Genomic DNA, 576,716 nt, shown 5'->3' with positions numbered 1-576,716 from the left:
TTGTACATAGAGGTCTCATTCCCTTGGCTTCTTACAGCAGGGCTAGGGATGCAGCCCTTGGTATTGGCATAGTTGTTCCCATCCCACAGAGTACTGAAGGTGCTTCCCAGAGGTTTGGTAGGCACTGCTATGTGCAAATGTGACAGAAAATGTAGCCCCACAATGCTATGGGAGAATGAGTCCTGCATTCTCATGAAAATTGTTGCAGGAGAGACTGCACTCCTCTCTGCAAAGAAGGATTGGGGTTGTGTGCATTATTGCATTCTGTTGGCCCCAGAAGAATAAAGATGCAGCTGATGTCCTGTCTCACACTCTCCTGTCAGGTTGGTAACTGTCTTCATCTCTATCTTAGAAGGGGAAATGGAGGTAAGGGGAGCAGCGCTAGATCACACAGCAGTTCTTTTGCACAACTGTGAATGTAACTCTGATCCATCCTTTCTCATAGGCACTGATACTCAGATTGGTCCAGCCCCTAGTGAAAGCTGAGGCCACTAGAGGCCCCCTTCCCTTTCTTCTCGTAAGATCTATGCACAGACCGCGGATGATCACACTGGAGGGGCGGGCATTTGATCCTGGGCTAGAAATAAGTAGGGGCCATAAGGCACGTGTGGGTGCATGTGGACTACCCCTTTAGATCTACCAACGTGAGGGGTGCTATGTGGCCTCAAGCTTTTTCAATAAGGGTTATGGTGGAAGGGAGACTTGAGGGAATGAAGGGGAGGGATCGTTTACTTTCATGGAAAATGCTCTTTGTCAAAACCACTGTTGAAAATTTGATGAAACTTTGCCAAGAAAGGCTTCTCAGATCCCACAGGGAAATTCTGGTGTAGAGAAGGCAAGGAAATAGCAAAGGCTGAGCAGTGCCCTGAAAACAAAATCCACACTGGTGTCTCTGCTGGTCATCTCTTGTTTTTGCACTATCTGTTTCTCACAGGTGTTTTCTGAAGATCTTCGTTTCATTTCACAACAGCCTCAAAACCCATGTCAATAACTCTACCTTTCCCTGACACAGGATTCTTGTTTTCTGACTATTCCTGTCCAGCCAGAACTATAGCTAACCACCACAAACTAGTTCCAGATGTGTTTCCTCCCCTGAAAGTCATCCATGCCTTCACAAGCCAGTGGGCAGACAGCAACGCAACTGTTACAGCATGCTACAGCCCTCCCAGCTATAGAGCAGACTGGGCCAAAAAGATGTAGGTGAGCAGGAGCTTGGGAGGGGAAGGCAGGGAGAAGGAGCCAGAAGCATCAGGGAACATCAGTAGTCAGGTGAGCAGAGCAGGGCACCATGTGTGCGGGATGTCCTCTGGAGCTGCAAAGTTGCAGTTGCAAGTGTGCAAGCTGTATTGGTAAGAGTTTTCTGGTGGAGACTGTGGCTCCTTTGTGAGAGACTAGCTCCCATGTCAGCAGTGAAATACTGAGCCTCCATTTCTAATAGCAGCTCAGTGCTCCTGGCCCTGAGGGACGTTCTGAGCCCAGCACTTTGCATCATCCTCCATTTTTGTTTCTGGCCTGGGCTCTGCCCATCCCAAGAGCTCTGGTTCCCAGTTCCTAGGCGAAATGCACCACTCCCCCAGTCAGCTCCCCATCCCCTGCGTAACTCACAGGCTGCAGGCAGAGCACTGCCAAGCAGAAGCGCTGTGTGGCAGGCACCAGCAATGAGAACTGGAGAGCAAGGGTGTGGGAGTTGGTAGGGGAAAGTAGAAAAGGGAAAAGACAAAAGTGATAGGGTGGAACAGTTGGGCAGGATTGGGGAATGGGAAGCCATATGGTCCAGATTTCTTTTTTCTGTTTTGAGTCTGATGGTGCATGCAGTGGTTTCATAGTCACCAATAACTGAATTTTCTTTGCCCAGCACTGAGGCACTTTCTAAGGCACTTACAGTCTTGACAACCCTGCTTTGCAGTGTAGGAAGTTGCAAAACACTTCCCAAATATCCATTTCTTGTGTAAAGCCAGCTAAAGGATCCACTTTGATACCAGTAGCAGCATTTATATTCTTATCTGTTTCCTGCGCTGCAGCCAACAGAGAGCAGCACAGTTACACGCATGTGTGCACTGTCCACAGTGCAGTCTGGCGCATAGCGCTTCCCTGTGGCTGCTTATCCACCTGGTACTGGCTTGCCCTGCCATACTCATGCCCCCAGGTGCTGCACCCACCAGGTGCTGGAGTGACATGGTGCCCCCAGGTATGGGCACCTCCAGTGGAAGGAGTCCTGCACGGTTAGTCAGCCACCTCTTTGCTGTGGAAAGCTCTGCTGCAAACAGGGGATTTGAGTGCTTCAAGATCAGTGAATTAAGAAGCTGGGGGGAGAAGCTTTCTATTCCTGGTGCACAGTACATTGCTCATTTGGCAAGGTAATCTCACTAGTGACTCAGCGAGTAGGTACGGGGGATACTGCTGTCTGTGTTCCCTCAGTAGACCTCTGTGATCACCCCAGGGGACTCCTGTTGGCGCTAAGCTGTCCAAGCAACACAGGGACAGATGAGATAAGCCTGAGCTTGCCTGTAATGGGAAGCAGGATTCCTGAGGCCCATAGCACCTGAACATAAGCACAGCAGCAGGATCAGTCTCACAAGATGTGCAGATGGGCTTGAAACGTAGACCCTGCACTGGGGCAGCACCTGCATGTTTCCTCATGGGGTGGCCAGGTGACATGGTCATGATGGGGAAGTGTCATGCTCTTGCCAGTGCTTGATGGGGAATATATCCTGAGCCTGGTCACACTGAAAGGAAAGTTTGAGAAGCTTGATATCAGCCACTGCAGTATCCCGCCTCAAGTGGGAAGGGAGCTCAGGAGCTTTGCTGTAATAGTGGTGACATTGGTCCAGTGGGTGTAGCAGCATTGGCAGACCATTGTCACTAATACCAAGTCTGGCTCTGACAGAGACTTGGACTAGAAACAATTATAATAATCTATAAAGCTTGTTCATTGGTTTGTTTTAAACAAACTTGACAGCAGACTCTCAAAATGTTTACTGGTATCTTTTGCGTTAGGGAGCTAAGCTAGGTAGCACGAGGCTTGAGTTAATTTGCTGTGCTTTGTCACATATCTTCTGTCTGATACAGGCAAGTTGGCCTGGGCTTCTAGCCCATTTGTAAAATGGGGTTTGCAGCACTGCCCTAGCTCTCAAGTGTTGTGTGGATGAAGATGTGGGAGCATGGGTGCTCACAGATGTGGGTGACTGGCAGGTGGGGAAGCAGGAAATAACAGCCTAAGGACAGAGGGAACAAGTGCTGAGCAGAGGGGCAATGCACTTTTTCTCAGCCTTGGTGGTAAACTGAGTCAGGTCTCCTGGCTTGTGACCTGCCGGGAAGTCCTGTAGCATGTTTTGTTTCCTAGATCAAACAAGGACAGGCACCATCTATCTAACTGGGGTCCATGACTTTGCTGGTGTATGTCTGTGCTGCATTTCATCTACTGCTATTAGTGCCTAAAGCCATGCTGGTGCCCCTTCCTTAAGTGTATCCACAACTGAAGACGTTGGGGTAGGCAGGGCCTACTTCGGAAATTGCAAATTCTTCCCTTGTGACTGCAAGCAGAGTCTCACCAAGAAAAGCGGACTGAGTCTCTCTCTGCTAACACACACACATGCACACGCACACCCATGCATGCACAAGCCACAGGGAATTAGCCAGATGGTTTCACTTGGAAAAATCAAAAGCACAAAGCCATGTGCTCCCCTGTTTTGGGGATCATGAGCTTGACCTCTTGTGTACCAGTGTAAACTGAATTTCAGAGTGCAGGCAATGCATGTATGCACCCTGTTTAAACATTACTGGGCCTGATAGGGGCAAGAGGATGGGAAACAGCTCTATTACTTGAGTTTGCTGTGGCCAGACCTTCTGAGCGTGTGTTGTGGTAACCCTTCCACTGTGAGACAAATGCTAGCAAAAAGATGTTAGTTGTGGGAAGACATCGGCTGCAAGAGCTGCAGGGTGCTGCCTGGCCCTGCCTGCCTGAAGCCCTTGCAACGGCAGAGGGAGCGCTCACATCGCACTTAGAGAGGAAAATGCCTGCTCCTCTTTCTGAAGAGGTACAAGGGAGGGAGAGCAGCTTAGGGGGTGAGTTAGACACTCCTGGATGAAGTGGCCCAGTCCTGGATCAGCTCTCGAGATGCTCATATGTTAGACTGAGCTGACAGAGGAACCACACTGCCAGGGCAAGGGAAGGGCCTAGCCCCCAAGGAAAGGTAGGAGCCATGTCTGCTCAGTTGGACTGATGAAGCAGGGAGGAGGACAGGCACTACTAGTTTTATACCAGAAAGGTACCCAGGACAAAAAGTCATAGGTTAAGGCTACCCCATAGGCAGCAAGGAGAGCTTAGGAGTCCAAATCCTTCCTTCAGCACTGGCTTGAGCGTTCAGGCAGTTTGACTCTGATTCTGTTCTCTCTACTTTTGAGTTTGATATGTGGGGTTATCTAGGGCAAGAAGGCCCCTGGCTGGAACTGTTGTAGAAACTGTGGCAGTTAATTCAGCATAGCAAACTAGTATTTAGTTTGTGTTATTAGGGCATAATTGTTTAGTTAGGTGTTGCCAGCCCTCATGTTTTGTTGTGAAGCTTGTATTTGCTGTTTTTCTGAAAGCCTTGCTGTTGAAATCAAAAACATTTTTACTTTCATGAAAGCAGCTTGTTTCTAGCCCTTGTGCTTTTGACAAAGAGAATAGACCTGAAAGGTTAAAAAGCAAGGGGACTGATGAAAAGAACCCAACATTTATTACTCAGAGAAAAAAAAAAACAAAGCCTTGTGATTTTTAGCTTTGAGGGCCTGTCTCCTGATATTTTTGTACTACTGTATTGGCAATATTGCACACAGAAAACGTTGTGAATTGTGATGCTTTCATGGGAAATTAATTTCTCTAGGAGTTACTTTCATCCATTCAAGAATACACAAACCTATTGCCCTTGTATTCACTCAAGACGGATAGCTGCAAAATTCCAACTCACTGCTAACAAGTTGAAAACAAGATAGTTGCGGGGCAGAAGAAAAGATTCATCAGGGCAAGCTCTGTTCAGCAAAAGCTTTAAAAAAGCACAAGCTTACTTTTATGCAAATAAATTGTCCCGATGACTTCAGTGGATTCATACCCAAATGATTTTGAGGAGAAAATAGGCTGGAAGAAACTGGGAAGCACTAGTGGACAGTTCATGAATTGGAAGAGGTAGAATTAAGCTAATAAATTATTCATTCAGAATTGTTTACCCAGCTTTAGCTAGCATCAGGAGGGAAAGAATGCAAATGGGGCTGATTATCCAGATTCACTTTGTGTCAGTGAGTTGTTCTTGGCTCAGGAACTCTTCCTACAAATGCAAGGGTTGAATGCTCCATCATTTGAGAACATTTATCACAGAATTGGACAAAAGTGTGGAGAATGAGCTACAGGAAATCCTCACAGTGGAGCGGAGAGCTGGAGTCCCCAGGTGCTCTCTCCTTATCTGCTATGATGCTTTAGCTTTGGTAACCATGCAGATTACTAACAGAATTGCCTGAATGAAATTGTACTGAGGAAACTCTCCCGTAGGAGTTGAACACAATAAGTGTTGCTAATAGAAGTGCAGTAAAATCCTTGTCAAGTAGCTAACTCTCTCTTGCAGAAAAAATAGCTAAGCTAAACTATCTGGCTGATTCCCTGAAAAAAAATATACCCAACTCTTTGCCTCAAATGAGGATTTTGGAGCTGGATCCGCCCACCTATTCTAGTGACAGGAAACAGAAAGCCTAAGGCAAAGCTCACCCTGGCAGTGCCACTGGAGACAGCTGAATTTGCTGTTCCTCAGTGCCCCTTAACAAGCAACCCACAACAAGCTGTACTGAGACACTGAAGAGCAGTAGACAGTCCTGGCTGTTTTGAAAGGTATAGCAAACAAGGACTGCTAGCCAAAAGCATTGAGAAAGGCAGAATAATCTGTTTGTGGATGAGATACCTTTAATTAGGTAGCCTCCCTTGAGAACTGATTCATCTGACAGTGACATAGGACATAGTCTAACGTGAGTCAAAATTATGACTTAAGAGCATACAGCAACACGTACGACAGTTTCTCGGGGATGCATAGGGGGAGAGAAGGAAAATTACCACTTCTATTTGAAATGATAATGATATTATTTACCAAAGCTATAATGACATATGGAAGAGGCTGCCTGGGGAGGCATGGACTCTCCACCACAGGGAGTTTTAAAGAGCAGGTTGGACAGACATCTGTCAGGAATGATTTTAATATAGTTGTGTAAGAAGCTGATGCTTTCCTGAGGAAGAGGATGGCTAGGCAATTTGTCAGGCATCTTCCAGATTTACTCATATGATTCTGTTAGCACTATTTGTGGGGCAGGGCTATGTAATACCCAAGGTGCTGTTGACTCTTTTGTGATTGCAGATGGTCAAGAACTCTGCTTTACAGGTGGCCCTTCTCAGCGTCACTTTGGGACCTGAGGCCTAATGATGCTGTAGAAGGAAGGACAGCCACTCACTCATGAACCCTGCTTCCCTCAGCACCTGAAGTTGTCTTTGGAGGTGTCCCATCCGAGAATCTGAATTAATGCTCCCCTGGAACAGGGAGAGAGAGAGATTTATGATGGTGTGCAAGCCCGAGAGAAACACCATGACTAACAAGCTAATTAGCCCCTCAAAAACTGGTAGACAAATGGAGAGGAAAAGCGTCTCTGTCTAAAATATGTAATAAAATCTTGCAGGCACCTGCAGCCTTACATTTGACACATTGTGAAAGCAGTTTGCCTGCAGGGGCCAGCAGAGTTTGATGGGAAAGCGGCTTTCTGTGCATCTGCTTCCCTCTGCCACACGGCAGTCTCCTGTGGGTGTACAGAGTTCTCATCCCCTCCACCTCGCAGAGACCATTGCAGCAGAGGCAATAATTTATGGGGTTGCTTTTTAAACAAGATATCTGATGTGTAGAGGAGTCTTTGGTGCTGGAGCCAGGGTGAAAAAGGGAGTGAATGGAGTGGAAAAGGGATAGCCAGAGAGCACTTTGTGCCCTGCATTCCTCAAGACTCCCGCAGGGTAGGTCAGGAGAAATAGAGGGAGCAGCATACCCCACCTCCACCTATGTGAAGTAGATGAAACATAAGAAATGTTTTAAATAATTGAATAATGAAATGAATATATTAATGCTCAGAGAGTGGGAGAGAGCTCCTGGGCTGGACTTATTCAGCCAAACAGCCCCTGACAAGCCAGGAAAGAGGTGGGGTCAGCATTTATTCCTCTGGAGGGGACTGAAGGCAGGGTATTGTGTTCAGTGACTCTCCATAGAGCTCTCCTTTCTTTCTTCCATTTCTTTGTTCAGTGACTCCAGCTGCTTTTCTTTCTTCAGGTTGTCTCCTCTGCCTCACACTCATACTTTGCTGTCTCTAGATCTTCTTTCTCCTCTATTTTTTTCTTTCTCATCCCCATTCCCTTTTGCATCTTTATCTTGCCCTGTTTTATGCTGTTTAATCCTCTCAAACACAGGGAGCCTTCTCAGAGACCATATATCGATCTCCAAGATGTATGCCCACCCTAACTCTGTAGCAGCTTTACTTCTTCAGAAGCATTTAATTACAGGTGAGATTCATCTACTCTCCTGATACCCCACCTCTCATTCAGGAGACAAATAAGTGTCTAACACTGAATAGAGTGTGTTTCTAGAAACACTAGGATGACTGATAGTTGAAGTTGGCAGTCTGAACCATCACTTTGCCTGCGTAGGAACAGAAGTGCAGAAGTAGGATGGGTTTGGTAAGTCAGGCAGTAAATGACACAGGAGGTGGTATTAAGAATGGTTGACTTGTAATTCTGGTGAAAAATATGGAATGATGGAGTTGACTGCAAACATCTGAGCTTCATTGGTTACACCCAGCTCTGCCCCTTCTGCCCCACAGTTCCCCTGGTTTTCCCAGCTCCTGGCTTCCCACACCAGCTCTGCCAGTGACCCCTGGCTGCCCTGCAGCCCCCTGCCCTCTCCCTGCTATTTTAGGTCTTAATTCCTCCTAGCGGAGGCTGCCAGTGTTGCTGATGCATGCAGTGGTTTGTCAAAATGATCATTCACTTCCAGAACATCACAGCAAAACCTGCTGATTACCATCAGGTGTAACCTGAGTCATATTTCAGATCCCAAATCCAGAGTACTTAAGGAATCACACAGTCATTTTTTGTTTGTAAATGCAAATGGAAATCATTCAGTTACGTGCCTTGCCCTGCTTGAACATTTTTTTGCTTCTTCTTGGGTCTTCCTGTTTGAATTCTTTGGGGAGCAGAACCTACAAAGATCTTGAAGCCCCGACTTTTGAAATCAGAGAAGTCCTGTCACCTCAGCTGAACAGGGGAGTTGTGCTGTTGCTGTGTCTCACTGAATGTACACATCAGGGAGCTTTCTGTTGAAAGAGATGTTAAAACGTACAGAGTGTAAACTAGAGGAGGAGTGGGTTCAGAAGCATGCGAGGAGAGAGTGGTCTGTTGGGAGGAGCTAAAAGGTAGGGATATGGAGGGGCTGGTGTATATGTTAAAAGATTTCAATTTCCTCCTAAGACGAATAGAAGACCCCATAGGGTCTACATAACTGGGGTAGCCTATATAAAAAATTCATATGGAAGAGGAGCCTGTGGTATGGGACATAGCAGCAGCTGGTGAGGAGAAAAGATGCTGGTGGAGAGAGACAGATGATTCCTGGGTGCAGCATGCAGGGAAGGGTGGGGAGGAGGACAGCACAGGGAGTTTAAAAGTGGCAGCTCTCTCCTTCATCTGGGAAGTTATTTCTCATGCAGAGTGAGTGTAACCCTCCAATGCGTCTTCTAGTTAGTGACACCCAGGAAATGTTTTATGGATGAGGTTCCATCACCTGTTGGCATGAGGAGGAGAAGGCAGAGCCACCGGTGATGGATGATCCCTTGGAATCTTCACCGTGTCCTCTGCACCCTCCACCTCCCTTTCTGTGCCTCTTTATCATGCATCATTGCATTAGCATCCACCTGCAGCTGCCAGGAAACTCCCAGTTCCCGGTTTCTCTTCCTCTTAACTTCCCAGATTGTCTGACATACTTTCCCTTTTCTGAAACTGCCTTTTTAAGTCGAAGATTTCAGCATCTAGTGGATAAACTGTGTGTATTTCTGTATTTCTGGCAGCAAGAGAGAAAACATATCTGGATGCATTCTGTAGAATATCTTACATGTTAACCCTTGTTTGCTCAGTGGGCATCTAAGTATAAATCAGACAATGGCATGGGGAAGAGGGAGCAGTGGTTGCATCTTGGGTTATAGAGGTTACAGGCTGCCAATTTGAAACCTTTATGTGTGGTATTTTTTGTTACAGTTTTTTACAAATACCCTCTTTATCTTCATCTCTCTTCTCACTATACACATCAGTTGATAATGATATGAGAAGTGGCAGCAAATAACCACAATGAGCACTGGAAACCCTTGGCCCCCCAAACCAGACAAAAGTAAGGAGAGGTAAAGAGTTTCACAGAGGTGACTGGCCAGGCCCCTGACACTACTTGCTTGCTGAGCAGCCCCTGTATTCAAATACTTGTCAGAACCCCATTTAATAAGAGTCATCCTCCATTTACATTTGGGAAACATCGATAAAGCCTAGGTACTGACCACTGTTTTAGGATGTCTCTTTGCAGATGGTGCAGTCCCAGCTAAACCTTCTTCGATCCTCAGGCACCAGGCACTCCCTCTGTGACTGCTGAGCCCCGTTTGCAGTAGCAGGTCTCTGACTGTGAGGCTGTGTTATTGCCATGCCAACCTGGTCTTTCTTTCTGAATCCCTGAGTCCCATCTTTGTTTTTGCTTCCTGCAGGAGGTCTCATGTTAGTTTCATATTAATCCATAGGCAGTTAACTTCAGTGCATCGCTTAGTCTAATCTGGGTGGTACCTAAGCTTCCCGATCTTTTCTAATTCTCTGTAAACCAGGGTTTGTTTCCATATACATGAGGCCTGGAAAAGTGTGGTAGACAGCAAAATCTCAGGGTTATTTCAAGCATACAGCTGTGAGGTGAGTGCCCTGTGTGACCTGCTCAGGATGTCTTCCTTCTCTGAATACCCTTCTCTGGCATGTAGCAGGAGTGTAGGTTTAAGCCTTCGACATGCAGGCCTGACAGGCCTTGGGGCACTTTCGCATCAGGGCTTTTCCTGGGCATGACTCTCAGTTGCACACTGGCAGCATAAAGTGGCCTGCCAGGCACTAGAAAAATCCCTACCCCAAAAAGGTAATAATACATTTCAGGAGTTGCTGGTAGGGGGGTTCTACATTGGCTTTTCTTCTGGTTTCTGGCATAGTGGGAGAATGGTGGCATAGCTGGGTGGCTCCAAACTGTGTCTGTTTTCTGCTTCCCAAGGACTCCCCAAAGTGTAAATCAGAGTAGTCCAGATGATGCTGAGGGATGCAGGACTGAGCTGTGCATGCATTGGTGCTAAAGGTAGGAAGCTTAATAACAGTAGGTTGCAACTGTCCTAAATTCCTGACCCAACTCCTACCCTTCACACAAACACATGTGCCTCTGCTTTCCAGTGCACATAAAACAGGCCCAATAACTGCGCAAGATAAATGCCAAGGAGTGTTACTGCAACACTCCCCCACCCCAAACACTGGCATTTGTCCCAATTGCCAGTGAGCTGGGGATACAGACTAATAGCAGGTCCTCAGGAGCGACTTTTCTCCCCTGTGTGTTTTTTTCCTCCTCCCTTCCCTCCCCCTTCCTTTGCCTGACTGTTTAGCTCTGAAAAGAATAATTTATCAAATCATTTTTATTCAACTTCGGAGGAGGAAGAAAAAGGATGGTAGGGAAAAAAGGGCCCTTTTCTGTTTTAATTGCTTTGGGGTGTACTTGTGAGAGTGGAGCTGGGCTTATCAAAGTCAGCACAGCTGAGTCCCTGCCACTTGCTAATGAGAGCTGCCACGTGACCAGCCACGCTCCTCCGATGGACCAGATAGTGCCTCAAACCAGGTAGGGGACTCAAACACTTAGCCAGTTAGTTTAAATAAGGAGCTATAACATTTAAATAGGAGGCTGGGGGAGCTTGTTTTACAAGGACTTTGGAATCAAATTAAGGAGTTTGTTTATCTAAAAAAAAAAAAAAGAGAGAAAATTAGGTATACAGTCTAGGATGGTGGTTGGCCTGTTTTTCTGTGATGATTCATTTGAGAGTTAGGTGTCAGGATCTAGGAAGAGGAAGGGTTTTGTTTTCCTTGACTGAATGAAACTCAAGGAACCAGCTGAATTGCTGGAGCTCAGTCGTTTCTCTTTATGCCTGAGGGTGTCTTTTAAGAGCTTGATGCTACCGTGACTCCACAGAGCTGCCATGGATCATGGCAAGATCTGGTCGCAGGGCTGTGAGCAATGTGGCTCTCAGCCAAAGAGCTGATGAAATTGGTGATCATCTCAGGTGCCAGATAAGTGAACTCGCATTTTCATTCGCATTTTTGGGACTTCCAAGGTACTGTGCAAGTTGCCTGTTTTTACATCCACTCTGCCAAAGCCCCCCACCTGCCCTGCAGCTGTCCATAGCTCTCCCATCCTGGGCTGCCTGTAGCAGCTCTGCAGTGCCCCACGAACAATCCTGACCCAGTTGACCATGCCTGCTAAGTTGTAATCTCTTGGTACAATTTTCTCTACTTCTACTCAGTTTAGACCCATTGTAGAACAAGTACTGAAAGGTGATGGTTTATGCCAGCTGCCAGTATTTTCAAGTTACATCAAGACTAGCATCCTGTCCTCCAACATCTCTAGTTATTTAGGGTCAGGATCCCCACACAGCCTTGCTATTGCATTTCAGCCCTATCTTGCAAGACTCCTTGCAGCTGATCCTCATGTCACTGTACCAAAAGCCCACATGCCACACATATACTGCATCTTGAGTAACCTGAACTAACATGTTAGCCCTGCTTCAAGTGGGATGTTGGATCAGGTGACTTCCTGAGGTCCTTTTTGTCTTTATTTTTTTCATGATTCTATGGTTTTCTGATCCTGTTATTCTGGGAATGAGTCTAGGGTAGCACTGAATGAACTGTGTCCTAGGCTGGTACGAGTCAGTGAAGATGAGCTACCCCCAGCATAGGGTTCAGCTTAGTGATAGAAATTAGGGGAAAAGAGAGTGTGAAGGAGGAGACTAATATCTCATATTATTCTTTCTCTGTAAGATTGTACATGTCCCTTCTGGCTGTCACCACACTTAGATTTCACATTTTTAATTACAAACTCCACGGCTGAAATTTGTGTAAAATTGTAAACTCAGGGACTGAATTCTGCCTGACTGCTTGTCAGTTTCTCCCAATAAAGAAACAATGTCTGTTCTCTAAAATATCAAACGTGAATAAAATATGTTCTTTTTTTTTTTAATCTTAACTTAAAAAAAATAGTTTCATAAAAAAGCTCTCTTGAAGGCAATGATGGGACAATCTATTATTAAATGAAACAAATCAATATTAATGCAATCTGATGGCTGAGATTTGCTTGAGTAGTATTTTATATTCATGTGTATGCTGTTAACTCTGCCTTATTAGATATGTGCAACATGGGTGAGTTAAGGTTGCTGTGGGAACCATCATTTTTTAAATTTCCTGACTTTTACTCAGGTAAAGTCAACCCCAAGCTAGCTTGCATTAATATCATGTAATTTCCTTGATTGAAGAAAGAGTGTTGGAATATTTTATTGTCTGTGTTCCTGCATTCGATTGCACATTCAACCAAAAGCAGTTTGATTCGTATCCCCACACGAAAAAATTATAGCAGCTGAGCTGGAGCTTGCTTTTGCAACAGCTCTGATTGCCACCACAACCTACAGACTTGAGGGCTTTGTGCATTTTGTGCTGCTATCCATGTTTTTGTGTGTGCCCTATGACAGGTGACATACACACATGCATCTGTTGTGTAGCAGGGGGTCAAGCAGGAGAAATAGATCTTCTGGGATTTAGTTCCTTAGACACACTGTTTTCCCTAGTGTGTATGACCCTTCCAGGTTTATAGGGTTGCATGAGGAAAGGGTGAAATGACAAAGCAGGATGTAGGGCAATACCACAAAGTCTCCTGGTCCCTCCCTCCCTAGCCCTTCTCCTGCCTCCTTGACTTGCAATGGCAAAGCATTTGCTTTATGTAACTGGTATGCTGCATCATAGCAGAAAGAAATGGAAATACTGGGCTCTGCTTTCTCTCACAACTGATGCATATCCATGAATGTTAAAGAAAGTATCCTGATTCAGACAGATCTGAGAGCAAGAGAAGAATTAGGCTCTCTCTTTGAAGGTCTAGAGGAGGACAGAGAGATTATTTCTGGAAAGCACTAGAAGAAAGCAGAAACCTGCATCCTATCAACATCCAAAATGGTGAAAAATGACAGCAAGTGTGGGCTCATACCCTGTGCATGTTATCAAGTGAATGGGATGCTGCTATGAAATTTCAGCATGCTCTTTGCAGTTCAGATATGTCTTCCTTCTAGTGTGCTTTCTCCTGAGTATCAGGTAGCTATATAATTTCCACCGCTTAATCAGGATGAGGGAATTTGCCTACTACTAATTATCTACTACTAACAATACTGATGTCTATAGCCATGTTGGCTGGACTCTTTTAATAGTCAGTGGAGAAAATTAGCCACAGTTAGGAAGCAGTTTGTCTGATGTGTTCAGATGTCCACAAGGAGGAGGTGACTCAGGCTTTGGGAGCCCGTATTGACCCCTAGCACTGCGGTCTAATTCAAGAGTAGCCTTCTGTATTATACAGTACCAGATTTAGCCCTGGTACATCCACAGGTAGATAATGATTATATGTCGAGACACCAGGCTGAGACATTAACTGTCTAACTACATGTATGTTAGCATAGTGTGCTGCCTGGCTACTTAACCCTGCAGAGAGAAAAGTATCCATGAGCCTGGATGGAGCAATGTATTTCAATGAAGATGTTGTTTCTGGTATCAAAACTGGCTTATGAATCTCTGCAAAGCACTGCTTTTGCTATAGAGACATAGCCTCAGAAGCATCTCTTGTACTTGATGTGGTTTGCACTGTTTGGCACATTTTCAACAACTTTTAATTCAGCATGTGGAATTTCAGCGTGGAGGTGAGTTTAACTAAAGCTGGACTTGGCTGCTGGAGTGAGTAGGGAAAATAGCAGTTCATCTGTTGGAATTGTGAGTGCTGTTGGAAAAGGGAATGTAAATTTGGGAACAGACATGGGAAAGAAGAACCTGGAGCCGGTACCCTATGTTGAGCTGCTTAAATGTGGGAAATAGCAAACCAAGCCTTTCTGTGTGAGAAGCAATCAATCTTTAAGATTTGCCTGGCCTCACTTGGCTAATAATGCTAATAAAATCAAGTAGTATTAACTGTAGTGGTCATTTTTGTGCAGGAAATGAGAAAACAGCATGGATCCCAATGTAAGGTTGTATGTTGCATAGCAATATCCCTGCTTGTGCAAGGGACCACTATTGCAATGGGTGAATGATTTCCTTCAGTGAATTGTTAGCTGTTTAGCAGAGATGGGAACATGCACTTAGCTTGCGTTATGGTGTGTTCTGAAACTAATTTATTGTCTCATGCCTTTGGTGGATGGTGCTGCCTTTTGCAACAAATTGTGTTTCAGAAACACAACTTCGGGCCAGTCACTCTGATCCTTTTAATCTGGAGAGTAAATTTGCTTGGGGCAGAAGTAGTTAATAAAAGTTAAGCCATCCAGTAAGGGGACAGAAAAAATACCATGTGACTGAGATGGCCAATTAGACATCATAAATATTCGGAATTCTCTAATCGAATGAAAGTTCATTACAAACACCGAGGCTGAAATTTGCTCATGTAAAATATTCATTGAACAATTTTGCATAAATAAATAATAAACAATAATAAATGCATAAAAAATTCTTCATAGACCATCTATCAGCAGGGGAAAGAAATGCACAGAATCTGCTAAATAAACTGTGTGTAATGAATAATCTGTCCACTGCTAGTTTTGGGCTCTCCCATGGTAGGCCTGCTGTGGAGATCCAACATGAGCATCTCTCTTCTGGAAGTGACATGAAATAGGGCTGTTTGGAGTAGATAAGGACATTAAGCCACCCCAACCTTAAGGGAGCAAGGTGTCTAAGATTTGGACTTAGCTTATGATAGATGTAACACAGTCTGAAAGCTGTCTGAACATGTGAGACGGAGGAAACTTCCTGGATTTGAAGAAGATTCAAACCCATTTCCATCTAAAAGCAAGAGGAGCTGTCTAGCTGTCTAACCAACCAGGATTTACAAAACTCCTCCAAATCTGAAGGCTGTGCTCATTTTCACTTGTCGTGGAAGGGGGATGCACCAGGAGGACAAAATTTAGACCATAGTGTGTGTGAGATGCAAGGGAATGCATATTGCTGGACACATGCAAACAGACTTCAAATAAGCAGAATAAGGTCAGAACTGTCCCAGAGCTTCATATGAAATAACTGCAAATGACTGTGTACTCTCTGCTTACCTGTTTAGTTGGTTAGCAGGGCAGGTGGAAGAGGGGAGGAAAATCAAAATGCTGTTTCAATAACATGTGAAAACTAAAATCAACAGTGGTTAGGAGAGAAATGTCAGGCAAAGGGCACTAAGTTGTGACTGGTTGGAGATGGTTATGAGTGAAAAAATCTCATGCCCAGTCCAGTCTCAAAACATACTGTGCTGGGGCCCATTTATGGAGCATCTGGCTCTTAGGAAGTCTATGAGACAGCCTGAACTATTAAGCATGAGCTAGATGAGAGCTGTATACCTTGGGGTAGGAACCATCATTTTTTTTTGTTTTTTTGCACAGACTGTAGAACAAAAACATCTCATTCTCCAGCTATGCCCTGCTATAGTAGTAATAACTGCCCAGTCTGAACCCAGACCTCTGTGCAACCTAAGCAGGTGCTGGGGAGCATGGCAGGGATGCGTGCATCAGCTGGGAATGCAGTCTCCAGGTAGGTTCACTGAGTCTTATGCAGCTGGTCTTCAGTGTTTGTTATTTGGGGCTGCATAAGCACTTGCAGGTTACAAGCTGTAAAGAGACATGCACGATTTGGTATAGCAGGAGACGAATGTGACAGTTATGGGGACATTGTGTGTGCTTTGTGATGCCACAAGGTAGTGTGTGTGGGTCTAGAAGGGATGTGAAAAGTTCTCAGGTTGTCCTCTTCTCCCAGTCTGTAAAAATCATCACTCACCTATGTTAAACCTTTGCACGCCCCCCTTCAGCCACATAGTAATTACCTGGCAAGTATCCCTTTCACTTCAGCACGCAGCAAATTACATGGTAAATTTCCTGTAGCTATGTGGTGATTACCTGGTCCTCCATGCTGCCAGGTAGTTAGAGTCTGGAAGTGTTTCGTAAAGGTTGATTTATGTGGGACTGATCACACCCTCTCTTTTTACCCTGAGCCTGGGTCTCCCTCTTTCACATCTGGGACTCGGTCTCTTCTGTGGCACTGCCTGTTTGCCTTTGCCTTTGAGAGGCCTTCGACATCTCTGGGCATCAGGGAGGGAAGGCAGCCAGGGCTGGATCTGCTTTATTCCTTTTTATCTGTTGTCACCTCACATGTGGGGACCCCAGTCCCCAGCAGTTAAATAGATGATGCCACCACAGCCACGGGAGTCTGATGAGAGGCTCACTAAGGGCTGTGGTTCCCAGGAGTTTGGCTCAGGCCTCTCTTGTTCTCCCTAGCAGTATGACATCCTGGAGGACCCATCATGTTAAGCTTCCCCCCCACTCTGCCCAGCAGAGGAAACCACTGCTCTCCTACTGACCAGCCAGTAGGGGAGAATTATGGGGGGGGGGGGGGGGGAATCCTTATCCAACTCTCCCCACACACCAGTGAAGTCCCATGTGGGGTCTTCTACCAAAGTGATGATGAGATTTCTTTTAGCCTGGAGTTTTGAGCTTTAATGGTTAGATTTTGCTCTGGCAGAGAGAATCCCTCCTTGTTTAACTGGTTGCAAATCCCTATCGTGTTATCACAAGATGGTTACTATCTAATCACAAGGTTTTATTGCATGCTTAGCCATGAAACATCCCATACTGCCAGATGCTATAACAGACTGTATTAGGGAAATAATAACAAGGCAATTCAGAAGGCTCCTCTCATAGCTGCTGGGTAATTTAGTGGCCAGCCTGTTCTGTAATTTTGTTGTCACTCTGGCTCTGTGGTTTTGGCTGGGAAGAACTGCGTCAACACATGTGCCATTTGCTGTGACGGACTGTGCGTTGAACAGCAGCATTGTATGGAAGGAGTTGGTACATGTGACAGTTAGTGGAGTCTGCTCATTTCTGTTTATTATTGGTCGGGGTGGACTTACATGGGGAGCTGATCACTGGTTTCCTTTCTGACTGGCTCATCAGAAAGACCAAACACCAAAATGGGAGCAGAGGCAGATTTTTCTCCTTGCCCCCTAGGAATGATTTCTCCAGGGGAGGGTTGATGGAGATGAACAGTGTGAGGAGAGCAGAAAATACAGGATGAGAAGTCTACCTGAGCGGGGCAAGAAGTTACCCCCAGGGCTCTGGAGGATTAACACTTTGCAAGCACCAGGATTTATTGGAAAAAGGAAGATAGAGAATAGAATAGACCATCGGTTTCCCTCTTGTGATGCACTGGAGGTTTGGAACAGAGATGAGTGTGTCTCCTTGTTCATCACTCCTACCTAACTGTGAGAGATGGGAAATTGAGTACTGGCAAGAGACATTCTAAAGACGAGTCACATTCAGTAGGCACCTCAGTAAATTCATATTTACTAGCAAAGAAGGAATAGCAGTGTCTGAGAGATGTGCAAGTGAGAAATTTTTGATCCATCAGTCCTTGTCTTTGCACTCTGTGCCTCAGCATGAGCTCAGACATGGTGATCACCCTTCTCCAGCCTGTGACTGTCTGGGCAGGGGTTGGGTTTGAACTATCTTCCCTCTCCTCCCAACCCTGATTGTTTCCCACTCAGTAACAGCATAGCTCAGTCCAGATTTGAGCAATAATGTAAGACACTAGAAGGTGATGAGCGTAAATGGAGCATTTAGGTTCAAGGGTGAGCTTGAGTCTTCAGCTAATATAATGGTACTAGTGTACCTTCTGGGAATCCATGCAGTTGTGTGTGGGGAAGAGAGCCATACACGTAGGGAGAACAGGAAAGTGAAGTATGTATATGACAATATGACAGCATGTGTGAGCTTGTGAGAGAGTGAGCGCACATGTGCATGTGATACATGAGTGTGTGACTGTGCAAGTGTGTGGAACTAGGTATAAGTAATTCAGGCAATGAAAGGGTGTGTAAAACTGAGACTATGGGAGAGAGAGGTTGCATAAGTTGTGTTTTTCTGGGGTGGTTGTGGGAGTTTATCCAAAAATGCCTGTATTTATGAGAGTTGGGGTGCATGTGTATGTAGCAGGCATCAATCCCGTGCAGTGTGGTCCTGCATGAGATGAAGATACGTTGAGAAAAGATGTTGCCTATGCTAAAGACTGATCATTCCTTGTGACTTTGATTTTCCATCTCTGACTTTTAGTGGCAGGGAAGGAGAGAGGGAAGCATCTTTCCGAAGAGTGGTGTGTGTCAGCCTCAATAAACATTACATTACACAGTGCAGGGGAACACAAAACAGCCTAATTGAGAGGTGCATGCTGAAAATAAAGCCAATAGCATCAGCTGAGACCTTTGACCAAAGGGCCTATTAAGAAGAATTTTTTTTTAGGCAGATAGATGGGAATGGCTTCATTAAAGATGTGAAGAGATGCCTCGGACTGCCTGGGTAAATCCACTTCACTGGTAATTCAGGTTGATGGCATAACTCCCCCCCAACTCCCCCATCATACATGAGGTAAAGCTGAGCTCTAGTGCTTTTTATGAAAGACGCTGGTGACTGCTTGCTAGAAGAGAGTTGGCCAGGCCTGTTCTGGCCTTTCTGCTGTCCCCTTGCTTGTAGGATGTGTCCTAGACAGTTTCATACAGCAATCCAAGCCCTTTTTTCTCTCATGTGAGCTCGGTGGGCCCAGCTTAGGAGCAGAAGATGCCAGCCCCTCTTGTAATACCTTTCTCCAGAGTGCTTAGGGCAGCAGGAAAGCAAAGAGTGATCAGAAACCTGCCTCAGGCCATGCCTTGCATGCATAATCCCAAGCCTCAAATGGGGCCAGAGCAATTGGCCTTCTGAAAGGATGGGAATGTAAATGCTTCCCTCTCCACTGTGCCATGACAGATAGCTGAACAGGGCTTACTGGTGAGCCCTCCAAGCACACTGGGGCATGCAGGCCCTCAGAAACTTGCACTTTTGCAATCACACGTATGTAGGTTGGCACCTATTTAGGCATACTAAGACGTGGCACTTTTGCATACTGAAGACTGCCTATCCTTTGTGAGGGGCTATGACTGCCCTCTGGGTGCCGGTGGCCTCTCTGACTCACAGCAGCATGTGCTCATGCACAACGGCTCAGGCAGCAGCACACGTCAGTGCTCAGCAGTGTGCGGAGACTCGCCACCACTGCTGGGCAGAAGGCAGAAAAAAAGAAGGGGGTGAGTATGGGGGCAAAACGAAAACTGGCATAGGGACCAGTTCCCTCAGCTTTATGAAGGTGCACTGGAAGAAGCATGTGTTTTGCAGGGCTTAGTCTTCTCCAAAATGACTATAAAGGTTATTGCTAAGTAGCATTTTTATCTCTCTGTTCTCACACTTCCTTGATCTGGACAGTAAGAGAAAGGAAAAGCATCAGAGCAGGCTTCCAATGCTGTCCAGATATCAGGTGAGGAGTATGCGTGTTCAAGAGGTCTTGGATCCTTAAGATAAATATTGCACTGGGAAGAATGGCAATTTCAGAGGGAAACCTGCCATATTTTACAAAGGAAATGAACTGCCTAGTCATTCCATATAAACTGGATTGGAGGTGACAAAATGATGAGGTGGTGATTAGGAGGCTTGTTTGGCATTTGAGAAATGAGAGTTTGATTCTCTGCTGTGTCACGCACAACTTGTGTGACCTCAGACAAGTCATTTAATTTCCTACTGCCTGACTTCACCATTGCAATATGACAATGGCATCTGCCTTATGGGAGCATTATGAATGCAAATACACTACCATGAGGCCCTGAGATACCACAGAAAGAAAGAGAGATGTATACAGATACCTAAGGTGGAATATGTCCATGTAGTGTAGAAGCCGTTCCGTGCTCAGCATTCAGCTGATGGCCTAGCTACTAGACTGCAGGCAATTAAACAGGAGCTGCCTCCTACTCCGTACTTTGACAATGCCTAGCGTATGACTGTTCTTGGTTGGTTCCTAGACATCACGTGTTATTAAATAATCATCTCCTGAAATTCCTCTAATGAAAGTGAAAGAGCCTGGATTTCTCTACTTCCACATCTGCTGCCAGGAAACAGTTCAGCATACATTAAGAAATGCCATGGAGTGTAAATTCTGTGCACACATGCACAGGGTTAGGAAATTCACACTTGTTTATTGGTGAAGCTGCTGCTTGAAGCTGGAATGAGATGGTATGTCATAGTGCCACTTTTTGTATTGTGAAGATAACCATGTCATCACTTTTTGGAGAAAACAGTTCTATTCATAGAGGTCTTGGGAACTAAGCAATGCTGCCACTACTGCTGAGTGTCTGCTAGCTTGTGCTGATTCAGGAGGTGCCTCTCCAGAAAGCAAGATGCCACCAATGAGCTGTTCAGCCCAGTCTTGCTTCTGTGACTGGCCTTTGGCATTATGACTCCCACTGAGCTCAGCAGGAGCTGGGGTGCCTGATGGGCAGGTCAGTAGAAAATTGTCTCTTGGCCAGCAACAGCTGCAGCCCATGAAGTGCACAGCTTTGGCTGTGCTGCGGCTCCCTGCATGTTTTGATATGGCTCAGCACTCCCTTGTGCTTTACTAACCTGAAGCAGTCATGGAGAGGTGAGGAATGCGTAGTGCTCTCTCAGGCGGTATCATATGAACGTGAACCTGATATGATGTGATGCCGAGATCTGTCTTCAAACTGTAATGGGGATATGCACTCTACCAAAAACACTGTACCTTCATCATTTCTGTCTTTGCTTTGAGTTCTGGACAAACAAGCCAAGAATGTGCTGCAAGTTAGCAGCTGGTGATGCTGCTAGATGATCAGGGTAGAGAGTTTTAAATCCCTGTTTGCACGCAGAGATCTGATAGGAAATCCTTTGGAGAGGAAAAGAAGATGGAAGTCCATGGGAAGCTTCTGTCCCAGCACAGATCTGTAGTCCTTCTGGTGAATTGTCCCATCTTCAGAGTGACCGGTGATAGATCAGAGACAGGTGTCAGTTACTTATATTGCATAAAATTATGGTATACAGTAATATAGAAAGCTTTTCAACTTGTACCATGCACTTATTAGTGCATGCACTAATTAGCTTTATTTAACTTCCATCTCCCCAAAAGTCGCTTGTAGAAGTTGTGCTTTTTCATATCTTGCAAGTCTTTCATATGCTAGTATAAAAAAAAAAAGGTATTATGGTATTTTCTCTTCCGCTGCCATGCATCAGTGAGTTCCACAGGTTATTAAGTAGACATGGTGCATCATAAAAGTGCAATTAATGCTGTTACATTGAATGTTTTCTTATTCCTCTATTTTTGGGTCATTGAAGTCACCCCAAGTGACTTATACTTGAGGTGCTAGAGGCAGAACTGTTTTCAAAGTGGCTAAGAGCAGACAGCATGTCCCCAGTGGGTTAGCAAAAGAGGGGGGCAGCATCCCAGCCTCAGACTTCAGGGTATTTAGAGCTGCTTCCCTGTTATGCTCCTACAGTCAGAAATGGACTTCCATGTCTTCCCTCTTCTCCCTGGCTCTCCCCCCTTCCCTTTTTATAGTTATAATAGCTTCAATGGGGTTTGAATGCAAGCTTTCAATATCCCATGACCAAACCTCTGCAGATAGCATGGAGAATTGGTTTCCATGCTTGAGATGCCAGGTTTTGGAGAGCATGCTGATGCATCGTGCTGAGGGAGGAAATGGAGCAGACTAAAACTAACCTGGGAATATCAGATGACTGTGATATTTTTGTGGAGAAAGCGAGGTCTGGTGGTAGACCTGATTAGTTTCCCTGCTGGTTTTTCAGCTGGGTTATGGATTAAGAATTTACTGGGAACTCTATGTCCTAGGCTTTGTGCAAATCAAACTACAAGCTAGGCCAGCTTCATGGTTATCGGTGTGCAGTATAAAAATGTATTTCTGTGGCTGTGAGTGGGCACATAATTCTAAATATTTGGCTCCCAATCATTACGAGCCACAACAACAAAACACGGCAGCAAGAGGAGGAAAGAGAAAGAGTTTGAAGTGGGATTGAATGACACCTGCCCTGTGAACTCTGGCTGCTGCATGCAGCCATGTTCACGTACACATTGCATGTGGCTCACACCTCATAAACATGCAACCATGCCTGACAAGCAGTGCAGCATGCATGTGCTCCGCATGTCTCTGCCACACTCCAGGTAGCTTTCCCAACATGATTGCTCCTGCAGGCCAAGGCTCTGCTGTGACCCAGCGGGATCCTCACTGACTCCTTCACCATGGTGGGTTGGCCCTGGGAGAACATCCTGGAGATCATGCAGGGGACCACCTGGAAGGATTAGCAAAGCTTTTTCTCACGGATTGCCTTGCTACAGAGCCAGTCTGTATCCGTGACAGGTTTACTCTGCTATCAAACCCACAAGACACTTGCGTGACCACTTAGACTAGAAATCTGTTCCTTTAATACATTTAGTCTGCGGCTAGCCATTTCTCTCCTGCAATGTTTCTCATCTCTTTTCTTCACTTCTCTGCTTCAAAGTTGCCATTACTCCTGCCTCTTTTTTTTTTTTTCCTCTCATTTCTTTCCTTCTCCCTTTCTGTCTCCTTTGCTGACAGAGCCCCCTGAGCAGTTTTACCAGGGGAGTCTGGTCCTGCCATAGGGTGGACATGTCACCTTGCCTTTTCTCCTCATCTCTCTCTTCATTTTAAGATGCTTGTATGGGCTCAGAAGGGAACACCAGGACTTGGCAGCAACATTTTAAACCTATTTATTATCTAGCTTTGCTACAGTCCTCTTCTCATTTCCCTTTCAGGAAGGAAATGTGGGTCTGTTTTCCTTTTCTGCAAGTTTGTCATATTTTGCTTCTTTCTGAGCTCCTACAAGGGAGGTGAAATGCCTTCATGCTGGCCTGCAGGGAGCAAGGAAAGGAAGGCCAAATTAATGGCTGGGGACCTGGAAGATGTTATGGAGAATCTTTCACAGTTCAAGCAGAGGAGATACTGGCACCTTTATATTGCAAACAATTTGTAGTGGTCTAGTATCTGAAAAGTTGACAGTAGTGATGGGTTTGGCATTGTGGAGAAAACATTTCAGCCTTACATCCTATTAACTCTTCTGCCTCTTCAAAAGACTCTGGGGATCTGATCTCACATCCCACCTACCCTCTTGCTGTCTGTGAGTCCACCTGGCAAGAGGCCAAGAATGCCTCCCTTTCCACATTTAGTCCCACTGAATAAGAATGTTATATTGCTGTGTGTATATATATATATATATATACACACACATATATAATGCGTGTATGTGTGTACATGCCCAGCAATGTGTTTATACAAAGGTACACACACTGATCATGGACACAGAAAAAATTAACTCTATACCAACAGGCAAATTGGGGAGAAATGGTGAAAGGAGGCTTACCTGGTCCTCCTGGGGGACATAGAGATAAACTGAAGGCAAAAGCATGTCTTCTGTGTCCGCCAGTGGAGCTGATGTGGTTGGGGGACTGAGGGGACCCCACGTGGCTGCTGATGGTGGAGCAGCTTTTGTTGAAGCCTGAGCCCACCTAAGAATCCCTGCCGCAGCTTGAACCTCTCTCCTCAATGTACAGTGTTGCATAAAGCCACCATCTGTCCTAAAGTGAAGTGTGCTTTTAACAGCATCAGCATCCACAGTGAATGCGTAGTGCTTTTTCATTTGATCCCCTTGGCATGGCTTGCTAGTTGTTGTTTTGCTTTCAGATAACATAGCAAAGGGAAAATTCCTCCATGATCTTTGTGCTGGCCCAGATTTGGATCTGACAGTCACACTATTTGGAAAGAAATGAGGGAAGGAGTCATTTTCTGGTTTCACTGCTGCTCGTTGTAAGAGACAGGAGCTGAAAGACTGCCATACCTGGATTGCTGTGTTCAGTAGTGAGTTAGTGGTCTAATAATGCAATCTTCGGCATTGGCCAGAGTAAGCTTTTTCAGTAAAGCAGAGAATGGAAGTCTCTGTATGCAGGGAAAGTGGTAAATTGCAGCATTGCCTGCAGAAATAGCAGTGAGACCTCCAGGCTGAACTGGCAGAGTAGTGTTTTGCAGGAGCTGCTGTTTTTTAGCAGCAAGTTTCAGCTTTTGACTTAATGGGCCACTGGGCAGATTGTACACAGAAGAAATTGAATCTGGGATCATGGAGTCTGACTTTGTGAGCATGTCCTTTCTGGCATCCAAAGACTTGCTCTGCCAGTGCGTTCATTTCTCGCTCATGGAATATCCTTAATCTCTTTTCCTGTAACCCTTCAGAAACAAAAATAAATATTGTATCTGTTGTACAGAGAAGTAAAGCAATTAAATCTTCTTTATTTGATCTGAACATCTTCTCTCACTTCACAAATATCATAGCTGCAAAGTCTAATGTGTTTTGTCATTCAAGCTAGTCAAAACTGGGCTTTTGTCTTTCAAAATGAGACAAAGCTGTCATGTCTAGCCAGCTTGGCTAGATGCATTGAGCAGATTCAGATGGCTTAAATTCTGCCTAAATGCTTGTGTTTCTTCACAGCTGGCTCCAGGGTTTCAAAAGTTCATATCCAGCAGTGATTGAGAAAGGTCTTAGGTAAAATTGATACCATTCAAATTTGGGCCCTAGTCACTGAATTTTGGACCTCAAGCAGGTACAATGCTAAATCTTGCCTATCCTGTGTACCTGGCCACAGTAACTGGGGAAGGTGAGCAAGAGAAAGAAGCTATTTCTGCTCTTGCATTCTTCAGAAAGTTTGCAGAATACACCAAAAACGATGAGATACTAAAACAGCCCTGAAATATCTAAGACGTTGTTAAAAGGGACAGCTCCTTTCTGAATCTCTAAAAAACATGTAGTGCCTGGTGAGCACTATTATAAATTACATTATATTCTACTTCTCAGATAGTCTTTTTCATTAGCAGATCCCAGGGTGCAGCTACAAATGTAATGCCCATATCTGCAAAAAACTAAGCAGCCCATCTGTATGTGCAAGCTGGTATTTGTTGTTGCGTCTGTTACACAGCCTTGATGTGTAGTTTCCATAGGTGGTTCTGTGCCAGACCGCCGCAGTTGTGTCCAGACATCCTGGGTTCAAGTATTCACAAGTGTCTCTTGGCCTGCACAGTCTGTTTGCCTTGTTTTGTTTTTTTCTCCCCTTGCCCTTTTTGGTGTACTTGTTGCTCTTTCCACAGTAGTGGGACCTTATGCTCTGGTTGCTGTGAGCTCTGGAAGCGCTACTCGCTGCTCCATAGCTGAAGCACACCTTTTGCCACAGCACTGGCTTTGCAGGCAGTGTGAGTTTACAGTTTCCTTCCTCAGGGACCCATGACACTTAGAGCAAAATTATACACTGAGATATTGTAAAGATTCAGAAATCCCAGGCACTTTTCCCTTCTACTAGCACAGATATGTGCAGGTCCTGGCAAAATACCTGCTCAGATACCTTTCCCTGCTGCTGTTTCCTCCTCATTCCTGGGCATTTTGGCGGTTTTAATCAGAGCCCTTGAAGGACACCATGGTCCTGTGCCCACCGCAGAACTTTTGTAGCTGTTCTGTTTTCTCCTCCCTCACCACGGTTTCCTCTCCTAATGACTGAGGAAATGCTCTTGCTTTTATGGTAACTGGTTACCTCTGTAGTCTGTCCTCACAGCTGCCTCACCAGTCAGTTCCTCTGTATCTTTCTTGCTTCCCGCTTCCAGCCTTAGTTTCAGCTTGGAAAACTGGCTTGCCCTAGGCAGCAGCAAGGTGGTTTTCTGTTGTTCCCCATTTGAGTGGGCAACCATCAAAGTTTAATGGGCCTCCTTTGTTATCATTTTCACCTCCTTTGGATTTTAGTTCAACTTACAGGCAAAAAAACCAACAACAACAAAAAAAAACAGAACAAAACAGAAAAAAAAAAAAACAACAACAGAGAAGGTACCAGAGCTTCTCATTAAAATGAAGCTTGGAGCCTGCCACTAACACTCAAGCCCCCAGTATCAAACAGAATTCATAAGCTTTGCACAGACAAATTACCCAAATGGTCACAGCAACTGGTATGTGTGCACCTCACCGTCCTGCATTGCTTGATCTGGAATGCAAATATTGGTTGGCGTTCCCAGAGATGGGAGAGTGTGTGCACAGTGGGTGCAAATGCAAATAGCATCCCTTGGAGAAATGACCGTGAAGCTGCCGGTGGTCATGGAAACCGCTTCTGTCTTCCCTCCCCTTCCAGCACAGGTAGATTGGAACAGTTTGTTCTCGCAGTAGCTGTCTCATGCACAATCTGAGCGCTCCTGTGAAGTCGAATGTGGTGAGCCTTTGTGCTTCACTGTGCTTTCAGTGGCAGGCAACATACAGTTAACAGTCTTCCCCACACCCCACCAACACCCCTTCAAAGAGAAAATTAGATCAAAGTTTTATCAGTTCCCTGTGTTTGAGAGTAACACATGCCAGCATTAATAGTTCTCAATTTTTCAGAAATATTAAAATTTGCTCGCTATTGTCAGGACAATAAATCTTTTACCCTGCAAGTTCATCTTGCTCTGAGAACGACCAAGCGATTACTGACCCCAATTACACAATTAAATCTTTGAAATAATACTGTTTGATATTAAACAATTACATTTCTCATACGAAAATATTGCCATTCTCTTGCCAGCTCAGAGGGTATTAATAATGCATCTACACAGATTCTATTGTGCGTTAATAATGAATGTCTACAAAACCTTATAGGATGTTAATACTGCATGTACCCACAAAGCTCTATAGGATGCTAATGTACATCCACAAGTCCCTGGGAAATGCAAATAGTAAATCTAGAGCAAGAAAATGGTATTCCCTGTCCATTCTGTTCTGTATTACTGCATTCTGCTCTGGGCAGCAGCATGTCACAGAAAGGCTTGAAGAAAGTTCAGGTTTGAGCAGCATGAGTGGTCACATGCTCCTGAGATTGATTTGAGGGACAAGCTGAAGAGCTGTGTTTGGCTTGCTGGGGTCTAACGCATGTGGGTAAACAGTGGAAGTAAGGTATGAGACCACCGAGAACTGAAGGTCCTTGCACTTGCCTCAGTCGGATGTGTATTAGACAGTGTGAGGATTTATGCAGGGTACACGTGGGGCTAATCAGAGGTCAAAATGGAAATGTGGAGGGCATTGGTGTGCAGAGTTAGAAATTCTAGTATGAAACTCCTGATGTGTCTGCAAAGCAGGTGTACAGCAGGTGATTTCAACCCCTGGATAAATTATCTAAGAACACCAAAATTGCACTGAGCAAAACGAAAATGGGAGCTGCCTGGGAGAACTTACAGATACTGGGATCTGAAATATGTGACATAAGTTCTGAAAAGATGAAGTAGGAGTCTCATCTCTCGTAGTTAAAACCAGTATGGAAAAAGCTGTAGGAAATGCACTGAAGGGAATGATATGGGCCTGGCTCCACTGATGCTGGACTAGATAACATAAATGGTTACTTCTGTCTGTGCTGTGATTTTGTCATGACTGTATATGCTTACAAATCATATTAAGAGTGAATGCTCATTAACAAGCATGCACAGAATTTCCATAGCAATTTTTGTCTCCCAGTTGCTCTTGGATATTGAATTGTGTAAGCCTTCATCTCTCAACTTGGTGCAAAAATAAGCGACCTTGCTAGATGACACTAATGGGTGTCTACACTTCCCTGCCAGAGGTTACTAATTCAAACCTACAAAATGGAGGTCACTTGGTGGCTGTGAAAAGGTGTTCCTTCCTCTTCATGTTGGTTCCTGAGCACTGCAAGCAGAGAAACTTCTCTCCTTACTGCCAAACTGTATTTTAAGTTGCACTGAAGGAAAGATCCCCTACAAATTCAGTGCTGCTGCCAGGGTAGGTTTCATTGCAGTGGGCCTGGCTGTGTTGCACTTCTTCTCCCTCAAGTGTTTCATGGCAGCACATGAAAGGGAGCAAGCAGTGACCTCCTTGGCAGGACGTTTGGTGGTGTCACTTGGCAAGCTCAGCAGTGATGGTAGCGCTTTATGTTGGATGGTGGTGAGCTCCGTGCCCTGGGCTCGGTGGAGACTTCTCCTGAGATGGTTTGACAAGGAGGGCACATGAAGACAATGTGTTCAGCGTGCAGTGCTGTTTGTATGAGTGAATGACTTGGAGATAACATAACCCCTGACCAGTGGAGTTGGAAAAACAAAATAAAGCGGAAAAAAACCCTAAACAAACCTCCAGACAGGTCCCTTAGGAATAGACTGAGGCATTGTATAACAAAAGAACTACTTGTTTCAACTCTAAAACACTCCTTCTGTGTTCTCTCTCTGTGTGTATTGCAGTACATATATTGACTGGCAGGAATGTTCATGGGAACAGTGAATTTTATGTAAATATTAGAGACTATTTGCAGGAAGCAAAATTTGAACTCATAAAACTAGTATTCTCTGTGGAGGCTTGATCCTAAAGGTTACTCAGAAAACAGAAACATACAGTGGGATTTACTGCATATGTTTAACAAAAGTATATCTAACAGCTCTGATTTTGAATATCGACTATCTGGGAACAGTCTGCAGACAAACAATATACTGAGAATTATTTACTGAGACAAGTCAGTAAATAATAGTAAATGACAAATAAATTTGAGAAAATTACGAACTGCTTGTGGACGATTCATGAACAGAAGTGAGGCAAAATTAATCAGATAAATTATTCACAATGAATGAATCTCTCAGCTCTAATTAAAACACTGTAGGGCATTAATAAAACATGCCCACAGAACCACAAACAGGATCTTGTAACCAAAAGGATCTGTCTGTGTCTGCATGACAGACTTTCCCATCCTATAAGAGGTGTTGATGGTATCAACGTTTCTCAGTAACTTGTTGTGTTCGAATGTTGATGCTGATAAAAATCCTTCTTGTGCACTGTGGTTAGTGTGGTACATGGTTTGTGGCGCACGGGATCATTCCTTCAGCTGTTTTTTTGCTGCCCCTTTCCCAGCCCTAGGGGAATTCCTGGGGAATACATATAGTGTGACAGCCTTGCCTTATCTGAAGCTGCTTAGGCTTTTCTTTCGTGAGTGTCACAAATGATTCTTTTCCAAGATACGGATACAAGCAAAGGACTAAGGGCTTAATCCTGAAACTGCTTGCGATCCTATGGGGCACCACTGTGGTGCTCCCAGCTCTGGGGCTCCCCTCACCAGCTCTGCCCTTGCCCCCAGCTGCCCCACAGCCCCTTGCACTGCGGTCTGCCCTCCCCAGCACATAGGTCTGCCGTGACCTGCTGCATGCTGCTGCCTAGAGGAAGCCTTATTCTAAGTGGGGGTATTTGGAGGGGTCTTGTCACTGTGTGGGGCAGGTCTCCCTGCTGTGGGCAGCAAGCAGAAGCCCACCGCATTAGGCTGCACTGTGAACACCAGACACACGCTGCGTGTTTAAAAATACCAGCACGAGAAAGAGAAACTGGCTTTTCCTCCCCCTGCTCCATCTATATAATTTAGCTCTCGTTTTGATATAACTGTGTCTTTGTACTCTCAGGAACTCCCCAAAGCCATTCCCCCTTACCCCAATTCCGTGCCTGACACACAAGACCTAGTCAATCAGAAAATTGTTTAATACTTTTCCTTTTATTCCCAAGAGATCTCCTGGCCTTCTGTGTTCCCATTCATCAGTCCCCTTTCTACCAGCTACCCTCACAACCCAAGTGTCTTTTATCTGCCTAAAACCAATCGCTCTTCCCCTCTTCTTTTTTTCACTTGACAAAATGAATCAGAATTTAGTAAGAGCAAGCTGCAAAATATCAGCATTAATCCCCTTGCCCTCTTGGGGCTGGTGCTATGAGTGCCTGGGTGCCCTTATCGGCACCAAACTGTATTTCACCAGCTAGAACCCTTCTGATAGCATAAATACCTGCCATGCAGGTGTCTCCAGCTGACAAGATAACTTGTTATCAATCATACATCCCCAATTTATGCAAAAAGCCCATCTTCTGTTTGTTTCATCTTGTGGCAGATGGAGCACTGGGGAAGGGAGGGGCTGAAAAATTGAATCTCTCCTGTTCCCATACACTTGAACAGCCAAATGACACATCTCTTGCCTGTACTAAGCAATGCATTTCTCTCCTGTAATTCACTTATTAGCAGTTATGCAGTGATGTTGTTGCAGAAAAATGGGTAGGGAGTAATTGACTGTGGAATCACATTAAGCTTTGTCATAATGCATAGTCCCAGAGTGGGCACTGCAGAAACACCTCCATCAGAATTACCTGCTGGAGGGAATGGTGGAGGGAAGCTTACGGCACTGTGCAAGACAAAGATGTTCAGAGCACGTCCTTCTCTTCATTGCCCACCGAGGTGCCTGGTTCTCTTGTACAAGAGGGCATGGACATGGCCCTGTCTCTGGGAACCCCAGGGCTGCCTCAGCCCTAATTCCTCTTTTGCAAGTAATTGGAAGACTCTTTCCAAAAGAAGTTACATGGTGAAGTGGGGGAAGACAGTTGCCTTTGGTAGTGGCAAGGTCTCTTCTCTGGGTCACGGGAGTGGGCTGAGCCAGCCACAGCCTGGGGCTGGTACCCTTTGAGGGGGCAGTTTGTGCAAGCCCTCTCTGCTAGCACTTTGGATAAGAATTCCCTGGCTCAAATAGTCAGACCCACACAAAATATTGAGTAGAGCAGCCTGACCTGCTCGCTGCAGTCCGATCTCAATGGTAGCCATCGCATACAGAGGACCAGTTTAAAAGCCCAGCTAAAGAAAAAAGAAAGAGTGGTACTTCCAAAGCAAAGGAATGGTGATGCAGTGCCATTTCCATTCCTGGGAGGTGGCATTTTCTCTGCTCCGCAGCACCTTTGGTTCACAGAGAGGTTGATGATGTGTAGGGAGGGAAATAAGCAGCAAGAGCAAATGACTTCAGAGGCAGCAAAGAGCCTGGTTTCCACTGCAAATGCCCTTATTAGGATGGAAAAAGGTAGGAATGAGAAAAAAAAAAGCTGCAAGTATAAGGCAGAACAATGCCTAGAAAAGATGTCTTTTCAGCTGTTTCCACACTAGCTGCTCTAAAAGGGGTCATTGTTCCTTAAAATATATATTTAACCCTATCTTCACAAGTGCTTTCTATTCAATAAAGGAAAGTTTTAAAAACAACAGTGAATCCAGGTGGCTCACAGTGCAGTATTTATCTTGGTCCCTAATCTGTACTTGAACTGTAATGTGTTTGGAGCAGGGACTGTATCTTTGGTCTTTTTGCAATACTTAGCACAGCGGATTTCTGTTCCTCAAATGCAGCTCCCATGTGCTGCCTCAATACACAAAATTAGTGATGATAATAACTCACAGCCAGGTCTGATTCTGGGAAGACCAGTTGTATGGGAGAGGAATGGAATAGTGTTTGGTTAAAACCAAATCGTGTATGTTCCTGTACACTCTTGAAGTTGTTGTCTCCTGTCAGTGACTGCCCTTGCTACTTTTTAATAATTTAATAAATTATTTAATCATTTAATAAAATGATTCCTTAAGGTGAAAGCTTGATCTGCTGGTGCTGAAGATCCCAGCTTCAAGCTCTGGGGCAGGTGTGGTGTCTGCCATCATTCACAGTACTCAGAAATCAAGATGCTTGTGCTGGTTACGTCAGTGAGAGAGTCTGCCTCATCCTGACTTCACTTGGTGGTCTAACTGTAAAGAAGGAAGTAGCGGAGCCGATGTCCCTTTTCTCAGTCATCAGGGTAATTAGTGTTCTTTGTCACCCCAGTCCCTCAAGTTGCAAGAGTCACCACTGAGGAGCCACGACCCACTGAGGTGCTATAGGAAGATCAGCTCTATGCCCAGGCCCTCCAATTTTCCATGTCACAACTGGCATTACCTGCCAGACCTCTACCTCCTTTTTGCCCTTGGGACCTCTCTGTGGAGACACCTGTCTTATTAGATTAGGACAGTTCTCTGTGGGGACATGGAGATGTATGGATCGTGTCTCCTGCAGTTTTCATCTCCAAACTATGACATGTCATCAATCAGCAACTTCCTGCTCTTGTGTCTCCTCTCTCAGTCATCAACAACCTTGATGGACACCTTACGCTGTAAAAGTGTATTGTACTGCCATGTTTTTACAGCACTGAAAAGCATGCCTGTGATGCCTTTGGAAGTCTCCTGTTTCTTCTCCAACACTGAGATTTTTGTTATATCCACAGTGAGAGAGAACATTAGCTTGAATGAACATGATGGAGGGCTATAAAGCTTTTATTATTGCAATTTTTGGCCGTTCATCTTTTGAGTGGCAAACTAACTCCTTGGGAGGGAAGTGCTTTGGGAAGCACTCTCTGAGCTGTTTGGGGAGGAATCCCAGTGGGAGCAGAGGAGATGAAGGACAAGAAAATTTGTGTTGTTCATAAAAGCAGATAAAGGTGGTTTGCCATAATCTACCCTTGGCTACACTCAGGTGGTGTGAAGTTGTGTCGAAGTGGCCTGCCCTGATATAATGGAGAATACTACTTAGCCTCTTATATGTGCTAATTTGGAGCTGGGTACTAAGATTAATAAAAATTTGCTTGCACAATGCCTAACACAGCTGTAATGACATGTACATGCTTTGGACATGTGGTTGAATAGACTCTGCATGTGTAAGCACTTTTCTCATATTAACTCCCCTTGCCCCTCCTTCCCCTTAAAGAAAGGCAATTTCTGTGCATCTTTCCCTGGTATCTGGATTGTGACTCTCAGATTTGGGCAAGTCTGTGTGGGTGTGAGTTGTTTTGTCACTTATTACCAGGTCACTGTAGAGCTCTCTGAGTTTAAATTTATGTGTTCCAGCTTTTATTGCTGTGCCACTTGGCTCCTTTGAATTATCTCAGTCACCAAATGTATTTTATAGTCCATTGGGGGCTGTCCATGCTTGTTAAGGTGATATTTCCATCTCCAGTGTGCCGTGGAATCTCATCCGCCACACAGTGATCGCTTTTACCCGCCAGCTGCCTATCGCCTCTTCAAGAAACGCCCCTGCTCCTTGGAGACTCACGCAGTGACTGGAAGATGAGTTGTGTGGGGGGCTTCTGAAAAAGTGTGCAACTGACAGTTGCACAACAGGACACGACTATTGCTCAGTAAAGAAGTGAAATCCGTGTTGGTGGATGCTGGGTCTTGCCTGATGTGAAGCTGGTTCTGTTTGGTGCAGGGAATGGCCAGAAGCTCAGCAAGGTGTGGACAGCTTCCAGGGACTGTGCACCCTTGGGCCCCACTTCAGGGGTTTCAGGTGCATCCACCAGCAAGGAGGGCCTATCAAGCAGAGGGGGTGGCCCTGTGATAGGCGATTACAGAAATGGTAGGGACCTTGGCACGCACTGTAAAGGGTTTCTCGCAGCACAGGTCCCAGGGACATGGTTCTAGTGAAGGCTCTATATTTGCGCAAAGCTGCTACCTCGGCTGTTGCGACAAAGACAAGGTGCTCTGTCATGGTGCAGACGGACATTTGGATCAGATCTGGCATCTTCTTGCTTTGTTGTTTTTCCTCCTGCTTCCACCCTCTCACTCTGTCTTAAACTGTTCCCTCCCCCTCTTCTGGAAGGGGTTCTCATTTCCTTATCGGCTCCCCGATGTCGCTTTAGTGACCTGCGGAAAATTGTCAGAGTCGTAGGGACATTTTTGAGAGACTTCCCCAAGCTCTGACTCAGGATTCAGTCTGCAGCAGATCTGCGTGGTGGCAAAGGTAGGAGAGGGAGTGAGAAGTTTATCACTCTGCAGTGATAAATACTCTGGACTTTATATGGTGTTGCGCTTGGAGGAGCAGCCCAAGGGCAGACCTAATAGCTTGGACTCCTGCAGGGATCACAAAACCTCCGCAGCCATCTCTGCTTCTGAAAGGCCATTGTCATCTTTCCCTTTCCCAGGAGACTTCACCTCCTCCCAGTGTTCCTTCCAGGAGCGCTGCAATGACCTTTGGCTTTGCTGTTTAGACATCTCAAAAAGACTGTCTCCAACTTCAAACCTCTTACCTGTTTTGCTGGAGATTGCCACCAAAAACCAATTCGTCGGCCCTTTGTGCACCTTAGTGGCATGGCTGGTCAGCAGCCCCGGCATTCCTGCAGTCCCTTGCCAGGAGCTTGCAGCTAGAGAGATCAGCTATGTTTTTCAGCTACAGTGTGTTGTCCATCATTCAGGCAAGGCACTGTTTGTTCTTCAGGTGGTCTGAGGTTCTTATATTTTTACCTGATCCCCTTAACAGAGCTCCCATAGGGATCAACCACCAGAAGATGACTTTCTGGTTTCTTTTCTCAGCGCAAAGGGCTCCTGGTGGTGTTTTTCAGTGAGTCTGTGCTGGACTTAATGTGATGTTGTTTCATTTCTCTGCTCCTGCTTTGTAAACTGCTAATCAATGATACATTGCAGCTGTTTCTATGAATCATTTTCTTAAGCCTGTCGTAAGGCTAATTGGTTTTCAGTTTAAGTCCTGGATCTTGCAAATGACTGTGTGCGAGCATTTTGCAGGATCTGGGCCCCAAATTTTCATTCTCCACTGTCATTAGCTGTGTTAGAGTCTGTGTTAATCCCTCTCCAGCTAACTGCCATCATACAGTAATTTAACTGCTTCATATTAACCTGGTCTACTTCTTCCTGCTAGGCTGTGCTGCATTCTTGTATCACACTTGCAGCAGCCATTGTATATCTCCCACTGAGTGCAAATAAAAGCAAATTATAAACAAAATACAGCTCAGAATTACACGTTTCCTTCTTTTCCCCTGTTCTCTCCCTCCAAAGGGAGAGATTCCTGTAAGGAGTTATCGTGTCCATCATTTAACTAAACTGTACGTATCTAGTGTTTTTAATCTCCCCTCATAAATCAGTCCCTCCAGGCCCTTATCTAGTGCAGCCGTCTGAAAATTAAAAAATAAAATAGAGCTCACGATAGGAAGAAGTCTGAAATGTCTTTGGAGGGAGAGGAGCAGTGAAGGATTGAGTGGTAGCAAGTAATACTTGGTATTTTATAAGCCCTTCCACCTAAGGATCTCAATGTACTTTGCAAACAGGAGTGAGTTAAGGGTCACTGTGTCCCCCGTGAGGCTGGGAAGCCCTGTCACAAATCTGCATCAGCTAGCACTTGTCTTTATGAAGCACGTGCAGCTCTTGGAATTGCTCAGCCACTGCAAGGATTGAACTCATTTTTTCTTGCCACAGAAAATGAACCTCCACCTGTTTTGGCTGGAGCTGGTAAGGAGAGTTCCCATTAGGAGTAGAAGACCTCTGAGAGAGATGAAAAATTCGTACCTCTTTTAATAAAGGGCATTGGATTAAATGCATCTGCAACAATGCATTATATACACTCTGTATTTTAGAGGCAGGAAAATTCAGGCACAGAAAGACTAAGTGATATGTCCAGCATCACACAGCAAACCAAAGACAGAAACTGGGATTCATCATCAGTTGCTTTAGCTGCAGAACAATCCTTTCTGCAAGTAGCAGCAAGTTTTGACTGCTTGTGTCCAGCAGCATGAAATTTGGGCTCTACAGCTGGGGATTCAATTGAATGGCTTTATCAGAAACTACAGATTTGCTTACAGGCACCATGGGAACAGTCTTTCTCAGGAGATTGATGCTGCTTCCTGCTTCAAGGAAGACTGTTTTAAAGGAAGACAAGAGCAGCTGTCTTTCTAATGGTATCTTGGCATCCCACACCAGGTCTCCACAGCTCCGGGAAGGGACATTGGCCTGCCCCGTGATGAGATAGGAGAAGTTACCAGGTTCTTTTCAGGTCTGGCTGAATTTCTGAATGTAGTCTTGCACTTGTTCTTCTCTTACCCTTACTGCTCCAACCCATCCCCAATAATTATGTCTCAGATTCATCCTTTACCTCCATCCTGATTCTCCTTAACTGCTCATTGAGATTACGAAACATCCTTTCAGTCTCTCTCTCTCTCATCCTCATTAAATCTCCTTTTTATTTTTTTTCTTTATCTTCATCTCCTCCTTCCTAGTCTGTCACTAAATTAAAAAAGAAAAAAAAGTAAAGAAAAGCTCTTTAATGTGTTAAAAAAAAATCTCTTTGAAAATGATACCGTCTGTGTCGCTTCTCTCTCTCTGTCTCTCTTGCTTTATTTATTTATTTATGTCTACAGACTAAACTAAAAATTGGTGTATTGATAAAAGTCACAGTGGCTGCTGCTTGCTGATGATTAGGTGCAAAGAAGAGACCTTTCCCTGTTCAGATAGGTAAATATGCAAAAGATGTTATTTAAATTGAAAAGACAAGCTAGGCATGTATATTCTTCCTCTCTCCACCAACGCATGTCACAGCACAGATGTCCAGGAAAGAGTCTGGACTAGAATCCAAAGATAAAAGCAGAGTTTGCCCACAAATGTGCACTTAACCCCAGACACTGATTCCAGAAACTGCTGATGTCTGCAGGCCTTTGAGAGATGTTCTGGTTGCTAGCAGACTGCAAATTGCAGCATCTCAACCCTCATGGCTTCCATTAGTTAGCCCTAGAAAGGAAATGGTACAGAAGAGCAGCTTCTTACCCAATGGGAGCAGGAATGGGATGTTCTTTTTTGAAAGGAGAAAGAAAAAGTAGTACTTCCCTGGTTTGAAATACAAGAGGACCCAGATCAAAACATCTCCTCAGAATGCCATCAAGTTTGGGGAGATTTATAATCTAGAATCACGTGCTCATAGATTTCAAGGTCAGAAAAGACCATTAACTCATCTTGGCTCTGATCTGGAAGTGTTACAACATGATGAGTACATATGTCCATACTATCATTGATCTAGCTAGCTCAAGTACTAAGAGCCATGCATTCGTAGCAGCCTAGGCTTCTGTGCTTGTGACATGCATCTATGCAGAGCTGTATGCCTTCAGCAAGTAAAACTTACAGCCTTGCAGCCTTAGAGCTTTTGGCAAATGAGACAACGAGGTTGAAGGTTGCTTGCTGCAATCACACTTACGGGTTGGCAATGGGGTTGGTAGCTTCTGGTAATGAAGATCCAGACCATCTGTGTAATCCAGTTCAGCCATCTGCCAGTGCACTAACATGAAAGAGCTGGCTTTGACTGTGGCATGTAGAATCACAGAAATGGCGGTTGGAGGCGACCCACTGGTTGGGCCTCTAGTCTCCAGTCCAACCTCCTGCTTGAAGCCAGACATCTACCAGAATCCAGTGTGTCAGGATCAAAAGGGCTACAACCCCATGGGTTCATTTCCTCCTCTCCCTACTTTCCCTGCCTAGTGGCTGGCTGCTTCTACCTCCTCGCCACTCTGCCAACACCAGGGCAGCCTTGGCTGCCTACCCAAATCTCAGTTCCAGAGGCACACGAGGTGGCCTGTTGCAAAGCCAGTGTAGATCCAGCTGAATTTATTCACTGGGGCCCTTCACCTATAACATGCTCATGGCTAATAAATGAAGCCTGCTTCATTCTTTGGGGATCACTGCTGTAGAAGAAGAGAAATGGGTCCAGTGCATACATAGCAGGAGTTTCTGTATCTTTGGGTAAAGGCCCTACTGTGGAAGGTGAGCAGGCCACTGGGGAGAAAGAGGACAGTCTTTGGGTAGCTGGGAAGCATGACAACCTCCTATTCTTCAGTCAGTCCCTCATCCCCCCAACCTTTGGCTGGTGAGTCCATGTCGCAAGTAAAAGGGTATATCCCCAAATGAGGGTTCACATCTTCTCTGTTGAGGTACTTGGCACAGGCCCAGGAGAACATTCCAGCCCAGGGGAGACAGTGGTGAATGTCTCTTCTTCAGCATGTGCTTGAATGGGGAAAAAAGGTCTGAATTAGGGAAAGAGAAAGAAAAACTACAAATTGATAAAATGAAGAAATCAAAAGGTGAAGTAGGACAAAGATGGAGGTGAGAAGCCAGAAAGAGCAAATTGCATCATGGGGAAAGCTCAGTATGAATTCTCCTCAAGATGTGGATCCAATCATGGAATGGTGGTTAGCATTTTTCCCCCCAACCAGTAACCTGTAAAGAGGCAGCTTTACAGGTTGCTGGTGGGACTGGATGGATCTATAATACTGGGAACAAAGTTCCACTGTGATTAATCACTGATCTGTATGGTTTATATTGGAAGTCACCACGTAATAACACAAACTCCCATTGCTGCACTCTTCTAAGGAGTTCTGTGATTCTTTTTAGTTTGTCCCTCATAGGAACTACGGCTGGATCCTCAAACAAACAAACAGAAAAGTGTTGCTGAGAACCCAGTGAAAGTGTAAATGGAACTGAGGAGGAAATATTTCTGCCAGGCCTTTGCATCAGACACCTGTGACCTGATCTGTTCCGGTAGTATTTGCCTCAGGACAGAGGTGACATCAGTTTTTAGCTCAGGGATAGAAACTGGCCTTACCTCTAAAGTGGTGCCAAACAAAATCTAGAGCATAGCTATCCGGAGTTTACGCTATGGCACTATGAAGTTGCCTTTGGTTTTCCACTTTCTCTGTGATTCTGACTTTAGCTGCCCCTTGCTAGAAAATACCAGTGTACGTACGCAATGGTGGTATGCTGCACCTGACTGACAGCCAGGATGTTGTGTAACTATACTGGAAGAACATATTCTACAAGTCTTGGTTTTGCTAGAGGGACACTACCTCTTCTGTGGCAGGGGTGGCTCCCTATCACATTCTTGGTGTCTGGAGTTACTACTCCTCAAATAATCTGTGAGGCTTAGCGGTAACAGGCATCCTAACTAGAGGGGTAGGGACCCCTTTAACGTCTTAAGTCTCAGAGACAATCCAAGCATTTGCCAGGCTATTCTCTGTTGTCTTATTCACTGCTTCTTCACTAATTGTTATTCACTGCTCCCTATGGAGTATTTTGTTTTTGATGGCTCGTGTAAACGGCACATTTATTACTCTACAAGGTTTGAAAGTTAGAACAAATCTAGCTTATTCTAATAAAGTGAAAATTAAAACAGTGGGCTACAGTTCTGGAAACAGAGTTATGCAAAATGAGACAGTAAAATGCAGTCAGTTATCTCTGTGATACTTTCACTCCCTTCCCAGCTCTTCATCCAGGAGTCTCTCCCAGGCTGTGGTTCATGCAGGTCTGTGAAATGAGAGTGAATGCCAGGAATTATTTTTCCTGAATGAACACTATACATGGCATATGGCCTTCCAGTATGTACCCTTTCTTTGTTTAGGAACTACAGAGTGAAAGGGCACTTTCAAAGTTACTCCTGAACCCACTATTCTGTCTTATTATTTTTCTTTACTTAGAAGAGAAGGATATACACTAACATATTTCTCTCCCTTCCTGATACTCAGTAAAAAAGGGAAATGAATCCTTCTCAGGTTTGCACCTCCTGTGCAAACATCAGGGCCTTCATTTTCTTTGGGGCAGACAGTTGGGAAGGGAGATCCTCTAGGCCTCACATAGCTCCTGGTCTCTAAGCAGAGCTGGCAAACAGCAAGATGCTGGGATAACCACTGATGGGCTGGAAGGCAGTCCTCGCAGGCCTCACAGTGGGGGACATGAGTCCTCTGTTCCGTAACCCAGTAGTGAGAGACACAGGCAAGGATCCTTGTTGGTTTGCTCACAGAGTTATTTGATAGCTGAAGAAAAAAAAAAAAAGGTTTTAAGAAGTCACAGCCTCCTTTAAGGGGCACTATGTTTTTCTAGATGGCCAGAGGCTGCTTCTGCTCCTGACTCCCCTCTGGGGCTTTTGGGCAAGTTATCCCTCTCTCTACCCTTTGGCTGTCTTGCCTGTTCAGATGGATGTCTCTGAGGGACTTTGGGAAGTCTCTTCCCCTGTGCGTTTGTACAGCACCCAGCACTCTGGGGCTTTGCCATTAGTGGGGCCTGCAGGCCTAAAAATAATAAAGTGTGGTGTCAAGGATTTTGCTGGGGAGGAGTGCAGATTACATAGTCATGAGCAAGGAAGGTTTCTGAGCTTCTTCAGACCTGGAATATGATCAATTAAACATGAAAAAATGTTTAATTAAACTAACATGAAAAAGCCTGAAAGGGTCACAAAAACTGAAGGAGACGGTGCCAGTTCCCCACGGCATATGGCAGAGCAGCCGCTCTCCCCTTGCTACAAACGCAGGCCTGTCACTTCAGAGGGACGCGCAACAACCCTTTCACTTCTTTGGCTGTCACCATGACAGCAGAGGGCCCATCCTGGGAGCCACTATCACCACCACCACCATCCTCCGCTTCCAAACAGGAGAAGGGGCAACCTACCGCAGGGGATCATATTTCACCTTGGAAAGGCAAATAAAAGCTACCTATTTTTCCACCATTGGAGCCTGGCATCTTTGCAGGGGAGGGCACCATGCAGGGCCAGCCGTGGGAGGAGAGGTGCACAATGCCACCTGCTGTGAAGGCCTTAGGGGCCCCCTCTACTATGTGCCATTGGGATTGAAGCACTTTATACTTTTATCGAAGAGAATTTATATTGGGCATCTAAACCCCTTTAAAAATAGAGAAGGCTTGATGCTCTCTGTGTTTGTGGCTGTTCGATGTGGGATCCTTTCAAGGGGCAAGTAGTGCTGGAGCTGGTTTGCCAGACCCATTTTGTGTTGTACTCAGGCAAGGCAGGACAGGGGAACCCGAGGCTTGTCGTGGGGAGCCAGGCTGTATTGCAACTGTCCAGTGGAGGGGTGGGGAGCATTTTCGATTATCAGAAGGAAGGATGAGTGACTGAACAAAAGTGTCTTTAGATCTCTTAAAGCACTGTTATGAGCCCTTTGCCACAGAAAGACGTTACGAAAGCTAGCTTGAGCGTTGAGTTAGGGAGTTTGGCTTTTATGCTTCTGGTGACTGTGATGACTCATATCCTTGGCTTAGAAAGCCTTGCTGTCCATTTGCCTCCATGGCTTCCCTCAGTTCAAGCAGCAGTGCATCATTTGATATTCCTTTTTATGTACAGATAATGTGCTCAGCTGTGTGCAAACATGGAAGGCACAATCACAAACTTAAAAGGCCTTTAGGGTACCGTGGGAGGACTAGGAGGGTGATCAAGTGTTGGCAGCTCTACTTCTGTAGTGCAGAGGGGAGATTTTTAAAGGGTTGGAGTGTGTCACTAGGAATTTGGTGTTCAAGTATCGTAATGTTTCTGTATTTTTAACCTGCTGGTCTCTCAGTAGATTAAGAGGTACAAAAAGAAGGGAGCGACTCTGTCAGATCAGACTTGTGATATGATCCCACACACTGGAGCAGGCATGGAAAGAGGCTGCAGGAGATGACTGAATGGGAAGTGAAGGGAAAGCTTGAGTGTGGTATCACTGGTTGAGAGGAATGGAGGAGGCTGAGCTCATAGGAGGTGAGGTCAAGCAGGTGAGAAGGATGAAGAGGCTGAAATTGCTATAGGTTTTTGCAAGTGAGAAGAAGAAGAAGAAGAAATTGAAATTCAATCCAGTGAACACCTGAGAACCAAAGGAGGGATAAAGCTGGATAGATGTGCTATGATGGGATTTCAGGATGAGGAAAACAAATGCTAATGGCCATACTCTGTATGTGCTGCATTTCGGAGGAGCTGGAAAAGAGTTGCACTTTATGGAAAGTGAGCAATAATGAGTGGCCAAGCATGTCTCCCAGCTGTCAGGACAAAAAAGAAGGGCTTGGGTGTTGACTCCGTTGGAGAATTGTGTTTATCCCAAGGGACTTCAACCTGTAAGTCTTTTCTTGGAAGGTTCATTATTTCCCCTGTCTTCCTGCTGTCTCTTGTACTCTGTGTGGGCAGAAGTGGCCCCCAGGACTCAGGAGACCAAGCTGCCCTGCAGTGGCTGCCTTCTTCCTTGCAGACCTACCAGCTCCCTAGAGGCTTCTGTGTTTCTGCGGTGGGTGTGGAAATCAGTTAGCCCAAGAGAAGGGGCACAATCACTATAAAAACTATTCCAGTGAAAACGTTTAATTTCAAAATAGAAGAAACCATCTGTGAATTAAATGAATCACCCTGTTTACAGTGCAGAAGAGTAAGGAATGATCTGACAGAAAACCAACATTTTAGCAGTCCAATGGCAGAGTCTGAGACGCACGAAACACAGCTGAGCGTAGCAGAGGAAGTAGTGTCTTTTAGAGCAATTGGAAGGTAATTAGGCTTGCTTTCCTTACACCTCCTTAGATGCCCACTTGCTTTTAAACACCAAATTGTGTCCTTTTTTCTGACTGCCTCTTCAGCCTGCACTCTCCATGGGAAAGCAGGAGGGCTGTGGGGTTGTGCCAGGCTGGGGGATGGCAGGGAGGGCAAGATCGCTATAGCTGCAGGAGTTACCACCTGTCCGGGCTGTTACTCTGTGAGGAACAAGAGTGGTGAGGGACTTCCAACATGTCATCAGGAGGAGGCAGTCTCCATGAAGCAGTCACACTTGGTAGGATATTGGCAGCAGTAGTTGCTAATTGGTTGCTTAACTATTAAATAACATGTCTGTGCTCTCACAGGACATTCTGCAGTAATAATTAATAGTGATTACATAATGATAATACAGTGGTTATGCTAATAGTGCTATCAGCCTGTGTGTAAAGAGAGAAAGAGCTAATACTCTAAAAATATAGTAGTGTCTATGTGGATAGTGGTCTTAATGAGAAGAGTATTGCATATAGTAAATATGTTGATTTATAATAAACAGTATAGTTCCTTACCTACTATAATCAGTCTTTGCAGTTTTCCTGTAATTAATTTGCATCATTTCAGTCTTGCTTTTCTGTTTCCCCTTCCCCCCTGCTGCATGGAGATGCTTCAAGATTCATTGCTTCCCAGTCAAGTGAGAAACTGTGCTGCTCTGAGTAGATGCTCATTAGCATTCGTGCTAAACCTTACAGCAAAGACCTAGGCAGCTATGACAGACAGGTGCTCAGGACAGCTACAGACTCAGGACTTGGAGGACTTTGCCTGGATCCCCACTTTCATTTGTATTTCATGTCCTTGCACTGTGTGTAAGTAATAAGGGGGGTGGTGAAAGGGATGAAAGCTCTTCAGCAGGCTCAGTTAGGTTACAGTGTCCGTTTTGTCAAGGAACACTGTTACTCAGTTCACACTTGCTTACAGATTCATGCCAGCTGTCCTAGAAAACCCAGCCTCCTCTGAGCAACTGAAGTGAGCGCAGAGATATAGCGGCTAACCCTGGTGCATGCCACACACTCATGTCTCCTGCCAGTGGCTTCAGGGAGCAACTTAGAGCTGCTCTACGTTTCTTGGGACTTAGCCCTCAGCTTCTGATGCTTTGGGTGCCAGTGACCAAAGATGAAAGCAGGAAACGCTGAGGTTAGTGGCATCATAAATGCTAAAAAAGGGGTTAATGGAAAGAAAATCTTCACTAGCTGCACTAAGCAAGTGGCTAGCTACAGCTGGGATAAAAGGCTGTCGCTAGGGAAGGTAAGGCAGTTGTTGGAGAGGCTAGTTACTCTTTCAGGACTCCTCCTCCTCAGCAGTAACCTAGGAAGGAGACAATTAGATTAAGAAATCCTATGAGGAATGATCCATGCTGACTGGGGAACAGCTTGTTACCCGTAGATTGCAATGTATAAAGGAAATTAAGCTTTTCTTAGACCTAGGCAGTTATACTCTGCAGAAGATGACACACTATGTGGTAAGGTAACTGATAGGCCTGGTGTACTGGAATGATGAAAAAGGCAAGGTATCCTCAATGAGAGGGAAGAAGCCTTCTTGGGGTGAAACCAGAAGCAAGGGATTGAGTAGCCTGGACCTTGCTGAAGGTGCTCTAAGCACAGAGGCAGTTCTGCCAGAAACCTAGCCTTTGTTCCTGGCTTAACAACAAGCTATACCTGTTGGGTAGCTGCAACTTCAGGCACAAACTGTGACTCTGAAACTTCTCCAGGTTTATTAATGCAGTGGCATGAGGCATGGCCACAGTGCTTCTCAGAGATCCAAGGAGCATCTCGACAGCACTGACAGCTGCTTTGCCTAATTGCAGCACAGTAGTCAGAGATCAGTACCTTGGGTGAGATAAGGGCAATGGGTCCCAAAGCTCTGATGTTTGCTCCTGAGACTATGACGTGAGGGGATGATGAGCAAAAAATAGGCCCCAAAGATGCTCCAAGAGCTTTTTAGCAATATTGAAGTGTTACTTTCAAGTGTGGTTGTAGTGCTGGTCATTGGTTTGATGACAGAGCAGACAACCTTTGCGATCTTAAAGTGTCCTTAGCTATCAGATGGTGAAAGCTACCATATTGGGCTATTTCAAGGATGTGAGATGTATTGTCTCTTAAGCTGATGCTTCCGTGAGTGCTTCTAAGACCATGTGCATCTAACATTACTGAATTATCTGGAAAGCATTAGTAGTGGTACGTTAGATCAGACTTCTCAGAAGAACAATGGGTTGGTGGCATTACAGAAATACAGTCTTTTTTCCTGGTGCTGGAAAGGATGAAGGGGGCATTGCTTTTGGAAGAAATGTCTTATTCCTTTGGAGGCTGGAGAGCTTTGGTCAAGTATATAAACCCCATGCTGAAGCAAATCAGCTTGCCCTCCTACAAAATTCTTCTGTGCATTTCAGCCTTGACCCCTTTGCAAATTACTTCCTGTGTTCAGTTATCTCTTGCAATCCCATTATTATTACCCTAAAAATTGTGCATCCATTATTCCAACAGGTTTTAGTTATCTAAACTAAGCTAAAGGCTCCAGTCTGCTTGGATCAGTGAGATTTTTTGAGACATGATATGCTTCCTACCACTCTGCTGGCCTGCTTGATAGAGTCTTTAGAAATGTTAAAGTCACTGTTGGAGGCAGAAGTGACCTCTGCTTTTGCTGGAAGGCATGAGTATGACATAATTTGATCCATTCATTGGGTCTTGGCTGTGGGAAAGACCAAATCCTCTTTTGCTCATGCATAACACCGGATGTGTGGACTCTTCCCTGCCTGCTCCAGCTTTGGAGCAACACAAAAGCACCCTCAGACAGTATCCTCAAAAGCAGTCTTTATTCTTTGAAGATCAGCATGAGGTACAGAGGGTCCAAAATGCTGGAAATACGGTGTGCAGTGGTACCCTCTAAACTGAATCTAACCCTTTCCTTAGGAGGTGAAATATCTCACTTTCTGGCTGCATTTTAAAGATTCTGGCCCAGCACCCATGTCCACCTCAGAGAAGATACCTCCATTCTCTGGAAAGTTTCTCAATTCAGTTATTTCTTGCCTTCAAACATTTCTGATGAACATTGCCTGGTACTCTCTGCTGGTACAGCACTTGGCATGGTGGAGGCAGCCTGGTGGATATAGGTGCCTGTGAGTCTCCCCCTAGCACTGGTGACTAATCGTGTTCACCTTGACAGCCAAAGCAGAAAGGACCAAGATTGACAGCACTGTGTAAGCAAAACAGCTAGGGATAAACTTGATGCATGTTTGTAGGCCAGGGGGGCTGTCCACACTTCCAGTGTTGTGTGTGAGCAAAAGAGGGTTTGATCTTTGCCACAGCCAAGCCCCAAAGAATAGACCAAACCATGTCATAAAATGATAGCCTAGGTGAGCATAGGACAAACCTCTCCATGTCTGGCTTGTTCCCATTAGGAAACCAAAGAGAAGTAAGAGAGCAAGCCAGGAGAAAAACGACAGCTTTCATCCTACAGAATAAAACTGGGGGAGGTGAGAGAAAGAGGATCAGGAGGGAGGGATAAGAGAGGAGAAATTGCTCTCTCTCATTTTTTACTCTCCCTCTTTTCCATTTCCCACTTTTCCCTGTTTGAGACTTTGTGTCAAATACCTTTGTGCCCCTTCTCCTCCCCTCTCCTAAATCTCATCTCTCTTCAGAGCTTTGGTTTTAAATACGCACACACATATATGCAATTAAATGCAGGCTTTGACTTTTCGCCTGGGAAACTGGAGGGATAAGGTGAGCTAAGCTTTTAATTACGAGTACCCATTCTGGGAGGCAGGGAATTCAAGCCAACAGTAGATGTTGCAGCACCACTTAATCCCATCTTACAGGGAAGGGAGGAAAAAAACCCACATATCTCCTGGAGAAAAGATTTCCAGAATATATAAAAAATAAATATATATATATTTTTTCCTCTTTTGCTTTTCCTTTTTCACCTTCCCCCTTTGTTTCCTTTTTTTTTTTCTTCCCTTCCACACCAAGTGGAAACTAGGCATTAAGTACTGAGGATTTGATTATGCCTCTTATTAAGGTGGAAATCTTAATGTGCAGTTCTGACTCCTAGAATCAAACTGTTTGTGCTAGTTTTTGTTGTTTTTCTTTCCCCCACTTGCCCTTTGGAGCAGACATAATGGGTCAGGTTTATTTGGGCTGTTCCATCCATCAATACAGTTGGAGTTGCATCATGGACACCTTTGGCTCTACGTGATTTTCATGCTTGCAGGGGAGGTGAACAGCGTAGGAGTACAGTGGCACTACTTCCCCCCCCAAAAAAACAGTTGGGTTTGTGTGAAGAAAACTGTCTGTTCATTTATATCCTACACATAAACTGTGAACATGTTTTCCAGTGTTAGAGGAAATAAAGGTTGTTCCCTCTTGCTCTCCACAAGCCAATATGTGAGCTGTAGTCCTGTTTGATTTACACCAGTCATCTTTTCTGTCTCTTCCATGATTTATCCCTGTGCTTTAGGACTAGTTAATTGTCACCTTGCTAAGCAAATGAAAAGACACTACAAAGGGAAGTAGGATAAGACCAGAAAACTCTGTGAGGATAGTGGGTGGGAGTCCCAAGCAAAGACCTGCCTGAGGAAGAAAAGCAGAGTAGAAGGTGAAGAGTGCTCGCTTCTTAGAAATGTAGCATCTCTGCAAAGTCACTGGAAGGGCAGCACATGTCTCTTTGCCTTTCTGTCCTTCTTACATCTGCTTGTGCTAGGGCCACATCTGTCAAAACCTGCTCCCTCTCGCAGCTGTTCGTATGCCGTTTTCTGTAGTGTGGCTTCCTGTGACTTGTGCTGGAGCCTCAGACTTGCCAGCCTTGGTTCAGGCCTGGCTGCAGAGCTGTACTAGTCCCTGCCACCAGCTGTGGGAATTCCTTTCAGCTTGTCCCTCTCCCTTCTTTTTCTCTACATTAAATAGCTATACGTCAGTGTGAAATGACTGCATCTGGAGTATGTTGGTAAAAAAAGCAAGAGAGAGGTCTTGCCTTCTGTAAATGAGTGCAAAGTGTTCCTATAAGGATGCTTTCAGCAGCAAGGCTTGTAGTGCCATGCTCAGCGGCATAACTTTCTTAGGAGGGTGCCTTAAAGAGGACTTAGTCAGGGCCAAATTTAGGAGTCTAACCGAGAACAGGGTAGAAATGACAGCTGGTTCTTAAAAGGTCAAGTTAGTAAATAATATTGTGGATTTTTTGCTTGCTTGTTTGTTTTCATGCTTCAAGGGGAGCTGGACTAATATCAGAATTTTGAATGGGATTCTTCTTTGATTTGAATGTCTGGATCTGAATTTGCTCTGTTGTTCTTGTTCTGGAAGAGTTTCTCCTTAGAATCTCCTGGCAGCTTTCTGTTATGGACTGTGACCCTCTGTGCTGGGCCTTTGCATAGCCTACTGTTAACTAGGAGACTGAATGCCTTACTGATGTGAAAAAAACATAAATTTTGCTACTGCCTCTGAATATCCACTGTAATACCATCATGACTCTTCTGAGTAATTTCCATAATGCAGTTTTGCCAGACAGACCTAAGTAACCTTCTAGCTGACCTCCCTAACCTGCTGTTCCTCACAGGGCTCACTCTATTAACAGCTGAATAATCCAACCAAACCTACCACCTTTAAACAGATTTATGGAGCAGTGTGGCCTTGATATACAAGACAAATTCCCTGCTCCAAAGATATCACCTGCACAGAAGCTTAATTTCTTGGTCTCAGATCTTTTTGGATGCCCATCTTCCTGCCATTGTTTGGATTCTTCACCTTAGGAAACTAATATCATTTCTGTCTGGCTGCAGTGCAACTCACTTGTGACAAAGAAAGAGTGCCCAAATCTATCTGTTGTTCTGCTGCTCAGTTTAGGTTTAAAAGTCTGTATTGGGTTCTCTGGTCTAGGTAGATTTCCCATGTGACTTTAGTCAACTGGGAGGTTGTGACAAGGAATTTGATGGTTGCTTAATGATGTAAGATTCACAACTTGTGCGTATGCAGAGAAGACATTTTAAAAATTAAGAAGTCCTTTAGGTTAAAAAAAATATATTTTTATATATTTTACATATATATTCTCAAGAACATTCAGAACCCCAAAGGGGAAAACTGAACTCTTTGTAAGTCTTTCACTGGCACTTAGTTGCCAGAAAAATGCTAAGTCCCTTGCTGAATTTTCCTCATGGTTTTCATCATTACCTTATTTCCCTTGGTCTCAGCAGTGAAGTTAACAGCAGTGCCCTGCTCCATTGAGATGCAGGAAAGGTAAATGCATAAAGTTTCTGCAATGTTTGACTTCTGTGATGATTAGGAAGGGGGAACAAGGCATTCCACAGGTGAACCTTACTGAGGAATACCTGCACAGGTACTTTTTAGGGTTGTCCTTATTTTGTTGTAGTTGTGGGGACGGTCTTTTTGTTGTTTCTGGTTTTGTCTGGAGACTCCTTTCATATCACCGCCTTGATCTGCACTTTAGCAGATGGAAGGAATCTCAGCCCAGGGCAAAGGCATTTATTTTCTTTTCTCAGTTGGCTCTTCTGGTTCTGAAGGAAGGGCTTTGTGACCAAACAGCAGGAATAAATACAGTTTGTGTTGGTGCCCCATTTTGTCATTTAAATGTACTCTGTGAGCCATCACTGTGCAGAGCTGAGGTACTGAAGGGCTGTAAAGGTCTGAGGCAAGGACCTCAGTCTGTTGGTTTGCCTCTTCCCTCCTTCTGTATGTCCAACCATGGCATCTTCTTCTGAGAGACTCCTGTGAATAAGTGCAGTGTAGGCATGCCAGATTGAGCTTTCTGGCCACTACCAGAACCTGCTTTTCAAAACACCTTTATTGCAGGCAGTAGCTTTGCAGAAGGGGATCTAGCTCATGCCTCAAGGCCCTTCTGGGGAGGGAGGGATGGAAAGAGGGAAAACAAAGGAAAGGCACTTAAAAAAACCACTGGGGAAGGATGAAGCAAAAGGAAAGGGAGCACTCAGTTTGATGTGTTGTCACCAACTCAGCATACCTTGGCTGTAGGCTTGCCGCTAAGGTGGTGTGAAAGAGGTGAGGTTAACTGTGCAACTGGTTGCATCAAGAGGATATGTCTTGGAGAAGCATTTATTTAAGACAATTGTGATCAAATATTCATCAACTCTCACTCCCTCCATCTCACTACAGCTTCTTTCTTGCTTCTCTCAGCTGGAAAAGCCTTCAGAGTAAGAGAGGGAACAGCACTTAAATGCTTATTTATGTTGTCAGTTCTAGGCATTTTATCAGGTCTCTAACGAAATAGATTTTCTCTCAAGAGGTGCATATTTTCTGAGTCAGAGGGGGAGAGCACCACGAATTGCTGAAAAATCTACCCACATTCAATATATTTGTTGCATTATTAATGATGATAAAAGCAAAAGGTTATAAACATTTTCTTTTCTAAATACTAATTGCAGATGACCTTAGCTGAAAAAAGAAAAAGGGGGAAAAAAAAAGACAAACCAACCCAGCAAGCCCAAAATGTAACTGTCAGGGAAAACTCCTTTCTTGACAATCCCCAATGCTTTCACATATATCATTTCTAAAAGCACTGCCAGAGCCAAACCATTTGGGACTAGAATTATAGCAGAGATTAGCAGGATTCTGTTCCAAGAATATCTTTACGGTGATCACTTGTCACTTGTCATTACAAATAAATTCTATTGGTCTTCTTTCCTCAATCTTATCCTTGGTTTACTTACACTTAAGAAATCATTCTTCTCCTCCCCTCTTTTCTAGCAAGTGAAATTCAGGTTACTTCTTTGAATGGCTGCTGTTTTATCCTGACTCAACACAACCCACAGTTCTGATAGAGGGGGAAGTACAGATACTGTACTGTTTTATGAATTCCAGTTACTTATCGATATGAACCTTTGGAAGGATGCAGCGTTGAATAGGATTGCCCACAGACTTCTGTTACTTTCTTTGGAGCTTTAGGAGAGACACTATGTGTTAACATTGGAGCTTAGGCTGATATTTGAATATGCTTTAAAAAACAAACACGTTCCCTAATATGTTGGCTTTGTCTGCAACAGAATGCCTTATTTCTATTTATTATTTCACTCATTTATTATTTATGTTACAGTAACAGCTAGAGGCCTCCTTCTGCAAGGTGTCATACAGATTCTTTGTAAGAGCAAAGTTTGTCTCCTGTAGCAAATCAGTTGCAGAACTTGGAAAAGGACCTAGCTCTCTTGAGTCCTGGCATCTTGTCTTAAACAGTTCTCCTCACAAGGAGCAATATGAAACAAAGCTATTGCTCTTGCTTTGTATGGAGACTTTAATTTAAACTGACGCTGAATGGGAGCCTTTAAATATATCATACAACTAGCTCTGTTTGGATGGAAGGTCTTCCTGTAATATACCCACACTGAAGGGGACTGCACTTCCTGAAGCCTGTGGCCTCTAAATTTTCTAGAGCCTGAGCTGGTTTCTCATGTGCTTTTCACATGGCAGAAAATTAGAGTTCTTGCTTAGCTTTTCTTCTTGCTGGAACATATTGTCCACGTTGCACAAGCTACCAGGGGAATCTTCCCCAGATGTGCAAGTTAAAAACTAAGGGTTTTGATGGCCTCTCATCTCCCTTATTTCTGAGTTAAAAGCAGTCAGTCAGAAAGGGACCAAACCCTTGGGGATTCACATTTGCTTTCATTAGGATAATTACAGAACAGAATAACCAGAACAGACAGACCTCCCCCTTTTAAGATGCAAATGAGGGATTCTGTGAATGGTGTTTTGGAGTCAGTTTCCCTTCATGCTTATGCAAAAATATATATGTATATATCAACTGGAAAAATAATGGGATGGTCTGAACATCTTGATTTAATGAGTTTTCCACCAGTGCTGAGATGTAGGACATAAGTGACTCCCTCAGTCTTGTGAACTTTTTCCACATGGCACATAGTCATTTTTGTGGATTATGACCTTTTGGACAGGAGATTTTACTTTCAGTGTAGGCTTCTGCTATGGGCTGTGAGGAAAGGATATTCCTTGGAGTCTTGTGGGCTCTTCTCTAGAGACCAACAGTGATCCAGGCAGCCCCTTTGGGTCCTGGGTTCCCGCTGGTCTAAACTAGTAACTGCAGCCCAGTTGCAACATGACTTGGTGTTTTCTCATACAGCCGCTGTCACTTTTGGTAAGAGTGCACAGCAGTTGCTCTGGCTGGATGTGGCTTTCCTGCAGGCAGTGCATTGGCATGCAGCAACTCCAGGCTTACAGTGAATATGTCACAGCATAGATTTTGTGGAGGAAGCAAACTGCCTCCCTGATTCTACTATTCCATTGAAGTTCGTAGCACTATATCAACCCTGACCTGCAGAAAAGTTACCTATTTCTGCCCCCACACCCCAAAAAACATTGGAAAAGATAGATAGCTGGAATTTTACCTGCAGGCAGCACTCAGCTGCCAGGCTGCCAGCACACCCAGACAGGGCCCTGCAGGGAAAAGTGCAGAAGAAGTGGCTACAACGGATCATAAAAAGTGTCAGGCCTCAGCACTGTACATGTTGTGCAGGATCTCTCTGGCTCTTTCAGCAAATGAGTGCAAAAACTCCTCTTGCCCCACCTGTACTTCTGTTTGAACATGTGCCTTCCTAAAACCTTTGAAAAGGTGGTGCTTTCTCTGGAAGTATATATCATAATGGAGAGAGTAGTGGTTGTGTTCTTTGAATGTTGAATGTTCTTGACGTCATCTCCTTTCCTAATCTAGATAATATTCTTCGCCAGACAAAACAGCATTGTATCTGTCCTAATGTTCCAGCCCGTTTGCACACTTATTTGTGTCGTTATTTCTGACATCAGCCCTACTTCTTCCCCTCATGATACAGTTAGGGTAAATAATCATCAAACAGATGCTTTTTCCTCAGGGATGTCACTGAACTCATTTCTGACAGACAGGGCTATTTTCTTATTATTTATGTATTCATTTTCTCTGAGGAGATCTAGGCCCCTCAAAAACAGTCTGGTTTCTTCCAGTGCATCGAAGCTGTGTGCACGTGTCAGAGCTGTTCTGCACACGCGTGCAGTATCTTCAGAGCTGAAACAGTCGGGTTTTGTTCAGGCAGTAGATTTACTCAACTTGTTATGGTGTCATTATGTTTGCTTTTGCCATGAGACAGGTATGTGTGGGGAGTCTGTGATTCCATGAAGATGACATAGAGTATAAAGCTAAGCAAATAACAAAGTCACTGCAGGATCCTGGCCTTCACCTTTATTTTTATAAACACTCAAGTATTAGATATAAATGAATTTTTCAAGTATGTGTGTTTTCTTCAGGGATGCCTGTTTACTTCATCAGTGTTATAGGAAAGCTTGTCCCCTCAGGGTCTAGAAAGCAAGAAAGATAATATCATTTTTCCTCTCCTCTCCCCCTGATTCTCCCCCCCACCCCCCAATTCCACATTTACTACTTCCTTTTTTATTTTTTCCTTTCTTGGATAGTAACAGTGCAATGACCCTTCCTAAGTGAGAGTGCTCTTGCATACACAACACAAAATCTCAAGTGCGTTATAAACTTCAACAACTACCCTTTTTATATAGGAGCTTTGCCTGCCCTGAACCATGTTTCTTTAGGCTGAGCCACTCACCTGGGTAGCTACCCTCCTCCTAGTGGTTGGTGACAACTTATTTCACAGAGGGCAAAGGCTGAGGTCAGGACTTAGGGGTCATTGTCCATCTTCTGTCACATTTCTGCCAGCCTGGGTGTGTTTTCTTCACTAGCCTCATTTAGTCACTTCAGATTAAAATACTTTTATTTCTTACCAGTGGTGCAAATTAAACCATGTAGCTGGAGATCATCACCATCTTGTTGGCTGCTTTATTTTTATGAAGTTGCCTTGCAGTAGAAGCAAGCCGCCATTGACTGAGGTGCAAGTGCAAGATCATTACTGAATATATTATCTTAATTATATCACATGGGTGTCATGTCCACTGCAAAGTACCAGTGAGATAATCCTAAACCACACCAGCTTTCAGCAAGAGAAAAAGAGGTAGGTTAGGGATACATTTAATTTTTGTACACTTGGTTATTTTGCATAAAGAAGCCATTGCATCAGTATTAGTTTGCAAAACATGCAGATTAATTATTGCACACTTACTAGCAAAACTACTTTGAAAAAAAAAAAGTCTCTTATGGCATCCAGTATGTAACATGGCACTCATGCTTTCTGCAGTGAGGAGCTTGCAGCTACTCCATGCATAGCCTCTTCTTGCAGCAGGGAGCAGGCAAAAACAGCAGCTGTAGGATGCTCCGGTCCCTGATGGATGAAGCACATATGCCACAGTGTGAAAGCTGTGTCGCTAGGGAAGTGATCAGAGCTCCACTATATATAACTTGCATTCATAGTCTGCTTCTGCCTTAGATCCAGCAGCACAGCTCTTCTCCATCCCAGCTGTTTTGAGGAAAAGGTGCTATCAGGAACTGTAGAAAATCACTAGCAACCACAGCCAGTTCTTCCAGTCCCCTTCCAGTGTCTTCCAGTTTTCAGCACCTAGAGTGTGCAGTGTCAGCAAATGCACAGCAGTTCTGCTTGCAAATAGGAGTGGGTGAAATAAATGAGCTGCAAGTCTGCAAGGGGATTATTCATCATAGCAGAAGCTCGAGCTGCCGCAGTGTTTGTCGTCTGCAGTGCCTTTGTTATCAATTCCATCACCAAAGCCAGCACACCTTGTCATGTGGTGAAAGTCAAACCACGAGCCAGGGGCCTTTCCCTCCTGCTTTTGCAACTAAGGTGGCAGAAGCAAGGGAAAAGGGCTCACACTTGCCCATCACATTTGGGACTGAGACTCTGCAGCTTATGAGTAGGGTCACTTGTTTCTTTAGGGACTCTCTTATTTTAGGTCTGGGTGGTGGACTTTCTTCCTCATTTCCCTTCTTTGTTCCTGTGAGCAGACTAGAGATGGGGATTTTTTTTTTCATCTTCTCTTTACCTGCCCCCCCACCCCCCTACAAAGAGAGAATTGTTGCCTCAGTGTTGCTGGGAAGGGGAGAAAGAGAAGAGTTTAGAGAGATGGCAAAGAGAAAGATGAGAGAGCTAGAAATTAATGGAGGACAGGCTGAATGACTGATAACCTGTCTGCCTTCCTCACATATTTCCCCTGCACCTCTTCACAGTCATGCTGATGCTCTTTCTCACTCATTCACACAAAAACACATACAAACTGTCATCTAAACTCTCTTTGATTTCCCCCCTGCCCTTTTCTCCTTTCTTCTTCTCTTTCCCCATACTCATTAATTCTCTCTGTCACATGTATTCAAGGGGAGATACAAAAATGCTTGAGATTAAACATGGCAGGGAAAGGCAGGAGCCAGCAGTAATACAAGAAAGTCAGTGTGGAGGAGGAGAGGAAATTCAGACAGACATGCTGAACCATGTAAGCTCGATCGTTTCTGGGCCCTGCAAGGATTGGTGCACCTCTTCATGGGAGATGGAGCAGTCCTATGGCTGCTCTTCCTCATAGCCACTTTCCCGGCGTTGCCGATGTGCACCTCTGGGTAACTTCCCTGGGATGGCTATCCCAGACCCTGTCTTGCCCCATGGAAAGCCCAGTGGGGCATTACCTTTGCACTCAGAGGTCCCTTTGGCCATAGGGGAGAGAAGCTGACAGCTTTACAGTAGTGGGAGTAGTCGAAGTGCAATTTTGGATGCTTTGTTCTCTGATTATAATTTGATCCTGGCAGGACTCAGATTGTCAGAATTAAGGACACTTCAGGTTGTCCTGATGGACATCATCAGGCTAATGACCTCCTCTTTCCACCCACCACCAACACACACAAAAAGACTTGTTTGGAGACTAGGGTCTGTAGGGATGGAAGTGGCTTGTTCATGACATCTGTAACCCCGTCCTGCCTGTCTCTGGCTCCCTTCTCCTTTCAAGTTGCTGTTTTGAAGACTCAAGAAAAGCAAAGCCCAAAAAAGCGTAAAAGGAATGTGCGAGCAGACTGGCTACTGTAAGTCTGTTTCCATTAGAGCAGTTCTCTCTGTTTCCCATCTTTAAAAAGACATTTTATCTTCACTTCCAAGGGAAACCTGTCCTTTGTCCCCTTCTCCCAACTAACCAAAATTCATCAGATAACCTCTTTAGACCAAGCCTAAGGCAAAATCAATCTCCAAAGGAAGCAGCAATTGCTGTTGCTCAGACAGCAAGCAGAATGTGAAATCTGTATTGGCTTAGTAAAAGTACAGGCTTTGCTTTGCTCATCTCTAATGATGACAAGTAGTAATTAATGTTATTACATGCACATATGCACACATGTGTGTAAAATATACACTGGTTGAAAAGCAGAGGATTCCTGGCAGGCCTTGTAGTGATTCTCATAATTTCTGTTACTGTGGGCAGGTGAATCCTCTTCCCTGAGCAATGTCCTTTCTTGGTGTTTGAAGAAAGTGTTATGATTTATCTGTTTCCCTCTAGATTTTATGTATTCTGTTTTATTGCAAGGGCTGAATCTGGAGGGCAGATGTGTGAAGGTAACACTAGCAAGCACTGCGGGCCCACCAGCTGGGACTCTGATGGAAGCACCCACAGGTTTTTAAATGTTAATGAGATAATGACATCCAGTTGGTCCCTAAGAAGGAGGATGCTGCAAGCACAGGTTTTTTTGGGGGTGGGCTGGAAGACTCCTAATTATTATAAATTATGAGAAGAGTCAGTCACTCATGAGATAGAAGCCTTGCAGTGGGGAAACAGTCCAGTGGGAAATGCCTGGGGAGTGGGCAAAGTTTCTCAGCTCTTTGTAAATGTAGAAAATGATCATTGTCAAACTTGTTCTTTATTCTCACCCTCCTGCTTCCCTGTGAAAACAAGTTCTGTCTTTTCCCTTCAGTCATTCTGTGGTCCCTGCAGTCATGCCAGGGTCCTTCCTCTGTTGCTTTTGGAGCGCTTCATTCTGGCACCAGCAGGTCCTCCTGTAGTCAGGGATAGGGTTAATGAGTTGGCAGGGTCTGCTCAGTGCTTTTTTTTCATTCCTTACATTACGCTTCTCACTTCAAGCTCATCCTTCTCTTCCCCCTGCCCTGTGCATATCCACAATCAACCCAGCTGCATGAGTCATTTATACAGCGAGCCGTATTGGACTGTTGCATAACCTGGCGAGCTTTGGTTAACCAGGAGAGTCTGGTGTCAGGACATAGGAGAGGACTCCTTTGTACTAGCTTTCTAATAGCTGGTGCCACATGAAAAGAAATTGAAGGTGAGGTCAAAGGGAATTACCCCTGTGATAGGATTGGGGAGGACCAGTCAGCAACTGCCTTGACAAATCTGCTTTGTCTTTGGGCTTTGTGTTTTTCTGTCCCCATTTGTCACTGGGAAGATTACTTCCACTTCAAAAATTCACCCCAGTTAAAGCAGAGGCTTGGGAACCAGGAACTCTCCATTTTTCCTAGTTACCTCAGGATTTCATATAGTTGCTGGTTTACTAAGGCCAAAACAGACTATTGTGATCATCTTGTGTCATTTACATGGGAATTGTTTTGCCTGTTTCTTGTGCCTGGCTTTGAGGGCTGTCTATCTGCCTATCACTCAAACATAATGCTGGGATGTTGCTTCCTTTCATTAGTCTGTAGCATCAGTTGCCTAGTAAGACTTGCATCTCTTGGAAATGGGGAGGATCAGATAAGGAATGCAGGAAGGCAGATGTATTGTGTTTCTAGGAAGCTTGATAGGAGTTTTTCAAGACTTCAGTGTCACTTCAGACCTTCTTCTCTCTCCTCTCCTCCTGGCAGTGGTATGTGCTGCTGCTGATCTCGTCACCTGTTGACAGAAGCAGCAATTGCAGTTTCCTAGGAGAACATGTTGCTCTGTCTTTTTGTTGGGCAAGCAACACCTTGCAATTGTGGCTACAACTACTGCTGTTGTACTGAACTCTCTGTGCTGTTGGGTCTGTAGATCTGTGGAGCAGGGGTAGACCTGGTACAGTAGCAATAGAGTTGAGGTCAGCTGTCTTGCCAAGTTCCTTGGAAATTTGACTTTTAGGCTGGACCCTCCCAATTTTATGCCCTGCCATGTGCAGGAGTCCACTTCATGGGAAGGAATAGCCAATTTGGGCTACTGGAGGAAGAAAGCAAAATATTTCCCTTGCTTCCTCAGAAATAGAGGAAGGCTTGGAGAAGGAGGGAAACAAGTGTAACAAACCTAGCAAGTCCTCGCTCACTCTTCCCATGAACAGTGACTCAGCATGAACTCGCCCTGCAAACTCTGATCACATGCCCAGAACATGCATGGAAAGCAATGGTGAGGCAGGAAAGCATAGGTCTGGGGTCATAGATTTAACAAATGGATGTTTTAGCTACAAGTGCTATAAGATGCAGTGAAAGTATCTGTGGCAGGAGCTCAAACCACTTTGGATCTGTACAGTGTGGACAGCTTGATCACAAACAGTTAGCTTGTGGGCTGTGTACTTTTAACTCCTCAGTTTCAGAAGAATGGAATTCTCTTAATCCCTATTTTATGGATGACACATGGACAGGTAAAACAAAGTCAGCAATTTAGCCAGAAACACAACATTCTCCCAAGGATCTGCAATTCTTTCATACAGTGCCTGGACATTTAATCTCCAGTATTTTGGATGTTAAAACCAATGTTGTCCCTCACTGGTAAGGGAAAAAGCTGTGGGGTCTGGGCTGGCACTCTTCCTGTGGAAGCGTATGTGCCTGATGCTATTTCAGCAATCCTTGCTGTACACTCTTGCTGTGATGACTCACCATCCATTGAGTTGTATCCTGTCATTTTATACAGCTTGTCTGAGATTCTTATGCCCTTTGGGGTTACTTGTAAGAAGATATCCTAATAATAGTCTCTTTGTCTTTTTTTAGATATCATAACTATGAGGGACAGGTATGCTAATGTAGAATAAACTAGTTCTCTACTGGACACAGCCTGCATTGCCCCAGGAGGTCATCAAGTCAATTACTGTAAAAGGATTTCAAAAAAGGACCAGATAATTTTATGACCATTTGTAATTATGTGTTAAGATGGGGTAATCAAATCTTATGCTTTATGGCAGATGATTACCACAGAGATCATGAAGTGTCTTATTTTCTCTCCCATGTTCCAGTTGACCGTTAGGGTGGAGTTTTCACCTTCCTCTGGATCACTTGACATCCACAGCTGCTGAGCCCAGGAGACTGAATGGCCTGAACCTTCTAATCTCATCTGGCATGTTGAAAGCTGCTAGATTTTGGGCTTGGGAGGAACATCTTGCTTCTGCCTTGTTTCTGGGGAAAGGCCAGGGAAGGTGGGTCCAGCAGAAACTGTGAGCTGGCTTAGGGTGGCTGGAGCAGTACTGCCTGCACTATGCTTTCTGTGACAGATAAAGCTCACAGGCTAATTTGTGGTAGCAGGAGCAGCAGGCAGTGGAATAGCATCATGGTCATGTGGCATGTGTTTTCTGGCCACAACAGCACAACCAGAGCTGTTGCCACTTTGCCCTGCCTCTAGGCAACATCTGTGTAAGCAGCGTCTCTTGGCGAATGGATGCACTGGATTTCAAATGAGAAAGTCTACTCTTTCATTCCATGCTTCAGCTTTAGTGCTCATGTGGGCTCATCTTTAAGATTTGCATTGGACAGGGGAAGCCAGGCCAAGGGGGATTCAGAAGGGGAGGTAATATAAAGAGCTGCTTCATTCTGCAGCTCTGCTGGAGGGGCTCCATTATGATCCATGTCTGTCTGCTCCATTCATTTCCTAGTGCGATGCAAAATGGATGAAACATTTTGCTAAATAATGAATTGTGGCCTTTGGGGCAGCAGTTCACTTAGGTCCCTCAAACCATTTGTGACTGTGAAGAAGGTGATGTTCTTGCCAGCAACCACCTCAGCTTGCACAGTTTCTCATGCAGTTTCCTCATTGGCTCTCTGCATAAAACTGTAATTTCAGCTGTGTCGAGTTTCAGTCAATATTAGACAAACTACTTCCCTTACCTGCTCATTTTAACCTCTTTGCTTGCAGGCAGACATAGGCTAAAATGCAAGGTGTCTTAGATACGCCATGGGTGAATAAAAGAAAACCAATCATCATAAAACCAAAACCACTCTATTTTTAGTTGTCTGCATCTGAAGGATACTATGTGTATGTAACTGCTTTGGGGAATCTGCCACCTCTGGGGCTGGATGCAGTGGTGACTGATAAACAGCAACACTAACCAGCAGTCTATGACAAAAAAATAAAGCAAAAGAAACTCTGTCAAATAAAGGAAGATGGAAATGGTATCACTACATCTTATCCCAGCCAGAAAACTGCAATGTTCTGTGCAAGATTATCCGAGAGTCTCTTCACTGCCTCTTACTTTAGTCAGTAGAGCTATAAACTGGCAAATCCAATGCCCTGACATGTCGTTTTGTACTGTTATACTGCCCATCTCTTATCAATGGGAATCCTAAATACTTGACAGAGAGAAATGAGATCAAAAGGAGAAAAACTGCAGGATGGTTGGTAAAGGAGAATAAGAGATGCTGTCAGGAGAGGAACTAAACTAAGAAGGGGAGTAAATGAGGCAGAGAGATGGCAAGAAAGCTGTTCGAAAGGCAGGGCACATAGAGGAGAGGCTTTCAGAGCCCCAGCAATGAAAGGGCTTCCACACAAGGCAGTGCACAGTGAGGAGAGCAGTGGTTAAATAATGTGAGAGCTCTGTCTATTTGGGCTTATGTCTTGACATCCATCAAATCTCCCCTTTCACAATTGGTATTCCTGGTCCCCCTTGCCCCTACCTTCCTCTGTATCATGCTGCTTCATTCCAACTCCTCAGACTTCAGGACCTGGAAGAGAAACTATTGATGGTTCTCCCTCTCTGCCATAAACTAGTCCAAATGAGGATTAGATGGTCCCATGACACTTCAAGGGGGGGGGTTGTGCACCTATAGTAAGAAGCACTTCACTTTTCCAAAGGAACACTGCATCCTTCCCTCATCTCAGTGCAGCTAGCTTGGTGGCTCTGTACCACTTCAATCAATATGTGTATCCTGATGTTCAATTTCTCCCACGAATTGGGCATAGCAGTCCTCGGGTCACAGGGTTATATGTTTTAGTGAGCTTGGTTTTCTCCTTATCTGCTCTAATTGGGGAAAACTTTAACTTCATGGGGCAGAAACTGTCAAAACCATTTCTCTAATGTGCCTATAACTGCAGGAATTTGTAAATGGAGAGAGACAGAGCAGCAAAGCACTGATTGGAGCTCACAGCAGAGTTTACCAACAAGCACTAATTGCCAGACCTGTTTGGATGAAATGCAAATTAGGAAGACACTCTCTTGGCAGAATTTTAGGAGCTTCTGGGAGCAGGGGAAGTGATGCAGCTCCCTTGGTTATTGGGAGCAGAGTCCAATTTGTTGCGACTTCTGCAAGACCCTAGCCTGGGACTGAGTTAGTGGAGCCAACTGGATCACAGGCTGCACTCCAGGGATTTGTTGATAGTTAATGCCATGCAGCATTGGGGCTTTTATTTATCTATTTCTCTCTAATCTTCCCACTTGTTGTTGTGCAGTTAAAGAAAATTGTGATAAGTGTCAGTTCTGACAGTGTTAACATTTGAAAGTACTTTGTTAAAAGCCAGATTTTTACTTTTATGCGCTCTATCTTTCTTGCACTTCGGTTGCCTGGGGGAATACTGGTAGGGGACTCAGCCAAACATGGGATCACTTGAGGAAGAGGTTGCCAAGATACCCTTGTCCTCTTCCTCTGCTCATTCTGCAAATTTCTGGATAAATCTGTGATTGCAAGTGGAGTGAGGTTTGCCCCTTGGGGAAGGGAGGAGGAGAAATCTGTGTCCCTCTGACCCCTTACATATTTCTTAAGTATGTTCGTGGAGAGAGCCCCAGCCTGCTCTGCATCAGCGCTGGGCTCTGCAGGTTTGTGAGTTCCGGGTGCACAAGGCTTCCCTTGCCTTGAGGGTTGTCAGTGGTGAGCGGGATGGGATGCTGAGGCGAGCCATTAAGTAAATAGGGTAGTATGTATATGTATCTTGTGTCTAAGGGCCAAGGGCTTGTGAAAGGCAGTGGGGGAACTATAGATTAAGAGATGTGGTCATGGCAGTCTGTTTTGGTAGACTGTGTTTGGTGGTAGGGCAGATCCAGATCCTATACCTACAGCTCTTGTAAATGTGGTTCTTCTACCTTCTCTTAGCTATATCTTACAGCTACATACTTCTTTGGGTGAAGTGATCTGCACTGGAAGGGGAATAAAAGCCCAGGAACAAACTTCCAGAGCACCTACCTGTGGGCTCTGGAGTTTTCTTTCTGTTGCATGTCCTCTGATATTTGATGTTTCCAGGAATGAGATTTTTAAGAGTTTGCTCACCAGAATATTCATGGAAAGCAGACGTGTCATGGGCATGAACACAGCCAAAGCCAAGCTGGTTTTAAAAATTCAAAAGCTTAGTTACGGAAAGTGTTTTTTACTATCCACTCAGCTTTCTGAAAATAAGACTGGATGAAAGTGTGTGTGTGTGCATAGGATTACAGTGTTTATAGAGGCTAATGGGAGCACATTTATAAGACATATAGAGAGCGAGGGTCCTGGAGTGTTGGTGTAATTCTTTTGAATTAAGCTTGTTCAGAGTTAAGGCTGGAAGGAAGACAGGGAAAGCCTCAAGCCATGGTGGTACAGGAGGTGTGAAGGAAGGGCTTTGGCATTAGCAGCAGAGGAGGGTGAAAGTAGTGAAAGCATCCCAAGGCTCAAACCCTCTGTGTCCTCTGCTTCCCCTTATTCTCTAAGTGCTGCACTTATGTTAAGCAATCCCCATTCACAATGAAAGGGAGTGTACTTTATTTAATAACTGTGTCGCGGGGCTCCTCTGGGAGCCAGAGTGCCAGAATTGGTTGGCTTTTTAATGGGGCCTGTCAGGGGAATTGGCTACAGATGGGGAAATGAGACATGTTCACCCATCTCTGGTTTTAACCTCCCAACACAGGAGTAGAGGGTGGGTATTGTTAAGTGCACTTTGTGGCTCTTCTTCCTCCATAACAGCCATCTACTTAATGCAAAATGCTGCTTCTCAGCTTTGCCTCAGCAAGGCAAAGTGCTGTGTTACAAAAGCCCTGTGGGAGGGGAAAGAGGGGAGAGGAAAGCACACGTTTATTTGCTCCCATTATGACACTGCTGCTGTGAACACAGATCGAAGCTTTCCTTCCAAAAGGCCCCTTGGCACATGTTATTTGCACATAAATGGCCACAGGTGACTTATTTATTTGGAACAGCTGGGTTCTGCAAAAGAAACTGTGGGCTATACCTGCCAGTATGTTACCACTCCTTGCAGTGCTTGGGTGGTATGTGGAGTTCACTCGCCTGCAGGAGGCTGGAGACTTAAAGGCTGTGGCTGAAATCTTTGAGGTGCCTGGATAATTTTATAGCTGTCCTGTCCTCTTTGCTCTGTTGCTTGTTTTGTTCTACGACTGTGCTGCAAACCAGCAGACAGGCACTTGGTGCCCTGTTGCAAGGAAAAGGGTCGGGCAGGGAAGGCTTGCATTGTGTAACCAGGCTAGCATGTTGTGCTGTTGTGGGGAAAGGAGAGCTTGCATTTGGGGGAGCATCACGCAGGGACTGACGTGGGATTGCCCATTAGATGGTCAATTTTATGCCTCATTGTGATGAATGCCATGTGGCTATAAAAGAGTGATTCTTGAATCTGAGGTGTGTTTTTTGTGGTGGTGGTTTTTAATCTATATTAAGATCTAGACTTGGCTGTGTGTTTAGATAATTCTGATAGCTGAGGGTTGTTCCTTGAATGTCACTAATGTGAGTTTTATGTCCATCTAGGCTGTTAGTGTCTGCCATTCTGTAGTCGGACATGATGGCCCATGTGTTTTCACAACTCACTAGAGAGAGAAAAGAGCTAGTCACTAAGATCTAATTCAAAACTTTCTTAAACTTCTTTCAAAATGCAGGGCAATGTGTGTTTACCCCTGCTGAATTTTAGGGTGATAAGGACTTCCAGATAGAGTGCCTTGATCCTGTAAGTTGGATACCCAGGAATATGTGGCTGCACTACTGGGGGAGGCATTGTGGGGCTCGGGTGATCACACACTTCTGTGGGGTGAACAGAGGATGCTGTGGAGAGGAATTTGTTTTAGAAACCACCTTTGAAAAACTGGGTCCTCAGAGCCACCCGTAGAGAAAGCAGTCTGAAAATCTCTCATATCTCACTTCAAAGGTGCCTGAAGACTTTCAAGTGCAAATATTTAGAAGCTTGAACATCAGCTGAGAGCAGAGAGCTTGCTTTCTTTTTTTACTTTTTTTTTTCTTCTTTCTCCAAAGGGGAATTAGCCACTCTGATTTTTCCGTAAAGGTATTTAGCAAGGGAAATGTGTCTCTTTTAGACAGCATATTTGCACAAAGGCCCCAAACCCTACAGCACTGGAACCCCAATGCACTTCTGTATCTAGACATCTCTCTTCAATTAAAACCTTATTTGCACCTCCCTAACCTGATCCATTGGCTCTGAGCTGAGACTCTTGTCATAGAAAATTTCGACACAGGGAGGCTCTCCCTTTCTCCGCCTCCTCTACCTCATATTTGAACTGGATTAAAATTTGACCTTCTCTAATAAACAAGAAATGGATTGAAGAGAAGACAAGCTAAATGTTTAGATGCCTGCTAACACTAACCCTCTAGGTGTAAGTGCGTGTTTATAGAAGATTCTGCATGGTGAGATGGGAGAGTATGATGGTTGATTAAATTAAGGCATGGAAGGCTTGAGTTCATACACTCTGATAGTTCTTGGACAAGTCCTTTAGCCTTTTGGTGTGTTAGCTTGCTGTCAGCAAGCTGGGGATTATAGCATTCTCCTCAATCAGAAAGGGTGTTACAAGCATGTACCTGTAACTGATTTTATGGTTGTGGGAGCTGTATAAATGGGTAAGAGGTCAACAGTTGAAATAAGCTACTGAGGCTCTGGTTGAACGATATGGAAGGTAACTAGGGATTAAGTACTCTTTTGGATTCATGCTCCTCCAACCCTTGTGCATAGAAAGTTGAAGCGAGTCTGCTGGAACCTGACATCTGATTCCTTCCTGTCGCTAGAGAAGAAGAAAGTATTACTTAGCATGTATACTTAGGAAGTCAGCATGTGTTGATTTTAACAGGTCTGAAGCTATTTAAACTTTATCTGCTACTTTCATAGGAATCAAGATTTCTTTCAGTGCTACTAGAGGAAATAGTCGTCTTTTTTCTTTTATGACAAAAATCCCGTCTACTTAGGGTTAGCTCTATTATTGGATTTTTTTAAAAGGAGAATCTTATAGTACAGAAATGTTATGTAAAATCCTTCTGTCCCATTATTGAACTAAAAATCTAAATGTATAAACTGGAGTTTTCAATGGAAAAGGTCTCTCTTTTTTTTCTTTTTTTTTCACCTTTGCCTTTTGTTTTCCTCCCTTTTTCTACCCTTGGAAATAGATTTGTCCTCATCTAAAGTAAATCAGCTTCAACTTTCTTGAGATGATGGAGTAACTTGTTTTTATACCAGCTGAGAGTCTTGGATGCAGGACCAAGATGTGAATGCATGTAATGTGCAGCTATTTCTTAAGTGACCATAGTTGTGACCTCTTTCATCCTTTGACAGTTTGTTTGAGGAGAGAGGGTAGGAGTGATGGTCCCACATTTTAAAGAAAGGAGAAAAAATAAATTATTAGAGCTCTGAGACATTACAGAACAGAGAAGGAATTGAGATCCCACTGGACTAGATGACTCGCAGAAGTAGGATAACATACGTTATTCTAGAAAAACAGAATGAAACCTGTTATGGAGGGTTGAGAAAGACCCAAATATATTCAATTTTTGTTCATGTCATGGCATGAACAAAATGTTCTTTTAATTAATTTTCTTAACTAAATATCCATCAGATATTCTCTTAGGCTGTTGTCTTACCCTCATATTGGAAATACAACCCTTGGGTTAGTTTGCTAGGCTAGTCTAGTGCTCAAAGGTAGTGTTGGCTCCATACTTTCTCAGAGGCTTCCTGGGTGATGTTAGGCAAGCCACTAAGGGGGACATGAACATTACAAAATCCCTTTAAAGGTTGCATGTTGTCCCTCACAGTTTCTACCTGTCTCCTGGATGGCCAAGCCATCTAGGTGCTTAAGCCAGATCTGTTTTTTTTTTTTTCCCTTAAAAAAAAAAAATTGTGCTGGGGGGTTGGGGTGGAGAATGGCACAAGTTCTCCCTTCTGCTTGCCTTTTACTCCTTCCACTTGCTGAATAGCTAGCAGACTATTGTTCTATTGTTCTGAAGGTGAGTTTGGTTTAAATCCTTACTGCTAGTTGAGCAAAAGAAGGATGTGAAACTGGGTCTGCTGTATCCCAGGTTATAGCTTTAACTGCTGCTGTGTTGAAGACGGGTGTTCTCCTTACCTCTCTTCTTGAAGAAGAGGCAAGCAGGGAGAAAGAAGGGATGTGTCAGGACACTCAGGACATGCTTCCTGTATAAGACCCAGAAGATGAGGTGGAGACAGAATGCCTAGCATTCAAATTCAGCCAGGGCATGGCTCTGAAGTAAGTTCTGAAGAGCTGCCAGTTTTAAATGGTTATACACATGCTTAATTGCAAAAATATAGGTGCCTCAGGAACACACGAGCATAAAGATTACCAATAGAATTACCTTAAGTACTCACTGGGTCAAGCAGAAACTAGGTGGAGGTTTTATGAGTGCTGGTAGTGCCTACGTGTTCAAAGATCTAGTAGTAGGCTCCTCAGGCATGACAGCTTAGCTCTGCCCTGCCTCCCAGAGATGTCATGGGGATCAGGACACAAAAAGCAACACACCAGTGCTGGGACGCAGGAGAGAGAAGGTACTTATGAGTACGTACAAAAGCAAGACTGGGATGGCTCCTCAGAGGTGTCTACAAAGGTGAGGTTGGAAATGCATTTGCTCTGAAGGAGACCAGAGCAGAAACCTTATTAGTTCTTTGCAGTAGGATGTGGTAGACCAAAATAGTTCATATGAACTATGTGACGAAGAAGGGGATGTTGTTCCCAGTTTGGCTAGAGGTAAAGAGGCAGGATTTTGGCCCAGAAGTATGTTATGCAGTCCTAGTTGAAGAAACATGGGTGCTTCTGCTAGGACACAGGTGAGGGAGCTTGGGACTAGAAATGCCCCTGTGCAAAGTGCAACAGGGGAAGCTGTAATCTGGCAGGAGTGCTGCTTTTCAGGATTCTCTTAGCCCTTGTTTTTTCACTCAAGCCTGAAAACCTGTAAAGGTCAAGGCAAATTCTGTGTTTTCCTAGAAGCCGTGTTCCTTGTGTCTTGGGGTTTTTGCACTTTTTTTGTTTTCTCTTCCTCTCTTTATTTGTGCACATGTTTTTTTGCAGGTTACTGGGAGTCAGGGCGGGGGGGGGGGGGGAGTTTTAATGTTAGAAAAGATAGCCTGTGGCCCTCACATGTATCCTGCTCACATGTACTCCCTGCATTTGACAGCAAAATCAATTAATCATTAGGAATCTCCTCCTGGTATCAGTACAGAAACACTTCCACTCTGCAGAAGACAAAAAGAATACAGAAAAAGGTGGAAAGTCAAAACACTTTCCCTCTTTGTTTTCTCTCTCCTGTTTCTCTTTCCTTTCACATAGCCACACGCTCACGCCTGCAGATGTTGACACAGTAGTTGGACTAGCCAGAGCTGCCAGGCAGTGCAAACATTGTGGGAAGGCAGTAAATATCACTCTCAGGAATAAATACCCCCACCAGTTCTACTTGGGAGGAATGTGTTTTATAGGTCTCCTCCATCCACCTCTCGCCCTCTGATCTGTACGGAGAGGGATTGTGTCCTTGGAGCTCCCTGCAGTTTTCCCAAGAGACACAAGTGCCCCTTCCTGCCCTCCACTTCCTGCAGGGAAGGGGAGCCTTCAGTGAGCCATCTCTGAAAGTCTGATGGATGGAGAATGTTAGTCCCAACTTTATCTTCTAGGACCTTTGTCCCCTGTGCCAGTGTTTGCTTCCTAGTGAATGCAGTGCTCAGAAGGAGCTTTTATTCCCAGGCTGTTGTATGGAGAAAAGGGCAAGTATGTCATCCGGGCTAGCTGAAATCTTCAAGGTGAGAGCAGGGATCAAGCATATAGCAGGAGAAAACTGCACATGAAGGTGACCTGCTGGTCATGGTGTTTTCATTTGCTTACAGAGAAACTGTGTGGATGTATGTGTATGCTGCTACCCAGAAAACAATGCCACTGCAGAACAAAAAATAACACGGGTGCTTTGACACTGCGTTACTGCTACAGTTCCAGCATGAGTTAATCAAAGTCAACCATGACCACCGTTAGCTGTCCACCCAGCATTTTCTGTTTGCAATGTGCCTGGCCTAGCACTTGTACCTGCTGTAGCCAGGGTCCATTGCGTGCAACCTCTGCTCTTACAATGAGCACTGGCAATTGGCTTTCTCCCTGGCATCTTCAGCAGAGACTACACAAATGTTGGATCCCATGTTCCTTCCTGCTCTTAGAAGAATGCAAAATCACATGGAGGTCTGTTGCTAAGATTAAATGAGGAAAGTTTAGGTTGTTCAAGTGGCTTGAGACTTCTCTTTGCTCTGCAGGCAAAATGGAATTTTGCTGCCCTCCAAACTATTTTGTCTTTCAGGCAGCAAAATGCACATTCACAGCAGTTCCACAGCGGTTCTTCCCCCCTTGCCCAACATTGCCTTCTCCAATTCCTCAACTCAAATAAGGGGGGCCAGGACCCCCTTCCGATTTGGTCAGCCACGGGTGGGCATGGATTTCTGCCCTCCCTGAGACAACATTGTCCCTCAGGATAAAATGTAAAAGCGAGCATAGCTAGTCTCCTTTTTTTTCTCCTCCACTCAACTCCCCCTCCATGTCCCTGGTACTATAGCAGTTGTTAATTCACCAAAATGCTTAAATAAAATCCAGATAGCCTGGAAGACTATTTAAGATCAAGACCCCAGGTTCTTTTAAAAAAAAACAAAAAAAACCCACTTTTTCAGGAGACATGTGCTGATATGAGCATTAAAATTCTGTGGCAATATCTGCTGCATGTTTGAATTGGAAATTATTTGCTTTCTCTAATCCTCAAAATAAGCCAAATAAACCCAAACTGCCTCACTGCAAAGGTGACTCTCACTTTTTTCTCTGTTTGGAGTTGGCTGCAATGATCCTGAATAATTTTCCATGACTGAAGGGAAATAAAATCCAGCCTTCTGTGACTGCAGCTCTGAAAGGGTTTGGTTTGTTCCAGCAGGTGCAATATCTTTAGTAGCTGTGTAAGGAAAAGACTCTGTGGCTGAAAATACAACAGGGAATTAAGAGAGATGAGGCACAATTCTGCTTCTGACTTTCTGAGGGATATTGGTCAAGTTACGAAAACTTGGATTTTTTTTTCCCCCCTCTGTTCAAGCCTGACTCACAGGCATACTGCACAAATAAGCTCATTGGTACAGATTTTCCACTCTGGTCAAAGTCTGCAGCTGGGTATGGTGTTAGCAAAGGAGCAAGTGGTTGGCTCCTTGGCTTAAGAGTCAGTTCTGCACCAATCTCCACATATAATTTAAGAGCAGCCTGAGGGAATACTAGCCTGCAAGTTCCTTTAAATTCTGCCGCATGTGGCTAGGTAGGACGTCAGGGCCCCTTGTGACAAATGAGCTGAGCCAAAGGGCAATAACATGCACCCTTTCTCACCTCTGATATTCCCCTTACCCTGTAGACTGCAGTAGGAATCCAGCGACATAGGATTTAGCTGAACACTAGCTGGAAACATCCCTACAGCAAGGGTCTCCTCCATCGGAGGATACTTGGCAACTCATTGCCCTGCCAGCATGGCCTAATTCTTCTTGAATAGAAGATTTCTTTCTTGAAAATCTGAAGATCTTTTGGAGAGAGAAAAGAGATATCATAGATTATTTGAAAAATTTTTTTTTAGGTCAGTTTCAGTTCTGCCATGAAATTATTAATTTTTTTGTTCTTAAGCTATTTTTTTTTCCTCCTGCAAAATTACTATTTGAATTTCAGGAAAGGTTTGGTTTTTTCTTTTTTGTTTTTTTTTTTCCTGCAAGACCAAAATATACATTTTTCGTAAAACTAGTAAAGAAAGTGCTACATCTCTGTTTCACTTGGTCCCCGTAAAACTGTGCTCTGATTTAATACAAGAATTGTCTGTCACTGACAATGGATGAGCCTACCTAATAGGACTGTTGACGCATAAAAGTTATTTCCATCACATCTACAAGTTTCAAGAATGTGTTTTGCTGATGCAATTAATTTTAAACAAAACCTGTGTATCCTGTAAGGGGGGGGGGAGGAGGATTGGGACACAGCAAATCCAGGTGAAAAAGAATGGCAGCTAAGACTCTTCCCCTGTCAGAACAGCACGCAGAAGAACAGAGTAGTTCAGAAGCAGACACAGAATGCTCCACCGGCAGAATTACAGAGCATGTTACAAAATGCAGGGGCGCAGCTCTTGTTGGATCAAATCACATCAGTTTGGAGGGGCCATTGCACCTCAAATCCCCAATCTAATCAACAGCTGCTATGAAGGACATTACTGGGGCCTTTGGTTATAATGTCCTCTTAGAAGTCCACACACTATGGAGCGTGTGAAGTTGGAGGCAGATATTCTAGTGCCAGCCATCCTTTAAATCTCCTGGATTTGGGGGCAAGGGGAGGAAGAATGGAGGAGAGCCTTCCTGCTGCATCAGGATTGAGGTAGGCACCATTCCCTCCCCAGTAATTTTGGTTTCTCTCTAGTGAACACCATTTGAAGCCTAAACCTTGATACAGAACTGAAAGAATGTCTAATGTGCTTTCTGCAGCCTGCTTCTTGTAAAGGGAGAGCAAACGTGATGTAATTGCCTGGCATTTATTGTCATAATGTATTTATGTTTGTATTACCACTGCAGGAAGGAGGCCAGGCAGGTCCTAGGACCACATTATGTTAGGCAGTGTGCAGACAGTGCAGGAGGGTGGCCTGATGCCCTGTAGAGCTTCAGAGGTGTCCTCTAGTTGAAGCTGGTTGCACTGATTTCCCCCCCACACCCCTTCTGGGAAGGAACAAAGGCCCCATCTGATCAGTGCCTTGATCTTCATAAAAGCTAATGAGTGTTTAGGCCTGGCTAGTTTGAATGTTAGAAGTGGAGCCTGACTGTTTTTGTTACTTGTGTCTCAAATTACGTGGAGACTGGATGTAGGAGAGGGAGCTGAGCATGTGAGCCATTTTAGGATACTGAGCAGCGAGTTGAGGCAGTGGAATGGTGGTCAGCAAGGCATCTTGATGTCTAATCAACAGACTTGCCAGCCAATATATAATGTCCAAATAGACGAGGCTGATCTCTACCACGTGGAAAAACAGGAAATCCTTGTTAGATGTTAGTAAAAACTGGCACCATATTCTCCCTTGAGACCCTCAGCCATCAGTGTGCAGCACATGCACGATGGCAGAATAATCCCACAATGTCTGTAATGCTTTGTGACAACTGAATATCAAAGGTTTCCATACCAATACGTTTACTATTAGGTTTCCTTATTCATGCTCCCACCTATCTTGGCTTCTCCCCAGAGCTGGAGGGGGAGGGCACTGTCAATTATCCTATTTGTGCTCTGTCCACAATCTGAAACTCTGCCTATTATTCTAGGGAAGACAGCTGTTTTTGTTGAAGTGAATGCCTGAAAACAAGTTAACAATGCCGACACTTAAATTGACATAATTAGGTTTCAGAGTCAATACCCACTGAGACCTGTGAGAGGAGCTGGTATTTATCGTAGCTGTTGTTTTAGTTTTCTGCAAAAGGAATAGGGAAGAACCGCACTGGGGTATAATAAAAAAAAAAAATTAATTAAATTTTAAAAAATGGGGTGTGGGAGGGAAATTGATCTATAACCATAAGGATTATCCATTTGGTAAATGGAGAGCTGAAGAGTCCTGTAAGAAGAGTCTCTGTTGAGTGCCACTAGAAGATGTGCTCCAGTGCATTCTTAGATGTTCATAAAGTCTGAACCTTACTTCTCCAACTTCCTGAAATATTTTCAGCATAATCTCATGGTTTAATTGTTACATGTTTTTGATATATAGCCCACCTGGCTTTGCATTTTTTTCCCCTTTTGTTCTCTTTTTCAAATCCTGCTGTGAATTTTTCCCTTTGTTACACATCCTAGCTTCTCACTATGCAAAATTTTAGGTGCAGGCATGCAGCTCTGTACCTCCTTGCGAGAAATGTACAACTGTGCCCATTTGTGCCTGTCTGTGTTCTTGTCTCTCCCTGCACACCCAGCACGTTATTGAGTGGTAACTTTGCTTAGAATGCACAAAATAATAGAAAAGTAAAATGAGCTGTCACAAAGGAAGGGGAAAAAATCTGTTTAATAAACTCTGCTGCTCCTTTACTGGCTTACCTGGAAATAGCTCTGAACAGTCTCATACTAAAGGAGGTGTTTAAAGTTTTTTGTTCCTGTGCAGCAATTGGAGTGGTGCAGAAGGCCAAGCTCTCTCCTCCATTTTTGTAATGAGACCACTGGAGATAAAGTTGAGAGCCAGGCTGATACAGAAGATGCTGAAAAGCTCTTAAAACAGCCCTACGTAATTAAAGCACTCCACGTTTTCCTGGAACACTGGGTTTGTGTTCGTAGTTTCTTGAAGAAAGTTTGTTCAATGTAGTGGGGTTTTTTGTCTGGCCCCCCCATGCTTTTTTTTAGCACTGCTGGAGCTAGGGTGTAGTATATCCAGAAGCAGTAGAGCTTTTACAGGAGTCTCTCTTTCAAGCTGGCATTTGCCCTTTTGCAGGCAAAAAAGAAATGCTGAAGCCTTTACAATGACTAGTCAGTCCCTCAAGTCAGCCACGAAAGTCTGAAGAGCTGTAGTGTGAGGCACTCTGTAGATTCAGGATCTTCTGCAGAACCATTGTTTGAGGTCTCAGTACTGGAAGACAGCTTGAGTTGCAGAAGTTGGGGGGAAAAACTCCAGTTTTCTCCAAAGATGAAGCATACACTACTACTTAGGTTGAGAGCTGCCCTGAAGTGAAGATCAGGGGGTAAAGTTTGGCTTTGCCTCTCCCTACAGTTCCAGGTTGCTTGGATCTCAGCCCGTGTGGTTGCCTTAGGTTCTTCCAAGCAACTATAAAATTCCTTTTCTCCCTTTTCCTTACAAAAGAAGCAGCTAGAATAAAAGGTTAGTGACTGGGGAGGCAAAAAGCAAGATGAGAATGATAAAAATGCCGCATTCAGCTTCCCCAAGGCCACTCTGGGCTATAGTGGTCCCAGTTGCTTTAGGCAGTCTGCCCAGAACTGAGGGAAGCTTGAAACTTCCTTCCCCTTCACAGAGAAGCACTTTCCCAGTGTTCCTTCTCTGAGCCTTAATACCTAATTGCTGTGTGTTGACTTCCACTTCAAGGCTATTTGCCATGTGTCTGACTAACCAGCAGTTGTGGACTATGTGAGTCAGCTCCTCCACGCTGACCTCTAATGTCTCTGTGTACAAAACAAGGACTTTCAATCCAAAATGGCATTTATTGTAGATTAAAGAAATCAACAAGAAAGGGAAAAAGGGAAGGTCTTCATGAGAAAGCACAGCATGTTTATCTTTAGTTTTTTTAACATGAGAAATGATTCCAGCCTCTTGCAAATTAACAAACCCAATTCATAGACTAAAGAGGTTGGCTAGCTTTCAAAGAAAATAGAGGAGAAAGTCTGGCAAAGAGAAACCATTCATTACTGTATTTTTGTGAAGATAAAGAATATTTTAAGCCTCTGTCCTGCAAGTTGTTCTATATGAGTAGATCTGCTTTGCTAGTCTCAAACAAACAAAATAAGGGAGTGTGGGGGTGGAAAAGAAAGAACCATGGTGCCTAGGCTGTGAGGAGCTGGCCAGACTTGATACAGACCAAGTAGTGAGTGAAGCCTTGGCCTATAAGATAAAACATAGCTTTTTCCCTACCATACTCCATATCTGAGCTTCAGAGACTTCCCTGCTCTCAAACTTCAGGCCTCAAGTTTGAGAGCCCAAGTTAGGAGGCTGTTCTCTCAAAGTATCTTTGACAGTAACAGTGAGAGAGTCATCCCACATTCTCCCTCTTGCCTCTCAGGTGAGGTGAGCCTGGGTGTGAATAACAGACATCCCCTGTGCTGTTGTTTTGTAGCAGTATGGGATGAGCATGCAATAGATGCATCTAGAGCTCTGGTTTACTAGTGGTTATTTGAATATCATGGATGATTGAAGTAGACCTTTTAGGGATGTATAGTCCATAGTAGTAATGGCTACTCAGAGACACTACTGGAGGACATACCAAGATACTTGAATGGGAAAATGCACACCTGCTAAATGTCTCTGTTCAACATCTATGTGCAATCATTAAGTGAACTTGCAGGACAAGGCCTCCCATTCCATTTTCCTGAATTGTGACGCAAATTTTTAGTTCTTCAATGAGATGACAACACAGAGGAAAAAGAGTTGGCTGGGAGCTGAACATGAGCAAGGGGGCAGACAAAAATATTTTGAAAGTCACAGCTACATCTACTCACCTTGAACTGAAAACACTTCATCATCATTAGCCCCCTTAGCATGTAGTTTTTCAGTTCCTCCATAGGGCTAAGACTTTGTTTAGCATCTAGGAAGAAAGTTTTATGCAGTGGTTGGGAGATTTGTAAGGATCTATCTCATGCTGTGACCTGATCACCATCCTGTGAACTTTCTTCTTGCCTGTATTGTGCCACTGCTCTGTAACAGCATATTAAATGACACTCCCCCATACACATCCCAAAAGCTTGTGTCTAGTAAAAAATATGTTTTCTCAGGCACAGGAACAACCAAATCAGTTTTGCCTTTCCTGTAGAATATCAAAGTTTTTTATTGGTCCTCAAAGCTGACCCATAATGACTAGATGACTACCAGAATTCCCAGGCGTGCACCAGGTTTGACCTCTCTGGTTCTCAGGCACAGCAGAGCTTTCTCTTCCATGGTTAGAGTTAGTTGAGGTACGAGATACTTTGTTTCTGTGGGTTAGTCAACATCCATGCAATGAATGGCCAGCACAAATCTTGCAAGTGTAAAATACGCTTCCTCAGCCTCACCTTCTCTAATATAAGTGTTACTTGCATGTATATAATCAGTGAAGTGCATGAAAATGCTACTAAATAAACCAAGCAACCCTCCTCCTCCCCCAGATGTACCACTGTTGATCTAGAGGAATGATTGAGGAAAAGATAAAAATGATCCATGACAGATGTTAGTCGCATCATTACCTCACTACTGGAAGTTGCTTTGATTTCCTAGTGATGAGGTAGAGAAGAGCCAGCACAGAACACTTTTCAGCTAAAGTACATTTACATTTTAGATATTGAATGTCTGTGAACCACAGTCTGTATGCCACAGACCTAGAGGGTAAGCAGTTTCTTGATGCAGAAGTCAAAATAGCAGCTCCAAAAAAAAAAAAAAAAAAAAAGTATATAAAACTATTTTAATCAGGGTTGCTTTGAAGTTCATGCCATGTTTAAGAATGTAGAGTGCATTTCATCTTCAAACTTCTTCACATGCATCTTCAAATTAATCTTTAATGGCTGTGAAAGACAAGTGAATGAGCATTATCCTCATTTTGTATTTGAGGAAGACTAGGACTGGCATGACTTGCTGAAAGTGATGGGAAAATTTGGTATGCATTCTCTTTGGACTATTTGGACAAGCCTGTTTCTAAATCTTAGATAGACCACAGGTGAATTGGATGTAAGGGCTATCGTTTATTGATTGCCAAGATCACAATATTGTTAGGGTCTAACTGACAGCATATAACCTGTCATAGATGCTGCACAAATAGGATCTATGTAAGAGAGACTCCTAAACGAGGGCCTGGGAAGACTAAGCCTGCCAAAAGGTACTGGTGCTGGCGTTCTGCTCAGTATTATCCTTGGCTTCTTTCCACCATTTATGAGTGAAAAAAGAGTGTTGTCTGTCATCTCAAAAACAAAACCAAATTAAGCATTGTTAACGGTTAGTGCTCAAGCAGACAGCAGAGGAGACCTCTAAATGCCAAATAAACCTGCGGTGGGACAGTGCCCTAGGTTTGGAAGATGTGGGCTGATGAGATAAAGCGCTTCTGGAGGGAGGACACTAGCAGGCATTGCACCCCGCATAGCAGCATTAGAAACCAGCTGTAAAACGCCCCTGTTGGGAGTGGGACAGTCCTACCTGCTCCACAGACATGTTAATGAGGCAAGTGAAGAGCTAACAGCCTAATGATTAGCACATTTTAGGCATTCACTTAACTAAAGGAAATATTATTGTGCTGCAGTTACCCAGGAGGTCAGAGATTTCACAATTTAAAGCCATAAGAAGCATCCCTGAGGGTTATTAAGCTGCAACCTTTCAAATCTCCCAGGAATGAAGATTCAGCTATGTTACCATTAGACTGTCTAATCACATGATCTTGTTACCCTCTCTTCCTCCGATTTTTGTTACGTTCACCTGCTGGGTCTTGTCTTAAATTAGACTGCGAGCTCTTCCTGGTTTTCTTTGTATTTGCATAGAGACTAGCACAATGGGCCCCTGATACAGAATGAGGCTTTAGATCCTACTATAATACCAATATACAAGTAATGAATAGCTAATAATAATAATAATGGTGTCTGCTTTGTGTATGAGCTTCCTTTTTTCTGCTTTTATTCATGTGACTTACCTCACCCTCAGTGCCTGGAGTCCACAGTTTCTTTTCTTATTTTGCTCTTGTAAATTGGAGTGTCTCCAGCCTAGCAGGTAGGCTTAGGCTGATGTACGGGAGAGGTGCACAGGGCTCTTACAGGATGAAGAGGGCATATACCTTCAGACAACTGACAGGTAGCATAGATGTCTAGTCAAGTCAAATAATAGTGTTATACCTTGGGACTTAGGCTCCATCCCAGCTGCCTTTACAGATGTTTCAGTTCTCTCTCTCCGGTGGTTTATTCTGATTCTTGTGACCTTTCTAGTTCTGTTTTTTTGCTTCACTGTTACAAAAGGAGGATGCCAAGGGCAGTTTCATACAGAGGCCCATTTTATGAACAGGAGCAATGTCTCCAAGGGGAAATTCCCTCTTCTTGGAAGAGGTTTCTCTAGAGGCAGCTCACCTTTCCCTCAGAGAGAAAAGATTGGTAAAGAACAGAAAGCAGCCTATGTAAAAGGCCAAAAAAAAAAAAGAAGGGGGGGGTGCAAAACAAAAAACCACCAAAACTGTGTATGTCAGAATTAAAATGTTAAGAGAAAGAATAGGGTACAATTACCTGTGAGCTGCCATGGTCTAGCACTGACTACATCTCTGTTGAAGTGCTCAGTCATTTCTAATGACTACCTATTCCAGCACTGTCTCTATTACCTAACCCTTTAAATTTGAGGGAGACAGATTTCTTTAGTGTTTGTGTTAGGGTGGGCATTTAGCCTGTGCAATTGCACGCACCTTCCCTCTGAGTTACCAATTACCTTTTGATTTTTTTTTTATTGCCTATTGAGTTTTCTTTCTTCTTCTTGTCTCTGAGAAGGTGACCTGTTCTTGCTGAGCAGATATAGGTAGTGAAGAATAATTCTTTGCTTGAGTTTGTAATCCCCAGGCCAGGGGAAAGCGAGGGTTTAGTGGAGTCCTTATAGGGAAGTCTTCTGCTGGAAAGGCCATTCTACATTAGACTCTCCATAGTTCATTTTGCTCCTCACACCCTATCCTTTTGTATCATTTTCAGGTAACTTCCCACACTGCTGCTCAGGGGCCAAAGACTGCCCTAGCATTCCTTTAATGAACTGTTTGAAGTTGAGAGGGAGGAAATGCTGCTGAAAGAAAACTCTCTCTCCCCCCATACATACACATGAGCTGTAGAGCTGGGTGTGACCTCAGGGAAGCAGCGTGGACCTTGCTTTTGGAGAGGTGCATCCACGAGTGTGTGCCCTGTTTTAATGGGGAGTTGATGCTCTGGTGCCCTCAAAAGCACCAAAAGCTATGCAGTGCATTGCTGTTCCCCATTTTCAGAGGCAGGTACACTACACTAACTGGCTTGGAGTTTATTCTGAAGAAAACCGTGAGTCTGTCTGTCTTTCTGAAGAGGATATAGTGTAAGGATGGGTCTTTCCCAGTTTAGTGTTTGGTTGGGAGGAGACTCTGAAAGGGGTGTAGAGAAGGAAAGAGATAACCCCCAGGAAAGTCAAACTATCTATTTATTTAGTTATGTGTTTTGGGTTGCGTTTTGCATTAATCGCTGCCACACGCAGGAGCCCTGTAATTTATTATTGGTGATAAGTGTGGACAGTAGCTATTATTTTTGCTCCCTGTTCTAAAATGTGGCAAGCAGGGACACTTAGATTTATGGAACATGCATTATTCAAATCTCAGGGCCCGATGGCTCAGCATGAACAATCCCAGCTATTTTCAGAACCTTTCATTCCTTCCTCCTTTATTCCTCCTTGTTTCTCCCTTCTTTTACTTTTTCTTTCCTTGGTGTTTTTTTAGGCTGGATTAGGATGAGTGGAACTTATTTAGGCCAGAGTAACTCCAGTAAAGCTAGTGATTCCATGTCAGGAAGAAAACAGGTCTAATAGGTACTTCACAGTCTAATGCAGAGGGACCTGATTAATGCCTGTTACGCTGAGGCAGAGGAAAAGGCAGTTTGTGTTTGGACAGATATCTAACTGTTGGAAAATGCTGATGTGGTCAAGTGTAAAAGTTGGGCAAATAGTTTCCTGGATCAAAGAGTCTGCTTTATTTAGCTTTTAATGGCTAGCTTTCTCTGCAACTGTTGTCAGTCTGGAGCACAGGTTATATGCCTGCCTAGTGATAGCACTCAAGATGCTTAAGCTACTTCGCGTCTCATCTTCAGATGTGAACTCCTAGCTCTAGATATGCCTCTCCTAACTCTCACATCTGCATTCATCATGTTAACACCTACATTTCATTCAAAGACAGGCTCTAGGTACCTCCCTTCTCTTTTCTGGCTATAAGCTGCAGGGTATATATTGTGTCTTCTGAGTGGACTCCCTGGGTAAATGTTTCATCCAGCCTGCACATGGATTTTGCCTAGTGCCTCCTAGCTGTTTGCAGCTGCTTCTTAATGAATAGCAAAGAATTTCTGGAGGAAGGAAGGAAGGAAGGAAGGAAAATTGGTTTCTAGCATAACTCCTACTTACTTGTGGTTGGAAGCAGAAAACAGAAAAAAATCTGTTGTGGAGCCATGGGAAAGCTAGTAAATTCTGAGGAGCTTTCAGACCATGTGATAAAATCAGATGGTGGCAGCAAAACTGAAAACCAAATCTTTATCACAGAAGAATAAGGTATGGGGGAGGGCTAAGCAGGATGATGTCTGAGAAAGGCAAGAATAGTCAAGGAATAATGCCCAAAGCATGAGCAAAATTTCAGTAAAATGAAACGATGAATGACTCTATCGAGTCAATTGACTCAATACTACCTGGTCAAGTCCAAATAACCCCTGGTCTACACACAGCCTGCTGATATTTTACAAGGCATCTACTGTGAGCACTTCTGTGACATCAGGAATGTGCTTGTATTGCATTGCTTTCCTTCTGTGCAGGAACAGAAATGATCTATACTTGTATAACCTTATTTTATATCAATATATGTACATCCCCACTGGGCTTGTAGGGTAAAACTACTATATTTTCTAACACATAACCCTTGTCTTTGATAATATAGTGCCTTTTAAAAGTACTGTTGGAAATAAGTTATCAGAAATGTGCAAAATGTAGGAGACGGTGGAGGACTGAGGGAGAGGGCCAAGCTATGGGGGTTCAGGAAACTGGAGTATGAGGACTTTTTTTACTCACACATTAGTTCACATAGGTTTTATCTGTAGATAAAATTGTAGAGAGGGGAACTAAGGGGACCTAGTCACACTCATGAAAATATAATATATGGATAAAAATGTGCTTCCTTACCCAACATGATTGTTTGTGTACCTGCCCATGAGCACTTATGTTCTTGTTTTTTCGATATTAACTCACAGCAAAAGAAAATCTATTTTTCTGCCCTCTATTGAAATCGCTAGGACTGAGTCCCAGGACCAAGTATATCTTAAATAAGTGAGGCAGAATTGGGGAAAAAAGCAACAAAGTAAATGGCAGTTCCCCCCCAAAAAAAACCCCCATTTGTATTAAAAAAGAATATTAAAATAAAAAGGAGTAATAAATAAAACAAATACAAACAGGAAACTAATTTCTAGGAAAAATTCTCAGGAAACTGATACAGTACAAGGCTTTGATGAGATTGACACATACTTAGGAACACTTTGATTTCCACAAACTGGCATTTTTCCAAGAGAAAGGGTTTTCCAACAAGTATTGCTTATTGTGATTCAATCATTGTGAATGACTTGAATAGACAAAGTCTGTTGTCCTCCGAGTGAATCGTATGAGAGTGACATGACACAAAACTTCAAGTAGATTATTTAAAAACTCAGATGTTAGTTTAAGAATCTAAAGGAAAACTAAGGATATTGAAATCCAAATGCTTTGTATATTATTTATGGTGTTAGGGTTGTGCCTAGAGGTGAAATACAGTTCCTGTCCCAAATTCTGCATGTTCTAAATAGAGAAGGCTTGAAAGACTGTTATTAGGCTGTTATCACGTATCTTGGTAGACCTCTGCAAAGTATTTTGTCTGTCTCTGAATAAAGGTGAGAAAATGAAACTGTGTGCATATAAAAGAAGTGACAAGGAGTAGTCTCTAAGAACAGACTAACCAGAACACTTACAAATTTTAAACGGACTCAGAATCTGGGACCAAATCTTGCAGGTCGTGCTCTTAAAAAAGAAGGGAGAAAAGCAAGACAGTCAAGGGCAATCATACACTAAGCGTATCAGCAATGCCAATAGCATATGCCAGAGGTTTTTGGCGATATGTATAAAGGAGAGATTAATGGAACTATCAAGAAATGAGAATAATAATTAGTGAAGTGTATAAAGACAGTTAATGTATTATTTATAATGTAGTTCTTCTCTGAAAACTCTCTGAAAAATGTGTGTTTATTGGTAGGTCACAGCAGGTGTCAACAAGGATTGAATTTGATCTTTTCTGATTCAAGCAGTGAGATGTGGGGAAAGATAGACTATTTCCAGCTATAGCCAGGAGACCTGTGACTGCCCCGGTACTATGTGGTGAGAGGCATCCTCCTTGCACAGCCCACATTTTTTAGGAATGTATTAGTTAAATCCATCGTCTCAATCTTTCCTCACAGATCTACCTGCTCTACTCTGAAGATCTGTTCCTCCCCACACCCCAATTAAAACTTGACTTTTCTTTGTCAGATCTTTTTTTTTTCTTCTTCCCTTTCTTTGTCAGATTCTGATCTCTAGATGCTATAGCTGCTCTGTGCTTTCCCAGATATAAGTGTTGTTACTAGGGTATGGTTTCTCTTATTTCTTCCCTACGCCTCTTTGTCTCACCTTAACTCTCAAGACATTGCTACCTTAATTCTGATCTAATCCAAGAGTCCTCGTTTTTGACCGGGTCCTTCAGCAGACTCTTCCAAGGGAGACATTTGTACCCAGCAAGTCGTGGCAGAGCCAGGGAGCCTAGCAGGCATCAAGCAAAGGATTTGGGTCCCTCTTCTGGCTTCTCCCTCTCTGTTAATATTTATACGTTGTTTCATGTATTTCTGCCTTAGTTTATCCACTTGTAAAATGAGTATAATAATAAATTTTAAGCTTACCTAGAGCAGGAGTTGGCTGCAGTGAGAGTCTGGCAGATGTAGAGGTAACTTATTGGGAACTGAAGTGAGGACTGGTTATTATGTCAAATTTTTCTCAGTACCCCTGTCTGGTTCCTCTAGAGATTTTTTTGTTTTCATCTTAAGCTGTGGTTGATAGTGAAGAGTTCCTGCATAGAACACTTTCCATTTTGCAAGAATTGCTGCCAAATATTCACTTACTATTCCAGACAAACATTACACCCCTTCCCATGTTTAGTCAGAACTTTCTCAAAGTTGTCATGTAGAAAGGGGGGGGGGGGGGGAACAGCCTTATTTATTAATCTGCCAATTCTCTGTTTCATTTAGGGTGCTTGCTCTTACCCAGAATATAATTTTAGAGAGTTTGTAATAGGGTTGAGTAATGTCAATAGGCTTTTCTAGAATGAGGAGTAGGTGATCAGCTGCCTCTGTAACCTGCATGACTTGTAGGTGAATAACTCCAGCAAATGTAATAGCAACGTCTTAACCTGCAGAGGCATGATTTCTGTATACAACTTCACTTGCTGCCTCATTGACTGGGTGTTGCTGGCCACACATCTATTCCAAGCAAAAGATCTCCAGAAGCAGGCTACTCATCATTTCATATTTCAGCTGTATTAGTTACCCTCTAGGGATTTTGCTATTAAAAGGTATGACATTGGCATGTATTTTTTCTTCTACTAGGAGCTGGGTTTGTCCCATAATTTGATCTTGAAAGTCATTGAATGGCTATCTTGAGGCATGTCACCTTAAGGAACAGAACAATACTTAGCGGAAACACACATAGATGGCTTTACCATACCCTCTTGGATCAAAATGGGAAAACGGCAGATATTGCTCTATAATTCTTACCTACAGAGTTTCATGGTGTGTACCTTGTTCTTCTAACCTATTCAAATTCTATAAGCTCTCTTGAGAGAAATTGTGGGACAGAAGAGATTCAAGAACCTACATAAAATGGATGCCAACCAACTACAGTTTATCTTTCTGTTTACTGAAAGCAACAGCATAACTGTTCTTGAAATCTTTGAGAGCAATCAGCATTTGGAATAAAGCCACTGGCTAGAGCTAAACATCATCGAAAAGGCAACTGCATTCTTGGAGAATGTGCTCCCATAATATTGCTATGCTTGATCACTGGCAACTGCCTTGATGTTCACTTGGGATCTTTTGCTATACCTGAGGAAAATACTTTCTCTTAACCTCCATGTGGAGGGAGGATGACACATGCTTACAAGAAGGAAAGAGAGCTAGCATATATTAAATCAGATATGGTTGCTAGTCATCACACATTAGTTGTGCTGAGGTGCCAAGATTTTCAACCATGTTGAATATCATGGAGAAAACAAACACAGCTACTGTACTGTTCTGAATTAATGTGAATGTGGTGAGTGAGTAAAAGTGTGAGTCCGGGCACCTCTCCTTGAGCCATTTTGCTTTGCAATTTTGTTCGGTCTCCTTAACTTTTGAAAAATCTCCTTCTTCTATGACATTATCAGGACCAGTATCAAAAGCTCTGTAGCTTGTCTTTGCTCTGTAAAATCTGTATTGAACACAGGGGACAGCCCCTGTGGGAACCTGGCACTCCAGGGTTAGAGACGTGGAGTGAAATTCAGTAGCCTCAGTTCTTCTCTTGAGAGTCTTCGGCCAGAAAGGGGGATTGTACTCTGTTGTTTTCCAAACCTCTTCAAGAGGAGCTGAAGGAACAAGGAGAATCAGAAAAGTCAAGAAAGTTGGCCTATTTGGCCTTGGATGAGATCATCTCCCCTTGAAGGTGTCCCAAGACCTGCCTGAGTAACGAGGCCTGTCACTGGTAGGCAGATAAAGACCAAGTGCCTGATACTGACAGCAATAACATTTTGTCACTGGCAGAAATATTCTGTGAGAGGCCTGATAACATAGCCAGGGATCATGTATGACTTAGTTCACCTAATGCCAGTGTCTCCTGTTCAGAAGAGTTTCTGTGGACAGTGGAATACAGACCAGCAAAGTGTTTTGGCTTTGTCAGCAGAGCACAACCCGGGTCTATCTTCCCCTTACTGACAGGAGAAGGAACAACTAGGATCTGGTGGAGAAAGGTACAGAGGCAGGGAGTCTGCAAGGCACCAGCTGGGAACTGGAAGATTCCTTTCTACTGTCAATTGGATTTTAAAGTAAGGTGGGAAAAGAAGAGGTCTCAGCGTTATGTAGCTGAGAGCTCACTTCAGATGTAGTGCTGGAATGAGGGATTACTTTATTTGTTTTGTCAGTGTTTGAAATAGAGGAACCTTGCTTGATATTCTGCCCTTTTCAGAGTTCATATTTGTTTGACAGTCTTATTTGGGCTTTTAAAGAAGAATTGTGCACCAGCATGAGTAGCACAGCAGGAACTGCTGGAAGTTGGAAGTGTCTGAGTATCTGCCTGGTAATGGTTGTTTGCTCTCATCACCAAACAGAGCATGCAGTTTGGGATAGTTGGGTATCTTTTCTTTCTTTGGCAAAGCATAGGACTGAGGAAGGAAAAACAGAGGGAGTGGCCTGTCAGCTCTGAGATTCATCAGTGCAGCTCTTGGGGCCTTTTGACTAGAAGGGCAGGTGGTAGTGAAGGTAAAGATGAAAATGCACCAGCAGGGCTGTTATTCAGAAAGGAATTACAGGCAACACAAAAGTGCTGTTGCTGAGAGCTGGAGCAGCTCTCTGAAATTGTAGAGGGCAGCAGCCATCCAAAATCTAAATATTCTCTCTCATCTTGCTCATGTTATACATGTGACCAACATACATCTAAGATTCCCTGGTGCTTTTCTTCCAACCAAATTCTCCCTGTTCTGTGTAGTGTACTGATTTTAGGGACCTCTCTTCTGTAATTTAAGCCTGTTTACCCCTTAGAAATGTCTGAATTACGGATGCTGCTTTTCCTGGAATGCACTAGCATGCAGGCACTCTCGTGTGGCACAGCTGACAGATCCGAAGACACCTTTGAGCTAATTGTGCCTGGAGTTTAAAAGTTTCTTCTCCTTTACCATTGCCTCCTCTAATATCACTGTGAAAGATTCTTCACTGGTGACTACTCTTCACTGCTCTGGATGACTATTTCACCTGATCCCATACCATCAAAAGCAACTGGAGTTGGTGCTGCTATATTTTTGACATAGAACACAAATTATCATTTCTTTTCCATCCAAGCCCTCTTTTTGTCAGTTGAGCTTTACGAGTATTGGAATCTAGCTATATTGTCATCCAAGATCAGCCCTTTTGGTAGGTATATGAAAGGCAAGGATTTTACTCTCTCTGTAACTTCCAGCCGGTCATTACTGATATTGAAATAACATATATTTTGATCACTGGAATGTTTGTTTTTCTAACCACTCAGTCAGGGCTGAAAGGTGACAGAAAAAGGAGATTGTCCGTAGCTTAATAGGTTGCCCTGCTGTTTTCTGATGCAGAGATCCTTGGCTTAATTTATTGCTGGAATGGATTGCTTCCAAATAAGGATAATCCTCCTCTTGCTGTTTCTTCACTTGGTTACCTCCCTGTTCTTTTCACTGGGAACATCAGCCTTTGCAGTTCTGGTTTATTCTTGCCAGGAAACTCTTATTCATTTGCTGTGTTTACTGTGGTTATGGTCCTAAACCTGCTATCTTCAGTAGCTTAAAACTTTCCAAGACAGTTGCTTCTGGGTTTTGAACTTTTGCTCATGTTTTCAACCCAAAATGAGTTCCAGAAGAAGAATCTACTTTGCTGTGTTGGTGATCAGGGTTTTAAAGTCCTGCCTTTTTTTTTTCTTTTCTGTTTTTCTGGCCAAAACACATTAAAATTAGTGACTTTATGCTAGATCAACTTGAGCTTGCACATGGGAGAGGAAGTGCCAGGAGTCTGTGATCATGCATCAAATTCCTGCTGCACTGTTTCTCCAAGAGCATGGGTCCCGCCTGCTACAAACTGGGAAACTGCAATCAGTGCTGCAGGAATGCAAAGGTATCTCTCACAGCAGCTCTTTAATTGAACGAGATGTCAAATTTGGTTTAATGAATCTCCTTGGCACCTGAGGCTGGACCCTGGCTTTCAGCAGGGTGCCTATATCAGTAAAAAATAAATATTCTCCAAAAAGAAATTAAATTACTGGGTTTTGCCTTCAAAACATCATATTCTCCCAGATCTGAAGTGACTTTGGCACTCTACTCCCTTCTGTCTCCCTGCTGCACTTCTCTGCACTCAGAGGACTACAGAAAAGAAGATATTAGAGATGAGAGAAATGGTACTCTAATTTCAATACAATTGATCACACAGTCCAGCTCGATCTGATTTTTGTTCCTCATTTCCTGCAAAGACAAAAGGAATAGCAAATGATTGTCTCTTCCCCTCTCCAATTTTTGGAGACTTAACATCCTCTCTTTCTCTCTTTTCTTTTTGTTGTTGTTGGGTTTTCTGGGTTTGAGGGGGGGAGGGGCAGAGGGACAGGACTGGAGGGGAATTAGTGTCCTTGCAACTTTTGAGTTTAGACAAACTTGCAAAAGTCAAATAGTACTTCTCTTAGCAGCTAACGTGATGATGATGTTGTGCAACATTTTTTCAGGTTCATGATGTAATAGGCAATGATTCTCACTAGCCAGTCTATAATGCAGTCTGATAGCACTGGGAAAGAGCTCTTGTAACATAATTTTAACTCTGTACAAATTTAATTATCAGCAGAAATTCATTTACGCTGGTAATTTTCAACAAAAAGCTCCTCTTCCAAATAGAGGCTGACAAGAGAGCCTGACAAGAGAATTCCTTTAGGACTGAGAGACAACTTGCTGTCTAGCCTCGAGAAATGTTCACATTCAAACACCTTGGACACCCACAACGTCATGCTCTAAAAGACCCTCACCCCTCTCTGTAAGGGGCCTGAGATAAGGTTGCTCTGTGAACCTTGGCAAAATGAATTTCTCCACTCCTGTGTGATTATCATCTCAGCCTGAATGTTGCATCAACAGAGCTATTTGGTGCTAGACTAATTACTGGATATCAACAAGGGGGTAGATGTTTTTGCTTACTTGACCTCGGCTAATGTTCTGGTGGGCAGCGGCTGCATTAGCGTGACAGTCTGCTTTCCTGCTTTAAAGCCAGCGAGGGGTATTCTGCCTCAGACCTGTGCCTGGTTTTCAGCATACTGCAGGGGAAAGTTGAGGACTGATTGAAACTAGAAGTTGTGCTCTCCCTGTCTGATCTTTTGACAGAATGGTTTGAAAATTTGAACACTGCCCTGTCACCAAGGGACAGTGCAAGGTTACAACAGGTCCTGGATAAGAAAACATCGAGGAATGGGGAGTTGCCTACTCACCTGTAGTACAAAACAACCTCATTGATACGCAGGAGACTTCAGTCTCTGTGACTTTCAGTGTCTTCCACAGCATCAAACTGATATTTCAAAGAGATTAAGAACTGAAGGGAACATATGATATCCATTTAAAGCCAAGACTTCAGATTTAATGAAGGCTGTATCAGAATGAGATATGATTCAGATATCAAATTACATTTGTTTAGCCCAACACAGCTTAATAAATCACAGCAACATTTAATAAATATTTATCTTCTTTTAATCACCAGTTAGTGCTTTTTCTGATCTCCCCACTCCCTTAATGGCTGACTGCTGTATTTATTAAATGTGATTTCCATTTCTCAAATAATCAATATATCTTTTTATTTTTTTTATAATTTGGGCAGCTTTACTGAACTTTTGTGAGATTTAATTAAGATTAAGTTTTAATCTTTAATTTCAATATATAAATTACTCCACATTCTCTATTAAGCCATTATTTGGTAACTTCATTTGGTATGAAATCTTGACTGGAAATGTGGCAAGCTCAACAGTAGTTACAGTACAAATGTTAATGAACTTCAGGGGAATCTTTGGATCAGAGGAAGAGCTTGGTTGCAGTTACATCTTGCTAGCTGATGCAGGTATGTGATTGATAATGTAAACGGGGCGTTACCGAGGGTAGGGTCTGAGCATCTGAGAAGGCTTGTGTTTGCATGGGTATCCGGTGCAGCAGTAGAAGTCAGGGTGAGGTCAGTTGGAAAGCAGCAGCCTGTGGAAATGATAACAGTTGTAAATGATGACTCAGCTGCCAGCAAATTATGCGGCACATGGGGAGGCTGTGAGTGGATTTGAGTCTCGCAGAGTATTTCCTAGGCCACGAGTCCATCTCTGCTAAAGCCACCTCAGACCCACAAATTCAGCCATGGTGAGTAAGCAGAAGGCAGACCCCATGGCCAGCCCAGGTGCTGCTGGTGGGGGTGACTCTCTTCACTCTCAGCAAGACCTTGATTGTCCCCTCAGTCTACTCTAAGGTGATGCTGTGCAGCTGTTCTATACCATCTTCTCTGCCATTGCTGGCTCCCTAACTTAAAATAATGATCTGTAAAGTTCAGCAGGTGGTCATCAAAGTTGATGTCTAAAGTTCAGGGCACATGCATTTGGTGGCACAAGCGAGGGTCCCAGTCCCTGCTTCTCCCAAGCACACCATAGCTCTCATCTGCCTGCTTGCCTAGCTGTCCTTCCCATGGGAAAACAAACAAACGAACAAAAACAAGGAAAACAAAATGGTCTGTATGCATGTTGTTGCAATCTCGTCATGCACCTGGATTGGGGAATACTCCCAGGCTCCTCAGTGCAGGTAAAGCCTATGTCCCCCAAGAGACTGTAGCAGGTAGTTCGAGTTAGACTCATGTATAAGTGAGGTCATGAACTCACACTGTTTCATGTCTTTAGCCTTCTTGGTTCTCTTCATATGGGTCAAAAGTTAAATGATTTTTTTACTTGTGTTTTTTCTTCATTGGAGGGCTTGTGTTAACTCCTCACTACCTCTGGGATCTTTTACGATGTGCAGATGATGTTCCTTAGTTTACTTGTACAGCCAAGAATGTAATCACTAAAAAATCCATAAGGATGCATGTAATATTTATAAAGTTAATGCACTGATCTTTGAATATTCCATGCTTCCATAACATCTGTCACATCTCAATATATCGGTCTCTGAATTTTGTATGACTCCAGAATATCACATTTGCCATGGCCCTGTGTAGCAATCTGCTGCCTAGAAAGGTCAAATTGCCCCTTTTCCCTCTCCCATAACTAATATCTCCCACCTGTGGGTGGGATAAGGATCTTCCTGACTCCCATGAGAGCATCACTTTTGCCCAAAACACTGTACACTGATTCAGTATTTTCACTTGACTGCTGGGCAAACCTTTAATCCTTGTGAAATTACCTAGTCCTTCAATGCTGGGCTCTTACTACTTAACCGCTTTTAACCAGGCTTTAACTCCTTCAGCCCTTGCTTGACATTTCTTATCCCTTCTCTAGCCATATGAATGTTGTAAGGTAAAATACCTGCTCTGGCACTTCATACTTTTTGTTACAGACTCCAGCAGTACAGCCATTTTACATCTCATCTGGGAAACAGCCACTTAAGCCTACTTTGATCTTTACTCCCCTTTTTGGTCCGTTTTCCATCTGCCAAGGTCTAGGCACAAACATCACTGGAAGTGGAGGAGATTGTCTGAGGATTGTCTCTCTCTCTCTGTTATATGGCCACAGCCATGTGCCCTTAGTGATGACTGTACAGAGCCATCGTTCAGGCTGGAAACACAGGTTGAGAAGAGCAGACCAGGATCACTGTTATTTGCTGTACAAGGCACTTCCAGTGAATAACATCCCATGCTGCCTATTCTGTTGTCTGTTCCACCAGAAGACATTAGTGCACCTACTGACCTGAAAAAGGAGCAGGATTTGTTTCCTTTAGCTCCTATTAGTCTTGTGGTTTGCCATCCATCACAGGTTTTCAGAGTATCTGTGATGAAATTGATAGAAAGTGCTTGAAGAAATATCTATGAGGAAATTGCAGGGGGCTGGACTTGATCAGGAGGTCCTTTATACACCCAAACTGGTTTAGACTAAATAAGACATTGCTTTCTCGTGTAGCCAGCAGCACTGCAATCAGTAGAAAAAAATTGTATAGTAGTATCAGATTCAATGAATTGGGTGTGTTAGTCTAAGACTGAGGTAATGCCCAAGTCGAATATCCTTGCTAAGAGTTCTTGTTAGGCTGCTTCCTACTGCGTCCTGCCTTCCATCTGCCTTGAGACGCCAAGGTGGTATGCTGCAGAGAGTAGGGAGTTTGAAAGGCCAGTGACTTGTCCTGCAAATGGCAGATTTTAGTCCTGGTGTGTTGTGTGACAGTGTCTGGACACAGTCAGCATGTGAAAACATTCCAGGTTGTTGCATTGTGCAGCGCTCTAACTGGAAGAATGCTGCGTTGCGGCATGTTTGCTGGGTAGCAGGCTGAACATTTGGAAGTATCAAACCTATGATACCCACATCAAAGTCCTTTATTAATGCCACCTGCGTTCTTTGTTTGAAAGAGACTCTCTGGCCAGCTTAGAGGCTTGAAGTACAGGACGTGAGCAAGGAATACCATAACTCATCTCAGGGTCAATGCCAAGATGTCATTTGGCTTTGGGCAAGTCTGTTGTAACCTAGTAGCAAGAGCTCTTACTTAAGTGTCTGTTTCTTCTTGCCTCTGCACCATACAAATTGTGAGACCTACTGAAGTCTCCGCGATGCTGTAAGAGCAGAAATTAAAGCAAGGATGAATGTTACTTTCCCTAATATCCCTCCAGATTATTAGTACTCATTACTTTGAAAATAGGTGGGGAGGGGGGTGAACGCGGGAGGCTGTCATCTGTCTTCTGTCATCGGTGTGCAGTTGGTCTCAAGGAGTCTTGGTGTAGATTCTGTAGACCAAAGAGCGCAGAGAAAATCCAAAAGGTTAAAGGGTAGGAGGTGGCTGCCTAAAAGGAGGAAAACATTAAGAACAATTAATGTACAGAAAGAGTAGTTCATCAACAGCAAAGCAGGTGAAGTCCCAGCTGGCCAGCCAGCTCTCTTCATCTATTGGTGCTGAGCACCTATAGACAGATATTTTGTCATGCATATCCTACAGCTACCCGCCACTGAGAGGAGCATGCTTTGGGAGAGGAGGAGAGGCAGAGAACAACAGACACTCGAAAGGAATTTTGCATAGGGAGAGGAAAAGATCACACATTCTTGAAAAGCTGAAAAATGAGGTAGGAACAGCAGTGGGAAGAGACTTCCACCCCAGTAGGTCACTAGGAGAGGAAAGGAGGCAAACAAGTGTACTGCTGGAGCATTGTCCTTCCCATCCCCACCCCTGTGTCTGATTGAGGATGAATAGCCTTGCCTTCCACATCTTGTGAGGATGATTGCTGCTATGCCAATTGCATGGTTGGCATCCTCTTCTAATTTGTGTGTAATGTATGGCAAAGCCATAATGTCTTTTCATTGCATACATCTTGCCAGAGACCACTTTCAAAAGCCTGCAATGTAGTTTCTGACTCTGGCTCCACAGCACTACTTGCTCTATTGGTCACTTTGGCATTGGGTTTCCAAAATCAAGTCCAGGTGCCAATTTCTTTAATGAAGCTGCAGATACTAGAAAAGACTCCCCCATCCTGCCCCTGGCTACTGTTTTTTCTGGGAGGAGGCATGGACAGTTCTGACAGATGTTTCTTTCTTGCACTGGAGCATGCAAGAACATTTGGGGAAAGGGAGGGATTTTATGATTGCCTGTAGCTGAGAAGAAAATGGCACCTTGGCACAGCTGTCCTTGGATGCCTTTGCCTGACAGATATCATGTGAGTTGTGCCTTGTGGAGGCAGAAGAGCTTGGTACCTTTGAAGCATACCAGATCCAGAGGTATTACTTTCCTGGATGCATTGTCATAGTTCTGCATCTTTCTTGTTATTAATATTACAGCCTCAGCAGGAAAGCTGGATGTGAGCAAGGGCCACAGTTAGGAAAGGTTTGGTTTGGGCATGACAGTTGCATAAGGGAAGGATTCGCAGCCAAGCCTGTGGCTGCCTGGAAGGAACTCCTGTGGACTAGCTAGGATTTCAGGAAATGTACAGTGTGTTCAGGCTCTACAGGAGATAAATTCTCCCATATACATGCGCACAAGGATTTGTAAATAAGCTTTTGCTATATTTCATACCTTCCTCTGCTCCCACAGGGCCTCTCCTGCTTAAGCTGAAGGGGAAATTGCTCAGCTTAGTAGCGGAAGCTCAGCCTCTGTGCTCATGCTTAGGCTGAGTCACCAGAATGAAATACATACCCTTAAAATTAGAGAAAACTCACCCCAGCCATCGAGGTCCTCAGACCCATGGATCTTGTGCCAGGAGGTAAACATCAGTGCTCTCCAGGCACAATTATCATGTCAAATACAAAGGGATGCAGTCTCAACTCTGGGACAGGGAAATCCTTTTTTGTTTGATGTTTTGTCTGGCACCGGTCACAAGAGGGCCCAGGTCACTAGCTGCAGAGCCTGAGTGCTGTGGCAGTCCATCTGGTGAGGTGATGACAAGGTTGTGTAAAACAGAACAACCCTGCTGAAGGCAGTGGAGTTGTTTCCACTCTGATGAGATGTGGGCCAAGGTGAGGACAGGGATCAAAGTTACGCTGTGACTCTGGACCAGTTCACTCCCTCTGCTTGAGCCTCAGTTTCTCCATCTATGAACCTGTTGATTACATACTATCATTACTTTACATGGTGTATGTGAGGTTTCTGTATTGTCTGCAAAGGTTTTTGTAATCCCCAGATGTTGTAGGAGTGGAAAGGATTATCATCATTATTTCTGACAGGCAGCTATAATTCATCTTTGCTTACCAGACCCCATGGTAGTTTTATTGTGAAATGAGTAAAGGTTATTTCAGTGTGGGACTCATGTGAGCTTATTTGTTGTTGAGTCTGGTAATAAATCGGCTCCAGACAGCGTTGTCTGAGCTGTGCGAGCAGAGAAAATTTTATGATTCTTAATTTAATTTGTGTTTCCTATTTCTCACTATTTGTATTCTCTGCAAAGTCTGAAAAGACTTCTTCACTGTTTGATCTGGACTTTTCCCATTTGATGAATGCTGATTATTTCCTTTTCTCCTCCTTCTGAGTTTTTTTTTATATATATAAAGTACAAAACAATGACTTAATTAAGTCAGCTTGTCTCTTGAAAGTAAAGGTTTTGTTAGTTATTTTAAGCTCCCTCCGCTGGAGGCTTCTGCAACAGCATTGGAGGATGAAGCAACCTGGGATAAATACAATTTGACTTAATTTTATACTGTGCATTCCTATAAGAAGTATGTCTAAGTGAAACAGTGTTTCTCCTTTATCTACATCTAGCATTTTCTGTCAGGGGATCTCAAACCATTTTACACACACTAATGACCTAACCCCTGTGACAGACCTTTGGGAAACTAATGGAGTGGTTTGCAAAGCAAAATATATGGATCTAGATAAAAAGTGACAATAATGCATGTAATGAGAGATGGAATGAGAGGAGAAGGAGGGATGCTGGATCATGGTGAGAACTGCAGAGAAGGTTTCTGCACCATTCTGAATGGGCTTTTGATGTAGTAGCAGAAAGGGAGATGAGACTGTCCAAACAGGAAAAAGCCAGGAAAGGAATTGAATAAAAGACTCGCAAGATTGAATGAAACAAATTTATAGTGTGAAAACTCACAATATCCTTCCCACTACCTTTCCTCATAAGTGTCAGCACACTTCTTCCATCTCACGCCTTCTGCTCGGAATGACTTTTCCAAATCCAGTTGCATGCTCACCATCATCAAATCGCTCTCAGAAACATCTTGTTTGGAGCATTGCCCCCAGGAAATCCACGTTACCCTGGCCCTCGCCACCTGCGCAGAATCGCTGAGGGTCTCTCCCTTATCAGGAGGCCCCATGCACACACATGTGCATTGCAGAGGTGCAGGTGACAGTGCAGAAGGAAAGCTGTTTGGGTTGGTGGTTTTTTTTTTATTTTTGCATACAGCTCTTTAATAGCTGCGTAATAAAACAGTATTGATGAAAGGGGTCATTTAACATCAACTTATTTGTTTTTCTGCAATGAGCTAATGTTTAATTAATATGCAATAACTTTTGCAACGAAATGTATCCCTTTAGATTTACTACAGGGGACAGTTTGAACATCAACTTAAGCGGCCAATGACTGCAAATGTATTTATTAAGGTTTAAACATGTGTAAATGAGTTTGTGTCTATTTGCAGAGCTGTTAAACTACAGTAAATATGTTCTTTGTCAATTGGTGGTTAATTAACATCCATTAGTTCTCCATTAAGAGCACAGTTTGGTGTCTGAATTTCCTTGCTTAGTACTAACTTTGAATTAAGGCTCTTTTTTTTCCTCTTTCTACACACTAGAGTTTTCAAAATCCACTTTCTCTGTAGGATTGGAGTGCTAGGAGCAAGAAGATGTTCCAGTTTCTGGAATTCACCTTGCCAGGTGGGAGATTCACTAAGGGACAAGTGGAATTTTATGGCTCAACCTTGCAGCTCCTTTTTATTAACTTACAGGTTCCTTCCTTGCACGTCTCTCCCTCTCAGATTTCTGTAGTCAGTGGAAGCTGTGGAGTTGGCTCAGGTGTTTAATGCTTTCGTATCTCTATGAGAATTTCAGGCTGTATTAGTGCAAAGGCTGCTAACACCTGCATGGAGGTTGCATATGGGGCGGATCATAGAGGCTCTGTTTTACCCCAAAGGAAGGTTTTAAGGTTGCACATTTCTGAGTGAGCATATTTGGGGCAGGGGCAGGGAGGGTTAGATACAAAGAGAACCCCCCCCCCCGGCCGCTATATCTGTAAACAACCACAAGGTGACACTGTCCCAGTACATTATTTATGTTTTGACAGAGGGATGTAGATTAATCCATTTAGCATACAACATTGTTCCATGTATCTGGATTTGTTCCCTGTTTATTAATTGAGAAATAAAGGTCTGACCCTGGCATCATGCACTTGTTAAATCTAGAAATTTAAGAGATTTTCAGATCATCTCCTTTCTTGCCACATGTGCAAACACAGCCTTTATACAAGGTGTGTAGCCTTAAAAAAAAATCCCTTAAATAGATAAGGAGTAAGTAATAACCTTCTCCTGAAACTGAAAAATGTCTGACCTGTCTCCATTACTATCCCAAGTCATAGGAGAATTATCGTCTTTTTCCTCCATTCCTTAGCAGCTATCAAAATTTGAATGACAGAGCATGTTGCTTACAGGTAAGGATGGGGAGAGTCCTGTTCCCTTCTTCAGTTGTGCAAAAATAGAAGTAGGGAAATATAAGTTTGAGAGGCCTATTAGGAGTTAAGCTGTTACCCAGAAAATTCCAGAGTATTGTAGGTGGTGGAAATAAAAAGAAGAAGAAAAAAACCCCTCTCTTTTACACAAGAACACTTGAGTTGTTTGCAGGAATTGTTTTTGAATAGTAACACTGGGTGAGTTTAAGCTGTGCTGCAAGTGTAACTTAGGTATTGAAGTAATAAGTACTGGTAACATATACTTAAATGGATAATGTATCTAGCCTCCAAAAATGAGGTACCTTAACCTATGTCAGCTTTTACAGTCAAACATGGTATCAGAAGTGTCTGGGGAAAAACAAATCTGTACAGTACCTTAAAATACACGTAAATGGCAAGTTTGTAAGGGTGGACTTTGGAGCTGCTTTGGATGCCAGATGTACATTTGTTTACATCAGGCCATCTTGTTTCACCAGGCCAGGTGTAAAGAGTTAGCCAGGTTGTAGGTGTGACCATGGACAACAAACTGAGCCTGATACCGCTGGGTTGTCTTGTGTTCTCTGCCTATGCAAACATCTACTTCAGTTTTAGTAACATTAGCTAAATTAGTAGGAATGTTAGCTGGCGCCTCTTGGTTTCTCCCTCATGAACCTGCAGCTTGTTACTCTGAAATTATTAAAGGGGCAAGTTTGAGAACGCAACAAAAGTTTAGTCAGCTCTGTCTTGTGTGACTAGTCAGCAAAGCCACCCTCACTATCCTCGTAGTTGGGATCATCATGAGAAACTGCCCCCTGTGTTTGTGGGGGGGCGGCAAGGGAAGTGTTGAAATATTCAGGCCCATTCTGGCAAGGCGGTAAATGGGCTTCCCTGGATGAGCACCAGCATCTCAGGGCTCCCGCTGGTTGCTGGCGTGTTTCCCACCTTCCTGGAGAGGAAGCTCTCTGTGGTGCATGGCATGGTAGCGGAGAGGAGTCCCGTGCCCTCACAAGTGGTGACGAGTTACCTGTGTCGTTGCAAAACTGTGCAACTTGCCTGGAGGAGGGTGCCTGTTGCTGAACACCTGTGTGTGTCCCCTCACAAATATCCATCTGTCAAGATGGATACTAAAGGCTACGGTAGCGCCTTTAGTCTAAGGCATGATGTCTGTGAACAACCATCATTTCAGCTTTCCTCAGGGCTCCAGCAGTGGTGTCTTCTGCTGACTATGACCTGTTCTCCTTTTCCTTACCAGTTGGAGAGACAGGTCCTTGAAAGAGCAAAGCTGTGAGCTGCAAACAAATGGACAGGATGGCCATATTAGTTGCAGGCACAAACCCAGGGAGCCAGCAGCAGAAACTTGCTCCTTCAGCTCCCCAGACACAGGCTTGACTGGAAAGAATTCACGCTGAAACAGCGGTATTCCAAAAAATCAGATCTACTGCACAACTGCTTTACTGACTCATAGGAGGCGAGCTGAGCTGGCTTCTAAAGCATGAAATTGCCCCTTGGGGCTGTTGGGTTTTATCTTTACTTCCCTGCTAAATTGTCCAGTCCTCCTTGCTGTTGTCAGTGCTTCCCATTCAGAAGAAAATTTGGTAGAGGTAGGAGGGAATAGTCTGACGACATTTTTCTGCAGGACAGTAGGACAGGCAGTCCCAGCCTTAGGGGGAAGGTGGGGACAGGCAGTGCCTAACTAATAGAGTTATCAAGTTCAGTGGGGAGACCTGAACTACAGCTCCCCTGAGGCATTCCCTTCCCAGAAGCAGATGTCATGTGTTGCAGAATACATTCCAAACAAAATGCACTAAATGGGAATGGTAAAATGTTTTGGTTCAGTTGAAAATGCTGAAATTTTCTAATCGACCTTGACTGTTTTTAGGCACTCTTCATTTTGGAAAATTTTTAAAATATTTCAGCTCTTGATTCTAATTTAGGATGAAAACCCTGTGATGAAGTTGTTGGAATTTTCCACAAGAAATGAGCTCAGCTTTAAAAATGGAGGTAGATGCATTTGTTTCTATGAAGTACTTTGATATCCATGGATGAAAAGAACTACAGAAGTGCTAATTATGGTCATACTGGTTTTAATTATTCTGTCATACCAACAGAGTGACTGCCAGTTTTCAACCAGCAGGTTTTTTTATATGATGTCCAGTCCACAGCTTTCATAGATACAATCAGATAGGCTTTTAATTGTTAAAAAAAAAAAATCTTCTCCATGCTGAGCAGATGCTACAAGTCTCTGATGGAAGTTCAAACCTGCCTGTATTTGTATAGGACATTAGTATCAGGGAAGTAATGAAGAGAGGAGATGGAAAGCTCCAGTTGCTGTATGATGGGGAGAAAGCAGTGGGATTTGATAGCAAGGGTAAGATGCTCTGAAATTTGCTGTGTACTGTATTTTTAAATGGAAAATGCAGTTTCCATAAATTTGGGAGAGGTGTGATTTTTACCTTTTTATTATTGCTGGTTTTGTTATTTATTAGCATTACATTTTTATTCTCTCACTGGGAAGATCTAAATGAAGTACTATATTTCCCATCAGTTCAAAGCAACTCAGCTAAACTGTTTCATTCTCAACTAGTTTGTAGGTGAACTTTGTTTACCTGACAGTACCACCGTCTCCCATGGGAGTTGTAGTTTAAAGGTGTCAGCTCTCTTCTCTCTTCTCAGCCCTTCTGCCTGGCTGAGAACAACCCTGGTAGTGCATCACTGCCTCATTCAGGGCCAGTGATATGTCACTGGAGTCCCATGGCTATACTAGCTGTATGTGTCTATTCCTGCAAAACTACCCAGCAAAAAACTGGGTAGCTAACTTGTGGCGGTGCCCGGGCACCGAAAGATACCTGGAGAGGGACAGTCAGAGCAGCTTAAGTACTGGTTAGAGCTTAATGCATATTCTATGGGAGGAATCAGGACCAGACAAACAAAATGCACCACCTACCACCTATCTGGAGTATTCTGTTCCCTGGCAGAAATAAGTGCTTTGACTTCATTGAAGCAAAAGAACGGTATGTGACCAAAACTGATCGACTGTTAGTGACCTGAGCTCCTAACCAAGTGTGGCCAGGACATCCATGGGAATGGGCTAATAGTATTCATATTACTAGGCCATCCCAAACAGGACTGCAAGTTGCCACATAGGAAGCACCTTAGCGTGACAAGAGAGCAGTGGACAGTAAGTGAGTAAGTCAGCTAAGGAGGTGCTGCATTCTGGGGCAAGTTTTTTCTGCCTGTGAGATTTCTATGAGGTGAAGACACGTAGAATACTTCGTAATTGCATTATGCCTTTTGAAGAAAAATCACTTGCAGAAGACATAAAAACATAGCTGGCACTGGAAAGTCACTCCCTCACTGTCACAGCTTTGTTTCATCCATATGTCAACAAACTGAGGGCAAGCAGTGACTCTTCAAGACTGTCACTGGGCAATTTGTCTCCTTAAACGGAAAATATCAGGTTAACAGTGATATTTCTTTGGAGGAGAGATCCTTCCCTCGTGGCCTGGCAAATGATATGTCAGACTTTTAAAACACAGAGGTGTTTAAAATCCTAACTTGCTTTTCCCCATTTACACTCTTTGCTTGCTCTGTGTTTTTTTTCTTCCAATAAAGACGTTTAGTTCCTCAGTGCAGCATCATGTGGCAAAGTGTATGGTGTAAAGAATAAAACATCCAGGTCCTTCCTCACATGTATTGCTCTTTCATTTTAGAAAAAACAACAACAAAGTTTGGTACCTAAAAGCACTTAATGCAGCAAGCAGTAATATTATGTTGAGTTTTATTAATATGAAGCAGAAAGATTGGTCCTATCACTGCAGTTACTTCTCAGTTGTTGCCTAAGGATGAAGAGACTTTTAAAAAGATAACTTACAGTTATTCTTCCTTTCCTGGAGAGAGCCTGGTGGTTCTTTGTGCAAGCCAGTTGTAAAGCAGGGCAAACACATACGGTGAAAGGGCAGAAGGAAGGATGCCATTTCCTCTTCAGTGAGTTGCTCAGAGGGAAACAGCACAAGGGAAGTGCAGAATGTATATGGACCAAGTCCATACTCTGAAGGGACAGCAGGTATCTTTAAGTGTTTTTGTTCAGGAGTTGGGGAGAGGATTTTCTTTTAGAATTAACGCTGAAAACCTTATTTGGGGTCATCTAAAAGCAGCTTGCAGCTTTGGAGTAATCTTGACAAATGTTTTGATTTAGAAAAGAGAAATCAGTCTGGACTCACCAAAGTCCTGGGACAGGTAGTGTTTTCTTTCCTACCCAATGGTCAGAAGTCATGAACCAAAGCAAGGCAATTTCAGGGTAAGCCTCAGTTTTTCTGCTTGAATTGCCATGCAGCAGCTCTGTTTCTGCCAGCCTACAGGTAGGCCTCTGCTTTCCTGTGTCGAGGCTCTCTCAGGTCCACACTATAAACTTTTGCTACTGTAATCGTAGTCATGAGGCAATGTGGTGCTGAATGTGTCACTATGAGAGCCAAAGGGCAGATACAGTACTCTGGCCTTGTAATCTTTTTGCTAAGAGTGTTTGTTTGGGGAATTAAAAGATATGAAGTAGGTTACAGCAGTTGCAGCATTATGTCAACTTTTGATGGGTTTGCCAACATAGCTAAACCGTTATAGCTTTCTTGCAGGAGCTTTAAGGTGAAGCAGCCTTTGAGGGCATGTATTAAGAGCCTAATGAAAACAAGGCAGTATGACTTTAACATATGTTTAGCATAATGGAGGAAAGTAGCCTAAGGTTTAACTGTTTTTTAATACACCTTGAAAACATGCTGCCTTCTTTGGGCTAAGCTGTTAATACACATTACCTAGTTAATACATGTTCTTTGTACTTCCTAAATCCCACTATGGACAGGGCAAGTAAGAATAAATCTCTCAAAAGAAATTCTCTATCAAGCTAAAATCCTAAATGTATCCCTGGCTGGAATTTTCCTTTCTTTTGAAGAATACAAGGCTTATTGTGTGCTTCCTCTATTCCCTTCTGAGAAGGTCTGATGAGGGAACAAGAAGTAATATTTTTCTTAATTGTTTTCCTTTTTTAATTTCACATTGGTTATATGATCAGAAAGCATTAATCATTTCTCTGTTGGGTCTAACACAACAGGAGTTTACAAACAGTACTGAATGTTTTGCTTTTCTTTCTGAAACCCTTCCCAGTCTTCAACTTTATTTCCTTTTACCTTAAATTTCCAGCGTTTACTATTCTAACTTGTTATTAATGTGACTAACTTGCTGTGGTTGCCAGATGAGTCATCAAAACAGCTTTGCACCTTTCTGTGGGTTGCTAGAATATGGCATTCTCTTCCCTGCTGGCAAAGTAGTCAGGGGAGATGAGAACCATAACCTGCTGGGGAAGGTTGTCTGATTCCCTTAATCCAGCAGTCAAGGACAAAGTTGAGCATCTTGCACATCCTTTCTGGGTTTGCCATTACAGCTTCATTAGCTCCATAATCGTATTTCAACCACAAAATATGTCTCTGTATATATACTCAAACCCATCCATCTCCCATAGCACTATTTAAACACATAGCAGCTTTATGGAAAGATATTACAGAAACAAGGGACCCCAGCTTCACCTCATAAAAGCTCTTGGGTGTGGAACTAAGGATCATCTGTCCAGTACTGGTGACATATTGAATCTTTCTGTTGGGAGTTGAATATATCTATGACAAAGTAAACTGCACGTTCCTCAGACATTGAGATGTTGACTCCAATTCTGTTTCCACTCTATCCTGACCAAGATGCTCAGAGAATGTGTTTTCATATTGGCTCTTGGGGGTGAGGAGATCTCTGGAAAGCTTGGAAATCATGCTGAAAGTTGTAAGAAAGACTTGACCTCCAGATGAGACAGGTTTTTGCTGTCCTTTCTGTCTGTACTGATTTATTTTGCTTCCTTGTAAGCGTTATTCCCTGGCAAAAGGATAATGGAACTTAAAACTATCTTTTTACTATTGAGTCATCCCAGTAGGTTGGACTATCATATATGCCAGCCTCATTTCACACACGCACATGCATGCACATACACATGTATCACGATGGTGTCATATGCCCCTTTTCACAACGAACTGTAACCTGTCTCTCCCTCCCTGGAGTTCCTTTCCTTATGGACTTGTAGCTCCTGGTACCTCACCCACAGCTCTGTTGTGCTGTGTAAGTGGAATAGGAAAGAGTTTACCTTGGGTGAAACCTAAATCCTGTGTGCAGTTTACTGTGATAGCAAGAGCAAGACACCTCTTCAGTTCAAAGAAGTCCCACTTTCCTACGTATACAGCAGAACTCCTGCTGTGTGGAACACTTACTGTAAAGCTTTGAGGGACTGTTACCAAATTATCTATTAAGTGTTGATTTTTTCCAGTTTCCTTTGGATGTTTTTCAGTGTGTGTGGTCTGTCTTTGCTTCAATCAGCTGTTCTGCATTTGCACAATGGCCTAGAAAGAGCTGTCCAGTAAGGAGCCCTTATCATTGTCTGGCTTGAAATGACAGAAACGCAACAGGGGCCATTCAGAGCCTTTCCATTACCTCTGTAAACATCTGCATGACTGCTGTCAGCATTCATTTACAAAATTATGTTTACCAAAATGCTGAAATTTCACTTCAATTCCAATTGCAGTTCCCTTGACTTTGCATTTTGTCATATTAGCGCAAAGATGTTTGCATGATGGTTTACACTGAGGAATCATTGAGTCCCGTAGTATCAGCAATTGTGACTCAGGGGGCAAATATTTTTGCACAGGTATCCCTGGCATTTGTTGAACCTCAAGCCTTGCTTACGTATATCTCAGTCTTTCAGCCATGCAACAGAGGCTGAACAATTTCAGCTGGTATGAGCAATGCGTCCTCAACACCATCATAGTTATCATGTGAACAAGCCATCAGCTTTTTGTGAAGCACTCATCAAACAGTTACCAACAATGGACAGAATTGTTTCAGAAGCTCCCGAGCAACAGTAGGGGGGATCTGCATGAGATACATTGCTTGTGGCTGGATGTTTGATCAGTTTGGCCTCTTGGTGTCTGAGTTTTCTTGTTGATTGAATAATGGCAGGAAGATGGGGCAATCTGTAATTACAGCCTATTCAGGTAGTGAATATTCTTCCTAGTGGAATATTTTTTGTGTGCATGTTTGTCAGGGATATGCAGAGAGTTTGTTTGAAGTCAAAGTGAGAAGCTTTTCATGGAATTTATATTGGTGCATATAGTCTGTAGTGTACATCAGGTTAGAGGGGAGGAATGAAAAAGACCTGGAATTTATCCAACACTTCCAGAGGGCCCAATCTGTTTCAGCCCCCATATCTGCTTTCCTGCTAGCTAAAAATTCCCTTTCTCCTCACTTGATGCTTAACAGACCCTCTTGTAAGGTGTTCTTCTGCCTCTCGGTACTGGAGGATTGCCCCACCTAGTGACAGGACAGAGACAGAGCATGTACGCACTGTTTTTGGCATTACATTCTCTTAGGTGCTTGCTTAGTGTGTCCCAAACACACATTACATATTAAAATAATCTCTGGGGCTGGGAGTATGAGGGAACCTTCACCCTAGTCCTACTAGCAGGTGACTTCTGCCTTTCCCTCTGGCACAGAATATAGTCTTTTTCCTTTCATCACTTGGGAGTTTTATTTAAAAAATACTGTTGACAGCAGAGACCTAAAATATATCATATTCTGTGCCACAGAATATATTTAGGTTTGGGCCTCTTACTGCTGGCTGTACACTCACTTTTGGGTGTTGGGAAGTGTTCTGTGGAGAGTGGAGATGTCCTGTAGAACATCTAGTGTTTGTGATGTGAGGGGACTGGATTTAAGGACCCCGCTAGGCTCTTTCTGTCATGTAAGTCACTGTAGATAGATGTGGACAGGAGATGCTATAAGAATATGGGCTTCCTGCGGCATTGGTTCTTGCATTCGACTCTGCAGAAAGTGGAGGTTTTTTGAATAGGGACCTCAGTCTGAGCACTGCTTTCACTTTGTATTGTGTTCCTAATAATATCACACAGGAGACATGAAATGGCTTTGATCACAGGGAGTAAACGCCACCAAATATTCTTCTTCCTGCAGTCTTTTCCTTGCTACATTAAAAATTCATAGGCAATAGCAACTTCTTCTCTTCAGGACTTAGCTACATCAGCAGATGGGGAGAGTGGGCAGGAATACCAGCGAATGTTGATGGACAGAAGAGGGATGTCTCGAAAGAGCTGGAAGCGGTAGGAATTTGCACTTCATTTACTTACGCTAGGTCTGTCTGAGGCCAGTCAGACTCACTGTTCCTCACTTTGATGAGAAATGAACTTATAGGAAAATTGTTGTAATTCAGTTAAATGGATGTGAATTTGAAGGTATGCCTTAATTTCCATATTTGCTTTGTCCTCTCTTTATTGTGCTCATTCTCCAGCCAAAAAGAATTTACTGACAATTAAGGTGCGAGGCAGACTCAGGAGGTGACATCACAGCCCCACTGAAATCAGTGGCAAAGCTCCACTTGATTATACCAGGGCCTCTGCCCGTCAACGTTTCTGACATCTCAGATGCATTTAAAGCCTTGAATGGGGAAATGCTTTGAACTTTAGGCTCCTTCTCCCTCAGGTCTTTGTCAGATTGGTAGGTTGCAAGGACTTGCGCAAGTAACTCTCTGCTTTTGGCAGCAGTGTTTTTACCATGCCAAGTCTATGGAAGGCTTTCCTGCCAGCTCCTTCAAACCATGCACTAACCACCTGTGACTGTAGGTGAAAGTGGTTGTCCTACTAGGAGCTCAGAGGTAAGTGCTGGAGTGACTCAAGCCCTCCCTGGATTCTCACTTCAGTCTGGCAAGTACAGGGGACTTCCTTGCTAGGCCTTGCAGACAGAAGAGGGTGAAAAAACGTTATGGACAATGACTTTGACTTAAAACTAATCAGATACATATCCCCTGGGGACTCCTGAAGTAGCCGCACCCACAAATACTATTTGAACCGGACGTCTTGGGGTTTGCTTACCAGTCTATTCCTATTATTATTCCTATAATTAGTGAAGTGAGGAAACACTCTACTCAGGGTTCCATCTCATCATTAGAAGTTTTCTTTGGGCTTTTTTTCATTACCCTGCTTCAGTCTGATCCAACTGTAGCAATTTTTTCACATCACCTGCCTTTGTTCAGCTAGCTGCCAGGGTGCTCTGTCCAGCCTGCTCTTTGTCCTTCACTCATCTCTGCCTGCAGCAATAAGCTAGCAGGCCCTTTATATAATTCAAAAAACACTGGTATGTTATATAAATTAGGAAGCTAATGAAGTGTCACGGAAGACCAGAACGATCCACAAATCCCTTGGGGTTTCACAGGAAGCAATACTGCAGTTCCTGTTTGGGTTACTGGCTCTTTGTTTCATAAACCCCAGCAAGCTGCTGGAACTAAAAAGTTTCCTGAGCTGAGCAAATTGTCATCAGAGGGTGTGAGCTCCTGGTGTTTCAAGGCCTGGGCCTGGGTCTGACAGGTCAAGTTCCCACAGCTACTTATGAGCCTGCACCCACCCCACCCCCACCCCAGAGAAGACATGCCTACTCTCACTCTTGCCTGGAAGCTTACATAAATGCCCTCCAAGCCTCTGCTTCAGGTAGCTCTTTCAGGACATGTGGGTCACTCATCCAGCCCATCTTTAGCAGCATTGTAAGCTAGGATTCAGAGAAGAATTTCTATTCTCTTGACAGATATTGCTTTGTCTCAGCTGATTTCAGGTATGTCCACACCTGGATTTGTTTTTTTCTAACCCAGTTGATTGAAATAGGAGTTTGGATTATATTAAATCAGGATGATTCTGAGTCCAGGTTCTCCTGCTGCTGCAAGTAAAAAGCCCACAGGCTGTACAGCTGCAGTGCTGCTACATCTGAGCACAGAACTGTGCTGGAGGCACTTAAGTCCTCTGCAACAGAACCAGCTGCTGGAATCACCACCAGCAAAATCCTCGCTCATCTTGAGGAGCCACCCTGTGCATGCACATCTTGGTGGGAAGGTCCTCTATCCTTTCCTCCCATCATTCCTGCCCCCAACCCTTCCCCATGCTTAGACTTAGACCCAGAAGTTCCCATTCCTGGCCCTGCCTTGTGCTAACTGGCCACATCCCTAGGAGACAGTGCTACTAATCTGCCAGATCTTGTTAGAGGCTGTTGAAAACACCCTGCTCCCCTCCCTGACACCAGGTGTTGGGAGTTCGTGGCAAAGTATTGGGCTAGAAATGAAAGTGGTACAAAGTGAGACTCAGACAGGTACAAAATTATATTTCAGGAGGAGGGTTTCTATCAGCAGAAGACCCTTTAAGCAGACAAAAGCATGATTAGATTCAGTGGCTGGATGTTAAAAGAATTAAAAGTTTGTGCTCAAATAAGGTGAAAAATTCTTAACCTGTGCGGTAATTAACCATTGAAACCACTGACGTAGCATAGATCTCTGCAATTGGGGAGTGCTTAAACCGAAGCTGACAGCCTTTCTTTGAAAAGGTGCTCTGGCTCAGGCACTGGTGGTGGCTTCTTGCCAGAATCAATGGGTGAGTTTCTGTGGATTGGGGTTTTCAGGCAACTGGAAAGGATGATCAGAGAAGTCCCTTCTGGCTTTAAAGCATACGAATAAGACTGTGCATGACAAACAGGACATGGGTGCAACCTGAAAAAGGGAGAGGAACTTGAAAACATCAGGATAAGGAGATAGGAGAAAGGAGCAGAAAAGAAGTGTGGGAAAGGGGAAAAATGCAAAAGCAATAGAACATATATGTCAAATGAATAAGCAGGCACTAACCCTAAACTTGGTGATGCAGAGATGTCCGTGACCTGCAGCCTGTTAGAATGGTACCTTTTGAGTCTGTGTCCTGGCTTGTCATCTTGAAAATCTGGACATTTTAAGAATGTTTTCCTTGTTTTCAGACCTGAATACGGTGAAATGATTGGAAGTGTTTTTTCAGGAGCTTGAATTCAGACAGGTCATGGTTTCAGAGGGACCCTTCTCCAAATTTCTGCATACAAATTCATCTCTGAGCCCATTGTGTCTTAGGCTTTCTGACGGTGCCTGCTCTCCTGATAGCATCACAAATCTTGAGAATCTTTCTTGTCTCACTGAAGGCCTCAGTTTAAGTTTCATAAAAGCTGTTTGGGAGCTTCTGTAATGGACAAGAAAACGCGCAGCACAACAGCCTGCTGCACTCTATTCTTCACAATAAAATTAATTCTCTAGTGATGATGAATGTGTAGCATGTATCATTTCAGCAAGACTTCGGAGCTCTGTTCTGAATCATCACTGTCAGAATGATTATTCCCATCCATTAGTATTGTGTTGAGAACTCCACACCAGAGCAGGTCATCGAATATACAGCAAGGCTCAGCAAAACAGATTTTACCACCTCTTAGTTGTATAGGATTCCTGTCTCCTGTGATCACAACACCCTTTGCAACTGCCAGACAGTCATTTTGGGGCCTGTTAATGAGTGTGTTAGAAATATATCACAAACTTGCCTGGCATGTTCTGTACATTGTGTCTTGTAGGGAGTTTTATTATTGTAGTGTCAGATCACCTTGCAGTCTTCCATGTATTATCCTGTGAACACTGTTGGAAGTTAGGGGCATGTTAGGATCTCTGCTATGAAGCTGGAAACTCTGACACACCCAGAGACACTGAGGACAATTTTAAACAGTTAAACTAGGCATCTGCTCTGAAGTGCCCTCAAGAGGAGATTATCTCTCTGATGACAGAGGGAGCCTATGGAGATTAGCTTTCTATGCCTTTGTGAATGCATCATTAAATGATTTACCCAAAGTAACTGAGGAAACTGGGGCTGGAGGTTTCCCAAGCCCTCCTAGAACATTCCAATCACAGCGTCATCTTTCTGTTTGTATGTTGGGAGGGACTTTTAAATACTCTAGCCTCCTCCTGCATAGTTCATCCTAGTTACTTATGCTGAGGGCTGTAAATATTCACCAACATTGGGAAAAGCATTTTTGGAGAACAACAGTCCTAAGCATACAGAGGTGCTGCCTTTCCAGACGTTCTTATGGAAGGATCTTATGGAAGCTTTTAAAGATCTTTAGGGCTGAACCCTTGCTCTACTTGTCTCATCAAGTGTGTTACTTAACCTCGGTGGAGCAATGATTTCACTGCTAAATATATAAAAGAAAAGAGATCTTAAAGCTGTTCATAGGGGGAAATGCAGACTGCTTGTCCAGATTTGCATGTCTGGCTCCCATAGCCACATTTGAAAATATGGGTCCACATACCTTCTCCCCATAAGAAATGCCAGAAAACTGGAATCAATTCTTTCCTTGTTTCTTATGCTGTGAGCTGGCCCTTCCTGGGGGAACAGGTCATGGAGCTTCCCACTGGGGCTACTGCCTCATCCCGCGGTAGCAGGGAGCTTGGCTCACAGCCATTCAGCAGCAGTGGCTGAGCAGCATGGCCTGCCGTTGTTTGGAAGTGATTTGACACCCTCTGACAAACAGCAGCTGTGAAGCCCAGTTCTGAGGTGTCCATAAGAAAGTTGCTAATGACGTGATTTTTCAGGGAAAAGGCACTGCCACACTCTCAATACTAGTGATTGCTTTCACGCTTGTTGCATTTGTAAGGCTGGAAAGGCAACTTTTGTTATAACTAAACTCTGTTTCTCATTCCTCTGAAGTAGAAAAGACCTGTTGCACAGAAGCAGGTGAACTTTGAGACTCAGGCCCTCGTGTTTAGCTGGTGGAAATCGGCATAGCTCTTTTGACTATGGTGGTGATATGTCAACTTACGGCAATTGCAAACCTGGCCTTTGGCTTCTAAATTGTCCTCACTGAGGAGTATGGAGGTGATCAATTGTGAAGCCAGTCAATTGCATAGTAACAAGGTTAGAAATTGTTGAAAACCAGCTATTGTTCTTCTACAGTAGAAAGTTCTGTTACAGCTCAGTGGCCACACTTAGAAAGAGGTATTGCACATGCATGTTATCATCCACAGTTATGACCTGTCTGTGAATGCTCTCGATGCACTGAAATCTTCTATCTAATTGAAGGTCTTTATTTCAGAGTAAGCTACATTTTGCTGCAGTGCGTGTCCTGATGTGTGTCTCAGGCCTAAGCTGGCTCTGATTTTAAGAATCAAAAACCAGGCTAAATATAGAGTTGCAAGATAATCATAAAAAGGTGTTTTGTTTTTTTTTTAATAATATCACATGCTGGCATTGTTACTTCTTGCATTACCACTATCATACACATATATTTTCTTGGACTGCAGAATGTTTTTCTGTAACCTGTCTTCCATAAGTACCTTGGGGGTCTGAATAAGTGGCATGGATGTTCCAGTCAGCACAGGATCAAGTTTGGTAGACATCCTGCCCTCGGCTGACTTGTTCTTCTTTTCGGTTGTCACAGGGAAATGTTCACTCTTTCCAGCAAACTGTTGGGCCTGCTAAAGATGGAGGCCACTTTACTAGGCAGGCCTAGCTAAAGGAATAGATATGGTATAGGGGAACTCTCTATGTCTGAGAAGACAGAGATTTACCATTCAAACCTCATCTCCTCCTTGATTTGCCTGCAGAGGCCTTTGCTGCATTCAACAGAGAGCTTGCGTTATATCTGGAGGTGGCCCCTCATGGCAGCAGCTGCCTCAGCCTCAAAAGAAGCTGAGAGCTTTTTTTCACCTCTCTTCTAGCCCCTGCTCCTTTTCTTCTACTCCTATGGCTCCCTGCATCCCAGGAAGCAAAGCAGAGTGAAAAGTGTCTGCTTAATAAAAAAGAATGGGATAGTGCTCTTTCACAGCAGGGTAGCAATCAGTGGCTGCATGTGTTTAGTTGGGATCTGCAGGTACTGGAAAGAAGAGAGAAGAGAGGTCACCATTCCCCTGCCACAGTCCCTTAATCTTCCTCCCAATATAGGGAAAGCCCTTGGACTCTTTCCTGTTCCTCTCCATAGCTCCTCTGCCAATGCAACAAAATTGCACTTTGTCTGCATGGCTGAGATGCTTTGGGCAGATTCCATTGCTTGAGTGCAGCAGTGTATCTTGGCTAAACATGTTATATAGCTCACAAAACATCATATGTTTTCAGTCATCACTGCAGTACCCTTAATAATGTCCCTTGATGCTTGGACTCTCCTGGTAGAGCAGTCATACCGTCACCTTACTTAAAACAATCACTTGGGCCATGAAAGGGTCTGGAGATTTGCGTGAGCTCTTCTCTTTCATATTTATCAGACATATCTTTTCCCTGATTCCAGTGAGATGTGGGAACAGGTCACCAGTTTTGGTGGGACCATGTTGGTAGTGATTGAAAGTCAAGTGACACAGGTTGCCATTCTGTGGCTGATGGTGAAGTGAGCAGTGAGCCACATTTCAGCTCCTAGAGGGCAACCATCCAAATTATACCATTTACTGTTGCATCTGACATAGCTTTTCTTTTTCGTGGTTTGCACCTTGCCTGTAGACATCTCAAATGCAAAAAAGCCTATGCCTATTTGTGGCCAGAGCCTGTACTTTTAGTTCCTGTTGACTCTTCATCAGAAGCAGATTGCACTTCAGGCTTCCATGATGTCAGTCCCAAAGTAGCTCAAGAACTGAGCTGCTGCACAGGTAGTCCTGGCTCAGGTAACAGTCTGACCATTACCCTGACTTAGGTAACAGTCCCACTGCATCACAGCACTGCACACTTCAGTGAAGGCTACGTACCTGGGACCAGCATCGAGGGTGTCTGCTTTGGCCAGCTCAGACACCTGCGATGGTGTCTGAGGCTGCGATGCCTTTGACACATTTCCTTCAAAGCCGGGGAGAGCAAGGCTGGCTAAGATGTGTCTGCATGTGCTGCTATTTTCCTTCCAGCTTGCACACAGAGCCATCCCACATCTGCAGCAGGGAAGCACAGATATCTTCCAAAATGGGTCATCCAAGTGTTTTTGTAATGTCTTGGGTGATGCTGTACAGCCTGCCCTCATCAAAGAGTGTTGCTCTATGCTCTGTTCCCTTTGGGCAAGATGTGTTTTAGCATTGGGGGGTGGAGAGGGAGTAACGTGGTACCTGAGGAACTGGACTTGTACTACTCCATGCATTCCTGTACTGCATATTGACAAAATTTGGTCAGTCAGGCTGGCCCTGCCAGTCCTGCACGTACCAGGAGTATTGGTAAATTGCATTAGAAGATGTCATTATGGGTATGCAGTGCCCTTGTTCTGCTTGTTTACCTGAATTTTCCCTCAAGATTTTGGAATGTAAAAAAGTTAAAATGCAAACCTGCTGTTTCTTTATCTGCTTCCAGCAGGGGGAGATGGGTCTAGAGAGTTATTTCTTCTGGGAACACAAAAAAATATATTTATTTTACTGATGAGGCTCTCTCCTGATGAGTAGGATTTGTGTGATTCCTGCTTGTTTGTCCATTTCCACCCAGATAACTGCTTCTTTTTATTTCCATATGCTTCTAAAAACAAATAAGATCTATCAATTTTAGGGGCTTTTTTTTTTCCCTCAAGGACCATGAGACCCTCAAGGGAATTTCTTCCTCATCTCTGTTTGTTATAATTATTATTATTATTAAATAGTTATGCTACAGTAGTTCTAATGAGGACTGTATAAATGTCTAAGATGATGAGGACTGCCCTCATACTTCCATCTCGGTAGAGAGTGGCCTCAGAGTTTTCTGCGAAGACCCCCACTTTGCTGGGAGGCACGCCAAGTGCGGTCCCACCTCGGCTCAGGATGTTAGCAGAGTCCGGGGGAAGGTTTCTTCTCTCTCCCTGAAATCCCCCCTGTCATTCTCCATATAAAACATATTGGTGCCACTTTCCATGAACTATATTTAACTAAGCATTAAATTTAGATTTAACTGGATAGTTATTGCCTCCTAAGTAAATACTTTGAGATAAGGAAATATTTAGTGAGCTCTAGCAGTTGGGTGGCAGATGCTTCTCGCATTACATAATAGTTAATCTTCGACAAATATGTTTTCCTTACTCCACTGGCATTTAATTAACATAGAATAGCTCTTATTAAATGTAGATGAAACATATGTGAGAGACCCTTGTAAAAGGGATCCATGCAGCGCTCTGACTTGCGAGAAGGTCCGTTTCTATCATTGGTAATTTCACATGTACCAGGTCTTGTAGCAGTACTCGTACTGTGGCACAAGAGCCTGAACTCGAGCATGAGTGTTGTCTTGGCAGTGCCCATCGCGCTGCCACCTGGGATGCCAGGAGTGTGATCAGAGACATTCTGAGGATGGCTCTCTCTGTGCCTTGTACTGTCCATCTCTTTCAGTCAGTAGCCCAACTCACTGTCTGCTAGGCTATCAGCAGCACAGGCTTCTTCAAAGCAATACCCATGTTGGGCCAAATCTCTCTTTGCAGTAGCATGGGTGCATCCAGCATATGGATTAACCCCCAGCTCCTTCTTGTTACTGCCCCCTCACTGGTCCCATCCACTTCAAGTATCCTATAGGGGAAATATCTGAATCTCCTTGTCCCCTTGGCTTGAGTACAAAGCAGTCATCTCATTTTGCTACTGCTGCGTATGACACGGGAGTAGTGGTGTCATGACCTTAGCCCTTAACTCAAAGCCCTTTAACACACGCAGGGATTGTTTAAGTGCTCCTAGACAGCGCTGCCTTTGCATCCCAAGGCTGTGGGGGCTCATTTCTGGGGGTTCAGAAAGCAACTGGATGCATTCCTGGAAGAAGAAAATCAATCGAGGGCCATTAACTACAGAGACACTGCCACAGGCTTGGGACATGCCGTAGCCACAAATCACTGGAAATTAGAGAAGTGCTGTGGGGCAGTATCACTGCATGCTTGCCTGGTGCTTACACTCGTCCCTCGGCATCATCCTTAGACTGCGCTCAGAGACAGGACACGGGGTTAGACGGACCTTTGGTCTTATCCAGTGTGGCCATTTGCGTATAAAACCTGGTTAGTCCCTTCCTGCACGTGCATGCAGTGGTGCTGTGACTGCGCAGGGCAGCAAGAGTTGCCCTCAGCTTTTCTTATACCCGCTGCTCTGGAGCCCCTTCAAACCACATCCTCCCTCCTCACTGCCCCCTCCGCCCTCGTCCCCTCTCCCGGCCCCGTCGTGCTGTGGCCACAGAAGGGTTACGGCGGCGAAACGTCCCTGCGAGCCGCTCTCTTCATCCCCCTGCGGGCAGGGGAGAGCGGGGAGGGGGGAACGGCAGGCAGGCATCGGCAGCCAAACATACGGCTTATTCCCCTCCATTAATTTAATCTCCCTCCGCCGGTGCCGGCGGTGGCAGTGGCAGTGGCGGTGGCGGGCGAGCTGCGGGAGCGGTGCCGGGTGGGCAGCGCTGCGGCGGGGCGCGGGGCTCAGCTGCGGGCGCTGGCAGCCGGGGAGCACAGGCTGAGTATTCACACTGCGGGAAGCTCAATACCAGCTTTGTCTCCCCTCCGTCCCTCCGAGGCTGGGAAAGGAGCGGGGGGCAGGGAGGGACCGGGCGGAGAGGGGTGGGAGGGAGGAGCAGCGCGGGGGGAGGGGGGGCGTACAACTGTTTATCTGCGGAGAGAAAGTCCGAGAGGGGTAAAAAAGCAAGGTTTGAGGCTGCAAAGGCCGTTCGTTGCCAAGAATGTTCCTCTTTAAATCCACCGGCTTGTGGTTTCGGGCCGCGCAGCCAAGTTGTTTGCACTTCTGGCCGCAGCTTCGCGGCCCCTCTTTTCTCAGTGCGTCTCCCCCCGTCCTCCCTACCCAGCTCCCCGAGCCTCCCTCTCTTTCTGCCTTCTGCTCTCTGCTTCGCCGTCCGCTTCTTCCAGCTCCCTGGTCTCACTCCCTCTCTTTCTTTATTTCCCCCCATCCTGCTTTTCCAGCCTCCCCTCCTCTCCCATCCCCTGCCCTCCCTGCCTTTCTACCCCCCCTTTCCCCAGCCCTCACCGTCCCTTCTCCCCGCCGCGGTGCCTCGCTCCCCTGCCCGCGGCCCTCCCTGCCTTTTCCCTCCCCAGCGCCCTCCGCCCGCCCCCGCGGGGTCCCCCCAGCCCCCCCAGGCCCGGCCAGGCCGCGGATGAAGCCGTTGTCGTGACAACCCGGGCAGCAGCGGCTGCGATGGGGCCGGCCGCTGCCCGTGGGGACATGCGGGGCCGCGGAGCCGCGGGGTGGGCTGCGCGGAGGGGGGCGCCGCGGCCGCGGCCTCCCCCCGGCTCCCGCCGTAGCGCTGAGCCGCCGCTTCGCGAGTGAGGATCCCTCCCTCCCTCCCTTCCTCCCTCCCTCCCTCCCTCCCTCGCTCCGCCTGGGAAAGTGGGTTAGGAAGGGAGCGCGGTGCTCAGAGACTGCACAGCCACGCACTGGAGCAGGACCGCCCGCACGCGCGGCGCAGGAACACAGGACTCTTGTTTTTCCTCTTCCTTTTTTTCACCTCTCTCCACCACTCCGAACGGATTGATTTAAAAGAAAAAAAAAATATTATTATTTTGCTACCTGACTTTTTCTTCTTGCTTCATTTTGATCTACCTTTCATACACACACACGTTTCTCTCTGTTTTTTTTTTCTTTCTTTCTTTTTTGACTGAAGGTTGCGCTAAGACTTTTTGGAAAGCCTTAAAAAAAAGGAAAGAGGTTGGGGGGAAAGAAGACAACAAGAGGCTGAAAAGAGCAAGAGAAAGTGGCAGTTAAGAAGGACTGTGAAATCGCCTCCCCTATCTGGGGCTGTCGATCAGAGACAGAGTTTTACATTATTATTATTGTTTTTCTTTCTATATCTATCCATCTGTATATACGCTTCCAGAGAGAGACAAATACTGACAGAGAAACTCAACGAGACCAGCCATGGTAGCAAGGGCTCAGCCTGATCGGAAGCAATTACCACTGGTCCTACTGAGATTGCTTTGCCTTCTCCCTACAGGGCTGCCAGTCCGCAGCGTGGATTTTACTCGAGGCACCGATAACATCACCGTGAGGCAGGGGGATACAGCCATCCTCAGGTAGGGCATTTTGCCAACTTTTCCTTGTCTATATCTCTATATCTGTACACATATACATGTGATATTATATATATGTGCGTGTGTATATGTTTATGTGAGAGTGTGTGGGGGGGGTTAATCTCTTGAACTGCAGTAGCAGCGGCTGCTACAACACAGCTCTGCACGCGTGTTTGTGCTTGAATATCAAAAATTGCAAAGCTTTTGAAAGCCTTTTGCTACCACTTCTCTGTGTAGTGCTCTGGATCAAAAGAATTTCAGTGGGGAAAGAAGAGCTGTTCACGTTAGCCAGCACTTGTGAATGTACGTTTTCCACCAGTTCTGCAGTATCAATAGAGAAATGGAAAAGGGATCCAGCTGTGCTTGCCAGATGTTCCATTGATCTTTCCCTACTTCTTTTCATACCTATGCAAAAACTTTATCCCTGGTGCTGCCAGAACTCTTGGGCAAGTTCTTTGGGGAAACTCTGGCTTTTAATTTTATTTATTTATTTTTGTGCTCGGAGGGGAGGGGAAATGGATACAGTAGTTGAAAGGCTGGTGAAAAAATGGGCTAAGAGCTCCAATGTCCATGAAGCTTATACATCATTCACAGTATTGGTTTCTTTGCGGGGCCAAGTAAATGGGTGTATGCAGTGCCTGCATATCTGAACGTTTGTGCTGAGGGTGGCTTTGCACACGAAGCCTCACTCGCTAGTAATGTTGAGTGTTACTTTTCTGTATTCGCTGTGCACGTTTTGAAAAGGTGGTCCCTAGACTACTTGGGCTTTCAGCTAGGAGTGTCCCAAATAACTGTAATCCAGTCACCTTTTTACTGTGGGCTTCTTTCTTGAATTTTGCCTTGCTCAACTTACCTTCAGTAACTTTCCTACTGAAGGAAAATTCTGTGTGTGTGCACACAGTATATTATGGCCATAAAACTACTGGACATAATTTAAAATAAGTCTGTAATCTGTATGAGGAGCTGATAGTGCACAAACCCTGAAGCATCAAGGGAGCAATTCCCTAGCAAAGCTAACGGCAGTGGCAAAGTTTTCTTTCTCTTCCTCTGAAATAAATCCTGCTAGATGTCACCAAATGGCCTGCTACATGATCCCCTGTGTCCTGCATCCCTCCCATTTAATGACAGAGGGGTATGTGAGCTAGCAAGATGGGATCAGGGAAGAAGGATGCTAGAAGAGGGGGGTGTGTGTGTGTGTGTGTGTGTGCTGTGTTGTTTTGATCCTGGAATATCCATTCAGCAGCTTCCATTCCCCAGCTCTCCAGACTTGTTAACTTGCATGTAAGATTTATCCACTTGGAGTAATAGGATTTACAGAGTAATTCATCTGCCTTGCATATGCTATAAAAGGGTTTTAGATGCAACACGGAAAACACCTAACAACGGGTGTTGCCTCTGACTCCAGGCTCCTCTCCCCTCCCTTTCACTCAGTAGCAATTCGTATATCCCATTAACCCTTTTTTAGCAGGATTCCCAGCTGACTTTATCCCTGTCTTTAAAGGCAGATCCCTTCTATCAGCCCTTTACTTTGGAGAGGCAGCTCAGGCAGATGTTTGTCGGCATGTTTGTTACATACGGCAGTAGACAAGTCATTAAACTCGCTTGCCCAGCCAGGGGTCACTGGATTTCTATTTCCCACTTAACCTTGGATCCTTTGAGTTTATCTAGACACTGTGTGCTAAAGCTGTATTTGCAGCAGAGAGGGCCGAGTGGATGGTGGAGATGGTGTCTGCATGTGCGGCGTGTAAAGCATTTGGAAGCAAGCTGAATGGGGCTACATGTGGGAGTGTTTTTGGTGTCTGCATGTGTGTGTGGAGAGAGTGCAGCTTGCCAGTGTTATGTCAGGCCCTGTAATAAAACATCTTAATGAGGTGATCCAGCTGTGTCAGCCAGATGTGTGCCAAGTGACACAGTTCGCAGGAGCAACACACCTCCCCCTCCTGTTAGTGCTTGCCCCAAGCAATACAGGCTTCCTGGCAGGGCACATTTCTGTCAGAAGTGACTGTGGACAGAGCACAGGCTCTTCATCCTGCAGCCTGCCTTTCTGAGCTCTTGAAGTAGATCCAACAGGTTATATGCTTTTTCTGCCTCCTCAGAAGGGCAGTTGTCTCCCCTCCCTCTGCCTGGGACCAGTCCCAGGTTGCCTGGGACATTTCCCTACCTCCTTTGGATCCTCAGATCCCTGTGTCCAGCCCACTTTAGGTCCTGCAGGATGACATTTCATTCCCGCAGGTTCAAAGCAAAGGGGTGTTTGCTAGTTCCCCCTGCCTCTTTCTCCCCCACCCCTCCAAGACATAACTCACTTTAAGACAGCCTTGTGTTTAAAAATCTCCCAGCATCTCTTTCTCTCTCTGCTACAGATCCACTAGTGACAGCACAAGTGGAAGAGCTAGATGGGGAAAAGCTATTAGATGATCTGTACTAACCCTGCTCAGAGCAGATCTCTGCCTCCGTAGAGAGATAGGTAAGAGATTTCTTTACAGAGATCATATCACCTATCTTTGCTATGCATCCACTTCAGAGAGGGCAGGGAGAGCACACAGCAGCAGTTTACCAGCACACAGTAGCTCCATCCAGTAGCTTGAAAGGAAGTGAAAATGTAGGAGGGAGAAGGAAGGGTGTGCATTTGCAGAGAATTAAAGGCAGCACACATAGTGATAATAGAACTTCCGACACTTTGTTAATGTAAATTGTGGTGCAAATCATTCAGCAAAGCACAGAAGACAGGATATTCTAACTGATTCTTCTCCTTTGGGCCTTTATACATTTGTATGTAGTGTTACACTTGTAGGTAGAAAATGGGTGGATGGATTGATCTATGAAGTGGAGGAAAATAGTTTCCCATCATAAGCCCTATTGTCTCTAAAGGAAGCCACTCCTCTGGAGTTTCATCTGCTCTTTGGTACCTCAGAATAGAATTATACTGGGAAGTTTGGATATGACTTTTTAAAGCCATGGCATTTAAAATATCCCCCTGCTATGGACTTTTAAAAAATGTTCCTAACACTATATTGGCTCATCTCCTAAATGTCCTGGCAGCAGATTTGATTCATTTGTTGGCCTTGCTGAAGGTTGGTGACTTTTAGTGAGTACTTGGCATGAGGAGGTTAGTCAGAGAATTGCAGAGATTGAGAATAAAAATAGCTTGTGATAGACTATCCCCAGGGAAAAGGTTAATGGTCAGCTCCTCAGAGTAAGGCTGAAAGGGAGGAGGGGTCTGAAAGCCATAGCAGGTGAGAAGGTCTGAGCATAGATACTAGTGTTTTGTCCAGCTACAACCAAGAAAATAGAGCAGCATGTTTTAAAGATGACATTGTGCACCAGACACTCTGTCAGGGTTGTAAGGGTGTGACTTACTTAGGTTCCTTTTTTTTTTTTTTTTAACCCTGATTTCAGCAAGTGAAGAAGGACAGTGTGTCTTATTTTGATGATTGAGAGGGAGCTGTGCGCTAGAATTTCTGGAGAGCGTTTTGCTTACAAGATCACAGTCATGGGGTTGTCAGGTTTTGTATAGAATTTCCCTGCTTGACATAAAAAAAAAAAAACTCCAATCAACCAAAATGCAAACTCCAAACTAACCATAACAGGAAGAAAAAAAAAAACCCAAGTCCCAACCCCAAATCTTTCGTCTGTGTATCTAAATATACAATCTCACTGTGTCAACATTTTCCCTGAATGTAGAAGTGCTCGCTGAAGCGCTGAATCCCAGATCCGCTCCTGTCTTTCTCCATAGCATGGGACCATGCCACAGCCTTTTCCCAAATGGAGATAGTTGCTGCTGAGCTCTTCCACAAGGGGCCTTTGAGGATTTATTAGCTGTTTTGGTGGTGTTTCTTAAACTTTTGTTCCTTGCCTAGCACAGTAGGAAAAAGCGCTGGGCTCTGTAGGTGCTCCCCCAGTAGAAATTGGTGAAAGGATTTCCCAGACCTCCAGAATTTGGCTCTTTTCTCCAAAGTCATGGGCATCTTCTGCACAGCTCAGTGAAATTTGTCATTGCCTTTTGCACCTCTTGGAGCTCATCCAATCATGCATCAAGAGTGGCTTCATCGCACGAGATGCTGAGCCATCCAGTGCCACTGAAGTGTAGGGGAAAGTAAGCTGTACCCCCCTACCACTCCCTTTCCACATCATTTTCTCTGCAAGTATTGACTGAAGAAAGGCAGGGACCCTGTGCTTTGTTCCTAACCTTTCAGCCTGCATGGGTGGGAGGGAAGGGATACAAAACAGAAGTATGTTGGCTAAGCAGGGACGCATGCAATAATGGAGGGCAGCTCCCACAAACCAGGGAGGGAGGGAAGTGTGCCTCACTGTCGCATTTGACGCTTGCACTAGGTTGGAGGCAAAATGGCGATGCAGCCCATGCGGTGGGAGAAGATACCTGCACTGTGTGGGAGATGAAATGGCCACCTCTGCCAGGGACCATCATGGTGGGCCCACTCCTGCAAAGTGCCTTTAAAGCACTATTTCAAGGGCTTCAGTGGGACTTGCAGGTTGCCCAGGGCTTTGAGTGGTTCCAGCACAAGGACAAGTTTGGCCTTTAATCAGTTCTGAAATGGAGCTCATCATTAGCTGGAAACAAAATGGGTCACATTCCAGTCCCAGTCTGCTCAGTTATACCAGTACAAATCCACAAAAACCCAAAGGCACTGCCAGAAAAGCCGCATTTGTCTTTGGGGCAGATTGCTGGGGACTGCTAAAGAGGTACAAGTGACTCATGCAGGGCTTAAGCTGCTGAGTGCTTCTCAGAGGATGCTCAGCCCCCTGGAGAACTGGGATCAAGCCAAGTTCAGAATCTGGCTCATTGTTCTCGAGTTTTTTCCAAGCATCAACTTTTCATCAAAGATTAAATCAATCTGATTCTGATGCACTGAGGAAAACCAGCATTTAACTGAGTGTGCAATTTCCATTTTTACCAGGTCTTTTTAAATAAAATGAAGTTTTGGCTTGATAGCATGTATAGGAACTTTCATCCTAATGGGCAATTAGTTTCTTAAAGTTACATGTATCAAAGGATAGGCTAGGATCAAATTTCCAGCAGTAACGACAGCACTGTTGGTGTAATCCTGTAATATAAGCAATTCATGCAAACTCTTTTCTTGGCCTCCTAGTATTTTACTGATATCGTACATGTGGAGCTGTGTTTGAGGACAAAGGCACCTCAGGCAAAATAGCAACACAGCATCACAACAAAGTTTATGCCCTATGCAGTCAGCTTAAAAGAAAAGTAAAAGCAGTTCAGATTACACTTATAATTAGCATTTGATTTATAACAGGAAGCACTGAGCTGAGCCCTTTGCTAGAAATGAGAATAGGCATGTTCAAAGGTATAATGCTACATAATAATACGGTCCTGGCAGTAAAATTGTAACCTTGATTATTAGTAGTATTGTTGTGGCACTTAAAGGCCACCACTAAGATGAGGCACCCTTTGTATTAAGTGCTATATGAGCACAGCGTAAGAAAGATGCCCTGTTCCACACAGCCTGCAGGCTATTAGTCGGGACGGGCAGAGGCTGGGGGTGAGAAAGAGGTGCTCAGAGGTGAAGCGACTTGCCCAAGGTTGCACAGCAGGGCTTAGACGCACCCAGCCTGCTGACCCATCTGTTAGCTTGGGGTTGCCTCTTGGCTCAGTGATGCAGCAACCCAACGAATGTGACAAACAAGGTTTCCTTCGTATGTCCTGGTCTGCATTGGTATTGACTACAAGACCCAGAGAGGCTTCTTTGTTTTCTGGTATATACAGAGCATTCATTATCATGTATAGGTTACATATGTAGAGAAGGGATGTCAGGATCTGTGCAAAAGGGTCTGTGCTCTGCTGGTATTTTCCTTTTTTTTTTTTTAAAAAAAAAAAAACTAAAATATGAAAAGAAATGTATAAATGCAGTAACAGATGATGTTGCAAAAATTCCAGGTCTGGCAGCAGATGGTGCCATTATATGAAGGCATACATGCATACATAGATATGTGAGTGTGTGTGCATACATATGATAAAAGACATTGCAATATGTACATGGTCAGAGGCTGGAGATTAGCATCTCTCCTTCTCACATACACACAATATTTTTATATAGCATGCCCAGTGGTGAGAGGGGCCTTTGCAATACTGTTTTTCCTGAGAGGTGGGACTAATACATCACAAGCAAAGGCTGAATGGATATTAAAAAAGGAAAGATTCTTTTTTACGGTGATACTATGTTTAACAACACTGTATGTATAGCTTGCATTCAAAAAGGTGGAGGAGGAGAGACAGCATCAGACTCTATAGCTTTAACCTCCTCCCCTGAGTCTGCACATACATTTCAGTTTGCAGCTAAGTACTATATGTTTTCCTACTTAGTTGGCATTAAAATTTATATAGTGGTACGTGTTACCTGGAGTGTCTCTGAGTCTGTACCCCTCTTCTACTCTGCTCCCCTCCCCAGCAGGTCATGAGGAAAGACCTAGTCTTAAAATAGCTTGCAGTTCCTGGAATTCGCAGTCTCTTAACTATAAGTTTTCAAAATATATATTGCACATACCTGTCCTTTATATCCAGATACATAGGCGTCTGATTCTGATGGAACTGCAGGGCCAACTCAGTGCTGATGCAGCTGCCTGTCTTCAGCAGGCTTACCGCAAGAGTGAATTTAGCTGTTTTCATTGAAGGTGCCTAGTTTTGTTGTCCATCAAAATTCATTTTGGCTTGCATGAACTCATGCTCTTCTGGAGTAAGTGCAATAGAGGCCACAAAGGTGAAGTCAGAAATTTGCTGAGTTTTCTTTTACTCCTCTCTCTCTGAAGAAGAAACGAATGTGATTTTCAGCTGAATCTGACACCAAAGCATCTGCTTCAGGCTTCAGGCACATCTAACATGTCTGGTTTTATGGTAAGTAATGGGAACTAATAACGATGAGTTTCACCGCTGCCTAGAAAACAGCTATTTCAAAATAATCTGGACAGCCAATATCTTCTGCCCATGTGTATTTCTGTAGATATTGTCAGGAGCAACTCAGTCGGGTGGAAGAGGCCCAGTGTGACCCCCAAAGTGCCCCTATTGTGCTAGGCCCTGTGCAAAGAGCAGAGAAGTAGCCCTGCTGCAACTCTATTGATTTTGCTGAAGTTGGGCTTTTTTAGCCAGAGCTAACCTAATGGAATTGAGCCCACTCAGACTGGGCTGGAGTTCAACATATACTTCGCAGTAACACACGGAGGTCTGTGCTTGCGTGTGCCTGTGCACAAATGTGTATTTCTCTACATTTGCTCCTATTTAAAAACAAAAAATGTTTTCATGTGCTTGTACAATTATTCATATACACTTTATAAAGTTGCCAGTGTTGTGTACCTGAGAGGCAGTGCTGCCTGACAGATAGGATAACAGGCTGTTCGCTTGGAGATCTACACTGCTTTCTGACTTTCATGCTTGGACTTCTGTAACCATCTCTAATGCTCAGAGTGCCCTTTCTCTTCACTGTGCCTAAAAAAGCAACTAGCAAAGAGAATTTTGGCATCTTCCTCTGCTGCTACTTGGTGGTTAACACCATGGTAGATCTGGCTAATACTGTGCCTTTCAAGTAGCACCCTGCACCACTTTCACCACTGAAATTTGCATTTCTGTGGCAGAGGGAGGTAGCAAAAACTTGAGAGGAGCAGGGAGGCTCCTCGTCAACACACACCCTTCACCCTCCCACCTCATATGAGAGACAAGATGTGAACAAGTGGTTTCTTTTCACAGACATGCTCCTTAGATGTGTTCCTAGAGGAGCAGCAGATTTGCAAGGGGGAAGAAAGGCTAAGAGGGCTCAGGCTGCCAAAGCAGTCCCATGCTGTGCAGTGGTGTGAAACGACTGTGGTCACACTGCTGTTCCCCTGCCATTCACGGTGCCACTGCATCCACCCCACTCTGGAGTCCCCCAGCACCGGGGTGACTGCATTGGAGACCCACTGCTGTCCGTGCCCCAACAAGGTTTGGCGGCTCTCAGTGCATCAGTGATGGTAGTGTCTCAGCAGTGGTTACACTGGTGCTTTCTGGTTTGGGAATCCAGCAATGCTGTAACCAGGAATGACCCTGGAGCTGCACAGCAGCTGCCTTTGGCTCTCTGCTTTCCCAATCCCTCTGTCCCAGACCGGGCGTCCATCCTTGCGCGAGGGAGACTGTGACTCTGAGCTCTGCATCCGTTCACTTTTCTTGCCTCGCAGTGCAAACAAAACCCATATTGAAATCCACTGGTAGGCAGCATCCACGACTTTGAATAGTAAATATAAATCTCTCCCTCTGTCTGTCTATCTGTCTGTCTGTCTGTCTCTCTCTCTGTTATTAAGCTGACAGGCACTTAGCCAATTATCCAGTTGCAGTCTAAGCTGTATTTATGGTGGAGGAAGAGACAACTCATACAGCTCTTGTCTTCAGGGCTTCAGCTGAGTCTCCCTTGTGTGCTGTAGCATTTTCCCCTGTGTGAGCTGCTTAGGATGCTCAGGGAAAGAAACCAATGAAGGGGATGAGTAAAGGAAAGGGAGGGGGAAGCGGAGGAGAGGAAAGAGGTCTCCCCCCGCCCCAAACCAGATGTGTGCCAGAACTCTCATTGTTTGCAGTTGTTTTTGTGTTCGAATTTGGCAGAACGCGAGCGCCTTTGTTGTGTAAGATTGTGATGTATGTGGAATGCGATGGCTGTGGGCTCTCACAGTCTTTTTGGCTGTGACAGGGCTAAGAGTCAGAAACTATGCGGTGACAGACTGAATCTGTGCCTTGAAATAAGGGGGCCATACGTACTCAGGAACACAGTGTGAATCTGTAACTTGGGGCCAAGAGCCACAGCTAATCCCCAATGCATTGCACCTCAAACATACTGCCTGTGCCAGTTCAAGTGTTTACTCCAAACAGCAAGATTTAGGCAAATAGCACTGAAGTGTTCTGTGAATATTTTCATGAATGTTAAAAATGAATTCAGTTGGGCTGCAGCTGTGTTTCCTTTGTGTGCATGTGCATCTTTTTTTTTTCTCTGTTCCCCCTTGTGAATAATCTGAGTGGCTGAGCTTTGCTTGCCCTGGCGCTCATCGAGAGAACATTTCAAACGGGTTCATGGACGAGCAAACAAGGCTTTCGCTGCACCTTCTGCAGCTGGGACTCTGTGGCTGCACAGATCTGCGGGCATGTGCACCCCCATACACGTGGTTACTTTGTGTCTATTCCTGTGTTGCTCTTGATATATATATTTATACACACACACACACATTTATATATATAGTTTATCCTATATAATTCATAGGATGTTGCTTGGGGAGCAGTGAACATGGTTCTCACAACCCCTTGTCAGAGCCCTGGCATAAAAGCAGTCGAACAAGTGCAATGTGGAGCTGATCTCAGCTTGAGCCACAATAATTTATGTGCATGTGACAAGAGAAAATTACCTTTAAACTCTGCACCCCACCAATCAATCTTACAGCAGCCTGTTTTTTCTAGGAAAGGTGCTTCAGGCCAGGTCTATCAAGCTCAGAAAAAGAAAGGTTAAAATGGTCTAACATCATTATCTCTTTCTTTGCCTTTTCCGGAGAGGAGCCAAAGTGACAAAGCCTGGCTGACTCCTCACCAGCTCCTTAATAAAGCACCCAATTCCTAACCTCCAGCCCAGATTCCCAAGGAGTTGGCAGGACTTTGTCCATGGTCAGGCCATGTATTCAGGGAAGTGGAAAGGAGAGCACATGACAGAGGGGACCAAATACAAGTAAGCACACTGGAATTTAAAAGTGTTCAAGAGGGGGGAAAAAAATAATGCGACTACACAGTAGAAACCCTGCTGAGTGACTGCAGGTAGCTCAGGGACTTTACAAAACCCCCATCCTCTAAACCTGGTGAAAAGCTGGATTCGGGGAGTGATTACTCCCTGGAAATTATTGGCTCCTATCTGCAAACTATAATGTAATATAATATAATAGCTATACGCGAACTATAATATAATATGATATAATCCATCATCTCCCTCCCCGCAGCTACTGAGCAGGGAGCTAATGCCAGCTGAGGCAGTCATTTATGGGGGCCCAGTGCTGGGGGTGGGGGGATTTGAGCCACCCTCCGTGTATGAGCAGAGGGCACATATGAGACACGGTTTGGTGGTGTCTGCTCCTCCTGTTGGAGCAGATGGGTTTATTAACAGCTTTCTCAGGTCAAAGGACAGGGGAGGTGTGAAGTTCCCGGGGTCAGGGCTGTGGTGGGAGATGGGGAGGGATGGCTGCAGCCCCCTTCCCCTTTTCCCATCTGCCACCCCGTTGCCTTCTGCATGCTACTTCTGCGTGCTGATTAAGTGGAGGTGGTCTTTCTGCAGCCGCCTGCCATTTCTTGGACAGCCTCTGTCCCTGCGGCCCCAGCTCCTGGCCGGCCCCGCAGATTCATCCTGGCTGCCCTGCAGCTGTGTTGAGGATCCACAGTCCCACCATCTACCCATCTGTCTTTTTAAATAACCCATTTTGGGTGCACTGGTTGCCTTCCCCAAGTTGGCCCTTTCTTTCCCCATCCAGTTGCCCCGTGCTGCTGACCTCTGGGCTGGCCAGCAACACGACAGGAGGGCCACCTGGATGAGCGTACGCATGAGGCAGCGAGCCACTTTCCAGATCCCTTTGACATGCCATGGAAAAGTGACGCACACATCAGCACAGTTGCTGGCACATACCTGCTGTACGGATGCACAGACGTGTTTGTCTGCTTCGTGGATTATGCTGCTATTTAATTGAAATCACTCCTGGGTGTGACTGGATTGAGAAGGGAGTGCTGGCTGTGTTTTAAGACAAGCCTTACACTTGCAAGCAAGTACAGTGTGAATACCTGGCTTTAGATCATGCGGACTAAGGACTTTGTGATAAGAAGTTACAGAAGGGCAGCCCCCCTATAATGACTTCCCCCTTTAACTTTCCCAGTAATGGCTGTTTTCTGAAATGGGCTCCTGGTAGTACTGGCCTTGTGTTTATCAAAAAACAAGGCAGCAAGCATAAAGAAGTATACATAGTTTGTCGTTCTCACCTGTGTGCTACACAAAGCAGCCACTGTTCTGGACGGTAAACTGTTGAGGGCAGCATGTGTTTGGGCAGTACCCCTTATGGTGCATGTGGGTATCAGTATATGCGTATACGGTAAATATGGGCATCAGTAATGAGAAATCACACCCTGATGAGGGACACAAAAGAAGTTACCTCTTTCACTGACTAGACCCACAGGACCTGTTGTTAGAGGAGAGTCCAGGGGCTTGTTTATACCTGGCGCTTGCTGTCTCTCAAAGTGTGCACAGAGCCTTCGAGTTGTGCATGTGCTGCACCTCATTCGCCTTCCCTCCACTGCCAACCTTGACTGCCCCTTGCTGCTAGGGCAAGAGAAAGGGCAGAGTGTGTATGCCGAAGTTTGTCCACTGAGGAAGGATGGATAAGTTCATCAGAAGGAGAGAGGTGGAACATCTCTCTTGCAGCTGTCTCCCCTCTTGCAACTCACCCCCAGCTCCCTCTGCTTGGCAAGTTCCCTGATCCAGCCTGCCACTTTGCTTAATGAAGCTGTCAGTCACATCTCTTTTGCCTGCTCCATCTTCTCTCTCTCTCTCTCTTTCTCTTCCCCCCCACCTTTGCTTTCTCTGTGTCAGTCCATCTCCTTCTTGCCCCTCCCCAACACGCACACTTATTCCTGACTCCAGCTCCCTCCCCATTCTCCTTTTCTTTCTCCCTCTTTGCTCAGCTCTGATTTCCTTTAAACTTCCCTCCTTCCTGGACCTGCAGAATAAGGATGGAGACTGGGGAAAAAAGAAAAGAAAAAACAGAAAAAGATGCAGGAGCATTTTAGAGGCTGCAGTGCCCTGTGTCCTTCTGCTGTAGATCATAGTGCAGGCTCTGAGCTCCCTCGCTGGGCATGGCCACTCAATCAGCGCATTGTATTCAGGCTGGGCCTGCTGAGTATTTCCAGTGTATTTATTTTCTGTTCCTATACTGAATGCCTGGTGCCTATTTGTCCTGAGAGCTCATAGGAAGGGAGGGACAGGGGGGCTAGTAAGAAGTGGGGGCTGTCTCACCAATAAAGCTCTTTCTCTTCCCAGCAGGAATGCAGTTGGATGCCTGTTGCATCCCAGTGCTCTGCTTCTGCTTTTAATTGCAGCCCAAGCTGGAAATGGAGTGGAAGGAAAGCCCGTTCACTGGTGGGGTGGTTGCAGGCAAGAGCTGAGGCTGCAGGCTCATGAGCAAAAGCTGCCTTGCTTCTGTCAGCAGAGGGGAAATGCTGGAGTGCTTCCTTAGCATGCTTTGGTGCTGCTGTTGGAAGGAGGCAGCTGGGGGCTTTTCTGTCCTTTGTCATGTCTCCTTCTTGGGTGGGTGGTCTGATGCTCCTGCAAGATGCTGACCTGCCTGACTCAAGTTAGTGCTGGGCTGCAGGCCTGAGCTTAGCTTGTGCAAGTGGCAAAGACAAACGCATATAAAAGACAGTGTTGTTTCAGTCTTGTGGAAAGTCCTCAGTGTTCACAGTGCCTCTTTGAGCTTTAAGAGAAGCAGCAGGTCTACAGCTGGTGAGTTCTGATCACCTCATCCAGATTTGTCCGTTTGAGGAGAGGCTTGCAGGAGGGCCTTTCCAGGAACTCTGGAGACAGCCCCACGTATTAGGCATGTGACCACAAGGATGTGGGGTTTTTAGAGATAAACTACAGCCAGCTGCTGGGGTAGGGGGTTTCCTCAGTGCTAGTCACCCTTTATTATCCTCCTTGTGGTAACTTCTTTTTGTGAAACTGGGACTCTGAAGTCTTTGTGGCAATGCACGCATCCTGACTACTTTTACACCTCAGGGAAACCTGAGTTTGGCATCCGTAATCAGGAGCAGAAGGTGCTGCAGGCAATCTGTCTTCCTAACACTGCATTAAACCCATTTTAGTTCTTCTGGCTAAATACCAAATTATCTGTCCACCCACTCAGCCTCCCCACTGCATCAACTGTGCTTAGTGATGGGCCATCTGTAGGACTTTCACCTGGACAAGGGGGCCCCACAGGGGTTCTTGCATAACATGCTGCGTGCGTATTCATTGGCCTTTAGAGCGGCATTTCTTTCCTTCCTCTTCTCCCGGCTGTTCTCCAGTACTGGCAATGAGTCAGAGGCATGCAGGTCTATCCATTTGAAAAGTATGCCCAAGGTGGAGTAACATGTGCAGCTTCCTTTTTACCTATGTTGGGAAGTGGTGCTTAAATGCAGGCCAGGTGGGTCAAGGACCTTGGGTATGATCAGAGCAGTTAGCCTTTTAAGTAGCATTTTTTTTCTGTGTTGATCTCAAAGTGGGAGCAACATACAGCTCCCAGGGGAGAGAGAGGGAAGGACATGCAGCAGGTTTCACAGCATCATTCAGAGTCTCATTGGATGTCATGTTGAGTCCTTCTCTAGCGTGTCTCCCCCTCCACCGGCATTGCGTCCCTGCTCCAGGCATAGTGCTGGCTGCTTGCTGATCTGTGTACGTTATGAAGTAGAGCCCTGGGTCTATTTGGGGGGCTTTATGTTTCTAGAGAGATAAGGACCAGTTGGATGCAGTCCAGAAGAGAGCAATGGGAATGATCAGAAGTCTAGACAGTGTAGTCTGTGAAGGGAGATGGGTGGAAATGGGATTGCTAGGCCTAAAGAAGAGAGGACTAAGAGTGAGATATGCTAACAGCCTGTAGGTACATAAAAGGCAAAGGAAAAGAGTAATATCTTCTGCATGCCCGTAGTGGAGAAGACAAGGAGGAATAGTTTAGACTGCAGCAAGAGAGACTCGGGTTAAATGTTAGTAAGAACCCTGAAACAGTAAAGATAGTAAAATTTTGAATTAGATTGCCTCAGGAGACTGTGGACCTCCGTCACTGGAGAGCTCTAAGACAGCCTAGACTCATATGAGGAGAGACAGATGCCACAAATGATGAAGTGGAGCTGATCCATCCTTCACACAGAGGAACAGACTAGATGGTTCCTTTTGTTCTCTTCCATCTCTGCTCCTCTGTGATTCTGTGTGGCTTTTGGGCTCAGAGAACTGCAGGAGCCTGGACAGAAACACAGCTGAAAGGTTCAGAGAAATGCCTCAGCAAGGAGCCAAGTGAGCCTGGCCAGTAGGTCCTCACCCATTTCTTTTGCCATGGTTGCCCTTTCCACTTCCATCCCAGGAGCATGATGCGCTCCAGGGCACCTGCAATCAGTGCCACTCTACTCGAAGCATGTGACTCTTAACCTGTCTGGAAAACTGGGCTAGGAATCAGTGTTGAGACTATCCTTAAAACTAAGTTTCTCTCAAACTGACAAAGATCTTTCTCTCCTCTGCTGGCCTTGGAGGCCTGCAGGACATAGAGGGTGTTTTACCATAAGTGTGATAGGAAAGATGAGTTGAAGGTTCAGTGCTTTCTCCTGGAAACGTTTGATGATGTTGCTGAATGTTTACCTCATGAGGCTTTGTCAGCATGTTCTGCTAATGAAATGACACATCTCCCTGATGCGACATCCCCTTTTGCAGTGGGATAAGAGCTCATGAGACTCGGGGACTGTCCAAGGGGTGGGTTATGGTGTATGAATGCCATTCGGTTCTTTCACCACTGGGGAGTTGGTATGTGACATAGGCCACAAATAGGAGCAGACAGGGAGCCTTGCAACCACTGAGGGTCATTCATCAAGCAGTGAATTGGGCAACTTCCAGGGACATATGGAGTAGCCAGAAAACTCCATTGCAGCTGGGATGCAAGGCAGGGAGGTAGAGAAAGAATTTTCTGGGAGGGGGAGGAGCAGGATAAGAGAGGAAAGACTGTTCTGGAAGAGAAGTATGCAAGCAAAATCTTTGGGTCCTACTGTAAAGTTTGGATGAATGTGTTCAGCCTTAATCTTTCTCAGGCTTTAGTGACCTAGGTTTTGCTAACCTGGCTGGCAAGCTGCCAGAGGCCGTCTCCGTTGCTCACTCATTGTCCACTCTCGTTCTGTCTCCGACTCATGTTTTCTTGTCAGCATTTCTCTCCTGCAGATCGATTCCTCCTTGGCTCAACCCAGTGATTTTTAAGCGTAGAGAGAAACTTCGTCTTGGCGGGTGAGAGATAATCAAGCTGAATATTACCCATCTCTGAAGTGCAGGCAGTCCATGAGCAGAGCCAAAGTCAATATCTTGGCAGATGTTGCCTTGCATTGATTTATCTTCTCTCTCCTGGAGCAGTTGTTGGCCTCGGAGAAGGCAGCCTGGTCACCTGGCCAAGCCCCAAAACATTTGCAGGCTGCAATAGCTTGCTTGATTTGGTCTCGGGAAGCTGCTTTCCTCAGTGTCTAGGACTGGAGGAGTGTGGTTCCAGGCTCACAAATCCCTCCTTCCCTCCTATGTTCACACTGGTGTTACCTCATGTGCCAAGACGGATCCTGGGCTCAGAGCGCCAGCTCACAGAATCAGGCTAAGCCAGCCTCATTTACTGGCTTCATGGAGCAAGAAAACAATTGTCTGTGTTGCTGCTGGGAAGGGGAGAGGAGCAGGAGACTTATGTCACAGAGGCAGCCTGGAGCACAGGGGCTTCCTCTTGCAGGGAACCTGGATGTGTCTGGGGGGAAACAGGGGAGAGGAAACTTCTGTCTGAGCAGGGAGGGAGCATCTCTGAAGCAGGAGCTGGAGGAGAAGGGAAGGGTCCCCTCTTCAAGTCAGAGGAATTAAAGCCATGGGGTAGGGCAGTAGGAAGGGGAGTGTCTCTGGAGAGCAGGGTGGAGGTGGAGGGAGGCAGTCAGGGGACCAGTTGCCAGGCAGGAGGTACAGGTCAAAGGAGCGCTGCTCCTGGGCTTTGCCTGTCTGGACGAGCAGATGAATGTGTGTGACACTACCTGCACAGAGTCCCAGTTCCCAGCTCCCCAGGATAATGTGCTCTCTGTTTTCAAAGACCTTTGAGCTCTCCTCCTGCATCTGGGAGCCCCGGGTTTGGGTCTGGCAGGAAAGGGCCTCCAACAGAGTAGGCAGGGGGCTTTTTCAAAACCACTTCTAAGGAGAAACCATCTGTATGATCTCAAGTAACAAACATTCACATACAAACCCCATCCCCTTCAGTACCATTGCCTCTCCTTCAGCCCCCCCTTCCTTGGCCGCTCATCTCCCCAACACTGGCTGAGCCCTTCACAGCTTCTCTCTTGCTATGGCTCTGCCACTTTGATTCTGTAGCGGCAAGCGCTGCGCAGATATATACCTAACATCTCTGGTTCTGCAGTCTCCCCGATGGCATGGACAGATGCTGATTGTCTTCATGCCCAGTTGGGGACAGCAGGGATCATTATAAATAGCATCAATTCCTTGCGTAGCAAAGAAAAAAGCTTTCCCCTAAAAGTCCATCCCTCTGCTCCCAGGACTTGCCAGGAGGTCTCTTAAATGTCACAGTAGGTTTGCAGCAGACAGTACCTCTGGAGGCTTCCTGTGGGTTCAGGTCTTGATCCAGGCAGCAAATGGAACAAGTTTGTTGAATCTTTCCTCTCAACCTAATTTTTTTCTGCCTATCATCATTTTTATGTGAATGGCACTTGCTGTTCAGAAGAGGCTTGGGCCTGAAATAGATGTGAGCGTGTAAAATGCATGAGCCTGATGCTCTGGGAAAAGAAAAAGTCTAGAATAGCCAGAGGAGGCTGGGGGGGGGGGGCTGCAGGGCAGGAAAGGGGCACTGGCAGAACTGGTTGGGGGGGCCTCAGGCTGGGAGAACTGGGGACTGCAAGGCTGTCGTACTGCAACACAACACAGACGGGTTAAGACTGATCAAACATTCCTACAAGAAATACTAGTAATATGCTTTTCCAGAATTAAAGGCTCCTTTCCCTGCTCCCCACTGGGGTTTATTTGCTGCTGCAGAAATGCATACTACCTGGAGGAGCCAAAAGCACCTGTTTAGGAGCATAGTTGTTCGGCCCCCTTTCCCCTGCTCCCTGTCCACAGGCAGAGATCAGCATGTAACGCCTTGTGGTAGATGAAGCCCTTTCCACTTCCCTAGCTGATGCCAGGCTCTGTCTTGCTGACAGCAGCCGGACGCCCCGCAGCTTGGGCACCATTTCAGCCTCGGGCAGTGCTTGCTGCTGCTGGGGCTCTTGTTTGCATCAGCAAATGCTCCTTCACTGGGGGTCTGTGGCTACAGGGGCTGCGCTGCACTTGCCAGCTGAAGAGCTCCCTGCAGGCATTGCAGGGGGAGGCCATGGTAGCATCTGCACAGTGATATTTAAATGAGAATTGCTCATATGTGATACAAGGAGTAACAGGGAGCTCTACCAACACTTGGATATCCTTCACCTCGTGCATCCCTCCCAGCTGCTCTGAAGTGCCTCATTGAGGCCCTGTTCGGGCGGTCGTTGTGCTGTATATTATGCCATCCACCTGTGTTTGTGATTTCTGCCCTGTCCTTGCTTGTTCTCTGGTTTCATTTGCATTTTTTGTTCTCATATTGAGTTACCTGGAGTGCTTTTGGAGGCACCAAGGCTGCTTTGCAGAAGTTAATGATTGTGCATTCTGCTTGGTGGTGCCTCATGTAGACTTTGCTTTTATGTGATGGAGCTTAAAATATGCTCAGAGCAAATGAAAGTGTTAACCTCTATTATAAGTATATATAGATAAGTTGTTGTCAGATCTATGCCAGAGCACATGGAATTACTCTGAGAATATTTGGCTCTGTAGTCCCTAACATTTCTGACTTTCAAAGTATTTTAATTAATTTGCCCTTTGAGACAAGTCACTATTCGTCTTGCCTTTTTGCAGTGGGAGAAACTGAGGCTCAAAGAGGAGATTTGTCTCAGCAAATTAGTGGCTGAATACAGGTGATGAAAACTTTTGCAAGTTGGAGCCCCAGTTTGTAATTCCTATTCAGAGCTGTGTACTGACTGACTGCTAGATCAGGATATTGCACGAACATCTCCCAACATGATACAAAAGCAGTATATCATCTCTTTTTAGTTGTGGTCGGAAAGGCCAGAGCTGGCAGTTCCAATTCAGTGGAAATGAAGCTATGTGCTGGAAACACTCGCTTTCTTTCATATTCTTGAGCAAATTTCGGAATGTTGCTCGTACCTCGGTTTCCCTCTCTGTAAAATGGAGATTCTGATCCAGAGAATGAGTATACTGGTAAAGAAGGAACCTGTATTCATGCATGTCTGTAAAGGAGGCAGGAAAGTTGAGAAGAGAAACCTATGGATAGCAGTGCTAAGTGTTGTTGGTTTTAGTTGTATTTATTTGCTTTTCTGCAAAAAAAATTTTATTTAAAATTTTATTATTGGGAAGGAATAAAGCAGGGTATCCAAAAAGAAAGAAAGAAAGAAAAGAAATGGCTACAAAATATATACTGGCTCACTGGGCTCTGTTGAGAAGATCTAGATGGAGTCACAGGAAATGACGGACCTGAAAATCTTGGAGGTGTGTCTGTGGCAGGTCCCTTCAGGGACTGAAATTATAATGTATTGAAGCAAGCTGTCTGTTCCCTAAAAGTTTGCTAAGAACAAATGCATTCCCTCATGGGTCAATGCCAGATCCAGCATTTCTTGGAGATCGCTCAAAGTCAGCATGGGTGATAAATGATAGAGGACGGAATTTTTTGCTGCTGGGACACAAGCCATCTGAAAGGGAAATTTCTTTTCAGGTCCTCCATGAGCTCATTAAGACGGACAGGATAGTCACTCTTCTCTCTTACCTGAACCCTTAAAAACCTCTTAAGAGAGAGTACTTTTCAAACAGACTCTTATGTAGCATACATGAATTTCCCCGCAAATAGAAGAATTAAAGCAATAGCAGATGATAGCAGAAGCCTTTTAGTCCAGTATCTTGTATTTGTTAATGGGTTTTATAGAAGAAAACATACAGCCCTCCTAAGTGGGCAAATAGGCGAAACTTGCTGTTAGAGGAAATTTCTTCTGTGTCCCAGACAGCTCATTTCCTGCTTGTGATCTGAAACAAGAGGATTTATATCAGTAATGTTGGGGGAGGGGGAGAGTTTTCCCATTCTGTATTAAGTGACCATCAAAATCTTTGCTATTCACATAACTGCTTTGCATTCCCTTTATGAAAAGCCTTTAAGTACCTGGTCTTGTAGCAGTGAGTTCCACAAATAACTTGCACATTGTAGGAAAGCTGCAAATCCTATCCAGCCTCGAATAGGTAGTCTTTCAGTTTTATGGGATGTTTCCTAGGTTTATCAAGGTATTTGCCTTCCCTGTAATGTTCATTATTATATATCCCTATAGTATCCAGACTGATTTGTTTCCTCTTTAAGGCAAAAAGCTCCAGTCTTTTCAACCTCCCATGTTGCAGAAGTTTTGCCATGCCTCTAATTCCATGTTTTCACCTGTTCCTGAACCACTTTTATTTCTATCATATCTTTTGCAGATAGGGTGACCTGAACCTGAATATTGTATTGCAATGCAGTACCACTCCTGGCCTTGTTTTCTCTCCTAGTCTCAGTGCTTCCTATTATTATGTTTTGTTTTTTGCCTGTATGGAACAGAGGATTTTCATGAGATTGCCATAAACAAATCTTTTTTTCTGAATAATTACAGTTAATTTGGAAGCCAACAAGATAACTCAGATTATTTCTTCTGGAATATGCATCACCTGGCATCATATACCTGGTCAGAAATTTTGCTTAATACAGCATATAGCCAAGCAGAATAGCTTCATCTGTCATTTGTAAACTGAGTCGATTCACTGCTTGCTGTTATTCTTGTCTTATGGAGTCATAGTCTACCTTTTGCTTAAAATTCATTATGTTTTTTAAAGCGATCTTCTAGCCTTCCCTGGAATCTTTGAGATAACACATTGCATTTAATAATGATTTAACGGCATACCCATAGAAGGGTCACTGTGCTTTTAAACATCACTGAAGCACAGTCACCTCTGAGGCGGAACCTTGCAATTATTAAATGGCAAACGGCAGCAGGTTTAAGACAAGAAGAGAAGAAGAAGAATGTATCCAATTGAATCTGCAAGGGGAATTTAGGAAAGCAGATTGTAATTAAAGTAATCGAAATTCAGACAGGACTACAGTCTCTCCACCCTACACTCTTGAAAAGTGTCAAGGGCTCTTTGATTATAAGCAGTCTTTTCCTTTATACTCTTCTCATTCGAAAGACGTTGCCCAAGCAACTTATCATCTCCCCTCGTAAGTCTCATGAAAAGACAAGATACTAAATAGCCAAAGGAAAACCAAAGCTACCTGCATGAAAACTTTATGAAACCCAAATTCCTGGTTAGTCAAAGAAATGTAATACCCCAGAACTCCAACATTCTGCACACTGCTCATCTGAAACATTTTGCAGTATCTTTCAGAAGGCATTAGATCGAGGATGTTTTTCACAGGTGAGGAGTAGGAGAAGTAGTAGTCAGATGGCAAGAAAGGTATTTGGAGACTGATGAATGAGACACAGCCACAGAAATCGGAGATGGAGAAGGAGGCATATTAATGTGCACTCCCATAGAGCAAACTCTTTTGGGCTTGCCTGTTACTTGGTTACTTACTAGATCATTGTAATTATTTTGGTTGGAATTTATTTGAGCTACTTTATTTCATATGGAACAAGAAATCCTTTTGCCTTGTAACAAACTTCTTAATGTGTCTGACCTCAATTCCTGGAAGAGTCCACTGGAGAGCACAGTACACAAAAACATTTGCACAAAATATAGGAAAACTGCTTGGTGTGGTTTTGACCTGAAATACACCCTAATAAGATACTGGTAGCAGAGACTGAGATCATGTGATGCTCAACAGGAATCCAGGAGTTGATTTACTATTATTTTTCCTTTTTTAAATTAGAAGAAAAACAGTTGACATTTTAAGCCTGTGTTTCTGAAGAACAATAAATTCAGATATGTCTCTGTAGTAAGAGCCCCTGGTGTTGTTGAGTTCCATCTATCAATAATTCCAACCTAGTGTGTTTTAGTACAGGATATGCCTGTTGGTGTAGACTTACCCAAACTCTTTAGAGTGGATCAAGATATGCTTGTGATTAGGATATGAAAAACAAAATCTGATGGATTGATGATAGCAGCAGACCTCAAGGTCTCTCTTTGACCTTCTAGGAAGAAATCAATCCCATATATATCCAGTATACTACCTTCTTCATCTCTTCTGGGAGTATGCAGCTGTGGAGTCGGGGAGAGCCGGAAGTCCTTTCAGATCACCAGGACTCTGGTACATTACAAAATAAAACAGTCTTTCATAGTAACAACATCTCCTTCCCACATCTCCTCTCCTCCCAGAGAGCGGTTTGCCTCCCACTTCATCTCTGTAAGTTCAGTCTCTCTCTGCTCATTCCTCCAAAACATTTTACAACACTTTAATTAGACACGTATCTCCAATTTACTACTATTTAAAGGGGTAAGCAGTTAATGTTGTAAGACTGAGAAAGCCTGGTAATTAATTATTAACTCCAAGGACCTGGCTATCTCACTAACCAGCCTTGTCTCAAATAGCATCTCTCTCTTAAAACCTTTGTTCACAGTAATTAAATAGTAAGGAGGAGGAGCACCTTGGAGCTAGTCCAACCAAGTCTGTCTGATACGAAGTGCAGCTCTGCCAGGCTGCCCTTTTTCATCCAACCTTCCAACATGGGCATCGTGAGAAAACAAATTTTCACGACCATGGGTGCACTCCAACTTTGTCCAGCAGATACTTCTGCAAATAATGTAGTGGGATGCCCTCTGCACCACGACTCTCAAAACACAAAAACAGTTGGGATCATCCCCATCTCTAGAAAAGCAGCATGTCCTGGGAGGGGTACAGGTCTCAGGCTGCAATGCTCCCACCTTCCTCCCCGAAACTGAAGCATTATAAGCTGAGGAAGTCAGATGCAGCCCCTGACTACCTCTACAGCTTGCCTCAGAGCATACTTCGGAGTAGAGCCTAAGCTACTTTTGGCTCAGGTTCTGCATTTCAGGACATCCATCAGCCCATAGCTTTGCAAGCTGAAATGCTAGTATGTTTGTAACAGATGTTTGTTAAGCATATACTGTGCTTGTGCAGAGATACAGAGAGGAAGAAGATGATTGGTGGGGGAATCTGTGGTTTGCAGTGAGAAGGTGCTGAAGTTTATCAGTGGGTTTACTGCCGAGGATGGATATTGGCCAGCTGGATGCGTCAGACCTTCCTCCTCAGTGAAAAGTTTTAAATACAGATGCATCCAGATGCAGTGAACACAGAGATAATGTGGGGATTAGCATGCTGTGTGGGAGAGCATGACTGGGAAACCTGGGGTTTGTTCTCTGCTCTGCTCTGCTGCTGACTCATTGTGCGTGTTTTGGGGCACACCGTTTCCCCTTCCCAGATTTCTCTTTCCTTATCTATTATATGACAGGGATAAAGATACTTAATACCTTCAGAAAGTGCTTTGAGCTCTGTGAATGAAAGCTGCTAAACAGTGGTGAGGAAAAATCAGGGTTGTTTTATTGTCTCCTGGCCAAATTTCACTTTGGCTAGCTACTTAATTGCCTCTGTACTTTCAACTGGAAGAAGTATTCTTCAGAGCTTCCTTAACCTGTCTTGTGGTGCGTCTGTGCACTGCTAACAAGCTACACTTTTCAAGTCTAAAGGGAGATGCCCTTCTGTGATGACTGAAGTGATCTTTCATTGTTCCTTCACTATCTCCCAAAGGTGCTGCCAGGCTTTAATGAACTATTCATCAAGTGCTTTGAGATCTTTTGATGGGAGCAGTCCAGGTAAGTGCATGATTCTCACTGCACAGTGAGAAGGTGACGTCCACCCATTTACTGATCAGCTTTATCTGCAAAAAGTAGCCCCTTTCTTTGGATGGGGGAATGCAGCAGCAAAAACACCTGTTACAAACATCAGCTGTGAAGAAATAGGAAGTTGCAATGGTGTCAAGCTCTAATTTTTTTAAGTGTTTAAATTGGCAAGATTTCTGGAAAGGACAGGCTGGTTGGGTTTGAGTTTTTGTTTTGGTGGGATTTTTGAGGTGGGAGTTGCTTTTTGTTCTTGTCAATCTGATGGACAGAAAGCATTGGTTTTCCAAGCTGGCTGGAATCCAGCGCTCTCAGCTGATCAGAGCTGAGCTTTTGTGTGCACAGGTGTCTTCTGTGCAGCCCTTGTCATTTTACCTCTGTAATAACGCACTGTGCAAAGTGGGTCTTGAGTACATCTGCTCTGCAAATAAATCTTGTGGCCTCAGCATGTTATCCCATGTTCTCTACATGTGTGGATGGACAATGGAGAACAAATGAATGAAAACCAAGTGTGATAAAAGGATACCAAAGGAACAGGTGAACATATCAGACTGGAAAGAAGTCTCAACTCCATGCATATGTTTCCCCTGTTTGGACACGTAGTTACCTATTTTCTAGTGCCACATTATTTCAGTGTCGTAATTTGAAAAGGTTGACCCTCAGAGAAGAAAATTAATTTCTTTCCAGCTGTCACAAAGATCCTTCCCTCCTCTTGCTCCAGGCAGTCTCTTTCTGCATGCTAGAGCAGAAGCCCTTCCTTTCCCTGACTTCACATCTCTCAACTCTTTCTTTTCTGGGCTGGACTTTAGTTTCCCTTCTGACAGACTGGAGTTGATACCTGTCTGCTTGATAAAGCGCTTTGAGATGCCTCCAGCAGGTGAATGCAGCCAGGGAAGTGTGCATGGGATGTGGCTATGGAGGATCCTCTTTTTACCCCTTCTGGGAAACCTGCATGCTCGATCACCTCTCTGAAATGCCTGTACACCAATGCACACAGCATGGGGAACAAACAGGAAGAACTAGAGATCTGTGTGCGGTCACAGGGCCATGATCTCATTGCCATTACAGAGACATGGTGGGATAGCTCGCATGACTGGAGTGCTGTCATGGATGGCTACATGCTTTTTAGGAAAGACAGGCCAGGAAAGCGAGGTGGTGGAGTTGCTCTTTATGTGAGAGAGCAACTGGAATGTATTGAGCTGTGCCTAGGGGTGGCTGAAGAGCGAGTCGAGAGCTTATGGGTAAGGATCAAAGGGCAGGCTAGCATGGGTGACGCTGTTGTGGGTGTTTACTACAGGCCACCTGATCAGGAAGAGGAAGTCGATGAGGCCTTCTACAGACAGCTGGAAGTAGCCTCACGATCCCAGGCCCTGGTTCTCATGGGGGACTTCAACCACCCCGATATCTGCTGGAAAGACAACACAGCTAGGCACAAAAAGTCCTGGAGGTTCCTGCAGAGCATTGATGACAACTTTTTGACACAGGTGGTGGAGGAGCGAACGAGGAGAGGTGTGCTGCTGGACCTCGTACTAGCAAACAAAGAAGGACTGGTTGAAGATGTGAAGGTCAGGGGCAGCCTTGGCTGCAGTGACCATGAGATGGTGGAGTTCAGGATCATGCGAGGAGGAAGCAGGGCACTAAGTAGGATCGCAACCCTGGACTTCAGGAGAGCAAACTTTGGCCTCTTCAGGGACCTACTTGGAGGAATCCCATGGGTTAGGGCCCTAGAAGGAAGGGGCGTTCAAGAGAGCCGGTTAATATTCAAACATCACTTCCTCCAGGCTCAAGAGCGGTGCATCCCTATGAGTAGGAAGTCAAGCAAAGGAGGTAGGAGAGCTGCATGGATGAGCAAGGAGCTCCTGGCAAAACTCAAGCAGAAGAAGGAAGTATACAGAAAGTGGAAAGGGGGACAGGCCACTTGGGAGGAATATAGGAACGTTGTCAGAGTATGCAGGGATGCGACGAGGAAGGCTAAGGCCCGTTTGGAATTAAATCTGGCAAGAGATGTCAAGGACAACAAGAAGGGCTTCTTCAAATACATCAGTAGTAAGAGGAAGACTAGGGAAAATGTGGGCCCCCTGCTGAACGGGGTGGGTGCCCTGGTGACGAAGGATGCAGAGAAGGCAGAGTTACTGAATGCCTTCTTTGCTTCAGTCTTTACTGCTCAGGCCAGCCCTCAGGAACCCCAGATCCTGGAGGCAAGAGAGAAAGTCTGGAGAGAGGAAGACTTTCCCTTGGTGGAGGAGGAGTGGGTTAGAGATCATTTAAGCAAACTTGACACCCACAAATCCATGGGCCCTGATGGGATGCACCCACAAGTGCTGAGGGAGCTGGCGGATGTCATTACTAAGCCACTCTCCATCACCTTTGAAAGGTCATGGAGAACAGGAGAGGTGCCTGAGGACTGGAAGAAAGCCAGTGTCACCCCAGTCTTCAAAAAGGGCAAGAAGGAGGACCCAGGGAACTACAGGCCAGTCAGCCTCACCTGCATCCCTGGAAAGGTGATGGAGCAGCTCATGCTGGAGGCCATTTCCAAGCATGTGGAGGAAAAGAAGGTGATCAGGAGTAGTCAGCGTGGCTTCCCCAAGGGGAGATCATGCTTAACCAATCTGATGATAGCCTTCTATGATGGAATGACTGGCTGGGTAGATGAGGGGAGAGCAGTGGATGTTGTCTCCCTAGACTTCAGCAAGGCTTTTGACACTGTCTGCCATAACATCCTCATAGACAAGCTCAGGAAGTGTGGGCTAGATGAGTGGACAGTGAGGTGGATTGAGAACTGGCTGAATGGCAGAGCTCAGAGGGTTGTGATCAGCAGCGCAGAGTCTAGTTGGAGGCCTCTAGCTAGCGGTGTCCCCCAGGGGTCAGTCCTGGGTCCAGTCTTGTTCAACTTCTTCATCAATGACCTGGATGAAGGCACAGAGTGCACCCTCAGCAAGTTTGCTGACGATACAAAACTGGGAGGAGTGGCCGATACAGCAGAGGGCTGTGCTGCCATTCAGAGAGACCTGGACAGGCTGGAGAGGTGGGCGGAGAGGAACCTCCTGAAGTTCAACAAAGGGAAGTGCAGGGTCCTGCACCTGGGGAGGAATAACCCCAGGCACCAGTACAGGTTGGGGGTTGACCTGCTGGAAAGCAGCTCTGCGGAGAAGGACCTGTGAGGGCTGGTGGACACCAAGTTAAGCATGAGGCAGCAATGTGCCCTTGTGGCCAAGAAGGCCAATGGTATCCTGGGGTGCATCAGGAAGAGAGTTGCCAGCAGGTCGAGGGAGGGGATCCTCCCCCTCTACTCAGCCCTGGTGAGGCCACATCTAGAGTACTGTGTCCAGTTCTGGGCTCCCCAGTACAAGAGGGATGTGGCACTACTGGAGCAAGTCCAGCGAAGGGCTACAAAGATGATTAGGGGACTGGAGCATCTCTCTTATGAGGAAAGGCTGAGAGAGCTGGGCCTGTTTAGCCTGGAGAAGAGAAGGCTGAGAGGAGATCTTATCAATGTGTACAAGTATCTGAAGGGAGGGTGTCGAGAGGATGGGACCAGACTCTTTTCAGTGGTGCCGAGCGACAGGACGCGAGGCAACAGGCACAAACAGAAACACAGACGCTTCCATCTGAACATGAGGAAAAACTTTTTCACTGTGAGGGTGACAGAGCACTGGAACAGGTTGCCCAGAGAGGTTGTGGAGTCTCCTTCTCTGGAGATATTCAAAACGCGCCTGGATGCAATCCTGTGCAACGTGCTCTAGGTAACCCTGCTTGAGCAGGGGGTTTTTACTAGATGATCTCCAGAGGTCCCTTCCAACCTCAACCATTCTGTGTGTGATCTGTGTGTGAGATCTGTTTTTTCCTGCCATGGCAAAGCCTGCGAGTCCGAGCTGCGAGTCCTTATCCCTGTGGGCTGGGCCCTGTGCATATATAGAATAAAAAGGAGAATCCTCCTTCAGAGAGCTTATGCTCTGCGTGTCAGGGATAAGAGGTGAGTGCAGACAGAGAATGAACACGTGGAAAGCACAAGATACTGCAGGTCAGTGTTATATCAGCAGCCGGCTCCTCCAAAAGTGCTAAATAATATTATTGCCACTTCTGTGTCCCTTTCTCTTCTCTCTTCTATCCTTTTAATCACTTTCAGGTCTTCTTTTTCTTCAGCCCTAGAGATTATGGGGCTTTGTCATTTTGTCTCCAAGAAAAGGCAAAGAGTGCAGTGTTTTCATTAGGCCAGGGGCTGGAGGGAAGGAGCGAGCCATGGTATTTGCTAGCTTTAATCTTTATGGTAATACTTTGGTAAATATCTGCTGTTCTTTCTCTCCTGTCAGTGTGGCAGCCTGTGAATGAGATGGAGCTGAGATCAGGGGAAGAAGAGGGAACTGCAGAGAGGATTAGAAGGTTAAGATAGGATTATGGGGTCAGAAGGAAAAAAAAAGAAAAAAGAGAGAAAAGAAACAGCAAAAGAAAGGAAAAAAAATGAAGTGTAGTGGTTGTGACAGTGGAAAGGAAGGCAAATATACAGGGTACAAGAGAAGATGAGACTTTATGAATGGGTCGATGCATTCAAAGGTCCTGGAGTCAATAGTCTCTCTAAAATGATTTATTGAACAAAAATTCATTTGTTCCATGTTGCCCCACAAAGACTTCTTTTCTTCTTTTTCAGTTTAGGGATGGGGTCTAACAGGGCTGAACTGAGGGATGCCGAAACACTCCATTACCCTGGCAGCCCGAATGGGACGGCAAGGCACAGTGGGTGGAAAATGGAGTGGCTGAGACTGTTGGGAGAGGTTGGTGAGTCATTGCAGCCATACAGGTGGAGGAGCTGGCAGTGGGAAAAGCTGTTGCTTGACTCTAACAACCTCACCCAGTCCCTTGTGGCCCTGCTGTTCTGTGCCCTTCTCTTAGACTACCTCCTGCTGAAGGTGACTGAGAAAGAGGAAAAGGTGCAAGTGCTTGTTTCCTTGAATTCCTCTCCTTGGAGTCCAGAGAATAGCATACAGATTTATGAAGCAGGTTCAGATTTGGGGGTTTAAAGGTCAGGGCAGTTTCAGTCCTACTTTTGGGTTGTCTAATACAAAGGAAAGAAGGGCTAAAGCATGTTTGGTCTGAGAAGGAAGTGACCCGGACCATTGCACATGTTTAATATGTTTGGATGAATTAAACCAAATAGGTCAGATGACTGACCTTCTTCTTTTCCTCTAAAAATTAATGACATGGGAAAAGCTAATAAGAATGAAGCATCAGGGTTTGGTAAACAAGCTCTTTGAGTCAAGGCAAAAGGAAAATCTCCCTCACTCAACTTGAACTCAACTATACATCCAAAGTACTCTCACCTCCAGCTATGCTAGTGAAACATAAGTGTTCATTCCATAGCATATAACAAAAAGTCTCAAGAAAAAGGAGCACACCACTTCCGAGACTTTAGACTAGGCACACTTCATGGTAGGATATAGCCTGTAGTCTTTGTAGTCACACTGTTTGATACACTGTTGTTTGTCTGTGCAATATGTGGCACTAGCTTTGAGCATTATTACCTGGACCCTATAGTTTCTTGGCTGCAGAACTGGCCACGGGATTAGGGTTAAGAATTGGCACTTTCCTTTAAAAGCAAAAACAATTTCATTACAATCTCATATATGTGTCGAGGTTATCTTCCAATGATTAATGGGTTTTCACACAGAGTTGCAGAGCTTGCCCAAGTTTTTAGACAGTCCTCTTAGTGGAGTACGTAGTCATACTGTTAATTCTGAAACCTAATGACAGCCATATACACATTGTTCATTATTGTTTGCAGTATCTAAGCTCTAAATGGATCAGTTTCATACTCTCTCAATCTGCCTGATTCTCAGCATATGTCACTACAGCATTTAAGAGCTGTTCTCCATGAAGAATACTCCTCTTGTAGAATTCATTACAGGCTAAGCCTGTTAACTTCCCACATTGAAGGCATCCTGAACCACTTATCTCTATCTGAAGAGTAGAGCTGTAAAGTTGTTCTTCATCCCTCTCCATGGCTAAAGATAGATCCTGGCTGGTCTGTGTGTAATTGGGAGGTTGCAAGGAATATTCCTCCTCTCTTTTGTATTTCCTTTTTCTGAAACAGCTTCTGCTCCTGTCATGGGCATGTAGAGCAAGTAGTCTCTGCCTCTCTGTCTTCTCAGAAGGAGTGAAAGTTCATTACAGCTTTTTCCTTCCTTTCTTCCTGCTCCACTCACCCTGTGAGAAGCTGGAGGCAGTAAATCTCTTACATCTCTGATACAACTTAGTCATTCTGTGGAGCAGGGCAAGATGTTCACTGTCAACCGAAGGTTGGATACTCTTAAAATCTAGCCAGTCCTTTTCTTCAGGTTCACAAACCTTTGACCATCCTTTGCTCTCTGCCTCTCAGCTCTCCCAGTCCTTTCCCCATTTGTGCCCTTGTTTCCCAAGCAGTCAGCCTATAATCTGTGTTGCTCATTCAAGATAATGCTGGGTGCAGCTACTCTGAAGCAGGGATTTTTTGCTCTCTCAGACCACAGTCTCTTGACTAGTTAAGATCTCCAGAGGGGCTTATGGGCTTTGTGTAATTTCTGTCTGCATCCAGACAGCCGGACTTCATTTCATTTTATTTGCATTTAATAATAAGCTGCTTTTACTTAGCTGTAAGTTGCAAATTATCAAAAACTATCAAACCCTATCCATCGAAACTAAACATATAGTCCCAGATCAAATCCACGTCAGTTAATCTGACTGGCTGCCGAACAGTCCCAGGGCAAGACTAGGACAACTGCCATATATATAGGGGTGGGAAATTCTTTCATGTATTTCACTAGGGGCCACACGAGACATTTCTGATATAATGTGATCATTCAGATGAATGCCTAAGCTGCCTTGGCTCTCTGTATTCATCTTTAATTATTAAAATAGGACAGATAATTCATAACCCTTGTGGTCTTTATTTTATTTTCTGACAGTGAAATTCAATGTATGCTTGGCCATAGGGGAGAAAGGTAGATTCCAAGAGCAAGAGAACAAAGCAAGAGGAGAGGAGAGAGGATGAAGAAAAGAAAGAGAGAAGGAGGATATTTAAATTACGATGAAAAATGAGGGAAAATGAGGATTAAGTGAGGAAGGAAAGCAGAATATCCGTATGGTTAATCGTGCATCCTTTATCATCGGGGACTCTTCTGTGTTAAACATTGTCATGTTGTTGCTTGTTATCACATAAAACTAGTTGCAGTGATCTTGATGCTCCCTCAACTTCCATGTTTTAAGGAAGGGTCTAGTGACCCCATTGTGTTAGGCACTTTGCAGGGAGAAGGATGGTACTTGCCCCAAAGATCTTCAAGTGCACATGTGCTTGCCTCAACTTACCAGCAGAGCCAGTTGTCAAATAATAGCATCTTTGAGGAGGGGTTTTCAGAGAGTTTGGAGGACAAGGGTCAGAAGAGGTGAAGGATGGAGAGGGAAAATGAAAGCAGACAAAGAAGAAGAAAATACAGGTTAGGAGGAGAGACTCAAATCGCAAACAGACTGCAACAAAGTCAGAGAGAATTAAGACAGACAGACCACCAGGTAACAGCAGAAGGATAGACATCTAGATCCCAGCAGGTTGAGAGGCACTAATGTCAATGTCCTCTCACTAGGTCACTGTCAGTCAGTATAAATGCAGCTGTACAATCACAGCCAAAGGGGTTTAGCAAAGCTAATGAGCAGGGAAAGAATGAGGAACTGGGGAAGGAGATTTTCTGTGTTAAAACTCTGGCTGAGAGAGAATGTCTCTATGCAAAGGGATTTGCAAAGCAAAACAGCACATGCTAATGCAATAAATAAGCGGAGCTGGGTAGAGAGTGGAGGGAGGAAGCAGAAAAGAATAAGAAGTCAGGCTATAGTAAGGAAATGGGTGAGGGTGGTGTATTACCCTCTCTAAGTCTGCTTGGTCCTAGTAAATGGAAGGAACATACTGAGAACGTTTGTCTGAGTTGCAGGTTTAATGACTCAAAGTTACAGCAGCCTGACATCTATTAAGCTGAAGCATTTGTTTTGGAAGTGTCATTTTTCATGAGGGAACATTGTCAAAGCACTGCCCAGTGTTGCACTGGCAGAGCTTTTTCGTGACGACCCCAGATGGGCATGTTCAGGGGCATACAGGGCAGGAATGAGGGATTTTGGCAAAGCTGGGTGCAGGAAGCCCAGGTCTGGGAGAGCAGGGGTGCTGCAGGTCAGGAGAGGGACAGCGGCAGGATTGTGTTAAAGCCTATTGCGTGCCTTCCCCCTACATGTGTCATTATTGTTCCTGAACATTCAGATGCACCTGCATTTTTCCTTTATGGGAAATGCTAATTTGGCTCTGTTTAGCCATTCTGAGATGGTGGCACACACTCTGCAGTGGCTAGAGCACCAGGTAAAAGCCATTCCCTTTGGTCATGGGGAGCATAAGAAGGATCTGCTTTTGTTCCTGCCCGGGGCTGGATTCCTTTCTGAGTTCAGTGGAGTTACGCCAGGGTTTGACTATCAGTGCTGTCCTGCAAGTCCCCGGCTAAACAGCCACGTGCTTTCTCCCTGCCTTAGTTTCCCTCTGCAGTAATGTGAAGGCAACAGGGTTTCTCTGCTTCATGGAAAGGCTCGTTCATGGATGTGCATGTTAGTGAAGATTAATGAAAATACCGCAGAAAAGCGAAGTATTAACTTTGGAACAAGTATCTGTGCTTTGATGGATAGTGCTTCTATTGGAGGCTTACTTGCAGACCATGGCAGGGAATGAACTGTTGTGATTGAAAACCAAACCCCTTCCAAGTGGTGGGGGAAGGGTGAAGAACTTGCCGAGCTTCCTGTCGTGAAAGTACACAGGAAAATATATCTGCATTTTTCATCCCAATTTATCTCAAGTACTGAAGCATCATAAAATCAAAAAGCTACAAAATACCATACCTGAGAGACTGCGGCCTGTCAGCACAAACTTGCAGAGCAAGTTGGGGCTTTCAGCAGTGTTGACTCTGCAACGAATGTGCAAGGACACAAGGTAAACTCAGCAGACACCAGCAGGTCCATTGCTGTTATAAAGAAGCATGCGTTTCTGTGTCTCACGTATTACAGCACTGTTGGGTACTGATGATATACAAGCTGTTTATATCTTTATACTAGACAGATTTTATACATTTCCTGCTGAGTGCTTCCTTTGGTACTGGTAATGGTCCCCAAATATATAACAATGTCAGTGTTATAATACAAGCAATGACAATAGCTCACGTTCATCTTTTGTTATTTGATTATGGACTTCCAAGTTACGTTTCAGAGTGGATTCCAGACCTTGAAATCTGAGCCAAACTTATGAAATATTTTGGGTTACTGCAGTTTTGCCTCCCTCTTTCAACTAAGGATCCCAGCTGTCCAGCCAGTGGCTATATAACCCAAGGCCAGGAAGCAGGGATACCAGGTGCAGTGACCCTAGACAGCACAAATTATGCCAGTAAGTTGGTGAGAAGGCAAGAACCAACAGGTTTGTCTGAGTTCAAGAGCCTCCAACCTGCTCAGTAACAAGAGAAGCTCCTAGCCTTCTCGAGAGAGCATACACTGCAAAATTCAGCGCCAGGTCTGAAGTTTCCTTCACGTTTCTGAGTATTTGAACCCAGGATTTTTTCAGTCTGCTGCCGCTTAGAGTGTGCTGGTAGCTTGCAAATACTGTTCTGCACACTAAGGGATCATCTCAATGCCTGCTGATATTTGATGTCTTTATGCGTGGAGCTCTTACAGCAAAAGGCTCGTGACAGCGCTTTAGGACAGGAAGCAGCAGTGTGAGCAAAGAGTTTTGGGATGCCAGTACAGGAGCTGAAGATTGGCCAGAAGAGCAACCAAACCCTCCTCATTTCTTGTTCCTCAGAAACAGTGAGAGGCTGAGAGACAGCTTCTGCATTTTGGCCAAAGAGCCGCAAGCCATCAGAGTCCTGTGAAACTGTGACTCTGGCATCTGACTTCACCAGTGATTCCAAATAGAGGAAAGCAGACTTTTTTTCCTTACTTTACTTTTTTAATCACCTTCCTGCTGAAGGCTGGCTGGTTTTGGAACAGAGACTAGAGAGCCTGTATTTGTATCCCTTGTTTTTTCCTCTCTGCACCATCTGTTCACAGACTGGATTACAGTTGCTGCCAGTTAAAAAGCAGATTGTCTTGGCCCAAGGTCGGAATAGCAGCCTGGGTGCCCTATGTGCCTCCCGTGGATTTACACTCAACAGCGAGAACAGCAGCCCTTCGGCTGCTTTCCCTCAAACACCCACCTGCTACTGCGCAGAGATACCCGGGCCCTTCCTCCTATGCCACACTCGTCCTCTCGCTCCCACCCATCCACCTGTCCTTCGTCCTCCTGTGTGCACTCTGTTTGGATCAGTTTAAAGGCCAGGGAAAGGGGGGGAGAAGGTAAAAGTACTTGCTGTCAGCCTTGATTTACCTTCAGTGACACACTGTGCTCAGACCTGTCAGCACACCGGCCTCAGCATTCATCAGTGCTGCTTGGAGGAGTGCTCCTTGCCAAAGCACTTGGGTGACTTCTGAGGGACATTTTGCATGTTTTGATCCTCCTCTGCCCTGCTAGCTATTTTGTGGTTGGCTTTTGCAAGGGATAGTGAGGACGTACCAGGAATTAGGGTGTTCCTGTCCTCCCCATCCCACATTTTGACTGATTGGCTGAAACACAGAGGGATTTCCAGTGGTACTGCATTGCTGTACTCTGCATGCATAGCCATGCCCTCCACAAGAAGAGGGAGACAGTGCTTTTGTTTATTAGGGCCCAGCAGCATCCAGAGGAGCTAGATGAACAGCAGGCAAATTCTTGGTTATACCAGTCTGAAGAGAGCCATAAAGGAGCTAGCAGGCTTAATCTTGGCCTCAGGACAGCTGACAGTCACTTGTTCAGTGTGGTCTGTGGCTAACTCAGATCACTGAGCTGGCTAGCTGTGCCATTAAGAGAGTATAGGACTCTAGTAATGGACTACTCACGCTAAGCACACTGCTCCCTTCCCTTGAGCTGGAAGTTGTTTTGACTACCCAAGATACAGCAGTTTCACATGAACCATGGTGCTATACTTGAGACTAAATAGGTTCCAGATGTATCTATTCCCATCCTTCCTTTACTTCTGAAGTGCTGGTATAGACTGTTTAGACTGTATAAACTGTTTACAATCATTGCTTGTTTTCCTCTTCTCTTGTTCCACCTCAGATCCTCTTTAATTTACCCTCTGTGTCTTATGGGCAGTACTGTAGCCCTCAGTCAGCTTCATTGTGGCAAATTGCAGGGCTCTCCTGGTGTTCCCTCATCCATTTTTGAGTCTGCCATAATAGCATTTGATTTGTCAGTGCCATTTCCTCATGAGTGCGGTGGATCTCAAAGGGCTTTGTCCTTGGTCTCTGCTTTCTAGACAATCACATTCCCATACCTAGGTTCAACTACCTAAAGCGACTTCTAGACCTCCCATGCACTGACTTGTCACACTCTTGCCTCTGCAGCTCAGTCCCCAAATGCTCAAAGCGCAAGCTGAATATTGTTAACAAGCTGCTTGTCTTTTCCTTTGAATTCCCTTCCCTTCAGTCTTTCTTTATCACTCTTAATGATGAAAAAATCCTCCTAGTCATGTAGTCTTGCAATATGGATGCTAGTTATTTTCTCCTTTGTATTCTCCCCAACCTGTTTCTTCCTCTACCACATATAGAAAATCCATTTCCTCTTCTCTTTCTCAACTTCTAAACCACTTGTTCATGTCTTAATTTTCCTTTGTCATGATTATTGTAACACCTTCTGCTTCCCTTACTTCCTTGAAAGCCAGCTCCTTTTCTCCAGCCAATGCAAAGTACACACGCAAAAAATGGCCCTTTTCCTCTGCTGCTCAGGACACATTGCCTTTCTGTTTGCACTGGTCTGCCTGATCCCCATTGGACTTGAAGTTCCCTGTCCTTGCCTTCATGATCCTACACAACCCAGCTGATGCTTCTGATGGTGGTTTCACATTCTCTCCATTTGGGAATCTGCATTGTCCCATTCATCTCCCATGAGTATCTCTCAGATGCTTCTAACACCATGACCCCCTTCTGAGGCTATTCTTTCCCTGCATTTCCTCCTGTCTTTCTCACCCTCCAAAGTGCTCACCTTCTCCTTCACTTTCTCAGTATCAAAAGAATGAGCCTTTGTACCTCCTCCCTTCTGTGCTTTACCTTGTCTTTTTCTTTTTCTTTTTCTTTTTTTGGCATTGAAGGGTGCTTGCTTTACCCTCTGCTTTCCTGGGTTGTACTCAGTGATTTATACAACTCCTCAGCTGTCCTATATTCCAACCAACCCTGCCAAAGGTTTAGTTCCTGACACATCAATAATCCATCTTGCATATTGCAGCCTGCCTTATTTTGACGTGTAGCTTCAGAAGGAAGCTGGGGGCTGGGGAAGTGCCCCTGGTCTGGGGTATCTGTGCCGGACATGGCTGGATTAGAGAGATGTAATCAGTTGCATAATAGCACTAAGAGGACTGCTGTACCTTCCCAAGCATGACTCAGCTGAAACTTGTTTTGAAAGTAGGTGGACAGGTGATGTTTCCCAAGAGGAAAGGCAGGGGACAGATTCCTCATTCACAGATCACCTTTTCCTTGATTTAGTCTTGTTTGTGTTGCCAGAAACATAATACAGCATCTGACTTCTGCAGTAGAAGTAATCCTGTTGACCTGGCCCTCTGCTATGACTCCCCTGGAACATGTCTTAGACCACTTTCCCTCTGGATATCTTTGCTTAACGGTAGAAGCCATCCGAGTGTGGAATGAAAGGGAGCAATTGGGGAGGCAGGGACACCTGTCTTTCTAAAACTGAATAATGAAGAGAGTCATCAGAAGGAACAACAGAAAGATCTTGGGAATGAAAGACAGAGAAGCAGTCCTTTCTGGTGTGGGGCAGAGGGAGGATTCGGAGGAGAGGGAGAGACACAGAGGTAGCCCCCTTGGCATAGGGAAGAGAGGTCTCTTGGTAGGGAGCGACGTATTTTCCTTGTGCTGTCCTCAGTTAACAGCACAGATTCGGAAGGAAGATTACAGACTGCCTGTGGTGCACACAGTCACTGCTTCACTGTCTAACTGGGCTAGATTAATGAGGTTCTTCTCGTACAAGCAAATGGCTATGTGCTGTAGTGTGATTCAGCACAGGCCAGGTCTGCTGCCTGCTCAGAGTTAGAGAGCTTTGGATCTGTGCTGAGGGGTTGCAGGGAGCGAAGGAAGGGCTGCTGCTAGTTAGAATGGGGCTATTGAAAGCCAGTACTCTAATGAACCAGCAATGGCACGTAATCAATGTGTGAAAAATGGGTAATTCTTGCTAATGCCCTGCTAATGTTCTCATAATGATCTGTCAGGGAACTCTGGCTAATTATTGTCATGGCAATTTGGCACAGGTTTGCCTGGGATAATGCAGCCTGGGTGAATGGGAGCACATACTGCTACCCATGTCCCAGCCCTCGACTGTTCTTCCCGCTTCCTCCTGCTTCTCCCATGCTATCTCTCTTTCCTGGTCGCTCTTTTAATTAGACAATTAGTTGATTGATTAGTTAATGTTTGTACAACATTTTGAACATGTAAAGTGCTAATTCAGTGCTCTTTGTTATTCCTCCTTTGCTTCTCTTTGTCCTTTTTCTTGCCTTTCTGATGTATCTGCCCATCTTTTGTCTTCTCTGTTCCCCTCTTGCTCCTTTCTCTCCTTGGAATCCAGGAGAGGTTTGTTTCAGCTTCTTTCCCACCAGCATGAGAACACATATATTCTATGATGTCATAAACCACCAGTGAGGTCATAGTTGATACTTCAGAATCCCATTTCAACCCTCCCCCCTTTTCTTTCCCCTCAATGCTGCCCTGATTCACATGCTTTCTCCTAGCCCTGACTTTGATCTGCTGTCCCACTGCCGTCCACCACTGCTTGGTGCACATAAATCTGAAATCCATGCTACATTAATCTGAAGTTCATGGTGCATAATTTAGGCCTAATGGGCTGCAAACAGCACAGCGCCTTGCCAGTGTTCTAGTAAATCATGCAATGTGCATTCATTCTTGAAATTCTCTGCAATTAATTGGACTATCGTAATACTGGAATGTTGATGTTGTTTTACCTGCCAGAATGTTGTTGACTTTGAGTTTTTGGGGTTTTTTTTCAATACAACTTTGGGGGAAGCTTAGAGAAAGGAAGGAGTACTTTGTGCTCTTCTCATCCCTGTGCCTTTGAAAGTCATGTCTTTCCCTGCTGTCATAAACCAGGAATATTGGCGACTGTTACACTTAAGCTCTTGCTACACAAGCTTAAAGCTAGCTGGAAAGGAAGTGAGTGGGAGGGCAAGTGGAGAGTGACCTATTTGCACTTTAAATGTATGATACACCCCATTGTATTGTGTAAAGGCCTGGTTTTGCACGTGTTTACATGGTTCTTCAAAAGAGAAAGTCCAGTCACTGGAAACCCTCAAGATGAGCATATGGCTATAGAATGGCTGTACAGTTATAGAGAAGCTTTTACTCATAGCTGACATTTATATAGCACTTCATAGTTTCATCCAGAAGGATCCCAAACCACTTAGCTCACTGCTGAAACACAGCCAGCCCGGAGGGAACAAAGTGACCATTCTTGCAGTGGCATTCCCATGCAGTGGAAGTTGAGGACAGGATTTGGACATCCTTTTTGCAGTGGGAAATGCAGGACCTCTGCTTAGCAAGATAGAGTGCAGCCAGTACCTTGAAGCTGGCAGGGCCTATGTTTTGTAACTTCTATGGGATTTCTTAATGATAGGCTAGGGCCTTTATGTTATGTCTGATCTGAAAAATGCTACCTCGCACAACAGCATGCTCTCTAACAAGAAGGTTGCCTTTGTACAAAGTCAATTCTCAGCTCCTTCACCGTCAGGGAATCTAAAAGGTATTGCCTGCTTCTAATGAGAAAGTGGAATAAGGCTTTGCATCAGGTTGGGTCTTTGTCCTAGCAGCAGAGCTTCCCCTTTGAGCAATTTGGCATTGCTTGGTCTATCTGTTTGCTTTTACAACAACAGCTATGCTTTCCCCTAGAGACTTGGAGAAAGTGCCATTACCGCTTAACATTAACAGCTGTGATTTTTTTCCCCTTTGCTCTTACCCAGCCTAGCTCCTGAGACTCACTTGCTCTGATCTTCAGCCTTCTTACTTAGTTGCCATGTCACTTCTGTAAATGTGGATACTTTTGTACTGCAGAAGCAAACGCAGATCGTAAATCTACGGAGAGTAGGATAAATCTTGCCAAAATGTACCACGGCAATAGTCAGTGTATCTGTTTCTAAAAGTCATTCCTCCTGTAAGTGACCCAGAGCTGATTCACATTTATTTTGGTATCACTCAAGTGAAGTCTGTGAATCTGGCCCAGGGACACATTTTGTCCATTTTTTCTGGGAAAAAGTCATTGCAAAAGATGAAGATATTGCTTCTGTTTCACTACTCTGAAACCCTCTGTGTTTTGTTCTAACCCTTTTAGAGATTGTTAGCTTACTGAGCTGTGTTCACTCAGTGTTTTCAGAGTGAAGGAAAACAAGTACCAGTGTTGCTACTGTGCGAGTGGCTCAAATAACAATATAAAAAAGAGAGCACAACAAATAGAAAAATACTCTGGTACAAGATTAGGCAGTTTAGATTTAGTACTGAAATGTATAAGCTAGAGGGCATATCTATGTGTCTCATCTGTTTACTGATCAGCCTCCATCTATATCCCCTTTCTTACTCCCTCCCTTACTCATTTAGACATACTGGCCAGAATTGGGGTTGGCATAGCTCTTCCCTCAGAAATGTGTTTCCAATTACAGGCCCTGAAGGCACTCATTCTGATGAGAGATTAGAAGGTGACTTTGTCTCTGCTGATCATCCCCTCCCATAATTTACCTAGTCCTATCTATGTGTATAGAAGTTTGACATGCTTCTTCCCTTCCTTCTGGGTCTCCTGACAAGCAGAGATGAAATAGGTTAAACTCTGTAGCTTTGAAAACGACAGTAAAAGGAAGGATATGGTAGGCATTTTAAAATTGTGAATGTTGGAGAGGTTTCACTGAGTTCTCATAATACAAGAACTAGTAAGAGGTTCAGAATGAATTGAAAAGGAGTTATTTTTCAAACATTGGATAGTTGTGTTATAGAATTTATTCTTATAGGAGGTAGCAACCAGAAGTATAACCAGGTTCAAAACGGCTTCAAAAAGTTTCTGGAGGACTGGGCCATGGATTGCTATTCTTCCTAGAGCATTTGCTGGTGGTGTCTCCTGGAGACAAGTACTAGGCTAGCGGCTGGCTTGGCCAGGTTCCAAAGAGCAGGTCTCCTCCTCTCCTGCTGTTGTCACTCCCAGTTTTCTCCAAGGCAGACAGATGGATGTGTCTTGTGAGGAAGGTATAGTTCTAGGGTTAAAGCTCGGTACTCAGCACGCTCAGGCTTTCCTTCCACATCAGTGATGGGTTACTGTTTAGCCTTGTCCAATTCACTTCCTTTTTGCACGTTAGTTTCCAACCTGTAAAATGAGAATTATGGTACCAATTAATCTCTCAAATTCTTCTACAAATTACACAGCTGATTAATGCTTTTTAACACAATGCGTTGTCACCCCTTATTAGACATCAGAGAATTCACATAGGTAACTCACCTTCAGCATACATAGGACACACTTACACAGGAATCCAAGTTTAATTGGTCCTGTTGCTCAGTGAAATACTTATTTTTCATTTGTACTATGTCATTTGTTCCTTCTTTAAACAGTTTCTTCCATCCCAAAGTCTCTCCAGGACTCCAATCATTTGCATTGTCTGTGTCTGCTTCTCTCATACTCATTTTTTAGAAATGTGCCAGAGCTGACCAGTCACAGTATTCCAGTTGAAAGCATGCCTTGACTTATGCAGTAGCATTAATACTTTTCTCAGTTTGTGAGATTCACCCACCTCTGAGAGAAATGACTCACACAAGGTCCAGGCACCACTTAAATCCAACGTAAGCTGTATTTTGTTGGCTTAGATGAGATTTTGCTGGAGCTTTGGCCTCGCACTGAGCCTCTGCACAGGAGCAATATTTCACCAAGTATTATTTTTACGTCTTAACATTCCATTTACTTTTCAACCTACTATTGAGGTACCTCTGAAAAAAGTTTTCATTGATCTGCCTAAAATAACCATAGGTCTTTTCTTGTCTGGTCACACCTAATTTTAAAACCCCAGAAGATATCTGAGGAGTACAGATTATTTTTCCCAATATATATTACCTTTATCAAGACTGAACTCTTTCTGAGGACTGTCGGGCTTCTGCACATCAGTTTAGCTCTCTGAGGATCATGTGTTCCTCATAGTCCAGACTCTATCATTTTGCATTATCACTATATGTTGGTCTCTCACAATTCCATTCCCCTTCTCAGTGTATTAACTGATTTATTGCTCACACAGGTCATAGCAAAATTCTCAGTGGTGCCCTGCTGTTAAATTTTCACAATATTAAGAGAAGATCCATTAGTCTTTCTTTTCTGCTTTCTATCTTGTAGAGACATGTTCTTCATGAGAGCACTTTACCTCTCAACCCAGGACTCCGTAGTTTTTGTAACTTTTTTTAATGAAATACTCTGTCAAAGACTTTTTGAAAGGCAATTTATAAGAATATCCATGTGTGCCCATCTTATGCTCGGGGATATAATTCAGAAGTGAAAAACATGCAAAAAGGAATGAAAAGAAGCCAGTTGTATATGGAACTGTTAAAGATGAGGCTCAGCAGGAGTGTAAATACCTCTAACAATCCTTGTGGCAAAGACTGTAGAAGCAAAAGAGAACAACCTGGGCAGTTTTTTCTGCAGTGACCTTAATTGAACCTCATATACTCCAGCAGTCCAGCTGACCCACTGACTTTTTCTCTTTCTGAAAGAGGACCATAGTAACAAGCATCTGTACATCCCTCCAACAGTAAAGGGCAAAGAGAATTATTATCAGTTTTTGTTTTACAGTAATGTGAGGCCTTAAGGCTTGTTGGCACAGTGATTGTTCTAGCACATGGAAAATTCCAAACAGCATGTTATTTGCAGTCACACTTCTTAGCAAAAACTGTGAGAATAGGGGCAAGTTGGCCTTCCTTTTCTTCTTTTTCTTCTTTAGTGTTGCGTGATTAAACAGGCCTCCCTTAAGGTGAAGGTGAAATCCCAGGGCAGCTGACACTGGAATGCTTATGAAGGACACCCGCTAAAGAGCCATCGGTGTGGTTTTGTTTTCATTCTATTTATTATTGTCCTTGAGGGCTTCAGAAGAACAAAATGTATTTTCCGAAGTCATGCATGAGCCTGAGTAGCAGATCTGAGAAGGGCATAGTCAGATACTGTACATAAGTTAAGATGGACAGAGACAAGAACATGTCCTGGGGATGTGGGACAAGGTGGCCTTCTGCTCTGCGCTCTCTCCTGCACCCTATTCTGCCCCCATCATCTTTGTGCAGGTCATGCACCGCAAAAATGATAAAAGCCTGGAAATGCATCTGGCTGAAGAAGAGACTTTCAGAATAGGGTGAAAAGCCATGTCCCTTTTCACTTTCTGTCTGCTTTCCTACCACTTGGTCCTTTTCTGCAGTGTGTTATCTGGATGGCAGACCACTGTACCATCCTCCCCAGAGCAGCAGTAATTGGCAGGCCAGTTTGATAGAGATCCTCATGTCAGCATTCCTCCTTCTCCTCTGCCTCCTCTTCCTAAATGCACACTTGAACGCATGCATGCACACACACATGCATTCCTTCCTTTGCACTAGTTGTCCCTTCAAATCAAATGTTGATCAGTACATGGACAGCTCTTGGCACAACACAGAACAATAGCACCTGTCTGTAAGAATAGATTGCGAAACAGAAGCCACACACAAAAACAAGCCACTGAGTAACAGAGTGAGTGAAACTGAGAGAAAGCTGTCTTGTTACATCTAATTGAATCCGTCAACACCCTTAAGTGACACCTGTCTTGCTTACACATACAGGAAGTACACTGCACAAATGCTATTAAGCTGGATCTAAACTAAATTAGCTGGTGGAGTGGGTGGACAGAATCCTTATTTCTTTTAAGGAACTGTGTATCACTGATTGCCTGATAAGTGTGCACTAATACTTCACTTTTTAAAAAGAATGCAAGGTATGACCTAATGTCCAGTCTCACATCAGGAGTAGAAAGAGACAGCTGTTTCACAACAGACAAATACTTTACTCTGGAGAAAAGAAAAGTATACACCACTATTTTCCTTTAACAGTGAAGGGGCGAACTCATGGTGGCAGAGTAAAATTATGTTAGTTGGAAGGACATAAATTCTAGCAAAATCCTTGGAGGATCTTTAGTGACAAGAAGTTGTCAGACCTGTGTGCTTAGGTTTCACATCCATAACACTGATTGCTGTGTTTCCTTACTTACCAAAGACCACATTGATCTTGTTAGATCTAGTCCCTGCTTAAATCCATCAGATTTCCACATGCAGTGGCAGATGGGCAAAACCTTAAATTTGTCATAAACCTTAGTAAAGGGAAGCAGACAGTTAGGGGCTGAGAAGCAGTGCTGTTACGGCCACCCGGAATTTTAAGAATAAGTTAATGGGCTGTTGCTCCAAAGGCTGGTGACTGAATCCTTTTGTAGCATTTCATGAAGAGCAGGTGAATAAATTCAGTTCTCGCCATGTCTCTGTCTAACAGGCTACTGAGTACTGTTTATTCACATGATGGAAATCAGTGATATTCCTGTGCATTGCAACCCTGCCTTAGGGGAGCAGCTCTCAAATTAGATGATGAGGAAAGGGTCCTCGTGTTGAGAGCTGGAAGTGAGGTGATTCTTCTCTCCATTATGAATTCATTACACCACTATTTAATTCCTTTGGAAACTTTTAAGAGCTTAACCTGTTACTTATGGGAAATTAGCAGGTTTGCAGATAGAGAACAACCTGTTGTGATACTAATAAATCCTCAGTTACCCCTGAATATGGAGGCTGGGTATCTTATTGGTGAAACATTAGCCATGCCTCAGCGGAGATAGGATTTCTGCACTGTGGTCATGAAGACCTCTTGGTTTGCATCACCAAGGCAAGAAACTTGGGATGTGATTACCCAGCTGCCTTCCAATAGACCATACTGTGTTTTGTAGAGGAACCAGCACAGTAGCTTGCTAAAGTCTGCCCTTAGGGTGATTCTCATCTTGATTGAAACTTGGGTCAGATGACCCTATGAAGGCCTATACTGAGAGGAGGTAGAAATGTTATGTGGTGGGGAAACTCCTCATAGTCCTTGCCTGATCTGTACTTTCCAAGGAAGTGGATCTGAGGCTGGTGTTTTCATACAGTAGTTGTGCTGGATCTCTTTTCTAATAGTTATTAGTGAGTGAGCTGTCCTAAGCAGATGTGTGGCCTTTGTTGCCCTAGTATATGAGTACCTCTCAATCTTTTTAATGCATTGTCAGAGCACCTCAGGCATTCAGGGAAGTAAAATTACTCTATTTCACAGATGGGGAACAGGGAAATTGATGGTTAAATCCTTAGAAGGATACAGGTACCAAAGTCCTGCCCAACTGCCACTCTTGGCTACTAAACCAAATCTTCTTCTTCACTGATGCCCATTTCTATATATAGAAATATGCAGACATTTCTGTAGAGGCAGGTGAGATTTACCAGGCTGATATGGGCTGTGTCCCAGCTCATGCACCTCTCCCCCTCCCCGTTCCTTCATTAACATCTCTGCAGCGTCCCTTCTCTGTCATGGAGTGCAGTAGCTGCCACAGAGCTCTTCTAGGAGAGAAGGTGCCCAGAGACTGACTCTGTCTGAGCTGAGTCATCAGGTAACAGGAATGGATTCACAGTCTGGGAGGCTGTGGGAAAAGTGATGAAGCAATTCGTAATTTTAGCGGTTGATAATTGAAGCTGATCAGTGCTGTGTGACAGGAGCACCACAGCATAGGGGAGCTGCTCCTACACTGTATGATTATCATTCATTCCACTCTCTCTCTTTGGCTCCCTCAGCATCAGAGAGCTCAAAAAGGTGCAGAGAAGAAGGGCAGAAAATATGATGTGAGAGGCTGAAAGTCCTGAGCTAACAGGACTGGCTAAAAATAAAAGCGAGGTCTTTATAGCCTATGAAGAAGGTGAAGAAGAAGAAGGAGAAGCTGTTAAGAGAGGATTTAATTGAGTGTAAAATCCTAAATGGTATAGATAATGCCAAGGCATGTTACTGTTCACAGACTGGCTCAGGGAGAGGACAGGCAGCTGCAAAGGAAATGAGTTCAGCTCAGCTTATCTGACAGGACTTATTCACACAAAACCTACAGGTGCCTGGGACAGAGAGAAGCAAGAGAAAGGAGCTTTAGTGCAGCACAGGTAAAAGGACACCCCAGGGGGAACAGGAAACCCTGAATGTCTCAGGTGGATAGATGAGAAGACGGATGATCTGGTTACAAGCTGGGTGCTTCCTTGCCTGTATCATGGACGTAAACGTATAGCACAGGTAGGATGGGCTGTGTTGTCTCAAGCTGGTTAAAGCCGCAGAGGTAATGTTAAACACTCACCAAGACTCTGATCACAGTGCAGCATGAGCCACACTATGAATTTTACATTTCTAAGTCATATTTCCAGAGTATACAATTTGATCTTTCCAGTCGCCTTCAAGAATAGTGGTAAATATCCTCAGCGTCACAGACAGAGAAAGCAAGGCACAGAGAAGGGACTTGGCCAGCCCATTGTTATGTCATGAGTGTCAGGAGAATCAGATTTGCTGCATGAAATGGAACAAATGATTCCCCCCTGCCTCTGAAAACGTGCCACACCCTATGCCAGAAACCAGCCCTGGGATTGCCTCTGGTCATCTTTCCAAATGCTTTGCCAGGAGTAGGGAAAGAAGCAGTAAAGAAATTAGAGGCCCCTGTGTCACAAGCCAGATGTTAAGAAAATCCCAGGTCTGCTACCAGTTTGCTGCTTGTTGCTTCACCAGCAAGCAGTGACCTTTGCAGGTCTACATCCTTGGGATTGAGGCATGGATGCAGCTGACGGAGACAGTGAAATCCTCACTGCAGACTTAAGTGGGGAAGCAGGCGCAGCTGCCCACCTCCAGATTCCCCTGTGGGAGGGAAACACCTGGATCTTGCACAGTGCCTCGGTGCTCCTGACCCCTTTTCCTGGCCCGAGGTACAGGTGGCATCACCCAAGAGAGGAACTCCTCTCTGCCCCTTCCGAGCTGTTGAGACAGGCAGTGGGTGCATGTCTGGATGGCCTCAAGGGCCCAGTTTGCTTCAAAACCAGAGGATGCCAGAGGTTGCATGCGAGGCACTTCATCCTTGATCCCCCTTCTGGTGCTGTGTTTACCACAGTTCTGACAGGTCTCTGAATGCGGCATGGAAAGAAACCAGTGCGTTAACCCTCCATGCAAGGAAGTCTCTGACAGAAGGTCACTGACCTGATTTCAGCTCTGCCCTACTGACCTCCTTACAGGGAGGGCTGTACTGCCAGGATCACAGATCTACGATGCAGGAAGGGGCAGCCCAGCATGAATAAAAGTAGCCCCAGCTATTGTCCTAAATTCACATTTGCACCTGGACCTCTCTGACTCTGGAAGTACCGTCTCTGCACACTTCCACTGTATTTTGACTCCAGAGTAGAAACGCTTTAAGCCATGGGGTTAGAAAAACTAAAATTTTGAGACAGATATTGAATTTTACTCCTTGATGCCATCCAGCTTGCCCCTCAGCAACTCAGACATGGTTTGGCTGACATGTGGAGATTCGGGGCAAGGTCTCAGTCTAATGTAGATTACATGGTTGGGAAAGGGAAAGGAGAAAAATTAGTGAGGATGAGAATAGTGCAGTGTTGCCTACTGTCAGTATTGTGCTGTATATTATTTGATGTTTTAATTAAAGCCTGAGTATGGGGAGTATGTCCTCAGGAAGGAATATCCATCTCCATTTTAAGCTTCTGTTGCCTGTATTTGCAGAAAAAAACTTGGAATTATCACCAAAAATAACCTAAAGGCTCAGAAACCTCTTCTTCTTTGTTTCTTTCTCCTCCTTCTTTCTGCCTCCCCAGTTACGTTATGGAAGTAGGAGCTGGAAGTGTTGTTGGTAACATATTTTAACATGGTCTCTGCTCTGAAGGTTACACAAAATAAGGGGAATATTACCAAAACCAGAATAATGCTTCAAAGGGAAAATTTTCAGTATTAGCAGTGAGAATGAGGAGAGGAGAGGGCTATAAGGGGAATTTGAGTAAGGAGGGAATGTATTTAATAACTAAGATCTGAGAAATTAGTATAGTGCCATCTCTTTGCAGTAATTAGAGCAGATTCTGTTATACAGAGGGAGAATACAGTTGGTTTGCAATATCACTGAAAAATGACTTCTGAAAATGTGATGCAAACTGCAAGGATTTGCCATATTCTCGCTTTAGAAAGAATCATAAGAAGAATAAAGCATTTAGCTACTGAAAAATGTAGACATGCAAACAAAACAATCCTCAAATGCTGTTTAACTTTTCCATGTCTCCTGGGAATCAGCTGCTGCTTTCACTCTAATTTTACCTGCTATTGCTCTGAGCTAAACTTTCCATTTATATGAGGAAAACTGGAGTCAGGAGGATTACAGGCACCTCCGCTTTTGATTTTTAATAAAAACCGAACATTTACTTCTGAACAGTAGCAGCAAGAAAGGGAATTAAATCTGAGGGGAGCAAGTTGACCTTTGGGAGCTAAGGAAGGCTGCACGTGCAGGCATGTTCACATGCAGCAAGTCTCTCCGTCTCTGTTACATGCTCCTTTTGTAGATGCACACGCTGCTCTATGTGCACATACAGGTACATATACATGCTTGTGTTGCCATATGCTGTTGCACGCATGTGGTTTCTCACAGATAGCCTCATATGACAGTGCATATGTGACTGTTACGTCCTCTCACATCTGTGTGTATGCACACCCTCCTGCCCCCTTTTCTTGATTCTTTTACATATTAACTGCAGAGTTGGACTTGGCTGTTCAAAAGCAGGAACAGGATCCATGAAAGTGGTTTTTAAAATACTAAAATCAAGAGTATATTTGAGGCCTGTCTTTTTGCTCCCTGCTTTGATAATGTGCATTTACAAGCTTCCATCTGAAACCACAAACACTAGAAACTTTATGTTTGTATTTGAAAGCAGGGCAGAATGCCTCTGGTTGATCATCTAACTTTAGAAGCTGGGCCTATGAGGGAAAAACCTACCCACGTATTCAGAGAGCACTGATAAGATCACAAATGTAGGCAATATCAATGGAAACTGAAATTACAGAAGAGCTGGCTAGGGAATCCCCACGCTGATGTTCTTCCCGTTGTGTTCTCTAACCCCGAGCAGGGTAGTGTTTTCTGATCCAGCAGTAGGAAGGGAAAAGAAACTTCTCTGTTCTCACTGAATATTTATTCTCCTATGACAGCTATGTGCCAGTACTGTCCTGGTGGTAGTGCTAGTGGAGGATTTCCCAAGAAAGAATAATGCAGGTGGGACCAAAGAAGCGGATGTATGTTTGTATTGACAAAAGCTGAAAACAGACCTGCCTCCTTCCCCCTGCAAAAGCACGCTTACAATTAAAAACCAGCAGATTTATTGCTTTGGCTCCCTTTGATATTTGTCAAATTATAGATGTGTGGTACAGAAGTGTATGGCATGATTTGCAGTGGTAGGGTGGAAAGGCATGGCAGGGCTTCCCTCCAGGAGAACAGAGGGAGCATTGTTGCACTCTGGTAAAGCCAGACGTGATGGGAGAACCTGGGTTATGGGGTGCTTTGTCAAAGCCAACCTCCTTCCTCCTTTGTGTGTGTTTGCACAGATCTCATCGTTCTTATCACATCGGGCGCTCTAATCATTCTGACATTACGTATGGGGAAGCAGACATCTAAGAAACAGGAGCTGCTTTCTTCATCACCATCATCATCATCATCATGATTGTCTAGCTGCTGTTTTTCCCCACTGATGAAGCAAAGCACACAGGAAATTAAGGACAGGAATAATGAATTCAAGAACATGTTATAGATGTTGGCACCAACTAGGAAACAGGTTTCCGAACTTTATAACTCATGTGTTCATTTAAACAAATTAATCTATGTTTGCATGCAGCATTCAGTAGCATTTAGTTTTTGCATTTGGGGAACAACAGGGGAGACCCTATTTGGGCAATATAAAAGCTGTAAATTGTAGACCTGACAAACAGATTGTGTTAGCCTAGTAGTGGATGCAGCAGTTGCCTCAAATTGTAAAGGCTGGCAATGAGTTCAAATCCCACCGGGGGTCCTATTTTTATTAGAAATACTTCATATCTTTTATTCTTCATGTCAAATGGATCACTACACTTTCCATACTTAATTATCTTTATCATCCAAAAATACTCTGCTTTTAATGAAAATACTTAAACAACTCTTCAAGGAGAAAAACATAATCCTGGGCCCTACTTTGCAAAATGGTCTCAATTCCTATCTATATCAGAGTGGGTTAAGGTTGTCAGCTCCATGCAGGAGTGGGCCATCACCTCATAGATTATGGCCCCATGCAGCATTACAATTAATTTTTCTGCAGAATTGGGCATAACCTGGAGAATGGGCTCACTTAGGGTGCAAACTCAGCTGCCACTTACACCAATTTTAGACTGATGTAACTTCATTGAAGTTAGTGGAGTAACAGTGGCTTTCAACTGAGGTAACTGAAAATGAAGTTACAGCCTTTTTGTTCTGTCTTGTTATTCTCAATGAATTTATGATGGTGTCTCCTACAATGTGTCTCCTACTATGATGGAACAATAAGGAAGGCCTCCTGTGACTAATTTAAGGCTTGCAGTTTCTTCTAGTCAAGAAGTGAAGGTTGTATTATATTGTGACTAAATTACATTCTCACCTCCATTATGGTGAGTTCAAATTCTGCTGATGTTGCCCCTGTGTCACTGAAGTTTCTACACCTTTGTTTCCACCTGCGCGAAGTTTTCACCCAAACCAGTTTTGCATGTCAAAAGCAGACTACATTGGGTATCTTTGATTTGATGGGTGGAATTGTCAAAAGCATCTAAGTGAGTAGGGAGTCTGTTTATAAAGGAATCAGATGTGTAACTGAAGCCTGTGAGATGTCAGCAAGGAAGACTTTGGCATGGGATGTGAACAAGACTGTGAAGTGTCCAGAATGGCTAGTTTTTGTTGAAGTCTGTGCCATCATGGCTTTAGTGCTGCGGTTGGAACCGACTCTAGCTAGTTTAATCCCTTCGTAGCCATGTCAGATAAACTGTAGTGCTGTGTCCGATCACGGTGTGCACTCACTGCTTATGTGAATCCTTGAATTCTGCAAGGGAATCAGGAAAAGACAGAAACCAAAAATAGTTCGATGCTTCATCGTTACAATCTTGTGGTATATTTGTACAGGTGAGAGGGCTTATTTATTTATCGTGGTAAATAACTCTGAGCTTTGTTATCACTAATGCTTAATGAGAGTTTATGTTTCACTTCCCAAACAGAGACATCCCTTCTCTGTTAAGAGCAGTACACATAGTAAAATAAGATTTTTCTTGTAGTGTGGAGTGCGATAACTGGTGCCCTCATTCCATATGGAGCACAAAGAATACCATGCATACTGCTGCCTTGTCTTCAGAGTGTTGTTATTTATTCTTCCAGAATACAGAGAAAAGGGCATTCCCAGAGCAATTTTTGAATGGCTTCAGTCTTACCACTGTATTACTAATAGTGTTTTGTTGTTTCTAAACAGCATGGCTTTGATTTTGCTCAACAGCATTTATTTTCAAGGATTGCATTCTGCTTATTACATTATTATATTCTGTTTCTCAGATTGTTCAAACATTTTCATCAAGTCACAACACAGAAGCATTGCTGATACAGTTTTGCTTCAAGCTGGGTATCAGATTCATTCAAAAATTTTGAAAGCCTCCTAATGAATGTGAGCAGAGTTTCAGCTAGTGACAGACGGATGTATTCAATCAGTTTATGCCTGGTTTCACATTTTTTGTTGCAAACTTTAAACATGGCAATAACAAAGTTCTGCTAATCCTTGATACTGGACATAACCAGTCAAAATCAGGATACAATTGTTGGGAAAATGCCCACTGAAAAATAAGCTTATTTTTTTCTTTAAGTTTGGAAACTTTTGCGTTCTCTAGAACAATTCACTAGAGCTGATTTGGCAAATTATGGAAATTTTCAACACTCTATAGCAAAGTGTTGACTTTTCTGGTCTGTCCAACATGAATTGGCAGAAAGGGCTATATGTACAGCTAACACTGAGAAATGACAATTAAGTAGTGTACTACTTGTCAAATAATGAAAGCATCAGACAGTGTACTCATTAAGAGTTCTCACAAGTTGGCTCAAGTGGTTGCATTAGGTGTTTGGGCACTTTCTGTGCTTGTTCACGAGGGCTTTTTTTTCCACAAAATACAAGCTGTTGTTCTGAAAAACTGAAAAATCTATTCTTGTCTCTGAGGGAACACATTCACAGTGTGGCCTTCTGCTCTCCAGCCTGTATCTGTGAATAAGGCATTCGGTTAGGCTGGGGGTGCTTTCCTCTCTTATCTCTGAATTTAAGTCTTAAGCCTAGTGATAACATAATAAATGCCTATATTGCTGGTAATAGCAAAACTCTCCAACTAATCTTGTAGTCTGGCTTGGGGGTGTATTTATAGTAGGAAATGAGTAACGTAGCTGTGCTTTTACTCCTCGCCTTTGGCTTAGGAGGGAGAGAAATCTGTAGGGGAATTGGATGGGTGCATGGTGGAGACATGCTACTGGGCTTCCACTTCTAGCTAAAGAGGACAGACCTTGGAGGTGAGCTTCCCCTGCTACTCTGGGCACACCAGGGCTGAAGGGCATTGACAGGCCATCTTTGGGCAACTGCTCATGTTACCATGCTGTGGTTCCTGATGAATGGAGAGTGGCTGTCAGATGCCAACACCATGCAGTCCCTGTACAGTGCAATCTGGGGCAATCAGTTTTCTTTGGCTGTATGCTACTGGACATTAGACTCCTTTCAAGTCATGGCTGACCGAAGTGCCAGTAATTTGTCCTGCAAAAATGTCCTGCAGTATTGTCCTTGTTTTGTTTCTCTTTATCAGTTTCCTGTACCGTGCTTCTCTCACTTACCCCTTCGCTCCCCCTCCACAGCCCCATCACTACCTGTAGCCCAAAGTTTCTGCTGTGTCTTCATTTCTTCCATGTAGATCAATTCAGCCTGTCCTGGCCAATTTACACTGCTGACTGGCCTCAGCAGCCCAAGTCCTTGTCACTGATTTTCTGAATTAAAAATTAAACCATGTTGGATGAGCAGTGGAAAGGCTTTCTACAGGTTATCAACGGAGTCTGTTGACAGGTTCCCATCCCACTACCTCCCATCCCAACCAAGAACAGCAAAAGAAGCTGAGTTACTTCAGCCAAAGTCCTGGCTGGTCTTGTCCTGCTGTGACACATGTACCAGGATGGGTTTTATCCTATCTGTAGGAGGACGGCAGGGTCATGCACTCACACACATGCATATGCAGATACATGTATGCCTGCATGATGTGGATATGAACACCAGGACTACTCTGATCTCACATGTTTTGTATGTTCCAATTTAAATTATCTGGGAAATAGTCTTCAGTTCTGCTTTGTTGCAAGCAATTCCTAATGTCTCTAACTGCTTACTGCAAATACAGGTCACTGGATGGGTGGCTGTGGCTGCAGGTAGTCGTTTCTAGAATGGGTGAGATCACAGAGATACTGCAAAGGCTTGCCACCATGGGTTTTGGGGCCCAATAAGTTAACATAGGAACATACCTAGCTTACAATGTGGTCTTAAAGATCTAGATTGTAAAATGGTAGCAGAGCTGAGTTAGACTGGGAGCCAGTTTTAAAGACCAAAGTAGAGGTATGATGCCATACCTATTTCATTAGTTCTTCATGCTTACACCTTACATGTTTAGTGCAAACCCTTCATTACTGCAATTACAATCAAATTCACCTTCCCAAGACAGGAGACCTGCAGGCCGTGAGCCTCAAATAGGCACACTCATACGCTCCCTGCAGGTAGCAAGCCTGCAATATGATGCCCTCACTGCAGCTTTCAGAGTCTGGGTATTTCATCTGACTAGAAGAAACGCTTCCCCACTAAAGTGGGAGACTTGTGACATTAGAGTTTGATGTCCTTAAACACGCTTGCTTCTAAAAGGGAAAGAAGAAAAGAAAAGGGGAGAAGGACCAGGAGATAAAAGTTGTTTGCATGATTTACAGTTTGACCTTAAGATGTTGTTGCGAGTGAATCTGAGGAAAGAAGAGATGCTTCTAGATGGACCAAGGCTTTCCTTCCCCTTATCAGAGGGTTCAAATAAATGCTTTTTCCCTGCTGCCCCTTTTCCTCAGCTCCCCTGGCTGATAAAAGGAAGATCTGTGTTAGCAGACAAGGAGATAGGGAAATCCCCAAGGAGCAGTCAGAAGGGTCGGTGATAGGGCGGTAGAAACGAAGGTGCTGCTTGCCCTAGTGAGGAGGAGAGGGGCTGCGTCCTATCTTTTCTTCTTGGTACGAGAGAGCGCAGGCAGCTGATGTGGAGCAGGAGCACTGAGCTGGGCCTACTGCTGCTATTCAGTCACTAGCTCGCTCCCTTTCTCTGAACATTAGAGTGAAGCTGCTTTGAAACGATGAAAACACCGTTCTGTGCCCCATGACAATGTCAATATGAATGAAAAGAATGAGTGAGTAACATGGAGGGTGTTGAGTTCAGGTTGAAAATTTGCCCATTAACAGATAACTGACAGCAGCCAGGGTTATGGTGTGTATTCATAATAATGCACTGTAACATAGTTTTACTTTGTTGCTATGACAGTACCTGGGAATTCTCTCCTGGGCAGTTGCAGATGTTCTGATTCTGTATCCATCCAGCCCATCTCTCATCTCTTTCCTAACCAAAGCCAGATTCAGAAATGCAAACCAGGACTTGAGAGCCAGGCTGGTCTCTTTTCTGGTTATGAAGGCTCTGCGGCTGGAGCTTAGCTAACACTGGTATCGCTGACAATACGGAACTTCAGATCCCACTCCTAGTGCTGTGCTGGCTGCTTCAGGAACGTCAGGAGAAAATAGTAGCGAATGCTTATTTTAGTCGAGAAAGTGAACAGTGCTCTCCTTGAGCAGCCCAAGGGAGAGACTGAGTATGCAGAAAACCCGGCATTCTTGCATAGTCACTTTTCAGAATAGAGCTGCGTTTTGAGGATGCAAAGCTCTGCTTGGCGTGGGAGGAACTAAACTTCATGCTGCTGCCTCAGCATTCATGTCATCCACTTGTGCTGAGCAATTTTTCTTTGCTTTTTTTTTTTTTTTTTTTGAGAGAGAGTGTTCCATGAGATGTTAGTGACTCTTTAATTATATTGGGAGCTCCATGAGCTATTTTGATGTGTTGCCTCTCTGCCTTTGGCACATGCTCTGGGCTGATGACACATGGTCACTGTTTTCTGTCTTTGTCTCTCTCTGTCACCACTGAATTTCAAATATCGCCCTTGGATTTGACACTTTGGGAACTGGCCAGACTTTAAAAATCCTCTCCTGCCTTCAGCCACCAGTGCAGGTAATAAAAGGGATTTATCAGCCTGCACTTTTCTGTGCCTGAGCCTGTGGGGATGTGCAAGGTAAATTCATACCCAGTTCTCTTGAGACCTGCCTGTTTCCCTCTCTCTCGAAATACAGTATAATACAACTTTATTTTCTTTGGGATTTTTTTCACAAATTGTGTCTCAGATGCTTACAAAGCAAAATAATTTATAGTAGTGGGTAAATGAGTATATTCAAGCTTCCAGGGAAAGGGCCGAGAGCAGAGAAACAGAGAGAGGAGAGCAAGAAAGACCCGGAGGGGATGGCAAGATGAGATCTGTGCTGAGATGGAAAGCGGCAGATATAGATGAGCTAGCAGGAGGACTGTTGTACAGCGCCAGAGATGAGGAGGAGCTGGCTCCTGACCCAAAAAGTGTCATTAAGTGAAGGGAGAAAGAAGAGTTTGGTGTGGGTCAAGGGCAAGATAAAATGAGAAAAACCCAGGAAAGATTAAAAACAGGGAGTGTTTGGTTTCAAGAAATGTACACTGTTAGAGCAGTTGTTCAAGGTGTGCAAGCTGCAGAGTGATGTTGCGTGGTTCCTGATATAGAGATACAATGTAGACACATACAGGCATACATGAGGGAGCCTGGAGAGCCAAGTCTCTATGCAAGCAGAAGTATGGGGAATGGCTGTCATCAGCACGGACCTAGAGGAATCTGGGATTTGCCCAGCCAGGAGGACACACATGGGTGTGCCAGCCAGCCACTAGTCAGTTTTCTTTTACCTCTCTCTGCTAAATTGGTGTGATCAAAACATACCCAGGACCTGGGAGTCTAAATAATGGTCTTGTGCTCCCCGTGTGGAGCTCGGTAATATTTACTGAGCCCGATGGCTTCATTCTCCTTCGTGCTGACTGCATTAATGGCTGGCTGCAGGGAGGGAGGGCAGGGATGAAGGATAGCTGAGAGGGGTCCAGGCGACATGGCTAACGGATGGCCTTATTAGAGACACTTTCCTGGGGCCTAAGTGGAGCTTTTTTGTCTGAGTCGGCAAGAAGTGGGTCATTTTGCTGGGCTGTCAGGCCCTCGCTCTTGGTGGAGAGGCGGCTGTGACTGCAGCAGCCTGCTGGTTTCTCTCTGCCGTGTTTCGCCAGGGGATGAGGTGGTGCAGGGCTGAAGGGAGAGTGAGAGAGACCATATTAGTAACTGGCCTCGGAGGTCCCTTCCGGGAAAAAAAGCAGACCCAAAACACTGTTGAACCCCACCCTGCCAGTGAGTAAAATTTGGCGGTCAGTAGTTAAGAAACATAGCTGATCTCCCCACAAATGCTCCCCACCCCTCCCAGACTTTCATTGCCACCTCTCTCTGCTTTCTGCATTTCTTTGAAGGGCAGTGGTGCCTGAGGAGGTGCTAGCCCACACTGCTATCCATCTGATCTGTCAGCAGGTTTTGAGAGCCTAATGGCAACTAGGTCTCATAGGTCCTGTTTTGTGCCAGATCCACAGGGATCTGGGTGTGCTGCCACCTTCCATGGGGAGTCTTGACTCGCTGCCCTACACTTGAGCTGCTTATGACTTCAGCTCTGCAGACACCTAGTCTCTCTCTATTGTACTGGCCTGAACTGAGGGGTATCCCATTTTTACTCTCCCCTGCCCATCCCCTCATCATAACTGTATTGATGGATTTTCTGACAAAAAAACGTATCAGGAGTAAATGTGCCGTGATACCCCAAGAGAGACTGCTCTAAGACTATTTTTAGTCCAGCAGGAAACCTAATCTCCTTAGAATTTAGAGGTGAAGATTGCCAGATTTGAAGTTTGAGGTGCTCCACAGTGAGATGTATGTTTTTTTCAGCACTTTCCCAAATGCAGCTGGTGATCCCTCTGATGCTCACCAATCCTAAGAGCACAGATGAGCTACCAGAAGGCACAGCTTGGTTTTACTTGTCAGCCCTGAGGAACAACTGGTTAAGACAGAGCAAATATTGTGGCGACCCTGTCCTAAATGGATTGAAAAATGGTGGGGAGAGCAGTTTGGGGGCTACTCTTTTGTTAATATTCAGAGAGAGGGCCCATTGCTGCATTGCACTGGCTTCCCCTGAGAGCTGTGTTATGCAAGAGAGAACTGAAAAGAGTGTTGCAGCCGAGGTAAAAATTCCCATGCAGATCAATTCCACTCACTGTAGTGTTATTTCTCTTAGGTAAATCTAGCTCAGTAGTTTGGAGGAAGGCTGACTTGAGATGCTTCTGAGGGAAGATGCAAATCCTGATGAAACACTAGCCTGGGAGGTAGGAGTAAAGAGGAAAATCTGTTACAAACAGAAAAGTCACAAGTTTGTTCTTCTCTTCTAGCATGGCAGAAGTGAGGAGAAAGGACCAGGACCTGACCTTCCCCGCACTCTTTCTTCAATAACTTTGGTTTTGAGGTCATCTTCTGCACAGGCTAAACTGTAATAATCCTCAGAGCAAATTCTGTAGCTTACATTCCTGTGAACCAGGAGGAAATGCAAAAGGCCAGATTAATATAGTTTTATTTCTCCTGTCCCCTTCTTGTACTCCAAAGAAGCATATCAAGTTTTGCACATACACTATTTGGGAAGGTATATATATATTTTGGTAGGGCTGTGAGCCAGAACATCAGCAGAGGTAGTGGCAGAGCCTTTGACACTTCTCAACCCTTGGTCCAACTTCTCTGTGGTTCACTGCACGTAGGATCATCTGAGTTGCCATTCTGCATCAGACAAATGTAATATCTAGTCTTCAAGAACTGGCAAATACTTGAGAAAGGCGTAAGAAAGCTTGCAGTATACCGTGACTGAATTGCCTGTTCATAGGAGACATTTTCTTTCTGACTGAATGAGGTTAATGATCATCTTATGCCTGCCAACATGAGGGTTTATGGTCCTTTATCAAACACAGGTGACAATTCTGTTGTTGCTATGAATGGTTTGCTCATTTTTTTCCTATTTTTAAATCCTCTCTTTTAATGTGCAGCAGTAAGTTCCAAAAGTTAATTTGACGTGATGTAAAAAAACCATTGTCCTAAGGCAAAAAAAAATCCATGTGCACTTTTGTCATTAGCTCTACAGTATGTACATAAAAAGGTTACAACTGGGAAGGATGGCTATTGTTTAAAAAAAAAGAAATCCATTAGGAATGATTGATTACTTGATCCCCAAAACAATCAGCAGCATATTGCTGATTGCCATATCCACGTGGCAGTAGCGAATTAATGATTATCTTTAGATTAGTTCTTTTACTATGTGCATGATACACCAAGAGCATGGCTAAATTGGGTTGGATATAGTAAGGATTGCTGAGTCTGTAGTCAAGCCTCCTTGGGCTGTGATCTTGTCAGAGCTCATAAGCTGAGCCAAAGAATTTGATTAGGCAGTGAGGTCTTTGGGGAGGGAGTAAGGGGAAGAGGGAAAAGCACAGCTGCTTTAATAATGAAGTCGTGAACTCACCCATACCTGCAGCTGGATTTCTGAGAAGTCAGTACCCATGTACAAACCTATGTAAAGGACCAGGTCCTCAAGGGAGCTCAGGACCTGACTCAATGGGCAGTTTGGAAGATCTCTCCCCGTGTGTTGCAGGGATGGTCAGTCAGTGCTGAGCAGTTACAACTCCAGTGACAGGCACCAAGTACTTCCAAAGGTGGCCTGGAGTGCCTCAAAACAGGACAAAATGCCTGTCCCTGACAGCAGTGAGGTTACCCAATGCCGCATGCCGGGGAACTGGCCGACTGAGCAGGGCTGAATGCACCTGGGCAAGGCTTGATCCCAACCAGGCCAGAAGAGCCAAACTGACAGCCCCCCTTCCAAAGCAGGACGGGGTTTTTGGTGGAGGCTCCACCTCCAGGTACTAATCAGATCTGAACAGTCTTAGCTTTTGACACTGACAAGATCTCTCCTGCTGGCATTAGGGCCTCAATTAGCATCTTCTATTTCTAACACTCCAAGTCTGCATGGTGAGAGCTGGGATTAAGGACAGCCAGTCTTAACGCAGCTCCTATTAATAAATAAGGAAGATTAGGAGCTTTGTCAGGAACATAGAACTTCCTCCTTCATTTAATTATTCAAAAAGACCTCCTGTTTAGCCCTCCACCCTCTGAATGAAGTAAATAAAAAGGAATGAGATTATTGAAGATAAGGTTTAAATTAACTTTCTGTATTGTGATCAGGTAAGAAAATTCCATCTCCTGTAATTGACTGATGCTGATGCTGGCTTCTGCGGGGTTTTGAAAAAAAAACTTCTGTTCCTTTTTTTACATAAATACCTTTTTATATCAGTTTGGGAATATTTGTGTATGTGTTTGGGGACTGATGTTACCTACTTACAAAGCACAAGTAGCAGCGGGGCAAATTTCTTTCATATCAGTAGGCCACAGTTCATCTCTAGAGGGACTACATTTGGAATTAAACAAGGAGTGAAATTTTCATGGCCCACTTTTCCTTACCAATACTGCCAGAAAAAAAGGATGCCTAGTGTACTTTTTGAGGTTATCTTTGGATTGAGGTTTTCATCTCACTGGGAATTGGACTGAGACCTTCTAACTCATTTCACAGTTGATCTTCAAAGAGGCATTAGTACCCAGCAAGTTACCAGCTGCGTAGGATGCATTCAAACTGCAGTGACCTAGAGGTAGAAAGCACTTTATCCCACTTCTATGCAGCTAAATTCTCACGGGATGTGTATCCTGAAGTGTGACTACAACAGTTTCCAGATGTTTCATATCTGCTCATGCTCTATAAAGAATGATGACTAAATTGCAGTTTAGTGACCTTAGAGATATAAAAAAGGGGAGGGGGAGAGGTGGCTGCCTAGCAGAGAGCTTTACAGTAATGGGATCTTTGCCAGTATCATTCATGCTTGAGTCAAGGACTTTCATTTCCCAAAAAGGACTGTGGCTGAGTACTGCTTCTGCAGCCTAGCCTGCAAACAGATACGTCGTCCTCACAGATGTGGCTGTGTATAGCTGTTCTGGTTTCACCTCTCCTTGTAGTACTAATAAACATAGCAGTGATGTGTATGCTTAGTCTCAAAAATCCTGAAGGAAAGGGTGGCAGCTAGTAACTCCAATATAATCAGCTTGCCTTCTGCACTTCTGGCCACAGTGGGCTCTGTAAAGCCACCCTGTGTGTGCCATGATGCCCTGTGCTGCTGGGAGGTCCTGGCTCAGTGCACTTTTCTTCCATCCCAAATTGCAGGGCATGACTTCTGACCAAATAATTTGTACTAGTAGTTCTAAAATTAATCTGTTTTTTTTCTCCCACAGGGCCTTTGGACTCAGCTCCATTTCTAACTGGGAGCTCCATAGGGGTGGGAAGGTAATCTCAGATCAGCACTAATTGGCTTGGTGCTTCATTGTCTTCTTTTGCTTGCTGCTCTGGCCCTGCGTATGGCATTTTGGGATGTCAGGGAAGAGGCTTCCCAGCTTCCTGAGCTGTTATCAGGAGCCCTTGCAACATCTAGGCCATTTGTTTTTTTTATTGTGACCTAAGATCAATAGGTTGTGTTGTTTCCAAGAGAACTAACGCAGAATGGTGGTCTCACTACCTCTCTCCTTTTTCTTCCCAAGCAGGCCTGCAAATTTCCAGGCATGTAAAGGCACATTCACTTTGAGAAAAGCGTGTTCTCCATAGCCTGTTTCAGAGCAATTTTCATCTAGGAGATTGGCAGAGCAGCATGGGGACATCTTAATGTACATTTACAAACTCAGAGTTGGTTTTCCAGGGCATCTATTCTTGCAAGTTTGGAAGGTACTTCCAGCAAATATTTTCTACTGTTCACTTAACATTGACTGTTATGGCAAATGTTCTGGCCAGTGAACTTATTCATTAGAATAGTCTTCGGAGAGGGATATGGCTAAAGTGAGCTGAATAAATAATTTAAAAGAGTATTTACTGGTTACCTCGCCCAGCATCGTATGCTGTGTTGTATGTCATTCTTGTCCTTGTAATGGATTATCTTGTTCTCTGTAAAACATATGATGGGGATGTATTTTTGCCATTGAAGAGGCCTCCAGTGGCAGAAAGAAAGAACTCTGGATGAACAGTGTACTTTCACCTCCACATTTCCTCAACCAGTACAAACTTCTCCTGCTGCTCTCCTCCCTTTAGCCGAGAAAGGTTGGGGTGCTGAGACCTGCTCTCTATTTTGCAGAGTGTTAGGAGGCATCTCCCATCCCACCAAGGGCTGTAGACCAGCATTTTTTTGACAGTGCTTCTCCTTGCTCTGGCCTGCAGAGCCCTAGCACTAGGCTGAGAGTTAAAAGTCGGTCATCCAGTGAGCCGCTTCCGGCAGCCCTGCTGGGTTTCTATTTGGGAAAGGGTCGAGCTGAAACTCGGCCAACTTGCATCTCCTGCGGGGAGCAGCTGCAAGTGCTGGTTCAGCTCAAGATTAAAGACTTGAAGTGCGTGGGCCAAAGCAAGTTCAGGATGATTTCTTTTAGCCTCCATTTTGATCATATGGCCACTAAAGATCATCTCCCTTACCATAACCCCCGCCTTCCCAAGGGGTGAATCAAGCCCAGCTGAAGAAAGGAGGAAATTCCCTTTGGTTAGGAAAATGATGACATTTTTAGAAGTTTATTCTGCATTCAGAATACACAGTCAGTAGGTGGATAACAGCTATAAGAGTCATGTAGAAACTCGCATTTGGACTAACTTGAGAGCATAACAAAGGAGGAAGTTGGGAATGCTTTTTTTTTCTACAGAAGTATGATGATGATAGGACTCCTTGCTGTGAGCTTTCATTCTGTCCGGGATGAAACTATTAAGAGAAGTCACACACACACAAACTCCTTTGCTCTGAAGGCTCCTGTGCTCTGTGTGTGTGCTACTGCAGATTGAGGGTATCATTTGTGTTTTGCTCTATTTCAAATGCATCTCCCTTTCTCTCACTCTCTCTTTGTCTTTGGAAAATGTTAGGGCACTAAGCTGAGCAGGCTGATGGTGCCAGATATCCTTTGTACACACACACACAGACTCAGAAATAAACATCCCTGCTGTGATGCGGAAGCTTTCTCTTCATAATAGCGTATGAGCACACACAGAGTGACTGGAAAGAGGAGTCCTTAGGATGCTCTCTATACCTTTTGTTTGACATAGAGATTTGTGTACAGTAAATTAAAACTCATGCTTGAGGAGTGCATCTTTTTATGTAAGAGGGTCATCTTGTAAGTGGGGCAGGTCAAAGAATCTCATGTCCCACACTAAGCAGCTTTGACCCATGCAATACACATCTGACTATCACTCTTAATTTGATAAACTAAAGAGTAGATTGATTATCCTCCCTTGCTTTTTCCCCTTCTCCTCTTTCTAAATATATCCATGCATCTCTGTCTCTTAACTGCAAACTCATATCTACCTCTCTCCATAGATTAATCATAAATATGGATATAGATGACAGAAGGTTAAGGGCATGGTGGAAAAGCTAAATAACTCTGTTTCATTTATTGTTCCTACAATGGATGTTCGGGTGCTCCCTCACCTGTCCCAGATTCATGCTTTTCAAGTAGTGTCAAGAGCAAAGGTATTAAAACAAACATGTCACGTATAGGCTAATTCTAATCTTTTTTACTGTGTGTGGTTTGCTTTGTCCAAGCAAATGAATCTCAAACCCTCTCTGCTCTCTTGAGTAACTGGAAGAAATATGCCTGGTAATTTTTGGACAGTTTGAGCAGATTTACATCAAAGTACAAAACTGTGGAGGGTCAGACCCCTCGATTGCAGTATATTACCAGGATGAACAAGGGTTTCTGAATGATCAGACTATGAAAGAGATCAGGTGCTAGCAAATATTTGCAACCAATCGTTCAAATCAGTGTAAGAGTTTTGGAAAATTTTAAAGGCACAAGGTCACGATTCTGGGAATTTAAGACCAATGATTTCTTTTTTGGCATTGGGCAAACCAGTTGAAATATTAATTAAAGTAGTTATAAAAACATCAAGCTAAAGATGAGCAAGTCGAGTGTCATGCTGAGACATACTGACAGATATGTTGTATGCAAGGTACAGGAGGTAATTACACAGCTGTAACCCAGCACTAATGCAGTCTCTGCTGGTATGCTGCATACAGATTTGGGCAACACACTTTAAGAAAGATGTAGACAAGCGGGAGAGAGCCCAGAAGGGAGCAGCAGGCTTTCCAAGAGGCTTAGAACACACAACCTGCACAGGAAGGTTAAAAGAACTGGTATCACAAAAGTTTCTTTTCTGTAAATGGGGAAGGAGAAACATAAGAGCCTTTGTTCCTATAAATTTTTCTTTTAAAGGTGGTATTGATCTGTTGCTCTCCAAATCCACAAGACAAGAAGTAATAGGTTAAATACCAAGAAGATTTTCTAACTATGGGAATAGAAAAGTACTGGAAGAGGTTAGCTTAGGTGGGAGGATGTGGAACCTTTTTCACTAGAGCTTCTTCGAGTAGTGTAGGCAGATATTCTTCAGGAATGAACTTGAAGGTATATTTGATCCTGTGTCTGTGTAGTTGGCTAAACCAAAAGATGTTCTTGAGGTCCTTCTGCTTCTACATTGCCATGATTTCTGTGATTTGATAGGGTCAAACCAATCTGGCTTCCGTGTAAGCTAAGAGACTTTCTTGCACTCTACTAAAACTGTTTTAGTCTGAAATAGATGAGATATCACGAAATGAATAATTTCATGTAAGCAAACTTTTCTAAATGTTTGTTGGTTTTGTTTTTTAACTCAATCTCTTATAGGGGATTATTAAGGAACAAAGTTGTCACTGGGTAAGAGATAAAGCTGAATCATAAATAAAGTAATAGGAAAAAAACATTTACCAAATAAACAAAAGGAGGGAATATATAGCTGGTTCTCAGCATGAAAAGATGCCTCAGCTCAGTGGATATGTCACTGAACAGTATTATGACTGGTGTTTAATATGGGTTAATAACCCCAAAAAGGAAAAAATACTTAGATGGAAAAATGTGTAGATAATACAGCACTGTTTAGTTCAACCAGTCCTAGAAAAGACACTGAGGAGCTCTGGCAGTGAGCTCACTGAGGCAGTTTACAAGCATCATGAGAGCAAATGAAATTCAGGATAGCAAAGGCAAGGTGATGCACTCAGGAAAAAACACATTAGAATTAGTCATGCTCGTTTCTGGGTTCTAAAATAATTGTAACCACTCAAAAGAAAAGAACAAAAAAAACCCACCATGGCTGTGAGCAATGCAGTGAAAACATTTGTTCAGTCTATAGTGATGGTGAAATAAAAGCATGCAAGATGAGAGAGTGCATTAAGAAAGGGGTAGAGAATAATAGATAAAATAATACAGTACCATTATATAAATTGATGGTACGTGCTCTCCTTGTACACTCTATTCAGTTTGCTCACCTCATCTCACAAAAGGAAATAACAGAAATAGAAGAATGACCAGAGAAAGAGAACAAAAATGACTAGAGTCTTTTAATAGCTTCTTCATAAAGAATGATTAAAAAGAGCAACACTGTTTTCTTGAGAAAAGACAAATAAGAAGCCTTGTGACAAAAGTATAGAAATAGTCACCACAAAGAAGAAGTTCACTCAGCCATTCCTATTTACCTTTCCCTTTATTAGAAGAACAATAAGGTAAGCAATTACAAGAAAAAGAAACACTTTAAACCCATGAACAGGAAATCCCCTTTTACAAAATGCCTAATTAACATATGGAACTTATTGCCACAAGATAGCACTGAAATCAGAAACTTAGTAAGAGCTTAAGAGATTCAAAACAGACTTCTATTTGGATGCTGATAAGATTCACAGATAAACTAGGGAAGATATGAAGATATTAGATATTGTATGAGGTATTAAGTAAAATATGTGAGTACAAGGGGGTTTGAATCTTCCTGTTCCATGGTAACAAAAATAAATAAATAACCAATTGTCCTGAGAGTAGGAGGGAATCTTGCTTTGGAATATTTTTTGCCCTCTTGGCCAGTATTGGGTATTTTTGTAACTTTTGGGGGTACAAGCCTTTAGCAGAGATAGGGTGTAGAAGAGATGAATTGTTAATTTCATGGTGTTAATTTCATGGTGTCTTATCTTTTGAACTATGGTGTTTGAAGAGTTTGTCAGTAAGGCATCTGGCGTCTAGTTCTGATCCTACCAGTGACTCATACTTGGATGTTTCACATCCTCTCCTCTGCCTCAATTTTCCTCTCTGCACATAGATGCTTTGGTGCAGCCTTGTAGGACAGGACACTTCTGAGGCTTAACCAGTTCATGTTTGTCAACTACTTTAAGGTGCTCGGATAAACAGTGCTAGAATAACGCAAATGATGCCTGTTTAGGGAAAAAGCATGGAGAGCATGATAGGCTGCAGTGTGAGCTCTTTTAAATGGGGCTGGTCACTGAAGGAGGCAATGGTATCTGCAGCCATGTGCTCCTTCACCCCTTATGCCACCCTGCAGTCGTGGGGCCATACCCATAGTGGTCAGGAGCCTAGTCATGGATCAGGATTCCCTGTGCAAGACATTATAAAAACAGAGATTAAAAGCATGATGCCTTCCCCTACCCATTCTTCTTGCACTAGCATCCCACTTCTTGTGTGCCAGTGTCCCTCTTCCCCAAAATCAATTTTGATAACCACTAGTACCAACCATGCTCTGACAGCTTATTGTGCCCCAGCGCTGCCTTGCATTTCCTGGCTGAATCTAAGGCAGTTTCCTTGAAAGCCTGTTGAGGAGGGAAGATGAACCCCATCTTCTCCTCTTCTTCCAAATACTAGGTCAGATGCAGCTCCCATCTTGTAATTCATGATTTGGGAATACAGTAAGAAAGATTGCTCTTATTTTTCAGGAGAGGCAAGCACATATTTGCATTTTTTTTCTCATATGAAACTTGCATGAAGTTCACTCCTTTGGCAGAGTAAGCAAAGAAAAGCGTTAACTGAATGCTTGAAATCTAGGTACCTTCACCCCACCCCACCTAGATGTCAGCTGTGCAGTGTACTGTGCCAGGACACATAAACATACACGTTTTTCTTTTACTGCAGCTGTGATTTCTCTACATGATGACACACGTGTTTCTGCGAGTGAGTGTTCCTTTCGTTCCCCAGTGTCCCATCTGGTAGGGTTTGTGGCTGCTCTGGAGCAGACAATTTACAATTCCCATCAGGCAAGCTTGGTCTAAAAAACAATTCAAGTATTTGAATAAATGGTTGTGGTTGAAATCTGCCCCAAGTGATAGAGGAATGTTTAGTCATCTCCTTACTAGGAAATAATCCTAGCTAGCACTTGTTTGGTACTTTATATTTCCTGAGTGCTTTACAAGTATTAATTAATCCTCAGGTACCAGCACACCTCTTGTGTGGCTGTTCACACTAAGGGCTGAACATAAACACTCTGATCCTAGAAGCAAGAGCCTTTATTGTCAGAGTTAAAAGCCAGCTCCATAGCCTGCCTTCTGGGAGGATCATCAGCCTCTTCATCTCCTCCGTTCATGACCGCAGAGGACAGGTTGCTGCACTGTTAGTGTGGGATGCCTTCTTAATGCCACCATACATTGAATAAGCAGTAAGTCCCCCAGTTTCAAGGTAGAGAAACTGCAGGAGGGAGTGTATAGTGAGAAGTTTGTATCACGCCTGGACTTGCTGGCAGTTCTGTCCTCAGTTGAGCAGCACCGCCTGTCTTTTACTAGCCAGTAACAACTTCAGTCACCACGAAGAATACAGAAGCAGCTAAGCAGGACAGGGAAGGGAGAGCTGTGCCCCTCCCACTGTGATGGCAGGGAACTTCCAGGGTGCAGGGAGATGCTTCTTTTCCTGCCCATCAAATGCAATGCAGCTCCCCTAGATAGGCTCCAACAGGCAGAGAGCAAATCATGATTTAGTTTTTTTTTTTTTCTCAAATCAATTAGACTCTTTCAGTGGTAGAAGCAATTTGTGTGACTTTTAATCTTTCGCCAGCTCAGACTGATCAGCACTATCTGAAGAATGTGGAGCCAATGTCTCTGCTAATCCAGGTAAATCAGCCATGTCTGGAGACAGACAGACAGAGGGAAGGAAGGGAAGATATTAAAACCAAGGAAGGCCCATCTCAGAACTAAAAGGCATCACTGAGGTACCTGATTTATAGGAGGAGGGTTGCCTTTGAGTCAGTTTTAATGGAATATTATTAAAGGAAAATCAGGAGCTGTGAAACCTTCTGTATCTCGTCTCTTAATGTATTTATTTCTGCAGCAGGGAACCCTGTTAACCCCACCAGGTAATGTATTCCTCAGCTGGCACAGGTGGCAAGGTTGTCCCCTAGAAATTTTATTATGGAACAAACTCAGTTAAATATTTGCACATGAAAAGACCATCTCAAGGTTTCAGGGTTCTGAAATTTGTTTCCAAGGAAAACTGCCTACCAGAGCTGCAGAGTCTTGCTGCGTGTGGGTATCAAATACCATCATTTTCATGTCTCTCTGTTTTTTTTTTCCTTTGCCAACGCAAATGAGTTCAGATAGATAGGCAACTAGATAGATGCTTGCCTAAAGCATCAGCAGCCTCTGGGCAAAGGCTGGGTCACACTTCCAAATTGCTTTTCCGCAATTTTTCAAGCAGGCTAATAGTTGAGATTGTTGTCATTGTAAGGAAGGTGAGTTCCACGCAGCAAATGACACGCAAGCCTCAGCCCTAGAAATACTTAAGCACCTGTTTAATTTTCAGTGCTGGGAGTAGTCTCACTGCAGTCACTGACAATTCGCACAGGTGACTGTGCTGAAATGACAACTCCAGATTTTACTGATGGGAAAGACTTGGCTTTCTTGTGATACCAACGAAGGCTACCAGAGTGAAGACTGTGGGATTGGATCTGTCCTTTGCTTTCCTCTTTCCTGCTGTAAGCCCCTCCTTACCTCTTCCTCAGCAACATCTTCTAGAGTAGGCTAAAATCCTTAGAGAGTTGTAAAAATACTTTTTCTTTGCATTTCTAATTGGATTGTTTGTGTGAGAGGGTGTTTTTAGAGATAACCACCATTTTGGCTAACATAATGGGCAAAGGGCCTTGGTCAGAACTACAAGCATTTAGCTGTTGTTGCATGAACTATGAGCCGTGGGCCTTCAAATCCTCTGTGGACGTAGATCAGCAAGGTACATGTATGCATCTTTACCCATTCCTGTAAGATGTTTCCTTCAAAAGGCATTACCCCCTAGAGTCATTGGTTTCAGCCAGAACAGGGGCACAGTGGGAAGTGCGTTTACATTCAGATGCTACCATCTCAAAAGGAGAATTGGTAAAAACACAGTTTTGATTTTGAGGATCAAAAAAGAACATTCCAGTGCTCCCCTTTTATGCTGCTAGGTCTTTTAAGCAGGCTTTGTTTAAATGGCATGAAAATAGCTATAACCAAATTAGGCAGCGTTGCACAGTAGCCTGACTGAGGAGGTTTAAGTCACCTTTTTCCAGGGCCTGCCAGAGTGTGCCTGCCAAATGAGATTTGGTAAGGTTTGGCAATGTGTGTCATCATTTGCATGTGGACATGCTGAGAGCAGCCCTGGCATTATGCTTATCTGGGAGCTTTTTATGAAGCAAAGCTGTAAAAGACTGGTAAGTAAGAGTAAGTAAAGAAAAGTAAGAGCTGGTGAAGAACTAAGACCTCAAGTAAGCCAAAAGGCCAGGTTATGATCTTGGCATCACTGGCATAAAGCTATAATAATGTGACGAGACCTATCCTAGCTTCTAAATTTACCGTTGGCATAACTCTGTCAGACTCTGGCCTGCTCCTGAAGGGAGTCCATGCATGTTAACACAGGCATAGGTTTTGCAGCAGTGTGTGGATTGGCAGGCAGCAGTTTCTTGTGATACCGCCGTAAAATCTCATTCTGGTTCAGAATAAATGTTTTGGTGCGACCATAATAGAGACAGGTCCATTTAAATTCACCTCAGGCTCTTCACATGTGCCTGTGTGAGCTGAAATCATGCTATATTAGGAGCATATGGTGAGCTCTAGCAAGAGTAGTCCTGCCAAGGGTGTTTTTGATCAAATGATGTTCTGAAGCTCTTAACTAATCTTTGGGGTTTGGTGCAGTCATTTAGGGATCCCAGTTACATGGGCCACGAGAGCTCTCAGTTGTTCCATTTCCTGACGGGAATTAGTATTTCTACTAGGCAACAAAAGTCTGATCCAGTAAATTCAATGGAAGGTTTCCCAGTGGACTTTGAAGAGATGGGCTCAAACAAAAGGCTAGATTAAAGCCAGTTGGAAAATTGAATATTTTTTTCCCAAATGAAAAAATGATGATCTTGTACAAGTTTTCCATACCAAATTCCAAGTAGTTATTAAAAAAAAACCAAAAATCCTCTCCAATTTTTAGCCAAAAGACATTTCTCTATGTGAAAAGTCTTTTTGTTTTCTCTAGAGGAAAACAGATTCTTCATTTGTTCAGAAACCAAATTTTCCATCAAAACATGTTTCAAAAGAGAATTTTCACAAGCAGATGTAGATCCATTCTTTCTCAAATCCAAAGACTGTGCCATGCACTCATCTACAGTTGCAGTTAACTTCCTGGTCTCTCCACTCCGCACCTCTCCTCAAGAGGGAGTACATGAGAGCCCAGTCCCATTCCTTAATCCCAGCAAAGCTGTTTGTGCTGCACTTGGCCCCTGCAGACTGCTGCACTATGCAAAGGGACTATGCACAAAATATTCTGTGTGTATCTCTAGTATAATATTTTCTTTACTTCAATACCCTCTCACACCCTCCTCCTCTTTCTGTGCTTTCCTCCAAGGGAACATGAGCCTTTTTAATTTTAGGTTTTCATTTTGTTTTGGTGGATTACATTTTTGTTTATTGCTTTCTGTCCCTCTGAGGTTCCCATACAAGACTTAGCTGCATCTGCCTTTTATTTGAAGAAATTCCAAGTTTGCCTCTCTCTTGACCTCACTAGGCTTGGTTTTGGGTTGGTTTGGTTTTTTTTTTTTCGTTTGTTTCATTGTTTTTTTGCTTTCATAGCTAGGAAGCTCTTGGGCTTCTCTGATGCCTTTTGACATGGGAAGATGGTCTGTCATCTTGCACTGTGTTTTTAGAGGGGGGAAGGATGAGGATGAAGCAGGATGATTGTTTAATTAAAATGTGGAATGGATATATTCAGAGGTGTGTAAACCATTTTTGCACATATATATATGTGTGTGTGTCTGTATATATATCTTGCTGTTAATTGCTTTGAGCATCTTTCTTGCTTTCCTGTACTGTGGCGTTCACCGTTCACTGTTTGCTGCAGGGCATAAGAAAAGCAGGGAGCACACAGAAATGTCACAGCTGAGAGGGTTTCTGTAATCCTCCAACATATGTTAAACATTAAAGCTCCTTCAGCAAGTCTGATGTGCTCACAGTCATCATGGGACCAGCAGTCAAAGCACCCCAGTGCTGCCAGGAAAACGTTATCCTGGCCCTAATTGAGAGCGGCTTAACTAATGTTTCATTTCCTAATTAGTCCTTGTCAGCCGCTGGAAGGCTGTGGATGCTGCTGGTGGCACGGGGCCCCTCGCTGCTGTAATTGAAGTTGTTCTGACAGTCTGGGGCTTTGGGGTGATCCATAAAGTAAGGCTGATGGTGAAGGACCAAATTGGGTGGTGCAGGAGAGAGGGTCAAGCATCAGCTGAGGCACATGGGGAGCATGCTGTGCCAAACCTGAGTGGTCACAAATCAGCTCTGAAATGACAGAGATGGCAGAATAACAGTGTGGGAATGAGAACGTCACTGTGTGCCTTACACGGCAGGAGCACAGGTGGCTGGAGAAAGCTAGTCAAAAGGAGCTGGTGTGACTAAACAGTGAAGGGGGCGAGAAGATCCTTTCCTGGGGTGGAGATAATCGGTAACAAAGGACCAGCCGTGAGGACTGCTATGTTCATCTTTAGAGCACAGGGCAGCAGGAGGTACTTTGCCAGGAACTTGAATCTCAGAGCAGAGGAAAAGGTATTTCAGTGAAGAACAGCATCTTCCTTAGATTCCCCTTAAAATCTTTCTTAGATTCCTTGAAATCCATCCTTGTCCTTCTCCAGCATAATGTATGACAGCATGAGTTTTGGTAGGAATTGCTCAGCCTCAAGTCCTCTCCTCTAGAGGCCTGTGACTGAGTTCTTCCCTTCTCCGCCACTGCCAGTTGTCCCCTATCCCTGCTGGGACGGGCACCCACCACACTTTGGTATTGAGGCACAGCCAGCAGAGCACAGTGGAAGCACCTTCCTGCCACATCCGGGCCGTGGGTCCCAGACACAGGGGCACATCTGTTGGGCTCACAATTTGCAGGGTGTAACCCTTGCTGCCCCAGCTGTCCGTTGGGAAGAAACTTCTAGAAGCCTCTTTGAAATGGAGACGGGGACAGGAAGAGGAACTAAGTTTGCAATTAAATTACAGCCAGGAAGAAATGATTTGGGGTTGTTCAGTGGAGGGTTATGCTGCCTTCGCAGAAGTTGCTTGGCAAACTCCTCAGTAAACAGTAGGTTTGGATGTACCTTGTGGAGGGACATGACTTATCACACAAATCCCATGAGTTGTGATGGGGAGCATCTGGGCACCTCTGGATCTGGCAAACACAACTTGTTGTTGTAGCAGGTACCCAAGGGATGACTGGGTGATGGGAAACCTGTGGGAGGAAAACACAAGCAAAACCAGTTCTGAGGCTCACAGGCCATGCATGGTTGCCTGCTGGCTTTCTCCATCCAGCTACCCGTCTGCTCCCCTCCGACTCTGCAAAACCTGGCAGGCTGGGTGGAAGCACCTCCGCAGTGGAGCTGGGCCTTGGGTTGGGGGTCCCCTGAAGACACCAGTTCTGGCTGCAGGCTGGGCCATTGTGGTCCTATCCATGCCTGAAGCGATCGTGTGGGTAGACACAGCCGTCACCCACATGAAGGGGGTCTGCAGGCCACAAGACATGTTACGAGATGTACACGTGCAGTTTAGCGAGCAGTAGTAACAGGGAGGCGACATTCCCCTTAATCTGTGAGGAATCCATGCCTCTCATTGCTGATGCTGGTGATGCTTTATTTTCCTTCTAGGGCTGTGGTTTGATTGAGGTCCACACACAATGCATTTCAAAGGAAAAAATGCCATAGAAAAACCTTCTGTATCTGCAGAATACCTGCCTTCTCTTACAGATATTCTCCTTGGATGAAGGCATGGAGGTGACTGGGACTACCTCTGTCTAACAGGTGGTGTTAGGAAAGTGCCTGCTGACAGGCCCAGCATGCAGACCCGTAACTAAGAAAGATCCCAGTTCACTCCCAGTCCTCTCTTAGACTGAATGAGGTGCCTTTGGGCACAGTCCTTTGGGTGCGTTCATTCAACCTGCTGCTGCAGCTGCCCTGAAGTGACCCTCTCTGTCCCCAAACCACAGTGGGGTAGCTGCCTGGCCACCCCAAATTGCATAGGCTCTGCTCAGAGTGCACAGGCACCAGGACAAATCTCCAGGTGGATGCACAAATATCATGATCAATGATAGTGAAGAAAATCTCAACAAAACAGAATAGCTCCTGGCTTAACAAACGGTTCAGCAGTCCAAGGTGTAAATGGACAGGCAAGTATGGATTTACAGCACAGTATCAAATGGAAGGAGAGGGCTGGCACTTGCTGCCAAGTGGTATATAGGGCATCAAAATCTGAAAGCTGGGCACGTGGGAGAATAGAATTTGAAATGTGCTTGTCTGTAAGGGTGATATTCAATTCACCCTCACCCAGAGACTCTCCTGTTTCTTACCAGGCACCCAGTGAAGGAAGAAACAGGAGCTTAGGGAGCATGAGGAACCCCACTGTGTTTGCAATTTCCAGTAGCAAGCCATCCCCACTATACAGCCCCGCTGCTGGCTCCTGCCCAGGTGGCTTCTCACTTTGTACACATCGAGTGGCTTGACCTTGGTGCCCTCTGTGAAGTTCTCAACTTGAACGCAGCATAATAAATTCCCACCTCATCCCCAGTGCCTGTCAGCCTGGAGCTCCTGCAGTGAGGTGAAGGGGGAAGAGGGGGCTCATGTCTCTTTACCAAAGCAGGCTGGCTCTCTAATGCCCCATTAGCATACCACACACAAGCATTCAGCTTTTAATTAGTTACGTGGTGTGATAATTAAGTAGCTTTTCTCTACAATTTTCCTCTTGTGTGGAGTGGAGGGGAGGGGGACGGCGCCTGTTGGGGCTGGGGGCTGAGGTTGTTTTAACATTCTAAGTAATTGCGACCCCAAGGAGAAGCAGAAGGAAAATGCAAACCCTCAAGGGGAGACAAATGGAATCATTTTATTTGGCTTTATCCTGTCTCCCCTCCCACTACCCCTCGGTGCAGACCTACCCTCATTCTCCTGGCAAAGTGTTGGGTGGTAATAACATCTCCCCTGAAACACAACAGATACACCTTCGGATCCTGATGCGCCAAAGAAGAGTTAGCATCCTGCCTAGATTGACAGCTGAGTGTAAATGCAGACTATTACAAAAAGGGGAAGAGGCTGAAGAAAAAAGTGAAGGATTGAGAGAATCACAGATTTCTCCAGAGCTGGGGAGCTGCTTTGTGTACAAAGCAAAGATAGAAATAATAATAATAAAAAAAAGATGTTACATGGTGACAGGGAGAGAAGGAGAGCAGCAGGACACTGGCAGAGCTGGATTTGGGGAGTCCTGGGCTGGGCAAGCAGGGGACTGTGGGGCAGGAGAGGGGCCGGGGCAGAGCAGGATGGGGAGTACTGCACCACGACTCTTTGTTGGATTTGGCTCTGCAATGTGTGTGGGAGGGGAAAATGGCTTTACTACAGTAAGGAACAACAAGGGCCCATGCCCAGCTGCAGCAGGGCAAGTGTGGCCTCCCCAACAGGGAATCTCTTAGCAGAGTGCAGAACAGGTATAATTGATCCATGCAAAGCAGTGGCAGAAATAAAATAAAGCCTATTACCAAAGCGGCCTGTTTCAGCAATGCGCACACCATTGGCTTGCTTATGACAGGGAAACAGATGGTAATTCTGTGAGCCCTGTACATCCTGGCACACATGTAGATTCAAAGAGTTACTGCATCATGGAAGAGGCAGATGCAAGTTTGTTAGGATATAAAATAAAACACAATTTCATAATGAATTCGGCAGCCATATCATCCCTTAATCAGTTCAGAATTGTCTCCATTAAACATCTCCCCGCCTCCCATCAGAAACTCAAATGAAAATGAACCCTAAAATGTGGTGGGCTTATCTGCTCTTAAGGTATGCAAAAGCAAGATTTGTGATACATCTTTGAAATAAGCTCCAGAAAAACCTTCAGAAAATTGTCCATGGGTCCCAAGACTCACAAGGAAACATAAATCTGTTCCAGGCCTGTTCAGGAGGATCGCTGCCAAACCATGCTCATGGGCCTTCATCTGCTAAGGTGAGGTCTGGTGCACAACTTTCTCCACTCACTCTGGCACATCAGGCACTCCTGCCTTATCCAGGAGTGAGGGATTTATGTTCTCATAGTGTCAAGTTCAGTGGGGTGCCGCTGAGATTGGCATGTGTATATTTTGTCCTTCTAAGAAACCATCATTCAGCAGATAGCAGTGTGTGCCCTGTCACTGATGGTATTGCTAAACTTTGTGCGTTTTCACTTCAGCCTGTTCCCGGCTGAGTGAGGGAACCTCCCCTCCAAGGCAGGTTGAAATGGGAGTAGGATGTTGATTGTAGGTGGCACCGTTTTTGACAGCCTTGTCTCTGCTCTCTTGGGGCAAACCAGTCTGTCCATGGAAATGGCCAACAGCTGCTCTAGAGGGATGTTCTCCATGCCGTGGAGAGGGGCTTTTCAGGACACAGTTTGACAGAGGTTGTTTGCAAAAATGAAGTGTCGGGTCCTCTGTCACTGGCTTTTAGTCACTGTGCACAAGAGACAAGGGGATGGTCAGAATCCATGAAACTCGCTACAGGTGGGCAGGGGGTTGAAGAAGAAGTTGCACAGGTCCCATGCACCTTTGAGCTTATGGTGTCATAAGGATGTTGGGTGAAAGGGTTTTGAAGTTCTGCCAGAGCAAAAAGAGAGGCCTTTTGTCTTTGTAGCAGCTCACTTCCCTGTTGTTGGGCAACTCTGAGGACGAGACCAGAGCTTTGTGCCCTTCCTGCTCTTCCAGCCCTAGGGCTCCCCACACCTAGCTGTGCCAGGGCCCTTCACGCCTGCCCTACTCTCCCAGCCCTGGATCTTTTTTTCTCAAGACTGTCACTCCTGCCCATATGCATTATGATATGTGAAAGTGTCCAGTAGGAGAATCATCTGCAATTACCAAAACGCTTTTTCCATTGAGAAAGCTAGGCTTGGAGTTTGGAATACAGGACATAAAAGACCAATAGAATAGAGCTTGATTGATAGCTAGCGTGACTGCAAAACTACAGTACCTGCATCCAGACAGCTATAAATTGTACCATAGTGCCTATCAGCCAGTTTCTCTTGAAACATTTGATTAGAGCTTCTTTCAGCCACCCTTGGCCCTCCCCAGCTGCTAAGGAAAGGGCTTTTGTATGAGAAAAACCTACATGATTTGAGCTGAAACCATGTCCTAAATATTTAAAGCAACATGAATTGAACACCCACGTCTTTTCCTGTGGTGCTCAAACTGGCTACTAGAGTAGCCTTGCAAAATGATTGCCAATGTTTAGTAGCCAAGGCATAAAATTGCTTGCCCAAAAAAAAGGACAGAAATTCCAGATTATCTGCTTAAGAGGAGAATATTTTCTTCAGTGTTTTTTTCCTTTTGTTTTTCAGCTGGTTCCTGGCATTTGAGCAAATCACAGACCTTTGTCTGCCTCTGTACAGCATCTGGGGGGGGGGGGGGATGTTGTGTGGGGGAGGTTACCCCACTGAGCCAGAAGCTGGCAGTCCTCTCATCCCATTGGAAAGCGCTGTAGCAGTGGCAGACAGGCACTAAGCTGGTGCTCATATGCTGAGGTGTGGGGCTAACTAGCTCAAGCACTGTACCATGCTCAGGTGGCAGTGCTAGTGTCTTCACATGGCGTGGCACCATGGCGTATGGACGCAGCAGCCCCTTCCTTCCTGTCTTGGGGAGTCTTTCCTCTGGGCTTTTACCCATGATGTAGCCAGCTAGCCCACATAGGAAGTCATTAACAGAGCAGGGATTTGAACCCCAGTTTCCCACACTCTGTTCTGTCCTCTCCCTGTCCCAGACTGGGCTGTGGGCTGAGGAGCATCCTGCCTGTATGAGTATGTGAGTCGCGTTTTGCAAAACTGCACGTACCTATGTGCGTGTACTACTAAGTTTAAAAGACGATGGGCAGAGACCTCCCACACAGAGCTGCCAGAGCAGCACGTATTTATTTATTTTCTTTTTGATAATTTAGTTTAAATGAATGTGACACATACCAGTATGTTTTCCAGTATAAATCAACAACAAAATATAGTTCTGTCCTTGTTATGTGTGCAGGCTGGCATATCCATCTGCTTGGCAGACAGGGCTCTGCGGGCCCGACAATGAAACTTCCCTGAGGAAACTTACTTTTGCGTTAGCTTCCCAAAATGTCTGCTGCTTCTGCAAGCACTTCTTCTTTTACTAATAAGAATAATAAGCTTTCATATGGAGACGCTTGTAACGTGTTTACTGCTGTGAAAAAAATTTAGATAGAGAAGCTTAAAGAAAGCAAAATAAATTATTGTCTATGATATTCCTTGAGAAAAATGTCAGTATAAGCAAGAGAATTCAGACAGAGTTTTTGAGGATACTTGAACTTGGTTGTGGGGTTCTTTTGATGGAAACAAAAATGCAATAAAACCACTTAACAGCTTTGAATCAAAATGCTGGTTATATTTGGCAGGAATCTGTGGATCAGATTGCTCTTGTATGTGTAGCTCCTAAACAAAAGCTGAATACATTTTTCAATACTTGATTTTTTCAAGTATTTGAATTGGAAAGGAAGTATCATTCCACTCCCATGGAATGGAAGTGCAGAAGATGGGAAGGATTTTCATGAGCTGACTCAAAAAGCCAATGTCCAGCCTGAGGCCCTTGATTCTCTTTCTATTCCTTTCTTGTCACAACAGTCTTGTATTTCCATATCAAGACCCCAAACAGGTGAAATTTCAACATGACACTCATGCTACACAAAAGAAAATCTTAGCTGGGGAGAGTACAAGTAGTAAGTGGGGCAAATGGTGTGCCTGTTATTTTTCTTACACAGCCCTCTTGCAGCCCTCAACAGAGCTCTTCAAAATGGAAAGATGCAGGACCAGAAAGGCTGTTTTTCTCATGGAAACCAAAGCAAATCTGCTGCAACTCACTAACAGCAGTGAACGGCTTCCCCAAGCCAGTGCAGGTGAAAGGAAAATCAGGCTCTAGCAATCAGCATGTGATAGCTGGTTCAATTCAAAGAGAGCTTTACGCAAGGAGCTACAGGATAATGCAGTGGAGCACAGCAGTGCGGGGGGACGACAACCCAGACTCTAATGAAATTGAGCTGTGGCCTCTTGCCATCATGTCCATAGGAAACAGATCGCTCAGTGCAGCTCAAAATACTGCTTTGCCTTCTAGGCATCTCAACACCAGGAAGATATAGACAAATTGGAGAGAATCTGGAGAATAGCAGCTAGGATGATTAAAGGGCTGAAGAACTGACTTATTAGGGAAGAAGATTAAAGGAACTAAATATGTCTAGGTTGGCTAAGTGGTAACTTAAGATGGGACATGAATGATAACAATCCACAAGCTTTTGAAGGATGTGAAGGGCTAGGAGAGAGAGAGAAAGAGAGAGGAATTGACAAGTCTGGTTCAAGGGGGTGAACAGTAACAGACTGAGCATATGATAATTTAGGTTGAATAACAAACGAACAAAAAATCCCAACCAAAATCCCTGATAGCTGATGAGTCTCTTAAAGGAAATAATAGATGCTCAATTATGAGTTGCATTTAAATGGACATGTGTAGTAAGAACTGAGCCCTGTGTTTGAGCAGTAGTCCATCAACATTACAGTCCTTTCTAGGTCTTTCATCATTTTGTTTTATATGAAACACGAGTCATTTTGTTTGGGCCCAAAGGAAAGGTCTGTCAATGTCTGCTCCTCCTTGGCTGTTAGCAAACGTAAGCTTTGGAGCGAAAAGCCAGTGCTGAGCACTCCCCATCTATCCATGCTGAGCCCAGATCTCCTGGGAGTGGAAAAGGGGAGCTGGGCTGGCAACATGGGATGGGGAGGCTGTTCTGAGAGTGCCTCGCGTTCCCTTCCTGTCTCATTTTGGGGATCTGAAGCACTGAAATGTACAATTATCTTTGTAACTTTATCTTGCTAATGGGATCAGGAATCAGATGAAAGATTTCATATCCCTCTCATTTCCTTCCTGCGAGTTGCATAGTCATTGCACAGCACATGTACTGAGCTACCAGAAATTCTGTGTACTGTGAAGCTTACTACAAAGGCAGCATGAAATGGAGGTGTCAGAAGGCTTCATTCCACTAATTAAGCTGCTGTGTATGGAAACATCACTGTTGTCAGTATTTAATTCTGCAACACACCTTAAAGCTCTACTACTTTAAGGCAGGACATCCTCTGGGCTCTCTATGACATCACAGCCCTGCTGCTTAGCAAAGCCTCCAGCATCCCAGGATGACATTCCCAGGGCATCCCTGGGAGGAGGAGCAGGCTGTCTGCAGGAGGGGTCCCTTGCTTTGCTGCTGGTAAACCCTAGGTAGGTCAATGGAGCAACTGAGTCCGTATGTATGTTTGTGGAAGAGTGCCAGAGAGCTGGACTTGCCGGGAATACGGCCAGGCTGGACTGTATTCCCAAACAAGGTATGGATTTACTGAATTCAGACAGACTGTTAGGGGGCTTTACCACACTTAACACAGGCTAGGACTAGGCAGCGTAGTATGTTTTTCCTTACTGTATGATTTGGTATAGCCCTTCCACTGAGGTCAGGGCTTGGGGCGCCCCTTGACACATGCATGCAGGTAACCGATAGTGCCTGTAATCCCCTGTCACTATAGATTATCTATACAAACAATTGAGAGATGCTTCAGAGGCTGAGGTAGAGAGGCTGTAGCACCAGCAGCATACAATATGGGGGTGTGTTTCCCAGCAATAAGTTCTGCATGATTTAAAGCCAACCCCCCCCCCACACACACACACATGTGATTAAGTATACTGGCTACACCCTCCCTCCCTCCTCTCTTTGGCCCCCCTTTTGCACAGAGTCTGTTTTGCAGAAAACACCATGGGGAAAGCAGCTTTTGCTAAATGTTTTATAATGTGTCAGGGAACCTTTATCAAACATTTAATCCCAAACCTGGCTTTGAAGCAGGGAAGCATACAATTCTGTAATTAATTTTTTTTTTTAACCTTCTTTTGCTAATCGCTGATAAAAAGCTTAATTCTATTAACAACTTGACTTGACAAATTGCACCGTTCAACAGAAGTGTTTAGAAATTAATTACGCATTTTATTGCATTAGATCGGATAAACAGGGGAGCACTGGCTGCGAAAGAGAGGAGCATCAGCACAGGGCCCAGCATAGCCACTTTTTGGATGGTGGCGTTTTTTCACACCGACTCAGTGCGGGCAATTTACATGGCTGCAGAATCGCTGACAGGACTGTTTTCCCGTTTGTTTGTTCTGGTCTCTTTGCTGATTGCAAAAGTTTCACGTAGGAGAGTTTATTTCTGTAAAGGTGAATTGCAAAGCTATGGCGAAAATTCAGCTAAGCACAAATTTCTTTGCTGAACAGCCTCCATGGGGAATAGCCAGGCTCTGTGAGTCTGAGGATAATAAAAATGTGGGATGTCTGAACAAGCTGTGATGTACAAAACTAGTGAAGCAGTGTGGGGCACAAATGGGCAGACTGGAACAAGGGGAAGTTTCGTACGTGGTATGTACATCCGACAGGTGAACTTTCTTTTATGTGTGTGTGTGTGTGTGTGTGTGTGTATGTGTATATATAAGCATGTATCGATAAATGCACATGCATGTCTGTATGTATACATACAGATACGTTCTCGACTCCCCTTTTGTGAAATTCACAAACCATTTGCAGTTTGTTGAAGATAGTCCAAATAAAGAAGAAAAAGAAAAAAAAGGAAATCAGAGACCAAAATGACAGGTTAGTTTTGTCTACCATCATAACGTGCTGCCACTGCCCAGAGCAAACTTTAAGGATATTCTAATTCAGAATTGCATTTTGGACCTCTGGGTTTGTGATACAGTTTGCATTCTGGGTCCTGGTTTCAACCTTGCTGACTTTTGGAGAGAGATTTGGGTTCAGTCCTGTTAACCTATAATGCATGAATGGCATTTCTCCTTACTGCCTTCACTGCCACCTGTGTGCTGGGTTGTTTTTTGTTGTTGTTTTTATTTCCTAGAGGCACATCAATAACCCTTCTCCTTGCCTGTAATCCATATAGTTGTGACCCTGATGAATTTCAGGCTGAATCTGGAAAAGGCAACAAGAAGAAAATGAACTTCATTTTTCGTTGTTGCTTCTTTTTCTATTAGGGAGACAGGTAAACATGGGCATTAGGGTTCCCACAGGAGGCCATCTGCAAAACAGACCTCTCCTGCAGTGCTTGCACCCTGCCCTATGCAAAGGCCATTGAACTTTCAGGAAATCTTTGGTGTGGCTGTCCCCATGATCAGGGAGTCTGCTCTCACAATTAGGATTTGAGTGGAATGGGCCACTTGCAGGGGTGTTTGATTGACTTTTTCTGTCTTTGCATTGGCTTCATTCTGCTTCCCCTGGTTCTCCCTGCAGCTCCGTCCCCTAGCGCTGTGTCCCAGCCCTGAGCCCTGGGACACCTCCTGTTTCTTCCCCGGCCGCAGGGAGAGGCCATGACAGATGCGTGCAATGGGCAGCCAAGCCCGCGCACCAGAAAGCAAGCATATTCAGGCCAGCTCGAGCCCTCCATTTATTTCCCCAGTGAGTCTGGGAAGAGCCTCAGGAGAGGGAGGCAGGGGGTGGCCATGTCCCAGCTGTTCAGGAACGGACACGCTCCCATGGGGAGCGACCTGCCTACCCTGCTGCTGACTGTAAAGAGCAGCCTGCTTCAGCCCCGGACTCTGCCCTTTCTATTACTTGGCAGCCCCAGCTGCAATGTACCCTGCTGTTGTATCGCCGCTCTTTGTCCCTGCTCCTCCCTTGCTCACTCCCCCTGCACACACACAGTCTGTCGCTAACGGTCAGCGCTCTGGAGCATTGGCAATACAACGTGCTTTTAGCATATATTTTCGCAGTGCTTTGCATAGGCAGTGCTTGGGGACTTGGTCAGTGGTGTTCACCTTGTTAGAGCAAGCAGAGACACTGCATGTGGGGAGGTGGCCGAGGCACGGGAGAGAAGGAAACGTGGTAACCGGGAAGTCCAGCACGCTGCCCCAGAGCACATCTCCCTGTAAATGTGGGATTGCCTTTATTTTGGAGGCATTTATTGTGATTCTTTAGTTAAGGCTGAATTCACTTCCATTTGCAGGCTTATTTTTAGCTTTCTAGCCTTCACTAGAAGAAACTAATGTGTTTGCAAAGTGAGATGTTTAAAACCAGATAAGAGATATCAGGGAGGAGGGATTTTCTTTCTCCTTTACCCCCCCCCACCTTCTCAGAAAATGCAGGATTAAAAATGTTCGTGTTTTGCTTAATCATATATTAAGCTTATCATTTCTAACTGTGTCTTGAGTCTTTTTGACTCAGGCACTCTCAACTGCTTTGGTTTCCCACCACTCATTGTGTCACACTCCTACACAGGTTTTTGCACAGGTAGCAGCTGGGAACCACAGAGGGGAATCCAAGAAAGGGTAGGGAAAGTCTTAGGGAGCTTTATGAAGGGGTGAGTGGAGAGGGCAACCAAGGGGCTGCAGTGACGAAAGGCAGTTGGAGAGGCATCTAGCTGTAGGAGAATGAGAGAGGCAGAAACAGATATACAGATGGTGCACAGCAACTAAGGGAGGAAACATGGGGAAGGAATGAAAGAAAAATAAATAAAAGTTAATAGAGCTAAGCAAAAATACTGAGAGGAAAAATATAGTGCTGGCAAAAGGGAACAGAATGAACTTGGAGACAGGCAAGAGGGACGCTGCAGAGAAGAAAACATTAACAATAAAAGATAGATCACAGTGTGCTAGGCATCAAGAAATAAACAGCAAGTTTAGACAATTTCAAGGAAAACTGTAGAGTTAAAATGTGTAGAGGAAGAAGGGAGGGAGAAGAAAGAAGGCAAGGTGGGGGGAAAAGAAATTCAAAGGCGCCTTTGAAAATAATAATTAAGTGACTAAGGCATCAGTGCCAAAGTAGTGTGGTATTCAAGGGTCTGAGGCATCCAGTGATTAAACCTGAGGGGATAGGGAGAAGTGCGGAGCGGAGGTGAGGAGCTGCATCGCAGTCTCCCACCCCTGGTGCTGTGCGGCCCTGGGCAATGCTCAGGGCCAGAGCAGGGACCCCATGCGGCCCCTCTCTGTGAGGAGACGGCCAGGAGGTGCAGTTTAGGGAAGTGAATCCTGTAAAAAACGGGGAGAGGAGAAACGCGCCTGCTGCGAGGAGCCTCCTGCCCGTGCTGCTCATGAGGCTGGATACACCCCTCCAAGGATGCTTGCTCTCGGCTTGCAAAACTGAGCCTGACTCTTGGGTTTTAAGTTTGTGCCTTTAGTTTGGCCTCTCTTTCCCATCACACCCTGAGCTCCTGTTGGGGCCATTGCCTGTGTGTGCGAGCTGCGTGCTGGCGCTGGCATTGCTGAAGGCAGGGCTCAGGCCACGGTAGGTGTGCAGGCTCCCCCAGCACAGCTCTGCCGAGTGGCTGGCATTATGCCAGGTGCAAGCTAAGGAGGAACTCCTGGACTTCAGGAGAGCAAACTTTGGCCTCTTCAGGGACCTACTTGGAGGAATCCCATGGGTTAGGGCCCTAGAAGGAAGGGGCGTTCAAGAGAGCCGGTTAATATTCAAACATCACTTCCTCCAGGCTCAAGAGCGGTGCATCCCTATGAGTAGGAAGTCAAGCAAAGGAGGTAGGAGAGCTGCATGGATGAGCAAGGAGCTCCTGGCAAAACTCAAGCAGAAGAAGGAAGTATACAGAAAGTGGAAAGGGGGTCAGGCCACTTGGGAGGAATATAGGAACGTTGTCAGAGTATGCAGGGATGCGACGAGGAAGGCTAAGGCCCGTTTGGAATTAAATCTGGCTAGAGATGTCAAGGACAGCAAGAAGGGCTTCTTCAAATACATCAGTAGCAAGAGGAAGACTAGGGAAAATGTGGGCCCCCTGCTGAACGGGGTGGGTGCCCTGGTGACGAAGGATGCAGAGAAGGCAGAGTTACTGAATGCCTTCTTTGCTTCAGTCTTTACTGCTCAGGCCAGCCCTCAGGAACCCCAGATCCTGGAGGCAAGAGAGGAAGTCTGGAGGAAGGAAGACTTTCCCTTGGTGGAGGAGGAGTGGGTTAGAGATCATTTAAGCAAACTTGACACCCACAAATCCATGGGCCCTGATGGGATGCACCCACAAGTGCTGAGGGAGCTGGCGGACATTATTGCTAAGCCACTCTCCATCATCTTTGAAAGGTCATGGAGGACAGGAGAGGTGCCTGAGGACTGGAAGAAAGCCAGTGTCACCCCAGTCTTCAAAAAGGGCAAGAAGGAGGACCCAGGGAACTACAGGCCAGTCAGCCTCACCTGCATCCCTGGAAAGGTGATGGAGCAGCTCATGCTGGAGGCCATTTCCAAGCATGTGGAGGAAAAGAAGGTGATCAGGAGTAGTCAGCATGGCTTCACCAAGGGGAAATCATGCCTAACCAATCTGATGATAGCCTTCTATGATGGAATGACTGGCTGGGTAGATGAGGGGAGAGCAGTGGATGTTGTCTCCCTAGACTTCAGCAAGGCTTTTGACACTGTCTGCCATAACATCCTCATAGACAAGCTCAGGAAGTGTGGGCTAGATGAGTGGACAGTGAGGTGGATTGAGGACTGGCTGAATGGCAGAGCTCAGAGGGTTGTGATCAGCAGCGCAGAGTCTAGTTGGAGGCCTCTAGCTAGCGGTGTCCCCCAGGGGTCAGTCCTGGGTCCAGTCTTGTTCAACTTCTTCATCAATGACCTGGATGAAGGCACAGAGTGCACCCTCAGCAAGTTTGCTGACGATACAAAACTGGGAGGAGTGGCTGATACCCCAGAGGGCTGTGCTGCCATTCAGAGAGACCTGGACAGGCTGGAGAGGTGGGCGGAGAGGAACCTCCTGAAGTTCAACAAAGGCAAGTGCAGGGTCCTGCACCTGGGGAGGAATAACCCCATGCACCAGTACAGGTTGGGGGCTGACCTGCTGGAAAGCAGCTCTGCGGAGAAGGACCTGGGAGTGCTGATGGACACCAAGTTAAGCATGAGGCAGCAATGTGCCCTTGTGGCCAAGAAGGCCAATGGTATCCTGGGGTGCATCAGAAAGAGAGTTGCCAGCAGGTCGAGGGAGGGGATCCTCCCCCTCTACTCAGCCCTGGTGAGGCCACATCTAGAGTACTGCGTCCAGTTCTGGGCTCCCCAGTACAGGAGGGATGTGGCACTACTGGAGCAAGTCCAGCGAAGGGCTACAAAGATGATTAGGGGACTGGAGCATCTCTCTTATGAGGAAGGGCTGAGAGAGCTTGGCCTGTTTAGCCTGGAGAAGAGAAGGCTGAGAGGAGATCTTATCAATGTGTACAAGTATCTGAAGGGAGGGTGTCGAGAGGATGGGACCAGACTCTTTTCAGTGGTGCCGAGCGACAGGACACGAGGCAACAGGCACAAACTGAAACACAGACACTTCCATCTGAACATGAGGAAAAACTTTTTCACTGTGAGGGTGACAGAGCACTGGAAGAAGTTGCCCAGAGAGGTGGTGGAGTCTCCTTCTCTGGAGATATTCAAAACGCGCCTGGATGCAATCCTGTGCAATGTGCTCTAGGTGACCCTGCTTGAGCAGGGGGTTTGGACTAGATGATCTCCAGAGGTCCCTTCCAACCTCAGCGATTCTGTGATTCTGTGATTCTGTGAATCTGCCATCGGCGTCTACTGAGGCAGTAGGAATTTATTAGTATTTAAAGCTAAATCAATTCGCTGCCGGAGAAAATGATCCTTCGCCCTGAATATTAATGTTAACTTGGTATCTGATAATTTAAATTTAATTTAGTTGTATAGGATTCCTTCTCAGACCTATGCATGGACAGACAAGTAATTTTGCAACATGACTTTATCTGGCCTTTATGCTTATAAAGCCATCAAAACACATTCAAGCACTGGCTAGGATTTCCCCATCTCTTCTCTCCCCTGCCCTCTTCTTTCCTTCCCTGCATTTCTTTCCCTGCATTTCCTTCCCTGCAAAGCTCCAAGCTTGATGGAGCGTAGCATTGTCTGATGGCAAATGTGAAAACAGTAAGCAAAAAATACTCACCCTTGCAGTGTGAACCTTGGCCAAGTCACTCCTGTCCTCCTTGCTCAGGTTCCAGAAGCTATTAATAGACATCTGTTAAGGTTTATTAATTATACTACTATACTAGACCTTCTTTAATATGAATAGCATGGACTTTTTGTTCGCTATCCCCCATGCCTTCTTTCTGTCATCTGAAAAGGCACATGCAAGCATGAAAATGTTTTAAAAAGAAGGAAGAGTAGCCATGCATGCAAGTTCCTAAATGCATATTGCCGGTCCAGTGTACCCAAAAGAACTGTGTCCTGTGTGCTTAGCCTTTGCTGGCACTATGATTACACCTGGCAAAACGTGAAAACCTGGTGTCCTCAGGGTGTTGGGCAGATCAGACTTTATTTTGAATTCTGATCTGTGCCAAATGACAGCTCCCTGAAAAACCCACCAGGGGAAACACATGAGTACGAGTTATTTATTTACAGGCCCAACACAGAGAAGTGCAGCTGAGCATCTCAGCTTCCATTAATAGAAGTCAACATGACCTGACAAAACTTTGATCTTCTGAAAATAATAGCAGGTTTCTGCAGGCCAGTGGTGGAGGTAGGGCTTTGTGGACAATTTACAAGGGACTCTTCAGGTCCCTTCGCTGAAGAGCTTAGCATCTAAGAGCACGATCCTATAAATCTGCACTTAGGCAACTAGCCCATTGAGTTTAATGGGATTACAAGTAAGGCTTTGCAAGACAAAGCCTTAAGGGGTGATGGAAATGTATGGAGCTGGAACATTACAGTATAGCGTAAAGGAGACACATACGGCACTAGGAATATATTTGTTACACTCGCACTGATCTGGTTCCTGTCACTTGAAAGAAGCTATGGTCATTTGATTTTAACTGCATTAAAATATGTTGGAGGCTAGAGGGAGCCAAAAATGACATTGGAGTGGAGCTGGTACAGATCCTGGTTGTTTGTGAGGGGGAGGAGGCAAGGCAGATAATCAGATGCACAGAGCTGAGGAAACCTGCCTGAGAGGTGAGAAGAGGATGTGGGAAAGGAGAGAAGGGTGGCAGAGAGGCCCAGAAGTGGGCAGTGCCAAGTCTCTCGCTGACGTACACTGAAACGGCCAAGGGAGACTATGAAAGTGGTGTGTGCCTGTATGTTGGTGGGTGGGGGGGAGATCTGCAAAAATTTTTTTCCTGACTCAAAAGCAAATCTTGACTTGATCATGTTTGCAACCCTTCTACCTTCCATCTCTGCAAGCATTCCAGCTTAGGTAGAACAAATACTCATGAAAAGGAAATTTCTGTTATGAATATTTCCATCAAAGGCAAATTTGGAATGGTCTACTGGATTGTGAAATTTGCATTTTGTGCTGGCGGCTATTGTCCAAGTCACAGATTTTGTTCTTTCTTTGTCCTTAATAAGCTGGGTCAAGCTGGGTAAATCAAATTCTGCTTTACCTACCTAAATCCATGATTTGTCTACCCACAGATAATGGGTTTCAGATAGATGCCATTTCAGTCTGACTGGGTTGATTTCACAACCACCTAACAGGTCACCCAGACTGTGAGCTACATCAGGTAGTGCTGATGGAGCTAGTCTTGCTCCCTTAGCCCCTCTGATCAATTCATATTTGATCTATATGTATAATTGCAAATTTTCCAGCATTTCTGTAGTATACCTGATTTGTGTTGTGCTGATTTTATTAGTGATGCAGATGTTACAGTCCAGTAGTATATGGCAGGGAATGGTGGATTTTACAGCTGATTGTAATATTCGCAATATGTATAATGTGTCAGGAAAGGATTATTTGCTGCCAGAAACTGCATCGGTAATCCCAAATAATAAATGAACATGAGAGCTGGAGATTTCCTTTGCTATCACAAAAATGCTAGCTTCCATCAGGCACTTTTATTTTCTCACTCACTTTGTAACTTGTAAGTGTGTTTGGTCAGCAGTGCAGCTCTCTCCTGATTTTAATGAAAAAAAAAATCTGGGTCCTGGCTTGCCCTGCAAGCTATTGACTCTTAAGGAAGCATTTGACATGAGTTTCAAGTGTTGTTTAGCTCCAGGTTTTGCAGAGTCCTGTGATGTCTGTCCATGAAGCCCAGTAATGTTCTCCGGATGGCATATTCCAGAAGATGGCATCCACTCACCGTAGATATGATTTCTTTGTCTATGGGGACAGGCAGGGAGGAGGGATGACTTGGCACCCAGCCTTTTCTGGCAGAAAGTTGCATTAAAGACATGTTCCCCCATGTGAGGCAGCCCCTGCACTGTCCCCAGTGAGGTTTTCATGCCTGAGGACTTCCTGCTCTGTCCCTGGTCCCCCTCCCCTCCATGCTACCTGGCTCTTCGCTGGGTCTGGGCTATGACGTCACCCCACCAGCTGGTCGGCATTTTGAAGTCGGCAGCATCATTTGTGTTGGAAGTGCTCCCAGGCCCGCTGCCGCTGGGAATGGCGAGAAAACCACAAGAGCCACACCAAAAGTTGGACATGGGTACAGCCAGCCATGAGCTGCCAAACCTTCTCCCCCGTTTCCTCCCATTGCCTAGGGTGGCTGGCAGCCTGGAGGGCTGTGGGTTGAGATGTCCTTGAAACCGGTGGCTTGGGGTTGATATTCACCGACTGAGATGCAGGCCCCAAAGGGACCTTGCAATAAGTTGGCAGAGTTTGGCACTTGCTGTGCTCAAGTGTTTGCCTCCCTGTCTGCCAGTGGGAGAGCTCGCAATGCTGGCACGCATCCCTGGGCAGGGAGAGGAGAGGAGGAGTGGGAGGTGTTGGCTGTATTTCCGGAGACATCCGCCCTCCATGTGTGTGTTGGCTCCTGAGGGCTCCTGTTGAAGACGTGGCACCCAATTCCTGGGACCCTCGCCTTTATGGGAGTCAGGTTCAAGCTGTCTCATGTTGGACATCTGGAGTGAGGGCTAGTGGAGTCAGTGAGTAACTGTCAATGGGAGAGCACATCCTCCTCTCCCTGCGCATGCACAAGGGGCAGAAATGATTTCCCCCCACTCTGAGGGAGCTGGTGCTTTTTCCTTCATGTGTATACAAGCTTGAGAGAAATGATAAGTGTGGATGAGTGTTATGCAGCAGTTTGGACAGACATGTTTGTCACCTGCCATGCACCTTCACCTTTGCCTCGCCGTTCTGGCGTGCCTGGATTTGCAAGTCTGCCTCCCCCCCAGAGGAAATCAGTCTCCAAGGGCTGGTGTGCATGGAGGACGCTCCCATTCAGGTACCCGCATCTGGGCCTGTGTACAGAGTGTGCTATTCTGCCCTGTGTGTTTTTGCCAGCGTGTGAAGTATGCACGCGTTCCCCGTGTCTAACTACGGGAATTGTTAATCCTGTTTATAGCCAGCAGCAAGATGGGCAGGGAGCCGCTTAACAAGAGCTGACACATGAAGAAATAAGGCTTTTGTCTCCGTTGTACATTAAACAATTCATGAGGTTTGGGGTTGAATAAGACATTTAATGAACATTGGCCTGTTCAAGCTGCCTGCAGCTGGTCATTTCTCATCAAGGGCTGGGTGCTTTAAAGGCAGAATAAGGAGAGATGAGCTTTGAGTTATAAAATTTTAACAAATAAATGGCATTTCCTACTCTTTAAAATGGAGAGATAGATAAGAGCGCCAATAGCTGCGTTTCCAAATGTCTGGAGCGATGGCAGGGTTGTAGATACGGTGAAAGCACAACTGAACTGAAGTGACGATTCTCCGCAAATGAGTTTGTTTATCACTGAAACTATTTGTTCAGCGGTACAGCAAGGGGGCCAGAAGCCTTGCTTGTTTTGCAGCAGGCACCTTGTTAATTCTCTGCTTAGATCTCACACAAGCACATCGGGCGGAGTAATGAGACAGGGAACAATTAGGGAATAGAGCAGGCCTTATAGGGATGACTAATTGGGAGTTGGAGGAAAGGGAAGCTGCTGAGAAGACGGAGAGACCTTTGCCTGTAGTTGCAGGAATGTGTGGTTACCCCTAGTGGTTTTGCCTTTGTTTTATATTATGCAAGAGCTTCTCCCTTTACTTAAAAAAAAAAAAAAAAAAGCAATAGACATGTTTACACACTTTAAATGTTCAGAAATAAACTTTACAGGGCCGGTGTTATGTTGCTGTACTCCCACTTGATTCACTCCACCAGTTTCCATGGTGCCAAGAAGAAACATCTAATTTAGTGTCTTGCAACTCTTTCTCTTCACTGACTGCGGGACCTGGAGTCTGTTAGCCTGGAGTAGTAGGAGGCTGGATTTGTGTCTCACTCTCTTGAACTTAGACATTAAGCCCCAGTGCGAATACAGCTCCTTGGACCCTCCAGGCTTCATGACATCTCAGTCGCTGGCTCTTGAGAGGTGATTTTTGGTTCAGCTCCTGGTGGGAGCCATGCCCTCCCCCAGCTCACCTCCCTTTATGGGACCTTTGCCAGAAGCTCAGCAGAGATGCTGAGGACTGGAGGGACCTGCAGATGCTGGGCACTTCTCTGACCCCTGCGTAGGGTCTTTCCAGTTTGAAGCCAGAACTGAGACAGTTTCAGGGAGAGGGACGCACTGCTATTGCACTTTTTAAATTTGCTTTTGGGGAGCTTTTCTTTGCTGCTGGCTTAGGCTGTAGCAGCTGAGCCCCTGTACTGTAGGAAGAAGCGAGGTTCCCATTCCCTCCTTTGCACATGCAGACACCCTGTTCCAGGAGTGCTGGGGGCACAAGCCGATGGTCCAGAGCAGATGGTGCTTCTTTACACTCAGCCTGCACCATTGCCCGAGGTGGGGAGCCGGGGCACGCACACCCATCAGATAACACAGGAGACTATCTCTGTGTGATGCTTTTGTCCATCCATCCCATTCAAAGAGATGACTAGCTCAGCCTTGGGACACCAGTCCAACTGGTCAAAACAGCAGGCTTTTGTTGGAAAGGCGCAGCTTCCTCTGCTTTGAAAATCCTGTTTATAATCTCAGTCCAGCTTTCACTATGGCAGCAGGAACTTTTCTTTTGGCCTGCCTATAATACTGAGGCATTTTGCTCCAGAACAAAGAAGCCCATTTTAGCAACTGTCTTTATTAGCGCATATTAATGTATTCAATTGGTGTAATTTATTTTAATATGTAATTTATTTTAATGTTTATGTTAACACTTTCCACCTCTCCACTGGATTGATAGAAATCTCCTCACCCATCAATAGGAGGCAGCTTTTTAGACTGTTTAACCTTATATGCTTTGGCATTTAGTTTATTCTTTAGACTTGTAGCCTTTCAGAACAAGGGTCTTCTTTTTCTTTTTGTAGAGCAACCTGATCCCAACTTACAGCTAATGTAATGTAGCTAATACAGTACAAATAATTGATAAGAGTTCAGAACAGCTTATGAAGAAGAAAAGTGCAACACAATATGGGCTCTTTAACGGTCACAGAGATCATAGTATTAGTTTTATGTCGCATTTATTTTCCTCACTTCTCCAGCTCCTCATGTCCTTACATCACACACTCCTCACATCAAAGCGGGGGATAGGCAGTGTCGTGGCCTCAGTGGAAGAACATGGTCTGGTAATACAAAATGCCATTTTCTCTGGGTAGTTGCTGACTCAAATTGTTTCAGTAGGTCCGTATGAACTTACCTTTGAGATCTGACCAAGTCATGGCCCAAGGTATCGTTTTTTGTTAGCTAGCCTCAGAGACCAAAATTTACAGATGTGGCTTTAAAATAATTAGTTTTATAGTTGCTTCCTTTCACCAAAGAAATACCTGCCCTCAAACACAGGGATAAGAAAGCAGAGCAGGGGATTACAAGAGAAGATGACAGGCCATGCACAAATAAACACGGATGGCCTCAGGCTTTGATGCCATATTATTATGCTAACCTTATGCAGATAGCACAGTATTTGGAAAGGCAGTGTCGTTTAGGAGTGGGTCACACATTTATTTGATTGTTTTCTCAAAGGGCCTTGCCTGTAAAACTAGAGTTATAAACCCCACCTGATACTCAGCTGCCATGAGATATGTAGCCCATACCTTGCTTTCCAGAGAGGTGGGAACTCCTTCAAGGGCAACCATGCTGGTCTGTTAAATGCTTTTAGGTCCTATCACCTGGGTTTATCACTTGGGTGATCTGAGAAACAGGAGCAGGTGAGCAGCACTGGGACCTGGTACTGAGGCTGTGCTAAGTGGTGCTGAAGCTGCCCTCCTGTCAGGTGGGATCTGCTCACTCAGAAAGACACTTACTCTGTCTGTCCAGTGTTTGGGTGCAGGCTGAGTCTGATGACACAAAGGCTTGCAGCTTTGTAACTGGTGGCTCAAAGCCCTCCCTGTACAGGACAGAGAAAGCAGTAGAGTTTCCACTCTGTATTCTGGCGTCAGTGCTGGAGGAGGCACGGACAAAGTCTGTACTTCACTGAAGAAATCTTAGAGAACCATTTAGCATTAAGCCAGCCTTCACACAGATTCTTTAACCTCACGTTAGTCAGGCAACCTATTGCTGTATCCATCCTTGGGTGTGTATTTTCTCTGTCTCTCTCCCTCCGCCCCACCATATGTGACACTTTGGATGTGCTGTCTCCCCCTCCTGTTTTCTGCCCCAAGGTAGTTGCGAGCTCAAGAGTGATGTCTGGTAGTGCTCTTTACTGCACATGGTGCAGAGAAATATGAGGATGGCAGCCCTACAGGAGCAGATGGCATCACACGCCTGGCTCTGCTTCCTCAGACAAACTAGGATACTGCAGACTGGTGTTCACTTCACTCAGTAATGTTAACTTGAAATATTGATGGTCCCTGTACATTTTGGAAGAGCAGGTGGGTTTTTACAAAGGCTCGTGTGGGCAGGGTGCAAGAAGGGTATATAGGTGACAAGAATCCTGTATGTGTTTCTGGTAGAGTGTTACTTTTCAGAGGAGAGAACAGGATGCTGGAAGGAAGAAGTCATAAAGAGAGGGGAATTTCTCTATATTGCATGCAAATGTGTGCCCATCTCCAGTAGTGGTGGCCAAGAATAAAGGGACTCACTGTTTGGGAGAAGTCATGCATGGACTTGACTCAGACATCTCAGATACAGACTGCAAAGGGTCAGCTTCTCCTGAGGGTGTTGAGGGGTGGAAACATGCAGTGAATAATCTTTCCAGCCAGTTAGCATGCATGTTAAGTGGAGAATGCAACATGATAGCATTTGTAGTGCTAGCAGAAAAAGGCCTCTGCGTTGCCTTGCTTCTGGGATAGCCCAAAATGGGGTTAAGAGCAGCAGAAACGTAGAGGTATTAGAAGGAGAAGTGGGGAAGTAAAGAGACCAAGCGAAGAGCAAGAATGTTTCTGTGAGAGAGGAGGATGTACTGAGAGGAGAGAAGAGGGAGAGGCTGATGAACCATGTGGGGGAAAGAAAGGATTAATTAGACCAGGGAGGAAAAGAGAGATTCACAGCTTAGGGATGGGAGAGACACATGCCATATCCTCTCCCTGCAAATTCCAGGATGCAGGCCCAGGGGGTCCTCCCACCCCATCAGTGCAGTGCCCCGTGTGACACTGCTGTCCCCTGCTGTCAGATAGGAGCCTCGATAATTTCAGCTTGCTGGCCCACCTGCTCCATGTTAGTGCGGTTCTGGTAATTACCATTTTTCAGAACTATTTTGACTGTTAAAAATGCTTTTTTTTTTTTTTAAATAAGCTGATTAAAAGAGACTGCTCATTAGCATAAGCTCCTTGCCGTTCAGCCCTCTTCCTAATTAAAAGCACTCATCTGTGGAGACCTCGATTCTCCCCTGTCCTCTGGGCTAGCTTTTTGGACATTTTTCCCTGGCAGTTTGATTTATTTTGCCTTGTCTTCCTTTTTCTAGTTTCCTCTCCAGCAGCTTCCTGGCAAGGATGGCAGAAGATTCAGGCAGGTGGAGGCTTAGGTATTTAGTACGAGATGAAAAACAGGATGAATTTGCTGTTCCTTAAAGCATTGTCTTCTGTTCATTGCTGCTTACTTGGGAGCAGAGCAGTGGTGTCTTGGCTCTGTGGTTCGTGGGAGATGCACCTCCTGGGGCAGTGATCTCCTTTGGTCTAAACACTGTTAAGCTAGTGGCATTTTTGGATGGCAGATCTATAATGTAAATTCAAGGGTGCTGGTGGCTATGCAGCAGGTGGTGCTTTTCCTCTTATTCAGTAGTAAACGAAGAACCCAGCAAGGGATTAGCTGCTGCTGCGTTGCAGGGAGGGCTGCTTTTATGGTGAGAAAGAGAGGTCCTGACCATGCAGAGATGTTACAGTTCTTGGCATTTGTAGCCCCAGTACTTTGGAAAATTCCAGCACAAATAACTCTTTTCTGTCTCTCTCAGTGTTCCCCAATGGTATTAATTAAATAAAGCATCCTTCTTCATCTCTTCCTTCAGTACTGCACAGCCATGCCTCCTGTATCTAAGCAGCTGCCACATTTAGCCCTGAAGTGGCTGCGTTTGAGAGCCTGGTGAGGACTCTCACCGAGGGTGACTCTGGATATTTGTGGTAGAAATGGAAAGCCCTGCAAGTCATACTCACTACCTTCTCAGTATCTGGGATTAAAACCTTGAGGCAAGTGCTGCATTTGAACAATCCTACATCAGTCTTTCCCTATCACCAACTTGCTGGGTAGAGGTTTATTTCTATAGGATAGACAAGTTACTCACTGCTATTCTGCTAAGTACTCAGAAAGAGGGGGAATTCACTGCCTGAATGGCCCCAGCTATTGGCCCTGTGCAAAAGGAGGAGATTTCTCCAGACAGTGTTGTTTAGAAATCTTTTTATTGCTGATATTTTCCTGTACTGTGAAATGATCCTGGACCTTGAACTACTTCAGCAATTGTTCGCTTTCCTAAGGAAAATTTCCTTGGTTCACCCGTGAAATATGGCAGATGACTGCAGTCAGCAAAAGTCTGATTTCTTAATTTAATAAACTCAGTCCTGAGCTACAGTCATGTGTCACCTGGTGCCACTAATGAGGAGAGGGTTAAAGTCTCTGCTTGCAGGGATAGCTTGGAGACGAGCTTTTCCCTAAGCAAACTCAGGGAGCTCTCAGGACTGTCTGGCAGGGACTTGTAAACCATCATGGGAACCCTGGGAGCCAGCAGGCCTTTTCCTTGTTCCTGTTTCCAAGTCATTCCCCCTATGCCAGGGCTGCAAAGGGTTGGAGGATACACGGGAGTGCACATAGGAGGAGTCATCAGGTAACTGGGTCATTGGCTTTATAGTACCTTTTTGCTCCTGGAGCAAAGCATGAGAATTGTAACTAGGACCAGGGCTTGGCTCAATATCTCAGCTCCCCATGCTTTTTCAGTGTCTTATGCTTAGCCCTGCAGGAGCTGACACAGCTATGGAGAAGTGAGATTAACGTCTAATTTGCGTCATGCCTCAGCAGCTATAGCCTGCCTGCAGGCTTTTTCTTCCTGGGGTTCCTCTAAGAGCCAGAAAAGAATAGCTGATTTTCAGATCCAAAAGGGATTTGGGATGGCTGGCAGGTTAGATACACTGAGGCTGATGGTCATCACTTTCACATCAACTTTCCACCAGTGGAAGTCCGTTGATTGTAACAAAGTGATGCCTGATTTACCATGACAGTCAGAAAAGCATCACCGTTATTTATTTCCTTTAGCACTGTAAAATGAAACCCATCTGTACTGAAGGGAAGGATGCTACAGAGCCACTTGAGAGACTTGCTCCAGTGAAAAGAGCTGCCCTTTCTCCCAGGATCTTTATATTCTGCAACCCACCCTTCACGCCACCATCCTTTCTCCCTGCCTTGTAATACAGTGTGTGTCAGTCCCCTGCTGTGCTGCGCGTGCCTGTCTTGTCTGAGCTCATGCATGCCTCTCTGGGGCCATCTGTAGATTAGGCGGTGCGTACAGGAGAAGGGAGGAGAGAGGGGGCCTCTGGTGTTCTCTTGCTTACACCATGACACCTCAGAAGTAACTTGACTGAAGTTAGTGGGGCTACAGCAGGTACAGTCATGCCCCAGGTATGTGTTCAGTCAAACCATGGCTGCAGTGTCACATTTAAAAGGTCAAGAACAATGTTCTCAGCTCTCACTTTTTCCCCCCATGGACCTGCTCTGCTTCCTTGACTGTTTTTTCAAAGCTGTCAGCCAGACTTACGTCTTGCCTGAAATTCTGAAATAACCCAAAGTGAACAGCCTGAATAGCCTGGAAAGGTCAAGACAATACATAGGGTCCAATGAGGGGCCAAAGTCACTCATGGTTTAACTCAGTTGATTCGGTAACGTTACACCAGGATGAATTTAGCTAAAGGTTATGGCTCCACCTTCTCAGTCACATAATCTAGCCTCACCTTTGTGAAGAGGGCACATGCTACCGTCCTGCTTTCAGAGGCAGGGAAATTGAGGTGGAGACTTGTGAGTGGGGATGCTGAAGGCTTACGCTGGTATGTTGCTTTTCATCAGCAGAGCTCCAAGGGGTCCTACAAAAAGAGTGTGTCATTATCCCCATTTTACAGTTATCAAAATTAAGTGCTGTTGATGAGGAGTGAGTTGCCAGGGCAGCAGAACGTTTCCTCCAGAGCCACCCTGATGTCCCCAGGAGCCCAAGCCCAGCAGGGTTTGGGCTAGAACCGTTGTGCTCTCTAGCCTGAGCACCTGGCACTGAAATCCTATAGGAAAGACAGATCAGCTGTCCATCCTTTTGCACCATAGCAGTGGCTGTGCTGCACTTACGGATAAGGAGGAGAATGCAAAACAGAAGGGATGGAAAGGTTTCATGGAGGGGAAGGGGTCTCCCTATTTCTCAGACGCAGCAGAATGAAGAAGCAGAGCCCTTCTTCCTTCCAGCCTCTGTGAACCCCACTGCCCAGTCCTCATCTCTAGCCTGCTCTGTACAAGATGGTTCACCTGACCATTGCAGTGGAGGGTCAGGACACATCCAGTGCTAGGAACCACAGGATATCAGTGCAGCTCAGCTTAGACTTGAGACAGATGTTCATGCCCACTCTCCTTTTCTTCCTGGGCTCCATCCTTTGGCTGCTATTTTTTTTAAGTCTGTGTAATCTGTATGGAAATGGGGGAAGGGGATAATTTCTGGTTGGGGGATGCATCCCTGCACATATAGCAGCTCTGACATCTTCTTCAAAACTGGGGCCAACATGCATGTGTTCCATCCATCTCTCTCCGACCTGTGGGGCAGGTATGGATGCCATTTTTTAAGGGATGGCATTTCCATCACAAACAGACATGAGTCTGGTCCTGCAAGGTATTACATGCCTATCAGCCATGATAGAACCAGAAGCATCTGCATGGTCATTTTTGTGGTACAATCCCAGAATTAAGAGGTGAAGGTTACATGGGAATGAAGTCCTTCCTCAGGCTGCAGGGATTAGGTGCGTCCTGCTGCCTGTTGTGGCTGAATTTCAAACTGGTGACTTCAGAGGCTTTGCTGGGCAAACAGGACTTTGTTCCTGAGTTTTGCCACAGGGCATGTTGCATTGCGCTTACAGAGGCTGGCTAGGAGGGCCAGTCCTAAGGACTCAAGCTCTTTGTGGTTTTGTGAAAGGTCTGAAACAGGTAATCCCAATGACAAGGTGCTCTGGAGGGGACACAGGAGAATGGAGAGGTAGTGTTGGTTTGGAAAGCTTCAGAGATTTGTACAGACCATGACTTTTAAATTCAGGCCATTGTAACATTAAAGTTGTATCAGGTCTTAGTTGTTTCAGGTCTTACGAGGTAATTGAGGCACTGCTGCTCGTCTCTGTAACAACAGCATTTCCTCCTGACCCAAGGCATTTAAAGGAAGTACTTGAATATTGTATACTATCTCTAGATAAACAAATATTTGTAGATAGATAGTTTATCTAGAGAATGAGATTTTTTTATTTGCTATCTGGAGTCAGCAGGCCCCATGGGTGTCCATGGACTATTCTCAGGGGGCTGTGATGGATGAAAAAGCAGGTTGCTATCTGCAGTGAGACTATCTGTATATGAGAAGCTTCTAAATTTGGAATGGTTGAAAAGTACTGGGTGCTATAGGATAGATGAGTAGGTAGATAGATATTCTCAGTTCTTAACCCCACATTTTGGGACAGCAGTTTGAGATTGGAGAAATGGAGATGGCCCATTTCCTATTCCCTCATCTGCTAAATTCCTAAATATTAAGAGTAAGGAATTGAGATGTGCATAACAGTGGTAAAATTCAAAATTATTTCCAAACATGGATTTTGATCTAGACCTGAACCTTTTGGGTATGCCCAAAGAAAGCACCTCTCTGTAGTCCAAGACTCTCCAAAACACCTCAGCTTCTGCTGCCTCCCACTGGGCTTTCAGATTCTCTTCCCTTGTGTTCAGTGAGGCCATCTGTTTTTTCTGTTGCCATGTTCTCTCTCCATCTCTTGTACAGACTCACTCCTCATTCTTTCTGTTGACAGATAGTTCTCATTATGAAGTCTGTCTACAGGGTTGGACTCTTTTGTGGAAGACAAAGGGTTAAGCAGTGAGCAGAAAAGCTCCCTAGCCAGTGAAGTAGGGTGAGGGACTCTGACCCTCTAACCAAAGTGTCCTGCCTTGGCTGCGACCTGCCCCAAGCTGTGCATCCATAAGGAGCCTGCCCTCTCCTTCAGGGATCTGGGCCTTTTCCTTACTTTAGCTAGGGTAAAAAAAAAAAAAAAAAAAAGTGCACACACGCAAACCAAAACAAAAAGCCTGACATCAGATCTAATTAATAATAATACAAAAGCAAATTTCACAGCCCATTACCCCTTGCAGCCAGGTGGGGGGTAGGAAGGTGATTAGTAGGAGGGACTTGAACAAACATGGGCGGGTGTGTTTGTGGACCTCATGAAAGAGATGGGGTGACTATGACTCACAGAGTTTCCCTGCCAGACGTATAGCTTTAGGCTCCATTAACCCAGAACCCAACAGAAGGTACCAAAGCCAAGGGGAGAATCTTTAAAAATGCCGACAGCATCATTTTGCTTCATTAGCAGGGCTTCTGCGTGTCTCGTTCTCTCTTCACCACCGCCACGGCCCCCTCCCCTCTGTGCTCCCTCCTTTCCCTCTCTTTCCATTTCGTTTAACTGAGGGCAATTCATCTCGTTTTAATTAATTTTTACTTGCAGCGTTATCACCCCAAGTATAAAGGCAAAAAGTTGGTTTTTTTAATTACAAAGCTAACAGCATTAATTACCAGTACAGTAAATGCATCAACGCATGGGAGCCAAGTGGCATTTGAAGGCACTGAGGCAGCGAGCAGCCGTGACAGCTGCAAAGGGTTTTGAGTTTCTTTTTTCTGTTTTTTTCTTTTCTTTTTTTCCTCCTATTTAACAGCCTTACCGTAGAAGAGCCTCACTATGGAAAGAATAGACTGAGAGTTTCTAAAACACAAGGCAGCTCCAGCCACCCACTGAGATATGACATCTGGAAGGAATGCAACAGAGAATCATTGAACAATAGGGCTGGAAAGGACAGGAAGAGGCTATTTAGTCCACCTCTTGTCCCAAGGCAGGAGCGTCTAGACTTACTTCATTCTTGATGGACGTTTGTTAGCCCACCTTGAAAGACTTAAGAAATACCCTTTTTGTTAGTGAATGTGCCCCCGCAAACTGCATATGGAGTCTGAGTCCAACCAGTTGCGTAGTTCAGCATAATTTCTCCCTCATTTCCTAAGCAGATCTTTGTGACATCAACATATGTAGAGCTCTGATGGGGTGAGAAGTGGAGATGAGTTAGGACAGAACGGTGGGGAGCTGACCCTTGTCCGGCCTTAGACACAGGCACCCACCTCCAAGAGGTGAAGCTGACCCTTTGCTTTCGCTCTGAATGCCCTGGACTCTGGGGATAGACAAAAAACGCATAAACTCAAGTACCTTGTGTTAGAAAGAAGGGATGGGTGATTCTATGAGGCGTTCATTTTCTTCTCAGATTCATGCTGGCGTAGAAGAAACGTATCAAGGTTGTGATAATGGGCTTGGGCAAAAGTCACCCTGTAAGGATAATGTATGGGCTGCTGCAGTATCGTTGCAGAGGTGTGTGTGTGGGGGGGGAGATGTGCAGAAACCTGGTCACCTGCCCTGAGGATGAGGCTGTGTTGACTGATGGAATGCCCCAGAAGTATTTGCCTTACCTTACTTCTTTTGTCTGAGAGTTTTTGTGTTGGAAATTAGCCTGAACTGCAAAGCTGGTTTCTAGCTGGTAGGTTTGATTCAGTCCATTACTGAGGTAAAGCACAGGGTATAATAAAGGATAGAGTTTGGCTCAGACGATCTGATGTGATGACCTGTTGGGTCTGACATGAGGTTAAAAAATGGGGGAGGAAGTCAGCACCTGATACAGTGTTCCCTTACTGAAAACTCAGGAACTGAGTCCCTCTGGCTAAAGAAAGGAACTAAAATGCCAAGTTTGGGGAGGAGAATGTGGGAGAACTCCCACTAAGTAGGAACTACATCATTGCAGGCATTTTTTTCTCTTAAAACATGTTCATTTCTCAAAAAGAGTTTAAAAAAAGTTCCTGAAGTTTCTGTGGAAGTCCAACCATGCAAGGGAGCCCTCAGTGATGGGGAAGGCAGTTGAGAAAAGAAATAGCTGTGCCTCTGTCTAACGTGTGCAGACATAAGGGTTCTGGCTCTGATATCAGCAGTCCCATAAACCTGCTTTCTGAGGGAACAAGGCTTGGAAATTGAGGTATGACTAGTGGTGATAGTGGTCAGAGAGAGATACTCTTAGCTGTTGTGTTGGGCTTTTAGAAACCAGTCTGGCCTGGTAATGTTTGTTTTCTGCTGCATAGTCCAAGAGGAAGAGGCAGAATCAGTTAAGAGGAAAGAAGGGAAAAGCTTGGATGTACCTGTGTTGCAATGGTGCTTTTAACATGATGGGAGTTTTGCCTTCACCAGGCAATGAGCAACCTCTGGAAGAAAGGAAGGATGGTACAGGAAAGGCTTCTCTGTAGTGGAAAGGCGCCATGGTGAAATGATGCAGTGTGTGAGAAAGATATTTTCTGTTATTCCATTATTTTCATTATGTTAGAAATAAGACAGCAAAGGCTGAGGAGCGTGGGGGCTAGGTCCCAGCTTGAAGCTTTCAGGTGGGATTCCTGAGCTGCAGTTTGCTTTGACCTGTTTCTGGATAAAACCTTGGCTGCTCCTGCCATGGTGAAACCATTCAGCTAAATTGTAAAAGATTTTTGGGGGCTCATTCTGAACCCCTCTGAAAGGATGAGAAGAGAGGTCTTTGTATGGCCTAGCTTTTCAGTAACATACAGTCAGAGCCTGACTATGGACAGGCACTAAGAATGAGTGAAAATGACTCTAATAAAGTGATGTCTAACATTTTCTTATCCCAACCAGAAATTCTATGGCACATAACAACAAAAAGGACTTAAAAAAAAAATAAAAATTAGGAACTTACTTAGAAACTACCCAGAGGGAAAAAGTTATGAAATTAAAACCCAAAGAACCAGTAGGGAAAGTGCTTTAAAAAATCCCTTATTAGAGTCACAGGAGGTAGCACTATACCCCCAAATTAAAATCAAAATAAAAACCTGAAAGCAAAAAGGTAAGAGAAACTGCTGCACTTAAATGGCAAGTTGCTTGGCTTTATTCAAGTCAGAGAAAGAATCCTTTAAAATTGGATATTCTGTCCAAGTGATGCTAATAGGATGGAACATAAAATGCAGCACTGAGATGTAAAATAGAGATTAAGAAAAAAAAATTGTAGAACAAACAGCCAAAGATAACACAACCAATAATAATAAATTCTTTACATACCAAGAGTAGGAAGCCCCAGGGAGAGTCAGTTAAGGAGGTTATCAGAATAGATAGAGATTGCAGAAAAGACTTGGTCATTGCTAGCGAGAAGAGAACCCTGAATGCCCCAGCATGCATTTTGCTGAGAAAAGAAGATGACACTGTCCTCGGGTAATGTGTGAGTAATGACAAAACTGCATGCAAAAGGGCACTGTAATGGATCTTCAGGATATTCCAAAGGGATTCCACGATAGCAGGTCCCAAATTTGACCTACTCTCCTCCATAGAAGTATTTATGTTGCCTCAGCCTCACTCTAGTACTACAATGTATTTTGGGGGGAAACAACCTGAGAAGAGCAGGTATGAAATGAGAACCCATAGAACCAGCAGGAAGACTGCTATAAGAGATTCCTTATTAGATTCACAGGAGGTAGTACCACACTCCCGGATTTAAATCTAGATCAAAACCTGGAAGCAAAAAGGTAGTAGCAATAAGTGCAGTTAAATGCCAAGTCGCATGAGTTTATTCACATCAGAAAAAAAGGAAAACAAAAAGGAACATCCCAGAAGCATGCAGTATGCTATTCTTTCTTCTATTAATGTTCAGGTCTTCATTTGCACGGTCTTAATCTTTTCTGATATTCCCCCTTAACTGCCTCTGTTAGTCCTTCCAACTCTGAAACAGCCAGTTTTTGTCACACATGCCAGACTCTGGGTTGAAAGAATGTCTTGGTATTCCCCAAATGGGGTGCATTGCTTTGTCATCTTCTAGCCCAGGTGTCTCACATGGCTCTTCTGCCTAGCATACCAAAATTCACTCTGCTGAAGGTGCAAGGTCCAATGGAGGGGGAGAAATGGGTCAGGAATAAGGAATAATTAGTGTTCTAGGAGCTTGCTTCTATCACTTCTGCATACTGCTCTCAGCATTTCAAAACAGCTTTCTTCTCTAGCTGGCCCCTCTTTTCCTAACAGTAACTTAGATGAGCACCCTTGGACTTTCCCCAAACCTAGCCTTACTTTCAGCTTAGTTGCTAGATTGTCCCTTCCCTCTTTCCCCATCACTGTGCTTCCCCCCACCTCTGCCCTCTGCATGTAATCTGCATCCCAGTCACCTTCCTGCTTCTGTTCTGCGTCCTTCTCCCTTTTACATTTATTTATTTATTTATTTATCCTCTCCAGGGATAAAAATGGGAAAAAAATAAAAATTAATATGCAAATGAAAGGGAAAAATGGAGAGAAATTTAATTAAAATGTGTGTGTTTCTTTCCCTTCAAGTGCTTTAGGGTGGAATAGCAAATTGTTAAAAAAGAGAGCACTCAGAATAAGGTTAAAGAGCTGAAAACTGATTACATGCTATTGAAAATTAAAGTAGGGAGGGGGGCAGTGGAGGTGCAGCTTACTGAGATAGGTAGAAGGCTCTGGGAGACTCTTGCTGGAGATGGGGCATTTTTTCACTGTGAGTTACAGTGAAGCAGGCATTGCATGGGAGGTCTGTAACAGGTTTTCAGATGCTTTGCATCAGGATAGAGGCAGGGAGTGAAGCGTTTTACTTTGAAGAGCAATCTGGAGAGGGCACCTTGCAGATGAGAGCATGAAAAGAAAAGAGGCCAGGAAGGGTAGAGGGGTGGGAGAAAGCCACTCACTTCATCCCCATTCTCCAGAGTCTGTTTTATACGGGTAGATCTGCCGTAACCCCAGAGAGGGCAGTACTTTTAGAGTGTCTGTGAGGGGAGGGGGGAGAGACAAGGAGAGAAATAAAATAAGCTCATGCCTTATGCAGAATCTGCAGTCTTTGGTTCTAAGCTTGATCAGAACTGTGGGTATGTGTGTCTCTGTGAACGCGAAAGACCAGTTGTTGGGCTGTGGAGTTTTGTTTCAGCTTATTAAAGATGCCAGGGGGGAAGCAAAGTTTGGAGGGGGATCTGAAGTTTCCCAGGGTACCTCATGGGGTGGATGGGTGTTCCCAGGCTGTTCTGGCAGTTTCCTAGAGCAGGAGAGCTCCAGCAGACTGAGCACAGGTCCATCAGGAGTAAAATCCGTCTCCCCCATAAGCCTGCTGCATCAGCATAAGGACCAGCAATAGCTTTGTGCACAAGGGGTGAGAATATGCGTGTTATGAGGTCTCACCGTGGGGCGATGGTTTTCCAAAGCATCTTCTCCATTTTGCCCTCCATCCAAAATGGGGATCACTTCTGGGCAGCTTGCTTTTTGTACTTAAAGCACAGCCTTTGACAGACCACACTCCAGTTGTGTCCTACCTCAGTTCCAGCCTGCCAAAGCCTCTTTGTTACTCAGAGGCCATGGGGACACTTCATTAATTTCAGTTTTAATACAGTGAAGTATAGGCCTGACCCAGTGCAGTCACTGAAAGGCTTGTTGCCAATGGCTCTTTCTCAGGGTCGTCGCGGCCCGCTGCAGGGACTGAGAAGCCTTCTCCCCAAGCTCAGACAAAGTCAAACTCCTCCCTTTCTTCCTTTGACTGCTAGCATGCACATTGCATTTCTCTGCAGTAAGCACCATTTTGATGCTGTTCCTGCACTTCTGGGCCTTGGCTGGAATGAGAGGAGGAGAGTGCTGGAGGAAACTTTGCTCCTGAGGTTTCTACCATATAGGCAGTTTGATAGTGTTTGGAAAAGCTTCCAACCTGAACAGCCATCCCATCCAAGTTACCAATCCCAACTAGTCTGCAAGCTTCCTGAATCCTCAAGGACCTTTCCTGAAAGGGGCTTAGTGGCATAGTCAGGTGGCTCCTTTCTCTCTGGCATGGCAGGGATTGATTTTGCAGCATGTACTATCCACTGAGAGGTAGCTCTTCCCTTCTGCCCACAGATATTTTAAGGGTCCAATTTTGCCTTCCATTTCCTGTGCCTTTTAGAGTGAGAGAGGAAAGAATTCTCTTTGCGGTGATGCAGAGTGATTGCTGCCATTTGACATTCACATTTGTCTGTTTGGTCTTTTCATTATCTCCTTCCCATTTGTTTCTGCTCATTCTCAAGTGTCTGCTGATCCTCTCCCTTCCTCTGAGGCTGTCTGTCATTAAAACTCCTCTGCTTACCTGCTCTGAATATCTTGACTTATCTGTTTGGTTTATGTCTCCGTTCATTGATTTTTCATATCCAGCTGCTAAATGAGCGCTGTTAGAGCCTCTTCCACAAGCATCTTCTGCTTTGCTACTGTAAATTCCTCTGTACTCCTGCTAAAACACTGTAAATTCTCATCACAACCAACAAAGACAGTAGGGATCCTATTCTTCCTACTTCTGCCTGTATGCCAGTTTTGGTTTGTTTGGGTTTTTTTTTCAGACTACAGTTCATGCCATTGCTGACTCTTATTAGAGATGTTTCTCTAACTTTGAACCCCATTTATCAGTCAGGATACATGGCTCATTTTTCCCCGGTGTCCCAGACCAGGAATGGCCTCTGGCTGTTACATAGCTTTTCAACAAACTGTGTCAAGAAGAAGCAAAATCCTGCCTCCGGGAGCATGTTCCCTTCCTTAGCTTTATTCTGTATTGTTACAATCTTGGTTAGAATCTCAGTTACATATAGACAGACAGAAACTGCGAATTCAGATCAGAAATTTGTGGATGTTTGTGTCCCAAGGGCTTGTATGCCTTGATTTTTTGTGCCACTACAACTATATAAATATATGAGAGTTAAGCTACAAGTACGTTTATGAGAGTACCACTGTATCCATATTTGAGGGTTATCTGATACCATTCAAAGCTGCTTTAGTAATACAAAATTCTGGAAGCAGGCTACCTCCAAAGTTATTGTGTGAATGTAACTGCTATGAAATTCAACCCCTAGTACAGATGGGCATACCTGGAGCCACAGTCCAACTTCTGTTTTTTATCCTGTTCTATATCTGCAGAGGTATCAGTCTCCAATTTTCTTCTTTAAAGTCGCTGCCATTTCTATTAACTTTGACATGAATCTTCTTCAGCTTTAACTGGGCATGCTGTTTGGGGGGAGAGAGGGAATAATAAGGATACAAGACACATAATATAGCTTGGGATCTGCAAAGAGCTTTTACAGGATTGCAGCATGTGTTGAAACAGGATGTAAAGACACTGTGGGCAAAATAAGAAGCAGCATGAATCACTGCTGAAAATCCAGATATTCCTGTTGGCCTGTTGAGTGTTTGCCAGAGTTGGTTTTGGAAGTCTTTGGGGCTGTTGGTTTTTTGAGGTAGAAAAATGGTTTCTTTGCCTACTACAAGTGAGGCACCTTTTTATTTCAGAAGAGGTGGGAGTTTGGTTCAGAGAAGATCTCTTAAGCTTGTAATTGTGGGAACCTTGTGGTTCTGGAGGTCTTGTGAAACAAGTTGCTCTGCGATGAGATACCCTACATCTGCTTCCAGTCAAGATCAAAGTGTTGAGAGAACAGACCTTCTTAAGGCTATCTGGGAAGTACAGCATCTAATATTCACTCATGGATTCATAAAGGCAGTGATGACTGAAATAAGAAATTAGAAAGATCTTCAAAATATCGGAACGGGTCTGTAGCATAGGAGATCCAGGAGGAGCCTTTTTTTATTTTAATCAGTTTGCCCAGGCTTAGATTTTGCCATGCTGTCCCCTTGGTCGGTTTTGGTGCAGGGTAAAGAGTGAATCTCTATGCCCATCTGCTTTTTTATTTTCTAAATGGTGGCTCATCCAGATTCTTCTTAACAGTTCTGGACCAGGCAGTCCCTGGATAAAGCTCCTGTGTGAAGAGGTACAGTTGGAAACCCCACTAGAGGGCAGCGAAAACACCATGTGTGCAGGTGTCTACAGGCCCACAGAAGTGGGAAAACCTCCCAAGGAGAGGGGAGGTGGGGAGTCAGAGGAGAGCAGAGTGGGCAAGCCTGTGTGGCTGCTGATCCCAGCACTGGTCCTCAGCTTTGCTTTCCCGACTGCAAAAGGCTGGCAGCACGCATATGTCGCTCTTAATCTTCCCTTTGCATCCCTGTTTTTGCAGTTGTCAGAGCGCCGTATTATGCAAATTGGAATTAAGCAATTAAGGCGATAATGTTTCCCTTGAAGAATTTGACAAGGCAGAAGGAACACAGGCTGCTTTTCAGACAAGCTTTTGGTTGCATATTTACCTAAAAACAAAAGCAAGAGGGAGATGGACAGGCATGCACACACGCATGCACACCCCAGCATTGTGACCAAGGCACCCTTTCCTCCCCACATATCCCTTCTTCTTTCTCGTACCATAACACAGGCTATTGATGTCAGGGGGTAGAGGAGCTGCTTGCTTGCCCCTCTCAGCACATGCAAGTCTGAGAAACAGGCTGCCACAGCCCTGTGTTGCATTTGCATCTTAAACAGGTGCTTAAAGGTGTAGCTCAGTAACACACTGCTTATGAAAAAGTGCTTTCATCTCTGACCCAAGGCTTGCACTTTTGCAGCTTTGCAAAGCTGATGCGAGGCAATGATGAGGGGTGAAGTTGCTGTCAGTCGCTGGGAGGCAAGATTCAGAGCTGTCTCGGTTGGGAGTTTTTTGACTGTGTGACTTTGCCAGCAGCTTGTGTGAATTCTTCCCATCTTGCCCACAGCGAAAGGTCCTCTTGCTCTAAAGGAGGACTTTCCAATCTTCCTTCATTTAGACTTGCAGTTATTTTGTGAAAGAGGATGTGATTATGCTATCAAACTATTTTGCCAGAGCAGTGATTTTTATGTCACAATCAAAGACAGGCTAAACTGAAGCTGCAGATCTCACTTGTCTTTGAAATCTAGGTGCTGGGAAGCTGGAATGACCTCTGGAGATTTGTGCTTCTGGTGCCTGTGCACTTTCCCTATGTTCAGCAGTTGAGGCAGTGCCTTTGAAAGTAGTTGATCAGATATAAAATTTGCTTTGAAGCAATAATTATGCTAGGGATCAGACCCTGGGGGGTGCCAATGTGGGAATTTGCATGACATCATTGCAAAATAAGCTTCACCCTGTATTTTTTCACAAGTTGTCCTTTCTTTCCTTGGGATGTAGGTGGTCAGCCCAGCTTTGAACTTAGCTCTTGACACAAGCTTAGCATTTTCTGCATTTCCTATAGGTCCCACCCAGTAAAGAAAGGAGCGGAGGGGGATGAGTTAGTGAGTTGTATCCAGCCTAGATACAAAGGGCCTGATTCACCGCTGCTCCATTACACCGAGAGAGTCACACTGGCATAAAATGATGAATCAGAGGTGGTGACTCAGGCTCCAGCACTCTAAATAGTCAGCAAAAGCAGCAAACCAAGTCCCGAGTGGCTCTAATGACTGAGGGGAGTTAAGAGAGTGTGTGGCTTAATGGGGTCTTTTCCCCGGCTCACATAGGCCCATGGAGATGCGTTACCAGATAGAGCTGATTTAGTTTAGTGATCTGGCTCTATACCAGAGCCATCTCATACACCAGTGTACAGGAGTGTGGGGGAGGATCTGGTTCAGCTTTAAACCTTTCCCAAGTTACGCAAGCTAAACTGAAGGAAGGCACACACACAGCAGATTGCTGGAAGCTGAACAGATACTCTCGAGATGGGTAACCCCTTTCCCTATGCATGCATTACTGCTTGTTTTCAGAGAAATGATACAGATTAGGGGGACCCTTGTTCCAATCTGGCAGTGCTGATCTTAAGCTTTGTTGCTAGGTAGGGCTGTAATGAGGTAATTCTGTCAGTCTAAGACCACACTTTTGCTTATGTGAAGTAGCTTTCATGTGGAAGTAAAGTTGTCCCCATTGGCACCAGTGCCCCACACTGTTTTTTACATCTCCATCTCACCTGGTCACTTCCCAGCGAGGGCAGCTCAGCTCATTCTCAATGGCAGTTGTTTGGCCTGAATTAGTGCTCAAGGAAATACTGGCTCAATTGATCCTGATAACTCTATCCAGGCTCTGTTTAAATAAGGCTACAGGTTCCCGCCAGCTCTACATCATTTATCTGTTGTAGAGTTCAGCAGCCAAGCTGTGTTTGTGGAGATGGGAAAAACAAACAAAAAGGAAAAAATCCCAGAACAACAAAAGGTAAATGCCCATTTCTGCTTCCATTCAGGATAGCTAGAAAAAACATTTAGTGACTGCTGTCTGGTCCTGGTCCCATTCATTCCCTCCCCGTGTCCACCTTTAACTGCTCCCTGTGGCCACATTTAGTGGCTATTCCACATTGATTTGCCGTTTAAACAGCTTACCAAGCCCTGTCTTCAACTGCAATTGCTCTTTTCATCTTGCTAGCTGAGGGTTGCACCACATTCCCCTCCCTCCCTCCCTCCCTCCTCAGAGAAACTGTGGACATTCTGCCGGATGTTTTAATGAGCTTGCATTTTCGTGAAAGGCCAGATCTGATTGTGACTTGAATGGCAGCTGCCAAGCAGGCAGAGCTTTTAGTTTCAAACTCAGCAAGAAAATAGCTTTGCCTCCTGTCAGAGCAGCATGTGTACTTCAGAGGTGCAGTTTTGCTTCATTATGAGCAATCTCTATTAAGGGCTGAGTATCATTTGTGTTCTTTGGGAGCAAGGGATGCTTAGCATTTCTCAGGGTCTGCTCAGCACCACTGAGGATTGTGCCTTCCGTGTGTTTTGAACTATCATCAGCAGAGATTAGATAAGCATGCTGGGAAGAATGTGACTCCAATTTCAGTCCCTGAAGGCTTTTTTTGTTGTTCTTGTTGTTTCTGCAGGTTTGCTGGGTACTCCCTCCCTTCCCCGCCCCCCTCCTTGCTCTTCTTAATATATTTATCTTACAAAAGTTGCATTTTGTACTCTCCTGAAAAGCATTTCCCATTTTCTGAGTGCTGTGCTTCCCACCAGGGACCGTAAGCATTCGAAGGGTAAACACCATGAAGCACATGGCATTCTTACAGGAGGTGCAGGGCTGTGCAATTGGAAGGCATGAGATGTCATTATAGAAAGAAGATATGCTAAAGTGTTCCAGTGATGAGACTGAAGTCCTGGCTGAGGAGCAGGTCTCCAGGAAGAGGTAGAAAGTCCGCATTTCATAAAAACTGAAGGAGGACAAGTCACTGGATATGATGGGATGTGACAGGGGAGTCCAGTGGATGAGATTTTTTTCTGTCTCAGAGCACTGGGGAACTAAGCGGTGTCCCTCTGCAGCTTCAGCAGCCACAGAGCCTGTGTACTTGAAAAGGTGAATGTGAGGAGATTGTGCACTCCTGGTGTATACTAGAACTCCGTCCCACAAACAGCGTTGGGAGGAGACAGTATCAGGGAATGCTGCTGAATTTCTTAGTTGTCTTGGCAAGCTCCAAGGACCAGCCCAGTGGACCCACTGACTTCCAAAGGGCAGAGGATGGTGAAGATGTTGCCTTGCAGCCCCGACAGGGGAGAGATTTCTTCTCCCCCACCCCATGCCTCAACTCTATCAGCTGAACCTGGGTAAAAGCCTATTGCTGCCACAGACTGCAAAGTGATAGGGAATTAAGTAGCCAAGGGGAGGAGGGGCATAAAGCCTACCAAATTCATCCTCTGTATTATTAGTGTGGCAGTAAGCACTTTCAGACACCTCACAGGGAGACATTTTTCCTATGCAAAGTGTTTCTGTGTATTGGAAAGGGTGCAAGCGGCGGGAATGTCAGTTACCGTACAAGAGATTTCTTAAGTGAAGATCACAACAGTACTGAAAAGCCAAGAGAAGCACCCACGCGATGGGGAGGGCCCTTTATGCTACCTTTCTATTAAACCTCAGCACAAAGCAGGTTAAGAACAAACCTGGGCCTGTAGCTTCGGAAGATTCTGTTCTTTCAGAGTTGCCTAAAACTGTTGCGCACTTGCCCCCCAGTGCAAGCAGAAAGAGACCCTCTCCTGGTTTGTTTACTCTGCTGTCTGTTTGGAGTGTGCCCACCAAGATCCCTGGAAGCACAACAGGCAATGTGATCTATCTACACCTAAATGCATCAAAATTTTGTAGAGCTCAAATGTGGTTGGCCGGTGGGAGAATACTCAAGGAAAGTATGATACACACTTCCCCTTTTCTTCTAGACTTTCCTTGGCATCACCTTTAGGTCGCTGCAGGGGGCAAGACACTAGGCCAGACAGACAATTTGTCTAACCTATACAGCAGTTTTTTTGTTCTATGCTATATCAGGATTCATCCAAGACCTCCTCCCTTTCTCCTGAGAGGCAAGTGGATCTCTGATCCTTGTTCGCATTAATGGGGATGTTATGGAAGCCTCTTTTCTTTTCAAGGAGAAAGTAGCTTTCAGTCACATCTGAAAACAGTGTAGCTTGAAATCCATGATCTGAGTTTTGTCTGTCTCATGACCTGGGACATGCCTGACATCTTTCTATATTGTAGTGTCCATTCCATGTGCAACCACTTATCCACACTAAGACAGTAAAATACAGGTAAGGAAAGCATAGGTGAAAGGATCGTTGATTTTCTTTTGGTAGCATTTTTCACTCAGCCACAATGAATGATGATACTTTTTGCAAGACTGTGAAGATTTTTGGTTCCTTACCTGTGACTTTTGCTCTTTGTCTCTAATCACAGCTTAATCTAATCAGACAATACAGGAAATTTCCTCTCTAGCCCGTTTCTCATCCTGTATTAGGTATTTACATGACCCTCCAATCCATGTTATCAGCATGCCTCAAAACTTTTAGTTCTTGTTCTTACCATGTGCCTGGAAGACAGGGTCATGATATTACCCCTGTTTTGCAAGGAAACAACTAGCACACAGGAAACCTGTCCAAACTCATATACAAAGTCAGTAGCAGAGCTGAATCTTAGTCATGTGGCTCCCAAAGCCTACATTTGCATTTCTCCTCTGAACAAAATTCACAGGCCTTACAGCCTTCCATTGTATCCACATGTACACAGGCATATACTGAAGCATGCCTGCCTTTGACACTCCCTCTACTATAGAGAATTTGAACCCATGCATCAAGAAAGTAAAGTGTCCCCATTTGTTTCCATTAAAATGCAGACACGTGCTGTTTATTTCTCTCTGGGAACAAGCTGAGAAAAGTGTTAGTGTTCAGGAAAAAAAAAAAAAAATAATAATAATAATAATACCCTAAGTGTTGACTCCACATTTTCTGGGGCCTGGTAAGTTCTTTGGAGCGTAGCACTCCATCACTTTTCTCAGCAGGGTATAATTACTCATAACTTGAAGGTTTTATCTGGGCTTCCTGTACTAAAAGGGAGAAAGGAGGTAAATCTCACATTCCAGGAGAGTATAGATGTTTAATTAAGTATCACATTTAATTGTTCCAGACTCCTGCTTGACGGTTGCCGAGTTCTGGAGATTTTTTTGTCTCCCGTTCTTTTGTTTTATTTATTTTTTAACTGGAATTGCAAAGATAAAAAGTGCCAGGGAGTAAATGGCATCACTCCTGCATCTCTGTCTGCACCTTGGAATGAGCCCATGAACCAGGCCTCGTACCCAGCTCCTGCTGGCATGCATTTGCATTCCTCTGGTGCATGCTGCATTTCCTTGCTAATCTCTGGGGGGATGGGTCCCTCCCTCCATTCTGCTTCCAGTGGTCCTTTCTGTCATCTTAAGTCCAACTTGACTTGTGCCTGCTCTCTGGCATTTGTATTCAGGTCTCTCCTCTTCTTTTTCCTTTCTTTTTTCATCCCTTTCTTCCTCTTCCTTTAGGATGGGCGGGTGGGGAAGAAGGGCAAACTGGACCTTGGAACAATAAATGCTCTGTGCCTTTCTTACACTCCATTCATCCAAAGACCTCAGATCACTTTGCAAGCATTAATACAGATCACTTTGCAAGCATTAATAATGTAAGGCTTGCTCTCCCTCTGTGAGGTAGATCAGTTTTGTTATCCTTGTAGTGAAATCAGTAGTCTCTTCCAAGTCTGCAGCACCAGTAAAGAAACAGCTGATCCATTGGTTATAGCCAGTCTTTCTCATCTGTGCTGCTAGAGACTTGCCTTTTCCCATACTGTAGGAGAGACAGGAGATGTGGCTAAAAGTGGTTCGCCTGGAGGCCAGTTGTGGGCAGAAGTGAAAGTACACCTGCCTTTTTTGTGGTAACCCTCTCACCTCAGCCAGTCTCCATCACTAGCATTCCTCTGGAGAGGGAGAAGCTGGGGCTGTGCGTGTGTCTCATTGTAATGTGTCCACCACAGTCACTGCCAGCCATGGGCCACGCACTCTCTCACTCAACAAATTTGTCTCCCTTTCTCTTCCATACAGTGGGTCTGTAGTCTTGGGGCCACACAGGAACATTGCCAGGAATAGGGGTCAAATAACTCTTAGATTGGCAGAGAGTGAAATTTTGACTCCGTACTGGGCTCTTGACGGGGTCATCTCTGGAGAGGCCAGAGAAAGTAAATCCCCTCCGACTCCACTTGCCAGCGAGCAGTGGGATATCATAGTTTGGCCTCTCCTGGGGTCTGAAGTCCTTATTTTGACACCACCATAGCCCAGAAACATGTGCTGGTGCGTGAGGCTGTGTGCAGTGTGAGCTAAGTTAGGAAAGAGCAACCGCAGGGAGGCAGGAAGGCTGCTGCTGGAAACTGGGTTTGTGTAAAACTCCCCTGTTTGACCAAGCCACAAATGCTTTAAAGGAGGCAGGACTGACATTTACATGCACTAGGTAGAAAGATCACAGAAAATTAGCTGTGTGTGTGTGCAAGAGAGACAGAACTGAGTCACTCGTGCTGAATCTCATTATGAGGAGGAGCCAACAGGCGTTTCTCCACTGGAGTTGCTTCCTGGTGCTGTCAGAAGTACAACAGGAAGAGAAGAATTTGGTGATTTGGTTTCCTTGTCTTTCTGCTCCCTTCCTGAGGATAAATGGCAGTGCTGGCTTGCTTCCACCTCTCAGTAGCAACTTCTACATACAGCAAGCAACTTCTCTGTGCTGCATTTATCCCACGCTGGTGCCAAAGACCTCTAGAGGCAGGGTTCCTGTTGCCTGTGATAGGGTTTCCATGCCTTATTTGCACATCTGAGTGACAGAGATGAACCAGTATCCCAGCCTTACTGGAATAAGGTGCATTTTAGTCTCTTTGGATGGTCTCTGAGCTGCAGGTACCACCATGGCTTGCTGAAGCACAGTTTGCCTCTGCTGTTAGGCCTGCCTCAACAAGATGGAGGGAGATTTTTTAATGCCACTGCAACGGTAACTCTCCAGTTCAAATGTGGGGTGGGACCTGTGGGAGGAGACAACAACAGGAGGGGAGTGATGGTAAAGGAGGGGGAGGCAGAAAAGAGAGATGCCATGGTTTAAAAAGAAAAAGAGAAATAGAGTGACATGAAGACTTTTCTCTTATAAAAGGCTTCATCTATTGTGGGAGAATGGTTAAGCGAGAGAGGGCATGATCTCTTAGAAGTGAGCAATCCTGCCTTCATGATGAAGGGAGGATCCCACGGCTATGTGAACTGTCCTTGAGCATTCCTAGACCATTACAGAAGGGGAAGACAAGTAGTGGTAAACAAGTAAAGGAGGGGGCCGACAAGCCCCTCCACGTGAACAGCAACTTTGCACCAATCGTGTATTCGCTTTAGGCACGTGAACAGACTGTAAACCAATCATGCAGCTATTGCTAGTGCATGCTTATTGCTTGTCTATATATACTCTGTGTAAGCTCTAATAAAGGGAGAACGACCATACTCATATTGAGACTCATCGTTACTCCGGGTCCGTCCCCCCACTCCGACATCTGGTAGCAGAGGATGGTTTATTTCCGTGACTACCCGTGACTACCGACAATCTATCAGCTGGATTGCTTAATGTGTCTCCTAACAAGGCTCCCCGAACACACACACACACCCTCTCCTTTGGTTTCCTTCTTTGATACTGTCACATGTTCTTCATTTTCCAGCACATTGCATTCATTCTTTGCCTTTAAACTCCAAGGATTAAAGCAACTGGATAAAATAAATAAATAAATGAAATTAAGGAGCTGACATTTCATGCTGTTGTCGGCAGCCTTTGATTTTCTTCCAGAACACGATCATTACTTTTCTCTCCTGCTTTGAAAAAAAGAGACGGGCAGGCTCCTCTTCTTAGACATTCATTTATCACTTGTGGGTTGTGGTAGGTGTGAGGAGAAGTTAAGGAAAGAGAAATTTGTGTCTGCAATATAGGGAAACCTGAATGAGTGAAAGCTGAGAGTAATATAGTACCAAGTCTTGCTCTGGGTAGGAGATGTCCTTTGCCTGAGTTGTTCAGACAAGCCCTAGGCCATCATCTTCATGGTCCAGGCTGAAGCTCATAGGTGCTACTATAGTAATAATAACAGCTGGGATCATCCAGCTGAAGCTCAACCTGAGCTGTGAAGCTTTGAAAACAGAACAAGAACTTTGCAAGCCTTTGAGAGGAGATAGGATGGCCCTTAAGATTTTTGGTTCAGCCCGCTGTTACAAGCATGAAGAATGGGGAGGTGATTTACAAAATTTGGCACAGGATCTGAATGTATGCAGGTCTAGAAGTCTTTAGAGCCAGGAGTTTTGTTGATAACAGATTGTATCGATTTGGCAGCTTTGTCTTAGGTTTGAAGCTAAACTCATGTTTGCTGGGTTCATGTCTCCTCAGAGCAGAATGAGCAATGCAGTTGGGATCAGTGAACCCATGGTGGAGTGATGGGGAACCAGCCAGGGGCACATTTCTTACCAGAAAATTGGAGGAAATGTGGCTGTTCAGATCAGGCCTTCTTTGTGCACCGAGCATATCATAAATTTCTGGCACTAGATGGTGCTTTGCTGTGCAAATGAAGTCCAAGGAGAGCCTAGAGCAAAGAAAATGTGTTTGCACTCTCAGCTCCAGTCTGACTGAGTCACAGGGTGGCTGTAAATAAGGAGAAGGAAACTGCTGCATGGAAGCGGATTACATGAAATAGTCCATTCCCTCCGTTTCCTTTTCCTAGAGTGGTTCAGTGCATCGTCTGTTTCTGACAGGACAATTTTGGTATATCCTAATGCAGAGCCTGTTAGGCTATGGTCATATCATTGTATTCTCAGCAACACTGCCCCACAATTCCTATGCAATGTTGCTGAGAGGGTTTCTCGAGCTATCTCCTAACATAAACCCTGTTTTAAAGATGGACCAAACATGAACTCTCAGATTATTGACAGTTGCTTGTTGTCCTGGACGGAAGGCAGCACCAACTGAGACAAAACTGATGTCAGGACTGGATCCAAAGTTCTGCAGCTAACTGGTGCAAGTGAGACTTGTGGGATGCCCTGACATGACTGCCGTGCTCCATGCCCTGCACTCTGTGCATTTCCTATAAATGCTAAGCAGGCCAAGCAATGCATTATAGTCAACTTTGGCAAGCTCTGACTTGTTGCATGTTCTTGGTCCTCCTAAAATCCTAGCCATGAATAGAGAAGGGCTCTTCTGAGGACACTGAAATTCCTCTTGTGATGACCTCTTGTCTTGACAGCATAGTCACCTGGAACAGGCTCCAAGCCTGTGGTGTCTTACAGCAGGATCTCACTGACAAGGCACGTACTCAAGATCAGTTCGTGAAGGGACAGAACTGAATCATGCAGTGCAGTTCTCTGTGACTCTCTCCTGTGTGTTCCCTTTTCCAGTCAACAGGACAAGCAAGGCCTACATACACATTTGGTATGCTAGGGCTTAACAGCAGACATCAGATTCCCAGCCACAGTGGCTGTATACTGCACAAATCAAAACTCAAGTCTGGTTTCCCAACAATTACCCAAACTAATGCCAACATAAGTCTCCCCATGGTCATCTCAGCCATGGCTAGAGGAACAAATGCAGGACACATGTTTTTTGGTTTCCACCTTCCCCAGCCTCACACATATTGTGCAGCTGTTGCCTCAGCCAGAAACAGAAACATAATTAGGTTAGGGTGACCTCTAAAAGTACAGCATTTAAGAGCAAAGTTGCAAAGAAAAGCATTCTGGGTACCATTCTGCAAATAGCAATTTAGTCCTAAGGTTCTGGATTGCTTTCAGAATTCACACATTTTGGCACTTTAACTGTCCCTCTTCCCTGTACTCTGTCCTTTTTTTCCCCTCCAATTTGCTTAATTGCTTCAGTCCTACAGAAGGTACAGCCAGGTACATTCAAAACATTGCACTCCCCACATAGGCTAGTGTATCATCTCTTGTGTGCTGGAAATATTCAAGGAAAAAAATATTTTCAGAACTTATCCCTGCAGGCAAGCAGGGTTAAACTGTTTCATTGCAGCATTTTATGGGGAGAGAGATCAGAAAAGATCCTACTGCATATTCATATGTTCCCATGTCACACCACTGCAAACACTAGCCACTCCTCACTATATGCAGCTTACCCCCATCAAGCCACAGCCCCACACATATTACCATCATCCACAACACCCTTACATGCACTTCGTGATCCTCTCATTTGCGACCATCTCTTTGCGACCCTGTCCACTGCTATCTTCATATCAGTACCCTTGCACACACCCAGCTGCATGCATTCAACATGCTCATATGCAGCCATTACTAATATTCTACCATGCCCCTGCTTAAATTTGTTCACAAGTGCTTTGCCACACATAGTCATGCACACTGTCCTCTCCCCTTCCCAATATTTATTTTCATACACTCAAGATGTGCATCCCTGGGGACCTACTTCTGCATTTGCTTTTGCAGGGATCGCAGATGAGTTGGGAAGGATATGACAAATATTAACCTGCAGCCATTAAAATGAGCTATTGCTACGAGTCTCTGCATCTGTGTGCATAACAGCAGCCACAGAGAGGTAGTTGTGATGTCCTCTTTGTCACCTTTCTGAACCCCCCCCAAGGAGACATTTAGAGCCATGAGCCATTCACAGAGGTCACGCTGCAGGAAAGAGGAGGGGACTGCTGCCAGAGCAGAGCTTTTGTTAGCAAGTCAGAGCTCATGCGCTGGTCCACTCCTGTATCTGTGGTGCTGGGCAAGGGCTTGTGACTGAAACCTCAGGAGATTAAAACCCAGGTAACTTCCATCCTGGTTTACTCAAGCAGAGGGGAAGATGAGCTAGCTGTCTGGGATGCAGGCTTAGACAATGAAGGGCACACTGTCTTCTTTGAAAAAGGATGTCTTACTCTTGCCTTGTTTTCTGCTGTGGTTCTCCATTTCGGTGGCCTGCCCAGGCCCTGGGAGGAACACCAGTTGTTCCTGTGGTTGACACCAAAAAAGTGCCCTGAACCCACAGTAAGAAGAACAGATCTTTTTTGCCCCCTTTCCACGGATTATCACCTTCAACACCATTTCCATCTCCTTCTGGACCCGTTCTGCATATGGTCTTCTCCCCCTCCCACACTGCTGTTCTGTTCCCAAAGCTGATGCACCAAAATGCCAGGTTTGGTCACTAGCTGTGAAAGTTCAGAGCTGTTTTGCTGACCTGTTTGCTAGCCAGAGCAGGTGAATCTTAATAGACTCCAAGGCCAGAGAAGAAGTAATGAAATACCAGGAAAGCAACAGAGGAATAAAGAGTAAGATAGATGTGCTGGCAGAGTGCTATAAATTGCCAACACAAGGAGGAAACTCAGGCAAACTTAAAAATAAGGGAAAATGGTAGACTATGGATCAGGGAAGAGTTTTTGACGCAAACCTTCTGGGTTTGCTTGTGTAGGTATTCTATGAAGGGCAGGACAGGAACTGCAAAGGCTGGTCAGAGTTCAGCTTTTCTTGATTCGTTCTGTTGAATTCTTCTGGCTATGGAAGTGCAGCAAACTGTGGTCTTCCTGCGGCTTGTGCACTGAAGTTTCTGGTCCTCCTCAGTTCCCCTGCTGCTAGAGGTCTGCTTCTGCCCATGTATCATTTGTTTCTCAAACCTCGGTCTAGGTAGGAGATATGAAGCATCAGACCCAGGCAGCACTGGCACATGTAACTCCCAGGTGGCTGGCTCAGCAATCCTCCTATCAGTTGGTTATTTTAAATGTGTTTCATCCTGACCAGAAGTAGCAGATCAAGAGTGCCAAAGACACTGCTCATTTCATATCCATGAGGACATGAGCCAGCCAGCATCCTCCCTATGCTACTACTCTCTGCCTAAACGCCATAGCTTTGACATGAGAAGGGGGTCCTGTCCCTATGACCTGTTCAGCTATTGGCTTTCCTGCCAAAACTGCCAGTCTAGCAGAGTCCTGGGTCTCCAGGATGGGTATTTCTCCATCAGGGCACTGGCTCGTACTCTCGAGATATTTCCTTTGAGTCACTAGGCAGCTATCACATGGTCACTGGAGTCTCAGCCATCCAGGGTTTAGGCCACTGTGATTCTTCTCTGTAGGGGTTTCTCTGAAGAGCTCGTACCTTTGGTTGCTGGACTCAAAAGTGGGATATCACATATACTGCTAGTCTGAGACTTGGGATATCTGAATTCACTTGCATGCTCTTACAAGCATCCTGTGTGACCCCATGCCTTGTTCAGATGCCCACCTTCCCAGGCAACCAAGACAGACTTAGCCAGTGAGTGGTTTAAACCAGACCCTGGCTTCCTACACAGTCATTACAGAGAATTACGTGTTTCAGTTAGGCCTTCTGATTGCACCCTGGGGACATACTTTTCTTTCCTCTGACTCAGTAAAGAATCAAGATTTGCCAGCTTCAGATAATGAGTGACCTGAGTCCCTTCAACTAGGATGAAAGAGCAAACAACTAAGTCTGTTGTAAGCAAGTACCTAAGGGGCCTGAGCATGGCTGTAGTCTCTTTCTACTTCAGCACCCTGGAGTGGCCTCTTTCTTAGTACAAAGAGAACATTTCACATTTTTCCAACATGCTGTACAAGCATTAGTGTCTGCTGTTTCTGCACCTCATATGTTTTACTTTCCACAATTCGGGTGCAAAGTGCTACAAACCCTATCTGCACCTCTGACAGACAGACTGTTTTATTTGGGAGGGGGCTTATGGCATGAGGCACACTCTTTCAGTATGTGCTCCAAAAGTGAGAGCTCTCAGCTTTCCAAGCAGGGCTTTCAGCAGGATGATAAAATACCTTAACCCATGCCCATGGGCTCACTGGTGGTTCCATTTCAGTGTGCACCATTTTGTCTCTTTCTCTTCAAATACTGGGAGCATTTGTTGTGGCAGACTCCAGGGAGAGCAGCGTTACTTCTGAGACTTGATCACTTGAGTTAGAATAACTCATGGATTGATTCAGTAGCACCATTGTGTCCTTACAGGTTGATACTAACCCAGTAGTCCAGTGTTAAAGAAGCTTGAAATATTAGTTACAAATATTATTTGACAGGGCTAGATTCTGCTATTCTTACAGTATACAGCACCTTATACCAGAGGAAATTTTCACTCAGAAGTGATAGCGGAAAGAATAAGGATATCAGAAAAACAAAGGGACGTTAGAGCATTGTCACTGTGTGATAAGCAATTTGTTTATAAGCAGCTTCAGATTTTCTTCCAATGTTTTGGTGCTTGATAAGTGCTCACTAAAAAGAGTAATTTTTAGAGCTCCAGCTGTTCTTTACAAAATATTAGCTTCAATGAACCATTACTTGCTCAGTATTTGCACTCTTTTATTGGTTAATTGAATATCACGGTAATTGTTGTCTTTCTCAACTGGATAACCAAACCATTGGTCAGATTTTTTTTTTTTTAATTAAGTTGCTGGGATATTTTTTCCATCAGAAATACTGATGTGTCAAAATGGAAGGATTTTACAGAAATATGTTTTTTTATATGCAGTGATTGTCAGCTTTTCAGGCTCGGGATTTAAATTCTGGTCAAAAGGAGAAAGACAGAAACAGCCAAAATCATCAATAGCTTAGCAGGCTAGGGATCTTGCTTGGGATATAGAAAACTTGGGAAACTGTGGAAATCGGGCACGGAGTTGTACGTGTACCTTGTATACCCCAACAAATTAATGACAATACTGTTGTCTGCTTGGGAGTGGCTCTTTCTCACAGAAAAAAAGTTTAAAAGACTGCAACAAAACCTGGGAACAAATTTCAAAACTTCAAAAATTTGCATGCAATGGAATTCATTTATTTTAATTTTTTGGCCAGTCCTATGAATAACAAATAGCTTGCTGTCTGGTATGAATCACTCTTCACAGAATCACAGAATCACTGAGGTTGGAAGGGACCTCTGGAGATCATCTAGTCCAACCCCCCTGCTCAAGCAGGGTCACCTAGAGCACATTGCACAGGATTGCATCCAGGCGCGTTTTGAATATCTCCAGAGAAGGAGACTCCACCACCTCTCGGGGCAACCTGTTCCAGTGCTCCGTCACCCTCACAGTGAAAAAGTTTTTCCTCATGTTAAGATGGAAGTGTCTGTGTTTCAGTTTGTGCCCATTGCCTCGCGTCCTGTCGCTCGGCACCACTGAAAAGAGTCTGGCCCCATCCTCTCGACACCCTCCCTTCAGATACTTGTACACATTGATAAGATCTCCTCTCAGCCTTCTCTTCTCCAAGCTAAACAGGCCAAGCTCTCTCAGCCTTTCCTCATAAGAGAGATGCTCCAGTCCCCTAATCATCTTTGTGGCCCTTCGCTGGACTTGCTCCAGTAGTGCCACATCCCTCCTGTACTGGGGAGCCCAGAACTGGACGCAGTACTCTAGATGTGGCCTCACCAGGGCTGAGTAGAGGGGGAGAATGACCTCCCTCGACCTGCTGGCAACACTCTTTCTGATGCAGCCCAGGATACCATTGGCCTTCTTGGCCACAAGGGCACATTGCTGCCTCATGCTTAACTTGGTGTCCACCAGCACTCCCAGGTCCTTCTCTTCAGAGCTGCTTTCCAGCAGGTCAACCCCCAACCTGTACTGGTGCATGGGGTTATTCCTCCCCAGGTGCAGGACCCTGCACTTCCCTTTGTTGAATTTCATGAGGTTCCTCTCTGCCCACCTCTCCAGCCTGTCCAAGTCTCTTTGAATGGCAGCACAGCCCTCTGGCGTATCGGCCACTCCTCCCAGTTTTGTATCATCAGCAAACTTGCTGAGTGTGCACTCTGTGCCTTCATCCAGGTCATTGATGAAGAAGTTGAACAAGACTGGACCCAGGACTGACCCCTGGGGGACACCGCTAGCTACAGGCCTCCAACTAGACTCTGTGCCACTGATCACAACTCTCTGAGCTCTGCCATTCAGCCAGTTCTCAATCCACCTCACTGTCCACTCATCTAACCCACACTTCCTGACTTCATGTTACAAAGCATGAAACCTTGGCAGTTCACAAATTTTTGCTGACACCCAGCAAATTGTCAAAACTCTCACAAGTAACAGGTACCATGAGTGCATGAATCACAGCCATTCAAACTCTGCTCTTTTATTTCTGAAACTGCTAAAAAGTCAGGAGAATTTTTTTTTACTGTTCTGTTCACCAAATACTAGCAGATACAGCATTATCAACCAGAAGAGAAATAAAATAGGAAGCCCTTGCCAACTGTAGTTGTCACAGATCTCAGAAGCCTTCCAAAAAGGAAAAAAGATGTCAGAGTACTGTTTGTCTTTTACTTATATTCTGTTTGTGGCTTCTTTTGGGTACTTTTGGTTCTTAGACTAAATCACCATTGGTAATTGTGTTGGTAATTATTGCTGCTCAGCTGATGGTCACATTCTGCTTAGAAGTGTCTGCATATCAATCATATGCAAGGTGAATAGTGTTTGCAAGCAATTTCGAATACTTCTGAACAGAAAAAATAAATAAAATGGTGGGGTTTTTAGTTTTCTAATGACTAATTCTGGAGAATCTGTTGATGTCAAGCATACTTACAAACTGCAACCTCAGATACTAGGAAATAATCTTTTGGTCTTAATAAAAAAAAAAGTCTTCAGACAGCTATCCAACTCTGGGAAATAAATGGGAACAATTTGATTTTAGCCATGACAATGCACAGTCTGACATTTTTTGAATCAGAAGAACTTGGAGTCTGGAAATTAAACTGTCAGGGCTGGAAAGTATGGGACTGTGAAGACCAGAAAGTGTTTAATCAGTGTGTTAGGCTCCTTCCTGAAAGGGGCAGAAAACAGATTGTCCTGGAAGGACAAAACTCTGCAAGATGTAATTGCAGGGTAAGGACAGAGGAAGGTAGGCTCATGAGGTACAAGAGATAGACAGATGGAGGACAATGGAAAAAAAAACAGTTTGCTTTTCCTACTTAGTAATATATGCAGGAGAGAAAAGTTGCACTTCGCTAAATCCTTTCCACACAGTCATCTTTATACTTGAACTCATAACTTTGGCGACTGAGCTAAGAACCTGTCTACCCAGGGAACGTTGTATTTGCAGTGCCATCGTTATGTTCACACAGTCAAGTAATTCTGTGTGTAGACAAGGGAATAAGAGCATCAAGATGTGGTGCAAGGTCAGCAGTGGCATTATTCTATTAAATTTCCCCATGCAGACAACCATTAGCTATCTGTACTTATTTCAGTAATAATGTATGCTCTGATTCTGCATTCCTAGCAAATGCAGAAGTTGGGGACTTGACTTTTTTTGTTCTTGTCCCTGATGCCAGCTGTACCGCTGCACAGGCTAGACCTTATCTTTCATCCAAGCTTTACTGTAGCACCATCTTTGAAAGCCGTGTTTGTACCAGTTCCAGAGACAGTGATTACATTCACTGTCTAGCAATGTGCAAAATTTTCCATCTTTCATCTCTTCAACCATACCCCTAGTGTTTCTCTTCACTCTTGCCTTGAACAGCGTAGTGGAACACAGATTAAGAAGGTCACAAAGACCCAGAAAAATGTGTTATTATGGGGTCTGAAGGTGGATGTGTTTTTTTCCTCATTCTGTCCTGTTTTGTATGGTGCCTTTAAATTTTGCAAATTTGAGAGTACCAGGAAGAACTAAATTGAGAGAGCAGTGAATCTGAGCTGCTTTGCCCATTGCTAGTTTATATGCATGTGCAACCTAGTGATGTTTTGCACACTCCGTAACGTGCTGCCTCCTTACAGCTTATTAACTGTTGATCATGATCTGGTAGGAGTGTCACAAACTGGTCACTCCCAAACAATGCAAACTGCAAATCTGCATATGAATGTAGCTCCCTGCATGTGTTTCTGACCAGAATCCATAATTAGGTCAGAAAGATTGTTTATGGTACTGGAACGAGGGGCCCTGGTTTCAGGTTTGAATGAATGATTCTGCCGTGACTTTGCTTTCCACTTTGCTGTTGTTTGTTTTACTTTTAAAGCCCTTTCCTCTCCATCCCTGTCTCTCTGTGTGAAGTACAAACAGGTAGAACTGACATGTAAAGGTGCCCTCAGAGCCATTTTGCAGCAACTGGTAAACATCCCAACGTATCCATCTAAAAATGCCTATCCATAGGGAGCTCCCTCTGAAGCTGAGTTTAGGAGAATGTTTTAAAGATGTAGTTAAAGCAGGAAGAGGAGCTGCTTTACAGTGAGGATGGGCAGATCAGTTCAGCAACAGTAAGTCTGTCCTCAGCTCCTCGCCTAAGCCTTCTCTGAGAGGAGCAATTGATTAATTTTTTTTTTTTCATTTCTATATACTTTTGTAGTCCTTGGTTTTAACTCAGGTTGAGAGCAGAAACATTAAAGTTCTGCTAGACACACTATATTAGCAGCTGCCTTGTAACCACAAAGCACAGAGAGGCATGAACTCAAACCTCTAGCCTGTGTCTCTACTGCACTAAAGATTCCTTGGTTTTTGCATCCTATGTTTGCAGATTAGTGGGCTGGGCTTTTTTTGTTTCCTTGGGTTTGGGGTTTTTTTTTCATTTTGGTTTGGTTTGGTTTGGTTTGGTTTTTTTGCTTCAGCTCTCTGTAAAGCTAAAGCTTATCTACAGAATCTGGCACTAGATTTTGGCCAGAAATATTATTCCTTTGACCTATCTACCTAGCCAAAATAATTTGGAGTTTTGTTGGTTGTTCCAGCAGGAAAAAGAAATTTGCAGTGGAACCAGGTTTCTTTGGCAAAGCCTGTTTGTTCACAAGAATGTATCAAGTCTTGCTTCCTGCTGTGCAGCAGGGAGCATACAGTTAGAGCTGGTTTCCTTGTCCCCTGCTCCAACTTGGTTTCAGCAAGCATCCTGATGTGAGAAACCCTATCCCTTGGCTTCCATTTTCTGGGCCATCTTCAATTTGCCTCGATGCTTCTCTCTTTGTTAGCTTCAGCGTGCTGTCACATTTTCTACCCATGCTGTTTCGTTTCTATTTGCATATTCAGCAAGGTTTCCTTAGCAATTCCAACTCATGCTCACTCTGCCTGGTACGGTGACATTCTCAATTAGTTTTTGCAGGAGCAATTAAGCCTACAAGTTTCAGCAGGGTTTAACTTGTGTATCTCCAGAGTTTGGAGCAGTTTGGTTTCATACCCCAGATAACCTCTGATAAGCATCAAGTAAGGCAGGGCATCTGCAGTCTTGAGGCTTTATGCTAGCAGTTGATGTGAGGCTCTGTCATTCATTTAGCAAGTGAGGTGCACCTTCAAGTCATCTGTAAGGTTTTTAATGCTGAGAAGAAAGGATCTGAATCTCTTTCTATTCCTTCTGCAGGCTTGCTGTCTCCATCTCACCCCTACCCCCTATGTATAAATGTTGTAAAGCTATCTTTAGCTAAGACACTGATTAATCCAGCATTAATCGACCTCCCTAATTGTACTTTGCTATTTTCTCTCCCTTTATCCTTAAATTGCTCTACTGGGCAGGGGGGCTGGAGGGCAAACACATTCATTATGTTACCAGCAAACAAGATATGAATTGCACTGCAGGGGACAAAATTAAATTTACAGTTTCCCCTTGTACATGTCATAAACTATTGATTTAAAACAAGAGGGGACGCAGCAGTAGAGCCAGCATATTGGCGATCTTGTGCGTTCTGGCAAGGGTGCTTGCTGCCAGCCCCAGCGTGGCTTGCTGGCAAGGAGTGGCTGGTCCCCCAGGAGACATGCCGGGCAATGGAGAAGCAGAGGGAAGTTCAATTGTAGTTTGTTTGGTAGATCCGTGGGAGGGTTATTTAGAGCTGTCTTCTTGGCTCTAGATCTCAAAAACCTAAAATGGCCTTTTTGCCACTGTTGTTTCTGTGGAAAGGGACTGCATTCAAAACCTAGCTTTCCCTTTCCCATGTGCTACTTTCCTTGCCCATTTTAAGGGTTTTAAAGGTGGCATCTTGAGATATTTGAGTACCATAGCTCTGCCTCACACTTCTTTTGCCATCTTGGACATGGCATTTTGCCTCTGTTAATCCCCTGCTTTTCCCCCATCTCCCTATTTGCTTGTGGGAGGGATTGCTCTTCCTGTGCAGGAAGAGTCTAGCCTGGTGAGGACTTCCTTAGGGACCACATGTGGGTATCCCAGTCCCAATAACAAGGGAAGGAAGAGATTCCTGACACTGCCAATTGAGTTCAGTCTTGGTATTTATGCTGTTTGCCATGCCAAAGAGAGGAGCTAATGGCTGGGAACTCCACCAAACCAAAGAGTACCTTTGTACTGCTCAGTTAGAGTGAGCCCTACCAACTGGCATGTTGCTGAAGCACAGCACTTGGCTTTGTGCCCCTTTCCCTTTTCATGTCATCTCAACTAAGCTAGAAACATTCATCAAGTAGGAAGCCAGGAAGAGACTTACAGTCCATTCACACAAGAGAAATGTCCTACTCATGATAGTGGCTGTCAACAGCAGGCCTCATGCTGCTGGGGATGTCTCAACCACAGCAGTCCCCTCCACTGCTGCTGGGGATGGTCTGAATGGCCGGAGCAGGCATGGGGCCAAACATGAACTTGATTCTTGGAGGAACATTTTCTATTACATGTTTAATTGTATTAAAAGAAGTTTAGTCCCTCCAGTGCTGGCAGCCAGTTCTCAATACTAGTTCATGGGGCCTAGATGCATTCACTGTTGACAGCTATTGTTAGCTATAGCAGGTTCTTATATTGGTGTAGCTGGACCTTGAGTAGGTTGGTTATGTCTGCAGCCTGCACGAGAGAGTCAAAGGCTGCATCTAGATAAAACATTTTCCTCTTCCCATTCCTGTTTGGGGTCAGCTCCACTTAAGGTATACCCTTGCAAGACTAATAAGGCTGCTGTCAAGAGTTAAAACCTGTACAACGTCCAGACAGAACTGGGATTCCAGCACCTCTTCTACACTGGACGTCTTGCTGCTGTTCCCTGGCAGCTGCCAGAAAGGTAGCAAGATTTGGGTAGAGAAGTTTTCCCCAGCCCTCCCTTGCCTTCACTGAGATGCAGGGAATCTGTCTGGGTCCGCATGGAAAATTAGATGAGAGTGCCTTGGACTCTGCATACTATCTGCTATAGGACCTAATCTAACAAGGGGCCAAAGATAAGCACTGCCTGCTGAGATCTGATGTAAAAAGCTGTGCAGAGGAGGCTGTTTGCAGTAAGGAACTTTTATTAGCTCCAGGATATTGACTACATACACTCAAGCGCTGTCTTCTCTCATCTTATCAGTTGCTTAACTGTGTGCCTACTCACTGACCCCTCTCTTCCAGATCATTCTTTTAATCAGCTTGGGGATGTAGGAGAATATTTTGTCAGAGAGTATTTCTGACTGCAAAACTCAGTTTATTTGTGTCTCAACGCAAAACAGACCCCAAGAGGTGAAATGCTGTAATCACTTGCATTTCTGATTCCCCAGATCACTTGCCTCTAAATAACTATGATATGCTTTGAGGACTGGGTAAGAATTTAATGATGTTATCACAATTAACCTGCCATCTTTTTATTTTACATTTTTCTTTTTTTACAACCACAGAATTAACTTTAATTTTGAGCCGAAGGTTTTGTTGTCAACAACTTTATCTGCTATTTGCCAACTCACCGCAGAATCCTTACTAGCACATAAAACGAGAAGGCACAAAACATTTTAAAACTTGAACACGTCTTTATTTGTACAATCACTCCTGTTAATTTTCAGTGTGGTCTTGTGCACTCTGTAGTATTTCTCTAAAATTACCCACTACTGCATTAGCCCAGCCTGCCCCCAGACCTCATGAAGCAAGCACATCAGCCTTTCAAATATTGGGTCATGTACTGGGAGGAGAGTTCAGTACTCTTAAGGCTATGGAGTCCTCTTTGGTGGTGGATGTTGGTGGTTTGGCGGATGTTTAAGAGCAAGTTAGAAAAAGCTCTTCCCAGGGATAGTTTATATATGGTTGACTCTGTTGTAGATTTGGGGTGCATCTAATGGCCTCCTAATGTCTTTTCCACTCCTATTTTCTTGGTTCTCTGAGAACATACCATGCCCATTCTTCCTGCCTTTTTTATCATTGTGGATTTCCTAGGGTCATCAAAAACTATCTGATCAAAGAAAACCCACCCAGGTGGGCTCAATATCCTCTACTGCCTTGCAATGCCTTTTCTAGAGCTTGCTAAATAGCGTGTTAGGGCTTTCATCCCTGTGTCTTCTTCGCAGAGGATGTGAGTTTCTTCCAATCCTGAGTGAAGCTCTCAACCTATGGTGGTGGATGCTTTTCAGCTCTGGGGTCCTCAGCCTGCCCCCCAGTATGTCAGCTAATATGGCAGGTCTCACCTACCACTCACTAGAAGACTCTAACTTGGTTCATCCAGCTTCATAACAACTCAATTTCCATCACTCCTTTCAACACTGTTCCGTTCTTTCTTTCAACAATAATTTTACTTGCCATATTGAGAGGTTAAAGTGACTTTCTGCCCACTTTGGGCAATTTAAGATTCTAACATGAGACAGCTAAGCTACAGTGCCATTACTCACTCAGTTTCTACTTTTTCCTTTCATGTGACACATCTTCCCCTCCTTCCTCTCCTGCTCTTCAACAAGGGATTTCTCCACCTTTCTTATTCTCTATGCAAGCCCAAGTACAAAGCAGAGCAGCTGTCTTCTCTCTGCCTGGCCCAGGGGTGTGAGCATCTGCATGAAAGTGCTGACTCTTCTCTTTTGTGCAGCATAGAAAATGTACCCTAATACCCTTCACTTCCAAGCAGAACTGGAGCTAGTCCAGCCCATGAAATCTGCCTAGAATCTCAATTTTCCTCTCCTTCCCTGCTGTCAACAGAGAAATCCCAGCTACATCAAGTGCTTCTTCTGGTCCTTGGCTCATTGAATTTCTGGGGAAGGTGACTCAGGAGAATTTTGGGTCCCTGCCAGTCATTCACAAGCCAATAGCAACAGATGTAATTGTCACTCATAGCACCTGTGCCAAAATGGGGGCATGGGCCTGGGAGCTTTTAGGAGCCCTTGAAATGTCATGCTGTGTGGTTACTCAGGGATTTTGGAGGGTCACCTGGCATTCCCATCCTGCCCCAGCCAGCCGACATTCCTTAGAAGTTACTGTTCTTTTCTACTAAACATATACATTTGCAGACTGACCTAACCATAGATGACTGTAAATCACTTCTAAGAGCAGTTTTGCCCTTCCTCTTTCTCTACCATCTATGGCTGAAGAGCAGGTGCCTGTATGAAAGCCCTCAATGAGCCCGCACTTCTATCAGAGCCCTGCGTCATGGCTGTTTGTTCTGCAGAGTGCATTGTGTATAAAGGAATTACTACAACATATGGCCAACACTCCATACTTCATATGTTATTCATCACATTACAGAGTCCAGCCACATGTCCCTTTTGCAGCCAGGGGAAAGTGCTGGCCCAGCTCCTGTAAAGTGGTCCTCCTAATCTGTCTCTCTACAAGCAGCTTCGTAGTCATTTGCAGGCGTTGCTGAGATATGATTGTAATGCCAAAAAGGTGGCAATGGATGCAGTGATGAGGAAGCAACATGCGGAAATAAACTGGAAGAGGGGACAGTGGAGAGGAAATTGGGGAGGGAGGAGGAGTTCAGGTTTGTGAATGGAAGAGAAAGGGAATGAAAAGAGAGTGATGACTTGAAGGAAGAAATAAGGGACAGCTGTGTTTGGAGGAGACGTAAAATCAACATTCTAGCCTCTCTCGGCTATTAAAGATTTTTTTGACTCTTTTAAAAGTCTAGATTGTTATCCCAGGAGTCAGGTCTAAATTCAGATTGGATAATTGCAGCCTGACCTACTTGTAAATCCCATTCTGGTGTCAGTTGGGCCTCACTTTCTGAAGTGAACTGTGTTGTTGTACTGCTGCTGTGATCTAACCCAGAGGTGGCTGCATCTCAGTGCTAAGTGAAACAACCCTAAATTATGCATGTCTTTGGGTTTCGGTATGGGTAGGCCTGGCCCAGTTTCTACATGCCCATCCCTGTTCCTTACTTGGAAGATTCCCTGAGCGTTAGTGTGGGGTCGCCCCGCAGTTTGAGAGCAACATGTACCCTCAGAGGTGCACAGAAATCCCCTGGCTAGGTATATAGATGTGCGCCTGGGAGTTTCCAGCCCATTTGCACTGGTCCCATCAGTAAGATTGTGTGGGAGAGGAGAAGGCAGGCAGCAGGGCAGAAAGAGCCACCTGCTCTGGGGCTGCACATTGTCCCCTGCACACTCATTGCTAGCAGATGGCAGAGCTGTGCTGAGGAGGCTTCTGAGGACTGGTGTGGAGCAAATCTCCCATCAAGCCCTGCTGAGTTCAGCTTTCATACCGCAGCTGTCCCAGACAGAAGAAAGAACTACAACATCCTCTTTGAAATCACAGCATAATTTAGGTGGGAAGGGATCTTTGGAGGTCTCTAGTTCAAGTCCCTGCTCAAAGCAGAGCAAACTTCAACATTAGGTCAGGTGGCTTAGGATCTTGATCAGTCAGATTTTGGAAATCTCCTGGGACAGTGATTCCACAACCTGTCTTGGCACCTGTTCCAGTACTGACTCGCTCTCACTATAAAAATAATTTTCTTTATGTCCAAGTAAACATTTTGGGAGCCATATAGTGCCCCAGATGCAGCCTCATGAGAGCTGATTAGAGGAGAACAATCTTTTACCTTAGCCTTCTCACTATACTCTCATTACTGCAGCCCAGTATGCATTTAGCTTTCCTTGTTGCAAGGGCATGATGCAGACTGATGTTCAACTTTTCACCAGGACTCTCAGCTCCTTTTCTGCACAGATGCTCCCCAGCCAATTAGTCCCCACCCTATACTGTTGCATGGGGTCATTGCAACAGCTGTGATGCTTTTCACTTGTCCTTGTTGAACTTCATGAGCTTCCTGTCATCCTGTTTCTCCAGGTTCTTGAGGGTCTTTTGAATGGCAGCTGTGCCTTCCAGTGTGTCAGGCACTCTCCCAAATTTGGTGTCATTTCTGAACTTGATGAGGGTGTCTTCTGTCCCATCATCCAGGTCCTCAGGTCCTCCCTTGGTTTTGGTCAGTTGTGCAGAAGAAGCAGAGGGCTTAATGATGCTACTGTTGCTGAGACTTACAGTATGTAAAGCCAGAGGCCCTCTCCAGTCTCTGTGGTGGCAGAGGTACGAAAACAGCGTGAGACTCCTTCTACCTTGAAGACGATACAATTTAAATAGATACAATATAGAGAAAGGACAGCAGAGAAATTTGAGACAGAAGGATGTTTTGGCCTGCTTGAGTTGACATTTCAGGCAGTGTCCGTGCTGGGAATAGAAGTGAGTTTGTTGAATATTTGAGTATTAGGACAACAGGCTACACATGCCCTGGACTGCTCAGCTTTGAGAGATTCACTGTGCATAAGTGTTATGACATTTTGCAGCCCACAGCTAAGGTGGAAAGCTTTCTTTTCTCCCCCTCCCCCCACCTGTTGTTTTGGACCCAGAAAGCACTAGCTTCAAATACTTGTGATATGTGAATATATGGGATGGAGGTTTGTCAACCATTGTTGGCCCTGCTACGTGAAGGAGTTATGTGTACCTGTGCATTTCATGGAGCAAGGCTGAGAGCTGAGTGAGGCAGCCCTGAAGGCAGGGCCCCATCCTGTGGAGCTCCCCATCCCAACCTACCAGGCCCTTTCCACAGAGAGCTCAGGGTTTCAGCCATTAGAGAGATTAAGGAAGTAGTAAAATCTGCTAATGCAATAATAGTAATTAATAACAATAATGGGTGCTTTTAATGTATTTTGTCATGATTTATTGGGCAGGGAGTGCCATAGGAGAGCAGAGCACTTTGCAGGCAGGAATAAAAAGACAAAGTGACTGGGCCCTAAATTGCACATCAGGGCATGATTCGGAGAGGCAATTTATTGACACCATAAATGACGGCTTTTTAGAGCAGCTTGTTTTGGTGCCTGTGAGGGAGGATGTAACTCTTGATTTAGGGCTCTGTTCAGCAATACTTACTCTCCAGGTGGGACTCCTGGAGCATCCCTCATGGCAGAGAAGAGACAGGGTTGGGCTGCTGTGAGCCCACGCATTGCCAAAGCGCAGGGTATGCATGTAGGCTTGCCAACCCATGCCGTCGGAGGTGTAAGGGTGCTAGCGCCCTGGGTGGTATTAATAGAAGCATCACCACGTCTCAGTATGGAGCGGTGGGGCTCGTGCAGCTGCTCGCATAGGACGAAGGCAGCTGTGGGGCTCCACAGCCCTCCATCTCCCCCGCCTCAGTAACATGACCGTGTGTGGCCACGGCTCAGATCTTGCTCAAGCTGTCAAGCCATCAGAAATGGTTACTTCTGCTCCTAGAAGAAAGCTGGTTTTGGAGGGGCGAAATGCAAAAGGCATGGGAGAAGAGCATCGTTCGCAGCATTTAGTTAACGCTTGCATTGATCTCAGTGATTTTGTGTCAGCAGAGCATTAGGAGTTGGCCCTCCAGCCAGAGCTTTGCCTGGGCAAGTGGACGTTGCTGCGTGGATTTTATTGATAATACTGTTATTATAGTGCCTTTAGCATATTAAGAGCACTCCCTTTCTTAAGGCTGTAGTTGTTTCAGGGGCACGGGTAGGATGCTGGGTGCAGCAGATTGCAGCAGCTGGCTGCGGAGGAGCGCTGGAAGCGCGCGCTGAGGTACCTGCAGGCCCCGTGTTGCCGAGGGGGGGCCCAGCGGGGAGCGTGGCCTCGGGCCCTGCGGCTGCCAGCCCGGTGTGGGGTCAGGGTGCCGACGAAGGTGGCGAGGGCAGGCGGCGCTCCCCGTGCTGTGCGGCGGGGCTATGCTGCGCCTCACGGCCTCAGTGCAGGCGGCCACCAGGTGGTCCGCAGAAGTTTCCGGAGCCCGGGAGCCTCCTGCCCCTCCGCCCCAGTGGGGCCGGGGTTGCCAGGGGCTCGCCAAGGGGAGACATCCTGGGACGCACCTTCCTTTCGGGGGGCCCCGAGGCACTCATATTAAAGCAGCACATCCTGAAGTTGGAGGGGGGCGGCACGCCCGTGTGAGGTGGCCGCACTACCTGCAAATGGCTGACACACCAGTACCTCAGAGCGGCAGCTGCTCTGCAATCGTACCCTGGTCTCTGCCTGCGTTGCTGCTGACGGGGATGATGTATGCATACGAAGTGTTTTGTTATTGTTATTATTACCCAAAGTTATGGATCAGCTTGAGAAACTCAAATGCAGTAAATCACTGGGACTGGGGTAGCATTAGTCTCAGGGCTCTGAAGTAAATAATGCATGAAATATACTGACAGCAGTGTCTGACGGATCCTTATAAACAGCATCTCTCTAATGAGTGCCAAGCTGCTAATAGCAGGGCCGGATTCGTGGAGAAAACACTGAAGTTCGCCGCCCTCATACAAGAAAATGCAGCTAAGCCAGCACCCCACCCCCCCACCCCTGTCCCTGGGGACCAGCATCTGATTTTAGACAAGGGATGGCAGTTTTGTGGGTCAAGATTAGAGGTGGCGGGTAGCAGCTGTAGTTCGATATCCAGCTGTGCTGTGGACTTGGTGGGCAATTTGGTCTCCCTCCTCTGACTCTGTTTGTGAAGGGAAGATGGTGAAGTGCCGTCTCTGAGGCCTGTCCTGCATTCAGCCTTGTGCAGCGTGCTTTGAGGTCTTCAGGAAAGGGGTACTACAGGCATGCTAAGTATTATTATTTTTTTTTAATAATCAGGAGACAACCTGGGAATTACAGATCTATGAGCTCTCTCTCTGTTGCAGCCAAACTGATTGCGAAGCTAATTAAAGACAGACTAGTACAACGTTTGGATAAGTGTAACATGACAGGGTCAATCCAATGTGGCTTCTGGAAAGGAAAATTGTGCCTTATTGAGCTGCAAGTTTTTTCCTTTTTTTTTTTTTTAAGTTTAATAAAATAAGAGGTAAGGGTGATCCCCAGCAGAAGTAATGTACTTTGATTTTCATAAAGCCTTTGATAAGGCCTTTCACACAAAATTATGAACAGAAATAAATAGCCATGGGAGAAGGAGCAAGGACTTGTCACGGATTAAAAACCAGTCGAGCATTAGGAAGCAAAGGCTAGTTGCTCCTTCGCGTGGAGAGAAATTAATCGTCGGAGTCACTACACGCAGTGGAGGCGTTTAATCTGCCCTGTGTTATGTGGCCAGCACGTTGGTACTGCAGTGATGACTCCAACCTGTTTGGACTGGTGAAAAATGTATCGGGGTTGTGAAAAGCTGTAGCTGTGAGCGGGCCCGCTCCCTCGCTTGCTGCATGGGCCACACAGAGGCAGCAAGACCTGCTCCGGGGGTTGGACTGGCTGCTCTAGGGCTTCTCCCTGGGAGCTGTTATCCCTTCCCAAGCCTCCCCGCGTGCCCCTCACCTCCGTGGGAGCTTCCCCCGTCTTTCCTACCAAACACAGATGGGTTGCTGCCTCCGTGAGTCAGCAGGAGCTAAAGGCACTGCGGGGACAGGGCAGTGGGATGACAGATGAGCTATAACGTGGATAAGCGTATGGAAATGCAGGCTGCAAAAATAATCTCCACTTCAGCTGTACAATGATGAGCTCTGAGCTCCCAGGCTCCTTCGAGGGAAGAGATGGGGAGTCATGGTGAGTAACTCGATAAAAGCTTCTTCAGTGAGTAGTGTCAATTCCAAAAGCGTAGAGGATGCTTGGTTGCCTTTAAGGGACAGGAAAAAAAATAGGGAATATGTTATAAAAAACTGACATTATCTTGAACACTGGCTACACCCTCATTTAAGACAGCGTGTAGAATTACCAGAGGGCCGTGAAGCGTGGTTAGTAATCTTGTGAAATTTACCTACAAGGAGGCAGTCAGTTGGACTGAACAGGATGTTTTTACTGTACAAAAATGTACAAGCGCCATTTCCCCTCTGTAGTTCTCCCTTCTTCTTTCTTGCCAATGTGCCCTCTACTGTCCCTAAGTGTGCATTGCCTCTGTTTACTCCTGGCCTGCACCAAAGAGATCACAAACACTGGGCATCCATAGCCTCCCCAAAGAGAGGAGCCAAAGGATTATAATTGAGTTATTTACGCTAATGAAGGTGCAGTGAAAACTGATCAGTCCCTCCTTTTTCTGTCCTCCTGTAATTCTAGAACAAGAGGTCACTTGGAGATGCTAATGGTAGCTTAATTTAGTTCACATAAAAGGAGACACTTTTTCACACAGCAGGTAGTCAGTCTGTGAAATCCACACTGCCTCCAGAGGTCAGAGAGTCAAATGTTGCGGAAGGATTTATAAAGTTTCTGGGTAATTTTTTGAACAACAATAACTATTATCACTGAGGATACAGTAGCATCCAGGGGACCCCAGTCAATAGGGGCCCATTGTGCATAGCGCAGTGCCAGCACAAAGCAGGAGCCAGCACTGGCCCCAGTTGCTTAAACCTCAATGGACAAAAAAGCTGTTGTTGCTTTGGTTAGATGCTGATAGGACCAGGGTGAAAGAACCACACCCAGGCTCATGCCATCCGTATTGCCCTTTCAGCATTTAATCCAGATTTTCCTTCTCCCACACTGATTCTGTAACCCCAACTTCAAGATAGCATTAACTTTCCCTTGGTGTCAGACTTAGCTTCATACCCTCTCTTCCCCAAATGCCAAAGAGTATTTGGGCAGATAGCTGTGAGAGCATAACATGAGGGCTCTGCTTCCAAGACAGAAATTGGAGGCATTCACTCTGGTTTTAAAGGGGGGAGGGAGGGGACAGAAAAACTACAAGTGCTGTTATCCTGAAAGAGTTTTCCAGTGATCTGTAGTGCCTGGGTGAAGCTTGGGTGAACTGTCTTGGGGAACAGGGTCACCTGCACTTCTGACCCTTTTCCTGGTTCTCCTGGACATCATGTCTCCAGTCTGGTGGCTTCTCCACTGCCATGATCAGATCTTGGCATACCTCTGCTCTTCCTACATATTGCCTATGGCATTGTAAGCTACTCGGCAAGTCTGACTGGATGTGAGTACTGGTGGATTTTCTCTTTAGGCACCAGTGCCTGTGGATTGTGATGGCATAGAACTGCTATAAACATATGGAGGTGTTTAATCTTACCAGCAGGAATAAACTGTGATAGAATAGGGAAAAAGATTTTCAAAGCCATCCCTGTCTCTATACCCATGTTTGTCTGACCTAGAGTCCTGGAAAGGCTTTTAGCCTTGGAGGTTTTGGACTTGATCTGTTCTTACTATTTTTCTTCCTGTTCATAAATCCAGTTTGAGTCCTGTTGTCCCTTCATTCACGTTTTGACAACTGGGGCTGCCTAGTCTCAGTGGAGAGAGCTTTGCAGGGGAGTGAGCCAATGGTGCCAGTGCCTCTTGCATTGTCTTTAGGGTATTTGCTGCAAGATGGCTATTGGGAATAGGCTTCAGAGTGCATTTCCTAGTAGGTAACTGCTGAATCAACTCAGTAGGTGTACAGTAAAGGTGATCATAATCCACTTGAAGGATGGTCTTCAGAAACTCTCAGAGGCATCTCCCATTCCAGCAGAGTTGCAGCTGCTCTCCAACTATTGCACCTCCTTTTCCCCTTCTCAATGTTTGTTGCTGCCTTGATAGTAGGCTGTGTTTAAGTATGTCAACCTGAGGGGTTTTTTTTCTCTCTATTCTTGTTTCCTGTGTTCCTCTAACAAACAGCTTGAAACAGAACAAACAAGCAAGGCAGGAGTGCTCCAGGCAAAAAGGGTGGTTTTTGTTTGATTTGAATACATACATATTTTTCTTGGTTAAAACTTGTGATATTCATCAAACACATACAGGAAGGCTGTGAATAAGACCTTTCTTCCTCTCTGACACACACATGCACGTACACACACACACACACACACACACAGGCTGTCTCATATGAGAACCTTCTCATTTTCACTCTCGCTGTCTGATTCTTTGCAAAGCACAGTTTCTCTCATATCCTCTCACACATGTTCACTTAGTCTCATCCTCATTCTTGCTCTGTCATGTACACAGAACCATCTCCTCATCTCAATATACCCCAGCTCCTGCGCACTGTCGCAGACAATATACGCACACATGCACAGCCACCTACACGCTCGCAAAGACTTTATTGCCAGGAGCAAAATTGCTCTCAAGTATACTGGTACTGGATATAACTACAGTAGTGATGTGGGTGAGAGGGAAACAAGGGAGGGCTGGGAACTTGTATAGTCTCTCCCCCTTCAGAGACATGAAGCACTAATAAGGCAGAGGGGAGAACGTGGCCCCGAGTCCTCATCCCCTCTGTCACACACATATTATAAGCACAGCATCATTCAGTCACGTCTCCTCACATGCCGACTCTTGCAGCTCTCCCTTAAACTTTCTCAGTCACCCTTCTTCATGCAATCCTTCCCTCTCGTTTATGCCTGTCTGTCAGGTTCTGATTGCATCACTGTCACTGCCGCTATGATATCAGCATTTCCTAACAGGTGTATATGGTTCTGTCACCCCCAGGAAAGCTTTTTAGTATCCCATCTGCCTCTAGATCTGAGCCAAGGTAGCAGTTCTGGAAAGCACAGTTAAATGGTCAAAGCTTGACAATCTCTCATATTTCTGATTGCACAAGATTAAGGTCCCAGTAGGACTGACTGCATGTTTTCAGGATGTCCTGCTTTCAAATGAAGCCTTAGAAACAGTATTTTTTCTTCATGAGGACTAAGATTCTCTACAGTTCTTCAAAAAAAGAAAGAGCACTCTGGCTTTTTCTCTTGTGCCTGTCCAAAGCGCTCTTCCCCTCTTCTTTCGAGGAAGACTATATTTGGCCTCCTGGGGTGGGCTGCTGTACTGAGGGTGCTAATTTTAAAAACAAATTAAATTTCTTGCGCACCTCCAAGCTTCCTGTGTGGCCTGAGGTACCAGCTGCTTTCATTTCCCAGCTGCATTGTGGGAATGGCAATATGACCTCTCCTGACAACGAGAACATATTGGCTGCTATGATGGGGACCATGTAGATGCCTCAAAACAAACAGATTTAGGCCCTTTGTCCACAAAATAGTTGCATGCATCCATATAGGCTGTGAGAGGCTTTGAGACTGCAGAATTCTGCAGAAATTTCAGATCTTCCAATTACTATAACGGTGGCTGGTAACTTTCCAGCAAAGAGATGCTTGAGCATAGTGTTCCCGTGGCTCATGCTGGGCTCAGCCGGTGCTTGTGTTTGAGCTGGAACCAGGCAAGCTAGAAAGTGAAGAGATTATTAACAGGGAGTGCAAGAAAGAGGAAAGGTGTTTAAACAGTTCCAGCTTTGCATGTCTAATTTGGGAGCTACACTTCTGTAGTTCACCAAATCAATACCCAAATCCGATGGCAAACTTTTCAGAAGGATAACTCATTAAGCTTTAGTACACTGTAAGATAAGGACCTTGCTTGCATAAGGCCATCAAGCACTGATATTGACTCTCCAGGACATTTTTAAGGCTATTTATATCACAATAAAGCCATTTTATTAGCATCATCAATCAAGAGAGACCGCATTTTGGCCTGCAAATGATTCTGCTTGAGTTTCTAGAAAGGAGAGGGGTGAGTAATTATGGGATGCATTATCTTCAATCTCATTTGAAATTTCCTAATTGAAACCACATATAAGTGCAGTTTATTGCTTATAAAATAGATGGCAGGGGCATTGCTAATGTAGCTATGGCAAGTAGAAGCTTCCAGTTAACAGAGAGATAGAGACTGTTTTTTCAGTGCTGAGCTGAACTTGGGGTACTCCATATTTGTGGTTCATCCTTGCTGGCAGTGTTGAATGTCTTGAAAGGGCCTGTCTGCTCAAAAAAAAGAGGGGGGCTAGGTTGGCAGGGAGGTGAGTTGCTAATGCAGGGCTGGGGTCTGTGACCAGGTGACTGAGAGCTGGTCACTGAGCCTTGATCAAGAGGTGTAGTAAAGCTTCCCAGCTCAGGGCTTGCATTTGGTTGGAGTCGCTGCTAAGCAGGGGTGTGTGTTTGCAGCTTCCTCTAGGTTCTGGCTAGCCCCCTTGCAGCTTGTCTGCTGTCAGCTCAGTGCATGGGAGTAAGCTTGCAGGAGCAGCAGTTACTCAGGTAAGGAGACTGTAGCTTAACATTGCTTGTGGGGGCCTCTGAGACTGAGTAATGGCAGGGCTTGAAAGCTGTTACAGATATTTGATAATTAATTGGCTGGGAAATCAGTTTATTTTAATGACTCCAGTTAAATAAAGAAGAGAGATAAAAGGACTCTGAGTTCCTGCAGTGCTAAACTACTTTCAGGGACAGAGAAAGCCCATTACATGTCAGCTTTTATGCCAACAGGGGCTTTTAGTTCTTGAGAAGTCTCTTCTGAAAGGTGGTTGAAATTTTTGTCTTCCCTGAATGCCAGCAGTTTGGGTTTAAAACAAGAAAGGATGAAGAGTGGTTTATTACCAAGAATCCATCAGGTGGAGGGGGACAGGGGAGTGGAGCTGCCGCCGCAACCTCATGCTTCACCTCTGGCCAGATACTTACTGCAAAACGATTCCAATTGTGGTTTATCGCCATTTTATATGGCTCTAGTGGGAGCAATGCGTGTAGTTCGGTTAACCTCACTTGTCTTTCTGCGTACTAGCTGATCAGGCACACATACACGCACACATACACAAGGTCTCATCGTAGAGAGAAGTCCTGTAATAGTCTAGCATGAACAAATAATTTAGCTGAGCTTTCTCCCTACCTGTGAATGAAAATGGCCAGGACTTACCCTCTTTTCACAGCTTGAGAATTTCAGCAACCCTGTCAACAAGTTTGAAGACAGAAAGGAACAATAATTGTAAAGTCAGACAGGCACTAGCAAACTACAGCTTCCCAGAGACTCAGCAGTATCTCACTGTGGGGTCTCAGGTTCCCTTGAGTTAGAGGTCTCTTATTTTCATGCTCATTTGATGAGGTGTGATTGTTGTTCAGTGGATACCTTTGTCCTCAAGAAAAAAACAATGTGCACTCAGGTCCTGGCCAAAAAAAGAGAGAAGGTTTGACAGGGGGGTGAGGACAAAGGTCTCAGAGGGTCATGTACTTTGTTTTGAGCTTTGTATGTGTCTATGAGAAGATATTTTGTGTGTGACTGTTCCAAGCCTGTAGGATCATGGATACTCCTCAGGAACAGAACTGAAAGAGAAACCGTAAAATCTATTCTTTGCTGCAGATTGTGCTTTGGATGCTCCCTTTCATCTATAACCAGTGTATTTAGCCCTCAGGGTTGTACAGCAATCTGTGGAAACATGAACAATGTTCCCAGTACAGTCATATTTGTCAGAGTCTGCAAAGAGCCTGCAACACCATCTGTTTTAGCAAGCAGGTAAGGGATTAAGCTGCAGAAGTCATGAGATCCGTGCGATACATGGGGGCAGACCAGACAATCACAGCACAGCTTCCTTTTTTCATAACCTAATAACTTTAATATCCTCTTATTTAGAGTTTGATGTCAAAATTAGCTACTGTTTCATTCCTGTCGCACAAATCCCCAACTGCTGTCACTCCCCCAGTGCTGGTGCTTACCCTGCTGCAAATTCAAATTCATAGCTAGCAAACCCTAAACGTTGTGATAATTAAAAAAAAAAAAAAAGAGAGAGAGAAGCCCTTTAGTCTAGTAGAACTGCAGTAAGACCTCCGTTCTGCTGCCCTGGAGTGCTGCAATATGAGCAGGTTCACAGGAGAACATTGGTCTAGATTGTCCCCCCAAGGATGGGAGGTCTTGTATAAATGTCATGCACTGTACAGACCCTGCGGATATATAGGCACCCATCAGGTGGGCATGATGTCATCTCCCCTGCATGGCTGATGGGAGCCTACCTCTAGCCAAGTGTAAACTCAGCGCAGGCTACAAATCCTCATCTTTAAAACATTCCTTGGATCTGAAACCTCCTGCCAGCTGGAGCTGCTTTTAACTGAGCAGACTGAAGTGCTGTATTTAATGAATTCGTTTAGAGTCTGATGCAAGGAAGCAGAGCTGATTCTCATCTAGTGTAAATCTAGACATGCCCATTTACTTTAGTGGGGCCCTGTTGACCCTTGATTTATGCCAGCTGAAGCTGAGGTTTGGCATCGCTTCATACAGTACTGGACTTCTGGAAATTATTTAAAATAAGTGACCCTCAAGAAGAACAAAATTAGAAAGCCAGCCTTGGACAGCTATGACCCACATCAGAAAGTAAACTAGCAGTTGGATAGTTGTATAGGAAAGAACTTTGTGGGGAAGTGATTTATCGGTACTGTGGATGAACTGTGCTGGGGGGAGAGGTTTAGTTTCGCAGCAAGCTCTTGGGACAGCAGACAGGAATGTCAGACAGTGGATCCAGATAAGAATACCCTGGATAAACACTTCCAGGAGGGTTAAGCAACATTGTCTTAGCTAAGAAATGAAAAGATTTTACATTCAGTGTTCCAGCCAATTTACACAGCTTGTTTTGCTGATGCTAGAAAACTGCAGGTCAAAAGGTACAGAAACAGTCAGAGCAGTCTCTGTGGTGGTGTCTGCCCTTCCTTTGGTAGCTGGGCTGGAGTTCAGGCTCCAATGCACAGAGCCAGGTGATCCTAGCTGGTTGCCTTCAAACTGTGGGCAGGAAGAGCTTGTGTTTCAGCCAGTCCTTTCTTCTTTGTTTGCATGTCCCAGAGCAGATCCCAACTGGAGAGAAGGAAAAAGATGATCTCTCACAGTAGTGGTAACATAGGCATGCCCGGAGGTGGTACCTGGATTTGAGAGACTGTTTTGATTCTTTCTGGAGATACACATAGGACGGTTTATTGGGATGGTGGAAGGACAGTACAGGGTATATACCTGAACTGATAGGTAGGTCCTGCTGTCAAAAGCAGCCAGCCAATATCATCCAGCTGTAAAATTGTTTCATTGTATGACTTTGCACAACCCATTTCTTTCCAGCTCCAACATCTCCTTATGTGTAAAATAGGCACAGTAATACTTCTCCTTTGTAAAGCACAAATGCACCAGTTCCACAGAGCACTTTGGCCCATGACCCTGTGACAAAAACACTACTTGATGTTCAGCATGTGCTGAGTTGCCTTGTTATACCAGGTCCTGCAAGAATCTCAGAGAAAATATAGCTTACGGTATTATTATTAGCAGGATGGCAAGAAGATCAGCTGCAGGAATCTTTTCTGCCCCCCTTTCCAAGGAGTCATATCTTCCTCCCATTCTATTCCTGAACTTGAGATTTTAAGCCAGCTCCTGGCTTTCATGTCAACAGCAGAAACTCTGTCAAATATATCCTGACATTTCTTTTTTTCCACGCTTCCCCTTCTCCTCTGCTATTTATTTATGTATAAACATGTCCTCCTCTGCAAGGTGTATTGGGCATGTGGGGATAAAGGTAAGCTCAGATCAAAGCTCCTGGGAGTTCTCCCTTCCAGCAGTTTCTCTTTTTTACCTTCCCTGCAAGTCTTTTTCAAATGCTTCCTTTCAAAAGGCCTGATGGTGGACAACAATGATGCATTAGTGAGAGGCAAAATTCATCAAAGCTGAAAGGAAAGGAAAGGAAAGGAAAGGAAAGGAAAGGAAAGGAAAGGAAAGGAAAGGAAAGGAAAGGAAAGGAAAGGAGAGTTGAGCATTGCCTGTTTTTTACAGCTTTGCTGTGGTTTCCATGTAAAGGAGTTCTTCAACATGCAAGAGGAATAGAGCATGCAAATTGAAATTTGCAGCATTTTGTTCTATGGTAACAAAACACCTTTCCTAGGAATTATGAGACAGTTTTTCAAAAAGGTGTCACTTCAGGCAGCAAGATCGGTGGGTAGGTGGGTAAAGGAGCTCACTGCACTAAATGCTGTTTTGAAAATTTGGGACCTGGTAGGCCTAAAAGCTGTATGACAAGGTACTGAGAAATATTTAGGAGTATGCAAAGTGAAAACAGCTAAAAGACATTGCTTAGTTTATAAGTAACTTGAGAGAGGAGTTGCGTTTTCTTGATGTATTGCTGAACTCTGTCAGGTAGATGGTAAAAGTAATCAGAGGAGATCATCGTAGTTTGTCTCTCTGCTGTTCTCTGCACAGCTTATACATCTTCTAGTTCTTTGCCCAGCTTTGTTTTAAACATCTGAAACAATAGAGGCTTCCTAACTTTTCTGGGGGGACTCTTCATGAGACTAGCACTTGTAGATGGCAAAAAGTTCTTCCTCAAGTTTGAACAGACTTCTCTTCTTTTTTTTGACCCATTACTCCTCTCTAGAGTCCCACACATCATGCTAAATAATTCTTCTCTTCTCTTGGCGCTTTTAGCTTTCAAAGAGGTATAGCTTGTCAACACGTCGCCTTTAAGTCCTCTCTCAGTCAAGTTATACATATTTAATGTTTTTAAGCTTCCCTTAGATGCTGATCCCTTTCCAGCCCTTGATGGATTTTGTTGTTGCTTGCCTCTGAATTCCCTCCAATTTGCCCATATCATTCTGGTAACAAGGTGCCTGGGATTGACTGCGCTAGTCCAGGTGTGCACAGTATTCAGTAGCAGTCAGTTTGGGGTGGATTTAAAAAGAGAAGCAGCAGAATCTCTCAAAGTGAATCTGCTTCATAGTCTCCTTTCTGAGAGCATAATTTCATGATGGTATTTCAGGACTGGCTTTAGATAAGGAAATGAGAGCATGTGTCTTGCTCAGATGCTGTTCTTTGCTTTCAAGTGGGAGAGAGATGGAAAAGGGGAAGAGGGGTTAAGCTCCTCAAAGGCTTTGTCTACATTAGACTTTTTTCTTCATATTTCCCACTGTTGCTTGCATGGGTGTAGCTCAATCCATGATGGTATTGATGACAGCTCTGGCACAGGCAGGGAACCTAACATGTTTCACTACACATCATCTCTGCAGTCTCTACAAGCCCTGACTCCACCAGCAGTGCTGCAACAGCAGGAGCTGGAGAGGGAAAAAGTTAGGTGTAAATAATAGCTAGAGCTTTAGCACATCAAGGACGTGTCCCTAGTTAAAATGCAGCAGCTGGGAATGAGCAGTCAGGGTGGGCCCACTTTCTCATTCACAGTGAAATGCTACCCTTCATATTCAGCTGGTGGTGGCTTGAGGGCAACATTTGGAAGGGAGGATGGTAGTTTATCTGAGTCTCCTCTGATGCCCTCATAGCCTCAGAAAAGAACAGTAAGTTACATCTTATTTTCCTAAATACTGCTCCCTTTCTGATCTACCTCCCAAAGGAATTTGAAGTGTGATTTCTCCTTGGCACAGCTCCTTCCCCCCTCTCCAGGACAAGGGCTAATGCTTCAGATGTGAGATCTTCTTTTCCCTTTTGGAGAAGGAGAGGTGCAAGGTGAAATGGAAGTTATGTCCACAAAATAGAAAGTGCATTCCTGAGTATCAGGTGGTGTACTACTCCAGTATTGAGAGGAATGATTTCACATAATACATAACACAGGAGATATCTGCCAGTTTCACAGGACGCTTAAATCTGATACACTTTCATGGACTTGTACCAATTGAGGGTTAACCTGTAAAATTCTCAGCCACAAAGTACCACCAAGATGAGGATGTTAATGAATTTAAAAAAAGAAAAAGTGGGGTGGGTGAGAAATGCCTGGGGATAATAAAAGGTAGAATACAAAATGCAATGTGGAAGGCAAGCTGTCATTCGGGGAGGAGGCCAACTTATACTTGCTTGGGGCTAGGTTAATGGGTTTTCTAGGAGTTGTTCCCCCTTTCTTTGAAACATCTGTCACCAGTCATAACAGGATGAACACTGGTTCACGTGGCCCAGTGCTTAGATCCTGTGATACTAATCTACTGCTGCTACCATTCCTGTTTCCTTCCCTAAATATTCAGGTGTGGACATCTAGACACTTAGTTCCTCCTGTCTCCATAGAGAGGTGCTGCCGTTGCAGATGCATTCGTCACTGCCAATACATTGGTCACTTCCCCAGCAGACATTGAAACTGGTGGCCAGCATCTGTCCCTGACAAGCCTTTGATTGTCTATTTGGCTTTATTTTCCCACGTTTCTGTCCCTGTCACAAACCCTCCCAGAGGTGGTACATGGCTTCAGGCCACCTGGCATTCAGCTCTTCCTGACCCAGCAAAGGCTGCTGCCGTTGTTGTGGGCAAGTCTCTTCTTTGCAACAGCACCAGGTCTGTCCATGGGAGCACAGGCTTATTCAGTCATGTGGTGGTGTGGTAGAGCACATATGGCACCCTGTCTTTGGGAAGTGGGCCATGGGACCACGACATCAATCTCAGGGACTATTTTGCAGGCTTGCATGTGCCTCTGTACACATGACTGTGAGAGGGAGAGTTGGTGAACCTCCTTCTCACCTGTTCTCCACACAAACTAAATGAGGCAATACCCCAAAGCTCCAGTTTTAATTACTTCCATCTGAAGTTTGTAATCCCTTTCCCTTAGCAAACCACTGGAGTCCACAAACTGAAAAGTGTTATTTGCATTGCTAGGTTTCTCTTTAGACTCACTGCAATGAGTTAATTTGCAAATCTCCCCCTTGGTTTTGTGACAGCCTCTGGTGATACCTTCTGGATTTTTAGCCTGTGACTGGGGACAAGGAAGGGACACCAGACCACACAAAATGCTTTGAAGCTCCCTCTAGCATCATTTGCCTATTTTCTCATGTTTCTGCACTGTCCCTCTTTAGCACTGGCTCTCTCCTGACCTTCCCTCTCTCTGTTTCTTTCTCTCTCTCCCCCTCTTTCAGAGCTGCCCTTTGCATTACTAATCTGTGGCATTATCTCATTCTCCAGTAGCTGTGCTGGCTGCCTTTATGTTTATTGCCAGCTTTTGCCTCTCCTCCCTCCATCTCCCCCCTGCTCCTGTGATGTAGCATTGCCTTTCTCCATCTACCAAATTGTCTCTCTGCTTTTTATCTGGGTGCTGGAACTCCAGGTGCTATCATTCTCCGCAACAGCACAGAACATTTCAGATTGCCTCTGTGGCTGGATAATTACAGATACAGAGTCACGTGAGCTTTCCAGCCAAACCCTCCCTCCCCTCCTGTCAGAGGAGACCATGTCTCTGAAATACTTTTTTTTTTTTTTTTTTAGAAAAAATCCAAGGAGAAGGTTTGAAAGTAGCTTTTCTGGAATTACTTAGTGGTGACCAGTGAAAGTTATCTACAAGGCAATGGGAGTTTTAACAGAAGAAATAGGTGACCTCCAGCACTGAATTTTGTGAAGGAAAATAAATAGAGTGATAGTCTGTATGGTACCTTATTAGTGCTCTTATTACCATTCTTGGAGTATCCCCTACCAGAAAAAATCACGATGCTACAGGGACTCTTCAGTGACTGCTTGGTCTCAGGTCCAAGAATTCAGCATAAAAGCCAATATCCAGGTCATATAAGAAACTAATTACTTTTGCCTTTCAGTGAACCTCAGTTTCTAAGCAACTGCAGGTGCTTTTTAAATGTCAGCCTGTGTCTTTAATGATGGCAAAAGTCCAGGGTCCTTAGGGTAGGTGCAGTGTAATCAAAAGACAAATAATCTGGCAATGTTCCCCATTGCCATCCTGCATCATCTCTGCTATTCCCTGTGCTTCCCCTTCTGACAGTGCAGTGATGCAGGCACCCATGATGCAGACAGTGTAGTGAGCCATCTGCTCTTGGTTGGACATTTCGCTAGGGCAGTGTGATCAGTAGACATTTTGCTAAGGCAGTGTGATCAGTAGCTGATTAGCATCACCTAATCATTCTGGATCAAGATCAGAGCCAGTTTTCTGGCTGGGCTGAAAAGGGACATTGAGGAGTCCTCGGCTAACCCAAAAGGGAAGCGGAAGCTCATGGTCTGTTTCCTCAGCAACCTCATCCTCCTGTCTGATCTCCGTGCAAGAACCAGGCACAAGCTGTCAGGGCATTTGGCAGCTCTGCAAGCAATAGGCAGACAGCTGTTCTCCCTGGTGGCCCCACACCCCCTCTGCATGCACACATGGAGTGAGTCTCTTCTGATGGGGAACGTGTAATTAGAGATGGTCACTCCAGATACAGCATCACAGTGTGTGCAAGGGTTTCCTGACTATGATGTAAATAAACTGAGGTTTTTTGTTAGATCTGGTGGTATCTAGGCAAACCCAGTGCTGTGGTGATAGGCCTCAGTCTGAGGTCTTTTTTGTACTTCGACATTTTAAACATATTGATATTAATAAGGTACCTCCCCTTGAATGGCTTGTTGGCTGATGTTGTTTACTCAGGTGTACTTATCTCCGGAAAATGAGAAAAGCAATAAATCATGCCAGTGTAAGTCCTCTTATTCTGATATAGTTACATCCCCCCCGGGGGAGTACCAGCTTAACAATTACTGTAATTTGGGGTGTGATTTATGTTTTTTTTCTGTACAAGCAAAAATCCATAGTTACAGAGTCATTTTAACATAAAGAAAACCATCCTCTGACTGAGGGAGATCATGTTCCTCTGCAAGGAAGGAACAGGAAGGAACTTTAGCTTAAATAGCTCTTCTCTCTCCCTGGTGTTTATCCTCCAGCATGTTCACAGAAAGCAATCATATCCCCCTCTCAGCCTTCATTTTGCTGGGCTCAACAAGCCTCTGTAGGTTGGGTTGCAAGTGCTTAATTGCATGTTCATCAGGCTGCTGAGTTTTGGACACAGAATGTCTTATAGAAGAGGCGATCAAAGGGTTAACAGGAAAAGATGATTAAAGGGGAGTGTGGGAATTATGACACCGAGCTATCTCTACAAATGTCCTTTGGAAAAAGAAGCTGGAAAATGCAGTCCAAGCCCACACTATTTATTTATTTTTTCCACAGATGAGGTAAGAGATGTGGTTTTCTGGTAAAGCAGCATGCTGTATTTCATTTAAACCTAGCAGCTCAAGTCTTCTCACAAGCAGGACTGTAGCTGAGAACTGTAGGATTGAATCTGCTGTAAAATAATTTATTTATTTATTTAGAATTGCAACAATAATAATAATAATAATAAAATAATAATAAAAAAACAATTATCCCGGGTTCAAGGCAACCCAATACATGATTGATAATGCTGTAAAATACCTGTAGTGTTAAAGTAATCATTTAAACAGCAACTTCACCAGGTCCTGCAGGGATTCTTTCCTGCCTCTTTATCACTGTAAGCTCTAAATATCATCCACCCCCTTACAAACACTGTATTGAGCTTATGCTGAAGAGACTCCCCCCGCCCGGAAGGCAATAAAAAAAACCCACTCCATCTTTTTAGCCCAAGACCATAACTGCTCAAGCACTTTTTCGAAGATGGGCAGGGAGCCTTCTGGTGTACCCCAGGGCTGCCTCCCCGCCTCCTCCTTGCCTCAGCTCGGATGTCCTCCCAGGAAAGGGCAGGACAGGCTTTGGTCGCAGTTCCCACCTGGCAGGTGATGAATTCAGCCCTGGTAGCCTGTTGTGGCTTTCCAGCCAAATGCCACTTCTCGCCAGTGTGCCCGCCTGCCTGCTGGAGGGAAAGGAGAGCGGGAAGCTTAGGGGCGAGAGCTGCTGAAGTGACAGGAACAACATAAACTGCTGCAAGCGCTACAACAACATGCTGGGAAAATAATGCACTGCACGCCACTGTCTCGGCGGGAGGAGAAGCAGCAAACACCAGTGCTGAGGCGAGGAGTTGAGCACGAAGGCAGGGGGAAGGGAGCAATGCAGAGAGGCGGGAAAACCACCAGGCTTGGGATTCACTGTGAGAGGAAACTGCTGGAGGTTGCCTTCCTCAGATCAGGATGCTCCTGTCAGCAGGGGCCATGCCTGCCCTGTTGTGGGTGCAGAAGCCTCGCTCTCCTTTCCTTGGTTCACTTTCTCCGTTGTCAGTAGAAATTGGTGAGGCGGGGGAAAGGAGAAGTTGCATGGATAGATAGGCCTATGATGAAATCAGGATTTTATATGGACAAAAGCGTTCCAGCATCAGTTGTAGCGACTTTGTTAAATTCTTGCGGGGCATGCTGGTGCTGGGCTTTGCTTCAGGCGCAGCGGAGTAACAATATGCCTCAGTCTAGGGCACGGCACCATTTTAACATGACATCAGCATCCAGTGACTCAAGTGTTGGAGTGGGCCGTTGTAACACAATGACTATTTGTCCTGAGGCGTGGACCTCCACACGGAAGGATCTTTCGCTGTTGAGCGTTAATTACTTTCCTAACAGTGCTGCAATATGGAACTGGTCCTGGCTGTGCAAATAAATATCTGCAGTCAGTAACAAAGGAGCAGACTTTCCTCTGGAGAAAGTGAGCTGGGTAGGATTTTCTTTGCCTGATGTATTTAGCTTTTTCTGTAGCACTCCTCACTCACATTAGAGGTGATAGTTCTTGCTGAAGATCATGTTGCGAAAGCATCATTCCTTCCCCTTTCTCCTGTGAAATGTCTCAGGATCATTTTTTGCATTTTGCATGTGGGAAAACTGAGGCAGAGAGAAGGGTGTGAGATTTTCCTAGGTTTATTTCTCCAATTCTAGTTTCCAGTTACCATCTCCTGGCTGGTTCTTATGTGACTTAACCACTGTGTAAGAACTGGAAACACATCCATAGCAGCTTAAAAATGATGCAGTAACTAAGTATCTTAAAGCTGCCAAACTTCACTATGTTTGTTCATGAGAGGGCAAAGGAGGCTAAAGGCGCATGGCAGTAAGATTTTTTTTCCTTATGTGTCTTTGGTTTAAATTGTTGCTCATGTCAGCAGTGAACTGAAGTCATTGTTCTGGAGTCTCTGCAGTGATTCACATCCATGGTATGACCATCACCACTTGTTGGTCCTCTCGTTAGCTGTATCAACAGATGTAAAGAAGTTAGACCTGAAACCATAAGGAAAAGCCAAATGAATGGATCACAAATACTTTATTAGCATTCACTGACACTGGTAGCAATGCTTTCAATAAGCCTAATGAAAAGCATTTGACTATCTCTGTGAACTTGATTATTGATTATTAGTGAATGGTAAGAGTCATTTGATATCTTGCAGATGCCATGGTGCTATTGCATTGCAGTTAAAATGTCAGTTAACATGCTATTTAATATTCTATTAGTATTGAATTAGCACTTATTACAGCTGTGAAAATCATAAATCCTTATTAAAGAGTGATACATAAGGCTGGATGGCATTGCTGGCAGACTAAGAGGGTGCGGGTATACAGATGGACATACTGAGATACATCATCCACTTTGAGGTATGTTCAGAGCGCGTCAGGGCTTGGAATTTCCACATTTGTACATTGATTTTCTCTGACAGTTTTAGAGGAACAGATAGGCTGTACAGAGCAGCTCAAATCCATTTCACTTGCTCTTCCAATTTCCCTTCTCTCCCTCTCCTTCTCTCTCCCTCTCACTTTATTTTGATAGTACCTGCTAACTTATTTCAGGGACACTTGCAAGGTTGTCTGATTGTAGCTATTGACCAATGTCCTGGGGATGACCTCCAGGAGTAATCAGCATAAGACAGGCTACGGCACGCTTTTCATCTTCCATGGGACAGCATTTCTTGAGGTAATGCTTTTCCTTCTCCTCTCAGCTGAAGAGGAAGGCCACTAGTTAATGACAGGCAAAAGCCCAGCTAGATTCCCCATTTGTTGCAAATGGATGGTAGCGTTTATTTTCCTGTGCCACGGTTTGGTGTCTGATCAAGGCCCTGTGGGGAAATGGCTTTAGGGAAATTACAATGATGAATGTTTTGTCTGTGGTAATCCAGGCTGACAGGCAAAGTCAGAAGTTGCCCGATGTAGGCACAGAGGCGCAGTTCTGTTTGTGGAGGGAGCAAGGGTCCCCGGGTGAGTGTCCCCTTGGGAGCGGGAGGCCGAGTCTTGCTCCAGCAAGACTGCTGAGCTGTTACCGACCCGAGGGAAGTTGCAAGGGCATCACTGTGCAATGTCACAAGGCGTGCCACAGAAATCGTGTGTCTAGCTCCAAGCAGAGGGGCATGACTGCCGGCTGTGGGGCAGAAGCACAGACTGCTGCGCTGTGTCGTGTAGTAACGCTAATGTAGGTCCAGAGAAGAGCATGGCTGTGTTGGTGCAGTGCGGTGGAGCTATGATACTCAGCTAGCTGGTGCCCAGCAGCACTGATAGGTATGCCAGGGGATTTTCAGAAGTGACTAAGAAACTTCAGCTCCCACTGACTTCAGCTTCAGCTGTTAATCTGCTTAGCTGCTCACCACCATCCCCCTCAAGATTTTCATAAATTCAAAATGTGTGGAGAGGGGTTTTAAGTACCTTTAAAAAAGATCGAACCGTTTGATTCTCTGTGCTGTTACAAGTCTACATAGAAATGTGTGTGAGAAGCCTGGTGATCCCAAGGCAGAGGGCACTGGGGACAGTCTGGGTGTCCCTAGAAATGTGTGTGAGAAGCCTGGTGATCCCAAGGCAGAGGGCACTGGGGACAGTCTGGGTGTCCCTAGACAGCCAGTGCACTCCCAACTCTTGGGCGCAGTGCCCTCCTGGGGTCACTGCTTTCTGCCCCCTTGCTGGTGATTCCTGTCCTGAACCGACACTGCCAGGTGCCCCAGGAGCCGAAGCCATGGAGCTGCTTTCTGTACATAAATGGCTGCTCACTGATTCCCCTGCCCCTTTCTTTTTCTGAAGAACAGCTTTTTAAAAACAAAAAATAAATCACAGCTGTAAACTCACCTTAGGGCAAATGCTTATCTGGCTGGAAGAATGAGTTCTGACTTGAGGAGTGAACCCACACTAGCCTCGCTTGGCTGGCAGGCAGTTGTGCTGCCTGGGGTCTTTGGGGCTGCTCTCTAAAGCAAATGTTTGTTAAATCAGAGAGACCTGCTTCTAGCTTGGCCAGCAGCATGGTGTGCCTCCCATCTACTCCCACACAGCTTGGCTTTTCTCCTGCCCACAAGTAACCCCAGAACAGCTCAGACAGCTTCCATGGGCATATTTGCTAGGGAGGAGGTGAGAGGTGCAGGCTGTGCTGGACAGGTCATGGTTCATGGGATGGCAGCTGCAGCGCAGCGTGAATGAACTGCATTCAACCAGAGGAACTTGGAAAATGTCTGACCTGTGCTAAGAGGCTGTATGAAAGCCTACTGTCAAATATTTGCTTTATCTTTAAGCTGTAATCTTTATCCTCTCTCTTTTATCTCACGAATACAACATGTGTGTGAATAGTGCTGGGGAGAGGTGGGTTATTTGGATTCCTGGAGGCAGTGGGCAGAGCTCTGAGAGGTGAATGAGCAACAGCTCTGGAAACTGAACTTCTTCATTTATCTGCCGAACAAACATGGCATGGGCTGCTGCAGGGCAAACCCTATCAGCCTGTCTAAGCTTAGTCCTGGTAGGTACAGCTGCCAGGGTGAGAGAGGAGTTGTGTACCCATATCTTGTTCAGCACTGGACCTCTCAAATGAGACACAGCAGAGAATGAGCAGCAAGTGCCTCCTCATTTGCTTCTTTCCATCTCTTCTGTGCAAACCATGTTCTGGATTGGAAAGTAGTACAGAGCAGGTGCCTGCACCAAAAATGCATTTGTCTTTGCAGCACCTTCTCCCCTTTCTGTCAAAGAGCAAAATCTTTGTCATGCGGTGGCAGTAGTGTTAGTCTGTCCTCCCCCTTGCAGCTGTTGGCAATGGCTGGCGATGGGGCTATGCAAGGTGTTGATCCTGCTGCCACTCCTCTGCCTGCCATGCTGAGCTGCCGTTCATCCTCTCCCATCTCACCTGTGATGTTCACAGCATGCTGCATGTGTCACAGGGATGGGAGTGACATCCCTGCAACCTTTTGCTTTCAGCATAAAATCTGCACTTGCCTGCACAAGTAGACAGATGTGCATCAGCAAGGGTAGGTGTGCTGTGGGCAAGGTATTTCTGGATGGGGACCCAGAATGGCTTTCCATAAAGACATTTTTTGTCAAGGTGGCAGAGGGGGTGGCTACACCTTAATTCCCCTTGTGCCACTGAAAATGAGGGATGGAGCAGCTGCGCCCTGAGCTGACAAAGCCAGAGCCCTGAACTTTTACCCTCCTGGCTGGCAGGTGACTGGGAATATAACCCTCTTGTGTACTTAAGTTATGAAGGTGAGGGGAAGGCATGGGAAAAAATCGATCTTATCTTTTCTATTGACAGAGCTAGAAGGGATTTGGTGACCAGGACGCAAACTTTTGTGGCCTTCCCAATGTCATTTTTGGCACAGGTGTGGGCCACAGACAAAACAAGGAGAGAACAGGAGTCAGGATCTCTGCCCCAAATCCCAAATATTCATGAAGCCCTTTAAAGAATCATTGCAAAATATGTGGCCATGGGCCAGTGATGGTGAGAAGGTGCTGTGGTTCACTGGCAAGGCAGGAGTGTGCTGTGGAGTTCTTGAGCAAAGAGGTAAAAGGGAAGGGACAAAATGGAGATGATAGAGATGTTTGCTAATCTCCCACTTGCTTTTCTCACCCTCTCCAGGTGTTATGTAGAAGACAGAAGCTCCAAGGTAGCCTGGTTAAACCGTTCTGGCATCATTTTTGCTGGAGAGGACAAGTGGTCCCTGGACCCTCGAGTAGAGCTGGAGAAAAGAAACCCACTGGAATACAGCCTGCGGATCCAGAAAGTGGATGTCTACGATGAGGGATCCTATACATGCTCAGTGCAGACACTGCATCACCCCAAGACTTCCCAGGTTTACTTGATCGTACAAGGTAAGGAGCATGCCTGGAAAGAGAGCAAAGAGTGAAAGAAGCAGTGGGTGGAGTGATTTGTACCTTTTTGGAAGAAGGCTAGAGGAGAGAGTAGAGAAACCACTGAGTCAGTAGCCTGTGGACCTTGCAATAGTAACCAAGGGTGAGCAATAGTTTACAGCAGAAGCCAACAGGCCTGTGCCCTTCCACTATGACATGGCATAGCGTTAAGCTGCTGTCGGTCTGTCCTTTCCAAGGCAGTCAGGGAGCAGGAAACGCTGGTGATGCCAAGGCATGTTCTAGACCAGTGCAGACCTGGTCCTGGCTCTGGTTATGCTGGCGCTGAGAGAAAAGCATTTGTTTGTAATGGCACTTGTCAGAACATCTTGCTCGCCTAATCTCTTCCCAGACAGCTCTCTGGTTTCTTTGCCTCCTCCTTTCTCAGGTCTCCTTCCTTTTTTCTTCTATCAACAAGATACTGTGCTGTGTTTTTTGGCCTTCCTTTGTCAATTCTTTGCAAGGCTGGAAAATTAATTTTCCTAGATGTTTTTCTGTGCTAGGTCATTGGTTTGCAGGGTCACCAAGCCTGTGTGAAACCTGGTACCTAAGGTATCTGCCACAGACCTTATGTTGCCTTCACCTTTTTTAGCTATTCTCCTCCTGTGTGTGTTATAGGGAAGTGGAAACCTGGCAGTTTGGACTAGCGTTGTCCAATCTGTCTGCCTGCTTTCATGGTTTAATAGAGAGCAAACACATTAGCAGAGTTCACCAATTACTGTTAAGGGCATTAGGAGGTTTACTTGTTTCATCTTGTCCAGACCAGAATACCAAACAAGAGAGTTTACTTTTTTTTTTTTTTAATCGTCACAAAATTCTCTCTATCTGCCTATTTACATATAATATTTATGGAGCAGATTAAATATATATATATATACAAATGTGCTTGATATATATTATAGGTCTGTTCAGCTTCTGTGTTATCATTCAGAGAGAAGTTTGTTATTTCTCCTGATTTTTCTAGTAACCCAAAATGTTACGGATTTTATTTCCCACCGCAAATGTTTGAATTGCTCTAGACGTAAAAGCATGCGTGCATGCATGAATGCACTCTTCCTCTTGCTGGTATTACTTGCCAAGCTCAGAGCTAACTAGCACACTAAGTGTTTATCTGCAAGGTAAGGTCTGGGTCTATGTTCAGAGGTGATGCTTTACATGTGAGTGTAGTGAGACATAGGGCTCCAAATTTGTCTTTGCACAGAAAATCCTCCTCCAGCCATGGGAAGAACAGTGCACTCCAGCATGCAGAGCAGGTCTCCAGGCTTGTTTGAGTGTTTGCTGGGACAGGCCCGACGCAAAATGCACTCACAGAGCCCAGGAGCTGTACCCTACCTCACTGCTTGCTAGAGCTGCACATAGCTAACCAGCTGTAGATGGTTTATTGCTGGTGAAATCCAACAGCACACAATTTCTATTTACCTGTCGAGGAAAATATAGCTACAAATGAATTTTAGAGCCACACAATGTATTATTAATTTTATTTGTGCTTATTAGATATAGATCTAAGCAGCAAAATTGAGTTCTCTATCTTAGCTTTCACCCAAATGTGTGGGTGTCCAGCTCTGAACTATGGTCATCTCTCTGAGGATGAGAACATTCAGGTTTTGGCACATCTAAACTCAGGCTGCCAGTTGACAATGCATCTCTGGATAATGTTTGTTTAATACCTGCCACAGTTTTACTGTAAGACCCACACAATATTGTGCCTACTTTTAAAGCCCCGGCTTCCAGAGTTCTGTGATTAGGTGAGACTTTTAGTTTTGTTTTTTGTAACAGTAAGTTTGGTCTATTTTTTAAGTAAAATATAAATTAAAAATTCCTTACAATTTGGAAGAGTTAAACTCACCATTTTAAAACATGTTTTTATTAATTTAAATCTAATAAATAATTCATTTTAAATAATCTTAACTAATAAAACTAATTTATTGAAAACTAGTAAATGTTGCAGATTATCCCTTTTCTCTCTCAGTAGCATTTTCTTATATCGATTATTATTATTCTCAGATTTGCAGGTTGTCTGCCTGATTAATAGGGTGCTGCTAGTACCATGTGTAAGGATTTTCAATATTGAGTTGTGCTAAGCTGTTTGGTTTTATTTATTTAATGTGATTTATTTACTTTTCTTGTTACTGTGTGCGTATATTTAAAACCATTGGCTGTGTGAAACTCTAGACATCCCTAACAGCTAATTAAAAATAAATAAATGAAACAAAATACAGTTCTTGAAAAGTTAAATAGCAGGGTGGTCAAATGATTTACACAGTAACCTGGGACAGGAGGATCCCTAGCATGACTCCTAGTGTTTCTCTCTGAATAGGCCCAGGGAAACTGAAACAAGCCCAGGGTAAGAGATCTCCTTGCTAGCTTTGAGCACACTGGTGATGCCTGTATGTGTCACTGAAACATCCCACCATGATACTTGCTCAAGTGTGGAGGCAATAAGCTGCCTTAGCTCTGTGCCCATACTTTCAGTTCTGCTCAGTTAGTGCTCTCATGGATATCTCTGCTCCCCACTGCGCTGTATACCAAAGACAGGTCCTTAATTTCCCCCAGTTCAGCTCCCCCATTTATATAGTCTCTGTGAAAAAACATCCTTATTATCCCAAGACACCAGTAGAATAACTGTAACAGAGACTGAGAGGTAGGCAGATACTTGGGTGGTGCGGTAGCCACTGTAACGAGAAAAGTCCCCTCCCATGTCCAAATTGCCAGCTGAAATAGATGGACTTTGCTGCATCCTAAAGATTCACTGAGTTTAGATTGTTGCAGGTTAATGGAGTTGGATTCCAGTAGCAGATCCCTGCCTCCCTCTAGAATATCAGCCTTCTCTGGGATGAGCTCTGCTCTGTGAAAGCAACTGGCCAGAGCTGCAGCAATAAGTCACAGGAAGAGAGAGGTCACTCCTCATAGACCTGCCCATGTCATTTAGTACTTTCAAGGGTAGAGCCAGTTCTGCCTTGTCTGCCAGCACCAGTCTCTGTGCAGCAGGCTGCTCAGCCAGCTCCTCTTAAGTGTCTGTGTTAACTGATAGGATAACTCTCAGCTGGAGCATATTGCAGAGGTCTAAAAGAGGGATAGCGAAAGAACACTTAAGAAGGGCCACAACCTCCTAGCTAGCTAAAAGTGGAGAAAGCCTTTTTGTTAGTATTGCCATAAGATTATCCAGTACTTCACAAGTTTTCCTTCCCTTTCAAACTCAAACACGACTCTACTGGTAGAAGTAGGTACACACTGCAATAGATTCTGTCTCTCTGACCCAAGTGGCCAGCACTGCTTCCAGTGAGGGCTGAACTGGAGGCAGCTGTCTCAACCCAACTCACTCACCACCAGATGCCAGTACCGTACTCTCTGCATTGAGGTGAACATAGAAAGAGAAAGCTCTCAGTTGTTACCTCACCCAAAGCATTTGTAATGCCTCAGTTGGGTTATAACAGCTACTGGTGACACTTTCTATTTGCTACCCAAGACATTTCTGTTGGTGTCTAAGCAGAAGAGCAAAGAGCTGGAAGGACCCACAAGAGGTTATCTAGTCCTTCCTCATGAGCTGAGACAATATCAACTCTATGGTGTCTGTACCTATAAGGTATTTTTGAAGAGATTCTGCTGCCTGTGTAGCCAGTGCATGGCCATTATTTCACTTGCTTTGCATTTGGAAAGCATTTATTAACATATGACCAAAATTGATTTTACTACCAATTATTTCTGGTCCTTCTGAGAGGCAAATGGTGTTTAATTGATCCTCCACTTCCTCATAACTACCTTTTACCTATTAGGAGCCCATTACCATGAGGTGCGTTTTCCCATGGTGTCCTAGACCTCTCTACTCCAGCTTAACAGGCCAAGGTTCACCAAGTTGTTCTTGCAAGTTATATTTTCCAACCATTGTGTCGTATTTGTTTCACTGCTCTCTGATTTGTCCACACCTTTCCTTAAATATACTGTCCAAAATTGAACACAAGTTTAACTTGAGGACTCAGCAGTGCAGACAAAAGTCAGATAAGTACCTGCTGTGTTTTGCATATGCTTCAGTTAACAAGCTCCAGAATGAGATGAGATATACCTTTTTTCTTTTTTTCTTTTTTTCTTTTTTTTTATAAGAGCACCTCATTGCTTTCTCTTACTTAGTCTCTTTGCTGCTCTCTAGCTCTCAGGTACTGATCTGCAGCACAGCTGACTTGGTGTTCATTCCCCACTTTTGTATTTGAGCATTGATTTGGGGTTTTTTCCTCCTTTCTGTGTGTAGTGTTTTATACTCGCTATTGTTGGATTCCATCTATTTGATTTCTCCATAGAGACCAGTTCTGCAGTTTACCAAGAGCATTTTGAATTCTGATCCTGGTCTCCAAAGCACTTGCAACTGCTCCCGGCTTGATGCCATCAACAAAAGTTACATGCCTTCTTTTTACTCCATCATGGAGATATTAAAGTATTGAAAAGATCAGGGCACAAAACCAGACTGCGGTAGCAACCCACAAAGATCTCCATCCCTAGTGGGTAGTGACCCACTGATAGCAGCTCTTCGAAGCATCCTAATGGTGATTTAACACCCACCATATTTTCTTAGCTTGTGTAGGAGACTGTCAAGCCTTTTGGAAGTCAAGATTTGTTACATCATCACATATACTGCTCCCACTTAAACCACTGTGCCAGATATCCTATTAAAAAAAAAAGAAAATTAGATTGAGGTGACATATGTGCTTGCCAAAAGTACATTGGGTATTTTTCCTTTACTGTATTATTATCCTCTAGGTTTTTATAAATGGAATGTTTAATCATTCCAGTATGTTCAGTAACTTGTTCCAGGAGCCGTAAGGGGATCTGGTGGCTGCCCCGTTCCCAGCATTATCTTGTATTCTTGTTCTTTTAGGGCTATATCCTTAGGCCCTTCTCAGACATTAGTGTCAGTGGAGAAATTCCTGTAGTCCTTACTTATCTCATCAGAGTCACAGGCACAAAGGCACAAAGATGTTAAGCATGGGACTTAAAAATTTTGGCAATAAAGACTTAGGCCTCTCCAACTCAAGCTAAGAGAATAACTTTTTCAACTAGGAGAAGGCAGAGGATGGCTGTTCTTTCTGGTCAAAACTGGGACAAGAAAGAGCTATAACATTGCCACAGACTACCCAATAACTAAAGCATTCAGCTGAGGTATGGAGGACTCAAGTTCTCATTTTTGCTCAGATCCTGGGACACCTGCACATTGACTAGAATTTCTTCACATTCCCAGTTTTTGGCTGTTCAAAGGACGTGGGATCTCCCTTGTTTTAATGTTTATTTCAAGAAAAAAAAATCAAAAGGGCTTTGACATTCCTGTGCAAAACAAAAACAAATTTGGAAACTTCAGCAGCAAATTTTCACAAAGAGGAATTCTTATTTACTGCCCAGCCCTAATCACAAGCTCAAAGTCAATGTATAGCAGCTAAAGGCCAAATCCTACAGTTTTCTTTCAAACTGATTGGCATTAGTTGGTGAAAAGGACCACAGAGTGTAGATTTTCTCCATTACGCATTGCCTTTGTAGAGCTTCTTGCTTACAAAGATTCAGAATGACTGTGCATTGTTTCAGAGTGGTATAAAGATGTATTTGTTTTTGCTGAGATTTAACCATTTAATATTTATGATTAACTCTATGTGATGGATTAGCTGTTCCCCTTCTTTCTGCCCACTCCCCTGAAATTAAACAGCTTTGTGCTAGTGACTGGTAAAGCACTGCAAGGCAAAATCCTTCACCCACTAAGGCAGCAGAAGCCAGCCAGGCTTCCCGTGTGTGAACATGGCTGTGCCCGTGAGCCCCAGTCTTGACTCTGAAAGATCCACATCTACCTACAGCTGAGGAAGAGGGTGTTTTCCACCATCCACTCAGCCCTTGTCGTCATTACTGAGGACAGTGATAGGGAAAAATTATGATTTAGACATTGGTACTGTGAGAAGGGTCTCTGCATAGAAGTGGAGCAAGGCACACTAGCTTATTTTAGAGGAGCCTGAAGTCAGACATGAGGTGACGGCAGCTTCTGCCAGTCACCAGCCTCAGCCCTGAATCAGTGAGCCTGAGTGGAGTTCATCTGACCAAATGTAGATGTTTCCAATGGAGTGAGTCACCTTGGACTCCCTTTGTCATTAGTGAGGAGAAACAGGCGCTTCTAGGACACACTCCAGCTCATCCTAAAGTAGATGTCCAAAATTCATCAGATGAATTGACAAATAAAAATGTCAGTTTTCTTCCAGTGACTACAGAGGGGAGCCCAGAGTGACCAATCTGTATGGTGCTGTGATTCCTTTTAGTCTTTCCAGACCTCTTTCTGCATTTCTCCTCTGAAGTTTATTCCCTGCCAGAATACAGGGTTGTGGTTGCTGCGAGTTGCTGGGAAATCAGTGCTGGGCTGGTTTGGGAGGTCAACAGAGCCCTAGTGGGGGCCTGTCTTCCCTTGGTGTTTCCGTCCTTCCTGCCCCTTTGGGAGTTGCTGGAAGCAGAACAGTTCGAAGTGAGCTGAAGCTATTTTTTCCTCTGCTAGCAAGACAATAAGGATCTTGGAGTCAGATGCCAGTCTGTGACTTGGAGTCAGATGCCAGTCTCTGTTTGCTTCCCTGTTTTGTGGGTGCGGAGCCCAGAATTCAGAGGATCTTTCCGAGTGCTAATGCTGCAATGTTTTCAATTCCAGGGAATCTGCAGTAGGTAAGAACAAGCACAGACCACTTTGTCTTTTTCAGGACATAGCCCCAGTGGGAAAATGACAATGAATTTGGCATGCTGTTGCAAAGAATAGTGAGATAACATGGGAGTATGAGTTTTCTGAGAGGGAGAAAAAAGATCATTTTACTGGGGGCAGGGGGGGAGAAGAAAAGATAGGAAGGAGGAGAGAAATTCAGGTTACTACAGGGGCTAGGAGAGACAGGGCCAATGTGCTAGGACGGAAGTGACAGCAGATCAGTTTGATGGGGAAAATAAGCTGAGAGAACAGGGAATCATCTTGGGGATCTCAAGCACAGTAGATCTTGCTGCCCCCCTTCTGGTGTTACAGCAGTTGGTAATTTCCTGCCAGCAAAATAATTCTAGAATTTCAGGCACACAGTAGTATCAGTGACAATCCTTCTAGGTTTTCTGTGCTAGTTTGTTTTTGCCCACACTTGTAAATTGCAGGAAATTGCACCTGGTGTTTCATAGTTTACCAAGGAAGTTCCTGTCACTCCCCATCTAACATTTTTATGGCCTCCCCATAGTGTTCTGATGCCTCTTAACTTCTGTTTTCCTAACTCCAGGCCTGGCTGGAATTTTATTACACAGTACAGGCTTTGGTTCCATTATATAGGTTGGATCTCAGCCTTATTAGTGCATAAATCATGAGGTTTTTCTGGAATTATTTTGGTGCTTACTTTGCAGGTGCAGACAGGAGACAAAAACAGAATACTTCAAAAATGCTTATGCATTTTGGAGGAGAAAGAATGGCATAAAATACATTGAATACTTTACTATGGCTGGCAGGAGGGATCTTGATCTGATAATCCAAATCCTTGCTGATATAAATCATCTTAGCTCCAGTGGTCTCTTTTTAGAGCTGTATCAGCTGATAGTGTATAACTGGAGTTCTAGATTCAGACCAGTAATGTAGAAGATTTTTCCTTGTTATTTCTTTGTCTGTCTGCTCATCTCTCAGTCTGCTGTCCCATGTCTTAGCCTGGACTATAAGACAGTGGAGTAGGGACAATATTTTGTCAGCTCCAAACACAGTGAGAACCTAGACCCGCCACCAAGTATCCTAACCCTTGAGACATTACAAATAACCATTAATTGTAAAGACAAGTGTGTTCCTGCTGTCATTGCTGAAACACCAGTGGCCATGGTAGCACTACAAAATTGCCTTTACCTGTTGTATGCCTTGAAAGTTGACTCAATTGTGCCCACCACAGGTTGTAGCTCCCTTTGACATCCTAACTAAAGCCATAGATTCTCATTGCTTACTCCCTCCAGGATGACCAGTGTCTTACCAACAGTGAATGAACAATTTTTGTATTGTATCCTCTGAGATGTTTTTGCAGAGAAAATGTGCTAGTGTAACCAGGAACGAATATCTTATTCATTGTACATAGCAGGCCTGTAACTAGTTAGTAGCTCAAAAATGAACAATGATGTTTAAAAAAAGAAAAATATTCTTGAAAAATCTGAAGCTTTGAATTTCTCCCCAAAATAATGAGAAAAGACATATAGCTATTCTCCCCCAGAAACTTCAAAATCAGCTTGATTTTTACTTGCAGTACAGATGAGAGCTAAGGTTAATCATGCTCCACATTTCTCTGTCCCAGATCAACATTTTCCATAGCTTTGCTGTCCATTTTGTTTTCTTTCTTTCATTTGAAATAAATATTGCCAGGTTGAGGTTAGCTAGTTTTGTGATTTGCTCAGTTGAGCTTTTATTATATCTAAACCTTACAGATATTGGGGGTATCTTGGCTTCCTAAGGAAACAAAGTTTGTACAGTTATGCTCTTTGCCTGTGTTTCTACCTTGGCAGTCCTCCACTCAGCTAACTTTGGCACCCCTCATAGCCGCTGTGACGTTGCCCCAGCTGGAGCTCCTGCCCCTCGAAATTCTTGCTAGCAGCCACCAGTCTCCTCCCACATCCCTTACCCATGGGATGGGTAAAAGGCTTCATGTTTGCAGGCTGGTTTGGAGCCACATGTGTGCCAGCTGGCTGGTGTCACATTGACTGAAATTGGCCAAGAGTTTTGAAGGTTGTCTGAGGGATGAGACATTAGGACCTAGGACACGTAGCCGTGGTAAAGCAGGTCTTGCTAATTCCAGTGTTCCTGGAACAGCATGTTCCTTTTGTCTGTTTTTTCTTATTTCACTGGTGCCAATGGAGTCGATACTGCAAATCTGCCATGCTCAAAGCTCCATATGGGATTCACTTGAAATTCCAGATTCTTGGGGTCCACCGGCTCATGTTCTGTGTTTTTGGCTGATGCGTTACTGTCTACAGTCATTGTAGCTGTGCGGTAGCGCATGAGAACCTGGATCAAAATTTTGATTCCACTGAAATTAGAGGGAATTTTGCTTCACTGGAGCCAAGAGTTCATCTGAAATTGAAATTGGCCAGAAACAGATTGTAAAATAAACCTAAATTGAGCCAACAGTTCAAAAATGACATCAAGGCTTGTAAAAAGAAACAAATTCATTTCCTACTTAAAAAGCTTTCCTTTTTAATATTTCATATGAATTAATTACAGAAAGAAAGAAGGAAATTGGCATTTAGGGGAAGGAAACAAGGCAATACAGGCATACTTCATTTTATTGTGCTTCGCTTTATTGCGCTTCACAGATACTGCGTTTTTTACAAATTGAAGGGTTGTGGCAACCCTGCAGCGAGCAAGTCTATTGACACCGTTTTTCCAACAGCATGTGCTCACTTCATGTCTCTGTGTCACATTTTGGTAATTCTCACAATATTTCAAACTTTTTCATTATTATTATATCTGTTACGGTGATCTGTGATCAGTGATCTTTGATGTTACTATTGTAATTGTTTTGGGGTGGCATGAACCGCGCCCCTATAAGACAGCAAACTTAATCGATAAACATTGTGTGTGTTCTGACTGCTCCACCGACTGGCCGTTCCCCCATCTCTCTCCCTCTCCTCGGGCCTCCCTATTCCCTGAGATGCAACAATATCGGAATTAGGGCAATTAATAACCCTGCAATGGCCTCTAAGTGTTCAAGTGAAAGGAAGAGTCGCACGTCTCTCACTTTAAATCAAAAGCTAGAAATGATTAAGCTTAGTGAGGAAGGCACGTCACAAGCCGAGACAGGCTGAAAGCTCAGCCTCTTGTGCCAAACAGTTAGCCAAGCTGTGAATGCAAAGGAAAAGTTCTTGAAGGAAATTCAAAGTGCTACTCCAGTGAACACATGAATGATAAGAAAGCAAAACAGCCTTCTTGCTGATATGGAGAAAGTTTCAGTGGTCTGGATAGATCAAACCAGTCACAACATTCCCTTAAGCCAAAGCTTCATCCAGAGCAAGGCCCGAACTCTCTTCAATTCTGTGAAGGCTGAGAGAGGTGAGGAAGCTGCAGAAGAAAAGTTTGAAGCTAGAAGAGGTTGGTTCATGAGTTTTAAGGAAAGAAGCTGTCTCCATAACGTAGAAGTGCAAGGCGAGGCTGCAGGGGCTGATGTAGAAGCTGCAGCAAGTTATCCAGAAGATCTAGCTAAGAGAACTGATGAAGGTGGCTACACTAAACAACAGATTTTCAGTGTAGACGAAACAGCCTTCTATCGGAAGAAGATGCCATCTAGGACTTTCATAGCTAGAGAGGAGAAGTCAATGCCTGGCTTCAAAGCTTCAAAGGACAGGCTGATTCTCTTGTTAGGGACTAATGCAGCTGCTGACTTTAAGTTGAAGCCACTGCTCATTTACCATTCTGAAAATCCTAGGGCCCTTAAGAATTATGCTAAATCTACTCTGCCTGTGCCCTATAAATGGAACAACAAAGCCTGGATGACAGCACATATGTTTACAACATGGTTTACTGAATATTTTAAGCCCACTGTTGAGACCTACTGCTCGGAAAAAAAGATTCCTTTCAAAATATTACTGCTCATTGACAATGCACCTGAGCTCTGATGGAGATGTACAACGAGATTAATGTTGCTTTCATGCCTGCTAACACAACATCCATTCTACAGCCCACGGATCAAGGAGTAATTTTGACTTTCAAGTCTTATTATTTAAGAAATACATTTCATAAGGCTATAGCTGCCCTAGATGGTGATTCCTCTGATGGATCTGGGCAAAGTAAATTGAACACCTCAGGAAAAGATTCACCATTCTAGGTGCCATTAAGAACATTCGTGATTCATGGGAGGAGGTCAAAATATCAACGTTAACAGGAGTTTGGAAGAAGTTGATTCCAACCCTCATGGATGACTTTGAGGGGTTCAGGACTTCAGTGGAGGAAGTAACTGCAGATGTGGTGGAAATAGCAAGAGAATAGAATTAGAAGTGGAGACTGAAGATGTGACTGAATTGCTGCAATCTCATGATAAAACTTTAACGGATGAGGAGTTGCTTCTTATGGATAAGAAAGAAAGTGGTTTCTTGAGATGGAATCTATTCCTGGTGAAGATGCTGTGAACCCTGCTGAAATGACAACAAAGGATTTAGAATATTACATAAACTTAGTTGATAAAGGAGCAGCAGGATTTGAGAGGACTGACTCCAGTTTTGAAAGAACTCCTATTGTGGGTAAAATGCTATTAAACAGCATCGCATGCTACAGAGAAATCCTTTGTGAAAGGAAGAGTCAATCGATGTGGCAAATTTCATGGCTGTCGCATTTTGCAAAATTGCCACAGCCACCCCAACCTTCAGCAACCACCACCCTGATCAGTCAGCAGCCATCAACATCGAGGCAAGACCCTCCCTCAGCAAAAAGATTATGACTCGCTGAAGGCTCAAATGATGGTTAGCATGTTTTAGCAATAAATTACTTTTTAATTAAGGTATGTAGATTGTTTTTTTAGACATAATGCTATTGCACACTTAATAGACTACAGTACAGTGTAAACATAACTTATATGCACTGGGAAACCAAAAAATTCGTGTGATTCGCTTTATTGCAGTACTTGCTTTATTGTGGTGGTCTGGAACCGAACCCGCAATATCTCCGAGGTATGCCTGTAATGGTATTGATAATAAGACACTGTCTTTGATGATTGATGTTTTAAAGAGTTGGGGGGAAGCAGGTATGGTGCTTTGTGCTGTTCCTTTCTACCACATGCACGTGTTTGTATAGTGCCTATTGATCCCAACTGTCCCACTGTAACCTTCTGCTCCTACTATTTGTCTCTATCCAGTTCCTGACCCTCATCTCACACTTTTTTTTGGAGTTCCAGCTTTCCTCCTCTTTTTATCTTTAGAAATATTGGAATTGCTACCCCAGAAGCAGCTCTTTACTCACCAGAAAGTGAAGAAACATTCTGAGAAAAGAATGACTTAATATCACATTTCCTGTATAGCTGTTAAAATGTCAGTAGTCAGTTGCTTGGAAAAAAAATCTCCAAAATAACAGAATAGCAGCTTGGTTTAATAAAGCCTGAGATGTGATAGTTAAGGGGAAAAAATAACTTGCCAAATGTGCACACAACAAAATAGACAAAAAAGAAACAGAGACATATGGCTTCCATTTACTGAGTATTCAGACAGGGAGCACTTTCTCAAAAGCCAACCACAGCTTTTGAAAATGCCTTTTAAAAAAATAAATATTTGGTTAAAAATTGTTGATCTCCAACAGAGAACAGGAGAAAGGGTGTGGATTAGAAACACAAAGGAAGCAGCTGTATTATTCCTGAGAAGAAAACAAAGATTTGTGTTGGCATTCTGAGAAAGTGGGAACACGTGGCAGCTATTGTTGCCAGCGCTGGGTCTCTGCCTGTAACAGCTCCAGCTCTCAGTGGGGAAACCTGTAGCAGAAGGAACCTAGTCCAACTTGAGAAGTTTTAGTGTTGCATGAAAATCTGAGAATAGTCAATAGGTTGGTTTGTTTCTCAAAGACACATTGGGAGTGCCCATTATTTGTTTGCCTGGCTTTTGCTGAAGGATCCTTTGGAAATCCTAAAGATGGGGGTCCTGAGCTTTCTCAGTTCTGAAATCAAAATGCTCAGTGCTGTAGCTGCTGAAGCTTGGACAAAGCCATTTTTAAAATTGCCTCCTTCTTTGTTTATCAGATTTCACTTAAGTGGTATCTTTGATGGCATGATCTTCTACTTCTGCAGTCATCTGTAGATTCTTCCAGGGATGCAGAAGCTAGACCGTACCTTAATTTTGTATGTGAACACATATAGCAATGAGGAACAGTCTTAAAACATAAAACTTTCAGGGACTCCTCAAACAGGAAAGTAGAATATGACTGTTTTTCTTCCCGTTCTGTGAAGGTTACCTTTAAAAAAAATCTGTGGAGAAAAAAAAAAAAGATAGCTAGGGAGGTCCTCTTTAATGAAATGAGAATTAGATTTTGGTGATAAGTTTTAATTTAGGGCAAATAATTTAATTGGAATGACTCATTAATTTTGGGGTGCGTAAATTGGGCCTCTGGCAGCCTATTATCTTCTCTATTCCTTTCTGAGTCTTCTCTGTCAGCAATATAAGAAAAACCTTTTGCCTTTAATAAGGTAAGGAGACACTCCTTTTGAATGTGTGGAGAAGGGAATCTCATGGTGCAGTGATTTTAACGTAATGGTATCTTACCTTTGGGTGCCCTTGGCTCATGAGTTGCTCAGACCATAAGATCAGTGAGTTTGTTTTCACAACACACTGGCATGTGGATACTTAGCTGTGCACAGAATATGGGTGATGTGGTGGGCTTGAAACATCTGGCAGTGGTTAGACTTGGGTATAAGAGATGTTAGTAGTACTCTGTCTGGGAGGGCCAGCATTGTAATAGCCATGGATGTCATGAGCTGGCTGCGGGATGCGTTGGCAAAATTGCCTGCAAGGAAATCAGAACTATATCACCACAAGAAGCTGTATGTTAGGATTAGTGTACTGTAAAGTGGACTCTGTGTTAGTGAATGAATGAGACATCTATTCATCCTTTGTTAACTGGGGTGTTCAACTCTCAGCTTTGGTATGCAGCAAGCATATCCATTGATGTGTTAAAAGCTAATGCAGACAGGCGAAGTAAAGTACACAGAGTAAAGAGTCTTTCAGAAGGAGATGAGCTAGGAAGCAAGACCCTAAACCTGAATTTCACATCACCCTCACACAGGTGCCACAGTAGCAGCTGTGTGTAGTGTGTAGAGTCTCTTCAAAATGATTGTCCCCTTGTTAGACTGATGGGAATGTGACTTTTGGTTATGTTCCTGTTTTGAATGTAAAGAAAAATTCTTTGCAAAGAAGTAGGATAAATCTCCCCAAATAGCCACAGAGCAGACCTTGCAAGGTGGAAGCCTTATGACCTTGACTATCCAAATCCAACAATAATCTTGGGGATTGTGAACACATAGAGCTCCTGATTCATGACTTTATCAGAAAGATTAATCCACTTGTTGACCTACAAGAAAGAGATTAAGAATAAAAGTTCATAAGCAGACCACCCTTGGCATTCCAAATAAGGGCACCTTTTCTCTTTCACCGTCAACTCTTAACATGTTTGAAGGGAGTGTTACAGAGCAGCAGTGACTGCTTCTCACTGTGTTATTCACTACTGTGTATGTCTTTCATGCAATTCATGATCTGACTGTAAATATTCAGGGAGAATATTTACAGCTGTGCAAAGTCTGGGGACCACCTTTGCAGTTGAAGTTGACACCTTGGCTATGTCTTGGCTACTCTGTGGGTAGTATCAGGGAAAGTCCTGGACTGCAGGCCAAATGGCATAGACTGGCTTGTGTTCATATTATTTGAGGCTGCCACCTTTTGGAACAGATAGACAATGTCCACACTGCATGCCACTGGGGCCAGGTCTTCTCCATGCTCCCTGTGGTGCCCTGAGACATGTTTATTCTTTGGTTGGTTGGTTATGTTTTCTGGTTAAAAGTGCCTGAAATAATGAGTAGGCTGGGACACAGTCTGGCAGACTGGTGTTTTTGCAACCTGATGCCAAGAGTGTGTGTTGCATGGCACAAGAGAGTGAAAGCCCAGGGTCTGTAGGGTTGGTGTTGGAGGATTTTCCTAGGCTGAGGGAGCCAAACTTGGCATTGTCTGCATGTCTGCAGTGGGCTGCTGTGTCAGCAGAGCCTGGCCCTTCTCGGAGAGAGGATGTGCTAGTTCATTGCAGGAGAGAGCCTGGGAGTGGACCTACATTTGTGTACTTGGCTATTCAAAGGACTGGATCTCTGGAGCAAAACAGAGAACAAACCTCATTGACAGTAGAAACATAGCCATCCAAGGTTATAAAAGACCCACCTCTTTTTAACAAGTCCAGGGTGTGTACATGGTTCTGCTAGATAAATCACACAGATGTCCTATCAGAGGCAGGACTATACTTCAGATCCAGAGACATATATCTCTGTCACTCAGTTTTTTAAGTGCAACTCCCTTAAGGTGTTCCATCTCTTGTCTTTATGGACACTTGGTCATGCAAACAGAACTGGTATTATACAGATGAGATTCATCTCGCTTAGTCTTAGACATCTAAATGTTAGTAGTGAAAATCTAAGCTAGTCATCTGGCCCCCTTCTGTAGTCTGCTGGGAAAAGTAGGCATCTTACTCTTTTTACTGTCTGTCTGAAGATAATGTGATGGATCATCTTCTGGAAGTCCCTGTTTTTCTTCTTGGACTGTAGGAGGAACATGAATGACTAGCTCAGATGTATACAGCAAACTTTCAGATGTCTAAAATTCAGGGACATGCACCTACCTGCCTGTCTACACAGGAAAAATGAAACTCTGTTAGAGAATAGTTCTAGAGACTCTGGATTTACCCTGTCTAATATTGTGCCTAATATTGGCAGTGTTGAGTGGCCTTGACTCTTTGTCTTGCCATAATCTGGACTTTGTGACTTTAAACAGTATAACAGTACCATTTCTTTTACTCTGTGGTTTGTTCTACACTGGATAATGCTTTTGGTTATAATCCCTGATATATTTACCTGCCTGAAAATGTCCTCCCAGTGGGCAGCTGCATTCCCCTCCAAATCACTTGCTTTAAGCCTGCCATAAATTCATGCAAGCTCTCCCAGTGGAAGGTTGCCTTCTCCTTGTCCAGATATTTTGCCTCCCGCTTCCCACTGAGCCAGAGGGTAAGGTACTCTCTTGAAAAGATTTCTGGATTTCCTGCTCCCAAAACCACCTGCCCAGCAAAGCCCTGAGGCACGTGCTGAATTTTTCACTGGCTGAATAATCCTGTTCTAGCCCAAATTATTCCAGGCTTACTCCATTTCTCTCCTGGTTTTCATGCTGCCCTTGTCTCTCTAGTCCTTGAACTCTTTTGAGACATCACTAGTGTTAGACTGAAGTGCTTCTGTCTCTGCTCCTTCTTCTCCCTGAAGGGAGAACTATATGAGATTTAAAAAAGAAACTCCAGATATTTAGTCACTTGAATCTGCAGTTCGCAGGAGCTGTTGTGACTGTTTACTGTCTCTGAGTGCTGCCGCGCTTGTTTCTATTTGTGGTGCTGCAAAGACCATTACTCCCTTTGGGTTTTGCAGTGCTGCCCTCTTCTTCTTGGTGTTTGAGAGCTCACTGCTGACCAGTTTCCCAGCCAGCCCTTTCTACTCTCTTAGAAAAAAAAAAGAAAAAACTCCCTCATTTTTCTCTAATCGTGTTGTTTTTGTGGGCACGTTTCTGACAGCAGTTCCAGACACTCCTGTTTCTGCACCTGAACAACAGAAACTCTCCACTCTTTGGCCCCCAGATCAAATCAAATTGCTGATTATTTCATTGCCCTGATAAATTTTTTATTAACTGTGTTAGAAGTCGGGGGGGGGTGGGGAGAGAGAAAAAAAAAGCTGTTCAGGATTGTAGCCTGGGCAAAGTGCCCATGATTAATGGGGTAGCAGTGACCAGCGGGTATTTGAAAATTCACCAGTGCCAACTGCCAGGAGCATTTTGCTGCCTGTGACAGCTGGTCATTGTTATTGGATGACAGCTCCTGTGTACATCTTAGATCTGTGTCTTTGGATGTCTCTTACCAAGTTGCTCTCAGTTTGTTTTGCAGGGAAGTACTGAAGCAATTAGGACGTGTTGGATGATTGTATGGATGAGTGAACAGTGCTGGGTAAAATACAAAAAATACAAGTTCTCTGCTACTCCAGCCCTAATTACCATATCTAAAGACAAGCCCAAAGCACTGTCCCAGAGACAGGCCCTCCCTAGCTCTGGGTGAATTTGACCTGGGGCTTTGCAGCTCTACCCAACCAATTTGGTTATACTTTATTCCTCATTGCTGCAGAGTTCTTGGCCTCTTCAAAGAAAGCTACATCCCATTTTAACTGTGGTAGCCCTCTTTAAGGGAGTGAATCCAGCCTACCAATATGTCATATATGTTGCCGACATGTCTGCTGGCCTGCTAATGAAACTGGAGCACCTAATCCTACGATTGCAAACTCAGATGGCTTCTACTGCACAGTTCCCCCTAATAAGGTCAAATGAAGACCTCTAACTATGATACCCAGCCTGAGGGAAAAGGTCTGTAGGGGTAAAAGTCTTGTATATATCTGCCAGAAGTCAGCCTATGAGGGACCACGTACTCCTTGGGAATGCAGTACAGCTGACAAGTAGGCCGTTTTCATAGCAGAATAACTAAGGTAGAGAAGGACCTCAGAACAGAAGGGTTAACAGTGATGGTACATTCAGATAGGCATGAAGCTGCAACAGCGTATATCTCTCTGCAGAGAAGTCAAGGGACATAATGGGTGCCTATGCATTTCCATTTAAATTTTTTATATGAAGCTCCCAAAAAAAGGTGAATTGTTTGGCTACACATAAGCCTTAGGCAGGTAAAGAGTTCTTTAGGATTTAGCTGGGGAGTGAAAAGCAAAATGAACCCACTGTGCCTGACTGTAAGGGAACACATGAAATAGGAATGTGTCAGGGATGCTAATCCTCACAGGTTTTGTAATTTCTATTCCTGCTTGGTCTGGTACACTCAGCCATTGGTCAAATTTGGAAATGGAAGCTCAGACCACTGATGGAAAGAGCTGTCCCAGACTGTTAGAAGTTGTACAGTCATGCTGTTCTCAGGAGCTTTCCAACCCCATACTATAGAACTAACAGCAGTGACCTGATTTTTTGAAAGGCGTAACGGGGGCACACCCAACACCATGCAAGGACAGAAAGGAATGTTAAATTTTGAATGACTAGCTTTTTCTTTTCATGGCAGCCTCAGGAGCCTCGAATGGGAAGAAATTATGATTCTTGTGATGGATCTGCCACACAGTTGAGAATGGCTGAAGTGGATCTTGAGGAACATAGTTCAGCCAGGGATGTTGACCTTGGGAAAGAATGGGGGTAGTGAGTCCTTCAGATGAAAGCTCCCATGGAACACTGAACATCAGCAGGAAAATACAGTTGGTAACAGCATTGTTTACCTTTTGTAAGCATGAACAGCTAGCCATGCTATGACTATTTTTCCTTCTTTTTGTTTCCACAACTCTGCAATGAAATATACTAAAAATTATTGTGCCAAAACCCAAGTACAAATAATGGGACATTTGAAGACTCTGTCCCTGTAAGGCATTGTGAAGTAACCAATGAATCTCTTGAGGTACTAGCTGCCAGAGGGGAAGAGGAGCTCTGTAATTGAATCGAGAGTGTTGTAACGCAGTGGGAAAATGCTTCTCATAACTTGTCTGGTGTTTCAGTTTATCATCAATTAAGGCTGTTTCTTACAGGGTCTCAAAGTATGCCACAGTTCAGGTTGTCCAGTGAATTTGTTCATTAGAGGACCAATCACTCTGCAGCTTGCTGTGGTTAAGCAGGTATTCTTCTGGTACATCAGTTTTCTTCTCCCTGCCTTTTGCTGCTAGAGAGTTCTTGCTGTCCTCATCATGTCTTCATTTCACCTGTTCACAGTGACACAAAATGGCTCCTGCCCGAGGTCAATCTCCCCATGATAAAAGTCTTCTGTAGAATTAGTCAGACTGGAAGACAGGCAGATGTCAAAAATGTAAGCCTTCAAAAAATGGTGGCAGGCTGTCAGTTCCCATTTGCTAGTGCTACCCAGGCAGCCTGCTGACTCTCCGCCATTGTAGGAGGGAAGATGAGTTTTAATGAGCAGCAGAGGGAGTGGAGAGAGAAATAAAAGAGAAAGTAGTTTCAACTAGAAGTGGTACTTTTGGTAGTGGATGGCATATGTCTATGCGTGCACGTGTCCATGTTAGTGTGTGTAAGTATCAGATTGAAGTTAGCAGTGACTGTGGCTTGCCAGGCCACTCCAGAATTTTTCAGTCAAATGAGTGACTGCATCTTGGCCCTTCTTTCTTCAGTGGCTTCTTTCTTTCTGACTCCAGGAAGGCTGATTCAACAGAAACAGAATTGTAGCTAACTGTGAGGTATGTTAAAGCTTGGAAGAGGGAGATCTGCAAATTCTGGTTAAATGATGATGAAACAGACAGAGTAGTGTTTGAGAGCTGGTTTATACCTGTGCAACTCACTGACTTCACAGAAGTCACTCTTGAGGTATTCCAGGCAAGTGCTGAGGTATGCTGGATTGGACCTTGGTATGACAGTGCATGGCAAACAGCTAACAGACAGAGTCACCAACTATTTAAAGAAGGTGTGTAGTTCTGTATGTAGGTCATAGCTAGGACTAACAAGGGCAGATCAGGAATGGGATGTATTCAGCTGTGAAATAGCCTCCCAAGGGCGAAAGTAGAAGAGTCATTTCCCAGAAACTTTAAAGACTGGTTGGCTGAAACACTATTAGACATGCAGCAAAGAACAACCCTGCCTTTCCTATTGCCCCCACTTCTGGAATATAGAAAAAGTGTGCAACTGATTCTTCTTTCTCTACATGTGACCATCTGAGATCTGAATTGCTGCAGGTCCCATTCTTTTCCCTGGCCTTTAACCTACATTTAAATTCTAATTGACTTAGAGTGAAGACTCGTAAAGCTTTCTCCATTTTTGGCCAGGATGCTAAATCCTCCATGAAAAAATAAATTGTGTCATCAAATGTTAGGTGGACGAAGGGCATCACACAGATGGTTTAAGATGAAAATTGTGTGGTTTATTCCCATTAATCATTCTGCATATAAAATGTTTGTGACTTGCACTGACTTTACTTCCTGGGGAGTGTTGGAGATGTCATGTGTCCAAGTAAGTCTTCTGGACAGCCGCTTCATCTTCCTCCCTATTGGGAGTTGCTTTTACTTCTTCACGAAATGCATTGTGTGCTGGGCCCCTGAGTGCACTAATGGGCCTTAATGGCCCCGACCAGCCTTACCTGGGGTCTCCACCCAACCTCTGTCCATGGGCCCATGGGCCCAGGGGCCATGTAGGCTCAAGCCTGGGCCTTCAGTCCTTGCCTGAGCTATGTGTTAGATTTACATGTCTCCAGCCTTGTCTCTGGTACCATCTCTTGGATGCACCTTGGACCTACATCATAGGTAGTTTATTTCCAGTCCTGTCTCTGGCCGTGTCTCCCTGCATGGACCCTGGACCTGGTTCATCATCTTGTTGTGTCTGAGACTACTGTTGGATGCTGTTACCAGTACCTGTCTCTATCCAACCTGTGCAGATTCTGTGGGACTGCACCCTGCTGGTGAGGGCACTGCCCTGGTTGCCCTGTGCTCCCTGCTTATCCTCCCTTGTGGAGCAGCCCTGTTGTCATTGTTCCTGACATTGCCAGTGGAAGATATGTGACTGTGCCCATTTTGGGTGGGATTCAGCCTACTGAACTGTATTGTTCTAAAAGGTATCTAATCTAAGCTAGTCATCAGAAATGCTTGGGTTGAACAGACCTCCCAAAGTCTGTCTGTCTGTCTGTCTGTCTCTCTCTCTCTCTCTCTTCATTGACTGTAGGGTTAGGTTAAAAATGTGCTTATATTAAATGACTAAATTTTAAGAGAGTAAATACTGAGGTGGATTCTCACTACCACGCTGAACAGCTTGCGCTTAATGTGTAAGTAGTACTACTGTTTGTTTCCTTAAGAAAATTGTGTCTATGCCTCTACTGACAGCCTGATTCTCTGATTGTTTTTGGGAGGGCAAATAGGCTAATGTTTCTGTAAGGAGGAGGAGAATATGCCCAGAGCAACATGTTCCCAGTAACCTGAGACAAAACAGCTCCTTCTTGAAAGTCTGTCATTAATAAGATGCTTCTGGGTCTCCCAGGCCTTCGTTGGCAGAACACTAAAAATACCCATTCTGGTTTGTGCATCAGAGTGAACCTGGCTTAGGGGTGCTGCTGACATCATTTATCATTAGGAATTATTAGGAGTATCTTCATAGCTGTCTTGCTGTCTACCTCCAAGTGTTTCCCCACTTTCCCACAAAGAGAGTGCGCCTTTGCAATGAATGGACATTCACTGCAGGAAGGGAGTGTAGCATGGTGTTGGAATTTGATTAAGTGCTTGACCATTGCATTACTGAAGACCAGGTGGAAATTGGGATAGTAATTCTGTCTTCTCAGTTAAAATGGGTTTGGGCTCTTTGGATAAGAAGAAGGATCCCCTTTCTTGAGCCAGTAGAGCTCTCAGCAACTCATGACCAAGAGAACGGATGCTTCTCAAATGTTTAGCCAAATCTTTAACTGGGGCCTCCTACATACAGTACCATGGTGCCAACAGTAAGTCTTAGGAACGTCCATGAAGATAGCTTTCTGAGTAGCTCCTACAGCATATTTCCGCTTCCTTAGGAGTCTCTGATATTGTTAAGGCCAGGTTTTCTGAGGCTTAACAATGTAAGGCTCCCATAGTTCTGTTTCCTTACTCGTTGGAGCTGGGCTGTCTGAGAGGTTTGAGTTCATCCTTGTTTGGGGTGCAAAGGGCATGTGCATGTTTGGTTTTGGCCTCAACCATTGCAGCCTGGCAACCAAATACAGAGAAGAGAAGGAAATACATCTCTCTCTGTGTTAGGCTTGTCCTGATGAAGTGTCTAAGGTCCCAAGAAGACTGTTGGGGACTTCCACATTACTGTTGACTTATGTGGAAGATAGTCAAATAATGTGATAGGCAGCAGATTAAAGTCTTTAAATAGGTTAAAAAAAAAATAGGTTGCCCCTCATCCACAGGGGAAAAAAAAAAAGCTTTCTCCCTGTTCCTCCGGAGCAATAACTTGTGGTTGGCAGAATTTCTGTGCCTGAAGGCAACACTATATAATGTGTCTCATAATGGTTGCACACCACCTGCTGCGAGCTGTAGGATTTGGAGAGGAGCTACCCAGCCTGGCCATGAGAGTAGCACACACAGCTGGCTCCCAGCTGCCTTTGTCTTCCCTATTGCCTTGCGGTGCCTTCTCCTCAAGTGTGAAAGGCATCCTCCCTGGCCTTGTCTCATGGCTACCTCCTCTTGCAGCTGGGCAGTCCCTGGCTTGTCCTGTCTTGCTGTCATGGGCAAGCTTTACCTCCTCACTAAGGAAATACAAGAGCAGAGCAAACTAAATGTGTGTGACAGGCAGCGTGCAAATTGGCAGAACTCTTCCTGCTAAAATATTCAGTAGGGATCTGCAGTGGCCATTCAAAGTACAAGGCAACAGGAAAGCTGAGGCAGGCCTGACTGAGCAGTGTGGAGGAGACTAGAGAAAGGAGTCTTAGCTTTTCTTTGGGATATGGAGGAAGAATGTCCCAGTGTTTGATGCTTATTGGGGAGATCTAGGTCTAATGCTGTGCTGTGCATCAGGCTTCCCAAATAGCTTAGGGGGTACCTTTCTCTGTGCCTCAATTCTTTACCTGTGAGACTGCCTTTAGAAGACTTGCAGACTAGGTACATAGGGACATAGAGCCCCTTGCAGGGGTCTTTGAAGTTCTCAGAAGTCTTCCCTTGTTATCACAGGTAACTGTGTCATGAACTTAACAAGCTCCAACTCACAAGCAGGTGCTTTTTTTGCTTAACCATGCACACTGGAAGGCTCTACTAGAAACCAAGGGCTTTACTGGCTAGTGTCCTCCTTCTGATTTCAGCCTGAATGCGATCCTGCTGTTCTTGTTCTTTATCCTACCTTCCTTATCCTTTATTTCTGGAGAGAACAACTAGAGGAATGTTCTGAAGAAGTACTGCTAATGGTAATAAGGCTGTTATTTCAATCATGGAAGACAGGGAAGGAGAGGCTGTGTGATGCTGTAGCTAAAGAAGGTGTGGGGGGCTACTCTGCTTTGTGCACCAGCAAAACCCTGCCAGAGTCCCTGTTATGAGGGAGGGTACGAGAGCAAGAGGCAGAGGAATCACCTGGAATGCAGTGTAGCAGGGAGGAAAATCTCTGCTTTTCACTGACTTTTTTTTATTAGGCAGCAGGGATATTGCATAAGAGATCCTGTGATGTCACTGTTATGCCTTAATGCTGGAGAGACTCAGGAAAAGTGAGCAGATTGCGGGAGTGCTTTTTCCTTCTCCTGCTGATGCAAATACTCCCTAGAAGACTCCTGACTGTACAGGAGCCTGCCTTTTCAGAGGAGAATAACAAGGAGAGGCTCAGCTCCTTACCTCGCTCTGTTTCCTTTAATGAATTGGGGTCTTCCTCCACCGTACACCCAGACAGAGAAACAAGGGAGTGTGTACAATCAGTTCTCACTCAGCTAACCAACGAGATGTGAAATAGGTTCCAGGGTCGATGATACCCTTGAATGAAGTCACACTGGCTTGTTTGCTGTGATAATGTATGGACGCTTCTTCCGTTAAAGTCTCCTGCATAATTGAGCCCCAGTGCCTGGTAACTGGTAGTGACTGAGTAAATTGTTGGTTCCTCATGGAAGTTAAATGCTGCAAGCCTTGTTCACAGCATCTTGTCCAACCGTCCCAAACGCTTTCCTTGCCAATGGAAACTTGCCCTTCAGAGTAGCCCTTAGGCATGCAAAAATCAGATGATTTCCTTCCTTCTCTACAGACATCCCAAGTGCAAAATGTTTTCTACTGTGAAAGTCAAGGAAAGCCACTGTGGCTATTTCCCATGTAGTTTGGGGCAATTTTGCTCTACAGTCCAGGCTGTCACTTCCATTTCTTGTTTGACATGCACTGAAACAGCCCTATTTTCATTGACAGCTTTCCTCACTCTGTGTGCTCTCTCCTCTTCTGTCTTGCATTCATTTCTTCCTTTTGCTTCCCTCTCTCTCTGCTTTCCGTCTCCCCACCACCACCACCCTTTCTGCTGGAGTACAAGACTGGGAGTTTTACTCCTGGATAACCCTTCTAGTGTATCACACATTCACATTCCCCAGGGTAAGTTGCTTCCCCCACCCTACCTTGCTCATGCCTCAATTTTCGCATGGATACATTTGGGATAATAGTTATGTGTTTCAGCAGAGCAGGAATTACAGGACTTGAACAGATGATGTCTGCAGCGGGCTCTGAGGTTCTTGATACAAACTGATAATGAACCCCAGGCAGTAAGACTGTGGGAATAGAGAGAAACCCATGCAAAAGGTATAAGAATAAAGGCTGTCACTGGTTCAGCCTAAAACAACACCCATTTTCAGTTCCCGTTCATGAAGGACATAGATTTTGGTAGCTACAGTGTCCAAGTAGCTAATGTAAATGTGAGGGCCGAAAACCAGTCTTTTCTTCATGCCTTCACCTTGGTGTTCTTTGGGCAGCTGCAGAAAACTTCCTCTTTGCTGTGCTGACTGGCCCTCAGCAGGGAAGCCTGTGGGGTCTCCAGCAAAAAGGGGAGGGGGATCCTGCAAGGTGCCAGCCCAGCATCACTATTCTGATAGTGCAGTTGTCCGTGTTCATTGTATTAGGCACACCTGCCTGCAGTTGCTGGACAAGCAAAGTAAGTCTGAGTGGGTCACTGGCAAATCGGTCAGTTTCATGATTCCCCTCTCAGCTCTTCCCTTGCACCTTCTCTCTCATGAGAGGATCAAAATCGAGGTGCTTCTGCAGCACTTTGTTGACCTGAGAATTGTTTGCCTGGTATTTGTCAGGGAGTCATTTCAGCCCTTTGAGATGCAGATACCAGCTTTTATTTCCCCTCTCGCCATGGCTGTAATCAGTGCTTTGTTGGTGGGACTGAGTTTCTCAGCTGGCAGATGCTTGCATGAGGGGTGGTTTTGTAAAGAACTGTGCATATGTTTATGCACCAATCCTTCTCTAAATTGGAAGTGAGTGTCAAAGCTGGGCAGAGAACCAACCCCAGAAAGGTGTGGGAGGTATGGGCTAAAGTTAGTTGAGCTATGCCAAAGGAAAAATGGTGCAAGGAAAAGGAGTGTGAGACGCACTGTGACCAGGCAGAGGTAGCATATGTTAGATGTGATGCAAGGGCTTCATTTTTCATCCTTGTGACTGACAGGCTTACCTTCATCTCTATGATTCCTTTAACAAGATGCTGACCTCTTCACTCCAGAAATGCAGTTTCAGTTGACAAATCCTGCCTTTCCCTGTTCTGGGGCAGTCTGTTACACTAAAACAAGGCTGTTTCATCAACTTCTAGCTTTTTCTTTTTTTTCCAAAGGAAATGAATATTGATGACTGCCAGTCCTCTGAACCTAGAAACCTGTTGGCTTATTTCCACCACAACTGGTGGAGGATTGGAGGCCTCAAGGTTCTTATATGTTTTGTGCAAAGTACAACCCAAAAGGGAAGAATAGTACCTCCTCATGGAGCAAAAACCTGAAAGAATGAGCTCGACCTTTTTTCAGACATCATTGGATCAACACAGCTGCTCCACCTTTCATGGCAAAACTGTGGGAAACCAGAAATATGTTCACAGAAACTTTCTTTAAGCTCTTTACCTTTTCTTCCACATACATGGACAAATATAACTCGCAGTGCCTTTCCAGACTATATACAGATTGCTGTGGCGAGGGCGTTCTGCCAGCAGGGTCACAGCGACTCATATGCTGCAGAGCCCTTGCTGACTGCTACAGTAGCCGCTCCTGACAGGAATGTTGCGTTGCAGGATTTCAGCTGGGAAATTGCTTATGCAGGCTGGATTTGGGTGTGAGCCTCCATATTGCTGCAGTGCCAGTAGGCAGAGGGTTTATGTTGCTCCTGAAAGGGAAATAGTTGTGTCAGAGAAAAGGATGGTTCCTTAGCAGTGGACAAATAAGGCTGTATCAAGCAGTAGTTTTGCCAGTGCAATGTTCTAGTGTGCACCCTATTCTGGACAGATTGAAATTATCAATCCCCTGACCAGTTAGTGTTAAGGGTGGTGAAAATGAACCACTCATAGGTTACAAACAGCCTCAAGGAAGGCCATGACTGTTGACCGTTATCAGCCTGAACTGCTTCAGACCTCATCCCCAGAGGTGGCATCTTCACTGGGTTTCCTGATGTCCTACTGTCTCCCTTGCTATCCCATGTTCCTAGCCAGTACCTTTCATATAGCTCCGCTTCCTCTGAGGAAAGATTCATCAACTCTGTAAAGCTTTAAATACAGGATGTTTCCAGAGCAATCTGATAACATGCTGATGTGACGTGAGGAAAGAAAGGCCATTTTCTTTTTCTTTTGTCCCCATCTTTTATCTCTGAGACCTCTTACCACAACCAAAGCAGCTGAAAACTGCAAGAACGTGGAAGAATTTTGCTTTAGGGTTCCTTGCAGGAGTTCTGGCTTTATTGCCTGTGTGGTGGTGAGGACCAAGACTTCTGCTGTATGCCTGTAAATGAAAGGGGTGTGCTTGTTGCCTGGGTAAGTGTGTGGAACATATGCAACTCTTCAGTGGGAGTAGTCTGAGCCAGCCAGATTCTTCCTCTTTACTCCAACTATTCTAGCCCTGCACAAACATCATCTTCCTCTTGTCATTCCTTTTGCTTGTTCCAGCATCTGAAAGTAGGGCCTTTGAGCTCTGCCCCCCTATCTAATCTGTGCTTCCCTGTCTGATGACATGTGCTAATATGTGCTAACAGATGTCTGAGCAAAAATTAGCTGTGCTGTCCAAATCAATTAGACTGGAGCGGCTATGCAGGAGCAATTGCTCGATAGGCTGTGTGGGTTGCTTCGCCCCCCCCATGCTCTTCCCTTTCCTTATAAGAGGTAAAATTCTGCAGCCAAGCCTTAGCCTGCTTCCTTGCCTTGCAAACTCTACTTCCAAGCAGTCTACCTCTGTGCTTAATGGGTTCTGATCTGATCTCCAGATGGAGCTGGCTCCACCAGCTGCAGGCATACAGCAGCTGCTCTCCAAAAGGAGAGGTACATGCTTCTCCAGAACCTCACAGCACGGGTACAGCCAGCATGTCAGAGGCAGCTAAATGATCCTGGCATTTTTCATGTGTTTTGCCTGCTTCACAGGAAAAGCAAATTAGTTTTACAGGATCAACCACTTGTGGAGCAGCATCTCAGGGATGGTTCAAAACAGGCTATGGCACACACAGATGTGCTGGCTCAAAAAGCACTTAAAACCATGGCTGGGACTGATCCAGTATACGGGAAGACTCTTGGAGAGACTGGGAATTAGAGGACATGAGTCCTGAAATGTAGTTGCCACACTTCTTGGGGAACAGAAGATTTGCTACTGAAAGGCATGCTTTGTAGCTTTATCATGTCCTATGATAGAAGTTTTTGTCCTTGAGCACCTCGCAGTAAAACTGGTGATAGATTATTATGGGTGCTCCATAGAAGTTACCTTTGTTTTTAATTAAACAGGTTTCTCCTGTGGCTTGTCAAAGAGATTCAGGGTAATAGACCCAAAATCAGCAATGTCATTTTCAAGTGAAATACTGAGGTGCTCATTAGAGATTATTCTAGGGGTATTTGAAATGACTTTCAGTCTTTCCCAATAGTTGTGGTTACATCTAGTCCATCTTCTCAGTAGCCATTGCTGAACTGGTCTACCCTGGGCATTGGCACAATTTTGAAGGCAAGTGCCAGCCATAATGAATAAAGCTGGTCAAGAAAGTGTAATTTCCATAAAAGTTAAATTTTGGGGGCATAAATTTGTAATTTTGAAGGACCAAAAAAAGCAATGTGTCCAGAGGAAAAAAAAAAAGAAAGAAAGAAAAAAGAAAAAAGACTACTTTGGTTCATTTGAAGTTAGTTCAGTAGCAGTGTGTATATTCTTGCAGTGCTGCAAAGACTACTGGGAAATTCAGCTACTGCCATGTGCCCCTGAAGGCTAAACTGCATTTCCCAGGATGCCCAGCAGTTTCTTTCCCGGCTGAACTTGCCTTGTTCAGCCTGGTGCATGAAGTGAAATGCAAGATTTGCAGTCATAGAAATAAGCAGTGGACTCCAGCTCTTCCCTTTGGGAGATTAGTCTAAAAGCAAATACTGTCAAGAATAAATACATTCTTAACAACTCTTTCACAGTAGTCCTTCTGAGCTTGGTTTTAGTTTCAGTCTCTCTTCCTTCAGCTGCACCTACTTTCTGAAAACAAGTAGTCTTTGAAGATCTACAGCAAACTATGCCATCTCAGCCCCTTTAATTCTGACCTAGGCAGGTTCCTATAGCCATCTCAGCTGCCAGTCTCCCTCCAATGCATTCCTCTTCACTCCTACCTCTAGTTTTTTCAATATCTTCCTTGTAAATGATGCTGCATGAGGTTCCCAGTCAGCATACCACATAAGCATGTGTGCAAGTACACTGACCAAAGGAAGTGGCTTCAAATCATTTGCATGCTTTGCTGAACTGTGGCCCGGGTGCATTTGGTCTGGCTCAAGCTGCCTTTTAATTTTCAATTGCATCCAAATCTCTCTGCAAGCTTGTGTCTAATTTCCAACCTACTGTTACCTTTAACTCTATTTTGCCATCACAGTTCATTGGTTCCTCCTTCCCTCAGAGAGTTAAGTGTCTGTATTTCAGATAATATTTCTTTAGACATTCCAGCCTGTTTTTTTCCAAATTGCATCTTGTTTTTGTTTTGCTCTCCCCCATTGCTTCTTATCTTGCTAAACCCCTTTTGCTCTCAATCTTTTAAGGAGGCTGTCTTACAGCATTGTGTTTCTCCCGTTTGGTGGACCCCCTGCCTCTACTCTCCCTCCTGCCTGCCTCACACCCAACCCCATGCTGCGCCCACCCTTTGCCTCCTTCTGTGTGTGCAGCAATGGGCTGTGAGCACACACTAGCATTGTGCTTGGTTCTGTCAGCTAGGCTTCCCAGCCACATTTATCAAAATTATCCCACAGTTCCTTGCAGAGTCGAATATTAATAGGGTTCATTTAAAACCAAGAGTGTTACTAATGCTTTTTTTCCTATGTGCTAAATGAGAGGAAACAAGAATTACCCAAACAAGCAGACACATAGAAAGTGGGGCTGTTGGGAATAGTTAATAAGGCAAGTGGAACTGCTGGCAGAGGGGACACAAAGCAGGAGCAGCAAGACACACATGTGCCAAGTGCCTGTCATTTCCCCTGGACCTGGGGGCAAGACTGGTAGGGTGCCCCTCTGATGCCAAGGCTGCAGGTTTCTTCAGCTGATGCAGCCCCTGTACCAGCTTCGTTCAGAGCTGAGGGAGACCCCTGGCATGGGGGCACATGGCAGGCACCCATCAGTGCCTGTGAGATAGGAGAGAGGTACCAAAGGAAAGGGCTGCACATCCACAGGACTACTGAGAACTGTCCATGCCAGTGAGAATTCATCTAGCACTTCTTTCTAGCCTGGTACGCCATGCCACAGTCCAGACTGCTCTTCTATCCCTGTTAGGTTTCAGCAATTCCCTGTTAAGTTTCAGCGGCTCACCTCACTTGAACCTCCACTATGGTTGGCCAAACTCAACGCAGCTGTTTCTTGCATGCTCTCCCAGCTCAGGATATATCCTTGTGCTCTAGGGACACCAGCCGCTTTCAGAAACACTGTGTTGTTGCATCATCTCAGCCTTCTGGTGTCCCTTAACTTTTCCAAGGAATCTGATGTCAGATACCCAGGAGTTTTTCTCTTACTTTTCCTTGTCCAGGGATCAACAACACTTAACCAGGTCGCAAAGCTATTGTTCAATGTTCCTTCAGTTTCTCTCTGATTGCAGTGTCCAGACACTCCTTTAGTATTGCAGTTTGTGGCAGTTGGGGAAATAGCTCTGTCTATGCCGCTATGGGTAAGAACAGAACCTGACCCACAGCCTTCTGGGCATGCCCAAATCTCTGTGCTGAAGAGAGATCCTTGTGAGGCTCTGTGAATCCTCCATGCTGAGCTCTTTCCTCCCTTCTTTCCTTCCTGTATTGACCTTTGCTGCTCTGCCAGCTGTTATGCTTAAAACAGTCCAAAGTGCTTTGTGGTTCTCACGTGGAGATCTCCAGAGAGAGTCAACTTCTGCCAACTGCTTTACCCAGCCTTTCTCATTCTGCCTAGCCTGGGGAACCATCCCTGGCTTGGGGAAGCGGAGGATCAGAGGGAACATCTCAAGTACATAAAAGCACTATGATCAGTATCTCTGTGCAGTTAAAAAGGTTGGTCCGGCCTTTGGATGCTGCGCTTTATAGTGGCTCTAGCAATAATGAAGTCATAAAGAAGCTGGTATAATTGGCCTCAGCACAGACCATCTCAGTCACAGAAAAAAGTGTTTGTTCCTGGGGAATGATAGTAGCACTTATGCTATCTCCAGCCTTTTACATTTCCAGTGATGGGAAAGGGAACACGGACTTACAGAATGCCAAGGAAGCCTAGAAAAAAGTATTTGCACTTAATTAAAGATTGCAAGAGGTCCAGGGCTTATGGGAGGTTGGCCAGTCCCATGAAACCAGAAGTGTCATGCCAGTGTGTGCCAGTGTATAGCTCTAGGCATCTTCCCACTGTGACTGAAGTGATTGATATGGGCAGTCCAAGGAAAGATGGGATTTTTTCTTTGGGGGGAACAGGAAGAAGAGAAGGGGGGCATGAAGATTAGGCTCCACAGGGGAAAAAATAGCAAAAGTGGTGTGTTGTATATTCCTGATGTGGAGGTTTCTGGAGAAACTGTATGTAAAGGAGGAGTAGGATGGGAAGAAACAAAAAATCTTTTGACTTCTGGAGCTTTATGGAGCAAAAACAGCTCCTGAGCAGAGTTCATTTAAATTTGAACAGTTTTATAGCTGTTGATGTGATTCCTGGGGAAAGAGCAGGAGGGCATTAGCAGCAGTGACAATAAAGTAAATCACTTAAATGGGAGCAATCATGCTCCCCGGTCTTCCTGCCAGTCAGTTTGTTTGGCTGCCAGTGTTTGTAGAGGGAAGGATGCGATGCTTTTCATGCTCATGGTTCCAAACTTTCCCAGCACAAAACCCCTCCTGTGTCCTCCCAAGCCACCCCCATGTATATCTTCAGCAACTTCAGAGATTCTTCTGTGGTTACTTCAGATTTATGCCACTATAGCTAAGACTTATTGGTCCCCATGTGCCCCTTTTCCCTCTTCCCTGTTGAGATGAGTGTTTTGGATCCATGAAGCTGTGCCTTTGAGAGTCCTTTTCCGTATAGTACTGTTTCCAGACAGTTTTACCTTGTTCAGGATTCTGCTAGGATTTCCAGAGGCTGTTTTGACCAACTAGAACTTGGGAAAAAAAGCAAACAAAACAAAACACAAGACCTTTCCTGCACAGTTGTTTCACAAGAGGACAAAATTTAATTGCAAAGTGAATTGGGGAGATCAGAGCAGCAGTGGCTGCAGGCGGTAAGGGGGAAGTTCAGTGCTAATAAATGAAACGTCCCTGATCCAAGGAGAGAAAATAATCAGCGCAGCTATAGGACAAACCTGGGACATGACACCAGGCAGCAGCACCTGTCCGATTAATAACGCCCCTTTAATTTCATCCAGCTATTCTATTAAGCCTTTTTACTCTAACCAGGTGCTTTGAGCCATGCTGACTCAGGATGAGGAGAGGAGCTGGGCTGAAAGAAGGAGCTCAGAGAGGAGTTTCAGAGCGCATAGAGCATTTTCACAATCTCCCTACTGGCTTGCTGTGTGCCAGGAGGAGACACTATGGGCATTTGACCAACCTTAGAGCTGATGCTGAGCTCTGAGTATCTCACCACCCTTTGTTAGCAAACTGCCATCCCAGTGCCTCAAGCTTCTCTTCTAGGAGGAGACTGGGCTTGCAATAGTTACTCCGCATGCAGCCTTTCTTCCTCTTGCTGGTGTTGACTCCAGCAGGGAGTGGAGAGCTCTGCTTGAGCCAGTAGTCCCTGTACCAGTCATCTCTGCAGTACCTCTGTCTGGCTGGGAGACCCCTCAAAGCATCTTTCTAGGAGCTCTGCTAGAGCCCATTCAACAGGCCAAAGTTGTGTGTCCCAGCAGGGTTAATTCACTCTTGTTCTTGATTAGGCTCTGAATTTGATTTGGAGGGTTTTTTACTGCTTAAGAAGTTGGAAATATGAATCAGATATTATTTTCCCAGTTTTTAAGTTTTCCCACAAGAAGAAAATAGAAGCCTCCCATGTTTACTTTCCAAATACTGTCAGAGAAGTGGCATTAGGAAGATAATGGTTTGGGAAGCCAGGTAATTCCCCTTGCTCTTCTTCTGGTCACCTGCAGACAGGGAAGCTGGGCTTTCAGAATGAAGCCATCCTTCCCAGTTTCTCCCCCTAGTTCCCCTAGGCTAATGGAAGCTGAACTCCTTTAGGTTGGAGAGGTACCAATGCTTCTGTCAGCTGTGGAGACCAATGCAGTGCTTCTAGCTCTCTGCAAGCCCGAGTTAAGTTGATCCAACATGCCTCTAAAGCAATTTTAATATTGGTAGCAGGCACTGTCCTTTAGGGTGGGAGCTCCCAAGGCTCTGCTCCTTGTCTGTAGAGAAGCGAAAACGTTCCCTGGGATACTGAGGGTTGAGGCAGCCTCAACTCAGACTGTGCCTAGTCGGGTGGGACAAAACCAGGCATGCAGCAAGACATGCTTCCTCTCTCCCCCCTCTCCCTTTTGTTATCCACTGTGATAAGATTCAGAGCTCAGGCTTCAGATACCTGAGCTGGAGAAAGAAAGGGCTAGAAGGTTTCTCCAAGCCTTGCATAACATAGCAGTAGATTTGAGCACACCTGCTCCATGAGTGGGAGCAGTGGTGGGAGGGAAAGGAAGGAACAGAGAAGCAGACGATGGGCACTGAGAGCATAATTGCTGGCTTGCCTTGAGGTGGATGAGTGCTGCTGCTGTTCCCACTGGGGCCAATTTGCTGTTGCTCCTCTTATCTCCAATGTTCATCAGACTGCAGCTACAATCCTCCTTTGTCCAGAAAAGTCATCCGAGCCCTCCCTCACCTCCCCCTACCCAGGGTAGCAAAGTAAAAGGGGACAACACACGTGTTTGTCAGGGCAAGGAGAGCTATTCTACTGAACTGCAAAACTCCTAGTTTGAGAAAAAGGAGAAGGAAACCTTAGTTATCAAAACTAGTTGTCTACCTACTGTATCCAGGTGCCCTACCAAGTGCTTACATGTCTGGATGCCTGACCTCTCAGGTTAGGCTCTGAATTTGTAATGTGTGTTAAAGCACTCAGTTCACAGCATTGTGCTTTTAATGCACAAAAGGTACTTCTTCTCAGACCCTATGATCCTGGTGTCTAACCACAAAACTGGAAATAAGAGGCTTCTTGACAAAAATGCTGATGTCATTTGTGGTTTTCAGCAAGCCCCTTAACTTCTCTGGGCCCCATTGCTTCTCCCTTCTTTTCCCCATTGCCTTTAAAATGGAACTTTACTGACCTACCTCAAATAATGTTATTTTAAACATTCTGCTTATGTCCTGAGGGAAAAATTACATCTCAGGCTGAGTTGCCATGTTTTATTGAAACCCCATTGCAATTTTTTTTTTTTTTTTTGGTAAGAGTTTAATATTTAATTTGGCCATTTTGCAATGAACAGTATCCAGAATTAAAAACATTTTCATGAGTAAAGTGATAGTTCAGATGCCTTATTTAGCATTTAGCTAACTAAAAAAAATACTTCTTTTTTAACTTTAGATTTGGCATTTCTGCAGTACAGACTGGGGAACATTAATATACTGTCCACAGGCCCTGATCAAGTCCTTATGAGGTTTCAGACAAAGGCCGAGAGATAGTCTCTGCCCTGCATAGCCTACAGTCTAAAGAGACCAGATAAAAAAGGAGTGTTGGATAAAAGGCAATGTTACACCTGGTGAGCTGAGGCATAAGGCAACTTCCCCAAAATAAGAACGAGTGGCAGGGTCTGACTCTGAACTACTGTTATCAGTAAAATATTCTAATTTTTGATAACTTCCCTGTCTTCTCTGTCCCTTGACACCCCCTATCCATTTAGAATTTTTTAGCATACATAAGCATATATATTTTTTAACATACTTACATTTTCTGCTGCTTTTGCACAGTTAAGTTTTAAATATCCTAAATTAAGGAGCTGGAGTAGGCACAAATTGACCACAGATGATGGGATGAAGAGACAGACAAAATTACTTACTTCTGTTCATTCCTGATCAGTTATTCTCTTTGCATTGCTTATTCTGTTTCTTCTTCTCTTACACACTTTTGAAAATACAAATACTAAATACAAGGAAACACAGGTGCCATAGGTGATGGGATAGTCTTTCAAGCATTATAGCCTTGTGAGGGGAATGCAAAATTGCAGGGATTCATAACCATGAAACAGGTAACACTTTCCAAATGCAGTCCTGTTGTCCTCTACATTTACAGTGAAGGAGGGCCAATACTGCCCAAATTTTCAAGAGTGCGTAGAAGACACTTCAGCACTGAATTAACTGGGGATTTAGATATCAAGCTCTTCTCTGGCTAATAGCAAGGGATATAGATCAGTTCCAGATGAAGGCTGCTTTTATTTGTTACCCTTGACCATATTGTGGAATACTGCAGAGTGAGCATTGATCTAGTCTGGTCTTCATGTTGAAGTGAGATGTTATGAAGGAGCTGTCCTCTTTCACATTTAGATTAAACAAGCCAATGAATGCTTCTCCTTCTTCTAGTTTCCTACATCTTTTAGATGCTGCAGTAGACCTTAATGGATTGTTCCATTAAAAATGTAATTTTAAAGCACCATTAAAAGTGACACTAAGATGGACCTTTCTTCCATCACATGGTGCCTTCATAATTTATCTGAAACTTTGCACTTCTGCTAAGTAACTTGTCTAGGACCTAGGGAGTTTGCTGTCACCTTTTACTTCTGCAGCATTACTGTTAAGCACATTGAATGCATTAATTTCAGTGTTCTCCTTCCCTCTTCTTCAGTATGGTTTATTGGGCCTCAAGTGAGGAAAGCATGCTTGAAGCACTATTGAAGTTGATATATTTTAACACATCTGTAAGCATAGATGTGGGCTAATGTGCCATCCCCAGTATGGATGTATTCTGTATCAGGACTTAGATGACATTTGCACTTAGTTGGTAGCAGGCCAGGCTGCTATATCATTTACTGTTGTCTTGTGTTTAGACTACACAATTTTTTGTATTCTTCAATGCTAGGAGAAATCTGGTCCAAAGGTTGCACAACCATTCTGTCTGAAAAGGAGTGTGGGTCTCTTCAGGTCCACAATCTTGCCTAACTATGAGTTGACTTTTTTTTCCTCCAGTAAAGCTCATTATCTTATTCAGTTCTTTTTTGCCCCTACACCTACACCCTGCATATCCCTTTATGTTTATCTGCCCTGATGAATGTTTTCAGCTCCTCCCAGTTGAGCATCATCCACAACTTTCATTACTGTGCTACTTCAGGCTCATTAATGAAGACATTAAATGAAAGCAGACCTCACACAGATTCCTATGGCACCTCACTTACACACCTGCTTGCAGCTTTGCCCTTACATGCCCCTTGTTATTATCCTTTGTTTATGGTTCTTCGGGCAATTTCCAATCTGTGACAGTGCTCCTAACCCAAGACAGATTGAATTAAATTTGCTAGCAGGAGTTCATGAAGCACTGTATTAAACATTGCACCCTCTGAATTCTCTTCAGCCATGAATTTTAAAAACGACCTAAAAATAGCATCATAGGCCACACATAGAACATACTGGATCCTCACAAGTTATAGAGGTGGGATCTGAGAACAGATGATAAATATTGTCAGCATGATGAGTCTGGAAGACTACCACTGACTCAGGTCTCATCATCTCTCAAATTCACATTGCTTGTTTCGTAACTTCAGACCTGTGCTTCTTGATTTGGAACTTTCCTCTGGTTTATAAGTCACACTGTTTTTTCTCTTTGAATTAATAATTTAATCGCTAGGATAAGCAGTAAGTTAAATATGTGCTTAGCACTTATCCTTGCTCCAAAAGTGAATTTCAAACTCATTGCTGCAGTGCAAGGTGCAAGTTCCACCAGTCAGGTTCCCATTGCAATCTAGTTCAGGAAAATTTCATACTTTGGTACTAGTCTTTCCCTTGTGATCAATTAATTCATCATTACTATTTATTTATTTTCTGTATTTGCTGCAATCTGCTGACTCTCCAAAGGCATGACTTTGAGGTAGTCCCAAGGGTTCAGTAGTTGAGGAGAGTGAGACTAAGGGGAGAAAACAGCTAGTAGACATTCCTATGACCATTACCTAAATGGTGCAAGCCAAAACATAATAGTGGTCAGGAAAATATTACTGTGAATGCCGAATCAAAATAAAATTGTGAAAGCAGTGATCAGAAAATGTGAGATAGCTTCCTATTGGAAGATCAGTTCTGTCGACATCAAAGTATTTTGCAGGAGCATGGCAATGCAACAAATTTTTTTTGACAGATGAGTGTCACAACAAATCATTTTAACATTCTCATTTCATTTCAATATCGTCAAAATGTTTAACTGCAATGAGGCAAAAGTGTTTCATTTTGACTGTATCATTACATTTAATTTTGTTTGGATTGGCATGTTAATTTTGATACCATGTATTTATACCTAATATTGCAAATTGTTACAACGTTACAATGCGATGGGAAAGAAACTCCCTTTCCGTGTTCTTGAAACACAAACTTCAAACGTTTGCAGAGTGAAGTTAAGTGTTAATAAGCCACAGCATCATTTCACTGGGGCAAGTATACTACCCCATAGTGGCAAGAAGCAAACTTCAGATATCTCTATGAGCGCTGCTTTCCTCTGAGCTTCATATGCTATGTGTGCCTTGTCACATATAATTAGCAGTTGTTGAGTGAATTGATCAGTTAATTTCCATCTCACATTCAGATGCATTTAATCCATTAGCTGATGATTTGCAGAGATTTTTTTCCTGAACGTTTCCTCACCTGTGTTTTATCAATAGTTAAATTGATTGGGTCACTATTACTCACTGCTTGTCCAAGCTGCGTTTCTTTGTTCGCATCCTTTCAGATCATGTGGTATTTTAACAAGCGGTTGGCACTTCAGTCATTTAAATGTCATCATGAATGTCACCTCTTTTCATTTATTTATTAATCGGCATACCTACTATTGAACAGTCTTTCCAAATAAAAGTCCTTCTTCCTCTCTGTAGCCTCTAGCATGAACCCATCACTGCTTTACAATAACTTTGTCTATTCCTTGGCTAGGCACAGATAAAGGCAACCTTCTTTGTGGTGTCCTCAGCCCCTCAGCAGTTCCAGGAGAGCACACTGGTCATGGCTGTTTATAAATAGCTTTTTGAGGAAGGGAATTTTCTGGCTAATACTGTTTTCTCTCCAAGGTGTCATGTCCACAAATTAGGTTATCTAAAAGCAGACCTAGACTACAGGACTGGTCTTTGCAAAAGCAAAACCCTGGCCAAACTGGAGAGCTGGAAGTCTGAATTCCTGGGCTGTTTCATTTATATTATGACAATAACTAAAAGCTCAAGTGAGACACAGGCTACCAGTGCATTAAATACTGTATGGAAACATAGCTGGGGTAGATCTTGGTCCAAAGACTCTGAAAACAGAAGAGGCAGAACGGAGAGAAAAAAAGAAGGCAAAGAAGGGTGAAACAAATGGCTCAGGACCTCACCATTAGCTCAGGGGAAGAACAAAAAGCTAGATCTTCTCACTGCTACCCCAGTGTTGCACCCAATGGACCACACGGCTGCCCACCTGAGCTGCAGGCCCTTCTGCTCCCTCGAGCAAGTTGCATCGCCTCTCAGGCACTTCTTGTTCCTTCCTTGTGAATCTGGCTTCATGACACCAGCCTCTTTTGTAAACTTTCTGTGAGTGACAGAAGATCCCACATTTACAGAGAAAGAGGCTCTCTGCATACTGTCCACACATCAGAGTTTCCTCTGCCTGGTGGGCTTGAATGTAAATCATTAATGGGAGTACCTGCCTGAGCTAGGGTGGACAGAGAAACTGTCTGAAGTGAAATTCTCCTGCTTGCTGAGCAACATTGCTTCCCAGCTTGGCACTGCTCAAAGCCTTCCTTAGCTAGCGAGTGACATGACCTTCTTACAGCCGTGAGTGCTTTCACCAGGGCCTATGTTGAGGTGCCAGAACACAATTAATGGCATCGGTGCTGTTTTACCTGCTGGGCATTCCTGGTGTTCAGGGAGTTATGTGTCCATCTAAATGCCTTTCTTTCATGAGAGGAATCTAGTACTAGGTACTGCAGAGAGTCAGTGAGGCTGTTTGGGAACATCAATAGCCAGGAGGGCACACGTGTTGTTAGAAGTGACTTTTTGTTACCTGCCAAAACATGCCCAATGACCCTTCTAGCAGACAGGGCTGGTTAAGCAGACTGTGAGCCTCTAGAGAAAGGCAAAGGAACCACATGCCTGAGGCCTCATGTTTCTACTCCTGTTGTGAAAGGGTTGATATACCCTGCACAATGCCCCTGCCAGAAGAAAACTAAAGACTGTGAGTCTTCTTTTTCCTTTCGCCCCATAGTGAGTAAAAATCCATCAAACTGCCACAGGGACTTCCCTGAGGTTGCTGGGCAGTCAGGCAGTATATGTGGGCACATTTCTTGCAGTCTTGTGCCTCTTCTCTGGTCCTCCTCACCTGTGCCTCTGTTACCATATTTTTCAGGAAGATCCTTTCAAAATGAATTACACAAGCACTTCTCCATTTCATCAGTCACCTGTTTGGTTCTGCCTTCCCCCAGCACACTACTGACACCCACTATATTCTGCAGCTGTGGCCACCTGTTTCTTCATCAAATATCTCTTAGTCCTGTCATTTCTCTCCCAAACTTACGTTTATGTCTCTGGCATATAATGGCAAGTACTGACTGCTGTTGAATTCCTCACTTTCCAGCTTTTTGTGTAGAGAAATGGACCTGCTCTCTGTGTCCCTCAGCTAAGATATTGTTGAACTATGCAGTTTAGGATCTTTGGGTATGACAGAGAACAGAGCAGCTTGCCAGCAGTTTTGCAGCTTCTCTTAGCTCCTCTGAATACCATCTTTTTTTTCTGTAGGCAGCCTAGCTCCTTAACCTGCCCTTCTTGTTCCCCTTTCCCTCTGGCCGCAAACAGTATCCTAGCAGGAACCTAATATGAGCTTTCCTCTTGTCACCCCAACCCCTCTCCACCTTAAAAAAAAAACAATGCGGGAAGCACATATTGTAATCCAGCAAACTCATCCATGTGGGGAAAGCTGAACAGCAGGAGAGACTGCCCAACAGGTCCCAGCAGGACAGAGAAAAAGAAACTGAAATGTCAGGTACCTGGCATCATGGGGGAAATACCAGACTCCACTGCAGGAGGTGTGAAGGACATGGATGGGGCATTTCTGGCCTCTCAGAGCTGTTTTGCAGGCTGCTTGCAGGCTCAGCTACCAGCCTACCTATTGTTGTCCTTCTTGCTCCCAGTTCCTTCACTTAGTCATATTTACCTTTCAGTCTCTGGTTCTCAGGAAGTTCATGGACTACTTCTGGAGAAAAGCAAAATTACTGTCAGGAGGGTTACATTCACTATACACTGCCTGTATCTCCCCTGGGAAATTGCAAGGTGTCCTCAAGTAGAGAAAAATTGGCAAGTCACCAGGTTAGATCATTTAAACTAGGTTACATGAACCCAAGATCACAACTTCTAGAAAAGAAATGTCCAGTTCGCTCAAATGAGGGACATATCAGTAATTTCCCAGTAGACCAAGCACGGCTTCCACTCTGCAAACAATGAAGCAGATTAAAGCAGCCCTCAACATTAATACAATGCTGCAGCCCGAGGGCACTATGGCTGATCTGATTTGGGGACCAGTCAGATCAGAACAGAGCTTGGCACAGTGAGATCCCTGTTCTCATTTGATATCTAATTGAAGGCAACCAAGAGAGCTACACTGTATAACTCAGGGTACCACAGTTAGGACAGCTTTGTCTTAGCTGTTTGGCAGCTTACAAACCACCAAATGAGAGCTCTTGAGAAGAAAGAAATTTTCAGGGACTCAAAATGAGATATTTACGTATTTATATTTGTGTGTGTGTACGTATACACATACACACAGTCCAAGTATGTAGATATTTTGTATGTATATACACACACAGAGCTATGCATATATGATAGTTTTATGCTATATATTACTTCTCTGCATATAGCTGTCAAATGCTATGCATGTGCACACACACTTCTACCCATGTTCTCCAAATATCCAGGGCAGTTGTAAGTCTTCAGTTTTTTACTCAAGCTGTAAAAAGTAGCTTCTCCACAAGCGTGACTGGATCAGAATTTCTCCTTGTTCAAAGAAAATGCCTCCACTAACTCTGCCCAAGGGAGGTGTCTTTTTCCCTCCTCCTCCCTTGCCTCCCTCTATCCAAGGCTGGGGCATCAGTAGAGCAAGCGGCAGCAGAGAAGGAGATCTCTGAGCAGGCAGTGTCCTTCACTTTCTCAGTGCAATGCCTGGCAGTAGGTTGAGATCAGCTCTGATTGCAAGGAAGGATCAGCAGACACGTCTCACCACATGAATGTAAACAACTTTGGACAGTTAAAAATAAGGTTGCAAGGAGTCTAAGATTGCTTTGGAAATCGCCCTCTGCAACTCCCAGGCTCTGTGGCTGACAGGAGAGAGTTTTTGGCAGGAGCAGACCATCCTCCATGAACACAGGGGCTGTGCAAGCTTGTGTGGGGGGAATGGTGACCTGGGGGAAAGAGGGGAAGGGAGTGATAGCTATCTCACACTTAAGACAGTCTGTCTCTCTTGACAAACAGAGCCGTCAATCACAGGGCTCACCAGAAGGGGAAAGGAATTGGTCTTTACAGTACATTGACTATTTTCTTTTCTTTGCAGCATGAGTGGGAGTGGGGGGTAGGGGGTAACAGTCTTCAAACTGTCTTATAAAAGCCACATTTGCTTTAAGGTTGGTTTGGGACTCCAAAAGAGTGAGGTGTTGTGTCATGGGGACAGAGAGAAGGAGAAAAACCCAGTGACCCCAAATGTGTATAGGTAGGTAGAAATATCATTTAAGAAGGAATCCAACATTTTGACAAAATCCCCCAGGGGATAAAGTCTCTGTTAAACAGAGTAGCAAATGATCTCTCCTTCTCACCCCCCAATCCCATAATCCTTTGCTAGCATGGCAATTGCCAAAGTGTATAAAGAAAGAGGCAGATCCCTCAGGTATCTGTCAGCACTAGATACAATCTACCCAGGACAGTGTGTGTGTGGCATTTAATCCTCCATACATCAAGCATATGCCCAGGATATAGTGTCACACTGTATTTGGGCTGCATCCCTTGTGCCTATTCGTCATTAATGTCTGTGCCTGATCCAGTGGCAGGTTGATCCATAGTGTGATGCCATCTCAGTTATCTCTCTGCTTTTCCTCAGACTTTGGCAGAGTTTTCATCATTGTGTTCTGATGCAAAGCTTCTTTTTACTTTCTTTTTTTATCACTCTTTATACTTTAAGGAAATCATTTTTGCAGACTCCAGTATATCACAACCATCAGAACAGAAAGTGTATGAGTGTCTTCCTCTCATCCATCAGTATCCCTAACTATATTGATTGTACTTCTATTCTTCTTTCAGTTTGCACAAAGTTTCGTAGGTCCTGATTTTTCCCCTGTGCTTATGATCCACAGGGCTGGTTCCCTCCACCTTTGTATTTTGCACAATCACTTTCATATAAAGGACTATTTTATCTTTACATTATACAGCAGGGCAGAATCAGGCCTGTTGGGTCTGCTTGTGGTAAGGTCTGCCTTGGGTTTGCCCATTGTGCTGTGCCAAGGAAGTTTGCAGCATGATGATACCTCACAGGGAATTTCCTTTAATGGTCTGAGGCTTTGCTGATATTCTTCCCCTCCTCCTACTTGTCTCTTGGAGCTGTAGATGTTACAGCATCATACCTCTTCTGACATTGATCAGGTACCAGTCACTGAGCATCCCATGCATCCTGCAAACAGTAGTTCACCTAACATCTTCCCTAACAGTGAGAAGAAGAACAGAGTCTCAGAAAGGTGAGGTGACTTACTCAAGGTTATAACTAAAGTGAATAGCAGGACAGTCACTGAACGCAAATTACCCAATCTATTGACTCATTCACAAAGTTATTCCTCCCTTCATTTTTGAGTAAGGTTGTTTACCCTAACTATGAAGTTGCAGATGCTCAGACATGGGCGCACTGTTAGCAATAGAGAGATATGGATTATGTTTTCCATTGAATTTAGTTTCTGATTCCCTGCTGTGGCAGAATCATATGCAGTTTTGTTTATGATTAGTGGGTTGTTGGGTTTCTTTTTTTTTTTTCTACTGATCAGCAGGGCAGATCAACTTATTCCTGCTTTGCATCCAGTAACACTGTATTTCTTAGGATGGCAAGTATTTGTTTGCAGGACTTTAGCTGAAGCTGTAAAGCTTTTGTGCCAGTCAAGATTAAGTTGCTGGCAATTTTTTCCAGATGTAATCTTGTCCTCCTGAAAGGACAGTGTCTACCTATTTCTTCTCAATTTGATACTATTTTGAAACATCTGACAAAATCCAGCTGCTTCGTTCCCCCAGGCACACACATTGTTACAACTAACCACAGGCGTCTGACAACCAGTCTGGTCCTGGACTCTAAGAACAATGTAGGTGGCTAATTCCATTCAATTCCAGTGGAATTTGGGTACCTGAGGCTCTGGCTCCCTGCACTTCTCTGCAAACCTAGCATATAATATGCTGCCTAAGTATCTCAGTCTGCTCACACTGAGAGACCAGCAAAAAAATTCCTGTCAGTTTGAAAGAGGGCAGACCTGAACCCCAGTGGGGAAAAAGGGACAGCCAGTGTCTTTATGTGCCTTGATAAAACTGCAGGCTACAAGGAATAAGCCCCATGCCTGGCAATCTGGGAGCGATTCTCCTTTAATTGAAGTGGCACCAGTAACGTGTACAGAGCAAAGCTCTTGGAATCCATCTCCGTAGTCACTTGTGGTTGTCCACCCTTATGTTACAGGTCTTTACCACACAGCAAAGCCTGGAAAAGGAAGCACTGGGGAACTGCCAAGACCTCAAGGTGCTGCTGCACGTGGCTGAACCAAAACAGAGCACACTGTTTTGGCAAAGAAACTCAGATAGCAGAAAGTCTCCTCACCCAGAAACCTTGGCTGCCAGTTGGTTTGTGGGAAAGAGATCACCACAGTCACATCTCAGCTCTAGCTAGCTGCTCACTTAGTTTGAAGATGCATTTACTGCAGGAGTATTGTATTTATTTTCCACTGTTTCCTGCTGGATCAAATTTGGACAGATGAGCATGTCTAAAAAAAGAGATTCTTTGTCCTGAACTCCTGGCTTTCCCTTCTCAGATGGCTGATGATAACATCCGGGCCTTTAGAAAACACCCTGCTGCAGCTACCACTAACCTCAACAACAGCTGACAATTGAAGGTCTCACAGCTGACATTTCGTAACTGCCTGCTGGAGTCCCAGTCCCTGTGCTGAGGAAGGCCACCATCTGGGGATCCAGCAGTAGAGACAGTACATGAATGTGCTGAGCAGTCCAAGCTGAAAAAATGTGGAGTTGCATTTCGAGTCTTTTCATACTCAAAATTTGGGACTATTTGGAAATGGCGATATGGTTGAGGTTCATTTTTGCTTGAAATGTTTTTGGTGGGGCTTTCAGCATCAGAAGAGGCAGCTTCTGTCTGCTAAGACATTAGTTTTCTGGTTGTTGAACTGACTACTCAGTGAAGCAGCTATGGTGACTTGCATTATATATTGCCCATCATTCACTGAACTGGACAAAGTGAATCCTCTTGCTGGGAAAACAGCAATGTTTTCTTATCAGACTGCTGCCCTAGGCAATGAGTTGGAGAATTACGAAGCAAGGACAATATACAGTACTCTCCACTCTTCTCCAAATCTGTGTCCTTAACACAAGTGTGAATTTTATCCAAAGTCTGAAAAGGTCCAAGTATAGGTTTTTTGATTCTTTATAATTTTGGATGCAAGCAGAGTCAGCATTTCCAAAATGCTACACTGACTTTCTGGTTCCCCTAGAAGCCTAAAAGCAATCTTGAGAGACATTTACAAGCTCTCCCACTCCATTTTGCTGGTTTCAGTGCATAAGGAAGGGAGGCATGCTAATAAAGGATGTTTTACTTATACCACATGCATTCGATTTGAGTGAGAGGCTTGTCACTGAGAAGCTTTCTGACTCAGTTGAAACTGAGCCAGATCCTTGGGTTTGTGGTATGAACGAGACACTTAGAGCATTGTATTCACCACACTGTGGCTTATCAGAGAGACTGCGGGGTATACCATGGGCGGCTAAATGAATCTGAGAACAGGATTTGGAGAGAGCTGCCTTTTCTTTTCAACTAGTGTGTAGATTGCCATCAGGACATTCACAAAGGCTATTCTGTTGATAATACTATCATCTGTTCCAAATGAGCTGGACATAAGCAAAAGCACAAGATCTGAAAAAAATATCCTTGGTTCTGTTTCTCCCTGCCGTAAAGCTCTGAGAGACAATCTCATCTTCATCCAGCATGAGGTATTAGCTGAAACTAAATTCCCCCACCATTTTCCTAATGAGGAAATCCTAGTCATCTCTCTAACTCATAGAAGACCTCTCTGAACTTGTACCTCTTGCCCTGGCATGACTTAGGCTTTGTCTTTGTGCTGCCTTCCCATACCTGGCCTGCGCTCCTTAGCATACTTCCCCAATGAAAGAGTCAACAGGCAGGAGCCCAGGACTGCTGGGACTCAGTCTGAAAAAAACTTAATCTGGCTTTTTTCTCCCAAATGGCTAATAAAGCCTCCCTGTTCTGGTTGCAATACCTTCTTGAAGCCATCACCCATTCTTGCTCTGTAAGTGTCTGTCCAAAGGCCATTAATATCAAAGGAGAAGCTCCCTGGGCTTTGAATCAAGCCCTAATAGGGCTGTGCATTAGGATTCAGCTGTATCCCATGTACATCCAACACTCTTAATATTTCCGTTAGAAAGTTTTTCTTAATAACATTGTCAGAGATTTGTTTGGGGAACCTGAATGCTAAAGAGAACTTTTCTCACATAATTTCTTTTCCAGGATGGTTGATAATATCTGCACAAGAAAAGATCTTGTGTTGTTGCAGTCATATAAATAAATACTTCCACAATAAAAAAAATGGTCTAAGGAAAAACATAAACATACTTGAAATCCAAATACTAAAAGCTGTGTACTTCTGTAGTCCTTAAAATGTTTGGGATTAGGCAGCACTTCAAGGGTTAATCCCATGCAATTAGTATGGCAAGCAGTTTTGCTGTTGTTTACACATGTCCTGTGAACAAGGCTGTGTTTTCACAGCAGGACTCTCTAGGAGGGTTAGTCATAAAGCACTTGCAGTCAGTCTTACAAGCTGAAAGAACAAGAACAACATGGATGGCAAATGTGTAGAGCTGTCCCTTAAAGAGATGACCCACAGAGAAGGGAACTGCTGCAGTCCTGGCATAAATTTGGTATGTTAATTAAAAGAAAACTAGGAAGCTTTGTAGCGAGGGACCAATACTCTGTATCCAGCAGCCTGAATCTCATGATAAGGTGATATCAGCCATATGCCTGGCTTGTTCTTTATGCTTCCATTTCCCTGCTAAACTTGTGACTGAGACCCTGCTCCCCTGCGCTACATCAGCATCCATGAATGTGGGTTCATCACCTTGTGCAAAGCCAAGTACGGATGAAATCCTGTCAGCATTGGGCCAAAGCTGGGGCACAGGCTTGGAGCTGGAACTGCTTTAGGGTAGAAGGCTGGGGTCTGGGTTTAAGGCTGAGGCATTGGGTTAGGAGCAGAATTTAGACTGCTTTTATCCCTTTCCCACAGCATTACATCAGTGCACTGAAAAAGGAGGTTGGCTTGAGACTTAAGCTTTTTTTTTTTTCCCCCCTCTCTATTCCTCTTCCAGGCAGGAAGTGAAATAATTCTTCTCTTGATAATTTCATGGAGACAAGTATAAAAACAAAATAAATCAGTGGGAATTAATATGACGGATAGAGTCCAGTTCTGTGCTGACTTTTCCAATGTCTCGCAGAGGGGACGGTCCAACAGATTTTCCGTGCTTCTCTCAAACAAGGAACACTGAACTGAAAGTGTTTGCCATGCAATTTTATGCAGAAAAATAGCCCAGGCACTTAACTGTATATCACATGAGGCAGAGCTTTGCTTTGGATAAAAAGTTGTGGTTTGTTAGCTCTTCGTCTCTTTTAAATGCTCTCTGACACGCTACCCAGCTCAGCCGACTGGGAGGGCTTTCCACATGGCTCACATTTCCAGCATCCTATTTGCTTCTCTGCTCCCAGTCAGTGCAGGAGGCTGTGTCCCTGTTTGGATTTAAATCATTTCCTGTGTGGTGTCTCAGTGGGTGAGGCTCAGCTGCAAGATGAAGGAAGCTAGCTGTGACACACCTGCCAAGCTAGCAGGCCATGGGGCTCCTTTTGGCCCAGCATTTCTCAGCGTCCACAGCATGGCTATGATGGAAATCTGCCAAGCTGAGGCAGGCTAGTGCTGGGGCGCACGCAGGTTGGGAGCTGCTGATCTCGTCAGTGGTTTCCATGCTCTGGCTGGGATGGACCCTTCCCAGGGTCTGCCAGGGTGGAAGTGACATGGCACCCCAGTTTCAGACCACCAGAAAGAAACAATTTTTACACTCTGTGAAAACACTGTAGTGTATTTTGAGAAGTTTCAGGTTCCCAGGGGATTAAAAAACAAAAACAAACCTTCAAAGTTTCTCTCTACTTCACCAGAAGCTTTCAAGCAATGAGAGGCGTTGGCCGGATAAAACAAACCTACCAGAGCAGAGAGGCTGAGGAATATTTCAGCATCTGCTCTGTTAAGTGAAGTTTGAGTTTAACAACTTTACTCTCTGCCCTCCCACCCTGGTGACAGCTTTTTCTCTCTCTGGTTGAGGCTGTGGCATGAATCAGACCATAAAAAACACATCTTGGCTCTCATGTCGCATTTTATCTGTAAAGTGTTTCAGAAACATTAGCATGCTTATCCCAAAGGGTATCTGGATTTTGGTTTCCAACCCTCAGCCTGCTCCCCTTGCACACCAAAGCAGCAACAAGCTGTTTCTTGCTACCCGTATAAACAGCTGTGATTAGCCTGCTGCACCCGTAAGAGGGAAGTTAAACCATTTAGTTGCATTTAGCAGCTCAGCCCCTTCTTCAAGCCCTCTCTCCCCACTAACACTTTAACTAAATAATGACTTATGAGGCCAATTTGCTGTCAATTAATTGCCCCAGGAAAGAACCCCTAATTGTGGCGAGCAAGGTAGCAGCTCTAAAGCATTCAAGGGTCATGTGATGGTCAGTATCCCCCCCACCTCTGCCTTGGGGCTTATCAGCTTCTTTGTGTTTGTTGCAAAGTGCTGTTAATTGGGAGCTGGGGACAAGGAAATGAGAACGCTTGAGGCTAATTGATATGTACCTGTGGAGGACTTTAGTGGCTGCAAAGTTCTTTTGACTTCAGAGAGATGTCCTGAGGTTTTCTTTTGCCCTGAAAGACAGGTGCTCCTGTGGATTAGTGGGTGGGAGCCTTAATTTTCTTCAACACGTGGGGGTCCTGCTTGCTAACAGGCAAGAAAGTAAATAGCCTGGAGGAAATAAATAACTAATGAGGATATACGCAAGGGTGGGGGCTGCGGTGGCTTTTTGGGTCTGTATTCAGGGTGCCCTTCTTGGGACAAGCAGGTAGAGCAGTTAAATGGAGATTAAGGGCTGTTAGGCTTTTGTCTTTTCAGCACTGTTTGCTTCTGTTTCTTGGATAAATTAAATAGCTTTTGCTGTATTATAGGTCTGTGGAGTAGGGAATAAGACCTCTATTTTTTTAATGTGTTTTTTGACTTCCTAACAAAATACTTGACTGTTAAGTACTCTCGTAATTTTATAGAGTGGGGAATAGCTGCCCCGGAGTGTAAGACTGTAACTCACAGTCTTGTGCAAAGCTTTGCTTGCCAAAAGGAAGCAGCCAGACAGTCTGACTACAAACTATGTGTAAAGCTCTTACAGGGCTCAGAACCACCTTTCAACCAGATCTCTATGTTCTTTCTTCATGTCTGTCATCGTGCCATACCCAAGGCGGATTACTAGCCCCTGTCTTGCAAACCTGCCCTGCTCCTGCAACTTCCCTTGGCTGAACCCTTGTGTAAAGCACCATGAAACATGGCGTAGAACCAACACCGGAGCCCGAAGCTGCTGCCCCACGTGATAGTATAGGTTACTGCTTGTGCAAAGCAGTCATCCACATTCCTGCAACTTCGTGTATGTGTTGTGTCCAGAAGCTCTGATTAAAAGGCAGATATTTGAACCGCTTGCAGGTTGTGGCATGGCCAATTCCAGTATAAACTAAGTTAGGAAAACACCTCTAAAATGTTTCTGGTTTAGTCTTCAGCAAGTACAGCATTGATGCTTCCTTGTTCCATCCCTTAGCTGCACTTCTGCAAAGGTACCTGGCCTCATGAATGTGAACTTGCATCTCTTAGCCATTGTGCTGACTCCTTTCCTAGGACACCAGGGATCTAGCACCCCTCCTCAGCTACTTTTGTAGCCTTAGATGATAAAGCTGACCTAGCCCACATGCTCTCAGGTCATGTCCCAGGAGGCATTTTGAGCTCTGCAGGGTTTTGCTGGTAAAGGGCAGAGATACCAACAGCAGATGTTGTGTTCCCTTGTTTGTGGTTTCATTGCTGCCCCCAGTATGCTACTCCTAGTGTAGTAACTGCTGTAGCGGGTGTTTTGGAGACATGGTAATGTTTTGTGGAAACAAATCACTTGCTTTCATCTCAGGAGCAACAGTGATTGCGCTGGGGGAGTATGCTCTATTTTTCATGTCTCAGTCTTTCTTATTATTTAAATTAATGCGAGTTGCAGTTGTCAAGAAAGTGAAGGATTGATGGCAATTAACTAGAACAGGCTTTGTGCAAGCAGGTTCTGCACAATCCTTTCCTTCCTAGCTCTGTCACTGTATTTTGCTTGGGATCTGAGTTCCCACACCAGCTCTGCCCTTGCCCCCACCTGCCCCACAGCCCCCCTGGCTCTCCCAGCCCTGGGCTCCCCACACCAGCTCTGCCAGTGTCCACCCCTCCAGCCACGTAGCCTGCCCTGCTCTCCCAGATGCAAGCTGCTCAAGGAGAAGGACTGCTGGTTAGTTTTGGATTATGTTATTTACTGTAAGTGACATGTAAGATGAGATGCTGAGCTGGCATCAGAAGTGTACTGTAGACATGAAATGTTGAAGAAAGAAATATGTGAGTTTCAAGCCATTATTCTCAGAGCTAATTTCCAGCCTTCCAGAGTCTGTCACTGTATGGCATCCTGCCTCTTGAGGGATGGAGTGGTGTGTCACTGTGCTGTACTTCCCTTTGGTGGGGCCACTGTTACTGTATGCAGTGCTCTGCCTGTTGGTCACTTCTCCCTATCCTCCCTCACATGGTGACATCTTAAGAACAGGGTAATGGATGCTCCATATTACACTTATGCTGAAAGGAAGGAAAGGATCTGTCAGTTTTGTCTTTTTTCAGCAGTATCAGAGAGCCTGGCAGTGCTTTCCCAAGGTCCTTGAAACCAGAAGGGTCTGGCAGCATCCTGGTCTCCTCTGGAAGGAAAAGCTTTTAGACTGAATATGAAAATTCCCTGGTCTTTCTGAGAACTCTGTTTAACTGTAGTGCTCCTCATACTATGGGTCTCCAGACTGTGGTAATTCTGCCAGTGCTAACTGTTCAGAGAGGCTAGAAAGGCAAAGTTTCTCCAGGTGAGAGTCACCAGGAAGTGGCTGGGCAAAAGGAGGCTGTGACACCCAAAGGTTCCTGGGACCAAGAGATTTTTCTCAGCAGTCCCACTTCCAGCAGCCTGAGAACTGTGAAAACATAACACAACCCACACGTGGGAAAAAATAATAAGGTCAAAGCTTCTCATTTTAAGACTGTCCTAAAAAGGTGTGTGCAAAGTAATGACAAGTGCCAAGGAGGCAATGCTAACTGTTGCTGGTGCTGACAGTTTGGGCATTTTAACACACCGGCTTGACACCCTGAAAATTAAAAGTCTTTGACTTTTTTTATCTGAGTGAAATTACTGTCCACTAAAATCCAGTCATTTTTAGTGCTAGCTGTCTTTGGATTCTGAGCAGACACAACCAAACCATGTTTCAAATTCACGGTGAAATTATTTGCTGCCCTATTCCCCTTCCTTTCAGCCCTTCCTTGCCCTCTGACCCGGATGGCAGCTGAAGGGAACCAGCCATTACACCCTGACAGGATTTCAGCCTTGGATGACCTTTTCTCCCTCAGCTGAAAAAGTGGCAAGCCAGATATGGCCATCTGGTCACATCTTCCTCCTCTTGGGCATTTGGTCTGCATGGTCAGATCTGTTTGTATTTGCTGAGTTTACTTGAAGCTCTGCAAACTAAAATGACTTGACGGCTCTGGAAAGTGGCAGGGTGCACATGTCCCAACAGCAGCTCTGCTGCTGATCCCCAGTAATGGCTTTTGCTGCTCTCTGCACTACCACTCTGTCTGGCATTGCATAGCTCTGCCAGAACCTCCAACGGACCTACAGCTCCGTCTGCTAGTCCTACTTTAGCTTAGTCCAGAACATGTTTTTTGTTGTTTTGTTGTGTGGGTTTTTTCTTGATGCAAATGCCAACCCCTTGAGGTTAAGATAAAGTCACCAAAACATGTGGTCTAGTCACTGGGTTTAATCCTCTTGCTTCTGTAGGATTCTTTCTTACCCATGTTTCTAAAGCTTGCCCACGTTTGCCAGCACACCACAAAGAAGCTGTGCTGAGGACCCTCTGAAGTCTCTGTCCTCATGTCCCCTGACACAGAAGCCAAGACAGAAGTCTCGCAAAAGCAGCAGCCTCCTCTCTTCTTTCCCAGGCTAAGCTTACAGGACTCTGTCTTCTCCAGTATGTTTGGTTGCAACTCTGAAACGCAGTGCTCTATTAGGGGTATGTGCCGTGCTGTTACACAACTGATATGGCCCTCTCTGCTATTTTGTTCCCCGCAATAACTGTAGCAATTTCGATTTCTATACCAAAACTTGCACGACTCTCCCAGCCTGCAGCTCAGTGGGGTGTTCCTGTTGTATTCCTTTTCTGCTGCCCTATATGCAGTCTTGGGGTATCAGTGGCCAAAGGTATTTGCTCACTTTCTGAGGCCACTGTGTGATTGTTTTTTTGTACTGTCAGGCATTTGCAGTGTCGAACTCCAGGTACAGGTGTATAATAAAGGGGGAGGAGGTAGGAAATGGTTCTTTCTTACAGGCAGTGAAACTCATGTACTCCTCAACATGGTGGGATCAAATTCTCTGACAACAACACTGTTCTCCAGCAACGCTTGTTTACTGTGTTTTGTTCTGTCCCCTCCTACCTCTTCCCATATACTCAGACACATTACTGATGGCTCACAGTGAATCATCGATGACAAAAATAAGCTCTGCTGCATTTTACAGTGGATTTTGCTTTGAGAGGGACAGGATGATTTTCTGCTGTGCTTTGCTTTACCCAGTATTGTGCTGCTAGGCAGGTATCCCTACTCTGAAATTCCTTCCCTCCAGGGAAGGGGACCCAGGTGCAGTCAACCAGTTTCCCAACATGCCTTGATTTGATTGCCTTGCCATGAGTTTATCAGTTATCAATTCTAACTTTCAAGCAGCAAACTAACTTCCAAGTTCACTCCTCCTTGCTTCCTGCTTCCAGTTAGACCAGGTTGCTCAGTGCCTTGTCTGGGTGAGTTTTAAATATCTCTGAGGATGGAGATTCCACCACCTCTCTGAGCAACTTGTTTCCCTGTTTGACTCCCCACATAATAAAAGTTTCATCCTTATACTGAGACAGAATTTTCCTATGTTGCAACTCATGTCTGCTGCTTCTCGCTGTTCCACTTTGCACCTCTGAGAAGAGCCTGACTCTGTTTCCTCTGCACCCTCTCATTAAGTATTTGTAGATAGCAATAAGGTCTCCCCTCGACCTTCTCTTATGGCTAAACAGACTCAGCTCTCTCAGGCCTTCCTTATATGTCATGTGCTCCAGCCCCATGACCATCTTTGGAGCCCTCAGGTGGACTTGCTCCAGTATGTCAATGACCTGCTTGTGTCAAGGAATCCAAAACTGGGCACAGTGCTCAGATTCTGTCTCATAAGCACCAAGTAAAGGGATATAATCACTTCTGTCCACCTTTGGGCTACACTCTTGCTAATACAGCCCAGGATGTGGTTGGTGTTTGCTACAAGGGCACATTGCTGACTCATACTCAACTTGTTTTTGATCAGGACCCCCAAGTCTTTTCCTGCAAGGCTGCTTTGTAGCCTGCAGTCCCTAGTCTGTACTGCTGTTATTGGTGTTATTCTAGACCAGATGCAGGACTCCGCATTTGCCTTTCTTGAACTTCATGAGGTTCCTCTCAGCCCATTTTTCCAAACTGTTGAGGTCACTCTGAATAGCAGCTCTACCATCCAGCATATTGACCATTCTCTACCAATTTGGTATCATACACATACTTGCTGAAAGTATACTCTCTCCTGTCATCCAGGTTGTTAATAAAGATATTGAACAGTCTGAGCTCCAGGATCAATCCCTGAGAGATGCCACTAGTAACCAGCTGCTAGTAGGACTTGGTGTTGCTCATCACCACCCTTTGGGCCCAACTGCTCAGCCAATTATCCATTTCACCCACCTATTATCCATTAGTTCACACTGTATCCTATGAATGCTGTGTCAAAGCCCTTGCTGAAGTCAAGGTATATTACATCCACTGCACTCCTTTTATCTGTGATGACAGCCAGTCATCACACTGTAGAAAGCAATCAAGTTAGTCAGGCATGATTTGTCCTTGATAAATCCATGCTGGCTATTCCTTGTCACCTTCTTGTCCTGGCAATGACTTTGAGGAGGATTTGCTCCATAACTTTCTTGGGGTGTGAGGTTAGGCTGACCAGCCTGTAGTTCCCTGGTTCCTCCTTCTTGCCTACCTTGAAGATGGGTGTGACACTAGCCTTTTTTCAGTCATAAGGAATCTCCCCCAGTCACCATGACCTTTCACAGATGAGAGAGGGCAAAGGTGATAGGGAGGAAAGACTGTTTGGCTCCCTCAGCACCTTTGGATGCAGCCCAAGTGGCCTGTTCTCGTGCTTTGAGGAAGCTGTCCTTGAAGAGCTCCAGCTCTCCTGGGCACCTTTGCTCTCTTGGGCAGTTTTCCGTTGGATCTTTCCAAGAGGATACCTGAATGAACTGAAATCTCCTCTCCTGAAGTCTAGGGATGTGATTCTAGTATTTGTCATACTTACTTCTCTCAGGATCTTAAACTCCACAGTCTCATGGTCACTGCAGCCCAAGGCTGCTCTTGACCTTCACATCTTCAGGCAGCTTTCCTTGTTCATGAGCAGTAGGTCCAGCAGAGAGGTCCTAGTCTGCTTGTTGATCACCTGCATCAAGAAATTGTCATCAACACACTCCAGAAATCTCCTGGATTGCTTGAGTCCTTCCAGTAAATATCAGGGTGGTTGAAGTCCCCATAAGCTCCCAGCTAGCTCATCGTCACTTCTAAGACAGTGCTCTGTGCACTCCAGCTGCTCTTTTGCATGGAGAACACCTCTCTTCCTTGCCTTTCCAACCTTTCTTTCCTCAATAGCCTCTATCCACCCCTGACAGCGTGCTTGTCCTGTGAGCCATCCCACCATGTGTCTGTAATTCCAATGAGTTGATAGCTCTGCAAATCTGCATGCACTTCTAATTCCTTCGGTTTGTGCGCCATGCTGTCTGCATTTGTGCACAGCCCCCCCAGCTGCTGGCTCACAAGGGGAGTGCGAAAGCATCTCCTGTTGTGTTGGCCCCCAGCTGCTTCCTTCACTGCCCCTTGTGCTATTGCTTTTCTCCAGATTATGGCAGTCGTTCCCTGATGTACCTAGTTTAAAACCCTTCTCACCTAGGTTAGTGAGCCTGTTGGCAAAGACACTTTTGCCTCACTTTGTTAGATAGCTCCTGTCCCTGCTCAGGAGCATCTGTTCCTCCAAGAGGGTCCTGTGGTCAAAGATGCTGAAGTCCTGTCCATAAGTTTGGGTCCTACAGAGAGGGGCTAATGAGCTGTGGGTTATAAACAATATTCCTGTGACTACAGCGACACAGGTAGGCTTCATTTCCTTTTCCTCATCTAGCTTTGCCTCAAAAGGTCCATCAACTATGCCTGCCAAGAAGGGGGAAGGGGAGGTTTCTGTCTGTTTACTCTGTGGTAAGCAAAGCAGAAAATGATCTTGTTTCATTCCTCACTACACACAAATTCGGAAGCTGAAAATAAAAAAAAAAAAGGGAAAGAAGATTCCTTTTTAGTCCAACTCCCTCACCTTCTTCTGAGTATGAAGCCTGGATGCGAGACATTAATGTGAGAATGGAAAGTTTGGAACAGCCTGTTCTGCCTTGGGGGAAGGCTTAGAGGCTGAAACATCAGACACGCTGTACCTGGAGTCACAAGTTCAAATCTCAGCAGGGTCAGTTCGGTCCCTCAGATTGCCACAGTACACAACTAAGTTAGCTCAATGGATCTTTAAGGGCCCTGGAAGCCTGATTCATGTCCGTTCCCATGAATTGTTAAAGACCCTACCATGCTTTTTGTGCTGTGCCGTGAACCTTCTTGCAGCATAGCTTCTGTTAGTCATGGCATGAGTCCCAGGTTCTGAGCTGGTCACAGAAGTTGCAACAGAAATGAGTTTCACAGCTCTTTGGTTCATTTCCTGGTGAGCATTTGGTTACATGAGCAATAGAACAGGACCGTTGCTAGCAGCATGGGTTGTAGGTGCTTGAGGGAGGTAACAATAATTAGTACACCCTCTGAGTCTGTGCCTGGTGTGTGTTTGGAAGTTTGTGCCTCTAGGCCTGACACTCTGCAGGAGGAAGTAGAAGTGCATCTGGGACTACTTGGAAAGTAAAAATTAATTTGGAGAGCAGGGACAGTGCATGGAGCCTGTGTACTCCTTCCAGGTCTCCTCGGGGCACTCGGACAAGTTCTTACAGCTTATTTTATGGAGGCCCCAAACCTTTCCAAGCACAAAGCATCACAGTTGCGGCAAACACCATTTCTACCTGTAGTCCTTGGAGCTGTGGAACCCTTGTGAGACAACTCCCAGAGGAGAAAATTAAGGACAGAAACTAACTAGAGAAAGTATGAGCCGAGGATGCTTTCCTGATTATACCATTTCAGTGCCCTCAGTGTGAGAGTTTCATGTGAACTGTGCTGGTTTCCCGTTATTGAGTCACCACGGAAGTTAGTGCTGCTGGGTTTCTGAGGCATTGTGTCAGTGCTATCCTTAGTCAATGCAGGCAGCTTTCCTGAGGCAAGAAGGCCATGCTTTTTCAGTACTTCCTGACTCAGCTCTGACCTTGTCTGTATCTCTGCTCTGTTTTTCCTTTCCCCCTCCTGGCTGCTTCACCCTGTGCACAGGGCAGGGCACCCTGTCCTGAAAGCAAAGCACTGTTTGCTGTAACTTTCTGCATTCTTTTCTTTACATTTCTGCACCATCAGAAGAATGATGAGCTGGAACTGATTTTCTTGGCTATTGAGAGGCCAGGATCCCGTACTTGGAGCACTGACAGACTTTCAGAAATCATAGTAGTAGTGAGGAGTACAGCCTGTGAGAGGAGCCCATGGCTGCCTCTGGTTAAAGAGTAGGTAGGTTAATGAGTCAGACCAGCTGCCCCCCCTGAACTCTGGGTAATGAAGTCCAAATTTGTTTTATTTTCCCAGTTCCACCAAAGATCTCCAATATCTCCTCGGACATCACCGTGAATGAGGGCAGCAATGTGACTCTGGTTTGCATGGCAAATGGGCGTCCTGAGCCTGTCATTACCTGGAGGCACCTCACCCCGACAGGTAAGTGACCCAATTGTACTATGCTGGTGATTTATGAACTGTACAGTAGTCTCCTTCTTTTCCAACATCAAGAAAAAATTTCAGTAGCCACTGAGGCAGCTGCAAAACAAGTCATAAGTAATTTAAATGCACTGCAAGCATGCTTTACAGTCCATTCTCCCAGGGACTATAACCCAGTTGTCCCAAGGAACAATTGAAATTACATCAGTAGAAGCTCTACAGAGTTGGACCTGTAATTCCATTTAGCTTTGGTCTTCATCTAATAGTCCGAATCTCTACTGGTGGTAATGCACATGGAGAAAAAACACTGCTGTTGCCAGGGGGAAAGGATTTCTGTTTAAATACTACATAGCATAGGATCTTTCCAAAATCAGGGAATTTGCTTCCCACTGCTTTGCCTTAAAAGGGAGAGGCAAACAGTGACACAGAAGATTTCATGTTACTCTCTGCTTTGGCAGACAGTCTTCCTGTGTTTTGTGCGATGGGTAAAGGAGGCATTTGTCCTGCAAGATGAGTGAAGGGCAGGGAAAAATAGAGTAAACGAGAACTCACCAGCACTCTTCTGTTAACAAAGAACCCCCTTTCTGTGCCTTTCATGGTCCAGGATGTGGCAAGCTTGGAAAGAGAACATCCTTTTCAGTAGTCTGACTCTGTGGGGATAGCAGTTTGGGTTGCAAGGAAGTTCCACCCTTAAAGGTTTATCAGTAGGAAGGGAACAAGAGGTAGGTTCCTTTTCTTCCTCTCGATCATGTCCTTTGAGAAAAAAAGAATTTACCTGAGTTCTTTTGCCATCAGATATTGTTTCATCTAAAATGGGTGGGGAAAACATTCATTAGCCCAGTATGAATAAGGTTCTGTGATACTTCCATATGTGTAGAGTGAAACAGAGCTTGAGGTAGACAGAGTACAAGCTTCCTCTATGTGCTAGAGACAGCCAAGCTAACTATTGCAAATCAACAGCCAGAAAGGAGTAGAGAGTTGTAGAAAACAGGTTAGAGGGAGAAGGGCAGAAAGAGACATTGGAACAAGGCTCAATCCAAGTGCTGCATCCAGAAACTGCATCCATGGATCTGGGGTCTTTGGTTCAGATTTGGGCTACTTAGATTTCCTGTCTCATCCATTCAGCCAAACCAAAGTCCTCCTCAGCTTTCACACATTTGAAAGCCAAATGTGCAGTTCATATTTTTGGCCCATTTCTTAAAGCATTGAAAGAAAGAAGGCAGGGAAGGACTGCCAGGGAAAGGTGGGAGGAGCAGAGCTGGTAAGGGGAACACTATTTCTTTGTGGTATCATCATCTAGCACCTGACTTTCCTCTTCTGCTGTTGTCAATATTAAACATGGCTGTGCCATTGAGATCTGTGGGGAATTAGGACCTATTCTCCACCTTTTTATTAAGTTATATATTTACAATCTGCTAACTTCCAAGAGGCAATTTTTTAAGATTTATTTTTTACTAAATCTTCCATCTGACTGCTGCATCAGTCTTTCAGTCCTTGCTTCCATCTAACTCTTTCTTGTATTCAAGTGGGAGTCATTTCTTAGCTATTCAGTGTGCAGAGTCTAACATTGTTTGAGTTAAGGGAGTTACGGGGATACCAGATTAAATCTTCACGAAAGCTAAGATTTGATATACATCAGATGCATTGTGGAGAACAGTAATGTGAAGATTCTTGTCCTGACTCATCACTTTGGCTGCATGCTTGTACTTTGTGTTTTTTTCCAATTGCACTGCCTACTCTATTGTATTAGACACAAACTTCTTTTCTTCATTTTTAAGGCTCCTCAGAGCAAACCTCCACTCTAGCTATCCTCTCTGATACACAACAGGACTGCTGTCCCTGCTTTGATTCCAGTGTTGGTTTTCCCTGGCTTATTGTTTGGTTCTCCAGCATGCACATTCACACTTTTTCTCCTGTCCTGTGTGTCTCAGAAGCATTGTCTGTTGGCATCCATCAACACTACCTCACTGTCCATCAGGTCCATTCTGAGATCTCCCCTCTACAGTGAAGCCTACCAGATACCCCCTTCCTGTCCAACCAGAGCCCAGGATAAAGGGCAGACAGTCCCCAGTCTGTATCTCATTGCTTGTTGCACTCTCTCTTTCTCCTTCCCCCATCTCAACCCATCTGTTATCTCTTTATGCTTACAGAGGAACTGCTTTAAGGCAGATGTCAGGTCTTTGTGCAGCATGTAGCCCGGTAAGGTACTTGTCCCAAAATGGGGGACACGGGGCCTCCATGTAAATGTTTTCCTTGAAGTTGACAATTAATATAAATCCCAAATCTATCCCAAAGCTATTGCCATTAGAAACATCTGTGTTATCTTGGAATCTCCCTTTTCCAGAACTGTAAGGCATTTTGGCTTCATTTATGCTAGTTTTGAAGACATCTGCTATGCTTCAAAGAGCTATTTTAGATCGTTGTAAAGGTTTCAAATCTCTCTCTCTCTCTCTCTCTCTCTCTCTCTCTCTCTCTCTCCGTGGATCTTTTTGCGGTTAAACTCATGACTACAGAGCTGGAAGAATGATGCTATTGAGCTTGTGTAGGAGATTTTGAGTGGACAGGTTGTGAAATTAAACCAGTACTGGGGGGCGAGAGGGCCAAATTACTTTTTCTTTGTGCACTCTCCTCAAGGAGTTGATTTGTGAATTTGTCTGCTCTTTCTTTCATTCATTGACTTCATCAATAGTGTTTGTTGGCTAATTGCCTGAGTTAGGATCAGAGAAATGATGTATTTCTTGTTGACTGGGAAATGGAAGAGAAAGATACAAATGCAAAGGGAAAGCAGTGTTGTTACTTATGCAAAGAAGGTGGGAATGTGTGTGATACTTCAGTTAAATGCTGCTGGGCCTCAAGAGTGCTTGTAGCCCACTCATTTGCCTATCTGGGAAGTTAGAAATTCACTGTCAAAAATGCTCCATCCCTTCCTTTCCTGGTCCTTCAGTGAGTAGTTGAACCAGGCATTTTTCTCGCATCAACTCTTAAGTCCCTAAGCCCAGAAGCAACCCGTCGGAAAGCCCCCTCTCCTTTCTCTGTGAAATAGCTGAAGTGTGGCTATTGCTGTTGGCTGTAGCTCTGAAGCCTGGGGAAAGGGAGGTAAGGGGAAAAATACTTTAATAATTCAGATGGCAAATGACAGTACAGATCAGCTTTATTTCCAAGCGGTGTCTGGTAATGAAAGCAGAAATGACATTCCTTGGAACAACATGAGTCTTTGCTCTCCTCCTCCATTCCTTTTTGGATGATTGACTAACTGTTTTTTGACAGAGCAGGTGGAGAACAGATATTCAAATAGATCCTTTTCCTCATTATCTGACAGGTTATTATGCTGTAGGACATGGGCACCCTGGTTGAACTAGTTATGGGTAGTTTAATAGGCACTGCCTGTGAGGACGAACAAACAGCTTCATTAGCTCCTTTGCTCCAACCAGCAGAGCTCTTTTCCAGCAGCACAGGTCTGCAGATCCTAACCTCAGGCCCAGCATCTCCCTGCCCACAGTCCTATCACTTCCTCTCTGAGTGAGGATGCAGCTGTGGGCTTATTAAGCCTGCCGTACCTTATGACTTTTGCCGTCGCAGTTTGTGATGGCAGGCCATGGAAAAGACCACAGCAGTCCTCTGAATTGCATTTGTTCAATTAGAGTGAGGATGAGTACAGATGGTTTCCGATACAGAGTACATGCATTTAGCAGTTGTCAGCACTAGGAGCATTTCACTGGGGAATATCTCTTGTCTTCCTTGTCTCATTTCAAGAGATGAGAGAAAGACTCTCTCATCTCTTGAAAGGGGCAAAACCCAGATTCTCCCCTCTGTAACTTTGTGCAAGGAGTAGGTGTTGTCCTGTTGTTTTCTTCTCCCTAATATTAACTCATATTAGTACTGAGTTAATGCCCTCATTGGCTCCATGCCCTGTGGCCCACAAAGGCATAGATTATTTGTTTCTCACTGAATGCAGTCCAATCATGTTTCCAGTTGGTGCACCACAGCCTGAACAAGGTCCCAGCACAGGACCAGGTATCATTCATCATTCTGACAGGTTCTGTGTGGGCTACCATGGGCAGCCTGCCCGTCTATGGCCAGTGATGTTAGGAGATGCTCTGTTTTCCCTGGATTGTACACCAAGATAACAACTTACACAGTTAAGAAAAGAACCCAGTAAGATAGTTTACAGATGGTAGGCAATGGCTGCTTTTGGGCTCACCTTAGTTTTACTTCATGTCTTTCTTGACTGGCATTTTTTCAGGCTAATGCATGAGTTCTCTCAACCTTTAAGCTGCTTTAATTGCAATCCAGAGGCTTTATCATTTCTGATTTCTCATCTCTCCATCTTATTCAGAGACATGCCAGATGCCTGGTTGACTGAAAAAGAACTTCCTGAGGAAAATAAAGATTCATGTATGTTCATATTCTTATCAGTAAACACCTCTCGACAGAAGCCCTGAAGAGTGGCCACTTGTGAATTGGGTTAGCAGCTATGTGGATGTGGACAGTTGTTGCAAGTTCTTTGCATTACCGGGGACTCCCACTGCCAAGCCCATTGCCCTCATGGGCAGACAAACACAGAAGAAAAAGACAGCTCCTGTCCCAAGGTTCTTGCACTCAGACTAGCAGAAATGGTGGCTGAAACCTCCCTGAGGGCCTTGCTCCTGCGTGCCTGTGGCAGGTGCCATGGGATCACTACCTGCATGTCACGACAGCCTGAGAGGCTGTGGCATGGAAACAAAGCTATACTGATGTTCATGGGATTCAGCTCAAGGTTGAACAAGTGATGTTTTTACTGGTTCTGCATAACCAGATGAGTTGCAAATAATTCAGTTTTCCTGGAGTAGTGACAGAGTGTGAAATATGTGTAAAAACTCCAGGTATTTCATTCCCAGTCCAACTTCCCCGGCCTCAGCACAGCAAGTCAGTCTGATACAGAAGAGAACAGCCTGGATTCTCTCAAATTCCACTTGACACTCTAAAGATACCCACTTTGGCTCAAAAAGGAGCTTAGTTATTACAGTGGTAATCACAGTATAAAAACCAGTCTAGAGCAAAGCAGATAAGTATTGATTGCAACACCTAAGTTTCATGTCACAGCATAAAATGAAAGGAGATGGGAAGGCTTGTCAAATATGCCAGTCTGATTCTCCCTGGAGGGTGCTAGAAATTCTCATTGAGTCTAGAGAATTTACCATAACCTGGGAAGTTTAGAAGGGATAGAGAATACAGTAGAGTGCCTGCTTGCTCTATGTAATTGAGATGGTATACATATAATATGTTTATAAACAGCTGTAGAACTCATTGCCATAGGAAGTTATTTAAAGACAAGAACTTGGCAAGACTCAAAGAGTTTGTATATTTCTGAGGATAATGTGAACAAATCTGGATATTCTTACTATTCACAACAAAAATATTGAAAAGGATTTTAAAAATCATGCTTTAGGCTCAATTACTACAGACTGGGATCAAACCTAACCTGAAAGAGGCAGATTATCTAACACCCTCACTCATTCATGTTTCTTCAGCACGTGCAAGTCTCCTTTTAGGGCTGAACTCTGAATGTAAGGGAAGCAGAAAGCCCTCTGAGGTTGTGAGATTGAAAATGGCCATATCGTTCACATAGGCACCTCTGACACTTATGTCCCATGTTTGTTTGCCTCTCATTGCTGTTTAAGTTTAAAGCTTTGCTATTGCCCTTTATATTGTGCAGGAAAAGCCAGTTTCTGCCCAGTGAAGGTAATAACCAGAAAACCCTCATCCAGAGTCATTGCAGTCAACCCTGTAAGCACTTGGTAGTGGTGAGTGGGAAGGGGATTTTCTGTCTATCTAAACCATTTGGATTTAGTTTCTGTCTCTACTCTCTCTCAAAACCTCACTGAAACAGTTGTGAGGAAAAGGAGTGATTTATTTTTCTGTTTTTTGGTGTTGTCGCTGTACTAGCTCTTCTCATGTCTCATCCTACTCTACACTTTGCCTGATAAGGAAATTTAGGATTTAGAAAGCACTCACTTGATCCAGTATTTTAGGAACTTAGAGAGGCAACTGATACTTTTTAACCATGGTTCTTTCCACTCCCCATGCTTTTTTTTCCTGCTTCCTCAAGATACTCTCTGCCAGAAATGTGGCCTCTCTTCCCTACCACAGAGACCTCTCACTGTTCCTCCTATGCATTCCCTGGTTTTTTTAGGACTCTTGTGAAAAGTCTTTTCCTCTCTTGTGCTAAGCTACATCTTATCCAACATTATTGGGGGGGGGTAGGGGGAGGGGAAGGGGAAGGGGAAGGATGCTAGCTCACAAAGAGCCTGGGAAACAAGCCAAAGTTTCAGCTTTTTCAAGGCCTCTCCAGAAGGCATCCAAAGTTGTTTCAGCTTCTATTCGCCTCCCACTTCCTTTGGCTCTGTTTTCTTTACTTTTAAAAGTCCTCTCTTCTTACTGCATGGCCCACAAGCAGGACCCCTCCCCACCCCCTCGCCTGTGATAGACTTAAGTCCTGAAATCCTTTTCTCTCTCCAGCACACAGGAGGGCTTTGATTCTTCCTTCTGTGCCCACAGGCACATATGCTGCACAGAGATCCCTCCTATAGTGATAGTGCCCTATCCGGTCCCTGTGGGCTGCAATGATGCTTCAACACTGCTGATGCATTTTCAGTCTTCTCTCCCAGTGGCAGAGAGGGAGAGCAAGGCCTTCTTGGCATCACAAGTATATTTTGGCATTTCTGGAGAACAGGCAAATAAGGCTGCTTCCAGGGAGGAATTCAATCTGCTGCCTTCAGCAGCACTTGGAGGGAAACATCTGGCGTCTTCTGGTCAATATGTGGTTGCTCCATCTCTGGCTGTGACATTTTCTGTGCCATTGGTGGGGAGATGTGACAGTTCTGTACCAAGCTAATGATTTTCCTGCCACGTGGAAATGCTGTTCTTTAACAACAAGTTGAAGCCTGGTAGAGTTGCCTCCATTTTTAGCTCTCCAAGACAGGTACCAGTTCTAATCAGCTATAGTGTTAGGATCTTTTTCCATGATGCTTTGAAGGGTGAGCTAGTTTGTGTCCATATGAACACTGTTCAACCATGTTCAGAAAAGCAGCATTTTTCTAGTTCACTGCATGGTCTTAATATCATGCAGTGCTATACAGTCACCACCTCTCCCCTCAAAGCAAGGCCAGTGCTTCTCAATGGAGATGCTCTTGTTTTGCTGGGACATTAAGGAATAATGCCAGCTTTTTCTTTTTCTACCCTCTTCCACGACCCAGTCTTGAAAGAAGCTGGAGCTAGGAGTGAAAATCGAGTATCTGAGAGGATAAGGTTCAAAATCTTCCATAATTAGTGATGGCAGGAAAAGGAATTGCCATATACTAGTGTAAGCAGGATCTCAGCAGCAGACTGATGAACCTTACCAAATTATCCACTTTGAAATCAACGGACTTTCACTGGCATGACCAGAAGGAAAAGAGGAAGAGCCTACTGCCCATGGTAGATGCTGTCCCACTCACCCCTCCCTCCTTACCAACCATCCTTGTGCTTCCTTGCACAAACCTGCCACTAAGCACTCTTGTATCCTCTCTATAAATAGGCGACTACATCAAAGCAAATTGTCTGAAGAGGGTATCACTGAGTGCAAGACACTGACTATGTGTGTGTTACTGTGTCTCCCTCTAGTGACCTGAACTAACGAGTCTAACAGTCTGTTTGGGGTCTCTTGTGCTTGGAGCTACTTCTTTGGTTACTTGTCTCCTCTGTGTTCACAGGGGCAAAGGCCTGATGTTTTAGGACTGGGTCACCCATTTCTCTGGCATCTGGAGGTTATACTCCCCACTGGCAGCTGCATATTTACAGCTGTAGTTCACTGCTCATAATTTAAAGTGTGCTTGTTCTTGAGTCTCTAGAGATACAGAGAGGTTGAGTGTGAATTAAGAGAGAGGAAATTCACAGTGTTTTCTATTTAATAGTTCCAATTCAAACATCCTTAAGAAAGCTATCCTGAAGAAAAAATGGAAAGGTTGCATTTTTTTTTCCTTGTAGCTATAATCTGTAAGTTCTTTCACTTTAGGGAGGTGTATTTCTCACTCTCTCTTCACAGTAGGAAGAAAATATACTGATAAAAGGGGAAAGTTAAGATAGTAGCTTATAGCTGTTCCTTGCCTTTTTTAATTTAAAGAGAGAGACTTCACTGATGCTGTTGTTATGCTGTTATTTGGCCTCAGTAGCTTCACTGGCTTCAGTGCCTGATCCATTCTGCACTGGAGCCAGAGCTACTCTCTTCCCTAGCCTGAGGACCCCAGTGAGCATGGGTGACAGCACCTGCTGCAGCACACAGATCCTGCCAGGAAAGTGCTGTCCAGAACAAGTCTCTGCACAGCTCCAGAGCCTCACCCCCTCTAGCTTCTCATACATGACCCTTTGACTCTCTCTCACCCTGCCTCCACCCCCACACCAATCCCCTTGATAAAGCCACTTGGCATATGTATCCCAGCTCTAGTGATAGCTGGAAAATATGCTGGCAGGAGGCTATGTTTGTCAAACAGATACAAGCTTCTGAAATAATTGAGTTGGACTAAAGGGTCTCTAAGGTGCGGGTAGAGAGACAAGGTGGAAGGATTAATCTACCAGAGAGAAGGGTCTGATTTATGACCTGCAAGTTCCATGACCTAGGTATTCCCATTTCTCCTTCCCAGCCTGGGCTGTCTTTCACTATCCAGTGGCATCATCTGCCTCTGCAGAAGAACAGAGTGCACTGCACTGTCACGACAAGTCATTGTGCATTGTCAGTGCAGTCATTCATAGCAGGAGCATGGTCTGGGTGGGGGGAGAGTGTTGCCACATCTGGGCGTTCCAAGATGATGATCTTGCAGCTGTCCCTTCCCATTTGCCTGTTTCTCTGGTGCTCATTTTCTTAAGCCACCTTCTCCCCAATCCATTGCACAATAACAATGACGATCTTGGTAAAAGGTTTTGGGAAACATACTGCAAAAAAGCCTTATGTCCCTGAAAACAGTGCCCTTCTTTACATCACTGTAAATATGGCAACTGGTTGGCATGGAAGCTCATGCCAAATGTTTTATAGATCAGGGATGGCCAGAAGCTGATAAATTGGCAAGCAGATATTGCTGGGGAGGGTTTGTGTGTGTGTGGGGGGGGTGCATATATATGTGTGTGAGGCAGAGAGAGAGAGAAAGAGAGAGAGGGAGAGGTGTAGGGGATGGGGGTGTAGGGAGAAGCAGTAAGGAAAATATGATTTGAAAGAATCCCCTGCACAGGGATAGACCCAGAGCAAAGAAGTCAGTTGTGAGGGCAAGAGATCGTGAACCTGCTCACTGGGATGACACAGAGCAAGGTCAGGTGCCACTCAGCCTCCTGCAGTGTGGAGCTTTTCTCCAGGGTCTGAACACGGTCGTACTGGAAGTGGGAGTCTCTCAGCTGAAGGTAGTAAGCTATTTTGGTAAAGCAAGGCTACAGTAGGCCCTGCGATGGACTGCTTGAGCTCTTTCTTCTCCCTTAATCTTCTTTCTCAGCATTTTGGTTTGTGTCTTCAGAACATTCCTTTCTTCCCTGTATGAAGAAGGTGAAAAGCATAAGAGACTGAAAACATGGGAGGTGCATGTTCAAAGTGTTGTTCTTTTTTCTTCTTCACTTACTTTTTCTTTCACTCTGAACAGCACCTGAAAAATAAGAGTTTTCTTGTGTAGTCTTTTTTTTTTCCTCCCCACTGGCTGAACAAATCATCCTTTCTTGTAAACTTGGAGTGCCCGCCCCAGTGTTACTGTGGCACTGGAGTAAAGCAGGCAGGAGCAGGAACACTGGGGGGTGTTCCCATCCAACGAAGCAGGAGCTGCTGCCTGGTGTGGCCTTTGAAGTTCACACCAAGTTGGAGGTGACTTGAGCGATTTGAAGGATGAGCACATCCCTCCAAAAGATCAGCACAGCCCCCAGCAAGAAACATGTAACGCAGATAATGAAGGCCTGGGAAAGGCATTGATCATGAGTGATTTCAATTATCCTGGCATTGACGAGGGTCATGCCAGAGTGGAAGGATCCTGGAGGCAGGACAAGGCCATATCTGTGACAGGCTTTGCTGAGCAGCTCATAGAGCCCACACCTTATTCGGGCTTGTGTCCCAGGGAAGCCTCCAGTGGGAGATGAGCATGTTGCAGTTTAGGGTAGGCAGATGGAGCAGTAATGCACTCTCTCAGGGAGAGTCCCCAGACTCCTGAGTGAGAATGCTGCAGGTTAGTGCCCTGTTGCAGGTGCCTGGCTGAGAAGTGCTGTGAGGGTCATCTTAGTGCATGTACAATAACAACTGGTGCATGCCATCAGCACCATCCTTACCTGCTGTGAAGCTTGTAGATCTCAGTAAAAAGTGTGTAAGTATGCATGGGCACACTGCTGTATGCATTACATGTGAGCATTTTGCTGTGTGTTCATTAATATGTTCACCATGCTGCTATCTGTGCATGCATTTTGGTACACTGATATGTGTTTTTGATATTCACCAACCTTATATACCCTCTTTGCATTTCCTTCATGGTGGAGTTGTGAAATGTAGCAGTAAGCATGAAAAATAAAAACACTGGAGGAGAAAGAATATACTGAGTGATATTGTACCTGCCAGAAAAAAGGCTTGCTTTAATTGTGGGGTATGGGTCTCTACAGCTGTCCAAAGCCTGTCTGTACAGTTTAAACTATGGCTGTCTGAGGGGGACAGAGCATAAGTATTTTTAGAGTAACTCAGCATAAGAGACAACATTTCAGATATTCCCCAAGCTACAGAAACTCAGATCAGGTTCCAAACTTTGCAACTCTAGTCTCTCTCTGACATACTCACTTGTATCTACAACATTTATCTCTGTTCAACCTGGGCATCTTCGAAGCAAATAAATAATTGGTTCCTGCTTCTGTCTCCCCTTTGTCCAAGGGACTTAAAGTTAATTTGTGCTGACTATTAGTCTTTGGGCAAAGGCTGCTATTGCGAAAGGAAGTCAGGGCATATATAGATAGCTAGTCCTTGCACTGTGAAATTGTAAGTGCCCCCATTTCCTGAGGGGAGATCTACAACCACTTGACAGCCGTGAAGAGGATTCCTCTGTAGCTCTTGGGAGATTTCCAGGGGACGAAGCAGATGGAGATGGGAAGCCCACGTTCCCTAGATGTGCTCCTGCTCAGAAGCCCAGAGGTGTGTGTGCCATATCTTGGGTGAAATACAGGCATGTGGTAACGCAAGTGACTCCTTGTGCGAGCCCAGCTTGTGCTTCATTAAGTGCCAGGACAGGTGTCAGAGTCCATGCACAGAGCAGAGGCTGTAAGGGACTTGGGGACAAAGAAAAATCACAGTTGCCATGCAGCATGTCCTGTGTGAGACACAGGGAAGATGAGGGAAGGAGACTGCTAACTCAAAGAGACAAAAGTAATTAGAGGAGCAAAATAATAGATTAATGAGAAGCCAGAGCCAGGGGAACTTATTAATTATCGGTGGAGGGTTTCCTCCAGTATGCAGGCTGGCCAAGGGCATGAAAGATGGCAGGCAAAACTCCAGTCCTGTTTAAGGAAGCTGCTAGGGAATTAGTGGTGAGGAGTGTTGGGAGAATGGTAGCAGAGGTTAAGTTAACTGCTTTCTTTGAATCTCTTGTTACATGTGGCTCAGGTAAGGGCTGGGGAGAGGGGCATATGGGAAATGCTAGATCATATCTAACTGATGTTAATAATGGCTCAATAAAAATGCTCCGATAAGAACGCATTAAAGTTATACAGTTAAGCACTTGCCAGCCAGGTAAGGTGAGATTTAAGGTTACAAATACAACCTTAACTCTCCTCCTGCTGGGTGTACCTTAGCAGGCAGCCTCTAATTAAGGGACATCAGGCTATTTTTCAAGTAATATTATCGTAACATTGGTTAATGCTCTTTTCAACTTTGGACAAAAGCATACGGTGTCTAGTACTATTGTGTGTGTTTGTGTGTGCCTGGTGAAACAGAGTCCATTATAATTGTGGCACTGAGAAATACTGCATTAGTTCTGCTGGAACAACATGCTGCAGTTGAGACACGGGGTCTGTTGAGACTGTTAGATACAGGGCAAACGACCATCCAGTTTCCCAGGTCACCGTTTCATGTATCATGAAGCAGCAGGCTTATAAGAAGTTGACATTAGCTACAAATAGGGTTGAATATGGGACTGTTCTTTTTACGGACAGATTCTTTTTTTACTTCTGCATATTGTCTTTCAACCTAGTTGTCTCAATGAAGTCATTAGGACCGTTTACAAGGTAAGGTGCTAATTTGTCCCATCAGACCATGACACAAAACATGGCTTTCTTCTGTATCCATGAGACCCAAGAGCTGGCTGTTCAAATATGAACATACTTTCTTTCAGGGCTCCTAAGCATACAACTTTTAGTCTCATTGCATATACCATGGTTGTGATATAATGGGAAAGAGAGAAAATATAAAGGGCAAATCCATTCTTGAGGAACACTGCAGAAGTGAACAGACTCAGTGGTTTTTATACCACACGTTGTAGATCTGACATCTTTTCTTGATAGTTACGCTGAGTAGTTAGCCTGCCCATTGAGCACAAAGTCCTTTGAGGGAAAGTCATCACATTTACACTGTCTAAATCCTTGAGTAAAAACCTCTGTCCTTTCCTGCAGACCCTTACTGCAATAGTCCTAGATTTCTCAAATACCTCTGTTGATGTGACTGACAGGCAGTATGTGCAGCACCTCCTGCTATCCCACTGCTTGTCCTTGCAGTTATGTAGGGAGGCATGCTCTGTTTTCACTTGAAGCAAAGATTCAGCCCTGTTGGACTGTGAGTGTCTCCAAATCTGTTGGGTATCGTGTGAGTTCAGGTGCAGACTCACGTGTGCTTTTGAGAATATCTAGAGCAGTCTCAGGTACCTGAGTTTTATTTTTTGCTTTGAGGATCACCATCCAAAGATGGGGTAACAGGAAGAGCAAAGGCAAGGGGAGTAGTTATAGCAGTAGTCAGAGCTCTATAGGTATTTCTAATGGTTTCAAAACGTGTTTTCAGTTGTTCTTAAGAAGAAACAGTGGATTTGTGAGGACTGTCCCTGTAGAGGCAGGTGTAGCTTGGTCAGTGCAGAGCAGAAGCTCATCTAGAAGGTTACTTCTGAAAAGGAAAGGTCACGTAATCCCAGGTGGCCCTCTGGGACACTAGCACTGGCCATGAGGGAGCAGAGGTTATGCGCAAGGTATGAGAGAACGACTGTGAGGATGAAAGGTAGAGAATTTCACAAAAAGCCCCCAGAACAGGGACATATGCTGATTAATTTCCATAGACCTGCATGGATCTGAAGTGAGCTAAAAATTTCCTCACTCAGAGACTTTGGGGATCACAGAGCTGAGTTTGTTTAAAAGAAGTGAGCTTCATCTGAGAGGTTTTGCAACTTGTACTAATGAGAGTCTGTCTGTCAAACTTAAGTGGTGTCAAGTGGCTCAGAACAAGGGCTCTTGGGCGTTAAATGGTTCCTACCAAATACCAAGCCTATTACCATGATTGGCTGTTATAGCCCTCTAAACGGCAAAAGTGATTAAATTGGTCGTTATGAAACACTAAAGATGCATAATTATGAAAAATAAGGCTTGAGTACGAGGAGATTTCATCTCACTGCTTTGTACCTCAAGGAGGAATCAATGCAGAAATGTTTTAAAAGCAGCCAGGGGTTGCCCCTGTCTGGTTTACTCCTGACAGTCTGGGAATCGTGAGTGTGTTTGGAAGTGAGGGTGTTTCTCCAGTCTCTAGGCTGTTACATAAGCTGGAGCCTGAATGTCCAGAAGTCAAGTCCCACTCTTCATACTCGATTGAGTTTCTTCCTTGGCAGGGGAGGGTTTGACTCCCTGCTATCCTGCCCTCTGCTGAGAATTCTTGGGTTTGGACTCAGAGGGAAGTCAGCTTTTCTTGGTTATTTGCCAGGAATTACATCTAACCCATCCAGCTGAATGGGGTAATGGGCTGTTAACACTTTGTGTCCTGTCATGAGGGAAAGCCTAGCCAGTTGTGGTGAAACCACAACAGAGCAGACTAGAGGCAGTGTGGGTAGTTAAGGGAGGTTACATTGGGCAGGGCCAGCTCCAGTGAACTGGTGAGTGTTAAATAAATCAGCCATTAACATGATTGCTTTAGGGCCTGGGAACCAGAGCTAAGGACTGTGTGTTCTTCTGCAAGAAAGTTAGTTGTGTGGGAGGCCTCGGGATGCTGCCAGCACCGACCAAACCTACCTCTGCCAGTGCCTCTCTCTTTCCAGCTAAGGTGAGGTCTGGTGCACAACTTTCTCCACTCACTCTGGCACATCAGGCACTCCTGCCTTATCCAGGAGTGAGGGATTTATGTTCTCATAGTGTCAAGTTCAGTGGGGTGCCGCTGAGATTGGCATGTGTATATTTTGTCCTTCTAAGAAACCATCATTCAGCAGATAGCAGTGTGTGCCCTGTCACTGATGGTATTGCTAAACTTTGTGCGTTTTCACTTCAGCCTGTTCCCGGCTGAGTGAGGGAACCTCCCCTCCAAGGCAGGTTGAAATGGGAGTAGGATGTTGATTGTAGGTGGCACCGTTTTTGACAGCCTTGTCTCTGCTCTCTTGGGGCAAACCAGTCTGTCCATGGAAATGGCCAACAGCTGCTCTAGAGGGATGTTCTCCATGCCGTGGAGAGGGGCTTTTCAGGACACAGTTTGACAGAGGTTGTTTGCAAAAATGAAGTGTCGGGTCCTCTGTCACTGGCTTTTAGTCACTGTGCACAAGAGACAAGGGGATGGTCAGAATCCATGAAACTCGCTACAGGTGGGCAGGGGGTTGAAGAAGAAGTTGCACAGGTCCCATGCACCTTTGAGCTTATGGTGTCATAAGGATGTTGGGTGAAAGGGTTTTGAAGTTCTGCCAGAGCAAAAAGAGAGGCCTTTTGTCTTTGTAGCAGCTCACTTCCCTGTTGTTGGGCAACTCTGAGGACGAGACCAGAGCTTTGTGCCCTTCCTGCTCTCCCAGTCCTAGGGTTCTCCACACCTAGCTGTGACAGCACCCCTCACTCCTACCTTGGAGCACCCCTCATGTAGTTCTCCCACTATAAGGCTGGAATAGCACCAGGCACAGAGCAAAATACAGTGCCTTGTGGTTTTCCTGCACAGCTCAGTCAACCCAGACTTCCTAAAACTCTGATGTTCCTGGTTTGCACAGACTTTCAGAAGAAATAGTTTGGTTGGTTGGTTGGTTGGTTGTTTTACTTTCTTTTTAGTTCTCTTCCTCTTTGGTGCTTCCCCAGCCCCAAAAGAGTTTTACAGCCTCCTTAGAAAGAACCATAGTCATGCTGAGTTATGCACAGCCTCCAGGGGCCCTCTGCTTTCCTTGAGTTGCTGAGAGTTTCTCTCCACGTGAACACTAGCTGAGTCACTGAGCTGAAGTCCCTGTTTCTCTTGTTGGAACTGAGTGGTCACTAGGGACGTGCTGGCATTTACATTCCCTGCTTACTCCTCCTCTATCTGGTATGTGATGTACTAGCAGATCCTACCCCAAGCTCCTCCTCCCCATTCATCTCTCTCTATCTGTCTCTGCTCTCCTTCCTCCCTTATGTGACAGCTGATTTGACATATTTTGAGGTTCTTTGGGGAACTCAATTTGTTTGTAAATCAAATGCCTTTTAAAAAAATGATTGAACATTGCTTTGGTATCAGAGCATGTCATTTAGGGCATTAATCCCTTTTAAGAAACTACTCTCTGTGTGCGTGTGTGTGTGTCATTTATGGCATTATTCATATCCCAGAAGACGAGTAACATCATCTGCATGTGAATGTGAGAGTGTGTGAACAATCTAGTCAGCTATTTGCTGTATAAAGTTCTTTTCCTTGTTACTCCTGTGGCTGTTGTAGTCTAAATAAAATGTGTACTCTGTTCTAAATGGAAAGCCAAACGTCTATACCTTTTGAAGAGACTTTTGCACGCATCAGAGAGATGAAGTTGTAACAAGCCTCCTGGCACATACCCATATTTAATCCATCTCTAAATCCAGTCTGCTCAGCCAAACTTGGTCAGTCTGAAAAAAACACTTGTGTTAATTTATACCAAGTTAGAAGTGTCCAGAAATGTTTCAGACTACTCTTGAGGTGTTGAACAAAGAGAACATCTCAAGAAGATGGATTGATTTCACTCAAATGTTTTTCTAACTTTTCTTATGACTTGTTGTAATTTGCACATGCCTGTTGGCCTAAATCCCCAGCTTTACTTGAATAGGTTATTCTCTGTGAATGTTTTTCACTAGTTTTGGATATATATGGAAATGTAGAAATATTTCATTATTGCAGCTCACTTCCTACTAGCAGTGTGACCACAATGAAATTCCTTGCCCCACACACTGGCTTCTAGGCATTTAAAAATGCCTACATTTAAAATTCTTCCAAAGTTATGAACGTATTTGGCTAAAATGTCCCATATTGTTAGCCTAACTTACAATAAAAATGATAGGGGTGTGGCTGTGGGCTTAACACTACCAGTGTGTGTATCAGGAAACCAATCACTTGAGGATTAAGGTTGCTCACTCAAAACACTTCCTGCAGAAAAAATGTAGCCCAGATGCCTCAAACTTTGCATTCTTAATTTGTGTTTAGCAAACAGTTTCTCTGGAAAGCTTGGATTACAGAGCTTGAAGGATAGAATGAATCAAAAACTGAGCTGGGTTTCAGGTGTAGAACATATTCCCAGCAATTTCTCCTCTTACAATTTGATCTATAAGTCCCAATTGCATTTTAATCAGTTGCTTTTGACAAGAATGACTTTGATGACTGGGGGGATTAGGGGGGGGCAGAGAGCTCATTTAGTTATATAATCAAAGTTGTTTTCATATAGTTCAGAAAGGCCTCAAGACTTCTTCAAACTTTACTGTCTCCCTGGCCAGGATGCCAATGTACAGAAAACAGAGAATTGTACCTAAACAGGGAAGTGGCATTTGTCCAGCCTACTAATGAATACGGAAATGGCATAACAACCAGGTGTACTATGAACTTTGCCTTGTGACTGTAATCTTATTTGTTTCTCTGATCTCCATCCCATCCCTTCATTTTGCCTGTATGTTGTCTTTCCCTTGGCTAATTCTTTTTTTTAAATCTAGTGCTTATACTCAGTCAGTAAATCTAGGAAGGAATGTTGCAATTTCCCAGTTTCCCAGTCTCAAACACTAGCTTGGAAATTCAAACTTAAGGTTATAAACAGGATCAACTTGGACCTGTCTTCACATCACTATGGCAAATTGTGTGGATCATCTTTAAGATGCTGGAAATAAATCCACAGAAAAAGACTATATTCAGGATAATTGTCCAGAAGAGATTTTCCAAAAGTGACTTTGAATCTAAAAGTACTGTCAAAATACTAACCTTAGCAAAGGTTAGTCATTTAGCTGGCTGGCCTGCAAACCCAAAGACCAGACCACATCCTAGCTGTTGTCTTCTAGACATCAGTCTAGTAGAGGTGCAGGCGTAGCATAGAAACACATGGGCAAGTCCAAAGCAATCCCTGTGTTACCTGAATGTCCTTTTTCTGACGATTTTTAAGGTAGGCTCTTTCCTCTCCAGAATTCTCCCAGTCAGGCAAAGAAAAGGGAGTGAGATTCCATTGTCAATAGCTCTTCCATCAAAGCCTCCCTGTTTTATATGCAGGCAATAACTAACGGATGCCTGTGGGGAAAGGCAGCAGAGACAAGGTTGTTTGAGTGATTTTAGATGATACTTTCCCACATGCATTTTTTAGTGTTCTGAAGGCCATTTTTAAAGGTAACTTTAAATTCTCAAAGTTGCTAAAATGGGGAGAAGTGGGGTTAATAAAACCATACAGCCTTCTATAAGTGTCTGGAAGAAAGTGCAGCTTGTGATGAGGTGTTGTACAAGAAAATAAGGATATTTGCTCTCTCAAGATGCTGTTCCCCGGGTGGGTATGGCAGTCTCCAAAGGCTTTGTCCTTTAAATGTCGTGTTCAGGACAGGAGTGTTGCTGGAGCCCCATCTCATGCCAAGAAGTGGAAGTTCAGGAGAGGGAAAGAGCTGCAGATGTGAGAGAGCTCAGAGCCCACAGGGTGAAAAGGCTCTCCTACCAAGTGCCTGTCAGCAGCAGGAAACCTGCATACAAGCCTTTCACAAACAGCATCCTTAAGGGCACCAAGACTGAATCTCCCCCGGTAGCTCCCTGAGCTCACTAAATAAGCACTAATGTTTGTCGTGGCTTAGCTGGTGTGGGATTACAGGCAGATCAGGCCTAAAGACTGAGCCTCACAGCCAGTGAAGGCCTCCTGTGCTCTGCCCTTCTCCACTTCCCAAAGCACCTTTCACAGCAGGAAGAATAAGCCCCTCCTCTCCCCATGAATATGAAGAGTTTCCATCGATTTTGGTTGTCACGGGCCATGCCCCACCATGCCACAATGCAGTTCCCCCCCCCCCCCCCTCCATCTAGAGGAGAACCCTCCTTTCCTCTGGTGTCAGAGATGCTCTCCCCAATTCCCACCACCACACCGCACTGGTAACTTACGCTTCTCCCCATATTGATGTCAGAAACCAATATTCATAGCCTGCTTCCTCCTTCCCCCCAGTCATGCCGGCAGCAGCCATTCCACCCCCTTCCTGCATTTGAGATACCTGCCACAGTAATGGGATCCTCCTGCAAGCTCTTTAATTGAAAGGAATTTCTGTCTGGCCTGAAGATGTCAGGAGGCTGACAGAGACGTGTTTCTATAAAATGAGGCTTGAGCTACAGTGCAACAGGCAGTGTCTGGATCACTGAGAATCCTTCACACTCTCTGGCTGCAGCCAGCTTTTCAATAGGGGCTGTTAATTAAGGTGCAGTTGTCAGGGTGTGGGTGTTGGAGACCCTTCAGCTCAGCTGCCAGGTCTTCCTCCTCAGTGCCAGTATGCGAGGTGCCATTGCTTCCTTTCCACTTGGCGTTTCCCCTTGCCTATTGTGCCACTTCCATTTCTCATTTGCATCAATTTGAAGCGGAGCCCTGCTGACCCTGATGACTGCTGTTCATACATTTCCCGGCGTAGTTAATAATGATGGCCTCTGTGGGAAATGATGGGCTGAGACAGAGAAAGGACGTAATGATGGTCTGGCTGGGGTAGGCAGGAAGAGGAAAGTGAAGTGACGAGCAGCTAAACAGCAAGAGAGGGGTGTGATGATAAAAAAACAAACAAACCTGCAAATGTCTAAAAACCCACAGCAACAACATCCCTGAAACAAATGGGGAGAGACAAGCCTGAGTCCCCAAGGGAGAGAAAAGGGGAAAAGAAAGAGAGAGAGAGAAAAGCAAGCAGAGAATCAGCCAATAATTGAAATGGCATCAGGGAAGAGAAGAACTGGAATGACAGAGGAAAAGACAGACTTGGAATTGGCAGATGGAAAAAGAGAGGATGAAAGACGGAGGGAGTGAATGTGGAGGAAGAAAGAGATGTGTCTGTAGAGAGTGAAAGAAAAAGCAAGGAGAGGGATGGTACATATGGAGCTAACCAAAGGAAATGGATGCAGAAAAGGAGGTGGGGAAGTGATTCTGCCTTTTTTCAGAGCCACAAGTGGGCATGGAAGGAAAGAGCCCCCGTGCATTGAGACAGATGGAAAAACAGAGATAGAATGACCCAGGGTAGAGAAATAAAATAAGGTACTGGGGGTTGGAAAGAGGAAAGAAAGAACAAAGTGGTGGTAGATAAAGAGTTAGAGAAGAGCAAGTTTAAGAATCCCAGGCCTGTGCCATTAAAGTTCACCAGAGAAGCGCAAAGAGCAGGGTTTTGAAACATGGACTGCTTGATGGCACTTGTTTTTCTGGAGCTTTTATAATCCCCATCAGCTGCTTGGAATTTGAGTGTAAATTCTGGGAAAGTCCTTTTTCATTTGTGAATAAGCAGAGTTTGATTTGATGGAAAACCTTCCATCGGGATGTTTAGCCCCCTCATCTGTAGCACAAGGCAGGCAGGTTTGTTGTAGACATTATCTTAATAGCGATATAGTGGCATCAGCAAAGAAAGCAGCAGGCATTTCTTGGTAGGGCAGATCAGCCCTACTTGCTGATCAGCCCTTCCTTGCTCTGTGTTTGCTGGTAATTGTCTCCAGTGTCCTGACCCTGAGCAGGAAGGATGTTTCTTTCTGTTGGTAAAGCAGATCAATGCTGACATCATGCACCGTCAGAGATTTTTCTATCAGTGCAAGCAGTTGCTGCTGCCCTTGGCGCTCATCAATAACCAATTATGTGATCATCTGGGTTTTCTGGCTCACTGTTTTTTACCCCTGCACAGATAAAATCAGAGAAGATGGTTAAATTTCCTCTCTGTAATTTTCTCCGTGTCTTGGCTGTAGCTGGGAAAAAGTTGAGTGGCAGTTGTTGGAACGCAACTGGTTTGGCTGAGCTGAGGTAGGGTTAGCCAAAGCACAGTGGTGAGCCATGGCAGCCCAGGCAGGAGTATGTGGGCAGATCTTCAGGAGGGTTCATCACTCCTCTTAGATGTTCACATGCTCAACAGTTAAAGGCCATTTTGCAAGTGACCCTCAGTGGTCTTTCACTGAAACTAGCACTCATGGCTTGTGTTCTGTGCTCAGTTCTGCCCCTGGCTTCCTGCATAATTGTGCATAAGTCATGGATCCCCAGAAATGTCGCTGTGATACTGACTGTGGAAATTTTAGCTTTGATGTACTTCTAAGGCACTTTGGGATCTTTTTGATGGGAAGAAATAGACATGCATTAATGGTAAGCAGTAAAGTTTTTTAGGATTGAGTGCAAATACATATACAATATGGAACTTGCTTTCTTCAGATATTTAGCAACATTTCCCAAATTGTGACATTAGGGTTCTTTCTGGGGAAAAAAACAAACAAAAAAAACCCCCAAAAAACAACACAGGAGTAGGACTGAAAAGCAATCACAAAAAGAGCACAAACACATACATCTTTTTCTTTTAAAGATTTGCCTGAATATGCATGGAACTATGCTTTATTACTACCTTCTTTTTTCCCACTTTTTTTCCAGCTCCTTAGAAACCATACTTCCCCTTTCATCTTTGCCGTTCCAGCTTTCAACTATTCTGTGTAGAGTGGCCAAATAGGCTCCTGTTTTATTTTTTCTGTTAAAGTTGAGAGCCATTAACACCAACTCTGAGTGGTTGTGGCACAGAGAAAGGGAGGGACACACATGAGCTTTGTGGCTGGCATTCTGATGCAGGGATTTGGTTTTCAATTAGATAATGCTCTCTGAAAACAGGGCTGCTGGAGCACATGGGACAATATTGACTGAAACACAAAACAATTCAGTGGGTGACCTTCATGCTCTCAAGTATGTAGCCAGTCAGGATTCATAGTGTGTAAATGCCATCCAATCAGTATTTATTTCATGTGAATCATAACCAACCAATGCCAGGGAATGGATGAAAGGCAGCATTCAGGTATGTAATATGATTATAAGATAATATATCAGGCTGTGATTCCACAAAGCCACAAGGTCAACAAGACTGGAAAATGTATTTTGTAGCTTCTGAGAAGTTGAAATTTTGAAGATTAGTGCATTCTCAGTATAAAATGAATAAATAAATACATAAAATAAATAGATGTCATGTAGCATGGCTCCCACTTCTCCCTAGCCAACCAACAGGTCCCTGAAGAATCTTACTCTGTGTGCAGACATCTTGTCTGTATGTGAGCTGGGTTATGTTTGCATGTATGAAATGAAAGTGGAGTTCTGACCCCTTTGCCATTCCCCTTTCATTTAGGGTGGAGGAATTGTGTGGTTCGATCCTGCTGTTTTTCTTAACAATTGTGATAGGACTGCCTTGCTGAGGTCATAAGATATTGCCCTGTTGGCAGTCACTGGGTTTGGACTCCCAAGGGTGGAGGCAAGATGCCATCTGTCATCAGTCTCAGCTCCTGTCGCTAGTCTGCCCAGGAAGGGTTTCCTGGTGGGGACCTATTTGCTCTCTCCTTACCAGCCTGCTAAAGATCTGAGTCAAATAACCTTTGCCATACAAATTTGCTCAAGAGTCAGAATTTACTTGACCTTGGACTGGATGACCTGAATCCCTTGAATTTGGGAGGATGAGACTGGAGACTATTATGATGACTGGCTGAAGTTGTGGTGTTTAAAGTTTTAGAAAAACACACTCAAGTGTTTGCTCCACAGAGATTATAGCTGTGCTAAAACTGTAAATCATTAACACCAACCTATAAAATAGTTCCCAGGCATTTGTGCTGCTGCTTCTGATCTCCAGTATGAGGAATAGTCTATGATCCCTGTTCCCTGTATCAAAGATCAGCTCCGTGTGATCTCATGGGTAGCATTGTTTGGGCTGCTTGAAACCTCACTCATGTCAAACCACCAAGTTCAAAAAGGGGGAGCCAACAGACAGACTGAGCGGTTCGGGGCTTGTAAATTGATACAGCTGCCCAAAAAAGCTGGGAGACATTCTTGCAAGGCACCCAGAATAGCTGTCCTCTAGTCAGTGAGAACAGCTTTTAAAACAGCCACTTTCTTTTCTCATGACTTAAAGAGTGAGTAACAAAAAGTAGTAAATCTCAGAGAAAAGAAATGATCTCTGAATTTTTGCAGAAGAAAATGCTGGCTGTCTTGAACTGAAAAGAAAGTAGCTAGACTTTGGGAAGAAATATTCCTTCCATTAAGGGAAAAAGGGAAGTATGATAAGATTTTATTGTAGCTAAATTTTCGGGCCAGAAGGGATCATCTAGTTTGATTTCATGCATAGTGCAGTCCTGAGACTCGGGCACGGTAATTTCTTCATAAAGCCCTCAACACCCATTGGAAAGACTGCCAGTCTTTCACAGGGGCGCAGACGACACCACTGTGGCCTTTCCCCATGGGCTCTACCCAGTCCTTAAGGAGTGCCTGAGCACTACGTCCCTCTCAAGGGGCTCCACTAAATCTTGAGTCCAAAGGGCATGGTCTTCTCCCCTCCCATACCAAATTTCCTTTCTACGTACAGCTTCGCACAGCCTGGGGAGGGGGTGGAGAAGCAAGGAGATGAAAACTGTTGAGGTAAAATACCATCAGAGCTTTCCTTCGAACTCACAAGCTTCTCGGATTGGGTTCTGGGGACAGGCTGTCATATATCTTTCTTCCAAACTAGTTCTAACTGGCTTACCTTTCCCCTGCTGAAATACTCATGATTCGAGTGTCTTAGGTGAGAGAAGCAGAATAACTTTGCTGCACTTAGGACATCATTGTCAAACTCAAGGGCTGGGGAGGAGCCACTTCACCCAAGGAAAGTATTTGTATTCGGTGACTGCTAAAGTGCAGACAGCTTCCTCTCTGCAGTCTCAGAGGGGAGCAAAGCACCCTCGCGCATTCTGCCTGCTCAGGAAAAGGGCTTGAATTTGAGAATGTGAATGAAGTAAGGAGAGAGGAAGGAACAGGCAGTCCCCGGGAACGCACGGCTTTCTGTCCCAGTGCAAATGCCCTGAAATGGAAGCTGCTGGGTTTTTTTACCATTTCTGATGCAACTCTATGGAGAAAGAGTACAAAGCACTGCAAATATGTGGGAATAGGAGGTCCCAGCCCTGAGGAGTTTCCTGTCTAGCAAACAGAAAACTTCATGTAATGTTTGCAAGCCACAGAGGGTGAATAAGCAGACGCAAAGTGGGGCCAGAGAGGAAACACTCCAAAGGATTGCAACATCCAGTTGCTTTTTGGGCTGTTTCACTCCATTAATGCATGCATTTCTTGAGTTTATGACTTTGTATGTTTATGTATGCGAACTTTGGGGCTCTGTTACAAACAATAAAATAGGCATTTGAAGAGCAATTGCAGCTGGATGTGTGCTATGCCCTGCAGAGCCAGTGGTCAGCCAGGACACAGGAAAATGTTTCAAGCACAAAAAATTGGGAGCCTAGTCAAGAAGTGGACAGGTGAAGGAAGATTTTGTATGAGAGGAGGGAAATGCAGAGAAATTTGATATGCCTGATCCTCTGAGGAGAGGATCCTGCTGTTGTGTGCAGTAATGAGACTCAGTTGATACCAACCCCTGCTTGCTTAAAGGAATAGGACAGCCAAAATGCTTGATCCTGGAAAGTCAAAAGCGGGACTACGTTGCTATTCCTGGCTTTATCTGTCTGATTTTGGGGTGGATCACCAGCAGAAGACAGAGCAAATGGCCTGACATCATCTCATTGGATAGAAATTCCTACTGTCAGGGTTTGCTGCTGATAGTTTGTGCCTACCCATTATTTGTCATCCGAGGATCCCAGTGTGGTTTACAATAGTGTGCTGTCTGGTTGTGAGCCCATGAGACAGGAAGTCATTATTCCTGATGCTATTCCCAGCTCTATCCAAAATGGAAGAATCTGTCCAGCAAGCTTTTTCCTCTGTCGGTGCCTCTGTGAACAGGGACTGTGCTCCTGCACCTTCCTTCAGCCTGCAGAGTCCTTCAGACAAGAGGTGCTCTTATTGTATAGCCCAAGTGATACAGAAGGAGCAGAAGCTTTACTGGAAGCTGTGCTCTTATAAAAGCCCCACTTACTCTGTATATTCTCCCTTCTCAATATAGCTGCCTCAGAAGCACTATGAACAACAGAAAAGAAATCAGTGGAAGCTCATGGCTGTCCTTTTATGCTTGAGAAGCTCTGTCCAGCATGGCAGAGGTTGCTGCATTTGAAGCTTGTGAATAATCTTGCTGCAGCCAGTACAGAGGTGCATTTGTACTTACTGTTTGTCCCGGGATTTGGTGAGTGTGCTGTGGACCTCATGGGATGGAGCATGACTGGAGGTTATGCAAGCAATTTAAACCTTAAGGGAGTCTAACAGCACAAAGAATGAAGGCGCTGAAGCAAATAATTCTGGATAGACCCAGCTGTACACTGGTGCCTTTAATACATAAGCTTATTGACTTAAGCAGGTTCACATTTCAGGTCTTAATTCATAATTGCTTCCACTATATGACAATGCAATTTATATGTTAGGCTAATTTGGAATCTTTAAGGGTTATTGGCAAATTTGGGAAATAATTTTTTGAAGGCTCCAAACTCATTATATTTGGGATTTAGGATAGGTGTGTCACATTAGACAAAAGAGCTTGAAAGGAAAGGATGATCCTGGAGAGATGCATGTTACCATACCAACAACCTAGAGAGCAGCTGCTGAATGTGTATATTCCCTGTGTCCCAGACCTTCTTCTGACTTTGAGGGAGATGTCTGAGTAGTAAGAATTATGATAAATTATTTGTGGAACAGAGATAATCTTACTATATCAGTTGCATAAAAAGGAGGAAGATAGCTGAGATGTATGCTCTGATTTAGAATAATATTTGTGGAACTGAGATTTACTTTCTGCGTCCTATAAATAAAATTTTCTATAACTGCATAGTGATGGACAGTGCTGAATGAAGTTGATATGAAATGCCTGCCAGTATTTTAATTTGAGGATGTTTTCCCTGCCAGATAGCTACAGATATTATAGTAAGAACTTTTTGAACAGACCTATGAGTCCACTCTTAAAAGTCCCCAGACTGTTCAGAAACTTCCTTTAGAGTCCTGTCCCAAGAATCATGGGAGAAGATGATGATACAAAACAATTCTTGGTGTTAGTAGAGTCACTGTGTGAGAATTATGTAAGTGAATAATAAATCAAAACCTTACTTTGGCACCAAAAGCTGCTGAAAAGATAGGACAGCATTCGAAAGACCCTTTAGGTCTTTGGAGCAGAGCATTGCTTTTAAATGGTTACTTTCCCTTCGGGTTCGAACAATAACTCGCTAGATCTGTGTGCGGGCTATAAACTTTGTCTGACAAGTGCCACTACCGTCTCTGGAACACTGATTTTTTTCTTAGGCAGGCCTCTGAACTCTAGAGAATCTGGGCACATGGAAGGAAAACTCTGGGTTTTTTTCATAGTTGATATGGAAGTTTGTATTCAAGCAGTCAATTTTTTCTCTTCACTTGGACTTCTACCATTACATCTCCAGGGAAGTCATCAGCATTTATTTGTTGATTGATTAGATAATGAATGAGATAGATAGATAGATAGATTGATTGGAAAAGAGAGGACGGTGGCTTTGGAAAAGGATATGCTTTTGACAGATGCTGAGAGAAAAATTTAAATCTTCAGTCCAGAAATAATAGATTAGATACCAAGAGAACCAAGAAATGAACACTCACCTAACTTTGAAAGAGAAGCAGGATCCCAAGAGGGACTTAGAGCAGACTGCCAACAAGCTGAAAACAGAAAAAATGCATGATGACAGGTAAGTGGTGTCTCTGTTTTAGGTTAAGAGAAATAGTAGAGGTGATTTACTTTTTTATAAAGAAGATTAAATTTTTCTTGGAAGTTCCATCTGTTTTTCAGAATTAAGAACAGAGTGGATTCTTTGATTTTATAACACCTTAAAAAAAGGCTTTGAAGAATTTATTTTCTAATTTTAATTTTCTAATTTTCTATACATCTTTTTTATTCCTTATCATTGAAAGTGGTAAAATGATAATGCCATACATATTTCATTTGTGTGTGTATTTACACTTTCCGCTTTGTAATTTTTGGAAACATCTCCGGTTTTGAATGAGCCAATAACTGTCCATTTACTATACAACAACTTCAGAAGTTGAGAAAGAGTAGAACAAAAAGGGAAGAAATAGGAAAGGCACAAGAGAAAACAGTTATATATTCATTCAGCATCAGTTAGAAGGGAAGAAATGGGCAAAAGGCAAAAGAGAAAAGTTGAGACATTTCCTTTTTTAAAAATAGATATGTGTTTGAACTTGAAACAAAATTTCATACTGAAATAATTTTCCTTGTGGAAAAAGATCGTTTGAATAGCTGCATTTGCTGCAAAAAATAGTTTATTCAGGAGGAGTACCCTTCAACTGGAATATTTTGTCCAGCTGTAGAGAAGGACAGCAAGGGCAATAGAGCTCTGTGTGTAGCCTTCCTATCTGAGAAGCTGTGGCAGTTTTGGAAACAAAATGGCTTTACAAATGCTAAAGGACAGAAGAAGACATTTTAGTTTACTTCTATATGTTACTTCTTTAGAATACATATCTAAACCCCTCCAGTGTGCATTCAGCTGTGACACTTGTCTTATGCAAAGGTACCGGGTATTGAACTAGGAAGCATACCTTACTGTCTCAGTCTAAATGATGATAATAAAGAGAAAGTAGAGTGTAGGAAAGGAGTCCCTTAATACAGACATAGCCTTTCTGACTGAGGAAACCCATACCTTAACAGGAAAGTGGGTATATTGTTAGGGAAAAAACATATATCTGGGAAAGACTGCAGAAATGGTAGAACAAATCATTTTAACACAGCACAGTGGAGCTTAGAGAAGCTCAGAAACTTGAAGTCTGCTTTCACATCTAATATTGAATATGTAACCCTTTGTAAACTGCTTCCTTTCTCTGTGCCTCAGTTTCCTTAACCATAAAATGGTATTAGTTTATCTGTCAGAGCAGTTTGGGCTGTATGCCTGAAAAACCTTGTGCAAGTGCTAAGCATTATTTATCCAAAATGACAGCATCTCATGTTCACTCTGCGCTTTCTTCTATTACCAGCTCTTTCTTCACTTGTAGTTTTTCTTATTTATGTCTTTGCCTCCCCATTACCTTTGCGTTAGAGCTCACATCTACATTGATTTTACATCATCGCACTGTACTGCAGCCATTACAAGTTTACATTTCAGAAAGTGCCTTTTGAATCTTTAACCCATTGCTCCAAGAATCATGCACCCTATCTCAGCAGATAACTCTGCAAATACACTTACTGTGATAGGGGGTGAACTGACCAGTCACTGTCTAGAGAAAGGGCCAAATACACAGATGATAGCTGTGTTCCTACAGCTTCTAAGTCTCCCTTCACCAAAGCGTACAAGACTTTTCAAAGCAGGAGACTGTCAATATTATAATAAAATAAAACACTTTGCTAAGCATTGTACTAACATGAGAAAGTTAAACAGTGTTTCATGTCATGAGGAGACTTCTATCTGTTAGGTAACATGAGTCACTTAAACCCATGAACTCCCTCACTCCATTCTGTTGGCTCTGTGTTGTTAAATCACTGTACACGCAACACTTTGGCTGTGTGTGTGTTGTGGCAATGACATTTACTGTGGACTGTAGAGGAAGCCAGGCTCTGACAGCCCTGGAAAATAGAAGTTCTGATTTGCTCACTGCTTTCGTGAACCTAGGTGCCACAGCACACCCTTAAGTCTGTGTTAGGTGTTTTGGTATTTGGTCTGAATATAATTTTCCATCTCTGTCTGCCTCCATTCCTCATCTGCAAAGTGTTATAAAAGCACCTCCTTACTTTATTGTGAAGGGAAGTTTGTTATAGATAGTGAGTGTCCTGCCATGACAGGAAGAGAGCTGCACAGGCAGATAAGACCAGCCAATAAGACACTGAAAATATTTATTCATGTCCAAGGAAGAGTTCACCTGTTGCTCTTGAGTTGTTTCAAAGTGTGAGCTCCCTGTTGCACATCCATTAGGAGGGGTAACTAGAACCAAATAAAGGGTTCTTCCCGGATCATCACCAAAGTCCAGCATAACTCATGTGAAAGTGTTCTCTAAGCTGGTGGGAGTTTTGGAGAGAAAATCTTGGCTCCATGTCATAACACCAGCCTCACAAAGGGAAAAATAAAATGTTAGCTACTACCTTTTTGCATGGCAGAGGACTGTGATTTTCCAAGGAACAGTTAAAGCACATTAGTACTCTTCTGGGATGAATTGAAAGCCTAAGTGACCTATCTGTCAGAGGCACACCTTCATGTTGACTAGAAAGCCCTGCAAATCATTTCATCACTTCAACAAAGCAGACCCAAGTTCCTTCACTGTAAGTGCAGGTATTTAGAAGTGTGTCTATGTTTAAGTTGCTGTATAACTTCAATTGCTTTTCACAGTATACTAAAGCACAGATTTACAATGATGCTGCCACATGAGTAATTGCTTGGAGATGGCAGGGTGTAGGAAGCAGGGGAGCAGGTATCCTTTCATTTTTGCATTAGTTATGGGTCTCACTCTCCAAGAGTTCTGATGTTGGAATTACGGTATCCTGACATTGGCATAGCTATGTACTGAATCAAACTGAGTTCCTAATAGGTTTGCCTATCTGCTGAATGCAAGGGTTTTGAGTTATTCCTCACAGAGTAAACGGTGAGACTGGAAAATAAAAGATCCTGTGATTAACTTACTGAAAAACAGAAAAGATTCATTTTCCATGCACTTAGTCTCAGTGTTCAAGGGAAATTGCTCATGCTCTTATTCCTTTTGAGAATATACTTGTTTAGTTAGGATGAGAGCTTGGAGACCTGCAAATTCAATCTGAGCTTAATTTGTGAAAAAGCAATTTCAAGGTCATCCAAGGACAGATGAGGTGGAAAGGTGGAGGACATGAATTTGGATGAAATACAATGGTAAAGGACACTTCTTTTAAACTAAGGAGGCATGTTTTAAGTATTAAACAAATCTATCTTTGGGTTGCTCCATCTAAGTCTGGTCCACACTAAAACATTCACCTCTGGTGCTCCACAGTGTCAGATAGTTTACAGGCTGAAGCACTTGTCCAGTCTTAGAAATGACCAGAATGATGTGGATGTGAGTTGTACTTCACACAGTAAGGCTTTTTAGCATTGGCTTTTGTCCTTGGATTTTTTTTTTTTGGGGGGGGGGGGAGGGGTTAACTTTCATTTCATTTTGGTGTATCAGCTACTTTTTCATAAAAATCAACATGACATGATCAATAGTGAGTTAAATATATGGAAGCTAGTGGAAGAATTCACCTTGCAGGCAAGATATAACCTGGAGTTGCATCAGCCTATCCCAGCAGCTGGATCTCTCTATCTGGAGCAGTGATGGAAATATTGTCATGGGAGTTTTACATCCATGAGAGTTCCCACCAGCTGCTGGTTAACCACTGGTGTGGTGGAGGAGTGCCTAGGTTCAGCACATCCCCTCGGTTCTGGTTGGATAGCCCAGAGAAACAGGAGTTTCAAGAAACATGCAGTAAGGGCTGTTTACAGCCCTTGGCATGATGTTTTGCATTCTCAGTGTGAGGAAAGATTAAGAACTGGCCACCAGGGCCAAAGAAAAGATGCAAGTGAAATAGTTTCTCAGGTTTTCGGTCTAGGTGGAAGGCTTCTTTTGTGTGTGGAACCTAGCCCCGAAGATCTGCAAGGCTGGGCTTTTCTGGAAAGGGCAAGCTCTGATTCCCATTGAGTCTGTCTGCTGCCCTGGGAAAATTACATAGAGCCATGTGATGAGAATAAAATATAAGGTGATGCCTGCCATGGGCAGAGACTGCTGCTGCCCTTGTATATTTTCCAGTGCCCTCAGGCAGAGCTGTTTCTAGTAGGAAAGGGGGAATGCTGATGTGCTGACTCAAAGATACTGCTTGGTTCTGATTGCAATGGAGTGAGAGGATGGTGGATGGGCATAATGACATAGAGATAGACTTATATTTAAAGAAAATGGCTCCATCCCCTTGTGCCAAAATGGTTCTAATTGGCTCTGTTCTGCTAGCCTTCTTTCTCATTTTCAGTAAACACCTCTGCGTCTGCATAGCTTTTGTTCAGGCAGAGTAAAATCCAGCTTTTGGAGGAGCTGGTTTTGCTATTCCTGGACTTAACATTGCATCTCAGTTAAGGATCCTTTTTTTCCTCTCTCTTTTTCTGGATTGCAGTAGGTTAATTTATTTAATGTGTACCTTGGATATGGTGAGCTGCTGTGAACATAAGAACTAGTTCTTAACTTGGACACAGCCAATGATTTCAAGCACAGATTTTCTAAGAGATTTGAAAACTTAGGGGCTAGTTTCTCTTACGGTGATTTTACATGCCTAGATGCTTCTTGATTTCAGATTCAATATGAGAGGGAAATGCCTAGCTAGAAGGAAATAGACTAACCTCAAGCTATTTCTTCAGTATTTCGAGCAAGAAATCCCCTTAGAGAACTTACTCAGCTGAGATTTCTGGCTCAGTTTAGCAAACTGAGGCTCCTTACCCCTTTGGTGGAGACATGATATAAGGTAGATAGGGAGTTAAATAGTTTGTCTGAACATGTGACCCTGGAAAGTTACTCCTGCTTCCTGTGTGCCATTTACACCATCTGTAAAACAAGGATGAAGATACTTGCTAAAAATTGGGTGTGGAGGTTGGACTGCTGTTCAAAGACAGTTGAGAACATCTCAAACAGCTAGTTGCTGCTCTTCATGTCCCTTTTTATTCCCTGTTTTCAGCACTGGAACGCACAGCTTTCTGTCCCAGTGCAAACACCCTGAAATGGAAGCTGCCAGTTTTTACCATTTCTGATGTAACTCCACGGAGAGAGAGGCAAAGCATATATATAAAGTATATAGGGTTTTGTTCTTGATAAGGTTGGGGTGTGATTGCTCTTTGCTCACCTATCCAAATGCAGGTTGGAAGCAGTTGCTCATGTGTGAACAAAATATTCTCCATTTGTGATTGTCCCCATTAATGAGGTTCCCATTCTTCCATCAGGGAAGCTAAATGCTGTTATGTGACCTAGGTCACCTGTCACACACCTCGAATTGCTGGAGCAAAGTGTTTCAGTGTAATCCAGTACAGTGCCATTTGTTAATGTTAACTGTTCATTAAAATTTTTTGAGCAGCAGACGTGTTCATAAAGCTCACAGCCCGCTCACAGATAATTCATGAGCAGAATAAAAGGATTCATTATTCATGCAAGTTCTTTGCTGTGGAAATTAAACCAGCTCTAATACCTACCTCACGTGCATTGGTGCATGTTGGGAAGGTTTATTTGTTGCATTTGTCTTCTGCTTTGAGATCACAGGATTAAAGAGATGGAGAGATAAAGCAGTATGGACTGAACCTTTATATCAGTTGTAAATACCTCCATTAGCTAAGGCCATATCAACACAAAGCTGTGCCATTTTAACTGCATAGGTATAGTTAAAGCAGCACAACATCACCTAATGCACGTTTTATTAAAGCAGTTCTGCAGTGCTTTATAGCAGCACATCTGTACAGGAACAGGAATAGACTACCCTAGTATATACATATATTTATATTCCAGATATTAACCTTATAAGCAACTGGTCCATAAGTACTGCCCTCTCTTTCTCCCCCCCCCCTTTTTTTTAACCATCTCCCTGCTGAAGATTGCTATTCCCAGGGCTGTATAGAGAGAAGGGATAGTATGAAACTTCCCTCATCTGCTTCAGCGTAAAGTCAGCTGAGTTTGCTAAAGCTGTTGTTGACTTTTTGCCTTAAGTGGAATAAGAGGTGCTTGCATGATCAGTGGGAGCAATAATCTTCAGCTTAGAGGTAACACTTAGTATGGGGAAAGGGTAATGTCTTCAGGTGTTATGCCTGGAGTAAGAGAAGATGTCTGACCAGAGCCTCCTATTTCTATCCAGACTATATATTGGTACCCAAATCATTTGTAGACCAGGCCTAATACCCTTATTAGAATCATCTGAATGCAAGCTAGACTATACAAATGATACAGGAATCAATGAGTGTATCTACCCCACCTGACACTAGAGTAAGCTGTCTGTTATTACAGATTTGAAAGAGTCATATTACATATCTTACACAGAAATCTATACACACTGAAAGGCCTATGCACAAATAGGCACTTGAACTGTGTGGAAAACAGACTGATGCATGTAAATGAATGTGTGAGCATGGAGATATTCCCTGACAGGCATACACATGCATGCCAAGTGAAATGCACCAGCAAGAAGTTGTAGCTAGCAGTGGTATAATTATTTTCATGACTGCAAGACCTTGAAGATCCCATGGACAGTGAAATATGTGTAGGGATGTAACAGGGGAGGCTGGGGGATCTATTATATTTCTTTTTGTTTTGTGGACTTCGGCAGTGGTAAAATTACTTTTTAACCTTTTCTTCTTACTTACCTGATGCATTTTGAGTGATAAAGCTCCTTTAGCAAGCAGAGAAATGAAGCTGCCACCAGGGAGGAGAGGAAATGTCTTCTGTAGAACATACCATTTATAAACATATCCATACTTGTGTACTGGGCCCTCCCTGCTACTGTTTAATCTTTTTTAAATCTTTTCCCTACTTTCAGCCTGCCATCTTCAGGAATACAGTGGAAACAAAGCAAGAGCAATGTTGTGAAAAGGGTTAATAGTGAGAACCCTCCCAGACCTTGAGTAGGTAGAGGGAGAAGGGAAGAGGAAAGTGAAGCCAAAGGTATGCCTAGCTGAGGCAGGGGCAGTCTCTGAGGCTTTTGGCCAGCACTTTTATAGAAGCACACCTACTCCTGTTGTCCCCAAATTGTGGTACTAGGGAGGAGTTACCCCCAAGCAGAGAGTCTGAGCAAAGTGCCCTGAAAATCTTGTTGTTATGCCCAGAGTAGGAAGCAGCCACAGAACAGAGTAGATTCTGTGCAGATGCCTTAAGCACTTTCATGTTGCTGCATCCACAGTAAGTGACCCTCTGGCCCACCAAACTGCTTAAACACGAGTCATATTGGCTTGTTTGAGACCACTGTGACAAATAGTACCTTCTAGATTGGATCTTACATACATGTTTATGGAGTGTGCTTCCTTTCTTGGATGGCAAAAGGACCCATATTCAGTTGCATTCTTTGGCCAGTGCATGCAGCAGGCCTGCTGCCTTTCCTCCATCTTGTTTAGGGAGGGCAGACCTAAATCTGTGTACCTACCCCATCTGCAGAAGATGTGAGGTGAAAGACCAGAGCTTTTTGTCAGTGCCTGAGCTGCAGGCTTTGGATCATCAGCTGGTCCTGGGCTCCTTTCTTAAATATCACCCATTCCCAGCCTGTCCTTCCAGAGCAATGGCCTAGAGAAAGGTGAGCAATGAGAAAAGTGGCAGCAGTGCTTAACCTCCGCCATAGTCTGTACCCCTGCATGGTCAGGTTGGGACAAGGGTATGGCAGAGGCATGTTCTTGGTGGGTGACCTGCTTCTGGGCATGGATGGAAGTCAAGGCTGCATGCTGATGCTACTTGATCTCTTGATATCTTTTAATATCATTGATCAAAGAACTCTTCCAGCAGCGTCAAGGACCCAGCAGGAGGGGGTGGATCCATTCATGTTTGCTGAACAGATTGCAGGGTCAATACCTTCACCTTCCTTCTGCTGTCTTTTTGTGCACACACAAGTTCAGAGGAGAGAGAGATGTGAGACACCGTGTACTGCTTGCCAGTAACACACTGACACAGCTTATTTCTGCACACTCTTCCCCACTCATGCAATTTCTGACAGCCTCACCAAGATGTTTCCCCACCTGGAGGAAAGAAGCAGATTGAAGAAGGGCTGTTACTTCCAAGCAAGCACAGAGATCATAGAAATGTTTATGACAGGACAGTCAGACTTGCTAGACAACAGATCTTACCCTCATTTGAGGCATATGACCACCAACCATCAAATCAAGCCCTCGCCTGCTTGTCATTCTGACCTCCTCATTCTTCTTGAGCACTCAGATCATAAAAGGATCAGGGAAAATATTTTGCTATGCTTGTAGAGATGGCCATACAGTGCACCCTCCTTTGGATAAAGATCTCAACAGCTATTTGGTTCAAGCCCCTATCAAGAAGAAACCCTTCAGTTGCACCTACTGCAGCTTACTTTGTATCTTGAAGGAGAAAGCCTCCTGATCCAGGAAGGGCAGACATACTGCATCAGATGTGGCCTTGTGACTTCTTCTTACTTTCCTTTTCTTTTCTGGATTTGTACTAGACCTACTCCACAAAGCAGGTCTGAGCAACCTTGTTGGTCAATGATCCATCTGTACCTCCCATCTTCATCTAACCACACTCCTCCCACTTGGATCTAGAGTTTCTGGTACAGGGGAAGAGCAATTTTCAAGTGGCTCTGAAGCTTAAAGGGGATGTACTCTTTTCTTAGGAATTCTCCCTTTAGCAATAGCCACTCCTTCCCCAAAAGTGAGGAAGAAATAAAATTGTCTAGTAGGTGGCAAGGGAGAGAAGAAACAAGCTCAGCAAGTCGCACTTGAGTAACTAGCTATTTAAATCTAACAAAAAAGGGTTCCGTAGGAGTCATTAGGATGGATGATGGGCAGGTCCAGTTCCTTAATTGGACTTAGATCTAAAGCCAGTTAGATACTGGATGTATGTGGAAGTTGCTGTTAGTTTTGTCCCTCCCATCCTGGTAGGATGTGAGGCCCAAAAGAAGCCCTGGTTCACAAACCATGTCTTTAAAAATCGGTAGGAAATGCATAGTTTTTCTGTTTGGTTTTGTGTGGCTCAGCCATCCTCCAGCTGCATGACAAACAGGGAGGATTTGTGTCAGCTGTGGAAGTAACATATGTAAAGAGACAGCCACCTGCCCCCTCATTAGAGCAGCAGATAACGGGAATGGCCTCTCCTTGGCAGATGCAGTCGCCAGGCACACCACGTGACAGTAAGCAACAGGGAAAGACTTTAGAAGAGATTGCGTCGCAGGGGTGAGGGGGAATGTCACTGCTCCCCACCCTGACTCTCCAGACTGGTGAGGACAGGCAATGCCAATGAGGATTGTCAGCCTGGTAAAAGGGGAACCCCAAGGCTTGCCCCTCTTAGCTGCTGCTCTCAGGCTCTCTCAGCTTCCCTGGGAACTGCTGCAGCTCAGAAATGTCCCTGGTCCTGGAGAGAGGCCATTAACAGAGGCCCTGTTGCTTAGCTGCTTCTCTTGTGCACACAGACCTTTCTAGCCAGCGTGGCTTCCACTCCCGCTTTCATTTTAACTCCTCAGCTCCCTGTCAGTGATGCCAACCAGCTCACCTCATTAAGTTACAGAGAAGGAGGCCCACGGATTGATGGCAGGTAAGTTTAATGTGGCTTTTTCTGAGCACTCAAGTGCAGCATGTAGGAGGCTGCCGGGGAGATATTCCCGCAGGCTCTGGCAGAACTGACTGATTGAAGTTGCTCTGAATTGATGGTTAATGGGGGAGCTTTCTTTGATAGCTCTTTCATTCTGGGTGCAGCTGGATAGAAAAAAATATCTCAACACGAGGGAGAGGGGTTTTATCCCCCCCCCTTTATTAACAGATGCTTCCAGGGCACTCCAGAGGCAGAATGAGATCTGATGAAAACCTAATGATTTAAATGATTCTTAACTCCTTCTCTTTCAGCAGCTGCTTGCTATACACACAAACTGCATCTAAGCACTAAGTACTAAGCAGGGAGCAAGGCCAAGTGGACAAGTGACAACTGTGCAAAACAAACTCTCCCCTGGGAAGCTTAGGCCCCTGTAATCAGATGGGGTCTCTCCCTCTATTGCCCAGGAAATAGGATCTTGGTTTGGCAGAGAAGTGGCAGCTGCAGTGTGGCAGGTGATTAGGCAGTGATGGAGTAAGGCTGAGGGGCTGGGACAGAGCTGGTGTGGGGAGCCCAGGGCTGGGAGAGCAGCAGGGGGACTGCAGGGCAGGAGGGAGTAGCGTTAATGGAGGTTTTTAGAGAAGCTTGTGTAGCACCTGCTCCTGTTATGTGCAGCTCAAGCTGCTGTTGTCAGCCTCTCACTTCTGCAAGAATTAGGCAAAATTATATCAAAATTATATCAAAAATGATTAACAAAAACTGGTTAATGGTGAGCTTTTTGCACCCTCCTTGTGGAGGCCTCTGTTCTGCAGGCTCATTGCAAGTACTTTCCCCTCTACCGTATCTAACCTTTTTAATCAGATAATGGATTTCTTCCCACTGCCACAGGTTCTACATCCCCCAAAGTTTCAGGCAGCCAGATGTCCATGCAATCTGTGTGTATGCATGAGCTGACATATTTGTGAGCATGCCATTTCTCATTCACATGCACAGATCGGGAAGGGTGTTAGAGAGTCCAGAAACTCCAATAATTTGATCCAGTTTGAGATCAGCAGGCCAGATTTTGGCTGATGTAAATCAGTGCTGACTTGGAGCATAGTCATTTCACTTCATTTGAGGATCTGACTCATAATTTCCAATCTAGACCCTGGCACCTAGCTGACAGTGGCAAGGCATTAAAGAAGCTGTTCATGTCCCATTTCCATGACTTGACACAGCAACTGTTTGTCTTCAGCACTGTGCATCATGTCCGAACTTAAACTGCTGATTTTTAAGGGAAATTTAAGGGAATGTAACTTCACCCCTGCCTGGGAACTTGGCCATCACATTGCAACTAAAATCCCTTTGCTTTTACAGGAAAGGGCTTGGACTGCAGTGAGTGTTATTGGCAGATGATCAGAAAACCCAGAATTTTTCACCTCAGAGACAGCCACCTCACTTCTCAATGCCATGTTGAGGAGTCAGAAGCCATCAGCCATCTCTGCAAGAAGTGTGCTGCTCTCATAAACTCCATCCTGTTTTTCAAGGGCAGAATTTTTTTCTTTGAAAGTCACCTCTATTTTCATGCACAATGTATCAGAGATTGCTTGATCATCAAGTTCAGGTCATAACACAGGCAAAATGGGTATGTCTGGTTGGGGTCCAAGACAAGACCTTGACTTGCAGCAGCAGACAATCTTAGGAGTAAGCTACTAGACAAAGCAAAAGGGCCAATTTTGGCCCTTATCCTTGGCAAGATCCTGTTCCCTTTTACCTCAAGTTGCTTCATGCACAGCCCCAGTGACAATGAATGTTAATGGTGTTATTTCCTTTCCCTGTCTGTAAAATGTCATCTGGGAAGGAGGGTTTCTGTATACTTGCCAAGTCAGTGGCCACCTGGGGCAATGTCCTGTGACTTAGTGTGGTCGATGCTGGAGGCAGCTGCATAGCACTCCATCACAGCAGCAGTCCCCCCTCCTGGCTAGGCTGGGGCTGAGGGTCACTGGTGAGGAAAGCACTCTTGAGATGAGTGCTGATGCAGGCTTATAGCAGCTTGGCATGTCTGCATGTCTTGAAAGCTTCAGTCAATGTGATAACAGGGAAAACCTTCAAGATGTAAGTGAGATTGATCCGGTGCATTGATGTGGCATTGCTGTTTTAATTTTAAGAAGCCTTATATTCTGTTCCCATACTCTCACCCTCCATGTTATGCACTTGCTTTCACTGGAACGCTAGCTATTAACTTGACTCTACCAATGTAGATACATTGTGGGTGCACAATACTCATCATACAATGGATATGTGGAACCAAAGGTCTGGAAGGGATCTCAGAAGTTAGCTAGCCCAGGCTCCTGCATAATGGCACAATCAACTCCTCCTGAGTCATTCTTGATCACTGTTCTCTAGCTTGTTTTGAAAGACTCCACCCTCTCCCCAGGGCAATTTATGCTCATATTTCACCATCCTTACTGTTTCAAAGTACTTTCTGGGTCTAACCTGAATCTTTCCTGTTGCAGTTTGAGACCATAACTTCTTGTCTTGTCCATTTGTTACTCTCTTCTTTGCAGGAGCCTTTCCCATGATTTCATTACTTTTATTGTGACCTTTTTTAGTTGTCTTTAAGCTGAGCAGATCCCATTGGTTTTGTCTTTCCTTGTTGCTCATGTGCCCTAGATCTCTGGTCACTCTCTTGCTTTTCTCTGGGCTCTTCTCTGTCCACCTCCTTCTTGTCCTCACCCTTCCACACTCCTCCTGCTCAGGTCCTTCTAGTGGTTTGCTAGTTAAATATATTTTACCTGATATTTTACATTTTATTTTAGTTGCACACAGTATGCAACTTTCAGTCTGATTATAGGTAATGAAAATATGAGAAGCCATTCATGATCCTCTCAAATCAGCATACGTCAGCTAATTATCTTCTGGTTTCCTGTCCTGGGACTTGAAACTTGAATCGGCCTGGTGGCCAGTTATTGTCAGCTGCAAGAGAGAAACAGGTAAGAAACCAACTGTATGCCTTTCGGCAGTCCAGGGATGGATTTGTGCTACAGCCAGTGTAGTCCCCATGTCTGCTCCCATCTGCCCCCATTGTCTTCAGCGACTGTGGTAGGCATTCCTGACTGCTAGTCCATAGCTGAGCCATTAGGCTCCCAACTATGATGGTTTGGAATTGGAACAAATATTTCATATGGTGCCCTAGTTTTGCCTTTGCTATATGGTGCTCCAAAAATTATTTTACCAATAATTCACACTATTGCTATCACTCCAATAGTACTCTTGAGCTGAGCCACTCAGGATGCAAGTATTGGTGAAAATACATTACAGAGATTTCTGTCAAATCCAGCTATCCCCTTTTTATTACAAAAAATCTCCATCTATTTCAAGGATATCCTTGGAGAAGCAGCAAGAGAAAAAAAAACTCACTCCCATGTGCTCTCTCTCATGTTAGAACAGATCTAGTTGCAACCTTCATATGCACATTTAGCTCATAAGTTCACCACAACACAGCTGCACTGAAGTCAGTGTGCCTCATCAGTTCCTGCTCAACTTGGCAGACTTACACAAGGGACTGATCTGGCCTTATTGCCTGTGGTCCACAGGACATTCATACTGAATGATCTACATCCCAGCCAAAGTAGCTGCAGACCAAAGGTTAAGCAGGTAAAAAGACCTGAGGTCTGACAAACTGCCTGCAGTATGCTCATGTGAACCCACACTCTTGCTCTTGCTCTCCCCGTCCACCTCCCCCTCACCTTCCTTCCCTGAACTATGGCCAAATATTGTCTATTATTCCCACAAAGAGGATTTTTTAATACCATTTCCCCTGCTGCTACTTTACCGTAACCTGATCTTAATGCCCTTTGAAATTTCATCACTGAGATGCTAGACTGGACTTTTAAAAGGAGCCTTCGGTACCACTGATGCCTCCCCTCCTTCTTGCATTTCATCCTCCTTTCTTGCATTGGTGTTGGGGAAGTCTTGACTATTTGAACCCGTGTCTGACTGTTGGAGAATAGGTCCTCTTTGTGTTTTGGGGAGAGAGGGAGGAAGCATTCATTCCCCACAGTAACATCAGACTGCTTGTCTATTGAGGGGGTCTGGCAGGCTAATTTCCTCCCATCAGTAAGATCTCACATTTCAGTATGTAAAAGCTTGGGAGGAAAGCAGCTGAAAGAAGTTGGGGTTGGAGATAAAGAGTGGGAGCTTGTCTGTCTGTGCTGCTTCACTGTCCGGATGGCTAGCACTATCTGATGTGTGAGAGAGGTGGCTGGGAAGCATGAAAGTGGGCAGGCAGGCAGCCGAAAGGCCTGTAGATGTAAACAACCTGTTTCAGCTGAGGGGATACAGTGAGTGAGTATGAACCCAAAGTGATCAGCAAAGTTAGCTCAGGCAGAGCAGGAGCCACGGCTCATTCATCAGCACGCAGGGAATTATGGGGCTGCTGAGATCCCATGCCAGACAGAGCAGAGCAGCCGACCGCGTAGTGAGCAGCATCTCAGGAAAACTCATTAATACAGTAGGTGAGATTCCCAACTGGCATAAATTACTGTGGCTCCCTTCAAACTAAGCAGAGTGATGCCTGCTGGGAATGTGACCACACGAGGAGGGTTATCTAACCAGAGAGGAGCTGCAGTCCCTCCCTTAGGCTCTCTCTGATACAGGGCTCTTCTGTACAGACCACCTCCCTCCCCCTCAGAGCAGACTATCCTCCCTGTTAAAAAAAAAAAGCCTTTAGTTTAACTTTTGTTTTAAATGGAGGGGAAAAAATGCAGATTTGCATTCCCAGAATTGCTCTCCATAACTCCAGGAACTTAGTAACTCATTTTTTTTGTCTCTAACGTGATTTTTTTTCCCCCTGCATGAAGAAGACCTTGGTGTTCTGCTTAGGGGCAAAAGGGACTAAGGGAGCAATATCAGAATGGGGATCTGGGTCTTATTCTTAGCTTTGTCTGGCTTTGACAAGTGACCTTAGTCACTGCTTACCTCAGTCCCCTCCTCAGTCTTCCTGGACATCAAGAGAATGAATTCAATAAGCACTTTGCCACCCCCGCTGTCTGGTATTGCTGCAAAGTTAGTACATGCTCTCTTGCAGCCAGTCTGCGTTGGCTGCACTGCTGCATTTGCAGTTCAACTGAGTCCAAGCTCCTCACTCATCAGTTTTCCTCTTATCTAAGCTTTACAAGTGCCAAAGCTGATGTCTCTCCCTCCTCTTGCCCCCACTCATATGTTAGCTTCCTCTTCTTTCTCCAGAACAAGCAGGGGGGGAAAGATCTAGGGAAAGTCTAGGTTCTCAGGCTTTTTCAGCTTTAAGGCTGACAACCCAGCAAATACGCAGCAATGGCAAGGGGAGATACACATGTAGTCTGCTGGGAGCATCAGTGAGCATGAGCATAGTGCTTTATTCACTTACTGCATCTTCACATGTCGTGAAGCATAGTCCAAATGAAGGCAGCTTGGAGAAAATGGATTTCATACTCCATAAAGAGCCCATTTCTTGCACTGCTGGGTAAAACCATGAACTTCTCTAAGTTGGCACTACAGTGCTGCAAATTAAGAGACCAGAATGTCTGTCATTAACAGCAAGTAAAATATTGGGCTGATCTAGGCCCTGCTCCTAACACCACATACTGAAGTACCTGGGGACAACACCACAGCCTTTGAAGGCACTCCTTCAGTTAATGACAGGATACTTCAGATGTTGTGGACCACAGGGAAATGCATTCATGTTTCCTAAAGAAGTGGGGGATGATTTGTCTAGGGAGGCTAAAACCACTAGCTGTCTTGGGCTGGAAAGTATGTCAGGATTTCATTCTGCTCATGATACCTTAGCAGGAGAAGAGAGTGAAAAACAGAGAGAAAAAGAAAAAACAGGAATAGAGAGTCTAAGCCAGAAGCTACATATACAGTGGTGAACTCTACACAAGCAGGTGTGAGTGTTCAGAAGGTGATGGGGTGTCATTTCACTAAAACAGCATTCAGCGAGTGTGCACATGAGTGGAAGTTAATTTCAAGGCTGGTAGGCATGGGTTGGAGGAAGCTGTAATGGGGACAGCGGGAATATATCAGTTACTGCAATTCCCCCCAGCTACCTGGGTTCCTGGCTCATCTCTGCAGTCTGGCCATATCCTGACCTATATAGGCTGCTTTGGGGATTTTGGCCACCTATCCTGGCTGCCAACATATGCTAGAATATCCCCAAGGACTGGTGTTAGCCTCTGTGACCAACTCCAGTCCACAGGGCTTTTGCTCCTTCTCTTCCCACCATGCTCCACAGTGAGAGGGTTGTGAAGAGTTTTGATATGACATACGTCTCCTTGTAAGGACTTTGGCACACAGGGTATTTCTGAGGGCTGGTTAAACTGTTTGCAGCAGTGAAGGGCCTGAACCAGTGCCTTGAACTTGATCTCCACATATAACTTGCATTCCTTCAGTGCACCCAAAGAACACCAGACCCATCATAGTTTGTGCCTGACATGCATCTTAGGTACAGCTTATTTTGGTGTCTGAATTATGCTCTTGCCTCTGTAGGCATGGGACTTAATTTCACCAGCTCTGGTAAATGTTAGTCAGCTAAGAAAAATGTAGCGTTATTCAGAACAGGCATCATTGCACGGACAGCAGGATATGGCCCTGCTCAGAACAGACCTCAGAGCTTAAAGGCGGCAGCTCCTCCTGGCAGCCCTGGTTTTCAAGGTGGATTTCATCCCTAGTGCAGTGTGAGAACATGTTGCTGTTGTTCAGTAGACTCGCAAAACCTTGGATTCCACATAGCTTTTCTGTCCCTGGCTTTAGGTACATGACTTTCATTAAAATCAACAGACAGTAAGCAGGAACTAGTCCCAGGTCAGCAAATACACTCCTGAAAGCCTGCAAGCCTGGAGCTTACTCTTGCTCACCCTACTGTAAACCCTTTGTGAGATGGCTGTAAGTCTAGAGTTAACACCATCGATTGCGGTAGTGTACATCTGGCATTAGACAAGCGTAGCAGAGGTCAGAGCTTGCCCATGCTTGTGTCTCTGCTGCACATTGACCTTGGTTCAGATGAGTACAGAGCAAGGGTCACTTCAAGTCCCTTTCCATTCCCCTTTCCAGGTTCTGCTATGCCCTTGTGTATACCAGCTTCATGGCCTCATTCACATGTTGCCAAATCCTCTCACTGGTTTCAGGCTTATCTCAAAGAGGGGCAGCCTGCACTTGTCAGATTTAGCTGTTTCAGTGTTTCCTGTAAACTAAGGTATCTCCAGCACTGGCTACTCTGTGTTGCAGGCTCCTGTGGAAGGAAAGCAGAGATGCTCCTAGCAGGGTATGTACGCTGAGGGAGGGAGTGATTTTTCCTATAGCTGAGCTGGCAAAAAGAAGGACATGATCACACTTGGCTACTCGGTTTGACAGTTCAGCATCATAGCCCAAAACCACTATCAGCAGTGATTTAATGCTGTAAACAGGGACAGCTGATGCACTGGCCCATAATCCTGTTGACTCTGTGATGGACCTGGTAATCTCCACTAGAGGGGCTGAGTAAATGGTGGGGATCATAATGTCTTAAATTGCATAAGATAGGTTGCTGCAGTTCTTCTGTCAGGGGCCTGAGTCTTTGCAACTTGAGCAAAAGAAGTGGCCTGTATAGCAAGGGCTGCGATGGACCCAACACTGCTGGGGCTTGGGGACAAAAGGTGCCTATTATCTTCTCAAACCATTGATACAGGTGGCAGCTCCTCTCTCTTGAGAAATGTTGTCCCAGAGAAAACTTGCAGATTTTCTTGTGGTTTGGAAAAAGCTGATGTTTCTGTCTTAGGTCTGTAACAGAAATGGCTTTCTTGGGCATCTTCATTTTTTTTCAGATTTGTATTCCTGAATAAGCGAGGAAAGAAAAATAGCACATGGTAAGCTGAGCTCCAGATATCTGAGAGCAGAATGAGAGCCAAATTGCCACAAGTGGTGGAAACCACATATGTGAATGAATGTGCGTGTAGCCGGAGCTGAACTTGGAGTACAAGTGAGTGCATGGTGAACTGTGCAAGGATAGTGGAAGATGTCACTAAAAAAAGACTAGGGGAGAGAAATGCACCTCCTTTCTGTACAAAAGGGGTTGAAAGAGGATTTGTATATGTAGCGTGTGTATAGTTGAGAGTGGAACAGTAATTAGAAGTAAGTGAAGGTGAAGCTGAAACAGGAATTTCATGTTCTGTGGAAGATCTTTCCTTGTGAGCTATTGTTCAGAAAGGTTATTAGCAGGCGGCGGTACAAACTGTCCTGAGCCACATGCTCTGCCTTTGTCTGACTACAGGATTTTTACAAGCTTTTTTTTCTTTGAGAGCTGACAGCATAATGGTCCTGGACAATGCCAAATCATCATCTGCACACTCGCTAGAGGAGCTGGGCTTTTATACAAGAGCGAGGAAGATAAAAACAGCATACTCAAAGCAGGACAGAAATGACTGAACAAAGGAATGAGAGACGAAGAGAAAGACTTAAATGCCATTTGCTGGGCTGTCTGTTTTTTCACCTTCTGTTTTCTTCCCTTTAATATTTTCCCCTCCCCTTCCCATCATGTTCTGGATGTCTTTCTCCAGCACTGCTTCAGTCAGTTTGTGGGTCTGCATTTGCAGAGCATGAAGGGTATGTGTTTGAAGTAAATACCAAATAGATGCTTAAAAAAAAGTGAGGAAAAAAATCACTGTACAAGGAAAGTTGAGGACAGATGTTATCTCCCCTTCTCCAAGCAGCATTTCTGCTCCTGACAGGCAGCCCTACAGACTCCACCTGGAAGTGGACTCCACTGAAATGCTTCTCCAGAAGCATTGTGTGAGTCAGACCTCTTGGGTAAGGTGCTTAAACTGGACAGGTTTGAACTGAGCTTGGCCAGTCCCCACCAGCACCACCATTAATAGTAACTGGTGTTGCCTGCATCCCAATGCATACATCCTAATGCTGTCCCTACTGAGCTGTGCCCTCTCTGCTGGAGGTCAGTTTCAATTCAGAAAAAGGGCTTGGTTATGAGTACTGCTTGCTAAACAGGAGCGGATTCATGTTGCAAGATTCAGACAGAAAGCCAAACATCTCTAATTCTCAGGCCTATTAAGAAAGACCAGTGTTCAGATACTTTCTTTCAGACTCCCATGAGCAGGCTGGGGAGGTATATCACTAAAACCCACGTTCCTTCCCCCCCATTCCCTTCTCTCCCTTCCTGGAGGCTTCCTACACATCCCTCACTGTGCTGTTCCCTTTGGTAATATGGCCAGAGGGAGAGCAACAATCAATCTCCTGCTCCTTTTCGTCGTCTTCCCCTGCAAAGATTGCAGAAGCTGTTACAGTCATAAGACTGAAAGAATGCCATGAAGCATTTCTGCTGCCAGTTGGTGTTTGGTAGGAGGAGTATTTCCTTCAATCAGCAGGTCCCTAAGTTGCCCCAGATAGACAGTATGTGCTGGCAGGGATAGCATCTGGCTTTACCAGCTTCGTTGTTTGGAACAAGCTCCACACAGTAACCCTGTCATGCAGGAATAAGGCAACAAATTGCAATTCATACCGGTAAATCCTTTATGCTGTCATATGTTTCTATTAAAGATATGATTGTGTCTGGCATTATGAAGTATTTTAGAAATGTTTTAGGACATTTTAGCGCTCTGTTCGAGTCCCATTGTTTGCGTGCCTTCAGCAAGATATCCAGGCGCCTTGGTAATCTTAAGTCCAGCTTTACAGGGCAGAGGGAATCCTCTAAAATAATGTCATTGTCCTGGTTATAAAATCATCAGAGCTTTTCGATGTCTTTTAGACTCTTCCAAGGCTGATATCAAGTGCTGGACATCCTAGTGGGGAACAGGAATTCTTCCTCTTTCCCAGTGAAATAAAGCTCCTGCTCCCACTGAGGTATGAAATGTTGCAGCGTGAAAACTTTATATATAGAGAACTGGACATTCTGCCATGAGCAATGGGGTTTTGGTGGGGAGGAGAGTAAGGCAAAAGAGAGATTTCTCTAGATAACTGGTTTGTTTCTTCTTAGTGGTTTGAGACTGGCTGTGAGCATGGGGATGGGGGGTTATGAATGGATAGAGTCTGGCTCTCCTCTTTTTGCCAGTATTAGGCTACTAGATTAACTACCAAAGCTGCATTGCCAGATAAGCTGGGGATCAACATTAGGAACCTCACCCCTGTGTCTGGAGCCCTTTCTGGAGATTCTTCTGGTTTCTTGTGTGCTTGCCTGGGAACAGTATGCTTTGCAAAGAACTTTAGTTTTGCTTTATTATTTGATTGCATATAAAGAGCTTATTAAAAAATGACTAACAATAGCCATGTAATTAACATTACATTTGTTATCATCTAAGTCCCGTGTTGACTGCTGATGTTTGGCACAGGCACTGACATGCAATTTCAAACAAAAAGGGGTGAATGAGAATTCAACTTTGGGAGAGTTTTTGAAGGCTTCAGCAGTACAGCAAGATGGTGCTACTGTGCTAGTTCTCTCTTGGGACTTAGGTTCAAATCTGGAAGAATCTAGTTAGTCTGCACACGTTTTCTAGAGGGAACTCAGAACTGGGAATCAGGATTTCCAGAAGAGCTCCCTTTGTTTTGGGGCTCCAAAGGAAGGAATCATTTTTCTAGCCTTTTTCTGACCTTCTGGCCCAACCACAGTGGAGACTGTGGAGAGTGGATTGCTCAGGAGAAAGTGCCCCCACATGTGAGCTGGGCTGTTCAGAGTCTCCTCCCTGCCCCTTGCCACTAAACCAGATGGCATGATCAAAGAAACAGAGTTACCAGAGGGCACGGTGCTGCAGCTGAGAGCGGAGTGAAAGCCTGCATTGGCATGTCCTCAGGCTTCTGATGAGGTGCAGAGGAGGAGGCCATACAGTAAGGTGGAGTCAGCCTGTGCTCCACCTGGCTACAGTCGCTCCCTGGGAGGAACTATAATACTCCACAGTATGTTGAGGAGAGTAATTCTTTGCTGTGCCTCTGAATTAGGGCCGTGTGGCTCCCCTTGGTAATGAGGTGCAGAGGGAACATGAGAGTGGAAGCACCAGTGTATGCCTGTGTCCTCCAGTGACAGGCTGCATAGAGAAGTCTAGGAGGCAGGAAGCCAAAATAAAAGCCAGTGCCTGTGTCTAAAATGGAGAGAAACAGCTAGATAAGTGTTCAATAAACTAATAGTGAAGTGGATGCTTGAAATCATTTCCCATGGACTGTAAGAAAGATGATTAGGAGGCAGACAGACAGACAGAGAGCAAGAAGCAAGCAGGCTGTTCCTAACAAGTAGCAGTAGCTTCCCAAGTGTTAAACATTTTATCCAGCTCTTCTTCTCTCCACTGAGTGGGGAGGTATCAATTGCAGCCTGCCTGCAGGTCATTTCCACAGTGGCCCCTTTTTCTCTCAGGCAAGCTGGTTTCCCACCTCAGTCCTATCCCCATCATTTGGCTGCTTGCTGTCATGGAGTTGTCTTCTTCAGGAGATCCCCTTGCTGAGGCTGAAGGTGGAGTCTTTCTGATGGCACATTAGCTGAGTGCATTGCTAAGGTTTGGGGGTTGGTTTCTTTTCTCCCACTTGCCTTTCCCCTCCTCATGCTGTGGCATTACCCTTGCTCAACCAAATGGCTCCTGCTTTCAGGCAAATAGGGGATATAATTACTGCACAGATGGCAGGCATCCCCCTGGGGAACCATGCCAGTTAACATAGTACACCAAAAGGAAAGAGCAGGCCAAAGCATTCTGAGCTCCTGCATAAAAATTGAATTGTGTAATATTTTATTTATCAAAATTCTTTCCCTATTCTTTTTTTTCCCTGTCTTTTCTCTCTTTTCTAATACTGTACTCAAACTCCTGTTATAGTCTTTTGCCAGTCCCTCCACCCTGAGTGCTCAGGTCTACTCTAAAAAAGCTTCCTGACCGCCCTTTTAACTGAACAATAGAAGAATCAAAACCTGAGGGAGTTCCCACAGCCTTCTCCACTAGAGCCTTTCTGCTGTTGGCATGTGCACAGAGCTGGCTTGTTCCAGAGCAAGCAATGGGGGTATTAAGTAGGGACAGGGTGGCCTAAGTCAGTTATGTTCATTTACTCATTTCCTTTAGCACTGCTGGTGTTCACATTTAGAACAATGCACCCACAGGGCAATTGTGCTTCAATATTGACAGAACAGTTTTTCTAATGGGGTGAGTGGAATACATAACCATACATGATTGTGCATGGCATTGCTCAGTGCTAAGAGGCAGCTAAACCCTCAAAGGTCTGCCTGGCAAGCATGTTCTTGCAATATCAACTAGAAGTGCCAGGAGTCTTAGGGAAAAAAAAAAAAAGAGGTCAGTAAATAGAAATGAAGAAAAACAGTTCACTGTCACCAGACTGGAATGAAAGGAAATTATTGCCTCAGAGCCCCAGGATAAAAAGAGAGACCTTCCTACCTAGTATCTCCCACTGAGAGCTTGGCTGTAGATACAGGGTTTGCATTGTGCTCTGTCTGCTTGCAAGCTGGGATGACGCTGTGCCTGTCGGGTGAAGTCCTGCTGATAACAGTGGCCTGTCCTAGCCTCCTAAATGCTATACACTGCATCAGAGAAGAAGAGTCAGGCACTGGGCTGCCCACAGCTTGTACTAGAAAGGAGGAGGTAAGTCTGAAACGAAAGGGAGTGCACCCGTCAGATATTGTAGCTCAAAATAAATTGCCACGCCTCTTGGCAGCAAACTACTTTTTTCTGCAGACATGGCCCCCTCCCTCCCCTCACACAGATGCCTCCCCCTTTTTCTCCCTCCCTCTCCCAAAACCTCTTCCAAGTTTGGTTGATGCTCTGTTATGTAGCTTTAACACAGTCCTGAGCATACTGAGAAGCATATGGCCATGGTTTGTGGCTCATTACTTGGAAGGCCAGAGATCAGACTGGTTCCCCTGAGTGACCTATGCCATCCTGTCCAGAAAGGGGATGTGCCTGTAGCTCTGCCTCCAATAGCTCTCACTCTCTCTCCCATGACAGAGATGCTGACAAGGTTTCCAAGATGACACCATGAAGCTATGCTGGGCAAAGATGGCATTGCAGTAGCCTTTTGTGCTTTCCTTGGGCACAGATTTCTCTTATGTGCCTCTGTCTTTAACCTCTGTCCCTCGCATGCTCCCCCATGCAAATCTCTCCTTCTCTCCCCACACTTTCTGCAGAGACATCTGTCATCGTTGCACATCCATTGATGCAACTGCCTCCTCTTCAAGGCCATGGTCAGTCAAGTGCAATTGAGTGCAGTTTGCACCCAAATAACGCCGTACATCGGGGCACAGGTGTGCCTGGAGATTGAGGAACTGCTGCTTCAAGACAAGCCAGGAAAGAGTGTAACTCACATCACTCCAGGAGTGTGTGCATGTTTGCATCTGTGCAGAGGGGGACACTTTGGGGACCCCAGTTGGAAGCCCAAGCACTCACAGGGAGGAGGCTGCCTCTGCTTCTTTGCCTCCTTAATAACCACTGCTGCTGACCAGCAAGGTCACTGACAGAGTACCAAGGATACAAGAGCCATGTGAAAGGCCAGGTGTGTGAAGAAAAGCAGGCAAAAATCAGCACGGCAGTGGATTCTGGCTTTTAGCTCAGTCAGTGATGTTTCCTGATTGCTCCCTGATACACTGAAGGGAGAAACTGCTGGCTTGATTTTTGCTTTCGAAACCGTGGGACAGATGTCTAAACAGAGTGTCCCAGGCTGTCACTGAACAGTCATTCTCTTGAGCTTTCCAGCACAGTAGAATATTTTGGAACTGTGTTTCATACTGGCCAAAGCAGAATAGATAGTTACTTTAGTGCAGATCTAGTCCAAGAGGAGGCAGTGTACAGGTGCTGGCTTGGGGAGGCCAGCAGAGCTGTGCTGTCCACGCATTACCCATCAGAAAGCGCTGTAGGGAGCAGAACTTTGTTGCTGACTGAGAAAAGGGCATGCAACTCCTTTCCTGCCATGTGCCAGTCCAAGACGCTGTAAGAGAGCCATCTGTGGGTCTGCTCCCAGTTAGTGCTGCCTCAGCCTCTCCAAGCAAAAAGACAGTCTAGGGGTGATGACTACAAAGAAAATAATTATAACAGTAAAACAAACCAAAAGAAATGCTCAGAGCTCCTGCAGCACTGTGCAGTCTGTTCAGAAAAGCTATCATGTTGTCGGAGAGCAGCATTTGACCAATGGAGTCTGATTTGTGTTACTGAAAGAACGTGTAATGTCATATTGGATAATATTATCCCTTTCTCTGTGTCTGGATAAATCTCTGAGCTCTTGATTTCCCTTGGCTTATCCTGCTTTGACACTTCCTCCACAGTGTCATGGGATAAGCTCCCTCACCTCTCCACTGCTTGGGGGATGATTTTTTTTTTTCTTTATCAGGGCACACTCCAGAAATACATTGGATACTGCACTAAATCTGCCTGCATAAGATTTAACTTACAAAAAAAACTCTGAAGGGTTTTTAGATACTTCTGACGAGATGGTAGCCAAGACAGCATGGGGATGTACTCTTTGGCCTTATCTCCTTGGTGTCACCTGACTGCAGCGTACTAGCAAGCTGTAATGGCTGTGGGAGCAGCTGCCCTCAGCCTGCAACAATAATGACACCATTAAAAAAAAGCTAGAAGTGGTAGAATTGTGCCATTGAAATTATGTGTGTGACTGCACTGTCTGTGGCAGCTGAGCTCAGCTTGCCTTGTGAAGGGCCACAAGTAGTAGTGGCAGCCGGCATGTGATGAGACAAGGCATGCAGAACCAAAATCTCACTGGAAACCCATTAAAAAAAGGATGTCTGGGTGGAGGAAGAAGTGCAGCCCTTACTCAGCAAAAAGCTGCATGAGAATAGCCAGAACCAGGTGAGCTGGTGAGTCGCTCTGGATCAGGCTCTGAGCAGGGTGAGCTGGAGGAGTCTCAGCTTCCCTGGATGTGCATGTAGGCTTCATCCAGCCTCACTTACAAATGTGGCATTGGTTGCTCGTCACCTGGGGTCGGGGCCAGCCAGGGGAGCACAGGATGTCTGTCACCATGGGAAAGGGAACCAGTAGGACCAGGCTGTTGGCAAGCCTTGGGAAAGGGTTGTGAATCAACAGTGTTTGCTCACTGCTGAGACAGAAGATGGTTATCAGTGGTAGCTTTCAGTGCTTTCCCAGTGTACCTGGAGTACGGGGGATGCTGGGATGTTCAGGGAGTTACTGTAAGCATGTTCTGGGCAAAAAGGACTCATCTCCTTCCCTCTGCTGATCATAGTCTTTCCCCAATATGTGGCACTTCTACCTACATCCTCTTCAGTGTCAGAGCAATACCTCAGTGACAGTACTCAGCTTAGAATTCCCTTCTCTGCCTGTCTGATCTTCCAGCTATTCCCTCACCTATGCCAGCTGTGCACCTGGAGGACAGATCAGCTTCTTAATGTATATCTCAGGTAGTAATATGCATTCTGCATTTAGCCATGAGGAAGGTGGCATATGTCCCTCATCCTTTTCCTCTGCTGCCCCTGGCAGAAGGAGCACTGTTGCATTACACCAGCATTTAAGAAATAATAATTAAAAGCTTTCTGATGAACATGGTTAATTTCCTATTCTAAAAAGCTGCTAAGGCAGCGCCTTTTGTGCATTAGCATATTTGCAAGGTTAATGTAGTGTATTTAATAAGATAAATAATGCTTGTCATGATATTTCAGGCCAATTTTAAGGGGAGGGAATAAAAAACGTTTTGCTTAACATCTTAGGTTTTTGCCTGGTCAACTTTAAGTTAAATACTGAGCTACCAATGAGTGTAGAGGTGTGTTGTTTGCTTTTTCTCTTGGCAGATGCTCACTAGTACTTGCAAGGGGTTAAAGGAGACTGTCAAAGTACAGACGGTATAGGCGAGCTTGAAGTGGGCTCTCAGTGACTGCTGTGATAGACATCACTTTGGGAGTGTAGATGGGAAGGGTATTAGGAAGGCAACAAAGCCATAACAGGCTGAAGGAAAAGGATACAGAACCAGGGACAACATCTGTGCCTGAGCAAGAGAAGGTAGTAGTACTGAGAGGTAGGAGAGGGTCTGAGGCTACAAGAATGACTAGCAGATGGCAGCAATAAACTATTGACTGAAGCGGTGGGACCACAAGGCTAGAAGAGGTACTGGGGGATTTCTCACCAACTCAGGACTTTTTTTATTTAATGTCCTACTTCAGCACTTAGCTTAGTATTTTATTTTCCTCTGAATGTCCAGAATCAGGCAAGCATTTGAAACCCCTCCATGTAAGACACTGTGGGCCATGGGAGACAATCATAAACCCGCTTCCTAGCTGCCAGCCCTGGGCAAGTGTCATGTAATGATTAGCAGAGAGCCCTTGTGTTCCTAATGGTTTCTCTTGCCTCCCCTCCTGCAGGATAATTGCTTTCCTCAGCTTTTTAATAGTACACAGTAAAAGCAGCCACATCCTTAGATAAATGAGGCCACAATGGGCAAGGAAGAAAGATGAGAGAACTTCCCAGGCAAACAATCCAGGGCACCTGGCTTGCTACCCCCACATGCCCTTACTATCTCTTGCCTCCTCCCCCCAACCAGTAAAATAGACCATCCAGCTCGTTATTTTCTCATAATGAGGAGGAGAGGGAGGGAAAAGCAAGCCAACAAAACTGCAGGTATTTGCAGACAGAGATGCACCGCACAGACACGTGCCATGGTGAAAGGATGGATAGATCTTTACCCTGCACGGAAGCCTTGACCAGTGTGATGAAGGAAGAGAAGACAGAGGCAGTCAAAAGATGAGGTGGCAGGGCAAATGGAAGAAATAACATAATGAAACTACAATGCACGCAGAGAAGAAGAAAGATACTGTAAAAAAGATGGAGGGGGGAGAGAGATACAGGTGGGAAATAAGAAGAATGGGTAGAGAGATACAGCAAAAAGAGAGGCAAGTCTGGCAGAGGAAGGAAGGGATAATATGCTGTTGTAGGAGGCTGAGGGGGGGAGGTAGGGAAGGGGTGGAGGACCAGCTACAGTTCGTAGATTGATTTTGATATTAGCTACATTGCAGGTCAAACACAGCCCTCACACCACATCGACTCCACATCTGTTTCTTCTTCCACCTGCCTGTCAGCCCCCTGCTGTGTCCTAGATTTTTTTCTGCTGGAGCCCCTCTCAGGCTCGACACCAACTGTCTGTCAGCCCCAGGTTGGGTAGAGGCTCAAGCACCAGCCTGCATGTCCAGCAACACCAGTGAGACCTGACTAAGGGCAGCCTTAAAGAGGCAACTGTGGGGAGTGTGAGCAGATCACCTCCTGCATCTTCCCTCTCTCCTGCCCCATCTCCCAGGCAAGGGAGTCTCTGGAGGCAGGTTAGTGCCTGGAAGCCTGTCCTGCAAGACAAAAAGGTAGGGCAGTACTGTAAGCATAGCACCCAGCGTCAGAGAAACCCCTGGGTAAACCTGTCAGGCTGCCTGCCTGGCTGGGTTTGGAGCAAGACATCCTGCCCCACATTTCTTCATCTGTAAAGTAGAGATGATGTCAGCCTGTCTCCCAGGCTTCACTGGTTAACATATGGAAATGGCATTTGCAACAGCCAGTGGGGTCTTAACCTCTTGAGGTGTCTTGTTGCTGTGTTTTAGCCTGTGATGATGGCCTGTGTCAGGCCATCAGCTGGCTACCTTGTGGTTGTGGTGGTGCTAGGAGGGATCCATTCCTTCAGCCCTAATCTCTGCAAAACACATCACTTAACTGACCTAGATGTGCTGTGGGGATTTCCCTCCTGCCTGGGATGTGCTGACTGCTGGGCCCAGCTGGGAGTTGGACACAGGCCTGGAGGAGCCCTGTGTGGTCTGGAGGCTCCTGGGTCGCAGGCCTGTAGCCAGTCAGGTGCACTTCCCTGGGCTGAGACACCATTGCCATCCTCCAGCGCAGGGACAGGTGGCTCTTAACCTGAGACCTTCCTACCACCGCTGTACTGCAGCCTGTTACGGTCTTGTAGCAGTCTATTAAGGAGCAAACCAAACCACCCCCCTCCACCTCCATCCTAGCCAACAGTTTCTTTGCTGCCTGGGCTGCCACAAACGGTGTCACTTACAACTTCAAAAGGACTTTGCTTCCCAGTCCTGATCTCCCCAGCAGCTTCTGCAGGCGGAGAGGGCTCTGGCAAAGGTTTTGCGATGTGGCCTGCGTGGCAACCAAGGCAGGAAACATCTCAGGGTATCCCAGTGCTGAGGAAATTGGAGGGCTGGCGGTGGTGGCAGGACAGGCTGCCCCAGGAGCATGGGGAGGTGGCAGAGACAGTGGCAGGATGCTCTCTCTGACGCTGCCTAGCTGCGTGTGGCTCACAGCTTTCCTGGAGGGAACATCCCCCCATCACTCTGCTGATCCCAGTTGCGTGGTAACTGCAATTGTGTTAAGGAATAACACCTCACTCAGAGCCTTCCCTGCTCTTCCTCTCCTGTCTGTTGGCACTTGTTCAGTATTCATTTGCTCACTCTTCTTTTTTCTCATTTTGCCTTCCCTCTACGTTTACTATATCCTGTTTTTGTCCTCTGTGAATAATGCAAGGCACACTGGTGTGTTGTTGGAGAGGAGTTAGAGCTGCTCCAGATGGTTAGCTACCTATCCAGGAGAAGAGGACTCTGAGATCCTGAAACAAAAAAAAAGAAAAAAAAGAAAATCTCTGTTTTCTCCATTCCCTGTAACTTTAGTGTTTGCTAGCATTACTGGCAGAGCTGGGGGTGGGGAGTCCACGGCTGGGGGAGCAGGGGGGCTGTGGGTGAAGACCCAGGTGTGTTGATAAAGCTTTAGGAGCAAAGATGTAAATAGAAAGAGGAGGAAAACTGGCAAAGCTGTAAGAAGTTAAGGGTTGAGATAACTGAGGTGGATAGATACAGTTCAAGACTGAGTTGTGTTGAGCATGATGTACTGGCTGCCCAAGCGATTCAGTCCAACACAATGTGCTTTGCTATGCTCTAGAGCTCTGGATCTTGTCCTGTGGACGTAACCAAACCAAGGAATCCCAGAAAAAATGAAAAAGAAAATCTGATCCAATCACTTAAATTGTTCTGAGTAGAGGAGGAAGAAAAGGAGGTTGTACACCTCACCTTCCCACATAGAGCTAAGTTTTCCATTCTGTGCAGACACACGTACACCTACGCGCACACACCCGGCTCTGCTGCAGTATTCAGAAGAGCTCAAGGACCACCATAGAGCCCCACACTGGAACTCCCTAGACTTGGCTCCTGTCCCTATGTCCAGTTCTTGGCTGCTGTACCAGAGCATGCCAGCAAGGACTCCATACCAGCTGCACTGCGCTGATGGAGGTGTAACAGAGGGCAAAATAAAGGCCTCTTTTAACCTAGGTACATCCCCCTCTTTTTGAATAAAGTAGTTGTTTTATGATTCTGATATTGCTGATGTCAGTCAAAAAGAAGTTAAAAGGACATGACATGTATCCTGATAACATGAACAGGTTCACCTGAAGCATCTCATTCAACTTTGGACTGGACCACTGGGGGTGTACCACTAATATCTGTTTTTGCAAAGGGGGAATTCATTTCTGCCTGCGTGGCCTGTATGGGTCTCTGCTCCTTGCCATCATGTTGCAAATGGGTCAGTTGGCCCCAGAATAGGCAGAAGTTGGTATTGTTTTTCTCAAGGGAGATTGTCCCCTGGGACATACATTGTAAGGTTAACAGTAACACCTGGGAAGGGGTTTGTCTATTCTGTGCATCAAATGCCAGCAGCAAGCTCTGGATCAGTTTATAATGGTGATCAGATAGCAAAACTCTGGGAGGGAAATATCCCACCAGAAAGCATTTGTGCAGTAGGCATGGGAATTTGGAAATGTGAATGATGGGTGAAAATGTGAGCTGGTATTTATATATATAAAATGATAGCGCTTCACTGGGAAATGAAACACAGCAGGGGAGAAAATGCTGTGTAAATTTCAAAAGTCTTCACATGTCCATGCACTAAAGAGCATTTCTTCTCCTTCTCTTGTTCAGCTCTGACACTTTGGATGCCTCATACTTGAGCAGCTTGTTTGAACTACCTGCTGTTCAAAAATCTTGAGGAGACAGCTGGAGCTTTTTGCTACTGAAGTCTTTCTTCCAAAGCTTCCAGGAGCCAGATAAGAGGGGGATCGAGGCTACTTTCTGCTCCTAGAAGGCCAGGCAGACTCCCAACTACCTCCATATCCTGTTGTGCACACTGGGGTGCATTAAGGCTCCTGAAACCAGGACCCGCTGGACTGTGGTTATCCTGCATCATAGCGAGCCAGTGATAAAGGCAGGTTGCTTAGGAGATAGAAGTTCTGTCTCCGCTTAGGGGAACTTAGAGGATCTCTATTTTACAGGAAATTCCTAAATAGCAGCTGGTCTGGTTTTTATCAGTAAAACCCTGTTTACTTAGGCCTGTGTGAGTGTACACTTGCACAGTGGCATGTATCTCTGTGTGTTTGAGTCCCATCTCCTTACTTAACCAATGTAAATTACTTATTCTTTTTAGCCTCACAGATCCAGTGGAACAAAAGGTGAAAGAGGTTTTCTTTCACTTTGTGCATCATCAGTAGAAATATCCATGTCTCCAACGGCAGAATTTTTTTGCTGGGAGTGATGGATGAGGTAGTTAGTTAGATAGAATCTTTTCTGATCAACCTCCTGTGTTTCTGGCATTTGGGAAAAGCATGCTTTGCCTTGAAAATTTTGTAAATCACATGTGGAATCTCCTCTATCATCTCACTTTTACAGCCAGTCCTTTGTCTATACTCAGGATTTTAAAAGGAGAGGGAATAAAGTTCCTGAGGCTCAGGATGATGGGAATCTCTGCTCTGGTGAATTTTTGGACATGGAAAATCTCAGAAAGATGGAGTCCTGATGTTCAATATTTATTTTTATTAAATAGACTTTAACAGCAGTACACTGGAATGTGCTAGACATATTAAGTGTGAATCAGTGAGGGAGGTCATACTGAGGATCCAGTATCAGAATAAAGTGAGGATCTTGGGACCAGATCTGATTTTAATGCACATAAGTAGAGGTGGTAAGGTTTCTTTTTGTGCTTGGCACAGTGAAGTATTGACAGCTCTCATGAACTTTCCACCCTGGGTGTAAATAATTACAAAGGGAATTGATTTTTAATCATGTTTTATGTGTAGAAATGTACCACCCATTTAAGTGTGGTGCAACATATGCTATGGAGTGTGTCTGTATTAGCATTTGAGCTTGGATTCTGGCTGTGCTTTGGAGGCATGTCTCTCAACCATCTCTACATAATATGCTTTGGTTCATACCACAGAATGGTCTCTGGGCACACACTGTGTTTCTTTCAGGTGAAGCTGAACCAGGAGATGCACAGACTCACCAGACGCTAATGGTGTTCGGTCTATGTGGCCTGAATAGAGCTAGTCCAAAGTTTCCCCTCTGAAATGTATACAGTGTACACAGCAGGTCCTCAGCACCATTTCACTCTATAGATCTGCTCCTTCTGTACTGCAGTCTTGGTGACCTAGACAGTTGTAGATCAAGCTGGACTCTCAAGACTCAAGGATGAAGCCTCTTAAATCACTTCTTGGTGCAGTTTTAAGTCACCTATAAAAATGTGAACTTGCCCACGTAATCGTTTCATCTGATAATTTCCCACACCATTGGCAAGCTCGTATGATTTGGACCTGCCTGTGGTGCACTGTGGTCTAGAATTACCACTCAGTGACTGCCTATGGTTTACATGGATCAGGTTGAAAATCCTTAATGTTGATTCCAGACCCTCAGTTCTCCCAAGTCCCTTATGTCAGCTGATAACTACTGTTCCCCCAAGTGGATGCTGACAGAGCCTGGTGCTTTAGCTCTATTAAGTGAGAAAGGGTAATGTGAAGAGACGACTTCTACTGTGTGCTCCAAACATGGCAAGGCTGATGCTTTTCCTGATTACCCGCAGGGAGTTGTTCTGTCTAGGGCTCTTCATCAGGAGAGTTCTGCAGCATGGTGCCTTCTGCTCCTTTGGCTGGAAGATGCTGCTGCCCTGCACTGTGTGGTATTGGTAGCTTGTCCCCTTAGCCAAACCCAGCCCAGGCTCAAAAGCTTCTCAGGCACGGCCTTCTCTTCCTTGCACCTGCCAAAAGTTGTGCATTTTGTGGCTTCTCATGGCACACACTGACAGAAAGGATCAAGAGATACCATGTGATGTGCCTGTGTGTGTTGCACCCGCCCTCTCTGGCCATGTCCCTTGCTGCTTCTGAAATGGTGCTTCTTCATCCTTCAGTTCAAAGACTACCTGCAAATACTTAGGGCAGTCCCTAATTTTAACGGTACCGTTAGACCATCATACATTTTCTCATTTTCTTTCCCAGTACTGCGGAGAGTGGGTACTTAGCTGGGATTTTCCAACTAGCCTAATGGAGTTAGCCATCCAGATCCCTGTGACTTTCTGCGCATCTAATTCTCTTAAAGCCCATGGCAAATCCCAGCATTATTTCCTATGCAGATGACTGCTGCAAAGAAGCAATTAGGAAGATAACCAGTATCTTCCCTTCCTCTCTTCCTTTTTTAAAGCTGCAGGGGAAAAATGGCAGTATTTTGGTTAAAGATAAGTATATACCAAACCCTAAGGTGCTGACAAGCCAAAATACTTGTGTGTTTCAGTTTTGAACTAGGATGTAGATTAGTATCTTGGATGTGGTCTCTGACTACTACTTTGAATAGTAAATCTTTTTCACAGTTTGAGCAGTGAATATAATTTAGCATTAATGTGTCGTATATGTCTTTGATATGGCCAAAAGGTACAAGTTCTGTATTTGGGCTGGAGCAGAAAGACATATCCCTGTGTTGGAAGGATCTTTACTCCCAGAAGAGTGAGTCTAAATCTAAAACTCAAGAGACCTGGAGAATATTTAGGTCTGAAAGCATAAGGTATGTGCATATAGTGTTAGCTACTCCAGAGTGGTGTATAGATCACGTGAGATCTTTCAGGTGTAAAAGCAGGCTGCAGCCTTTGGGTGGTGGAGGAGGCCGAGCTCTGTCTGCAGTGAGGGACCGTTTTCTGTGTCTACAAGGCCTTTTGCTATGAGGGCTCCAGCTGTGAGGAGCCCCTGGCTCTGTTTCAAGGTTCCTTCTCAGGTAGTTGATTTTTCTTTCCTCCTCTTCTGTGGAAGAAAGATAGTGAAACAGTTTTTCCCTGTGTAAAATTGTTTATGGTTAGAAAACTGAGCAGGAGTTCTCAACATTATATATTCCTGCTAGGTTATCATCTGCTTTTTTTCCTATTGCCTTGCTTGAGAAAGCAGGAAAGAATTAGCCCTAGCTAGATCTGAATGGCAAAGTTAATTTTGACTGCAATTCAATATGGGCAAAAGCAGCTAAACATTTCTCTGTTATTTTTAATTTTGGATCTTATCACGGAGTATATGAAACCCAAGATAGGATCTGAATTCCTGGGAACAACTTCATTTCCAAATGAGACTGTATCAGAATTGTCATGAATTGGAGAAAAGGAACAGACAATCCAAGTTTTAAAGGGTCTAAAAATTCCTCCATTATTTTGCAGTTAATCTTAGCTGTTGCTTGGCAAGAGGGAGGGATGTTCAAGGTCAGAACAAGCCAGATCGCTGAGATTTGGTTAAGTTTGACCTGCTTTTTTTTTAATGTAGTCTGTGTTTCTGCCAAGGACTTGTTAACTCCTTGTGCTTCTCCTTTCCCATTTCTTTCATGTGTGTGTGTGTGTGGGGGGGGTATTATTACTATTAATATTATTATTATTATTATTATTATTATTATTATTTAGCAGTGTGGTTTTTTAGAAATCTGTGTTCAGCTCTCTTGAGAGCAATGAAAAGAAATCAAAGTGCTTTTGTAAGGTGTGACAGAAGGGTGCAAATAGATTGATTAAAAACACGTTTCTTTTTTTTTTTAATTTAAACAGAGCAGAGACTTATGGGTAATGTTCATAATGTATGCTCAGTGGTAACAAGCTCGCTGTGGGGAGAGAGGAAGAGAGTGAGAGAGAAAAAAAATATGGAAGCATAGCCAGCGCTGTTCTGCCTTTAAACACAAGATTGATTTTACATTTTCCCTGTGTGTCAGTTTCATTACTAGCAAATTAATCCTTCTCTCTGAGGCCTGAAACTCTGAGGCCTATAAGAAAATAGCTTTTGGTGTACTACCTGTTCTTAAATGAGGAACTCAGGGCTGGGCTACATGAGGAAGTTGCACCCATTTAGCTGCAGGTGTAATTTTAAAATTGATCCTGTTTTTAGAGGTGCAGATGGCTGGCTTATTTTGATTTTGTTTAAAATTACTATGAATCTGTCTATACTGAGAGAATACAGCACTCTTGAAATGATATATGAATGCTGACAAGAGGAGGGATAACGTTAGTTAAGTTGATAAAAAGTTACACCATCACAATATTGCATCTTGTCTGCCTGGTCTGCCCTGCTGTTGTAACCTGCTGGCACTCAGAGAGCTTTCTGGCCTAATAAAGGGCCAGATTTATTAAGTGCTCATTTTAGGTCAATGATTCCAGACAATTAAATAGTTAAATCATTTGACTGCCTAAAGCTACAACTATATTGCAAGTTGAGCAAACTGTTTCCCCACCGCTGGGTTTCTAGCAAGGGCGTACTACTGTTTTGTGGGGCTGCTGTCTACAGTCTTCAGATCACAGTACCATTCCTAGAAATTCAGACTTGCTCTATTTTCATTTAAGCTGACTAATATACATAAAGCTTAGATCACCTGTGCTGTAATTACAGAAGGGATTTTTTTTTTTTAAGATGTGCTTTTTCTGATACAGGGGATACATGTGTGCTATCATTTCTTTGCAGTCATTGGTCAATCAAGTCATTGACTGCTTAACAAATCCTTTTGCTGCTTTGTTTGACTAGTCTGTTTTGATCCCCCTGATGAAGCAAAAGGGATGTTTTGATTCAATTTTGGCTTGGAAAACTGGAGTGTGATCTACAGACACTTCCGTATCTAGGCTAACTTTGACATTTTCATTTAAATTTATTTAAAGATGAGTATGTGGGTCACAGTCCACCCCACTCTTTGAGGATCAGTTGCCAGATGTGGCTCAGATGGTCTGTCTGGATCCATAGCACTGCACCACCTCAAATAATTGGGCTGTGGTCTGAGACCTCCAGTGGCTGCCTAGTATCTGGGTTAATGCAGCAGCAATTTGTCACCATCAGTTGCTGTCACAGAATGTAAGTAGAAGAGTACAATCCTTTGGGCTGACTTAAACAGGGTCCTGCAGTCCTGTTGACAGCAGTGGCTGGTAATTAGCCTGGGAAGGGTGGGAAGAGGGGCTCTGTCTTTCCTGTTGAATATCAAACAGCACACAAAAATAGTCATTTGCAGCTACTGTGAAGATTTGCTCCTATCAATGAAAATCCAGCATGTTTTACCTGACCATAGGACAGGTGTTTATTTGGATTAACAAACAAAATGATGCAGGGTGCAAGGAGGAAAATGACTGTTTTCACATCAAAAGGGCTTTTACTTTTTTCTTTTCCCTCTGAAAACTTTTGTGGCAACATTTAAAGATGTTTAGGCTATGTTTCAGTGAAAAAGGCTGCCAACTTTTCCTTTGCTGTGTGGTGGCCAATTCTAATGGAGGATCTGGTATGTGATTAGGCTTCTTAAGTGGCAGGTGGGGAAGTCCATCCACCTGTGGAGTTAGTGTTAAAATGAGGAGTTTTGGGGACTTCTCTGCAGGAACTTGGGATTATTGGAAATGTTGTATCTCATTTCTCAAAAGTGCTCACTTATAGCCTGGAAAACTGCAGTCTTTACTGCTGGTTTTTGGATTCACTAAAGCCTTGAGCAAGCCATTGACTTCTCTTTGAGCATATACTGGTTTAAATACAACTGTGCAAAGCAAAGGGGAAGAAATGGCTGGGCCATATTCACTCCCATTTTGGCTGACTTAAAGTGGAGGGTGCAAGGAGGTATCTGCAGGACTTGTTACTGCTCACTGGACAAGAGCTTGTCAGAAATGTTGGACAGATGATCTGCTATGTGAAGTGCACTGTTTATAATTGACCTCTTTACTTCTGCTTTAGCAGAGGACAATCTTATTTTGTATGCTTCAAACAATTACAATACAGAGTGAGTAAATCTTCACGCTGAGACTTAGGACCCACTTTTGTTCCCTTCAGAATCGTTTGCAAAATTCCCCAACATTCTTTTCTGAGAAGAAGGAGTCTCTGTCTGGGTGCCTACTCATATGAATAAAAGTTGTCAATGGCATGGTTTCAGATAGACTTCACTACTCAAGGGCCTCCTGAAAGAAGGTTACAGTTGACAGGCCTTGTTCTAGAGCTGGTTTGGGAGACCAGGGACTGCTGCAGGGCAGGCACGGGGATGCTGGCAGTGCTGGAGGACTCAGATTCCACAGGATTTGCCCACAGTCATGTTGCTTGTACCTCGTCTGGTATAAAGTTTGTCTTTTCCAACTACCAAACTCATCAACATTGTAAACTAGAGAGGAGACAAAAAAAGAGGAATAAAGCAGGAAGGAGGGGGAAGGAGTTTTGTACTGTTTTGTTTATCAAAACCCAGAACTTTCCTGGGACACAGTACAAAACTACAAGCATATTTTCCTAGTGCCTTTCCAGTTCCAGCACTAGCTCTTTACTTTTCCAGGTGAGGCATTATTGTGTTAATACTTGCAAGAGGAGGGAAGGAACGAGTCCAAATGTCCCTGTTTGATACATTCTATCAGTGTGTAAAATATGTCTGCGGATTTGAGAATTACACTGACTTCACAACAGTAAATTTCAGATAAATAATTTATCTCCTGCAAACACATTTCAGTGCTTTTACACATCCATTTGTTTCTGGACTGCAGCGGGGGCAATGGGGGAGACGGCAGCAATTGGCGCTCACTGGGGAACTCACCATGGTGTCGCCTGTAGCTTGGGTGTTGTCGGCCATTTGGGGTAGGGTTTTGTTCTCACAGCCACCAGCTCCCACATCATAAATAAAGCCATTTTGGAAACAAGAGACACCTTGAGCTAAAACTGGCATTTCTCACAATATTGGCAGATCAAGCCAGCAACTGTTGATTTTAAATGTTTAATGAGCAATATGTTGCTGATTCTGGTAATAATGTTGTGTTTGCCTAACCTTTCTCAGTGTGCTCCCTTCTGCTGTATCACTGGCAAGTTTCCAGGAAAAGAGGAAATGGAAAGAAAAAAAAAACAACACCAGGAAAGGTGAAGCAGGGCAGAGACAAGAGGAAGACTGAACAACTTGAGGAGAAGATGCATAAAAGGAAGGGGTAGAACTTAGTTAAAAGGAAGAGATAGCAGCAGGATATTGACACTATATGAGAGTATTAAACTGGGGATTGCAGAGAAAGAAGACTTCTCCATGAAGAGATATTCTTATTCATACTGAGGGAATGGGGAAAGAAAGGCTGGTCAGTAGTAAGAGGTGGGCGAGAAGATCGGCCTGAGGATGAACCCAGAACCACAGAGTCTCATGAGAGAGTTCAGTCAGCTGTTTGAAAGCAGATGAATTGAAGGAGAAGAGGGACTGTATAAATCAGTAAGATGCTGAGTTACTTCCATGTCAGCCTCATATAATGCTCACTCTAAAGACTGTCTCCAGTGTGCTGTATTTTTTCCAATTTGTTTTTGTTACATCAGTACTTGAAAACTCTGAGTGGTTCAACCTAAGCCTGTTTGACACTGGGTAACAGGTTGGCTCTATAGAGGTTTATGTGCAGGTGTAGTATCTCAGGATAAGATGGAGTCTTCCTAGACCAGTGGATGTAGGAAAATACAATGGAAACTAGAAAAAGTCTGCTTTTATAGTAGTAAATGACAGCTCCATTTGCTGCTGTGGTCATCCGTGATTAGATCCTCCCTCTACTGGTGTGTGTACTGACCATTGTTTGCTGTTTAAGACCAATCTCTAGCTTAATTTATAACATGATTTGTATGCCAGGGAAAGTACAAGACTGACAATCGTTGAGCTGAAAGCTTCTGTCTTCCCAACTGAGAGGTCTTGGGCAGTGGGGACAGATGCCTCTCATCCCTGCACCTTGGACCCTCCTCAGCGCAAGTTACCCAGAGAGTTATAGTGCAAAAACTGTGGAAAGCTTTTGTGATATGTTGATTGGGCTCTTGAGTGAGACTAGGCATTTTCTCATCTTTTAATCATTAACTGTTTGGCTTATGCTTAAATCAATGACTGCATGCGGAAGGCTCACTGTCCCATTATGAAGCCTCTTCTTGTTTTACATAATAGCTTATTTATTGCTTCCATTGTATGTACAGCACAGTATATATTGTCCAAAAGGGAGATATAGATACTAGGTCATACTTGGTTAAGGAGGATTTTTCTCTTTTTAATGAGGAGAATATCAGTTTTGCAATGCTTGTTATACTTTCATTTCAGGCTGCTGCATACAAATTGCGTTATATAAAACTGACCACATGCACATATTACTTATAGAAAAGTGTGTGTTGAGACACTGTGAGCTAGAAGTAGAAAGCAGTAGGACACAGAGAGTTTATCTAAGAGCAGCCTTGCCAGAAAAGGGCAGTGGTCCACCCAGGCTGCTGTCTTTCTTCCAGCAATGACAGATGCTTAAGAAGAAGGTGCAAAGTTGTGGTAGTAAGCCCTTCCTTACTGCTGATCGTGTTAGGCCTTGATCATCTTTATACTAATAGTTGTTACTGAAGATAATATGTCCTTTATTTATATAACTGCTTGATTTGCTGTTTTTCTTTCATGGGATAACCTATCACCTCCTTAAGTTACTTATTTTCTTGCTAAAAAGTGAGTGTAAAACGGATGCATGTTCCACATTAAATTTGTCATTTTTAAGAGAAAGCATGCATGGAATTGCTGGATTGACCTTCTCTGTCTACTTTTTACTATCTCTTTTATGCCACCATTATATCTTATCAAGAGGCAAGTAAACAACAGAAGTGCCCCAAACGTTCGTACTACATGCAGAAGATTTTCAGCTAGCGTTGAGCTTTCCACCAAAGTCCTCTAGTACAAGAAGATGCAGGCACTTACCAGTTCAAGTCAAACACATTTTCAGTGGGTCATCTACAGGGAAATTTGCAGCAGCTCTACTCTTGCATAGGTGGAGTTCTTTGTTACCAACACAGTGATTTCTCTTTAGCTATAGCACACTCTATCAATCAGTTGTAGATTGTTTTTTTGTGTGGTTCAATTCCCTTCAGCTTTGAAGAAGTAGCATCAAGTCCTCTCCACCCATGTGGTATGATATGGCATTGTCTCTCTTGGAGCAATCTCCATGCATGTTTGCTAAGTAACAGACAACTATAAAAGCAAAATGAAGCTGCAAATAAGAGAACTCTTCCCCTGGATGTTTCTCCCATACACTATTCCTCCATGGATTTCTTTGTCATTGCAAGAGCTCAGCTGAGTTAGTCAGGTCTTTCTTTTTTTCTTTTTCTTTTTTTTTTTTGACCAGAAATATGAGTGGAAGGATAAAAGAAAAGTGTGGGAAGCTAAGAAGGAGAATAACAGAATAAAAGGAGATGGGAGAAAGGACAAGAGGGAGAAGTGATAAGGCAAAAAGAAGAGGTACATAAACTGAGGAAAGAAAAAAAAGAAGGGAGAAAAACTGGAGGCGGGGGAGAGGGGTGATGGGTTGAAGAGCAGGAGAGGTGACTCAGACCTCTAAGATAGTAAACTGTGAGGCTTGTGAGCTCTTCTTGGCTGGACAGAGCCCTGGAGAATGCAGTATAATCTCTAGCAGGGCCCCTCAGCTTAGGGGCGTGTAAAAGGAGGGAGGTTTATTGTGAATTCTGGTTAATAACTTTCTCAAAGGGGAAAACTCCTGTATTCTCTTTGAAATACAATTTCTTGTCTCATGAACTGAAACAGCTGTGACTGGTCCCTCTGCACACAGATTTTTTTCATCTTCTTCCTTTTTTGCCAGTGTATGTGTATGATTTTGCTTGATGACTTTTCCCTGCAGAAGGGACCCAGAGTGTGGTGCTGTGTACAGGTTTGTGATCAGTGTCTTTGCACAAGCACAAGAAAAATGCCTTGGGCGTTTTCTGCTTTTAGAGAGAAACAAGTGTTACGCTATTAGTCTGAATCTAACTTAGATAGTATTTCTCCTGAGAAAACTCAATAGGCAATTCTGCAGCCTCATTCCCTAGAAAGGCCCTTGCCTAAGTTGAGATTTAATCTATCACCTGAACTCTGGTCCTTGTGCTGGAATGGCTGTAAGCACTTTCATAGCTGCCGTGAGAATAGCAGAGAAGGGAGCACAGCCGATGTCCTGCCATAGATCTTAAGGCCTCCCCTACTGGGACAGGGTTGGTTATGGGCACTGCAGTGCAGGTGTGGAGTAAGATTCTCATCTGAAAAGGGAAATGAGACCATTTTCCTCCTTATGACTCTGAGCAGCGCAGAATACTCTGCCAGCATCAACCCGTCTCTGTCTCTCTGAGGGCTCCTAAATGTTTTTTCTTTTTTTTTTTCCTTAATTAAAAGAGCAAAGCTTGCCCTTGGGCTAGTGCAAAAGTCATCCACTTTCATGTATGACTGAGTGAACAGAAACATAGACAGAGAGGCAAACCCTCCTGTCTCCACCTCACTATCTGCTCCAAGGTAAAGTGATCAAATGCCCAAATTGTTAGGCAAGTGAGTTAACACTTATGTTAACTTCTTGAGTTAACACAGCATGTTGGCAAGAGCAGCACACACGAATGTCCAGAAGAGGTTCAAATTCAGAGGGTTATAATTCACCTCGAGCCATATCTGTTTGGCAAGGGGTCAGGAAGGCTTCTGGTTTAAGTGCAGAAATATTTGAACAGGTATCTCAGCCTCACATTCCTCCAGCTCTCTGGCCTGCTTCCCTACAGTGCCTCTAGCTGGAAGAGGAGAGGGGATAGAAAAGGCAGGGGTTGCCCCAGGTCTGACTGTGAAAAGTCCTTCCCTTCAGAGCAGACCTCAGCCAGCTTCCCACTGCATCTGACAGACGAGCCTCTTCAGGCAAGCTGCGTGTGCAGGACGGCACAGAGCAGCAAGGCAAAGGCAGGCCATTTTTCGTACTGGATTAGGAGCGGACTCTTGTCTCCTGCAGCCTGGGCTTAGTCACTGTTCCCTGGGGCAGCCACTTCCTGCTGCATCCACACTGGTGGGCTCCCTCCTATGCGCGTATGAGGGGCCAAGCTCTGTCACGCGGCAAGCTGACACAGTTTGGTGACACAGGAAGCTTTTGCCCACTAGAACGGAGTGAGAGCACTGAAACTCCAAGTGGTCCCAGTGACAAGCAACTGGAGAGGCCCCACAGTGTTTCTTTCCTCACCAAGCCTCATAGCAGTCATGTTTGCCTCTGTGAGGACCAGGGCTTGTTCGCAGCAGGAGGCTAGAGGCAGAGAGGAAGAGAAATGCATGGGAGCTCTTCGAGGGCTGCATGGAGAGTGGTGAAGATTACCTTCCAGATTTACTGCAGTGCTGGGATTGTTTTGGGTTCGGACTATGGTTTCATCCCTGTCTTTTTGATCCATGAATCACAGACTGTGTCATAACAGGGAGCATTTTATTAACTGGGATCCCATCTGAGAAGGTGTCAATGAGAGCACTTACTTGTCTAGAAATATGATGCTAGTTAAGTAATGATGTATTTTATCTGCCTGCAATGTGATGAAGCAGGTGTAAAGTAAGCAGGAGTAATCAGCAGCAAACATTCCCACTCTGTCCCTTGCCCTCACTGTTAAAGGTCTTGGGGACATCTTATCTACCTGTTCTACGTACTTATATGTCCCATACATGTATACATACCATCTAAGTAACTGAGACCCTCAGTGATTGTGCTAGCAGCCTTGTATTTCATGTGAGCAGTGAAATTGTTTACCACAGATCAATATATTAAAACATCTGAAAAACTCAGGCCTCAGTAACACCTTGTATGTTGTTTTCCCACCCAACACTGACTACTTTCCTCGCTGCTTTCCCGTGGTGCTTCACCTTGCCTAGATTCAGGGCTCTGCTTGCTTCCTCTAACCCTCTGCATCTCCTCACTTTTTATTTAATCAACCTTTTATCTATATCTCGTGCTCTCTGTCTCATTTCCTTATGTTTGCTTTTCTATCCTTTTCCAAAAATCTCCTGTCTCACATACTCTCTTCTTTATGTTTTTTTAATTTTTTTCTCATCTTATTAGTTCTTCTGCTGTTCTCCATACTCCTTCCTTCTCTCTTTTTTCCCCTCTCCTCCCTGCTCTTTGCATCCCCCTGTAAATGCAAGCACATACTGCCTGAAAATTATCTCAGGACATTCTGCTCCTGAAACAGTGAAAAAAATACAGTCTGCAGTTGAATTTGCCATTTTAATGTGTTAACATTCCTCCCCCCCCTTCAACTCTTCTGAAATTGCAGGCTGCTGAGATTAGTAGTATAAAATCCCACCAGGATACTGACATAACCTATAAGCCAGGAAGTTGTTTTAATCAAGCCCAGCATCCCATTTGGAATGCTGGACTTAGAAATACAAGGACAGCAGTTTTGAGAGCGGCTGAGAAATAAGGAAATAAGTGTTTGGGGGGGGGTGTTAAAAACCATTTTTTTTTGTATTATTTCAATACCTTATGGTCAGAAGTTTCAGGATTTTTTTTTTTTTCTCTGAGTCCTAACCTGCACAGAGCACTCACATGAAGGAGTGTTGGTACTGGAAAGGTAATAACAAGGAATTCAATTGGCTAGGTGGAGGCTCTTATGCAGTAAAAGTGTCAGAGAACGTCAATCCACCGGGCATGGATGATTGCTGTGGATGGATTCCTGGGCTGTGGGGCCAAGTGGGAGGGCATGTTTGTACCCCTACCCCAGTAAAATTTAGAGCAGCCTTGGATGAGCCACCCATAAAAATGTCTGTTACGTTGCTTGGAAAGCAGTGAGCCAAAGAAAGAGTAGGAGACACCCAGAACTATTTGTCACTCTCTTACTCATGAACTCCACCTCTCTGCATTTCCCTCAGTTGCTCTTAGGTTTCTAAAGAGGCAATCTTTGTCAGTGTGACTGGTATCCACAGATCAGCAGGGTGAGGACAAAGTATTGACAAGCCATTGCAGATGCTTCCAGTAGCAAAGCTGATAAAAAAGAGAAGATGCTGCAATAAAGAAGAGGTGACTCGAATCTATGTACTGTGGTGCCAGTCAGTATTCCTACTGTCAATATGGTCCAGTGTCGCAGCACTCTAATCTGCCAGGAAAGAGAAGTGGCCCGTTTGCAACATTGGTTAGTACATACAGCAGTGTGAAACCCACATAAAGCATGCAGTTTGTACATTATGGTGACAAGGGGAGATTTCTGTCCCCAGCTGATGATCACTTTATTCACTGAAGTATGAGGATTGATAGCACTTGTCACTATTAGCCTAGCTAATATAGCTGCAGATGCTACATTTAATCATAGAAACCACACAGCGCAGTTGCAGAACAAGGCCCTCTGGCCCAGACCGTTGGAAAAGCAAGTGGAGCAGATTCCTCTGGAGCTGGTAAGGAATTGAAATCAAGGTGCAGAAAAGGAGGATGTGTCCCACATCTGCATGGCAGTCAGTATATTTAGGGGTATGTGTTTGTGTGCCTTAATGTGTGTAATTTACTGTGTGCATATGAAAGAACAGAATAGAAGGATCTTGTGCATGAGATCACGAGCATATGTGTGGAAGAAGGCAGAGCTCCAGTGTGTACAGAAAAGAGAAAAGGAGTGGCTGGGGGAGGAGGGTGTGCCTGGTACCCTTTGGCTGTCTTTCATAACACCGTATTCCTGGCAACCGTGCCTTGATATCCATGAGGAAGAGGAGAGCCAGAGTAACCACACATTAGAGAAGACATGGTGCTGCCCAGCAGCACAGCTTTGTAAACTGGAGAGCAACTTCCGAACAGCTAAGACCGGAGCCCTTTAACAAGGTGTTTGTGGTGGAATGAGGATAAGTTAGAAAAAAAGGAAGTTAAGAGGAAGTATGTCAGACCTCCTCCTTTGCCTTCGCAGGAGGTCACATCACACGAGGGAGTGGTGTCCACCCGGGTCAAGGCACCAGTTTGTCTGGAGTGCAGCACTAGCACTAAGAAGAGCTTCCCACTGCTTTTTTCTTTTTTTGCCCTCACTGTCACTGTTGTGCGAGCCCCTGCTGAGGCTGCAGGCCCTTGCCTAAGGAGCTAGCAGATGCTGTGGCTGAAGCTTTGCTGCTGGCTGAGAAAGCACTCTGTGAACAGCTCTAGAAACAGCTCCATTGCCACAGCATGGACAACACCCAGGTAGAGCAAAAGAAGTACCAGATAAGAAGAAAAGTCTAGGCCAAAGTCGTGGGGGAGGAAGGGAGGTCAAGAGTAGAAGGCTTGGGCCAAGGAGCAGATGAAAGGATAGTAGCAAGGGCTTTGCTGGCTGTCACTGTGCCACCTGGTAACCTCTTGCAAGCCATCTGTGTCCCTGGAGGCCTGAACTATATGCTGACCTAAGCTAGATGTGAACAGGAAAAACTTAGTGCTATTACCGTGGAAGAGGATTCACCCCCATTTAGTTTGTTTGGTTTTAAACTGGATCATTTTCCTCATCTGGTGTAAAGTAGAGCCTGACAAACACTGGGAATTTGTCCAGGTTCAGGCAGGGAATTTCTGAAGTTTCTTATGGCCCACATCAGCATGTGTCATCATCATGGCAGCCTCACTCCCCTTCTGTTGTTTTTGAGGAGTGTTTGAAACCCATCATTAGAGATTTTCAGCTAGAAATTACACCTTTTTTCTTGTCCTGTCTGTCAAAGGGGGTCTTCTCACAGGCTAGTGTGGAGTTGTGTGGATGCAGGGACAATGCAATACTTGGGACAGTGAGGACTAATGATACTCTGAGTTGCAGTCCACCAAAAAAGAGAAGAATTCTTCCCCCCTTCATTCCCCTCATCTCTTATCTGCTCATCCAGTGTGACAGAAGTACTCACTCTCACTTGACATAGGGCTCCACGCTCTGCTGTCCCCGCGTGATATGGCAGCACACCCTTCGGCTCATTCTCTCACCTTTCTTCCTGCCTGCCTGCCTGCCTTCTCCCATGCGCGTTGTCACATTAATGCTCTGTCACACTTTCAGTCTCACACCCACACTTCCACGTGCAGTTTTCCACCCTGCTCATACACGCACACATGCACAGCCCAATTTCTGCATACACTTTCACCCACCTGCATTTCCTCTCACATCTCCACCAGCTTTCACACTGCTCTCCTTACTGTGCCTGTCAGCTCTCACCCACTCTCCCAGATGGTGCTTGCCTGGGCTTACCACACTCTCGCCTTCTCCTTTTCCTAATGCCCAGCCCTGTAACCAAGCTGTTATTAGTTCAGCTCAGTGATGTGCGTGTCCTGTCAGACATACATCTGCAGTCAAGTGGCCCAGAACAAAACCAGCATCTATCAGGGTTAAAAACAAATATGCCAGCAATGTATCTTTTGTCTAAGCTCGCTCACACCCTGATAATATAGCCCTCAAGGGGAAAAGTTTAAGTGTAAAGACAGCTGGTTTGTGGCTTTCACTGAAGAAGTGGATGGGAGAGGAAAGTCCAACCCAACACCTAGCTTTTCAAATGAAGTGACTTGTCAAGTATGTAACTGTGGCAGAGATCTGAGAAGCAGTAAATTTAGCAGCACTCACTTCCACTGACAGCCTGTCATGTGCTTGAAACATAAATAGTGGTGGAGACAAATCACTGCTGTTTTCCTATTAAGCTTTGGCCCACTGGCCTCCTATCTTGCCAGCAGCATTTCTACCTGGCCTGCTGGCACTCCTCCTCTCAGGGACGGATGTGCCTCCCTGTTGCAGACTTTGGGAGAGTCAGGAAGGGAATTAGCATGCTGTTATTTCCTTAGGTGTCCTTGGTGTCCTGGTACTGCTCTTCAGCTGATGGATTTCTCACTCAAGCCTGTTGGCTCCCTGCCCCTCCTTCTTCCACCCAAGGTTGAGGAAACATGGACCGTCTCCCTAGAGGTCTGATGGTTTTCACCCCTGCCCCTGGTTTCTTCCACACAGCCCTACAAGGTCATGCTGATGGAGTAAATGAGGCACTGATTTGAATAAAGGATTAAAGGTGAGATTTTCTGGTGCACCTGAGTGACTCGCAAGCACAAATGCCAGTGAAAGCCACTGGGTCTTGTCCTGTTAAAGCATTTAGTGGCTTCTGGAAACCCTACCCTCAAGAATTAATCATTATATAAACATTTAATAAAATATATCATCAGAAGCTTACTTTAATCTTTACAGCAGTGAAAGACTTCCATCCATGCTCTAAAGAGAGGAACTAGGAGCAAATGGACTCTGCACATTTACCCTTCCTCCCACTCTCATCAGCTGTGATTCCTTCTCCTCTCTCCTCAAGGAAGAGGAAATCATGCCAGTGATGAAGGTGGTCTGCTCTGTGTTGGCTTAAGTAGAACAACTGCTATTTTAGTTCTGGTAAAACTCCCACAGGTGTGCAGTTGCAAAGGCACTCTAATGAAACCCCTGAGTTTCTAATGAAACTTAGCAGAAAGGAACAATAGTTTCCTTAAAATAAAATGGATTGCATTTCATTCTTTCTCAGGTCAGTTCCTTTGGGCTGCCTGTGGTTTCTGTAGCCAGCACTCCCTGCTAAAGGGCTCGTGGCAAAACAAGATGCTTCTCTCTTGCACATTTCCTCCACCCAAATGCATTTGAGGAGGGAGGAGGGACAGGGGAAGGGAGAGATAAGTAGATTTCTGTCCATGTCAGTAACAGGTGGATACAGACAGGGGGAACTCAGTGAGACACTTTGATCAGCATGTTTGGCCATGGTCTTCACATACTGGCGATGTTACAGTTGTTAAAGTTTTCTGTAAGCATCACAACAAGAAAGAGCATAAAGGAATTGGGAGGAAGGTGATGAAATACCTTTGTGATTCATCCTCAGAGCCCCTCCTAAACTTATGGTGTAACCAGGGGAAAATCAGAAAGGAGCTTGTTTGAAACTATTTCTTTTACTCATCATTGTCTTTCTTCTCCCCTTCTGATGACCCTTGTCTTTTTTCCATATCCCTCATGGAGAGACCCTGCCTGACAGCCAGGATTTACAGTAGTGCTGATGACCAACAACTGCGCTTGCAACTGTAAGAGTTGCAACTGGAAGCTAAAAAAGCTCAAAATCAGGGCCTGTACTTTCTCATTGCTTGTCTCCCCTGTACGATTGTACCAGCTTTAAGATTACTTACTGAGTCAGGAGCAAATTCCTTCCTCTTTCCTCACAATTTATGCCTTGTAAGTTTGAGAGACTTCTTCTTCTTTGGAAAGCAAAGGAGTCTAATAGCATAGCAATTAAATACCCTGGACTGAAGCAATCATTTAACTGGATCAATATCACTACGAATCAACAGCCAATACCTCAGATGATAAAATCACAGGAGCCAGCCCAAATGATCAAAAGCCCCTGCAGTGTGTGAAAGCCCAGACAGTATATTCCCAGCACCCCCCACCCCACTCAAAAACCTCTGTGATCCTTGCCTTGGCACCTGCTCTTGCTTCATGCCTCAGTCCTCAAGTCCAGCCACCCTAGCCTCATGTCCTGATCGCTTTTTGTGCCCCCTTGAGAATATCCCCTGTGCTCCTTCCAGCAGCAGGAAATTTGGGAAATGGTGTCAAGCAGTCACTGTGCTAGATCTAATTGAGAAACATTACAGCAAGGAGAATGGTCAACAGAAAAGCAAACAAAACGATTTTTCAAGGAGGTAATCCACCTATACAAATAGCGGCACCAGACATCACAACACACTGACATGTTTTTGAAGGGGTAGATCTTGCTGAGGGGTGGCTTAACTCTTTGACCTCATTTCCTCAGTTGAAAACTATAGCTGTGTAAAAAATCAGTGGCAGGAATCAAGCTGATACAGAAATCCCCAGTCTTTAGGTTTCAGTTGTTAAATCAGTGTTCAGAGTAGCCTCACTGAAAACAGGAATGAGCTACAGAAATTGCCTTCTTGCAAACACACAGGAGATTCAGGGGTTGTGTGATCTGGCCATAAAGTGCTTGGATCCAGCTTGCAGTGAAAGGAGCCACAGCAATTTGTAAGTTTTCTAAGGTGCAACTGTTTCCAGTTTCAAGTAATTTTGGGTAAGTCTGTAATTTCTCAAGCCTTCTTCCAACTTTCAAACATAAGTGGATGGAATTCTGTTGGCTAAGCTGAATTTTCAATTTTTTCATTTTTTATAATTTTTTATTTAGGTTAAAGTTCTGGGTTCATTCTTACCCCCTCATCCCTAAAAGTGTGAGTGGAGATAAGGCAGAAGGGAACCAACTCATGACGCTTAAAAACAAGGAAACATTTTCATGGATGGCTAGAAAATCAAACCACCTGATTTTTGCACAATAGTATATTGAGCATGTCTTGCTCTAAGAGAGACACAAGGCTCTTGTAAGGAAGATAACAAGGTTGTTTAAAGATGCCACCAGGCACAGACCAACCCTGTAGTTCCTAGATTGACAGACTGGCACTGCCTGTACCACGGAGCATCATCACATTAGGTTTCCCTAAGATCTGTGACTGACATTAGCATTTGTGGAACTAAACTATGGACTACATTGCAATCCATCCCTGCTTTCCACTTGCAGGACAGAAATGATACAGTTCGGTCATGCTTCTGGTGGAACTTGCCCCAAATGGGACTTGTTGCTGTTGGTCTCTTCTTTGACTTCGGGTCTGTAGGGAAGAACTTGCCTTCAACCTATATAATGATGATAGCATGAGTGCTTTGTCCAAAATGTGAGAATGAATAGGGAAAAGAGTACATAGCAAATGAGCTGACAGAATCACTGGAGACTGTAACAGCTGACTGGTTGCTGTTGTATTTTAATTGCCTTTCCTAGGTTTCCATGACATGCAAGAAACCCCAGTCCCCTGCAGCAGCTCTCAGGTTGCATTACCTTCCAATGCTTAACACAGTGGGAAACAAACACCAGTTGATTTTTTTTTTTCCCTGCTGTTCCTCCTGCTTGAAGCAAGTATTGGCCTACCCTCTTTTCCTAGTTGGTGGAAGATGAGGGCACAGCTCTGTGTGGAGCTGACCACGCTGCTAGGGAAGAGAGATCAGTGTGCTGCCTTCAGCACGTCAAGTAACCCCTATGCCCGGGCTGTTGGGAGAGCACTTCTTTGTTGGACCATCTGTTTTTCAATCTTCTTTTTATTAGCTGCTCCAACATGGTCCTCTCAGCCCTGAGGAACTACCTACTTCCGCCTTCTTATGTACAATTTTACTCAAGAATCTGGTACAATCTCAGTGATTCCTCTAGCTGATGATGGCTTCTACCTCACCTTGTTGTAAAGTACCTTCCAAAAGCCAGAGCACAGAAATTTGGGGATGTAGAAACAGTGCAAATATTGGTTTGTCCATGTTATATATCATTTTCTTGGCAGTTGAATTAGGGCTTGATGTTTGGTAGCATAGTCATGACATCATAACTCACATTGCAGCATGCAATATTTTGGGAGAATAATGTTGTAGCTGTGGCATTAGATGACTTATTTTGCATCATGGCTGATAATTTACATATTGGCATTGTGGACAGTTTTGTGTGAGAGCAATTCAGCTATCAAAAAAATGCTCTTTGTGTTCATTAAAAAAGTGTTAGCAAATTTGGGTCAAATTCAGTAAGTTTAAAAAAAGAAATGGATATAGAAAATTATATGTCTTTTTTTGACATAAAATCACTTTTTGAAATTATATTGTATCTCAAATTGAGACAGAATGTAATTCCTCTTTCTGGTTAAGCAAAGAGCAGAAATGAACACTCCCCTCTCACAAATGCTTCACCACTGGTCGAACACAAGATTTTGACCTGAAGCAGGACTGGGGTTTTGGGGACAGGGGGCACCCTTTCTTTTCTTGTGTTCACGTGTGGATTTTGAATGCAACAATTAATCAGTTGCTCAGATGCAGTGGTATACTACAAACAAGCTCTGTGCCACACTCAGGGTTGTGCGCATGTGAGAGAGAGGGAGAGAGACTGTGATGACCTTTAATGCTTGTCTATGAATATGAATAAAGTGGGAGTGGAAATTCGGTGAGGCCAACAGGCCAAGCACATGTCCTCCATGTCCTGGGGAAGTAGAAACCAGTGGGTTTAGAGGTGAAGTCCCTTACAACAATGTGTTTGTAGCTCAGCTGTGCAGTGTCTTTTCTCAGCTGCAGCACTGTTGTGCATGATGGACTTAGGGCTGGTGTGTTTTTCCTGAATTTCAAGTGATTAGAGGACACAAATGCAGTCGAGGCCTGCGGAAGCACTGAAAACTGATGAATGTCTTAAAGGAGGAATTGCAGCCTTTCTTAACCCTGGCTGTGCCAGCAGGCACCTGGTCCGTCCCAGCCAGGAGCTTCTCTGGTGCAGGCTGTGACTGCAGGCACCGCAGCCAGCTCTGTGTTTGGGGAGGAAATGCCATCACTGATGAGTAAGGTCCTGTGAAAGCCAGGGAAAACTGTGCCAGGGTGTTTCCTCCTGATGTGACTCATTCTCATTCAAGAAGCCAGAGCCAGGCCAGAGCCCTCGCTGGCATATTGCACTAGTTTTTTGTTTTATGTGTAATAGCTGCAGACCTAGGGGCATGGGAGGCATGAGGCCAACTTGAACAATAAATACCCCGCTGTGCCTTGCTGCTTAAACAGAGCAATTATTGCCTTACTACACTTGACCCCTCTGTTCCTATCCCTCTGGCAGCAGTTATTTCATAGTTCCCTTTACACGGGGGAAGTCTCTGCATCTCTCTGCACTGTACATCACTCTGTTTGTCGCTGTCTCTCCTTCTTTCTTGCTCACTGACTCTTTGTCTCAGTGTATTTCTCTTCGTCAGTGTCCGATCACTATTTTTTCTTTTTCTCAGTCTTTGAAGAATTTCACTTTGTTTCCATTTCTCTTTCCCAGCCTCAGTCCCTCTGCTCATCCCACCTCCATTATCTCTCTTTTTCTCCATCTATTTTTCTCTCAGTCTTCAGCTTTCCTCATTTTCACCGCTTCCCATGCCTTGCTAGTTTTTCTACCTTCCTTCCTTCCTGTAACATTATAGAACTAGCTGTCCCTTCACTCATCCACCATCTGCTGCTCTCCACTGATCTCTTTACTGAAAACAAGTCTCTTCAACTAAGGGTTGGATAAAAATGCCAAGCTCATTGAAATCTGTGGTGGGTGAGGAGACAAAGGCTGATAAACAAAAACTTCAAAGTTTTGAATTAAAAAAAAAAACAGCTGGAGGTAAAAAAAGAAAATGATGTCAAAGGCTCCCTTAGCTATTTTTGTCTTTCAGAAGTCTGTTCCTAGGGAATGTAAGGTGCAGAGGGAAGGAAGAAAGTTAGGTGAGCAAGACCTTAGATGATAAATGAAGAGCACAGAGAAAAGAAAAACTGCAGTTCAGCATTGGAAGTTGCCACACACAAAAAAAAACTTCAAATGGCAGTTATTGATTTGCAATCTCTTTATTCCCTTGCATCTTGTTTTAGGCAGAGGAGGGCCCAACATGGATGCATAACCCCTTCTGCTCTCCCCTCTTCACAGCTACAAAGAGGCTTGGAAGAAAAACAAACATAGAAGCAGGGTATCTGATCTCCTTTTCCACATACCAAATGCAAACAGATGCTTTCAGTGGGTCTGAACCACAGTTTAGTTTAAGAACACAGCAGTATTAAACAGAAGAACTAAAGGAATTTCTACACAAGAAAGAGCCCAGTGTTTGAGGCACAAACAGCATAGGACAGATCATAATATGGCTGCCTTCTCTGCGGACCAGCTTCCCCTTTGGAAATTTAAGGAAGTAGGCCATAAAGAGAAAGGCCTATCTGTTAGAGCACATGGCTGAGCATGTTGCCATTCCATCGGCTGGCTGAATGAGCTGTCTGCACTCAGTACAAGTGTAGTTTTGTTTGGGTGTGCTTCGTTGCTCGAAAGGAAGAGTTTAGCCTTTGTGAAGAGAGTGACGGTGTGTGGTGGTGCAAGGGGCTATGCTGCTCTTTGGAAAGAGGCAGCAAAGACCTGTAAACACATGGGGAAGGCGTAAGTCTGCGTTTCTGCACATAGAACGGGCTGTGAGAATGTCTATGTGTGTGTAAGCAGATTTTCATGTCAACGGGGGATGAGAGGCAGGGTGGCAGTGGCTACACAGGTGCAGGGTTGTACGAGGGTATGTCTGTTCTGAGGGGAGAAGGAGATGAGGCATACCCATGCACAGACTCAGTTCAAAGCAGGCTTCTTGCCAGTAGGTCAGCATTACAGAGCAGGTTGGCTTTGCAGGATCATTATTTACTTTAATGGGTCCAAATAGAAAACCAGGGGATGGCGAACGTGGCTGAGGCAAATGGGCCTTTGAAGCTTCCTCTCGCATACGTCCAAGCTGTCTGCTGCAGATGCCTGTGCCGAAAGGCCTCTGCCAGCTCAGAGCAGTGGTGGGCTTCTGGCATGCTCCGCTCAGGGTTGTTCCCTGCTGGGCTGGTTGTCAAGCCTGCTAGGCTGGTGCTCTATCTCCAGCCTCCAGAACAGAAAGCTCCTGTGCCTGATTTCCTTGACAGACTTAAGGAACTACAGCTTGGAGAGATGGTGTTTAGCAGGGCTGCAGCAACAAACCAAGCTACCTATGAGTACGTGAAAGGCAAAAACACCATTGGGAGGAAGGTTACCTAGAGTCACAGGGGGAGATGCTTTGGGACGAAGAGAGAGTTGAGCCTGCATGTGGAGTCATCTGCCTCAGGGAAACCATGGAGGCCCTCATGGGAACACATCATAACCAAGCAGACAGAAGAAAACAGCTGGGGGACAGTCCTCATCAGTGAGAAAGGTTTGGCAGTAGGGTCAGGATTTCATCCCTGGATAACATGCTCAAGGCAACTGTCTTCTGTTAATAGGAATGGAGTAGATTGCTTGCCAGCAATTGGCATACCCTCCCCTCACCTAATTGAATATGTTCATTGTTATCTCTACCAAAGAGCATCGTTCAAACCTTCTCCCCTCCTGCTTTGATAAACTGAGTAGTGACAACCGTCAGCCTCCTGACAAAGCTGCCTCCTGAGTGGAAACATTTGTAGATTTTCTCTGTGTATAAAGATCTGTTTCTGCTTTCCCCCGCCCCCTTTTTCCTTAGAGGTTAGAGTTAATATGACTCACCTAATCTGGCTGCCAAGGTGAATTAGTGAAAACATCTCTACAGCTCTGTGCAAGATACCACAACCTGACATTTTTCTAACACACCATGCTACATCTCTTCTCTCTGTGATCTGTACTATGACACCTCAATTTTATAGTAATGCTCTTTTTTTAGAAATGGTTAATGTACTTTTATAGGGGGCAGGGTTGCAAGCAAAAGGGCGTGATGTGCAAATGAGAGTAACTGAGTTTACGGAGCAAAATATTGCTGCCCAGGATTGAAACAGATCACTGGTGCAGGGACAAGAACAATGCTACCACTATTTTAGGAAGAGATTGTCACAGAAACTGTTCCTGAAGCGATATGATCATATGTGTGGCCTGGGGCAGGGGAAAATGAGGGGCTGAATAGGCCTATTGATATATTTGATATGCCCTTTAGAACAAATGTCCTCGCTTTCACCCATCCCCAGAGAGCTCCACCAGGCAAGCCAGTGGCTCATCATCTGCTTGCTGTTGGCAAGGGTTATAGGTAGCTGCTCAAAGCCCTCCCTACTGGACATGGTACACAATTTAGACTTTAAGTGCATGGACATGTGTAGGGGAGGAGCTGAAAAATATCTTCTCTTAGGAAAGTATACACCCTTTTAGGTACTTCCTGGAGTCCCATTGATACGGTTCTCTGGCAGATAGGCTTAACAGTAACCTTAATGAGGGTGCCACTCCATTAGAGCTGGTAAGTCACCCTCAACCCTCTTTTCATTAGAGTGACAGACTTATGACAAGGGCAAATTGCAGAAGAAGCAAGTCCCACTTGGAATGAACCCTGTGTATAAACAAGGCAGAATGGCAGAGCAAGTGATTTGCAAAGCACAGGCAAATTATGTTTTAACCTTTTCTTTATAAGCCTTTCCCTGATGTCTGATTACTTTCCAGTCAACTGACTGAACTACAACTGAGCTGCTGTAAAAGAAGGGGGACTGTTGGTTGTAGGCTCCAGTTGGGGGTGAGATTTTTCAAAAAGCATTATGAGCAGGTAGAGTATGTTATAAAAAGATCTGGGGATTAAAGCATATCCCAACCAAATATGAATCATGCTATGGCAAAACCACAGTGAATTGGCTGTATAGACAGCAGCACAGTGCAGAAGTTGTGATGCAACTTTCCCTCTCTATTCAGTCATGGTAAGACTTCATCTGAAATCTTGTGTTCAATTTGGGGAGTTGTACTTCCAGAAAAATGTGAACTAGTCAAAGAGGTCTAAAACAAAAGAACAAGAGTGATCAAAGGTCTAGAAAACCTCACCTACAGAGAAAAGTTGAAAGACCTGGCACTATTCATCAAACAAACAAAAAAAAAGGACGACAACTGAGGGAGGAACATAACTGATTTAAAGTTGATAAAAGGCTATTGCATGGAAGGAGGGAATGATCACAGAATCACAGAATCACAGAATCACTGAGGTTGGAAGGGACCTCTGGAGATCATCTAGTCCAACCCCCCTGCTCAAGCAGGGTCACCTAGAGCACATTGCACAGGATTGCATCCAGGCGCATTTTGAATATCTCCAGAGAAGGAGACTCCACCACCTCTCGGGGCAACCTGTTCCAGTGCTCTGTCACCCTCACAGTGAAAAAGTTTTTCCTCATGTTAAGATGGAAGTGTCTGTGTTTCAGTTTGTGCCCATTGCCTCGCGTCCTGTCGCTCGGCACCACTGAAAAGAGTCTGGCCCCATCCTCTCGACACCCTCCCTTCAGATACTTATACACATTGATAAGATCTCCTCTCAGCCTTCTCTTCTCCAAGCTAAACAGGCCAAGCTCTCTCAGCCTTTCCTCATAAGAGAGATGCTCCAGTCCCCTAATCATCTTTGTGGCCCTTCGCTGCACTTGCTCCAGTAGTGCCACATCCCTCTTGTACTGGGGAGCCCAGAACTGGACGCAGTACTCCAGATGTGGCCTCACCAGGGCTGAGTAGAGGGGGAGAATCACTTCCCTCGACCTGCTGGCAACACTCTTTCTGATGCAGCCCAGGATACCATTGGCCTTCTTGGCCACAAGGGCACATTGCTGCCTCATACTTAACTTGGTGTCCACCAGCACTCCCAGGTCCTTCTCAGCAGAGCTGCTTTCCAGCAGGTCAACCCCCAACCTGTACTGGTGCATGGGGTTATTCCTCCCCAGGTGCAGGACCCTGCACTTCCCTTTGTTGAATTTCATGAGGTTCCTCTCTGCCCACCTCTCCAGCCTGTCCAAGTCTCTCTGAATGGCAGCACAGCCCTCTGGCGTATCGGCCACTCCTCCCAGTTTTGTATCATCAGCAAACTTGCTGAGTGTGCACTCTGTGCCTTCATCCAGGTCATTGATGAAGAAGTTGAACAAGACTGGACCCAGTACTGACCCCTGGGGGACACCGCTAGCTACAGGCCTCCAACTAGACTCTGTACCACTGATCACAACTCTCTGAGCTCTGCCATTCAGCCAGTTCTCAATCCACCTCACTGTCCACTCATCTAACCCACACTTCCTGAGCTTGTCTATGAGGATGCTATGGGAGACAGTGTCAAAAGCCTTGCTGAAGTCTAGGTAGACAACATCCACTGCTCTCCCCTCATCTACCCAGCCAGTCATCCCATCATAGAAGGCTATCAGATTGGTTAAGCATGATTTCCCCTTGGTGAAGCCATGCTGACTATTCCTGATCACCTTCTTTTCCTCCACATGCGTGGAGATGGCCTCCAGGATGAGCTGCTCCATCACCTTTCCAGGGATGGAGGTGAGGCTGACTGGCCTGTAGTTCCCTGGGTCCTCCTTCTTGCCCTTTTTGAAGACTGGGGTGACATTGGCTTTCTTCCAGTCCTCGGGCACCTCTCCTGTTCTCCATGACCTTTCAAAGATGATGGAGAGTGGCTTAGCAATAACATCCGCCAGCTCCCTCAGCACTCGTGGGTGCATCCCATCAGGGCCCATGGATTTGTGGGTGTCAAGTTTGCTTAAATGATCTCTAACCCACTCCTCCTCCACCAAGGGAAAGTCTTCCTCTCTCCAGACTTTCTCTCTTGCCTCCAGGGTCTGGGGCTCCTGAGGGCTGGCCTGAGCAGTAAAGACTGAAGCAAAGAAGGCATTCAGTAACTCTGCCTTCTCTGCATCCTTCGTCACCAGGGCACCCACCCCATTCAGCAAAGGGCCCACGTTTTCCCTAGTCTTCCTCTTGCTGCTGATGTATTTGAAGAAGCCCTTCTTGTTGTCCTTGACATCTCTAGCCAGATTTAATTCCAAACGGGCCTTAGCCTTCCTCGTCGCATCCCTGCATACTCTGACAACATTCCTGTATTCATCCCAAGTGGCCTGTCCCCCTTTCCACTTTCTGTAGACTTCCTTCTTCTGGTTGAGTTTTGCCAGGAGCTCCTTGCTCATCCATGCAGGTCTCCTGCCTCCTTTGCTTGACTTCTTACTCATAGGGATGCACCGCTCTTGAGCCTGGAGGAAGTGATGTTTGAATATTAACCAACTCTCTTGAACACTCCTTCCTTCCAGGGCCCTCACCCATGGGATTCCTCCAAGTAGGTCCCTGAAGAGGACAAAGTTTGCTCTCCTGAAGTCCAGGGTTGCGATCCTACTTGGTGCCCTGCTGCCTCCTCGCAGGATCCTGAACTCCACCATCTCATGGTCACTGCAGCCAAGGCAGCCCCCAACCTTCACATCTTCCACCAGTCCTTCTTTGTTTGTTAGTACGAGGTCCAGCAGCACACCTCTCCTTGTTGGCTTCTCCACCACCTGGGTCAAGAAGTTGTCACCAATGCTCTGCAGGAATCTCCAGGACTGTTTGTGCCTAGCTGTGTTGTCTTTCCAGCAGATATCGGGGTGGTTGAAGTCCCCCATGAGAACCAGGGCCTGGGATTGTGAGGCTACTTCCAGCTGTCTGTAGAAGGCCTCATCCACTTCCTCATCCTGATCAGGTGGCCTGTAGTAAACACCCACAACAGTGTCACCTCTATTAGCCTGCCCTTTGATCCTTACCCATAAGCTCTCGACTCGCTCTTCATCCACCCCTAGGCACAGCTCAATACATTCCAGTTGCTCTCTCACATAAAGAGCAACTCCACCACCTCGCTTTCCTGGCCTGTCTTTCCTAAAAAGTACGTAGCCATCCATGACAGCACTCCAGTCATGCGAGCTATCCCACCATGTCTCTGTAATGGCAATGAGATCATGGCCCTGCGACCGCACACACATCTCTAGTTCTTCCTGTTTGTTCCCCAAGCTGCGTGCATTGGTGTACAGGCATTTCAGGGAGGTGATCGAGCGTGCAGGTTTCCCAGGAGGGATACAAGAGGGTCCTCCATAGCCACATCCCATGCGCACTTCCCTGGCTGCATTCACCTGTTGGAGGCATCCTGACTTGAGCAGTCTTTTGCCAACTACCCTGTCACTATAACTCTCCCCTTCCCCCATCTTTCCTAGTTTAAAGCCCTCCTTACCAGGTTGGCCAACCTGTTGGCAAAGACCCGCGTGCCCCGCCTCGTGAGGTGGATCCCATCTCTCGCCATCAGTTGTTGATCTTCAAACAGGGTCCCATGGTCGTAGAAACCAAAACCCTGTTGCCAACACCAGCGGCGCAGCCAGTCGTTAACCTGGAAAGTCCGTCTCCTCCTCCTCTCATCCATCCCCCTCACTGGCAGGATTGAGGAGAAGATGACCTGGGCTCCCAGACCCTTGACCACCATCCCCAGAGCTCTGAAATCCTGCTTGATGGTCTGCAGTTTGCCCTTGGTGTCATTGGCACCCACATGGAAGAGCAGCAGTGGGTAATAGTCCGAAGAATGGACGAGCCTTGGCAGTCTTTGCATGACATCTCTCACACGAGCCCCCGGCAGGCCACAAACCTCTCTAGACAAGAGGTCAGGTCGGCAGATAGATGCCTCCGTCCCCTGTAGCAGGGAGTCCCCCACAACAATCACCCGCCGCTTTTTCCGGGTGTTCCGGCAGGGCACAGGGTCTGTTGTCCCGGTTACTTCCCTGGCAGCCATGCCCATCTCCTCCTCATCCTGGAGGGCACTAAACCTGTTCTTCAGCTTCAGGTCTTCAGGAGGAGTAGGAGCCTTTCTCCTCCCACGAGCAGTGACCAGTTTCCAGCCTTCTTCTATGATGTTATGATGTACCATTTCACACGGCACAGAGCCCTCTGGCAACTCCACTGCTGCAGGGGGTTGGGACTCCCGAAGCTGCACAGTCTCCGAGAATACCCTGTCTATCTCTTGCTCTGCTTCTCGGATGCTGCGCAGCCTACTGACCTCCTCCCGTAACTCCCTTACCTGACGACACAACTCGTCAACAGCAGCACACCTCCTGCAGGAGAGCTGGCTGCCAGCCCAGGCCTCCCGGAGAGGCCCCAAGCACTCCCTGCAGCCTGAGACCTGTAGAGCTGCATCTACTGTCAGAGGGCCAGTCTGGGTCCAAGCCTCTGACACAGCAACTCCAGCAGCCGCTGGGGAACGTGCTGTGCGGCGTGTCACGACCATATTGGGGAAGTGTACACCGCAGGGAACAGAAATGAAGGTCCCTTCGCACGTCCCTTCGCACGCCCTTCTGCGCAAACTGCTGCGCAAACTGCTGCGTCTGTTCGCTGCCTCTGTTCGCTGCGCTCTGGGAGCTGCGCTCTAGGCCTGGCTCTTATATAGGCCTCTCCCTAGCACTGACTCACAGGGTGCTTGACCGCCCAATCAAGGGCCACTGGGATCAAAGGCCCCAACCCCCTCTGGTCAGGGGCAACCCAGAGAGCTCGTTAGCAGCAGCCACTCCTAGCTGGAGCTTTTCCCACGAGATTTTCCCAGGAGAAGTCAAGGCCTCCTGCAGTTGTCCTTGCCTAGCTTCCCCTTTCCTGTTCACAGCGATCACCTTCTAGGTCCTCGGGGGTCCTCAGAAAGCCCACAACTTCCACAAGATCCTCAAGTTCTAGTCAGAGCCCAACCACTGCTGCGCAAACTGCTGCGTCTGTTCGCTGCCTCTGTTAGCTGCGCTCTGATTTGTTCTTTATGTCTATAGTGGCTAAGACAAAAATAATGGCCTTAAATTGCAGCAAGGAAGATTCAAGTCATACTTTAGGAAAACTGTTCGAACACTAAGGATAGTAAAGCACTGGAACTCTACTCCTACTGGAGTAAAAGAAGAATAGATTCCCAAACCTGTTCATGGGTGCAGAGTCACACCAATAAAGAGCACCTGTGAAAATCCAGCCCTATCTTTTCCTCCACAGATTCTCACCATGTTCCCCATAGCCTGAGACCCAGGGCACAGGAAAAGGTTGTGAGCAGTGTCCTGGGAGCATTGGGTGTACAGCAGGAGGCAGCTTTGCCTCCCTACCTTGTAAAAAACACTGCTGTCATGCAGCAAGGCCCTTCGCCAGACTGCTAGGGTATATGAAAACCTGCATCAAAGCAGTTATAAATTTTAGACGTAGCAATGAGATTTCAACTCACCCAAACATCTGGTAGAAGTTGGAAAAGGAATTGCTGGTTTGCCTTGCTGAAAAAAAGGGGAAGGCTTGTCTTTGCATGATAATAGGTGCAGTGCTGTTTTTATGCTGAGTTTGCATGTCTGGGGATGGTTTTCCCCAAGGATGGTTCTGAAAATTACCTGAATGAAAAAAAAAAGGCAAGAATGATTGTGTAAGGGACAGAGTTGTCAGCAGATTTCGAAGTTCTTGAAGTCCCTATCTCTGATGCCAAAGGCAAATGCATACAGCTGGCATCCCCAGTGTGTGAGACCAGCCTGACCTGGCTAATATGCTACAGCAAACCTGTGCCTGTTTTGTGGGATAATGCTGCCATTTCAGGTAGCAACATGGGAACTTAAGCTCCAGAGATGGGGCTTAACTACTGCTTTTACCCAGGTCCTCAGAGCCAAGGACAGCAGCACAGTCCTCACAGACACTATCTGAACTCCATCAAACAACTTAAGCACTTATGTGAAATGGCCAGAATTTCAGAAGCGATCAGCACCCACTGAGCAGAAAATATCTTTTGGGCAGAGAGTTTCTTTGGAAAATCTGACTGCTCTCTTAGGAACCTGAATGAGAGCCCTTGTGTGCTGAGCTTTTTTTGAAAAACTGGTCCTTATCCTTTAAGGGTTGGGGGACAGTTTCTTTATATACGCAGAGGCATGCAATCAGGGCTTGTGCTTTGCATGCTGCCAAGCAATGCTTGCAGCCCTCTCAGGGGAGGGAAAACTCTCCCATCACAGTGCTGCTAACATAGTTTATAGTCTTCCCAGGAAAAGCCACAGTCTGGTTTCTGAAAGAATAGCGTAGATATAGTAATCCGAATATTTTATGCTTCCCCGGCACCTTTTGTCCAAAGATTCTAATGTGTTTTACATACATTAACCTCCCTACCCTTTTCTGACCAGCAGGTGATGGGGAACAGGGTTATTAGCCACAATTTACAGAGGGAGAGCAATGGAGTGACTCACCCAAGGTCATACAGTGAATTAAAAGCAAGGCCACAAACCTCCCCTGACTCCTGCCCCTGGCTGTAACCCTGATGCTCAAGTCACTGCTTTCAAAACTGTGTTAGAGAGGCAGTGCAGTTTAAATGTGTCATTTTGTATGTACAGTAGATCAGGGGTTTGTAATGATTGTTGGTCTCCGTGGATCAAATTACACTTTGTTTCTCTCAGTTTGACTGTGTTTAACTGCAGCTTGTTCGGGGTGGCTGTTGCTCTGAGAGGCAGAAAGAAATTATTCACAGTTTTGTGTGGCCAAAAGATTGCTGTCAGAACATACCACTACGTCTAGCAGCTACTCCTGAACCAGCCCGTCGGCCAGAGCCTGACTAACCCCCCTTGGTACTCAGCCACCACACCAGTGAACTCACTCTGGCCTCATGTGGTGGAGATTTTGCTTCTCGGTCTCTGGTCTGGACAGTCTGTGGGATAAAACACTTTTCTACCACTTTTATGCATAATAGATTTCAGATTTTCAGATCCCGAGTTTACCTTAATTAAATAAAATAAAGTATCTTGCTGATATGGCTACTGAAGTAACTTCAGAATAGCTCCCCAAATAGCTGTTGTTTATTTGCAGAACCCCTGCTGTGGTTGTTCCTCCATAGCAATTAAACAGAAGACTCCCTAAATCTATGTGCCTAACCAAACCACCATCTGCATTTTTTTGTCCTACCAGGCAGAGAATTTGAAGGCGAGGAAGAGTACCTGGAGATCTTAGGAATCACACGAGAGCAATCGGGCAAGTATGAATGCAAAGCTGCCAATGAGGTTGCTTCAGCAGATGTCAAGCAAGTCCGGGTCACTGTGAACTGTGAGTACATTGCAACTGGAATGGGTCGATGGGGAGAGCTTTGCTCATGGGTAGGGCTGATTTTTGGAAAAGGAGAAGCCTTTTCCAAGTTCATATAGTATGATCGGAAATGTGGGGGGATTGAGGAAGCTATCTGAAATCAGAGACTTATTCTAGGGTTGTTTGTGTGTTAAACTTGGTAATATATATGAAAGAAAGGGGGAGAGAGGGAGAGAGAGAGGTAGGGAGAAAGAGAGAGAAACTGTGAGCTATCCCTTTCTCTCCTCTCAGAAATGCTAGCAATGCCTTGTTTTTGTTCACTGATATTCAGGAGAATAGTGGCTTGAAGAGAAGCTACAACATGGCAGCAAGAATAGATAAGGGTTCAGCCAGCTCAGAGCAAACGCTCTCTTGCCTGCACCCAGTCACGTAGGCAGTGCTTACCTGGGTATCACACCCCAGGGACCTGGGGGAACGTGCATTAGAGGTATCCATTAATGAGAGGGTGCAAAAACTTTACTTTTATTCCAGTTTTAGGTTATTAGCATAAAGCCCCCACTAAGAGAGACCGACCATGCACCTATGCAATACAGAAAGGGTCTTAACCAAAGGGGACTGCTGTCCACCTAAAAATGCTTACAGGCACAATTAGATATGTGGCTCACCTCTACACCCCACACTCATAACCTGGTATGAATCCAAGCCCTGTGTTGCTCTTGTGAGTGGGCCATGGATGGCATTGCTGGTACATGCATACGCACATATCTGCTTTCACTCTGCAGGCGTGCTCTTCTGACAGTGATACATATTTCAGACTGCTGTTACTCTTATAATACTGTGTGTTTGGATGTCCACCTCAATATTTGTATGGTTCATATTTGGCACTGGAGTAACTTAAAATAAATATCCCTAGCTGCCTGCTCTGTTTCCTTGCTGGTGGCTAATACCTCTACAGCAGGGATGAATGAATGGGAGATGTATCTTCTCTTTGACCTGCTTAGTTTACACACCAGAATATTAATCTAAACTTAAATTGGAGATGATAAACATTAGTACTAGGGAATGTAAACAGACATGTTTCAGAGTGCACATGCATCCCTTTTAGCCATCCTTGATTAAAGGGTAGCAATCTCCGGGAGCGGGTTAGGGCAGAGAGCTGACAGCAACAAGTCTTTCAGCCCATCCCAGTCTAATTCGCTACCTCATGTTATTTTAGCACCTTTTCATACCATTCTTGCTTCTCTTCTCTTTCTTTCCCATTGAGCCATGCCATCAGATCAACGTGTATCTTGCTTAGAAGTAAAGGTTGCTGGCATCTCTTTTGGGCTCTCTTCAGCATCTTCAGAATCAACACCATTTGTTAGAATTGTCTTAGAAATTGTACAGTGGCTGTTTAATAAAGGCTGCTTCTTGGGCCAAGTTCTGCCATTGATGTGACTTTGCCACTCCAGATTAATTTATTGTGTTAAACAGATCCATTTGGCTTTACACAGTTATCCATTCAATGCAAATGAAAGCAATAAGGCCTAGCAGCAGATTTGCTGAACTAAAGCTATTGAAGTTTTTTTCTGTCAAAAACAGCTGAGTTTATAAACTTTAGACATTCCATAAGAAGCAAATAATATTTTCAAATATTTCTGTGAAACATAATTTAAATGGTGAATTTAACGTGGTTGAAACAGATTGTCTGTATAAAGTCAGAATATTGGCTTTTGACTTTGTTTCAACTCATCATAACTATTCTATACTAAGATTTTAAACATTTTTACTGCTATAGCATAATATAATATGATATAGTATCATAATATTAGTACATAGCTGAATTTTGAATGTGAACAAATGATCATTTCCTTCAGGACAGATCTTTTATTTCTGAATAAAGTGAAAAAACCCTGAGGTCATGAGGGCCATGCACAGGAAAAAATTCAGTCCTGTTTGGGAAATGGCAACTAGACATTTGCATACATCTTTCCTTATCTTGCTTTCTTAAACAACACCACAAGGAGTTGAAATTGTAAGAATTACAGTAGGCTTGAAAAATGGAACCTGCCCAACTTCAACAGCTTCCTGGCCATCTCTTACCATCCACTGCACTGTGGAGCATGCAGTTTGTCAGCCCGACTGCAGGAGAAAGCATCAGCTCTTTGCTTTGGTCTACATCACCATCTTCAGGCTTTGTGAATAATGGCCATTTCACATTACAGATAGGCAAACTGAAGCCCAGAGAACACTTGAGGGCCCTAAGAAGAACCCACTCCTGGCTTCTCCCACAGCATGCAACTAAACACAGAGCAGCTGTTTTCTGAATACAGTATATTAATTTGTGCAGGGCCCCCACCTGTGCCTTACCACTTCTTGTGAAGGAGTGCTGTGGTGAGGAGACTGCTGTTTGCTGAGCAGTCAGTGTCATCAGGGACGGTAGTGCCTTAACGAGAAAGGTAGCTGCTGAGGTTTGGCCTGTCCATCCACCTGGGCTGTTTTCTTTAGAAAGCCCAGGACCATGGCTGCTACAGGGACTGCTAAGAGAGAGAGGCTCAGCTTGCTGGTGGGAAGCAAAGGAGCGAATGTTCAGAGCACTAGCCTAGTGCTGTCATCTTCTAGACCCATAGAAAGGTACTTGTTCTTTCCATGACTCATCTCATGCACTGGATTCACTGAAGTGGAAAAGGGCTGTCTCACTGCAGATAGCAAGAATATACACTACTCAAACAAAAAAATCAAAGAAGGATGCTTAAAAACATCACTTTCACTATCCTTTTATTACCCCTCCTTCTTCCTAAATTAAAATATTTACTTGAACCCGCAGCCTTTGAATGTAGGATCCTATTTATGTACACTTATTAATATTTATGATGTTAGGGGGCGCACTGCAATATCCCTGAAGTCCTGCATAAAATCCTGATTAAGGTCAGGAAAGGGATCACATTGAGATGGTTAGTGTGTTCACAACAAGCTTCCTTTCCATATATTTTCCAGACTGAATTATTATTTCTTTGACTGACTCAGTCCATTTTGATTCTTTTTTTGGGGGCCTTTCAGTGCCAGGACAGATACATGAGAAGGAGCTATACTCTGTACACACAGAGTGTGCTTTATGCTGACTTGAGTCTCAGCAAAGTAGCCATTTGAGTTGCATCCCCAGAATCTCAGGATATTCAAGTACTAGTGATGATAGATAAGACACTTATTCTCTGATCCCTGTCAGCAGCCAGCTGGAAATAATTCTGCCTTTTAACTTGTAAAACTTGTTGCTTAACATTTTGAACAGGGGCTGAGAGTGAAGGCACCAGAGGCTGCCCTACCTGGCACTGAGCCAGCATTGAGACCCAGCTCCAGCAGAGCATACTGATATCTTTTCCAAGTTTTGTTTGCCCGTACCGCAACTCTCAGGCTTCAAATTAACTGGGGGATGGGAGCACTGTGCTGTGCTGAAGACAGGCTTCAAGCACAGTGATCACAAACAAACCCTACTGGAGCTTGTGAAAAAGCAAAATGTTCAGGAAGGTTTGGGCAGAATTTTAGCCCTAGATACCTGAGGTAGGCATATTAGTAATTGGTCTGTTTTTCAGAGCTGCTGATCACCCATATGAAGCCCTTCCATTTTAGCCATGAATGTATTTCTGCCTCATATGTGTGCTCTTGGTCCTTTCCTTTCTTATTATAGTTTTGACATTAGACACAGAAGTTGTACAGAAAATAATTTTTCACAATAGTGTTTAATTCCTAGCTTCTTCCATTTACATCTACTGTCTTGCTTTTGCCCTTCATGAAGTCTTTCCCTCATCTTCTTCTCTCTGATGAGCCTATGTGAACTAGGGATGCACAAGTAAATACCCATAAATTACAAAAGTCCATTGTTAACCTTAACTCTGCCTGCTTATGCCTATGTATTTATCACAGAGCCTTATTCAGTGCCACTGTGGAGAAGCATGAGTAAGGAGTGGTGCTAATGTACTGTATTAGGGAGAGTTCAAAGAGCAGGTATGCTCTAGAGGCAGAGGGGAGAATGAGCCACAGAAAGCAGCAACTGTGGGCCTCCATCAGCCCAAATGGTTCACATGAGAAAGCCAGCCCGGAAGTAGTTTCACTGTTTCCTTCCACCTTCAAATTTGTGAAATGAACAAGTATTTCTTTCCTGCAGACCCTCCCACTATCACAGAGTCCAAGAGCAATGAAGCGGCCACAGGACGACAAGCCTTGCTACGGTGTGAGGCGTCAGCAGTGCCCACACCTGATTTTGAGTGGTACAGAGACGACACCAGGTAAGACCATTAGCTATCCTCTTCCTTTCTTTCCTTTCTGATCCATGAAATAGGGAATCCTTAGAGAATCACTTCTTGTCCTCCTCAACTCTTCTCCTCAAAGAAATTACTCTCCACAAACCACACAAGTCATGATTGTCCCATCAGCTTAGTCAAAGTTGACATGTCCAGGGCTGAAGGAGGCGATCTCTCTTTGAACTAGGACACTGAAGGAAATGTTGAGGATCGGGCTCTTACCTTTAAGTCAGTAATGGGCCAATACACAATTAAGACATCAAAAGGGCTTTCCTCCTGACAAAATTCATGCATTAAATAGCTCATGATAAAAATGCAAAAATAGGCAGTGTTAAGTCTCCAAGTAGGTAACACCACCCTAGCTGCCTTCATCCAGGGGAAGGTGCTGCTGAAATGTAAGATTCTCCCACCCATGTGACCTGAGCCACCTGAATTTGCATATGAGCCGAATATGAGAAACTGGATCTGTCCTTTATACCTGAGCACTTACCTTGCATTAAAAAGGTGGCTTTATTAACCTGGTTTTCAAGCTGATCCATGTGCACAAGCTCAGAGGTGACTTGGTTTTTCTATGCACATTCATTAGAACACATTAATTAGTGTCTTCTGCTAAAAGCCTTTTCTCCAAGTGTAGGCTAGCCCCCAGATGACCACTTCATTTTCAAGTGTCAGCCAGTGCTAGGTAAAGGGCTCCTCTCTTTCCCCCAGCTTTTCTCCCCACCTGGCTTCTCCACTAGTTACCAGTGGCATTTCCCTCCACTGCACTCTTTTTTCTGTTCATTCCCTCCTTCTGCTTTCCTTCAACAGTTTCCTTGTTTGGCCTCCTTCGTCTCACCTCTCCTTCCTGCCTCTCCCCATCCTCACCCATCAGCTGGTCTGAACTACTTTGGTTTACCTTCTACTGGGCAGTGATTTCCTCCCCAATATAACTACCATTGCACTGCACACCACTTCTGCTGTCTTCCCAGGATAAACAGCGCCAACGGTCTGGAGATAAAGAGCACGGGGAGCCAGTCTCTGCTGATGGTGGCCAACGTCACTGAAGAACACTATGGGAACTACACCTGCGTGGCTGCCAACAAGCTGGGAGTCACAAATGCCAGCCTATACCTTTACAGTAAGTATGGGAGAGGGTGAAGGGATGTCCAGGTCTCTCTCACAAAGACCAGGCTATGTAGTAATTACATAGTGACACTGTGACTCAGAACTCAGGAAAACATCCACTTTCCAACCCCCACAAACCACCAGCCAGGACCTGACTTTCAACGCTGTGCTTGAGGTATTTGCATGTTCATAGTCACAGCAAATCACAAACACAGCCTTTGACTGACTTTTTCTGCTGAAGTCAAATGTTGTTAAAATAATAAAAACTGTTATTTTAACACATGGAAACAAAAACTCCTTTAGAGTGACAGCCCCTTTAATAAGGAGACAGAAAGCCAGGGCTTAGAGGGTCCATGACAGCTGAGAAATAACAAGTGATTCAAAGAGATGGAGAGAACTAGCCACCGAGCCTGAGGAGAACAAGGGAGAGTCAAGAAAAAGAAATGAGTTTGAAAATGAGAGAAAATGGAAGGGGAAAAAAAAGGCTGCAAAAGTGGGAAAAGATAGGATGATTTAAAGGGACATACCATAAGGAACATTGGGAAAAAGGTAATCAGCAGATGAAATATGGAATAAAATTCCTTGGATCTCATTCTGCTGCTTTTCAATTAGTGAGTTTATTGCAGTAAACTTTAACAGACAAAAGTTGGGACTAGACCAAACTCTAGAACAGAATTACTTGCTAGTTCTAAATTTTGCTGCTGATTCAAACCTGACTCTAAATAAAGCCCCAGCCCCTAACCTCCCACACATACCTGTATAAACTGTGGAGTATTCAAAACCCAAATCTGGATTCCAAGTCTGAAACTTGGGCTCAACTTTGGCTGCACATTGTTATTGCCTCCAGAAATAGGCTGCAACAGAATGAGCCACTCAAATGGTCCTACAGACACAGAAGTGAGTGGGGGGCTGTATTCCTGTGACAATCCCAAACTGAATTAAAACACCCAGGCCATGACTTTATAAACAGAACAAAAGATAAGATATGCAAAGCAGTCTTATTCTGAGAGGCAGTTTAGTCTAGTTTCTGCTGTCTGTGGTTACACTACTCAAAGCATCAGGGGAACAGTTTTGGGTTTTTTTTAAAGGACATCGTGCAGAAGGACAAATCCACTGGTATTCTGTGTCTACCACCTCTGGATTTATTTCATTGCGGTTTGAATCTTTGCAAAATTGAGGTGTATTCCATGGAAGGTTTCCCCCACCCCAAAGGATAGATAAGGACAGTATCATAAAGTAAGATATCTTTGATTTCCTGTAGCATTAGGGCGCACAAACAAGGCAAATTTCTACTTTGAATGTCTTTCTCACCCTGATCTTGTGACTCTCATGAGATTCAAATAAAATCCTCAGGCAGCAATCTGGAACACAGTTTTCAAATACTGCAGATTTGTTCTTGCTGATATTAATAATAATGCTAAGTTTAGAATTATTATTTGTGGCTGAATTCTAAACTTGGACCTCTTTATTGGTTGCTCTTACACAGATGAGCTGAAATGCATCACTGAAACAAAATATAAGATGAAACTCTATAATGTATGTATGTGCACGTGATTTTAGATAGGGGGTTGGTTTTACTAGAAAAGCACTTTACATGACTTCAGTACTTCACCTCTAAGGATCTCAAAGGATTTGCTAGCAATGAATATTTTAACATCACAAGTTATTTGGAAATGGGTGAGTGTTATTAGCACCATTTTGCAGTAGTAAACTAAGAAACAGAGTGAAGAAATGATTTATCCATGATTGAATGTCAGTGGCAAGAGACCCCAGGGAGATCTTGTGAAGTTACCATTACCTATTCTGGGGGAAACATGGCAACTATTAAAGATGACTTGTAACAAGGAAATAAAGAGAGTGGTGCTATTTTAGCTCCCTTCTGATCCGAATGAGGAAAGCTTTCCTTCTTTCAAGTTATTGGGTTTTGTTTATCATTTTTACCTTAGACACTGAAGTCCTGTTTATGCTGGAAAACACTAGAGAACTTGTGAAGTAGCAACATCACAAGAACCAAGAGAAGGGAGGTTCAGGAGCTGAGAGAGATTTGCTGATTTTTGTCAGATTGTTTCTAGCTTTTATTTTTTGTTGCTTAGTTAACCCCAATTTCTTCACTATTCAATGTGAGGAGAGAGAAAACCGTTACGAATATTGTTTCAAGAAATCTCTGTTCTCCTTTCAGTTAGTGTGGAAGAGAGAAAGAGAGAGAAAAAAAAAAACAGGAAGACTAGAGTTGCTATTTCTGAGGTTACAAAAATCAGGGAGGAGATGAGTGAAGGGAATCAAGCCTTACAAAGGGAGCAGCCCAGAAAACTATGAGCCCAGCTGGAAAAAAAAATGCTTTACAGATCACACAACAGCTGAAATAGCAGGCAATGCACACTCCCAGCCACACACCCAGGCAGGAGGAAAAAGCAGTGCCAAGCTTTTGCAAGGTACAGCAAATACTTTGAGTGATTTTTCTTCCCTAGAATCAGGTGGACTGAATCAGCAGGGAGGGATTTTATTTCTTTTCTAAATAGAGAACAAGCTTACTGTAGGGCAACATCCCACTGGGGAGGCAGACACAACGTTGGTTCCTCAATGTCCCATTGCAGTGAAAAAATGGCAGCAAGTAGTGAAGAAACAACCAGAGAGTTAGTGATGAGAACTGGCTGAATGGCAGAGCTCAGAGGGTTGTGATCAGCGGCACAGAGTCTAGTTGGAGGCCTGTAGCTAGCGGTGTCCCCCAGGGGTCAGTCCTGGGTCCAGTCTTGTTCAACTTCTTCCTCAATGACCTGGATGAAGGGACAGAGTGCACCCTCAGCAAGTTTGCTGATGATACAAAACTGGGAGGAGTGGCTGATACGCCAGAGGGCTGTGCTGCCATTCAGAGAGACCTGGACAGGCTGGAGAGGTGGGCGGAGAGGAACCTCATGAAGTTCAACAAAGGCAAGTGCAGGGTCCTGCACCTGGGGAGGAATAACCCCAGGCACCAGTACAGGTTGGGGGTTGACCTGCCGGAAAGCAGCTCTGCGGAGAAGGACCTGGGAGTGCTGGTGGACACCAAGTTAAGCATGAGGCAGCAATGTGCCCTTGTGGCCAAGAAGGCCAATGGTATTCTGGGGGGATGCATCAAGAAGAGTGTTGCCAGCAGGTGGAGGGAGGTGATCCTCCCCCTCTACTCAGCCCTGGTGAGGCCACATCTGGAGTACTGCATCCAGTTCTGGGCTCCCCAGTACAAGAGGGATGTGGCACTACTGGAGCAAGTCCAGCGAAGGGCTACAAAGATGATTAGGGGACTGGAACATCTCTCTTATGAGGAAAGGCTGAGAGAGCTGGGCCTGTTTAGCCTGGAGAAGAGAAGGCTGAGAGGAGATCTTATCAACGTGTACAAGTATCTGAAGGGAGGGTGTCAAGAGGATGGGGCCAGACTCTTTTCAGTGGTGCCGAGCGACAGGACGCGAGGCAACGGGCACAAACTGAAACACAGACGCTTCCATCTGAACATGAGGAAAAACTTCTTCACTGTGAGGGTGACAGAGCACTGGAACAGGTTGCCCAGAGAGGTTGTGGAGTCTCCTTCTCTGGAGATATTCAAAACCCGCCTGGACGCGATCCTGTGCAACATGCTCTAGGTGACCCTGCTTGAGCAGGGGGTTTGGACTAGATGATCTGCACAGGTCCCTTCCAGCCTCAACCATTCTGTGATTCTGTGATGAGGTACTGGCATCTGTGCCTTAAGTGGGGGGCAAAAGGGGAGCTAGCAAAATGATACGAAAGAACAGTTTAGCAATAGAGAAAAGTGGCAACTTCCAGGAAATCTCTGCTACCATTGAAAAACTCTTAGAGAGACTGAGTTTCTTAGATGTCTATGCCATAGACAGAAGATGCATTAAAATACAAAAGCAGCCCCCTGGAGCCGTATGAATAGATCACTCGTGATCTTTGTTAAGAAATGCTGCAGCAGTATTGCCAGCTGTAGGTGGAGAGCTTTATACCCCTCACTCCTGGAGACTGAGTTTATAGCAACATACAAATGACCATACTGAGTTAGAAGAAATGTCTGTCTTGCCCAGGATCTGGTCTCCAACAGCGACCGGGAACATGTTTGCAGAAAGAGCATGAAGGTACTGTTTGATGATACAACTGATCTAAAAGCTTGCTGCCATCCCTTCATCCCTGTTCCATATGCTCACCCTGCTCTCTGCCACATGCTGTCATTGCTTCCCTTACTCTGGTACTCAGTGATGACCCACTGAGCCAGTTCAACAAGCTAAACCAGCAAAAACATAACCAAGCTCCCCCACCTCCAAAATAACCCCCAAAGCTTTCTTTTGTTTTAGTGAGCTGAATTAGTTGAGGGAAGGGCTGACAGCACCAGAGTCCATGAAAGAGAGGGCACCATACCACGCATCTGGATATCAGGAGTTGGAAGGCAGGAGCATGTTTTTCAGCATCAGTGAGCCATTGGTTCATCTCTGCAGTAGCCTAGGAACATGATTTGTAACCCTTGCAAGCAGAAAATACTGTGAGACCTAGGAAAAGGGCAGTAACATTCCTGCGAGAGAGGACCTCTGTGAAAATTGTCCAACAGAGAGGTCAAACCAGGGCTGCCATCACAGAACAACAGAGATGAAGCATAGTGCCAAAAAAGGGAAAGCTTTTTTCCTGAGTGTATTATGAGGGAAGGAACTTGTTTTCTTTTCATTACAATAAGCTAACAGAATGCTATGGGAAACATTAGGAGCAAAGCCAAAATTTCTGTCTCAACCCATGCTACATCAAAGTATAACTATGTGCACATACACACCAGACATATCTGCCATACAAGCATATACATACATAGGTTTACACATGCATGAATTTTATATGCACGCACCTGTGCAATGCTGTAAGCAAGCACACGCATATACACAGGTGCACAGAAGTGCGGACAGCACCTGATGCATTCCAGCAAGGCAGAAAAAAGAAATGAAAGATGTTCCAAATTAGTTGAATTCTGTCTCCTGCAGAGCTAGCCCATCCCTGAGGATAAAACAGGAGACAACAGGGCAGTGCTGCACATCCTCGTGCACTCCTGCTGGCTAAATGGTCTCAATTATAGGAGACCGCCACCTCAGCAGGTCCCTTGCCACATCCTCTGCAGCTTGCATCCTCTGCACCCTTCAGTGAGTAAGGAAATCTGGAGATGAAGCAGCAGCTGGCAAGGCCCGTGCTGATTAGAAGCAGCAACAGCCAGGAGCCCACCACTGTCTCCTCAAGAGGCTTCAGGTATAGTTATCATTTTAGTCCAGCAGTTATAATCCCAGCAACAAACACATTCTTAAGAAGAGTTGGTGCTTGCCTCTAATGTTATTATTTGGTAGAGCCCAGCACGAGAGCCAGGTCTGTGCACATACTTACACCCCTTCTCTTAACTCTCTGCCCATGCTTTGTTGCACATGAATATTTGTTTATGGTGGTTGCTGCCAGGGTTTGGAGCTTAACTGTGACTGAAATATAAGGCTCTCAGTGTAAACTCCAGGCTGTCAATAACGGGGAGACACAGAAGAGGAGAGAAGGTGGTTAGGGTGACAGCCAGATGGGGCAAGGCTGAGACACTGCTAATGAGCCTGGGTGGAGCAATAAAGGCAGCACGCAGCAGGCTAGGGGAACAGAGGTAGAGACCTTGAATAGAAAGCAGCATGATAATGAGGCCATAGTGCTTTGCTTTAACTGCTTATGCTGTGCAGTCTGCAGCCTGCTGTGCAGGAAGAAGGTAAAGGGGAGTTGAGTTATTTAACCAAACTAAATAACAAGGAAGTCATGTCAGCACAACAGCCTGCTTTCACAGAACAATAGTCCCCTGTTGCTACATAAACATAGAGATCCAGGCTAGCTGTGTATTTTCTAGCAAGAGACAATCTCCCCTGTGCCTGCTGTGGATTCAAACAGCTCTATTAGCACCATGAGGGCGGGAGATCTGCCATTGTCACAGGAACGGGATTGACCAGCTGTGTCCCCATGGGCTCCAGCTAGTCAGAAAGCAGCTCCTTGTAGCAAGGGTGCTATATAAAGAGGATTGTCTCCAAATGGTTAGGACTAGGTTGACCAGAGAATAATAGTTGACTACTGATGTAACCTGCCAAGCACTATGTCCATCAGTGGTGATCTTAGCACTGTTTCCACAGGTAAGCCAGGAGGCAACTCGTTGCTCCAGGCTTATCAGCTTTTGCTAAGTAGCATGTCTGTACAGCTATATTGACTACCTAAGGGCAAGCCTCTGAGTAGGAATTTGTCTCAGCCAGGACAGGGTATCCAGCAAGCTCCGAAGGTAATGAAGGGAAACTCACTGATTAGAGACAGGTCTAGGAGGGGCTTGTATTCTTGTTTCTGCTCCTGGTTGTGCAATTCAGCATTTGACCCTGGGCAAATTGTTTCTTTGCTCTGTTAATCAACTGCTCTATTTGTAAAATGGGATTAACACTACCTTTTACCTCAGACTGGGGTCTCTGATTCCTGATTTCACTCAGTGTCTGTGCAATACTTTGAGATCCTGGCATGGAAAAAGCAAAGTATGAAGCCAGCAATAGCAATTTCCTGCTGTGATGTATAACAAGGATGCATTGTTAAAAACATATAATCAAGACAGCAGATTCTGTACACAACTAAAGGTTGATGGGTCTGCAAAAACTATGTTCCTGTAGGAAGACAAAGGCTTAAAAGAAACACACCACCCATGAGGATTCAGCTGGGTGAATATTCCCATGCTCACATTTTCAAGGGACCTGTCACTCACAAGAAATCCATTGTGGAGAAGGTTCAGTGGAAGCAGTAGCTACAGGTGGAGGACTTCCACAGTTCACCTCTCTGCCAAAGGCTAGCTTCCAGCAGAAGGTATAGCTGAGAGGAGCTGTAGGGTGATGACATGAGCTCCCCGTGCTCTTTGAAAGCCAGAGGGATGATGTAGCCTATCAACTCCAATTAGCTTCACTGCAAGTGCTTAATTCCTCTTGCTATGCAGGTATTATTTGTTTAGTTCTTCAAATTACTTCTCTCTGACTCCCAGTCCCAGAGGATGTTGACGTGTATTAAGTATGTTGCTAGCAAAATGCTCTGTATAGGAAACCTGCTCTTGTTCATCTGCTTTGAAGATGGACAACTCCATCAGGTTTGTAACTGCTGCTTGCTTGGTGTGAAAAGTGGCTCATCCTTTTCTCCTGCATGTTGCTTATTGTTTTTTTTCCCCCCTTAGAACGAGTTTTACCCACACTCCCCAATCCTTTTCCAGGTCAGTATATGTTTTATGTCAAAGTAGCTCTCTAGCCGGGTCATTCTCCATCATCCTAATAAATGCTAACACTTAGAGATGGGTATAATGGTTCAGAAACGCAGGAAAATAAGGGCTGTCCCTTCTCTTCTGCATGTCATTTGCTCCCTTCTGCTCACTTCCTTGTCCTTCCCCTTCCCCCTCCCTTTCCACAAAACCAATCAGCTGAACAGGAGCAACCTTTAGCCAAGCTTTGAGGCTCTGATAGTGTGTCCTCATCCAGATCCGGACAGCCTTCAGTGAGGTTCAGTTTGTCATCAGACACACTCCTAATACATATTCCAGTCCTAAGCTATCTTTGCTTACATATTCTGATCTGGATGAAAAGCATAAGCAGACCTAAAATCTTGCAGAGATGGTGGAGCGAACAAGTGAGCAGCTAAAAATTAAATTGCTACCAAGAGATTTTCACTCTAGTTGTGCAAACTATTCACAGTGAAACATCTTGTTCTCTCATTCCTCTGTCAAACACACCCAGATGTGTCTGTTACACAGTACTGCATTTGAGGGACAGAGCCTGAAAAGAAGCACAAGGCAAAAGCATGTAAGATGGTGAGATGCTACTGACTGGTTTGTTCCAAAGAGAGGAGGTATGAAGGCAAAATGGAAGTGAAAGTCTTGAGTATTTTTCATGTCTCTGCCACATGCTGCCCAAGTATGTCTCAGGTCCAGGCAGTATGGCCCGGACTTGCATGAGATTTGGAGTTTGGATGCAACCTTGAGATTCTGAAAGAGCCCGGAGACTCCGCAGTTCCCGAAATGAGGCTATGTCCAGGTGTTTGAAACTAAATCAACAATAAAGCAACCAGTCCCCTTAGTCACTTAAAAAATGGTTGCCTAGAGCTCCTTCATATCTTTGTTTTACCACCATATGGTGAAGATATTGCTACTCAAATCACCGGGATGTTCTGAGTCCTAAATAGTTAATGTCTGCATAGAGCTTTGAGGTAGAGTGTCATTATGAACCCAGGTTGTTTTGCAAAAGGGCACCTGCCCAAGTATAGCACCTGCAGGTACTCCCATGAAAAGAACAATAAATGCTGGGTGTTACATCAGCTCCATTTAACTATTCTGCATTTTCAAATGAAGCTCTGCTCTTGGCAACTTATTCAGGCTCAGGATGTAGCCACAATTACCTATTTAAAAGGCAAATCTGCAAATACAATTAAAGAAAAGTACCTTAAAAAAAAAAAGAGGGAAAAAAAAGAAATCAAGATACCATTAAAATTAAATCCCGGAGAGTGATTTGTAAATAACATTCAAGGAGCTGAGAAAAGGAGTAAAGTAGACCATTGGGAACCTAGCATGGAAAAATAAATCCAATTAAACAGCATTATCATATGTACTACAAATGAAACTTGTGCTTGGATATGAAATTAAAGTTGCTGAGGCTGTTTGGGATGTAAGGTTTTGAGGAGTTTTCCTAGCTTGGGTGTTCTTTTTAAGCCAAATTTCCAATAGCAAATAATTTTGTCTGATGGAAAACCCAGGGCTCTTTCTTTTTATGATTATTTTTATTATATATCCTTAAATTCCACAGACAGGCAATGTTCATTTTTTTCATAGCCAGCTCTGTTTACAGCTGGTTTTGAATTAGTAGCCCATTAAGGTAAATGATAAAGCAAAAACTACAAGTGAGCAAGGCCCAGATTTCCATACCACATGCCCCTCCTAATCAGGCTGCCAAGGCCATCCTGCAGAGCTTTAGTCAATCCTTTAAAACACTCTCCTCTCTGCCTTTGAAGTTTTTTTTTTTTTTTTTTTTCATTTTGCTGCTTCCTGTTCTCCTGAGAGCCAGTCCAAGAACATCCTGGTGTGACATGACTTCTGCAAGGAGTCTTCAGGAATTTGTGATGCCAAATGCTGGGATATCTCCAGTGAACCAGGACATGCTAAGAGGATTTTGCAAAGGGGGAAAGTAGAATTTAAATACTCCAGGCCTCATTTGTTTTTTGAAAGCCCCTAGCAGCTTCCTTAATGTGGGCATTCAGTGCAGATATTGGCACTTATCTCAAAGTTTGCTTTTCCTTTGCTGCTTATCTTCAGAGAAACCTTAGGCCTGAAGTTTTCTTGTTTGACCTTTTCCCCCAATGAGTTTATGTTCTGGGACGCAGTCCTCAGCTCTTAAACAAGCCTCTCCTCGGTGACCAGAATCATGTCCTGCTTCTTCTTCCTGCCTCAGTTTCATTTCTCTAAAGCCTCTGTAACACTTTCCTGCCCTGCGGGGTTTTGAGCATTAATTTTAAAAAGCAGGTGTTTGGAGATGAAGACCACTGTACTCACAATAAGCATTGCTATCATTAGCTAGCTGATGTGGAAACACCTTGCTTTCAGGCAGGCTAGAGACTCAGAAGAAGCCTGTTCTACTAAATACATGGTATTTGAATTTGATGAGGCTGTTTCCTAGAAGGCTGGTGGAGCCCAGCTGATTCAGCTCTCAGCTGTGCACAGTTGTGCCTGGTAAACTTTCCAGCTCTCTTGATTTTGCGGCAGGGCATTCAAAATGCCCTGAAATGTCTTCTGGGATGATGTCATATCATTACATTTTCCTGCCTGCATTGTAACATCACATTGTAGTGAGAAGACACATCAGGCTGTCATGATGGGGACCTTACTGCATCATCAAGTGGCTTTTCAAAAGAGTTTCCTCTGGAAAGGGAGAACTTGCACATTCCCCAGAACACCTGCCAAGGTCAGGGCCAGTGGGATCTCTGTTGAGCCTCAAAGACATCTGTTGCAGTTATGGTACTAGCTCCATCTCAGTCCTCTGTCAACCCTCACCCTCAGCCCTTTGAACAGAGACTCCCCTGTGGTTAGTACTCAGTGTCCACACAGAAATGACTTAGCCAGACTGACAGGTTTCAAAACCTGTAAGTCTACCTGGCAGGAATTTTGTGACCAGGGTTTACCACAGATTAATCAATGGCTTTCTCAGACTGAAATATGGCTAGCTTGAACACACCAGGAGCTCTGCTGGGAGATGCTTTGTGTCCCAGTGAGTGGCAGCATCCAGAACCACCTGGAGTAACTTGCAAGGGCATCAAGCATGCAAGCAGATCTTTGGGACTTGGTCAGACAAAGTCCAGTTACAGTCATCAGCAGGATAACAAAAGATATATAGCAGTAGTGTGTAAGTAACTGGCGGAGGGGGAAGGAAAAGGAAAATGAGCAGTCCTGTCTTTCTGCCAAAAGGCATACTGATCGGAGAATGACCCTGGATGGACTGTAGATCATAGCTAGTCTGCATTTAGCTGTAGCCTGTACTGTCAGTAATGCCTTCATCAGGAGGGTGGGAGCTGGGGGAAGGAAGGAAGGAAAGAGATGTTCATTTGGGTCTGATGACCAGAGTGGAAAACACAGAGAGAGTCTTTTTTGTAATACCCTCTGAGTCCTCTTCCCCGCTTCCCTCCCCATGGAGGTCCTAGCTGTGAAAAGAGAGAATTCATCTGTTGCAGTGATCACCTCCACCCATCCTTGCTCCCCTTTCGCTTCCTCCCATGCATGCCCTTACCGGTTCTGCTCTGCAGACTGCTCTCCTGTGAGCTGGTTCTGTTTTGGCAAAAGGTAAACATCTAATTATTTTGAAACTTAGGAGAGAAATGTGGGGAAATACATCAGACTGTAAAGGGTTAACATATGAGAGGGCTTGCTGATTAGCAAGTAGCATCAGAAGAGCTGACAGAAATCAGTCATCTCAGTGCAGTGTGGCCAGTTAAGGAACCCAACCATCTCTGAAATCCTCTCTCTCCCCACTGACACCAAAATTTGCTTTCCCAGAGGGAGTCCATGAAAGGGTCAGTGAAAACCCAAGCCTTCACAGCCTTTAAAATGATTCATTATTTGGTAGAGCTGAGGAAGCTGTAGCATAAACAGGCCAAAAAGTCCAAATTTGTCCTACTGTGATCCTGACACAGAAATGACAGCAGACAAAATTAATGGCTGTAGGGACCAAGTATAGGAGTGCACTTTTGGAGCCATTTGTGTGTCAGGTATTTCCCTAAATTCTCAGGCATTCAAGAGCCATAGTTCAGTTGTACTCCTCACTGTGTAGTGATGTGTACTTGACTACTTAGAGAGAGCGTGCCCCTCTCTTCCCTGAATGCTGGCTGATCTTTGGGCATCGGCATTTGTGGCAGAGCTCAGTTATAATGCCCGTTACTCTGAACAGAAAGCACAACTCAAGGCTCACCCTGCTGCCTGCTGATGGTATCCAGCCAGATTTTCCAAAAAGCTCATTCTCCATTTGGTGAGTGCACAAGGGCATGGCTCTGCAGGGTGGACACTCAGCCAGGCCAAGCTTCTCTTCTTGCTTGGGGTGAGCATTCATCTCTGCCAAGCTAGTAGGCACTGCAGGCTGGGATCACGTTGGGTGCTGAGCTTGCTGGGATTTCAGGCCAAGGCAACAGGATGGACAAGATAGAATGAAGAGGAAGGCAGACATCATATTATTTGCTTCTTGCTCCTTCATAGGTATTGAGCAAGTGGTAACATTTTATCTTATTTTGACCATGTGGTTAAAAATGAATAAAATCAAAGCCAGAGGTGATGATAGTGTCTTCCAAAAGGGGTAGTGGGGATTTGTTGGTTTTCAGCTGGAAACACCACCTTACAGAAAAGAGAAATGACAAGAATTATTTCTGTTTCTATGGCTACTAACATTGCTTGGTATTTTTTGGATAGCAATAGACAGTTTCTGTTTGCTGACATTGTTTTAAAAAAAAATAAAAAAACTGTTTGCTTCTTCCCACAAAAAAGCCAAAAGAAAAGAAACTAGCTTTCTTATGAGAAAAAGGGAGAGAGAGAGAGAGAGAGACAGACAGACACAGAGAGAGAGAGGGATGGCTTTATTGCTTCATCTGTTTCTGTACTTTTTGTTCATTAATTTTGAGAATGATTTATTCCAAAATGAGCCATGGATTGCATATATTTGCATAACCCTCCCCAGTAGCAATGCTGTGGAGAATCCAGTGAGTGAGGAAGAGCACAAGCAGAGGGTAAGAACTGAGACTGGAAGTCCCAGAAAGATATTCCTCAGAGCTGGGCCCTTGCACTGGGATAGCAAAGACATTTCAAGGTCTCTTTAGTCACAGGTGTGGCTTTATATGGTTGCAGCACACAGGACAGCACTGCAAAATAGAGGTCCAGGTTCAGCTGCTGGGTGGGAGCGTGGAAGCTGGGTGAAACCAGGTGGGGGAGAATGTGCACAACTGCACTGAAGAGATTAGTAACAAACTCATGGAGGAGCAACTGCAACGGAAAACCAGTTGTCAGGAAGAGACACCAATAGCGTTGGAGCTGTATCATGGACAGATTCCCCTGCAGAGCAGCGCTCATGCAGATGAAAACTTTCCTGAGCCAGATATCCCCAGCATGGAGGATGCTTATAGCCTGATACCATCTGTAAGTTAGATGAGCTTCTGAAGCCACCAGCTGAACCTTCCTCCTTCGAGAGGAGCTTATACCCACTGCACAGCAAATGTACCTAAATCCTTGCTCTCTCCCTCTCGCTCTTCTGATTTCCCTTGCTCAGCTGCCAGCCCAGCTAACTGGAACTCAAGTGTAGAGGGCAGCAAGGAGGAAGGTGAAGAACAGCCACTGTTTCCTTGATTTAATCCTTAAACACACACAAAAAAATTCTCTCCCTCAAAAGAAAATGGCCAAAGAGTAATTTCCACCTTCATCCTCCTCACCCCCTCTTTCCATTTCCACTGAAAACCACTCAAGAATTTGCCTAACAAATTGGCCTTCCCCTCTGGTTATTGTCCCAAGTGAACAGTCTCTCCATTCACTAACCCATGACGGTAAGTCGGTTTGGGAAGCAGCAGGTTTATCTTCCCAGCTCAGGCGTTGCACCGGGCCCGCTTGTGAACCAGTTGCCATTCAATGCCTGCTCTGCTGTTGATAAAGCGCATTACACATGGCTGGGCTTGCATGATTAATACAGCTGTCTAAGCGCTCTCTCTAAAAACAAAAACAACCAGGAGAAGGGAGGTGCGGGATTTGAGAGGGAGGGAGTGCACAGGGTGAAAAAACAACCATTCCATAGAAATCAGGCTTGCAGAAAAAGCTGAGTTCTCCTGGCAGGCCTGCCCTGCCATGGGCAAGGAGGCCTCTCAGTAGAGCTCCTGAGCAAAAGGGACAGGCCTATGGGCACGGGGAGCGAAGGGGAATTGCGCTTGGCCCTTCCTCACCGTCACCTGCATGTGCCGCTGAGGTTTGGGGAATGGATCCATGGGCAGGAGCAGATGTGTTGTAACCAGCATAGCCTCAGTGAGGTCCAGCCAGGCAGCCTCCACGGTAGGTGTCACAGATAGGTGCGCACACTGGCACACGTGTACATTCACGGGCCAGACCACTGTATGCACCAAGCACGCACACCCCCTGCTCAGAGGTGCATCCCACGCTCATGGAGCAATTTTCGGGCACCCTAGAGCATGTAAAGGATGAACAGAAGTGGCTGTGGGCCTGCCTCTTTTCCATTGCACCTGACTCATTCAGCTAACGGCCAGTTCAGCTTCCTGTGTGATAGTTAATGTTCCTTTTTGAATTGATTAGTCTGGGAATGGGCTGCAGGAAGGCACAATGGCTCTGCTCCAGCGTTACTCATGCCTGGGCCAGCACACCAGCATTAAAGCCATGCTTCCACTTTTGAGGCTTTAAAGTGAGCAGGAGTCTCACTCTGGAGTTACACACAAATCTGCACATCTGTACTTTGATGAGAGCTACAGATGGCACAAGTAATATTTGCTTAGACACCGCTTTAGAGACATGCACTAGTCTATGGGCCCGGCTTTTTTCTGATGACATCTATAATTCACTGAAACACTGAGAAGTGCACGGACTTGTTTATCTGGCTCCCATGACATGGACACCATGTTTCTCACTGTTCACAAGCAGCCTTTGTCGAACGCTGGCTAAAACCTCACCTGCAGTTCGTTCCATTCCTGCACCATGAGGGATGGGGTCAAGGGACCTTCTGACCCCGCAGGGGTGGCCTCTGTGAGGATCCGTGCAAGGGGTCCACTGAGAGGAGCAGTGGCCATGAGGAGACCTCGAGGACAGGTTGGGGGGGGGGCACGTCCTGCAGTGCTGCTCTTGTAAACCCTGCACTAGAGGTACTGGAAGGGAGGGAAGGAAGGACAGGGGCAGCAATATGACTGAATTGCAGCCCAGCACACTGCCAGCCTGAGCAGGTGGTCGTGGTCTTCAGAGGTAGCAGAATAACCTCATACATGCTGGTCATTCTCCACCCCGATTTAGTTGTCCTCCTGCTCCCCTTCCTGCAATGACCCCCTTCCCAGACATCCCCCTTCTGCATTTCTGCTCATAGCCACCCATCCCATGTTGAATACCCAGAAAAGCATGTGGAAAACCACTGCAGGGACAAAATGGGTAAACAAACATACATAAAGCTGATGAAAATATTAATTTTTCAAGAGGCTCAAGAGCTTCTGATTAGCAAACTGGCTTCCTAGGGACGTGTGCGCTCAGGTTGAGAAGGGGCTGTGTTCCCCTTAGCTGTTTGTTCCCTAATGAGAAGCCAAACTGTATGCTCTTGTCACCTTTGGTCTGCTGAGGATAGGGAGCAGTGCTATACACGTGTGCTTGAGGTCTGAAGAGGGGAGGGATTTCCATATCCTCAGAAAGTGTAAGCAGAGAGAAAAAGCTTAGCTCTCCCCCATGAGCCTGTGCTACACATTTTTTGGATCTTTTGCTTGTAGGATGAGAGTCTTCAATGGATGGTTTGAAGACAAGGGAGTTGGAAGTAACTGATTTTGTATCAGTAGTTTACCAAGTGTTTTTAAAAAAAAAATCTCCTGCAACTATTCAGAGAATGAGAAGGGTGAGAGACTGTTTTTTTCTCAGCTGTGAGAAAATATTGGAACTTTTTGATATCTACAGAACAGATCCGGTAATGAAATACTTTGAAACATATTTGGTCTTCTAGTCACCACGAGCCTCATTGATCAGGATAAAAGTTCAGTTCTAGAATAGCAGTACTGTAAACCAGCTCTAGGATAACTGGTGTAAGTGGCCATCTCTTGAATACTATGACCTTCTTAGAAAGAGACTGAGAAATACAATCACAGGGATAGTCTTTAGGCCTCAGGGAAGGATGGGTGAGCTCCGTTACAGAATGAATCTTCACTAAGACATGAGGAATGATAGATGAGTACTTACAACACCAGGAATGAGCTCCAAAACATGGGGAGGAACTGTTTAATGCTAAAAAAACATGAGCAAATTCTGGAAGACATTAAACAGTGTGCTAAGATTGAGCGACACCAGAGACATTTCCTTAATCTTGTTGGAGACTTGCTAGAAGGCATCCTCTCTAGTTTACACAGTGGAACTTCTTCTTCTAGAAAAGCCAGGTTACTGCCAGTGCAGTAAGAGCCAAATTTTAATTACAGGAGCAGAACCCCTACCAGTAAAGACCCCACAGATATTAGCTGGTAGTGAAAACAGGGTACAAGCGAGTAATGAGCAAAACAGTTTGAACATTAAGAACAGGGAGTGCAAATCATGTCGTCCTCTCCAAAGGGGAGGGGGAAAGAAAGAAGTTAAAAAAAAAAAAAAAAAAAAAGCCAGACGAACCCTAGTAAGTAGAAGCTGCTAATCCCTAAAGCCTCAGAGTAGAGTGCAAAGCCTTGGAAGAAAGAAATTAATAACTTTCAAAGTATGACCTTGAAAATGGAATTAACAGTATTCCTTCTTTTTAAGCCTTCATGATAATAAAGATTTCATCTTCTGAAGCCCTGGCAAGAGAGTCAACAGACTAGAAAAATGACTTCCTGCAGAGGAGCTGAAAGCACAAAACCTCAGACCCCTCCAGGCCCCGGGGGAGTGAGATGAGAAAGAGAGACCTGTATGTTGCATATCCCCTTTTCCTTGCTCCTTCTTCTTTAGTGATTTTTTTTCACATACACCCCCCTCACTTTTGGTCATTTCTTTTGCTCAAGAAGCACAACTCCCGCCTTCACTTTAAGTAGAGTTAGCCTGTCAACAGCCTGGAGCCCAGAACTGCTCAAGGTGAAAAGCACTTTGAAAAAACAGCATTCCAGCTCCACATGGGCTACCATCGCCCCCGCTTCCTATCACAGACAAGTCCTCCTAGCCTGTCCCATGCCTCCCCTTGGCCTCACCCTCAAACAATGACTGATGGGGGCTGATTCTCCTCTCATGCTTGGTTTTGCCTTGTGTTCTCTGGCAGGATCTCAAGGGCAGGTTCACCAAACACATAAGGAGCCTGTAGCTTTCTGATGCCCTTTGAAGTGTCTCTATGGGCTCTCCTCCATCAGTGCTGCAGACATACCAAGTCCTGGACTCCTGTTAATGTGAATAAGAGAAGAATCAGGCCCCTGCTGTCTCTTTTCCTATCTCCATTTTGTTTTTCTCAGATGAAGGGGCCCAAAGCCTAGTGGGAAATTCCATATTAGTGAATGTGAATCACATAGGACACTTCTGTGTAAGCAGGTGGGTGATTTTTCCCTTTAGGTATGAGCCAAGAATGTATCTGCTTCTTGCTTACAGCTCAAACCACCCTTTTTAAAGGTCTATCTTGTGAATCCTGAAAGTCATAGGTTCAATTTCTGGTGGCAGCGATCATGTTGTTTACAGCATTTGGATGCCTGGCTCTGCGCAACCAAATGGATTTGCTTGTAGGTCTGGCCTCATTAGTCTGTTCAGCAACAGTTACGTGGCATGACAGATCAACCTCTGTGGCTCCTATCCTGTACATCTCCACTGCTTGCAGACCTCATCAGATCTCTGTGTACCCAGGCAGCTAGTGCTGTCAGTGCTGCAAAAGGGAGCTAGGAGGAGCAAGGGGACAGAAGGAGGGATCTCTGTGCAGGGAAAGTAGAATTGCTAGTTGCTTTATGCCATCCCCTACAACTTCTGCTTCTTACTACTGTCACAGGTAGATGACTTGCTTTTTGACAGGGATGACGAATCAGCTGGTCAGATCCACCTCTCTCTTCCCCCCCCCCCCAAAAGCAGTTTTATCAATTCATGAGGAATGCTAGCCTGAAGGCAGGTCAAAATAGGATGAGTACTGCTGCATGGTGGTTGTGGAAAGACGCAGACTGGCGGAGTTCAGATTCTGTGCCATACAAACAGGACCACATTGGGTTGCCCCTGGCAAAAGTGGCTCTGAGCACGCAGAAGTTGCCACCCGTTCTTTAGCATGGTCCCACGGGGGCTTTGCTAGTATGTCTGTCTCTGCAGGACCCCAGGATTTTCCCCCAGGTGTCTGTAGCCACTAAGCCTGGGCATTAATGCCAACCAGTGCTCCTTCCTTGCAAATACTGCGCAGCTAGGGGAGGACATTGGTGTGCAGATCTGCTGAACAGGCCTGTGCCAATTTAGGGTCTGGCTGTGATCTGGACTAAGAGAGAAAGGGGGCCAGTGCCTCTGGCTAACCAGCTACCTAGACGGACTGACGGACTCTGCTGGGGGCAGGTGCCTTAAGGCCTTCGCCTGGGCTCCCAGCTCTTCTCCTGGTGGCAGCCACAGCCGCCAGAGGCCCTGGCAGCACAGCCAGTCCTGCTTGGCTGGGGGTGTCTCGCAGGGCTGCGAGCAGGGCTGCCCCTTCCCCGACTCCACCAGAGCAGCCAGCCAGGGAAGGGGGCTTTGCCTGGGAGTAGTGCTGGGCCCGGCGAGCCCTGAGATGCTTTTCCCGTTGGTTTTTCTTTGCCTTAGGCTGCCACCTCGTGGGAAAGAGGTGTGTGTGACCGCTTCAGACCCCGAGAGCATTTGCGCAGCGTTTGCCCAGCGGTGCAGCCAGAAAGGGCTTCACCCCCCCCCCCCCCAAGCACCCTCCCCCGTTCAGGAGCTCCTGCTGCAGATTTGAGGCAAGCCAAAGTAGACGTTAATCATAATAAATGCCCTGCCCCCATTTCGAGGCAAAAGGCATTTAAAAGCAGAGCCTACCAGCATGTGTGTAAACCAGGGAGTTTGCATGGGGCACCCGCACAGCTGAGCCAGAGGGCTAGTGCTGTATGCCTTCACCCCCAAAGCTCACAGCACTCCTTCGCATTCTGCTCATCCCCTCTCCCACAGCTGTTCAACAGCATTTAAGCTTCACCTGGCACCACATCCATGCCAGAACAGCTCTACAGGAATTGCCATCCCCTCTTTTTTTTTTTCCCCATAGTTTATTCTTCCCTTTGCATTTGTGGTGCTAACTCCCTCTTCCCACGAGCGTCATTCCCTTGTACCTGCCTCTCCCCCAGCATCCCTGCTTCCCTACACCTGCTATGGGCTTGCTTTCTTCTCCTCAGAGGCCCCCTTCTCCCAGGGCCTTACCTATCCAATCTGCATGCTCACATCAGCTAATAGGCTCCTCCACTCTAGCCTGGGCTGGTATCTTCTGCTCTTGCCTGCTTCAAAATCCTGAGCTGAGTGTGCCATATTACCATTTCAATTACAGACTTTCTCTGGTATGGTTCCCTGTGCTGTGGCCAGCCTTGGGGTCATGCAGGTGTGATGCTCATCATGTAACCTGAGTCCATATTACCCCTTTGTCATATCCCCCTTCACAGTGGCCTCTTCCATATGCTTCTGACCTGACATCAGCTTCCACCCATATAAATCACCTCCTTATGCAGCCCCAGTCCCAAATGGGTGCTGTACCCTTTGAGGGGGCAATGCCAGCCGTGAGGCAGATGTATAGGACTCCCAGGCAGCCTTCTGGCCTTGGCCACTAGCTGCCCAGCCAACACTTAGCCCAGTCTATGTGTGTCAGTGCCTTATAGCACTATAAATTCATGGCCTGAAGGCAAGGAGAAAAAGCACCATTTTATTCAGCCCACAAAGCACAGACTTAGAAGTCTGCTCCCCTGTCAGTGATTTGTGCAGCTAGCCTGGTCTCTGGAGGTTGAGCCTGTGCCACAGAGGAGGCACCACTGGACTGTTAATTGCTTAAGTCTTAGGGGCACCATGTCAAGTTCTCTCACAACAAAATTGTGCTCCTTTAGCCTCCTGCCTAACATCCATTGAGGCCTCAGTAACAGCCATACTCCAGGTTTGGTGGCAAGACCTGTAGCTGTGCAATTTGGGACCTGAGTATTTAGTGGCCTCCAATCTGTTAACAACAGGTAGCTTCTTTCTTAACAGTTTCTTTGACAAAAAGCTCACTGACCTGATTCCTGCAGAGGCTTGAACACCCCCAGCTAATTCTTCCCATTCTGAGCAAAGAGCTTCCTTAGCCTGGCTATCCTGCAGTCAGCAGAGAAGACTGCGTAACAAGGAATGAGCGAGGCACTTTTAATCTAGCCAGTTCAGGTAGCAATGAGTAACGGGCAGTGTGCAAGGTTTTTGTTAATATCAAGGGCCTAAAATCCCTGTAGAGCATAACACCCAAATTTAATGTGTGGTCGTAATATCACTGCTGGCAGCTGACTGTCACTGTGCTCCTTAAAAGCTGAGGGAGTTTGTGGATACGGAAGTGTTCAGGGAGTCTAGAAGTGACTGGACAAGTTCGGGAAGAAAAATTGAATCTATCGAGTACTATTAAGTGCAGCTACAACTGGTTCAGGACAAGCCAGTGGAGGCTCAGAGGGTATTGCCGGCCAATGTCATGACATGCTGACCTCGTGCTTGCACCCTACACCCTCACTAAGGACCTGCTGGGGCTGGCACTGTATAGTAGACAACACTTCTGGTCTGATCCAGTAGAGCTGTTTTCCTGTGGTGTGCTCCTCCCTGAGGCAGGCTGGTTTTAAGGAACAGAGCAGCTCTCAGCTTTACTATCTTGCCAGGTTTTTGCTGTGAAAGTGAGAAGCACCCTGCTTCCTGCCCCCCCACTATCTCACCCAAGTCCCCCCACCCTTCTTCCCCTGTCTTTTCCTACCCCATTCACAGGAGTAGAAGCAGTTTATGAGCCATGACCAAAAAAAGGGAGGGGGGGGCGTATAAGGCAGATATAGTTTTGTGTAGCTTTTTAGCTTTTGCTGAAAGACCAAATCCCAGTGCCATTGCAAGGCTCTGGGCCAAAGTACCAGAGCAGAAAAAATGTTCTGAGGGAGGATCACCAGCTTGCTTTCTTTACAGTTAAAAAAAAAATACAAAACCTTGTTCCTCCTCAAGCCTTGTTCTCAGAAACAGCAGAACTATTTTGGCTGTTGCTTTTTCACTTAAAATCAGCCCGAGGCAAACACCCAGCATGGGAACATTCCACCTGCCCTATTAATGCTTGTAAAGTGATAAGCAAACAGAGCCTTATAATGGTAAAGGTCAGGCAACCTTAAGAATAACTGCTGCCACCAGCCCTGCTTATAAGGCTGATAAAACTCTCATAGTGCAGCCTAAGCAGCACACTTGACATGAGAGCGTGCAGCTGCTTTTCAGGTTTCAGCTGAGTGGAAGGGTTTGCGTGCAGGAGGGTGAGGCACCAGGTGAAATCACTGAAGTTTGGTGTGACCTCACCTGCCCTTCCACACCCCTGCCTTGGAGACTAGAGATATTCTCCCACAAATGTTGGGAGAAGCCTTCTGGAGCAGCCTCATGTGATGCTGGTGCCATTGCACACATGTGGGCAGAAGAAGTGAGGCCACAGTGGCACAGCCCTGTCTTTGCTATGGTTAAATTTCAGGTAGGGCATGGATAGCCATAGGAAGAGGGGTTGGGTTAGGGGGCCTCACATGGTTCCTATCAGTGCTAATCTATTGCTCTGTAAAACTTAGCCAAGGTTACCTCATGCTCTGACACCAATGCAAATCACCCAGGCTGAATGTGCAGCACGGACATAGGCTCAGAAACACAAGGTGTAAGTGCCCCATGAAGCTGTCGTAGCATGGTTAGTCAATGTGGCGGTGGTCCACCTGTATCTGCACAAAATATCTAACTATTTGGGTTGATGAAGAGAAAGGCAATCATTTTGCCTTTGCCATTTTTCAGTCTGTTCCTTCCTGATTTGATTAATGTGATCTGACTTGTTCAGCCGTTTGGGGTGTGGGGTTCCTTAAGGGTTTATTTGTGAAATGCTGCCAAGTATTCATATTAACTGATCATCAGAAACCCAATTTCCTTCCCTGGCTACAGGGAAAGAAAACCCCCTTCAAAGTTATTGCATGGTCATGAACTAGCCAGTGCTGCCAAATTGCAGGGGAATGATTAGCCCAGGAGGTTAGCTTGCAGAGCAAACTCCCACAACACAGGCTCAAGGTTACCAAGCTGGGAAACTGCAGAGAAAATGACAATTGTTTGCCAACCCCCTCCCTTGTGCCCTTTAAAAGAGATGATTCTTTGCTTTTGGGCATGAGGGAGTGCAGACTTTGTTCATCATAGAGAGCTGAGCTCTGACCCAGAGGCCAAATACAGTGGCCTGAGTCTGTACCTCAGCTGAGTCAGGTGGGAGCACACCCCTGGACGATTGAGTCAGGCCATATACAGGTTTGTTTGCTTTTCTCCTAGAGATTCTCGAACAAATGTATTGCGTGCGTACAGGTGGTAGCAACCCCCCAAAACTGAGTAGGAGTGTGCATTTGTGCGCATTTGCAGAAATGGTGTCCACTTTACAGCACCACTTGTTTCCAGTCATCTCTCCCTGCCCCCTCTGACAGCCCCGTGCGCACGGGGCTTCGGGCTGCGGCCCAGAGCCCGGGCTGCCGTGGGGCGGCTGCCGTGGGGCTGCTCCCGCGCGCGGCGGCGGCCACGTAGTGCGCTCGGGCGGCCGCCAGGCGGCGCCAGAGACCGCGGGGTGCGCGTGTGCATGCGTGTGCATGCATTTGTGTGTGAGCGTGCTTATGTGGGAGGGGCTGTTTGTGTGTGTGTGTGTGTGTGTGTGTGTGTGTGTGCACATGTGCACGCGCTGGCGTGAACAGGGAGTGCCTGTGTGTTTGGGGGGGGGATATGCATTTGCATGTCTGCGGTGGGGGTAGCGGGAGGGTGTGCATGGGGGGGGTGCAGATGTGTGTGGGGGGTGTTTGCATGTGTGTGCACGCATGTGGGGGATGTGTGTGCATGTTGGGGATGGGTGTATGGGTGGGTCTGAGTGTGTGGTGTGTGTGTACATGCATGTGAGTGTGGCAGGGTGTGTGCTCACACATGCATGGGGTGGGTGCATGCATGTGCACGATGTGTGTCTGCCTCTATGCATGTCTGCATGTATGTGCATGAGCATGTGTGGGTGTGCATTAAGGTGTGTATGGGTGTGTGTGCACGTGGGTGGGTGTACAGGTCTGTGTATGTGTGTGCATGCATGAGTGTCATATATGTGTGGTTGTGGGTGTATGCACACATGTATGTTTGGTGTGTGTGATAAACATATGCTGCTGCAGGTGGGTTGGTTTATACCCAGCACAGACATTCACCCACGTGGGTGCCTCAGGACCCACCCATCAGCAGCGCGCGCACACACACACATACACACGCCCCATGGCAAAGCGAGGTGCAGCTATGCACAAGGACTAAATGCGATAGCCAGAGTGAATTGAAAATAGATACTATTTCTTGCTCAAAATGTCACTCAGAACATGAATTTTATTCTCTTCTAACATTTTTCTCACTTTTTTTTGAGTTTTGAGTAATTAGTCCCCCAAAGCTTAAATTTTCAAGGTTTTCAAGATTTGTTTTGGTTTGTGTCTTAACCTCCCCACATTTTTAAAATACATGTTGGAGTAAATTTTGCTAGCTCTCCTGTAACATGCAGAGATCACATACAGCTTCCAGGGTTATGTGCAGGTGCCACGGTAAGTTTGCCCCATGCTCCGTCTCAGGTCTCCAGGTCAGCTTAGCATGCTGTCTGGCACCCTCACAACTACAGGCAGGCCCGCTGGTACAAACAAGTGTTTGGTATTAATATATGTTGTTGTGCAGATGATCGCAACAGCACATGGAGGGGCTTGCGCAACCAGCCCCACCACCTGATTGCCACCTGCAGGGAGCTTAGCAGAGAAACAGGGGAACATACAACTCACGTTATTTTTCAGACGTAGAGGTGGGAGTCCTGGCTCTTCAGATATCCACAGGCTTCATCATGCAAGCTCACAGATTAAACTGAGCATGAACAGACACTGGGGTGGCCCTCTCCTTCAGCACCATGCCATGCCACGCCACCCCCATCCCTCATACATGGCTCAGAGCCATGCTCTTACATGTATTAAGGCAGTAGTACCCAAGCAAGGTCAAGCATACATATAGCTCTGCAGTGCTAGGTGAGTATTACATGCCTCCAAATGTGCCTCCCTTAGCTCGGATTGCATGTGTGCCCCAAGTGTGTCAAGGAGGGGGTTGGTGGCCGTGAGACCCCTTGCACCTTCATTAACACAGTCCTGGGCAGGTGCAACTGTGTAGCTCTCCCAGCTGCATCTGTGTATGTATTAGACAAACAGTATTTTAGCCAAATAGTAAAACTGTGGTGCCTGAAAACTTTTAGCAGGCAACACACTGTTGAGTTTCTGATGATTTGCTGGGCCGGGGAGACCTCTTGGGGATCTCTCAACTACTGACTTGGGACGCAAATGGTCGCAAAGAGCCCCCCCCCCCACCCAATTAATTAACCATGACAGATACTCTCTCTGAGAAATAGGTCCAGGTAGATGCCTTTGCTGAACTTGAGCATTCCTGAATTCAGAAGGGGAAAAAAAAGTTCCTGTCGCCCGAAACAAGAAGCAAAACCCAATCTTGTATGATTTGTGTGGCAAGCCACAAAAAAAGTGAGCAAGGAATAACTAAAATAAAGAATCCAAAGTTGGAATATAATTTGTCCACACAATTCAGCACGTACTTCTATAATAAAAAAAGAATAGGATCAGGGCACAAACAGCAGATCCAGCAAATAAAGGGCTACATTAGGAAGAAATCACACAAATGAAAGTGCTACAGAATTTCAGGGACTCCGGGGACATCTTTCTTGGGTTTTTTTCCTTTTAGTCACCAGCTAGAATTTAATAGCAACTGTGTTGCTGAATAAGTCTGTGGAGCCAGTGCTCCACCCAGCAGAGAAGGGCTCTTTGTTAAAGTCTGTAGGCTGAGAGATAGAGCAATTGCACTTCGGTCCCACTGGGCTGTCCTGAAAAGGGTTGTTTTTTCCTCCCCTCCATTAGAAATAGCTCTGTCTGCCTAATAAGCATGTCTTCTTCCACGGCAGAATCAGTCCCGATGTATAGAGTTATACCCATCTCCATGCTTCAGCATCTTCCCACACCCCTTCTGTGTAAAAGATTGCAAATACATATGTATACGTACATATATAAATATATATATATGATGAGCATGCATTTATGAAACCACAGCCATGTACACCTCCCTGCCCCGTTAAAAGGAAAAGGCTGCCAATGCTTGGTATTGCAGGGTGAATTTAAAACAGCATCCCTGTCTTAAAAGCCTTCCAGAAAAGGAAAACCCATAAATGAGAGGATGAATGAGAAGATGTCAGGAGTGTTAGCACTTAATATTCCTGGAGCGAGTCTGCATTATTTGTTGCTGCGGCAGAGCGCTCCCTCCCCGCCCCCTCTGACAGCCCCATGTGCATGCGTGCGCACACGTGCCGAGGTTCATTTCCTACCCTCACAAAAAAGCAAAGCCTCCCTGGCACAACCTGCATGCTTGCCCTGGAGGTGTTATTCCACAGGGCCGTCAATGTTACGGTGAAATCACCCTCCATCCCGATTAAGAAATAAATAATTATGGCACACCCCCTGGGAGGGGAGGCATCCACTGATTGGGCCCATGTTTTATTGATTGGACCACTGTGATGAATCAGCCCCCAAGGAGCCGGTGTCTGGCTGCAAACAGACACTCGTCAATGTGCAGAATTATAACGAGCCCTGGTGTTCAAGGACCACCTTGAGGAGGAGGCAGAGCAGGGAGGTGCTGGGCTGGAGGCAGCAGGAGCGCAACAGTGCAGAGGTGTCAGCCGAGCGGCTGTGCAAGGCAGCAAGCATCTTCCAGTGGGAAGCGCCGCAAGAGGCAGGATGGGCCCTGTGGTTGTGGGTGTGCATTCCCCCCTTACTCCAAGCACAGTTTCTCTGAACTAGATGATGCTTTGGGAAAGTTGCCCAAAGTCAGAGCCTTGCACAGGAGGGGAGGCTGGTGGGGAGCTGGTGGGCTGGCTGGCTGGGGAGAAGCTCTGGGAAGCTTCCAGTTGCACCAGACCAAGCTTCACCCAAGATGTCCTTCCCACTCTGCAGTCCCAGCCCCTTCCTGCAGGAACAGCCCCAGAGCCAGCCTTGCCTTTTAAGCGTACAGCTGTGTTCCCATATAACCCTGCTCTCTCCACCTGTCATATAATCTTGTGCTCTTTTCTCTTCCTTCTCGCACCCTGCAGGACCCGGCACAGGGAGAGTAGACAGCGGCTCCATGAGTTTGGCCGTCCCACTGTGGCTGCTGGCAGCATCCCTGCTCTGCCTACTCAGCAAATGTTAATACAAATCAGAATTTAAAATAATAATAATAATAATAATAATAATTAAAAAAAACAACACGACAACAACAACAACAACACAAAACAAAACGCGTTTTACAGGAGACAGAGTGAAGAGAAGGGAGAGAGAGAAAGAAGGAGAGAGAGAGAGAAAGAGAGAGAGAGCGAGAGAGGACTCTTTCACAACTTTTGTGTGTTCAGGAGCGAAGAAGGGGGAGAGGAAAAAATCAGCAAAGACAACTCAGCAACATTTATTCTGAATTCTGACAAGCCAGCTGCAAGTCACCGACCATCTAGGAGGCAACACAAAGTGAGGGAGAGAACGGGGCACCAGCAAGGATTGTGTCGCTGGAGGACGCTGCAATGTAAACAGACCAGCAAAACCCACGAAGCCAGTCAAACAGAAGATCCATTTTCTTTTCTCTCCTCCTTCCTCTTTTCCGTACTCCCTCACCTTTCTTCCTTCATCCTATTTCTTTCTTTTGCTGAAAGCAGTCTTTGCTTTGGTGACTGTAGCCACTTAACTTTTTGGATGCCCTTGGTCATTTTTGTGAGCTGATGCTCAGCCAGTTCATACTTTGAAAAAAAAAAAAAAACTAACTAAAAAAAGCAAACAAACCCAGAGCAAGTCATCTGAAGCTCTCTACGCACTGGTGTCCTGTGAAGAACCCTTTCCTCTCTTCAGTTCATCCTGTGCACCAGGCCCTTGCTAAAATCCTTCTTTCCTGTACCCTCCTCCAGGCAGCATCATGCTCGCTGGCCTGAACTAAAGCTGTGTCAACTATACTAAAAGCATATTTTTATTTTCTTTTATAATTCTCTTCCTCTCCCCCCCTCAATCTGACCAGGTGTCTTTCTCTTTCTCCAGTGTGTGTGTGTGTGTGTGTGTGTGTGTGCGTGCATGTGCGTATATGTGGCTCTCTCTCTCTGTCCTCTCTCTCTTCTTCTCTTTCTCTCTCTCCCTCACTCTTACTCTTGCTCTCTCTAAGCATGCAAAAGGAACAGTCCATGTGTACATATGCTCATCCTGCTGTAGATAATGTCCTGCCTTGTAAGTGTGAGACATGATGCTGAGAGATCACTTGGGCAGAGAAGAGGGGTGAGGAGAGCAGGGCAGTTGCAACACAGGCTCCCACAGTGTACCCTCTCCAGCCTCCTTGTTGGCTTTTTGAGTCCTGGCCCTCTTGCTCGCAAGAGTCAGTCCACATCCTTTTTTTAACCTTTTTTTCTGTCCCACCAGCACCTGCCTGGCACTCAGCCGTCAAGTATCAGCATAGCAGCTCCTGCTACGTATGAGTGCTTGCACATGTATATGTGGGTGCGTGCATGTGTGCGTTTTTGTCCAGACAAGGAAAAGAAAGCAAGACTGACCTGCAGGACCATGGTGTGCAGAGTGCAAGTGCCCACTCCTCCTGGGACGGGGAGGCTGGGCAGGTGGGATGTGAGTGATGAGAACTCGGACATTGCTGAGCCACCATTCCTGTAGGTACAGGGTGCATAGGAACAATGCTTCGGTGTGAATACCACAATGTGGTCATTCCTAACCATTTGATATTGATACAGAAATAGAGCCAATACCCTTTTCTGTTGTTGTTCTTCTGTCCTCCCTGTCACAAAAGTAAAAGTAGTCTATGTAAGGGGGGGGGGGGGGGAGAGAGAGAGAGCGCGCACGAGAGAGAGAGAATGTGTGTGTGTGTGTGTGTGTGTGTGTGCGCGCATGTGTGCGAGTGCTCGCTTCTGCTACTACAAAGCTCACTTTGCAAATTACACATTTTAAACAAATTAGATCAGAAATTGTCCAGGACCTGTGAATGTAAGAATAAAAACAAATATCAGGTCCAAAATCCTGGGCTTATGAAGAAGGAGCTTAAAAGTGGTGCAGTGAAGTAGGCAATGCAATTCCCCTTGCTCTTCTCTGGTCCTGTCCGCAGAGCACTGGTCTTGACGGAGAGGGTTGTTGCTTGCCATCACCCTCCCCATGGCAGAGCTGTGTGTGGAGGTAACAGCCAGAGACACTCTGGCGACTCCTGAGGGACAGAGCAGTCTGAGAGCAGGCCACCAGAAACAGGATTAAGAAAAATGCCGGCCCATGGCTGGAAATTGCCATGCCAGTGACAAGTCTCCTGCGGGAGAGGGAGTGATCAGTGGGGGAGGGTGAAGCCAATAATCACACGCTGCAGTGTGCTGGTGTGGGAAGGGGTAGCAGGGCAAAGACAGCCATGTTTCCTGCCTAGAGTAACAAGCCCAAGCATCCGCAGCAGCAAAGCTGATAAAAATCTGTGTTTTATCAAGTAGGCAGTCTTTTTTTTTGATGGAGGCAGGGAAGAACTGGGGTTAGCCCACACAAGTCAAGTGACAACCCCACAACACTACAGTGTCCTACGTGTTTGGCACCACCAAGTGTTTAAGCATCACCAAGTTTTTAAGCACCAGCGCACTTGCTTCTCTGGCTTTGCCCTATGAATCAGTACAGTGGCAATGTGCTTGGCAGCGAGGCTCACACTTTCTTGCAGACAGGGTGGAAATAGCTCCGGCCCACATCCAGCCCTGAGAAGTGTGGGAAGGGGCAATGTGCCAGGTGATCCCTGCCAGGAAGGAGAGCATGAATTGTGCTGGGCCCCATCTTTGCCCAGCTGAGGCACAAGCTGCACAGAAGTCCCTGCGCTTGGGTGCCAGCTCAGCAAGGCGCTCGCACCTTGCTCTGTGGCACTGCCCATGCCTGCCTCCCCTCTGCTGAGCTCAGCTGTTTTGGGCAGCAGCAGCAGCAGTCAGGCAATTAAATCAGCAGCCAGAATGAGCAAGGAAGTATTAAAGAGAGATAAACATGAGAGGCTGAGGTCTGAGTGAAGGCAGGCTTGGCTATAGTTTTCCTGCTGTGGATTTGGATGTTGGAAGTTATGCCCCCCCCCCCCCCCCCAGCCCCAAAATCATACCTAGGAGTGTTTGTGCCTTGATGCAAGAGGTGAGAGCTGGGCAACTTGAGAGTGTTTGAAATCCACCAAAGGGGCCCTGGGATGTGAGGTGGCTCTTCTTGGCCAAGGCAGGTGTTGATGGGACTTGGGATTGCGCCTTAGGAGACTGGCGTGCTAGGGCCCAGGAAAAAAAAAATGTCCTGCATCCTTCACAGTATTCAGGCACCCGAGTCCTCATTCCTACCTTTCAGGAGGGCCGTGTCATTTGGTGTCTTAGAAATTATTCCAGATCCCCTGCTACAACAAGGCTCCTCACCCCCTTCGGCTATCTCTGCGCAGCCATGAGCAGTTGCTGTTCCCAGGAGCTGGGGCTGGAATCTGGCCCTTTCCCAGCAGCCTGGCATGAGGGAAAACACAGCATCACTGACATGTCTCATTCTCAGCACTGTATCTGCACCTGGATTTATTGTTGCAAGCTTGTTGCCAGGAGGTGGGCCAGCTTGCAGTGACTTGCCATCGCAGGGCTGTTCCTGGATTAGGCACCCATTTTCTTTAAGCTGAGACAAATGTCAAGCTGCATGTTGTTGTAAGGTCTATCCTGCATGTTGTCATTCAAATGCAGTTTCATTACTGTAGGGTTGCTCCTAGGCATGAGACTCACATGCATCCAAGCACGACTGGCATGTTGGTCACAAGTGCTGAGCTTCAGACAGCTCCTTGTGCTGCATCTTTTCTGGTTTGGATATTTTGAGGGAATAGCAAAGCACAGAGGCTTTTGGTTTAAAGGAAGAAAACATATTACTAAAAGCAGGACACTCAGTTTTTGAAGCCATCTATCCAGTAGCTAGAACAAACAAACAGCTGCAACCCTGACACTTGCTTCTAGTCTTGCCTGCAGGACCTGGGCAGATCTGTGCCTCAGTCGCATGTCTGTGAAACGGGGTTAAAGACAGCTATTTGCAGATCCGTCTGAGAAAAGCCACAAATACAAAGTACAACTGTTATCTGCAGCAGTGCTGGGAGCCCTTCTCTTGGAAATGTCTGTTCCTAGCAGGGCTGAGGGAGCCATGGGTAGGTTGGAGCTTGATTTACTCTCAGAAGCTAATCCTGTGAGCTGCTGTCACAGGATGCTGCAAACATCCCCCTGTTTCTCCTGAACTCAGACAGGATTCGCTCAAAGCATCTGTCAAGATGAGAGTTCAAATGACCACAGGAAAAACAGGCAAGGTCAATCATTTCTCTCCATTCTCTCTCTCCCCCACCACCCTTTGACGGAGATGTTGCAAAGATATTTCTCATGTCTCAGGCCCTTTTCTCTGAAGCTCTTTCTTCTCCTTGCCTCTACTCCGCGTTCATGGTCCTGTCCTCCCCATCCCCTCCAGAAAAGCTGTGCTCCTGCTTCCTGCTGCCTCAGGGCTGGCTGGGGAGTCAGGGAGAGGGGAGTTTGGAATGGGACACCAGTTCCTTGAGCTTGTTGGTGTAATTGTGTTTGATCGATGGAGGTTTAACATTTAGTGTTATAAAAACAAACAAACAGAGGAAATAAAAAGTATTTCTTCTACCAGTTTGTAAATATTATAAGAGTTACATGAGATGTCTGGTAATGTCCAAGCAGAGGAAAAAAGACTTAGATTTAATATATGGCCCCATACTTGCTAGCAGGTTTCTAACCCTTTTCAGATGACCGAGAGGAGGGGCGAAGGTAAGTCTTTCTGAAAGGAACGGGACAGTGGGAATGCAGCCACCTTGAGCCGCATGAACTCCATGCCTGACTGTAGCATGTTGTTTAGAGCGTGTGTCTGGTCAGCTGGAAAATGAAGCTGAGGCTGTCTCTGAACTGCTGGAAAGGCGATGCGAGAATCTCCAGCCAACACCTGTACCTTGGCAGTTTTGTTCATTTTTGTTTGTTTCCAGCTCCGCAGCTTGCGGGTATGTTGCTCAGTGATGCACCCCTGCTTTCTTCACCAGTGAAGTTGTGTCACCCCGTGCTAGCACCAAGTGCATGTTAATGTGCCATTCATGAAGATTTCATTGGTGACATGCACTGTGTCGAGAGTTAGTCTTTGTCTGCACACCTTTCTCATGCCACTGACTGTTCGCAATTTGGGCAGATTCTCTCGTATACTGCTGCCTGCCCCCATTTTGAAGAATATCCAAGCCCCACCAACTCTCCTTAGCTTCAAGTGCACCCAGGTCATGCCCCCCCCCAAGCCTCCTGAGGAAATCCCTGTGTGAAAATCCAAGCCCACAGCGTGGACAAAGTTGTCATCAGTAGCCACACAGTCTCCAGGCTGAGCAGAAGCTGCACATCTGGAAGGAAGTTGGGGAGCAACAGCAAGTCCTGACAAATCAAGAGTTTTGGGGGAAGAGGATTTGGAAAGTTGTAGGAGCTACTGTTAGTGTCCTTCTCAGCCATTCCACCAACTGATGTTTCAGTTTGACCTTTGTGTAATGCTTTACTGCTTTGCCCTTTCTGATGAGAGAATCCAGGGGCACAGGGAAACTGCAGTTCTCCTCCCAAGCCTTCTCACACATCTGCTGCCTCTGTTCTGTGCACATTGACCCACAGCCCAAATCATCGTGGTATGCGGCACAATGTAGCAACCAACACCAAGGATTACTAAATGAGACAGTCCTGTGGAGGAGACTCTAGGGGTTGGGCAGTTCTCTCTCTCTCTCTCTCTCTCTCTCTCTCTCTCTCTCTCTCTCTCTTCTGATGGTGCACAATCTTACTGCTTTTCTGACTCGAGGACACAAAAACATCTAGAGTGAGGGATGCCGGGTGTGGACCTTGCAATGAAAGAGCAAAATGTCAGGAAGGGAAGCGATGGAGCAGCTGGGTGATAATATCCAAGATGTGATGCCAGTGGAAAAGGTTAGGGATGAGCTATTCCCATCATCCATGCGTAGATCTCCCGGGCACGCCAGCAGGGACACCATGGCCTCGCAGTATTAACCTTAGAGCGACTTCATTTCCGGTGGGATGCCCAGAAGATATTTTTTTAACTGCATGATTCCTGCTGACTAAGAGCTGTGTCACACCGTTAAAGCCTCCTTCTCTTTTCCTCTTTGCAGTGTGCTAGAAAGGTGTTCAGGCAGCTCCTATACCCCCCCCCCCAAAAAAAAATATTTTTTTTTGATTGATGGTTGGTTCCCATTAGGCCAATCTGTGGTGTTTGCTTGTTGAGTCACTCACCACAGCAGAAAAGCAGAAGTCATCTCGGTGAGGATATGTTGGTACGGTCCTCCATATCTCTGTGGCTTGGGGAGATCTGTGTGGGGCAAGGAGACCAGGCAGAGCAGGGCTTGGAAAAGAGGAGCAACTCTCCTAATTAGCCCAGACAGGTGGAAAGCAAAGGGTCTTTAACTTGTTGCAGGTTCAGGTTAGCTGGTGCCACAGCGTCCTGCAAGCCATAAGATGTACCCGGGCAGCAGAGGAGGAAGGGGCAGTGCATGTCAGGAGGACATGACTGCAGAGCAGGTGGTAGGGCCACGTGCATAGCCAAGCTCCCAGGGGAGCATGCCTGGGGAAAGGGGCAGAGATCACCTCCACAATGATGGTGTCCAGGTAGGGCAGGGACCTTCCTTCCCGTTCTGTGCTCATCGTGTATCTGCTGCTCACCTTGTGGTCCCACAGGGCTTGCACCCCACCCTGCAGCAGGCCTTGGTGAGCAATGTGGCATGAGACCAGAGAGGCGAGCAGCTGCTCCTGCAGTCACTCTGGGTCAGGCCTTGGAGCAGGCGTGTGGATGTACCTGTACCTACCATATAGCCTGCATATGGAGACAAGGAGCCATGCCACCAGGGAGCATCAGTGAGGACAGCACTTCCCAACCAGGGCTGTCCTTCTTCTCTGAAATTATGTTTGCTCCCCATTTCAGTCACATGCACACCCGTAACCTCTACTGCATACATGCTACAGTTGTCCTCTCAACAACCACACAGGCAACTCTCCTCTTCCATGTCCCCCATCATACACACAGCCAGACACACACTCCTCCACTTGCTTCCAGTGATTGCTCCGTCTGTACATACAGCTCTGTGGTGACCTCCTGAAGAAACCAGGAGAAAGTGTGTGTGTGTGTGTGTGTGTGTGTGTGTGTGTGCAGGCCCATGTATGTGCAGGAGCACATGCATGTGCGAGAAAAGGGAGGAGGAGGTAAAGAGCGAGAACCTGCCTCCGAGATGCCACCGTCACCTCCCCAAATCTTGCTACTTTCCCAGCTGGAGCCAAGTTTCATCCTCTATACCTTAAGAATGAAAGCCAGTCCCTTCTTCTTGCTACACAGTGGGGTGGTTAGAACTCTCCTCATTAACAGTGTTATATACATATAAATATATATATATATCTTTATATATATTTTTCCCCAGCACTGTAGACATGAGCTGAACTTCTCTTTAATGAAACGAGAAAAACGGCCATTTTATTTTTTGCCATTGATTTGTTTTTTGGAACTAGCTCTGTGAAAGAAAATTTTAAAAGCGCAAGTGTGTGTGTAAAAGAACCAAACAAAAAGAAAAAACACCCCAACAAATGAATGAGCAAAACTCAATGATGACAAGAAAAGGCTTTTTATTTTTTTCTTTTCTCAATGTATTTAACTTCTGTTATCTCATTTCTGTTTCTTTACATGTATGAATGCTCTGCTCTTCTGTGATCTTAAAAAAAAAAAAAAACCCAAAAATACAAAAATGAAATAAACGTGAAAAGGAGGTAATGTTTCTTCATTTCCCCTCCCTTCCTTGCATAACCTGGCTCTTCTCATCTCTGACAGCATGCAGTAATGAATTCGCTCCTCACACAATGGGAGATGGGTCAGGCTGCCCCTTTCCTCCCCTTCCCCTGGCTGGGGTTCGTGGAGAAGGCAGGGCAAGGTGTCACCACAGCACGGTGGCTGCAGGCGGCAGAGAGCGGGGCGGCTGGCAAGTGGGCTGGGACTGGGGGTGCTGGGTCATAGTGGGCCCTGGGGTGCAGCATTTTGGGGGAGATGATAGGAGCATACTGGCTGAAAGCAGCCATGAATTGGAGTTGCCATGCAGGAGGAGGGGGCCACAGGGAAGGGCAGCAGGAATGGCTGGGCAAGGAAAATGGAGCAGGACACAGTGCTGGAGAGGACAGGTTTTATGATGGGGAGGAAAAGGGAAGACCAAGGCATAGAGAGGGCTTGGGACATGTGGACGGGAGGGTTTGGAGCAAGGGCAGCCAGGGGAGAGGGACAACCATGGGCACAAACCAGATCTGGGAAGAAAACAGTTAGGGAAAATGGAGCAGAAGGGAGGGTGCAGCAGAGCAGCCAGGGCAAGGATACAAGAAAACAAGCACACCGCTGGGCTCTGAGGATGGAAAACTTTCGTATTTCTGGTTCTTCTCTGCCCAACGTCAGTGTGGTGATGGGCAAGTCACCGACTTCACTGCTTCTGATTCGCCTCCCACATTTCCCTGTATTGCCTATTTACAATTTCCTGGGACAGACTCTAGACCTATACACAAAGCACAGGGGTATTCTGCAAGAAGGTCTTTTGGTTTGTTTGTTTGTTTCTGCAGTATAAAGAATAGAAAAATGAAATCCTGATATTCAGCAGTGTATGGGCTTGTTTCTTAAACTGTTTGAAATTAAATAAACCCTACCACCATAATCTCAGCACAAAAAGCACGCTAAGCAAAGATATTTCAGTAAGTATTAGGCACCAATAGGACTGTGAATATGAACATAAGTAGCTCTTGCCACACCTTTATTTTCTGAGGCTGAGAAGAAACAATGGATTACGGAGACTTCTCCAATGCTGTCATTCATTTCCCTGGAGCTGGGAGAACCAGGGGGCTGCAGGGCAGGAGGGGGACACTGGCAGAGCTGGTGTGGGGACCCCTGGGCTGGGATAACACATGCTACACAGATGTAAAGGTCAGTATTGAGCTTTATTGGCTGGTCTCTGAGGTGGAAAAAAGCCGTGCTTCTGGTGCCACACCTGGATGTCGTTCATGCTATCACTTTTCCATGTGTTACAAACACACCCTCCAAAGCGATGCCTTTTTACCTCCACCACTTTAAGGCTGAGAATAAGCAGAAGACAAGCAAAACCCTGGCAAGCACAATCTCTGTTTTCATTAACATTTTAAATGGTTATTTTTAATGGTACATTTAACTAACACTAACTTATCCATGGGAAGAGAATTTGGCTGTTAATACTGGCATCTGTTTAACAAACTGAAGCTTTGCATTCGGTGAGGCATGAGCATAACACCAATAGTATTACTTGCTAACAGCAGACTCATTAGCATTAATTGCTGCATTTACTACCACAAAGAGCTTCCTGTATCTATAACAGCACTTAGATATACCCCCATTCTCATTGGAAAAGGTACATAGGAAATTATTGCCAGTTATGCAGACATACCAGAAAATGAGGATCTAAATTATTGGTACTTACCATAATCCAAAACTTCCAGAGGTGTAAGGGAAGTGATGATATGTCCTAGGGACTGCATTCTTCATCTTTCCTCACTGGAGAAGTATGTTCAAACATGGCTAAATTGCAACTGAAAATGAGTTTAGGGTTTATGGTGATCAAAACCCACAAGAAAATGTGTGTCCATAAACATATCTTGCAATTCAGCCAAGACTGGGACTTACTATCCAAGAGGGTCTTGTCAGAATGGGCAAACAGTTGGGCAAGAGGGAGAGGCACTGGCTGAAACACCTGGGGGGAGATAACCTGCAATGGATAAAACACCTGGTCGTATTTGGCACAACCGTGCACTGGTTGGCAATATAATGACTGAGGACATATCACTTTTGCCCACCAGCTGCTGTAATCCCAAGACAGTGTGTGTTTTAGAGACACCATATTTGATACTTGCGTCATGAAATATTTAGAGACTATTTTCCTGTGGAATTTTTTTATCTCTGACTTTTTGTCCCAGTTTAGCCTTTAAAAACATTCTGAAAACACTGTTTTGGGTTTTTTTCCTTCCTCTTGGAATGGCAGTTTCCTTAACTGGCTCCCTGTGCCTTCAGCATTCTTTGAAAAGCCCACAGTGACCCAAAACTTTTCACTGGAGGCTGAGCTATGTACCTCCAAATGAGGCACTGTTTGGATCCTGATTCAAAGATATTTGAATCCTGATTTATAACCCCTAGCCTGTTGGTTATAAATCAGGATGCAAATTCCACAGTTTATCACAAAATCCAGAACAAGGCATCCCAGAGACATGGGGGCATTTTTGAGTGAATATGACATGAGATACCACTCAAAACTAGGAATTGCAATGACTTACTTTCAGAGAGAGATCTGTGCCTAACACCTTGTTACTGATCTCTTGTCTGTGTCACTACCTGTGTCCAAACACACCAGGTGTGGTGTCTGTAGAAACTTGGGCACACGCTGGAGACTATGAGCTTTACATGACGCTTTGTGGTGATTAATACTTTCAGAGATATGGTTCATAGAATATTTATGACTCTCTCTTCAAAAGTGCTGCCTTGCCCAGTTAAGCTTAAGAATGTTGTAATGATCAGGAAGTTACAAGAATGAATATATGGACCATTTTTCATTACGAGGAAGATGCTAATTGAAGTGCACTATCAAGCTGTTGTATATTCCAATAACCTTGGTGATAAATCTGGTTTTAGGCCCTTTAAAATACCGCAATCAAAATGCAAAACACTGAGCAAGAATAATGCTACGCTGCCAGATCAGAGCTGTTCCAAAACTACCAGGGGGTTGGAGGACAGCAAGGCACACTTTCGGCGTGGTTCAAAAATCACATCTCTGCATTGATCTGCAGCTGACCCTTCCTTGAGTGCTTTTTTTTCCAGCTCTGCTCCTGGGACTGGAGGATTGCAGCCTTCTAACTTCTGTAACAGTCAGGGAGACAGGCTGTAGTACCGGTAATGGGAGAGTTAGTGCAGGTGGTTGGTAGAAGTGGACAGTCCTGCCTTCTTCCATCAGCTGAGGACATAGATCTGGGTTTTCCCTCTTTTGAAGCACAGTGTCCAAGATGCAGTTTCTTTACCTTGCAACCTGTTTTCCACACCAGTCCTCCCAACTGGCGAAAGCAGCTCAGGACCTTAGAGCCTTGGGAGTCTTTCCAGACAGAGGTGAAAGGGGGGGATGCACAAGGCACTTAACATGAGTGCAGGAACCCAGCAGAGATTCAAACCCTCTCACTGAACCTGGCTTTCAGTCCCAGCCCCATAGCAGACCCATGTGATTACATGTAGCTGCAATAGTCTTGCAGGCTTGTTTCTTGCAGATATCTAAATTGACTTTATTTTTTTTGCCCTGTTGTTTTGTTGGGTTCCCCTCTCACCAGTGAAGCTATGATGTACTTTGTTTATCATCAAAATTTTCACGGGGAATAAAGGCTTTGAACCATCAGGGACTTCAGGCAAGTGGCAGAGTCAGGATCAAGGGATGCATGCAGTTATGAGGGAAGCTATTTTGCTTTTAAGCTGAAGAATACATGAATACAGAAAGCAATGATCTTGCACCAAAGTCTGCAGGGTTATTCCTTCCAACCCGTCCTTCACAGCTCCTTGGGTAAGTGAACAAGTGGCAAGTGAGCAAGCTGAAATAGGCATCAGGAGCGACTCTGATTCCAGCTGGGCTTCCCCCATCGCCTCCCACCCAGCCATATGTCATCTCCAAACCCTCAGTCTCACAACGTTGTGCAGGGGCAGAGCAAGCACCAGGGATCCTGGCAGAGAAGCAGTAGGTCTTCCTAAAGCCTGATGGCAGGAGCACTTCCTCCACCTGGCTATCTGGCAGCCAACATCCTTCCATTGCCATCCAGCAGGCAGCACATGAAGAGGTCCTAGCAGTGCCTGAGCTTGCAGAGAGTGGTAGGATGAGCCATATAAGGAGGCAGCTGGGTCTCTGGATATAAGGGTGGCAAAAACACCATTATCTAGAGGAGTTCTACCTCATGGACATACTGCCCACTTGGCATGGCTTCAGTCAGCACAAGTCATGGAAAACACATGCATTGTGCATACAGCCAGGGCACCCATCAGCTGAGACTTGGAGGTGCATTCTCTCTGCAATGCAGTTAGGGGAGCCTGCTCAAATGAAACCTACTGTGCCTTCCATTTGTAGAGCAGCCTGAGAACTTCTCCAGTGGTAGAGATCCCCTCCCAAATCATCTCACTGCTGCTGACTTTGCCAGTTTGCTTAGCAGGGCCAAAACAACTCTATTCTTGACACTAGCACTTGTGTGTTGGTTGTCTTCCTTGTGAAGGAAGGGGTGGACTCACCATATCTTTCCGTGAGTGTTACTTTGCCCAGCCTGAGTTCTTCCTTCCAGCACAGAGCCTTGCACATATTCAGCATAGCCTTCTGCCACCCATCAAAGCTCTTCTCTGTGGAACAGAAACCAAGATGTCCAGAGGTTTATCACCAAAGACAGCAGCTAGTCATGACACCAGCTGCACCTCTGGTACTCACAGCATCACATGCAGCCTCTCTCACTATAGTCTACATTGGGCAGGAAGCACTGCTGCTATTTCTGGTCATGGCGCATGGAGAGATAAGCCCAGTGTCATGCTCTTGAAGCAATTTGCTCTTGCTGGTAGTGTTGTACTACTCTTCTGCAAGGTTTTCTGGGGCGATGGTTGGCACAAGAGAGCTGCTGACAGACATCAGGGCAAGCCTCCCACACTACAGTATGGGATACCAGCTGACATGGCCCCAGTACCCATCAGCATAAGTCACGCTGTATGCTCCGGTTAGTGGGACAGAAGTGTGATCATATGGCCGATCCCTGTCAGGCTTCTTACTGCCAAATGATCTGAAAGCATGTAGCTCCTGGAGCGATGAGTTTAAGCATGGCCTCATGCTGCTCTGTCTCCTTGGAGGACAATCCACGTGGGCAGCTCTCCAGGGAGCTGCACCTCGCCATGTGTCCGGGGGGCTTGGGACTGGGGAGGGTTTCCTCTGGGTCTGCAGAGAAGACATGGGGATTTGTGCTGCTGGCTGCTGGCTTTAAAGAAGAAATTTTCTCCTGGGGGTGCTCTGCTGTAAGGAGCAGGCAGCTGAGAGCCAGCTCCAGGCTCGTAGCAAACCCTGAGTCAGCATGAGCATAAGGACCACAAGCTCACAGGACATTTGCAATGTTGTCTGAAGTCCTTCTTCTCTGTTCTTGTACGCCTATTAGATAGTTGAAATTGAAATAAGGACGGAAGGTTAACATAGAGACCAAGTGTCTCTGAGAACCTTGGCGTTCTTGGGCAGTGGAGGGATGGGGCATCCCAAGACAGCCAGGCCAGGCTAATGGGAGCCGATTGCAACTGAGTGATAGCAGAGTTAACAAACCAGGATGCACTGAGGAGATTGTCTGAAGGAGGGCCAAAAAAAAAAAAAAAAAAAGAAGTCAATGGAGGCACTTTGCCTCTAATGATGGCTGGGATGAGGCAGATGAGGGAAAATTAACACCAGACAGACAAATGGAAACTCATTTCAAGAGGCACTGAATGAGACAAAATTGCAATGAAAAGCTCAAGAGATTAACTCCATAGCAATGAAACTTTATCTCCCAAGGAATCCAATGCTCCTGTACACTCCCCTGTTCACTGTCAGTATCCTCAGAGCTCTTCCTCTCTGTCCTTTAGTGATCTCTCTCTCTCGTATAACTACTAGGGCTGAGAAAGCACTTATTCAGAGCAAAAGTGTGAATTTGCTTTGATGCAATTCCTCCCTCCCGCCTTTTTTTATTCATATCTGCCCAAACAGTTTCTGTCTACAACAAATGCAAACAGGAGTGGGAAATCACCACTTACTTCCATGGCCAGAATCTGACCTTGTGCTCAGCTTCATGTGCCTCTCTAGGAAATGGGGACATACTGGTCACATTTAGGGTCAGGGAGGGTTTTGCCCTGGGGCACAAGGACGGGGCTGTGTAAGATGGTGTTGTCTCTATAGCAGAGAGAACAGTTCACTTCCTTGGATGGTTGGGCAATTTCACTTAATGATTTGATGAACTCCAGTCACTGTCAGTCTCCAAAATACTGGCAACACCACTGAATTCTCCTGCTCTCTCCCTGTGGTTGTTTTTCAGCCTTGTGCCCTCTTACCCTAAAGGATATAAGTCTGTCGAGGGAGGGAGGAGGTGCATGTCATGGGGAGGGAGCCTGTGCACCCACTCTGCACATCTTCCTGTGCTTGGTGCCTATGCCAGGGTTGCCTGTGACTGAGGAAGCAGGTTGGCCTGAGTGTGTGCATTCAGCCAGGCAAAGCAATACAGAAATTTAGAGAGTGAGAAAGACCCACAGGACTGGACTCCACTGGGACGCTTGCTACAGTACCTGTTACTCTGATGCTTCTGAACAGTACAGATTCCTGTAACAGTACATGACTGAAGTCCTTATTAAGGCCTCCTGGGCTAAATGTGCCAGACCTGACTCATTGCTGTGACATTCTGATTTAACATTCCTTTTAGCCTCATTTCAAAAGAATGACATCAGTTTGGTATAAGAGTTTACTCAATGGCAAACCAGGCCTGAGGTGTGTTTTTTTTAAATATATGCTCATTACCAGTGCCTGTGAATAACCCCAAAAAAACAACATGATGGCACTGCTTGTGCTTACCAAATGGTTATGTCATCTGAAAAGAGTGTTTTCAGGCTCACAGATATGCTCTTGTTACTGCTGTGATTATTGTGCAATTTTGGTTCCAAGCATAGGCACCTCCTCTAAGGGCCAGCTACCCAGGATGCAAAAATCAGCACTGATAGACACCAATGAATCTGCTCTGCTGGCTGATAAGCTCTAGTACAATGGGGTTGCTATATGTGGATCCTATCAAACGTGAGGTGCAATAATAATAATAAGGGATGTAGCCACATAGTTAATACAGTGATGGGACTCAGCACTTGTTAAATGCCTTGGTGGCAAAAGACAGGTATAATGAGTCTGGAGGCACATGGCTCTGGAGCCTTGAAGTCATACTGTCCCATAAGGGCAATCTTGCCCTAGAAATCAAACTAAGCTGAGAGCCTGTTTAGCTGATTTGCCCTTCCTACGAAAGAGGTGGCACTTGAAAAGCACTCTCTGGGCTGTGATTGCTCTGTGTGTGTCGGGTGCCTGCAGTGTGATCCTTGATGCTGGGCTCACTTGGTTATACACCCACATCCCTCCCCTGCAGGCAAGCCCATCAGAGGCACTACGAAGCAGGACCCAGAGGGGAGGAGCAGGGCAGCAGCCCACCATGGGCAGTGGGTCATCCTGGGACCAGAGCCTGCTGACCGGTACCAGCTTGCTCTAATAGTTTTCTGTAGTGAACAAATTAACTAAAATCAAAGCCTGCTTGCAGACACTTTGTGAACAGATAAAAGAGGTGTGGTTAGGGAAATGTTTGATGAGCACTAAGCTGCCTTGTTCTCTGCTCTTTTTCTCTTGTTTCTCTGTTACTTGAACCTCGTCCCACCTTTTATAGGCATTAGGTATTTAATGTCTATAGGATCCTTGTAGTGCTGGCATTTCTCTCTTCCATTTCCGTTTCTCATGCATGATTTTGTTGAGCAAGCATGAGCCATTTGGCCCACATTGATTATTTATGAAGGTGAGAACCTTTTATCTTGCAGTTGCTTGAGAGTGGCATAGAAAGATGCCCTCCAGAAGAAGCTGCAAGTCCTGCAGGAGATGGGAGGCAGAGAAGGGAGAAGTATCAGGCTGAATAAAGGGTGGTTTATCTATTATGCCACTGGGAAGTGTGGTAAAATGTTACTCATGGGATTTGATAGTGCTTTGCATTTGCCTTGCAGAGGTGCTAAGAAATTATCAGCAATGAGTGAGGCCCACAATTATAACTTTTAACAAGAAGAGGGAGGAAGGGACCAAATTTTTCAGAACAGTGCAAAGGGAATATTGCACCTCTGCGTCTGAGGGGCTGGGAGTTCATCCCTGGCCATGCAGAGGCAGATGCTTTGCAGTTGCCTGGGCTGCCAGCTGTACAGCCTGACGAGAACAAAGGATTTCTAGTTCAAGTCAGGCTTCGTGGGAGAGGCGTTGCAGCCCTCCAGTGAGACTGCATACTGTGATTTCTGAAAAACCGGGCAAGTCACGCATGTGTAATGGGTCACTGGGACCTGCTCAGGTGGAAATAGAAAATAAGTTTCCGTCCGCAGCCCCCCACCCATTCCTAGCCCAACCCTCCTTTTGTATTTCCTGTCTTCGTGCTTATCTGCTCGCATTGCCTTTTAATAGTCCAGGAGATGGAAAAAGAAATACAGTCATATATGTGTTCACAAAGAGCTTTGTAGAGAGATACCCATGTGCAATAATGCACAGATGAGAGGACACATTCACAGGGTCCAACACATAAATAGAAAGCTAGCAGCCTGGAAGGTGTTATCCATTTACTATACACACAAGCATACAGAAAGACAAATCCATTACAAGTTGAAAACTGCTCTAGAACAAACCAAATAGATCAGAGCTAAAGGACAGGAACAGAACTGTTTTATGAATGGAGATGGTACTAGAGGGTAGTGCAGAACACGATAATGGAATATCAGCTCAAATTTCACTTCAGTATTACTACTAAACTGGAATCCTACACAGAGTTTAATACAGTTGTCCTAAAAATCTCATGTCATTTCTGCTCTTCCCTTCATCCAGTGACAGCAGAACCTGTCAGAATCCAATCTGTCCCATGCCTTATGAAAAAATGTTTTATGGAAAAAATAATACCTTATGAAGAATATTTAAAAGCTGCTCCCAGATCAGTGCCTTTCAGATAGAAAATGTTACAGGTAGCTACTTTTATGGCGACCTGACAGAATACAGAAAGGTTAACATAAGGAAAGGAGGAGGACAGTCCCTCCCATATTTTAGCTGCATGTTGTCATGATGTGCCATGGCAGTCTCTGGTGGGATGAAAACAGGTCAAGGGCAGGGCATATCTGGGATGTACCCATAGTCAGCCAAGGAAGCACATGTATACATAATGGGTCTTGACTGTGGTTTATCAGAGGACTGATCTCAAGGATCTCTGCCATCCTTTAACAACATGGCCCTCTGATGCAAGGAGGGCAGCACAGACATGTGCTGAAGGAGGCGGATGTCTCTGTGGCTGGGGCAGAGCCTCTCCATCCCCAACTGTGAGCTGTCAGAGCCTGCTGGGAAAGGAGGAAGTACAACTCTCAGACTATCTCCTGACTAAACAGATAACCAAGTGCATAAGCCTTAAGTGGGTTCTTCTTTTTGACTAGCCACTGAGCTGAGGCTTTCTGCAAGGCTTACTAAGCAAAAGGCAAATCTAATTTTCCCCTCCAGTAGTCTTGACAGCAGCAAAAAGGCAGAGCTGATCTGCTTTGAACAACCCAGGGATCCTTCATGGCGGCTGCTGAGCAGCCTGCACGGCGCTCTGGCAGCCATGCCTCCAAAAGTCTCCTGCAGTGCCACCACGATGCTGCCACCTCTGAACCTCCTCTTCTCCTGCTTGGTGCAGGATTCCCAGAGCCACTCATTTAATAGTTCTCTGTCCTCCTCATACCAAGGCCTCATAAAAGCCTCCTCTCTTTCATCATTTTGCCAACTATGGCACCACCACATGGCAGTAGTCGCACAGTTCAAGTGGCTGTTGCACTACTGCAGATTGAATGACAGTCGCTTTTAAACCAGACTATTAATAAAAGAGTAACTGGTGAGTAACCATGCTTGTTTGCAAATGAAGGCCCATGCCCACCTAGTGCAGGGGCTCAATGCGCAGGTCAGCTGGCACAGAGCAGTCACTGATGAGCCAGAGGAGCTGAGCGAGCTAAGCCGCTGTTTCTAGTTTAAAAAATAATCTTATGAGTTTAATAACAATGAACTAAAAGGAAGCCTTAGTTTACATATGCAGTGGACTCTGTCTGTGATTATATCAGGCTTACTCATAGATGCAAGGACGGGAGGTGCTAGTCAGGAAAGACAGAGCTAGGCAGCATGCTGTGCCAATATGTGCTCTCCCGAGGCATTTCAGTTAGCAGAGTTTTCACCTACAGAGATGTTCCCTAGAAGCTTTTTCCCTACTGAGTGTTTTGTGTACAGAGGAATTCCCTAGAGATGTTCCCTGGAGACACTTTTACCCTTAGAGGACAGCTATCTTCATGGCATGTAGTTTTAACAAGGCTTAAAGGTATATTTATTCCCATCCTCTTCCCCGCAAAATAAATACTTGGGAACAGAGTAGTTATTGATCTGATCTCCTCGAAATCCCAAGAGACAAGCTCAGCTCTGTGCTTTGCAGCAGACTCATTCTACACCCTTGGGCGAGCGGCAGAGTCCTGCCTCATAGCAGGGAGCTAGGTATCAAAAAAATGTCTTGAGGGACTAAGACTTCACAACCCTGTGTTGCAATAATCATGCTTCCCTGGTGTGCCAGGAGTTGTGAGGACAACACTGTTACAGTACTGGCAGATCCTGGGCACAGTCTGATAGAAATAACGTGATGCTAAGGATGGAAGATTTCTGAGGTCCAAAAGCATCACTAGAGATGTAAGACAGAACTTCAGCTTTGGCATTATTAACAGCAAATTTGAACTTCTAGAGCTGGTTTGCTGTTTAGGCACCCAGACATTCCTGGAGCATCTTATTTATTTGTGGCTGCAACCAATCTGCTATTAAGTGCCCATGTGAACAACAGCCTGCTCATATGAAGGGTCCTGAATAGCTGATAAATTGGGACCTGGAAGATTTGGCAAAATGGTTTCTGGCCATTTTAAAACTTTCCTGTATGAACACAGAGGAAAAGACACATACCCCATCCCCTGTGTGTAAATGTGCCTGGGTTGAAGAGTGAGTTTATGCTTGTGAGCCTCCTCCTTGCTTTATTTCAAAATGCTGGTTTGATCATATCTCTGTTGCGGGGGATCTCTGACACCATGATACGTGTTTTAAATGAAGGGGTTTTCTTTGCTTGTGATGGCAAGCACAGCAGAGCGAGAAAGGGGTTCCCTGGTCTGAGCTCCACGAAAAAGCAAATAAATAGAGAAGCATGACCTTAAATGTCCTTAAAGACTTCTAATCCATGTAATAACATGAAAGGATTTTCATGTGGGTTTTGCTAGTGCAATGCCACAGGGAGGCTGCAGTTGTGTGAAGCTTTCAAATCTTGTCAGGCTAACCAAGGCAGACAGTGAATACAGTGGGACAAGGGGTAGCCTGAGTCCTTCTTTCATCTGTTCTTAGTGCCTCTGTGAAATAGCCTGTGAAGTGTGTGAGGGATCGTTTGCCATGGGGCTGCCCCTGTGTGCTGACAGAAATCAAATGCATGACCATGATCTTTGCAGATGCCCACAACCTCAGTCCAGAATGGCCTTCAGAAAAGAAGTTCAGAGGAGCAGTGAATGGTACTTTGTTATAGGAGATGCATTTTGCTACCCCAGAGAGCACCCAGCACTGTGAAAAATTGTGCTGGGTGTGTGGTCATGGTATTTTGAACCAGCTTATAGTGCATCTCTGAGTATGATAAGTACAAGCAATTCCTTGTTTTATTGTGGTGTAAATAGCATTTTTTTCTCTGGGGGGATCTCAAGTGAGCTGAATTGAGTAGGTATGTGCTGGCATATAGTTGATTGCTCTGGGAGAGAAGATCAAGCACTGCAACAACTTCATCGCTGTCATGCAAGGTAAGTACCCTCCTCCTACATGGCTGCATGCTCACGAGTGAATGGGGCCATAGCTGTGGCTGCCTTGGCCAAGATGCCACAAAACCACATAGACCAAGCCCAAAAGAGCATAGGGTCTTGCAAGGTAGAAAGGCTGTGGGTTTGGGAGACCATGGCACAGCAGAGAAGAGGCAGGGCTAGCAGAAAAGAAACTCAAATTTGAGTAGCAGAAGAGCCTTAGCTACAGGGAACTTATGAAGCACCCAGCTCACATTACTTTTTAACTGCCTCAGCTAAAATAAGCAGTTCTTCAGTTCTTTAGCAAACGCCTATCTGCAGAGTGCCTATACATGTCGGGGTGCAGCACATGGGAAGCAAAGTGTTATAGTTTCATGCTTACTGGTACTTTGATTCCTGGTTCACACCTTTTCTGCAGACCTTGTTAATTGCCAGACCCTGAAACTGTTTTGAAACTTTGATCTGGCTTGTTTAAAACTGGCATCATTGATGTCTTTATTCTGAGGCAAGGGAGAGCCTTTGCTATAAAAGGACAAGACCTCTGAAAAAACATATAGATAGCTATGTCTAGCATTGAGAGTCTGTGTCTGCAAGTGCCCTGCCTCTGCTCCACAAAATTCTCTCTCCCCACCTGGAAATAAATAAATATTCAGACAATCCAACAGCTCAGAGAGTAAGGGTTTGAGCTCTTGATCATGAGTTGTGGTTAGCAACAGGGTGAAAACATGCAGACTCATTCATAGCGATGCTGTGTGGAGCTGTCTTGGAAGAGTCTGTGGGCGTGTGATGAATACGTTGTAATTAAGCTGATTCTGGGTCCACTGATTATCATTTCAGGGAGACGTGGAACATCCTGCAAACACTTATAAAACATCTGTTTCCCAGGGCACATACGCATGTGTATGTGTGTACATGGAGGGAAAGGGAAGCAGCTTGGCAAGTGCTTTGAGAATAAGAATAAATAGGTGCTGTGGCATCTGTGGCTTTTTTCTGTTTTTTAATCCAGCAGGAAGAAACCATGGGAATTTATAGGTTCATAATCCCACTTTCTGTCACTGTCAGCCAGAGTGAACAGCCCACTAGCATGAAGATTTTGCTCTTTTGGCCATCCAAATATTCATGCAGGGAGAAGTCAAGCGGACATGGGAGCCCCTTGTTGCACACCTCTTGTACATTTTGCTGAGGCAGCATGGAGTATTGTTGGTATAGCAAAGAATCTGTTTGCTTAGGGCACAATCCAGCTCCTACTGAAATCTGCAGAGTCCTTGATAAGGACTCACTTAGGATTTTAAACTGTGAACTTTTGGAGTGTGTCTGCTGCAAAAAATGTTTGAATCTGGAGCAGAGAGTCACACCTTCCCTCCCTCCCCCCCCCCCAAAAAAAATCTCCAATATTTGATTCTGGGACTCTGATGGGGACATATCAATCAGTTAGACTGAACTCTGGCTTAGTACTTAGCAGGTCTGGAAAATGTTAAACTGGAGAGCAAGGACATCAGAAAAAGGAAATGAGTACACTTGAAAGATCTATTTTATATCATGGTAGAATGCAACATAAGTCTAGTTGCGCTTGCTTTGTGCAGAGGAGGAGGATGTACATGACCCTGCAAGGTCTGCCTGGCTTTGCTCTTCTAGGGCTGTTTCTACAGCTGAGTGCAACGGTGCTATTTATTATACTTTTTCTCCAGATCTCCAGCAGGCTCTTTGCTGTGTCAGGTACTGTAAACAGAGCATCTAATATGCAACATGCTTCTGCATAGTCTCATTGAAGCTCTGGACTTTCCCTGGATCCTAGCACAGCATAGTAGCTACTGAAAGTTTTCCTATTGTCAGTGTCACTGCTTCAGGCAGGTTTTAGAGCTGCTCCTGGGGTCCTGAACCTCTCCATAGCATCTTCGCTCTGCTTCATCTCTCACCACCTCTTGAAGGCTTGGTGAGTGACCCTGCTGCCCCTTGTTGACAACATATGGTGTCTTTCCCAAATATTTAGTGGGATAGGACGGAGGCTGTGTTGGTACCTTTCCCAGAATCCCAGCCTGAGGTACCAGCAGAGTGGAAAAAACATCCAAGCAGGATGAGGCAAGGAGGAAACCAGCTGCCCCCAGGCATTTTTCATCAGCTTGTATGATTCCTATAGGGCTCCTGGCCTTGCAGATGATGAAGACAGGCAGGGAGACAGACATGGGATGTATATGTGTGAAGAAGGTGGGGGACAGAAGCTCCAGATAGCTCTTTCTGCTTAATCAGTTTCCTTTTTTTCCCACTGTAATAATCATCTCCCCCTGCATGCTGCCCTGGGCTCATTTGAAATCATTTTGCTGGCCTGGCAAGAGGGTTGGAGAGCAGTCCATGAGGAGATCACTTCCCAGCAGTCTCTGCTCAGAGCCACAGATCCCTTAATCTGCCTCCCTGGCCCCGCAGCAGCATGCTTTCCACCCAGTTCATCTTAAATGTTCTCTAATGGAGGAGGAGGTGAACATGAAATGCACTGCTAAAACCCATGAATATTTCAGAAGAAAAAGTCAAGGGACTCCATTAAATCCTCTTCAGTCTCTGCAAATGGAGCTGGGGGGCAGGGGCACTGGTTAATGAGAAATTCCAGCAGCATTCAGGCAATTTCAGGAATGCACCTAGAAACTTTCACAGTGGTTTGACCACACGAGATTCCCCTCTGTCCCAGCATCCCCTTTAAAAGCATCCCAACTCTGTCATCCTCCTAGAGCCACCCAGTGCTGCCAGCACTCTCCTTCCTAAGCCCAAACAACTCTGTTGTCAGCAGTGCCTCCTCTGCTGCAGCCTGTCCCTATGTACTTGCTCAATGTTTGTGCCCCAGTTTACCCCAGTCAGTCTCAAATCCAGCCAACCTCTCCGTACTATTGCACTCACAGCATGCAAGGCTTCACAGTCCAGCAGCCCTTTTGCTGGCTTGTAACCCAGTGTCCTTCTTCTCTAACAGCCCATCACCTGCCAGTGCCCTGCTTCCCAGCAGCCCTCCCGGCTAACCTGTCATCTTCCTCTGGTCCCCTTACTAAACCACCATTCCCATCACAGTCGCTTCAAGACAGCTTCCCCCGTCATCAGCAAACGGCTAGAGCTGCAGCAGCTTTCAGAGCAACAGCCAGACAGAGGCTGACAGCCCCATATGTTTCAGCAGAGACAGTTCCTCCCTCTAATGGGCCCAGAGGAGTGCGGCTTTCAAAGGATTCAGCATGGAAGTGACAAGCTGGAAAGCCTTATTAATGGGCTCTCCACCAGTGAGGGCCTCTGAGGCAGGGAGTGCGAAACAGCCCAGCAGCACTGCTGTCAAGTGACTGTGGGGAAAAACCACCCCTCCCCAGCTGTAAACCTCCCTCAGCCCTACCATGATAACATGTACACTGATGGTACACAGCAAGAAGCAATCCTCCCTCCCATCTCTTCACTGGATCTAGGCTCCACTATCACTGCTTTCTTCCTTCCTCTCAGACATGAAACGTAGCAGCAATACCCCTGGGGTCTTTGTTTTTTTCCTAGGGACTAGTTAGGATATAGGATCTTTTAAGTCTACTTTTTGCCATCTAGCACTGAGCTGGCACTAAGTGAGGAGCTTCCCTGTATGATCAAGCAGATTTGTAAGTACCAGTTGGTCTCCAGATGAAATATTATATTAATTTTCACAGAGATCTTTTCTTATGATTGTGAGAACCTCAGAAGGGTTTGAATGCAGTGGAGTGATTCTTCTTCCCTTGCATGACTTTTGTCAGTGCCCCATACTTCTGCCTGCAGCATGCTTTGCTCTTCCAGCCCTCAGGCCCCAAATATGCTCTATGGAGTGTTTTGCACCCTGCTTTGCTGTCATTAATAGGAGGCGATTCTCATCCTTCCTTCTCAGGGGTAGCAACTCACAGCTATAGGTCTCCTTTCTCTTTGCTGCTAAGAAACAGGCGATGCACAATGGAGTCAAGAAGCCTTGGACTGGGCTGTTGTAGCAAGACAGCTGAAATCCCAGTGCACAGAAGCTGATCATCCGTTTGCTGGGTGCTGGAATTCAACTGAGAATTGTCTTTTGGGGAAAAGACCTTGAAATCTTAAAATGGCTTCTAGAGAAGGTGACTCTTTAACAGTCATAAGGTTATTCTTCATCAATTTCTTCCCCATGACTTCCAAGAGCATCAGTCCTCCACATCTGAAACCACCATTCTAAGCTCAGGGTCTGCCTGGTTAGACATCAATGTCCCCTAAGGCCACCATTGTCCAGCAGTTTATTACCTTTAGTTATATTATTCCAAAATGCTCAGTTCCACCCAACAAGGAGAAGATACCCAAGAAGAAAGCATCAGGAACTAGACAAACACAAGGAGGAGGGCTCTGCCTCACTGCATCCACAGTGAAATTGCCCTGGCATTTAAAGATGAGCTGTTGCACAGACAAGAGTTCAGTGAGGATCACCAGAGCCTAAACCACAATTTGAATCAACTTATGTAGATAAATGGTAAAGGATGGAGACATCCTTTCCTGGTATCCAGGTGGAATATCGAACCTTCTCCATTAGACCTCTCCTCCAGTGAGAGAAACTATTTTTCCCTCTCTGGGTCAGGGTCCTAAAGACGGACACAAAATCCTTCAAAAGATGACTGTCTCAAGATACCAAAATCATAGGCTCAGTAGAGATCTTTCCTCACCAGCAGTCTTCACCCCAATTAATCCCTCCTTGTTATCAAGCTAGTGATGACCTGTGCCACCCTTATGTCCCACTGCAGATGTCTTTTATCTCTCTCCTAGCTTAGTATCCACCCATTGCTCCCTAAGTGCTAATTATATTCTGCTCAGCACTTGCTTAATGAATTAACATAATTAAATTAGGCTCAAAGCAGTTGTTCTCTACCTGTACCCAGCTTGTAGTTTGGGGCTGTTGTTGAAGACCAGAAGGCGGCTGGTCCAGTTACACAGACTGAAGTACCCAAAAGACTGTATATTTCTCCAGCTTTTGCAATCTATCTATCTCATACAAGCAATCACCTCTCCCTGCAAATCCGGCTTCTCAGCTGTAGAGTCAGCTGTGCCCTCCTGAGGGACTTAGGTTTTTACTTCCTTGCTTCTCTTATTATTCGTGTTCACCATTCCATACCAAGCTAAATGAAAACGATTTCCTCCTTAATAAACAAAAGTGGTCCTACAGGAAGGAAAATAATTTCATTTTCAAAAAACAAAGTGATCTTAGGTAAAGTAGTGCATAATTTCCTTTGTCTGGCTTTTTCTGCTCATCTTCAGAGTGCAGCAGGCCCTGGATGCCACCTCCATTCACTTGTTGGCATACAGTGGTAAAACAGGGCAAAGAGTAACAGGCTAGGAGGCTCTGAAAGTCTGTTACAGGGTGCTTCATACTACCTGCTGTGTAAAGGATAGCAGGCTTAGAAACCTGGGTAACAATATGGGAAGTGCTGGTCTTTTGCCAGTGACCTCAGTAGAGCAATGAAGGTGGTAAGTCTGCTGTCAAGCTCTTGGTATTGTCAAAAATCATATGAAATCACCAATCAAAGTGTGACACAGGAAAGTGCTGAGGAGGCTACAGAGGACTCAGATTCCTTCAGCTTCCAGGCAATTATCTTGTGGTGCTGATGCTAGAGACATAAATTTTCCCTCAGTTAAATGGGGGTCAGACATTGCCATTTTCTCACACTAGGAAGTAGTCAGAAGAAACTCAGAAGGCTGCAGGCAGGGAGCATGGCAATGTTTACTAAGATTAAGAAATGGTGTCACAAGATATTATGCTCCTGGAAGCATGGTCTTTCCTCTGCCAGGGCTGCATCTCTGCCACACTTCCCAAAGATCCGACTGTACTTTCCCCAAGGAGAGAAGGTGTTCCCCAACCCAGTGCAGGCTAAGCTGTGGGACCACCACTGGACTCAGAAGCACAACCACCCACTCATGTCTTGCAAAAGTTGCAGAAAGGCTATTGGCAGCAGTTCATGTATATACACAGCAATCCGCAAAAAAACTTCCTAGAGGAGGGGATTGACCTGGGCAGGAAGGCAATGGGAGGCTAATGCATGAGGTGAATCACAGGTCACTTTGTATAATTCATGCAGAAAATTTATTTCCAGTTCACAGCGGCAAGAGAGTGACATTGGAAATCATATGTGAAGAGCTCTGTGTGTCTGGTCAGAAACACTCTGGCAGAGATTTAAGTTAGGCTGAGTGTTTCAGATGACACGTGTGCCATGGGTTAGCTGTTCAGGCTTCTGCCTGTCTCTCCACTATGTAGAAGAAATAAGAGCGCAAGGCAGCCCTGCCACCCCCAAGATAGCCATTTATTTGGAGGGAAGTCCTTGGCTATCCCTTTACAGATATTTTTTCTCCATTGAAGCGAAACAAAACAGCCAGAGTTGAGCCCTGCAATCTAGCTACATGACTAATTGAAACCACTTGATTTTGATTGCTAAATGTTTGTTTGCACACAAGCTGGAGTCCACGCCTTTTTTGGAGAAGCCATGGGGCAACTGATGATTACATGCAAGAGTACAGACATCTAATTGTGTCATTTTCATTTGTAAATTGGCACTTTGTCCAGAACCCATGCAAGGTGCGGAGGTCTGCTCTGTTTCCCAAGCAGCTCCTTAGAGCCCCATCAGGAATTTTCCTGGGCCCTTGCTAAGCCAGCTGCTGTATTTCAGAGATGAGTTGCAAGTGATTTCTAAATAGTGGTTGCAAAGCTTCCTGGGATGAATGGATGTGATAAAAATGTTTGATTTCAGCTCTGCTCTCGAGCTGCTGACAGATACAGCACAGCATTAAAGTCAGCAGCCTAGCACAGCTTCGGCAGCAGGCTCTGCTCTGTTCATATTTCATTACACTTGGCACAAAGTTGATGCTGAAGGAAAGAGCTTGGTGGGACTTCTTAGGTGTTGAAATATATATTCCTGTCTGAAAAGCTTCTGGAGTTTCCCAGTGAATTACTGAATCTTTAAATTCATTGAGGAATTTGATACCTTTAGATACTGTTGCACAAGGGAGAAACAGCTTTCCAGATTGCCTAATTGCCTAAACAAATTTATTCTATTTTGTACTCACTTTTTCTTAAACATGCTGATTGCTTCCCTTAGTGGTGACTAACATCAGGGACAGACTGGCTTTCTAGACCCAAGCAAATTCCTTTACTTAGAACATCCCAGCCCTAGCATTTTGCTGTGGACATTTTGCAGACATGTGATGCTGAAAGCACAGCTTTCCTTCGTTCAGCTTAGTTTCAGGGAGCATCTAGACAGCCATACACTAGTCTTTCCTGGGTCAAGAGCTTCTGTGGTAATGTCTGTTTCTTATTATATAAATATCTAGTATTTTTGCACATCAGGACTGCATCTTGACTGAGTCAGGCCTATATCTTCTACCTCAACAGACAATTAACAACAGTAAAAACATACCAGGCTTTTTACTTCACCCTTTCATTTTAACATAGCTTTTTACCCAGAAAGAATAAGTAGAAAATATTTCCACAGTAACAGGCCTTGACTGGTAAGGTCACAGGCTGTAGGGAGGGAAAATGGAATAAGATTTTTCACAAAAGCATTGAAAATCTCAGCAAGGAGAAACTTCAGTTCAAGGAACAAATAACTGCACACAACTACATATATCTATAAGTGAGAGACTTTATTCGAACCAATTTTTCAAATACAGACATCTGTATTATTCTCACTTCTTGGGAATGTTTTCTGCTCAGTTTTGAAGCTTGCAACCTTAGGACAATATTCAGGACATATGTGTACATTAGATCTCTGCAGATGGACACATTCATAATACACAAGTACAATGAGTGAGAGACTCTTTCCAGATCCTCACACAAGAGCATCGGAAATGGGCCGCTCTAATCGTCAAATCTGCTCTTATTAGCTTCCAAACATCTCATAGTTCTTTATACTCTCTAGGCTGTAGTCGCCTTCTTCAGGCCCTGATTTACTACTGTGTTACTTCAGCTGTATGCCAGTGTAACTCCTCAAAATAGGGCTTAGGTGATGCATAGGGATGTGTTTCATTCATTGGGAACAGGCATGAGCAGAAAAACCAAGCTATTGGATGAACGGTAATCCTAGGATTTTCTTTTGCAAGAGTAGTCTAGGTCTCAGGCTAGGGTTTTTGGAAGTGACCAGTGGTTCTGGGTGTGTAATGTATGAATCTTGATGTTCAGAGTGTACAGGGGACCTGCAAATTGGGCCCCCGTAAGGTGTCTCAAGCTGCACACTCCAGAAGTGAGCCACTCGGTCACTAGTCTGTTCTGCAAATCTCGGCCTTCACCTCTTCTTCCAAGTATTGCTCAACAGAGAAAAGTAGTAATAAAGCATTGTAGATAAGAATGCAGGCTCGCACATGACCTGAGATCAACACCCTGAAAATGGATAAAGGGTAGCATTTTCAGAACCACCTAAATGACTCAAGATCTTAAGTTCCATTTTCAAAAATTACAGGCCAGAGCCCTAAAACTTGCGGCAGTTAAGAGGCTGAACATCTTCTAGGGTCTGAGCCTTAGGAGATTAAGTATCTCTTAAAAGCCAGTGAACTGTGTGCTCTTAAGTGGTCATATCATTTAGGCTATTCTGAAAATCGTACCCTATATACATATGGGTAGATAAGGGGCAGACTTTCACAGGCACAAGTGGCAGTTAGACATGTAACTCCCATTGATTTTTTTCCCCCCTCGGGGACCTGGAAAATCCCCCCCCCGAGGAGTTGAATCCTCCTCTCACATTATTTTCACACCAGATTAACACCACTGGTTCCAGTGGAGTGACTCCTGAGTTACCCCAGTGTGAGTGAGAGGAGAACCAGTCCTGAGGTGCTCTAAATATCCAGTGAAAGTGCTAATGTGGCAATGCAGAAAAGCACGGATTCTGAGCATAGGCCTGGAAGAGGACCCCACCACCACCACCCCACATCATAGAGCTGCAGGTCATCACCGAATAGACTTCTTGGCCAAAAGGGGCCACAAGAACATTCATTCTGACTCTTTCCTTCACCTCTGCAAACCACAACCACTCCATCTCTCTCCTAAGACACCTACGACAAACATCAGACCTTCAGTACAAAAAGCCTCACATGCTACAGTGTGCCATAAGGAGAGTGCAGAAAAAAAGAAAAAAACTATCTGCCACCAATCTTGGTGGGAAGTTTAGTATGAACTCCCTCTTTTCTTTTTTTCTTCTTTCCTTTCTTTCTAAACCCTTCTCCTCCAGTCAGGGCCATTTTTTTCATTTAAAGTAACACATTCCCCAAATGATGGTGCTTATATTGTCACCATAGCCAAGTTCCTTATAGCTAAGGCCTCTCATGGGACTGCATTAGGGTTTGGGGCTGGAAAACACTGGGTCTGAAGGGATCTCAGCAGGATGTGCTTCCCCTCCCTTTGGAATGTGGCTCATGGTGGAGTTTTCTTGGCTGATGCAACAGTTGCAAGAGTTGTGTTTTTATACACTATCAATGCAGATAGTCTGTGGATGTCACATGCATTGCAAAGCAGACAAATTCAAGCAAATGATGTACTGCATTGACAGGGGTGTTGTTAGGTTTGGATTTTTCGTACTTTTCTAAGACTTAATTTTGATGAGGTGAAACGTCAAGAGCTGGTTGGCCTACAGTTGGTACGAGCATTCAGTATAGATGCGGATCACTAGCATATCTTCCTACAGAGGCATGAAAAAAGCCCTTCTTGGATTCCAAATTTCCCTGGCATGGTGCATGAGGTCAGACACCATCCTCCCAGTATGAATCATTTTGACATCCCCTTTCCTCTCCATGCATAAAGTAACAACCACAGGCACCTCCAGGCAAGCTATGCATCCTTCAGAGAGAGAGGAAAGAGGAATAGATATATACTCCCTGGGGAATTCATGTCAGCTGTTGCATGAGGAATGCTAGAAAAGCTCCAGCTACTCTGCTGGATATTCTGCTCCACCACTTTGATTCTGGGACCTTCTGTCTCTTGTGCTGCTCTTAGCTCATTCGACACCATGCTAGAAAATTGTTCCTCAAATGCCCCTGTTCTCCGAGGCCCTTCCAGGTTCCATCACATGCTATATCCTTTCTACTGCTCCCTTTCAGCCTTTTTAACTCTGGCTGAAGAGGCAACTCAAGGAAATCCAAATGCTTTTCTTTGCTCTCTTCCTGTACCCTGAAGACAATCCAGCTTCCTGCACAGATCTTGCGCATTACACATAAACCACTGCCTGCTCAAGGCAGGGTTTGTTTGTGCACTCTCTCACGCTCTCTTTGCCCTGACTCTCTGGCAGGGTCTGGACACTGTGCAATAAGAAAGATAGGGGATGCTTGGTTACGGCTAGTAGTTTTAAACTGGAACCAAGGAGAGGAACTAGCGTTAAAAATATTTAGGGTTGCAGTTGGTAACCACGTACTCCTTTCCTTTTGTGGGGAAAAAACAAAACACAACACCCCCAACCCTTTGTTCTCTAAGCAACAAGACAAAGTATGTTCTTACAAATGATGGCAAAACACACATGATGTCCAAACCTTCAGCCAAGGGGAGGCAACATGCAAAATGCAAAGATAAAGCATCCCCCAGGGAGAGAAAAAAGTTTCTGTTTATTGAGGAGGGAGGATGGTCTATGTCCAGGAGGAATGAGGGGCAGATTTCTTTTCCTTATAAAGTAAAAAATAGTGATAATAAAGCATAGGCAAGATGAAAAGTTTGGGATCCAAAGTCAGAAGAGTAGGGATACCATGTGGTCCTTGCAGGTATGAGCAAGACAGTCCTTAAGAAAACTCTTTTAAATGGTCATGACAGGAGATGAGGCTACATAAAAGCTGTGCTCTCTCATTCCTGCCTCCTCCCAAACACCTCTCCAACAAATCCTGAGAGCTGAACCTCAGTTCTCTTGATTCGATACTAGAGACACAGAGCATTTACAGTGTCTGAACCGGGCTGGGCATCTTGTGTGCTATGAACAGCAAACATACCATGCCTCTCCAGAAGGGGCCTCAGCCCGCTGTGTCCGTCAGAGCACTCTCCCTCCCCATACACCATCCGCCCACCTGCTGCTTCCACAGTGGAAACAGGCAGGCTTGCGAGACCTGACATACGGTCCAAGCAATGCCTGATGTCCGCGCTACATTTGCTGAATTGAGGTCAGGCTGGAAGGTGTCTCAGGGTTTACTACCCATCATGACATGGGAATATTAGCATATATATTGTTTATGAAGTATGACACAATACCTATCTGTCAGTCAGCCCATCTTTCTACCTATTTAGTCTGTCTAATCTACTTTAGCTAGCTATGTTTCACTATCTCTATCAATCATCTATTGCTCCATAATATCTAATTTCTTCCTGTCTCTCTCTCATCTTTTTCACTCTAATCTTTCTTACGCTAACTATACTCCCCTCTCTCTCCCTATCATCCATCTATCCACTCTAAAATCTTTTTTCCTCCTCTCTCAAATCCCTGTTATTAAAAATCTCTGTCCAATCTCTCTCCCACTCTCTCTTTTCCCCTCTTTTTTTATCCTTCCACTCTCTCTCTCTCTTATTTCTGTCAATGTCAGGAAGCACATGGAAATGAATCCTGATGCATTTTGAGGGCATTTCCAGTGAGCAGTCTAAGTTCAAAATGATCATCTCTGAGGAGACGCCGTTCATCTTTTCTCCCTGTTTCCAACAAAGAGATGGAGGAGAACAAAGGAGTGGGGAAGGGAGGACAAACCAGCCCTCTGGAGGCATTGGGACTGGCACTCCAAGCATCAGCGAGTGAGGTGCTTTGGGGTTGTCAGCAGACTCATCTTTTTGGTGTTACAGCTGTGAGGCCAATTAATCCTGGTCCTGCCAACGGCAGTATTGTACTGCAATACTGCAGGGTACACTAGTTGTTATTTCCAATGCAGCCGGGAAATCATGCAAAAGCTGGTGGGAAAGCACATGATAATAATCAGGGCAGTGAAAGAGCAGCACTCGGAGTATTTATTACAGTCTTAACAGGGCTTTTATGAAAGGACTTTAGAAAGATTTTTTTCCCGTAATACATTTAAGCTGTTCACTCTCACAGCTAATAAACAGAACAGCAGACTCTGACAGCCATTCTCCCTCAGGGCTGGGAGTCTGTCAGGTCTCATCCACTGAGAAAGGTGGATATTCAGTTGGCAGGTACCGAGGAAAATCCTGCACCCCGTAGAAAGTGGTAGTGGAGGTTCGTGAGGTGGTGCTCTGCCCACTGCACCAAGCCTGAGCTAAGCTTTTAGCTGGCTGCTGGGAAAGGTTATAAGTGAGAACTAAAACCTAGGCCCTAATTAGAACTGGGTGAGTAACCTGGGTTTCACCACGTGCTTTCCAGGAAGCAGTAGTGAGATATTTCTCAAAAGTGCCACGAGCTGGCTCTTATATCACCGGACCTTGACCTGGCCCCATGGCTTTGATTTACTTAATGCATTGGGCCAATTTGTTTTGCCAAAAAGAACATTTCTGGAGGGCTGCACCATGTTACTGAATGACTCTCCAACTCCAGCCTAGCGGGGCGAGTGGTGACACCGCCACTGAGGGAGTGCAGGCCCCACGGCCCCTGTCCCCACTCAGCCCTTGATGGGGATCAGAGCCTCAGCTCAGACCAAAGTTGGTCCCTCTCCCAGGACCCACAGGGCACCCTGGGTCTATCCTTCCAGGGTAGCCATAGTTCACTGAATCAGGGTCTAGAGGTCTCCTGGAGAGCCACTTATTTTGTTCTTTCCTAAAACCAATTTTGCTATTTTTGTTATGTTAGTCAGGGCTAATGCCTAACCCAAAATCCAAGTCTGCTTTCCTTAAAAAACCCCTTAGCAGTGTCAGGGAGAGCAGTCACTGACTCATGGCGCTGAGAAGCAAAGAAGGGGCCAATCAACAAATGGCCCACCAAAGACCAGTCTGTGTACACAGGCCAGCGGGATGTAAGGCAGCATAGAAATGTGACACGGTGGTTTTAATGATCATTATTCTCATTTATTATAATTATTGTTCAGTTTGAAAAAGGAGCCTGGAGCCACACATTATGCTAATTGGCACATCTTTTGTTTTAGCTCTGAAAACAAACTGGGTTTTAGTATTATTTTTTGATCATTTGTTTGTTGGGTTTGTTTTTTCTTTAGTTCATTCCATCACATTGAAAAAGGAAGAAAAGGATTTTTGTTTTGTTTTGTTTTTGTTTTAACTCACTCGATAAGTTTTGACTCCTCAGATGAACGGAACATTGCACACACACACACTTGGAAAAGAGAGAGAGGAGAGAGAGAGAGAGAGTGCGCTCGCGGTGGGCAGACAGACACACGCACGCGCCAGATCAAAGAACTCTGATACAGTGCAAGAATTTTCCCAAAATGATTGGATCATCATTACCAAAAAACTCGCCATAACAACATCAAGAAACAAAGAAATGTTTAAGCCACACTGTTTGACTGGGATTTTTCCTGCTTTTTTTTTTTCTTTAAATGTTTGCCACACAGAGAGAAAAAGGGTTTAAGTGGGAATGGGAGAGGGACAGACAGGCTCACAGGTGTGAGCAGGAAAGGGGGAGATCAAGATTGGGGTGGGAAGGAAGGATAGAGGATAGGGGGAGGGAGGGAGGGGCAATGGGGAGTCATTTCTTAATGTTCAGGCATTTTCTTGGTCCGCCTTGCTCTCTTCTTCTTTCACCTCTTCCTGCTGGGCACTTTCAGTAGGTTTGGTTTCTTCTACAGCATCTAGTGGGGAAAGACATGGTCCAGGGTTAGTCAGCCACGATCTAGAGCATCCTGCACGTGCACACAGTCATTGCATGATGGATTTCATGGCTTCAGGCTTCTCTCTTCCCAAAGTGACCCAGGTCTGAAAGCGCCTGGCATTTCTGTGACATGGACATAATTTGCTGGGTTTCAGTATAGCAGATAAGTGCCTAGCTCACACAAAACACTTCTAGCCCTGCCGGAAAGCACACACAACTTGAAGGAACTGCCTGGATCCCTGAGCTCAGCTCCCTGCTAATGTGGCAGGCAGCCATCATTCATTTCATCAGGTGCATTGATTAGGCTCTTGGCTTGCAAGGTAGAATGAGCTAGATCAGACATGTACATTACCGTCTTATTGAGCCCACCAACCGTGCCAACCAGCGTTGAATTGTTCCCCCTTAATTACTGCTACTCCCAGCCTAGTCTTAAAGAGGTCATGAAAAGAAAACTCTCTACTCACACTTGCAGCTTGCAAGATCCATAGAGAAAAATCTTATAACATGTAATTCAGTTTTCTCTTATACTGAATAGAGTTCTAGAGAAATGTCTCTAAACCTTCAAGAACAAGATCCTTCAGCAGAGAGGTTGTCACTGTCTCTCCAGTTCTCTGGGATCTCCTTTCGAAGGCAGAGCTGTCTGGTGGGAAGCAATGAGTGTAACTTGAAGCTGGGTCTGTCTGTCAATCAGACATCTTGTACTGGCATACTACTCCCATGAAAAATCAAAATGAACACTAATAGCAATCCCATAACAATGAATTGGACAAGGGATCAGACTTGAGGGGAAGAAAGAGGAACCAGGAGGGACAAGGGAAACCAAAAAGCATCATTCAAGCTGGAATGATCTTGCTGCTGGCTTCATCCAGTCTGAGATCCCCCCTATTGCAGCAGGCCTGATTTAATTGTCTCCAAGTTATTGTTGACCAGCTTCTCCAGGGACATAAAGGTACACTAACATGTTCCTGAGCCTGTTTCAGACCAACCACTAAGGTGTGTGCCCATATGGATGGCTATTTACTGGTGAAGGTGAGGGTTCATCCAGGTCGGCAGGGCTGTAAGGTAGAATAATGCACAATGGTCTCAATGTACTGGAGTGGCTGGTTTGATCCATCCCCATCTCTCCCTGACTTCCCACACACATGCAATGGAGAGGCCAAGCAAGCAGTATCATTTCAGATTTGGGTAAAGAGCAGGGAGAAGAAGCAGGTGCACCAAAAGGCTGGGTAGCGCAAGATGGCACACAAGATTGGTATGTCCATACCTCAGTGATGTTGGCACTCGAGATACCTCTGTAGCATCAGTGTATCATCTCCAGTGGTCATTCCACAGAGGACTGTAGGATCCCTTTGAACCAGACAGTTCTTGGATTTTCTGAGGAGCTATCAGGTTACATCTATACTAGCAAATAAAATAGGCCAGGGACTGCTCTCTGGCCCTGAGGCCAGCTGGCACCACACAGCTCATTTCCATATGGCTAAACTCTCTTACTCTGCAGAATAGGATGGCTGCCTTGGACACGGGATCATAACTAGTTTTTGCCTGGGGCAAAGCTAGTTGGCATGTTCAAAAACCATGCCATGGTCCATGCTGTGAGCTTAACACCATGGATGTTCACATGTCAATGTTTAGTTTGTGAGGATTACTATCCTCACACTCATGTTCAGCATTCGTGAGAATGCTAATTGGGATGTGAACCTCTGCTTACTGAGACTATTTATGCTTTTTGGCCTGGTCCCTTCAGTGCCATCAGATGGCAGACTTGTGTTTGCTTCCAACACTGGCAATAGGTGCAACCTCACTTCCCTCTTCCCCTCAGCTTTTTAGCCTTTCTTTTCAATACCTCCCTACGCACTGTTTCCATATGGATCACTTATAAGACATATGCAACTCCCAGCCTTGAATCAACTTAATTAAGCTCTGCTACTGGATCATCAAACACTTTTTGTCTTACTGAATTCTTACTGCTGTTTTTTCCAAAAAGAAAAAGTCTATGGCAATATGGCCCAGTACCATGGCTTCAGCCCCTGCAGCTGCAAACTCCTTGCCAGCAAAAGCATCCGTGAACTCACTTTCCATTGATACTGTGCAACAAAACTGAGTGGTACTTAAGGACTCCTTCTATATAGAGCACTGATACAACCATGAGCTAAAGGTAAAACAGGCTATTGATAAAAATAGGATTCAGAGGCAAAATACGCTATTGATTAAAATAGGATTCAAGTACGGTTGGAAGGCAAAGCAGGTCAAGTTGCCCCAAGTTTTATCAATTTTCCTGAATGACTTGATCACACATTACTGGGGAGGGAGGAGAGTGCTTTCAGTCCTGCTCTTTTCCGATGCATTTATAACAGGAGACACACTGAATTACAGAGCTGAGAGTAGAACCCCAGTGCATGACCATCTAAGCCAAAGCCTGAGCCTAAGACTATTGTTAGCCAGCAGCAAGGCAAACTCTGTAAGGCTCTGACAGACCCTACTGTGGCAAAGCTTCTCTGTTCTCACAGATAAATGTAAGATGAATGAAAGGGCATACATCTGTACAACGAAGGACAGGCAATGAAGCTTAAGGAACACAATCACCACCCACTAGCGTTTCATTATGTTTAAAACTTTTTGTGGCTTCCCACTGAAAATGTGCACAGATTTTAACCAGGAATCCACACAGTCTCTTCAAGATAGCACAACAGAAGGACACATAACATAGCAAGTACAGGAGTAGACACTGAGAGGTCCTGAATACCTGCTCTGATATTGAGTGCCTTGGCCAATTCACACAAACTGTTAAGTAACACTGATTCTCCCATTACACCAGCAGTTGAAACTGGGTTCCTGCTCCTACAATAGTAGGCTCTTCACAATTGTCCTAGCAACACAGGCAGAAAAACTGGTTGTCTTTGAAGCAGGAGAGCTGGCAATCTCAGAGTCACACAGGGTAGCTCACAATGTTTCTTATGCTGTTCTTGCTCTTAAGATAAACAGGCAAGTTAAAACACAATTTTCTACCATGTTATATTCCCTGTTACAGCACTGCAGTGGCAAATCTAATTTCCAGGGAGTGCTGGTGGCACCCAGAGATCTTTGGTAGCAGAGAACTTGTGTAGAGTTCCTTGTTACCCCCCGTTGCTTCTCTCTGGGGAGCAGTTAGTGCTAGGCGGATGCCTCTCTGCTGAAGCAGCCCAGGGATTGCTCGGTTTTTCACCACAGCTGAAACCATCTAGACTGATTTTGAGGTCAAGGAGTAGCAGAAGGGATTTAAAGTCACTTCACCACATACTCAAGTCTTGTGCAGAACAGAGATGAATGAGAGAAAAAAAACATTGGATGCATGGCTAACAAGCAAATTTCCACTAGTGTGTATGGCCTAAATATAAACAAGAGGTCTACCTTCCCGATGAGAACTGTCAAGCAGAACTCAGCTACCCACTCTCCCCTCTCTTTCTTGTATTCCTCTAGAGCAATGAGTTTAAATACCCTATGTAACCTTGCATCCTGTTGCCACTAAGCTGTGTCTTGTTTCTCACCAGCTTTAGCATTGTTTCATTGATCTTTAGGACAAGAAGAAACCTGGTGTCATTCAGTAATGAACTTCAGCAAGAAGTGATACCATAAAGGATAGACAAATCAGGATGAAAAAATAAAGTTCAAGCTGTGGCATTGCTAAATCACAGTGGTGAAAAGGAGAGGATTCTCACTGTGGAATGGGAGCAATGCAGTATAATCCTGCTGACATCAGGGCCAGTTAATAGCACTTTCTGATTCACGAGGAGAGGTGAGATGATTTATCTGACTCACCCTTCACCAGTTTGTTTGATGTAGGCTATTTCTGCAGTATGTTCTCTGAGGTTTTCTCCAATCTAGTTTTCAGTGTTCTAGCAGAGGACTGCTAGGTGCTGCTCTCTACTCTCCCTGGGGAGATTACTAGATTCACAGATCATAGTAGATTCACAGATCAGAGGGAATATCTGTTATGTTGCTTTCTACCCAGTACTAGTTTTGATTTTTCCACTTCCTTGCACTCTGGGATGTCATATGTGTTAGTTTGTAGTGAACAGATACAATTATACATCCACAACTGTACAGTGTTGGCATTTTATATGCACCTGCACTTTGTTGGAATAGGCATAAAAGGTGACAAAAATGAAGGAGAGACTTCAGGCCACTTACTTAGGCAAAATGTTCCATCTCCTGCTTTAGGAACAAAAGCATGTCATTCTGGATGGCTGTATTTCCACCCATCTAAAGCTGCCTCCCCTTCTGAACACACCAGCACTGTGAGATCTCCTCACACAAGATGAATCTTCTATGTCCACTTGCAAGGCACAGAACAAGCAGGAGGCATTGAGTTATTTTGTTAGATGGACCCTCACTGGGGCAGCACAAACACATCTGGAGAGATCATGAAATGGGAAACTTGAAGTGGGAGATGGTGGACATCTTGACCAATTTTAGATGTCTAAACACAGACATCTCCAGCTGATCTTCTCATCCTGTGCTCCCTTTCAAGTTACTGGAAGTAAACCCAAAATTTCTAGAATTCTATTAACCTGACCTATTTAGACATCTACTTTAGGACAAGAGGAATTGCAGCCTTGGAGCACCTACACTTTTCCCTAGCAAGCTAAGGTGACTAGCATGGATGGAGACATCCATATTTGTTCTAGTGCATCCCAGGCACAGAGACAAAGCAAAAGAAGGCCCCAAACTCACAAAAGGAGAACACAAGATGTGCATGTGTGAAAGAAACAGAACAGGAGAAGAGGCGAGGAGGCTGAGATGTATTATGAAGCAGAAGAAGCTTGGGGGAAAAGAAAATCTGTCCTGAAGGATAAAGCAGGAATGGCTAGGTCAAAAAGCTTTAACAAAAAAGAAGAAAAAAGAAGTGCTAGTCTGTGCTTGCAATCATCACCCTCACAGTTCTTTTAATGCACTGCAGTCATCACTTACACTGTTCCTGGCTATTCCAGCCCTGGGGCCCTCAGACATTGCTTTGAGATTTTAGTTTGTTTTGCAGTTTTGCACTCTATTTTGGTCTTTCTAAATCTAATGTGATTTCCTCTGTCCAAATCATTCTATAGTGTGGGATAATTTTGCAGTGGAGACAAGCATCTATGAGCTGAGCTGCCACCAATCTCACTTTAATCTAGGACTCTGGAGGGGGTAGCCTAGTTGAGAAACCTTTTGGGCAGCCTCAGAGCCTTCACACAAACCTTAAGCCGTGAAGTGACAAAGCTGCTTGGTGGGAGAGGCTGAAGTGTGTTTGCTTCCCAGCTTAAGGGCCAGGGGCTGAGAGGTGCTCCATACCTACAGCTCCTGTAGGCATCTGCCAGGGAATTGTAAATGCCTTGCCCAGAGAAGAGAAATGATATGGAAATGAACTGCAGATCCTTGCTGAAATTGGGTCTTAGAGAGCTCCTGCCCCTCAGCACTCCATTTATTTCCTGGAATGACTGAGAATCGTATCTGTGAGCCCCGCTGGTGAGCAAATGCTTCAAACATATGCAGGTCTGGTTGCTGTAAAGCTGAAGCAGGCAGGCAAGCAGCAGTTTTGCTGGATGGTGGTACTTCCAGCTGCCTTTGCCTATGCTGTGCTTTAATAGCTGAGCGTGCAGGCTCTACTCCAAGTCTCTCTACTGCCCTACATTAGCAAAATTAGGTTGAGTGGATTTCCGGGTAAAACACTGTCTCTTGGGACGTACCCAGCTCCCATCTGACTTGCCAAGATTAATTAAATCAGAGCAGACATCAGCTTATGACCATAGTAGCAGTAACCTCTCTGCTGATCATTTCTTTTGTGGCTGGTGGGTTGGGTTTTGTTTTCCTTTTTCTCTCTGTTCCACTGCAGATCTTTAAATTACCACGGCTGATGCCAAGAGAAAAGAAATTGCACAAACACTCTGGGATTCTACAACAGATGTAGGGATTTTGCTTTTGCTGCTTTCCCACTGTTTTCATAATTATTGCTAATATTGATCACTCAGATAGAACTCTCCCATGCCTTCGTGTTAAAGTATTGTCCACTCTCCTCAGCCTGTGCACTTTCTCTAGCATCAGGCATGATATAGGTCCAAAGCCACCATTTGCCGTGCTCACTCCTTTCCCCCTCTGTTCTCTGCCAGCTACAGCTTGGCCAGAGATGGGACTAGAAAACCTGTGCCTTGTCAGGTCTCCTCTTTGCTCTCAAATATTAATCCAGGTTTTACTACCCTGTTATAAGCAGTGTTCTCCCTGGATCTGCCCCAGAGATGGCTCTGCTGAGAGACTTTTTTTGGAGGGTAAGTGGTGCTGGATTACAGAAGGCCCCACTTAAAATCCCTGACCTGAACCACTTCTAGTTTTAATGATGTGTGGATCCAGATTTGAATCCAGGCTTCACAGCTTGATTCATCTGTCCTGATCCATCTGTCCTTCTAGTCAGCCAGAAGCGGGTTCCAGGCAGACTATAGTAGGTCTGAGACTGCTGAAATGAGATGCAGTTCAGGTTCAGAGCTGTTGCTTATACTGTTCTCTTCCCAATCCAAGTTAGCCCATTGCAGTCAGCCCTATTATGCATCATCCACAGTGCTAAAATCCTACGCCCTCCCTACTCACTGCTTCTGAAAACTGACAGATATACACTGGCCCAGCAAAACACTGAGAGGTGGAGAGCTACAGATTTCAGATGAACGGCTCTCCCTGGCCCAGGGGACTGCCTTGCAGGGTTGCTCTCAAGCCCCACTGAATTCCTCCCTTGCTACAGATGGATCCAGGATACCTCCAGGTTCCTGTGAGCCCTGGGGGTCCTGACGGGCATGCAGTGCCTGGGAGGTCTGCATTCCCTTGGCAAACCCGACAAGAAGGTGGTGGGGAGGGATGGCCCCAGTGCAAGTAGCAGGTAGGAGGGCTAAAGAAGTTGCCCAGTAATTACTGGAAAGAAGCAGCCCCAGAACTAGGAAATCAGAGTAGCATGTGCTGTTCTCATAGATTTTGCAGGTAAAGTGGGCCCATGCCATATTGGAGGGGAGGGGGTTAAAACAGGGCCTGTTAAGGTTAAAATGAAAAGGTGAAGATGTCCACAATATGGGGCATTTTGGACCTCCCACTCCTGCACTTCCTCAGCTCTGTTTCAGCCCCATGCATGCCAACCTCAGTTGCTTTATCAGGGAGAAGAAAAACAACGTCTGCCAGTCCCATGGTTGATGACTTTGGTCCAAGCTTGGACGGCTGCCTCTTTTTCTGATCCTGCTAAATCCCCTGAGGAGAGTCAGCCCCAGTACTGTCGCCCCAGCTGCCTTTGCGCTTTGTCAGGCTGATGAGACAGTGGCTTAGGGATTTCCCCTCCCTCCCTGTGCCTCTCTTCCCCCAACACCACGGAACTCCCATCCTGCGTCGGCATTCATGTGTGCAGCAAATGGAACTGGGGAGAGAAGTGGGGGGGGAGATCCAGGAGGGGGACACTGAGGGGAGCTAGGCTCGCAGCTCAATTGCAAAGCATCTTTCACAGTGTCTAGACACCAGCTGTCTGGTTGCCATGGAAACTCCAACTTTGGCTGAGGGGCGGGAGCAGTAAGGTCTCCAGAGAAATGGGAGTGGTGGAGGAGGAAGAAGGTGGAGAGAAAAGGGGGGATGCTCCTCGTGAATGTGAGGTGTTAACCCTGTTACAGCTATGGTTGCAAATGTTTTTGCTTCCTGGAGAATGGGAAAGAAGTGCCTCTCTTTCTTCCACTGCCGTTGCCTTCCCACACACATGGCCAGAGCCAAGCCTGAAGCCTGAGGCAAATGATATGTTTCCTGCTGTTTGGTGCTTTATTCCTGCCCGCTACCAGCACTTCTGGTTTGCCTACAGCAAACCAAAACTTTGTGTACAGTACCTATAACTGGGCCATTGCGATCCAGCTAGGACTGGGGGGAGTCTATCAGAGTGGTTAGGTTTTTCAGACAGTGAGATCTCCCTTGCAAACAGTGCCTCGCTCTCAGCCACCATCACCGCTGCAAGCAAGTGCAGACCCGGGGAAGACAGGTGCTCCAAACTGGTAGCAGTGTGACCTGTCACAGTGCTTATTTTGAGGTACTCTGTTGCACTAGAAAGTGGTCAGCAAGTTGGAGTCTAAGTAGCACAGTGGCTGAAAGGGTGGTAAAGAAGTCTTTTTAGTATAAAGGTGCCCTGGAGACAGATGTCTTGCATTGATATTGAGTGGCCTCCCCTCAAATAGCCACAAGCTGCTGTCTTTGGCAGACTCCTAGCAAGGCTCCACGCTACAACAGGGAGCCTGAAATGCAGAAAAGGGAGGTGACTTGCTTGGGGTCTTCCAGGCTGTCAGTGGCAGAGCTGGGATCAGAGCTGATCTGATCCCCAATCAGTTGCTCAGCAACCTGGTTTTCAGAGTACCCTGCTGGAGCGGAAAAACTTCCCTCAGCTGAGCTTCCAAGCTACCAGACTCTACATCCACCCCCAAAAAGAAGGTATGCCAGAGACAAAGGTGCTTCTTTGGAGACACTTAGAGCATAGCTCTTCATTTTCCACTACTTAACTTTCCAGTGAGGTAATGTACTGGTCTTTTTAGATATAATATTCAGATCATAGAGACACTTCATCTGTGATGAACCCAGACCTTTGTGCAGGTCAAGAGCTGCCTCCATTGTGACCTTCCCAAATTGCTCAAGGCAACCAACAACATAAGTATTTATCTGGTTATCATCACTATAACAATGGCCCAACTCACAGCCATGGAAGTATTTTATCCTTGTGGTGTTCCAGTGAGGAAAGCAAATGCTTTTATTTGCACTTTAAAGTAAGTAAAGTGTGAAGAACAGGGCTGCAGGCAAACAAGAGCCCGTGGTGAACCCAGGAAGATGAGTCACCTCTGTTCTTCCTTCCAGGCTCTCCATCAACCACTATGGATACCATGGCACTTTCACAGGTGTGGTGCCTTGGTCTTGGTGCTCAGCAAAAAGGCCTGCAATTTCTGAAGGAGCCAACAGCCTCAGAAATTCCATAAAGTCTAATCTCAGGCCAAAACTGGAGGTAGAGCAAGCCTGATAATATCTTCCCTCACCCCCAACCATCACAAGAAGGCAGGTAGAAGAAAGGCATTTGTGACTTCAGCTTCCCTGAAATAGGAAGACCTGAGAGGAAATAACCCACAACTTATCCTTTACTCTTCTATTCCCATCCCTGCAGATTTTACATAGATCCTACAGACCAGAAAGCCTAGTCTTTTGAATTCCTTAAATACCTTGTGATTCGAACAGCTTGAATAAACAGGTTTTTATTTGCTTCCAGCTGTGGAATATAACATCTGACAGCTGCTGTTGGCATATGTATTTGGAAAAAAAGATGTTCCATCTCATATAATAGTCCTCTTCTGTGTCACCTCTTTTCCTCCTTGCAGGGTTAAGTTCTGGAGGATGGTTTGGAAATAGAAGGGGTAAAAGAGGAAAGAGTACTGGGGTCTTGACAAGATGTATCCATTTATTCTTTAGCCTCTCTATTGTGGCTGCCCTATGTGAACATAGGGGAGAAAGCAGAGGAAGGAGGATATAAAAGGGAATGCAAATGCCCAGAGCAGATCATGGCTAAGTGAGCAAAAGAAGCACTTAAATTAAGTGACTGATAGCAATTCCAAAAAAACAGAACATTCCTAAGAAGGTAATTAACTCAGGGAGTGAAGGTTACAACAATCTCAGGATGGAGATTTGGGTTTGGAGTAGCAGATGCTACAGTAGCATATTGAGTGACAGAAGTTTGATAGCCAGATCATTCCCTCAGAGGTCTGCCCATCTACGGCTCTGCTGATCAGCCTGGCAATTGTGGTCAGATGGATAGGGAGAGAAAATTAAACCAAAAATGGTGGCAGAATGCTGGTATTCACACACTGCTGATCCTGAAGTAAAGAGGGTTAAGAAGAGGCAGAAGCATGCAGAGTGCCAGAGCCTTTGAAGTCTCATGACTCCCACCTTGTCATACAGGATAGGCTGTGAAGTTGCTCTCTGTCCCTGCCCCAGCAAAGCTGGCCAGGGAAAGGAGGCCAGAGGAAGAAATCTTCCATAATTGCTGCAAAAAGGTCTAGAAATTCCTTCAGTGCTTCCAGAATTAATGCACTGCTCCTCCCCCTGTACTCCTCCCCCTTCAGCTGTCAGTGACAGGAAAACAAATTGCTCCAGCCCTTACTACAAACCACACTCCTGCCTCCCTCCCCCCAGGCCAAAAGACATGTGCCATTCATAAGCTGCCTGACTGCTGGTCTCCATTATTAAACCCTAGAAGGCTGATAAATCGGGGATTCATGGAGCCTGCAAGCCTCCAACAACCCAGATTGCCATGGAAACCGGAGGCAGCCTCCATCTCCAGCATGAAATGATATTGATCTAGCTGAAGGCAGGGAATTACAAGCAAGGAGAGGATATAAAATGTCTGTTTTTCTTCCCTTTGCCATCTTCCCGCTTTGCATTTAAATTAAAGAGAAATTTCATTTAGAGATCATTAGTTTGTTTTAGTCCATCTTCATACACCAAAGCTCTGCAAATTTGATGCTAAAATGAATTAAGCAGCTGTTGTCAGGCCTTCCACAGACATCTTGTTGATAAATGTCCCCAGCAGTTGCAACATCAACAACATCAGCTCTTTGCATCAAAGATATTAATATTTCCAATATACACAGCTGGTAGGCCTTTGCTGTTCATTTCAACAGGAGCAGGTTTTCAACTGGGAGTGCCTGACGGCAAATCTCCACTTGGAAACAACATGGCATGGCATTGGTGATGCAGAACAGCCTGCTCTCCACCTGGAAGCCCCTGTCTGGGACTGCTAAATCATTGCCCTCCAGGGGTGGAAAGACCAGGAGTCGCAGCCACCTTGGAAAACCAGGTGGGTGACTGGACCCCTTCCCCATACTACCAAGGCCTGATTCTCCCTTGTCTGTCACCTCATCCATCAGGGGCCAGGGACAAAGCATAAGGATGGGACAGTGAAATGCCACAGCCTGTCTTAATGCAGGAGGTCAGACTGAACAATCACGTCTTCTGCCCTGAGAAATCTTGGCATTAAGGGGCTGATGCTTACCCAGCTTATCTTATGGGCTGATGCTTACCCAGTAAGCACTGTGTCCTAGCAGAAAGGAAGCCATCGGGCAGCCATGCAGCTGGCTCTGGGCATTTTTGAGGACAAGAGCAGTGGAAAAGCTGCACAGCAGGAAGGAAGGAGAAGGTTGGAAAGCTTTTCATGAGGGCTCACGTTGCCAGCGGCAGTCTTCCCTGTGAAGGTGGCAGTGGCTAGCATCAGTAATTCTGATTTTAATTCAAATCCGGTCTTTTTTCTCCTTTTCTTTTTTGAGGTAGGGGGAGGAAAAACCCTCTCCTGGTTTGCCTCCCACAGGAGGGACTTTCCAGCCTCTGAACTTTTTGAATGCCACACCAAGCAAATCAGGGCAGCTGCATTGCAAATACCCATCTTGGTTTAATTGCCTGACAGGCTTTTCACAATAAGAATTCAATTATGCGGTAATGAATTCAGCCTCGACGCAAGGGCACCCCAGCAAGCCAGCTGCAAACATCTCCCGCTGAACCAAAGGGCCTGGTGCCACAACCATGGGCCCAGCCAGCCGCCAGGGCTGACCTTCCTCACCACACAGTGCGGAGCTGAGCACGGCAGAGGGCACTGCCATCATGCCGGTGCCCACCACGGCAGCTGGGCCACCCCCCAGGCCTCATGTCATGAGCACAGGCCCGAGCATGGTGCCATGAGCCTCCTGGTGTCCCCCAGGTAGGGGACACCTTTGTGGGGATGCACCACACTGCCACCCAAGATGGTGATGCACCAGGGCCGACCCGTGGATGTAGCCATTTCCTCAGACCTGTCGGCAGGCACTGCCAGGGCAGCATGAGGCTGGTATGAGGTGCAAGACCTGTGCTGCATGGCAGCTTGTTTTGAGGGCAAGAAGGACGCCTGGGGCCTTTTGGTGCAATATCAGAATGGATGGGGTCCTGCTAAAAACAAATAAAAACCTGATTCGTTCTACAGGGTGAAACAGCAGTACGTAAGCATGCTGAGTGGCATGCCCTCATCTGCTTATTTTGATTACAGAAGCCCTAACCTAGGGTGCAGCATGCTGGGTTACGTCACTTAAAAGCACAGAGAGGCAGGTTCATCTGGGTTGTTGCTGGCAAAGCTTAAGCTCCTCTGTACTGTTTCTGTGGTGGAAAAAAGTACCCATACGGGGTTCTAAGATAGCCCTTTGCTGAACTAGCCCTAAAACAATGCTTCTTTCCCTAGTCAAAGAAAATTTCAGCACTGTCATGACCGCCCCTAGCTGGTGCTGCCCACTGTCCCCTACCTGCTGCAGTGGTCCTGCCTTGGCTGTGGGGTAAGGCTGCAGCTGCTACACATGCTGCACATCCACCATTTCACATGTAGCTGAAGTCTGCTGAAGCCCAGCCCTGGACAGATCCATGGCAGCTGCAAGTTATTGCAACTCCCACTTGCAGAGCCTTGGGGCTCTCAGTCAAGGTGAAGCAGCCTGCACTCTTGGCTCTGGCATCATCATTTTGATCATGGCCCTCACAGAAGAGGGACTTCAGTGAAGTATGAACCAGCCTGGGTATGAGCTGCTCAGAAATTGCCCTGAGGCAGAGGCAGTGTGTACCCCACTGTTTCGTGCTTGTGTTCTCTCCCCTGGTCCTCTGGCTGATTTTACTCACTGTAAAGGTCCTTGGCATGGGTCCTGCATGTCGGTCACAGGGAGATGTTGTGGAATATCCATGTGAATGAACATGTCTCTCTCACTCTTTTTCTTCTGCTGGAGCTTTTCCATTTGTATAAATCATTAAATATTCATTGGGCCAGAGGAAAAGATTGACTCTGTAGCACGGTGGTTAGAGCAATCATCTGGAATGGGGGAGACCAAGCTCCACATCTTCGCCCCAACAAATAATTAATAATTTATTCAAAGTGGAACAGCTCCAGCAGGGGGGATCAAGGGAAGCCTTGTCCAGCATAGTCAACAGCCCAATGGCTTGCTCGCTGGCTAACTCATTTTATTTCAGCTCTCTGGTCTGAGGCACTGTAAGGCCTGGGCCCATGTTTCCTGTTCCCCTCAGGGAGAACCTGACTCTCAAGCGCTAGCTAGTCTAAAAAAAGGCATGTGTTTTTCTTACTACTTTCATCTAGAAATCCCACCCTTCCTGAAACTGGTACGTTATAGTTTTTTTTGACAAATCAAAAGGTTCTTTATTGAAAAAGCATTTACTGAAAAATTCCTGCATGGCAGGACTCAGAAGCCCTGCATGGAAGTGGTTTGAACTGCAACTAGGTTCGACCCCTCTATGCGTTTCTGCCAAACTCATGTACACAGGGGTATTTTGCTAGAAAGAAGGACAAAAAGTAGTTGTATTAGTATGCTGGAATTTTCTCTTCGGTCCCTGAGGTAAAAATGAGTGACTCCATCCATCTTTCTCACAGACATTTGGTTTCAGCCATGAAGAAGGCTTCTAGCTTGAGGCACAAAGAAACATTTTCATTCTCATTTTGTTTCCATTTATTGAGTGCAGTGAAAAGTACTGGGTTAGTATCTCCTGAGACTGAAGTCTTCTGTTTTTCCACAGAACAGGTGCTTTTCAGCAGCAGTGCTGTGCATTTCTCCACCCTCCACCTGTTGGGCCTCAGGTGTGTTCAGGAGAGGTTGTGTCATGGGCTAGAGGACAAGTTTAGTCCCCATGCCTGACACTATGTTAGGCCACACTGATAGGTCTCCCAAAAAAGGCCTGGTAGTATTGCTGGGATGGGTTTGTGCAAAGAGCTACACTGAGAACCCTTACATACATTTTGTATAAACTGTTTATATTTTAAGGGTGAACAGCTTAAAACCAGCCTTCATCTCAATTCTCCATCACTCCCACTTTTACACCTCACCCTACCTTTATCTCATTGCCTAATGGCATGCTGGCTAGAACACAAGGAAGAGGTAGAGCAGGCAGCTGTGGGCTTCAGTGTACCCTCAACCCCAAAGATAAGCTTAAATGCCTGTGCCAAAACTGTTTAAAATGCTGAAGGGTCTCTCAAACACTCACCGGTCCCACTGACTTGCAAAACCACAGCACCCTGAATGTCCATGCTAAACAGTGGGAGCTCTGCAGGGTGAAGGGTTCAGGACTGAGCACATATGGTACAGGCTTAGGTGATCTAGGTGACAGTCACGGCCACTCACTGTTTGGCAATAAAGACTTTACTTCCTTTCATTGTGATCATCTGGACCCCTAATATGGCAACTGAGTAATGGACTGTACATGTAGACAAAGGACTAGCCAGAATTTCCTTTCGTGAACAGATCTAAGATTAAGTCCACAGACTCTTTCAACTTGCATGCCTGTCTGAAGTGCAGTTTGGCAGACTCCAACTCAGGGCTGGGTCTCCAGTAGCTTGTCCCTTGTTTCAACATTGATGACTGGAGAATCGCTTATGATATTGATGCTGAAATCATAGGTGAAATTCTGGCCTTACATAAGTTAGTGAAACTTTAGATTTCAGCCCTGTAGTTGCAGCTATGGCTGATGAGTGTTGCCTCTGAACAGGCTGTAAAAGATGGAAGTAAGGAGGGAAGGGACGAAGGGGAGCTTGGAAAAAAATAATGGGATAGGAAACACAAGGTCCTTAGACTGAAATACGTAATCTGTTATTTTGGACCAGACCCAGTGAGGGGATGGAGTTCTGTACTCAGCCAGAAACTAGGCAGTTATGGACTTAGTCCACTCAAGCTTGCATTCAAACTTTCCTTCTCTATCTTACAGGCTTGTGACATTTCCACATCCATGGGTGCTCAAAGCCCTTAAGAACAGCAAAGGGGTTTTAAAACACTTGCAAACACCCCAACTTTAAATTACCTCTACTTGATCCCTTCTTCCATTTCTTCAAGTGGTTATCCAGTCAGGTCTATGGCAGAACCAAGTCTGTCTTAGCAGCCGTGAAAAATGTTTCAAAGTTAGCAGCACTAGGGAATGCTACTGTAGACTGGTCACAGCTTTCACTCCTACCCTCCCATCCCTTTCCTAGTATATTCAGTACATTGTCAGTTATGGCTCTGCAGCACTGCACCGCTTCAGCATAGAGATTTAGATGCTTTTCCAAATGTTAGAGAGATTTTCTTCTTCCTTAAGCCCTGTAGGTCACAGGTGATGTCCAGTTATTATTACTAGCATTCCCAATTACTGTGTCTTGCTGAGGAAAGATGGAAAGGCTGAATAGTGTCTTCTACCTTTTGTTTTCTTTCATGATGAAGACAGGACTCATACATTCTTTCCTTAAGGGATGGCTGAAAAGAGTGTGGTCCTTTGAACTCTGGGTAATTGGGATCCTGCAACCTCTCTCTAAGACTTATTTACATGAAGTCTTGAGTCTCACTTCTCCTATAATTAGGAGAACATCATTTTCGTTTGCATCTCTGGGCCCTGTCCAGGTTTCCATATTTCTTTTCCAGTCTGCTCTGCAGCCCTGCAAAGGGCAGATGTCCAGCATGGGCTCCTGACTGCCAGGACCTCAGCTGAGATTCTCAGCTCTGTTCCAGTGTCCTGTGCTGACAGTAATGTAGCTAAGGGAACAGAAAGGAAAAATAAACATTCCCACAGACCTCATATTCACATTTGGAGAGGATAACATGAAGGCTCTTTATATGGTACAGGACATTAGAGCTAAATGATATGAAAAGGGAGCCTTTAGCAGAGAATATAGAACCTAAGAAGAAAGGTGTAGTTCCAGCAACCTGCAAAAACAGACCAGCCTCCCCTCCAGAGAACAGCTAAGCACAGAGTTGTGGCACTCCCTGTCATTTATTTTCCCCCATACATTATCGTCAAGTGCCTTCTGTATTTTCTGCCTGAAAGATATTCAACAGCAACAAAGAGAGAAAGGCTAGGGAATGAGGAAGCCCTCCTTTGAGTCCAGCTTGGAGCATGAATATAGTCTTGAGAAATAAACTGTGACCGAAGACCTATTAAAATTCAGCTTGGTTAAGTTGGACTTTCAGAGGTCAATTGGAGGTCCAGAACGGGAGACAGCATCTATCCTGCAGAACTGATGCCAGTGGATCCCTGAATGGCAACAGTTGACGTCTAAGCCTCCTGCCACTGCATACAGTTTCTTTGGTTCTCTTGGATGCTGCCAATCTCACAGATAACTATGTAGCTGAATAAAATATTTCTATGGTATCTTTACAAATAGGAGAACTCCCAAGTCAGCAATGGACCAGGATGGTGTCATCAGTGCTCAACAGGCAGCTGTGTTCAGAAAGCAAAGATGTTGGTGTGCTTATGGAGTGGGATGAGAAACAATACCAAAGAGAAATGCCTTTCTGGAAATACATGTATATGAGTACAGACTCTTCTGGAACTAATGTCTACAGTGTTTCTCACCCAATTTAAAGGATATTTGCAGAGCTAAAGGGAGTTCAGAAGAAAGCAACAAAGATGACAAGCAGCCTGGGAAACCTTTCATATAAAAAGCAATAGAAAACATTGTGCTTTCTTCAGCAAAAGGATGAACAGCAAGGGCTATGGTACTATGCCATCTGAGCCTATGCACATACTATATGATTCTATATACTACAAGGAATCCCTTAAAGTACGGCTATCAGAAGCTTTTGTTCTTTCTGTGATATAATACAAGTACAGGAATATATTTAAGGCAATGGTAACAAATTCATTGGTGAACCTTCCAGCCATTGTACATTTGGTTGGAGTTGTCAGGGGAACTGTTGACACTCAGTCAAAGACTGGGCATTTATATAGATGTCATGTATATCCACAATTATAATTAGTATTGAAAGAGATAATACATCATGCTCCAACTGTTAAACCAAATCCTAGATAGCAGAGATCAGGGATGAGTCCTAGTAAAGAGGCAGTTTATCCCAAATCTGCCTATAGTAGTGCTAGCCACAGCTGGAGAAGTACAGTAAATGGATGTTGGGTCTGATCTGGCTTGGCAGTTCCTATGTTCCTATACAGTTATTTGCACAGCGCCAAAACCCCTTGGGAGTAAATTTCACCTTGTTAGGGCCCATGGAGCTGCTGCACAGATTTGAAGCGATCATTGAACTGCCACTGATTATCCCAGATTAATGAACCTATTATACAGCACTCTAGGAATGCCTGAATAACCTGATCATGCTGACCTGGGTGAGCTTTCACTATCCAATCCCTCTGTGCACAGTAGTCATCTGCACTGTGCAGTCAGCAGTGTTACCTTCAAAGGACTGCTCCCTGGAACCATAAATCCCAGATGATACTCTACAGGCTTGTGTCTATCTGAAAAATTCAGCCTACTTAATCCTAGTGTAAAGAGATTACACTGGTGGTTGTACAAAGCTCTGCCAGAAGCTACAGCAAGCAGCAGGTACTTATAATTTCATTGTCTGTCTGTCTATTCTGTCCCTCGTCCTTCTCTTTGAGCCTTTCTCAGCTGAAAACTTGGTTATCATTTACAGCAGAAAGGCTTCCTCCCACGTGGGGATTTTGGAGCATTTTCTGAAGATGGTCTGAGTGCAGTTAGACTGTTCTTCTCTGGAGGCCTTTTCCAGAGTAAGCCTCCCCTCCCTTATCATTAAATACATGTAGTACTATCTAGGATTTCATTAAAAGAGGTCAGATCCTTCTTCACCACTAGCACAGCTCCCACCTGTACTGGGCAGGCTGCATCTTATTTGACAATATCAGAACTAAGGCATGCATAGGAGAAGAGACAGCATTTCATTCTGCAGCAAAGCAGGAAACCTGTACCAGTGCCTGTAGCAGGTGGTGTGCTGGATTCATGTACTTTGGGAGATGTGACATAATGTGTAACTACATAGGCCTTCCTTGTACATTAAACATCTATGTCCAAACATGATTTTTCAAAGGATGTAGTAGCCCACTTTCCTCAGCCTGCCCCTCACATGGCTACGTGCATCAGTGCAAAGGAGGTGTGAAATACTGTGCAATCCATTTGGTCATGTTTTATACCCATCCAGACATGATGCAAAGATTAAAAAGTTCAGAGCAACTGAGGACTGGGTGCATACTTTGTCACCTTTTAACATGTTACAGGTCATATCTATACTCTTACTTTGTTGCTTGGTAGCACTACAGACAAGAAAACACTGGCAAGCTTCCTTATAGTTGTTCCCTCCGGAGCAGTCATGGGAAGATGAGTGCGCTTGCATTGCTCTCCTCAGCTGCCAGGTGTAGCAGAAGAGATAAGCTCCAGTGAAACAGGAATGGTAGTGAGGGTGTTCTGTCTCATGCCAGCTACCCATGGGCCAAGACTAAAATTCCAGTTATACAACTGCAGTCCTCTTGCGTAGCGCAGACTGTACCCTCTAGCTGGTACATGACAATAGACAATCTCCCTTTCCAAATCTTTATATAGCCAGTGCTCCCTAGGTGCAGTAACTATTGTCCTTCCATCAATATGCTGATTGAACTGAAAACAAAGAACTGATTCAACTCTAAATCATGAAAAAGGATCCGTAGGGACTTGCTTTCTTTGAGGAAGTGAACAGAAGATGGTGCCTCCCGGTGTTCCTCTTGCTGGATACAGGGCCCTGGGGGAACTGCAGGCCCGCTTACATGTAAAGCAATTGTTGGCTGGCTGATTTTTCATTTCAGCTGTAAAACTGCTCCACTGTAAAGCTATTTCATCAAGCAGGAGAAAGCATTCTTCATTTCCCAACAAAAGAAGATCAATTTGTTTCCTTAGGCACAATTTACTTTTTCACATTTCTGGGCTTTGTTGTATTCTTACCTGACAATCTGAGAATGCTTTTGATGTGAGAGCTAGCCAGACTTGGAGGTGAGCCTCAAAAACCTGGGGAAGTACAAAGAGAATCTAACATTGTGTGACATTCACCTCCTCTCCTCCCTATAAGGCACACAGTACCGCATTTTCTTCGATAGTCTGCTATGCTGGTTGCTGATCTCACTTTAAAGCTGTGTTAATGCAGGCTCTTTCCAGTGACTTTGATGGAGACTCTATAGATTTAAGCCAATGCAACTTAGATTGGAATATGGCTCACCTCATCCATATGTAACACAAATTCCCTCCTATTACTTCTGAATTTTCTCCTGCTGGGTAGGTTGGCATCTAAGAGAGTCTCTGTAAGCATAATTCCAACTCCAAAGAGGCAAAAGTTGGATCATAACAAGAAAGCCAATAAACATAAGTCTTGGCAAAGATGCTCAGATAAGAGAATGCCTTCCTGGCATGCAAGTCACCCCCAAAAGTCATGAAGAGAACTAAGAGATTGTCCTTCTTACACTGATCCCCCATTGCCCCCAGTTGAAGCCCACTGACTCATTTCATAGTTTACCCTGGTTGGATTCCATCCACTTTGCCCTGACATGATACCATGAAGACTGTTTAGAAACTGCCCTGCCACAGAACTGGGAATGCCTGGGATACCAAATCAAGTAATACTGGATACAGGACAGTCTGGCTGAAGCCATTTCTTAAGCTATTATCTATAGAGAGGTAGAGTATGTGGAACCGAGTAAAAAGGGGGGCTGAGGGCTGGCAGAGGAAATAGGCACTGGTATGAAGAATAGCCCAACCTCTCCCCTACTCCATAAATGTTAAATATTAAGCATTAAAAATCATGCAATTCTCTATCTGGTCACTCAGTCCTTTCCTCTCTTGCCATCTTTTTCCTGTCCTTAGATGAAGGCAAAAAATCTCCCCAGGATGTAAATGAAATGCCCTTACCCTTTGCTTCTGTTCACACCAAGGAAGATATACATACATAAAATGATGCAGCCACCATAGTAAAATGCAAGGCAGATGAACATCACCACACAAACATAGCATGGCCGGCACGCCTCACGGTAGTAGCAGCCAAGCATGCCATGGCAACCAGCCAACCGATGATACTGGCTAGGAGCCAATTTGATTTATTTTTGGCAGCCTGACACTGCACACTACTGTGCCAGTCTTCGATCACAGAAATGATAAGAGATGACCTTTGAAAGCCAAAGGGATGACTTCTGGGAGAAGGGAACTGATGAAGCTGAAAGCAGATCTGTCCCCAGGCTGGCGGAGTACTGAAGTGGCAGATGTTTGGTGGGCCTCCCTCTTTCATGGATGACCAAATCACCACAGCTGTGCCAGCAACCACCAGTGTTGTGCTTTCTGAGGTGGGGGTGGGGGTGACTGGGAGAAAGGACAAAACACGGCAAATATCTTTAAGTCTGTAGAGGGAGTAAGTACCAAGAAAGGAACAGAGAGTTTTAAAGAGATGAGAGGAAGTCATAGGAAAATGATTAGGAAAAAGAGAACATAGGCTTTATATCAGGTAATAATCTCCTGGCTGTGAGACCTTTTACATGATGATGATGCTCTTTTGTGGAAGATTCTTTGAAGAGGAAACAGTTTATTATTATTATGGACATTGTACCATAAAGTGTATAGCAGAACAGGATCCCAAATCCTCAGAGAGATGGACAAGAGGGTCTTTTTCCATTTCTGCCTTGGATGGCTCAGGGTCACTTACCCAGCCATTCAAGTTTGTGACTAGAAGGCTGATATCATACTGGGATAGGAATCTGGGGGGAGGGGAGGGAATCTATATTCATTAAGATTGTAAAGACAATACTAGTTTGACTGTGGCCACAAACCTTCCATGTCTGCTTTCTGTAAACATTTGGAAGCTTGAGTATTACTAGATGAATATTGAATGAGTATGAATAGAAGCCCGTGCTGGCTTTGAACACTCAAACAATCACTGAAAGCTCATTTTAAATATATATTTGATTGTAGATTTTGCAACTTATTCCGTTGGCTAGATATTTACATAAATTACAGTATCATATGCAAATGCATATTAAATTGTAATGTTCCCACTACAAATGATGTGAAGGCCAACAAAAGCAAGCAGAAGATATTTGCAAATAATTGAGAATACTGAATAAAAATTATTCTTTGATGACTGGCAACTGAGAAAAGGGTAAAATGAAGCAAATGAAATAGGAAATTCATAGGAATGGCTATCTCTATCCATTACAACAGATTAATCTTGATAAAAATGGGGTGTTAATTCAAAGCAGAATCACCATTCCTGTTTGGGAATAAGGCATTCCAAATCTTAAATAAGAATTTATCATCACTCGTTATTCAAAAATTCTTTCCTGTGTACACAGGGCCCCAAAAGATTGATTCACTATGATGTTCTATATTTACCATTGGTAAATACCTTTGCCCATATATATAAACAAAACAGGTACAGCATGCAACATATCAAATTAGACTTCTCAAATCACTCCCACATAGCTTAACATTTGTTTTGCCACTCAACTCATCATACAAAGTAAGAACAAAGGGATGGAGATCTGGACCATAAAAGGGCAATACAGAAGATGTGAGTTTAAGCATTACCTCCAGAAATGTTTAAACAAAAGGAGGTGAAACATACATCCCTTTGTAGTGTGCTTTCAGTTTAGATTCCAACTCTTCAACACTTGGTCCACACCTTAAATCATAATGTTCTGTGTGAGCACCTCTCCCAGTTCTTAGCTGTTCTTTCTAAAACGGTATAAGCAGGAACAGAAGTCCTGAGCTAGCTGTGAAGCTTGGAAGTCTAATTAAGAGAATGGGAATTATTATTTGGGGAAGAGAAGTAGTAGACCAAATGGTGTGAAGGAGAAACATCAACAAGTGCAAGACTACATGCAGGGACTAACCTTCACATCAGGATGTTTGGCTCACCTTGGAATATCAAGGTGATACTCCAAATTTTTGCCCCAACAAGCTAACGAATGCAGAATGTCCTGTGCTACTGACAGTCTCATGCATGTGGAGGTCAAAGTTATGTTTGGCATTGCTTCTTGATCAAGTTTTATGTAGTGCTCACCTCTGATGATATCTTTCTTTTTTTTCCCTCCCCTCTCCTCTTTTTTTTTTTTTTTTTTTAACATTATGTGTCTTTGATAATGTAAAAAAGGGAAAGAGCAAGAGCGTCTTCAGGTCTTTCATGTTTTTTCTACCCACACCAGCATCGCAATTCAGTAACAGCTCTTCTCTATAGTTTGCCAATACTGTCACTGTCAAAAAGGATCACTTTTGCCTCTCAAAACTTTTCACCTCTTCCCAGGGGAACTAGCTAAGCAGAGTTGCAGCTCGGTCAAGAATAAAGGAGAATTGAAAACACCTCCTGGGGTGATTGTTTGCATTCAGTCTTCTCTTCTGTCCTCATTCACAGAGCTGTCAGGGCCTTTAATCTTTCCTCTCCCTACCTGATCTTCTTATCATGCAAGTCTGACCCAGCTGACACATATCTAAAAGCTTCATGCAAGTGATACATATGGCTATCACCAGCTACTCCAAGAACAGGGGCTAGAGTACTGGAGTGGATGAAATTACAAGTGATGCTGATAACAAGATGTTCCTTACTAGGATGTGGTTGTAACAGCAGTCTCATCCAATTACAAGCAGATGGAAAAAAAGGCCTTTTTGGCTCCTTCTTGACCATCCCACCAGGAAGACTAAATTACCTCCTGCAGTATGAAAGAGTTTTTCCCTCACGAAATTTCCAGTTCAAGTTGGCAGCCTCTAGTGAGATGGTATCAGCTCAGGCTGCTTTATTGCTCCACTGAAGCTGCCTGCGTTAGTGCGCCTGAGAAGGTTCATCTTCCTCTTAGTGTATGCAGTGGTTGGGGAGCTCTCCCAGACTCCTCCAAACCTCACAGCTGCCTGACACTCTCCTGCCACCATGCAGAATGGGCTGGATGACACATCCACCTAGAGGAACATGAACCTCCAGAGGAGGTGCAGTATTTCCAAAAGCTTCTGGGAAGCAGAGGAGAGCATGTTAAGCAACAATATGCATCTCCCCCCTCTAAAACCCAGCAAGGGATTACCTTGTTAATTCTCATTCTGATCCCTGCACTGTCCCTTGCAGATCAACCTCAGATGCATCCCCAGGAGACCAAGGGAGGCATCCATTTCTAGAGAGGCCCACTCCCTGGCATTCACTCACCTGTCTTCTCTTCGGTTTGGCTGCTCTCCACTGTCTCCATTTGGGGTTGCGCTGTTGCCTTGGCAGTAGCATCCTCTGCGGCAGGGGTGGTGGTGGCAGTGGTGTCAGCAGCAGGCACATCGGCTTGTTTAGGCTCCTCTTTGTCTTGGGCTTCATCAGCCTTCAAGGACGGCGAGTTATCAGTGGAAGCTTTAGCGGCACTTTCCGTTTCGGCAGCAGCGGCAGGCTTTTCCTCCAAGGAAGCAGCAGGAGTGGCAGCCTGTGGGGCTGGCTGCTCTGAGCCCGTGTCAGCAACTCCATCCCCTTTTTTCTCCTCTGCTGGTGCATTGCTGTCTTTGCTGCCCTCCTCCACCTGGACACTGTCAGCAGCTGTAGCTTCTGTGGCAGCAGGCGCATCACTCTCTTTGTTCTCCCCAGCTCTGCCAGCAGGGCCTTCCTCCTTCTTGTCAGCGGTCTCAGTCTCAGAGGCCGGGGCATCTCCCTTCTTCTCCCCCTTGAGCTTTTTCCTTGTTATGTGTCCACGGAAGCTGGCCTGGATTTTGGTGGCTGCCTTATGAGCTTTATCTTCTGGTTTGATGCCATCTTGCTCAATTTTTTGGTCCCCATCCTCATTTTTTTCAACCTTTGAATAAAAACAGGAAGGACAGAGGAGAAAACAGGGAGATAAGTCAGGACCTCTGCAGGTACAGCCCAAGCTCTGGTTCCACTAGAAATATCCCACCTCCCCCTCCTGCTAACAGGTGGCAAATTTTGAAATAGCCTTTTCCTTTGGTATGGGTTTGAAACCAGGTGGCTGTAATTAAGTAAAAGGGCTGGACAGACAGAGGGGAATTTACAGCACCTCATCATCTCAATCAGCAATGCTGAGAGCATGTTGGCAGCCTGGAAAGACCCGAACCAGCTGGGTTGTCTCTGTTTATTCCAATTATTTATTTTGCCATCCGTTCTGAAATATACCAATTTTTTCCCCTTGTCATTTTCAAAACATTTTCCCTCAGGTTATTTTCACGGTCTTTCACAATCCACCTAAGCCTTCAATTCTTTGTTTCTTTTTAATGACACCATGTTTCACAGGTGTGTGACTCTATCAACACTGAGCATTGTGTCCTTTATAGCTTTTTGGCTCAGGATTGCCAATATAGAATAGTATTGCCACACGCTCCACCACAGATGCACAGCCAGATATACACAGATATTCACATGATGTACACCTCTCAAATGCCCTTCCTGCAAGCACTTCAAGCACTGCCTCTGCTCCTCCACTCATACCTTCAGTGAAGGAATAATAGGCAGATAGATATCAGTCTTTCCAGTTTTAGCAGATTAATATTATTTCTCTGAGCACTGGGAGGAATTCAGCCTTGTAACAAAGAACTGCCATTTCCCATGCTTGTGTGCCTTAAGCCATGTATTAAAGTCTTAAAAAGGACCATAACAGAATCTGTGCTTTCTGCTGGTCTGCTACAGAGGGATAATCCTTGATTTGTAAACCCCCACTGAATCCACCATGTTTCACCCCAATAATTTACCAGCTCATGAGCCAGTAACAGCTCAGCTGCATACTGATGAAAGGACACTGTTCTATTAAAATTCCCAATGGGAATCATTCAAAAGAGCTACTCAGAAGCAGAGGCAGTGGCCTCTTTGCTGTCTGCACCTGACTTCCAGCACTGGCTCAGGTCACAAGAGAAAGAAAATGAGCTGGCTGAAAGAGATAGCAAGCAACTATTCATGGGTGTGAAGAGGAAATCACTTCTTAGGCCATTGCTACTGAGAGATGCCATTTGGGGAAAGGCCCAGGACCAGAATAGCAGGCAGAGGACACAGTTGATAAATACACTCAAAAAGAGTCCAGCAGTAGTAACAGAGAATAAGCCACTGCAGTATGCACACATAAGACCGGAAACACCACACTTGCGAAGCGGGGGAGAGAAGACTGGCCACTCCAGCAGCATCAGTGAGAAACAGACTGGAAATGATCATTGCTGTTGCAGAGCATGAGCACAGACATGAGACGCAGAAAGGCACACATGTGTAAGCAAAGCAGTACAAGTGAACTCAATGCTTGACTACCAGCGTGCCAGAGCTGGTACCCACCACATCCCTCCAGGCTCTCAGCAAGCGCAGGATTCCCCACCCCAGCACTTGCGCACAAGCAGGATCATGCCAGCACTTGCAAGATATGCTGAAGGGCAGGCTGAGCAACAGCAGCTCCTCCTCCCCTCTTCCGCAGGTAAACGAGTGAGCTCAAGGGGGCTTGGGGGCCAAGGAACGACCAGCCCCACATCACCAAAGAAGACAGCCTCTCCACATAGTTGTGCAGAACAGGTCTGAACACACCAGGATACAAGTCTGGGGGTGAGACTAGGCACCACCATGCTTATGTAGGGGAAGAGTGAAAAAGTTTGTGAATGAATATTAACTGATATTAACATATAAGATTCAGCATAAGGAGTTTTCATGTTATTGCCTACGCACAGGGAGAAAATGGTTGTTGTACCTATCATAAGGGCAGAGCTGAGCACTTACATCTACTCTTCCTCAAGTGCTTTAAGTGATGTGGTGTGGAAAGTGGGCTCTCATGTAAATGTCAGTTTGTCAGGCAGCAGGTGACAGTTATGTGTAAAGATGATGAACACATTAGCATGTTGTAACCATTTATGTGCCTCTTATAACCTGCTCTTTTGTCTGCATAGCTAACTCTGAACCTGCGTTATTCAGTGTCTAGGATAAGCTCTTCAGCATCATTTCAGCACAGGTCTACATGGAGATGGAAGCAAATCAGAAGCAGCTTTAAACTACCCAAGGAACAGTTGTGAGCCAGACAGGGTAATATGGGCTCTGCACAGGTTCATTTATTTTGTTCCTTAGGCAGGTTTTGCAGTTTGTGCCAAGTTCTATGTTGCTGTGGCAACATTACTACTAATACCTGGACTAGCTGTCTTAAAGAGAGCTAGAGCATGTCTGCAGTACACTGAAGCCACAGCAACATGGACGTATGCTAACTATTCCTTTCTAGCACTGTATAACACTGAGAGGCAGAGCCAAGGTATCTAAGGTCTGTGGCCAGTTTCAAATAGCTGCAGGGTTGGGAGACTGGAAAGAAAACTTAGATATAACCACAAGACCCTTAAGGTCCAGTTCCATATTCTGATTCCTGCAAAACCGATAGAAAATGTGACAAAACTGTTAATTCCTGGGCAAAGAGGAAACTCCCAGGGTAGAGGGGGGAGCTCTCTCACCACTGGCCTTGCTCCTCTCACATCCCAGGTACCCTCCTGCCCCACCTAGGACAGCTATTATGAAGTGTGATCTTGCCTCTGTGACTTTTTCCCCAGTGGAGTTAGGGCTCACCAGCAGCCCTGCAAAGGCTTATCTCCTTCCTGCTGCTAGCAGGAGGTCCAGGGCACGGCAAGTCCTACAGTCAGTTCTCTTGCTATTCTGACAGATGAATTCCTGGAGAGCTGTGACTGCAGTGCACTGCAGGGTCCACCTGCCTCCCTTTTTCCTCTATGGATGCTGGACTGAAACCTTTCACCTGCACCTACTGCATTTACAAAGCTAAGAGGCTCCTTTGCTACAGTGATGACATCACTGTCCTTTTATCCCAGTTGGGATGACATCAGTTTGAGTCCTTGCCAGCTCACAAGGTTCAAAATCGCAAATTGCATTTCCAACAGCATCATTTCAGATATAAAAGATAAGAAACGTGAGGCTGGAGTAGAGGTGGGGTTTAAGGTCATGGCTGAAAGAAAGGTATTAATAGTTAGTCTGTGCCAACTCAGATTGCTTTTAGTGCCATTCAGGAATTCCATTTCTATTCAATCTTTCCCCCTTGAAGGATCCTGGACATCTGAAATGATGTATTTTCAGGCTACTGGCCTGCAGCTACTTCTGGGCAAGGATACAGTATTCAGCTAGTATGTATGTCATGTTGTATAACAATGGGCTGGGTGAGAAACATTGTTCAGAGGGAAACTTCTGTTCTCATCAAAAGAGACAAGGGCTCTTCATCTGTGGATTACACATACAGCAGATAAACCTTAATTAAGGAAGCTGCTCAAAAATAACCTGTACACGGTGAAGCTCCTGGAAAGCAATTTATCTTCTTTGGAAAGCTAAAAGGGTGAGTCAGCCTTGCCAGGGCGTATTCAAAGTTATCTCAGTGGAAAACAAGAAATCTATCATCTGTCTTATATATCTGCCATGTGTGTTTGACATCTTGGTTGTAGTATTGTGGCTTCTGGAATAAAAGTGAATTATTATTATTAGCACTTGTACAGAATCCAGAGCCCCCAGCCAAAAATCAGGTCTGTTAAGGATAGGTTTCATTCACACACACACACCTCATTTACACATTCATGTATAAAGTAAATTCATACTGGAACTTAATATTGAAATGTCATGATATCATAAGTGTACATGCAGCATACTGTCATCCTCATTTTACACAGAGATATAATCTGTTTCATTTAGTGTGAAGCAAATCGATCCTTCAAGGCCAGGAGGACTTGAAATCACTGAGACAGGTTGACACATAGTTATAAGGATGTATAAAAGGACATACATAGTCAAACACATGCATTTTTTCTTTGGACCATCTCCACATACCCACAAAAGTAGGTTTACAAGGCAAGGATTTGCCCTCATGAAATGCACGGTTAAACTTTTATGTTCCTATCTACATATCCAGGACACAGGTAGGGCAGAAGTTAGTTCTCAGGTACCAGGAACATGGAAATTCCATTGACTCATGATTTACTCAGCTAGATTTTTAATCCCTGGCCTCCTTTCCACCTTCCATCTCCAAAACCAAAGCCTTCAGAAGTGACAACATAGGGCTAAGAATGAAGAAAGCATTGCTATAACCTCCAGGCCCATCTGAATGTACCACATCCCATTACAGCAGGAAAGGTGAGATGGAGAGACCAGATGTTTCACAACTGTTCCATGCTTTTTCAGCCACACATAAGCAAAGAGCGAGACAGGAGGAGACTGAGTGCCTCCATCCTTGCTTGCTGTTTGCTCATTTCTGTCTTGTGGTGCTGAATCACAGCTCCTGATCCCAGCACCTCCCTTGCTTAGCTTTGGAGAGGCTGACTTGCCTTTAAAAAAAGCAGGCAGAGCAATGAACAAAAACCAGAGAAGAAGGACAGAAAAATAATCACATAGCTTTCTTGTTTTGAACACTCGGTTGGAGAGATCAAGAAAGAACTTCTTGTTCCTTTAAAATGTCTTTTAATCTTATACGGTCTCTTCTGCTTCATACCAGAGGACCTGTCTCTGTACCTCTCTCTTTCCTGGTGTTCCTCCGCCCAGTAATTTACAGCACATGTCAGCCTCCTTTAACATTCATCTTAGGATCAGGCTGTTATACACTGAAACATAACCCTGGTTCCCACTCCTTTCTGTCCTTAGATAAGAACTCTTCTTTAACATAACCCCAAACCCCAGAGCCCCTGGATTCACCCAGCCATCTCCTGGTATTCTGAAACCTGTGTGCCAGGAGTCAGGATTTAGGGTTTACAAAGCTTTCACCAGAGAAGACATCAATGCTGGCCAAAGCCTGCCCACCTGTAGGAAAAGTGACAGTTATCAGTAATCCATTCCACAGCCCAAGAGGAAATGTCCCCTATGTTACCATATTCTTAATAAAACCTCCTTGTTCTCTATCCAGAGATACATAGGGCCCCAAGTTGTTGACACCTGCACTAATGTATGCATGGAGATCTTCCCTTCAGTTAACCAGGTGAAGCAGTCCTGCGTCAACTAATTGCTTGTGATATTTGTGGGGTTAAGGCACACCTTATACAATGCTATAATCTTGACAAGAGCACAGTGTAGGTTTGTACTGGTGTCGTTCAAGGTCACTTGGGCCCAGACTCTCAATGGAATTTAGGCACCTGACTCCCACTGATTTCACAGGATTGAGTCACCTCAATGTTTTTGTGGGCCTGGCTCTATATGACCTGATTTGTCTCAGACACAGCATTTAAAGAGCAAAATGCTTTAAAGAAAAGACCAGCTGTCTCTCCAGAAGGAGCAAAGCATGGACACATGAGAGAGAGAAAAGACTTTCACGCCTTGTGAAGTGAGGAAGCAATTTAGCACAGAGAACAGCTTATTTTTAACCCAGTTAAATGATGTGAAGACACCCGGCTAGAGGATGGCACCCCTCAGCTCGACCTGTCTGCAAGGTGAGGAAACAAACAGAGCTCCTTTTTCCAGACTGGCTGTGGTGATGGTGGGAAAAGCACCCTTGAGAGGGAAAAGGTTACTTCATCTCTCCCAAGGCTTATTGAGGACGGTTCCCTAGTGCATAACTAGCAGGGTACCAGCTCTCCAGTTTCCAATTCCTCTAACAATGGAGTTTCCATTCTTTTCTCTATAAGATCCTCTCACACTTAGGAAATTTCCCTTCTATCTTCTGGTGCCTGGAATGGAACAAGCTAATGATGATCAGGCAGATGGAAGAATGTTGTTCACACATGCATAGGGTGACTGAGAAGTGAGGTATAAAATAACCATTTAGCTAAACTGGACATATTTAACTATTTTAACTGTGCCTTCTCAATAAATCTGTTATACCTGCTTCAGCCTTTTTTGTGACCCTCCCGTCTGTTTGTCACTCCGTTTCTGTTAATATGGTGGTCAACCGTTGTGTCATTTACCATCTTGAAGCCCCTACGGCTCACCTGGTTAAATGGAGAAGGGTGCTCAGTAATGACTATGTTGCCTTTGTGGGCTCTGTCAGAGAAGGAAGAGCCTCACCCCTGAAGCTGGTGCAAAGTGGCTCATATGCAGGGATGTTTACTGGAGCAGAGCAGCTCATAGATGTCTGTGAGAAACAGTGCTTGCCTTTGGTCTTGTCTGGGCTCTGTGTAGTACTCCTGTGGTTGTGGGGTCATGATGTCAAGGGCTTGTGTTTGTTTATCCTGAGGCACAGCCTGAGCATGTGAAGGCACTCAAAGGCACAAGGCTTGCGAGTACCATGTTGAAGACCTTGGGTGCTTGGCACAATCCACATCTATGTTCTTTCCTCAAGCTGGATCCTGGTGCATACTGTGCTGGGAGCTGTGCCTAGTCTCTCTTTTGGAGGGAAATACTTGTGTTGCTCCAGAAGGAGCCAATCAGCAGGTGTTCAGTTCAAGGGACCAGAGCCTGGGAATGAAACAGGAAGCTATCCAAGCTGACAGAGTAAATGCTTTCCCAAAATAGACCATGCTGAAGAGATTCATCAAAAGGGCCAGGTAAAAAATTTCCCTAAACTATGCTTTGGTTAGAAAAAAGACATACAAAGAATGCAAGAATATTTCAGCTGCTTAGACAAAGACACAGACCTGAATATCACGAGACTACTGAAAAATTTTATCCTGACCCAAACCCTGTGGCTTGGGTGGACCTTTTCCTGACTTTTCAAGCAAGGACTGTTGCTGCTATATGACTTAAAGTAACAACTTCACACTCTGAATCCCTGCATGCTCTGCTGATCATGGCCAAGTAATGAAACCCTGAATTAGCAAACTCTCCCTCTCCCATCCCTTCTCTCTCTCTCTCTTTCTTTTCTTCTTGCTTAGTTTTGGATTCCACAGAAATTTTCAGGAAGAAGTTGTTAATCTCCAGTGGCTCAGATTGCCTGCCCCAAGAGAGCTGGACACACTTGCTTCCGCTTTAACCACAACCAAGGGCCAGAAGTTAATTTACAACTCAGACTTGCTTCCTTGAGGTCCGTTGCAGGCAGTCACTGAGCCTCCCCAGAGCCCCGGGTTAGGCAGTGTCTCTAGAGCACTTTCCACAAGCAGCAGCAGCAGCAGCTTTTGTCCTACAGCTCTTACCCCATCCCCTCTGTGAGAACACAGTGCTGCACCCCCAGCTCTGATTATGGGAAGTCTCCTCAGACTGAGTAAACTCTGAGGTTACCTGGACGTTTCCTGGGTTGTACCTAATTGTTATGAGGAATTCTATGCCGGGACCATTTGTCCATGAGCAACAAGGCTCAGGTCCCATATGCCCATTTCACATTCAAAGATACCACTAACTCAGCACCCATTTATGCTCTCTGCTGGCTTGCCCAGGATTTTTGCAGCCAGCAGAATAGTAGTGAAAGGCTCAAGCCCCAAGGCCATCCAGTTCCTCAACCCTCTTTTTAACCGGCCTGTTAACCTTGAACCGCTGATACCTCCTGTAGGCCATGACTGACAATGCCATGAAATCACTCAACCTAGTGATGAGAGAGAGCTAAGCATCAAGTAGCTTCCTTCCTGCTTGGCTGTAAGTGCAGGGCTGTATTTGTTTTATTATTATTATTATTATTATTTTAATTTATGTCACTAGAATGGGGGCAATTATCTTCTGAGAAAGCATTTACAGATTGTTAAAATCAAACAAACATCCCCAGCAATTAGGGAAAGCAAGGTGCAGATTAATTCCCAGTGGCTTGGGAAACTGCTTGGAGTGCAGGTTTTGCCAGTGCAGCTGGTTGAGTGCTCTGCATGGTGGCTGGCCTCCCCTCTGGAGGTTGCCCACCAGCACAGACCCAGGGAGGCTGCTCCTCCAACACAGCCCCAGGCCATGCCATGGCGAGGGGGAGAGCAGCGAAGAGGAGGTGTGGGGTTAAAACCCATGGAGCTGGTCTGGAAGGTGGAAGGCTGGGGGAGGAGAAGACAGAGCTGAAGGGAGAGAAGAAATGAGAAAAGAGGGAAGAACAAAGGAATCAAATGAAGAAGAGAAAAGGAAAGGCAGGGAGAGAGGTAAAACCTGGCCAAAGCCAAGCCACTGAATGGAAAAGAGACAAAGAAATAAGAGGTACACTGGAAGAAATGAGATACAGCGTAAGGGAGAGTGAGGGGAGAGAGCGTGCGAGAGAAAAAAATCACTGATCCACATGTGAAGGGTGTGATAGCGAGAGATGTCAAGAAAAACAGAGCAGCTAAATAGCTGAGCAGGGTCCCCTGGAGCAGACCTGCATGACTGTCCATGCCACAGCTGAATGAGGTGTTGGCAGCACTCTCTGACATGTGCCACCTCGCTGCACAACCCTGGCTTCCATCTGCATGAGCACAGGGATAGCAGTAGTCCTGGCAACCCCTTGGTCAGCCTCTCTCCCAGATCAGCCAGGCTATCCCTGCGAGCATTGCTGGTGGCAGTGCCCTGCTGGGGAGCTGGCCCTGTCAGGAAGCACATTGATTTGGTTATTGATGTGATAATGTGTAAAAGTCCGAGGCAGAGCCTCGCCAGCTCCTTTCTCATCCCAGACAACAGAGGTGCAAAGTGACCTGCCCCGAGTCAAATCTGTCCTGGTACATGGAACAGCTCCTCTAAGGCAGTGGAGAGATACAGGAGAGGAAACCCAAGTCAGGAGCAAAGGGGGTTCAAGTCCCAAGTCCTTCACTCATAGTTCTGGGTCACCCTACTTGTGAAATGGAAAGAGCAACGCTTACTCTGCACTTGAAATCTGAGTTTTCACTGTGGCACTGCAGGAGAGGCAAGCTGCTCTCATGAATATCTTCTCCATTCATCACAGAGCATCCACTGCTATGCTTGTGTTAGCTAAGGCTTCAATGAGGAAAATACTTTGGCTGTGCAACAGCCCCCTGTGCCTTCCCACACTGCTCTGCAATGAGCTTCTCCCACTCCACAGAGCATTTGGACAGTGGTGTTTCTACAGGCCTTTTCAGCCTCCACTGCTTTACACCTAGCACCTGCACACAGAAGAAAATGTCTCTCTTCTTCTGTACTGAAGCTACTGCTGGGGTGAAACCCTGTAGCTGCTACCTGTGCCCACAGCCGCACACAGCAAGTTAACTCGGGGTGGGGACAGGAGTACTAAATCCCCCTGAAATTGCACAGTGACCTGAAGAAGGTAGTAACCAGGATCCTTGATCAGGATCTGACAAGATCAGTACAGTTAGTACTGCCTCTCTTACCATTAATTATCCTCCTGACCAGGCCTTTGTCTTTTGTCTTTCTCATCTCCTGAAAGAGAACATAACCCAGAGCATCACATTCTGCTAACAGCTTCACCATTCCCCAGGGAGCACAGTACAATCTTTCAAATCACCAGCACTGCATCCAGCAAAACCCAAGTAACCAGACTTGCAGGTCTCTTACACAAATTGACACTAAACTAACTCAGTCTAAGATATCCCTCTCATAACCTCTTCAGCTTTTGTTCCCAGTAGTCCCATCCTATATCTTCACTGCAGAACTGAACTGTGCATGTACCAGGATCTTATATCCCCAAAGAGCAGGAATTCACAGGAAAGGCTGCTACCTATTGATACAGGCTACATCTCCTTACAGGGTCAGCTGGCTTTTTAGTAGCTTCTGGTTCTGAAGGGTTCAGTGGGTCTCGGTGGCACTGAGCCACTCCTTAGCAGCCAGGAGAGGCTCTGCTGGCTTAGCTTCTTGCTCTTAGCTTCTTGCTCTTGGGGGTTGCCTAATACCAGCCCTGGTTCCACTAGGACAAAAGTCAACCTTGCTGTTAGAGGCAGAAAATACCAGTGTTGAAGGAGACTTGAGGGTGCTAACTCTGATCTTCACAGTAGCTCACTTTATTGATTTGTGTTGTGGCTTTTCATGCCCAGCTGGGCTTGCCTGACCTAGAGATCTCCTTCATTTGTACACATGCACTTTTGCCTCTGACTTGACTTGGTAATTCCCTCCACCCACCCTCACTTCAGCAGCGTCATCAGTGCCCTACAGATCTTCTGCAAGGCAGCAGATAGGGCTCTCGCTTATGACAACATGTGTACAGAGTCACCAAAAGCAGTATGTAGAACGTGAGCCCCTCTTATGGATCTGAATGCTTCACAGCAACAGCATGTCTTGGATGCCAAATACCTCATAGGAAACTTCCTGTGAAATTACTCTTAGCCTACAATTTTTTTCATTCCTTTTATGTCTTTAAAGAACAAGCAGAGAAAGAAAGAGATCCCATATCTCTTCCCTCCTTGGTCACTAGTGCAGGTGAGAATGAGAAGAGTTAAACTTACTCTATAAGACATCAAATATAGGAGACAGATACCTTGTCCCACTAGGAGTTCTCCCCAGGCAAACAGTTTAGATTGCTCTCTATCTATCTGGTGTACCTTTAACACAGCCATACTGAACTACCCTGGCATCCTTGGAGCCCTCTCTGTGGAGGGCTTTACTCAGCAGCCATGGGCTACACTGACAAAGGACTCAAGGGAGAAGGGACCTCTGGTGAGGATGAGGGGATGGCTGGGCAGGCAGAGTGCACAAAGTTCTTTCCACTTCTTTCTGTCCTGCTAAAGAAGTGTTCTGGAAAGCAAGTTTTCACCCTGAGTGGAACCTGTTTTTTGGAATAGGGGCTTCTTCCCTCAGGACCCAGTGCAAAGCCAGACAGAAAGCACTGGGAAGTACGCACAAAGAGAATAATGTCAGAAAATTGTGCAGTGTTTCATCTCCTGTTAATAAGGACCAGTTCACTTTGCATAACTTTGTAGTGAGGAAAGGATCATTCAGAATACCCGAGGGCCAGCTGGATCCACTGGAGGGTGGATTGGAGGGTCCTCTAGGCCCTCACTTTCCACTGCAGCAAGACTGATTTTCTTCATCTTTTACCCACCCTGCAAAAGCAGGGTCTCATGTCAGTCTTTGTACATTTTCACAAAAGATGATTCTTTGGGCTTCTCTGGCTGTTATTCCACTGGTGAACTACAGAGTTCCTCCCCGAGTTTCGGTCAACCCCTTGCTTCTTGTTCATGTTGAGAACAGCTTGTTCGTGCTTTCTTAGTAACATTCCTTTGTATAACAATAGCTCTCACCTGTCAGACCATCCATCTTTGCCAGACCATTCTTCCTAGCTCTCTTAACCCGTATGCAGAGATCCTATTTTGGTTACTGAATTCACATTCGTTCTACTGAGAAATGACTAAAATGTCTCCCCAGCTTTAATGAATAATGAAACACTATACTCACAAAAATAATAATTAGCAATGTAACTAAAAATAAATCAGCGTGTCAATCAGACTCCCAAAGGCAAAGGAAAAGCTGCAGCCATGAACATAGATGGTGATGAAAATAGCTAAGCACTTAGTGGGGGGAAGAAAATAAAAGCTTAGAGGAATTTATAAATGACCAAGTGTCCTATAGACAGATAGCAATCCATGCAGATTGTTTCACACAGTCCTGAGTCTGACTGCTCTGCTTCCTGTCAGCCTCCTCCAAATGCTATTCAGCACATTTAGAAGTTTTCTGAGGATGTCAAGAGGCTGGGTAGTTGAAACAGGCTAGGACAAGTAAGATCAAGTGGAAGGAAGCTAACCACTTTTCAGAGGTTCTCAGAGAGTTTCCATCCGGGCTCCTACTGCCCTAATGGTGAGTCCCCAGATGAAGGGAGAGGTGCCCACAACTGTGAGAAGAGCCAAATGCATGAGGATTTATGATGATGACAGCCATTACTACTTCTACAACTCTGGGATATATCTCCCTTGTGGTGCTGGGGAAGGAAGCAATGAAACAAGCAACAGGAGTCAAGACAATGGGAATGTGCTGAACACAAGAAACTGCACTGGCAGGACACTAGTTCACAGAGGGAAAAAAATTACACATATTGTAGGGACCAGCTTGCTTTCTCCTTGCACCTTCTAAAATATGGGGCCATTTCTTAGCAGAAAGACATAATTCTTGCTTCTTCAGGAAGTCACAGTACAAGACTGGTTCTTGCCAGTCCAGTTTTATTGACTCATTAAAAATAACAACACTTAGTCCCACATAAGACACATCACTGGAGTTACACAAACTGTCGATCTGCTCAACTGCAGCAAAGACTATGGTATGCAAATGTCTATGTTATGTGGCTAGGTTACGTCATCAGTTGTACTCCACTTTTCAGATGAACTATTGCTTTAGCCATGAAAATAGTCACAATTCTCATAAGTTCCATTATAATGAATGATTATTTATCTGAAATTTTAGTCCCGGAGTGTGACTTTTTTTTCCTAACTCTTATTCTCCTTCTCCAACCCCATCAGTAAGAGGAAACATTATCACACAAGTATCATGAACTGCATGCCGCAAACATACACACACATTGTGTATGTATATACATATATATACGTAGGTATGTATATAAAAGCATAGTGGAGTATGTGAATAATTGGCAAGCAATCCATAGTCTGAAGTCAGGTTACATAACCTATTCGCTAAATCCTGCAGAATTGAAATCAGAAATGAAGCATAGATACAGAAGTATTTTCAAACAGGTGTTAAATTCAACAAGAGTCATTTGATCCCTTCCAGTAAGAGTGAGTTACAAATGCCCAAACACTTTTTGTACTCTTTCAAACCAGTCAGTGACTCAGGGTTTTGGGATCTGACTGACCATTAGCAACATCTGAGGGTACTTGGTTTAGATTTGGAACACCTATCAAGGTTTTCAGGTAAGTAATATTTTGATCTCAATATAATATGGAGAAGAAAAAGTTTCCACCTATATTTTGCTTTGGTTGCAGAAACAATTAGTTTGAAGCCTCCAGAAAATAGAACACACCCCCAAGATGCCTGCTTTCCAGATTGTACTATCACAGCACTTTACAAACATTCATGAATTATTTACATTTTAATATACATTTCTATGCTTCAGCTGTAGTGGGTCAGCATGAACTTGACTGAAAGAAGAATTAAAGGGATAGATTTTAAGGAACCAAGGGTGGGATCTTCATAAATGCATACTTGCTTTAATCCTATTGAAACCAGTGAGAATTGGACACCAGGGCTCTTTGAAAATCCTGCTAAGGCTCCTGCCTTTATAAATCTTTCTTGTTAGGATGGTTCTATAAATTACATGATGCTATCCTGCCACTGTTTGAAACTAGCCTTGTAAATATCTGCCGAAAGACTGTGAAGTAAAGCAAAGGAGCTTAAAGAACACTTAAACTTTACTAGGAATTCTGGATAGTTGAAGCTTAGGAAACTTGGGGGAATAAAGGATTATGGTAAAGTCTTGGTCCTATCTTTTGCAGAAGTTCGAAGGTTAAAATGAAGGAGGCAGAGGCTTTCCAAAGAACAGAGGCTTTCAGGGTTAGGGCAGCCAACAGACTGCTGTCCTTTACTGCTGCCCTACCTTTGCTGCAGAATTTCGGTTTTTCTTGCCTGTACTTTTCACAGGGCAGTTGCTAGTTGTATGCTCCACATCTTTGAGTAGCTGGCTTCAGACACTTTGAGTCTGATTTGCAGCAGCACTGAGCACTCAAAGCTGCAGCTGAGATTAATGGAAGATGTTTTTGAATATGTGCAATGCTAGAAAACAAAAACTAATGATAAAAGTCAGGTCCTTTGTTTCTCAAATTGGGCACATAAAATGAGGGAATCCTGCTGACCAAACTCTCTCTTTGTGCCTCAGTTCTCCATCTGCAAAAATGGAGTAATAATACTTAGTTTTCTCACATGGGGGTTGTGAAAATAAGCTAAGTAATATTTGGAAAATGCTCAGAATCACAAGGCAGCCCAGGAGAAAATTAGTATTTCTGATTTCAGAGAAGAGTTTGAATAGTGCTCATTGAATAAGGCTGTGGGGTCACACACTGACTAATTATGAGAGAACAAAACATTGAATAGCTGTTCATTAAGTGAGCATGATCCATTCTGTGACCTCAATGTGGTAGGAACCCCTGGAAAGAATAGGATGTATTCCTGTTATTGAAAGTGTACTGAAATATGTATAGAAGAGGAGGTCACGCTGAGGTTGCACAGGCAACTGCATTTCCAATATTGGCTAACTTCTGAGCACTTGATTTAGCAGTCTTAATAACTTTCTTTTAAAATAGTTTCATTTTGACTTTTACACACATGTACTGTCTCATGTTAGTTGCAGCTGAAGTCTAATCTATGTCCACTCTTAGTAATGAAGCATAATTCAACTTCTACGCAGATTTCACTTTCTAAAATAGAATGAATTAAGTCATGGGAGTTCAAACCTCTTGGCCTTATAAGCCTCATAGAAAAACATCCTCCAATGTCCAAGAGGTGTCAAAGCATGTACCTCAGGTAAGGTGAAGAATTTTCATCAAGTAGCTCCCAGGCAGAAAACAGCAATGGCTCCCCAGGGTCCCAGCACCCAGCGTAGTATGGGGTTAGGCTGGATGCCCTGCTGAGTCCCAGAGCTTCTGAGAGGTGATGGCCTCAGCAGCTTCTGAGAGCTTCCTTCCATGTGGGAGTACTGATAGAAAAGTAGTCCTAGCATCAGCAGAGCATGCTGTTAATAATATGACATATCTCCATTGTGGGAATTAAACTTCAATTGCTCAATATCTGTCTTTGGTTTAAAAGCCCCAGGCTGGCCATCCCTGAATTAGGTGAGGCCAGATTATCAGTGGAAAATGAAACGTTTTTCTTAGCAAAAAATAAATTAATAGAAAGTAAGTCTTATCTGCCAATTTAATGAGTGCACAATTACTGCAGCAGGGAAAAGCCCCCTGAAGATTTCATCATTTAAGATTTACAAAAAGCAACTGAACAGAGAATTATTTTGTTCAAAGGATCAGTTATATCCTTGCCTAATTTTCAGCAACTCAATGGCTACCCTACAGTATCAAAGCTGGAATACCAGGGGTGCTGCGAGGCAGGAGCTCAGGGCCTTGATGAAAGTGGAGGAAAGGAATGACAGAAACCCTGTTCAGCATTTTCCTGTGCTCTATATAACTGAGTGAGTGCTATTTCACTGCTACTGGCAGCAAACTGACCTCCTGTTTTACACCACAGTACTTGCAACTTGTGTTTTTAAAAACTGTGCCCATCTCCAGTTCTGATTAGTTTCTCCAGGCATATCAGCACTACTCAAAGATTTCCCAAACTAATTTCCAAATAGCAGAATCTCTCTGTGTCGCACCCCTAAGAGGTATACTCAGTATACTCTTGTCTTCTGCTACACCTGACAGCAGGAAGAGCTCAGAGGCAAGTATCCATGAGAGGAGCTGAAAAAGTACAGGTTGGAGATATCAACATCCATGCTATCATGCTGTGTGAAGCTGAGATGCCACAAATCACGTGTGAGAGATGGAACTGAATGGGGACAGAAATGAGAAGGCAGGGAAGGGCAATGCAGAACACATTTCCCCTCTGCAGGGACAGGTTACAACCAAAGAAGAGAAACAGAAGAAAGCAAACCCTACCAGTGGGGCCACTTACTGTATTTTGCGAGACGGGAAGGCCGACCTTGGGTCGGGAAGGCCCACTCAGTTCTGGAGTGGGTGCTTGCAAGTTGCAGTAGTATCTGCTGTGGTCAGTGCTTCTTCTATGGGGAGAACAAGCCAGTAGAGCCATATGATTGCAGATACTTCCAACAAAATCATCGCCTGACCTAGTCCAGTTCCCTTCTCCACCTCCACTTCTCATGTCTGGGCTGTGGCACTGTACAGTCCTTACATGACAAATCCAAGAGCAGGGTTTGCCCCAGAAGTATGCTGAAATCCTGTCTGATTTGGGAACAGTGAGGACTATAAAATTCCCACCACCTCCCAAAGGCTAACAGAAGAGCTATAGTTCCATTATCTTCTTGGCAAACACATATCTGGTTTGGTCCAGAAAGACAACTGCAGATACACTTTGCAGCTAGGCCCCTTCCTTCCCTACAATGTCAGCCTTTCCATTTCCACTCTGAGCTGGCAGAGGGACAGAGTCCTTCTCTCCATACCTGGCATAAGGGCCTTCTCTTTCATCTACCCACACTGCCTCCATGAAGTATCTCTCCAGATCACTCAGCCTTGACCATCAAGTCTGCATCAGTCCTGAGAGCCAGAGGTTTAATTCTGGAGGAGCAGGGTCTTTTAAGCTGTCATAGAGGGCAATCTCAGCAGAAGGTCCTCAAAATAGGAGACAGGGAGCCCTCATAAAGCATATACTTCAAGCCATAACTATTGGTTAGATTTGGCTGGTTTATAGCCATGCCATACTGGCACATCTCAGGACAACAGACATAGGTACAGGTCTTATGGAGTTCAGGTGAATAGCTTTCATTCCAAGACTTCTGAATTTCTGTACTAGGATTTCTATATTTCCATTTCAGCCTCTGCTAAGATAAAACCTCCCCCTGAACATGTTAGCCTGCAATGTGCCCCCATGGGAGAAGTAAACTCTCTGCTGAAGATAATTCATAGACACAGAGGCCTAAGAGGCAATACATCTATAGAGCAGGCAGTCTCAGTTAATCAGCAGCCAATACATGGAGCCAGAGTGCAAAAAATTCCCACCTGTGCCTGGCCAGAAAACTGCATCCCACCCTACGAGCCACAGAGCTGAGGAAGGCAGTACAGACATTCACAGTCTCCACAATTATGACAGCCTATTCAGTCTAGGGAGAAACCCTAGGCAGGCTCTTATTAGTAAAAATGTATAACCATATATCACCAAGGCTCTTGCCTCTTCTCTGGCTCCCTGTTAAGTGCAGTTTGAAGGCTGCGCAGTTTGAAGACATCTTTCTTAAAGCTGGTTCTGGACTGGACCTTATGTTCCAGAGGGGCTGCTCCTCCCAGTATGAGCACAACCTCTTTGCGTGGCCATCCTCCAAGGCAACAACTGAGCAGCCAGCCAAGAGCCTGAGCTTCATGAGCACAGCATCGAGGTCCAGCCTTAGGACCTACGATACCATAGACCTTCCTGCCTCCTTGCTTCTCCAGCTTAACCCTCCCTCAGGAAATCCTCCCACAGAGTCCTGCACACAGACACACACCCCACTCCCACAGACACACTTAAAAAGAGACCAGCAAATAAAGCAAACAAACAATTTACATTAATCAGGCTATTTCTTCCAGAAGCAAGGGAGGGGAAGAAGAGAGAAAAAACCCCACGCTTTTCCTGTCATTTCTAGTTTAATACATGCAAGCATATGAATAATAGTCTAAAAGCCATTGGTGATGTATAGAGAGAGAGAAAAATAGGCAGAAGCACTTTGGCAGGGAATTCCACTTTCTTCTGTGCTTCAGTTTGCTCACTTATAAAGGGAGTAATAACAAGAGTGTTCTAGGCTTCATTTGTTAAGAACCTAAGCTGACTTCTGACACCAGTGAAGAGTATAGTATTAGTTTCAATGATAACAGATTTGGCCCATTTTTGTCAAATTATTTTGAGACCTATCATCATAGGTACAAGTACAAAGTAGCATGACTCCTATGTATTACATAAAAAGCCTGTTCTGTAGTCATCTTTACAGGCACATGGTAAAGCTTGAAAAGAGAAAACATAAAATGGAAACTGCCTCTGAAACCATGCTTTAACTCACTTGTGCATATGCCTTATGCGAGTCTTTAACTACATGATCTTGTATCATTTTTTTCATGCAGGTCTTCCTTAGCCCATCCCAGCTAGTACAAAGGACAGACAGGGCTCACTGAGTGGGTAGCTATTCAGTATTTTTCCTTTATTCTGATTTTAGGCATGGCAAAGTGCCTTATTTGCCATGCATCATTCAAACCCAGCATTGAATACAGAATTATTAATTTCTTCATGTCCTTTTCTATGGCACTATTTTGCCATAGTATCTCAGTGCTTCACAAGCATTAATGGATGTTTTCCCAGGGAGGTGTTGGGGTTGTTATCTCCATTTTACGGCCAGTGAAATAAGACACAAAGAGGTTAAGGTCAAAAGTGTCCAGAGCACCCACTAATTTTAAGTCCCCAAATTGAGACGCCTTGGATTTGCATTATCAAAGTGCTTAGCATTTCCACAGCTCTGTGCATGTTGAGAGCAGAACTCCATACAATGCCAGATCTGCACTTTTGCCAGTCAGACCCCAGGTGTCTCAGATTGAGAACTCAGAAAATGATTAAGCACCAATTAGTAACCACCCATGGAAAGCCTCATTTATATGGCTTGTTCGGTATCACATAGGAACTCATGGCAAGAGGCAAGAAAGAGCCTAATTCTTAAGGGCAGTATTGAATTGCCCTAACATGAGACCATTCTTCTGCTTTTGAACAGCCCCCTGCCCAATTCAATACTCAACCTTCAACACTGGCAATAAGTGAAACAGGAGATCTACAGATAACACCGTCATTTACAGCAAAGCTCATTCAGTCCCTAAGTATATCCCATTCTGTGCACTGAATCAGGCAGGTATCCTATTGAAAAACATATATATAATATATACCAGTATTTGACCATATAATTAAGGACCACATCATTATGCCTGTAAGTGAGGGAGGACAAACTAAAGATGGATTGGCAACCCTTTTAATTAGGTAATTCTCTATATTCTAAGTGTTTGACCTTGAAAACTTAATGTATGCTCAAAAGAAAAGGATTTAGTTTCCTATTTAAAAAAGGCAAACCAAAAAGGCAGAAAATAAGAAATTTTATCATTTGAAATCATAAGGGCATTCTATTTGGTTATAGTATAAAGGCACAAAAGTTGCTTATTAAGTGGTTGTAATACTCTTTACATGTCCAAAGCTTTATTCCTATAATCTTAAACTCAGATACAGCCAAATAAAAAAAAACAAAACACAGTGTAAGAAGATCCCTAACAAGAAACTTTTTATCCAAACAGGTAAAGCTCAGCAAAATAATAAGATGTAGTTGCAAGAGTGTCTTCGAGTATTACAATTTATCTCATCCAAAAAAAGTTGGGTAATCCTGACTATAGGCAGGGTGTCCTGTTCTCCCTCTTGTGTGTAAAGGCCTTAGAAGAACCTGGGAAAGGATGTCTTCCTGAGGGCTATATAGACTCAGAACATGATAACAGAAGATACTACGGGTCAGCTTTATGCAGTTCTGCTGCTGCATGAGAAGATCTTCAGTGAAGGTGCAGTGTCTTTAACATTATATCTCAGCATGTTTTATTCAGTATTCCCAGGAACCGCTGGGACACATCACAATGGGAGCAGAGGGGATTAAGCAACGAAGGTGCATGCCAGTAGGGGTACACCGCTCCAGTTGGGAATTTCTGAGTGACTGCCATATAAATGCTATGAGACGATTCATGTCAGGCAGGTAGAAGAAGCCACCAACTGATAAATCCCTTGTAATAATCCATCGCTTGAGGATGATGAAAAAGAAACCTCAGCGTGGAGTTCCAGCAGATGTCTGTATTCAGAAGACAGATCTTGGAGCTGGGTCTAGGAAGAAGATCAGATGCCTTGCAGAAACCATTGCTTTAAGTCAGGTTCTTAAGAGCCTACTAGAAAATATGGGGAGAATTAGGCACCTCAGTACCACAATATGCTAAACATGCCTTTTGAACCTGCCCATAGCAAACGTTGAAGATATAGTGATATCTAAACTGCTTGAATTTAGGCATCTTGCTCTGGCAGGGAGACGTTTTCTGTTTCGGATTCAAAGTCCTGAACTCTTGCCCAGAAAGGGCCAACAACTATACCCCTTTCTCACAGCATGCAGTAGATAGATAGGTGTTTATTCCGTATGTCAGTGGTTAGAGTAGCTTACCTAAACTATGAGAGTTGCTGGTTCAATTCTCTACTGTACCCAAAAGGATCTCAAGTTATATCTTCCTCCTTTGCAAACAACAGTTTAGAGTACAATGTTTTTAGCTTCTCCTGTTCAAGCTGTTAGGCTTTTTTCATGGAAGAATTAAATAAGCATGAAGCCAGAGATAGAGCACAGAAGAAAATATGTCTTTATAGCCTAGTCGTTAAGCTCTCATCTGCAAGAGGAGAGATTGCAGATTCCTGCTTCAGAGAACATTTGAAACTAATCATAGAAAATAGTTGCTGGAAGATCACAAGAGACCATTTAGTCCATCCTCGGGTCCAGAGGAACTTCCTACAGCCCTTCAGTGATTGGAGCAGCCATAGCTTCCTCAGGCAATCTATTCCAGTGAATCACTATCCTTTTAGTGAGAAGACTCTTCCTAAAATCTAGTCTGATTCATTCTGATGGCCATTAAAGCCTTACTCCTTGTTTTATCCATCCTGGACATGAAGAACACATTACCATTTTCTTACTCTTGAGTTTTATGTACTTGAAGACTGGCATCCTGACCCCTCTCAGTCTTACCTCTTTAGGTTAAAGAACCTAATTATTTTAATCTTTCCTCACAGATTATATTTTCCTTGGCCTCAGAAAAATCTCACTACCCCAGTCTGCACTCTCTCCCACTGGACCACGCTTAGTGAGCAAGAATTAGGCCTGGCATTTCAGCTGAGACTTAACATGTGCTGATCAGAGCTGAAGGCTTATTAAACATGTCTTACAGCCTATACTCCCATTTGCACATCCTGATAAGATGATGTTTGCCTTTTTGGCAACAGGATGACATTCTAGACTAACATTGAACTTGTGGTCCCCCACAGACCCTGTCTCCTCTCTTGAAGGATGGCTAGCTGGTCTGTTGCCCCCCATAGACAGCTGGTTGTAATTTATTAATTCTACCCATGCAGAGCATCTTGCATTCATTCTGATGCTTTTCAAACCAGGTCCTTGGTTCCAGGAATTTCTACCAGCTTACACCTAGCTCATGCCACCTGCAGATTTAACAAGCACCATCTCTAGCAGGTCATCTAGGTTGAAATCAAAATATGAAGAACAATGTACTTAATGAAAACATTAAGTATTAACAGGCCACAGTTCAACCTTGTGGAAACCCACTCAATAGAGTCTTCTACTTCAACAGCAAATCAGAGATTTGCTCATTGAGTCGGGCTATCTACACCAGTCCTGCATCTGTGCTGTAATGTTTTCATTTGGACTATGTTTCTTTGCTTAACTCATGATAAAAGCTTCTGAAATAATGACAAGATATAACAACTACATCCCCTGTATCCCCAAGGCTTGCTATAGAAGAAAGCTAAATTGGTTTGACATGATCTATTCTTGACAGATCTGTGCTGGCTCCTAATCGTCTCCTTTATTTGATTATTTCCATCATTTTTTTTTCCAGGAATGAACTTAAACTGAGTAGTTTGTAACTTCTTATCTCCTCCTTGCTATTTTTCAGCCTTCTGATACCTCACCCAGCCTTCACGAGTCTTCAAAGTATTCAAAGCTCATGGTCAGAGATTGCTTCCATCATCTTTGCAAATAATCTAGGATGATGCTCATCAGTCCTGGATGATTTGAAACAACTCTCCTTCATCAGTACATCTCCTGTACATCAGTACATTGTTATGCCCCTTTTCTAGATTTTGATCTTCTTCATTTGCAACTGTTATTAATTGTTTTAGCCATATAGTTGCAGTTAACCATCTTACTGGAGACGTGCAATGGGCATGAAATACTCTGGCCTTATTGACAATGTATTATATAAAGTTTTAGACGAAGGTTTGGAATGTAGGTCCTCCCTCCCCTCTACAAGTACCATAAACACTAAGCCAAGGAGCCAGGATGACATTATTTCACTCTCTTGCTCTCCGGCCCAATAATATTTGATCCTTCTGTGCAAAATAGATCAGCTGACCCATGAAACGCTCAGAGAAACCTGCCCCAGAATATTCTATAGCCTAATAATCAGGACATTCTCCTAGGAGATGGGGTTCAGATCTCCTCAGACAGAAGTGGTACATTCACCATATCTCTGGGTGAATACTTTAACCAAAGAATTTCTGGATAAAAGTATACAAAGTTTTTCTGGATAAGTACATTCCCTTCCTCTTGGATGCATTCTGTGTGGATGTTTGATCTATGTGCTCTGACACACCCATTTTGGCTGTGCAGGGAAAGCAACTGGAAGAATACTTGCTTCATAGATACCACTATGGCTTAGATGTTAAGTAGGAATAGAGCTGATTATTGCTGATAAAACTAAGGATCATCTAGCATGCCAAGAAGTAATCTTCAAATGTTTAGGGGACTTTATAAGTGTGGGTATCTTATGATACACATGATACCTCCACAGTTAGAAAGGAAGGAAGCTCTAAAGTTCTACAGCATAGAACAGATACCTCTAAGAAGGTAGTCCAACTTGTAATAGAATAAATTCTTATTTCTGGGTCCAGAAAAATGGGAAAATATTGTGACATATTTCAGATTCCTCTTTTCAGCTAGGCCCTAATGAAAAAGCAAAGAAATTGTACAATATGAGGCATTGTCTTATGGTATCTATAACAGTATTGTGGAATCATATGACTTAAAGGAAAAAAACAAAGAACATAGAACAGAATTAACTGAGCTTTAAAAGAAGATTCTCTAAAAGTTTCTTTAAGTCATTAAGGCTCATTTTTCACTAATCTGTAGATGCTCTTTATTTTGTCATTCACAGTCTTGTACAACTGGCATCATAATTGGAAATATTTTTTGCTGCATATCTAGTTTTACTACCGTATAAGAGATTGATACACACATTAACTTTGCTAACTATCCCCTAGAAGTGATCCAAATTCTGTTTACTTCATGGAGCTTTTGGTTAGCTTCATTTCTTCCATTATTTTGGGGGGGGAGATCTTTTTCTCTTGCTCCAGTCTTCCTTTCCTTAGGATTGGGTCTCTTCTAGATGGTACTCTGGCTGGCCTTTGGGTACAAAGGAAGGGCTTTTTGCCAGATCCTGTGCTGCAGGTGGGCTTGGTTTCATCCTTTTCATGCTTTTTACTGCATTTTTAAAGGTCCTGTCTACATTAAACATGGAATTTCTGTTGTGGATATCTGTCCTCAAAACTCTATGTAGGGCTTGAAGTTCCTAAGGGTCTGCCACTGGAAGTGCAAACAGCAGGAGGGGTTAAAAACACTGTCTTTCATCTTTGATCAGGAAAAGTCTCCATTCTGACAAATTCTGACTAAGTCAGTGCAATCCGGGCCTCTGCGAGCTGCCAGCCCAACTATTACAATGTAACAAGATAAGAATGAAACTACTGATCGTGAGGAAGCTGCCCCTAGTTCTGAGGTACACAAGTGCCATTTCAGTGCAATTCTCCGATCTACAGTGAAGTGTCCCTGCCTTCAAACAAACTTCAGTGTTTTGGTTCAGCATCTAAAAGCTCCTTCACCTCAGTTACCCATTGCTCCAGTACAGCCTCCCAGCTGGACCACACTCCTCAGGCACAGTGGAGCAGGCAATGCCCTCCTGGCATTTTCTCAGCACGTGATTTGTGAGAGCAGGTCTCACTCCTGGACAAAACTAGAGTAGTTATAAGTTTTTGCTAGAAAAGCAACATGTCATACTTGCTTTTTTAGATATATCTTTCCAAATTTTGAACAGTTTAAGGAAAATTACTTAAGTCCACCATTGAATAACTTACTCCTAAAGCTGAGGGTAGATAGAAGAGGTAAGGATGGAATGAAAGCAATGGTCAGATCAAAAGCATTGTGGTTTACATTCTGCTGGTTTCAGTTTGATCTAATATAAATGACTGGCATCTTGTGCAAAAGAGCAAAGCATGGCACCTTGCTGCCCCAACCCCCAACCCTTGCATACTTAACATTTCAGATTTATAAGGTCATTGGATACTATTGATAAAATAAATGGGTTAGACTCCATTCAATAGTCTGATGAACCAGATGCTAATTGATAATAGTCTTACTAATTATATAAGTAATCAAAACTGTAAATTATTCTGGATATCACCAATTATTAGAAATCAGCCCAATCCACAAAAATCAGAAGTTCTGAGACCACAGTTTCTCTCCTAGGTTATTACGGAAGGAGTGGAATAAAACTAACTGCAGAGTTGTGTCCAAATCCAAACACACATCCCTGAACCCCTAAACTTTAGGAGCATTCAAACCAAGTGAGTAGGACTCCATCAGAGCCTATTAACTTTATTAATTACCAGCCTTTGGAGAAAGGTGGCTCCTACTGAGAGAACAGTTAAATAATGTGAGATGTGCCACCTTTCTATAAATAGAGATATACTGGGATTATGGCTGGAATTAGTTCAAGAAAATTCAGAAGTAAGATGAGTAATGAATGGGACTGACATTTACTGGTTATAATTTGAAAGAAGGTAAGTATATCCTGGCTTTTCTTTTGAGGAATCAAGGTCAATCAACCCTGGTGAGAAGGCAGGTTCAGGACATCTTCTCTTGGACCAGCAAGACAGTTGGAGCACAGCCTGCCACCCAGCAGTGGCATTAATAGCAGAGGGACAGGACTTGAGGAAGCATGAATGCTGAAGAAAGCAGGAATGGCAATATTGGCTTGCATTGCATGCATTGCCCTCAGGGCAGCTGTACCCCTCACCAGCTGCTTGCTGGGACTGGGGAACTTTTCACCTATGCTGACAGCAAAGCAATAGGTGAGGATGCGCCACTGACTGTTTCTGTCTATAGGTGGTCATTTCCAGTACCTCCTACAGCTGCCCAACTGGAGGAGAACTGGGGAAGCTGCAAAAGCAACCAGAAGCACAAAGGAAAAACCCATGTAGTTAGAGCTCCTATCAGCTTCCCTGCTGATACCTGTGCCAGAAGAGGTGAAAGGAAAAAGACCCTGGAGGTAGCGCTGATGATGCCAGCAGGAGCCTGCAAAAAGCAGAATGTAACGGAGGGCTGGTACCCAGCTGGAGGAGAGGAGAAGCAGCAGGAGGATTGCATGGTCAAGGGAGCAGGAAGAAAGGAAGGAGCAGAACAGGTGGGCAGAGGAGACAAAATGAATAACAGGCAGAGATAGCAGGATTAGTGTAAGTCCAAAAGGACAAATTCTTTTTGTTACATGAAAAGCAAATCAGTATTTTCATGACACTAGTTCTCCACCCCACACATATACTGTACATCGCTACAGGCTGGTGCATTACGACAGGAGGGGAGGAGTTAGCACACTGGTGAATGGAGGGAGAAAGTTAAGTTGTAGCCCATTCTCTCAGGCTGTGGCCCACTGTAATGAAGCTTGGTTCTAGGAAGAAAATCAATGGCTTGTGTCAGAGGAACCCAAGTTGTTGATAACATCCTAGCATTACAGGAGTGACTGAGGATGGATAAAGCAAAGTTTTGCCTGTCTAAAGCACCTTTCATCTGAGGGCCTCAGAATCCTTTTTTTTTCACGCACTAATTATTTAGTTTCTGAATTAAAGAAGCACCTTGCAGAGAGGGCCATAACAGGCAGAGAAACTGCACTTAGATTAAGTCAGAAAGCAGGTTGATAGCACTGCTAGGAACAGAAAACAGTTCTCCTGAAAAACATTCCTGTATACTAACTACTGGTCTGTGCTGCTTGCAACCATGAAAAGCCAAGGAGTTTTACACACACACTCAGCAGGTGATAGAAAGAGCCCTAAGGATACATAAACACCTTCTCCACATGAGGCCATCAGAGCTTTGAGGTTACATGTCATCTCCCAGAGTGCTTGGGGTGTGTGTGGGGGGGAATTATAGATGAAATTAATGTGGATGGGTTTTAGAGTTTGACTTTGGACTTCCGCTGTTAAAAGGTATCTCACCAAGATACCTGCTCTGTATTTCTACCAGCAAGGGACATGCATCTCCTGCAGAATCTGTCTGGATGATAGACCTCCTCTTGTCAGTCTCATGAACCCCTGTGCAGAACTACTGGGCTATGATTCTTGCCTTACAGTTTGGACCTTCACAGCTAAGAGGTGGCCAGGTGTGGACTGCTACCAAACCTATTCCTGAGACCTGTCAGTCTCATAGCAAATCCTGGAAGCAAGCAGCGACCTGTGAAGTGAATCAGCACAGAGTGCTGCCATCAAAAGTTTTGCCATCCTGAGGCTGCTTTAGCCTCAGTCTGTCATTGGAGCTATCATTTATTCTCAAATCCAGATAAAATCCTCCCTGAGTAGGGAGGAAGCCCAAAGCAATAGAAGAAAAAGTCATTTAGGTGCAGGAGGAAGGGACAACAGGAGAGTTATGCAGAGAGAAGGATACAAGGGCCAGCAAAGCATGGACTGAGCAAATGGTAGAGAGTAACGCACCTCCAGCCTACTGGGAGTATGCAGAGATCTCCAGTTTATACATATTTGATGTAAAAGCAAGTATGCACTTTTGCTTCATGCTATTTCAGCCAAGGCAGAGACAGTCCTCAGGCTATGCCTGCTGTTTTTCCTGGTTATACACCAATCTCTCAGCATAGATGTGCCTGCATAGTATAGACCAGGCCGAGTCCATGTATGCCCCACATCCTCTGCATGGGGAGCAGATGAGAGTCACTGAGTAGAGCACATGCCTCTCAGCACAAGGCCAGTGAACCCCATCAGTTATACACATCCTCAATTAACATCACACAAGACTATCCACCCACTGTTATCTTGCAGGGGGCAAACCCAGACAGCAAGACACACATGGCCCAGTTCACCTTCCCACTAGCACAAGAAGACTGTGAAACTTGGCAGCTGTCACCAGTGGGAAATTCCTCCACCACACAGTTTCCCTGGGAGATGCGGAGGGGGAAATGTAAAGTCTATGCAGATTAGCTTCTAGATCCTGGGATGACATCACAGAGTCCATGACAGATGACCTGAAATGAGAGCAGATCTAAGGTAGAACCTCTTGCACCTCAAGTCAGTCAAAGCCACAAGAAAGAGGGAGGGCTCCCTGGCAGAGTGGCCCTTTGACAGAAGATGCGTCACACGCCACAGGACAAGCAGAGGACTCAGGCTACACAGTCTCAGCCTGAGTTTGGGGAAGTGCCCAGACTTAATATAACTTGTTGATGCAAGGCAGGTATTGATCTTCTTATCATAAGACATGGGAGGCCTCAAGTGATATCCACCCTCTCAGCATGGCATGGGCACAGTCAGAAGTTACTGCACACTTTCTTATCCTGAGGCAGGAGCAGCTCTGAGATAATTCAGACACTCTCAGCATTGGGCAGGACAAGGCCACAGACAATACATGTCGGTCCCTCGGGTTGCACACATGTACCCAGCCTGGCACAGGTAGATACAAGTTTCAATACAACCTTCTCAGCAGGGACTCCTCTATGCAGTGGTGGGTGCTGCCTGACTGCTCTTTATTGGGACTCCTATTCAGGAGCACATGACAATAGGAAATGTTTCTTTCCTACTAAGCATTACGGCTGTCCTTCTCCCCCTGGAAACTCTGCCTGCAATTAGTTCCCTAGGAGGGAGCTTGTCTGTGCCATTAAGAACAGTTACATTATGCAATCTAGGAGAAATCAATGTCTCTAATAGTCAGCAAAGGCAGCGGAGGACGACAGGGTGGTGGGAGGGGTGCTTCTCTGGAGACATGCTTTCCAGGAGAAATCCCATGGGTATTGCTCCAGGAAGAGAAATAGTATGGACCTGAAGTAATTAAACTTCCATGCAGCAATTGTTTACTGAGAGAAGCGCAGAAACTGTGCAGTGTTCCTCAGAAAGGCAGAGGCTAGACTCTCCACAGGTGCAGATGAAGTGCCTCTGCCTTGAAGTCAATGGTCTGTGGTGATTTACATCACGCTGGCAAGTAGAGGGAGGAGAGGTGTGGGTGGTCACCTGCCTTTAAAATACTCCTTTTTCTCTCTTTATGTTGGTGTTTAAAGGTAAGACCATGCCTTGCAAGTTTTGAAGCATCTGCATTGTGTGGCATAATTAAGTTTCTCTAAATGATGTCCAAGACATTTTAATATCCTAAGGCAACGAAATCTTAACTACGCATGCATCTTCCTCTCTCTCTTTTTCTCCTTTTTCCTCCATCCTGTACATCTCTGCAGTTCCAGGAATGACAAGATACCTCACCGGCTGGCTGTAATTGCTAAAAGAGTTCCCTAATGCTTTCTCCTTCTTTAATTGCATTAAACTGCTTCTTTAGAAATACAGCCCTTTTTATTCATGCTGCTCATGCGGAAGGGGAAAGAAATGCAGACTGCCTCTTCCCCCTCCCTCCTTTGATTTGATGGGTGTGGCAGGTTTAAACCTTTGCAGCCGCTGGCTCTCTGACACTGGGGTGAGGAGCAGAGGACCGAACGGGCGGGAAGCCGTAGGATATGGCTGCTGATGAATGAGAATCATCTCACCCACAAGTGGGAAACCTGCTTGCGGGTTATTGTTTAATCACTCATGCAATCCAATACTGAGCACATACCCCCATAATGTCCATCTGTTTTAGTGTGCAGCACATGCAACACTTGCATTTCTAGCCACCTATCTAACTACCCATCTCCATGTATTACCGACTGCACCTCTTGCTAGCAATAAAGGGTAAGTTCAATTTTTCAGAAATTCTTTGACCCAGCCTTTCAGTTACGCCTCCTTTCAGCTCAATATTTTGTGGGCAAAGATTCAGAGGTGCAATCAAGTGTGAGCATAAATGACAACACTAAGCTATCTACATCTCTCATGGGCAGGCACAGTCAGTCAGACACTTCACTCTTCACATTGGCACTGCACCCACAAGAAAGAATAATCTGCGAGGTACGAGTGTGTGAACATATTTGTCTTTGAGGGGTGGGAGGATAGACACATACAGGCACACCTAGATACGAATGTGAAGAGATTTCTTCCACGCCCAAGCCTGTAATTTCAACATTTTGCTCTTTTGCTGCCAGAAAGGCGGCACACCAGGAGCTTCCCCAGAATAATTTGATGAGAGTTGTCTTCATTTTGGGAAGGAAACTCCTGCCTGTGATTCCCATCCATCTTTTTCTCTCTATGAAAGGTCTGGGCAGGGACAGAGGAAGAGCATAAGCTGAAAACCAAGGTCTTTTTCTTCTCCAAATTAAAGCTTCCTTTGGTATATATTACTAGCTTTGTTGTCCCAACTGCCGTATAACCCATACAGCAATTTTGGTGTGTGGAAGCGTGTGCATTCAGGTATCGGAGTAGGAGTTGGGCTCTGAGCACAGAACAGCCACAGAATATGCATGGGCAGTCACATTCAGGATGTATGGCTACATAAGGATCAGAAAGCATATGTGAATGAGCGCAAGTGTGTGCATGTATGTATGGTACAGATGCAGGGGACTGGAGAGTGGGGATGTGAGCAGCACATGCACATGCAAAGGGGTGTGTACCATGCAGTGGATTAATATACGGATTGGGGAGAGAGGACTATGTGAGATCAAAGTACCTGCATACCATGCATTTCTAAATACATTAGAATAAAAAATGACAGGAGTGGATCTATACAGAGGTAAAGAATGATACATCAGAATATTAAGCAGGAGCTTTAATGACCAACCTGTGATGCTATGGGCAAAATTATCCCCCTCCCCCAATAGCTCTCTCCTGACTCCAGAGAATCCCAGCGCTACCTACTTTATTTTAAAATTTGCTGTGCACCTCTGCCCACTACTCTGTCACTCTGCCTCTCTGTCTGCCTTCCTTCTCCTTCTCTTTTCATTCCATATTTGCCAGCTGAACGTGCTCTGCTGGCTGGCTGCAATGTGTTCCCCCCACCCATCACCACCTCCCTCCAGATTTTAGTGAACGTATCATTAATTGCAGAGCATTTGAAACCTGCATAAGGAAAAACACAGAATGACGCAGTGTTCTTTTCTATCTCATTTGCCTGCCCCTCCCCATTATTCTACAAAATTGCTCCTTCATTTGATAACGCACATATCTCCATTCAGAAACACACCTTAACCTGGATTTTCTTTAAACACTGTACTGTTCCACAGTAACATGACTTGTTTGCATCACTATGTTAGGCTATTGCTCCACAGTACTGCAGTGCTATATTGTAAGAGGTATACAAATGTATGTATGCAAACATATAAAGAAAGTAACCATTATGGTTCTATACTTAAGACTGAGTTGAGTTTTGCACTCAAAGCAAGGACCAAAGCTCTTTGTCATTACCTACAGATCCTTAATTAGGGGAAGTTTCCAAAATTTCTTATAAAGATACCCAAGGCCAGCTCCTGCCTCAAAGTTCCAATTATGTAAATCCAAGATCCTCCTAAGGAAGTCCGAGGAGTTCAGCCAAATTAGGCTCTCTTAACCAAGAGCAGGTCTCAGCTTTCACATAAAATAAAAAGGGGAAGGGTGAGGGGAACATGATCTGAGTAGCTTTTTTCAATATCATTATCATTTTGGACATATAGTTTTTGTCACTGAAAACTAGCCACCACCCAAATCTTCTCATCATCCCAATTCCCCATCAAGAAAAGCCATGTGATACTACTAAAGAGAATGAACTGGTTTCCAACAGGTTCACACTGTGAGCTTCTCTTATCCCACCCGAGTTCGGAGCTAGCAGAGGCGTGGTCCTCTGTTTCTTTACCAGCTGGTGCACAGTTGTCTAACTCGTAATAAGAAGGGTATTGCAAAGAGAGTTACTCTCCCCCTCCCCTGGCTAATGCTTTTGTTATTAATTAATTGCACTTTTCATTATGCACAAATTGGAAAAAAAAAAAGCTTCAGGTTAATTCCTGCTCAGATTGTTATGACACAAAAAAATGAATGCACCTGTCCTCTGAGCCACCTCATAGTACATACACATAAAGCATCTCTCATTCATCGGAGCCAGGAGTAATGGAGAGCATTCTGACCAGGGATCAAGGCTTACTGGGTATCCTCTCTTTTTTGGCATAAGATGAAGAATTGCTTCCTTTATCTTCAAGGTAGAGCCACTTCTCATCACGTTTCCTCCCAGCCCCCCTTCCACATCCACACCCTCAGAAACACAGACAGAAAATCCTAGGCAATACATCTGCCCACAATTAAAAAATATAATAATAGAGGGGAGATCTTGGTAGCTCCCCAAATGTGGACATAGGCCACCCCCCCTCCCCACATCATCAACCCCGGAAAGGCAAAACAGTCATGTCGAAGGGTGTGAAAAGAGCCTTCAGCCGCAAGATGCTAAAGAATTGCAAAAGAGACATCTGCTGAAAGCCATTGAAATTTCCTCCCCCCTACCCCTACCTTTACCCCCACCCCTACCCCTACTCCTCACACACTCAGGCAGACACACACCCCACAGACACCCAACAGCCTGGGAGATTTCTCAGCCGAAAGAAATATAAAAATCTTCAGCTCTACCTGTTTTGTTCTTCTCATACAGCACAGCATGATCGTATTGTCCCCTTCCTTCCTTCTTCTTCCTTCCTTCTCCTCTCTCCTTTTCCTCTTCTCTCTCTTATCTCTCCCCCCCACCCTCTCCACTCCCTCCCTCCCTCCCTCCCTCTCTCTCTCTCTCACACACACATATACACACACGCACACGCGCACACACACACACACACCAGGGCAGTTAGCAGCAACTGTAAGGTCCACAGCTATTGCTCATCACACATGCACACGCTGTCTCTCCCTCCCTCCCTCCCTCTCTCCCTCTCCTTCCCCGAATTGTTCACCAGCTCTCCCTCACTAGTCACCTCCCCACCCCACCCCCACCGCAGCCCCAGCAGCCCCCCCCCAAGTCCCTTGCCAGCCTCATGAATAATTAAAATCTCCAATCTGGACCCAATTACCCAACGACTTTCCCACTGTACGGAGACTACACAGGAAAGGGGACACTGCAGAATGCGGCGGGGGTGGGCTGAGGTGTGTTGGGGCAAGACGGGGCCCAGCAAGGGCGTACATCTGGTGGGGAGCCCCCAGCCCTATGCCCACTGGAGCAGCCAAAGCCACGAGCACCCACCCAGCCACCGCCAGAAGTGGGATTTATATGTTAAGAAAGCGTGAGGTGGGGTGGGGATGGAGGGGAGAAGAGGGAGCAGGGTTATTGCCATGGCATGCAGTATGTTTCATGCACAGGTGACGTACTGTAGGTGGGAGCTGTGAGCTGAAGGGAAATTGGAAAATATGTTAAAATGGCTGTTAAAAATCCCCCTCCCCCTCACCAGCATACCAGCAAACATACATGCACATGCTGCCTCCTTCACGTGTGCACACACATACCCCGTGTGGCAATGTCCTGCAGAACAGACCAGAACGGGCAACTTTCTCTGTTATTCCCCAAGTCCATCCAGTAGACTTCCTGTAGACACAGAAAATGATACTTCTGTAACAAGAGTTTTTTAAAATATTCTGCTTAAAAACAATCTATAGAAATCATCCCTTTTCCTTCTATATATTTCTAAAGTAATTTCTATGCCTAAGTAATTTCTAGGTCTATTGATCTTATGATCTTCAAAATTCTGTAAACTATTCAAATTTCTGTAAACTATTATAAGGAAGATGTGCATGTTCACACACAGAACCACCCCCCATGCACACGTGGGAAAAAAATACGGGTTTGCATGCATAGAAGATCATGGCAATGCAGAAGTCTGAGTGAACATTAACATGCACACACACACCCCCAAGCACATATGTCTTGAAAGTTATAACACTGTGTTTTCTCAGAATATATATGAGCAGGATAGCTATATCTGTCACCGTGAAAAAATATTCCAGACAACATTTAAACCACAGTATGACAATGCTGAGCATGTTAAAAATATAAAAGGATTTCTGGATTCTCAGGATTTCCTCTACCAAAATTCAAATTTAGCTTATCTTATTTTGAAAGAACCAGATTCTGTTCTCTGTTATAGCACTAATATCATGACATCATCTTCTCTGCTACACCATGGAGTTACCTCTAATTTATTTTTAATGAAAAATAGCCCAAGAAAGAGAAGAATTTTGTCTTAGACTATTATCAAGGCCTTTGCTCTTTAAATACATATAAGTACATTATTCAACACAAATATTCACACACACACACATTTATACAAATAAACACATGCATATATAGGTATAGTTTCTGGATACCCCTCAGCGCAGACTCTACATAATCATATTCAGTTGCTATGACATCATTGCAGTTCCCAGTACCCTGTATTTTTTAAAAGGAAAGTAAACAGCATTTCAAACAAAATGTATCTAGCTATCTAAATCTGTGTGTAGTTTAAGGGAAGTGCCTTGTAGGATAGAACAGGTATCAGTGTTAGTTCTGGTTATACAGCCTAGAAAAGGGAAATAATGGCATGATAATGATATTCAGAGAAGATACTAAACTGGGAAGACTTGCAAACATCAGCTGACACAGAAATAATATACAAAGACCAAAGGATTAAATAACAAAATTAGATTTTGAAAACACATGCAGAGAAAAAGAAGGTACACTATGCAATCATAAAAGAAGATAGCTAAGAAATGGAGCAGCAGAAAGCAATGGATCTCAAGTTAGAGAAGGGTGTTTATGTGGCACACACCGCTACTGGCAACACCACGCCAAGGTGCTGAGGAGCAGAGCAGCAGTGCAATGGTACTTTGGAATATGCCTATGGGACTTAGGAGCCTCTGCCCCAGCTTCAGAAGTGGTTGGGGACTCATCTCCATGAGAAAGTAAATGTGTCATGAGCTTGTGTGCACTTGCTAACCTACACAACTGCTCTGTGTGGCCTTGGGAGGTGGGACTTGTCTGGCCAAATGCACGTGTCTCTGTCTGAGAGCATCACCATGGACTCCCTTTGATGTCAATGAAGAGAAATGGGAAATTCTAGGGTGTGATTCAGATCATCCTAAAGCAGGAGCCTAAACTAGGTCAGATGAATCATGCTTCAGAAGTGCTTTAGAAGCTTGTTTTCCTCCCACTGACAAGGCCTTTTTAGAGATCCTCTGTGCTGTAAGGGAGTCCTGGCAAGGAAAGCCTGCCCAGCCCCCATCTTTCCCAGATGCCCACCTGGAGACAGAGCAAGCTGGCAGCAGAACAACTGCGTTGGTGCAGCCAGCTATGGTCAAGCCAACTTCCTGTGCACACCTGGGGTGGTTGCTCACCACCTTAAGTCAGATCCAAACTATAACCCCTCTTGATGTCCACTGTCATGGGCACTCTGTTCTAGCATATTGCAAATCACTTTTGTCACATAGACAAGCCCTTGGCAGGTTCTCAATGCGTGTGGAGTTAGTGGTGAGGGGTCAGTCCACCACAAAGTCACCTCTGAGTTTCCTCTGAATTACTTCTCACATATAACAGCCATATGCTAAGACCCAAATTTTAAGCATATTTCAGGTCCTAACACCCTTTTCCTTCAAATCAGGACCCTTTAAGTAGTTTTAAAAGGTGGATTTTAAATTCTTAAGCCAGTTAAATACTTTTGAAAATCATACACCAAAGTCCCTTGCTCTGCCATTTTGGCTATGTCATCACTTCAACCTGTAGGGAAATTACCTGATAACAATGCAGAAGGAAAGAAGGAAGAGTCCTGCAGTGAAAGGGCCAAAGGGAATTAGAAATCTGAGTGAGAAACCAGAGGCACAAACTTCAGCAAAGATATTAATGAACCTCAGAAGCAAAACACAAGGGAAGGAGAAGTGGTAAATCCCCATTTCTTGATGTTACCAAGTCAAGATGGAATGCTTTTATCCAAATTACACTTTTGTCTCTGCACTGCACTGCCTATGCTGGCTCATTCAGCTCTCCTTCACAGTTTCTGGATAACACTGCATCACGCAGTGTAGACATGCCCTGAAAGGCCCTTTTGACCTTGGCTTTTGAATATACACACATAAAAGGAAGAACAGCTCCAAAGAACAACACGAATGGGGGAGCTGGGGAAGGGGCTGGCAGTTGGGGGTGACCAATGAACACAGATTTTAAAAGCTTCATCTGCGAGACTTGACTAAGCTAAGGAGGTGGAGAAGTGTGGTATTTTTGAAAGCCATAAGCCTCAAGAAGGGAGAAGAATTATCTGAAGTCACATACAACCTGCTGCTTGCTGTATGCTGCATGTTCCTTCTCTGTGAAGGAGGGTATGGTTCATGTAAAGTAATTATTAAGATTACTCCGTTAATTCAAAGCCATGTTTTCATTTTCAAAGGGTTCAGATTATTACAAACTAATGATACATTTTAGTGATTGCTACAAAATACACTGTGTGGACTGAGGGACCCAGACCAGTCCTTTTTCCCTGTTTGGTTCTGCTGCAAGAATCAGCAGTGCCTGAAGTTACCCTAGCAGTTCAGGGTCCATGCTGGTTCAAGGAAAAGGTGTTTTCAGTTCAGCTGCTGTTTCAAGTTCAACAGTAAAAGCTCAGATTCAGTTCTGGTTTGGAGAACCAAAAAGTTTGAACCAGCTTCTAGGACTGTAATCAGGCTGATTCCCTGGTCAGAGTAAATTAAATGAAACCAAGAAAGACTAAGTTAGTTTGCCTGGAAGAGCCGTCCCAGTGGTAAGCATGCTAAACTGAAGAGGCGTTTCTTCAAGAGAAGTACTGTGTAAATCCCTTTACTAGGGATATTTAAAGCTTCAGTAAAAACAGTACTGAATTGAGTGACTTGCTTTCATTGGGAGATAGATTGGGTTTTCTCCTTATTCATATGTTCCACATACAGTGGTAGCCTTGCCTTTTGTTAGCCAATTTTCATGCTGAAGGGAAAAAAGCCAATTTTATAAAGATTTTTCAGGATCCTCATTTGAAGAGGCATTCCTGAAAATTCCACTGCAGGCTCAGTTGCATTTTTAGACACCTAAATAGCTTTGCAAATCTGGTCTCATGTGGCCTCACTTTCATTCATCTATGCCTTATTGAAGCAAAATAGTGCAGTGCTGCAATGTGACCAAACTCATTTTTTTAAACTGATTTAGATACACTCATGAACCTCCCTGGAGGAATGCCCATATTTCAGTATGCAGATGACTTACTTCAGTTTACCTTGGATTTAACTTAATCCCAAATTTTTTGAAAGAGAGAAAGAAAAAGAAAGACAGCCTGCTTTATTTTGATGTAAGACTGTCCATACACAATAAGTTGAAATAAGTGGCTTGAAAAACATGATTTTCAAGAACCACAATGCCACTTACTCTTGCAGAGAGGGCTTCAGAAAATGCCAGTCCAGGAATGCCTTAATTCATTCAGTGCTTTTAATGACTGCTTGGTTGCTTATCCTCTGCAACACTGAACACACATGGCATTAGCACCTGTTGCCATCATGCTAGTCAGAGACTTTCACAGGTGCTCTACATTTATTCCCTGTGATTTCCTCTTTTCTTCTCATGCCTGCACAGCTGGGCTCACAGCACTGAAGACACCTGACTTTACAATAGGAAACATAATAAGAAATGGCCTCAATAGTTTCCCTATGTTTTATCATTCTTGGAAAAAATGTGTTTTCTATAACTTGTGTGGCATATGCAAATTGGGTGGAAGCAAGGGTAGAAAGATTTTAACATGCACAAAGAATGGTCTTTCATCCCCCAGGTCAGTGTTAATTATTGTTAAGCTTCAAAATCATCAAAAACGCAAACACAAGCAACAGTTAAATCCCAGCACAGCTTAGCGCTGAAAACCGTAACTCCCCAATAAAATGAAATCTCATCTGCTTGTCTGTCAAGAAGAAAAATGTCATCACAGAAAGCAGCCAGCCTCTCAGCTATTATTCTTGGTGTAGTTATACTCTACCATGGAGGAATGTGATACTTTACAACCCAAACCAAATATAAGACAAAATGACCCAGGAGGCCCCTTCCTTTTTCTCCAGGGGTCCTGTGATCTGTGCTGTTAGGTCTATGCAGCAGTCCCTTCCCCTGTAGCATAGACTCAGCAAACCAAGCTTTTATCAAGATTCAGTGGCAACCAGGAGCTCTGCATGGGCCAATTGATCCTGCTTCTCAGGCTGGCTCCATCATTTACTCCAAGTCATGTGCTGCCATGGCTAAGTTGCTGTAAGTAGCCAAGCTGGCCACCCTACAGCCCCACATGGGGAATGTCTATACCACTCCACACTGCAGGGAGTGATGGGACTGGAACAGAGACAAATGTTGAGGTGTGAGTCCTGCACACTAACTTCAGGGCATGCGGGGAGGAGAAAAGTCCATCCCAGTACTGTTTCACTCTCCTTCTGGCTTCTTCACTGATATACTGCCATCACCCTAACACTGCAGTGCTGAATGTGATACCAGCATGATGACGTGACAGTATTATGCTGTGATTCACAATTTCCTGAGCCCTCTTTGGACCATCTGGTGCTGCTCTGGACCTGCCCACAACCCCGCCTCCTTCAAGCCAGACTGGGAATGATGACCTGGCTGCTCCAGCACTGGGGAGGTGGGTGAGCTGAGGCAGGGCAGCCTCCCTCCTTCCTGTCCCCTCGGCTGATCAAACTCTTCCTTCTCTCCACCACAATAGCTGAGTTGAGTCAAACAAATCTGCATGGGGGGAGGTACATGAGGTCTCCTTGTCCCTGCCAGGAAATGGATGAGAGGAAAAGACAGAGCTGGAGAAGGCCTTCCTCTGCCTTACTTGGCACTGCACTGTCCACTACAGGGTGAAGTTTCCAGGGATAAAGAGCTTCCAGTGGATCAGATCTGCTCTCACCTTCAGCCTTAAGGAAATGTCATTAAGAATTTCTAACCATGGCAGTGCTTCATGCACAGCCATATGGTGACGACACCACTCCTTGACCAGGATCACAGCAGCAGGCTCCACAAACCACAGAAAAGGTTAAAGGACAAAGGGGAGGTGCTTGCATTGAGTAAGTGTGAGGTGGTGCAGTGAACTGGCAGGATCCCTTGATTTGTCCAGAGCTGTAAGTGAAGGAGTTAGAACAGCAAAGATCTAGCACAAATTAAATGGTCAGGAAAACTGTAAACATCCACATGAGTAAAAATCTCTGCATCTATTTTGGAAACATAGGCTGGAGCTTTTTTAACATCTGCTTTAGGGCTCCAAAAAGCAGCTGCCCGCCCTTTGGTTTCATGGCACAAGACACACACTAAGCAGAAAGAGGAAACCCCATATCCTTCAGTTTGTCAGGCAGGCATGGCACATGCTGCGGGCTGTTCCCTTGCAGTGGGACCCACAATATGAATCTCAGTGCATCAATAAAAGTGAATGAGCTCCCCAGTCCAAAATGCAGACCACAGGGCTTGGGCAGACAACTGATTTGTAGATTGGTCTCACCACGGCCAGAATCTTGTTAGGGTTCCCCTTCTATTTTACTAAAATTCTGCTAGACATGGGAGATGTACCCACTGCAATTTTGATGCAGTCCAGCATCAGAACTGTGTGGACTGCAGGTAAAAACTGCAAAGCTCTTACAGGATAAAAAGTGCTCAATTCGGTCCATAAAATCATCCGTATTGGAAAATGGAAATTCACAGTTAAGATTCCCATAGCTCTGATTATCACCACTTCACTCCAGCAGCATCAGAGCTAGTGTGCATTGAAAAAAGAGTTCTCCTATATCAACAGAGCAACACTGTGCCCAGACTTCATAATGCCCTAGTATAGCATTTGTTATCTGTTTTCCAAGACCCCACTGCTAGCCAAAGGAATTCACACCAGAGGGCAGGAAACACAGATGGAATTTTAAGATTCCAGGACTGTGCAGGCGAGAATCCAAAACTGCTGCCCCATGCATGAAAACTGCCTTGCAGAGGAAGGCCCTGTCTGAGCTCAGCTCCACAGGATACCGAGCTGTGTATCTGAAGCATGTTTTTCTGGAGGTTTAGAAGCAGCTCCAGGAATAATGGTGAATTTTCTTACAGTATAAATCTGGGGGATTAGCTCCTTTCCCAAGTGATTCTGGTGGTGAGGAAAAAGAGGAAGCTTTCTGGAGAGGGGCAGCCTAATCTATCCAGTCTGTTACACAGCCTCACTACTTGACACAAACTGTATTATACAATATAAGTGTCATATACCACGCACACCTACCAGTGCAACATGCTAGAGAAGCCAGTCATGTTTTACTCCTGTTTAACCCCTTTCTCTGTCCTGCAACCTGTATTCACAATTCACCCAGTTTTTCTGGTGTATCCTGACATGAGCAGAGGCCAGAGACAGGGGAAACATTAGCCTGAAGAAGGCAGCAGGAAGCAGCAAGGGAGGTGACAGAGACCTGCAGTGAAGGGAACAGGGAACTTTATGCCCACTCAGCTAATGGTGGGGAAATGCAGTGCTCAGTGGAGGTGGAAAGGTCTCCTTCAGCTTGAGGGAGAAAGGAGGAAAAAGGCATTTGTTTACTGCCAACATCAGAGAAGACGAGTATGCTGATCTTAATGATCTTCTCGCGTGTGTTCATCTCAGTGGGGTCAAGTTAATATTTATTTTAAGGAGAATATTGTCTGCTACAAAATACAAAGGGTAATTCTGCCTTGCTACCCTAATTTATTCATCTAGAGAGGAGGAAAAAGAAGTTCATTCTCTGTTTGTTATGAAAGCTAAGCTCAAGTATGAACAACGTTCCATAGTAAATGATGGAGCGTTTGACAATCTTATCTGTATCATATGATCATATATTGAAAGATTCTATTGTTAAGAATAGATACAAGAGAATACAATTTCATCTGCTTTAGGAACTGTAATTCTGAGTTTCCTCATTTTAGAGTTCTTTTCAAGTTAGGGATCTATGTTTTCTCAGCCCACTTTTTGCATACTATTTCCTTGGATAGCTTTTTAAGATTGAAAAAAAATCTTTGTAATGTTAGAAAAGCAAACTTCATCTGTCCAGTTTTGTTAAGGTTAGCCACAGCACAAAGATAAGACTGGCATGGCCTTTCTGTTCAAGAACAGTCCTGAGTACAGCCTAAAAACTTTAAATGATGTAAATTTCCTTCTTAAGGATGAAAGCTAAAAAAAAAAAAAAATAGAGAAAACAAAACACTGAGTCCTCAGGAAACGCCAAACACAAAGAGGTAACAACCCTACATTGTCAGGTAATCTCCATATTACACATGACAGGCTCCAGACCTCCCTGCTTAGCTGTTAGTCACTAATGTTGAAGAGAGAGCAGCATGGTTGTTTTCATTCTTGCTTTAAGCTCAATAGTTACCAAGCCATGGCCTGAGGCACTGTGATGCCCTCAAGATCTTTCAACATTTCCTGCAACCACTGGGAATTAATAGGCTAAAACTGAGCCCAACAGGGAGAGCAAAGTTGCTGAAACACGTTGCTCATTTAGTATGTTGTTTGAAAGCCAGTAAAGGTTATTAATTCCTAGATCTTGGTGCATACTCCCTCCTTTGTATGTTCAGTCATCCAAGAAGTCAAATGGTCTCCAAAGGGATGTTTAGCGACTGTGTCTGACTTAATCTTGATCAAACTGTGCCCACTGAAAATGTTGGGACTTTGTTACATCTACTTTTTTACTGACTCGTCAAACTCCTGCAGTCCTTTATCAGATCTTCTTCACACACAGTTCAACCTCACTGGCCCAAAATTTGTCTCATTATCTCCCAGGATATACACGGGGCCTTTCTGCGTAAGTACCCGGGTCTCACATCAGAGGAAAATTAGAGGATGTTTTTGTACTTTGGAAATTTACACTAGAGCTCTATTCCTTCCTGAAAAAGTTCAAGAATAAGTATCTGTTTTATCTTCATTGATCTTAAAACTGATCTTAAATCCTATCTTTCCTGTCACTTCCTTCAACTTCCTATTGCACAAGATTTCCTATCTCTCTTACAGCAGCAAGGTCATCTACATATCAAAAAATTTGTACAGGACATTCCTTTTCACCTAATCCTGAGAATTTCACACCAGTTTTTACACAGACAATATTAAAAAGCATAGGATATGGTAAACCTGCAATAATATTAAGTGGAACAGAGATTTTACTCTGTAGTTATACTCTGCTTTTTTGAACCACAAATACAAAATTGCCCTAGCTTAATAGCTTTATTGAGGATTTAAAATTCTTTCATTATATCCAGTGCAATCATGCATTTTTGTAAAATCTATCCAAACACTCTAATCATAATCTCATGTCTTTTTTTGGAATCACTGGCAAATTATTTGATCTACTGTGAATTCTGTGTAAGATGCCTATTTCTTCTTTCTGGAGGTTAAATCTACTTAAAGGGATCCAAAATAGGATTCTTAAGACTGCAAGAAAGACATCTTGATAAAAATTAATTTGCTTTTTTCAAATTTTGATACAGAGCCACTTCTTCTCATTTGCTGGAATTTCCTTGCAACATCTTATTGGACCAGATTCACTTACACCCTCCCTGACTTTGAGCACATTTCTTTCTCTCCTCCCTCACCCACTCAGGGGCTTAACAGTATCTGTTGCTTTGTTCTGCCCCCAGTGTTCAACTCCTTCTTCCTTTTCTTCAGATTTTGGTTGTTTCACCAGTCTTTCAGTTCTTTGAAAGTTAATGACCTAACAAACCTGAGTAAAGCTTACAGTAAAGCAACACCACCTCCTGAAACAAATGCATGTTTTCATAGACCTCAGGAAGCAATTCTTTAATGGGGAGACTGATGAAGCTGAGCAACAAAGGACCCTTTCTTAATGTGTATACATTGTTGCACTGGCAATAGCGTTATCTATTCTTCTAAGGCTCAGCCTAGAATTCATATTATTTAAAAGCTATACACATTTTCTGGTCAGTGTTTAGACAGCACTCACTCCTTTCTTTTGCAATTCCAAATAGTTCCATTTCTGTTTTTCACTGTAATGAGATATTTACTGCTCCTAACATGCTTTGGGATCTTGATAAATTTACTTCAGTTCCGCAATTACCACAACACAAAATGAGAATAAAAATCCTCACCCATCCTTCTTTAAGTCCCTTTGAGATACATCATAGTTCATTTTTATTGTTAATCACTGCTGAACATATCCATGGTTAAGGTAATTAATATTACTCTATGCAATGAGGATGTTTTATGAAATATCTAAAATCTGATCCTCTTGAAGGCACATGAGGCAAAACTCTCTTTCTTACTCAGAATCGCACATATCCTGTGCACAAAGTGCTAGGAATCAGCAGTTACTGAATGCTTTGAATACAGAACAAATTTCCCTGTAAGCAGCAGACCCAACACAGCCCATTTTCCTATGGATTTATGGCCTTTTCTCCTCCACCTTCTCTACCAAAATAAACCCAGCTCAACACTACATATCTATGGCACTTTGCAACACAATATCCCCAAATCTACCTCATGTTCTTAACTTTCCTCTTTACCATATCTTATGTAACCCTTCCCCTGTCACATCCATCTCCTTGAACCTTCATTGTCCACTCATTTGACTCCCATAGTTCCTACTTATTTTTTCACATCTACGCATTAATGGAAGAAACAGAACTTCCCATGACTCTCTCAGAGCTAAGTGTCTGTTCATCAGGCAGTTGGGTAAGTACACAGACGCTATTTCTGCCTCAGAAAGTATCAGAGCTGCAATCTTTTGGAGACTGGAGGAGTATTTGCAGGAAGCATCATTGTAATTTCTTCTATTGCTACTCTCTACCCCTCTTTTTAGCCCCTGAATAAAGATACTAGATGGACCTTTAGTCTACCCAAGAATGATCATTCTCAAGCTGGCCAACAGACTGAGCACTGTCTCAGTTTCCCTGCTTTTCCCTCACCAACTTGAATCACTCTCTGTCCTCTATCCAGAGACAATGTTCTTGAAACTTCTGGAAACTGAACTATCTTCGTGACTTCCATCTCTCTGTCAAACGTGCTTGGAATTAGACAGTGAGTTGAAAAGTTCTCATGATAGGGGCAGACCAACGTTGTGCCCCAGTGGAACAATCAGCATGTTGGGTAGGTTTTCCTGCTACTATAGTGCACTGTTAATACAATGTACCACACTGGTAGATTTCAGAATCAGTGCATACAGCATTTCAGATCCGTCCAGAGCTACTGCCAGAGTAGCTGCCTGAAAACTTGTGGAGGGTCTCATACTTCTTCTGCAATTTCTGGACTTCCCAATCACTATTGTGCAGTAATATTTAACTAAACGTTGTTCTGCCATGGTCACAAAGCAGGACACCAGTAGAGCCTGAAATGCCTGTGGTGCCAAAGAACTGCTTTGAGCTGCAGCAGTATTAGGACTAACAACACTCTTCTAGGTTTTCCCACTCAGCAGGAAGCAGTTGCACAGCCATGCAAGTAAATTACAGGCTTATCATTCCTCATTCAAACATCAGCATTGCCATTCAGGAGAATCCCTGTGTCCCTGTGGCAGGACTATAGAAAAGTAGTGGCTTGAGCTGTACTGTGCATTTGTGCTTCCCTTTATTTATTGCCCCTGCTCAGTAACTTTGCTGCATGGTCTATCCAACAGGTGCCCTTTGAATGAGAAGCGTGTGGCAGAGAGATGACTGGAAGGCAAGGCAGTAGAAAAGAGCAGCCTAAGAAGCAATTGCGCAGGGCTTATCATAAAGGGCAGCTAACTGATTCATCAGTGCCCTCCCCAGCAAACAATGCCATATAAATGCCACTTTGAAATTAGCCTTGTGGAACAAGAAGGATTAGTTGGCAATGGTGTGCATGCTTGAAGTGTGAATATGTAATGCCTTCTCTCCCTAAAGGAAGGTAGGGTTTTTTTCCCTTCAACTGCATGGTGCATGGTTTCAACTTAATTTACAATGTGTGCCCCTAGGCCATTTCTGCAGCCAATTCTAATTTAACAGAATTAGCAAGATTTTCATTCTCTAGCATTGGATTGGTGTCTTGGCTCTCACCCTCACCCACCACTGGAAGAAATACGCAAGAGGAATAATGCTATAACCCAGCATAAAAAGACACTTCAATAGGGAGATACAGGAACCAGGGTTGCCCTTTTTGTAGGTCTTGCAAGGAAAAACAGCAAATCTGCCAGGCTACAGATTGCTGTGTTAGCATGCAGTGAGGTTAAAAGAGCATATGGCAGAAATGGCTGCCTGGCTGCAGTGCACCTCTTGCCTGCCCCATCATTCAGGGCTGTGGAGACAAGATAAAGGTTTATTTTAGTGCCCCGACAGCTGATGGGAACTTGTCATATTGCAGAAGCTGCTGAATCTTAGTCAGAGGGAAGGAGGGGAAGGAAGGAGAAATCAAAAGCAATCACATACTCAGTGCATGCTAGTTTAATCTCCTAGCAGCAGGAGACAGTGAGGATGCTCATGTATTCTGTGTGTGCAGCACCTAGCACAAACAGGTGCTAACAAATGCAAAAAGTAGAAAGCAGTAGCAGAATGTGCCAGAAAAATTTGGACTGAATTTTATTTCATGTTGTACCAGCTTTCCAAATTACATGGGAAAAGATATTGCTGTTGGATAAGAAGAACTCTGATCTGGAATTTCCCTGTGACTGTCTGAAACAGAGAGGAACCTGAGCTGGCAGTATCATCCTTGCAGTGTTCCTGGTTCTCCTGAGATAGGAGATGGGGCAGAAGAGGAGGCTGAAGAGTTTTTTTCTTTAGGGAAAATTTTGATTCCTCCTCCAAAACCAGTAACGATTTTGGGGCTGGAAACAAAAATACTGCAATTTTTTGATGCAATGTTTCTGGAGAGAGCAGACGCTTTCTGTCAAGTGCATCTAGCCCCTCACCCCCCCATAATAGTTTTGCCTATGTTTTTGAGCATGACCCCCTCATTCATCTTCCTCTCCATTTAGTTGTCATGATTTTAGACACATTCCTTCTACCAAGTTTTCCCACAGTAACTTCTCCTACCTTTGCTGTTGATTCCAGGTTATCCATCACATACTGCTTTTTCAACTGGGGGCACTGCTGTGTCACTTCCCCTCCCAATAAGCGTGCAGCCTTTTTCCCCATCAAAGTTAGTAGAGGCATCTCTTGAATGGTGTTCTGCATCTTATCAAATCAGGCCTATGGGCTGTTAGTTCCTTGATGAAGGAGACCTCCTTAAGACAATATTAGGTACAATGCTGAATATACTGCTGGAGCTAGACAGATGTGTCAGCTCCTTTCATTTATTAATACAAGCGCAAACAAAAAGAAAAATCTGACCTGGATTTCAGTGGCAGTCTGGAATAAACTCCAGATTCAGATCCAACAAGCAAAGCATTTGAGTCAGATTTTATGTGTGTGCCTTAGAACATAATGTCCCTAAAAACAGAACCTGGATTCACTCCTTCTCATTGACATAATGTGCCAATGACACATCTTCTTAATGTGCCTCTGGTGTCTGATTGTTCCTCATGTTTCCTCTGGCTTCATACAATGACACACCTTTTGAACAAGCACCTTGCCATCTTGGAAGATGAATAAAATCAGTCTGTGCCTGAATCGCTGAAGGAGTATGGGAAAGAAGGCAAAAGAAACCTGCCAGAATGGCTGGAAGAGAAGCTTATCTTGACTTGGCTGGGTTCACTTCGGTTTCCCTCTCCAGCTTCTTTCTGTCAATCACTGTACTAATGTATCCCCAAGGGTGCTGATCCCAGAACGATATGCTACAAAGATGATTACAGTCTAAAAAAGAAAAGAAAACCCTGTCACCATGGATGTTATGGGTTTCAGCTTTTCACATTTAATCCTTTAATTGGTCTTTCTGGCAAGAAAAATTCAGTGCTTGGCTTTATTGCTGCATGGATGAGCCCTATTGCAAATCCCACTGGGACAAGGTTACACTCATTTGTCAGTAAGAAGATTCTTAGCAACCTCTCAAAAGCCTACCGGGAGGGTTCTTTGCTGACATCACAGTTTCTGTGTGATGTCATAAAGCCACCTAGGGAACGAAAAAGCAGCAGGAACTCTGGTTATTTGATGTTGCTGTGGCTAGCCCTCACTCTGCTCCTGTATCTATCAAGAGCTGTGTCCAAGCAGAGTTAGGGTCTTAGCTTGCAGCCAAATGGTTGATGAATGCAGAATACAGAACAACGAGACTGAACAGGTTTTATGGTCCATGTACAAGTATTGTAAACATATTGAGTGTGTGGGAAAAGAGGGAGAGAGAGCATTGTACTGAGGTTTTTGGGGAGGTCTAGTCTCAGATGTCTTCCCGACTTGCTTTATGAACATTTCTACAGGCTCCCTGCTTGCTGTTGGGCAGAGCCAAACAAGGACTAAGCAATCTGAGCAACAAAGACTCTTTGGAAGAGACAGTTCTGTCTTTTGGGAGTATACAACTAAGATGCCTGGAACCTCCCAGCTGATCATGTCAATAAAATTTAGTATCTCCTATGCTCCAGGACAAGAGCAATAGCAGTTTCTTTGCTTTCCAAATGAGTAGCCCTTAGGCATGAAAGGGAGAAATGACTTCATTTAGGATAAAATGAAACACAGGAGCTCTGATTCACAGTCTTATTCATTAACAACTGGCAAGTGTTTCTTCTATAAGAGAAGGAAGAAGATTTAAATCATTGTAGTTAGTACCCTTCCAACACAGGACTGTACTTTCTTCCAAGTTATGAAGTTCCTGAATTCAAACCTGAAGATTTGGCCCTAAAAGCCTTCCTCAAGTCAGTTAATTTGTGCTGATGTAACTAATGAGGCTTCTGGACCTTATGGTCCATCGTCATGGCATATGTGCAATGCAAAGAGGCCAGATTAACACCTATCAAGCTAAAAATAAAAGCGTCACCTCTGAGGCTGGGTCCATTGTGCTTATTGCAAGGAGTGAGGTAGGATTGGTAGAGCTGTGCGTCCATCGTGGATGTCACCATGGCACACCCACGCCAACATCTCCACGGAGACACAGCACATTTCTAGCTCCTGCATCACCAACTTGTTGCCAAGGAAACAGAAGGATGCAAAAAAAAGAAGAAAAAAAATCTCAATGACATTCAATTTTGAGACAGTCAAGAAACCCCTGAAAGGGATTTTAAAAGTGCCTGAGAAGGAAATGGAAATTGGGCTTCTAATTACAGATTCTCAACCAACGCCTCTTTATTCCCCGGTTATTCTGTCTGCTCACGTCACTGTCTTCCTGTCATTCTCTGTCTACTGAGGCATGAATGCCAGTCATCAGTGAAAAGAGAATCAGAAAGAGCTTTCCTGGAGTGAAGGAGGAGAGGAAGAAGGGAGAGTGAGGGAGAAGGTTACTCAGTACAAGCAACAGTGGAAATTCCATAACTTAAGAAAGGTGATGGACAGAAGTTGCAGAAAGACAAATGCGTGGAAGCAAGGCTGAGTGGGAGTAAAGATTTCTGTGAGAAGATGTGTGCAGCTGGTAGGTGGGAGTGTACACATGCATCTACATGCAAATACATATGTATTTCTGTACATGAAGCTGGAAAGGCCTATGTGTGTAAAAGGTATATCTTAATCCACATTGGATGTTCAAAACCTGAGTTGTGCACCCAAAAAATCATTAAGTTGACCTAGAAATCAATCAGTCAATCAAAAATTTATATTTCCTGATTTTTGATCCTTTATAGGACCACATTTACAGGCTTTTTCCACAACAAGAAGGGCTAAGAATTTGTATGCTTATTCAAATGACAACCAACAGTTTCATGCAACCCTCTGACTCAAGCAGCTCAGGCTTTAGGAAAAGGTAGCAAATATAAAGGTAGCAAATATTGTGAGAATCACAATAAGATGCTGAGAGTTGGCAACATTGTGAGTGCATGTAAACATAAGAGAACACAGGAGGACTAGCAGATGCACCTGCTACAAAGTGCATGAGTGTGTACAAAGGGGAGGATTTGTTGGGTGCTTCTGTGCAGTGAGACACTGTCACCAAGACAAGCTGTAGAGATGTCTAAGTGTAGCAGAGCCAGATTCCAGCAGCACTGAAACCAAAGTGGTCTAGATTTAGACACACTAACTATGTTTGGGCATAAGCATAGAAAAGATTATGAGCAAATGTCTGCCTACCACCCTACGTGAGCATGGGAGACAGCAATGGTTTCATCATGTGGTAGCACAAAGTGGCAGAGATGTTTAATGGCTCACCTGCATTGACGGCAGTACTGCCTGAATTTGGGTTAGTACTGAAAAAGAGAGAGCTCTCTGTTCATGTTCTTTTTTTCTGTACCCCAGTATTCACAGAATCTCACCCTCCTTCAGGCCTCATGCCTGCTATGAAACTTGCAGCCACAGAAGGTGAGACGGCAGTAGGCCAGAAAGACAAGACTTACAGACAGAAATTAATTAGTGCTGAATTGCAGTGAGTATCTTATAGAATGACACTAAGGAATCACTATTAATACCAAAGGAGTTCATCCAGGCTGAAAAACCACTGAATTAATGATTTATGGATGTTGATAGTAAAAGGCTTCTGCCAGTAAGATCTGGACTCCATCCCAGGTGGAGAAGAACCAGTGTTGTCCAAACTAAAATATCCCTTCATGTCCTCCCCACCTTTTTCTCCTTGGCCCTTGCATATGGCTTTGCAGATCTTAGAATCCCATACCCACTTCCAAGCAGACTGTCCTTCCGTTGCTAGAAGCAGATGTGAGGGACGATGCCAAATCCGTCTCTCCAAACCTGTGTAGTGATAGTGCTGGCAGCCTGACAGTTTTTCCCAAGGTTGCCATGACATGGAAGTGATGGGCACATGAATCACTGTTGTGGAGAACACCAGCCTACATGCAGGTGCTCCATGCAGATTAGCAGAGGCCAGTCCCGATCATCCAGCTCTCCTTTACTCACCGTACGAAGTAAGGCAGGGTATCCAGTCACCTCAGGGACTGCAAGTAGAAGAGGGCAGGGGGACCATGTCTCACATATATATAGCAATATGAAGCCACAGGAACACAAGCAGCCTAAATGATGAAGCCAAGGTCAGATTAAAGTATTTTAAGCAGTTGCAAATGGTTCTACTATTAAACTTCAACTTTGTTCCTACCTAAGGTGATGATAGCCAGAGGGAGTAAATAATTGAAGGCCACAGAAAGCAGCCACTGCAGTGCCTCCTTCTCCAGAGACCTCTGCTTTTCGTATCCCAGTGTCATGCTGCCCTGCAGACTCAACCCTCACCCACGCATGCAGAATGCAGTGTGGGCACATCTGAAAAGGCCATCTCATCCCAGCATAACTGTAAAGACATGGGGTGCCTGGTGCTGAGAGCTAAATACGGGTAAGAGAGAGGGAAGCAGAGGCACTGCTGTTATGATGCAGGGGAGGTCTGAGTCAGGGAGAAGAAAGTAGGTTGTTTTTTCTCTCTCTCCAACACAATAAAAAGGAGTATCTCAATTCTCCATCATATGCCTCAATACCTTTTCTCTTACATATCCAAAATGTTATCTTTTCTCAACACACAAAAGTACTACTCAGATGATTATTTTCTAAATAAAAACAGGGGGCTTTTAGCAAGCAGTTCAGATTCACAAAATACTTTCGAAAAAGGATATGATGTATTCTTTTTTTAAAAAAAAAAAGTGTTTGTATCACAGCTTCTAGCTTCTGAATCACCAGTGACACATTCTTGTTTCCTGGAGGGAAGGCTGTTTTTCTGGTAACTTACTGTTTTGAATGAATTTAGCAAGAAATACCAAACAAGTGTCATTAAAATTTGCATTGGCCAAAATATAAGTTCTGACAGTCATTGATTTTTCTGTTTGCTTCAATTACAGCTCATCAATGAACTGAGCACTTATTCCAATAGACTTTTTCTTTTGCAGGGTGGGGAGGGTGGATTTTTTAAGTCATATTTCACTGGATAGAGTTTTGCATCTTCAACAAATATTTTTAATAGCAATTTTTAAAAGTTCAAATGTTTGAGTGATAAAGTACAAAAAGCTCCAGGAAATTCCAGAATTTTAGAAAAGTAGTTTCTAAAATACTGACAATAGTTTATTTTATAAAGAAAATTGAAACAGAGCTTAATTATCTAAAGTTATCTAAAATACACACAAACTCATGCATACACATATATGCTATGCTATATGTATGCTACATGTACATACTATGCTATTTCATACTTACATTTTACTTCTGTGAAATAGACATATACTGCAACAGTATCTTTCTCCTAGGACACATAATATGACTTTCCTCTCTTAAACATACAGAGGGTCGGCTTTCTCTTTCATACACATACATACATACATATATACTCTCACACATTGCATCCCTAAAATGCATAAATACACAGTGTAATCTCACCTTCTAAACACACACAAACTAATCTTCTTCTCCTTAACATAAGAACAGATACATAAACACCTGTACAGTGAAATCTTTCTAACACACTGAGGCCCTGAAAACACAATTTTATCTCTCTATAACACATACTGTCATTTCTCTTTCTAACATAATGTAATCTCCCTCTCACTCACTTTCTTTCATATACACAGACACACAGACACATACAGTGTAATCTTATCTCTCTCAGATTCAACTACAGTATCTACATTAATTTCAAAATTGCATAAACACTTTCTGCCTGACATTTTCATTTGTAGACTCCATCACTCATAACTACACAAATGCTTGCAGAGATGTGAGGATGGGGAGGGAAATCCTTGATCATACAAATGCCTATATGTTCAGGTCTCCAGGTAAGGAGGCCATTCTTGTCAAGGCTTTGTTTTACTATGGAGAATTCATTACAAGTTACACTTTACTTTGGGTGCAGTACTGGTTATACAGCATTTCCTGTTATGATATTACACCACCAACAAATAATAAGAGACTCGAACAGCTTGATAAAAAAGTGTCTGCTAGATCATACAAACAGGTTATTGGCTGTATTGTTATCATTGTCAAACACTTCATTGGTATGTTCCACGATATGTGCTGCAAGCAAATTACAATATGCAGTTACACCAGTATTTCCTGTGACATATCATATGCTGTAAACCCTGAGATTTCAAAAGAAAAAAGGAAAGATGTATAGAGGAGGTTCCGCCTCCACTTAAGCTATTATTTCTACAACAAAAGTCTACACTTAAATCAGTTGTATTAGCGGAATTGTTCTAATGGGAATATTAGATGAACGTCTGCTTTTGGGAGCTTCTTTACACAACAAAGAGTGGTAAAAGTAAAAATCAGCAGATGCAACAGTAGAGCACTTCTCTTGCATGACTGATCATTGATTTGGAGCCAGGGCAGTTAGCTGGTAGTTTGGTGGGGGGACCTCTGCAAAAGTGACCTTCATGTCCTCATTCTGATTTCTAGTCTCCAAATTACCTCATAACAGAAACAAATATTAAAATAGGAATGCAGTGAAGGACCTGGAGTTCTCAGTGATGTTATAGCCTGGCTAAAGGAGGAGTTTTTGCATGGCCATACTGGGCTGCTGGAATTTTTACCACCTGCATGTAACAAGGTTTTAAGGAAAACAGCAGTGGAAAACTTTATTTTAAAAGAAGTTTCTCAGGAAACCAGCTTCAAATGTTTTATTTTGGCTCTAAATAAGCACCTTTGGCTAAAGGTACTAGGGTCACTAAGAGGCAGTGGCAGTTGCTGTGGCCCCTGGGAAAACGTTACTTCCAGGTTATAAGGGAATTTTGCTAAGGGTTTGGGCCAAAGGAACAGAATGGCTTTAAAAGCACTGCCTTGGAGTTATAGGAAAGAGATATCTCTGCAGAGCCCAAACCCACAAAAGACAGGCTCTACTGAGGCACTAGAGAAACAAAATCATCTGCCTACTACCAGAAGGGGTTAAAGGAAAAGTTTTTCTTTCATATTTCTGTCATATTGTTCGGATTAATAATACCTTACTTTGAGAACACTGTCTGGCTGCCTGTATCAGTGCAGGGCCATACATATCCCAACAGGAAGACTGCTGAGCCGGGACTGACTGGGATCACAGGCAATTGGAGTGAAGGGATGAGGGCTAAGAATGGGAGAGCCTCAGGATCCCATTTTAGGACAGTGGGAGCCTGGAGCTTGAAGAGCTACTGTCAGAGGTGCCAGGGTGGAAGTGCAGTACCCCCGGCCCCTGGCTATGACACGTCTAGATAGCATGGGTACATTGTCAGCAGCACTGAACAGGTCACAGGAAACTCGCGCGCCCAACAGTATTCTGGCCCTTGTCAGGCTATAATCCTGCTGGAAGTCTGAAGCAGTGGCTTCCCTGGCAATGTCAGCCCAGCCTTCAGATACTACACAAATACCTAAACCCAAGCACATTAAAAATCTACGCTCCTTCTAACCACTTTTGACAAGACAGAAATTGACTCTAATCTATTGCAGGAAGAGCATATCACCACAGACCTTGCAAAATCCATACAGTGTGTGCTAATGTCAGCCTCTTTCTATCCACAAAATTGATAGAGCAGGAGCAGACGCAGTGCAAACTTCCCCCACACACCACAATCCCTCATGTACCTTTCCCTCCATCGCCCTCTGGAAGAGCTGCCAAGTATCCACAGTCCTGTCTGTAAGGCTGTTTACAGCATCAGCATGATGCATTGCATTTGAGGAGACCAGAGCATTTCACAAAACCCAATCTCACTCTTACCCATGAGGCAGGAAAGCATCACTAAGCCCCCTTCTACAGAGTGAGAAACTCAGGGCAATTGGGTACAGCAACCACAAGCCCGGTATGGCACATGTACTCCCTGACACTGTGGCCTATGTGGCCATGTCCCCCATTCTGAGATATTTGATAGCTGTCTGGATATCTGCTGAATAGAAGATATGTCCTAAAAACAGATTGGGAGACCAGCTCAGCTGCCCTGAGTAGCTCCAAACTTCTTTTCTTCTCCCTGATAACATCCAGTGTCCTGGTATTAGGGATCCTGAGCATTTTGAATGATATCTAGGTGTCTAGCTTGAGGAATTCTGGTAGGCCTCACCTGTCCCCCTAAGGGCTGCTGATCTTTAAACCCTACTTGCTGGTTGTGGGAAAGAGACATTTATTTCTTAGAATCACCTTCAACACATTCAACAAGTCTCTGGGGATCTGTAGGGAAATATCACCTGTGTGCTAGTCAGTTCACTTTGCAAGTTGCCTGCTCAGCATCACCTTGTGGTGGTGTCTAGGTCACTGGTGTGTCACTAGGAACAAACCCTGCCTTTGTGCTCAGCTCCACAGTTCTCCACAGGCCACTTGGGCAGCAGTGCCATTGTCACTGCCATCTCCCTCTCAGCTGCTTTCTGACCTTGCTGTTGTCACTCCAGGCCCAAGCACATGCCCTGCTTTCAAAACTTTTCAGGAGCTCAGTGTGGACTCCTTCAGCTCTTCCATTTTTATCTCTAATGAGGTTTACCCAAACAGGCCACGCCACTGAGTATTCAGGAGAAAGCCACTTACCACACTGCCAGAGCCATGTGACAAAGCTTTTTCCTTTCTCTCTCTTTCACACTTCCTAGTTCTTCCTTTTCTTCCTGTCTAATCAACCCAACTATATATCTTTCTGTTACAGTAGTAGCTAAGTAGCTCTTCAATATTTTAAAAATAGAAACAACCAACAGTCTCCTTTCTCTTTTCCTTCCCAGGCTTTAGGAGGAATTGTTAAATTAGGTTTTTAGGTGGTGTGATTTGTTTGCTTGTTTATATGCATACATGTGAGTGGGTGTTTTATAAATGTATGTGAAGAGCTCAGTGGGGGAGAGTGAGGCTGAAGAGCCAAGCTGTTTATTTATTACTGAGAGTGGGGAGATACATGACCTTCCATAGCTGATGCGATATGGACCTCCATAGCCTAGTATGGCCCCTGTCAGTAATCTGTCTCCTGATCTTAAGTACCACTATCAGCCCCACAAGGAAATCTGAGCAATTGCCATGGAAGAGATTTAGTGGGGGAAGGAAGAGGAAACAGCAGTGATTATTTCTGACTTGGATACTTCAAGATTGCCTGCCTTGGATAAACAAGATAGCCCCACTACTGCCTGAACATCTAAACAAGAGGCAAGTGCTATAGAGAGAGAGGCAATATCTTTTACTAGACCAACTTCTATTGGTGAGAAGGAAAAGAGCTTTGAAGCACGAAAGCTTCTCTTTGGGTTTGAAACAGCAGTGGAGTGAGACACTGTGTAGATCTTTGCAGAAACTTCAACACTTTCAGTGCTCTGAGATAAAACAGAAGCAATTTCCTGGAAAGTTTACTTCTCCAGAAAATCATTTTTACAAAACTTCTCTAAAAAACATTTGTGCCATAAAGTACAAATATCTGAAAATATTTTGCTCTGATCAGTGACAGATACTCCACTGGATCTTAACAACCACATTTATTGCAACAGCTTTCATCCTTTTAACAGCTCTTCCTTTCTCCATGTACCATATGTTGTGTGCAGATCCCATAAACAGAGAGAGCCGGAGGCAAGACTGAGGATCTCCTGCCATTTTTGAAGCTATCCACTACTCAAGGGATAAAATAGTACCAAATGTGATGTCAGGAGTTTCCCACTGAAGGGACAGAGCAAGAGAATGTGTTTAAGTTGGGAGGAGAAATTTCCAGCATTGGATTCACTGGAAGAATGTTCTCTCTATCCAGATTGCATGGTCATTGGGGATGCTGGGATGTCTGTTTTCAGATCTTAAAGTTTATGGAAAAAAAAGTATCTTTGTTGACCATAAGGCAGTCTCTACCTAAGCTGGTCAAACTGAATATCAGTCTTTCAGTGTTGTCTTCTGAAAGATTTGACTGTTACATTGCTAGTAATAGTCATTGTTCTAAAGGCCTTCCTCAAACATACATGTATGTGTGAACTAGGACAGAGGGAAAGAAGTGAAGGGTGGTGCTCGGTGCTGAAAGAACTGTGAGTCCTGCAATGCTCATTTTGCAAGAATCTGAAACAAAGGAAAGAGAAGGAGAATTGAAGAGCCACCTGGAAGAACATTCTAGGCACCCACAAGACAAGAAGACTACTTCAAAAGCAACGGCTGACTTGTGGAGTCCTGAATTTTGAAAACCAGAAGGAAGGAAAACATGCACTTCAGCTACTTCAGCTGTAGCACTGCTGCAGTAAACCCCCAAAATCATTCCATTGACTTAGCATTAGGATGGCAATGGAAAGTTGCTGTATATCCATGTGACATTGGCTTAAAAATTATGCTGTTGAAAAAAACCATACATTCTGGGTTCTTTTCATTTCCTCTCTGGGATTTGCATCTTCAGATTTCATCTGGTCCAATTTTTCAGTGTTCTCTAACTGTGAAGACTAGAAACACACATTTACAAAAATAAAATCTTTTATTATCATGTATTCCCATAATTCCAGTGGCTGAGGATTTTAAGAAACACCTGAAGTATCACTCAATGCAGAGTGGTGACACCAGTACAGGCCTGTTGTGGTCTTTGTGTTAATGCCTCTGCACACTTCCCCTTCCATATGTCATGTCCTTTCCTTAAAGGATTTCTGGATCTGTTGAGCTACTGCTCTGTGGTGTGTATGTAACACGAGATTTGAATTGATGTTAAAGACTCCTCCCTTCAAGGTAGACCAGAAGGGATGGAAAAGCAGCAGGAGTTGCTCCCAGCATATATCTCAAATATAGGCCTTTATGCTAGATACTGGAGGGAATACTTCCCAATGACACATACCGGAGGGTCTCTCCTGGCCCTTCCCAAGGAGAGCAATGCTCCCTTGAGAAAAAAGCTCACTCTCTCTGTCTTTCTCCCCCCATTTCTGCTTCACCAAGAGGAAGGGCTGCACCTTTCAACAAGCACCAGATTCAGGTCTGCAAATCCCTTGACAGACAGCAAACAGACCTCTCTGTTTGCTGGCCCTTATGTGACAAACTCGCACAGTAAAGGCAAATGATGATGCAAATGTTAAAGATGGCAAGACATTAGGGAATAAAAAAAAGGCTCTTGTGGGATCCTGACCACTGCACACCAAAGGCAGGATTGAGAAGAAAATGCCTCTGTCCCCACTCCACCTGGGCTCCTCGGTGAGATGGTTCAAGTGTACATGAGATCTGTAGGAAACACTGAAGCCCCTCCCCTGAATCCCTAGCCCTAGCAGAGAGATCAAAAAGCCAGGAGCACTTAAAGCTCTACAGTCCTGACAGCATCACCCATATTTAGATGGAAATTTAACAGTCACTATCTGCAGCAAAAGCAAACAATATTAGACCACAAGACAATGGCTATCTTGAAAAGGATGGCTGTCCAGCTCCCCCAGGGCAGGGAGAAAGTCAAAGACTAGCTGATCAACAGCACAGTGGAGCACTCACCCTGCACGTGGCCCCAGCCCCCCTTTCCTTCCCCAGGCAGCAAGTGAAGAAGGGCGAGTGCTAGGAAGAAGGCAGGCTGGCTCCCTGATGTGAGAGCCCTGCTCATAAAACTCAATTAAGTGGATTACAGATGAGCTCATTCCCAGTGGTGGGTCACATTCCATTAGAGGCAGGCTCAATGCCAGGAGGACTGAGTACTGCTCACACGGCAGCGCAGTTTGCCCCACTGCTTACCATCTCTGCCTCCGAGCTCTGAGCTCACCACACCTTGCAGTATTTCCTACCCCATGCCCTGCCATCGCATGGCAGGCTCATTGCTCACCTTAGTTCCCACTCTTTGTGAGATATAATCAGGGCCAGTGTTAGGTCATGGAGAGAAACAGCAAAGACCGAGCTCTCTGAAGCCCTGTGGTCTTGGGAGATAATGTGGGAAATGAAAACTGAGGGCAGAAAGGAATCAAGGGGGGCAAGGCAAAGACGAATAGAAAGGGAGGGTTGGTGGAGGATGGGGACAGAGAGTTCAGGCTGAAGCAGGGAAAGACAGAAACAGCCAGCTCCATGAACTGGATCAGTCTTATTTTATGTGAAAGAGCAATCAGAGCTCTCAGCTCACTAATCCCAAGGACTTTTCTATCCCACAGATATATGCCTATGGCCTAGACTGCTGTATGAATGTATATATACCACCTACAGATATTGCACTCCAGCATTCATTAATGTGTGTGTGTTTGTGTATGGGGAACAAAAAGTGTCGGAGGTGGATTTGTGTGGGGGAATGACTGTGTTTGGAAGAGAAAGTAGGGAGGGAGAAGAGAAGGTGAATGAATCTGTGAAGGGTTAGCATGTGTGGGTGTGAGGGCAAGAGAAAGTCTGATGAATGAGTGTGCGTGTCTGTAATATACAGGCTAGAGTAAGTCAAATGTTATAAGCACCTGCAGGCATTTTGCCAGACTGGAGACCTATTTTGACTTGCCCTGTGCATCCCACTTTGCTTTTCACTGTTTGCAAACGTTCCTGGCAGCTCAGCTTAATTTGTACAAATAGCAACCGAGTGAAAGCCAAATGAGGAAGATGCAATTTTTTGTGCAGATCCAAGCAGCAGGGGCTTTGTACCATCTGGAACTTGTGTACCAAGTCCCAGGCACAGGCCTACAAGGGAGATCAATCTAGTTATCTCCCTCACATTTGCTATCCCACGTGAGGAACAAACACTCCAGACCAGTTGCAGAGTGAGACATGCTGTCTGGACAATGATCCTCATAGGGCATGGCACCCACACAGCGCAGGCATCTGCTCTCCTGGCACAGGAGACCTCAGTATCCACAACCTCAGAGAGCGCTTTCTGCTTTATCTCAAAAGCACTGAGAGAAAGACAGATGCATTATGTTTCTTTCTCCTGTGTGTGATGAGTGAATTCAGTTTGGCAGTGTGAGGCAGAAGGTTCCTTTTTGTTTTACCACCTGTTTATTGGGCAATCTTGGGCAAGTCCCTTCGCCTTCTCCATGTAGCTGTTTCCTAAGCTATAAAAACCTAGAATTAGGGACACAGACACGAGATCTCTTGATGAAAACACTGTGTAAGACTCAGATGATATTATTCTCCTGCATTAGCTGAAGAAAATTGCTAAATCTCTGCATTCATTGGCAGCAGTATCGATGCTTAAGCTGCAAAGAGGTCCAAGCTCAAACAGCAGGATCTCCAATTCTACGCTCTCTGATGGTGGCATAGATGGAGACATTGCTGTTCCCATCAGCAGATCACAGCCCAGGTTCTGGGCTTTGCATCTCAGGACCTGTTGCATAATACATAGAGCCCATCAAGAAGTGGCAAGGGAGCTTGCAGTCCCTTTGGCATTTCTCAGATTGTGCTTGCTATTCTACCCTTGGCAATGTCACCACCTGGCTGTATGTTGGGTGTATTAGAGTCCAGAATAGCTCCCCCACAAAAGTACTGTGGCCACATCCTTTCTCTTCCCACCACAGCTCTAGGAGAGTGTAGGGTCATATATATCAGCTAAAAAAATCTGACCCCTCGTCTTTTATTCTGCTTCTCCCTTTCTTTCTCTCTGGCTTTTCTTCCTCAGTACTACTCTTTCTGCTATTTCAATCCAAAGGTTTGCTCTGGCAAGTGCTATGTCCACTGTGCAGAGCTGCCTCACTCTATTACTTGTCTCACTGCTGACTCCTGTAATGGCTGACAGTACAGTGCTATATCCTCTTGTCTGTGTGTATGAATTAGCTAGCCCTTTCCTTTCACCTTCAACAGAAACAGTGACCTGTCTATGCAAATAGCCCTCTCTCCCTTTAACTAGAGGGAAGACAATATATTACCTCTCTGGGGAACTCAAGAGAGAAAGGGAGAAAAAAAGATGCTATCTAAGTGCCAAAGCACTGTGTGGAATTCACCCTAATAGTATATCAGGTACTGCCCCAAGAGCTGCTATTGAATGACTGCCAGAAATGGTGTGGTTATATCCTGTGTCTTTTTCTTCTTTATATCCCTCCCCTGCCTTCCCCCTTTCCCCCTCCCCCCCTTCCACTCCATGAGTGTATTTCATTCAGTGAAATAGTTTAGGGCACAGCCTGTAAGGAGGATCTTTTGTGAAATACCATGGGTCTGCCTTCCAAACCTTCCAGCTGAATGAGAATAACTGCCCCGGTTGCCACAGCACAGACTACACAAATATGATGCTTGTGTTTAATTATACTGAGGGGTTGAGGCCCCTGCCTTTGCTTTGGGATATGTTCTTCTGAAAAGCAGCCAGGTTATTCTGCTGCTGCAGCCATTCTCACAATGTCTTGGGAGTACAAGGGAGGGAAGTATCTGCAGAGTTACCTATGGCTAACGTACTTGAGCTAGGGGTCTCAAAGGATATGGCTGCACCAAGCAGAGATCCTCGAGGCAATGCCAGAGCTGGCTGGCAGATTCTAAGAGTGTGGGCAAAATTCAGTTTTGATGTGGGGATCCGATCTGGACTGTTCCTACACAGGAAGAGGAAAGAGAAAGGAAAAGGACTGGAAAGGGAAAGAGGGCAAAGAGGAAACAACTTGAATGGGGATTCCTCAAAACTCCAGGAGAAAGAGAACAGGGGCAGCAGGGATGTTACTGAGAAGTCAGTATCCTCAGCCATAAACGCTGTTTCACACACCTCAGCCCTTCTACAGGGATGCTGTCAGTCTGGCTTTCCATGGCTCTTGCAAAGTTGACAGCAGGGTTGGCGGTATTTCAATGCCTCTTGCACCTACTGCATAGTTTGCCTGTGGCTAGAGTCAGTCATAGGTAGTTCTGCCCCCCAAAAACTCCAGAGCTGAAAACAATACAGCCACATGTGCACAGCTTCCAGCCCTAACAAATTCTGCTCAGAAATGGGGTAGATTAACCTCAATGTCACACTATGTTAATGTGGCTAATTTGCTTCCAGGGCCCTAGCTCATGTCTCTGCATGGAACAGCGCTGTGCAGTTATACCAGCTCATTTGGTGCATGCTCAGATACTCACAGTATAGCATTGCCTTGCCCATCTGAACCTACCTTGAGTAGCTCATTCATGAGTGTTATTTTCATCTCCCTCATGGGCACTGTCTTTTGCAGTGCAAGCAGTTCTTTCATTCAAAGGTTCCAGCCACTTTCATCTTCAGCAAAATCTTCTCAAAATGCTTCAGGAATCTGCCACTACTTCCATGAAAATCAGCCAAATTTCTAGTGACTCTGAGGAGACCTGGATAAGAGAGAATCCACTGAGGTTTTTTTTTCCTGGTTCACAGCCTCTGAGTCCCCGAGTATCAGAACGAGTGAACGAAGAGTCTCTATGCTGTGTCTAGAGGCACCTTCTCCTTAGCTAGGCAGACTATAACAGAGCAACCTGCCTATGGCTCAGGTTTGCTGTTATCCTTCTCGGGAGCCAGCTATGATTATGGTTTTTAGAAACAGGTTTTTTTCAGGGTTCTGGAGTGAATACTTTGGACTTCATGAAGAGGACCAAAGTTTGTAGGAAGCAGTAATATATCAGATTAAGCAATGCTGCTGGGAAAAAAACAGGAAAGTTCTTGGTTCACCTGGCAATAAAAAGCAAGGAATTTTATCCAAATGCTTCATGAACAAACAAAACAAAACCAAAAAATGTTTCATGAGATCATTTCAGGTTTAACATTTAACACCTGTTATATTTATACCTACCTAAGTGTAAATTAAAACACTTGGCTTCAAGCCCCTCAACTACAGCACAGGTTGGGTGAATCCCAACCCCTATCCAATGACACCAACACATCTTAGACTTAAGATACAACTTAGTCTAATATTTAAAATACTGGATAGTCTGATAGCTCTGCCACTGCCCCTCTCCTGCCCTGCAGCACTCCCTCTGCTGTTTTATTTTTTGCAAGACTCTCTTTGGATGAGACTGCCTATGATCACCAGTGTGCACTTGTGGAGTCATTCTGGCATATATACAGCTATCAGGTAGAGACCAGACTGATTCCAACCAGTTCAATTCATGGGCATATATACAGTTGTGACAAATATTGTAATCCCAGGTTTCAAAAGGGAAAGAGGGCTGCATTTAACCCACTGGGTCATATGCAGCAGGGCCCTGGGACCTGCACTTTCCATTCCCAGGAAGGCACAGCATTGCTCAGTCACCATGGAGATAAGCACTTTTCTATACCGTAACAACCATTCTCAACTCTGGAACTTACTCCTGTGTGAAGACTAAGTCCATACATTTACACACGCAGTTTGCTCTGTCTGTGAATCCCAGCTGTGGCTTTGCCAAGGATCTGAGCCTTTGCTCTTCGCCAGGCACCTTCCTTCATCCTGTAATCTAACACTTGAGCCTTTCTGAGATGACCTAGTGTTCCCCCAAGTCCCATCAGGGCTGCCACCAGAGGATGTGGCTGGGCTCACCCGCTAAATATTTTACAGGGAGAATGGCTGGTGCCTCTACCGAGCCTGCTACAAGGCAGCTCCTTGGAGGATGCAGCTGCAGAGCCGTGTTTAACAGTCACCGGGCCAGACCTTCACGAAAGCCAGTGCTGTCGATAGCCTGCTGCAGAGGGACCCCCACACCCTCTCCATCCCTGCCTTCCTCACCTGCACACCAGCCACTGTCTCCCCTCCATCTCCCCCTTGGGCGGGCAAGGGCAGAGGGCAAAGGCAGACAGTCGCGCTGCCCCTCAGCACCTCGCTCCCCTCAGGCCGGGGGAGCACAAACACCACTCAAGGAGAGCAGGCCAGCGGGGGCTGCAGCAGACCTGCCACCCCCCAGAACAAGGTGGGTCTCCGTGGGCAAGAAGCAGGCACCCCTCCTGAGGTCCCCGGAGCCCCCCTGGTCTGGGGGGAGGCCGCGCCATCCAAGGGAAGGGTTAACCCTGCTGCCGCTCGGCACCCGCCATCCCACCCTCGCTCTCCCTCCACTGCTCCCCACCCCCACGCTCCTGCCGGCTCCGCAGACCTCTCCCCTCCCTCGCTCCACCGCCGCAGTCACCATGGAAACCAGCCCCGAGCAGCTGCCGGCTGCACCCCGGCAGCCGCCGAGTTGCCGGCAAAGGCGGTGTCAGGCAGGCTCCAACGGCAGCCAACGGCTGCGCGGCCTGCCCACCGGGAGGCCATTTTCTGCGTGTGGTGAGGGGCGCCGGGCAGCCCGGCCTTCCCTCAGGGCTGCCTGCCCTGGGGAAGGGGGGAAGGAGGGAAGGGAGGGCAGGCTGGGGTCCACTATCGCCTGGGGGCTTCTCTCCTGAGCTGCCAAATGGGCCTAGCTCCGGGTCCTTTCTCACTAGCTAGCAATGGGGTCACCTGCACCTCAGAGAGGCTGGGAGTGGCAGGTATGTCCAGTCATTTCCTGCTGTTGTGCTCTTGCCCCAGTTCAAGCCCTGAAGATAAAAGCTTTGGATGAGGCACTGCTCATGAGGCAGACTGGGCTTTTTCTGTCCCTGAAGTAAGATGTGGAGCTGAATTCAAGGCTTTATTCTGCCTCCTGCTCCGTTCCAAGAGGAAGCCCCATGACTTTCCAATGGCAAAGCTTCCCTGAAGCATGACACATTAACTTCAGTAACCCCTGGGACGAATATATGACAGTAATCTCCAACCCTCCCAGCTCCCACTTTCCTCTTCACTATGAGCTTGCTGCTCTATTGAAGGCTTCCCTTCACTGTGGAGTTAAGCCAGGCTTTTCCTTAGGTGTCACCTCTGTGCTCCATCCCATCCACAAAAAAATAAACAAAAAAAGCCCTCTCACACACATTCATTTCTATTTTCAATCTGGTGGAGTTAACCTAACCCATGGTACAGAGTAAAACATAGTCATTGCTTCCATTTGGGCTTGTAACCTACCCTCTTTGTGGAAGAAGTTTGCACTAGCCCACTTGAGTCTCTTCAGACCTCGGCTCCTTTCACACAGTTCCTGTGTGTGCCCACACAGCCAAACTTGCTAACAGTTCACTCGAAAAGAGTTGCACTATGAAGCACAAATGGGAAATGGCTCCAGAAACCCCAGCAAAATGCACAGGTGACAGCAGATCCTGGGGGAACAGGTCAGGCTTGGCTCTCATCTGTGTGCCAATCTGGAGAACTAGCCTGGTGTTGGAAACATATGCCAAATGATGTCCTTAAAGGAGGTTGAAACAAAACCGGGAAATTTAGCTTTGCTGTATGCCTATCCACAGTGAATTACGTATTTTTCACCACCGTTACCCCATATTCACCTTCCTGGATAGCAAAACTTCATCTCTAATTTAATCTCTGAGAGGCTCGTTACATCTATCCCATACATAAGGCCAAAATAAGGCCCCAATTTTGCCCTTATCCATAATCCTATTTTGTTCCAGTCCAAACCTGTCTTCTGCCCTAATCTTAACTTTCCCAGATCTCACTCTATTCTCACCCCTGTCCCTGATTATATGGCTGAAGAAATTTCTTTCTGCCCAGTGTCTTTGTAATATTTCACTGTGCCCCTAACCAGAATATATATATATGTATCTCAAAGATCAAAAGGACTGTTTCTCTATACCCATAAACTTCTTCTGAGACTAAGTTTTTGCCTGTGTATGAGAGGCAACCCTATTGTCTCAGCTCTTCTAAATCAAACTGGTGACGGCTGCCTAATGGCCACCAGCTTTCCTTCCCTGCATTTTCCCTATAGTAATCTCTGTTTCTTACCCATCTCCTCCACAGTCTGAACTATTTGCAGCTGAGGATCTCCTTTTTTGATATTGTCCTCTAAAACCCTCACAGTGAGGGGTTACTCCCCAAAATGATATGGCACAGACATTGCAGCTGCTGTTTGGCTTCATCCGGGGAATGTCTCTCACCCACTGCTGTTAGTTAATTATATGATCTGATGTGGTCTAATAGACATAGCTATTAGATGCAAACACCCTCAGCTGCAAAACGCTAGGTATAGGAGCTGGCAGCTCTCTATTTTCTGCTCCTCTTATATTTTCTTATTACACTAAATAAACATGGCCCTCCTTTCTTCTTTCTTAGAACAACCTGTTTACTAGACATTCAAATATATAAGTAGTGAAGGCACTAGAAATGCACACTAATGGAGCATTAAGACTATAATTTAAATACACACAGAGTATAGGGTATTCAATCCCTGTTATGTGACGTTAGGCCAGTTTTTTAGTCCTGTGGTCCAGAGAAAAGGTACAGAACTAATGGAGGTGATTGCTAAGAGTTACACTGGACTTTTCAAGACTGTTGGGCATAAGGATTGCTACCGAGGTATGCACAACTGTTATTTTTTCTTGTCTAATCATTAGACTGCATTTTTTTTCTTTAGAATTAGGTCCTAGACAAGACATCCATGTTTTTATGACTGTCACAGCTAATCACAGTCATGAAATTGCTGTGGCCTGAGGAATCTACAATTGACTTATAGTACAGCAGGCATCTAGAAGTCATCAAGCCTCTTGTGTAGAAGAGAACCATTTGACAACAAGCTATGCAGAACACTCTGCTTCAACAGATTAGGCCTCAAATCTCATCATCACCAGAACCTACCATAAAGTTCATTGCTTAGCTGATCAAGAGGTAGAAGAAAGAAATACAGCATGAAAAGAAAGTGGAAGAAATAGATTTTGTGGGTCTTTTTGATAAAATCAGTTTTTGCTTGGAGCTCAGGAACCATCAGGATAAGGGCAACACAGGCAGAGAAAAACTGTGAGAGAATAAAAAAGTATAAATGAAAGTAGTCCTGTTCTCCACGTTAGCCTGCAATTTTTAAAAGCACACTCTAGTGTGTGTGCTAGACCATCTCAGTTCCTGATAGGTCTGGTAGGTAACATACACTATTTCTGAACGTGTACTTCCCAGGGCCTTTAACTGGCTCTCCATTAACTCCAGAATCAGAGAAAACAGGGTCGGAAGAGATACCAATACACCTTCTGGTCATTCTTCCCCACCCCAAGCCAGGATCAACTACCAAGAAATGCCCATATTGACTTCATCATAAATTTAGTGGAATGAGAAGTATTAATCAAGCCATCTGACTGTCTCAATGATGAGACAAATACTTCAGAGATACTTTGTGCATGTAATGAAACATCTTCTCCAGGGACTTAGAACCCTGCTTGTTTTCAAGTTTAGTCTGACTCAACTTAATGTAGGGAAGGGAATTTAAGAGGAAAGTTTAGCTCTCCAGATTGCCTTCAAAGAGCTTAGCTGTGTTAAGCTGTCACCTGTGAATTAGGAATCCTTCTTCCTTTGCACCTGAAGATTCAAAAATTACCATATAACAAAACCTTGTTTTTGCTTTGTACAGACTACATCTGAAGAAGTAAGATCAGGAAATGCAGCTCCAATATTAAGCCACCTACAACGTTTACCTAGCCTGCCTGTTCGCTAAATGGTGGGAAAGTAGTGGATCAGGATGAGAGCCTCCTTCCATTGCTAGGCTCCATGGGCTAAGGAAGGGGATCAGAACAGTGTAAAGGCCACGGGTTGCTTAGTTAGGACCTTCGCACAGGAAGGGGGTCTGCCAGAAGCATGAAAAACAAGCTGGCTTCAGGGCTTTTGGACACATGAGCCAGCCCCCAAGAGGAGGCAGAGCAAACTAAGGACAGAAGGTGGGTCTGTCAGCATTATGCCAGGAGCTTCTTGGCCCAGTTCAGAATCAGGGAGGACAAATGTTAGCTTAAAGCCATCTTAAACTAAAGCTGTGTTCAGTCCTCTATTTTGCAGCAAGCACAGCCTCAGCCATAAACCACTGCAAGTGTAACACAAAGAGACCAGAAACAATATACTACAGAGACCAAATCTTGCTTTCAGTGGTGATTCAGAGGGGCAAATGAGGACAAAATTAATATATGTAGGGGAGACAAGTCAACATTGCTGTGGAAACCATTTCACTTCATGACATTTTAAGTTTAAACTGTAAGTTCTTGACAATGAATCAATGTAATTTTGTGTTATTCTATTATTGCAGCCAGCCCAGAGTGGGCCATGATGCCCAATACCTTCCAGGTTATCTCCATGCAGCAGAAACCCCTACTGATTCAGCCAAAAAAGATCATAGTGACAGTGCAGTGTGGGCTTTATGTGGTTCAGCTAGGACTGGGAAACTTGATCTCATAAACTTAGCCAGCATAAATTATGTTTTTATTATATTAAATTTTGTCCTGGCATTTGCCCATATGCCACATCACAGCCTGAGAAACCAGACAGTACAAGCCCCTCTGCCAGTGCATGCAGACATGGGGGCAAAATTATGGTTGTTGTGAGGCCCCCTGTCTTGGAGCCTGTCCAATTTGGTCATGATTGACAATTCAGCTGTCACATTTTATCAGTGTAAGTAAGTTCCTCCTTCCCTGCTTCATCTTTCAGTTTTCAGAAGGTAGGCGCTTGCTCCCATGTCTGTTCAGAGGAAGCACTGTGACCTACACGTCTGCCCCTGACCTTTAGCCTGATCAATAAAACTACAAATTGGTCTTTTCTTATCCTCGGCACTTTAGTCATAAAATCCCTACTGAGATGGAATGAAACACTGAACTTTATGTCTAGGCGTCATGAACATATTTGGAGGCGGGGGAGAGAGACTGGCAGTATTTCAACATCAAATATAAGAACCCTCTTTCGCTTGCTCACTCTCTGTGCAGCAATCCTGTGTTTTGTATTTGAAACCTGTAGAACATCTTTATTAGTTCCACAGTCATATATTTTCCCAAGTATTCCAGAATTGAGGGAACCTAAAGTGTCCTGTAACAATGCTTTTTCCACCACACATCCTTTCCCACTTTGGTGACTCTCCTTCTTTGTGTTGCTGTGTACAGAGATGACTGATTCTGCATCTCTGGAAAGCCAGTGGCCAGATCCAGCTGACTCCTAAATGCACCCTCTGGGCTACAGCCAGAGGAAAAGCCACTCTGAACATAACTCCTAAAAAAGCATCTTTTACCTTTGCACACTGACAGCCGTGCGTATGAGGTGTGGGTAAGATGCAAATGTACTTACAACCATGTTTCTGTTAAGGACCTGTTTTCATATCCAGTCTAGACTAACACAGTGGAAGATGCAGAAATTGCTCCATGTCTGATGCAGACAACAGCTGATTTTTATCTCAGCTTGCTGAAGGAGCTTGAGACAGTTTCTCTCATGACACAGACAAAGTGTTCAGGAAAGAAACAGTTAACACTGTCACATTGCTCTTGTAACCTCACCCAAAAGCCAGAGACAAGCCTTTTGCCTGCCACATTCAACTTGTGCTAGCAGCAGACAGTGCAGCAGACATTAAACCCAAGTACTGCTGTGCATGTGCTTCTTCAGGGGTTTGCGGGCAGTGGAGATATTAGGGAGGCACTAGAGGGAGAGAAGAAGAAAGAGCCCATTCCCAGAAGGGAAGGGGAGGACAGGGGACACCAGGGGTGTGGCACAAGGACAACACTTCCTACTGTAGGACAGTGGCAGTCATAAGAGGCAGAGGGGAGAGGGGGAACATTCAGCAACAACTCCAGTGCGTAGAGCAGAGGGTATTCTGGGGGCAGAGGGGGAGAGACATAATTTCTCTGTGAAGAGCAGAGGGCTGTGGGGGATGGCGAACAAAAAACAGTATAATTTAATGCTAATTAGATGCACTGTTGTTACTACTGTTTCTGCTATCAGATGTTTCACTGCGGTCACTGCAGAGGTCTGCCTATACTGAGACAGGCGTGCGCAGACGTGGGAGAGCACAACCTCCCGCCTGGTATGCTCCTTCTCGTTACCCCTGCAGCAGTGTCAGCAGACTTGAGCTTGCGTTTGCACTTGTGCAGTAAACAGTACTGAACCTCCATGACTCAGGCCTGAGAAGGCATGTGAGGGCTTTTTCTTTTGTATACCAAGAGCCTTTATCAGAAAATGAGACAGGCCTTAAGGTGGCTATAAAGGTATTTAATATGCTACATTTACATCTATTGAAGAGCGATGCACTGGGAGGACGGGGGCTGTGTTGTGCAGTTTTGTGTGCAACTTGGGAGATCTATTTCATCCTCTTTACAGTGAAAAAGTCATGGAGCCACATGACTTCTTCATGCTGGCAAGATAGTTGTGCCTTTTGTGTGCACAGCTGCTAGTAAGGTTGGAAACCATAGTTTTCACTCAGCTGCACAGCCAAGAATGGCCCTGAATAACCTCCTGTGTCACTTGAGGGCTTTTAGCTGGTAAAATGAAACACGACTGTGAATCAGAGGAAGGAAGAAAATCATAGCAGACTCTCTTCAAATTCCTTTTTGGTAGTCAGGCCACTCCTTATGCCAGGAATACTTGGTATTCTGTCCATCCATCTAAAGAGCAAAAAGCCAGGTCCAGTCTGTAAGATGGGCCAGAAGACCAGAAGCCTATCAGTTCTCGTAAGCCCAAGAGGAGTGATATGAAAATAACACTACCTCCTGTGCGTCTCTCCCACACTGATGTGTGCTATATAACACTGCTGAGTCTGCAAACATGATTTCTGACACCTCAGCTTGGAGGAAAGGCCAGAAATACTGTGCTGGAATCACAGCATAGCACATGCTCAAGGCTGGCAGGGGGCAGGTTCAAAACAGAGCAAAGAAACAGCTTCTCTACACAATGCATAGTCAAGCTTTGCAGTACCTTCTCTCAGGATTTTGTGGATGCTAGAAGTTTACATGAGTCCCAAAAGCAATTGGATACAGTCCTGGAAGAAACAAACATCTGAAGCTGTCTGATGCAGCACTGCTGCTCTGTCATGCAGAGAGTTCTTCAGCCAAAACTTGCTGGAGGCTGAGAGAGTATACAGGGGAAGGGTTGCTATACATTGGCTATACTCTTCCCAAGGCACCAGTATTGGCCTCAGCCAGAGGCAGGATAACTTCTGGATTTACACACCTGGCAGGGAAATCCCACCTTTGGGAAATGGAGGCTTTTTCTAAAAAGAGACTTTTAATGACATCAGCTGGATAGCATCAGATCTCTAAAGCTCATTGAAGAGATGACACTTCCATTTTCATCCCTGTTTACTCTTTATTTAATTTGCCATAGGATCTCAGAGTCCTTACAGAGATAAGGTCTTCATTAGCATATGCATCACAGTACCATTTAAGAAGAGAGAGAAGTCCTTCCTCAGAAGAGCTACATGCCAAAAAAAAGACAGATTAAGAGAGGAACAGAAGCAGCAGAACAGAGAAGGAAAACATGTTGGGGAGAAGTTGGTCAGTAGAAAAACAGTTCAGGTCTCTAAACTGCCAACCCAAGCTCCACAAACTCCATATGTAGTGTTGCCTAGTCCTGTCCTGCTTCAACACTATTTTCTGTTCTTTTCTTTAGTGCTTCCTGATTTCATGGCTGAGTGTCCCTTCCTCTAGTGAAAAGCATTGCTCTCAAGTAATGGACAACATATCTGCTTTTGGGGGTGGCTGCAGCTCTGTATCACTGTGTCCATCTTCTACCCTTTTGCAATGTCATTAGGGACCAAAGAGCTAAATAGTTAGAAGATAATACACCATTAAGGACCAATGCTAGCTGCAAAATCAACCTACCAGTTTCGTCTGTGATCCCTGCTCCGCAAGAGTATTCTAGCACCAATACAACTGAGGCACAACTAGACCCTGATTTTAGTAGAACCAGGATTTCATATTCCACGTTCCCAATATGCTGGCTAATGTCATATTTGAGCATTTAACTTGAAGTACTCCATATGACATAAAATATGTTCCATACCGACAGATTTATATTGGAATTGATCTAGTCATTCTGAGTTCTTTATTCATATGGTGGAGCTGAGCAAGGAATAAACATTTCTGGTACCAAATTTAGAAAGAATATATTTTGTTGTAGACAATAAGATACTATCTTCTCTAGTGGCAGTACTAGGGATTGATAGCAGTTTACAAAATGTAGAAATTGTGTGTGTGTGTTTGTGTGTGTGTGTGAATCTCTTACAGGCTTATTGCTGTACTAAACTGCTTCCATAAATCTTAGGCCTAATGCTGTTTTCAGTTACACCAACACACACCCAGTAACTTCTGTAGTATTATAAGAGATATAAATTACAACAGAATGTGATCCCTTGTAGTGTCAGTAATTTTTATTGCTCATCATGTCTATGGGTAGAACATATAAATGCTCCAGCTTATTACTTACTTGGCCAAGTTTACTCTTGCTGGAATGCAACTAATACCTACTGAGTATACCTAAGAAGGGCAAATTCCAGAGACCCATCATTTGGGATGATTTATGTGACTTTCATTGTGACTGGGTTTGGAGGTTTTTTGTTTTGTTTTTACAGTATGTTGCTGGTCAATTCACAACGTATGTTATATTCAGACCTAAGGATTCAGACCTAATACCAATTTCACAAAGGAAAAATAAGAACAGAATTTACATTTCGTTCATTTTGTTTGTCTCTGCTGTGCTAAACACACTGGAATGTCAAAATGCATTCATTGTATCCTAATCTACATCAAACTGTCCTGTAGGAACATTCATTATTCATTTATTGTCAGCAAAACGCATTGAAACAGAGGTATTAAGCATCTGGCCAACATATGTTTATGTGGCCCAAATGGCATATTCTAGTTTTGCAGTATATAAGAATTCCTTTAAAAACAAAAGAAGTCTTGCCTCTGATTTGGAAGAGAACCTGTCAAATATGAGCTGGTATAACTAAAGCAATGATCTCTGCCTGAGACAATGGACAGCTTAAAACAGTGCCTGAGATATGTGAACTCCTGTACCCCACCATTAATCTCATTTTAAGTCTAATGAGGGCACTTAGTCCAAATTAACTCCTTTGCTGCTAAGCCTCAGTGATTGACAAAGATACAGGCTTAGGACTGGAGATAAGGTGAAAACTGAATGTTGTCTAAAGAAGGCATTGCGTAAGGAATGAAAGGAGTAGAGGCACACAGAAGAGCAGGGACCAGAAAAAACAGAGGTTTGGAGAGGACACAAAGGGCAAAAATGTGTGGCCATAAGAAGTGGGCATGTTTTCACACCAGTAGAGGCCTCTCAGATTTTGGGGGGAGTTGGATCAAAGAGCTAGGTGTGGGAGCAGGCACAGCTGGGGTCAGGCCAGCCTGACAGCAGGCACGGGGCTGAGGTCAGGAGGAAGAATCTCAGTAATCAAGTCACAGCACCAGCAACGCAAGGGTTTTCAGCCTCAGAGAATTTTTTCCTGCCTCCAGCACGTTTGGAGAGGGAAAAATGAATTCTGTGGCAGTGCAAAAGGGCTAGGAAGGAGGTTTCAAAGGTTAAAAGGGGAAAAATCAGTGGTGCTTTGGGCAGCATCAGAGTGACAGAAGGGGCGATAGGTTTTGGGGAGGAATGTGAGCAAGAGGATGGCATTGGGATTTTGAGATCTATGAAAGGATAGATCTCCACAGATAGCATATGGGATCTGTCTCATCTCCTCCAGTTCACTTGCCACATCTCCCCTGGTGTCCTGTATTCCTTCCTCAGGCCCTGGAGTACATGTGCTTCACTTCCAACTCCCCAAAACCACAAACCCTTCTCTGTACCTGAGCAGCCTTCCGATCGCACATACATCCTCCATCCCATCCATCATCCATTCATATCCCATCCCACTGTGCACAAAGGCTCCTCCAGGCAGCAGAGACTGCTGTTGTAGGGGTGGAGGCATAGGGCAGAGCTAGGAAAGGGGAAATGCTTGCATCAGGTGGAGGCAGAGGAGAGAGATGCAAGTGCAGATGATTGCTGTTGATCTAGAGGACAGCAAAGGCTGTGCAGACAAAACCTCTTCAGGCTAGGAGACCCCAGGCATGTAGTTATCCATTACAAAGCTGGACCTTAGGCTTCATCCTAGTACTCTCTATTACAGCAGTCTTAAGCCATTAATATGTCAAGTCACATGGTGATTGGCAGGGGAAAGTCTACTCCTGCAAAAAGCTTGCTACCATGGGGCACATGTGAGGCAAGATCCCATTAGAAGATGCATACTCCCTAGCAGCTGTGCAGGGCTGCAACCTCTTTGCTGCTCTGGGACCCCCGACCCTGGACACAGCCGGCTGGCAGACACACAGGGTGCCAGTAGGGGAGCATGTTAGGAATGCTGAACAGGCAGGGTAGGAGATGCAGACACTGTGCCAGGTGGTGGAAGGTGGGGTAAAACAGTGGGTAACTGATGTGTTTCTTGCGTAAGATACACCAGCTGGCAGGGCTGCCAAGCCCCAGTCCATACTGGGCTGAGCAAAGTACAGACAAAACACACCACTGAACAGAGACAAGGCTGAGAGTAGGTGAGCTCAGATTCACAACACATCCAGACACATAATTTCTACCATGCAAAACAGTTCTGCATCTCTATTTAACATGATAGCTGAAAAGCCTGGAAATAAATAGGAGGGAAAAAAACTATGATTAAGTCACTATCACAGAATCCAAACATCAGTGGGCACTCAATAAAAAACTTTGTCCACTTGCTTTGTTTGATAATGGAGGATGCTGCTGGAGGTATCCCATAAATTTGATCTATTATTTATTGGATGTGCAATAAAGATTTCAAAAGGAATATAGTCCCTAGGTATATTTATTTACATCTTGTAAGGTTTTTCATAGGGTGATGTGCTGATAGATCTGAAGAATCTTTTTATGAAACCTTATCTTTTTTCTTTTTCTCTTTTCTTAATGAATTGCTACACATCACTTTAAACTGGAATGACTGTATTCTGGGGTCTTGTCAGGTGCTTTGATCACTTGGGATTACAGGTTTATGTAAGTATGTGCCCACTACAATTTTAACTAGTGTACTAGTCTATTTTAAAGTAACTAGATATTGCAGAGTGGTGATTCAGGTCCAGTTTTCAAAAGCCCCACCAAATGGCTTAAAAGCTTGCATCATATTTTCCAGAGTAACTCCAGCACTTATGAGATTGCATTTTAGGAAAAGTTCATTTCTCTTGGGCTCCTAAATCACTCTCTGTGCTTCAGAAAGGTTCCTTTTATATTTTAGAGGCATTTCAGTCTAAGTTAAGACTGGTGAAAAGTCCTGGACTGGAGAGAAGTCTGTGAGTGGGGAGGGAATGGCTGCTGTATATAGTGTAACCTAGGGCATGTTCGGTTTTGTTTCTTTGGGGCAAATTAGAAGGGGGATAGTATAATGACAAAAATAACACCAACAGTAATAGGTTAATGCTCTGACAGATGAGCTCGGGTGAATTAACAGCAGTGGTGCTACTGCCCTCCCCCTCTGCCAAGGTACTGCTGCCCCAGGAGCAGCGTGGGTGGAAGGGGATACATGCCTGGGTCCTCAGCCTCCCCGCATGCAGCCCATGCCAGGCACAGGCTAACAAAGACCACTGTCACGTGAGGCTGAGGTGGAAACACACATTTCCCATGTCTGCTCCGGGGATAACAGCCTCCAGCAGCGAGGTGGGCTAGACAGCAGGGACAGTAATACACTGTCAGAGCCATATAAATCAGAGCTCTATCTTTAACCAGAAGAATGGAGACCTTTGTGTTATGTCTGAATCCATATGGGCCTCCCATAGAATTGTCATGTTGATGGTGTCCAAGAGGCTTTTCTGTTGGGCGAAGCCCAGAGTTCGGTCAGGGAAATGAGCATTCCTAGTGAAGCAGTATGAGCAAGATTTTGTTAACTAATGAAAGAACGAACAGGGGAAGCATAAGAGTTAGGTGCAGCTCTCCTGTCTCAGGTCATGACCAGGAATCAGTGCAGAAACTGCTGCCTTGGAGCTCTGCTGTGTCACACTCTGTCCTGGGTGAACCGTCACCTGCCAGTCACTGCCAAGGCCAGCCCAGCCCTTTGCTGTAACTGCAAAATGTCCTTTCCTCTTTACCTCAGCTGAAAACAGCTGTTGCTAGGGAACTGCTTTAAGTCAAAAAGACAGCAAAGGATGAGAGGAGAGCAGTAGCTGAAGGACGGCAGGCCCGAGGCTGGTGAATGGGAAGGTGAAAAGAGAAAGGAGGGGATGAAGGCGTGAGGTTTGAGAGAAAAGAAGGGCCGAAGAGCGTAGTGTGAGAACAGTTTCTCATCTTGCCAGAGAGCAACAGTTCACTGTTCCTTTCAGGCTTGGGTTTTCTTAAAAGCTTGATCTTTTTTTTTTACATGGCTAGGGGGAAGGTAGAATCCCCCCCCGGCTTTTCATTTAGTGTGTTTTCACATGCCACTTTATACTTAATTATCACCCCTCCCTCTTTCACTTTCGACCTGTAAGAAAAAATACAACTCTTATTTTAGCCTCTCCCTCCCTCTTAATGACCATTATTCTGCTCCAGTCTAGCACTGAAATTTTATTGGATACACCTGTTTTACAAATTTGGATGAAACTGAAAAAACCTTTTTGTATTCCCTTAGTGCTCCAAATTTTCCTTCTTCCTGGAGTTAGTGAGATGCTCACAGATGATATCTGTCTGGGAAACATCGGGATTATACAATTATTCACCACCCAGAGCTACCTAAGCTCCAGTCAAGATCTGTTTTGTTCACCTAGGAGACTTTTTCAAAGCCAACTGAACTCAGTGGCAGGTTGTCCTCACACAAAACTGACTTCGAATTAGGCCTCCCACTGTTACATCACTACAAATCACTGTTAGCCCATAGCTCCTATGTGAGTGACGTGGCCATCATTTGCATCTGGTCACATTTGACCGTCCACCAAAGTGACCAGACACAATTAGAGTTGGTACAGCTGTCTGCACAGGGCTAAACCAGGGTGCAAACTCAGATACCAAGTTTTCACAAAAGATGCCTTAATGACTCTGCCACCACACTGCCTATTGTGCAGGTTGGAGTGTGGTAAGAGATGGAGTTTGAATTAGGGTTTATTCTAATTGTGGGCAGTATCAGCACTGTCTGACCAGTAAACAAATACATCTAAATAAAGGAGAAGATTGTATAGTTCATTGCTGAACAGAAATAGAAGGAAACAGAATATTCTTTACGATTAAAAAAATACATCATGTGGCTAAAAGGGTTGGTAACAAGATATATATATATATAGAGAGAGATATTTTATATATAAAGTCATCAAAGAAAATAAAATAAGCTATGTGTGAAGTTTCCAAACTCAACTGTGGCTGCAATACCTTCCAAAGAAAGCCATGGCATATAATAAAAAGCACTGTTTTATTGGTTTCAAATACTATAATGTATTATTGACTTATGGCAGGGGCTGGTGGTGGGATAGGCAGTATTTCACTTCCAAGCATCTGGTCCAAAATCATCCTTGGTTAGCAGTGATTGAATGTTATTAGTGTCTGATGCCTCTTTGGCGGAACATATGAAATGCACCAGAGGTTTCAGTGCACTTCCTAGTGGACAGGTGCCCATACCACTAAAACCACAGCTCTTTTGGAGCTAGCTGCGCTTGCTGTCATTACCAATCCCACTGAAGAGGCTCAAGGCTGAATGGAGCACAGCAACTGAACTGATACTTCTGCCTTCAGAGAAACTCCACCAGTCCTGTGCTGAAGCACAATAAGAAAAGTATGGGGCTCAGTGGCCTGCTCTTCCTTTCTGTTCTGAGGCCAGGGCAAAAGAGTATCTTTCAGCTTCTGGACAGGGCAGGATAAAGGAATATTACAGAGTTTACAGAAGCTGATTCTTTCAGGAGAGAAATCAGGGAGCATGCAAGCCCCATATTTGTGCCTAGTCTCTTGTTCCTAACTTGTCAGGCTTTAGGAAGGGAAATCCTGCTTGTTTTGATCTTTAGTGATCTGCTCTGCAGGACCAAAGGAGTCCTCATGTTGGCTGGCTCTTCTGCAATGGGTGCCTTTCTTCTCAGTGAGAGATACAGTTATCAGGATGCACAGAATAAAATGGCTGGATAGGATCCATGTCTTTTTCTGGACTTGGAAAGCTCACTCCATCCTCCCTGCTCACTGACAGGGAAGAGGACTGACCTCTGGAAATGAAGGCTTTTTGGGCACATCAGGCTTGGTCTTCAGAGGCTATTCACAGTGCTCCATAGCTCATGTTTCTGACTGACATTTACATTTAACATATTGTTTTCACCACATCTCCTACCCCCTGTCACTTCTTGGCAGGCTAATAAATCCACCGGGCTTTTGATGGCTTCCTGTCAGGCTACTTCTCCCAATCATCTCCAGGCCCTGCTCATTTCCCTCACCTAGCAGGCACATTTTCTATTTTGCTGCTATATTTATTTGCCCCTTGGCCTTGCTGTATCTGCCAGGCAGTTCAATATCTGAATCTGTTGTTATCCAAGGCAGACTGTATCAGGTGGCTTTTTCATTAACCTCTTTGCTGCTGTAGGGGAAATGCACTGTAGAAGGGCCTTGCAAAGATAGTGAGTGAGTCATGGTCAGCAAAGTGGGGAGGGAAGAATCACTGAACATCTACTATGTAAGGAGCTCAGCAATTCCCTTCTTGCCATGAAAATCATCAATAACTCATGCAACCCATGCTGGACTACAACCAGAAAGACACTATCCTTCTGATGCTCAATGGGATCTTTTAGGAAGACAGGTATTTGCACAAAATGCTAGCTGCATGCCAGGCCTCTGCCTACAGACTGGCTTTACTGGTGCATCCTCCAATCCCTTCCTGCATCCCAAGTATGGCTCTGAATCACCCCTCTGAAGGAGCCCTCCCTTTCCATTAACTATATAGGCAAGAAAAGCTTCTTAACGTAGGCAACATTCATCCAGTCACGAGAGGTGTCTCTAAGAGATGGAAAGAACATCATTTGTAGCTGCTTGTGGCTCCTCATGGATTACAGAGGGAGCCTGAATTCATGCTCAAACCAGACATCCATTTTTAGATGGCTAAACTCAGCTGAAACAAACCCCATGCTTAGTGGTCTCAAGACAACAACAGGGTGATTTAAATGACGGAGATGTGAGTCATTTGCAGGTATAGTTGCCTTCTTACAGCTTCATATTTCCTGGAAGTTATGAATATTCCTCAATATTCTCCAGCAGGTCAAATTTATCAAATAAGATAAAAGATGAGTGAAACCAGAATATTTCATTTTGTGGCCAGAGAACCCAGGTTCTCTGGGACCATGAAGTCTGAGTAAGTTTTGAACTGGAAAGGAATCATGTTAATATTAACTGACCAGTTGCCTTTGGCCTGAGTAGATAGAAACGTGCGACTGTAGTTGCTACTGATAGGAGACAATAATATGGTTAACAGGGTATAAAATAGCAAATGAAGAAAGGTATATTCATGCTACCTAATAGCCTGAATAACAAAAGGGTCATGGTTTGATCAAATGTGATTGAGGGGAGATCTCATGCATCAAGAACAATGTGATCCTAGCCAGAGCAATGGGGACTGGGGAGGAAAGGGGGCAGCCCTGGAGAACAGCAGAGCTCACAAGGCAGTATTTCATAACAGGGAGAATCAGCGAGGCAGAGCCTCAGCACTGAAAACAAAACAATGGAGCATGATTCACTGAGAGTGAAGTTGCCTCCGTTGCTTTCCATGTGCGAAGAGACTGATATGAGAGGATATATGGAGAAGCTGTAAGAAGGGCCTTACAAGTTCCAAACAGAAAGGCCACTTCTTGACACTTGGGAAGAGAAACTCTGCATGTGCAGAATTCTTTTCACTCCGCACCGGACAGGTTTTCTCTATGTGTATCTCTTGACAAAATTCCCTTTCCCTCACACCCAGAGGTTTGCAGCTGTCATTTTCTTTTCCTCAATTGTTGAACCTTTCTTCTGCAATCCATCCCCTTTGACCTACCCCAGCCAGTTGGGTCCCTTCTAGCAAGAGGGTTTATGTCACCTAAAGTGTAGTTTCCCTCCCATGATGAGGAGGTGGGTTGCTTAACATAAGCACTCCCAGAAGGAGCAATTTTAATTCCCTTATTTCCTTGGAGCAAATTTGACTCCAGCTCTGTGGGCCCCTGGTTTTGCTGTCTCTTATTCACCTTTCTTCATGTTCCAGTATCAATAGCACCTCCTGGGGTACAAAACCCTGGAAGTACAGTCTGGGGGAATTTCAAACATAAGTGTATTTATTTCAATCACAATCATGAAAGGCATGTTTAGTTGTTTTTTTAACACAGAACCAGCACAGGGAAACACAGTTAGGATGCAGTTGTGTCAAAACCTGTAATGGTGATTGTGGCTTGCTACAACAGATAACATTGCAGGGTAATAAGAGTGGAGCTCTAAAGCAAAACAGATAGTACTAAGGATCTGATGTCCACACTGTATGCATTTGGGGGGTTTTAAGTTGGTCTAGCTGTAGTCTGGTCCCATGGCCTGAACACCCATTAACAGGTAGATTTCTGAAGCACAACTGCCCATTAGGTTCATCCAAAATAAACTAAGCAGGGACAAACAGGAGATTCACTCAAGGAGATTCCAGTGCACCACTGAGACAAAATAAAATGCTAACTTAGACACATGATATGTGGCCCTAAGCGTGCCTCCCTTTCTGTGAAAGAGAAGAAATGATGGTGTTCATTTGCCGCAAGAAAAAGGGTATTATTAGCCAGAGTCCATTTATCTGCTCAAGTGCAATGCGTTAGCAATTGAGGATGAATACTGTGTATTTAGAAACATTGTCATTTGGAAAGCATCTAGGGATGCCCTAAAAAGAAACATACCCTATGTTAACTATACTCACTGTGTTTTAATGATCCACCCACGTCCAGAATGTTGCCTCCCTCTTTTTTAATCTTTCTTTGGCCTCATGCCACTTTTACTTGAAAAGAGTTTGCATTACATGTTGTTGAGAGCCCCTTGCTAAATGCTGAGAACCCTCAACACCTGCTGACTCTGGTAAAAACTGATGGTACTCAACACTAAGTAAAATAGCACACAGTCTCCTGCCTGTTAGCAAAGGATGGGGAGGGCAAATGGCTGTGTGGGTGTAAGCATGTCTAGAGAGAAAAGAGGAAGCAGCTGTGTGTGAGAAAAAAAGGAATGACCAAGGAAAAGACTTGTGTGTATGTGATGGGGGGAAACTAACACAGTTAAAATTGAAGTGATAAATCATACCTGAGATCCCTCCTGGGACCTATAAATAGGAAACTGAAAAGCATTTCCTTCTATTTATTTTATAAGTGCTATAAACTTTATCAGCTTTTAGTATTGGAGACTCGTGCAATATTTATGGGCTGTTACTTTAGAAGTTATTCAGATGTTAGCATCAGGAGGCTAATGAAAAAGAAAATTGGGATGGGTAAAGAAAAGAGGGCTTTCTCTACAGCCCTATAGTAACAAAGGTATCACATTTTAGTTGCTTGGTCTTCCCAATGTCCTTTGCTCCAAGGATGCCTGTGTTTCTCTAGTGTGTACTTATCCTGAGCTTCACAGCTCCACAGGAGATCACAAAAAGCATCGTTTATGGGTAAAAATGAAGTCATGCTTGTTCAGGAATTCCTGTAATGAAACTCACAGGGTGAGGAAGATGATTGCACAGTAGAACTTGCAAAGAGGAGATGTCTTAGAGGATGTTTCTGATACTTGGACAAATGCAGATATGTAAAGGTCCTCTAAGTGGACCAGAATGCAAGATCAGCCTCCAAGTAGTCTTCATATTGAGTACAGAGGAAGGGGTAATGTCCTCTTATATTGGGTAAGCCATCAGCAGTATTTAGGGACTGATTAACAGGTTTGAACAGAACAAGGACATCCTCATCCCTCACAGAACTTCACCCCAAGCTCAGTCCAAATGTCTAATTTGTTTCTTGATGTCTGGAAATATTGTTTCATCTTTCCATGCTTATGCATTTTCATAGGTGGCTTATCCATGCTCTTCACTTTCAAATGGAGACAACAGCTGTTTTCAAAGTTTTTATTCAGAGCAAGATAAAATCTCTTCAAATTTCTAGCTGGGAAATAGAGCTTTGCAGAACCTGCTGCTATGGAGAATCCTCTCAGAAAAAGCTGCAGATTGTGCATGTAAAGAAATGCAAACGTACAGAGACTGCTGGACTCAGTTATATGAAGGAATTCCCCCAACAAAGCTGTGGATACAAGCCAAAATTCAGTAACTATAGAGAGCACATTTTATGGATAAGAGGGGAGGCCCAGTCCAAGATGGGAAAGGCGCAGACACCGAAGTTGGTGTCAGCAAAGCACAGGGGCCGTGTGCTGCTCAGTTGTTCCTGTACACAGTCATGGTATAAAAGCTAGACTAAGAAGAGAACATGATATGAGGCAGCTCACACATCTTAAGGGCAGGGGGAGAAACGTATCAAAAGCTCAGTTTCTTCACCATATCAAAGAGAAGACCAAGAGGTGGATGACTTACCATTTGTAAATACCTCAAGAGGAGAAGCGCCCAGTGCTTGCAGGGTCTTCAGTATGGCAGAGGAAGACAGACAGAACTATTAATGGGAAGCTAGACACAACCAAATTCAAGCAAGAAATGAGGCTTGCCTGTTTTTTGTTTTTGGGTTTTGGTTTTGGGTTTTTTTTTTTTACAGTGGAAAGGGCCCAAATATTTGACAAAATACAAAAAGGATGCATAAAAAACATGATGTCTTTGGCATGTTTTTGAAGTTCTCAAATCAAGATCAGACGCCTTACTGGAAGATACATTTTAACTGCACACAAGTTATTGGACTCATTACTGAAACAGCTGGATAAATGTCTCTGGCATGTGTGATAGAGGAGGTCAGATTAGATGACAGTGTAATAGTCCCTTCTGGCCCTAAAACTATAAGTCTGTGAAAGAAGAAATCACTCATTCCTATAGACATAAAACACTGTCTTTATTGTTTGACTATAAAAGTGTATCTAAGAAACCCAGCTTTCTGTGAAGACATATTGTAGGGAGTATTTTTTCTTTTTGCCTACGGCCTGCCTGTATACATTGGGTAGAATCTTTGCCAAAAGGAATTCAATGGGAATTATACCTTTAACTTAAATAAAGTTGAGATTTAAAATGTTGCCTCTGCCAGCAATTGTCCATTAGCTTCTGTGAAACTTCAAACTATTCTTGAAAGAAATTCAGCAGCCCAACACCTGCTTGTCACCTAGCATCATATGGACTAGCAGCAAATTTTGTGCAAATCATTCAAAAGAGCTGGAACAAACATTCAAGCAGGGTCTCACGGTACGCTGTTTTACATGTGCTATATTACAAGTTTATGCTGCTGTTGACCCTGCAGAAAACTCTGCTTGCGTTATTTTTAAACCACCATTTTACAGATTAGGTTTGATTTGCTTATTCAGGTTTTATCAAATGAATTGGAAGAAAAAATTCTTTAGAGTAAATAAACCACAATAGATATATCTTTGGATTTCATGTCTAGACCAGAAAGTTAGTTGTGGAATAACAGAAGAGAGAAAGAGGAGGACAGTAAAGTGTTGTCAAAGGCTGTAAAGCTAGTGTTATACCTAGCAAAGGCTAAAAGAAAAATAATGATGACCCATGGTTCAGCTATTATAAGACAAAGGTTCAGAGAGGGGAAAGGCCCTGAATTACTGGAAAGAAAATGATGAAATGATTCTGTTCTTTACTGGTCTAAGGAAGAAACAAGTGAAAGTGTTACTACTGAAGCCAAATTTCAGGATAAACTTGAGGAACAGTCCTTTCTGGCAGACAGTTTGAGCCACAACATAAATACTGATCTGCCAGAAGATTAAATCAATAAAAGGCTGTGTTTTCAGACGTGTGGTATATGCATGTTATTAACTGAAAGAAGATGAAGCAACTCTGTCTCTTGCATATCATGCCTTTAAATTCATAGAAAACTTCTTGCCTTTGCTGCAAGGAGTGATGTGAAGGAGTAAAGATCATTTATTTCAGTTTCTGTGTGAAGTAGGGAGACCTGCGTACCTCCAGACTTAGAGTTGTTCTTTGTCAGTTTTCATACTCAGAAATAAATCATCAGAAGAGAACATGTAAGAGTTATACTTTTTTTCAGATGTAACCATGATAGCAGAGAGGTCCAGCTGGCAGCCTGCAAGTCAGAACCAGCCTTCCTTGCAGCCCACCACATCTCTTTGGAGGAGGTGGGAACAGCTGCCTGGGCAGCACGCTTGGACCTAACAACCCAACACCTTCCTCCATGTTTCTGAAAAACCTGATGGTTAGAGCTGCATTCCCCACCCTCACACCCCGGAGGGGACAGCACTGGCACCGAGCTGTCTCCCCTCCACACAGATGCCTACCAGAAACCTGGGAGCTCAACCGAGAGACCATGAAAGGGTTTCTGGGATCCCACCCTTGCAGCTGTGGAAACAGGTCCCCAATTATTTTAAGGGGATTAACTATTTCAAAGAAATCTTGAAAGAAAAAGCCATCTCCTACCCCCCCCCCAAAAAAAAAAAGAAAAAAAGAAAGAAAAGAAAAAAAGAACAGAAAGGAAAATGATACCAAAGACAACTGAGCAAAGACTAAGGTTTGGTTATTTAGCTCTTCACCAATGGGAAGTATGGGTTGTTTTTATTTTAAAAAGAGTCATGAGTGGATGTCTGACCAAGACACATTACAAATGAATGTGCAGCTGTTTGTCAGTACTCAAAGGGCAGCCATATACCTTCAACATAAAATATTTGTTATTTTGAAATAAAGCAAGTAGTTCCCTCAACACCATAACTATTGAAACACAGTTTGCTACCCGTCTGCATCTTATAATGAATGAAAATTTCTGCATCTGAGATGCCTGTAAGGGGTCTCTCCAGCATAGAGTTTCTGATGTCTAATAAGAGCTGAGCTCACCTTGCCATCCCTTCCTTGTTTAGACACTGAGATGGTGTCTCTCATCTGCCAGCTCAGTGTACAAAGCTTGTCTTTGAGACCTGTGCTCCTTTGTCAGAAAGAAAAAATAAAAAAAGGGTCCAAGAGTTGTTTAAAAGAAAAAGCAGGTAAAAGACAGTGGTGAGAGACAGCAAAAGTAAGATGCCAGAGAGGAAGGAGTATGTGGATCCTGTATGACAGGCTACAGCACTTCAGGGAATAACATAGCCACTGTCCATGAACACAAACTCCTCAGGTGTCCCTAGAAGTGTACAGGTGCAGTTCACAGAAAACAATGCAGTAGAGGCCTGTTCTACTACTGTCTCAAGATTTGTGCCTACTCAAAGGACAGGAAAATCATCTAGGAAAGGTTTGTCCATTTAAAAAGATGATGATGATGACTTTTGAGTGCTAGAATCAGACCTGCTGTGATGGGAGAGGTGGCAATGTGGAGGTGACAATGGCTTTCTCACCAGGTGACAAGACTATAAATGTCAATGGGCATTTCATTAGAGGGAAGGAAGGAAGGTACAGACTAATAAAAGACGTGATGCTGACAGCAGCTTCTCCTCAATAAACATTTCCGGCCCACTCATCTGTCACACAGGCAGCCTGGGTTAAATTTATTGCTACTACATGGTGCATTAACCCTTAGTATATTGGCTAAGGCCCAGGGAATGACCATTTATATGCAAGTTATGTCCAGAGATAGAAAGATAAGATCTGGCTGCAGGGAGAAGGCTAGTCATATCCTGCCCACTCTGCCAGAAATCCCTCTTTGTCTGCTCACCCAACATAATTCAGTTTCTCCTGCCCACACCTCCTGATGTATCTATCCTTCAAGCCTGGAACCAGTTCATTCCTCAGAAACTGTGGTCTTAGCCTTCACCCCACTTCTCTCACTGATATTGTGCCAGTCTCTTGCAGCCCCCCAACCCTATTTTCCTTCCCCTCAGTCTGTGACTAACTCCAGTGGCCCTCCAGCAAATTTTCAGCCACTGCACTGCAAATGAAGATGCTTAGCGAGGTAATCAGCACATAAC

General features: G+C 44.7%; 2 protein-coding genes across 4 annotated transcripts; one reads left to right on the top strand and one right to left on the bottom strand.

The window, feature by feature from the left end:
• Nucleotides 1–112,092: 112,092 nt before the first annotated feature.
• On the top strand, nt 112,093–437,782 carry LSAMP (limbic system associated membrane protein). 3 transcript variants are annotated; one of them, XM_013950181.2, is made up of 7 exons: nt 112,093–112,742; nt 263,101–263,333; nt 318,806–318,931; nt 405,827–405,961; nt 410,082–410,202; nt 411,186–411,334; nt 436,884–437,782. In XM_013950181.2, the coding sequence occupies exons 1-7, from the start codon at nt 112,588–112,590 to the stop codon at nt 436,979–436,981; spliced, it is 1,017 nt and encodes a 338-aa protein (XP_013805635.1). In that variant the 5' UTR covers nt 112,093–112,587; the 3' UTR covers nt 436,982–437,782. The 3 variants fall into 3 exon arrangements, with proteins under 3 accessions (XP_013805635.1, XP_067158088.1, XP_067158080.1); XM_067301979.1 differs by lacking the exon at nt 112,093–112,742 and adding an exon at nt 257,470–257,516; XM_067301987.1 differs by lacking the exons at nt 411,186–411,334; nt 436,884–437,782 and adding an exon at nt 411,025–411,160.
• A 31,643-nt stretch (nt 437,783–469,425) lies between these two features.
• Nucleotides 469,426–525,017, bottom strand: GAP43 (growth associated protein 43). Its single transcript, XM_067289815.1, has 3 exons — nt 524,948–525,017; nt 493,166–493,787; nt 469,426–470,178 (listed from the first exon to the last, which is right to left on the bottom strand). Exons 1-3 carry the CDS (start codon nt 524,975–524,977, stop codon nt 470,090–470,092), a joined length of 741 nt encoding a protein of 246 aa, XP_067145916.1. The 5' UTR covers nt 524,978–525,017; the 3' UTR covers nt 469,426–470,089.
• Between the last annotated feature and the right edge of the window lie 51,699 nt (nt 525,018–576,716).

This window comes from Apteryx mantelli, chromosome 1, assembly GCF_036417845.1.
Source record: "Apteryx mantelli isolate bAptMan1 chromosome 1, bAptMan1.hap1, whole genome shotgun sequence".
Classification (NCBI taxonomy): domain Eukaryota; kingdom Metazoa; phylum Chordata; class Aves; order Apterygiformes; family Apterygidae; genus Apteryx; species Apteryx mantelli.
The sequence above is the reverse complement of the archived record's forward strand: the minus strand, read 5'-3'. Positions and strand labels throughout refer to the sequence as shown.

What these genes read in the sequence shown, in the direction of transcription:
- GAP43 (XM_067289815.1), bottom strand. Translation starts at nt 524,977, where the DNA reads ATGCTGTGCTGTATGAGAAGAACAAAACAG. An exon ending in GTATGAGAAGAACAAAACAG is followed by an intron (nt 493,788 to 524,947) that starts GTAGAGCTGAAG and finishes TTTTATTCAAAG; the next exon opens with GTTGAAAAAAATGAGGATGG. An exon ending in CCAAACCGAAGAGAAGACAG is followed by an intron (nt 470,179 to 493,165) that starts GTGAGTGAATGC and finishes TTTCCCCACTAG; the next exon opens with ATGCTGTAGAAGAAACCAAA.
- LSAMP (XM_013950181.2), top strand. Translation starts at nt 112,588, where the DNA reads ATGGTAGCAAGGGCTCAGCCTGATCGGAAGCAATTACCACTGGTCCTA. An exon ending in GGGGATACAGCCATCCTCAG is followed by an intron (nt 112,743 to 263,100) that starts GTAGGGCATTTT and finishes CACCCTCTCCAG; the next exon opens with GTGTTATGTAGAAGACAGAA. An exon ending in AGTCCGGGTCACTGTGAACT is followed by an intron (nt 405,962 to 410,081) that starts GTGAGTACATTG and finishes TCTTTCCTGCAG; the next exon opens with ACCCTCCCACTATCACAGAG.